Below are 576,716 nucleotides of genomic sequence, written 5' to 3'. Positions count from 1 at the left end.
GTGTGGGGGACGGGAGCAACTGGAAGGTGGCGTGGAGTGGCAGGTCCTGGTGCTGGAGTTGGCACCGGAGATGGTGAGGGCGAAGGCGATGGCGACGGCGATGATATAGACGACGAAGAGGGTGAAGGTGAAAGTGGAGCGTGGGCTGTGGCCCTCCGGGCCACCACCCTAGTGGGCGCCGCGGAAACGGAAGGAGCAGAGGGTGGGAGTGGAGGGGAGGGATCAGAGGAGGCGCGGGAGTGAGGAGCCAGGGATGGGGCGACAAAAAGTGAGGGAGATGGGAGAGTGAGGAGTAGGAGGATGGACTGATGGGGGGGGGGGGGTGATTGGGCACACCATGTGATAGTGGTGGTGGCGGCGGAGGGAGAGGTGTAGATGATGGCAGTGGTGGTGGCTGTAGTAGTGGTGGTGAGGGTCGATATTGTGACAAGGAGAAAGACACAGGGCAGGACAAAAGGACAGAAGCAAACGATGGAACAGGCAAGCGGACGAAAAACAGAAGAAAAAGGACGTAGAGTGACGAAGAAGACTGGGGCCAAAGCCCCACTCTGCTGCTGCTGGCAGGGGGCGACCCGGCTGGCTGGCAGGCAGGAACGCTAGCTGGCTGGCTGGCAGGCAGGAACACTGGCTGGCTGGCAGGCAGGCAGGAATGCTGGTCGGCAGGAACACTGGCAGGCTGGCTGGCTGGCAGGAACGCTAGCCGGCGGGGACGCTGCCGCCGCTACTGCTGCTGCTGCTGCTGCTGCTGGCTGGAACCGCTGCTGGCTGGGGCCACTGCTGGCTGGGTCCGCTGCTGGCTGCTGGCTGCTAGGCTGGACCGCTGCTGGCTGCTGCCTGGACCGCTGCTGGCTGCTGGCTGGACCGCTGCTGGCTGGCTGGCCAGCAGGCTGGATGGCTGGCACCTGCAAAAGCCTATCGCTTCGATTAGTGACACAATCAAAGGGCGGTATTCTTGCGAATGACCGCCGGAGATGTGTACCTACATTCTGTAATTTAATTTAAAAAACCTACCTGTTACCAACTGTTTGTCTAAAATTGTGAGCCATATGTTTGTGACTATTACAACGCCATCTATCACAAAGCGAAAAAAGTGGTCCAACTAAAACATTCATATTTCTTTACATACTACACGAATATGTAATAAAAAATGGGGTTTCTTATTTTAAAAAAAACGCAGTTGATATCCGTTTGACCTATTGCAGCGCCATCTAGCGGGCCAACCATAGCGCCATCTGGTTTCCCCCTTCAAGCTAGACAAGTTTCGTTTTTTGTAGTTTTTACGTTTGACGCTTATTTCGTGAGATATTTGGCCTGGTCACGATCAATGGACCAACCTGTATATGAAAATTCAAGAAAAGCTGTATCACAGATTTCTCTTGTATTTACGTAAATGTGGGATCGACTGTGGTGTGCTTTAGGCCCTTATGAATCTCAGCGCCTCATTTGTATTCTAGACAAGCAGCCAGTTTAGTAGACATTACTACTTGAGTTTAATAACTTCCACCATCTACCCCTCCCGGATGATGAGCTTCGCCCTGACATGTACCCTTCCTACCAAGTCTAACCCCATCTTCCTGCATCCTCCTCAGGGCTCCCTCTCCTCTCCCCCCTTCTACTGAGAAGTTTTCCCCTTCTACTCCCCTTCAGTGTCTCTGCACTCCTTCCTGCCTTGTCTTCCCTCTTCATCTCTTGCCCCACCAGTCTCCTGCCTCTTAGTGTACCCGCTGACGTCCATACTCTCTTCATCCCGCCGCTTCCCCTGCTGCCCCTTGCTCTCCCCTCCTTTTCCATCCTCTCCGGCCTCTCCCTCGGCAGGTCCCACCTGGCAGTTTTATTCTTCATCGTGTGTGCTCCAAGTGGGTTTTAAGTGTGTGGTTCTGGAGTGTTTTTAATACTGTGGCCGACTTTTAACCTGTGCATGTGCATTTAGTGTCTTCTTTGTGTTTTAAGAATCGCCAACTGTGTTTTTTAACTTTATGATGACTTTTTTAACTGTCCCCCCATGAACGTCTTCATGTCAGTGTATTTTTACCCCCATTATCTCCCCTTACTCTGTTTTATGTTCCCCTTTTTTATCGCCTTATATATGTAACATTTTATTCTTGTCTTAGTTGTCATGTCACTTGGCTGAAGAGCAGCGGATTGTGCCGCTGACAGCCCTCCCTTGCCCATATGGGGCAGGGGAATGAAATCACAATAAAGGGAAAAAACTGAGTTTAATCATTTTCAAAAATAGCACTTTCTGTTTGGAGTTGGTTGTTCACTGTGCAGGAATAGGCTTTCGTGTGCAGTGTAAACATGAACTATGTTGATTCTATTTTAAATGCTAACAGAACAGTAAAGCTGTGAGTGTGGGTCCTGAGTTGTGCTTGGGTAGCTCAGTCGGTAGAGACTTGTCTGCAATGGGCAAAGGTTCCGAGTTAGAGTCTCGGTCCGGCACACAGCTTTAATTTGCTAGGAAGTTTTGTATCTGTGCACACTCCGCTGCAGAGTGAAAAGTAAATTACCAGGAAAAGTTCGGCGAAAAGGAACTAGGACCTCCGAGAACAGCTCCTTTGATTGAGATAGTGATGAAATCAAATAAGCGTGATTACAAGCAAACATTTAACAAGGAGAATCTGCACCAAAAAAAGGCAAAGACCATTCCTTCGGCGGGAAAGGTTATGGCGACTGTTTTTTGGGATTCGCAAGGGATAATCCTCATCGACTATCTGGAAAAGGGTAAAACTATTACAGGTGCATATTATTCATCATTAATGGACCGTTTGAAAACCGAGCTGCAAGAAAAATGCCGGCAATTGGACCGCAAAAAAGTCCTTTCCCATCACGACAATGCACCAGCACACACCTCAGCAGTTGTGGTCGCAAAATTGATGGAAATAGGATTCCAACTCGTTTCACATCCCCCCTATTCTCCAGACTTGGCTCCCTCGGACTACTATTTGTTCCCCAATTTGAAGAAATGGCTGGCGCGGCAAAGATTTTATTCAAATGAGGAGGTGATTGCAGCAACTAATAGCTATTTTGCAGACTTGGACAATTCCTATTATTCGGAAGGGATCAACAAATTAGAACAGCGTTGGACGAAGTGTATAAGTCTACAAGGAGACTATGTCGAAAAATAAAAAAGATTTACCCAAAAAACGTAAGTAGTTTTTATTTTTGCACGGACTTTTCAAACGCCCCTCGTATGTTCCCCCACGATATTTATTGCTAACTAACGCTCTGAGTTGACAAAGTTACTGAAAGAGGTTGAGTTGCATGAAATCTCGGAACTAATTCTGTGAAATCGGCATAGTAGCTTGACTGTGATGGTCACCGTGACAGTTTGTTTGCAACCAACACCCAAAGATCCTACGGAGCTGAGAAAGTGCTGATAAGTGAGCCAGTGGCTCACAACTGAAAACCAATACTTTCGGGTTTCCTAATATTCTGGAGGTGCACGCGATGCTTACCATAATCTTCACTGGACTATGAGCGGAGTGGAGACACAGCCACTCCACGAATTAGGAATGCAGCTGGAATTTATCCTCCTCGTCTCTCGAGTGCCTCCTCTCTTCCACGTCATGGACATGACTCTCCTCATCCACGTCTTCCGTCGACTCCCTCCAGCCTCGTCTTCCCATCAACTCCTTTTTCGCAACGGAGCTTGCTGCTGTCTTCCCGCCAATAATACGCGTTCACAAATCGTTTAAGAATTTGCCAGCGCCGCCCGATGGCGTAATCGTTTCACAGGCTAGATGTCACGACCAAAAACGCTGTAGCGCCAACAGGTAAACGAATCTCATTTATTCCCCTCTGTTTTAAACCTTATTGTCGTGTGCTACGAACCGCTCGGCCTCAGCGTGCGGTCATCCAGGAAGTCTCAATAAGTGGCATATGTAATGGACTGCGACCATTTAACATAGTGTGACCTTTGTATTCAAAATGCAAGGTTCAGAAGTCGAATGTTGGTGTAGCTCATGCTCTAATTCACAGCAACAAAAACGTAAAAGGGTCAATATTATGGCATATTTGCTTGAACGGCATCAGTTCGCCCATTGAGCATTCCTATACTGTTCCACGTGACGAGTTATGACGCCTTTATGTTATTTTGGTAAAAATAAATTAATGGCTGAGCCCTAACAAAAGACATATGCACGAGCAAAGGTCAGTGTGAATCTAATATTTTGCTTCTGGTGCCTCTAAAAGGATGTGCATTACGAATTCCTTCTCTGGCGACTGTCTATTACATGATTCGTTCCAACAACTGAGGCACCTTTCGGTAACATAGTGAGAAAAACGACCGACAAAACTGCATCACGTGTTGCTACAGGTGACACATACGGCTGACTTAACAAAGAAAACTACCAAGGAGTTTCTTTGGGAAACCGTCACGGATGCAGCGTAAGAATATCTGGCTTTCAGCCCGGAAGTAAGTTCGTGAAACAATACATCTATTAGGGATCTTGTACATTGGTCCGAAAAACTGGAAAAGCCCGAAATCTCCCACTTACACAAAGATGCGAAATGAAGAGTTGCGAAAGCTTACACATTATTTCGTTATTGCCCTAAACTGTACTTAATTATGTACAAAACAACAAAAATTCCCCAAAAATAATTCTTTCTTTTGTCACATAAGTTACGCATCTTATTATGATTATGATTATTATTACTACTGTTATTATTATTGATAGTGGCTGTAGTTGTACGAACCTGTTGATAAGCATAAATGTTATACAGCAGATTCTATTAATGTCTGAATCTAAAAATTTGTGAACACCCAGAATTCATACTCGCGAGCCGCCACTGCATTTAGCACTTAGTGGATGAACTCACACTTTTCATTGTTTAGGATCAACTGCGAATTTTCGCATCATACAGATATCTTTTCTAAATCGTTTTGCAATTTGTTTTGATCTTCTGATGACTTTACTAGACGATAAACGACAGCATCATCTCCTAACAACCTAAGACGGCTGCTTAGATTGTCTCCTAAGACATTTATATAGACAAGGAACAGCAGAAGGTCTAGAACACTGCCTTGGGGAACGCCAGAAATAACTTCTGTTTTACTCGATGACTTTCCGTCAATTACTAAGAAACTGTGATCTCTAACAGGAAATCACGGATCCAGTCACATAACTGAGACGATATTCCATGAACACGCAATTTGACTACAAGCCGATTGCGTGGTACAGTGTCAAAACCCTTCTGGAAATCTAGAAATACGGAATCAATTTGAAATCCCTTGTTAATATCACTCAACACTTCGTGTGTGTAAATTGCTAGTTGTGTTTCAGGAGACCGATGTTTTCTAAATTCGTGTTGACTGTGTGTCAATAGACCGTTCTCTTCGAGTAATTCATAATGTTCGAACACAATATATGCTCAAAAATCCTGCTGCATATCGGCGTTAGTGATATGGGTCTGTAATTTAGAGGACTACTCCTACTACCTTTTTTGAATAACGGTGTGACTTGTGCAACTTTCCAGTCTTTGGGAACGGATCTCTCGTCGAGCGAGCGGTCGTATATGGTTATTAAGCATGGAGCTATTGCATCAGCATAGTCTGAAAGGGACCTAATTGGTATACGGTCTGGACCGGAAGACTTGATTTTATTAAGTGATTTAAGTTGCTTCACTGCTCCGAGGATATCTGCTTCTAAGTTACTCATGTTGCCAGCTGTTCTTGATTCGAATTCTGGAATATTTACTTCGTCTTCTTTGGTGAAGGAATTTCGGAAGGCTGTATTCAGTAATCCTGCTTTGGCAGCACTGTCGCCGATAGTATTTCCATTGCTATTGCGCAGAGAAGGCACTGGGCACTGATTGTGTGTTGCCGCTAGCATACTTTACATACGACCAGAATCTCTTTGGATTTTCTGCCAGGTTTCGAGACAAAGTTTCGTTGTGGAAACTATTATAAGCATCTCGCATTGGAGACCGCGCTAAATTTCGAGCCTCTGTAAAAGATCGCCAATGCTGGAGACTTTGCGTTCGTTTAAATTTGGCATACCTTTTTTGTTTTTTTTCTGCAACTGTGTTCTGACTCGTTTTGTGTACCATGGGGGATCAGTTCCTTCTGTATTTCATCTGTTCGTTTCTCTTTTTCTTCCGTTTCTTTCCTTCTCTTATCTACCTCTTCTGTGCATCCTCATTCATTTTCTTTAAGAATCCTAGTATTCCGGAATTACTTCCGTTATTTACAATCCGTCAATTTGGAATAGAGGTTTGTGAACTCTGAGCATCTCATCTCTCTGGCGATTCTGGCCTACCACTCGCTTCTTCCTCGTACTTTCTAATAATCGCTAAATCTTTGATGTGTCATGAAGCGACCTCATCTTACTCCTTTTTATTCTTGCCTTGCGCATTGTTAAATTCAACACCCGTTTGGATGTGATCTAGTTGCATCATTATCGTTTACGTTTGGACTTGACTGTTCTGTGGAAAAGGTCAACTGTTCCTCTATGAGATCACCATCTACCCTACCTTGGTTATTTATTCTTTGTCCTCTCATTTTCTCTTATTCCGCGTTCTTACTGCTGCTCTGGTTATTGATATCCAAAAATTCTGCAGTCTTTTTCTCATGCTCCTTTGAGCAAATAGTTGCGTTATCTAAGCCCATGTATCGACCAATGGTCGTCCCTTGTTCCCATATATAGAGTAATCTTTCCCGATATAGTGCACGAGTACTTTACTTATTCTACCTGTTATGTTCCCCTAATTTTCTTCCCGATAACAAGTGCCCAATGGCTCATCAACATGCCGTAGTTCCTTCATGTTTTGCCAGTGCATAATGAGACGAAACGTTACGCAGGATGAACCATATGTAAGCTCCTTCTGTTATCCAACCCAGTATTATTCCCAATTCCTTTTTCTCTTGCTGTGTGCTTTCTCGTTTCATACGTGCTAATCATCTCATAAAACCCAATTCAACCGCAAACGCTCTCCCCCTTTTCCCCTCGGGGGCTCAGCATTCGTTTGCTGAGTACGGGCTTGGCGACCCCGGGGTTCCTGAGCTGGGGACGTAAACGCCAACAGTCCTCTGTCACCGTAAGCTCTGGTCATACTTCAACGACCACCGTGCGGCGCAGCGGTGGAATGTTGTGTGTTTCGGAGAACGGGGGTCTTGGCTTCACGGCCTGGACTGCGAGGAAGGTACCTATCTCTATTAAAAAAAAAAAAAAAAAAAAAAAAAAACACCATTAACCTGAAGGTGTGCTACGTGCTGGGGAGGTGAATGGCTGTTGAGATGAAACAGTCTTTAGCGAGCTACCTCTAGGGCACTTGCCGCACCCCAGTTGAATCAAGCTTGCTCAGGCATGCAGGGCTCTGCCTGGGTCGACGGTTGTTTCCCTAGCGTCTCGTGGGATCCTTATGGAACTGTCTCATGGATCTCCTACTCCTGACGGGATGGGTGTACTGTCAGGCAACACCTACACCCACTCCTTAAAGAGAGCTCGGTTGGTCAGTCCTCCCGAAAAGAAATCTCCGAGTAATAGTAACAGGGCATTAGTGTGCCATAGCACTTTCATTGTAATCAAGCGAAACGGGGGAAGCTTTGAGAAGATATCCCCTTTCTATATTAACAAGGCATTGGAAAGTACTGCTGGGTCTCTGAAAAGTGTCAAATGACTACATAATGGAACACTTTGGTTGAAACTGCTAATTCCACCCAAATATTCTAACTTCTGGGATGTAAGGCCTTAGGTGACTACACGGTCGAGGCTGAATTGCATAACACCCATAACTACAGTTAGGGCGTGGTTACCTGCTCCGATATAATGGAGATGGACCCCGCAGCGTTGCGTGAAGAGTGGAAGAATGTGAGCGTCACGGCGGTGCAGAATTATATGAGGAGAGTCAATGGCAAATTGGAAAAATCGGCAACGTTTATTCTAACGTTTAGTACTCCCGAATTAACAGAATATATCCTTGCCGGCTGTATCCACCTTAAGGTTCGCCCATTTGTTCCTAACCCCATGCGCTGCTATAAATGTCAAAGATTTGGCCATACCACTATGGGATGTAACGGGAAGGCTACATGCGGCAATTGTGGAGACTCTGCTCACGAGTCAGGGACTTCTTGTAAACTTCCCCTGAAATGTGTTAACTGCTCTGGGGATCACCCAGTGTGGAGCAGAAAGTGTGGGGTTTACAGCGAGGAAAAGAAAATTCAAGAGTTGAAAGTACAGAGAGACATACCCTATGGTGAAGCTAAAAAGGCTTCCAAAGCCACGCAACCACCGCTTTTTGCAGCTTCTTTTGCATCAGCCCTTAAAACACCAATAGTTTGTGTGATGCCTTCACACAAACTCAGACCACAGATTCAAGTACGAGCACACGCACTTGTAGCTGTACCTGTGGGGGAAACGCTCCACTTGCAACTGATGTCGCTCGGAAGCCGTCAGCAGTAGACTTACCACCTAAGCCACATACCACTCCCCAACTTCAGAAGCTACCTAAGCCATCCCAGCAACGACGATAGCCCCCTCCCTATCAGTGAAGAAAAACGTCCTTCTAAAAGCAGTTCTAAGTCCAAGAAAGCTCTAGGTAAGCCTTCGGATCGACGAGCGCTCTCCCTTTCAGATGGCAACTATGCTCTTGTAGATATGGACTTCCAATCGGAGGAACTAGAGAATGCGGAACTGGCTAACGTTCCCCCTGACCTCAGAGGTAAATGACCGTCTCCGAGGGAGAAAGGAAAGAACCACCATCACTAACCAATGGCTTCCATGGGGACTTCTGTGTTGCAGTGGAATTTGAATGGATATCGCTCACATTTGGAAAAATTGCAGCTGCTGGTCCAGGATAAACCTTTCTGCATCTGCTTACAAGAAACGCATCTTAAAGTCACAGACACACCTACATTACGGGGCTACCACACATACAGGAAAGACGATACTACTGTAGGCAGGGCTAAAGGTGGAGTGGCTATTTTTCTTAATGACACATACCACTCCTCTCCTGTCCCTCTTACCACGCCCATCCTAGCAATTGCTGTGAAAGTTCTCTCACCGTTTACTAGCACAGTGTGTTCTTTGTACCTGTCCCCCCCCCCCCCCCATGACGCTTTGGATGCGGACACACTGGCAGACCTCTTCCAGGCACTGCCGCGCCCATTCCTTCTTGTGGTGGACTTCAATGCCCACAATGTGCTGTGGGGCTCGGATACTACTTGCTCCAGGGGTTGGCTGATCGAGCGACTCGTCCATTCTGAGGATATCTGCCTTCTGAACGTGGGTCAGATGGCTCACTTTTCCACAGCTATAGGGCCTTTTTCAGCTGTTGAGCTTTACTTTTGTTCCTCAGCTATTGCAGATTCAGTTCAGTGGAAAGTGGCTCCAGATTTACATTCCAGTGACCACTTCCCAGTGTGGGTTCGTCTGCCGCCTAGGACAGTGACCAGCAGGAGACCACGCAGGTGGATGATACAAAGGGCAAATTGGTTACAGTCCAGTCGACAGGCTATTTTTGAACAAAAGGATTGTGCACAAGAGACGGTGGCCCATATCACTCATGAGACCCAAAGGCCTGCCGCAGAGTCCATCCCCAGGTCTACTAACCACCTCGGACGACGGCCTGTACCGTGGTGGAATGACGACTGTCAATTGGCAATCAGGACCAGACGGGCAGCTCTTCAGAACTTCAAACGGTGTCCAACTACAGACAATCTTCATGACTTCAGGTCTGCTAGAGCACATGCAAGGTGGGTGATCAAAGAAAGAAAGAGGGCTTCCTGGAATGAATTCATGACTTCCATTAATCGGTCCACTTCCGCTGCGCAAGTTTGGGATTCAATAAGATGGATTTCAGGCAAGGGTAGTCCACATCCCCTTATGGCCTTGTCAAATAATGGGGTCTTGTGGACACGCAAGAAGAGATGGCTCACGTTTTAGCTGAACACTTTTTTACTGTTACTAAGTCATCCAGACAGGCTCCTGTTGTTTAGGTATTCCGTTGGATTGAAGAGATGAGGAAGCTCAATTTTTTCTCGCGTAATGAAGAAGTCTACAACCTTCCATTCTCCATGTGAGAACTGGAATCAGCTTTATCTGCAGCCAAAGACACTGCTCCAGGACCTGATGAGATCCATCATACCATGCTTCATCATCTGCGCCCTGAAGCGAAAGGTCAGCGCCTCTCTTGTTTCAATCAGATTTGGTTTGACGGACAGTACCCCCACGACTTGGAAGGAGGCAATCTTAATTCCATTCTGGAAACCAGGTAAGGACCGTAGCGCCCCTAACAGTTATCGGAGTGTCGCCCCTACTAGTTGTATGGGTAAGACTCTTGAACGCATGATTAACCGCCGCCTCGTCTGGCAGCTCGAGTCCCGAGGTTACCTGAGCCGCTCCCAGTGTGGTTTCACGTGCTACCGTTCCACTCTTGACAACTTAATTCTACTGGAGACGGCGATACAGGAGTCCTTCTTACGCCGAAACCATTTTGTTTGTATGTTTTTGCCCTCGAAGAAGCATATGACACTACTTGGAGGTACAACATCCTTCGCCAACTTCATGAATGGGAAATACGTGGACGCCTGCCGCTTCTGATCCAATCCTTTCTCGAGGACAGGCGTTTTCGTTATCGCATTGGTGAAGTCATCTCTGATTGCTATGTTCAGGAGAATGGTGTGCCCCAGGACAGTGTCCTCAGTGTCACATTGTTTGCCATCGCTATCAATGGCATTTCCCCTGCAATCAGGAGCCCTGTCAAATGCTCTTTGTCTGTGGATGACTTTGCAATCTTTTACTCTTCCTTTGATCTTACGGCGACGACGAGCCAGCTACAACTGACCATTAGGAGGCTGGAAACCTGGGCCCAGACAGCTGGTTTTCGGTTCTCACCTGAGAAGACAGTGTGTGTCAATTTTAATCGTGCTCGTAGTAGTTTTAACCAACCAGAGCTTACAATGGGGGACCGTATTGTACTTTTTCATGACACAGTGCGCTTTTTGGGTTTATTATTTGACTCGAAATTAACATGGCTCCCACACCTGAAAGACCTACGAACAAAAGGCTTCGCCGGCCGGAGTGGCCGAGCGGTTCTAGGCGCTACAGTCTGGATCCGCGTGACCGCTACGGTTGCAGGTTAGAATCCTGCCTCGGGCATGGATGTGTGTGATGTCCTTAGGTTAGTTAGGTTTAAGTAGTTCTAAGTTCTAGGGGACTGATGACCTCAGAAGTTAAGTCCCATAGTGGTCAGAGCCATTTGAACAAAAGGCTTCCGGTTGTTGAACATTTTGAAATGCCTTGGCGGAAAAACATGGGGAGCTGACAGGTCCCGCCTCCTTCAGTTTTATAAGGCATTTGTTCGATCACGCTTAGAATATGGCAGCGTAGTCTATGGATCGGCCCGTATTTCCTACCTCTGGATGTTAGATGCTGTCCACCATGTGGGCATCTGGATATCGTCTGGAGCCTTTCGGACCAGTCCAGTTCAGAGTCTGTGTGCAGAGGCTGGTGAACCACCACTCTGGCGACATAGCCTTTTGGCTCGACAGGCGCAGAAAATCTCAGCGTCACCTCAGTCATTGACATTTAGTTCAGTGTTCCAACCCGCCTTCGAATGACTGTTCAGGAATCGACCCCAAGCGACCCAGCCATTTGGTATACGTGCTACGGCCTGCCTCAAGGATCTGGATCTCTCGGGCATGAAAATACACACCAAGGGATGGAACGCACTGCCGCCTTGGTGTCTTCGGATGCCCAAAGTGATTTAAAGCTTGACGCAGTACCCGAAAAATTGTACTCCAGACATGTTTTTTACAACTTTGTTTTCGTCTATTTTAAATATGCACCATAGTTTTATCGTTATTTATACATCACCGTACAAGTTTTCTTGTCTGTTCCGACTCTCTTAGTACACTGAAAGCGCTTCACCAATTGCTGATTCAGCTCATCCATGACTGCTTACAGCGGCTCCAACGCCGTGGCAAGGAGGTGATCTTTTGCTGGGTACCTGGCCACGTTGGGATACAGGGTAACCACGTGGCTGACAAAGCTGCCAAGGAAGCATGTTGGGATGTTGCTGTCCGTCAATGTCCCATCCAGTTGCACGCCATTATCTCATTTTGTGACAGATGCATCCTGCGTCAGTGGGAGACTGAATGGTTGCAGGTGTCGGACAACATACTGCGGTCGCTCAAACCGACCACAAAAGCTTGGCGGACTTCGTGTCAGCCTCGCCGCTGGAAGGAGGTTTTGCTTATCAGACTGCCCATCGGGCATAGCCCTTTCACACATGGCTTTCTCCTCCGGGGGGAGATCCACCATTCTGTGAAGTTTGTGGCGTGCCGCTTTCAGTTCAGCATATTGTGGCTACGTGTGTCCTGTATACTGATAGTAGAACAGCCGTCGGTCTCGCTGGAGATCTGCCCACCGTCCTCGCAGATACCGATGCCAGTGTTAACAGAGTGGTGAAATTTTGTGAACTATCAGGCCTCATCCCTAAACTGGTGGGGAAGGGCGGCAGACTTTGATGCGTTATAAACTGCTCTGCATGTGGGGGCAGCCTTCGTCCCCACCCATGAGATTTAGTGTTGACTTTTCGTCAGGGCGCTGATGACCGTGATGTCAAGCGCTCCCTCAACCCAACTCATCATCATCATCATCATCATCATCATCATCTCCCCTTTTTAGACCGATTTAGTGCTGCATTTTTAACTCCTACGATACCTAACAAAATTAGTACACTCGCAATTTATTATTTGATGATGTGTGCGCCTGCTTTCACCTGCGCATCGCCAGCCACTCGCTGTCCTTGCAAGCGAAGGCGAGATTCCCGTATCTCCTACAAATAGGACCCAACTGGTAGCATGGAGCGCGGTGTCCTGTTAAGTTACATTGTGAGCACCGTACTATGTATAAACCACTATCCATATCCCGAGTGTTTCCTCGAAATTCGCGCATGTCAATGTTCGTATTCTTTCTGTTACTAATATGTCCAGATTCCTGATAAAGTGACATGCTCACAAATTTATTACTCAGTGATAAAATAACGACTATATGTTCAGTTGTTCCTACTATTGCTTATTAGTGATGGTGTATGTTTAAGAATATTACACAAAAAAATAAACAAAAACCGAAAAAAATTGGATTCTGAAATTACAACGCAGGTAACCACTCAAACATGGAACAGAATCCGGAACAGACATGGAATAGAATCCACAAAACATAGATAGGAAGTTGAAATAAATACAAGCGCTATTCATTCACGCCAGCAATAATGTATAGGCTTCCGCAGTTTTAAATGTACCTCGTTAATGATTCATTAAACCACAAGAAATTTCCTGTATGATTGCTTCCCAGAATGTCCTATATTACTCAGATCCTGGTAAGATAAGCCAGTTTATTCAAAACCTCACGTGTAAGAGAGAAATATGAAATCTATCTGAACCTGAGACCCAGTGCTGAATTTGAGCTTGCGCAACGGGTTTACTAACGCTTTGATTGATTGGCGCTAGCAAAGAATCTGACAGTGCAGAGCTGACGTAATATTATCATGTAAAGGAACTGGTTATGATAATGAACTCAAGGCTTACATAACACTGTAGTTTATTAACAAAAACCTATTAATTTTTGCGGTATCGGCCGCCATTCGGTCGGTCGCACTTTGAAATACGTGCCCCGCCAGTTATGCAGCCGCGCGGATGCGTTTGATTCCTTCGGATTAGACATACAGGACAATATGCATGCCACTGACGCAGAAGTTCCCCGTACAGCAATGCCACAGCTCTGTGACAGGTATAAACAATTGTTCGACGGTACTCGGGGATGTGCAAAGATTGTCACTCCCACATTACACTGAAAGCTAATGAGCAACCCAAATTTTAACGCGCACGCTCTGTGCCGTATGCATTACGCGACGAAGTCACTACTGAAATTCGAAGACTGGAACCTGTTGGTGTCTTAAAACCTATTGCAGAAAGTGAGTGGGCATCACACTTAGTCGTGATTCATAAACCAAATGGTAAGACTCGTTGTTATACGGATTTCAAACGAACGGTAAATTCACAGTCATTGATTCGTTCCATCTCTCACATCTTCAGGAAATTTTGGATTGCCTAGCGGGAGGACAGTTCATCTCAAAAATTGATCATGCAGACGCTTATCTACTGGACCAAGACACAAAGAAAATTTTTGTTGCGAATACTCGTGTAGGTTTTTTTGAATATCACCGCCAACCTTTCGGAAGTGCTTCCGCGCCTGCGTTGTTTCAAAAGCGTCTCGAACAAGTAACGGCCAAGTTGCCTTCTTGTTTTAAGTATAAAAAAAAAAAAATGTTCAAATGTGTGTGAAATCTTACGGGACTTAACTGCTAAGGCCATCAGTCCCTAGCCTTACACACTCTTAACCTAAATTATTGTAAGGACAAACACACACACCCATGCCCAAGGGAGGACTCGAACCTCCGCCGGGACCAGCCGCACAGTCCATGACTGCAGCGCAAAAGACCGCTCGGCTAATCCCGCGCGGCTTTTAGTTATCTTGACGACATAATCGTCTTCGGGCAAACATCATAGCAACACCTTAAAATTTTAGTCTGTCTTTTTCCAGTTTTCACTATGGCGGAAAACGAATGCAATTTGCAGAAATGTTGTTTTTTCATAACAACAAGTGAATACTTAGGACATATCGTCGACGCCAATGGCGCCGTTCCTCGACAAAACATTTGCAAGCAATTCAGAACTTGCCTTCTCCTAAGAATTTACGTGAATTGCAAGCTGTTCTCAGAAAACTGACTTCTTACATAAAGTTCATTCCTAATGCGGCGCAAATTGTCTCGTCTCTGAAGACGTAAAAATGTTTTTTTCCATTGTACAAAAGACTGCGACCAAGCTTCTCAAAGACTGAAAAATGCATTGCTTCGTCAACCTTTGCCTTATGCGTCACGATCCTCTCGAACCACTTGTGCTTCCTGTAGATGCCTCTTCCCACGGCATCGGGACGGTATTATCCCACAAAAGTGGAACTAGAACGCCCCATTGCATTTTCTTCGAAAACTTTGAATAGTACTCAGATTAATTATAGTCAGCTGGAGAAGGAAGCCCTGGTTATAGTGTATGGTGTCACAAAATTTCATCATTACCTCTATGGCAGAAAATTTTTCTTGGTCACGACCGTAAGCCATTGACAGCCTTGTTTCATCCGTTAAAACAAGTTCCCAATCTCATTGCACAAAAGCTTCAACGTTTGTCGCTATTCTAGTCAAATTATCTGTATGATATTCTGTATCACCAGACGGCAGAATACGCTAACGCCGACACATTGTCGCCGGCCGGGGTGGCCGAGCGGTTCTAGGCGCTACAGTCTGGAACCGCGCAACCGCTACGGTCGCAGGTTCGAATTCTGCCTCGGGCATGGATGTGTGTGATGTCCTTAGGTTAGTTAGAGTTTGAGTAGTTCTAAGTTCTAGGGGACTGATGACCTCAGAAGTTAAGTCCCATAGTGCTCAGAGTCATTTGATACATTGTCTCGTTTACCTGTCGGCATAGAAGCAGCATTCGATGCCACGGGATCTTATTGTTTATATATTGATTCTTTTGTTCGCAGGGACTGGATTATTTGGCCATTGATTCACGGTGGATCGCACATGCCATGGAGCACGATCATTCACTAAGATTGCTAACAGGTTACATTCGCAATGGTTGGCTGCGCTCTCAGAAATGTATTCCCGATTCTTTCGTGCGAAGATATTTTGCGCACCGCTACAGTTTATCTCTTCTGAATGATGTGATTCTGCTTCACAAGCCTAACAAACAAGCAAGTATGTTAATCCGCGCCCCGTTGCAACAGCAGGTGTTAAGACGTCTACGTAAAGGTCATTGGGGAACAGTTCGCACTAAGCAGCTGGCGCGCCAACATTGTACGTGACTTGGTTTAGATAAGCAAACAGAACGTGTGACGGCACACTGTCGCACATGTAAACACAATGAGGCCGCCTCGCGCCAACAATTTTTCTCCTGGCCATATTCCACGGCAACGCCTCCATACTGAATTTGCTGACCCTTTTAGGCAATCCCGTTTGTTGATTATCGTCAATGTCTATAGGAAATACACTTTTCTTATTTCAATGTTTTCGACGATTGCCACCAGCACTATCAAGGCGCTCGATTATGTATTTTCTCTCAAATGCGTGCCACAAACAATTGTTTCTCACAGTGAACCTCCTTTTGTTTTCAACGGAATCTGCACAATTTTGCAAACAAAGTGGAATATAGTATATCAGGACAGTACCACTCTCGCCATAGTCTCACGGTGAGGCTGAACTGCACTGCACTATCACAGTGAGCGAAACACCTGATCTCTAGAATTTCTGCTCCTTCTCTCTCTTGTTGTGGAGTGGGCCCGTTCTGTACAAAATTCTGGCTGGCTGTTGTTATGGTTATGGTAGTCTTTCAGTTTTCCCTCTGTGATGGGTGATTACAGAAATGATTTTCCTTCCTGGTAGACCATTGTAATGATTTCCTCTCCTGGGTGCTCTGTTCTTATTATGGCTCCTCTTATTATTGCAGCACAGTGGAGGTCCGCTGAAGTTTTTGTGCTCTTTCCTTCATTACCTCACCTTGTGCTCATGAACAGAAAATTTTAGTTCACCCACTGTGCTCTTGAATGCTTCAATGCCTTCATTGCAGCGACCTGCTATTACCTGTTGGTAATTTGTCAGTAGCTTCACATAGCAACACCGAATAATTTTATCTAGGCTGCAAGGAATGTCTAGGTATTGGTTCTTCCTAACCATCACTTCGAAAAATTTCACTGGACTCTTGCACCCTGATGCCATTAAATCCTTGCATATTATCATCTTGTGCTTACCGCGTTCACTCATTTCTTGCGACCAGTAATTCATGAGGAAAGTGTCCCCAAATTCACGATATGAGGTAAAAGTCACAGCTGTTTGTCTCATTCTTTCCGCTGTTACTCCTGCAAGGTGTGCACAGACAAACTCTAATTTATATGCCAAAGGCCAAGAAGGTGATAATAACAAATCAAACTGTACCATCCAAGTTTTAGGGTAAGGCGTATTCCCATTATCTTTATAGTTTTGGAACTTCCAAGGCTGATATGAAGCATTTGTAATCAAATGTTTCTTCCTCTCTTCCACACAATTTAACAGCTATTACCAACGTTCTTCACATCTATTCTCATCTGGACTCTGCATGAAAGCTTTCACAATTGCTGTGTCCTGAATTGGATTCACTACCTCTGACCGTGTGACCTGCTCAGTGGTATGCAGCTGTGGGTTTCACTAGAGTCCATTTCTGTTGTTACTGCTAGCGGTCCCATCCTTCAAAGTTTGCTGTGAACTTTATCTGGCTCCTCATTTCTCCTCTGCTGTCGTTATCGTTTTACACTTGTTCTGGAACTCAAGAGGCCCCTGCACTTACCTGTTTTCAGCTACAGATACTGGGTTAGTAACCTCTGAACCTATACCCTCTTTTCGGTTTTCGTCGTCTACTATCTCATGCTTTTGAACTTCTAAGTAATGTGTGACTTCTTCTATCAGCTTGTCGATCTGCCCTTCAGTCCCCTCCATCCACTCCTCGATCTTGTTTACTCACTTCTTTACTTTTTCCTGCCTCTCATGCAACTTTGTTTAATCTTGTTGCAGACCCATAACCTGACTGTGTATTGCCCTTCATGTATGGTTCTATCGTTTAACTTTTTCATCTCTTCTCACAATTCAGTCGACTGTTTTCTCCTCTTGGTGATTGATTTTTGTGCTACTTTCTTGGCTTCTTGAGCATATTTCAGTGCTCATCCTACCATTAACCTAGACTTCTCACATTTTTCTTAGCTGCTTGTAGTTCTACATTTACATCTAGATAGATACTCCGCAAATCACACTTAAGTCCCTGGCGGAGGGTTCATCGAACCACCTTCACAATAATTATGTATTATTTTACTCTCGAACAGCGCGTAGAAAAAATGAAGACCTATATCTTTCTGTGCGAGCTCTGATTTCCTTTATTTTATTATGATTATCGTTCCTTCCTTTGTAGGTCGGCGTCAACAAAATATTTTCTCATTCGGAGGAGAAAGTTGGTGAATGAAATTTCGTGAGAATATTCTGCTACAACGAGAAACGCCTTTGTTTTAATGATTTCCACCCCAAATCCTGTGTCACGTCAGTGAAACTTTCTCTCCTATTTCGCGATAATCCCAAACACGCTGCTTTTCTTTGAACTTTCCTGATCATATCTGGTGAGGATCCCAGACTGCACAGAAGTACTCCAAAAGAGAACGGACAAGTGTAGTGTAGGCAGTCTATTTAGAAGATCAGTTATATTTTCTAAGTGTTCTGCCAATAAGACACAGTCTTTGGTTTGCCTTCCACACAACATTTTCTTTGTTTTCTTTCCAATTTAAATTGTTCATAATTGTAATTCCTAGGTATTTAGTTGAGTTTATGACCTTTAGACTTGACTGAGCTATTGTGGAACCGAAGTTAAACGGATTTCTTTTAGCCAGTGGTGGCTGCTGTATAAGAGCACAAAAGCATTCGAACACCCTACCTTTCGACACCTTAAGGATTTATTGATTATTTTTCTTTGAATGTTGTTAAACGTCTGCTGTGTCTAAAAGACACAGCACTTAAATCTACCGAGCAACTGCTCCTCTAGATTCGTGAAACTTGGCATCAGTGTCGTGAGCACACCTTCAGTTGTGCACGTTTTAAGGAGTTTTTGCGCATGCACAGCTTGCGTGACATAATTGCGTTACGGGTAAAATACATACGGATTTGATAAATAAAGTACATGGTTCATGACGTGCACAACTATACTCCATACGGCGAGAGAAGGGCTCTGACAGTTGACGGGGCCTTGGCGCACGTGCTCCGCGCATCCATGACGGCCTGTAAGATCGTGAGCTTTTGTTTACATTACCGTGGCAATGCCCCAGGGTTGCCATAGTGTGGGCGACCGCTGCTTTCAGTCAGTTGCGCTACGTGCTACATTCAGTTTTGTGCGTATACGTGTGTATTCCGCTACTCTTGTGAGTTTCTTGCCACGTGTATAAGTGAAAAAGTGTGCATAAGTGTCCATAAGTGGAAAATGTTTGCTGTAGTGCAGAGAAGAGGGCTTTTGGAAAGGGCCAATACTAAAATCCCAAGCACGCCAATTTATATACAGATTGCGTGTTTACTTTGAAAGGAAAAGGGGCAAAGGTGAGCATTTGATATTGTTGTTTTGGTCTTCAGTCCTGAGACTGGTTTCATGCAGCTCTCCATGCTACTCTATCCTGTGCAAGCTTCTTCATCTCCCAGTATCTACTGCAAGCTACATCCTTCTGAATCTGTTTAGTGTATTCATCTCTTGGTCTCCTCTACGATTTTTACCTTCCACGCTGCCCTCCAATACTAAATTGGTGATCCCTTGATGCCTCAGAACATGTCCTACCAACCGATCACTTCTTCTAGTCAAGTTGTGCCACAAACTCCTCTTCCCTCCAACCCTATTCAATACCTCCTCATTAGTTATGTAATCTACCCATATAATCTTCAGCATTCTTCTGTAGCACTACATTACGAAAGCTTCTATTCTCTTCTTGTCCAAACTATTTATCGTCCATGTTTCACTTCCATACATGGCTACACTCCATACAAATACTTTCAGGAACGACTTCCTGACACTTAAATCTATACTCGATGTTAACAAATTCCTCTTCTTCAGAAACGCTTTCCTTGCCATTGCCAGTCTACATTTTATATCCTCTCTACTTCGACCATTATCAGTTATTTTGTTCCCCAAATAGCAAAACTTCTTTACTACTTTAAGTGTCTCATTTCCTAATCTAATTCCTTCAGCATCACCCGACTTAATTCGACTACATTCCATTATTCTCGTTTTCCTTTTGTTGATGTTCATCTTATATCCTCCCTTCAAGACACTGTCCATTCCGTTCAACTGCTCTTCAAGTCCTTTGCTGTCTCTGACAGAATTACAATGTCATCGGCGAACCTCAACGTTTTTATTTCTTCTCCATGGATTTTAATACCTACTCCGAATTTTTCTTTTGTTTCCTTCACTGCTTGCTCCATATACAGCTTGAGTAACATCGGGGAGAGGCTACAACCCTGTCGCACTCCAGTCCCAACCACTGCTTCCCTTTCATGTCCCTTGACTCTTATAACTGCCATTTGGTTTCTGTACAAATTGTAAATAGCCTTTCGCTCCCTGTATTTTACCCCTGCCACCTTCAGAATTTGAAAGAGAGTATTCCAGTCAACATTGTCAAAAGCTTTCTCCAAGTCTACAAATGCTAGAAACGTAGGTTTGCCTTTTCTTAATCTAGCTTCTAAGGTAATTCGTAGGGTCAGTATTGCCTCATGTGTTCCCATATTTCTACGGAATCCAAACTGATCTTCCCCGAGGTCGGCTTCTACCAATTTTTCCATTCGTCTGTAAAGAATTCGCGTTAGTATTTTGCAGCTATGACTTATTAAACTGATAGTTCGGTAATTTTCACATCTGTCAACACCTGCTTTCTTTGGGATTGAAATTATTATATTCTTCTTGAAGTCTGAGGGTGTTTCGCCTGTCTCATACATTTTGGTCACCAGATGGTAGAGTTTTCTCGGGACTGGCTCTCCCAAGGCTGTCAGTAGTTCTAATGGAATGTTGTCTACTCCCGTGGCCTTGTTTCGACTCAGGTCTTTCAGTGCTCTGTCAAACTCTTCACGCAGTATCATATCTCCCATTCATCTTCATCTACATCCTCTTCCATTTCCGTAATATTGTCCCCAAGTACATCGCCCTTGTATAAACCCTCTATATACTCCTTCCACGTTTCTACTTTCCCTTCTTTGCTTAGAGCTGGGTTTCCATCTGAGCTCTTGATATTCATACAAGTGGTTCTCTTTTCTCCAAAGGTCTCTTTAATTTTCCTGTAGGCAGTATCTATCTTACCCCTAGTGAGATAAGCCTCCACATCCTTACATTTGTCCTCTAGCCATCCCTGCTTAGCCATTTTGCACTTCCTGTCGATATCATTTTTGAGACGTTTGTATTCCTTTTGGCCTGCTTCATTTACTGCATTTTTATATTTTCTTCTTTCATCAATTAAATTCAATATATCTTCTGTTACCCAGGGATTTCTACTAGCCCTCGTCTTTTTACTTACTTGTTCCTCTGCTGCCTTCACTACTTCATCCCTCAAAGCTACCCATTCTTTTGTATTTCTTTCCCCCATTCCTGTCAACTGTTCCCTTATGCTGTCCCTGAAACTCTGTACAACCTCTGGTTTAGTAGTTTATCCAGGTCCTATCTCCTTAAATTCCCACCTTTTTGCAGTTTCTTCAGTTTTAATCTACAGTTCATAACCAATATATTGTGGTCAGAGTCCACATCTGCCCCTGGAAATGTCTTACAATTTAAAACCTGGTTCCTAAATCTCTGTCTTACCATTATATAATCTATCTGATACCTTTTAGTATCTCCAGGCTTCTTCCATGTATACAGCCTTCTTTTATGATTATTGAACCAAGTTTTAGCTATGATTATGTTGTGCTCTGTGCAAAATTCTACCAGGCGGCTTCCTCTTTCATTTCTTCTCCCCAACCTATATTTACCTACTACGTTTCCTTCTCTCCCTTTTCCTACTACCGAATTCCAGTCTCCCATGGCTATTAAATTTTCGTCTCCCTTCACTATCTGAATAATTTCTTTTATTTCATCATACATTACTTCAATTTCTTCGTCATCTGCAGAGCTAGTTGGCATATAAACTTGTACTGCCGTAGTAGGCGTGGGCTTCGTCTCTATCTTGGCCACAATAATGCGTTCACTATGCTGTTTGTAGTAGCTTACCCGCATTCCTATTTTTTATTCATTATTAAACCTACTCCTGCATTACCCCTACTTGATTCTGTATTTATAACCCTGTATTCTCCTGGCCAAAAGTCTTGTTCCTCCTGCCAGCGAACTTCACTAATTCTCACTATATCTGAATTTAATCTATACATTTTCCTTTTTTAATTTTCTAACCCACCTGCCCGATTAGGGGATCTGACATTCCACGCTCCGATCCGTAGAACGCCAGTTTTCTTTCTCCTGATAACGACGTCCTCTTGAGTAGTCCCCGCCCGGAGATCCGAATGGGGGACTATTTTACCTCCGGAATGTTTTATCCAAGAGGACGCCATCATCATTTAATCATACAGTAAAGCCGCATGCCCTCGGGTAAATTTACGGCTGTAGTTTCCCCTTGCTTTCAGCCGTTCGCAGTACTAGCACAGCAAGGCCGTTTTGGTTAGTGTTACAAAGCCAGATCAGTCAACCATCCAGACTGTTGCCCCTGCAACTACTGAAAAGGCTGCTGCCTCTCTTCAGGAACCACACGTTTGTCTGGCCTCTCAACAGATACCCCTCCGTTGTGGTTGCATCTGTATCGCTGAGGCACGCAAGCCTCCCCACCAACGGCAAGGTCCATGGTTCGGGGGGGGGGGGGGGGGGGGCTTTTCATATCAGTGAGTGAAGTGGTGACTGAGTGGCAGAAGCACTGAACATCTCTACAGCGACAGTGAGGAGAGTCACAAACGATAAAGAGTCTGCCAATTCAGCTGCGAGCCCTGTTATTGGGACGCCTGGAAAGTCAAGGAAGAGATCGTGTCATGTGATTGAAACAGATAACTTTGACGAAAGTGCTATACGAGTACTACAGCAGGAAGGAGTATGCGACACTTAAAAAGTTGATGGCATCATTGTCGAACAGTGGTTTGTTCACAGGCAGAATGACAAGTCTCTCCATTGTTTTGAAAAAAGTTGGCTTCCATTGGAAAAAGTTCTCAGAACGAAAGGTGTTAATGGACGCGGAGACATCGTAGCATGGAGATGTTTCCCGCGTGAGTTGCTAACAGCGAGTCCGGAAAATGTAATACGGATTGACGAAATATGGGTCAACGTGCGTCATGCACGTTCCATCGCATGGACAGACGACACGCGCCACGGAACTATTAGTGTGCCAACTAGTAAGAGAGGGCGACTAATTATAGTTCATGCTGGCTCTATGAACGGTTTTGTGCCCAGTGCTATGATGATGTTTCAGTCAAAAAACACTGTCGACTGCCATGAGGAGATGAATGCAGATACATTCAAAGATTGGTTCGTTACTCGTTTGCTACTAAACGTCAGTTCTGGTAGTGTTCTTGTAATGGCAATGCGCCGTACCTTTCTGTACAATTAAATAAGGCACCAGCGGCTGCTGCAAGGAGAGACGAAATAGTCAGCTGGGTGAAAGACAGTAAAACAGGCTTTGAACAGAATATGCGGAAAGTGGAACTTCTGGAATGAGTGAAACGATGCGAGCCACAGAAGATGCATTATGTCATTGATATATTAGTAGAGAACCACAGCCACAAAGTCATACATCTTCCATCGTAACACTGCCATTACAACGCAGTTACAATCGTGATGTCAAATAATAATTTGTTTGGATTATTTAATGAAATTTCTCGTCAAAAACTACTGTGCACTGTCCATCATTTTTTATTTCAAGTATTTAAACTGTGTGAAGCAAATTGTTTAAACCTCTGCAAAGCAATATTTCCCGTGGCTCATCTTCTGAAGCGCCTTGTGACATCTTCAAGATGTGGTATTCCTCACCAGATTTAATAACTCCTGAAGCAATTCGTAAAGTGGACCTTAAGAAAAGTGCACAGGAAGACTGGGGGAGTTTAGAGTCCATGGCGCCACTTAAGAAAAGTGCACAGGAAGATTGGGGGACTTTAGAGTCCATGGCGGAGTGACATATCACACGCTAGTTCCTATGTCATCTGCAAAGCAAACTACAGCTCTCTCTCTCTTTGTATGCAACGATCTTTTTTTAAAAGTGTGTTTCGAGTCACCGGGCTACTACTTTTGTGACATCGTCAATTTGTGTGTGTGAGATAGCTACTGCATCTGCCTTATATCCCTCGTTTGTGAGCAGGGTAAGCGAAGTCGCTATTCCTGCAGTACCTAGGGGATAGGAGGTAGGGAACTCACGGTTGCGGCGGTCTTGGCAGACGGAATGCGTCTAATGGAATTTCAGGCTGTTGAGGGAGGAATTTACCCATCGCCTCGGACAAGGGGTAGAAAGACTGATCTGGAGGCGAGTCGCGAGGTGGTGACCGACGCTGACCCGATCGGAACTCCCCGGCATCTGGGCGAGAACACAGAAATATGTGCCCCGTCAGAGGGCGTGAAGACGGGGTGGCTATTGATTAACTTGCGGTCCTTCTTGAAACAAGGGAGCGGAAACACTTTGATGCCTAACAGGTTCGTATGGCTCGTGAGGAAGGGGCGAGTGGAGTTGTGACTGTCGGGAGGGGTGAACGGGTGAGGGTTGTCCAGGTGCGGGTATCACCCTTTACGAAGGGACGCGGCGACCTTCTGCAGCACAGGTTGCACGCTGCGCTCATTTGGGCGCAGCAAGCATGCATGTAGGGTGGCCTCTGACACCGCCTCAGCAAGAGGGGGTGTCGCAATGTGCGTCCCTTCGTCTGGCGCATGTAAGACGCAATTTTGGGACGCGGGTGGTGTGCTCTTGCCACCAGCCAAGCGACCAACCACATCGCCATCCACGGCAAAGGCTTCCCACCTACCTTCAAAGTTGGCCGCCGAGCTTGCGGTATCGGCCGCCATTCGGTAAAATACGCGCGCCGCTAGTCGTGCCGACGCGTTTCCTACAGCCGCTACCACAGCATCAGTGCAGGCACGAACGATTACGCCGCTGCCAATGATATCCGAGCATCCATCCTCTCTCCGGGTCTGCTTAAGTTCAAACATCGATGCAGAGGCCCATTTTGTGTGTTTGCCATTTCATGACATTTACAGACTTTTAGCAGTCGTAGCTCGTCACCTAGGGGCATAGTCGTTGTATTGAAGACTGACTGAATTATAAACCTTTGTATCTGTATATATTTTATTGTAAAAGTAAGATAATTGGTAAATCCTAGAATTAACCGGTGAAACCTAAGATTTACCATCGAGCACACCGTGATGGTAAGTCTCAGGTTTCAGCAGTTAATTCTGGGATTTACCAGTCATCTTACTTTTACTGTAACGTACACACTGAAGAGCCAAAGAAACTGGTACACCTCCCTCATATCGTGTAGGGCCCCCGGGAGCACGCAGAATTGCCACAACGCGATGTGGCATGTACTCGACTAATGTCTGGAATAGCGCTGGAGGGAATTGACGCCATGAATCCTGCAGGGCTGTCCATAAATCCGTAAGAGAACGAGGGGGTGAAAATCTCTTCTGATCAGCACGTTGCAAGGCATCCCAGATATCCTCAATAACGTTCATGTCTTGGGAGTTGGTGGCCAGCAAAAGAGTTTAAACTTAGAGGAGTGTTCCTGGAGCCACTCTGTAGCAATTCTTGGACGTGTGGGGTGTCGCATTGTCCTGCTGGAATTGTCCAAGTCCGTCGGAATACACAATGGACATGAATGGATGCAGGTGATCAGACAGATGCTTACGTACGTGTCACCTGTCAGAGTCGTATCTAGACGTATCAGGGGTCCCATACCACTCCAAATGTACACGCCCACACCAATACAGAGCATCCACCAGCTTGAACAGGCCCCTGCTGGAATGTTTCCATAGCCGTACACGTCCATCCGCTCGATACAATTTGAAGCGAGACTCGGCCAACCAGGTAACATGTTCCCAGTCATAAATAGCCCAATGTCGGTGTTGGGGGTCCAGGCGAGGTGTAAAGCTTTGTGTAGTGCAGTCATCAATGGTACACGAGTGGACCTTCTGCTCCGAAAGCCCATATCGATGATATTTCGATGAATGGTTTGCAGGCTGACACTTGTTGGTGGCCCATCTCTGAAATCTGCACCAATTTGCGGAAGGGTTGCACTTCTGTCACGTTTAACAATTTTCTTCAGTCGTCATTGGTCCCGTTCTTGCAGGCTCTTTTTCCGGCTGCAGCGATGTCAGAGATTTGATGTTTTACTGAATTCCTGATATTCACGGTACACTCGTGAAATGGTCGTACTGGAAAATCCCCACTTCATCGTTACCTCGGAGATGCTGTGTTTCATCGCTCGTGCGCCGACTATAACACCACGTTCAAACTCGCTAAAATCTTGATAAACTGTCATTGAAGCAGCAGTAACCGATCTAACAACTGCGCCAGATACTTGTCTTATATAGGCGTTGCCGACCGCTGCGCCGTATTCTGCCTATTTACATATATCTGTATTTGAATACGCATGCCTGTACCAGTCTCTTTGGTGCTTCAGTGTATTTCAGCATTGAGATCTACTGTTAGCAACTGATGTTGCAATTACAGCAAAGAAAGTTACGTTTTACTTTCGGTATTTGATATTAGATATGGAATAAATTAATGTCTGAATATTCTGTCCACGTACCGCATATGTTCCTCGCTCCTGTATCCACTAAACCTAAAGCAAAGCGTGCAAGGGAAGTTACAACAATATTAATGCAATGACGACAAGAACGTTACAAAGATGTTCCCTACTGTATTTATTGCTAACTAACGCTCTGAGTTACCAAAGTTACTGAAAGAAGTTGAGTTGCATGAAATCTCGGAACTAATACTGTGAAACTTGTACAGTAGGCTATGATGAACAACACTCATACATCCTACAGAAATGAAAAAGTGCTGATAAATGAGCCAGTGGCAGCTATCTTAAAATTAATTACATTATTCTCTGTTTCCCTAATATGCCGGCGCTGTAAACGATGCTGACCATAATCTTCACTGAACTATGAACAGAGTGGAGAAACAGTGACTCCGCAAACTGAGAACTGTGATGACACAATGATTACGACCCATACCATTGAGCAATCTCCGTCATGCAACACATAGGTTGCAAGTTGCCATAAGTTTTATAACGATGTTGAAATGAGAAGATTTTGTACATTGTGCTTTGTAATATAACACAGTAAGAGATGTTTGTTCTGTTTTCTGTTTTATGGTTCGAGCGTGGAGCATGGCAATAGAAGTGTTCCCATCGTCAAGCTGCCCTCTTGCAGGTTAACATTGCGTTAAAACGACGGCCGGTTTACAAAGAAGATCTCCTGAAGCAACTCGCCCGACCCTACATTAATAACTGAGACAAAAAACTTCAAGAGTTGTAAACTGTAATGAACTTATATATGGATTCAGTTCATGTTCAGATTTAGCCACTAGCAGACGTCTGTATATAAGCATTATGAATGTTCTGTACGTAGCAATATCACTCCAGTGTAACAACTATTGTAACAAAGTTTTTAAAAGAAGAACATAATAGTTTTGAAGAATTTCGGAAATTTTCTTGCGGACTGATTTTTAACTGAGTGATTTGAAAAGCCTGTTGTGTGTCAGTCGAATGAAGTTTGCTAGGTGTTGAAGATTCACCTATTACGCAGCTCAAGCTTAGATCCAAGGTAATAAGATCTCTAGTTAAAATTACGTTTTCGAGATTTTGTGGACACTAATTCATGACACGTTGAACGAAAGTGAGGTGCTGAAGATCTTTCTAAATACAAACGAACTGTGTGTCCTTCCTGAAGTTAAGAACTATAAAATAAATTTTAAAATCAGTTTTCAAGTCACAATTCTTTATCACAAATCAGAGACTATCTTTGCAAAGATTTCAGAAACATAACAGTGTGTTTGAATGTTATAAGTTACGCTGCATACAATATTAATGTAAAAAGGTACCATATTACGAAAATAGCTCTGATTAGTGATATTCAGAAGTTAACGCATTCAGCAAGACAGATAGCGCAGACTAAGTGGTACCTTGATTAGTGGATTAATTACAGGCTTTTTCACAAAAAGTACTGATAGATTAGAGATAATTTACGGCGTATTCTTCACACGAAGTGGTTGTCTGGGAGTTATTGTACCTGCAAGATATGAACAAGACCGTGGTAAGGCGATTTTATAATCACAAATGTTTCAAAACCTATTGATAACAACAAGTTTATGCCCTTGACGATTGACCGCCATATTATCGCAACGTCACATCGTGTCTGACAGGTGTCACATTCCATCGACTAGCGACAAGAACGACGAGCCACTGAATGCAGCGACCGTGACAGGACATGATCCAGGGACAGCAGCAGCACAACAAGCAAGAAAGAAGAAGAAGCCATTTGGGGCAAAGGTCGGGAGCTTTCCTCTGTTCACGTGGCGCGACAGTAAAAGATGTAGTTCGAGCTTGCACACGCTGGTTTCGTGTTGCTGTAGCAGTCAGTATCGGCAATACGCTGGTACCGCACCTCAATCACAGTCTGCAGTTGTAGTACGATGGCAGCACAGCAGAGGTGCAGTTGGAGTGGTTGGCATGACATCGCAGCAATGACGGCACAGCGTAGAGACATTGCATAGCAATAGCAGCTACCGCTTATAAAATAAAATACAGATCCGATGAGTCAAATCTGGTGACTATTGTATATAAATCCGACTTGACTGTTTAGGATGTGAAATATATGCATAGCGATGAGAAGGCAACAGTGAGGCTAATGACTGCTACATACACATACTTGTGCCTGTTACTGTTTAAGGGAGATAGTGATTACAGTTGTTACATTCTTGTCAAAGCAGTGTACCATCCTTGTAGATAAAAATGGAACGCTTAAGTCGTAAATTGTATGAAATATTACGGTAAGTAGATAGTAACAAAACTGAATTGTCTACTAAAATAGAACACCGAACTGTCCAATAAGACAGACAGTAGTAATGAAGAATTAAAATTAGAAATAAAACAGGTGCACGACGATTTCACTGAGGAACTGGTACAGAAATATATCAACAGTACAAAATGAGATAGAAATGGTAGACTACAGATTAGATACTTATTTTTAAGAAATCGAGACAAGAGACGGGAGAAATCAAAATGCAAATAGAAATATTAACTAATGAACTTAGTGAAGGGAGTTCAAGACGAATAAAGAAATGTTACAGGAGGTAGTGACAGTGCAAGAATCAGTAAATAAATTAAGTACACTGAGAGAAGAAGCATCGAAAGCTTTGAGTGAAATAAATTCTAACAACTTCAGGTTTCCAGGAGAAGGTTTAAGAATGACAAAGAACAATGGAGAATATTCTCTGACTCAAACTGAGATTATGAAACATCAGGACAAAGATTATTATTAAATTAAGTGATCAGCTCTTTGAGTAACAATATATGGACCAAAGAGAAGTCAGATCACTGAAAAGTGTATGAAGGTGTATTATATTGGGGGATAGTGTAAGGAATGAACCGCGCAGAATCTGTATACATAAGATTGAATTAGAAAGACTTATAAATTATATTCAACATGGATATATTCGCTTTGGTCTTAAAAGTGTATAATGCATTTAGATAAGTTTTATTATTGGAAAAACATGGTTAGGTTAGTGAAGAACAATATATGTGAAGTTGTTTAACTTGTCAAAAGGCTTAGAATTTGAAAATGTCTTTTAATTCAAAACGTATTCCTTAATACTGAATATGTTATCACATTTGAGTACAGTGCTGATTCTTATTAAAATAATAGATAAAAGCTTCGTAGGGAAGCCCCTGTTATCCGGGCTAAAGTGGCCACCTACACGTTCTTACGGAGAAGTACCGACTATTCAACTAGCGAAGGAAAGGTGCTGGTGCTGGTACTAGTGCTGAAAAGAGGTTATGTAAGCAGAATATCAGATCCCAAATACAAAACTTACAGGTCGGAGACTTGATTATGGTAAGAGCACACCACCGGAGATAAAAACTGAATAAAAAGATTGATTAGGTATACTATGAGAACGAGGGGCCTTGGGAGGTTCTAGAAATACCTCACTGTAAAGCCGCAGCATTACGAGATACAGATAGAAGGAAAATCAAAGGTCTTTATAGCAACGACCACATAAAACCTTATAGGCTATCAATTAATAGAAAAATAGACAAAGAGTTGACATGGTTTCGAGTGCTCCATGTATGAAAGCAAAGGGGGATGTATAGTGGGGGACCATAAATTAACACCTATTAAACTAGTAAAACGTGTTTGGGAATCATTGATTTGGACATTAAATGCAAACGAAGGTTACATGCAAATGAAAATAGAGACAAATTTCGGTAGACGCAATCGGTAGACAAAGTGTTCGCTATGAAGGAAGTAAGAATACTGTTAATATTTGACTGAAGTGGAATTTAGAAGTACTGCACAAGAAAAATGAACTACTTGGAATAATAATCAATTGATCGAAAGCAATGTGTTAGGGATATAAATCTGTAAGCCCTAAAATGACCTAGTACATAATTAATCCACGAAGATGGTAAGCATTAGGAATTTATCAGTGAGGGACCAGAAGTGCATTACTACAAAAGAGGAAGTGTGAAATAAAAATAAATTATTGATTCTCAGTAAACACTTGACTGCTGGAAACAAGCTGTAGCTGTACAAGTTTTATTTCACTGCTAGAGAAGAAAATAAATAATTGCATATAACTACAATAATAAGATTAGGCCTCATGGCATTGAGATATTACAGAATGAAGTACCTAACCAATGATCCACTGCATAAGTTTTATATGTAAAAATTGAGCACCTTGATTTACTGTTCAAGTTATCTACCAGAATACAAACAACATAGATTACAACACAGAAATGATGCTAGCTGGGATAGTATTCAGCTGAGAATAGTACAAGGAACCTTACAAGAATAACCCATGTAGAAGAAAAATGGGGAAAATAATATAAAATTATTAGTCCTGTAAGCAACTGAACAAAAATGTTTTAGGACAGATATTTCTAGTGATTAAAAGCCCAGAAATTAATGAAAGTATACTGAACAAAAATGTTCTGGTACAGCTCTCACTCACTAAAGAAGAAAGAGATAATAATATGAAACAGAGAAGATTGTATATTTAGGTAAAGACAAATATGCATACTAGAATTAATTAACCAAGACTAATTTATTTATAGTGATAAAACTTCCAAAAGAAGAGACAAGTCATTAATGATTAACGCTCATGCATGGACGAAACTGTGCCCGGTGGATAGACTAACATGTATACAGTTAACAACCAGGGAACTACAACTTGAAATGTTTGTTCATATTATAGTTGTTAAAGAGAATAAGTGTGGAATGGAGTATTTACACTTAGCACTTAGTGTATGTAATGAAGCAGTCACTAAAGAACTGCTCCTAATAGTAGTGGTCTAAATACAAGAAGAGAAAAGATTATCATAGACCACAAAATGTTTGGATGATAACTCAGTACACATCAGCTGATCATTGACGATACATTATTGTACGAAACTCTATACTCACATGTAGTAAAGTCACGCAACACTATTTCCATATTTTTAATCTCTGTATACCAAGAACTTATTATTGTAACATTAACAGTTTACCACTTTATGTATCTGGTAACAATGACCGTAACACTGATACAAGATACAGTAATAACAAATTTGCAATAATTTTTTTATGTATACATTTGGGAAATCGGGTATATAATCCTTTTACTTTCATGGATAAAAAAATAAAAAGTGTAAAATTCTTTACATTGTATTTCGAAGACATAATCCTATGTTGTAAAAGACTGCAGTCATCAGGTGGTGTCTCGTAAAACGGCGTATTCTCTTGATTGCCTCATAATAGTTTCCTGTCACATGTCAACAAGGACAAAACATGAAAACATTTTATACACGTCTTATGTATTTTACTTGTAACGATTGTGCTCTGTTTGCACAGCTATTCTCCTATTGTATGACGAGAGACGGTACTGTGGAATGTCGTCTCTACAAGGTATGTTTACTTATAATTTGTATGCATTTTATGTTGGTTCGACGTTAGAATTTTCCATAATTGTACCTTTACATACATTAAACATTTGCCCAGTTAATGTGAATAGTCGACGAAATGGGTTAGCCTTGTAAAAATTCTTTCTGTACAAATGATCTGGAGATGGCGACTTAATTTTACTGAAACTAGTAATTACTGTGTATTTTTGTACGATATGAGCCAATAAACTTCTGTAATAAGTAGAGCAACTGTGTTTACAAGACGTTTGTCATTTACACGCAAGTTGTAAAGTAGACTAGTAAATATTAGTAAGGGCATCTCACAAAGAAGATATTTCATTCAGTAATGACGGGGAATCCACAGTATGGACGTAAAGTTTAGCATTAAGTAGAGTCGTTAGCATTAGAGAGATTAGATTGAACCCATGTGTCGTGTGGCTAGTGGTGGGGTTGTGCGATGATACAGTGGTTACTACCATGTACCGTCGAGCAATTTATGCTATGCAACACATGGATTGTAAGCAGTCGTATGTTCTCTAATGATGTTTAAATGAAAAGATTTTATATGTTGTGTTTTGTAGTATGGTACAGTAAGAGATGTTTGTTCTGTTTTCTGTTTCATGGTTCGAGCGTGGGGCGTGGAAGTAGCTGAAGAACCAGTGTCCCCATCATCACGCTGTCCTTTTTACTGTTCAACACTGACATTAAAACGACGGCCAGTTACCAAAGAAGACCTCCCAGAGTGACTTCCGCGACCCTACATTAATAACTGTAACAAAAGATTTTAAGAGTTTTAAAACAGAAATGAAATAAAACATGCAATGAGTTCATGTTCAGATTTAGCCACATGCAGATGAAATCTGTATATAAGCATTACGAATGTTCAGTACGTGGCAATATTGTTGCAGTGTAATGACTGTTGTAATGAAGTTGTTAAAAGAAAAACATAATAATTTTGAAGATTTTCGAAAATTTACTTTCTGAATGATTTATAAGTGAGTGATTTGTAAAACCTATCGTGTGTCAGTCGAACGAAGTTTGCTGGGGTTGAAGTTTCACTTATTACGCAGCTCAGGCTTAGATCCAAGATAGTAAGATCTCTGGTTTATTGAAAATACATGTTTGTGATTTGGTGGACTTTACTTCATGACAGTTTGACCGAAAGTGAGCTCCTTGAGATCCTTCCAAGGATAAACGAACTTCATCTCCATTATGAAGTGAATAATTACGAAACAAATGTTAAAATCTGTTTTCGAGCCACAATTATTAAGCACAAATCAGAGATAATTTTTGCAATGAATGTGAAACTCATTTCAGCAACAATAACAGTGTGTTTGAGTATTATAAATTACGCTGCGTAAAATATTAATGTAAAAAGGATATGGTATTATAGAAAGAACTCTGATTAGTGATATTCAGAAGTTAAATCATTCATTAACACAGATAGCGCAGACTAATTGCAATAATGATTAGTGGATGAATTATACTGATAGACAAGAAATCGTCATACGAAGTGAATTTCGGTGGGTTACTATACCAACAAGATATGAACAAGTCTGTGATAAGGCGATTTTATAATCAAAAATGTTTCGAAACCTATTGGTAACAACAAGCTTGTGCTCTCGACGATCTACCGCCAAAATTGAACCTGCTACCTGATTAAAATTTATCTTTGGCACTATTCAGAGGTGTGCGCCTGTGGTATTAATTTCACATTATTGTAGTAGCACTTCATATCTGACAAGTGGCACATTTCGTCAACCAGTAAGAGGAACGGAAGAACGCAGCTGCAATCTAGCCTCCACGTCTCTCGATCGAGTACTCTCTTCTGTGTCACGGACACAAGTCTCCTCATGCATGTCTTCCTATCGACTCCCTTCGTCCTTGTCTTTCCATTGATACCTTTTTCCAATCTCTAAAAACGAAGCTTGCTGCTGTTTTCCAACCAATACTATGTGTCCACCAATCCTCTTAAAAGTTGCCAACAGCTCCAATGGAATAATTGTTCCACAGACAATATTTCGCGCCCCAAAACGCTGAAACATCAACAATCCAATAAATCACCTTTATTCCCGTCTGTTCTAAAAAGTTTCATGCCATGTGCAACGTCCATATGACATCTCAACTAACACACCAATCGGTGCTTATTCTGCCATCAGCCAGTCTCAGTTTACAGGTCCCATGAAAATGTAAAAAGCTTGCTAGGAGGCTAGTTGCCAACTCTGGTACAGCATCTCTCCATAAAGTAGGTCAGAGCTGTTTTTGAGTTTTTAAGGAATGCCAGGAGATGTTTGTCGCCCTAAGTTCAGAAGCTCCCAGCACCTATCACCCTCTGGCAGAGTCTTGTCTTTGGAATGAAGGCCTTTTTATCTCAGCTGCTAATGCACTGTCATAAATGAACAATGAACAGTGCTCCGTCCACTCCAACGACTTTAATCCACGGAATAAGAGGGGGGCAGCCCACCTGCCATTCTTGCCTGTTTCTGCCTCTACCCCTAGCTGCCCTCCCCCCCATGGCTGGTTTCTCTGGGCCTCACTACGTGATGCTAGTCTCATCTTCACAGCGCTGCTCGCTTCCAAAGAAGCACAGAAAGCAACTTAAAGTGCCAAGCACCGAGTTGGATTATAAGAAAATTAAGAAGAGTAAGTGAACTCATCACATCCCGTCATTGCAATAAGCTAATTCTACTCCCTCCCCTTTGTGCAATTAAAGATTCTCAAAGAATGAAAAGGAGCTCGCCGAAGCACTTGCCACATTTCACGGTCACATGCCAGTCTGCAATTCCCGAGCACTGATGAGCATATAGAGAAATACAAACTCCCAGTGATGACAGACTGATTGCTCTGATCAGTGCCAAACAGCGTCACGGGAGACCTACGAGAAGTGTGTGTGTGTCTATCGTCGGGGTACTGCCACGAAAGTCAAAATAGCCCAATGTCCTAACTACAGATCATGTTACTAAATACTACTGACCACGGACTGGATACAGACCTCCTGTGATTTCGTGGGCCCCAAACAAAGCATCAAGTGGGCAGTATTCTGTTGATCGGCAAATTCCTGACTCGCTTCCTGTGTCTGCTGCACCCAAGAAACCACTCAATACTTGTTTGTGTGAATCAACGTCTCCAAACACGAAGATGGAGATTTTCATATCTCCTCTGAATACTGTATACCTATTAGCTACCGCCGGAGACAAAGGGAAAGCTAACGCAATTTCGATATCAAAAACAGAGTAAAATAATCCATTTCCACTGCCTTGTCAAATTAATTTTTTAACAATCTACAGGAGTCAAATAGATCTCTTAAAGCACTCACTTAAACCGTACAATGACCCTTCGTCGTAATAAAACATATTTTCAGCGTTTGAGTATCACATGCAAACATTTAGCAAATCAAGTAATTGAATTTCCGTGACAAGATCATAGCACTCTCGGTCATCTTTTAACGCAGATGCAAGTAAGTTTAGAGGCAGATGGATCTCTTTTTTCCAGGACAGCATCAAAGACAGCAGTCAACTCGCGTGTATCACTATTACCTCAATAGACATATAGTAGAACGTTGCCTCGACGAAAAAAATTACTGTTTATCTGGTTCTGGGCGCTTCCATGTCAACGTTTTCTCGTATTCGTCTTGCTGTCGCATACTCGTTCCCTTGTACAAGAACTGTTCTGCACCAAGCAGAAGACATGGAAGTACTTTCTCAATTTCCCCCAATTTCGACTTATTTTCCCTCAATTTATATGTATTTTCCGTCATTTTTCGTAATTTTATCGATTTTATGTCACTTCTACCCATACGATCATGACATCACTTCTCATTCCGTATTCTGAAACAGCTTGTGGTATAGTTGACAACAGATGGCGCAAATACACTATTTTACTGACTGGGGAACATAGTATAGCACTGTACTCGAAATTATCCAGTCACCTCCAACCACATATTCTACAGTTCCAGCACGTTTGCTCTGTTTTCTGTATGTCTGTGTCACGAAAGAGACCCGAGTTAGTGTTCGAGTGTGTATCCGCCGAGCGTTATATCCGGAGCGATGTTGGGATGTGGATTCACAATATGCCAAGTCCGGGATAGGGTTTGAAGGTGGATCCGCCACGCATAATATCTGGAGCGATGTTGGGATGCAGATCCACAGTATGCCAAATCCGGGATAGGATTTGAAGGTGCATCTGCCGCGCGTTACGTTCGGAGATATGTTCTATGTTTGAAGTTGGATTCACTAGCAGCAATTCCGGGTCATGGGAGCCTTCCGCAACACGGACATGCAGAAAACAGAGCAAACGCGCTGGAACTATAAAATATGTGGTTGGAGGTGACTGGATGAAAGGTGACTGGAAGAGAGAGATGTGGTAAAAATCTTATTGAGTTCTCTGTAGGATGAAGTTAGCGGAGCTTTTATGGTTCGCAATTTTTCTATGTTGGACGGTACAGAATAACGATGATAGAACGTTTGGGTGATAGGCGTGAATGGACCCTGAGGGACACAGACCTGCTTCAGGCTGCAGTACCTGTGTGATGTGGAGTCTTCCTGATTTTCCCAGTAACAAACACCACCGTAACTGTTCGTACTGTCTTTTATACTACCTCGTGGTGCAAGAGCAGGCTTCGTTTGGCGCTGACCTTACGCATCGTACACCGTTGTGCAGAGCTACAACATATTCCCATTTCCATCGAGTGGTCAAAACACAGTCCTGTCGCATTAACTCAGCTCATTCTGTTTCCATACGGGTTGCAGAATGTGGTGGATATAGCGTTCTCCGACTTCTGCTCAGTTCCGACTTAAATGGTTCAAATGGCTCTGAGCACTATGGGACTTAACTTCTCAGGTCATCAGTCCCCTAGAACTTAGAACTACTTAAACCTAACTAACCTAAGGACAATCACACACATCCATGCCCGAGGCAGGATTCGAACCTGCGACCGTAGCGGTGGCGCGGTTCCAGACTGTAGCGCCCAGAACCGCTCGGCCACCATGACCGGCCTCAGTTCCGACTTAAATTGGAACGATCACATACGCAAAGCTGCAGAGATGGCGTGGCAGAGACTGAGGAGCAGTTACAAGACGCACAGGGACTATCTAAAACCACGTTGGAATTTTACTGCAGCTAGGTTCGAAAAATGTGACTCGTTTCGAGCTATGAGAGTGCCACGAATATGATTCACTAGCGGCTGTAATCAATAAAAGACATCTCCATAGGATACAACGCAGGTATGTGGTTGACTGGAAAGACTTGATTCCAAATCGCATACAGCATTTCTACCAGAAAGCGTAACACTATCAGCGAGCCGGCCGCGGTGGCCGAGCGGTTCTAGGCGCTTCAGTCGGAACCGCGCGACTGCTACGGTCGCAGGTCCGAATCCTGCCTCGGGCATGGATGTGTGTGATGTCCTTAGGTTAGTTAGGTTTAAGTAGTTCTAAGTTCTAGGGGACTGATGACCACAGATGTTAAGTCCCATAGTGCTCAGAGCCATTTGAACCACTATCAGCGAGTCTTGTGTGTACCTGTAGAACCAACGCCGCTTTTTATGCAGGGTGACGGTAACATAATCGTTGTGACAGTGTTTTTAACAGCGCAATCCTTACGCGTAATGTATGTTGCTGGCGGCAGAATCCTTCCTTGGCGCCGGCCGGAGTGGCCGTGCGGTTCTAGGCGCTACAGTCTGGAGCCGAGCGGCCGCTACGGTCGCAGGTTCGAATCCTGCCTCGGGCATGGATGTGTGTGATGTCCTTAGGTTAGTTAGGTTTATTCTGTTATAAGTTCTATGCGACTGATGACCTCAGAAGTTAAGTCGCATAGTGCTCAGAGCCATTTGACTTGAACCTTCCTTGGCCAACTTGGTTGGCTTAGCTACGATAACGTGTTCCCATGTCCACCGGGTGGCCAAGAGACGGTACTGTTGCACTAACTCAGCTCAACATGTTTCTACAGAGGTTGCAGAAGGTGGTGGATATAGTGCTCTCCGACTACTGCTCAGTTCCGACATAAATTGGGACGATCACATGGACGAAGCTGCAGAGATGGTGGGGCCGAGTCTGAGGGACAGTTAAAAGATGCAAAGGAATTGTCTAAAACGATGTTGGAGTTTTGCTGTAGCAGATAGGTTCGAAATAGCTGACTTGTTTCGAGATATGAGAGTGCCATGAATATGATTCACTAGTGACTGTAATCGTTAAAAGACGTCGCCATAGGACCCAACGCAAGTATGTGGCTGAATCGAGAGACTTGATTCGAAACCACATACAGCATTTCTACCAGAAAGCGTTACACTATCAGCGACTTTTGTGTGTGCCTGTATAACCGAGACCACTTTTTATGCAGGGTAACAGTAACATGGTTGATGTGATCGTGTTTTTAATAGCGCGGTTCTTACGTGTAATGTATGTTGCGTGCAGTAGAATTCTTCTGTGATCAGCTTCGAATGTCGATTCTCAATGGTGTTCCTCGAAAAGAACATCGTCTTCTCTCCAGGGATTGCCATTTGTACTACCTGATGAGTGTAATCTGACTACTGGAAAAGAAATGGACAGAACATCATAATACTCAACTAATCTTTGACGCCAAAGACCGAGGTACATTTAAATCAGCCGCTTGGCTAACTGAGACCTGCTCTGACCTCAGTTTTGTTACAACTGACAAGAACAACAAACCCCTGCCGGTCTCTCGCAGGGTACTTGAGGATTTCCCCCACTCTCAGCATCGTCCAGTGCTCTTAGAAATAGGTCTTACTATTCCCCTGATATCCTCTTATCCTCGTCCTAGATGGAACTTTGGGAGGGCAGATTGGGCTGCTTTCTCGGAGAAACTTGATAAATGCCTTGGATGGATACCCCCAACGTATAAGAACTACGAAAGATTTGTTGGAGCCGTCATCAGCTCAGCTAAAGTTAGTATGCCCAGAGGATTCAGAAACGAATATGTGCCAGGATGGAGCGAGGAAAGTGAACGGCTTCATAGACAGTTTCTGGACAATGGGGATAAAGAAATTGCAGACGATCTATTACATAGCCTAGACGCGGCCAGGCGTGCTAAGTGGATGGAGACCGTGGAACAAATGGATTTTACAAGATCAAGCAGAAGTGCGTGGTCTTTGCTTCGGAGACTTGGAGGTGGAGGTAAAAATCTGCGAATGACCAGCGCTATGTCCCCAAATACAGTTGCGGTTCACATCAGCAAGACGTCCAGGGCCCCAAAGGAACGAGCCCATACTATAAAAATTAAAAAGGAGCTTAAAGAGCTAAAATCGACAGCAGAGAACAATACATCTTATTCCCAACCCTTTTCAGTCGAAGAGTTAAATATGGCCCTGAACGATATGAAACCAGGAAAGGCCCCAGGGTTTGATGGGATTCACCAAGAATTTCTGCTCCACTGTGGTAAATTTGCAAGATTATGGCTTGCGCGATTCTTCTCTAACGTGTTGCAAACTGGAAAAATTCCGCACACTCTCAAAAAGGCTAAAATTGTTGCCATATTAGAACCGGGCAAACCGAGTGACCAACCTCAGAGCTACCGCCCAATCGCCTTACTCTGCATGATCTATAAATTACTGGAGAGACTTATGTACAACAGAATGAGCGAAGTCATCCTGGAGGCTGTACCGGTAGAACAGGCGGGCTTCCGGCCGAAAAGAAGCTGCACGGATCAGGTCCTCGCTCTAACAACCTACATCGAGGCGGGCTTCCAAAGACAGCAAAAAACATCAGTGGTATTTGTTGACCTGACGGCGGCGTTCGACACTGTCTGGAGACAGGGCCTGATTTATAAGCTCCTCCGCATCGTGCCATGTCTAAAAACGGCTAACCTTATCAACGAAATGCTCTGCAATAGACCATTCCAGGTTGTCATCGGTAACAACAGAAGTAAATTCATGAAACTTAATAATGGCCTGCCCCAAGGTTCAGTACTGGCTCCACTGCTTTTCAGCATGTATATAGCCGATATGCCTAGGACGAGATCCAAAATGTTCGGATATGCGGACGACTGGGCCTTGGCCACACAACACCGAGTGATGGAGGAAACTGAGATCACACTATCTAGCGATTTGACCACTCTAGGAAAATACTTCCGTGACTGGAGGCTCCAACCCAGCCCATCCAAAACAGAGGCCACTTGTTTCCACCTGAATAACAAATTAGCAAACAAAGAGCTCAAGATCCGCTTTGATGGCGGCATTCTTCCATATAATAGAACACCAAAGTATCTGGGCGTGACACTCGATAGAACATTGAGCTATAAACAACACCTTGTAATCACTGCTGAAAAAGTCAGAACTAGAAACAACATTGTCCAAAAGCTTTGTGGCACTAGTTGGGGGTCCACTGCCTCCGTTCTGCGTAGCTCTGCACTAGGACTTGTCTATTCTGCAGCAGAGTACTGTTCCCCAATATGGTTAAATAGTGCTCACATCAAGAAGGTGGATGCAGTCTTGAACCAAACGATGAGGATTATCTCTGGAACGATCAGGTCAACTCCTGTCCAATGGCTGCCTGTAATGAGCCATATCCCGCCGCCACATTTGCGCAGAGAACACGCACTTGTCAGGGAGTGTCGAAATATCCAAAATAGCCCAGATCTTCCTATCCACACCCTGAGTAATGGAATTGAGCAAAATAGATTGAAATCCAGACATCCCCCTCTCGCAAGTGCCAAAGATCTGGTAAAGAACGCTTTTATTCTTGAGGACCGCTGGAGAGAAGAATGGGAGGAAAAGACACCGCCTCAGGTTAACACCTTATTGGGAACATCTAACAGACCTCGGGGCTTTGACTTGCCCCGCAAAATCTGGTCTACCCTTAACAGGATCAGGACGAGCCACGGCCGTTGTGCGGACTCCTTGTACAAATGGAGCATAGTGCCATCACCACAGTGCGACTGCAGCGCTGACAGGCAGACAATTCACCATATCGTGGTAGAATGCCCTCTGAGGGCCTACCCTGGGCCAACAAGGGACTTCATGGATGCGACTAACAGTGCAATCGATTATATTTCTAACCTAGATGTTTGTTAGTGATATTGTAACTGTTTTGTGTGTTATGTACTTTTAGATTTTTCATACGTGATTTGTACTTGCCATACGCTAAATAAATACTGGAAAAGAAAAATTACTCGTCATGCAAAGCGACTCTTATGATCAATTTAATTGATTAGCCCATCAGTTTGATATCAGTGACATGCTGATATGCCGCCTGGCGGGTGTAGGCGATGGCTAGGGCATCACAGATACGATCGTCCACTTTTTTTCCGTTGCGGTGTTATCTTTTAATGAAATTTGAACCGTCCACCCACACAGGGAGAGACAACCATCGTAATAAAATCAGATGTGTTACCGAATTTATAAAGTGATAGTAGTATAAAGCTTATCCTTACAATTTGTCTGTGCTGCTACCTTAAGAGACTTCGTATGTGGCGAGATATTTGGCTACCTTAAGAGAGAGAGTTCGAAAGTGAGGGGGCGTTCTGTGACAGTGGTAGATCTTAGCACTCCGTCATGAGCCAAAAATGAGCTAAATATTCTACTCCTGTGATGCATGACGTGACAGGTAAGGAGAGATATTTTTTCTACTTGATAAGGGAATATAGTCTATGCCGTAGTCCTGTAAGGGATTTCCACAACAAGTAACGATAATTCAGCGACGTCAAAACGCGTGTATTGTCCGATTTCTTCTGTCTTCGAAAATAACTCGTATAAACGGGAGGAATCTACATTTCGCGTGAGAAATTGCAGGTGTATGGCCAATAACATCACTGCCTCGGATTGAGTAAAGCAGATTTTTTACACCGGTGGGTCTATGTGGGGCTGGGATTGTTTAGAACTACTGCAGCATCCTGCCCGCGGCAGCGAGGACTGGCGAAGTGACCAGTGTGCTGGGTGAGCGCGACAGAAGCGGACGGGTGTTTGTTACGTGAGAAAAAATTCAAAATCATGGACGTTTGCGCTGGATGTCTACATCTACATCTATATCTACATGGATACTCTTCAAATCACATTTAAGTGCCTGGCAGAGGGTTCATCAAACCACCTTCACAATTCTTTATTATTCCAATCTCGTATAGCACGCAGCAGGAATGAACCCCTATATCTTTCCGTACGAGCTATGATTTCCCTTATTTTATAGTAGTGATCGTTCCTCCCTATGTAGGTCGGTGTCAAAAATACATTTTCGCATTCGGAGGAGAAAGTTGGTGCCTGGAATTTCTTGAGCAGACTCCGTTGCAACGAAAAACGCCGTTCTTTTAATGATGTCCAGCCCAAATCCTCTATCATTTCTGTGACACTCTCTCCCATACAAAACATGCTGCCTTTCTTTGAACTGTTTCGGTGTACTCCGTCAGTCCTATCTGGTAAGGATCCCACACCTCACAGCAGTATTCTAAAAGAGGACGGACAAGCGTAGTGTAGGCAGTCTCCTTAGTAGGTCTGTTACATTTTCTAAGTGTCCTACCAACAAAACGCAGTCTTTGGTTAGCCTTCCCCAAAGCATTTTCTATGTGTTCCTTCCAATCTAAGTTGTTCGTAATTGTAATACCTAGGTATTTACTTGAATTTACGGCTTTTAGATTAGGCTGATTTATCGTGTAACCGAAGTTTAACGTATTGATAATAACCGAATTCCTACCACTCCAATTATCCCCAGATGCCCTCTGAAGTGTCGGCAGAAGTGCCAACACCGTGTTGTTTGAGGAAGCCGAAATGCACGCTATAAGCTCACGCAGGATGGCGTGAGGTCTGAAACAAGATACGTAATGAATGCTATAAAGAAAAGTACGTAGCTTCTGGAATACTTAACTTTAATCCACAATTGGTGAACATTGGTCTTGTTACTGTACATGCTTCATTAGATACATAGCAAAGGATCAATGGCGCCTTGCTAGGTCGTAGCAATTGACTTAGCTGAAGGCTATGCTAACTATCGTCTCGGCAAATGAGAGCGTATTTCTCAGTGAACCTTTCCTAGCAAAGTCGGCTGTACAACTGGGGCGAGTGCTAGTAAGTCTCTCGAGACCTGCCGTGTGGTGGCGCTCGGTCTGCTATCACTGACAGTGGCGACACGCGGGTCCGACATGTACTAATGGACCGCGGCCGATTTAAAGCTACCACCTAGCAAGTGTGGTGTCTGGCGGTGACACCACATTCCTCCCCCGCAAATCGGCGGACGGTTGTGGTATAAGGCTTCCGCCCGCCGTGGAGAGGACCCCACGTTGGCGTATGCGACGAGGTGGGGAGCCTAACAACAGGCGAGGCTGTGCCACCCGCACCCGGCCATTCGGTCCGAGGGGAGCTAGGAAATGCCTGAAAACCTAGTCCAGGGTGCACGCCAACAAGTGGTGTATGCGCCCGTAGAGAGACAGGAGGGGCCGAAGTGTCGACCTCCATCGCGTCGGGGTACCCGACGCGCGAAGACGTCATGTGGTCCGGATCGGGCAAGAGTTCCATGGCGGAGGACATCCGGTCACGGGAAGCGATCGGCGGCGCGTGACCCAGGGAGGCGCCAGGCGGTTGCAGCGACGCGTCCACTGCGGGCGGCGCCGGCGGGAGAACAGGCGGCGGCGGCGGCGGCGGCGGCGGCGCGTCGCCATGGGGCAAATTGGAAGGCAGCGTCGGTAACACCTGGGGATGAGGCGAGCCAGTAGATGGGTCCCCAGGGCGCTGACCGGACGGCACCGTCGCTGAAAGCAGACGGGGAGCTGCAGAACCCGTGCGACGACAGAGGCGCAGTTGATTGAGATGCCGACGCACCTCACCAGAGGCCCCCAAAACCAGATACATAGCGCGGCCGAGGCAGCGAAGAATGCGCCCTGCGAGCCAACGCTGTGAACCGCGATAGTTGCGATAGTATACAACGTCGCCAGGGGCAAAAGCAAGTGTCTGCCGCTGCACAGGAATCTGATGTGGCGGATGCAACAAAGACATCAAGGTTCGACGAGGACGACCGTGAAGCAACTCAGCCGGCGAGCGACCATCTCGGGGCTGAGAGCGATACGAGGACAAAAAGAGCAATAACGCGTCCTCCCGAGAATGCGACTCTTTCAACTTCAACATCTGTGACTTGAAAGTCCGGACCAATCGTTCAGCGGCACCGTTTGACTGAGGCGAAAACGGCGCGGATGTCAGATGTTGAATACCATTGGCCTTGCAGAATGACAAATTCTGCGGACATGAATTGTGGGCCATTGTCGGAAACAATAGTCTGTGGAAGACCTTCAATGCAAAAGATAGCGGATAACTCTTGGATTGTGGCAGAAGACGTCGTGGAAGACATCCTGACAACAAAAGGAAAATTACTGAATGAATCTACCACAACCAACCATCGAGCATTCCAGAATGGACCAGCAAAATCGATGTGTAAGCGTTGCCAAGGGGAAGTGGCTTTTGGCCATGCAAAGAATTTCCGCGGCGGTGCGGATTGTTGTTCGGCACACGCCATGCAAGAAGAGCACATATTCGTAATCGCAGCATCGATTCCGAACCAAGTACAGTGCTGACGAGCAAGTTGTTTCGTTCGCACTATACCCCAATGTCCTTGGTGAAGAAGCCGTAAGACAGAGGACTATAACGAACGTGGGACCACGACTCTGGACTGATCATTATCAGAACGCAACAACTAAACAACACGTCGAACAAAAAGTCTCTCCTTGTGAGCAAAAAATCTGCGAACCAACGGATCCTCGATCTGTGACTTTGACACGGGCCATTGCGTAGCAACAAAACGCAAAACGGCAGCAAGGACAGGGTCAGCAGCTGTGGCTGTAGCTACACGACGAAAATCAATCGGAAACCATTCGACCACGTCATCTGTCTCCGCATCAATGAACATGCAAGCAAGTTCGGAAGAATCGAATGCTCTATCCTCAGCAACAGGCAAACGGGACAACGCATCGGCGTTTCCGTGCTTAGCAGTGGACCGATACAAGATATCGTAGCGGTGCTGCGAGAGGAAAATAGACCAGCGAATGAATTTCTGCGCCGTACGTGGAGGTACAGGCTTGTTCGGATGAAAAAGCGATGTCAAAGGTTTGTGGTCTGTGATGATGGTAAAGTGACGACCATACAAGAAATCGTGAAACTTTGTAACACCAAACACGAGAGCCAAAGCTTCTCTCTCGATCTGGGAATAATTCCTTTGCGCTGACGAGGGCAATTTGGACGCAAAGGCAATAGGGCGATCATGCGAACCATCTTTGTGCGCAAGCACAGCACCGATCCCGAAATCCGATGCATCTACCATCAACAAAAGGGGTTTCTGGGGATCGAATGGCGTAAGGCACGTATTGGAAAGCAACGCCGATTTCAACTGGCGAAAGGCGCGTTCGCATTCTGTCGTCCAGACGAACGGAACACCTTTACGGCGTAAGCGATGAAGCGGAGCTGAAATGGAAGAAGCGCGCGGCGCAAATTTATTGTAATAGTTAATTTTTCCCAACACACTTTGTAGCTGCTTCAAATACTGCGGCGAAGGCAAGTCCTGTATGGCACGGAGGTGCTCCGGACTCGGATGTATGCCTTGGGCATTGATTACATGTCCCAAATATGGTAACTCACGAGCAAAAAACACACATTTGTCCTTCCGCAAGCGAAGACCATTTTGTCGCAAGACCTGAAATAATGTTCGGAGGTTGCATAAATGTTCTTCTTCTGTCTTTCCGGAGATCACAATATCGTCCAGATAGTTTGCTGCAGTAGGGACCGAGGCACAAACAGTTTGTAAATATTGCTGGAACAATGCAGGGGCGGATGCACACCCGGTGGCAGTCTTTTGAAGCGGTACAAACCGAGATGCGTGTTAACCACCAATACGCGCTGGGATTCGTCCTCCACCGGTATTTGCAAGTACGCATCTGCTAGGTCCAACTTAGAAAAATATTTACCCGGGCACAGTTTGTCAAAAAGATCTTCCGGGCGGGGTAAAGAATAAGTTGCAATCACTAGTTGTGGATTCACTGTTGCCTTGAAGTCCACGCAAAGTCTCAATTTTCCGGAAGGTTTAGGCAAAATTACTAAGGGTGAAGCCCACAGAGAAGCCTGCACACGTTCAATTACACCTTGTGATTCTAAATCGTGTAATGTTTTTGCGACCCCATCACGCAATGCGTGGGGAACATTGCGCGCTCTGAAAAATTTCGGTTGCGCGTTTACTTTCAGTTCCAAATGTGCTTCATAGTTCTTAGCGTAACCAAGGCCCGGTGCAAAAATGTCTGCAAATTCTTCACATAGACGAGAAACACTGGCTGAAGGCACAGTCTGGTTCACTGATAGGACCTGATTGACTATAGACAAGTTAAACAACTGAAATAAATCTAAACCAAACAAGTTCACTGCAGAAGAAGAACGAAGTACGTAAAATGACACAAGTTTTGTTTGTCCCTTTTATGTTGCCAGAAGGCTACACTGTCCTAACACAGGGATAAGCTGTCTGGAATAACTATGTAACTTAACATTTGCGGCACGCAACGGAGGTGTGCCCAGTTGTTTGTACGTGTCTTTATTGAGCAATGAAACTGCAGCTCCAGTATCGAGCTGGAATGGGATCACGTTGCCATTAATGTCCAAGTCTACAAAAAGTTTATTGTCCTGCTGACGACAAGAGCGACTGTTTTGTGCAACGTGAACAGACACTGGTACAGAATCACTCGCGACTTGACGTGATTTCCGTCGATGTCGACGCAAACTTTTTGTGGGACGAACACAGTCACTGTTAGAGAGAGTGGCACAGGGCGGAGTGGAATGAACTTCATGAATGTCCATGGGCGAAGGTTCACGAGCCTGAGCATACTTGGTTCGATTCCGGCGCGAAGCAAAAGGCCTGGAATGGTTTTTAGTGTCCGATCTGAGCTTTCTCTGGCAAACACTCTGAACATGTTCTTTTTTATTACAGAAAAAGCAAATAGCTTGGCGTGACGGGCAATTCTCACGCGAATGTCTAGTAGCACACCGCGGGCATCACTTCACTGCATTTGCATGCTGGCGCGGGACAGGTGGCTGCGCGGATGTGCGCGAGGGCTGTTTACAGTTCCGTGCAGCTCGCCCGGCGGGCCGGTTAATGCGACACACAGCTGGCGAAGTTTCAAATGATTTCTGAGCAAAGTCAAGTGTGCCTTGCCTATCCAATATGTCTATCACTTGTTGAAGGGAGGGATTGACTAGTTTCAAAATTTGCTCCCGTATACGAACATCAGAAACGTTCTGTGCAATTGCATCACGTTCCATAGTATCTGAATAAGGGAGTCCACATTCACACTCAAAAGCACAATCCCTCGTAAGGCCTTGCAAAGTTGCAACCCACTCCCGATTAGTTTGACCGGCCGTACGGTTTGTACGAAAGAACGTATACCGTTTTGCAACTACATTGACTGATTCCTTGAAATATGCATCCAAGGCAGACAAAATTTCTTCGTAGGACAGAGTTGCTACGTCGCGTCGGGGAAATAATTTCACTATCACACGGTACGTTTGCACCCCTACACACGCCAATAAATGAGGCTGCCACTCGATTACCTTGAATTCTGTAGGCGGCGAGATGAAATCCAAATTGGCGTGACCACTCCGTCCAGCTTTCCATCGCCTCATTGAAGTGTCGAAACGGTGGTGTAACTGCATGTTGTGGGAGCGGTAGCGGCGGAGCGGCGACGGCCGCATCGTTTTGCATTGCACGTTGACCCTGGACGAGCTGTCCAAGGGCATCCAATAACGCCTGCGTCTGCTGATTCTGCAAGCGATAAAATTCGGACAGTACATCTGGAGATTGTGGAGAAGCCATGACACAAGAAACCTAAGCAAGTATAAAGAACGAGACCCTGTTTTACTCGTCGCCAATATGAAGTGTCGGCAGAAGTGTCAACACCGTGTTGTTTGAGGAAGCCGAAATGCACGCTATAAGCTCACGCAGGATGGCGTGAGGTCTGAAACAGGATACGTAATGAATGCTATAAAGAAAAGTACGTAGCTTCTGGAATACTTAACTTTAATCCACAATTGGTGAACATTGGTCTTGTTACTGTACATGCTTCATTAGATGCATAGCAAAGGATCAATGGCGCCTTGCTAGGTCGTAGCAATTGACTTAGTTGAAGGCTATGCTAACTATCGTCTCGGCAAATGAGAGCGTATTTCTCAGTGAACCTTTCCTAGCAAAGTCGGCTGTACAACTGGGGCGAGTGCTAGTAAGTCCCTCGAGACCTGCCGTGTGGTGGCGCTCGGTCTGCTATCACTGACAGTGGCGACACGCGGGTCCGACATGTACTAATGGACCGCGGCCGATTTAAAGCTACCACCTACCAAGTGTGGTGTCTGGCGGTGACACCACACCCTCCATGCACTCTGGCATACACACGCGTCCACGACTGCGACTGCGGCGGCAGCGGAACTTTTCACTGACCTCTTTACGTCGGCGCTGGCGGTGTATATGATGACGGAGGGCGCCTCGGTACAGGAACGCGCGGGGATGCGCGAGTGTTTCCAGCTGTCTCCGACATCTAGCCCTGGCAGCTTATTGCAACGGACTGGATGGTGGTTTAAACGAATCGTGTTTAGTGCTTCTCAGAACATCGCAGTGGACTCTGTCTTGCAGTGGTATTTGCTCTTGTCTCTATCACGCAAGAACCTTCCCCGTCCTTCTGAATGTAGCGGAGAGAATCAGTTTAGGAAGTCTATAGTAATTTTAAAAACTAAATCGCGACGTCAAATTATTGATCGATTAATTTATTGTTTCCTATTGTTGTACTGTGTGCACGCATTGCGTTTGGTGCGGGCAGGCACAGCCAGTGCAGTGTGCGTCTCTCTCTCTCCCACCCGAAGCTGAAGGGGCTACCCTGCAGACGGCTGATGGCGCGCGCCTCTCGATCGCTAGCTTGTGTGATAGTCAGGATTTTTTTCATCAGATATGTATAGTGGAAACTTCGTGGTGGAGGAGGACGCGTACAAGACCTCGGATATATTTAGTGCTACAACCTATGCGCGACGGAAATTTCATTGCTCGATTTGCATAATGTTAGTGTGAGACTCAAACGTGGAAAATATGTTTTATTACGAAGAAGAATCATTGTAAAGTGGAAGTGAGTGTTTTAAGCGATCTATTTGACTCCTGATAAATTTTTAAACAATTAATTTGACAGGTAGTTGGAAATGGATTACTTCACTCTATTTTTGATATCGGAATTGTGTTAGCTTTCCCTTTGTCTCCTGCATTAGCCAATTGAAATACAATAATTTGCGGAGATATGATAACCTCCATCTTCGTGTTTGGAGATGTTGGTTCACACAAACAAGCATGGAGTGGCTTTTTGGGAGCGACAGACACAGGAAGCGAGTCAAGAATTTGCCCTTCAACAGAATGCTACCACTTGATGCTTTGTTTTGGGGCAGGGGATCACAGGAGGCCGGTACCCAGTCCGTGGTCGGTAGAATTTAGTAACCTGATCTGTAATTAGGACGTTGGGCTGTTTTGACTTTCGTGGCAGCACCCTGACGATAGACACACACTCAGGAGAGCCCAACCGGTGGCTTCTGTGCAAGGGTGTGGAGGGGGAGGGGAGGGCTGTCCAGTCACTAGTCACGATATTGGTCCAAGTGGGGGAGACTCCCGCGAAGTGATTAAATAAAGAATATGTATCAATATATTATTGACTTTTATTTGAATTTCGTGTCACGATATCCTTCTTCTCCAGCACAGAGTGAGTCTGCCGCAGCGGTCTAAGGCGCTGCAGTCGTGGACTGTGTGGCTGGTCCCCATGGAGGTTCGAGTCCTCTCTCGGGCGTGTGTGTGTGTGTTTGTCCTTAGGGTAATTTAGGTTAAGTAGTGCGTAAGCTTAGGGACTGATGACCTTAACAGTTAAGTCCCACAAGATTTCACACACATTTTTTAATGGAGTGAGTCTTTTTCCTACCAATTTTTTTCTGGAACTGATGGGGAGGGACTGGCGAAGGGTAGGGGGGGGGGGATGGAACGTCCTCTGGTGGTGGCACTGTGCACTATCTCAGTCGATCCCTGTGTGTCAAGGTGAGTGCACACAGGAAAATTTTCCAATAAGACGACACCTTCAGTCTGCCATGGTGTAATTACATAATTAGGACATGTAGCTACTTGATGTGAGCTTCCCCTACCAAATAAAAGTGAGATTCAGCCCCTGGAAATTGAATTTTATAAATAGACAGTATATCGTATGCTATATAATTGAATTTCTTGTTGTGAGATCCCTTCTCTCCAGCACAGACAGTAGCTTAGAGCTCATGGCGGAATCCATTCTCAGTCAGGAATTTGCCCTGGAAGGACAGTGTTCTCGCATGTGTCAGTATTCCACAGCTACTTACCAGATAAAAGCTGCTTCGTTTGCGGTTTGGTCCGACTGTGAACGAGGGCACATGCAGAGCCAGCAGGACACAAGGAGAAACAGAGAAAGAGCACGTGTTTCAACAGGAATTTCTTGGATGTTTTTATTCACGGATTAGCGTTACATCCGGTCTGTCAGTCGCCTGGCCAAACAAACACCTACATCTGTCGTGTCGTTTTGCATAACCCCAAATAAGCTGCATGTGCTGTGGCATGAGCCAGCGTTGGGCGTGGCCCAATGGACACGAAAGTCGGATGGTGCATGCTTCGCTATCGAACGATTTTTAACAGTGTAATTATTTGTGATGGGTGTTTCATGAAGGTATTCCTTGCACGATCGGGATGAAAAGAAAAGTGATCAGTTTAATTACCTCTTTTCAATATATTTTCAAGACCTGCATCTTCTCAAACAGTGGAGAATGATGAAAAGAGAGATCCAATCCCTGCAAACTGAATTTTTTACACATAAACAATATACCCCCTGCTTCATAATTGAATTTCCTCCCTTCAAATGCTTCCTCTGTACCACGGAGTTGTCAGTTTCGAGGCATGGGAAGGGGTGAAGGGGAGGGGGGCGATTGGGGTGTTTACCAGAGGGGGAGGGGTTAATTAATTGATCAATTTAGTTAAGTAGTCTATCAAATTCATAGAGTGAGAGTGGGCTGTTCAGTAACTCAGATCTGAAAGCGTACCTATATCAGCGTGAGGGAGGGGTTATGGTTGGAGGTTTCCTGAGGAGTTGGGTGGAGGAGGGGGAGAGGGAGGGGTGAAGGGACAATAGGTTAAGAAGCTGTCAATCAAAAGGAAAGATTATTTCCAGGTGGTCATAATCCATGTAGCAGAACCATAGATTAAAGACCTGTCAATAAAAAGAGAACAATATCTTTGCCCCCAAATGTATGCTTGCCCCTGATGTAGACACCCCACACTAACAAAATGCACCAGCACCGCCCTTGTCGGCCTACTAGGAGGTACATATGGTCAGTGAGAGACAGTACCAGTAAAAAAGGAAGATTCAAGCAGTGGCAGGAAAAGAGAGAGGAGACAGTGGAAATTAAACTGAGATGACTGGACATCATACATAGGCTTCTGGGGGGAGGGTGTTCTGGGCTGTCCAAGACTGTTGAACTTTAAACATTTACTATAGGGGAGGGTAAATTTTGTATCTAAATTTTAAACATGTGGGATTAGGGGTAATATTTACTTGGACCCCTGTCCTAATTTTCGAGATGCCGAGGTATGGTGCAGACAGTGTTAGTGGCTAAGAAAGACAAAATGGCAGACTCTAAGGGAGAGTGGAGACAGTGGCAGTGAGGCATACTGTTTATCAATGGTATCAATAGGAGGAATAAGAGACAGTGGGAGAGAGACATAGACAGTGGACATGAGACGGAGATGCTGAGTTTGAAGGCTTCGCAACAAAGAGAGACTGGATAAAAGTATTTAGAATGTCTTGTGTTAAAAAAAGCACAAATATGTTGGCAAGGGCAAAATTTTGGTGAAGAAAGTGGAAAGAGGACTGTAGCAGCTTGTTCCCCGCTTTTCTATCAGTCTTTTAAAGAGGGACATATTCATATCGTTTTTCTACGAAAGTGGGGAACGACAGGCTCATTAATACAGAACTGACTGATAAGTAAATTTACAGCTTCCAATACACAATTTTTTCTGAGCTCACTTTCTGCATTCTCAATTCTGATTTTCACACACATTTTCAGAGTAGATTGCTGTAGCTACGAATTTAAATAAGACAATTTTCATTGTATTTAATTATAATAATTTTATAGAAAGAAAACAGCTGGAACACATGTGCATGATGCGCCTTTGCTGAGATCATGCCCCGTATTTCACACACGTTTGCTATGCAGTCCAGCCTTCACTTTTATTACAACACAGAGTTTCCTTCATCCCACTGCAAATTCAAAACAATGCATTACTAGACATTGCTTTATTAAGAAAAACGTTTACTTTCATGCCCTCTGTTATTTAAGAAAACTAATAATAGCTATTATGATACACCTTATTATATTACAATAAATATTATTTTTAATGTAATAAAACAAAAAATAGTTGTTATCTATGTCTCCTGTTTTCCATTGTGGCTTTGAAAGAACTAACACATGAATCATATGAATCAAGAATGAATATGCAAACGTTAAATATACCTAGAAAGAATACCAGTGCTATGATGCTTTCATGGAATAGGAGACTGAGGGAAGAGAAATAAATTGGTTCGAGAAGTAGTGACGGAGACAGTTATCAGGAGCCCAAGAGCACCACAGCTATGGAAATGGATGATAGCTCAACCATCACCTACACATCAAAGGAGAAAACTTATACAACTGACAAACTTACAAATTCATCTTCCAATGCCATTCAATAACGAATTATTGTAAAATATATGTACGCTAAATTTAATTTTCTTTTTAATTTGGTTTAATTTACTTTCACTTCACTTTAAAACAAAAGGCTAAGTGTTATATGGACTTTCACATTGACAAAATGTCTGGTGCCTGTAACTCAGCGCTTTGGAGTGTTCAGTCCCTGCTCATTCCCTGGTGTGCCCACACAATTCAGGAAGTAGACATCAGTACACTAGTAGTAGGGCAAGGTTCGTGCCAGCACACTCTACATTGTTGCCAAACTTATTCAAGATGGCGGCGATGACGTCATCCAAGATGGTGGCGTGTAGACTTGGCAACATCCCATGACGTCATCCAAGATGGCGGATTTTGGCAGGAAAATAGGACAATTGTGCTACGTCCACTAAACCTAACCTCAAGAAAAAATGGCGGGAAGTTTGAATTTTGGCGGGAAAATAGGCCAATTGTGCTACGTCCACTAACCTAAGCCTCCAGAAGAAAAAATGGCGGGAAGTTTGAATTCCAACAGCATAATACATGCAAAGACCGTACTTGTCTTTATTATTATTCATCATCATTTATTAACATTCATTATCATTCATTGTCATTTATTATCATTCATTATCATTTATTATTATTATTATTATTATTTATTATTATAGGCCTACCTCCACTAGAAAATTGTGGCAAATTCAAATTCCAACACGATATTGTCTCGAAAACTGTACTTCTATTTATTATTATCATTTATTATTTATTCAAGATGTCCGATTTTCTCGGCGAGAAAGCCGTTTTCCTTACATCCATAAGAAAAATCTATCACAAGTTCAAATCCTAACACCATAATTGATCACACGTACGAGCTTTCTCCGTCACTTATCTTTTTTCACTGGTAGCCCATCATAATTGCGTCAAATAATATGGCTCTGAGCACTATGGGACTTAACATCTATGGTCATCAGTCCCCTGTCAAATAATAAACTGCACTTATAGTAACGTAAGTCACGTCCTTTGATTTTGCATGGGGGAAGGGACTGAAGACTTTATTTCAAGCAGTACGGTCATCACTTGTTCTCCAACACAGTAAGCACACTCGTCTTTGATATCGCAGTGCAGTCACCACGACGTCCGCGCTCCAACTGAATTAGTTCAAATCCTCGCCACCCCCTGGCCAGCGGGCAGAGACACTGCCGACGCCTGTCACGTGAGGCGGCCGCCCGCGCTGGACTGCCGGTACGCTGGGGGACAAGCCCAGCGATCGCTCCCACGCCGTAAACATGTCTTCGCTGGACACGCTGGAACTAGCCGAGTTTGACGTCACAGCGGTCCCTTGTCCTCTCACCACGTGTATTCGTCTCCTCTGCACGTTTCCCGATAAAATTGTTTGCTTCAGAACTGAATCAAACAACGGTCGATCGTTCCCTGCCACACTTTTGGCGCCAAAGTTGTTTTCCTGGGCACGTTCAAAACTGTCGATGCCGACCACTCACCGTCCACCACGTGTCCTTGTGCGAGTGAGAACGCAGGCTACACTTTTGGTGGCAAAGTTTGCTCTATACTGGAATCCGCCATGACTATATAACAGCGCGTTTCGTCCGCACTAGAACACTCGCTAATTGACTCGCGCGCGCGTAATAACTGTACAATCGCTGCGCCGCCGCCCCGCTTACGTCACACACGCTCCATACACGCGAACGGACATAGTCTTCTGTAAATACCTAAGTACTTAATACCATTTCGTTTTTAATCATATTAGATAATGCGATTTACAATTTCATATACGTATGCAAAGGTGTTCAACTACCTAATTTCAACTACTTTTCGAGGACCAGACAGCCACCTGTTCCTAGGAACCAGCGCCGAGTTTGAATTCTGGCAGTAAAGAAAGGTCACTTCTGCTTTCTCTACCAACCCAACAAAATTGTTGTAAAAAAAGGGCACTTGTACTAACCTCAGTAACCTGACCGCCACGTCCTCCTAGGAACCAGCACCAAGTTTGAAATCTGCCATTAAACAAAGCTCACTGACGCTTCCGCCACCAACCTAAGAAAATTGTTGCTAACCAAGCTCATCACCGCTAAACTAAGCCACCAGCACTCAGCCTCTTCGTACACATTTCGGGTAAAAGGACTCACCCTGCACTAGGCCCATGGATGCAGGAAATAATTTACTTTATTTAGGAATGGAGTATATGTATCACACCAACATGTTCCACACCATACAGATCTGCAAAACACTCCTACATAACTCATTTATAATGTTCTAGACACACGCTTGCTAACTGTAAACAGTTAAAAATAACTCATAGCACAGCCTACAGACATGGGAACCGCTCGTAAATAATGCACAACATTTACGTCCAAATAGCCAAACAACTGCTAATTTTCGGAAATAATTTCAGTGCATAGGCAGATGGAAGGAGGAACGAGTGTACTTTATTTATTTATTTGCGACATATCTTTTTGAAACTTTTACTTCTCATAGGTTTCGATATGTAAGGCTGACATAAGGCAGTTTCTGAACTCCAGTAGTGCACTACACTTGGCAACACAACCACACCCATCAAGATATTCATTCCAATCCAGACCTGTAAGTCCTCTACAGATAAATTTGTCCAGTTATTTGTCGACTCACTCACAGTCTGACTAGATTACCGTTATTGCACAAAAACAGCTCAGACTGCGCTGTGCTGTTCGGGGAAGTAAGGAAGGACTGCACTCTATTTATTTCAAGCCCTTTTATTTAGTAGAGGAGTATATTTGTTACAAAACACCCGCACTGATCCGACAGTGGTCATCTAACACAGCCCACAAACACGTAAGCAGCTCCTAATTTCACCACAAAATAGCAAACAGCTCTTAAATAATGCATTACACAATATCAGCAGACGAGCTCTGTACTCTTAAATTCTCCAAATAAAGCACAGCACAGTGCACAGACATGCTCTCAAAATAGTGCAACAGACGCGCCTAAACACCCACAGCAGCCAAACCGACCAAAAGTCTCTGCTCGGCCTCCCCCCCAAACATGACTTCAACATAGTCGCATTCGCGCCTAACACCGGAGAAACTGATATCGCCTACGCGCCTAGATTACGCTCCAAGGCAGGCCCCGCGCGCGTGCGGTCGGCAGGGAAGGGTGTTCCAGAGTCTCCAGCCAAGTTCAGCTTCCGAGCGCTCGTGACAGCCGACACATGTGAAAGCTGCATTGTTCTTCTCGTGTATACCGCCAGCGTCTCAGGTCTGGACCTGCCTTCATGTCTATTGTCAGAGTAGCTCATAGCTCGTTGACACACACGATTAACGCGGCCGGGAAAACATTTACTACTCGCATGCAACCGAGATGGTGACGGAAAACCAGTGACTCTGATCTGCACTGCAGGCGCGTGTAATCATTGAGAATACTATATTTACTTTTTCGAACAACTTATTTAACCATACAGTGTATCTATCAAGCTATCACAAAACATCAGTCCCAGATGTGCCCTTGGCCATGTTGCACAGCCCACAGACACGCACCCAATCATAATTTCAGTACACACTATAGCAAACTGCTACTAAATAATACCTCACACAGATGTGTAGATACGCTCAGTACTCGTAAACTATTCTAATAACGCATGGCAGAGCCTGCAGAGCTGCTCGCAAAATAACTCAGCAGACGTGCGCAGGTAGCCCCCACTCCGTACCCTGCCCACAGGATCGTGAAGCCATCCATCCGTCTGATTTCAGACCTCGCACAGCCCCTGCTCGACTTCCGCAAGCGTGAGTTGGCGCGGTCAACGCGCTCGTCAGCGGTCAAAGCACACACATACGTCCATCCAGGACCGTGATCCTTCACAATCCCGAGCCGCGACCACCGAACGCGGGTGAAAGTCAACTTTATATCAACGTATCATAATTCCAAAGCGCAGCCTCCATACGCTAGACACATCATAGCAGCACATGTCTTTACCTCCTATGACACTGTAGCACACTGCGCATTGCTCCTCACACGACATTACACGGCCGTTTAACTAAACATAACTACACGTCCCTGCTCTCACCTCGTCGCTTGACCAGCCATCTAAAACCTTCTCAATATTATTCTTACTTTACAACATTTTTTTAAAAAATAAGATCTAATTTACACGTCCCACCGCACCTAACCTCACACACGTCCCACCATCAACATACGCAAACGTCTTCAACCCTATCTTGAAACTCATATATCACCCCACAAATCATGCCCATCAATCAATTTACCATTCTCATCCCCTCTTTTCGAATTACAAACGTAGCCTCTATCTAAACACCAATCAACTCATCTTTCTCGCACTTTCAACAGTAAAATTAATTTTACAGACACACAGAAATACCAAACGCAATTAAAGAGTCAAACTTTTATACAGAGCATCAAGCACATACGACACTCACACCAATATTCAAAGCCTGGTCCATATTTACCACCTCCACCTTGAATTAAATTGTATTACCATTGCCGGAACATTCTTCCAGCGCTCGATTTGTACCTATTTTTCCGCTCCCTAATTGTTGTCACTAGCGGTCGAATACCACTATCTATAGATTGCATAAATTTCCACACAAAAAAATCTCGCCCCGCCGTTTAGAGACTCCTATATCCGAACACATAGCATCATTCAACTATCACTTGCTCTTACCTAATAACTTATCCATCAGGTCTGGGGGCAAGGTTGCCCCTTTCTTTCTTTCTTTCAGCAGCAGACAGCTATTTTTTTTTACAGTGGTAGCTAAACTGCGCCATCAACTTAACATCACCATTTGCGAAACATATCTCCAAATACGTAAACACACTTACTCAATTACACAGCGGTCCCGCTGAGGACATGACCTTCAATATTACAGTTCTTAATCCAATAACCACCGAAACAAGTACTAAATGCTCAAACTAATCCCATAGCGCCTTACAAAGAGAGTGTCCGAACGCCGCCAGCGGCATGTCAAAGCCACATAGCTGTCCATCTAAAGAGCCGTCCACTCAGCCCCAGGACCAGAATGCTGAAGTGGGCTCTCCCTATACCTGCTCTCCAGCTATTGTCTAACAACATACAGTGCACAAATGGATTCCTGAATAGCGCAGATCTCTATCTCCCCCTTGCATTTCCAACAGGACATGTAAACAGTGTCTCCCCCAGCCAGTGAACCCGAGGTCATTCACCCTTTGCTGACAATTTCCACTCGCATATATAAAACCATATTCACTCCTGCCAAAACTCACTTAATAATAAAAAAGCATTCTCGCTTTCTAAGCATAGATGAGTATGCATTTATCTTCATCCATCTGATCTCTGCAATTTAAGTCGGAGAAAGACATATCTATTACCTTCTGCAACCTGTCTATAAACAGAACGATCTCAGTTACTACAACAGGACCTTGTTTTTGACCATTCGCCGGAATCCTCAACACCCTGTCATCTTTATCCTCTACCATCAAACAGTGAAAAAGTCACGAAGGCACCAATGTGATCCACCTCCAGCGCATACAAACGGAATTCACAATACTCCCCCCGAATAACTCAGAGTGCGGCCATCCAAGAATTCCTAACAGCTCGCCAAGTCCGACAACTCAAACTACAGATGACTATATGAACAAGATCATATTAAATTGACACACGCTGCAGATACCCCTTTAATGTTTGATCACCCATACTCTAAGTGAATGAGAAGCTGCCTTTGGCCCTTGCTCAAACAGTGTTTTCTAACACGCTTTTGCACACTGCCAAGCATTTCGTCTTTCTGCTGCGACTTCGATGTCATTGTCTGATTCTAAACAGACATTAACACGGACTGATGCATGGCCTCTCACAGGAAACTGTACCTTGCACCTTGTAAATCATATTCTTACAGTCGATAGCATAACATTGAATGATTTTAAATAAAGGATAGCCACAACACAAGGAAACTAGAAGAGCCTGTTGGCGTTGTAGCGACTTCCCTCGAAAGTGATTGACCACCTCTACATTTAAACTTATATGTCACAGTGACCAAATAGTTTATAACTCTGCATTCCATTTCTAGTGATTGGTCATTTTTGCACACAAGTACGGTATCACCGTTTTTGGTGCTAGAAACCCCGGAAGTTGCAGTCCATCAACCAAAATTTGTCCCCCAACTCAAGCAAGTATTGTCGGTCAATGATTATGTCGTACCCAATGCACAGATGCGATGGATAAGGCACCACCGATCTACTGTAATATTATCCATCACAGCTGATATCGCGAAAAATTTTACATTTAGTCCAACACTAGCCGATCATGTGACAGCTTGTTTTCTTAATTTCAGTATCATAACTAAACCATACATCCTCTACGTTGCAAGTATCATCGCGAACATTCATAGATGACTGCTCAGCACGTCCATTCACACTTAATTCTCGAACACATAAAGACGATCAAATTATACCAGACAACGCTATACATATTTCTAAGACCTCGTGCATTGTACTCAATCAATCTCTCTGCGTATGGCGGTCACAGAGCTATCTAGTCCTCTTACGTTACAAGACCATCCTTACCTCAGCATTGACCAACCTACCCCGCAACATCGCTACCCAGTTATTCCTCAACCGAGAAGACGAATACAGCTACACTCCACCTCTCTTGACTGAATAGAGCTTTCTTAGTCCTGACCCCTCATCCAAGTGCACCACATTTCTCGAAATGTAGCCAATCTTGGAACTTAGCACACCATATCGATCTATAGTAACAGATCTGAAGGTGCCTTAATTTAATAGCATACAGTTAAGAAGAACAAGAACGGAGCGATATTTATACACAACGTAGTTCGATACATTTTTAAGTAAATCATCCAATCTATCATGTGTAAAGTATTGTTCTAGAGTCCATGATCGGTGCATCGAAGGTTCCGGTAGGAGAGAGAGAGAGAGAGAGAGAGAGAGAGAGAGAGAGAGAGAGAACATAAGCACGCGCACACTCCTAAGACTAGAACGTTCAGCACTTAAAAACAGCCAATAATCTTAGATCGCTTACTTTTTCCGTCCTGTCAGACGTACATCCTTGTCCCCGGTCACCCTACGCTGAGCTATCTCTAGCCCAATCGTAAAACTTTTCCTTTCTATGATACGAGCCCAATATAGCCCTGCAGATACGTCTAGTGCCCAATGATCACACCAGATCATGAGTCAGAAATAATACTATTACTCCATCAGGTCTATATAAAAATTATAGTTGTTATCAGCCGGTACATCCTACAAGCAAACAGATACGCATAAAAGCAGCGCCCAACATGTGAAAATTACAAGTCACCCCGTCACCAACTCTGTAAACACCCGTCTGTCGGGTAAGTGTGTACACAATGATTACAGCCCCTCACAAATACCCACAGCTAACTTAGTTATGACGCTGAAGTCTCGATTTTACACCAAGCATGCGACAGGGTGGGGATCGCGTAAATCAAAGGGTGGGGATCGCGTAAATCAAAGTGCGTTTAGAGGAATGTGTCAACTTTCATCACACATGAGATGGAAGTCCTCTGATGACCGACGGGTTCACTGTTAACGATCGCAAGTAGACAGTGCTTTAAACCACATACCGAACACATAGCCGCATACGACTAGAACGCTGGCTATATCACGTGACTAAAGCATCCAAATAGCATACTGAAAAAAAATCTACCTTCAGCAACTTGTCCTTCTCTAGAATAAATGAGTCAATGTTTGAATCGTACCTATTCGCAGCTCTGTCTCAATCGATCATCCTGTACACCCTCTGGTATCATTTAACACAGATGTGAGTAAGTTTAGACGTGAATGATTCTCGGTCCTCCTGAAAAGCATCAAATACAGTATTCAACTCGCGTGTATCACTGCTACCTCAGTAGACATACACTATAATATGAACTCAACGAGAAAAAATTGACTGCCTTCCTTATTCCGCTCGCTTCAATGTCATCGTTTTCCTGCATTCCTCTTGTTGCCGCATACTTGACTCCATGTACAAATTCCCCCCTGCGAACCAGAAGATAAACAAGTACGTTCTCATTTTCACCGCATTTCGGTGTATATTAGGTTAGTTTATATCTATGCGCTAATCAGTTTTCGCATTTCTTTCGATTTTATGTCAGATCCAGCCATGCGACCGTGACATAAGTTATCGTTCTGTGTTCTAATATTTCCTCTAAATGTATCCAAGACGTATCCAGTCACCTCCATATTCGGAGAGCGCTTGCTCTGTTTTTCTGTATCTCTATCTCGCCTTCTGATTGCCCGTCTGATGACTATTACGAGAGACACTGTATTGAGCCAACACTCGTCTTGCAGTGGGTAACCTTTGCAGATGATACCTCACTGTTATTTATTGCCAAACAAAATGATGAGTTAACACTGGTTGCAGTTGAGGGCCTATGTAAAGTAACTACTTATTTGCAGGATAGAGTTTTGAAGGTTAATATCAGCAAATCATGGTTACTGCCATTTAAACTTGCATATTCACTCCAAACTGCCGCTAATAATCTAGCTGGAATTGAAGCAGTAGACACAGAAGACTGTAGATTTCTAGGTATTTACCTATATGAAAATCTACAATAGGTAAACCATAACGATTTTATAACATATTATTTTTTATGTATTTCGTTACATCTAATTACCCAGGTATCAAAAGTCATTTCCAATCAGACATTAAACACATATGCACAGATTGATTATGGGCTAGAGATATGGGGCTGTGCCGCTGACATACATACGAACAGAATATTAACACAGCAATAAAGAGCAATCTGGATTATCCATGTAATCGCTTACAGAGATTCCTTCACAGAAATCTTTGTACACCTTAAATACATCATTGTCTACTCACTGTGTCTCTACAAATTAACTACATTTTTGCGACACAACAAAACAAATCATTAAAGTTCTCTGCTACACGTCTGTAATACAAGAAAGAAATATTGCTACTATAAACAGAGAACTAAAATAAAAACAGTGGACCTTAGTCCATTCACTGATGGCCAAATATGATATGATAAACTGCTGAACTCTATAAGGAATAACAAAGGGAAAGTATCCATAGCAAAACTTAAATCCTTTTTTATTAATATATGACTATACTCTTCGCATGAATCTTAATACGAAACTAAATTAAAATCTTAGTATATTTTCGTATTAAGTCCTGATTATTTGTAATAATTATGATGTGACATCCAGTTGTCTTGTTTCCTAAGAACACTGATATTTGTAACATGTATATGTTATGACATATGCATGCATCAAATGTAACTGCTCTCTGTATGTACAAAACCTGATATTCTGTTGTCTTACTAAGTACCCTGATCTTTGTTTCATGTTGTTGTTGTTGTCTTCAGTGCTGAGACTGGTTTGATGCAGCTCTCCATGCTACTCTATCCTGTGCAAGCTTCTTCATCTCCCAGTACCTATTGCAATCTACATCCTTCTGAATCTGCTTAGTGTATTCATCTCTTGGTGTCCCTCTACTATTTTTACCCTCCACGCTGCCCTCCAATGCTAAATTTGTGATCCCTTGATGCCTCAGAACATGTCCTACCAACCGGTCCCTTCTTCTTGTCAAGTTGTACCACGAACCCCTCTTCTCCCCAATTCTATTCAATACCTCCTCATAAGTTATGTGATCTACCCATCTAATCTTCAGCATTCTTCTGAAGCACCACATTTCGAAAGCTTCTATTCTCTTCTTGTCCAAACTATTTATTGTCCATGTTTCACTTCCATACATGGCTACACTCCATACAAATACTTTCAGAAACGACTTCCTAACACTTAAATCTATACTCGATGTTAACAAATTTCTCTTCTTCAGAAACGCTTTCCTCGCCATTGCCAGTCTACATTTTATATTCTCTCTACTTCGACCATCATCAGTTACTTTGCTCCCTAAATAGCAAAGCTCCTTTACTACTTTAAGTGTCTCATTTCCTAATCTAATTCCCTCAGCATCACCTGACTTAATTTGACTACATTCCATTAGCCTCGTTTTGCTTTTGTTGATGTTCATCTTATATCCTCCTTTCAAGACACTGTCCATTCCGTTCAACTGCTCTTCTAAGTCCTTTGCTGTCTCTGACAGAATTACAATGTCATCGGCGAACCTCAACGTTGTTATTTCTTCTCCATGGACTTTAATACCTACTCCAAATTTTTCTTTCGTTTCCTTTACTGCTTGCTCAATATACAGATTGAATAACATCGGGGACAGGCTACAACTCTGTCTCACTCCCTTCACAACCACTGCTTCCCTTTCACGTTCCTCGATTCTTATAACTAGCATCTGGTTTCTGTACAAATCGTAAATAGCCTTTCGCCCCCTGTATTTTACCCCTGCCACCTTTAGAAATTGAAAGAGTGTATTCCAGTCAACATTGTCAAAAGGTTTCTCTAAGTCTACAAATGCTAGAAATGTAGGTTTGCCTTTCCTTAATCTATTTTCTAAGATAAATCGTAGGGTCAGTATTCCCTCACGTGTTCCAACATTTCTGTGGAATCCAATCTGATCTTCGCCGAGGTCGGCTTCTACCAGTTTTTCCATTCGTCTGTAAAGAATTCGCATTAGTATTTTGCAGCTGGGACTTATTAAACTGATAGTTCGGTAATTTTCAAATCTGTCAACACCTACTTTCTTTGGGATTGGTATTATTATATCCTTCTTCAAGTCTGAGGGTATTTCGCCTGTCGCATACATCTTGCTCACCAGATGGTAGAGTTTTGTCAGGACTGGCTCTCCCAAGGCCGTCAGTAGTTCCAATGGAATGTTGTCTACTCCCGGGGCCTTGTTTCGACTCAGGTCTTTCAGTGCTCTGTCAAACTCTTGATGCAGTATTGTATCTCCCATTTCATCTTCATCTACATCCTATTCCATTTCCACAATATCGTCCTCAAGTACATAGCCCTTGTATAGACCCCCTATATACTCCTTCCACCTTTCTGCTTTCCTTTCTATGCTTAGAGCTGGGTTTCCATCTGAGCTCTTGATATTCACACAAGTGGCTCTCTTTTCTCCAAAGGTCTCTTTAATTTTCCTGTAATCAGTATCTATCTTACCCCTAGTGAGATAAGCCTCTACATCCTTACATTTATCCTCTAGCCATCCCTGCTAAGCCATTTTGCACTTCCTGTCGATCTCATTTTTGAGACGTTTGTATTCCTTTTTTCCTGCTTCGTTTACTGCGGTTTTATATTTTCTCCTTTCATCAATTAAATTCAATATTTCTTCTGTTTCATGTATACTCATATATAATGACTTCTCCATATATAAAATGCGTCTACTCTGTTCCTACAAAACATTAAATTTTGCTATGATGTTTGCAAAAGTCATTACTTGGTGACACCAAGCAACAGAATCCGATAAGTAACCAAATATTTCCTCTACTTGGACAAAGAGGTCTTTACTACAAATTTGTGTCATCTCTAACCATTCACATGTGCATACCTGGGTTGTCCTTACACACAGTCTACTGCAACAATTACCTGTTTTACCTCACCACATATACTAAAACAACCTCTAAAATATATGCACTATCTGTGCAAATAAATTATAAACATAATGAGTAGGTGATATTTGGAGGCAGTGTCCTACTGTTTATTATAGATTTTTCACTGATCATGATAAAGTGGGGTGACCCCAAGTATCGCCAACTACCAGAAAAAAATTTAACCGAATTCCATGAACAAACCTGATTGAAAAAAATCTGTTAAATTATGAATTTAACTAAATACAAAAGATTTGAAAAACAGTTAATTATAAATTTTAACCAAATTTGAAAATTATATATTTTTGAAATGTTATAAATTAGTTCCCCAAATCTAAATATTCACAACCTACATAAAAAATATAAACACGTTTTTTTCATTTTAGGAATTTAATAAACTTCTTATCTTATAAGTTAGAACAAACAAAATATGACCGTATGCTGGGAAGAATTTAAATCTGACAAAAATATTTTTGTTGAATGAAAAATACATATTTTCAAATATCACATTAAACTACCTTTAATTTTAGAACATTCGAGAAATTTAAAACATAAAGTTGCTACCGATTATTTTAAATTTCTTTATAGAGAACCAGTCTATCTATTCGTATATCATTTTCATAATCATACGAAAACAGATAACTTACTATATAGATATTTGGGAAGAAATTGAAACATGATGATCTCTATTTTCTATGAATGAAAAAATTAGCAAATTATAACTTTATTAATATCACTAGAATTTACAGGAAAATTTCAGTTTCTATTAAATAAATTATCAAAAATAATTCCAAATTTCTGTTAAGTATATACATTATTTCTATGATATCACCGAGCGAGGTGGCGCAGTGGTTACACACTGGACTCGCATTCGGAAGGACGATGGTTCAATCCCGCGTCTGGCCATCCTGATTTAGGTTTTCCGTGATTTCCCTAAATCACTCCAGGCAAATGCCGGGATGGTTCCTCTGAAATGGCATGGCCGACTTCCTTCCCCATCCTTCCCTAATCCAATGAGACCGACGACCATGCTGTCTGGTCTCCCTTCCCCAAACCAACCAACCAACCATCTATGGTATCTCATCCAAGAATTAAAATTCATAAATATAAATATAAAATGTAGAAAGGTAAATTTTTCATATCAGTCTAAAAATTCTCAGATTATATTGTATGCTGAGCATTACACAATTAGATTCTTTTTTCCATGAAAAATGTATAACCTAAAGTATCATGTGTAATTGAATCATTAAAAGTATCACATCATTTCATAGCAGGTCTTTTGTGTTGTTACAGTTGTTTTCTTTGAGTCATGTTTATAACGTAAATAGGATAATTTGTTTCAAAATTGTATGGATTTATGACAATACATCCTTTTATTTGTGTTATATATTTAAAAACCAGAAATGAATCATAAGATTTTAAAAGTTATTTGGTGTGTCTAACTACCACATCTCTTGAGCAAAAATTTCATTCCTTCTACTTTTTTAAATAATTAAACTGTAGTTTGACATTAGAAAATAATAAAGAATCAACCAATCACTTTTGCGATTTGTTATGGAAACAACAAAAATAAAATAATACATGTCAATCTCTGTTGAATTATAATGACTTGTTATATGTAACTGAAAATTATTTTTACTACTCAACCCAAAAATTTCTATAGTTTGTAATTCATAGAAAGATATTACTGTTTCAGGATATTTTAGTCTTTCTTGCTCTAATTCAGGTTCATATTCTGGTTCATATTTAAAAATAGGAACTCGAATTTCTATTTTTCAAAAACAGTTTTACATTCTTTTGCTAAAGTTTTTTATTTCGACTCCAAAATTACTTAAGTCAGACCATTTCAGTAATAGAATCTTCAGCACTTGAAAAATATGTAAAAATTATGGTTAAATTTCCACTTTAGTTCTTTATCATCTTCAAAAACCACCTAATGTTTATAAAGGATAAACAACTTCCTTTTTTGTTTTTTATTTTAACATTATTAAGTATATGTATTTTTATATAAATTTTAACAAAAAGCGATGTTGTAAAATTGAATAAAACTGAAGAAGAAATAAAAGGATTCTTGATAAAATGTTATAGTTACAAAATCAAATAATTTTACTACTTAGTTATCAATTATTATTTTATTATATTTTCCATCACATGAAGGGTAATCTGAACTATCAATTCGAATACTATTAAACTCATATATAACTGAGCCTGTTTTGATGATTCCAGCCATCATCAATATTTATATTAATTTCAAAATCTTTATTAGTAATATTCAAATTAATAGCATTCAAACTCGTTCAGTTATAAGATTACAATTTATGTGATCAAAATAATTAATTCTAAATTATCTGCTATATCACCACCATTAATACCTAACAAATTATTAATTACATTTAAAAGAAGCAACAATATTAGTTTCTTGATGAGAATATTTATCTATTCCTACAAACATCCCATCAGATGAATAAAAATTTATGTTTTAATGCAAGTGGTATAATTTGTGGTACATTATTAGTAACAGATTTTTCCTTAGCTTCTCCAATAAAGTCTTTTATATGCATTTTCCATAATAACTATAATTAAATTTTCATTTATATATATATATATATATATATATATATATATATATATATATGTTAGGTTTTTACAATGAATAAATAATTCTAAATTACATTGACAAATAGGTATTATTTTTGTTTCTCCATGACTATAATATTTTTTGAAATAATATTTCATGTTAAAAAAAATCTATAAGAACCAACTATACCAACCATTCTATAACTATCTCTTTACGGAAAAGATTTTTTTAAACTGATCTATTATTTTTAATTGAAATAAGGATATCTTTTAATGCTGATAAGAAATATTGAATTGAATGGAAACTGATTGGGAACCAAATATAACAATTCCAGAGAAAAAATCATGAAACAAGCATGGCAAGTTCCTGCCAAATTCTATTCAATGTTCTGTAATAGGATCAAGTGGATGTAGTGAAATAATTTCAATAACTGATAATTATATTTTAGCTTCAGAATGACTAAATTAGAATAAAATTAATTATTTGTGTATTTATTCTAAAATTTTGATTAAACAAAATATCAAGAAATTATGAAAGAGGGTAAATATACTTTATTATTTTTATTGACAATAATGATGAAATGATACCATTAGATCAATGCAGAGCTAATTCATTTATTTAATTTCATAACTTTGTTCTTGAAAATAAAGATATTCCTAAGTGATATATTTCTAGAAGTGTACACAAAAGAATAGATTGTTTTTATTTAACATAAAGATTTTCAAAAGCACCAAAACAATTACTTAGGAGTAAGGTAAATTTTTTAACATTTTTAGACAAGATGACATAAGTTAAAAAAATATATACTATGAGTTTGATAGTGTGGATTTGGAAATAGAGAATTTAAAGAAATGTGTAGTAAATGTCAAAATAAAGATAAATTTGCATTTATTACAATTGAGATGGCAACAAATATTAATAAAGCTAAATGTAGACTAAAATTAAAGATTTCTTAACAATAGAAAACGAAAAACGAATAAACATAACACATAAAGCACTATAAATGTAAAACCATAAAGTGTTAAAAAGTATATTATTAATGTTTTTATCTTTTTTAAATATTTACAAAATATGACCATGAAGTTGTTAAAAAAGCTAGGCAAAAAAGAAAGAGAAAAGAACTATTAAATGTAGAATTTAAAATATTTAAGAATCAATGTAGAACAGAATATGAAAAATATAAAAAACATGATTAACCTCTTATTGATGCACTGCAAATAGATAAAGAAGGAATTGAAGCCTTAGGTGAAAATGCATTAACAGCTATAAAAAGGAAATAGGGAGCTTTAAAAACAAAGGGTTCCTTATAATCATCATAAATATTTACATGTAACTGGTGATATATCACTGATTAGACAATATGATTATACATTAAGTAAATCAGAAATACAGGATGCATTGAATAAAAATGAAGATGATAAAAAAGCAAAAAGTTGAAAGAGAAAGAACAACTTCTTAACAAAATAAACATAACTGGAACAATGCATGAACTAATCAACCATAGTGAAGTTCAAGTGTTTGGATTAAGCCCTGTTGGTACACTTAAATTTTTGGGTAAATTACCAGTTAAATATGATGAAGGCAAATTAACATTTAATGGAAAGGGTAAAGAAGGTTTAATGAACTAAAAAGCAGATTACTATCTGTGTTGAAACTTCCTGGCAGATTAAAACTGTGTGCCCGACCGAGACTCGAACTGTGGACCTTTGCCTTTCGCGGACAAGTGCTCTACCATCTGAGCTACCAAAGCATGACTCACGCCCGGTCTCACAGCTCTACTTCTGCCAATCTCATTCTGGAAACTATCTGTGTTATTGGTACAAAATTTATTACCACAAATTATCAAAACCTCCATATATATTATTTCTTTTGGGAGCAATGCATTCTGAAAAGAATACAAGTAAAATAAAATCAAGTAGAGGTATTAGATATAATAATTTGATAAGAGAAATTGTTGATGTCTATTTCCCAAAATTATCAACAGATTCACACTCATCTGTAGATGAAAACACTGAAGAAAGCAAAATAAAATAAAATACAGGAAAACCAACTGAATGTGCACTGAGGAGCCAAAGAAACTGATTCACCTGCGTAATATCGTGTAGAGCACGTGGAGTGCCACAACACAATGTGCCATGCACTCGACTAATGTCTAAAGTCATGCTTTAAGGAATTTACACCATGAATCCCGCAGGGCTGTTCACAAATTCGTAACAGTATGAGGTGGTAGAGCTTTCCTCTGAGCAGCACACTTCAAGGCATCACAGATATGCTCAATAATGTTCATGACTGGGGAGTTTGTGGGCAAGCAGAACTGTTTAAACTCAGAAAAGTGTTCCAGAAGACACTCTGTAGCAGTTCTGGATGTGTGGAGTGTTGCATTGTCCCGTCAGAGTTGCCTATGTCCGCCGGAATGCACAATGGACATGAATGGATGCAGATGATTAGACAGGATGCTTACATACGTGTCACGTGTCAGAGTAATACCTAGACGTATCAGGGGTCCCATTCACTCAACCTGCTCTCGTCCAACACCATTACAGAGCATCCACCAGCTTGAACAGTCCCCTGCTGACTTATCGAACCAGGCAACAAATTTTCCAGTCATCTACAGTCCAATGTTGGTGTCGACGGCCTAGGCGAGACATAAAGCTTTGTCTCGTGGAATCATCAAGGGTACATGAGTGGCCCTTCAGCACTTGTTGATGGCCCAACATTGAAATCTCCTGCAGTTTGCGGAAGGGTTGCACTTCTATCATGTTGAATGATTCTCTTCAGTTTTCATTGGTCCCATTCTTGCAGGGTCTTTTTCCAGCCTCAGAAATGTCGAAGGTTTGAGGATTTACCGGACTTCTGATATTCACTGTATACTCATGAGTTTGTTGTATTGGAAAATTCGCACTTCATTGGTACCTTGGAGTTGCTGCAGCATCAGTAGCCGAACTAACAACTGCTCCAGACACTTGGTGTCTTATATAGGCGTTGCTGGCAGTATTCTGCCTGGTTACATATGTCTGTATTTGCATACATATGCCTGTACATTTTTTTGGCGCTTCATTGTATATGAATGAATGAAGCTAAAATTATAATTAGCTACCGAGCGAGGTGGCGCAGTGGTTAGACACTGGACTCGCATTCGGAAGGACGACGGTTCAATCCCGGGTCCGGCCATCCTGATTTAGGTTTTCCGTGATTTTCCTAAATCACTCCAGGCAAATGCCGGGATGGTTCCTCTGAAAGGGCACGGCCGACTTCCTTCCCCATCCTTCCCTAATCTGATGAGACCGATGACCACGCTGTCTGGTCTCCTTCCCCGAACCAACCAACCTATAATTAGCTCAAAATAAAAATTATTGTAATGAAAAAGTTACAATAACTTAAAAGTGTTAACAATAATTTAATGATTTTTATTATTAATAATTCAAAAGGTATAACTTTTTAATAAGGTTTTTTAATAATTTACCTCAGATATGGAAATCAGAAAAATATGGAAAAAGATTAACAACTTATTTATATTTATTCTGCTCCAGGAACAAAATTAGAAAGCAGATTGGCTAGAGATGATAAAGGAATAAATAAATTAGGCGAACCTGGTAAATACTTGATGTTCTTATAGAATAATAAAGAATTAAAGAAGATATGATTCTCATAAAGAACGTCAAAAAATCGAAAAAAGAAATTATGTATTCTAGAGATTCACCATCAGGTGAACAATTAGCAGAAAAAAACATTATAGGGCTAATGTTTGGTAATAGGAAATTATGTGTGGACCTCAGTGAAAATGGTTGGTGGATATAAATTTTTTAAATAAGATTACTTTATAATTTTTTTACAATTTTAATTAATATTCATTTTATTAAATCATTATAAATTTTTAATCTGGATACATGCATAACATTAGTAGTAAATATACTTTGCTGCAAAAACTAAATCTAAAGCAATTAAAATTGAATTAAATAATGAACTACTAAATACTATTGATAATTTTTAACAGATGCTCAGAAGGAAAGAGAGAGAAAAAATGGCAGAAATTTTTATATGACAGTAAGTATACATGTTGTAAAGGAAAAGGAATCTTGAAGCACGATTTTTTCGTTGGCTGCATTAATATACTTGGCTGCTGCTGGTTCATTAGTAGACAGAGCAGCTGCTGTTGAAAATACAATAATAAATAAGAAAAAAGCTGATACAGAATTGGAAAAAAAGACATAATTTAGCATTACAGAAGAAAGGATCTTCAGTTTAAAAAAAGTTTAACGAAAAAATTTACAAAAAACAATAAAAATCGTACTAGGCCTTTATCAGACTTCGATATAGGATATCTTGCTAAGCAAATACAAATTAAACACTTTACAGGGTTTTTATTATTGACAAATTAAGTAATAAATAAAAAAATTAAATGTGGCACAGTTAATTTAGGTATTTCTTATACATACATTTCTTATACAATTTCCTAATCCCAAAATTAAAATATAAAGTTAAAACAGTTCCAGTAAATGCAAAATAAATGTATCTGGTGAAATTTAATCTTATATGAATGGATAATCCTAATCATATATGATGTTTGAAATGTAAACAATTTACTGACTCATCTGAATAACAACAAAAAATGGAAGACAACGAACATAAGGTATTTGCACATTTTGTAAAAGTAAAAATGTAAATTTCTGAAAACCATTTGCACCTGCTGGGATGGAGTCTGATAATAATTATCAAGAAATAGTCAATGAATTATATAAACCGATTAGATTAATTTTTAGAAGAAGAAATGTTATTTCTTTTGGTATAGATGATTTCTAGCAAGCAAATTTAGTACAAATGTATTCTGAGAATAAGTAATTTTCAAGAACATTTCTCTTGGAGAACAGTGGTTTTATTATTATTTAAAAACGAACATGAACACTCACAACAGTAAGAAACTTCTTTTTTATGTAGGGTATGTGCTACCATCTGTTTTAGACATAATCAAACCTCACACAATGATGACAGATGGTGGCTGTCAACAGAGCAGGCACTACGAATCCATGAACGCTAACTACAGCTGAAGATGTGAAACGTCCCCTTTGAACAATTATACAAGACTGTCCTTAAACTGACACACAATATTTTGTTAGCGCAACGCAATCTGACTTTCAAAATTCCCTACAAAAGAATGGCCCTGACTAACATTAAACTATACCTTTCACAAATCACTTACCTCACAAAAATCTTCGCTGCTCAAGCTACTGCAATACAGCGAGCGCCACTACTGCCAGCTAAATAAAAGATTCAAACTATGGAAGGCACTAACTACTGATAGGGATAGTTAGCAAATGAAAGATATTAATAGAGAACGAACAATGTATTTACCTTGATATCATCATAAGTCATAATATATATATCAGTTCATGACAAATTAGAAACCTCCGCCATCTCTCTCCCCACATCCACCACTGCTGGCGGCTCACCTCCAACTGCGCAACGCTACACGCTGTTCACAGCCAGCTGCCTAACACTACAATGGCAGACAACAATGCAAACTAGCCACAGACTGCACACAGCACAGCCAGTGATTTTCATACAGAGGTGGCGTTACCAATAAAAAAACCTAAACAGCCTACTTACATAGAGAAAACATAAACAGCCTACTTACATAGAGAAAACATAAACAGCCTACTTACATAGCCCCCATGCTCCCCACAAAAATTTTTACAAATGGTGTTGGGCACTGGCCAATACAGATTTGACAAAAATTTTTCACAATTACAGTAACAAAGATATAAAATGCACACACTTATTAATATTATGTTGGTCAAAAGATCAAAATTTCTCACAGTCCATAAAGACAGTCCACATCGTACATAACAGTAGAAATGCAGAGTTTTTCTCAAAGTCCAAGCAGTAAAAGAAAATGCACATAGAAGTAGTGGATTTCCATGCAGTCTTGAAGAAGTAGTGTTGACCTTCCAACGGAAAGACAGTGCTGACTCTCGACATGCAGACAGGTAATGGGCCACAACAGAGCAAACCCACAGCAGAGTCATTCGAAGTTTGGAAGAATATTGGTAGGTAGGTCATCACAGAGCAGACCCACTGGAGTCCTGGTAGAGATTGTGGTATTGGTGGGCCACCAGAGGTGCAGACCCACTGCAGTCCTTGTAGAAATAATGGCGTTGGTGGGTCATCATAGATGCAGACCTACTGTAGTCCTTGCAGAGATAATGGTATTGGTGGGCCACCAGAGGTGCAGACCCACTGTAGTCCTTGTAGAGATGGCCAGCAGCCATCTGTTGCGATTGTGCAGGTGCACATTCACCATCAAAGAGTCTTGCAGAGAATATAGCAAGTCCATAAACCACCACTTGTGCACTCACAACGTTTTTGGAATTGTCCTTAGAACCAGCAATGCTGTTATCCAGTCCCTTGCAGAATTATTAACACACGTGCAAACACTAACAGTCCCTACTTCTCACATATTGTCCATATACTATGACCAACAGAAACGTGTGCAGTGAAATGTAACTTAATTGGAAGAACTGGTACCAATTACAATTTGATAACATAAAAATACAATAACAAAGGTACAAAATACATCATTAAAAACATAACAATACAGATAACATTTGTAGTACAGGCTTTACAAAAGAATCGAACTAACATATACATCAGTGGAATATGACATGAGTACATACATAAAAGATCACAATAATTTTTGAAACATCAACTTCACACATGAGCATTAAACAGAATAAATAATGTGTAAGCATATTTATAAGGTAAATAACATATTATTAATGCCAATTATATTCGAGGATAACAGTATTCCTCATCATAGTGAATGTAGCTTAATATTAAAAGAGAAAAAAATTCTATGAAACTGTACACAGAGACAGGAAGAAAACAAATACACAAGGGTACACAAACATACAGTGGACAAAAGGGAAAGGACAGGGTTTGTTGTACTGCAGTATTTTGCAAACAAAACTTTCTTTACTTCTTGGAGATCTCCCTTCATTCATCATTATTTCCAAAAGTCCTATCTAACCCTGCCTTCTGTATTTCGTTCACATCCTCTGTCAAAAATAGTTTTTCTCTCTGCTTTCTGTATTCTGTTCATATCCTCTGTCAATAATAGTTTTTCTCCACTGTACAGTATCCTTTTTATTTTGCCAGACCATTTTCTGATAGCTTCTCAATGCATTTCTTATAAATTTATAATAGTTAGTTTCTTATATAGTCTCCTCTTAAGCTAACTTAAATCTACTGAGCTCAGATACTAAACTAAGGGACGAGGCAATGCAGCAGCACATAACAAATTAACACAAACAGCAATGCAAAAAAAATGGAAAATTGCAAAGCAAGCTACAGTAAATATAAATTACCAAGTAATGCAACATTACAACTAACATGAGCCAATGTACAGTAGCAAGAAAAATAAGTCAGTAGTAAAATTAGCTTATGTCTATGTAATTAAAGTGGTGCACCACAACAACTGATTGTAAAAAGAAATATTACCATGTACTTGAAAAGAATATTATGTATGCAGTTACTAGTTCCTCCTTATTGTTCTTTCCTTTCCAAGTGCTCCTTTTTTTAAAGAATGTGGATCATAAAATAATTATTTAATAGATCTGTTGACAGAAAGTGTTCACATTAGCAAATGCATTTTATTTTATAAAAGCAATGCTGCAACACAGCTGGAAACCAGATATCAAGTGAAATAAGCAACTACGAAAAGCAAAGCATAAAAATATCATTCAATAGTCATGTGGCATTTCGTAAGTCAGTAGCACTCAACTCTCGGAGAAAGACACTTGTCATAATCAGGTGTGCAGATGTACGAATATTTCCCATCAATTCATAAGCATTTCAGTAATTAGCACAAAGTGCGAGTAATCATATGTTTTCAAGTAACTAGGGTGTCGCATTAGCGATGAAAGGCACACCCTAATGGCTTGTTCTCCAGGTGTTTGACACAGCTGTGTGCCCACAACGCATTACGTGCAGGTGGTCACTTAACTTTCGTACGGAAATATTTACGACAGCAGTTTCTGCTACCGTTGCAGTCACATTTAAAAATATTTCACAGGTCAAGAATTAGCGTTGCAAATCTGTAGAAACAAAATCCTATAAATATAAGTGTCCAAAAAAAAATATTCGTCAGCATTGTGATACAGTCACACATTTCATAACTCTTAAAGTACGTTTCTTGGTTTCCAACATCCTTTTCATAAATCAGAGTCCCTAAACACTACTCATTATTCCTTACCTCATTATACATATACATATTCGTCGACACTTCTTCAATATTTCATCGTGAGAAATACGTAGCATAATAAACATTCCTCAACAACATAATACACATCGTCGTCGTAATAATAACATCATAACACTTCAGTCAAATCTCAAAATCGTCGTAACTTCCTCCAATAATTTCTAAGCCTAAAATAATTCTCTGCTCATGTCAAAAGTGTCAGCTGCCTCAAACGTACTTTAAAAATCATGATCTCATACCAAATACATCATTCAAAGCTCTCATAGTATCACAATGATTCCGAAAAAATATGAACAGTTTACAAAGTACAGACAAAATACAGTTTCATAAGTGTGAAGTTATCCAACGGTGTAATTACGTAAACATGTGTCTCTGACGTAGTAAAAAACATGTTTATCTCTCAGTTAAATGATCAGATAGCTGTGTAATTTGTGTGTTAGAGAAATATGGTACCAATGTGTAAAGTTGTATAAGCAAATACCATATTAGCTAGGGCTCCTTGTGCTTGCCAAACACATGGTACACAAAGTAAGCGTGTACCCCCCTGAGGATTAATGTAATTATACCCTCAGGTGTTACAGATTATACCAATGGAATGAAAAATATCACGGGAAACTTTCTTTGTAATTCAAAAATCTTTAAAAATAAATGTTTTAAGTATAAAATTGATCACTGAAATGCGTGTCCTGTAGCGCTAAATGTGCATCTTGTTGTAAGATAATCTCTGTGGAAGTGTCGTAGTTATTTTCCTCCGAAAGCTAAGTTCTGCAGAAGCCAATGTACTTACCTCATGATAAACAAAAGTGAAATGCTTTGCGTAGAGATATCTTAGTTATTACGCTTATTGTTGTGATGATGAAAGTACTGTGCTGTAACGTATTGTTGTGCTATGGAAAAGGCTGTCTCCTTGTAGCTATACCACAAAAGTTACTAATAAAACATGTTTTGATTTCCAGAAGAATTCAGAAAACTGTGCAGATATAAAACAGATACACCGCAAAAGCAACATTGTAAATTGTCACTCATTAGTAGCGTCGTGATAAAAATCGTGTAGCTGTCACATAAACTAACCTCTGTGTCATCTGGTATCTCTCAGAAAGCACTTTAAATTCAGAATGTATTTTCAAATAAACCAAAATGTTGCATTAAAATCTCATTAGCAGTACTGGTAAATGTTCTAAGTATGTGAGCCTTATAGTCGTTACGTAATCGTGCAACAAACAAGCAAGAATGTACACACACAATAACACTGTGACGTCTGTTTACTATAACAATGCATTCGTCATTTCTGTTTAAATAAGTTCTCTTGGTTCTTGATTGGATATTTAACTTCAAACATTGTTGCATGGTAACAGTTTCTAAAGCATACTAGTAAAGAAGATTCCAGGTTCGAATCCTGGCAGGGTCGCCATATGAAACGTCCCCTTTGAACAATTTATACACGACTGTGCTTAAACTGACACACAATATTTTTAGCGCAACGCAATCTGACTTTCAAAAATCCCTACAAAAGAATGGCCCTGACTAACATGAAACTATACCTTTCACAAATCACTTACCTCACAAAAATCTTCGCTGCTCAAGCTACTGCAATACAGCGAGCGCCACTACTGCCAGCTAAATAAAAGATTCAAACTATGGAAGGCACTAACTACTGATAGGGATAGTTAGCAAATGAAAGATATTAATAGAGAACAAACAATGTATTTACCTTGATATCATCATATATAAATATAGCAGTTCATGACAAATTTCAAAACTCCGCCATCTCTCTCCCCACATCCACCACTGCTGGCGGCTCACCTCCAACTGCGCAACGCTACGCGCTGTTCACAGCCAGCTGCCGCTGCCCAACACTACAATGGCGAGTATTACAACAATGCAAAGCAGCCACAGACTGCACACAGCACAGCCAGTGATTTTCAACAGCCTACTTACATAGAGAAAACATAAACAGCCTACTTACATAGAGAAAACATAAACAGCCTACTTACATAGCCCCCATGCTCCCCACAAAAATTTTTACAAATGGTGTTGGGCACTGGCCAATACAGATTTGACAAAAATTTTTCACAATTACAGTAACAAAGATATAAAATGCACACACTTATTAATATTATGTTGGTCAAAAGCTAAAATTTCTCACAGTCCATAAAGACAGTCCTAATCGTACATAACAGGAGAATAGCAGTGTTTTTCTCAAAGTCTGAGCAGTAAAAGAAAATGCACACGGAAGTAGTGGATTTCCATGCAGTCTTGAAGAAGTAGTGTTGTCCTTCCAACGGAAAGACAGTGCTGACTCTCGACATGCAGACAAGTATTGGGTCACAACAGAGCGAACCCACTGCAGAGTCAGTCGAAGTTTTGATGAATATTGGTAGGTAGGTCATCACAGAGCAGACCCACTGTAGTCCTGGTAGAGATTGTGGTATTGGTGGGCCACCAGAGGTGCAGACCCACTGCAGTCCTTGTATAAATAATGGCGTTGGTGGGTCATCAAAGATGTAGACCTACTGTTGTCCTTGTAGAGATAATGGTATTGGTGGATCATCAAAGATGTAGACCCACTGTAGTCCTTGTAGAGATAATGGTATTGGTGGGCCACCAGAGGTGCAGACCCACTGTAGTCCTTGTAGAAATGTCCAGCAGCCATCTGTTGCGATTGTGCAGGTGCACATTCACCATCGAAGAGTCTTGCGGAGAATATAGCAAGTCCATCAACCACCACTTGTGCACTCACAAAGTTTTTGAAATTGTCCTTAGAACCAGCAATGCTGTTATCCAGTCCCTTGCTGAATTATTAACACACGTGCAAACACTAACAGTCCCTACTTCTCACATATTGTCCATATACTATGACCAACAGAAACGTGTGCAGTGAAATGTAACTTAATTGGAAGAACTGGTAACAATTACAATTTGATAACATAAAAATACAATAACAAAGGTACAAAATACATCATTAAAAACATAATAATACAGATAACATCTGTAGTACAGGCTTTACAAAAGAATCGAACTAACATATACATCAGTGGAATTATGACATGAGTACATACATAAAAGATCACAATAATTTTTGAAACATCAACTTCACACATGAGCATTAAACAGAATAAATAATGTGTAAGCATATTTATAAGGTAAATAACATATTATTAATGCCAATTATATTCGAGGATAACAGTATTCCTCATCATAGTGAATGTAGCTTAATATTAAAAGAGAAAAAAAATTCTATGAAACTGTACACAGAGACAGGAAGAAAACAAATACACAAGGGTACACAAACATATAGTGGGATAACACAAAAGGGAAAGGACAGGGTTCGTTTTCAGTGTAACATGTGCTACTGCAGTCCAACCCAAAACTTCATATATCTTTCCTCTTATTTCATCCTTTGTTTCCACCCAAAAAATTCTATCTAAGCATGCTTTCTGTATTTATATGTTCATACATTTCTTACCTCAACATTTATTTCCAAGAAAATCCTACCTAAACCTGTTTTCTCAATGCATTTCTTCCAATTCATCGCAACTCATTCTCTTAGAGGCTACCCCCTCTTAAGCTAACTTAAATCTACTGAGCTCAGATGCTAAACTAAGGGACGAGGCAATGCAGCATCACATAACAAATCAACACCAACAGCAATGCAAAAAATGCAAATTGGCAAAGCTAGCAGCATAAATGAGCAAAAGTCAAATTCAATAACACTATGCCTGGCAAACACCAGCAACTTATACCTAAACATGACATAGCGCAAGCAGAAAAAATATTACACTAAATGGCCATGTCTAATACCTATGTCACATCTTAACATTAGAGTGATGCATCACAATTTATTCTACAAAAGAAATTACCAAGTACTTGAAAAGAAAATTATGAATGCAGTTCCTGTGAAGGTAAATGTCGCTTTGTGCTCTCTCATTTTTTTGAAAAAAATTATTATATACTCGATCTGTAGACAGAAAATATTTATATTAGTACATCTATAAAATTTTATTTTAACCAATGTTGCAGTGCAGCTAGAAACTTGATATTAAACAAAATGTGTAAATAAATACATAAAGCAAGCCATATGGCATTTTTCTTAACTAGCAAGGCAATAGCTGTGAAATGTTTCTCATCGTTTCATTAGGCATTTCAGTAAATATCATAAATTACGAGCTCCACAGTATGTTTTCAACAAGGAGATGTCAGTAGCGCGGACAATGGCCTTCCCTTTTCTTTTTTTTTTTCTACCTGTGCCGCTGAAAAGGGCTCGCAATAATGGCTTTTTCTCCAGGCGTCTGACACAGCTGGGTGCCCGCGACGCATTACGTGCAGGTGGTCACTTTGGTTTCCAACATCCTGTTTCACAAGTCAAGAGTCCCTACCCACTATTCATTACTCCTTACCTTATTACACATATACGTATCCATCGACACTCGTCAATATTTCGTCATTATAAATATGAAGCATATTCAAATAACTCGTATAGCCTCAGCCTATTAATCGTAAACATACCTCAGCAGCATAATACACATCGTCGTCGTAAAAATAACCTCATAACACTTCAGTCAAATCTTAAAATCGTCGTAACTTCCTCCAATAATTAAAAAAAATTCTCTGCTCATGTCAAAAGTGTCATCTGCCTCAAACGTACTTTAAAAATCATAATCCCTTTACCAAATACATCATTCAAAGCTCTCATAGTATCACAATGGTTCCGAAAAAATATGATCAGTTTACAAAGTACAGACAAAATACAGTTTCATAAGTGTGAAGTTACCCAACTGTGTAATTGCGTAAACATGTGTCACAGATGTAGCAAAAATAAATGTTTGTCTCTCTCAGTTAAATGATCGGATAGCTGTGTAATTTGTGTGTTAGAGAAATATGGTACCGATGTGTAAAGTTGTATAAGCAAAATACCATATTAGCTAGGGTTCCTTGTGGTTGCCACACACATGGTACACAAAGTAAGCGTGTACCCCCCTGAGGATAAATGTAATTATACCCTCAGGTGTTACAAATTACAGCAATGGAATGAAATGTATCACGGAAAACTTTCTTTGTAATTAAAAAATCTTTGAAAATAAGTGTTTTAAGTATAAGATTAATCACTCAAATGCGTGTCCTGTAGCGCTAAACTGTGCATCTTGTCGCAACATAATCTCTGTGGAAGTGTCGTAGTTATCGTCCTCCGAAAGCTAAGTTCTGCAGAAGTCAATGTACTTACCACATGATAAACAAAAGTGAAATGCTTTGCGTATAGATATCGTAGTTATTATGCTTATTGGCGTGATGAAGAAAGTACTGTACAGTAACGTATTGTTATGCCACGAAAAAGGCTGTCTCATTGTTGCTATACCACAAAAGTTACTACTAAAACATGTTTTTCTTCCTAGAAGAATTCAGAAAACTGTGCAGATATAAAACAGATACACTGCAAAAGCAACATTGTAAATTGTCACTCATTAGTAGCGTCGTGATAACATCGTGTAGCTGTCACATAAACTAACCACTGTGTCCTCTGGTATCTCACAGAAAGTACTTTAAATCCGGAATGTATTTTCAAGTAAACCAAAATATTGCATTAAAATCTCATGAGCAGTACCAGTACATGTTCTATGTATGTAAGCCTGATAGTCGTTACGTAATCGTGCAACTAGCAAGCAAGAACGTACAAATACAACACTGTGTCGTCTGTTCACTATAACAATGCATTCGTAATTTCTGTTTAAATAAGTTCTCATTAAAGCTCATTCATTGTCACATAAGAAGAAACACTTGAGTCACAAATTCTTTCTAGTTTACAATGGACCTTACAGAATCCGACGTATACCACATGATAATTGCGTTGAAGTTGAAACTCTGCGTACTAAGAAGAGTAAAGGTTTACACCACATTTCTCATGTAAAACCATTTATTGACAGATAATCTGCCTTTTAACTTTGTCTTTGCCATAAAACGTTTCACTTGACGTTACTAGTATGCTTTAGAAACTGTTACCATGCAACAATGTTTGAAGTTAAATATCCAGCCAAGAACCATGAGAACTTATTTAAACAGAAATTACGAATGCATTGTTATAGTGAACAGACGACACAAATCACTTACCTCACAAAAATCTTCGCTGCTCAAGCTACTGCAATACAGCGAGCGCCACTACTGCCAGCTAAATAAAAGATTCAAACTATGGAAGGCACTAACTACTGATAGGGATAGTTAGCAAATGAAAGATATTAATAGAGAACGAACAATGTATTTACCTTGATATCATCATAAGTCATAATATATATATCAGTTCATGACAAATTAGAAACCTCCGCCATCTCTCTCCCCACATCCACCACTGCTGGCGGCTCACCTCCAACTGCGCAACGCTACACGCTGTTCACAGCCAGCTGCCTAACACTACAATGGCAGACAACAATGCAAACTAGCCACAGACTGCACACAGCACAGCCAGTGATTTTCATACAGAGGTGGCGTTACCAATAAAAAAACCTAAACAGCCTACTTACATAGAGAAAACATAAACAGCCTACTTACATAGAGAGAACATAAACAGCCTACTTACAGATGATCTAAAACAGACCGAAGTCTGTAACCTCATAAAAAAAGAAGTTTCTTGTGGCTGAGACAGTTCACATTCATTTTTAAGGATTCTGGGAACTTGAAAGTTATCTCAAAAATAAATGAGGGATATAAATATTTATTAATTATAATTGATGATTTTTCAAAATTTACTTGAGCTCCCCTAGTTAAAGATAAAATTGGTAAAAATATTTCATAAGCTTTTAAAAACATTTTGAAACTAATACATCATCATCATCATCATCATTTATTGCCTTATCGGGCCTTTAAGGCCTACAGCAAGAAGAAACAAAAGGAAAAGTAAAGACAAAAAGACTTACAAAAGTACTCTATACAGTAGTAAAAGTTACATATGTACATTACAGCTTAAAGAAAAACGAAAAAATAAACAGGGCATTCAATCAAAGGTTTAAAAGGCAAGAGGGATACATTACAGAAACAAAAAAAACAAAAAAAAAACACACACGCAGTGTCTGTCAATTACACGAGAGGAGGGAGCTATTGCAGATGGCAGTCCATCTCATCCGGTCGTTGGCGTCCTCCTCCACGGCTGCTGGTTCCACTTCTTTCAGGATCGTTGTTATCCTATCCTTCCATCGAGTTCTTGGGCGTCCTCTAGGGCGTTTTCCTGTGGGTTGAGAGTGGAGGACTCTGTTTGGAAGGGATCCGTCTGCCCGTAGGATGTGGCCAAACCATTGGAGTCTCTTCTGCGCCAATATTCGTCCAATGTGTGGCTTTCCATACCGCTGGTATAAATCTTCTTTTTTTCTTCGTTCCCATTTACCTTCCATGGCATTGTAGATGGGTCCATATATCTTCCGAAGTACCTTCCTTTCAAATGCACATATTGCTTCTTCTGCTGTTGCTGATGTTGCCCAAGTTTCACAGCCGTATAAAAGTACTGGTCTCACCAGTGTCGTGTATAGGTGGATCTTGTTCTTCTGCGATATCAGCCGAGATCTGAAAAGATTGTTCAGGCTAAAGAACATGCGATTAGCATTTGTTATACGTTGCTGTACTTCTTTCGTTACTTCACTTCTATTTGTTAGTATGGAGCCCAGGTACTTGAACTCTTCAACTCGTTCGAAGGTATGCCTGTCGACATCAATGGAAGGAGGGAGATCTCGGCGGCGTGATACAACAAGATATTTAGTTTTTTCCTCGTTCACCACCAGCCCAATTTTCTCTGCATTGTGGAGGAATCGGGAAGTATCCCTGCGTACTTGCTCTAGAGTGTCGCCAAGGATCACAACATCATCAGCAAATGCCAAGATTGTGTCTGCTCCCACCATCTCCATCTCTCTGGTTCGACAAGTGTCACGGCTTACTTTTTCCAGGGCCAAATTGAATAATATTGGCGCCAATGGATCTCCTTGTCTCAATCCATTTTGTATACTGAATGATGGTGATAGTTGATTACCAAACCGCACTTGGGCCGTAGACTGAGAGTAGCAAGCAGCAATTAAGCGGATGTATTTTGATGGGATGCCAAGTTCCTCTAACGTTTCCCATAACGTGGCGCGGTCAATGCTGTCATAAGCTTGTCGAAAATCGATGAAGATGAGGTGTAGATCCTTATTGAATTCGTAGAATTTTTCTATCAACTGCCTCAGAGTAAATATGTGATCAATTGTCGATCGTCCAGCAACGAACCCACATTGATAGGTCCCTACAATTCCTTCAGCCAGTGGTTTCATGCGGTTTAGTAGCAGTGTTGTAAAAACTTTGTAGCCAATTTCAAGTAACGAAATCCCTCGGTAGTTGGATACATGAGTAGCATCTCCCTTCTTGAATATGGGACATATGATTGCTCCCTTCCATTCCTCAGGAATAACTTCTGCTTCCCAGATGGTAGAAATTAATCGTTTCAAAGCACCCACCAGTGTTTCCCCTCCCAAGCGAAGCATCTCAGCTGTGATACCACTACCTCCTGGAGCCTTGTTGTTCTTGAGTGCTTTTAGGGCAACACTGATTTCTTCCTCAGATGGTTCAGGGACTTCAACTCTGTCAAAACGGGCATCCGTCTGTGTTGTCCCTACTGGTGGGTTGTCGGGATTCAATAGGTTTTCAAAATGTTTTTTAAATAGGGTTGCTTGCTCTTCTGGCGGTACAACTTCACCTGTCTCATTCGTTAGGACCAATGTACGTTGTCTGTATGCGCCTCCGGCGAATCTTGAGGCCTGGAAAAACGAGCGTGACGACTTTGCTTCTTCGACTGCAATCAACAGACTTTTGTGGTGGTCCCGTTTCTTCTTTCTCATGAGTTGGTCCGTGTTACGCCTCGCTTCGTAGTAAGCTACCCTTGCTTCTTCCGAGAGTTGCTGTAGCCATTTTATCCTCTTCGCTGATCTAATCTCAACAGATTCTCGACATTGTTCATCGAACCAAGGTTTACTTCTTCGTTTTGCATCGCAAACTAGTTCTTCATTTGCACTTTCTAACACTGCATTCCTCAGCAGCAGCCATGCGTTCTCCACACTGGTAGGGTTCTCTGTTATTGTGAGATGTTCTGCAATTTTTTCTTGATAGCGCTGTCTCACTTCTACATCTTTCAACTTATTCTTGTCGAAGCGGACCATCATTTCAGAATTTCTTCTCCACATGGTTGAAAGTTTCAGACGTAGTTTGACTACCACTAAGAAATGGTCTGAATTCATATCTGCCCCGCGAAAGGATCTTACATGCTCGACACTACAATGATGTCTTCGGTCAACAAGAACGTGATCGATCTGGTTCATCGTACTTCCATCTGGGGATATCCAGGTTACTTTATGCACTGCTTTGCGGGGGAAGTATGTGCTTCTAACGATCATTCTCCTTGTATCGGCAAGGTTAATTAATTTGATACCATTCTCGTTGCTTGTTTCATGGATACTATCAGGCCCTATCGTTGGACGATACTGCACTTCTCTTCCCACTTGGGCATTGAAGTCTCCCATTATCAACTGAATTGAGTGTCTTGGGAGTTTGTCTACTACATTCTCTAGTTCTAGATAGAAGTTATTCTTTGTTTCTTCATCGGCATCCTCTGATGGGGCATGACAGTTGACTAGGCAGATCTTATATGGTTTAGCGTGTAAAATCATCCAACATATTCGGTCGTTTACAGGAGACCATTTGTTGACAGCCGATATCATTTTATTGTGTACAGCAAAACCAACTCCAGAAGTCCAGGCTGGGCTTAGCTCATTGCTGTTAAACAGAACAAATTTATAAACAGATATTGGTAAAGAATTTTATAATAAAGACTTTCAAGACTCATTAAAAAAATATAAACTATTTCATCACTGAACTCTTTTTGAATTAAAGGCTTCAGTTGTTGAAAGTTTTAATAGAAGATTTAAAGAAATAATTTAAAGAAATAATTCGAAAAACTTGATCTTCAAGGTAATTATAAATGGGTTACTTTAGGTAAAAAAAACTAGTTGATAATTGTTGTGTCTAGGAATCCTGCATACTCGTTTTGCTGGACAAACAATAAAAAAACTCGTATTAATGAGTTTTATTACAATAAGACAAGATATAATTACTTAACTTTGATAGATGTGTCGCAAGCAAAGGCCAACAACGAAAATAATCAGTCTTTGTCAGAATAGACAAACTCAAGCCTGTTCTACATAGAGGTAGCTAAGTGGATATCGTTGAAGCTGCTTTCGAAGTGGACTGCCACCAGTCAGGCACAGCGCTGATGTCGTCTACACCTAGGGACCGCTGCTTTCACGTTGTCTTCCTGGAGGGAAGTCGGTCAGCATGCAATTGACTCACCTCTTCTCACAGTCATCTCTTCCCTATTGCTCTTGACTGGCGAGCCGGCCATGACTTTACGCCATCACATCCCCCCCCCCCCTCAAAGCAACTGATCATCGTCGTACATGGAGCACGACAACAAGTGGTGGTGCGGGGGGGGGGGGGGAGGGAAGGCAGGATCATGGACGCTTTCATAGACCAGAAGCTGTGGCTGCAGAGAACATAAGACTTCCAGTCATACCCCATGATCCGACCTCCCCTCAGGTGGAATCATTCCCTGGAAAACAGCAGAAGGGTATGCGTCCACCTCCTGAGGCCCATACCGAGATGTAGATGGTGTTGGCAGCTGCGGCGTGGGTGGGACAGCTCCATCAGTAGGACAAGAAGAAGCAGAGGAGGTGAAGGCTCTGTCTCCATGGGGTCGGCTCACTGTGTCGTGATGACATCCTCCAGCACCTGCTGTGGCCATGCTGTCCTCGGGATCTGTGAATCTGGGGGAAGAGATACAGAAGGATCACCATGCACATGACAATGGCGAATTCGTTAGTGATGTCAGCGCTACAATCCGTCTGGGCCTGAAATGAGATACATGCATGCACCAAGTCGACGAAAGATCTGGTCTCACGACCGCCGTCTGCTGACACTAAAAACCCCGAAAAATACAATATCAAGGGGCGCGAAGCCATACTTAAGACCTTTGTTTGACACCAGATGCTGAGGAGGGTGGAGCAGGTGGAGCAGGTGGAGCAGTGTCCGATGGCGGCAGCCGTGCATCAACTCCGAGGACGATGGTAGATGTCGTGGATGCGAATGATAGGAATGAGAAACTATTGCAATGCTTGATCTCTGGTGTGTGTGTTGTGAAGTTTTTTCATGCTACTTGAAGGTTCTGACAAAACATTCAGCAGACTACAGAAAAGATCAGTTTGGATTCCAAAGAAATGTAGGAACACGTGAGCCAATACTGACCCTATGACTTATCTTAGAAAATTGGTTACATTCATAGCATTTGTAGACTTAGAGAAAGCTTTCGACAGTGTTGCCTGGAATACTCTCTTTGAACTTCTGAAAGTAGCAGGGGTAAAATACAAGGAACAAAAGGCTGTTTACAACTTGTACAGGAACCAGACGGCAGTAATAAGAGTTCAGGGGCATGAAAGGGAAGCAGTGGTTGAGAAGGGAGTGTTACAGGATTGTATGCCTATCCACAACGTTATTCAATTTGCACATTGAACAAGCAGTAAAGGAAACCAAAGAATTATTTGGAGTAGGGAGAAGAAATAAAAACTTTGAGGTTTGCTTTAATTCTGGCAGGGACAGCAAAGGACTTGGACGAGCAGTTGAATGGAATGGAAAGTCTTTTGAAAACAGAATATAAGATGAACATCAACAAAAGTAGCAAACAAGGATAATGGAATGTAATCGAAATAAGTCAAGTGATGCTAACGGAATGAGATTAGGAAACGAGACATTTAAAATACTAAATGACTTTTTCTATTTAGGCAAGAAATAACTAATTATGGCCGAAGTAGAGAGCACATAAAATATAGACTGGCAATGACAAGAAAAGGATTTCTGAAGAAGACAAATCTGCTATCGTCGAATGCAGTCTTTTTAAAGGTATTTCTCTGCAGTGTAGCCATGTGTGGAAGCGAAACATTAACAATAAACAGTTTAGATAAAAAGATAATAGAAGCTTTCAAAATGTCGTGCTTCAGAAGAATGCTGAAGATTAGAAGGGTCTATCATGTAACTAATCAGGAAGTACTGAATAGAATTTGCGAGACAAGGAATTTGTAGCACAACTTGACGAAAAGAAGGGATTTGTTGATAGGACACATTCTGACACATCAAGGAACCACAATTTTAGCAATTGAGGGAAGCATCGGAGATAAAAGTCATAAGGGGAGACCAAAAGATTAATGCAGAAAAAAGACACAGAAAGATGTAGGTTACAGTAGTTATTCAGAACTCACACAGAATAGAGTAGCATGGAAAGCCGCATCAAGCCAGTCTTCAGACTGAAGGCACACTAATGACAAACTTATCAGATAGTCTGGAATGTTTTTAATTTTTAATTTGTTCCTTTTTTGAATTTGAAGAACGTTTATGAAGGCGTGACACCATAAATTTTCATGTATCAATAAATTTTATTTTCAGATTTTCTGTTTTTTTCTATAACTAATACATCTTTTCTAATAACTAATACATCTTTTCTATAACTAATACATCTATTTTGATTTTTGTGTTGTGGTTGGCAGGAGAGCCATCACCGTGTTACTAGATGAAGTCGAAAGGCACGTGTTTTAGCTCACGCAGGCTGGCGTGAGGTCTGGAACAGGACAAGGAAATTAGAATTTAGAAAAAACGGACGTAGCTGTGGAATACTTAACTTTAATCCATTAATGGTGAACTCGCTCTTGACGGTACATGATTCAGTATCAATAGTAACTGGTACTGGCGCCTTGCTAGGTCGTAGCAAATGACGTAGCTAAAGGCTATGCTAAACTATCGTCTCGGCAAATGAGAGCGTATTTTGTCAGTGAACCATCGCTAGCAAAGTCGGTTGTACAACTGGGGTGAGTGCTATGAAGTCTCTCTAGGCCTGCCGTGTGGCGGCGCTCGGTCTGCAATCACTGATATTGGCGACACGTGGGTTCGACGTATACTAACGGACTGCGCCCGATTTAAAGGCTACCACCTAGCAAGTGTGGTGTCTGGCGGTGACACCACATTTTGCTATTAAGTCTATCCCCTTTTCTAGTAATGCACATCTTTTACAAACAAATGGGACTCATATTCTGTTCGGTTCTGTCAAGAAAGTGGCACAAAGGTTAATTTTTTAAATTGCAAATTACAATCATTACCCAATGGATATACAATTTTTCCTGTTAAATGGTCGTGATGAAGAACTTTTTTATTATTTTTTGTATAATGTTTTCCACACAAAGGACAAATTTTAGATGTATTTTCTCTTGACTGTTCTTCAGCATTAAAGGGTTCAGTTCTTTCTTCCAAATAAATGTTTCCTATTTCTTCAACTTCTTCATACACACATTCTACAATTTTTCCAGCAATTTGATCCTACATATACCACAGGATTTTCTGTAGTGTAAATCTATATATTTTATGTAATTACAAACACTGCTTGATTCATGTTTTTGATATTTTATAATACAGGGTTGGTTAATTAATTTTAATTTGGTTCGATTTATTTGTTCATTGTTAAGTTTATATAAATTTTTGTCTGTAGATGCCATTAATAATATCATCTCCTGTTAATACAAGATATTTGTTAAAATATTTTAATAACAAACTTTAAAAATCTGCATAAATAAGTTTGGGAACTTTTTGAGTATACTTGCAATTTTTAAAACATATTTGTGAGCCTTTCTCTGGTATGCTACTTTTAATGACTTACTAATTAAACTACTTTTTGTGTGATTGTCCAACTTTTCTTTATTATTAAAAAGCATTAAACACGAATGACAAATACATTTTCCTTGGTCATGTTTTGTTATCTGAGTTGCAGCAAGTCTAAAAATCTTTTATCCAACAGTAGTGTGAGTTATTTTCTACTTTAAAATACAGTAAGTTAATATGTTTTCTCTTTTAGATTTTGGTATTTTTAATGGGTATACTTGGTATTTTTCATCAAATGACTGAACATTAATAGGTGTATTAATTTTAGTCTGATTTTTTTTAAATATCGTCAAAACAGGAAATGAAATTTTAGATATTTTTCTCCAGTCTCTATAACAATTTCTTTATAATTACTTGTTCTGTCTGGACTTTCAAATTTTTCTCTCTACTGGATTTAATGCTGAAGCTATAGACCACAGAAATCATGTTTGATTGTTATTTTTTATACTAATGCAAGCTTCTAATCCATTATTTTTTCTGGTAGGTCAAAGTAGGATGAATCTCTTAATGGAACAAATATATTACTTGTTAACTGTATTCCAATAATTCTACTTCATCTCCAATGCAATCCACATATTTGAAAATTAGACACTTAAGTTAAAATGTTTTGTTTCCTTTTCTTAAATTTTCAGATATATATTTTTCTGTAGTAATGCTATAATTTTGAGTTCTATGCCCAGTTTCCACAATTTCGTTACTGTGTTGCATTCTATACTCACAATAACATAAAAATTTATTTTTTTAAAATCATTGCAGAATTTTAAATTTTCTTTCACTATTTTAATAACTTTTGGTTTTGATGCATTTAAGAAATGATTAGGCACAATTACGTGTATATTATTTTACAGAGTTATAGTTTGTAATCTCTTTATAAATCCTTCATTAACTAAATAATGATTAACTGTTTTTCTATATTTTTGTTTTCCTAAATATATATCAGTAGAAAAAGGAAGTATTTCTATTAATTGATTAGCTTCAGCATTTTCAAAAATTTCATAACTATTTCCAATATTAGAATAAGGTAATTTTTTCCAATATCTTCTTTTGATTAGTTTCTGATTGATGATGATGTTTAATTGTAAAATTAATTAATTCATCTCTTCTTAATTAATAATATCCCCTTAAATCATTTCTTTGATGATAGTCACAAAGATGAACCCCTGTGAAGTTGTTTGATTCCTCATGCATTTATTAAAAAAATTAATAGAGTTTAAAAATGAAAATTAAAAATTTAATAGATTTTTAAAACGCAAAATAAAAAATTTAATAGACCTTTAAAAATTTAAAAATGAGTTTAATTTTTATATTAGTTGTGTATGTCTGAATACTAAATTTAGAAAGCTAATTTATGAGACAAAAATTTTTTTGGGTTTTTAGAAATGAAAAATAAAAAATTTGTTATAATTTTAAAAAAGGGAACACGATTTATGTATTTTTAATATGGGTTTTGGATATCTGAATAGTATAATTGGGGTGCTAATTTATAAGATAAAACTTTATTAGATTTTTAAAACAATGAAAAACTGAGTTTACAGTTTACTTTGTAGATTGTGGATTTTTGAATTTTAGATTTGGTAATTTCAAAGATAAAAAATTTATTAGATTTATTATAAATGAGAAAATTTGGTTCGTTTTTAATCAATTTTATATTTTTAAAGTTTTTATTTTAAAATTTTTTATGTGCAAGATTTTTTTATTCTGTTTAAAAATTTATAAAACTGATTTTAAATCTATTCCATATTCAGTTAAAAGTTATAATTAACTGATTTTCAAATCATTTCATGCTCAGTTAAATTTATAATTAGTTAAAATCTTAAGTTTTAACTGATTATGACAAAAAGTGGGGCAGTGTTGTCAAATACCACCTACTGTAATGGTAATTGTTACAACCAGTGGCAGATCATGGGCCTAAATTCTGGGGAAGTCATCAAACATATTGAAAAATCCTCTTTCCTTCCCTTTTAACATATGCATATCTAGTGTTGCTAACGACCACACCCACCACCTGCCCCACTACATCCACCACTACTACTACTATTACTACTACAGCAACAACAACGACGACGACGACCACGACGACGACGAAGGTTACCACCACCACCACTACCATTGCTACTACTACTGCCACTACTGCCACTGCTAATAATTATTAGTAAAGACACTGACTTTTATTTACAAACTTGTAAAACAAATTAACTCGATGACACTTGTTCTTCCCGACTCTTTCGATGACATAGTCAAGTATTTACAGTACTTGTTTTTCAGTTGATGTACAAGAAAGAGCAGATAAGCGATCCTGAACCATACTGTCCCTAAAATACGTTTTTACTCGTTTTAAACAAGAAAAACCCCTTTAAGCTGAAGCACTCGTTGCAGGAGTGGTATCAGTTGGGCAAAATAGTTGCAAACACTCTGGGAGAATAGGGTCTGTTTCATTTGCGATCATTCTGTTGATGTTTCCCAAAATTGCAGTGATATGTTTGTTTATGCTGGGAAGAAAATACAGTCTCAATTTCCACACAAAACGGTGAACGACTGATGGATGCACCATACATTTGTAACCATGAATCGTCTCCATCTATAGGGAAATGCTGACCATAAAAATCGAACTGAGTAGTATCATTTAATTTAAGGAATTTGAAAATAATATTTCCAGTTGTGTTACAATATTATCTGAAGTACATCTATTTGTATATTAACTTCAATGGATTGCGAATGTATTCGTATGTCATTTCAGCTCTATTAATGGAAACTTCAGCTTGCGAATTAGTTGAGCGTTTTGTGAAATTTACAAAGTTGACAAGTTTATCTTCATTTTTTTAAGTTTTTCATGTAAGGCATGCATTCTGAGCCAGCATTTTTGCAAAACTGCGCATCATTAGTTTTTTCTAAAGAATACTGAAAAGTAGTTTAGTTTTTAAAATTATAGTTTGAAAACTACAGAGAAGAATAACGAAGTCAAAGTCTAGGAGGTTATTTTTGAAACCACAAGCTTCTCTTGTACTCATTGCACTAGAGCCTGGACTGTCAGTTATTTCATCTGAAACGTCAACTAGCCCCAGACGGTTTTCGTGAATGGCAGATATTATTTTGGTGTTACAGTTAGATCTCGTTTCACTGTTCAGTGGAATGCGTTTTCCAACAAAACTATCCAGAATAGGGGTGCACTTGGAAGATTGGTGGAAGAAATCAGGAATCCCTGGAAGTGTGCAGAAATAAATCCTTGCTGGTTTTATACATGAACAGCTCCGCTGCAAAACTAAATTTAAACGATGTGAAAAAAAATGAGTAAAAGAAAAGTGCTTGAGGTTGGGGGGGGGGGGGGGTGATTCACAGATCTTAGCTTGCAGGAAATTTAATTCTTTCGCCAGAACTGAAGTACCATCATACGTTTGGGCCACCAATCTGTTCTTCATGTTATGTTTCCGAAACACGTCACTCAGCACAGTAATGAAGCAGCAGCACTTCTAATTTCGTCAACGTCATCAAAACCAAGAAAATTTCCTTGAATATCACGGTTGGAATCCACTAATCTCTCAACAACACAGCATTGTGACTTGTCTGAAACGTCTGTAGCTTTCCCCACAATGCAGGCATAAAATAAGATACTATCCAAACCTGAATGTATATCTTCACAGATCTCCTCATCTATACATTCAATTTGTTTGTCCTGTATAGCTTTCGAATATCAGTGGAAGTAGCCCATTTTCTTCCAGTTTGCTTTCAGCTCTCCGTTTCTGTTTAGCATCAGTTTAAAAACTGCCCTGAAATTTCCAGGATTCAGGGAATCTTCTGTCTCATCATGACCTCTGAAAACTACCTCCTACTTACACAAAAGACTTCGGATGTCAGCTAGAATTTTCGTGATATCTGTGCTATCTTTCAATTCATTGTTGTGTATGATTTTCATCAGTTTTTCATGTTCATTAAGTAGCCCTGAAATGCTAAGCACTTGCTTGGGTGTTCCTTGTATGAAAGAAGCATGTTGTGCTAAACCACTAGACAGATTCTTCAGATCGTTTAAACCTTCAGCGGACCAAACAGTTTTTCTTGTGCTTAAGAGCAATCATGGTCAACAGAATAATTTTCCTTTTATATGGGTCCCATATAAACACATTTATTACTCATACCATGAACTTTCTAATGCACTTGTTTTGAACTTTTCTTTTTGAAGGAGGTGTAGCGCCAGTGTTTGACATCCTTTCTTCAAAATTTCATGTCTTTCTGTTTCACATCTCCCTGAAAACACAATTCCTGCAAGGAAACAATGATTTCCTCACTCGAAAGCGTTATATCAGTACTTGTACAAGGTTGGGCTTCATCCATATACAGTACATTGCACACGAGACATCTAACGTAAGAGAAACCTACAGCTACCGGCCTCCTTTGCCATGGAAGCACATGGCAACACGACTACCACACCCTGTACTCCATCTTCTGATATTACTAGTTATTTCATGGTTACCACAGTAACCGAGCGTATACAAGCGGCCTGGCATGCGATTGGCCTCCTCGCCCGGCCTCTACTTGCCAGCCCACACTCCGTCAGAGCACGTAGGTAGTGTGTTCCAAGCAGTCGCCGTTGCCCACAGACAGTCAAACGGGACGACAAGCAAGTTCTTCCAGGCTGACGTCCGGTGAGGACCTGAGTATGGGGGCTGCATTGCTGACGAAACGCTGTTATCACGCGGCATTGTAAACACACAGTGAGCCAACTCACTATGAACAAAAACTCAGGGCGTTGAATGCAGATGAGAGGAAGGGGCGCGTACCTTGGCAATGTGTGATCTAAGGTGCTCAACCAGAGTGGGAAGCTCATTTGGGTGTGTAAGTGCGGAATCTTCTACAAATTCAGCAGGGACCACAAGGTGTTCGCTGTAAAGCATCTCTGTGACTGAAGGCTTTAAATCTTCTTTGATCGTCAAACGAATACTGAGCAAGACCAAGGGTAACGCCATGGTCCAGGATGTCTCAAGGCACAAGAAGGCTGCTTTGCATGTGAGTTGTCAACGTTCGACTAAGACGTTGCTCTGGTCATGGTAAGCGATGGTGCATAACTTATCAATACAGCACAGGGTGCACAGTTTCGAAAAAACTGGGACTCAAATTGACAGCTATAGTCAGTCATAAGCAAAGAGGAGCAGCCGAATCGTGCAATACATGTACTGAAAAATGCATTTGCGGCGCTATCAGCAGTAATGTCCGTGCATGATACAGTTTCAATCCATCTAGCCACTTTATTGAAGGTCAAAAAGTATGTGGTGGTATCCCTCAGACGATAGCAGAGGGCCGGCCAATGTGGCCGAGCGGTTCTAGGCGCTTCAGTCTGGAACCGCGTGACCGCTACGGTCGCAGGTTCGAATCCTGCCTCAGGCATGGATGTGTGTGCTGTTCTTAGGTTAGTTAGGTTTAAGTAGTTTTAAGTTCTAGGGGACTGATGACCTCAGATGTTAAGTCCCATAGTGCTCAGAGCCATTTGAACCATTTTTGATAGGAGGGGGCTGAGAATGTTGAAGTGGACGTGACGCGGTTGCCCTTTTGGTACCTCAAACTTGTCTCGTTTGGGCTGGATATATATGGCCGAAAACAACTTTCACCAAGGGACAGCCAGTACAATCGGATGCAGACAACCCACATGGAGATGACACACGTGGTCGGGGTAGTCGAGCCTGGTAGATGGTGAGGAACCACTGTAAGGTTCATAGCCATATCCTGTTGCAGTGCCTGTATCCCTGCGTCCTCCGCCTGCAGATCGGAATCACCTACATATTGTTGCAGGACTGCACCTACCAAGGAATCACTCACATCCTTGGTGATGGAGATACATGCACCCAGAATTGGGTGTTTGAATGTGACAACGTTAGCTAATGCAACTTTCAATGCCTCTAATGACTGGAGCGTGCTGTGTGATCTCTGCACCCAACATTTACCAGATGTTTCCTTCCCAGGCAATGCATCTGTGAGGGGCGCCTGGATGAGGGAGGCCTTGGGAAGAAGTTGCCGATAGAAATTAATAGTGCCGAGGAATTGGCATAATACCAGAAAAGTGGACAGGCTAGAGAGGTTGCAAATAAAGTACACCCAATCTCCTGGTGGTTGAATGCCATTTGCGTCCACTGTACGTCCGAGAAAAGTGATGGACTCAGTTCAGTTGAGACTTATCATGGTTGACCTACATGCCGTTGTTTAGAAACGTCATGTTGACTTGTTGCAGGTAGATTTCACGTTCCTTGATCAAAGAGGAAAATATTAAAATATCGTCTAAGTAAGCATAGCAATTCGGCATCTTGAATAAGACTGAGTCGATGAATTGTTGCCTCGTCTGAGCCGCATTTTTTAGGTCACGGGGAGTGAAACAAAACTCAAACAGGTCAAACAGAGTAAAGAGTGCAATCTTAGCAATGTCATCCGAGAAGATAGGGCTCTGCAGACATGCCTCAGGGTAATCAAGGACCCTGAAAACATGTGCACCATTAAGAAGTTGAGCAAAATCATGAATGTGGAGGAATGGCCAGTTGTCAACGATAGTGTGAGTGTTAAGACAACTGCAGTCACCACACAGCTAAAAATCACTATCTTCCTTAAATATCAAGTGTATGGGGATGACCAGTCTGAAGAAAATACGATGCCATGCTGAAAGAGTTCTTGGACCACAGTTTTCACATGATGAAGGGTTTATGGGGTTGCAGACAATGTGCCTTGTGACACACTGTGGGGTGATCTGTAATACTGATCCTATGGCACCTTCCATTCGTTATTGTGCCTACTTTATCGTCACATAACAGTAGGGTTGGGGGATGGGGTAGCTTTCCTGAAGATAACGCCGTCACTAGTCACTAACCTGAGATATTGAGAGATGCAGGTCAGGCTGATGTGGAACAGTTGCCAAGGTAAGCTTTACAATGGCTGTGAAGATTTGAGGTGATGGAGTAGGCATTACGTGTGTACCAGTTCTTCTGAAGCAGCATCTATTAAGCGTTGTCTCTCCATTCCACACATGGTGGGTATCAACTTTGGAGTGTTCAGCAGTGAGGTCGACATGCGAGGAGGCCAGGTATGCGAATACAGAGGTTCCCTCGGGGAGGGTCGATCGGTGCAGACAGCAGATGCAAGTCAAATGTTCGTGTTATGGTGAAGTTAAGACATTATTCACAGTTTGGGGTAGAGGCTGAAAAATGAGAGGAAGTTAGTACCGAGGACAGGGTCATCAGTGTCAATAACATGTGAGATCCATTTAAAACACGCCAGGAACCAGTTTGATTGGTTGTTCGACTGTGTTGTGTATCGGGATGTTAGTCTTGTTCACTGCATATAAGGCGAGTTTTGCTGGCAAAGTGTATGCAGTGGTGATGGACATTGGTATGATGCTTGTATACGCACCTGTGCCCACTAAAACCTGGTGTTGAGATGAGGTGTCCTTTACAAATAGTCATCCAAGTGAGAATGTAGGGCATTGTGTGGCTCCCATCCTTGTCTTGTTGTGCCTAAACCGGCCTGCGTGAGTCATTTGGGTATGTGGAGGATGGTCTGCAGTTCCTCGCCAAGTATCTACATATGCTGTGAAACCAGCAAAGCGGGTTAGCTGTGTGGGGTGCATTGAGTGCTGGCTACACCAGCTGCTGTAGCCTGTTGAAGTTGCCCAGAACGGTCTAGTGATGCATCAGGGGAAGGCGGAAGGGCTTGGGGAGTGGGTAGAGAGAGATTTTGGCATTCCACACCAGGTGGCTGCAGGTCACGTGGGCAAGTTGCACCCACTCTGGCCCAACCTCTGCCACTCAGTAGCGGAAGAAAGAAATTACTGTTGCCACCCTGAGAATCTTCGGCGCATCCATTGCTGGAATCATATGATGATGTAAGACAATGTTGTATGCCTCGTCAGCCAGCCATAATTTAACGTTCAAGGCGTCAGCTGCATGTGATAAAAGTTCTGATTGTAGCTCCTGTACCAGATTCACCGACCAAAGTGTGTAAACGCAAGGTTCAGCATGTATTCGGGTCCCACCAGTGCATGCAGAAGACACCATAGTTTTAATGGAGTTCTGTTTTTCAAATGTTCATCATGGATTATGGATTATGTGGTGAATGGCATCTACAATCTGCAAGGCGCAGGGGGGGGGAGGGGGGAGCAGCAGAGGCGTTCAATGATGATGGCTTTGGCAGTGTTGTATTTACAAAATGTTGGTGGACCCAGGAGAAGATCACTATTTAAGGTCTATGTAGTCCTGTAAGTGACTAAACAGGCATATGAATTGCGCGTCATCATCTGTGATTCCAAGGACATCCAGAAGGCTGTTCACAAGTACAAATCATGTTGTCGACCTATCTTTCTGTAGCTGGGCAATTTTGGGAACTGGCCAGCTCGTTTATGTTGTGGGATGATTCGTAGAAGTGAAGAATGGGTCGATGTGAGACGAGGAGAAAGGCCTTCCAATGCAGTGAAGGCAAAATTTCGATTGAGATAGCTCGATGTACTGCTGTCCTGCTGTGGAACGTTGTCTGAGTTCCGTGTAGAGGCGACGAAACGATCCAACGACACGTTATCTGTGTGTGGGTAATTGGCATAGTAGGTACGACCGTGGTCGCTGAGACACGATGCGGAACTACACTACTGGCCATTAAGATTGCTACACCACGTGGTACAGACGCGAAATTTAACCGACAGGAAGTAGATGCTGTAATATGCAAATGATTAGCTTTTCAGAGCATTCACACAAGGTTGGCGCCAGTGGCGACACCTACAACGTGCTGACATGAGGAAAGTTTCCAACCGATTTCTCAAACACAAATAGCAGTTGACCGGCGTTGCCTGGTGAAACGTTTTTGTGATGCCTCGTGTAAGGAGGAGAAATGCGTACCATAACGGTTCCGACTTTGATAAAGGTCGGATTGTAGCCTATCGCGATTCCGGTTTATCGTATGACAACAATACTGCTGGCGTTGGTCGAGATCCAATTACTGTTAGCAGAATATGGAATCGGTGGGTTCAGGAGGGTGATCCGGAACGCCGCGCCGGATCCCAACGGCCTCGTATCACTAGCAGTCGAGATGACAGGCATCTTATATGCATGACTGTAACGGATCGTGCAGCCACGTCTCGATGCCTGAGTCAGCAGATGGGGACGTTTGCAAGACAACAACCATCTGCACGAACAGTTTGATGACGTTTGCAACAGCATGGACTATCAGCTCGAAGACCATAGCTGCGGTTACCCTTGATGCAGCATCACAGACAGGAGCGCGTGCGATGGTGTACTCAAGGACGAACCTGGGTGCACGAATGGCAAACCGTCATTTTTTCGGATGAAACCAGGTTCTGTTTACAGCATCATGATGGTCGCATCTGTGTTTGGCGACATCGCGGTGAATGCACATTCGTAGTGTGTATTTGTCATCGTCATACTGGCGTATCACCCGGCGTGATGGTATGGGGTGGCATTGGTTACACGTCTCGGTCACCTCTTGTTCGCATTGACGGCACTTTGAGCAGTGGGCGTTACATTTCAGATGTGTTACGACCCGTGCCTCTACCCTTCATTCGATCCCTACGAAACCCTACATTTCAGCAGGATAATGCACAACCGCATGTCGCAGGTCCTGTACGGGCCTTTCTGGATACAGAAAATGTTCGACTGCTGCCCTGGCCAGCACATTCTCCAGATCTCTCACCAATTGAAAACGTCTGGTCAATGGAGGCCGAGCAACTGGCTCGTCACAATACGCCAGTCACTATTCGTGGTGAACTGTGGTCTCGTGTTGAAGCTGCATGGGCAGCTGTACCTGTACACGCCATCCAAGTTCTGTTTGACGCAATGCCCAGGCGTATCAAGGCCGTTATTAAGGCCAGAGGTGGTTGTTCAGGGTACTGAATTCTCAGGATATATGCACCCAAATTGCGTGAAAATGTAATCACATGTCAGTTCTAGTATAATATATTTGTCCAATGAATACCCGTTTATCATCTGCATTTCTTATTGGTGTAGCAATTTTAATGGCCAGCAGTGTAGTTTGAGAAACGAAAAGGATTGTTGCGAAACCCCGTGTGGCACTAACAGGGGTACATTTTCAGTTTGATACTGGTAGTATAGATCCGCCGTGTTAGTGTGAGAAACATTCATGAAACGTTGAGGTGAAGGCTTGAATTTTGTGAACGGAATGCCGTTGTTTGGAGCAGCTGGCATGGTTCTATACACGGTGTGCTCGGGTATGCTCGTATGTGTCATCTTGTATGGTTCCTACCACTGCGGCCATGGGAGATTATGTCGACTACATGGCGTACACAACTGGCCGGATGAACTGAATCACTTGCGAAAGTGTCATTAGACGTAATCAGCTGTTGTGCCTCTCAATCGAAATGTTTGGAGGCTAATGAAAACACTGGGTTGACTGCACAAAATGTTCCATGCTGACTGTCCATGGTCAGTGTTGACCTATTGTGCTATGATAGCTACGATGCCACGACGTAAATACAAGTTCTAAAGTTGGCATTACCACAGGCACCGACGACAGCGCACTCTAGCTGGAGCGGGAGAGCTCTTACGAGATCCGCTCCAGATTCTGCCCATTTGATCAAGGGCAGAAGGCCGGGATTCTTCGCTTCAGCTTCGCACCTACGTACTGAGTTATGTATGCCTCTGTAAATATTCGTGCACCAGTAAACCACTTTTACTCGCAGTACCGACGTGTATTCCCTTTTCCTGCTCCTACTCACTTCCTTCATTTGGCCAACATTTCAGTTTTCAGGAGCAGACCCACGCCTCGCCTTCCAGGCGGGATACAAAACATGGCGACGATCAGGGATTAAATTTTTTTTCCTCTCCTATCATTTGCGTTATTGCTCGATACTGCGTTCTTTCCGTGCTAGCCTCAGTATAAGACTTTCATTTGTGTAAGCCATGGTTTCGCCACAGGAACAGGCTTCGCTGTCCGATCTTGTACGTTTTCAGGCTCAGAAAATGACGCAGTTGCTTGCTGCCATAAATGGACTGGTCACACCACAAACTGCAGCTACTTCGGTGCCTCCGACGCCACCGCCTCTACCGACGCCGTCGGGCCGCCATTTCGTTTCTTCTATCCTGACGTTGAACGCTGGCCAGAATACATCGCCCAGCTCGAAGCACACATCGCAGTATACAACATACCAGGTACAGAGCGGCTTGTCTTTTTCATTGCCAACGCGGGTGTTGAGTTGTACCGTGTGCTCGTCAAGTTGTTTCCCACCACCCGCCCAGAAACTAAAACTTACGACGAAGTGATTGATGCTTTGAACGCCCACTTCCGTGACAGTGTAAATGTGGTAGCTGCACGCTACAAATTCTTTCGCCTCCGGCGTGGCCCTACTCAGTCGAGTAAATCTTGGTTAGCGGACCTTAAGGGACTCACTTCTGATTGTGACTTTAATTGCTCGTGTGGACGCTCATATGTGTATATAATGATTAGAGACGCTATTGCGCAGAATGTGGCGGGTCACCGCATCCGCGAGCAGATTTAAAAACCCGTCTTTGCAGGAAGTAGTGGACTTACTAGACAGACAAAAGCGCGGTATAACACGTGCCCTGCCACCCAGTCCCAGCACGGCCAACCACGCCGCACCGCTCGCGCGCACGCAAACATATTACAAGCGAAGCACCTACTCTGGAACTGAAATCATGTCCGAACTGATTTCGTGCCCACCCATGGGACAGTTGCCCATCTTGCCAAGCACAGTGTTATTTTATTATAAGAAAGGACATGTGCAAGCTGTGTGTAGTAAGCGAAATCTAATTCACAACATGTCTCCCGTTCGCGTGGGCGTCACCGCATGCTCATGTTTCACATCAGCCTTTGGACGTTAATGCCATTTATTCAAAGCCTTCTGCTTTACATGCTTCTACAGCTCGTCGTGTGCATCAAGTTTTGCCAGACACTTCCTCTCGCATTCAGCACGATGCGATGAAACTTTTTGTGACTTTGCACATTTGTGGACGTTCGGTTCGCATGCAGCTGGACACTGGTGCGTCTGTTTCTTTACTGAACGAATCAACGTAGATATCTCAGTGCTTGGCATGTGTAGTTTGCAGTGCAACGACCCGTACAGTGTCTTTCCATGTGCTCCGCTCTAGTGATGCTACGAACATTTCTGGCATGGACGCATTTGAACTTTTTGGCCTCGCAATTCAGGACAATGTACATTGCATCAACGCTAGTGACCATGCAGACAGTGTTGTCGCACTATGCGGCGATTTTGCTAAACTCTTTTCTGTTGGCCTCGGTTCTGCCACAGACTTCTCAGCGCATGTTGTAGTTAAAGACAATGCCATGCCTATTTTCCGGGGCACACACACTGCGCGACGCCGTAGCTGCTGAACTTTTACGCATTTGCAAGACAGTGCTGTCACTGAACCTGTTTCTGCGTTGCCATGGGCTTCGTCTATAGTGTGTGTGAAGAAACCAAACGGTCGTCCCCGTATTTGTGTCCACAGTAAATCCCCGGACAGTCGTAGCTACGTTTCCCTTACCGCGTCCTGAAAACATTTTTGATAAGCGTAGTGCTGGAAAATTCTTTTCCGCGATTGACTTGTTGACTTCTTGTTGTTGTTGTTGTTGTTGTTGTCTTCAGTCCTGAGACTGGTTTGATGCAGCTCTCCATGCTACTCTATCCTGTGCAAGCTTCTTCATCTCCCAGTACTTACTGCAACCTACATCCTTCTGAATCTGCTTAGTGTATTCATCTCTTGGTGTCCCTCTACTATTTTTACCCTCCACGCTGCCCTCCAATGCTAAATTTGTGATCCCTCGATGCCTCAGAACATGTCCTACCAACCGGTCCCTTCTTCTTGTCAAGTTGTACCACGAACTCCTCTTCTCCCCAATTCTATTCAATACCTCCTCATTGTTTACGTGATCTACCCATCTAATCTTCAGCACTCTTCTGTAGCACCACATTTCGAAAGCTTCTATTCTCTTCTTGTCCAAACTATTTATCGTCCATGTTTCACATCCATACATGGCTACACTCCATACAAATACTTTCAGAAATGACTTCCTGACACTTAAATCTATACTCGATGTTAACAAATTTCTCTTCTTCAGAAACGCTTTCCTTGCCATTGCCAGTCTACATTTTATATCCTCTCTACTTCGACCACCATCAGTTATTTTGCTCCCCAAATAGCAAAACTCCTTTACTACTTTACGTGTCTCATTTCCTAATCTAATTCCCTCAGCATCACCCAACTTAATTCGACTACATTCCATTATCCTCGTTTTGCTTTTGTTGATGTTCATCTTATATCCTCCTTTCAAGACACTGTCCATTCCGTTCAACTGCTCTTCCAAGTCCTTTGCTGTCTCTGACAGAATTACAATGTCATCGGCGAACCTCAACGTTTTTACTTCTTCTCCATGGACTTTAATACCTACTCCGAATTTTTCTTTCGTTTCCTTTACTGCTTGCTCGATATACAGATTGAATAACATCGAGGACAGGCTACAACCCTCTCCCACTCCCTTCACAACCACTGCTTCCCTTTCATGTTCCTCGATTCTTATAACTACCATCTGGTTTCTGTACAAATTGTAAATAGCCTTTCGCTCCCTGTATTTCACCCCTGCCACCTTTAGAATTTGAAAGAGTGTATTCCACTCAACATTGTCAAAAGGTTTCTCTAAGTCTACAAATGCTAGAAATGTAGGTTTGCCTTTCCTTAATCTATTTTCTAAGATAAGTCGTAGGGTCAGTATTCCCTCACGAGTTCCAACATTTCTTTGGAATCCAATTTGATCTTCGCCGAGGTCGGCTTCTACCAATTTTTCCATTCGTCTGTAAAGAATTCGCGTTAGTATTTTGCAGCTGTGACTTATTAAACTGATAGTTCGGTAATTTTCACATCTGTCAACCCCTGCTTTCTTTGGGATTGGTATTATTACATTCTTCTTCAAGTCTGAGGGTATTTCGCCTGTCTCATACATCTTGCTCACCAGATGGCAGAGTTTTTTCAGGACTGGCTCTCCCAAGGCCGTCAGTAGTTCCAATGGAATGTTGTCTACTCCCGGGGCCTTGTTTCGACTCAGGTCTTTCAGTGCTCTGTCAAACTCTTCACGCAATATCGTATCTCCCATTTCATCTTCATCTACATCCTCTTCCATTTCCATAATATTGTCCTCAAGTACATAGCCCTTGTATAGACCCTCTATATACTCCTTTCACCTTTCTGCTTTCCCTTCTTTGCTTAGAACTGGGTTTCCATCTGAGCTCTTGATATTCATACAAGTGGCTCTCTTTTCTCCAAAGGTCTCTTTAATTTTCCTGTAGGCAGTATCTATCTTACCCCTAGTGAGATAAGCCTCCACATCCTTACATTTGTCCTCTAGCCATCCCTGCTTAGCCATTTTGCACTTCCTGTCGATCTCATTTTTGAGACGTTTGTATTCCCTTTTGCCTGCTTCATTTACTGCATTTTTATATTTTCTCCTTTCATCAATTAAATTCAATATTTCTTCTGTTACCCTGGGGTTTCTATTAGCCCTCGTCTTTTTACCTCCTTGATCCTCTGCTGCCTTCACTACTTCATCCCTAAAAGAGCTACCCATTCTTCTTCTACTGTATTTCTTTCCCCCATTCCTGTCAATTGTTCCCTTATGCTCTCCCTGAAACTCTGTACAACCTCTGGTTTAGTCAGTGTATCCAGGTCCCATCTCCTTAAATTCCCACCTTTTTGCAGTTTCTTCAGTTTTAATCTACAGTTCATAACCAATAGATTGTGGTCAGAGTCCACATCTGCTCCTGGAAATGTCTTACAATTTAAAACCTGGTTCCTAAATCTCTGTCTTACCATTATATAATCTATCTGATACCTTCTAGTATCTCCAGGATTCTTCCATGTATACAACCTTCTTTTATGATTCTTGAACCAAGTGTTAGCTATGATTAAGTTATGCTCTGTGCAAAATTCTACCAGGCGGCTTCCTCTTTCATTTCTCTCCCCCAATCCATATTCACCCACTATATTTGCTTCTCTCCCTTTTCCTACTCTCGAATTCCAGTCACCCATGACTAATAAATTTTCGTCTCCCTTCACTACCTGAATAATTTCTTTTATCTCATCATACATTTCATCAATTTCTTCATCATCTGCAGAGCTAGTTGGCATATAAACTTGTACTGCTGTAGTGGGCATGGGTTTCGTGTCTATCTTGGCCACAATATTGCGTTCACTATGCTGTTGGTAGTAGCTTACCCGCACTCCTATTTTTTTATTCATTATTAAACCTACTCCTGCATTACCCCTATTTGACTTTGTATTTATAACCCTGTATTCATCTGACCAGAAGTCTTGTTCCTCCTGCCACCGAACTTCACTAATTCCCACTATATCTAACTTTAACCTATCCATTTCCCCTTTTAAATTTTCTAACCTACCTGCCCGATTAAGGGATCTGACACTCCACGCTCCGATCCGTAGAATGCCAGTTTTCTTTCTCCTGATAACGACGTCCTCTTGAGTAGTCCCCGCCCGGAGATCCGAATGGGGGACTATTTTACCTCCGGAATGTTTTATCCAAGAGGACGCCATCATCATTTAACCATACCGTAAAGCTGCATGCCCTCGGGAAAAATTACGGCTGTAGTTTCCCCTTGCTTTCAGCCGTTCGCAGTACCAGCACAGCAAGGCCGTTTTGGTTAGTGTTACAAGGCCAGATCAGTCAATCATCCAGACTGTTGCCCCTGCAACTACTGAAAAGGCTGCTGCCCCTCTTCAGGAACCACACGTTTGTGTGGCCTCTCAACAGATACCCCTCCGTTGTGGTTGCACCTACGGTACGGCCATCTGAATCGCTGACGCACGCAAGCCTCCCCACCAACGGCATTGACCATAGTTCATGGGGGTAGGGCGATTGACTTACGGGACGCATACTTTCAGATTCTGCTCGACGAACAGTCGCAGCGCTATTTTGCGATAAACACCCACCTTGGATTGTTCAAGTTTTTCCGCCTTCCGTTCGATTGCGCTTCGGCTCCTACTATTTTTCAGTCTTATTTGCAGCAGTTGTGTGCCTCTGTCCCTGGTTGTTCCAATTATCTGGACGATATAGTTGTATCAGGTCGCACACCTGACGAACATTTGCAGAATTTGCGAGCTTTATTTACTGTACTTTTGCAGACAGGACTAAAATGTAACAGAGAGAAGTGCAAATTTTTTCAAACTGAGATTCAGTATTTAGGACATGCGATTAACGGGCAGGGTTGCCACCCCTCGCCGTCACATCTCAGTGTGATCAGAGACTTGCCGGCGCCCAGGAACTTGAAAGAACTTCAGTCTATGTCGGGCAAAATTACATATTATATTCGGTTTATACCAAATGCAGCGCAGATTGCAGCGCCTTTGCAACGTCTTCAGCGTAAGAACGTTCTTTTTGTTTGGTCTTCGGAATGTGACACTGCTTTCCACAAGCTCAAATCTGCTTTGTTGAGTGACCGCTGTTTGATTCCTTTCGATCCCTCCAAACCAGTTGTTTTGGCTGTCGATGCATCTTCTCACGGCATCGGAGCGGTTCTGTCGCACCGCATTAATTCTGTCGATCGCCCGATCGCTTTTGCGTCTAAGTTGCTCAATTCTGCCCAGCAAAACTATTCTCAAATCGAGAAAGAACCTTTAGCTATTGTCTATGGAGTGACAAAGTTTCATGATTATTTTTACGGTCGCAAGTTCTATTTGGTCACCAATTATAAGCCTTTGACGTCGTCGTTCCACCCGTCAAAGCCACTTCCGGCCCATACTGCACAAAAGTTGCAACGTTGGTCTTTGTTTTTGTCTAACTACAATTACGAAACCTTGTTTCGGCCTATGGCCCAGCATGGCAATGCTGATGCTTTGTCTCGGCTGCCTATCGGTCCTGACGAAATGTTTGATTCCTCTGAATTGTCATGCATGTTCATTGATTCGTAGGATAAGGAATTAGCTGATGGTTTTCCAGTGGATTTTCGTCGCATTGCTTCCGCTACAGCCGCCAATTCTTCTTTGCAGATTCTTTTGCGGTATCTTCGCACTCAATGGCCTCAATCTGCTACGCAGATTCGTGATCCACTTGTTCGACGTTACTTTGCGCAATATCACAACTTGTCTGTACACCACAGTGTGATCTTGTTACGAACTGACTGTGATCAGTCTCGTGTGGCTGTACCTCGTTCGTTGCAGTCGGAAATCCTCCAATTATAGCATGCTGGTCATTGGGGTATAGTGCGCATGAAGCAATTAGCGCGACGTCACTGCACTTGGGTTGGCATCGATGAACATATTGAGAATTTGCTTGCTAACTGTCGTCCTTCCGCGGAGCATCAATCTGCTCCCCGCCAACGCTTCTTTGCCTGGCCAACTCCTACTGCACCTTGGCAGCGCGTTCATATTGATTATGCGGGTCCTTTCTGGGACAGCCGCTGGTTGATAGTTATTGATGCGTACAGTAACTTCCCTTTTGTTGTGCCTATGTCTTCTACAACATCTACCAGCACTATTCGGGCTTGGACATCTATTTTTTGCATTGAGGGCCTTCCTGAAGTTATTGTCTCTGAGAATGGCCCCCAATTCGTGTCCTCAGAGTTTGCAGCGTTCTGTACTGCAAATGGCATTCGCCATCTGACCTCAGCCCCGTTCCACCCCAGTCAAACGGCGAGGCTGAATGCTTTGTGCGTACGTTTAAGTCGCAGATGAGCAAGTTGTGCGCCACGCACGCTCGCGAGCGCGCGCTATGGACCTTCCTTGCTTCATATCGCTCCCAGCCGCGTGGCACCCATTCCCCAGCGGAATTGCTACATGGCCTCACCCATCGGTCGCTCCGGCAGCTTTTGCACCTGCCGCCGCGCGCTCCTGCTGCTTCGCATCGTTCTGGCTTGGCGCCGCACGATTTGGTGTTCTATCGCGTTTTCTCTGGCAGGCAGCACTGGGAGCAGGAGCGCATTCTTCGCCGACTTGGCCGTGGCTTATTTCTCATTTCTGGTCCCTCCAGCACTGTCAAGCGACACCGGAACCAGATCCGTTTGTGCCGTCCTCGGTTTTCTGCCGCTGGTTGTTTTCCGGCAGAATTGGAGACTTCGCGGCCTCCGTCGCCTCAGCCTATGACTCCACCGATGGCGACCCCACCACTCACTCCGAGAGCGCGCCTCCCGTCGTCGCCCCCGCCGGTCCGGTCCCCTGCACTGGACGGACGCCTCTCGCCGCCGCCACGGCCCCACCTCTGGCCGCTGCCGCCGTGTTCCTCCGCGGTGCCGGAACCGATGGACGCTGAGGCTGCCGTCACGCCGCCACCACCGCCGTAGCTCATTGATGTTGTTGGTCCACCTCCTCATCCGAGTATAACCAGTGGCGGTGCGCGGCTTGGGCAGGTTTTCCACGGGGCGTTTTCTTTGCCCCTCGCGAGCAATTCGGGGTCGCGGGTGGACACTAGGAACAAGACCTCACAGCGCGACTTGTGACGTCACGACTAGGGATCTGAAATACCGTGCGGCTTGTTAGGCTCTGCGCCACGTATATGAAAACATTAAACAGTTTCCTGGTAGACTACTCATAGTGTTTTATACATAAATCTGTAAACAAACGCTAATCCTTCTCACTGGAGAATCAAATTGTTCAAATTTCGTAAACTATAGCTCCAAAGGTGAAAATACTTTTTCGTAATTTCCGTCACTCGCGTTTTGAAAATGTGAATTTCTAATTCCATAACTCTGGCAGCACTATTTTCACCGTGTAAGTCACCTTGCATAATTTAATTGAAAATCAGGTACCGTAATTGGAAAGACTGACAATGAATCGAAGCAGGTACTCTGAGACTTGTCTCTATGTCAAATTCTAGTTTCGTATGACAGATACCTCATTTGGCAGTCATCTACAGTTTTATACCTGAGAAAACATTACCGTACAGAAACTTGTCCAAACTTCACTGAACCTTCTACATACTACTTAGTTTAAGAGATTTGCCATTAGAAGACTAAGTAGTGTTAAGTTATTAGGTATTATAAATTGACATGGGAACCACACATTAGAATTATTACAAACTCTGACAAACTTTCCCACTGTAAGCCATTGTTTATCAGCTTGAAAATATTAACTGTTATAAACTTGCACATTTACACTGTTCTACTGTATGCAAAGACTAACTTAACAGAATACCAGCTTAGGGAGGATTTACACTCTCATGGAACTGGGGTTTAACTGAAGAATGGGACACCACCCATCAGCTTCATGTAATGACATATCTTAAGAACCTGCTATTACTTTTTACTGTACAAACTGATCCATTTATATTCACCCATCCACATACTGATCCCCATCTTTTAATTAAAATACTTGTCATTTGATACACTGATCATTGGCAATGGGTATTACAGCGTTGTAAAAATTTAAAATGTCATCTATAGGGCCATTTGTGAAAGCAGATGAGTGGTATCCCAATCTTCAGTAATGTCAGAACTAGAAATAGTAGGCATCTTCACATACTTTACTGCAGATTATCTAAATCATAGAACAGCAATGTAGTGTGTATGAAGCTGTTTAACAAACTGCCTCTAGAATGGGTAGAAGCTTTATTTGATTTATTCAAGCACAAGTAGTACAGTTGGTTATCGGTAAATCCTCCCTACTCACTTGAATGTATGGGTGTAAATATCACAGTGTTAACTGCTCGGTGAGTGTACCATAATTTCCTTAATGATTTCAATTTAAGATGTACTACACAAATCGTTTTAGCTTGAATATTTTACTTTATGGAAAATCTGTTGTAACATTGTTTTTTAATTTGTGTAAAGTAATTTTTGTATACATGCTGTATACTTTTTAAACATTTGTAATTTGACTGTCTATTGCTGCAATAGCTAGATGACAATTAAATTCTTTTACTATTCACTATTTAATGTTGTCCCAGAGGAAAAAAGCACTGCTATTCCAAACTCCAAAATCATTATCAATTTCTCTCAAATGAAGAATGGCTTAAGTTATGTATTGTCCTCCCCCCCCCCCCCCCCCCCCTCCTCCCCGAAATATTGGTTGTATTGACAGACTGGACCTGTTCTGCAGATTAATTTTTACTTATGATGATGGCAGACTAACATGCTAATACTAGCAATGAATTGTTCTCCTTGTGAGAATAATTAATTTTTTGACTGGACAAAAATATATACAAAAACTTGTCAACCACATAGCAGGAGCAGCATTAATTATACATTTACTGATGAACAGAAAAGACTATTCCCCTAATTCTATGAGATTGGGGTTTCACAGAGAATTTGTGGTAACAAATTAATCTGTAGCAAAGCCTCATGTTTACAGCTGCACCATATCGAAGAGAGCAGAAGGGGTCCAATACATAACATTTACCAACAAGATGTATGGGATACCGTGCATGAAATAAAAACAGAAAATAGAAATAAACATTTATTTCACATCATCTTACCAAGCCTCAAACAGTATAATTTAACATTTTTTCAATCTTTTGTACACAGTTACTATTTTAACAGTAGTTTCATCATTTCTCCTCTTGGTGTGATTGTTTAGCAAAATATGTGCACAGCAAAACAGTATGCAATTCATGACTGAATCAATTGAGTGTGTATTTTTACAGTGAAACCCATAAAAAGATTGCTGGGAATGTTGTGGGATGCTACCTTCACAAGTACATTTCTCTGATTTGCCTGTTCTAAAAATAAAATTTCCTGGTCTTTCAGAATTTTCTGTAGAGTTAAATAGACTTATGTCACACACACTACTACATCATCTACAGGATATGTCAACCCTCCTCTTTTTTTTCATAATCAAATCATCACCACCCTGCTTCATTTCATCTGTAGTAAGGAATACCTTAAAATATTCACATTGGTTTTTTTTAATAGTTTGGTGTGAGCAGTAACCTGCTATGTAATGCAACAGTGGCCAAGTATTCTCATCTATTCCATCAACATCATTTTCATCTACTGCTACATTTAAAAATTCTGGTATTGATGTTTCTTTTAATCCCCGAATTTCAGTATGAGTAGAAAAAATATCAGTGGTTTTAATAACAACATCCCCAACTACTTTCGACCGAAGCACAAGGGAAAACATAGACTGTGCCCTTAGTTTTTGTTTAGTTTCAAAAACTTGTCTTAGAGAAACATGATAATTTCCCCCACATAGCTGGTGGTATTTGCCAAACCTGTCTTCTAAACTGTCTGTCTGTACTTTTCCTAACAGCGAATATGATCTGTTTTTCTCAGAAAGCCAGTAGTCACTGAAGTCGATCAAAGCAGCAGTTGTGTGTTTCAAAGCGCTATGTGTCTCTCGAGTAAGTTTTCTTTCCTCACTACACTCTTCCCAAGAACATAGCCATGAGATGAAGCACTGTAAGAATTCTTGTATGTGATGGGATTTACTAGTCACAGGTTCTTGGAAAATATTTCTTAACCTCTGTCCCTTGAGTAATGTTTTTACATTTACAATATCCCACCAACGATTAATTATTTTTATGAATGTTGCAGTACTTTCCCAGTTGCTAATTGCTTTCTTTGAACCAAATGTGTCCAAAGCAACAACTGTCGTATCACTGAAAATATGCAACACTAACTTGACATTTTGGCGCTCAATTGAGTTAGGAAATAGAGACTTCAAAGTTAAGGAACTGCCATTTGCAATAGTTCATCTTTTTATATCAAGTGCAATTCTTTCAGTGCTCCAACAGAAGACAAACCTCCCTTCAAACTGTCACTGAAGTCAGGAAAACACAAGATCTGCTCCTTTTGGTTAAACCAGTTATTGCAGATACACTTCAAAATATGGACAGTATCCACAAAATAATACAATGGGCGATTTGGAGAAGACTGTACAGGGTGATCATACTTTATTTTCACATCTGGGGGAGTAGAAAACTTAGACATTGCTTTCTTATTAATTGCATTATTGTCTGCTACTATACCAACCACCTCAAATCCAACTGCTTCTAATTTAACAATCACTGCTTTAATGTAAGAGAACAGAACATCACCCTGAATAGTATGAACTGGCAGAATAGATACCACATCCTTGTAAGGTGATTCCATGCTCTGAACCATAAAAACATAGGCGCTGCTTGCACACAAAAATTTTTCAGTATTAAAGGCACATCCTACAACATTTCCAGCTTTGTAATCAAGCTGAGACTTCGGATGAATTTCATCCATCAACAGGAGCACAGTTTTATAATCTGAGGATAAAGTACCTACTTTATTTGTGATGTGGCTCATAAACTGATGACCCTGTTGCTCAATGACAGGATTTGTTGAGAGTTTACTACAAAGCCTTTAAAGGGTGTTAGGACTAGGCATAGAAAAACTGTCAGTGTTCCTCTAAAATTTGTAAGCATGTGGGCTTATAGAATGTACTAATGACCACATTATCATAGAGTTAGTATCATACCTAACTTCAGTTGAACTTCTGCACTTCCAAAATGAAATCTGTTCCTTCAAAAATGTAATTTTAGTTTCGTTTCCTGGCAACTTTTCTAATAAATTTTGCAATAACTGGTCAATTAAAGACAAAATGTTATCTACAGGAGCCTCAGAACTATTATACAGAAGATAAATGTTCTTAAGAACATCACTTACCACCTGAATGTTGTTTACTTTCATGGGAAATTTAATGTTTCCAATACATTTCACTTCAATATCATTATTGAAGACACTGAGTAATAAACCACTGCTTATAACTACGTGGCAAAAAATTCTTGGATAAGGATTATGCTTTAGTAACACTAGGCTCACACTGTCAGATTTGTTTATCACTACCCAGTCACTGTGCTTTCCACATTCACTCAACTTTGTTTTCATTTGTTGTAAACTATCGAACGATATCGCATCAACCATTTTCGCATGTGTGTCCACACTTTCTTGGATAGCAATTGAAGGGGCCAGAGAGATATAGTCATAAGCCACATCGAACTAGTTTTGAGATACTCTTACACAGCAAGCAGAATATATAATTTTTACACATTAATATATGCATATCAGGTATCTGAGATGTATAAATTACTTTTTCATTGATACAGTTACATCAAGGAAGTTACTCTACCTCATCATTGTACATGTTATTTCCAGTACATGACCGAAAGAAATCTTGATTTGCTGCAGGTATGTATGGCATAAGAGATAGTACATCATCAATTTATTTCTGGTTAATTGGTAGTGGCTTTCTGTTCTTTATTGGCAGCTGATATAGATTTGGTTCAACTAGCCTTCCTTTCTTTTTGACACGAAAATCCACTGACATGAAAGCTCCTATGTCTGAATAAGAGTGCTTTACACTGAGCTTGAAGGGATCTTCAGACTCAAACTTAAATTGAGTAGCTTCACTGAAATAGTGGGGATCTCCAGACGTGGATTCTGTACGTTTTGAGATCAATGTCTTCAGGCTTTCCAAACTTCTGAAGTCTTCCCTTTCCATTTTAGTTACAATGAAATGTGTTGGACTCGCAGATTTTATTATTTCTGTCCATTCATTTGGAGTGTACGCTATTGGACGTCTGTTTCTTGCATACCGTTCAATGAGACCAAAATCACGATCGCAAGGTAGCATGGTGTGACCTACCACAGGGAAGTAATGCTGGACAGAATCAAATCTTTTGGTAGCAACAAGGGACCTTTCCAAAGCAATAATAGTCCAACTCTTTGCTTGACCCTTGCAGTTGTCTGTGATTATGTGGAGATGTTTTGTCTGAGGAATAGTTATCTCCAAGCACTTCAATAAGCAGCTCCCAACCTCATCTGAACCCCGTCCTCCATCTTTCTCGCTCCACAGAAACATATAACCCTTATTTGATCCACAGATGTGGATACCATAGTTGTATGTCCATATTTTCCTCTTGTAAAATGCTGGGTCAACTGTTAGTTTATGTGTGGGAAACGTTTGCTGCATGTCCATTCCTATCACATGATACTCTTTCGAATTTGCTTTAGCCAGAGCAGTTAAAGACGCAATCATATTTTGTCCTCGGTCAGCCTTTTTGAGATGCAGTTCATATTGTTGTTTCTTTTCTGTGACTTCTTCTGCACATAATTCTGGGTTATTTATTGCAATTAGAAATCCATCACATTTTGAACAGGTGTCACTTTTTGGTAGTTTGAAGCCTATGTTAAATTCAGATGCGAAAATTTCTCTGAATTTACTTTCAGATACTGCAGGATCCTGCTTTTCCTTGCAGTATTCTGAGTATAAGCAAGCAATTGTGAGATCACAATCCAAATACACTTTATTGGGGTTCTGTTGCCCACTGTAATGACTTTTATATTTCGGTATGCCGTTGAGAAATTCTCTAACACTTTGTACAGCTTCGTCTTGAAATTTATATGGGTAGTTTCCATATTTTCCTGAAAGAAAAAAAGATGGGCTTATATCCAATTCCTAATAGAAATGTTTGTATAGTACTCAGTTTGAGTACATCCCTAACTTATAGCACAGAGTAACATACAAACCTCTTCCATCTTCTTTTGACACTGCAAATCCCAGCTTAATTTGATGTTGCAATTTCCTCACTCTTCGTGCATGTATCCTTCCTTGCAGATCATGACTTCTATTCCGCATACCCTCACATTATAAGAAAATGTAACATCCCTGGATGATATTTTCTTGGAAGTCTTTTTTGGATAGCTTTGAAAGAAATTATGAAAAATATAACAAAATGAAATAAATATACAAAATATTAAACCATTTGTATTTAAATAGTGAACAAACCTCCGCTTTTTCATACAGCTCATCAGGTAAGTATTCTGGGCATTAAAGTTTCCTATGTCCCAAAATGAATGAAAAATGTTTTCTTCCTCTCCAAGCAGTTTTGTGAAGCATTTATTTAAACAAGAACAGGGACGTCCTATAGTAGCAGCCTGAACAGCCTTGAGGTTCTTAAAGACTTATACTGCTGACCAGCATTTCGTCGACGTTTTGCTTTATTTTTCTTCCACTGGTCAATATTTCGCTTTCTTTTCCGTGAAGGCTTTGGTTTTTCGGGTGCTTCTTCATTTATTCTACTTATTTCAAGCTATAATATGAAGAGCAAAATAGTCTAAGAATTTGCGTGAGATATAGTCATAAGCCACACAAAACATTAAATTTCGCTAAAATCACATTAATGAGAAAATATTTTTTACACATCTTTTGTCTTTGAAACTACATTGTTGCACCATTAAGCAGTAATATAAATGTGCCCATCAAGTTTCATCATTAACACACAGGATGGATGTCAAATGCGTTGGCAATGTTGAGAGAAACAAAGTCACAAGCCACAGGAAATTAATCACCAGAAATAAACCGTTTTGTATACTTCCCGAAACATCATCTGAGCTGGAACTGCTGGTTGCTGGATGCCAAGATTCATCCCTGTCAGGATCCAAAGGGTAAAGCTCTTCACTTCCACTACTGTCTGTGTCAAATATGCGTTGAAGACCCAAAGACGCTTCAGACGTTCCTGACCAACCTGCCATTTTGCCGTGGCTTGCGACTATGTATCTTCTGAAACTACCACCATATGGCACAGCATAGAACTGCACTCCGTCATAGCCTGCCATCTGTTGCAGTAACACGGAAAGTTTTGAGCTCATTGCGAAGAAGACATTGTTAAGAATGCCGCAACATGAAAAACTCAATTTCGTGAAAGTTGTGGCTTATGACTATATCCCTCCGAGCCCTTCAAATTGAAGAGCACGATTTTCTAAACGCCCCCTACGAATTTCTGGGTCCTCTCGTACTGCAGTTTGATGACTCTACAAGTAAGATGGGCATCCAGGCAACTTCGATGGCATAGCAACTGAAAAATTAATAACGAAGTATGAAACCGATCTCACAGCATATAAGTGAAATAAAGATAGTTCTTATGCCACTGTACTTTACTAAGAGCGTGTTTCGTAACTCACCTTTTCTCATGCGTCGACGATCCAACGGTGCTGTCAAGAGTATACCAGTTCTCGGGTCATACATGTTGGCACTGCTTAAAATATCGTCCTTGTTGAAATGCAGTTCACATATCTAAAAACAAGCATACAGTTCTCTTTAAAACATATAACGAAAATTAATGAGGTATGAGATTATGAATACATTCTTCTCTTTACTATATTTTGTTCAGCTGTACTACATTTCAAGTAACTACGACACACTAACCAAACAAATACACTGATACTTACAACAGAGTGCTTACTCGGTGTCCAGTCTTGTCTGTGAACAGCCGATAACCATTTTCGTCTTAAATTCTCGTAAGATGGAAAATAAAATACACTGACTTTAGGTCCATTATCGTAATTGCCCCTGCAAGTCGGCATACAACACCTTCGGGGCATCGTAACTGAGTATAGATCAAATAACCACTCACGAACAGCACAAAGTACAAAATGGAAACGCTACGAATCACATGTGTCGGTACCTAGCTTCTCAGACCCCTACCCGTGACGTCACAGGCTCCTTAGACTCACGATGTGAGGCCTTGTTCCTAGGTGGCGTGGGATGACGCTACAGATTTACACTGTACTTTACTTTGGTGGAGAGCGCGCCGCCGACAGTTCTGCTGTCCACCCCCTCAGCTGCGCCGCCCCTGGGTCCCTCCACCCGCCGTAGGAAGCCCTACTCAACGACGGTGCGTCGTTTCAGGGGGGGGGGGGGGAGGGATGTCGTATCAATAGCTACGATGCCACGGCGTAAATACAAGTTCTAAAGTTGGCACTACGACGGACAACGACGACAGTGCACTCTAGCCGGGGTAGGAGAGCTCTACAAGCTCCGCTCGAGATTCTGCCCATTTGATCAAGGGCAGACGGCCGGGATACTTAGCTTCAGCTTCGCACCTACGTACTAAGTTATGTACGCCTCTGTAAATATTCGTGCACCAAAAAACCACTTTTACTCTCTCGCAGTACCAACTTGTATTACATTTTCCTGCTCCTACTCACTTCCTTCGTTCGGGCAACCTTTCAGTTTTCAGGAGCAAACCCACGCACCGCCTTCCAGGTGGGATACAAAACCTATGTTGCACGATAACCACACACAGTGTAAATACGTGCAATAAACTTGACTCGGGGTCTTCACTGTGGAAATTCACTATCCTAACAGTAAAAGAACAAACAGGAATAGTCCAACACTTGATTACAACCGACTTTATTCACCGAACTACAGGGTGTACATAAAGTCCAGGACACTTAAAATTACGTATTGCACAAGAACTAAACATTGTACAGATGTCATACATATTGCATTTTGAAGAGAAACTCTCAAAGTTTTTTTTACAAACATTCGATATGCGAACCATGAGTGACCCAGCAGACGTTAATATGGTAATCGAATTCTTGCCATACCCATCCCAGCATGGCATTGTCGACTGTGGCAGTCGTTTCCTGTATTCTCTCCGGAGCTCTGCTACATCATGTTGCAGAGGCGGTACATACACCAGATCTTTAATGTGTCCCCACAGAAAAATGTCACACGGAGTGAGATATGGTGATTGGGGAGGCCATTTCATGAAACAGCTGTCCCCTTCTGTAGCACGGCCGATCCATCGATGCGGCAGCTCCGTGTTCAGGTACCCAAGAACATCACGATGAAAATGGGGTGGAGACCCATCCTGCTGAATGATGAATGGAGAGTCCCATTGCATTTGAGGCATCAGCCATTGCTGCAACATGCCCAAATAGGAACATCCAGTGACAGTGCTCTCACACCTGAACTCTCCATGTTTGCTACTAGTGCTGACTATTGGCAGATTAACAAACTATGCTGTGACGGTATACATGAAGAAACTCTTTCAGGGTTTCTCTTCAAAATGACGTATGTATGATATCTGTACAATGTTTGGGTCTTATGCAATAAATAATTGAAAGTGTTCCCGTACTTTATGTACACCCTGTATGTCGTTAACACAAACAATAACAAGCATGCATACCATCCACCCAGGAAACATCAGGCACATTGTTCATGTAAACTAGAGCAACACAGTTCACCAATCGACCATCACTTCGTTGCTATCGATAGTAGCCACAAGTGCTTGGTAACGATGGCTTCATACTAAGCTAAAGTATGTCCTCATATTCTAGCTAACCTGCTAAACTCCAACAGCTATTGGAGCTATAAAGAAAATTTGAGTGCCATTTATGGTTAAGCCAGGGAGCACGATTACAGTATTGGAAACTGTAATTATAGTATCTAAAATACTGCGATTGCCCTGCATTCAGGTTAAATCATACATTAATCTACATTAAACTACATTTAACAGGGAAGGACAACATTATCAAAAAACAGTGACCTCCTCAAATGCTAGATATTGTACCAACTAGCACGAGCTTGCATTAAATGGAATCTCATTCAGAGAGATACATTCAAAATGGAAAGAACAAATGCAATCAATTCCTCGACAACAGCAAATTTAATTTAAAACATAGATCTAAAATTAACAAAATATCAGTTTGTCAGTACAGTAGGCAGAAACAAGGCATTAAGTTCGTAGATATGTTAGGCTTATCAGAAATCGTCTTGCCAGGTGTCCTGCCCATCAGAAGAGTTAAAATATTCAGCAACTTCTTGTCCAATTCCTATACATTTCTTGGAAGATTTTCGTGGCCCAGCCCTCAAAGGCAAAAATTTTGACTTGTTCTGGTTGCCTTGCTGCCAGTATCAGAAACCAAATTTCCATGTTCATTCTCTTCATGCAGTGTTTCCCTTGTGTGTACAGGTATCTCAAACATTGGCTTCGATGTAGTAAATTGTGCAGATAGCTACGATGCCACAGCATAAATACAAGTTATAAAGTTGCACAACAGCTACACATTTGTCAACATTACGTAACATTCGCTTTCGTGAGCTCCCAGTTGGTGCACATCGACAGCGCAGAAAGATACGTATATAGCTTCTTTTCTGTGTTTACTTCGTAGATTCTTACTTAAATTGCGTGTGAGTTTCGCATAGGAGGTGTAATTTCGAGTTTTAGTTACTGTAATCGTAAATTCAGGCAGATTGTAGCGCAGTCGTTAGGCATTTGTACAGGTTAGTTCATACACTCTTTGTGTGTTTCCCTTGCGTTATCTAGGCACGGACTCGTGTTTCAGTAACTGTTGTTCAACATCGATTAGAATGGACAGGGACTGTAATTGCTGTGTTCGGATGAGGGCTGAGTTGGCATCCCTTCACTTACAGCTGCAGGCGGTGCTGACTTCGGTCGCGCAGCTTCAGGCTGTTGCCAATGGGCACCACTGTGGGGAGCCAGACCTAGGTATCACAGGGATGTCTACCTCGTCCCATCTTTCCCCAGATCGGTCTGCCGCTGTGGTTGCCCCGGTTGCTGCCCACAGTGGGGCTGAGCCCTCGCCTGTGGTTGATTGGGAGGTCATTCCAAGGCATGGCAGGCAGCGAAAGACGTCCCTGGAGGCTGATCAGAAAGCCTCCCTGGTGCGTCTGACAAACAGGTTTCAGGTACTGTCTCTGGCTGAGCCAGATGCAGCTGCCTGCCCTGTTTCAGAGGATCATTCTCAGCCTTCAAGGTCCCGGCAATCACAGAGGGTGGGCTTATTGGTAGTTGGGAGCTCCAATGTTAGGCGTGTAATGCGGCCCCTTAGGGATATGGCGGCTAAAGAGGGGAAGAAATCCAGTGTGCACTCCGTGTGCATTCCAGGTGGAGTCATTCCTGATGTGGAAAGGGTCCTTCCGGATGCCATGAAGAGCACAGGGTGCAGCCAGCTGCAGGTGGTGGCACATGTCGGCTCTAATGACGTGTGTCGCTTTGGATCTGAGGAAATTCTCTCTGGATTCCAGCAGCTGTCTGATTTGGTGATGGCTGCCGGTCTTGCTTACGAGATGAAGGCAGAGCTCACCATCTGCAGCATCGTTGACAGAACCGACTGCGGACCTTTGGTTCTGAGCCGGGTGGAGGGTCTGAATCAGAGGCTCAGACGGCTTTGCGACCGTGTTGGCAGCAGATTCTTTGACTTGCGCCATCAGGTGGTATAGTTTCGGGTTCCGCTGAATAGGTCAGGAGTTCACTACACTCAGCTGGCGGCTACACGGGTAGCGGAGGCTGTGTGGCGTGGACTGGGCGGTTTTTTAGGTTAGAAGGCCTCGGGAAAGTACTGGGTGGGCTGCAATCTCAAAGGGTGCATGGCAAATACAGGACGTGTTTGGATGAAGGAATAGTAGGAATTGTAGTTTTAAATTGTTGTAGTTGTGCTGGGAAAGTCCCTGAGCTTCAAGCGCTAATAGAAAGCACAGATGCTGAAATCGTTATAGGTACAGAAAGCTGCCTAAAGCCTGAAATAAGTTCTGCAGAAATTTTTACGAAGCCTCAGACGGTGTTCAGGAAAGATAGATTAGGCAGAATTGGTGGTGGAGTATTTGTGTCTGTCAGTAGTGGTTTAACTTGTAGTGAAGTCGAAGTAGATACTCCGTGCGAACTGGTATGGGTGGGGGTTATACTTAACAGCCGAACTAAGTTAATAATTGGCTCCTTCTACCGACCCCCAGACTCCGACGATATAGTTGCTGAACAGTTCAGAGAAAATTTGAGTCTCGTAACAAATAAATACCCCACTCATACGGCTATAGTTGGTGGGGACTTCAACCTTCCCCTGATATGTTGGCAAAAATACTTGTTCAAAACCGGTGGCAGGTAGAAAACATCTTCCGAGATTGTTCTAAATGCTTTCTCCGAAAATTATTTCGAGCAGTTAGTCCACGAACCCACGCGAACTGTAAATGGTTGCGAAAACACACTTGACCTCTTAGCCACAAACAATCCAGAGCTAATAGAGAGCATCATGACTGATACAGGTATTAGTGATCACAAGGTCGTTGTAGCTAGGCTCAATACCGTTTCTTCCAAATCCACCAGAAACAAACGCAAAATAATTTTATTTAAAAAAGCGGATAAAGTGTCACTAGAAGCCTTCCTAAGGGACAATCTCCATTCCTTCCGATCTGACTATGCAAATGTAGACGAGATGTGGCTCAAATTCAAAGATATAGTAGCAACAGCAATTGAGAGATTCATACCACATAAATTGGTAACAGATGGAACTGATCCCCCATGGCACACAAAACAGGTCCGAACGCTGTTTCAGAGGCAACGGAAAAAGCATGCGAAGTTCAGAAGAACGCGAAATCCCGAAGATTGGCTAAAATTTACAGACGCGCGAAATTTGGCACGGACTTCAATGCGAGGTGCCTTTAGTAGGTTCCACAACGAAACATTGTCTCGAAATTTGGTAGAAAAGCCGAAGAAATTCTGGTCGTATGTAAAGTACACAAGCGGCAAGACGCAGTCAATACCTTCGCTGCGTAGTGCCGATGGTACTGTTACCGACGACTGTGCCGCTAAAGCGGAGTTATTGAACGCAGTTTTTCGAAATTCCTTCACCAGGGAAGACGAATGGAATATTCCAGAATTTGAAACACGAACAGCTGCTAGCATGAGTTTCTTAGAAGTAGATACCTTAGGGGTTGCGAAGCAACACAAATCGCTTGATACGGGCAAGTCTTCAGATCCAGATTGTATACCGATTAGTTTCCTTTCAGATTACGCTGATACAATAGCTCCCTACTTAGCAATCATATACAACCGCTCGCTCACCGATAGATCTGTACCTACAGATTGGAAAATTGCGCGGGTCGCACCAGTGTTTAAGAAGGGTAGTAGGAGTAATCCATCGAACTACAGACCTATATCATTGATGTCTGTTTGCAGTACGGTTTTGGAGCATATACTGTATTCAAACATTATGAATCACTTCGAAGGGAACGATCTATTGATACGTAATCAGCACGGTTTCAGAAAACATCGTTCTTGTGCAACGCAGCTAGCTCTTTATTCGCACGAAGTAATGGCCGCTATCGACAGGGGATCTCAAGTTGATTCCGTATTTATAGATTTCCGAAAAGCTTTTGACACCGTTCCTCACAAGCGACTTCTAATCAAGCTGCGGGCCTATGGGGTATCGTGTCAGTTGTGCGACTGGATTCGTGATTTCCTGTCAGGAAGTTCGCAGTTCGTAGTAATAGACGGCATATCATCGAGTAAAACTGAAGTGATATCAGGTGTTCCCGAGGGAAGCGTCCTGGGACCTCTGCTGTTCCTGATCTGTATAAATGACCTGGGTGACAATCTGAGCAGTTCTCTTCGGTTTTTCACAGATGATGCTGCAATTTACCGTCTAGTAAGGTCATCCGAAGACCAGTATCAGTTGCAACGCGATTTAGAACAGATTGCTGTATGGTGTGGCAGATGGCAGTTGACGCTAAATAACGAAAAGTGTGAGGTGATCCACATGAGTTCCAAAAGACAACCGTTGGAATTCGATTACTCGATAAATAGTACAATTCTCAAGGCTGCCAATTCAACTAAGCGCCTGGGTGTTAAAATTACGAACAACTTCAGTTGGAAAGACCACATAGATAATATTGTGGGGAAGGCTAGCCAAAGGTTGCGTTTCATTGGCAGGAACTTAGAAGATGCAACAAGTCCACTAAAGAGACAGCTTACACTGCACTCGTTCGTCCCCTGTTAGAATATTGCTGCGCGGTGTTGGATCCTTACCAGGTGGGATTGACGGAGAACATCGAAAGGGTGCAAAAAAGGGCAGCTCGTTTTGTATTGTCACGTAATAGGGGAGAGAGTATGACACGCGAGTTGGGATGGAAGTCATTAAAGCAAAGACGTTTTTCGTCGCGGCGAGATCTATTTACGAAATTTCAGTCACCAACTTTCTCTTCCGAATGCGAAAATATTTTGTTGAGCCCAACCTAGATAGGTACGAATGATCATCAAGATAAAATAAGAGAAATCAGAGCTCTAACAGAAAGGTTTAGGTGTTCGTTTTTCCCGCGCGCTGTTCGGGAGTGCAATGGTAGAGCGATAGTATGATTGTGGTTCGATGAATCCTCTGCCAAGCACTTAAATGTGAATTGCAGAGTAATCATGTAGATGTAGATGTAGATGTAGATGTAGAAGACGTCATGCCAAATGTATTCACGGCTACTGCCCTCCCTCTGCTCAGCCTGCAGTTGAATATGTGTTCATTCCAACACTGTGCAGGGTCACAGGACAAAAGAATTATCCAATCTGACATGTCGAAACCTGTCTTCAAATTTTTATATGGGATGAATGCATTGAAAGAAACATAATATAAAAAATTTAGCTTCTACGACTCAACATAAATATTATTTTAAAAAAAAAGTTGAAAATTGCCAAATTCGTAGCTCGACAGGCAGCTAGGAAAATGTATACACTGGCCGCAGCTGCCGACAGACAGTGTACGAGTATGCACAATACGGCAGGTGCATAGCCATGCCTGACAGAAAATTAATAAACAGATAAAACGCCACTACAGGATCGTAATTTGTAAAGCAAATTTTAGTTTCTGTTGATAGTTTCTCTGACACAGTCTTTCGCAGTTACTTTTCGCTTAAATTTTCAACTCATTTAATATCCAGTACCACTTGCAGTTGCCTTTGCGGTACAGCTAAGTGTTAAAATGGAGATAAAACTGAATTAATTTTCTTTGTGTTCTCTTCGTGTATGCTGGCTAACAGCATTTGCCTATGCGCAGATTCCGCAGTTTCGCCCAGTTAATGTTTTCAACCTTCCAAAGATGAAATATCAAGAAAGCGGTAAGCAGTCGAAATCATCTTTTTCTTCTGAAGACCTACATATGCATTATTTATTAGTTAATTTCTTGGACGTTCATTCTAATGTTGACATTTCGTTAGATGTAGTGGAAACATTAGAAGAAATAGGAAATAACTGACGATTCTGGGACCTGTTGTTCGAACGATGATTGTTGTGCTAATTAAAGTCCCGAACAAAAACACAATACCTTCCTAACCTGAAGAATATTTGCACGGTAATAACTTTCAGTGTCGAAGAAAAACCTGTTAATTTTTTGGTTAAATTAAGGAGGGAGGAAGCGCTTGAGGTGAAGCAATGTGCAAAGCCGGTTACATTTCTTAAACTCTGAGATTGAATTTATAAATGGAACAAAGATTTACACAAAGTACGAAACACATGACAAAATGAAACTCGTAAAACTGTGAAAGAAAAACTACTCGAAAGCCTTAGGACTCGTGAGAGTTAGTGCATCGTTACTCGTGGAGATCTACGTAACTGTGCCCTCTGAATTGCAAGTGAGATTAACATTACAGATTTCCACGTTTATTCGACCTAGTTAAACAGATTCGTGAAATTACACAGAAAAGTAAGTCGAAAAATAACGGAGTTTACTTCAAGTAAACTTGTAAATGAGAGGTTATTAATACGTAATACTACAGAAAAATCCGTAGCTGTGGTGACCACGAAGCTTCTTGTTATCCCCTAAACTGCCGTGTATGAAGCCAATAAGTCAGGTTTCGTGCAAGAACTGCATGCAAAGCGCTTTTTATCATTTCGGGCAAATAGAAAGACAAAGCCCTTTGTGCAGTTGGTGAATACCAGGACACATTTGTGTATGACAATACTAGTGAGAAGTATCAGTGGATTACTGTTTCCTCAGCTCTATACCTGTCTTCAGGGACCTCAAAGGAAATTAGAACCAAAAATGAAAATAAGGACTGTTTAGTTGCAAAATCTTGTAATTGACGTAGCAAAACCTGGTAAAATGCGAGAGAATAATTTGCAATATTACATCCGAAACGTCTTCTCATCTGTTACAGCAAATAATTCACTTCATTTGTTGGACTCTTGGTCTGGGCTTAACATCATGTCTGTTTTTAGGAGGACGATGAAAAGGTACAGCCTCTCGATGAAGAAATTTTTCGACACTATGAAACATTTTTCAGGAAATTGTTGGAGAATATGATTTCTGATAGCTCTTTGTCGTTTCAGGTTTACCACCGGAATTGTATTGTTAAACTTCAGTCGTTTGTGCAAAGTCAGTTTGCATCACCATATTTTATGACATTGATCTTATATGCTTAGTGCGCAACACTACGTGCAGAACAACAGCCACAGCCATTTCTTACTCCATCCCAGTTCTGTCTAAATAAAACTTTTACTTATTGGGACGTGCCTAAACGCTAAAAGTTTTATCACCTGTGCTGGTTTAAACAAAATGTTTGTTTTCGTCATCCACAGACACTTCGCATTTTGGTAATGACTACTGGAAATAATCAAGGAACTGTTTCATTGTTAGTAAGATATGCATTATACAAAAATTCTCATAAGAAGTGTGACACAGAAATTATAATAAAATATTTCATATCAACATATTATGGTGGAAGTCCTCTGTATTGTAGCATCATATACTGCCTTGCTTTTCTTTCCTCTGCTCGTCACTTGTGTAACAGTTACATCTGCAACAGTTTATCTGACGATATGAACTGCAAGATGTGCAAAAAACTAAGAGGCTGAGACATTTTTTATATGGTTTAAGTGCTTAAAGTTCGCGTGTGTGCACCTTAGACTTCCCGCAACGGGGCGCTAGGTTTTCTGATTATTCGCGGATCTCGGGCCATAGTGGATGGGCTGTACAAACCGCTTTTATAAGCGGTTCTTCATGTGGCAAAAAAAAAGAGTATCTTTAACATTAAAAAAATACTTGCAGAGCGCCTTAACAGCTAAAATGTTGACAGTGCATTACTTTCAACGTATTCTTAGCGCATAAAAAATTTCAGGTTACATTTCGACATGTCGAATTGGACCATACCCTTGTTACTCCAGCCACATTAACACTTAGAATCGTTGCAAACCTGAGGGAGAGACAAATCAATAAGTCAACGTATTTTGCATATTTTCAATCAATAATCTCATATAGAATAATGTTCACAGGTAATCACCTTCAAGAAAGATAGACTTCATCGCTCAAACATGTTCTGCAAGAATAATATGTGGTACTCACCCACGATCACTGCTTTACAGTATACTAATTCCCTCATGAAGTTTGTTGAAAATAATCCACAGCAGTTCAAAAGGAACAATGATGTACATAATTACAATACCAGAGGGTAAAAAGGCATTCATTATTCCATATTAATGTTGCCTTTAGCACAAAAAGGGGTATTGTATTGCATGGAACTAGGGACCTAGAAATGACGGAGAGGGTTCGTCCCCGCCGTAGCCCACAGTGGTTCACAACCCTACAACAGGCTACGGCAGTCTACTCACCACACCGCGCCCCACACCGAAACCAGGGTTATTGTGCGGTTCGGCCCCCAGTGGACCCCCGGGAACGTCTCACACCAGCCGAGTGTAGCCCCAATGTTTGCGTGGTAGAGTAGTTATGGTGTACGTGTATGTGGAGAAAGTGTTTGCACAGCAATCGCGAACATAGTTTAACTGAGGCGGAATAAGGGGAATCAGCCCGCATTCGCCGAGGTTGATGGAAAACCCCTTAAAAACCGTACTCAGACTGGCTGGCACACCGGACCACGACACTAATCCACCGGGCACATTCGTGCCAGATACTGGCACGCCTTCCCACTCAGAAAGCAGTGTGTTAGATCGCACGGCTAACCAGGCAGGCTGAATAGGAGTTACTAACTCACATCTGTGTATTTAACATAAAAAAACCGATAAAGGTTCAGCATGTAGCCATATTTGCAAATTAATTTAGAATGTGAATGTAAAATGATTTATCACGTAAATGATCCATGGAATTTGAAACTAAGTAACTTTCAGACGTGGTTGAGTACTGCTTTGCCATTCGTTTAAAACACGTGCTGCAGGACGGTCTTGTAGTTGGCCCGGCCTGACTTACTTCTTGTGACGTAGCTGGGTTGGAAGACTGAGGACTTGCCTTCTCGCTCTTCAGTTAACCAACAGTTGTCAGACAGTGTGGTCGAAAACAGTCTGAAAAGCTTGTTTATTTGTTTATTTATTTAATTTTTTTGCATAGAGTCAACAAAAATGTTGACTATTGCAAACGTCAGTGTTGTTTACATAATTATGAAGATGTTAAAATACAAACAAAACAAATAGTTGACATAAATTAGAAAGACTATAAAACAAGCACACATAGGGAATGTGGTGTCACAGAAGTAGGTATTCAACTAAAACATTTCTAATTTCTAATACAAACTATAAGATCACGTGTTTTCAACTTAGAATTCAGACAGAGAGTACAAACATTTCTTTGCCATCATAGGCTCATAAGTCTTTTGGAAATTTGTTAAACCAGATTTGACCACTGATGTATGGGCTGCAATCTGTTATTTTCAACTGTGTTCTTTGTCTAGAGTAACTATTTTTATTTCTAGTGTTGTGGTCGTGTATGTCATTGCATCTTCTTGATTCTTTTAGATGATTTACAAAAAATAAAATTACCTTATATAAATACAGGGAATACACTGTAAGGTACTTATGTTGCACAAAAATCTCTCTAACAGAATCGTTATGACCCAGATCATGCATTATTCTAATTGCCTCCTTCTGCATCAACATTAATCTATTGAGATATGTATCAGCAGCACATCCCCAAAGTTCAATACCATAATTTAGGAAAGGATACATTGTTCCATAGTAAACAGTTTGAATAGTAGAGTTTGTAACTATTTTGCAAGATGACTGAGTAGATATAATCCGCTACTAATCTTTCCACACACAAAGTTAATATGCTTTTACCACCACAAGTATTTGTCTAAGTATAGGCCCAAGAATTTGCAGCTATTAGTGTCTGCTACCTCAATTCCATATATATTATTTATTATAGTTATTACTCCATCTGTTGCAGAACATGTAAGTTCACAGGTATTTCTGCCAAAAAACAACAGAGATGTGTATCTGCTTAGCTCACTATTATGGAATTTTGTGGCTGGGTGACATCATTCACATAGACTAAAAGGAGAAAGCGACCAAGAATAGATCCCTGGGGGACTCCTTGTTTGACAGTTTCATTAGACGACTGGGCGATTGCAACTTGGTCATTAATTTGGTATGTTAGCTTTGTGCACTGCTTCTGGTTTGTCAAGTAGTAAGTTAGCAGCAGTATTGCTGAATCTTTTAAGCCATATGCCTGGAGTTTCTTTATTAATAGATCATGTTTAACTGAACCAAATGCCTTGATAAGATCAAGGAATATGGCTGTTGTCAAATTTCCTACATCTAGTGCACTATATACATAATGTAAAAATTCAGAGATTGCTGTGATGGTGCTGTAGTTTTTCCTGAAATCATGTTGTGTTTCATTGAGTAGGTAATTTGTTGTGAAGTAGTCACCGAGTTGTGAAAGCAAAACATATTCAACGATTTTACTAAATATGGGGATTAATGATATTGGCCTAAAGTTTTCAACCTGTTTTTTAGATCCTTTCTTGTATACTGGTTTTACTACACTCATTTTTAATGAGTCTGGTTAGGTGTTTTCCATAATACACAAGTTAATGAGATTGGTAATAGGTTCAACTAATTCTTTGTGGCACATTTTAACTAGGGCACTAGATATCTCATCCCATACAGCTGAGTGCTTGGTCTTTAATGTGCAGATTATTCGATTTATTTCATGTTCACTCAGAGTTCTGAATTCAAAGTTTGTACATAGGGGTGAGCAAATGTTATCTTGCTGTTTTGGTCAACAGGTTGAGTTGGAATGCTACATGGAGTGATGAAATATTTATTAAAAAGGTCACAGGTTGTTCTTGGATCTTCTATTAATTTTCCCTCATGCAATAAGCTTGTTTCTTTTGTATTCACATTTGATGTTGCTTTCCGGCGTTGACTGATGAGCTTCCAAGATGCTTTACTCACATCGTCAGATTTAATGATTGTATCACTGTGCACCTTTTTCCTGAAATTCGAAAGCTCTGCCTTAAACATTTTCTTGGCTTTACAATACTTTTCCTTAAGGATGATATCCTCTCTTGATTTATAAAGAAAGAAGAGGTCATGAACATCCTGCTTGAGTTTAATCAAAATACTTGGTAGTTTCAGCTTTGGTTTCTTTCTATGTATTAGAGTCCTTTTTACATCATTAAATGAGCCACAATGATTAACATGTCTCAAAATTGTTTTATAGAATTGATCCCATTTCTTGTTTGAGCCTTTTACCTCATAAACACAGTTCCATTCCTCCTGGGCTAGTTTATGTTTAAGGCGAGTTGTATTGTGTTTGTTCAAGATTCGTTTCTGTTCAGTGACATTTGTTGCTTCTGCTGCTTTTACACTCAACAGACTGACAATAGTGGTCAGAGTAGTGAAATTCTATATTTCTGTGACTAACACTGTTAGTAGCAAGTTTACTGATTATCACATAATCTATTCTGCTGGAAGTGTAGTTTGTCAGTCTTGTATCAGTGTCTATTATGCTTACAAGGTTATATAAATTCAGTATATCTGTTAGCCTCAAACTAGGCATGTCGTGAGAGTTTGCATTAATATTCAAATCCCCAAGTATAGTAAGATTACTAGGGCCACTTAAACTAATTACTGGTCTGAAACTATTAAAAAAGTGAGACACATCTGCATTTGGTGGATGATACATTCCTACTACTTTGCGCTTTGTATAATTACTACACTCTCCCTTCAATTTAAGAGTAAGTCCAGTAATTTCTGGATTTATTTCACTACTGTGTTTATCCAGGAATGACATTTTACTAGTAATTAGTGTTTCTTGGACAAAAATAGCCATCCCACCACCTTTATGTAGCTGTCTACAGTAGCTGTTAGCGAGAATATAGCCCTGTAATTTGCAAAATATTAATTCCTCGGCTTTAAGACCATGATCAGTAATCACAATGACATGGGGGCCATGTTCTGTCACAAAAACTTGTAGAACGTCTAGTTTATTTCTGAGGTACTGAATAGCTATGTGTATTGGTTTCAGGGCGTTTCCTATCTGCTACACTACTATATTGTACCGACCAGCTTGGCTCTCGCGAAAACCCTTGTCTTCAGTAACAAGCACATTATTCCTTTCGTTCCATACTAGTTCTTTGGCTGGAGTGTGAGACTGAGGGCTAATTTGTTCATTTACTAGGTGTGCTAATTTGGATCTTCCCTTTTTGTCCATGTGAAGACCCTGGGTTGTAAAACGTGACCTATCAAACATGCTTACAGCAACTAATTTAACATTAGGGAAATTCGTACAAAAACTTTTTAAATCGTGTCTCTTGCTATAATTAATTACAATAAAATTTGTGCTGATTAGAAGAAGTAATACTCTTAGATAATTCTTTAACATTATGACTGCTTTATTGCAGTATATGTCGTTAGATCCAGCACAAATCACAACTGAATCACTTCTAACATGTTTATTACTTACGACAGGTTCAGTAAAAAAAAAAAAAAAAAAATGTTGTGTGACGACGGCCTCCCGTCGGGTAGACCGTTCGCCTGGTGCAAGTCTTTCGACTTGACGCCACTTCGGCGACTTGCGCGTCGATGGGGATGAAATGATGATGATTAGAACAATACAACACCCAGTCCCTGAGCGGGGAAAATCTTCGACCCAGCCGGGAATCGAAACCGGGCCCTTAGGATGATGGACAGTCCGTCGCACTGACCACGCAGCTACCGGGACGGATGACAGGTTCAGTAACGTCCTTGAAATGTGCACCAGGTTTTACGATGCCCATGCTGCACTAGTGTCTGTCGAGGGAAAGCGAAATTTTATCAAAATTCAATGAAGGCGCGGTTGGGCGATGAAATGTGGGGCCGCTGGCAGAGTGCGGTAACAGTCGACAGCCAGCGGGCCAGGGAAGGTAAACATGGCACTCACGGGCGCAGAGCTGCGACGGCGGTATTGCACGCACGATTTGTTTTGAGTGGAGCAACAATGTGGCAGGAAACTGCAGCGTTGCTTTAAGTTATTGCGATGTATGAGGCGGGGCACTAGGCCAGAGCCAAGAGTGGCGATTTGTAAGTGGCTGGCGTGTGGAAATTTATCCCTGCCATAGTTCCTGTCTCTCTCTGACACTACGTCAGAAGCGAGGGAGAAACCAATATAAATAGACGGGCAATTTTAGCTTGGGACAGAGTGTGCCAGGTCAGTTGAGCATTGGGACAGACCTGTGCTGGTCTATGCTTATAGGGGCCAGTCTGGCAGCAATGTTATAAGTATTCTGCAAAAACTTGTACTTTGTTTCTATGTACTTGTTCAGGCTATATTCCGCCTCTGGGGACACAACACTGAGGCAGGACGGAACGGCAGCCTGGAACTTGGAGATTGCACGGTCTGCCTGAAGGAGGGCAGTGACAGCGGTCTGCAGCGGGCCCAGCAGGGGCTCGGTTCCACTAGAGACTACGGGCTACGTTCGCTTTCCACCGGGCTCCGGGCGAGGCGTACCCTGCGGGAGGCGCAGTAGCGCAGCGACAGTGACAGAGATGGTGGCGGGTGTTGCCATCTGGCAAGCACCACTATCGGCAAGTTGCGGCACTGCATCCAGGAAGGAGCGGGTTCGAGTCCTGTCCTATCCTAGCAGCAGTGATGGCACCAACCCACGGGTGACCAGTACACCCACCTTCGTCCCATGGTCGGACAGAGTAGGCCAAACGTGGTGGAGGGTGGCGATGTCCAGGGACTGTAGCAGTCTTCAGAATGGCGGGCAGCATAGCGGCGTCGGTCGCAACGCCCGGCGACCGGGAGAGGGCGGCCGACGTCCATTGGCGGGCGACGTTGATGATGGCAGCAGCAGCGTTGGCATACCAGGAGTTGATGAGCCGGCTGGACTCGCGGGACAGCACGCTGTATCACTCTGCACTACCCCTCGATGCTCTTAACTCCTGAAAAAATACGGAGCGTTGGGTCCGGGCTTGAGCTCTGCCAACTGGAGTCTCGGGTTCGACTCACTGACCCCGCAACACCCATTACATTGTGTGTCGGATTTATTTTCAGTAATTCTTGGGCTAGTCCCTTGCTGTGGCTATCACCAAAGATTTTGATTTTCCTTCTAATCACTTTATTTAATTTACATTCACTAATTACATTAGGCACTTCACTTACGTTTCTTAAACGAGAATGTGCATATGGCTTGGGAGCAATTTGGTTATTTGCAAAGTGAGTTTGTTTGCCATTTTGGGCGTAGTTATTAGATAGGTCGGCGAATTTGTTGATGTGCACTGAAATTGAGGAGGAAGCACCGGTTTTCACATCTTTGCACATTGTCTTACCCTGCCATTGCTGTACAGACCAATCAGAAGTACCGGTAAGTTAGAAACAACTAAATTTTCTGCTTTCACAATACAAGAATAACGGGTGTCCGACTTACACGGATTTATTCCGTATTTCGCGTGCAGTTTTTTCACTTCATCCTGCAAGAGTCCAATAATTGCAACATACAAAAGGTTTTCCTTTTTGATACCTTCGATCGTCCTTGCTGCCTCACAAGTACACTTTTCTTGAACATTAACGGTTGCTGTTTTTTGTTTACAGTCTACACAGTTGCACGTGGTCGCGTAGTTATCGTCACTTCTCACTGAGGGGTCAATCTTTCCGCAGCGAAAATGAAATTTTTGATTACACTGAAGACCGACGAAGCCACTTTTCACAATTTTCGCGCACTTTTTGCAATATTGCCACGTCATAACATTATTTTCGAGGACCTCTACATTCAAAACTTCCGCAGCTGACGCCATCTTGAATGGGTGCTTGGTTTCCCAAAGCCGAACAAGAGAGCGATACACAAATTGGGCGTGGACGGCAATAAGGATCGAACCCAAACCAAAAGCTGAGTACTTTCGTGCGCTGTCATTCACGCTGAGACAACAACTGATCCTAATTACATTTACCTGGCCACTTGAATTTGCACGCTTGTCTGACTTCAATGCTACTCTACTGGCCATTAAACTTGCTACACCAAGAAGAAATGCAGATGATGAACGGGTATTCATTGGACAAATATATTATACTAGAACTGACATGTCATTACATTTTCACGCCATTTGGGTGCATAGATCCTGAGAAATCAGTACCCAGAACAACCACCTCTGGCCGTAATAACGGCCTTGATACGCCAGGGCATTCAGTCAAACAGAGCTTGGATGACGTGTACAGGTACAGCTGCCCATGCAGCTTCAACACGATACCACAGTTCATCAAGAATAGTGACTGGCGTATTGTGACGAGCCAGTTGCTCGGCCACCATTGACCAGACGATTTCAATTGGTGAGAGATCTGGAGAATGTGCTGGCCAGAGCAGCAGTCGAACATTTTCTGTATCCAGAAAGGTCTGTACAGGACATGCAAATGCGGTCGTGCATTATCCTGCTGAAATGTAGGGTTTCGCAGGGATCGAATGAAGGGTAGAGCCACAGGTCGTAACACATCTGAAATGTAACGTCCACTGTTCAAAGTGCCGTCAATGCAAACAAGAGGTGACCGAGACGTGTAACTAATGGCACTCCATACCATCACGCCGGGTGATACCCCAGTGTGACGATGACGAATACACGCTTCCAATGTGCGTTCACCGCGATGTCGCCAAACACGGATGCGACCATCATGATGCTGTAAACAGAACCTGGATTCATCCGAAAAAATGACGTTTTGCCATTCGTGCACCCAGGTTCGTCGTTGAGCACACCATCGCAGGCGCTCATGTCTGTGATGCAGCGTCAAGGGTAACCGCAGCCATGGTCTCCGAGCTGACAGTCCATGCTGCTGCAAACGTCATCGAACTGTTCGTGCAGATGGTTGCCTTGCAGACGTCCCCATGGGTTAACTCAGGGATCGAGATATGGCTGCACGATCCGTTACAGCCATGCGGATAAGATGCCTGTCATCTCGACTGCCAGTGATACGTGGCCGTTGGGATCCAGCACGGCGTTCCAATTACTCTCCTGAACCCACCGATTCCATATTCTGCTAACAGTCATTGGATCTCGACCAACGCCAGCAGCAATGTCGTGATACGTTAAACCGCAATCGCGATAGGCTACAATCCGACCAATATCAAAATCGGAAACGTGATGGTACGCATTTCTCCTCCTTACACGAGAAATCACAACAACGTTTCACCAAGCAACGCCGGTCAACTGCTGTTTGTGTATGAGAACTGGGTTGGAAACTTTCCTCATGTCAGCACGTTGTAGGTGTCGCCACCGGCGCCAACCTTGTGTGAATGCTCTGAAAAGCTAATCATTCGCATATCACAGCATTTTCTCCCTGTCGGTTAAATTTCGCGTCTGCAGCACGTCATCTTCGTGGCGTAGCAATTTTAATGGCCAATAGTGAATTAACTCGGAAGCTACGCAGCGTGTCGAATTTTTTTCGTGACAATTACTTCCCAGCACAACCTAACCTGCAACACCCTTACTAGCCTTTCAGATTGTTTTTTGACCACCAGCCACGATACTAAACTTTGATGTTCAGAAAGGATTATTTTAAATGGCGAGCGTGCCGTTTTTGGCGAAGTAAGCAAAATGGAATAGGAAAGGGTGAATTTGAATGTCCCAACTTGTACTTAAACGTGAAACGCGTGAAAGTAGTGCACTTAATACTGAATTACAGCTCCAGCTTTCCTTGCAGCATTAGTCCAAAGCTTTTCGTTGGCTTCTATTTTAATTAAAAAGAAAATTTAAATGGAGAACATTGTGTACTGATGGCCTACATAATCTGAAGAAAGGATAGCATTTACACTCTAGTTACTAGCAACCGGAGATTTTGTATTTACTTTAGTGATTATTTCACGTTTCAGCAGCTGCTATATATCAGACAGTTACTGATTTCTGTACTGATATATGTTAAGCTCTTCAAGAATTTTATTTAAGTATATAAAGGAAGATGTCAATAAAATTTGATTAGTGAAATACATTCGACATGTCAAATAGACTACTTGTTAAAATCTACTATATAGTTCATTTGAGGAGAGATAGCGTGATCCCGAGCCATTCTTGTTTATTATAGAAAATCTCTGACAACAGTTGTACATCGGCCATATAATTGCAGATACCATGTACGTAAGCAACGATAATGATAAAGTCTTTCGTATATATTTAATTTTAATGAGCGTAATGAATACACATTCGCACTTGTATACTTTCAAGGAAATTAACTGTGCTTTTCCTTTTTAACAAAAAAAAAATTACAAAGCTTTTGTTTATTCACTTCGCTCCCACCTGACGCAAGTATCTAATAAATTTATTGTCTTCCTCGCGCGCCCAGTACGACCTTCGATTGCTTCGGCAGTTTTATAATAATCATATTTCTTTTGTGCTGTGGGTAATTTGAATCCCAGAAGCACGTGTGATGTCTATAATACCGCATATCATTCGGAACTTTACATTCTCTTTGGACCACTCCGCCGCTCACGCAAGTCGTGTAATCGACGAACTTAGACAAAATAGTAGAGGTGGGCCAAACGGTTATTCTGGAGTAACCGTTATCACAGTTCCAGTTATTCTTTGATAACCGTTATCGTTAACGGTTATTAATAACTGCCAAGTTATTTTTCGCTAGCGAATACCGATAACTCCGACAGTTAAATAACGACGTAGTTGGAATCCATCAGTTTAGTTATCAGTATAACTGCGAGTAGTGTGAAATAGCAGGAATGTCGTATGAATCGTGTCATAACCTCAGCTTATTAACTCCGGGTACATTTTAGTTGATGTTAGAACGATTATTAGTGTTTCAGATTATATGTTTGTAGGTTATCGGTCGCTATTAGAAATATTATCTTCGCAGCTGCGACAGAAAGTACGCGGAACTTCGCCAAAGCACTGTTTAAGTAAAATGTTAACAACGTGCGTTTTTAAGTATGAAGTAATATGTAAACTGAGTACTGTAGGTTAAATTCGAAGCTTAATTTCTTGTGCTGCTCACAGAATAAAGTGTACAGCCTTGTAATACAACAAAATATACGTAATGTGACAGATTCGTTTACTCCTGTGCTGTAAAAGCTAGTCCTATTGGGGAAAGTGTGAGTACGCTAATCCAAGTTTTATGTCAGATTTGCAAACTGCTCGATTTCTCCAGCGACAGCATGTTTATAACATATGAAGACATGCAGATCGAAAAGGTTGACAGTGTTACATTTCTGGGATTACAACTCGATAATAAATTCAGTTGGGAAGGGCATACCACATTTTTTCATTCTATTATTTCATAAGGGAACATATTCTGTGGTAACTCATCAAACGTAGCAAAAGTTTTTCGCATGTAAAAGCGTGTAATAAAAATCGTTTGTGGTATCAATTCAAGAACATCATGTAGGAACCTGTTCAAGGAACTTTGTATTCTAACCACTGCTTCCTAGTATATTTATTCCTTAATGAAATTTGTTACAAGTATTTCCAACCAATAGCTTGATACATAATATCAGTACTAGAAATGGGAACAGCAATCTACATAAAGACCTAAAATTACTTACCTTGGTCCAAAAGGGGTCTAATATTCAGGAACATGCATTTTCAATAAGCTACCAGCAAGTCAGCAACCATTAAAAACTTGGTTTCGGATAAGGCACGGTTTACAGTGTGTTTGAATGACTATTTGATACATAAGTGTCTGATTCCACCCATCATCAATATGCCGGAAATGTCTATTTTAAGTGTGTGTATGACGTCACTACATACACATGGCAACAAACACGAAGATACATATAAATAATACAATAACATTTCCCACCAAAAATACAATCAAACCAATGGGACAACTGTGGGAAGTTGGGGGTTTTAGGGTGAGGACAAGCTAGTAAAAAAAACACACCATGATCCCAAAACACAAAATGAAGAACAAAAATCTGCAGGAATCGGACACTTCCCTTGAACAATATAGGTCAACTATAGGTGACCATACCAAAACACCAATACCCATAACTAAAAGTACGAAAATTGGAATCAGACATTTCCCTTGACCTGCATAGGTCAACCTCAGATGACGATACTAAAACATCAACACACACAATTATGAAAATGGGAATCGGTCATTATCCGGTGACCTATATAGGTCCACCACAGCTACTGATGCCAAAAAACCAACACCTACAACTGCGAAAAATAAAACCACAATCCCAAAAGTCCACAAATCAATCATCCCTACATAAATTAAATCACATTCAATACTTCGTAAATACACAAAACATCACAGCTAGGAAAAAAAAAAAAAATTAATTACCACCAGCAAATTCCGGCACTGCAACCTAGATCGACAGCACCCCCCCCCCCCCCCCCCACACACACACACACAAAAAAACCAACTCATAAACACCGTGCCGTAATGACATTCACACACCACAACACCTTTACGTCGAAGCAGACGGATGGAATCAGACGCTTCCAGTGACCCCTCCTTCTACTCTGTGGATGAATATCGTAACAGAAACTGATAGACCAGCTCAGGTAAAAATTCTGCTATATTTCAGTTTTGACAGCACTTGGTTGCAACAGTCAAGATCGGGTATTCTGTGTACGATAAATTTATTAAAAGTACGTAACTGTGTTTTATTCTGTCAGTGTACCAATTCTGTAAATATTAGCAGTTACTGTGATATATTCACGTATTTTGACAATCTCCTGACAAATGATGAGGATAATAATTATTATATTCCACTGTATTATGTTATACTTTCTGACATGTTATTTGTCATTCGCGATGGCCAGCGGCTATTTCCGTAGCAGTACGAAAATATTTGTTCGCTCCAGTTACTATCCTCTCTGGAAATATCACCTGGAACTACGACCTTTAACTGGAGTCACCGAGTCAGGAACGTCTAGACACACAGTTATTCCGTTACCAGCTTCCAGGTTATCTGTGGTGGTAGCCCGATAACTACCAGAGAACTAGAACTACGAGCCAATAACGATAACTGCCAGAGGAGAATACCGGCTCTGACAGTTATTTCCATAGTCGCTCGAATTCCTTAGTAACTTTCCTTGTACTACCCGTCCAAGCTAAATTAACACGTAAGGCGGTGGCTTAAGGGAACGACCGTACTTGTTAATGCCTGTACTGCAGCTCCTATCAGCCACGGCTCGGACATTAACTTTATTTAATTGTTTATTCTAAAAGTAACGAAGGCCCACGAAATAGTACACAGTTCTTATCAACAGATGGCGCGCAGTCTCACAGTTATTCCCATGGTCTATAGAACGCCTTCCAAATGCGCAGTACGATCTTCGGTCAACAGATGGCGCGAGGCATTGGTGACACTAAACAGTTATTGAAATAACTGCCAGAATCAGAGGAACGGTTATCGCAGTAACCGTTACTTCTCAGTAACCGGTTATTTCTATCAGTTACGTTATTTTTTGCCACCTCTACAAAATAGTAAACGAAAGCCTTCCGTTCTACACGCAGGGAACGCGAGTTTCCTTTCGTGGTTCGCTAAACCCACACGTATCAGTCATTTTAGAATTCGGTGTGCACGCAAGAACGTCAAACACGACACTGAACAAACAGATTGCGCGAGTCAGAGTTGTGATGATTTTCAGTTTACACGCTACGAATTGTCTGTGTCCACAGATTCGAACAACCTTGCTCAAACCACAAGTTCCAACTTCCACGTTTGCGCACATCTCATATCTACCCAAGTTTCCGGTCCAGTTGCAAGTTAGTCCACATGCTACAATCTGCGTAGATGTAATGTGCTCAAACAGATCGTTACATATGGATCGGTCTTTAATCAGGCCCTGCACGTGAACTACAATAAATCAACAAACACTGTCCTAGAATAACTATATATTTCCTTTAAGTAAAAAAAATATCATCCTAGAAAAAATATTTATTCAATCTAATAACGCTTCATTAGAAGAAGAGTCGGATCGTTAAACTGATTATGTGAGGCAGGCACTACGTCGAATCTTGGAAGGGATTGTGTAGGGCCCTACACTACAAAAGAATTTTTTCTGTATTTCCTTCGTATCTGCGAGGATGCTACTATACATTTAACATAGCCTTCGACTGTGCTAGTAGCAAATCGATCGTTTTAGTTAATAACAATGTTTTCGAACATGTAAAACATTAAGGAAACTGGAGTAAGCAATTAAACTTTTCTTATTCGTTACGGAGTAACTCAGCAAAGATGCAGTCAAGAACAAGTAAGTTATGAAATAAAGATTTGCAACAACAATTCTGAATGTAACCTGCAAATATGGAATATAATCTCTTAACATCGTAGTAGAATGCACGCTATAGGGAGAAGTTAAAATTCGTATTCCATTTGTAGTTAGCGCGCTGTGTTCAGGAATTTGCGCTAATTAATCACTACCCATAAAATGCGCAGAATGGTCCTAGCTTCAATGTACACAATTATCAACTATCGTGAATGTTCATTAGTGCATAAAGAGATATCTCTCTCTTTGTTAGTGCGGTTAAAAGTTGAATTCTGTGCCTGCATGTTCTAGACAGGAGACAGGTGCCTGCGTCAAGCAAGGTTACATCTTGCTATTAAAACTGATGAACTCAAAGCCAGAAAATATATAAATAGCTTGTTTCAGTCTATAGCAGGAGAAAATAAAGCAGAAATATCTTATCGATTTTATAAAAATAGAAAGCATCGTACCACTGTTTTCGTGTTGCAATAAACGTCAATTTTTGACAATTTTGCTCATCGTCGTAATGTTGGCATTATGACAGTCCTAAATAGCAAATGAAAACAACAAGCAATGGTAGATGTGTGAGGTTATGCAATATGATTATATACTTCGCGTGACGGTGGTGTTGATGGATAGTTTTGACAGCATTGTCAGTGCCCAAAGTTTATAGGGATTTGTTGTCTACGCTAACAGGGTGGCATACTGTTTTGAAATGAGCTGACAACATGGAAAAGGGGACAGTCGCAAAGGTGATAAATGACTTTCTCACGACGACTGCAGGAGAACTTTCACTGTGTAAAGGAGACATTGTACAGGTAATTATAGGTCACAGACAGATGTACTTTACGAATTTCGCCACTTTTAGCAGAGGCGACTGCTTTGCTAGATCAAAAGTGTTCATAATTATAGACTGTTTCTGAATGTTAATAGGCCTAATGTTTTTCGTTTAAAGTTAACCATGGAAGACTATAGTGAGACAGAACAGCATGCACTGGCTTCAATTATGGGCTGTGTTAGACTTTTACAAACAAATGATTTCATTCACAGATGTATATTATTAACTTTTGTACATATGACAGAGGCATAAAAGCCTCATGCTGGGAGCAAGGAAACTGAGATTCTTTATTGATTGTAAAATATATATAGTATATGAATGCAATATTGAAATTTGAACTGTCGTACTAAAATGAATACTGTAAAACGAAACAATACGAGGCTCAGTACTAGAACAAATTGCTATTAATAAGTCAACATTGTTCACTGGGCATGGTCAGACAGATTACATTGCATCGTAGGGACTATATATCAAAACCTCTTCTAAAACTAAGATAACTGACATTCTAAACAGTTGTTACAAACAATTTTTAAATGATGGGAGTGGCAATGACCATGCAAACTTGCATGGTCATTGCCGCTCCCATCATTTTAAAAAAATTTTACAAAAGATTTTTAAATTTCAACTACCGCTCTCACCAGATGAGGGTGTATTGGATGTGAATGGTGGGGAGTGGCTACAGGGCAATGTTCAATGTTACCATGTTATAAATAGCATATATTGCCTGAGGATGCACCAATAAGTGGTGCGGAACCGGTCGCAGATTTAATAAAAATCATTGATACAGCCAGTGCGGAATTTTCTTTGAAAAAACTATTGATTTGGTTTTTATTTGGTGCTGTTTACAGAAAAAATGGAAGTCATCGCTTAAAAATGTGTCAACTGTATTGTGTGGTCATGATTGGTAGAGCAGGCACATTTGCTTTGAGCCTGTAGGCCATTTTTTGCAGGCAGACGTGGTAGAATCTTGTATTCACCACTGTGGTTCATAGTGATTGGTTGTTTAACGTTTTCATTCACCTGTCATTCTCTACTCTTGATTGTAAGTGGCTTCTTAACAAGCATGCAGATCTTTGGGAACTGTATGGCCTTGCCACATTAATTTTGACATTTATAACCCACTAATTTGTACAGTATCTGAATCATATGTGATACATATGCTGTCTTAGGTACATATTAAAATATCTTCCCCTTACTGTCCCACCATGTCATGCTATGAACATCACTGCTGTGAGTGATATTGAGAATCGTGCTTTATTATGACTGTGACTCCCCACTGACTTGTTGATATTGTCTAATAAAAAGTAAAGTTGAAATTAGGCTTGTTTGTTTTAGTCTCCATCCCCCCACGCCCTATAAAATCTCAGTTATGGTGACAGACTGATCTGTAGAATAGCACAATGTCTAGGATAGATTGGAAGGTAACAGTTTGGTAGTAAGTTGTGATGGCCAACAAATGTGGGCATTACAGAAGCGTTGTATTCCACTCATCTGCTTTGACCCATGACATCATCAAGATGACTGACACCACTACTTCCAACATGTACAATATGGTGACCATTATGTCACTACATGCACAGGCAAACAAATATAAAAATGATGCCAGAATATTTCACTGCAGCAATAAAATGAAACTAATGGGACAACTGTGGGAAGTGGGAACTTTAAGATGGGGACAGGCTATATGCATGACAATATGAAAAACAGCACCATCCCAAAACAAATATTTCCCACAAAACAAACACACAAAATTCTCAACATATGACATAACACTACAAACATGAAAAGCACAGGAATTTTACATTTCATGTCACCTATATACCTCAAACAGAACCTTTGATATCAAGAAACCAACACATGCAAGTCCAATATGTAATATCGCAAAATTCTTGTAATCTATATAGCTCAAACAAAGCCAACATCCAAACAAGCCCAACCTCTTAACCACGCTTTTAATAACCCCATCCCACCTAATACCACTCCTAAACACAACACGCACAAAGAAATTAAAAGAAAAAAAATAACAAAAGAAAATGAATCCTCAAAGATGTAAAGATGAACAATAACAAGATTAATATGTAAGTAAAACCGTCTTCAGGGTGGCCAACCGAGTTCTCTTGAATGAAGTCCCTGTCGGATAGATCACTAAATATTTTCATGGCTACACAGCCACATATATAGGTCCCCGGTCCAAGAAGATGGGACTAATCAACTTCATGCTGTCATTACACGCGACACCTCACATAATTAGCAATCAAGCCGAACTACTGTAAAAGCCTTATGGTTGTTGTCATGTCATTGCCCATCGCAACCTGGAATGAATAACTATTAAATTTTTCTATCATATCGATCTCTAACAAAAACAAGAAAAAACTATTACATTGTGGTCTGCAAAAAAACATACAGCGCTAATCATACTGTCACAAACACATATGCACAAACCCCCAAAACAGTAGGCCTAAATCATTGTAACTCGTTAGTGACACAGCTCACTTTTCCAACTACGGAAATACGGAAGCGTCCGATCCCGCCCGTCTGCTTTGACCCATGACGTCACAAATATGGCGGAAACGACCATAAACCACGATTCCAATATGGCGCATATAAAGTTGTTACGTACACATTATGAGGACGAAAATACATCGGAAAACAAACACACACACGTTCCACAAAAAGCCTAATGACGCTAACGGATATAGACTGGGAGACTCAGACGTTCATAACGGGTGGCAGGGACAAAGAATCCAGTGAAATTTTTTTAAGTGCTTTATCTGAAAACTACCTTGAGCAGTTAAACAGAGAACCGACTCGTGGCGATAACATATTAGACCTTCTGGTGACAAACAGACCCGAACTATTTGAAAAAGTTAACGCAGAACAGGGAATCAGCGATCATAAAGCGGTTACTGCATCGATGATTTCAGCCGTAAATAGGAATATTAAAAAGGGTAGGAAGATTTTTCTGTTTAGAAAAAGTGACAAAAAGCAGATTTCAGAGTACCTGTTGGCTCAACACAAAAGTTTTGTCTCAAGTACAGATAGTGTTGAGGATCAGTGGATAAAGTTCAAAACCGTCGTACATAATGCATTAGATGAGTATGTGCCAAGCAAGATCGTAAGAGATGGAAAAGAGCCACCGTGGTACAACAACCGAGTTAGAAAACTGCTGCGGAAGCAAAGGGAACTTCACAGCAAACATAAACATAGCCAAAGCCTTGCAGACAAACAAAAATTACGCGAAGCGAAATGTAGTGTGAGGAGGGCTATGCGAGAAGCGCTCAATGAATTCGAAAGTAAAGTTCTATGTACTGACTTGGCAGTAAATCCTAAGAAATTTTGGTCTTATGTCAAAGCGGTAGGTGGATCAAAACAAAATGTCCAGACACTCTGTGACCAAAATGGTACTGAAACAGAGGATGACAGACTAAAGGCCAAAATACTAAATGTCTTTTTCCAAAGTTGTTTCACAGAGGAAGATTGCACTGTAGTTCCTTCTCTAGATTGTCGCACAGATGACAAAATGGTAGATATCGAAATAGACGACAGAGGGATGGAGAAACAATTAAAATCGCTCAAAAGAGGAAAGGCCGCTGGACCTGATGGGATACCAGTTCGATTTTACACAGAGTATGCGAAGGAACTTGCCCCCCTTCTTGCAGCGGTGTACCGTAGGTCTCTAGAAGAGCGTAGCGTTCCAAAGGATTGGAAAAGGGCACAGGTCATCCCCGTTTTCAAGAAGGGACGTCGAGCAGATGTGCAGAACTATAGACCTATATCTCTAACGTCAATCAGTTGTAGAATTTTGGAACACGTATTGTGTTAGAGTATAATGACTTTTCTGGAGACTAGAAATCTACTCTGTAGGAATCAGCATGGGTTTCGAAAAAGACGGTCATGTGAAACCCAGCTTGTGCTATTCGTCCACGAGACTCAGAGGGCCATAGATACGGGTTCACAGGTAGATGCCGTGTTTCTTGACTTCCGCAAGGTGTTCGATACAGTTCCCCACAGTCGTTTAATGAACAAAGTAAGAGCATATGGACTTTCAGACCAATTGTGTGATTGGATTGAGGAGTTCCTAGATAACAGGACGCAGCGTGTCATTCTCAATGGAGAGAAGTCTTCCGAAGTAAGAGTGATTTCAGGTGTGCCGCAGGGGAGTGTCATAGGACCGTTGCTATTCACAATATACATAAATGACCTTGTGGATGACATCGGAAGTTCACTGAAGCTTTTTGCGGATGATGCTGTGGTGTATCGAGAGGTTGTAACAATGGAAAATTGTACTGAAATGCAGGTGGATCTGCAGCGAATTGACGCATGGTGCAGGGAATGGCAATTGAATCTCAATGTAGACAAGTGTAATGTGCTGTGAATACACAGAAAGATAGATCCTTTATCATTTAGCTACAATATAGCAGGTCAGCAACTGGAAGCACTTAATACCATAAATTATCTGGGAGTACGCATTAGGAGTGATTTAAAATGGAATGATCATATAATGTTGATCGTCGGTAAAGCAGATGCCAGACTGAGATTCATTGGAAGAATCCTAAGGAAATGCAATCCGAAAACAAAGGAAGTAGGTTACAGTACGCTTGTTCGCCCACTGCTTGAATACTGCTCAGCAGTGTGGGATCCGTACCAGATAGGGTTGATAGAAGATATAGAGAAGATCCAACGGAGAGCAGCGCGCTTCGTTACAGGATCATTTAGTAATCGCGAAAGCGTTACGGAGATGATAGATGAACTCCAGTGGAAGACTCTGCAGGAGAGATGCTCAGTAGCTTGGTACGGGCTTTTGTCAAAGTTTCGAGAACATACCTTCACCGAAGAGTCAAGCAGTATATTGCTCCCTCCTACGTATATCTCGTGAAGAGACCATGAGGATAAAATCAGAGAGATTAGAGCCCACACAGAGGCATACCGACAATCCTTCTTTCCACGAACAATACAAGAATGGAATAGAAGGGAGAACCGATAGAGGTACTCAAGGTACCCTCCGCCACACACCGTCAGGTGGCTTGCGGAGTATGAATGTAGATGTAGATGTAGATGTAGATGTAGATGAACGGGACATGCATGGGAAATAGGGGTTTTTTTGGGTGGGGACAAACTAAATATAAACAAATTTAGACACCCACCCCCATACAAAACCACGCAAAACGACAAAAAAAACAGACATCACAAAACTCCCCAAATGCCACTAAACACAATATCATCTGGAATCGGACACTTCCTTTGACCTATATAGCTCAACAGCAGCTCCCGATCCCATAAATTGGGATTGAACACTTCCCTGCTCAACAGCAGCTCCCGATCTCATAAATTGGGATCAAACACTTCCCTTGACCTGTTATCCTTACGACATCTCCACATACAGCCGACCCTGGTCCGAGACGCTGGAACTTTAAGTAGGCCTCATTTCTTCGCGACATACTGAACACTTCACGACTTCATCCAAAAATCCGAATAGTTGAAGAAATTTTATTAGAGACAATACACTGTCCGCCATCATAGCCGACAACTGAAAACTGTTGACCCTGTCGGTCATATCCATACCTACCAAAGACATTAAAAAAAAAAAAAAATTACCAAAATTCACACACGACGCCACACTCGCAAACTAAACCAAAACCATCACCTAACACACCACCAGAGAGCACCACCGATCGCATCGAAACGACACCTACAAACACACCACACTCACAAACTAAATTCCGCGTCGTCGTGACGTCACACACCACAACAGCCTTACATCACAGGTCAAAGCTGACAGGTGGGATCGGACGCTTCGGCCGACCCCCAACTACTTCACAGAATGATTACACAAGGTCAAATGACCCAATACCACACATAACACAAACATCTTCAAATTTGAACATCCACCATGAGGCTACACTTCCAAATACAACAACGCTCCATCTGAAAACGTGACCCAACTTGGAAACAGTGTGCCACAGTGACATCGCACAACACAACACACTTACGTCAGGGGTCAAAGCAGATGGGTGGAATCTGATGCTTCCTTTGACCCCAAATGTTAATGTGGAATAAGGGTTCTAACCGATGGACCTATGCTATGTCTGAGGATATGCATTCACTGTGTTTTTAATGTGGTTTTTTGTATCAATAACAAACTGCAAGATAATTTCATAAAAGCTGTATTATACAGCAAACAAATATCATATGAGTAATTTGATGTATATAATGTAAATATATAGCATATCAACTACAAAATACACAGTGTGTGGGGCTGTGTGTAACTCTTACCAAAACTTCAGCCTCTCTTTTGCCTGCTCCCGTCACGCACTGACGCCCAGTGAGCTATTGTCCCATCTGATGTTGATAATATTTGTCAACCTGATAATGATTTAAGATCAGAACTATTTGAAAATAATAAAAATTATTAATATAACTGCTTTTAGGGGTCTTAAGACATCTTTTCTGAACCCATTTTGAAAAATGAAGAAATCGAATGACATTTGCTTAATCCACAATCCTTTATTTTGTACATGATTGGTTTCAGAACACTTAAAATTCCATTATCTGGTATATAAAATAAAATCACTTGACCATCTGAGGTCAGTGTCACCCCGTCAGCATCACCCCATTATTGTCATAGAACAAAGATTCCATGTCAAAAGGACCACAGATTTATTAAAAATGGTACTCCCGTCCTGTGCTGTGCGACCGGGGAAACACAAACATAACACTGTGTAATGATTATGTAGTTTTCCTGTTAGTGTCCCTGGTTGCACAGCATGGTAGAATATTTTTTATGGGATTTGTGATCCTTTTATCCCTTTGATGAGGAATCTTTGTTCCATGACAACAGTGGGGTGAGGATGACCGCAGATGGTTAAGTGATTTTATTTTGTACACAAGATGGTGGAATCTTAAATTTCCAATACTGGTTGTGTACACAATAAGAGATTGTAGATTAAGCACCAGATGCAAAAGTTCACCAAATTACAAAATGAACTTATGCAGTTGTTGCTGCCCCATAAGAACAATTTTTTTTTCTGAATCATTTAAGAGCTGTGGAACACTGCCTGCAGAAAAACTTTTGAGCACTTGCTTTTAATTATTAAACTAAAACTTGATGTAGAAAAATAATTTTAGAGTAAGTTGATGTAAGTTTGTTGCCAGCTGGAGGCAACCATCAAGTTCAGTTAGATGCCATATGAGCAACAACTTGTAATTTGCAGCTTTTATAAAAGCAATATCTTACACTGTAGAGCCTTTGGAAACAGTAAGACAAAACAAAAAGTTCCTCCTGTCCCCATTCTTGTAATGCCTACAGTTTAACAGAACACATTCCCTGCAAACATCTAGTTGTATTTATTGGTATGATTAGAATCTCCCCCCCCCCTCTCTCTCTCTCTCTCTCTCTCTCTCTCTCTCTCTCTCTCTCTACTCGTGGAGTCCTTGTATGTACACAAAATATTTGTGACTCAGTATCAATGAAGCTTCTCCTCCTTAACATAATTCACAATAATCATTTAAGAATACTTTACTGGTGCAATTGCATGAATATAACCCAAAGAAATCCTGATCATTTGTAAAGGTGTTAGTGGCACAAAGTTAGTGTCCAGTCACTCATGGATGAGTCAGGAATTGAAACTGAGACTAGCAAAGCTAAAGCAGAAATGCTTAACTCTATTTTCAAATGTTCCTTTACTGCGGAAAATCCAGGAGTATTGCCACAATTTAATTCTTGTACCACTGAAAAGATGAGTGAAATAGATATTAGTGTCGATGGAATTGAGAACAGGTGAAATTGTTAAAACTGAACAAAGTCCCAGGGCCTCATGGAATCTCTACAAGACTCTACAGGGTGTTACAAAAAGGTACGGCCAAACTTTCAGGAAACATTCCTCACACACAAATAAAGAATAGATGTTATGTGGACGTGTGTCCAGAAACACTTAATTTCCATGTTAGATCTCATTTTAGTTACGGATGAGGCTTCATTCCAATGTGATCAAATTGTAAATTTTCACAATCAACATGTGTGGGCTGATGAGAATCCACACGCAATTGTGCAATCACGTCATCAACACAGATTTTCTGTGAATGTTTGGGCAGGCATTGTTGGTGATGTCTTGATTGGGCCCCATGTTCTTCCACCTACGCTCAATGGAGCACATTATCGTGATTTCATACGGGATACTCTACCTGTGCTGCTAGGACATGTGCCTTTACAAGTACGACACAACATGTGGTTCATGCACGATGGAGCTCCTGCACATTTCAGTCGAAGTGTTCGTATGCTCCTCAACAACAGATTCGGTGACCGATGGATTGGTAGAGGTGGACCAATTCCATGGCCTCCACGCTCTCCTGACCTCAACCCTCTTAACTTTCATTTATGGGGGCATTTGAAAGCTCTTGTCTACGCAACCCCGGTACCAAATGTAGAGACTCTTCGTGCTCGTATTGTGGATGGCTGTGATACAATACACCATTCTCCAGGGCTGCATCAGGGATTCCATGCGACGGAGGGTGGATGCATGTATCCTCGCTAACGGAGGACATTTTGAACATTTCCTGTAACAAAGTGTTTGAAGTCACGCTGGTACGTCCTGTTGCTGTGTGTTTCCATTCCATGATTAATGTGATTTGAAGAGAATTAATAAAATGAGCTCTAACATGGAAAGTAAGTGTTTCTGGGCTCATGTCCACATAACATATTTTCTTTCTTTGTGTGTGAGGAATATTTCCTGAAAGTTTGGCCGTACCTTTTTGTAATACCCTGTATACTGAATTCATGGCTGAGTTATCCCCTCTGTTAACTATAATGTATCCTAGATCCCTCAAACAAAAAACTGTGCCTAGTAGCTGGAAGAAAGCAAAGGTTACACCTGTCTACAAGAAGGGAAACAGATGTGTCCACAAAACTATTGTCCAGTATCCTTGGTACTGCCTGCAGCTCGTGGTCTTGCGGTAGCATTCTCGCTTCACGCGCACGGGGTCCCGGGTTCGATTCCCAGCGGAGTCAGAGATTTTTTGTGCCTCAAGATAACTGGGTGTTGCGTCATCTTCATCATCATCATTGATCCCCGTTACGATCAGAGGAAGGCAATGGCAAACCACCTCCACTAGGACCTTGCCTAGTACAGTGGTGCGGGTCTCCTGCATCGTCCCCTACACTCCTCGGAGTATGGGACATCATCATCCTTGGTATTGATTTGTTTAGAGAACATTTTTGTAGCTCAAACATAATAAGGTATCTTGAACACTAAGACCACCTCCATGCCAACCAGCATGAATTTCAAAAACATAGATAATTTGAAAACCAACTCACACTGTTCTCACAGGACATTCTGAAAGCCATGGATCAAGGCTATTAGGAAGATGCAGTATTTCTTGATGTGTGAAAAGCATTTGAGTCATTAGCACACTTACGCTTATTATCAAAAGTATGATCATATGGAGTATAAGACACAATATCTGAATGGATTGAGAATTTCGTTCTAGGGAGGATGCAGCATGTTATCTTAGATGATGAGTCATCGACAGATGTAGAAGTAACTTCAGGTGTGCCCCAGTGAAGTATGTTGGGTCCCTTGCTGTTGTATATTAATGATCTTGCAGACAATATTAATAGTAACCTCAGACTTTTCAAAGATGATGCAGTTATCTACAAAGAAGTATAGTCTGAACGACCTTGATAAGATTTCAAAGCTGTGCAGTGATTGGCAACTTGTTTCAAATGATGAAAAACATAAAATTGTGGACTTCACAAAAAAGCGTAGCATCCTATGAATATAATATTAGTCAGTCACAGTTGAGATCTGTAAACTCACACAAATACTTGGGTGTAACGCTTAGTGGCGATGAAGAGGAGTGATCACATAGGCTCAGTCATGGGTAAAGCAAGAAGCAGACTTCAATTTCCTTGTAGAATACTAGGAAATGCAATCAATTTACAAAGGAGATTGCTTATAAATCACTCGTGTGACTCATCCTAGAGTATTGCTCAAGTACTTGGGACCCATGTCAAATAGGACTAGCAGGGGTATTGAACCATATACAGAGAAGGGCAGCATGAATGGTCACAGGTTTGTTTGACCTGTGGGAGAGTGTCACTGAGATGTTGAAAGAACTGAACTGGCAGTCTCTTGAAGATAGAAGAAAACTTTCCCAAGAAAGTCTGTTGACAAAATTTCAATAACCAGCCTCAAATGATGACTCTAAGAATGTAATGCAACCCCATACATGTTGCTCCCACAGGGATTGTGAGAATAAGATCATATTAATTACAGCACACACAGAGGCACTTAAACAATCATTTTTCCCATGCTCCATACATGAATAGAATGGGGAAACGCTCCAATGACTGGTACAGTGGAACATACCGTCTGTCAAGCACTTCACAAGCGTAGATGGAGATATATGAAAGCCAGAAAAACAAAGGAGAGGCCTTTGTCTTGACAAACCAAAGCATGTACTGTAAGCGATTGAAGATGTTACTTAGGTGGAGAGAATTCTGAGCAGTATACTCTTGAGTTCGAATCAGATATATTTCTAAAAGTATGTTCCATCTCTAATTACTTCATGGTCTTCCTTTTTATTTCTGTAAGTTTCTTGTGTCCCGTCTAATTTTTTATGAGTATCCACTATTCATTGGTGAAACTCATATAGAGTTCTTCCAGGAAATAAATCCTCCACATCTACAGTTAATTTATGTATTTATGTATTCTGTCGTAACTGGGTTTGAGGTTGAAGTCTCATTATGAATATGGGGCAACATATGGTATGATTTCAACAAAAATATGTAATTTTGGCCTTCCTTTCCAATTTTTGTGGACTGTTTACAATTGTTAAGGCTATGTTATTATTATTATTATTATTCTGTGGAGGCTATAGCTTTGAAGTTCATTATGACAGAATAAATGAATAAAGAATTTAACTGTGGCTGTGGACGCTTTGTTTCATGAAATAATATCATCAGCGGCAGACCCATGATGGTCCTCCCTGTAAAAATGGATAATCTCATCCTGCAAAGCCCACTATAAGATGTCTGCAGTCTGAAGAACCTGAGCATGTGTTTAGCTGCCACTTAACAGTGAAATCTTAAACTTTTTTTCCCCAGATAGCCACTAAAGTAACAGTTTCACTGCTATGAATCTTCACATAAAATACGCCACATAAAACAATGGAGATCATGAAAAATTTCAATCTGATTGTGTGAGATCATTATATTTACAGTGTGTCCATTCTTTGTTGTTCTGTTATGTAGTCCCCCCCCCCCCCCCCCTCCCCTCCTCTCCATCACATTTGTGTTTTGGTATACACTTCAGTGTGCAATAAACAGATTTGAATGTAGCAAATGTAATTTCCAGATTCTGGAGAAAATAGATCGTCACTGGTGTAATGGTATTGTTAATGGTACATGTGGAAAAGTGCCATTGAACTACTTGATAGAAGTGGACCCACCTGATCTGCAAAATGATTATGAACTCTTTGCCACAATTGCTGATTTTCCTGGACAACAACCTGGTGATCTTTCATTCAGGAAAGGTTGGTTCATTTTCATTCTAGAGAAAGTGATTTAATTTTCTATGTATGTGTGTCACATTTTCAGTAATATAAAAACAAATCACTTTGTGTTGCATCTGTGTTTAATTTATGTAATAAACTAATGCTAAATAATCTTCCCTTCTCTCACTACTCTGTGCCTGTCCCCCCCCCCCCCCACCCCCACTCACTCTCTCTCTCTCTCTCTCTCTCTCTCTCTCTCTCTCTCTCTCTCTCTCTCCCTCTCCCTCTCCCCCCACCCCCCCACCCCTCCCTTTTTTAAAATCGGTGTCCAGTCCACCTATATGCAATAATGTAAATCTTTCATTCAATTCAGAATGTGCTGACTGACAATGGAAAAAAAACAATAGATTAGTAGTATCAGTTTTACTTGTTGAATTCTGTTCCCTTCCTGGTCTTAGTAGTTTTGAAGGTAACTTTGTTACAATTTTTGTGAAATAATTGTGTCTAAGATTTTAATAAAACACACTTAGCATATTCAATGGATATTGTAAACAAAGAGGGAAAATTGAGGAGAAATGTGGTTTTTTAATTTTTCAGGTGAGCTGATTATTGGCATAAAAAAGATTGATGATAATTGGTGGGAGGGAAGTATTGGAAGTAGGAAGGGTATGTTCCCTACAACATACACATGGAAGCTGGACTCATCTTACATAAAGGTATTTCTACTATTGATTCAACACAGAATTTAATTAAAATACTACTTACTTAGTTTACAGGTATTAGTCTACCCTTAAAAGTATGGTATATTGTTGGGGAAAGAGAGAAAAAGTAGCGGAAGTGAAATAAATTATGTTCCTTTATAGCTGGAGTCATGAATGATGGCGGTAGAGTTTAGGCTTGTTCCGCACACCTATATATCACGCATTCTCCAACAGCCAATGAATGTTCAGCACTGCTCTGAGTGCTCTGCTGTGAATATTGTAGCCAATGTGAGCATTAAACATAATCATAACAAATTATTTAATGAATTTTTATTCCGTTTGTTGAGAGTTGTTACCTCTGAATGTGATGGTACGCAACACATTCCATTTCTTCAAGCACAAAGCACGTGTATGTGTGTACTGCAACTGTCACTTGGAGGAACTCTGCAGTACCCATCCATGCTTCGACCTGAAAGAACTGCCATCGTTTGTGAATCGGACTATGATAGTGCTACTTTGATTTTTAGACTTTTGCTTAGGCAAATGATATCGTAAATTTCAATACTTCTAGCCCGTATGTATTATGTTTCGCTGAAATTAACTAGGTCTCTTAAGACAAAAAATTGTAGCATTCTGGTTGGAGTGAAATTTTGAATTTAATTAGTTAAGATATTTTTATTTCTGTATCAGTATTAAATTAATGCTAATGTTTATATTATATGAGTTCTTCATAAGACCTGACTTAGGTTTGAAACTTACATCCTTCCAGAGGACAAAGTCAGAATTGGCATGAGGAATCCAGAATTCAGGATTGGGGGCTGATAATGGCCACCAGTGCCCCATTACTGTAGAACCTGTGTTCACTACAGTAACCACCATTAAGTGTGATGCATTAAAAATATGGTAGTCCTGGTTTAACCATGTGCATTGTGGATGGACCACTTTTATAAACTAAGACCTATATGAACAAGATAGTGTAGGTGGCAAGTCCTCCTTGTGAAGTTTCATCTAAACAGAAATTGTAAGCAGTATCTACACCTATGTACACTATCTTATCAAAAGTATCTAGACACCTATTAGTGAACATTAATATGGGGTGTGTCCACCCTTCACCCTTATGACAGCTTGAACTCTGCTGAGGACACTTCCAGTGAGGTGTCTGAATATCTGTGGATGAATGGCAGCCCATTCTTTCTCAAGAGCCAAAAAAGACAGTACTGGTTTTTGATGTTGGAGTCTGGAGCGGAGTTTATGTTGTAACTCAGCCCAAAAGTGCTCCAGTGGGTGTAGGTTGAGACTCTGAGCAGGCCAGTCCATTTCAGGAATGTTGTTTTCCACAAATCATTGTTTCACAGGTGCTGCTTTACGATAGAGTGCATTGTCGTGCTTATAAGTCAGTCATCATCTCTAAACTGTACCTCTACTGTATGCAGTATGCATTGCTATAAAATGTGTTCAAATCCTTCAATACTTCAGAGTTTTCTTAAGCGCATTAAGGGGACCACAACCTAACCACTAAAAACACCCTCATACCATAACACCACCTCCTGTGTACTTCATTGTTGACACTACACATGATGGCAGGTGACATTTTCCAGACATTCACCAAACCTAGACTCTTACATCAGATTGTCACATGGTGTTGCGTGATTCATCACTCGAAATTACTCGTTTGTCATCCACTGTCCAGTGAGGTCGCTCTTTTTGCCATCTTGTAGGATTGACTACAGAAATGTTTGGCGTGTCAGGAGCTGCTTTACCATTCAATACTCCATGCCTCCTTTCATACTGATGGATCTGCCTGTCATGATACTTAGTGCTCAGTTCTGTATTACGTAGGGGCACCGCGATACTTTTGATTGGATAGTGTATACACTCCACAAACCACTGTAAAGAGCATAGCAGAGGGTACATTGTACAATTGTTATCAGTTTTTCCCCCCTTTTTCTGATTGCATAATGAGCAAAAGAAAATGACTATCTATATGCTTCTGGATGCACAGTGATTTCTCTTATGTTATTCCTATCAAGTTCACTATATTTACTCAACAAGGATTCATGAGGCCTAAGTAGTCTTCCTTCCAAAGATTCTCATTTCACATCCTTGTACATTTTTGTTGCAACTGAAGTATACTATACAGACCTGGCACAGTACTAATCTCTGAATTTTCTCGATGTGTGTTGCCCTTCCTACTTGACAAGGATTCCAAACAGTGGCACAATACTATAGATTTGGCCACACTAACTGTGTTTGCAATTCCTTCTTCACATAAATTTCGTTTTTCCAATACCATTTGAACAAATATAAGCCTTCCAGTTGCCTTCCCTAATACTTATTTTACATGATTGTGCCATTTCATGTCACTTCTTGGTATTGACGCTAAAATTAGTATTGATCCCAAAATTAGTGGTGAACATCTGGAGTATGTCACATTTATGAGTACAATACAGTGTGACATACTGTGGGATTCATTCTCTTTGTTATAGGCATTGTCTTACATTTAGCCAAATTTAATGAGAGGAATCATTCATTACACCAAATGGAAATTTTGTACAAGCCTTCCCCTACATTCATTCAGTGTCAGCAGTCTCCTTTAGATAACAGCATGAACAGTGAACAATATCGTTTATGTATGGTGATAACATTGGAGACCCTACTACTCTTCCTTGGGGTCCACATGGTGATCCTTCTGTTTCAGTGCAGCATTTCCTGTATGGTGTACTGGGTTATATTAGTCAAATATTGCTCCATCCTATTACACATGTACAAAGATACTCTTTATGATCATATCTTGGTTTGTAGATAAGTGTAGTAGAGTGTCAAAAGTTAGTCAGAAATCTGGGAAGGTGGAATCAACCTCTTCACCTTTGTCGCATTTTTGCAATCTGTCATGTATCAGTAAAGCAAGCTGTGTTTCACACAAGTGGTTTTTCCTGAATCCATCTTGATTTTTTAAGGGAATTTTATTTTTGTTCCAAGAATACAAAAATGTTTGAGCTCTAGGATCCTTCATGATTTATATTGGTCTTTTTTAAATTTGACCCCATCTGGAACCTATAAGTGCTCAGTGACCCTACTTATTTACATTGGTGAAAGAGGCCACAGCATTTAGTTGCAGTGTGTATGTATTGTAGCAGATCTAGAATTTGATCCCTGAGCGGCTGTATTCAACGCAGCAGATAAAGTTAATACATTTCAGCTGTTATTTGCCATAGTCCTTCTTCTGCTGTACATGACAAGAATTCAGACTGTCAGTTTATCTGCTGCATTGAAGGTGGCCACTCAGTGATTGAAATCTAGATCTGCTACAAAAAATGTAAGAGGTGACTGACTGCTGTGCCTTCTTTCATCAGTCAATATTGTCCTGAAATTCTGTGCCCGTGATCTTTTACCCTTTTTGTAAATGACAGTGACCTGCACTCGTTTTCCAGTCGCACGGGAATATTTGCAGCACAACAGATTCCCAATAAATGTGAGCAATGAAGAAGTCAGTTGTGCAGCTTGTTCTGAAAAATCTATGTTAATTGGGAAAATCTAATTGGAATTCAGTCAAGGCCTGCTACCTTGTTTGGTTCGAGTAGTCTTAATTATTTTTCAGTAGTGGGGGTGGTAACATTAGTCTGTCTCATTTGTGACTTTTTTGGTGGTCAAATGTCGGTATGGTAGTATCCTCTTGCATGAACACATTTTCAAATTCAAAATTCATATTTGTGCTTCTGTCTGGTGTCTTCAGTTTAAACACCACAAGCAGTTAACTGGGAGATTTGGACAGATTCATTGACTTTACGTATGACCAGAACTTCCTAGAATTTTCAGATAGATCTATTACCAGGCTCAAAAATTATTGTTGACTTTATACAGTGCTTGTCTTACAGATACAAATTGTTGTTAACTTTTATCTGTAGATTCCCTGGAGTTGCTGTAGTAGCTAGAGTGTAGTAACCTCTTTTTTAGTAAACTTTCTTTTCTTTCTCAGAATGGTATTGATAGTGACTATCAGTTTGACCAAATACAAATACTCTCCTAGCTTTATTGATGATTCCTTTGATGACCACTGTTCTTGTAACAGCATCATGGTCTCTGATGCCTCTCTCATTGGTGACATTCTTGAAGAGATCGGGCCTGATTTTAGCTAGGAGATCTAGAATTTGTCTTTTGCGCATAGATGTTCAGACTAGTTGTTCAAGGCAACATTTTTCAGTATTAATTTGTAAGACTTTCTTAACTTCAGATAATGTTTGCATAGTTTTCCTAGTTGATAGTGGGCAACTTAGTCACCACCTACTTCTACCATGTGCTTGTTTGTTGTATTTCTGTGCTATTTAGTTTAGGCTATCTTTGAATAACTCTTGTAACTGATATGTCTGAATCTCATGCTCAACAGAAGCATCCAAACCTAATGCTAGACCTAATGCTTCTGCTCATCACTATAAACTCTCCTTCTCCTGGAAAGTCAGACCTGACTTTCTGATATATGTTCCACTTTGCTTTCTAGGAGAGACTTGAGCTCTGTGACTGTACTGCAAATAACAGCTAACAATTCATGTATGAAAATGTGTCCTGGTTATCAGATGGTAGGAAGGTAGATCTGAAGATTTTCCTTCTATTACATTTAAAAACCTTTAGAACAAGTTGTTGGATTTACAAGAACCCATAAATCTCTATGAAATGTCACATTTTTGGAGGAAAAATTACAATCTACCAAGTAGGTATTACTCTGAACTCAAAAGCTCTTATATATTGAGGTGTGATAATGAACCACACAGTTCAATCACTTTTAACAAGACAATTTTATCCTGCCATGACCTAATACTCTTAAGCACACTGAGATCACCAAAATAATGGGCAAAAGAAGAAAGAGCTGAAATTGTGTGTGTGTGTGTGTGTGTGTGTGTGTGTGTGTGTGTGTGTGTGTGCACCAAGTAAAACATATCCATATTTTATGTAAGTTGTTGTTATGAATATTTCAGAAGCTGTCACTTTTTTTCTAGGTGAAATGTAAACCTAAAGTTTTAAATATGACAGCAAAAGTGAAGATGAGTATGAAAGCTCAGCTAGAGGAGGAGATAGATTTGTACGAAGGAGAAATATTGACTGTTACTGAAGTTATTGATAAGGATTGGTATAGGTAAGTATAAAATTAAAATACTCAGTAATTCTCAGATGAGAATACATCACACTGTTTAGTGTAATTATGGTAGAATTGAGAATATGGAGCCATGTTCTTGGTTCTCCATGATGTGTCCAAATCTCTAAAGGGAAAATGTTAATATACCTTTACAGCTAAGCTGGTAGATAGTCATTTGGCAACCTTGCCACCTCTTTGCCAAGGTATTATTTTCCTGAAGACTCGATTCAAAACTGAACACACATAGAGGGAAATAAAATAATTTAGATTAGAAAAGAGTGATTGAATATATTTATGGCATAGATAAATCATATGTTTTATAGAACAAAATGTAACAGCATAGAAATATTCATCTTTACAATATTGAGACTTAACAAATTAGTGGGACTAGAAAACCCTTTTGGAACTGTAGCATCCACAGTTTTTAAAAGTTTCCACTTTGGGAGAAAGCAAGAAGCAGGAAATACAAAAAAAGGGGGGAAGGGCTTGGTGCATATGTGTCAGGTAAAAGGAAAAGAAATTACAAGGCACAAGTGGAAGCTAAATCAGTGGAAAAAATGAGTCTGTAGAATTGTGAAAATATATGGGAGTAAGAAGGAAAGAGTTGATCTGTTTTTGGATAAGTGGGATAGGAAGGTATTTGCTAGAATGAATGTCTCATTAATGTCTTCTTGCAAACCTATGGCTGCTCTCGCTGAGTCATGCTGAGTTGTATGTGAGAGGCCTTGGTGGTTGTTAGTAGGGGGCTTCAGTTCCCCCTAGATAGTTGGCAGTGTCAGAGAGATCTATGTCTGGGACAGGTGCTGCCAAAGGATAACCTGTATGAGTTTGCCACTGTTGTAAACAGGTGCTGCAGTAATCACCCTACCTTCAATATTTATAGTTGTGGATGTGGCTGTGAGCACTCACCGGTGTGCTGACATGGCAGCAACTGTTTCTGTTGCAATATCTGTTGATTTCCCACAGCCTTGACCATGAGGAATTTCTGATCTGGCCTTTGCTTCCAATGCTGGCATAGTGGATGCCCATAACTTTGTCCCTGACTTGAAACATGGCTACATGGCTAGAGGTTTGTGTGTAACATGGCTACATGGCTAGAGGTTTGTGTGTGTGTGTGTGTGTGTGTGTGTGTGTGTGTGTGTGTGTGTGTGTGTGTGTCATGACGCTGAAGTAGGATGCCACTTGCCATTCCAGTTCCAGTTGCAGAACTCTGATAATGTGATGGACCTAAGTGTGGCTTGTTGATAACCACACTGCAATGACTATAGAATACATTTTTGTTAGGGCTCTGATTACAGTTGTGGCTGTTGTTAATACCATGTAGACCACAAAAGGGAAATTAGATAAGACATCTACAACTGTAAGCCAGTTATTTCCCAGAAATGGTCTAGTGGTGCCACTAACCCGCCTGGATAGTCATGTTAGCATACTGCTTTTGGGATTCAGGGAGACGCACTGGCTCCTGTTCGAATTTGCCCAGCAGATTAACGATGACGGCTGGTGTCCTGGCCGGCCTAGATTTGGTTTTTAGGCAGTTTCCCACATCTGACTAGATGAAGACAGGGCTGATATTCACATCCGACCTTAGTTATACGATTCACGGACATTTAGCAAACATAATCACAATTTCGTAGTGGATAACATTAGATACAGACACATGGGGGTTCAAAAATTCTGTCCCATGGAGGGGGGAGGAGAGGGGGAAGGGGTGGAGGAAGGAAGGACATCTGGCCACCCTCTACCAGTAACACTGCCAAATCCAAAGATAACATGCCAACCCTCTTGAGGGCATGGGACAAGGCCAGGAAGAAGGAGAAGGAGAAGGTCTAATAGCATAACTGTGTAGCTGTTCCAATGCTTGTTGCTGCTTCATTCTAGAGGAAAATAATTGGAGTGGGGCTTCAACTGTAAATGTAAGATGACCCCTATGTTAATCTATTGCACAATATAAAAGCTTTGACCTCAGCAGTAAGATTTTCACGTGTGAATGTAAGGTGACACTGTATATTTTGAATGATGAATTTGGGGAAAAATCTCATCTTTTTATCAGGTAAAATGGTATGTTGTCCATTATGTGTGATGCTAATACTAGGAAAGTTATAATCTTCCTCACTTCCATTTATGTTGCAGTTAGGACTACGTACCTGGGAATTTCTTATTGGCATAATTAACTACCTTCTATGAGCTGGAAGCATAGGTGGAGAGTCTAGTTGAAAATACTTTCCGATGTTTTTGAGAGAAACTGATGCACCAGTGACCAGATTAAAACTTACTGAGATATATGATATTACTAAAGAATAAACTGCAGCCAGACACACTTTTTGAATGAATGATTTATTTCATTGCTCTAATTTTGGCTGTACCAAAGCTTTAGATGGTACAGTAGTGGTATATTTCTACAGCTGTGATACATGTACTGCTGTTTTTGTGCGTACGTCAGTTTTGAAATTCTTAAATACCACATGATTAATAACAACAACACGATAATAATTTAAACCCTCCAATCTCCCATAAGCAGCCTTCCAATCAAAATCAATATTCATGCAAAGTAAGATTCATGTCCATCTGGTATGGTGGCTTGAGTCTCACAATTTACTAGCCACTGCACAGTGTGGATTTCAAATGCCCCGTTCTGCAGTTGGCCAGCTCATAACTTTGTCCACCCTTGTCATGAATGGTTTCCTGTGGAAATACCAGACTGTGGCCATGTTTTTTCGATTTGGAGGAAGCCTACGACACCTGCTGGAGGACTAGTATCCTCTGTACTCTCTACGTGCGGGGTTTCCTTGGCCGCATACCCCATTTCCTTCAGGAATTTTTAAAAGGCTGAGTTTTCAAGGTACGTGTGGGTTCTGCCTTGTCGAACAATTTTATTCAGGAAAATGGCGAGCCTCAGGGTTCCATCGTGAGCGTCATCCTATTTGTTATCACCATTAACCCTATAATGGCCTGTATCTCACCGGGCGTCTCCGGCTCCCTTTTCGTTAATGATTTTGCGATCTATTGCAGTTGTTCATGGATTTGTCTCCTTCAGCAGCATCTTCAGCAATGTCTCATTCATTTTTACTCAAGGAGCATTGGCAATGGCTTTTGCTTTTCCACTGACAAAACCATTTGTATGAATTTCTAGTGGTGCAATTCGTTTCTTCTGCCATGTTTACATCTTGGGCCTACTGCTCTTCTGTCTGTTGAAACTACAAAATTCCTGTGGCTCATACTCAATTTGAAACTTTCTTGGTCTTCCCACGTGCCTTACCTGGCCGCCTGCTGTAAGCGGTCCCTCAGTGGTACTTCCCGGGGAGTGGATCGGACCACCCTTCTACATTTGTATCAGTCCCTTGTCCATTCGAAACTAGACTGAGGATGTTCCGTTTATGCGTCTGTATTTCCGCCCCTCTTATGCCATCTCAATGCTATCCTCTATTGTGGCATCTGTTTGGCCACTGGCGCCTTTTACGCTAGCTCAGTTGATAGTCTGTATGCAGAACCTGCCGAACTATCACTGTGACACCACTGTGACTTTCTCCTCAGCAAATACGTATGCCATTTGTCTGCTAAGCCTGGCCACTCATCCTATGCCTCCTTCTTCGATGACTCATTTGATCACCAGTATGGGGCACATCCCTCTTCTGTTACCTCCTGGAGTTCGTTTTCGGCTCTTGCTCTGGCGGCTGAACTTCATGCTGCCTGCCTTTTCATACATCTACATAGATACTCCACAAGCCACCAAAAGGTGTGTGATGGAGGGTACCCTGTATCACTACTTGTCATTTCTCCTCCTGTTCCACTCGCAAATAGAGCGAGGGAAAAACGTCTGTCTCTAGGCCTCTGTATGAGCCGTAATTTCTTGTGTCTTATCTTCATGGTCCTTAAGTGTGATGTATGTTGGCGGCAGTAGAATCGTTCAACAGTCAGTTTCAAATGCCAGTTCTCTAAATTTTCTCAATAGTGTTTCCCAAAAAGAACACCGCCTTCCCTCCAGGAATTCCCATTTGAGTTCCCAAAGCATCTCCATAATACGTACATGTTGTTCGAACCTACCAGTAACAAATCTAGCGGACCGCCTCTGAATTGCTTCGATGTCTTCCTTGAATCCCACCTGTTACCGGTCCCAAACACTCGAGCAGTACTCAAGAGTAGATCGCTCCAGCATCCTATATGCAGTCTCCTTCACAGGTGAACCACTCTTTCCTAAAATTCTACCAATAAACCAGAGTTGACATTTTCCTTCCCTAACACAGTTTTCACATGCTCGTTTCACCTCCTATCACTGTGCAGTGTTATGCCTAGATATGTAAATGACTTGGCTGTGTCAAGCTGGACACTAGTAATACTGTATCCGAACATTACAGGTTTGTTATTCCTACTCATCTGCATTAACATACATTTTTTCCCCATTTAGGGCTAGCTGCCATTCATCACACCAACTGGAAATTTTGTTGAAGTCGTCTTGTATCTTCCAACAGTTACTCAACTTCGACATCTTACGGTACACCATGGCATCATCAGTAAACAACCGCAGACTGCTGCACATCCTGTCTGCCAAATCAGTCATGTATATAGAGAACAACAATGGTCCAATCACACTTCCCTGGTTCACACCTGATGATACCCTTGTCTGATGAACACTTGCTGTTAAGGACACCACACTGGGTTTTATTATTTACGAAGTGTTCGAGCCACTCACATAGCTGAGTACTTATTTCATATGCTTGTATCTTTGTCAACAGCCTGCAAGTGGGCACCATGTTAAATGCTTTCCAGAAATCTGGAAATATGGGATATGCCTGTTGCCCTGCACCCATAGTTCTCAGTATATATGTGGGAAAAGGGCAAGCTGAGTTTCAGCTTTTGGAACACTGCTCAGTATTTGTAACAGGCCTTTTCACCCTGTATCAGGCCACGCATTACATCTGGCGACACAGGCTTTTCAATTGCGTCATCTGCTCTGACACTCTGTGTCCTTCAGAGCCTCCGTGTGCTGTACACCATCCATCCCTTAGTGCAACGGGTCCAGGAAAGCTGTCACTTGCTCACTCTTGTTGGAGCCACTGTGATGTTTACGTGGGTTCCTGGTCACATCAGTCTGACAGGAAATAAGGCCATTGACGCTGCTGCCAAGGCTACAGTCCTCGTACTTCAGCCCGCTAGTTCTTCCATTCCCTCTGATGATCTCCGTGTTGTTGTCTGTCGGCAGGTGTTCTCACTTTGGCATCACCACTGGTCCTCCCTTCATGGGAACAAGTTCTGGGTTATTAAGCCTCTCCCAACAGCATGGACAACCTCCTCTCGGCCCTCTCACCATGAGATCATGTTAGCTAGGTTGCTTATCGGACACTGTCTGTTTAGCCATCATCGTTTGTTAAGTGGTGCTCCCTCACCACTTTGTGCTCATTGTGCTCAACCTTTGATGGTCTGCCATTTCCTGATGGAATTCCCTTTTTTTAACCACTTACATTCTTGTTTGTATTTGCTGTCTAAGTTATCAGTCGTTTTAGTGAATGACGTGCGGGCTGTCAACCATGTTTTACTTTTGATCCATCATAGCAATATGGCGAAGGACATTTAATCCTTAGTTCAGGACCTCCATTTCTCTGTTGTGTATTTTATGGACCTTTCTTCAAGTCCTTGTTTTTAGCTGTCTTTCCTTCCATCGGTCAGGCTTAACATGTAGTCATTTTTAACTTCTTTTTTTCCTTCATGTTCTAAGGTTCTGACATGGGCATGTATGACGCTAGTTGTTCTTGCATCCTAAAAACCAAAACAAACCTAAAGAATGAATGTTCTTTCCCTCCTCTATGTATTCTTTAATAATGTCTGATGGAATGGCAACATCCCTTTCCACCTTGAGTTTTAACACCATGGCCCTTGACTGTTACCAGAAGCAATGAAAGCAAAAATCCAAACCCAACTGCAAGTTTACCAGTATGACATTTAGGCTGATCAAAACAAGACTAATCAACTTCTGCTATCCCCCCCCCATAATCGTGCCCCTATTATTACTGCAATTACAGCACTACAAACCTCCACACAAAAAGAAAACCAGTCACTTACAGACTTGGTACTGATACTCATGTCATGAGATGTAAACCATAAACTCTGCAGTAAACAAAATGAATAACACAAATATAAAATTTTATCAAACAATGTACCTTTTCTAATTGATCATCACAAGTGATTGCACTGGCAATGCCACATAAAAAACTTTGTGTGCTGTTATGGGAGAAGCCTCGTCAGAGAGGTCCACCACGTGAGCGTCTAGGGAAGTTATTCCAACGGTAGTTTCCCGTTTCCTTCCACTTGTGATGATGAAATGATAATGAGGACAACACAACACCCAGTCCCTGAGCGAAGAAAATCTCTGACCCAGCCGGGAATTGAACCCGGGCCTCTTGGCATGACTGACCACCGCGCTGACCACTCGGCTATCGGGGCGGACAATGCCACATAAACACATCCCTAGTTATAGTGGTGGTCACAGGTGATAGTCCATTAAATAGCTGCATTTACCTTGCCTCGCCTTTCCCCAATGAGCCTATGTCATTTCAAAAGAATATATTGATTGTCTTTTGTCACTACGTAAATTCAACAGAGAAACAATATTAATTGAGATTGGAACCCAACATTTTCCTCTTTCTCTGAATGTGTTTATGAGGAAGGGGACCAGGCATGACAAACTCCACCAATAATAGGAACAGTCTCCACAATGGCAGTAATTCCTAACAAATACCATATGCCAATATATACAAAACTAACACATATGACAAATCAGATATCAACCAACCACAAAAATCAAACACTTCCACTGTGGCATGTACTAGAACTAGATATAATGTAAATGAACACCACAATGGCAGTTATAACTGAAAGAAACAAACAGAAACATCATGCATGCTGTCTGTGAGACATATGGTGCCACACTTGAGATAATGTACTATTTTCTCATGACATTTAGTAGACCAAAATTTTTAAATGCTGTAGCACAAACAAAATAAACAAAAGCTTCTCATCAAAAAGAAGAGGTCACTAATAACACATAAATTGAAACACTGGATCATGAGTAATCAGCATGACATATTTCTTCTTTGTGTTTAATACAAAAGAAACTTCAGAGGGAAAAAGAACACGTAGTTCATAACTATCAGTCTGGGATAGAAACACTGAGCAGATTGGAAACAAAAATGTAAATGGGCTATGGTCTATAATTACATCTTGCTATTCTGTCTTTTTGGATTTAGTTGAATTAAAAGTTTCTCTCAGTTATTGTAGTGCAAACCCTCATCTTTCCTTTTATTGCCTATGAACTTTTATGAAAATAATGTTTGGTTCTGAAAGACAGGCATTCATTTTTTATTAGTAAATGTTTCTGTTATCCTATTACAGTTTTCTGATGATACTGTTGTCATTTTACCTGTAAGATTTGAAGTCTCAAAGAGTTTATTCATTCATACTATGTATTTTTTAAATTTCATTTTAGGGGTTGCTGCGGGGACAGAATTGGAATTTTTCCCGCAGCTTACGTCACTTTACTACAAGACTCCACTGATGTGATGGATGGTGAACATGCAAACATTCAGAACCAATCCCTTATTGTTAATAGTGCCACATTTAATTGCACGGATATTAGAAAACCAGCTGTTAACACTCTTGGAGGGCAATCATCAAATGAAGGATCACAGAATGAATATGTAACTAGCACAGAACGTGTCAAAGCAGACCTAGACAACTTGGATGTGATGAACATTTTAGATGACGATTATTTTAGGAAAAATATGCCATCTGTATTTACCAGCAACAGTGCTCCAGTTACTCATACGTATAGTTCAGAAGTGTCATCAACACGTGATGTTCAACACATGGAAGTTGATATTTGTCCTTATGGTGTAACACTGTACCCCTTTTATGCCCAATTTGACAATGAACTAAGTTTTCATGAAGGTGAAATAGTGAGTCTTGTCAGACATGTGAGCAAAGATTGGATAGAAGGAAAAATTGATGGTAGAAAGGGGATATTTCCATCCAGTTATGTGAATATCATTGTAGACTGTCAGCCCCAGTCTGAATTTTCAGTGAGTAATGACAGAAGTGTACTTCATGAAGTTGAAAATGTGGAAGTGAGGAAGAAACATGACATACTTCCACCAAATTCATTTGCTGTGGTATTGTTTAATTTTGATGCACAGATGGATAGTGATCTGACTGTAAAGCAAGGTGAAGTTGTTTGTGTTCTTCAGCAACCTAATCAAGACTGGTGTGAAGTAAAAAATTGTTATGGAAGTTCAGGTCTTTGCCCACGTACTTATTTAGCGTCATACACAGTGACAAATAAATTCACAGATGGCAGTAATCGTAGATTGTCAGTTGCAGGTGATGCTGGCTTCAGAAAAAACTTAACTGATGTGCCATTTCCTGACAAAACAGACTTAAATAAGAGGAGAACACTCGAAAGTTTTGGTTATCATGATAAGTGGAAGAATAACAGCATTGATGATCTAATTTCCAAAAATCTGGAAACTCTTCAGAATTCATACACATGGAGTTCAAAAATGAATTATAGTAATAGAAGTGTTGCAGATTCTGAGTGCCCGATAACTGAGAATATTGCAGTAGGTCAGGATGAGGCCATAAGGCACAGTCCAGTATATTTAGCTGAAGAACCATCAGAAACGCAAACTACCATGCTCCAAGAGCAAAGCGATTCTAGATTTGATGCAAGAAGAAGAGAAGTTACTTGGAACACGTACAATGATGGTGAGTTCTGATATTGTTTGTTACATTATTTATATTTACAGGTTGTGGCATTATGCAGTACTAACATAATTTATGTGAAAAAGTTGCACAAAATTACCCTTTAAAATGATCTTGCAGTGTTACTCAAATTGGCTTTTCCCTGAAGTTAACTAGATGCAATGAGAATGTCTTTCTGAATATTATGTTTTTAGACAAGTGATTTATTATGAAACATTCAAAAACCTTTGCCTACAGTGTGCTTACCAATATTTTTGATTACATGGAAAAGGGCACTAACATTTGCCTTTGGTTTCTCAATATAAGTAAAAGACAAAAGGGGTAACATGTTTTCAGAACCCATAAATCATGTGAACAGATAAAGCCATAGTTCTAGCTGAGAGCTCAGCATCAGGAACAGAAATTACTTCAGCAAAAATTTGCATATGATGTAGATAAACTCCCAAATGAAAAATTATTAATTATTAGGGAGAGCACTTCACAACAACACAATCAGTTAAATTTATTTGGTTGATAATGTGGTAAAAGACCAGCTTTGACAAATACTGTCTGTAATATTATGTAAAATCTAGATTTCAAAGCAGCTAAAGTAACAACCCAAAAGAAGACATATGTGTTTATTTCATTAATAAAAAGGAAGGAAGAGTATAGTTTAATTCCCCATGGTCATTAGATACAGAGCACAAGCTCAGGTTTTGAAAGGATGGGGAAGGGAATTGGCCCGCTATTCTTTAAGTTACCATCCTGGCATTTGCCTGGAGTGGTAAGATTTATGATTATTTCTGTAACTATTTCTTGTTTTCTGGAGGTGTATTCATATGTAGTAATAAGGTTTTGTTGTACATATTGCACCTGTAGTAAACCAGAGTCTAAGCTCACTGCAGTATGTTCATTCTTTCCTTGACTGACTGTGGTACCACCAAAAGTGACAGTCAGTCTTCACACATTCTTTCACATAATGATGCTATTAGATGAACCATTAGAGATAACGATGCACCTTTTGTAATACAAATGGTCACCCATAAATACTTATGGTTCAGAAAAAGACCATAGTCATGAGGTAAGTGTAATCTCTGTGATTGAGTAGGCAACAGTTAAGCAGACAGTTGGTCAACCATAAGTGTATTTTTTAAAATCAGTTCATCATGGATCATGGTGACCATTTGCCATCTGCCCAACCTGTACCTAGAAGCTAAACAGCTTGTAGTGAAAAAAATTTGTCACTTGTTGGTGGTCAGTCTTTGTGCATCAGCAGTATCCTTTAGGTAGCCACCGCTAGACCCTTCGAAAAAGAGCAGTTTCAACTGCTGCCCGTCCGTAATAGAGCTGCTGACCAGTATACACAAGGAAACGTGGAGGTGATGCTACTGAAATGAAATGATAATATGGCACTGATGGCCTGGAGTCTCCACCAGGAAAGTTTGGCTGCCGAGTGGCAAGCCTTTTCAATTGATGTCAGTTGGGCGACTTGCGTGTAAATTATGATGAAATTATGATGACAACTTAACGCCAGCCACGGTGGCCAAGCGGTTCTAGGCACTTCAGTCCAGAACAGTGCGACTGCTACGGTCACAGCTTCGAATCCTGCCTTGGGCATGGATGTTTGTGATGTCCTTAGGTTAGTTAGGTTTAAGTAGTTCTAAGTTCTAGGGGACTGATGACCTCAGATGTTAAGTCCCATGGTGCTCAGAGCCATTTGAACCATTTGACAACTTAACACCCAAACTGTGAGCCGAGAAAATCTCTCACCCAGCTGGGAATCGAACCCGGGCCTGCTGCATGGCAGTCAGATACACTGACCATTTAGCTAAGGGGTCAGATAGTGATACTAGTGAAGCACACCCACAGAGTGTACAAACCCAGGCTCAGAGTGGGCTAGATCTACACAATGCTGAGCCAAGGTTACCCCAGATTCTCAACTCATTCCCATTCATATCAGGAAATGGCTAGCCCACAGAAAACTTTAGGGATTAACACTGTGCAGTCAGTCCATCAAGCTGCACGAAAATTTAATGATACTTATCTTGACAGAATGTTTTGATGTAGACATGAAATACTAATGCTCCATACTTTCAAAATACAAGCAGAGTTGTCAATGCAGGTAGAACAGATGACCGACATTTAAGGTTTAATATGTTTGAGGGACAAACTATGCATACAGATCAGGTCATTGCGTACAGATTTATTGAGAAGTGATAACATGGCAATCATCTTGGTGTAGAATGTTGAACTGCATGTGTACATAAAGGTTCCAAATAATAATCTGCTCTTGTTGATATACAAGTCTTGTTACTGATAAACCTTCATTGAGTAATGACAGAAGGATTTATATACGCCACTTTCTTCATTAAGGTTATTGACAATAGCACAGGATTTAAAACACATCAAAAACAATGTGTCTTCTTTACTGACTGGCAACATTGAAGGAATGGTAAGTTTGGTTGTGTAGAATCTTGCCCAGTATGTATTTAATTTAACAATATGTGATGATGAAACTGTAGTTAATGATAGAGTCAAATAATGATGTATAAATAGTATAATCACGACTGGTTTTAAACAGTTATAAGCCCATCTGCAGGTGTACAAGAATAGTGAGGCATGTGGCGACTGCACAGTTTGAACAATAGGCTGGGGGCAGGTGACCGCTGCACATGAAGGCAAGATACGGAATTCATGTATCTCTGCTTTATGTGTGCTGCCCGCAGCCTAGTGTTATCAGTGTGTGGTAGCCACACGCCTCATGGTTCTTGTACATCTGAAGATGAGCTTACAATTGCCTGAAACCTGTTGTGACTCTGAACCAGTGAAACTATTTACAACTGAATCGGTTGGTGAAGTTCAGTTGTGGCTTTCCTCCTAACCAAAGCTTATACACTATGTGATCAAAGGTATCCGGACACCCCCAAAAACATACATTTTTCATATTAGGTGCATTGTGCTGCCACCTACTGCCAGGTACTCCATATCAGCAACCTCAGTAGTCATTAGACATTGTGAGAGAGCAGAATGAGGCGCTCTGCAGAACTCATGAACTTCGAACGTGATCTGGTGATTGGGTGTCGCATGTCTGTACACGAGATTTCCACACTCCTAAACATTCCTAGGTCGATTGTTTCCAATGTGACAGTGAAGTGGAAACTTGAAGGGACATGTACAGCACAAAATTGTGCGGGCTGACCTTGTCTTGTTGACTGACAGAGAACGCGGACAGTTGAAGAGGGTCATAATGTGTAACAGGCAGACATCTATACAGACCATCACACAGGAATTCCAAAATGCGTCAGGATTCACTGCAGGTATTGTGACAGTTAGGTGAGATGTGAGAAAACTTGGATTTCATGCTCAAGTGGCTGCTCATAAGCCACACGTCATGCTGGTAAATGCCAAACGACACATCTCTTTGTGTTAGGAGTGTAAAGATTCGATGATTGAACAGTGGAAAAATGTTGTGTGGAGTGACGAATCACGGTGCACAATGTGGCGATCCGATGGCAGGGTGTGGATATGGTGAATGCTCAGTGAACGTCATTGCCAGCGTGTGTAGTGCCAACAGTAAAATTCGGAGGTGGTGTTATGGTGAGTTCATGTTTTTCATGAAGGGGGCTTGCACCCCTTGTTGTTTTGCATGGCACTATCACAGCACCAGCCTACATTGAGGTTTTAAGCTGCTCCTTGCTTCCCACTGTTGAAGAGGAATTTGGGGATGATGATTGCATCTTTTAACACGATCAAGCACCTGTTCATAATGTACGGCCTGTGGCAGGGTGGTTACATGACAATAGCATCCCTGTAATGGAATGGCCTGCACAGAGTCATGACCTGAATCCTATAGAACACCTTTGGGATGTTTTGGAATGCTGACTTTGTGCCAGGCCTCACCGACCAACATCAATACCTCTCCTCACTACAGCACTCCATGAAGAATGGGCTGCCATTCCCCAAGAAACCTTCCAGCACCTGATTGAACATTCGCCTGCAAGAGTGGAAGCTGTCATCAAGGCCAACACTATATTGAATTCCAGCATTACTGATGGAGGGCGCCACATACTTGTAAGTCATTTTCAGCCAGGTGTCTGGACACTTTTGATCACATAGTGTATAATTAATGTGTTCCATGAATGCAAGAACTGAGGCAAGTGAACTCGTGTGTACCCTCTGAAAACTTATTGTGATTGATAGCAATGGTGATATATCTAAGAAGTTCTTATTACTTGATAATCTTAGTAAGAGGAGTACACAATACAAAAGTATAGATGTTTGTAGCACAAATACCAACCAATTCTGCATTTAATAATGTTTTGTTTATCTCTTTCATTCTTTTTAGTTTTCAAAAGAGGACATTTCAGTACAAAATGTGGTGAGTTAAAAAAAAGGTGTAGCCTTTCTTTTTATTCTTGGTGTATCACATCACTCCCCTGCAGTAGAAGGGCCTCACAACAGTCCTAAGATTGAAGTATTGATTTCATTACTCTTATTTTTATATTATTCATGAAATTTGAGTTTGTGTTATTCTTTTTCTTGTGTTTCTTTCTGTTTATGGCCAAATGCAGCAATAATGACGTCTCTAATTTTGTGTGTGAGTTTCTCAAATCAGTACTCCAACTTTCACCCCTTATTTCACATCAAAATTTTTGATGGATCCTCTGATGTGGGAGCAGTGGTAACAAAGCATTTATTGTGTATAGTTGTCAGTCTAGATTGCAAGCATTTAATATTTTACAACCCCAGGGATCAGGCTTGACCCTTTCTGTCGGTGGTTTTGAGACCTTTAAACACAGGGGTACAATATGGACTTTATTAGGTGTCAGGGTGACCAACTTACTGTTTTCACTGTACTGTACATAGTCCACACGACCACTATGAGAAACATGATCTTGTATCAGTTGGGCAGGTTGCCATTTGGAAGTGTGGAAAATGGTAAGGTGTTTACAATATTGAATCACCTGTTCTTATGGTCATTTTGTTTTCGTTTAGCTATTCTTTCTTTATAGGTATGGAACTTCATTTGAACCTGGGGTGGAGTTAGAGCTTTCTTTGGTTTACTAACAGAAATTTGTGTGAATGCCAAGAGAACAATGTTGTTTTCAGCAGCTTATAAGATGTTGAAGTTGATAAGTTTTTGACCAGCTTTTCTACCTGTAGGCATCTGCTCTTATCACCTTATCAACTAAGCACCATTTTGTGCTTAGTTGAAAAGAGGCAAATTATTATTTAATTATTTATTTACATCTGCAAGACAATGTTAATATTAGAGTTTGTTACCAACTTTCTTACACGACAATGTGATTTTCTTCAGGAAAAATATTTATTCATCTCACTACAGAAAATATTTAAAATGGATATAAAATCTCAACATAGTTCAAGGGCGACCGTAAATCAAATAAGACACTAGTCTGTAACTTCAAGTATTTTTCTGTTGTACCACGTAAGGTTAACACTTTATTTGATGTAATCTGTTGTAGACGAAACTGCAGTATCCAGAAGGAGCTGTCACATTGCAGCAGAGTGTGCACTGATTTGAAACTTCCTGGTAGATTAAAACTGTGCCAGATCAGAACTAGAACCTGGGACCTTTGCCTTTTATTGGCAAGTGCTCTGTGGACTGAGCTATCCGAGTGTGACTTGTGACCCAGCAGTTTGTGGTTTGTGCTCGGATAGCTTAGTCTGTAAAGCACATACCCACAAAAGGCAAAGGTTCAAGTACTGGTCTGGCAAACAGTTTTAATCGTACAGGAAGTTTTAAAACTACAGTCCTTTGTAATGTGGATATACTTTTGCATGATGTTCTTTCATTAGGACAGTATTATTATTATTATTAATTTTTTTTTTTTTTTTTTTTTTTTTTTTTTTGTTGTTCCTTACTGATTTCTAAATCTTGATTCTAATATTTGCTATTTGTATTAAACAGTAAACAATGAGTGCCGTGTATCACCTGTGCTGAAGAGGCAAGCTTCTGACAGAGTGCCCCACAGGCCAGCTCCACCAGTGCCACTGCCTGGCCACAAACCTGTCCATCGTTCAATAAGAAAACCAAACAAGAAAAGTAAGACGCCTTTTCTATATTGTATTTAATTTCTTTGACTGGAAGTTCACTATTAACAGAAATGTGCACGGACTTGGTTATATGATGCCTGACAAACAAGTGAAGCACTCTGAAAAATTGATTGGATGTCAGTATGGCTCTGTACACATACACACCATTGGAGGGTATGTAAATAATTAGAGGTTAAATTCTCTGTTACAGACAGAATGGTCACCAGAGGGCATTAGTGTTGTGTCTTTAGTGTAATTACCAGGCCTGATAGGGTATATAAGGGGGTGTGAACAGCATCAGATGTTGAGTGATCACCGTGAAGGATATGGAGATGCCATGTACTCATGTGAGATGGCATTACCAGCACTTGACAAAGTTTGAATGGGGCGTCAGTATATGTCACCATTTACTCAGCTGGTAGAATTGTGCAATATCCAAATTTGTGATGGATTTGGACATGACAGTGGCCCAGTGTTGCACTGCATGGGAGTGTGATGGCAGGCATATTTGTCATCAAGGTCCCAGTCGACCGTGTCTGACCGCCACCAGGAAAGAACACCGTATTGTGCACTGAGAACATTGTAAACCCTTCACATCTGTGCCTCCCATATATTATCTCACACCGTTGATTGGAGACTAGCAGCAGCCAGACTATGGAATTATTGTCCTGTGTGTAGGCTACCGTTAACTTAAATGCCTGTGTTTGGAGTGGTGCCATGACTGGGAAGCATATACTACTGATGAGTGGTATTGTGTTCAGCACTGAATTGTGGATCTATATTACCCCGGGTGAGCGTCATTGGTGAGAATGGCAGTGACCTGGGGAGAGACCCCGTGCTTCCAATATTTTGTAGACACACAGTGTGAGGAACCATCGGGTATGACTTCAGGTTGTGGCTGGTCGTGATTGAGGGAACTCTGATGGCACAACAGTACAACATGGACATCTTGTGTCCTTGTGTGTTACCTCTGTGGCTTGTAAGATGCACAGAACTGTTTCCAATAGAAGATATGTGGGATCAGCTGGATGTCAACTCTGTCCCAGTGCCAGTATCCAGGGTATCGAGGACCAGTTGCAACAGTTGTTTACCAGCTTGCCTCAGGAGAGGCTACAACAGCATTATGACACCCCTCCCAAATGAATCATTGCATGCATCCAGGCCAGAGGGCATGCAACATCATATTGATAAGTGTGTTCATACTGCCAACTTCTTTGTAAATTTGACTCAGTTTTGTAATAAGTGAAATAACATCACATACTCTCTCAAACCATTCCATGAAATTTCATTTAGTTTCTTCCTTGCCTTCTGGGTGCTTCACATTTTTGTCAGGCAGTTCATAACATCTCGCTATTGATTGCTTTTGTTCAGGAGACAATTATTGAACTATATAAAGAAAATGTAAATTAGTTACAAAATATCGTGTGCACACACTTTATTCGACATGTAAACGTCACTACAGATATTCTGATTTAGGTATGACATGTTCAGTATGTCTGCCATTATTGGCGATGATGTTGTGCAGACAAATAGCGGAATTCTGCATGACGGGCTGAATGTCAGAACACTGATGCTGTCGATATTTTCATGAATGGCTGTTTTCAGCTCAGTGATGGTTTTGGGGTTATTGCTTTACACCTTGTCTTTAACATAGCCCCATAAAAAGGAGTTGCGTGTGTTCAGATCCGGAGAATATGGTGGCTAATCGAGGCCCGTGCTCATGGCCTCTTGGTACCCCAGAGCCAGAATGGGGCCCCCAAAGTGCTCATCCAGGACGTCAAACATTCTCATGCTTCGATGGGATCGAGCTCCGTCTTGCATGAACCACATCTTGTCGAAATCAGTGTCACTTTGGATAATGGGAATGAAATCATCTTCCAAAACCTTTACGTACCATTTGGTAGTCACCGTGCCATCAAGAAATATCACGCCAATTATTCTGTGAGTGGACATTGCACATCACACAGTCACCCATTGAGGGTGAAGAGAATTCTCAATCACGAAATGTGGATTCTCAGTCCCCCAAATGTGCCAGTTTTGCTTATTGACGTACCTATCCAAATGAAAGTGGGCTTCATTGCTAAACCAAACCGTACATGCACATACTAATTCCAATCATGCCCCATGGCCAACCATGCAGTTTGAATGTTTTAACTCAAATTGTTCAGAAGATATGATTTTATTTAGTATTGTTCAATAAGTATCACCCTGTATGAATACCTGTAAGGATCACAGTACAGTATGAAAAAAGTCCCTTGTTTGAGTCATTACTTATAAATTTGGTCTGCGCAGTTTGTTCCCTTCAATTTTTTGTAAATTACTCATTGTAGTCTCAGGTTGCCTCTCTTGTAATGAAACTGAATTTTGTAAGTTATATTTTAGTCTAATGTAGCTATTGTACAGATGTGTTATCAGAATGGAATTTGTGCTATATGGAGCGGACACTGTTATGAAAAGTATTGACAATTTAAAGTGTGTGCTTTTGTGAAGTTTGTAAGATAAGAGAAATGTTCTGTCACATAGAAACTATGAGACAGATCACAATTTGCATCTGGATTGCTCATTTGGCAAGAATGTTGTCTGCAAATTGGCAAGGATACAGTTTCAAGTCCAAAACAGGCACTCACTTTTGAATTCCAAACATTTGTTGTTGCATGACAAATGTGCTTGTGTTGTTGTACCTAATTGTTGTAACACAGACTAGGGGCTTGAGAGGTATTCGGTTTATCAAAAAAAATTGTCACCACCTAGATTCATCTCTGCTGTTCTCAGATTGTTTTTAATATTTCATAGATGGTATTTTCATAATACACTTTTTGTAGAGCTGCAGATTTATGTGGCTGAAAAATATATTGTGTGGTATGGAAGAGCACATTTATTGCTCAAGGTAGAAATGAATGTCGACATCAAATCCAGGAGAAAATAGGAACCACACATATTCTAGATAAATCTAGGAGAAACACACAACTGAGTGATTTGATCAGATGAATATGCTGTAGATCATCCTGAAATTTGTCTCTCTTGACTATCAAAAAGTCATTTGGTAGGTTTCAGAACAGTCAGCATTGTAAAAAAGCAAATTTTATTTTGCTGATGTAAGCAAATAACTTTCTCTAACCTGCAAATGGTAGTGAACTGAGTGAAAAAAATTGCCTGGGTGGTGTTAAATACTGAACATCTCAGGGATCTGTCTTCACTGGCTGAGTTTGATAAATCCGAGGTTCCCAGTCTGAGGACTGGGTAGAGCCACCTGTCCTCTATAACTGTAAACTATGGAATGATTTCAGTGACTGTTGAAATGTTGTGTGTTACAGAAAATTTAGAGTCTTAAATTAACTTTCCAGATCCCAAAGATTGTTCAAACTCCATAAAACCAAAACCAAAAAGGCTTCATTACCATAAGATACACTATATTGCTGAGGGAGTGGAAAAACAGTTTGTATGAGCTGCCAGAGAAGACCACCACCCACAAAGTTAAGAGGACTGGATCTAGCTTTAAAGTCTCTAAAAGAAAACTTGAGTAACAGAACACATGGTATACAGAATATGTTTATCCTCATAAACAGAGTGCAAGACAGTTTGAGGAATTGTCCATTTTATATGTGACACAATTTTAAACATTACATGTCGTGACACACAGGAAGTTTACATTATTGTATTAAAACAAGAATGGCACGGTGAAAATGTGATCAATGTGCGTGACATAATCAAGCTTGTGAATGTAATGCTAGAGAAGATTGCTTTATGTTTTTGTGTTGTGCAGTGTACCCCTTGATAATGTCCACATGGATGAAATTGCAATAGTGAGTTATACAAATAAAATAATTTACAGTGAAAGGCAACTGTGATATCATTTGCAAAATTTTACATAACTATGAACCTCATGTACAAAAAGTTAATGAAATTTTACAGCTTCAGTTATCAAAGGACTTAGTCATTTCATAATTGAATGCATTGCTTCATCATTAGCTGTTTTAAGCACTGATTAAAACTATATTTTATTGCCATGTGTTTTGCTGTAAGTAATGCTCTAACTTTCTCTCCCCTGTAGTTAAAATAATAATCATAATTAATTATTTCTGTAGAAAGGAGACGTGCATCGTGTAGGATTAGTAGCATACATGCACTCATTCTCATCAGACTACAGAATCGCCCTAATTTTTCCTGTATCTGACAGTGTGTGTTGTCTGCTCGTACTGGGGCAGGGCCAGAAGGATATGGTGTGGCAATCTTTGTAACTAACAGAAACGCCCCTTCTGGTGCTCTTTTGTTACAGATCTTGAAGCAATTGTTCCTACAGTCCACATTCCATACAGGAAAATTGTATTCTCTTTCTGTGTACAGTACCACTGCAAGAGACTTTATACTATTTTTCCCATATTGCTATTATAACACTTGCTCTGTCCATTCCTCTTGCTTGATGATGCAGATGTACACAGTGTGCTATGAGGTTCATCATTGACCTACTCCAGGGGCCATGCTGTAGAGAGCCTTATGATGTTTCAGTCACACCCATCTCAGTATTGTTACAGGGTCATCCTCAACCATAGACTCCAGCCTTTGCCAGTCTGCTTGGTTGTAAGTTGCTGAGGACCTTCATTCCAGTGATCACTTCCTGTCCTATATCCCTCTACCAGATGGAGTAGTATTTGAAAGAAAGCCACTAAGATTGACAATCAGGAAAGTGGTCTGGACTTTGTATTGCCAGCTTGCTGTTCTTGAACATACAGATAACTTCCAGGACTGGGTGGACACATCGAAGTGTGATGCACCATGCTGCAGATTGATTCATCTCAGAGACCTCAGGTCACTTACGAGGCAACATATTCCTTGGTAGAACTAAGAGTGCTGCTCCACAACCTAGTTCAGGTGTGTGACTCGGAGACAGTTTAAATGCTGACCCACTGAAGGAAACTTTGCAACCTTTTGAACTGTGAAGGCAAAAAGCACAGTGAATGATCAAAGAGAGCAGCAAAAAGTTCTGTTGAGTGTTCCTTGACTCTATCAGCTGTTCAATTTATTTTTTTACAAGTATAAAAAAACCATCAAGTGAATTTCTGGTAACTATAGTCAGCCATGTATAAAAGCCATGCTGATAGATTGGTATCTCCAAACATCATCTGGAGAAAGGTAAGTTACATTTAAGACCCAACAATGCGAGTCCTACAAATGCCCCTTCTCCTAGTGGGCACTGGATTCAGCAACATCTAGGGCTTGTGATACTGCATCTATACCTCAAACCAGGGAAGAATCAAACAAGACCTAGTAGTTTCAGAAGGATGATCTTAACAAGCTGTGTGGAAAAAGCCGTGAATGATCCACCACCTAGTGTGGTTATTATAGACGAGGAAACTTCCCAGGCGATCTCAGTGCAGGTTCTCTAGGTAGTGATACTCTGTTGACAATCTGATGCTGCTCAGGGCCCTATACTAGAGGCTCTCCCACAGAAATTACATTATATATAAAAAGGCCTGTGATGCTACTGGGGTCCACAGTGTTCTAGGACCTGTGAAGGCACTGCTAATTGTGTTATTTTTTCTCTTCTTTTCACTTTATACATATCTTTCTTACTGACATGAGGTTTTTATTTTTTGGGTATGCAATAATTTTAATTTTATGAAAAACTGTGTATTTAAAAATGTAATGTGTAAAAGGAAACAGCAATAAGAACAGGGAGATTGAGTGCCATATCGGTACTGAGAGACTTCAATAGTGAAAGACAGTGCGGGTGTGAGTGCTCATGTATGCAGTAACAGGTCAGGTTCCTATTGGATAGAAACGTATGCCAGATACTGCTAAACATTTATGTTCTAAAAACGGCATGATCATAATATTGACACAGGCATTGTGAAAAGAAAGTGTTAAACTGTTTTGCATGGTACGAGTCTCATGCAGTACTGCAAACTGAATTGACAATGCACATTTGAGTGAGCAGTAATTTTTGTATGTTGGACTAGATTGGTGTCTGTGGTGTGACTTGCAGAAACTAATGTGTTCAAAGATTTTTTGTTTGCAACTTAATGAGCTTTCACACACATTAAATCATTAACAGTTGCTATAAAAACAGCTAAGAATGTCCCCACACTTGAAAGTTATTTGTCACACTGTGAATTTGCGAATGTGGCACATGTGGCAATGCAGAAAAACTGTAACTAGGTGATCTGTGAGCTGAGCTCAATATTGCACTTTTTCAAAACCAATGTATTTAACTGTGAAAATGTATATTTACATATAAAACCTTCAATTTGCATAGTAACATTTGCTTGTGACCAGCCTGCACCCAAATAAATGCGACAGAGGAATAATATAACTGCCAAATGGATCATGCACCAGATGAGAGACTGTAAGAGTTGCATTTTACCACAGATGGGCCTACTATGATTTTGTTGCTGGCAACGCCTAGCTACTGACAACATTGCAGTTCACTTCTCTCACACATATAAGCAACATACACTGCCAGAAACATGTCTCTCCATAAATACTTAGAAAGCAGTGTAATGATGTTAATGTAATTTCATTTATGATGAACTTCATGAAATGAGCGTTTCTTTGAGTAGACATAGTTTTATAGTGTGTGGACTCAGAGTTTCATGTTGTCATTTGCTGCCATACTATTATTTCCCTACCACTACTGTTTGCTTACTTTGCCTCTTTTTTTATATTTTGGTTGCTATGGTATGTGTCTTCACATTTATCTTTTGGGGGATGTGCTTAGATGTATGTGTGGGTGAGCAGTGACTTTTTTATGTTGTATTTGGTAAAATGTGTTAGCTGTCACATCTACCATTAGTTTACAACCTCCAACCAGTCGGAGTAAGGCAGATTATATCTCATTGAGCAAGCTATAAAGACAGTGGAAATTTGAAATTTTGCAGCTGTACAATGACAGGAACCTATGTTTACATTCTGGAACTCTCAGAGTTTGGTTTACTAAATTCTTCCAGGTCTAAAATCATTAAAGTTTATTTCTTTACGTTTGTGAGAGAAATGTTTAGGCACATTTGTGGTCAAAATTTAATAGTTAAATCTTTTCAGAGTTGGCTCTGTTACATATGGTGACCATAACAGGACAGTAGTCTATTCAGTGCTGGCTTGCTGAAATCTTGCATTGTTTTGGGTCTAATTTTGAACTTTAGTGGGTGGTATACTTTATTTTTGTCTGTTTTGGATCAGAAATATCACAACTACAGAGGACAAACATGTGGCAAGTTTCCAGAAATGGGGAAGCAAACAAGTGGGAGAAAAAGATATGGACCCTATTATGAGAACTATGGAAAGAGGGCTAGTTATTAAATCAGAACTAGGTATTAAAAAAGAAATAGTCCAAAAAGGGGAGCAGGAGGTTTGTTTGAATTACTATTAATGAAATGGAGTGAGGGGAGAAGAAAGCAGTAAAAACTGTTAGAGAATCACAAAAAGAAGTGGGCAGAAAGATAGAACAAAAATGGAAAGAATTTAAACAGGACTGGGAAACTGAGTTAGAAAAATATCTGAGATGAAGTTGGAGGTAAATAAAGATTTTTGGAAATTAAAAAATAAAGTTTCGCAAATAGTCAAAGAAGTTAAACTTGAAATACCTGTAAAACAAGGAAAATTATAGAAATGCCATAAATGAAAAGGTAGGGTGCTTGGATATAAACATTAAAGCCCAAGCTGTTGAGTGTAAACAGGGGAAAGCTGAAATAAACAGTTATTGTGCTCAGTTTTTCCAGAAATGAAGTTTCAAGAATGAGGCAGAAGTGGAATAAGTTAAAGAAACCACTTCTGAGACTGAGAAAAGGGTGAATGACTTAGAAAAGACAATTCAACATAAAAATTTTATACAGCACCACCCTTGTTAGTTTATGTAAGAGATGCTGTAGCTTTAGTAATATACATTGCCAGAAAAAATGCAATTGTAAGATAGGTCAAAATCATGGAACAGAATTTTAAAACACAACAGTTTGTTTTAACTGTAATCAAGGATGGTGAAAGCATTGTAAGTAAAATTTATTTAGAGTTCATTACCACCACTGGTTATGTCCTATGAGCAATGTTGTAACTATGTAATTGATCAAAGAAAAGTTGTAAAACTGAAAATATATTAATGAGCAGAAGGCACCAAGTCAACCACTTTCTGAGCATCAACCAGAATAACATATGAAATTAAATAGCTTCAACTAACAAAAGTATAAAATTACAACAGCAATGCATGATGCTTCTCATTGCATTTGCATGTCTTATAAATAAATAATAAATCATTTGCAATAAACACCTCAAGGGTGATTCCTTGAACCCAAATGTATGTGATTGCAAAACCAAGATAAGTAAGTTCAGTTAAACTCAACAGAAAGATTGTAAAAATAAGTCATGACAATAAAACAGTATCAAATGAACAAATAAAAGCAACAGTTAATGGTAAGCACAGTCACGAAAGTAAGCTTTTCAATAGGCAGATGCAAAACAGTAGTTTAATTTAAGAAAACAATCCTAGGTGAGATTACAAAATTACAGTCAATGACTGCAGAGAAATAGAAGTCGTCATTAACTTTTACATTTCACATTACAATCCACTGTAACTTGACCAAGGCATGTGATCAGCTGGGATGGCTGTACGCATCCTACTACATAACTTGCATGTGAAACAGCTGAATATAGTCTAGCTCTAGTCTCAGAACAGCAAGCAGCGCGGAAGTCACTGCGGGAACAATTATGTTAAGTAAAATAGTGGGCCAGTGGAATGCTGTAAAATAGGTGGCAACACTGTCTAGTGGTATGTTGCTGCTCCTGTGTCATAACCTAATCTGAGAACTTGAACAATTCATTGTTGTTACTGTCAGGAAGAACTGGTAAGGTAGGATGTATTCTGAGAGGGAACTTAAATTCTGGACTCAATAACAGGAATGGTTCAATAGTAGCATTCAGAGTTTCTTTCAGTTGCATGTAGAACCAAAATTCAGGTCACAGGATGTTGCAATAGGATGTATTGAATAGAAGTCTGCTATTAGATTGGGACATAATTTTGTAGCATTTTTCCGCAAGTCTAATAAACACAACAGATGCATGTAACAGAGACTTTAGTCATCAATAGTATATTCTCCTTCATTATTTACAGCAGTCTGCCAATGCTGGGGTAACTTTACGGTTACGCAGCTGTAGAAATCGTATGGTTTTGAGGCAAAAAGTCTCGAGCCATGTTTGGAGCACATTTTCATCTGAAAAGAAAATTCCTTGAAGATTCACTAGAGAGTTGAAAAGATGAAAATCTGTGGGTTCAAGATCAGGTGAATAAGGTGGGTGTGGAATGACTTCTCAATCCAACAATGCCTGTATAGAGTTTTCTGTGTCTAGTAGAATGGCGACTGACATTATTGTGGAGTAGCATCACTTCATGCAGTCTTCCCAGTTGTTCATGGAATGCGTCTGCAAGATGTCTCAGGTGTTAACATTAAATGTCAGCAGTGATGGTTACACCGCAGGGAAGCAGTTCATACTACGCCACGCCATGCTGTTCCACCAGATGCAAAACATTATCTGTTGTGGAAGTGCACAGGGTCTTTGTAGAGGGAGTTGCTGCATTGTTTGGGCTCAATCATCCCTTTCTTTTCTTTATGTTAGCATAAAAACACCATTCCTTATCACCAGTAAAGATACATGATAAGAAGGGGTGGTGTTGTTTGTGAGCCAATTGATGACCACCAAGAGAGTTCATCACATTTACCAGTTCTCAATTACACTGATTTGGATCATTGTGGATTAATGTGTTTGAACGATCTTCATTAAATGTCAAAGGTCTTCCAGAACATGGAGAGTCACTAATGTCAAAATCTTCCTCCTTGAGACGCGAAAACCATTTTCTTCTTGTGCTGTGCTCAATGTCATTATCCCCATATGTGACACAAATGTTTTTGGCTGCCTCCACAGCTGCCAATGGCTCAAAATAATGACTCAAAATACAACTGACAGCGACGTTGCTAGCATCACACAACAAGATAAAAGTTAGTGCAAAATCCAGATAAGCAAAGACTGGTAAACTTGTAAGAATTTTTTCAGTTTTAACTTGTCACTCTCTCAGTTTTCTGTCCAGACGAGAGGAGTTCCCTTCTTCAGTAATTTTGTGAAAGGTTTCAGGGTGGCTGCATAGTTCTCTATGAAACAATGATAGTAATTTCTTAAACTGGGAAATGATTTGCAATTTTTAATGTTCCTCAGTGCTGGAAAATTGTACATGGTGTCCTGTAATCACGAGTCTGGTCTTACACCATCTGCCGAAATTATGTGGCCTAGATAGTGCACCTGCAGTTGCGCTATACTGCACATTTCTAATTTCAAATTTAGATTAGCACCACTAACACAAGTTAGTATGTTTCTTAGTCATGTTGCATACTTTATCTTCATACTTGCAAAGATAATTATGTCATCCTGGTGTGCTAGACACATGTTTGGCTTTAAACTTTGTAAAAGTAAATCCAAAAATGTTGAAATGTAGCAGGAGTGTTCAGGAGGCCAAAGGGCATCCTTAGGCATTTATAATGCCCAGAGGGCTGTCTTTTTCCTGATCTTTGGCAATGATAAGAATTTGATAGCAGCTGAAAAGAATATCTTAACATGGTGACGAATTTCCATTTGCCAAGGTGATCCAAAGTGTCATCAATCCTTGGAAGGGGATAAGTACCTGTTTCTGAGACCTTATTTACTGCTCTCATATTTACACAATTGTGATAAGCCTTTTTTCCATTACTGATTTTTTTGGGGGCTAACATTGTGGGTGAAGCCCAGGGACTGAAAGAACGTTGAATAACCAAAAACAGAACATATGCAAGTACACAGAACTAATATGCACAATAGCACTTCACAGTTTACAGAGATAAGTTCAAGTCTGATGATTAGTTCTGGTAACTGGGATGGCTGTACAGTTGTAATCAAATACCTGTGGATGTAAATGAAAGAATATCTGGTGGCTCCAGATGTCTATATACCCTCAGAGAGATGTTTTCTGAAACCAAGTCACATTTTGCAAATATGTCGATTGTTATACATCTCATTGTCCTCTACGGTTCAGAAAGCTGGACACCCCCTAAAAGGAAGGCACAAGAGTACTTAACATTTGAAAGAAAGACAGTGAGAAGATAAAATTTTTGAAATTTTTGAAAACATAGTTAGCGATCTTAAAATTTGTTAAAATTAAAATTTAAAACAGTCTTGATCACAGTCTTGTTAAAATATTTTTTTATTGGAGTGAGTGACTGCTTTTGACTCTTTCATAGAGTCATCTTCAGACTCAGTAAAGATATATTGCCAAAGTAGTGTGGACATTATAATAAGCATATAAAAATATATATCAAATATATAAAAATAAGATAAATAGTAACAAATTATACCCAGAGCGGTGGATGGACACTGCCAGATGAGTTTAGTTGACGCTCGTGTAACTGCTGACTGTGCATGGAGGTAACGGGTATTAATGGGGCTGGACACACCCACCGTTCTGAGTATGACATCATAAGTAGCCAATCAGAAAACATGTTCATGATTAGATAACTTAATACATAACTATGAAGGAACAGTTACAGTTGGAATACATCATAATGTCAATTATTGATCATTATTCTTCAATGAATACAAATTATACTATTAAAATGGTTCATTGGTATGAAATAAAGCTTAGAGTATGCTACCCTCTAAACTCAGAACTACAGTCTGCACCAAAGATTGTCGTTGCCCCAACGTTTACGTGGATAATTGAGGGTTACAATGGAAATGGCGTCCTGTTCCGCTGTGGACGTTAGTGGTGCTGTCAAAGATTGTACTAGGTGGAGATACGTCGTATGTTACGGTTATGTGCCACAGAAATTCAGTTAATTTTGCTCTCTTCTGATTTCAGCGCAATGAAAATAACTGTACTATGATGGAACCACACTAATATTTCTGTAATAACAGCGGAACAATGTTACTAAAGTGCATCGATAGTTGCCGTAGAAACGGCATCCTGGCCCGGTGAGGCAGGCATCAGATGATCAGAGATTATTGTGCACTGCGAAAGATATCTCAAGGGTTGACATTTCGACCACGAAAACAGTGTTTGCATAGATATATCAGCAGTTGTTATAGAAATAGCATCTTATTCTTACTGCGACAATCTACAGTGTTACAGCACCATAGATTGTTGCAGTGAGAATAACAGTAACATACAACGTATCTCCCCATAGTACAATCTCTGACAGCACCACTAATGTCCACAGCGGAACAGGATGCCATTTCCATGGTAACCCTCGATTATCCACATTAATGCTGGGGCAACAACAATCTTTGGTCTTCAGCAGCAGCTCTCAGTGACATCTCTACCAGCATCAAACTCCAGCAGTGTCGTCTCCCAAACAACCAAACTGACATCTCGCATCTGTCAGTTGATGAACAGCACGGAACTGTTGAGCTGTGGTGTGGTGGAGCACAGTGTCAGGATGGCAGTGAGTTATTGTACCCAAGAGCTGGCTTGTGCAGAGGCAGTAGAGGAGATGGTCTAGGTCACAAGGTGTCGCGCAGTGGCAGCACCGATGGCTGCAGCTCTGGGTAGACTGCAGTGGGCAACTCGAATGGACTGTCCCTCGAATGGACTGTGCTAAGCACTTGGCCATTACATCACAGTACAAAGCTGAACGATAGTTTCACACATTCACTCATGGCTTAGTAATTTGTATGTGGCGCATCAAAGCTGAAAACAAAACAAATTCAGCATCCCTATTCTGAAACCAGTTTGTACTCTCCTTCAGGGATGTAGCCAGGAATGGAAAGCAGTGTGTGCTTGTAATTAATATAAGGTACTCAAGTTTACTCATGCGGAGTACATGGTGGGGGTTGCCAGGGGGACAAGAAGATAACTCCAATAACCCTAGACCCACCTCGGAGGACGAGGGAAAATGTAAAGGTAAAGAAACTGAGCCATTTAGTGTCTGCTGTAGGAGGCAACTGGAAACAGAAGAGAGAGACGTTTTTCAGCTGTGGCTCCAAGAGCCCTCAGTATGTCAGTCAGGTGATCCTGCAGTGTGGTTTAATTGACAGGGCAGCTTTGGTGATGACGATTTGCTCTGTTCCGGTGTGAGCTTGTTGATTGTTGTCGTATCAGCTGGAAGGTGATGGATGAAAAGGCAACCTCTTTGTAAAGTTTAAATAATAAAGATTACTCATGTCTGGGGCCTGGTTGTACCTCCAAAGTACAGTGCTTGATATGTACAAATTTTGATACGCTAAATTTTCATTGATTGTATTTTATACTTAGAAAAGACACTAGCCCTCTGCCCTCGATTGTATCAGACAAATGTTGTACAATGATTAAGAATTTGTGAAATGTCCGAGCAGCTCCCTAAATTATAAGTTTTTAATGTCTGGTGAAGGTTGCTGGCTCATGTGGCCCTAAGTGACCAAGCAGCCAAACATTCTTAAGTCATTTTAGCATTAATTCTTTCTTTCTGTCCTCATTTCAAGATGATTTTAGAATAATGACTGCTTGTGAGACCTGAGACCTGGCATCATATGTTGAGGGAGACGAAGTGATCTGTGCTATCTATTATAAATTACAGTGGTCTTGATCAATATAATATAAGTGTGTGTGTGTGTGTGTGTGTGTGTGTGTGTGTGTGTGTGTGTGCGCACGTGCGCACATGTGTGCATGCGTGCACGTGCATGCATGTCATTAGCCAGTGAAAGATTTTTTTTTTTTTTTTTTTTTCTAAAGCCAACAAAGTTATCATTCATTTTCGTGTGCCTGTCAGTGACTTAACGCTTCTGCTGTTTGGTGAGTGGTCTTCATTGCTTATAAAGTACTTACATTCTGCCAGAAATTTCAATACCACAGTATATAAAGTAAGTTGTAATGACTATGACTGGTATTACATTAGTCAGAAGGGATGCTCTTTTTTAACGCAATTTATGGAGCAGACATCTTCCCAGAATAAGACAGCTTTTGGGGTGCTTGTCACTGCAGAAAAGCATTCTGTACAACAGATAAACAACAATATGGAGGTATTGCACACCACACTCAAGGATAGGATGCCTGATGAATTCTCCCAAGCTAATACTCAAAGAGAGTTCAAGCAGAACTGTTACTGTAGTATGTTTGATCTACTTTAAGTAGTGCAAATTTAGTGTTTTAATATCATTAACATGCTGATAGACAATAAAATCCCCATCTTGAAAGTGCTCTACATGGAAGACTGCCAACACAGACTGACCATCTTCTTTCCCCATAGCCTACTGCAAATGTGTTTCATTGTCAGCTGTGCTAAGCACAGCTGCATACATGTGGTGCCTTAGCCACGGTGGATGACTTTTGGCAATTATCACTAATTTTAATGTTAGATTGAGACGCTGTCCCTATCAGTTTACATTTATACAAAATATAGATATTGCATTTCTTGATTTACCCTTTGTTTTAAATGGCTGCAGCCTGATAACGAGTTCTGTTCTTAAATAACCTTGACACAGTTTTTGTGAATTTTATATTGATATTGGGATTACCAGTTTTATGTATGTTTTTATACTGGTATTCATAACTTTATAAGTGATTGATTGATTGATTTTTATTGTTGTATTGTAACTGTGTGTCCTTGTATGGTACCTGTCAGTTATAACCGACAAATTGTGGTGGTGGTGGTGGTGGTGGTGGGTAAGAACACACAGTGATTAAACTCCTACGGGTTTAATATGCTAACATTCATGCTCCGACAAACTTTTGGGAATTGGCAAGTTACTCCAAGTAACAATGTTACTGTGGTTAAAATTTTATTTAGGTACCAGTTACAGTGTAAGCAAGGTAGGTTTTTACTGTTTTCAATGTTTTAATGCTTTATAAAAACTACATTTTTTTTAAAGTTGAAAGGAGTTTTACACATTAACTGAAAGTCCATTTTTTTGTTTGTTTTTATAGACCTGATGATGGATGCCAATCAACCAAAACCAATTATCATCTAGTTATTATTGTTTTATGTTGTGATCAAGACCATTAATATTTATGATAAATAGTCAACAATGTAGGAAAAGACAGACTGATACTTAACATAAAGGAGACACATCAATTTGCAGACTGGCACAATTAAAGACACTTACATAAAGCTTTCAGCCACCGCTTTCAGCAATAAAAGAGAGACACACCATTCACACACACAAGAAAGCACATCTTGTGCACACACAACCACCAAGTCCAGCGTCTCGAGCCCAGGCATCCTAGTCCCTGCACATTCCACCAGACAGGTTCATCTCCCTCCCCACCCATACACCACCCCTTCCCGTTCCCCGCCCCCTACAGATTGCTGCTTGAATCCCATGTGATGTGACATTCTGGCCCAAGATGCTGGAGTTGGCAGCTGTGTGTGCATGAGGTGTGCTTGCTTGTGTGTGTGAATGGTGTGTGTCTCCCTTTTACTGCTGAAGGTGGTGATCAAAAGCTTTGTGTAAATGTCTTTTACTTGTGCCTGTCTGCAACTTGATGTGTCTCTTTTGTGGTAAGTGGCAATTTGTTTTTTTTCCTACATCGTTAAGATATTCTTACTGCAGTTTCCATTGTTTGATGATAAATAGTCACTGTGTTTAAAATTTCTACAGCTTACGGAATAGTGCGAATTCACAACACAGATCGTGGACTGTTTTAATACGGACACCAAGAGTCATGCCATTGAGTGCTCAACACACTCTGCATCTGCTGGAGATGCAATACATTATCGTAATAAATGAGACTAATCATAGGGCATAATTACATGTCTTGGTAAATTCTCAAACTGGAATAGTTACATTTAGTTGTAATAGCGTTGTGCAAAAACAAATTTTTCATGAAGTTCCTGGTATTGTGAAACTGTTTGTTGGACTGGGATTCAACCCTGCAATCTTTGCCTTTAGTAAACTCTACGAACTGAGCTATCCAATCATGACTCCCGCCCCTCCCTCACAGCTTTACTTCCATAAGTACCTCATCTCCTACCTTCCAAGGCAAAGGTCCCAGGTTTGAGTTTTCCTTGAGACTTGAATATTCTTATATAATCTATTCCTTCCCTATAATTTGTCAGGTAAAAGAGTCCCTTGATTTAAAACCTTCCTTCAGCTTTAGTTCATGTGTACTAATGTGCTACTAACACAGTTTGAAATTGGAATGTAGGTAGGTTCCAAAATTTAGGCCCAATGTCTAATTACTGTGACTCCTTGCTTAGAATTTGAGAGTCTGGTGAACTGATTGATTAATGTCACTTGTATCTTTATGTTGTCTTTTCCTACCAGCTTTTGATGCTTCTTCATTCTCTGTGTTATTGTAAACATAAGCACACTGACCATTCAGTGGTCTTGCTTTGTCAGGGGTAAAATGTTTTTCTTCTTTTCTCAGTCTTGATTTGTGGTTGGTTTTTCAGCACTTTGTAGTATGTTTCTGTTGCTACTGACATAACATGATCTAATCACATTGTATTTGTTTATTGCTCTTCACTGTATTTAGTTAAATACTTGGTCGTATCTCCTTTTACATCTACCACCGAGCGAGGTGGCACAGTGCTTAAGACACTGTACTCGCATTCGGGAGGACGACGGTTCAATCCCGCATCCGGCCCTCCTGATTTAGGTTTTCCGTGATTTCCCTAAATCGCTCCAGGCAAATGCTGGGATGGTTCCTTTCAAAGAGCACGGCCGACTTCCTTCCCCGTCCTTCCCTAATCCAATGAGACCGATGACCTCGCTGTCTGGTCGAACCAACCAACCAACCAACATCTACCACTTCCTCAGTTGTGAGAATCAATTTGCCTTTTATGTGAATCCTATTTCGGTGATGAATAAGACAGTTATGTTAGCCACATGTTTTACGTAATGTATTTTATGCATAATCAGCATTAACTTTGTGTGACCCTTTGACATGCCTGTGCTGCATTGAATTCTTTTTATATACTACGGGCTGCTTTTGGAGAATTTACATTCACATTTTAATTTTACAGCTGTATCTGTTGTACGAGTGCTCCAACAGCAGCCTGCGGGATAATAAACCAGGAACAGTTCCCAATACAGCACAGTTGTGAGAGAAGTGCACAAAAAAAAATATTTGCCACTGAGAATCCTTCGGGTCATTGGGTTGAAGGGTTGGGGGGGGGGGGTCCTCTAGCTAAATTTAAGTCTTTTATATAAATCATAGAGATGATGGACAGTACATAGAAGTAAAAGCTGAGTCAGTGATATCCAGACTGTATGAGAACAGTGTCATATTTCTTGAAAATATCTTTTAAATGCATATTTATTTGTTTTTCAGGTGTCCATCTTGGTAAACTGGGATCTCTCATCAGTGCAAAAGAAAAACAACTTCATGTAAGGATAAACTATAATGTATCAGTAAATGCAAAAGTTTTTCATAGATTTCAATTTGTTGCTTTCGTGAAGGTGTGCACCATTGATATTTTCTATGTATTTTTACATGGTTTGTATAATGCCTATTGCTGACATAGTGATTTTGAGTTTAATGCATGATTTAAAAGGATGATAAGTGTAAAAAGTTTCAGTAACTGAGTCACAGAATTCTCATTAATTGTACCTGTGTTAATTGAATTGTTTTGTTGTTTAAGGCTAACTCTATTCTGCTGTCTGGTGTAGTGTCCTCATCATTGCATTTAATTATAGTGATGGTGGTGTGTTTGCATATACACAGATCATGCAGCTTTGCAGTGTATGAAGCACCTTTTGATGCTCATTTTGTTGATATATGGTCTAATACAAAGTCCACTTCCTTTCAATGAGACTAACTTACTGGGTAATGAGAAAAGCCAAAGTAGAACGCCAAGAATTGACATAGGGCACAAGAGATGTGTGAGATGGTGATTCCAATTGATAATACCACTGTTGAGCCATGGACACTGTTAACAGCCTGTAGATTCTGATGTGGACTTTAAATTTAATATCAAAGGGAGCAGCTTTGTCATGTATACATGAATTTGGTGACAGGACAGTGACAGTGACAGTGCTGCTTTTGTCACTTGTGTTAATGAGAATCAGAGTTTCCACAGCTCACATCAGCTTGTTGTATTTCTGGATGTCAAGCTAACTGAATTTTCTGGAAGAACTTCATTAAAGATGATTGTCTTGGGTATTATTAGAGGATACCTAAAGGCACATGTTGTCACTATAGTGATTGGAAGATAAAGCAGTGGGAAATAGGTCATTCATGTTAAAGACAATATGGCACCTAGCTCTTGTTTCCATTGATAGTCAAGGGCAAACTGTCATATATTTTAGAGGGAAACATTCCACGTGGGAAAAATTATATATAAAAACAAAGATGAGGTGACTTACCGAACGAAAGCGCTGGCAGGTCGATAGACACACAAACATACACACAAAATTCAAGCTTTCGCAACAAACTGTTGCCTCATCAGGAAAGAGGGAAGGAGAGGGAAAGATGAAAGGAAGTGGGTTTTAAGGGAGAGGGTAAGGAGTCATTCCAATCCCGGGAGCGGAAAGACTTACCTCTTTCCGCTCCCGGGATTGGAATGACTCCTTACCCTCTCCCTTAAAACCCACTTCCTTTCGTCTTTCCCTCTCCTTCCCTCTTTCCTGATGAGGCAACAGTTTGTTGCGAAAGCTTGAATTTTGTGTGTATGTTTGTGTGTCTATCGACCTGCCAGCGCTTTCGTTCGGTAAGTCACCTCATCTTTGTTTTTTTTATATATATATATATATATATATATATATATATATAATATAACTTCTCTAAGACTAGCTTCTGCTTTGTTTCCATTCTGTATGAAAATGAAATTGTGAAAACTAGAGTCAGTAGGATAAGAGGAGGAGTGCCCTTGCGCCCTCAAAATTGGTAAATCCATAAAAATGAAACCATCAACTTTGCAAAATATTACTTCTGCATGATAAATACACTCATTACCCAATGTTCTTTTACTTCAGTCTCCTTAACTGAAGGCATTCCCATGTTGCAGATCACAGAGGTAGGGTGACATGACAGATCGTGATCCCAAGGTAGGTGGAGGGGGTCATAGTGAGCTGAGATGTTCCATTTTACAACACAAGCTGGACCACCCCAATAGTCTCATTTTTATGAGAAGTTAACAGTTGTAGCCAGAAAAGGCATTCATCATCAGCTTGTTTATGGAAGAAATTTATTGACTCGTGTATTACTCCCGTGAGCCAACTGGAAGCAAACTGCATTGTACCACATAAAGGTTACAGCTCTCTTCTACAATTTGTGGGTGTGTAAATTGTGTGACAAAGTGCCACACTATCTGCACAAGAAGTAACGATTTATTTGGAAAAAGCACGAGGTCCGACACAATAGCTGGGAAACTGCCTACCAAAATTTGAAGTTTCGTGTCAGCAATGAAGGTAACTACAAGAACACACTATACTGCTTCTTGCCCATCCTGTAATCAAGATGGAAAAATAAAAAGTTCAACCAGCCTATTTGCTGCATTCCTCACTCTCTCATGTCATCATTTGCTAACTGAGTGCTTAGTAATTTGTATCTAATCTTCTACAGGCAGAAAATTTGGCCTAATAAGCCAAAATTGTGTTGACTGAATTAATTTTCTTATGTCAACTGACAAATTCGAACATCATTGAGTGAGGTGTAAATTTATCCATCATGTATGTAAGCCAGGTCTTCAGAAGAAGGGTAACTACCTTTGTTGCAGTTTACATGTTTATAAATGGAGTTTTCATAAATTATTGAATATGTTAGCCGATTCAATTTTTTTATGTACTTTGTGGGAGGTTTCAGATGAAGTATATTATTAAATGTGGATTAATGATGTTATGTTAGGTTGAGTAACATTTTAGGCAGCAAGTTGTTTACTGCCACTTTATCATATTTTAGTGTAATATTGTATTTTATTGTGCTTTCAGTTTACTCAGGAGTCATTGAAGTCTTACATTGAGCAATTTGATCTTTCTTCTTCTTAGGAAATAAAGAAAGAAAAAAAGGAAATTGAAAACAAGCTCAGCAACAATCCACACGAGAATGAAGACAGTGTGCAAGAAATGAAATACAGGATAAGGGAGTGTGAAGAAAAGATTCTCTTCATTGAAGCTGATTTAAATCGTATACAAGGTGAAATAGTTACTGTGTGGTGGTGCGAAACTTATAAATGCTCTTTGCATAAACTTCCATACACTCTGAGAGTAGAACAGCACAATATTTTTGTATTTCTATTTTTTTTGCAGGAAATGGGTCACAAAATAGTGTGGATGATTTGGGCAAACAAGACTGTGTGCTGCAGCAGAAACCACCTAGTGATGTAAACTCCAGTGGCCAGGAAATTAGTGCTAACCTTGAAGTTATGCAGACTACATCTGTTACAGAAGAGGACCTAAGGTTACATTCAGAAACTTTTGTTTTTTTAAAGTAGTTGTTCTGATTGACAGTTTCCTGCCCAGTGTAAAAGGAGTATTGCTAATACAGTTTGACATTTCTCATACAACATTGTATTTCATTTAAGGGGGTCAGGTACCTTCATAAAACTGCTTTCTCAAAATTATTTTTTTCTTATGCTCCAAATGATAGAAACATTTTGCTCAAAAAATTATTGCAATAGCTCTAATAGTTTCCGAGTTATCAATTAAATACTAAAACAATACCCTCTGATCTATTCCTTGAAAGCCATGCTCCCTGAGAGTAACTTTTAATTTTCCTTGAGTCTAATGTAGCATTTTGCAAAATTTATCATATTGTTTATATACAGTTTCAAAATTAAATTTGTCATACTTGTAATGATCAGTCCAGAAGTTAAATTTCTCCTACTTGCAGCCATCTTTTGTGAAGTAAATTAAACATTTGATTACGATTTTTAAACAGATCATGTGTTAACTTTATTCTAAGCATTTTATGAATGATCAGGGGGAAGAAGAAAGTGTGCTATAAGGTGAAGAAATTGCCTTTAAATGGGAATCAATATAAGAATATACACTCAGCCAAAGAAATCTATGAAATCAAAGAATTTCTTAAACAAGTGACAGTTCTAACAGACATGCATCAGACATTACTGATGCTCCATGCAATGTTATTGTGTGCATAAACACAATGTCTGCTGAAATTACAGATGCCTCCACTGCATATTTGGTGGACATATAAATTTTAATATAAACAATATGTCAGGGCTAGGTTGCAAAATTGTTATAACATGTGCTAACTCTGCATTGTAAGCTCATTTTATAACTGCCCAATGTCAGAGAAAACTATAAATGTCTACTCTATTAATAGAAGGGCGGAGTATGGAATGAAATGTGTAGGACGGGTCTGACAAGTCTCAAAATATTTTGTGGGACAATGAATATGAGGCCAAAAGTTAGGAAAACTACATATAACCTTATCAGCAGTTAAATCAACATTGTGTCAAAGAGTATGAAGAAATTATGTGCCAGTAAAGCTGCAGCAGAAGTTTAGATTCTACAAAAGCACCAAGTTTGGTTTCATGTGGTGATACGTGGCTTACGAGGGGACATTCATCATTATATGGGGTATGCACAGTAGTAGCAAGGAAATCGTGGAATGTTTTGAATACCAAAGTGTCCATTTCTTATTGTAAGGATAGCAAAGGGTGGAAAGATAATAAAAAGAATATGACTCATTGACTCATGCAGAATGGATGGAAAGTTGTGATCCAAATGGTTCAGTTAATCATAGGGGTACAGCAGGTACCATGGGAATTGAAGGACGAAGAAAGCTTTTCTGCAATCAGAGATTAGACTTGTATTGTATTGTATTGTATGGATCTGGGGACCTAGAGACGACTGAGAGGCTTCGTCGCCACCATAGCCCTCAGTGGTTCACAACCCCACAACAGGCTACAGTAGTCCACTCACGCCACTGCCGCACCACACCGAACCCAGGGTTATTGTGCAGTTGGACCCCCCTCCCCCTCCGGGAACATATCGCTCCAGATGAGTGTAGCCCCAAAAGTTTGCGTGGTCGAGTAATTATGGTGTACGTGTACGTGGAGTCAGCGTTTGCGCAGCAATCACCAACATAGTGTAACTGTGGCGAAATAAGGGGAACCAGCCTGCATTCACTTAGGCGGATGGAAAACTGCCTTAAAAACCATCCACAGACTGGCCGGCACACCGACCCTTGACACTAATTAGCCGGGCGCATTCGAGCCGGGGACCGGCACACTTATCCGCCCAGAAAGCAGTGTGTTAGACCGCATGGCTAACCGGCTGGGCGAGATTAGACTTAGTGCACAGTAAGTTAATTACATTGGTGATGGTGATACCAGATCCTTCATGGCTGTTTCAGAATTAAAGCCATATGAACTTAATAACCCTATCACTAAATATCTGTATGGTAAAAAGAGATTGACAAATGCTGTCATAAATACAGTAACCTCATATTATGGAAATGCAATTGGAGAAAATTCTCTGTTATTAACATAACAGCATCTATATGGTATCATAAATGCTCTTCTGATTCCAACCTGATGCATAATTTTTGCCCCAAGGGAAATGAATCATGTTATCCATACCAATGTGCAGTCTCTGAAGAAACAGTTAATAGCTGTAGGCACAAAAAATACTTTACCATCTGTTTAAAAACTTAGTTGCCAAAGAACTCTTAACAAGATGTGTTGAATCTAACACATGAAATATTAATGAATCACTGAACAGCAAAACTTGGAAAGTTTGTCACAATACTGGATTTTGCGGAAAAATTATTATTAAAATTGCAACAAATTATACATTGATTACATTCAATGAAGGCATGAAAGGTAGGCTGGAAGTAATTAAGCAATTAGGAATTGAGCCTAGAAATGGTTCAAATGGCTCTGAGCCCTATGGGACTTAACATCTGAGGTCATCAGTCCCCTAGAACTTAGAACTACTTAAACCTAACTAACCTAAGGACATCACACACATTCATGCCCGAGGCAGGATTCGAACCTGTGACCGTAGCAGAAGCACCTGGAACCGCATGGCCATCGGGGCCGGCTGTGCCTAGAAAGTTTTATAAATTTGCACTGGATGATGTGGGTATAGTGCAAATAAAGTCAGCAGAGAAAGAAAGCTAGAAACAAGAAAAGAAGCAGTAAAAAGAAAGAGCAAGCTCAGATTAGAGAAGACAGGCCACCAGTCACCATTAGAAAACAAATGTTCGAAAAATGCATTAGCTACGTTGAACACTCCCTTCCCACATTTCATGTTTTCTTGATGATTTTCACTCATAACTCAAAAACTAAATAACATAAAGCTTTGACTAAAGCTTTTTGAGTATATGTAGCTTTATAATATCGACATGATGAAGCAAAATCAGGTCAGTGTATTGAATAGCTCCTCCATTAAACATATATTACTATGTTCAAAAAGTTTAAAAAAGTGAAGTCATAATTTGAAACCTAATTAAACCTGTTATTTATTGTGGTGTGTAACTAAAAGATCTCTGTTTTGTAAATATGTATTTTGCCAATAAAGTAAACTAAACACAACATTAAAAAGCTTAAAACTACTCCAGATATGAGGGAAATGCTGTAGTATTACTGTTGAACAGCTGCCATTTTGAAACAATTTAAAAGGTAGTAAAAATAGTTTCTTTATGACAGATTATTTTTATTTTCATCCTGTGTAAGAAGACGAGTTGTTTGAGTGTGTCTACTTTTATTCTTGTAAGTTTACTGTTGTAGGAAGAAAATTATTGGATGTTGTCAAATTTTTGCTGTTATAAGCTGTATCTGCCCCCCCCCCCCCTTTAGTATAGTTCTTGTGTTTTTCTCATATATTTTGTGCTTCAATATTACGTAGTTTACTCATGCATGTGATGTTCAGGATTTTTGTGTGGGATCTCTGTGGCTGGTTTTTCTTGTAAGGGAAGTATTGTGGCAGAGAGTCCCAGAGTAACATAAACGATGTGTAATGAAGAGAAATCAGAAAAGATTTGCAGAGAAAATGGGAAGAGACAAGTAAATAAAAACTTATAAGGAAAAGATCAAAAAACAAAATCACCTTGTATGAAAATCTGTGTGGTAACAAAGGCAGAGGAAGTTTTAAGGTGCTCTAATGTTGTTTCTTGGTGGAGGGGTGGGCAAGGTGGTCCTCTTAAGATTCTTATCTCATTTCCTGGCCATCTTCTAGACATGTCTTTCAATTTAATTTATTGTTAAGCTGTATGATGTTCAGAAGACCAGATATTGTTGAGACTTTATGGGAAGACCACTATGAAAGTCTTAAGAAAGTAATGCAAATTCTTTAAGTTATTAAAAATTATCTTTAAATCTTTTTCATGTGTGAAGCAATGCAGCCTCTCAAAGCTCTTTGTGAAAATTCCATGCTATGGCTCTTGAAGATTTTTCATGAATACTTCTTATGAATACAGCTGATAATAAGGACCCAGGATAATGCTTAGCGAAAGTCTCTTTCCAGTGCATTAAACTTTCACATTAACCCAGATTTAGACTCAAGTGTGAGTGAAAAAATATCTGGACTTTGGGCTCCTCAAGAAATGCTTGTATTCTGACTGAATAGTTGGTACAGTGGCACAAGAGTCCTTGCAGACTTTCCTGTGGTCATATCATTTTGATGCTTTCAAGATGTGAAGGAAGGTGTGATGTAGCATAGCAGTCTGCAATCACTCATCTACCTTTTTTTAATCAAGTGTGATTATTAATCTGTGTCCACAATGACTATTTATTCTAGTTCAGAATAAGTGCACAATTTGATTCATTTTTGAGCGTTGTAGATGTGATCCTTACAAACCACTAACTCCTTTGTGCTTACTCAGGACTGATTTTTAAGTCAATACAGCCTCTTCTGGGGACCCAAATGATGATGCAGATAGCTTCATTTGCTTTAAAGAAATTGCATGATTGCCCCATTCGGGATAATTGAAGCACCAAGGTAATGGTAAATAATACACAAATGCCAAACTTAAATTTTTGTGGGTGCCAATTCACTCCGAAATTGACTTGTAAATTTTATAATAATAATAATAATAATAGTAATAATAATAATAATAATAATAATAACAATAATAACAGGCATGAGGCACAGGGATAGAATGACTCATTATTATTTAAATGTTTTGGAGAAAGTGGTGCAAGAATGATGACAAAGTAAAAACGTCGAGATAAATAAAATGAAACTTTGAAGAATGAGAGAAAATCTTGAAACTGACTGCTTAGCTTTTGTTGTTTTAGCAGTCTTAGCAAAGAAACAGGAAGATGCATTGAAAAAGACAAAACTGTCTCGAAGCAGTAGCAAACAAAACTGAAATACAAATTTAGCATGAAAAAATTGTATAGATGACTGGTATTAAAGATGGCCCCAAATAGGTGGAATCAAAATATGGAAAAATAAAGCAAGTTTCAGAATTCAAATACTTGAGAAAAATAATCCAGGCAATGCTCTGGACAAAGCAACTAACATAAAGAGAGCCACAAAAAATCATAACAAAGAATGTGTACAAAAAATTCTTATCTATTAATGCAAGATTGAGGCATTCCGATTTGATGATTAAAACCAGGTATCTGTACACCCCAGGATGCCTCTCCATAAAGAGATCCAAACAGTCAAATAATGTAGAGAAGAAAGAAAGAAGAATAGTTAGAAAAATTTTGGATTCCAAAGTCTGTTGCTTTTCAATGTTGTGCCTGATCGTGACTGAATATTATGTGGAACATTATAATGGAAACCTTTTCAGCACTACCAGTACTTACCAATTCTCTGAAGCTGCAACATTTTTTATATTTGAAAATGGCATTGCATATTTGTCTTGCAACAGAAATGTAAACTAGTGATTTTCAAAACTTTCCGAATGACTTGCATAAAAGCCTGTACTGTATAACCTATGATTCACAGTAGATGAATTTAGGCAGAAGTAGACAGCATATATTTTAAGAGATTTTCAAAAATAATGATGCTCATTTAGTGGGCCCAAATCACATGCACGTATTTGAATTACAGGTGTGATGTTTGAATTTGTCACTACACTGATTACTACAAAAGCTCCAGCTAAGGAAAAATGTTAAGCTAAGCTTGAAAGGCAGTATATTGTAAGACTAAACAGCATTCAGATTATTTTTGAAATATTGCAAGAGAATTTAGAAGCAAGCACTGATGGACATTACTTGTGGGGTTACAAAACTAGAACAAGTGCAGCTTACTAGCCTGCATGTTGAAATCAGGGGTTACAAAAGTACTGCTGACTATTTGCTTGACAAGATCTGCCATTGTTGAATTGGTATCAGAACAATAATGACAGATGAAGTTTACTTATGTATTACTGAATAGTTGTTTGGGAAACAGTGCCAGTCTGACTGGGCATGTCTTCTCTAGTTTCCTAAACATTCTACAAATGAGAATGAACCACCAATTTGTAGTGCCATTCCATAAGAAAATGAGATTATGAATTTGCTGCTGAGAGTTACAACCGTTCAGAATGTACACATTCATGCTATCTATGTAAGGTTCGCATGATCATACCTCATTCTAACTGGTTAGACACATCAGAAGCACGGTGCTTTTCACATTACCTGTTATTGTCAGAACCACACATGGAGGTTATTGAATATGATTAGTCATATATAAACCAGAAAGCATTATAAACTGTCTGTTACAGAAATATGGACTAATCATTTGCAGGATTCTAAATGTTAAAAAAAGTTGTGAAAGTTGACAATATTCTATTGTTTGTATCATTTAGTATTTTAGTGTTTGTAATTGTTACTGTTCTCTGCAGACTTGTATTTTTTATGTTAGGGGACATTAAAATTGAGCCTAGGTCAGTTGTGTATGTGGAGCAGTGTTTCCTCTGCTACTGTTGATAAATGAATAGTTTCTACTTGCCCTTTATTTAGCAGATGCCTCGTGTCTTTTGTTTATAAATGACCATTTCACTGCACTTATATAGTATTACCTGTTGTAAGGTCACTTAACAGACTGATCCTACAAAAAGTAAAGTTAAAGATCTAAGAATTTTAATTGAAAATGCACAGTTCTACTGTAGTGTGAAAGTGAAAAAATTTAAACAGTCAGATTGCATGCCATGAACACTAACTATCTAATACAGCTTTAGGCCCTGCCTTGCATGTTCAGTCATCAATGAAATTTAACTTTGAATTCTAGGAAGAAGAAACAGGAACAGAGACAAAATGTAATATCAGAACTTGTCTTCACAGAGAAAGAATTTGTCCGTGACCTGAAAATTACCTATGAAACTTTCAATCTGCACAACCCTGAATTTCTTGAGAACAGGGGCATTAATGTTGAAATTGTTTTTGGGAACATACTGGATGTAAGTAACTTCTCGGTTCTGTGTAACATAAAACCTACACTTTTATAAGATGAATTTTGAATATTGCCAGCCACCTATTACTTAACCATGTGTGGCTGTATTTCATTTTGTTGTGCTCACAGTGTATTGTGTTAGCTTTATATCGTATATAACTCTAGGAAAGACCAAAAAGTAATTAAAAGTTCCCCAAACTACTTTTGTATTGAGCAAACCGTGGATAATTGTTTCTTTTGCACTCAATGGATAATCAAAAAACTGTGTTGAACAAATCAGCAAAATTGAGAACTCTTGTTACCTGTAGGTAATGAGTGGAATTGCTTTTGGTAAGATAAATAGTGTTAATCCTTCTAGGTATATGCCACTGCTGATGATAGGGTTAATTCTTACAACAGTTGGTCAAGTTGACATAGAGTTTAAAATTGAGAAATGTAGAAAATCAGCAGATTCTAAAACTGCATTAAAGCTACATAGATGGGGGGAAAATATGCATATTTGTATGTAGGTATTTGTAGCAATGAGAGAGGATGTGAAATGATTGTGGGGAAAATACCAAGCCAAAACAGTAGGGGAACCTAACATGAGTAGGAGCTGATGAATTGAGAATGTCAGATGAAGACAGCTGTATTGGAGTGGAAGAATAACTTGAAGTTCTGTCTCTAATCTGTCATTGAATTTAATGCAGTTAAAATGTGTGTAATTTTTTATCCTGTTGGTGGAACTCCATTAACAGAATGAGTAAAATTGCTACTCTTATTTTTCCACCTTCATTATGGTTGACCAGATAACTTCATGCACGTAAAAACCAGTTGTAACAAGACTGGGATAGCACCGAGACAGGTAGCACTTAATGTAGGCATCGTAAATGCTACAAGTGCACCAAAAGTAATATTGTGGCTTGTAAAGGTGTTTAGAACATTATGTGCAGTTATGTAAAAGAGAAAAAGTTGTAGGCAACTGAGAGAAAATAATGGTGAGAGTCAACTTTGCTCTAATTATATTGCTTTGGTAATGCTCTTCTGGAGTTGTGTTTTTCATTTTGTAAGCTATTTTCAAATCATGTGCTGAAACCACCATTTCACTCACCAGTCCAGTAGTATGTACAAGGCATATTTTTTTAAGTACCGTTTTGAAATTAAAAAAAGATGTGCTAAGATATCTCAATAATTTTATTTTTACATGAAAGCCTGTACCTTAATTACTCACTGACGCCATTACGGTCTGATTCTTCCTTGTTTACGTTGTGTACTGAGTGTTTAAGATGCTTCTGATAATCATGAATCCCGCCGACTGTGAAGTACGGGCTGTTATAAGATTTCATAGTGCTAAAGGACTAAAAGCAATCAATATTCATCATGAGATCTTTGCAGTTTACGAAGAAAACATTATGAGTGATGGAATGGTAAGAAAGTGGGTGAGATCATTTAAAGATGGCCGCACAACAATGAACAAAGGAGTGTGCACCTTCGGTCGTTAATGAAAGTTTGGTGCAGGAAGTGGACAATAAGGTGAGAGAAAACAGATGCTTTACGATTTCCTCCTTGTGGGATGACTTTCCTAATGTTTCTCGTAGTGTTTTGTATGGGGTTGTGACCGAGCACTTGAATTACCAAAAGTTGTGCGCAAGTTTGGTACTGAAAATGTTGACGGGTGTGCACAAAACCACACGTTTAGACAGTGCATCGACTTTCCTTGAGTGGTACCACAATGACTGTTATAACCTTTAATCACCAATAATTGCATGGATATTCAAACACACTCACTTAGAAACAATAGCTGGTTACATGATAACAACTCAGTATCTCTCATTCGACTGCCGTGCTGTGACATGCGGCCGGCGCCGTTCATAGCTTGGTGGCGCTCCCGCGCTCAGCCGAGTTGCGGAGCGCCTCTATCGCCGTTTGCGCATACTGATACTGTCGTGGCGGCACTGTTAAATGTCGTGGCACCGTCACAACACTTTTCCCCCCTTAAAAAAAAAACACTCACTCCCTTGGAGACATGGACAGTGCGGAGACATCCATGGCCTCTTGTGAGGCCCCGAGAAGATCCCGCTGAGAGACCCGAGAGTATGGTCGAAAATGTCCAGGACGGAAGCTCGTGCGTGGAACGTGCCTCCTGGACGAGATGATGGGTGAAAACTCCGGAGCAGCATCCATCGGTGTCGTGGACCTGGGGGTGTGCTCCAGCGAGATGGGTCCCGGAGAAGGCGGCGTCGCGACTGGGGCTGGTACCGGCGTACTCGGAAGTGGTAGCGACGTCGGCTGCATCAACATGTATGGTAGATTGGCAGCAGCGACAGGACTGGCTTCTCGGGCTGGTGGAGGCGAATGAAGGGGCGGTGGCACCGGCGTAGCCACCACTCTTGGGCACATCTGGTCGTAATGGCGAACAACCATGCCGTCGTCTGTACATATTTCACAAAGCCGGCGGCCGCGAAGAGCCTTGACCACCCCTGGAATCCATTTAGGGCGAGATCTATACCCTCGTGCCCACACGTCGGCACCCACCAAGTATTTTCCCACACTAGGGGACACAGCACAAGGCGTGACAGGGTGAAGCAGGTGCAGTAGAGTGCGTGGTTGGCGGCCATGCAAGAGTTCAGCAGGGCTGCGATCACCCAGAGGCGTGAAGCGATAAGAACTCGGAAATTGCAGCAGAGCGTCATCTGTGGAAAAATCACTAAGGAATTTTTTCATCTGGCTTTTGAAAGTGCGGACAAGGCGCTCGACCTCCCCATTCGGTTGCGGATGGAAGGGCGGTGCTGGGAACATGATGAATCCCTTGTCCAGCACAAAAATCACGGAAGGCCTGCGAAGAGAACTGAGGACCATTGTCCGTGACGATCGTGGATGGAAGACCTTCTAGCGCAAAGATTTTAGACAAAGCCAGCATCGTCGCCACAGTGGTGGGCGATGGACATCAAACAACAAATGGAAACTTCAAGAAGGCGTCAATCAACAGTAGCCAATAAGTACCGAGGAAGGGGCCGGCAAAGTCAGCGTGCACCCATTCCCATGGCTGCGCCGGATCAGGCCACGGATAGGGCATTGTACAAGGTGCAGCCAGTTGTTGAGCACACTGACCACACGCAGCAACCATGTGGGCGATGTCCGAATCAATACCGGGCCTATAAACGTGCCTGCGGGCCAGGGACTTAGTCCGAGAAATCCCCCAATGGCCTTCATGCAACAGTTTGAGAACATCTTTGCGAAGAGAGGCTGGCACCACGACACGTGGAGATGCGCCATCCTTGGCCAGAAGAACAACACCATCACATACAGACAGACGAAGGCGCAAGGCATGGTAGTTGCGAAGGGGATCCGATGCCCGTCCCTTGGTCCTGTCCGGCCAACCCCGTTGAACAAAACCGATCACCTGACGCAGGACCGGGTCCCGCGCAGTAGCCGATGCGGCCTGCAAACCCGTTAGTGGAAAACCCTCGACCGCACGACGTTCTTCCTCATCAATGTGGAAACAGAGTAGTTCATCACGATCGAAAACCGGGTCGGGGCCCATCGGCAATCGCGACAATGCGTCAGCGTTGGCGTGCTGGGCCGTGGGGCGATAGTGAATCTCATAGTGAAAACGAGACAAGTATAAGGCCCAACGTTGCAGGCGGTGAGCTGCCTTATCCAGAAGCGACGCCGATGGGCTGAACAGAGAGGACCAGCAGCATGTGGTCGGTGATGAGGTGAAACTTAGAACCATACAAAAAAACGCTGAACTTTTTTAGAGCATAAGTGATAGCGAGTGCCTCCTTTTCAATTTGAGAGTATCGCCATTGCGCATCGTTGAGGGTCTTGGAAGCATAGGCGATGGGTCTTTCCGACCCATCCTCATACCGATGGGCGAGAACAGCCCCTAGGCCATACTGTGACGCGTCAGTCGCCAGAACCAAGTCCTGACCCGGACGGAATGTGGCAAGACAAAGCGCCGACTGCAAATGAGCCTTCAGGTGGACAAAAGCCTGCTCACACTCGTCGGACCAACAGAAAGGGACGTTTTTGCGTAACAGCTGATGCAGAGGATGAGCTACCGCCGCCGCGGATGGAATGAATTTGTGATAATAAGTAATCTTGCCTAGAAACGCCTGAAGTTCTTTGACCATAGACGGCCGGGGTAGAGCGTTAATGGCCGCAACGTGCTGATGTAGAGGACGTATACCCTCACGGGACAAGTGGAAACCAAGATACACAATGGAGGATTGGAAGAACTGTGACTTGTCCAGATTGCACTTCAACCCAGCCGAATGCAAAACCCAAAACAGTGAACGCAAATTGCAAAGGTGCTCCTCAGTGGAGGCCCCCGTGACAACAATGTCATCCAGATAGTTTATGCAGCCGGGAATGGAAGCCTTGAGCTGTTCCAAAAACTGCTGAAAAATGGCCGGCGTGCTAGCGACACGAAATGGTAACCGCTGGTACTGATACAATCCACGAGGAGTGTTGATGACGAGAAATTCCTTGGAAGAAGCATCCAACGGAATGGTACGCCTCCGATAAGCCAAGTTTGGAAAAGAACTGGCCCCCAGCGAGCTTGGTAAATAACTCCTCAGGACGGGGAAGAGGATAAGTGTCAATGAGGCTCTGAGCATTGACGGTGGGTTTAAAATCGCCACACAATCGCAGACTCCCATTTGGTTTAGAAACCACAACGATTGGCGATGCCCATTCACTGGAGGTAAGAGGAAGGAGAATCCCTGAAGCTGTTAACCTGTCTATCTCAGCCTTGACAGGTGCATGCAACGCCACCAGAATAGGGTGTGCCCGGAAAAACTTTGGGCGAGCTGTAGGTTTAAGAGTAATGTGGGCTTCAAAATCCTTGGCACGACCTAGACCAGCAGAGAACACGGACGAAAATTCAGTACACAATCCATCCAGCTGTTGATACGGAATATCCTCAGATATGAGGTGCACATCATCATCAATGAAGAACCCGAACAACTGGAAAGCATCAAAACCGAACAGGTTTTCAGTGCCCGCATGATCCACCACATAAAATGTGAGGGGCCTAACAACAGACTTGTAGGCAGTGGAAGCATCAAACTGGCCAATGATAGGAATTTTCTGTTTATTATAAGTTCTCAGATTTCGTGTAAGTGGAGACAAGGGAGGGGAGCCCAACTCCAAATACGTGCGAGAATTAATGAGAGTTACTGCAGAGCCAGTATCCACTTGCATGCGATTGTCTTTATCCAGAACACATACAGTAACAAACAACTTATTTGTTTGAGAAAGCACAAAGTTAACATCCATGTTCGATGCCTCGTCCTCGTCGACAGGAACTTTAGGGGACTGACATGGCCTTTTTTCCTACATGAATTACATGTGGCCCAACGTTTTGGACATGCGGCCCTGTCATGCTGTACGAAACAACGTGGACAAGAAGGAAGTGCGGAACGAACCTGCTTCTGTGGTTGCTGTTTTCGCTGCGAGCGTTGCGGCACAACGCGACGTTGTTTACACGAGTGAACCGCCGCCACATCTTCGTTCTCCTGTGAAACAGGCAAATTGTCTGTGTCGAAAGTTGACTGTACAGTGCCTACATCACACCACGTGTCTGTTTGCACGCCAGCAGCATGAGACACTTCAAAGGATTGAGCGATGCTTAGAACTTCCGACAACAATGGGGTTGGCAGTTGTAGGGCACGTTGCCGAACTTCTTTATCAGGAGCAAGCCGTAGAATAGCATCCCTAACCATTGAATCAGCATAAGACTCATGATGAGTGTCCGCGACAAACTGACATTTCCTACTCAGACCGTGTAGTTCCACCGCCCAAGCCCGGTAAGATTGATGGGGCTGTTTGCGACGCGGGCGGCAACGATGTGGGTGTTTTTGCGGTAATAGTTAGACAATAAGTCACACATTTCTTGGAAGGACAGGGAGGCAGGTTCCCGCAGAGGGGCTAACTGAGATTGCAGCTGATAGATCCGTGGGGAAATCCAAGATAGAAATAACGACTTACACATAGGAGCATCGACAACGCTGAAAGCCAAGAAGTGTTGCTGCAAACACTTCTCATAATCCTCCCAGTCTTCAGCGGCCTCGTCGTAAGGAGGGAATGGAGGCGGAGAAGAGGAAGACAGACGATGAGTAAGCGACGTCGACAACGCCTGAATAGCAGCCATCAGCTGTGTTTGTTGTGCCTGAATAGCAACCGTCAGCTGTGTTTGTTGTTCAGTGAGCGCTTCCATAAGCTGTTCCATGTCTGCCCCGTCACGAACACACAAATCCGCAACGCAGTGAAAATATCCGACCTCGTCACCAAAAAGTGTTATAACCTTTAATCACCAATAATTGTGTGGATATTCAAACACACTCACTTAGAAACAATAGCTGGTTACATGATAACAACTCAGTATCTCTCATTCGACTGCCGTGCCGTGACATGCGGCCGGCGGCGCCGTTCGTAGCTAGGTGGCGCTCCCGCGCTCAGCCGAGTTGCGGAGCGCCTCTAACGCCGTTTGCGCGTACTGTTGTGGCAGCACTGTTAAATGTCATGGCACTGTCACAACAATGACAGTGATGATTTCTTAAGCCAAATTGTTATGGGCAATGAACCATGGGTGACCTACATCACATCAGAATCAAAGCAGCAGTCCATGGAAGTTGAGCAAGGGCATCGTTTTGCTGCAAGACCATGCCCGTCCGCATGTGGCGAATCAGACAAAAGATCTCCACATCTCTTCGATCGGAAACTCTAGATCATCCTCCATACAGCCCCGATCTTGCCCCCAGTGACTACCATCTGTTCCTGCACTTTAAGAAACACCTGGGCGGTCAGTGTCTTCAAGACGACGACGAAGTCAAAACGGTGGTAATGCTGTGGTTAACAAGTCAGGCGGCAGACTTCTATGAGAAGGGTATTCAAAACCTAGTACAACGTTATGACAAGTGCCTCAATATTGATGGAAATTATGTAGAAAAGTAGATTAAGATACAGGCTTTAATGTAAAAATAAAATTATTGTAATATCTTAGCACGTCTTTTTTTAATTTCAGAACGGTACTTACTTAAAAAACACGCCTCGTGAGATACTTGATGGCGTAATAGCTGTTGGGGTTACGAAAAGGAGCTTAGATCACTTGATGCACAAAATGTTGCATGGTATGTCAGTCATGATGAACAGAAGTGAAGAGTTCCAGTGCCAAAGATACTTTTCTCATTTTATTTAGAATAATGAATTTGATTATGTGTGAAAATGTAATGAAAGATGGAGATAATAAATGTTTTCCCTATGGTGTAAATGTTTTGTGTTATCAATTTTATTCTGTTTTGTTGAGTCATAATAAGCCTAATTATCCAAAATAATTTCATTCAAGATGTGTTACTGTTGTTGTTGGAGATTTTATCTCTTGTTGTTCACGAGAGCATGTGGGTCAACAAGATTTTTAATAACCTACTTCAACATTTTTTCCCATGAACAGCTAAACAATAAATACTGCCATAATTGAATTGGAAGGGGAGGTCATGTCCCATGGCCAGTGCCATTGCTGGATTTCATCCTGTGTATTTTATCCTGTGCAGTTATACGAAGTCAGTGGTGTCTGCCGTATAAGCTTGCTGATAGTGTCATAGATGTCTGTCTCTTTGTAAAACAGACCGCCGGGATATTTGAGAGAGTATGGCAAAATTTCATGTCCATTGTAATACTTGCATTGAGAATAACTACCATCACTTTGAACAGCTACTATAGGCTTAAGTTTTTGTACAAAAAAGGGGGGCAGAGAGAGAGAGAGAGAGAGAGAGAGAGAGAGAGAGAGAGAGAGAGAGAGTTTTTATACAATGTTCTTTTACAGCCAAGTTGAAAAACCACCATGAAAAACTTCAGTGCCCTTTAGCTGACTTTATTAGACAATGAAGAAAATGCAGAAAGTGATCAAAAATGTGGACATACTGAAAACCCAATGCACTACCCTGTTGTTGTTGTGGTCTTCAGTCCTGAGACTGGTTTGATGCAGCTCTCCACGCTACCCTATCCTGTGCAAGCTTCTTCATCTCCCAGTACTTACTGCAACCCACATCCTTCTGAATCTACTTAGTGTATTCATCTCTTGGTCTCCCTCTACGATTTTTACCCTCCACGCTGCCCTCCAATGCTAAATTTGTGATCTCTTGATGCCTCAGAACATGTCCTACTAACCGGTCCCTTCTTTTTGTCAAGTTGTGCCACATACTCCTTTTCTCCCCAATTCTATTCAATACTTCATCATTAGTTATGTGATCTACCCATCTAATCTTCAGCATTCTTCTGTAGTACCACATTTCGAGAGTTTCTATTCTCTTCTCGTCCAAACTATTTATCGTCCATGTTTCACTTCCATACATAGCTACACTCCATACAAATACTTTCAGAAATGACTTCCTGACACTTAAATCTATACTCGATGTTAACAAATTTCTCTTCTTCAGAAACGCTTTCCTCGCCATTGCCAGTCTACATTTTTATATCTTCTCTACTTTGACCATCATCAGTTACTCTGCTCCCCAAATAGCAAAACTCCTTTACTACTTTAAGTGTCTCATTTCCTAATCTAATTCCCTCAGCATCACCCGACTTAATTCAACTACATTCCATTATCCTCGTTTTGCTTTTGTTGGTGTTCATCTTATATCCTCCTTTCAAGACACTGTCCATTCCGTTCAACTGCTCTTCCAAGTCCTTTGCTGTCTCTGATAGAATTACAATGTCATTGGTGAACCTCAAAGTTTTTATTTCTTCTCCATGGATTTTGATACCAATACCTGCTCCGAATTTCCCCCCCCCCCTTCCTTTACTGCTTGCTCAATATACAGATTGAATAACATCGAGGAGAGGCTACAACCCTGTCTCACTCCCTTCCCAACCACTGCTTCCCTTTCATGCCCCTCGACTCTTATAACTGCCATCTGGTTTCGGTACAAATTGTAAATAGCCTTTCGCTCCCTGTATTTTACCCCAGCCACCTTTAGAATTTGAAAGAGAGTATTCCAGTCAACATTGTCAAAAGCTTTCTCTATGTCTACAAATGCTAGAAACGTACGTTTGCCTTTCCGTAATCTTTCTTCTAAGATAAGTCGTAAGGTTAGTATTGCCTCACGTGTTCCCATATTTCTACGGAATCCAAACTGATCTTCCCCGAGGTCGGCTTCTACCAGTTTTTCCATTCGTCTATAAAGAATTCGCGTTAGTATTTTGCAGCTGTGACTTATTAAACTGATAGTTCGGTAATTTTCACATCTGTCAACACCTGCTTTCTTTGGGATTGGAATTATTATATTCTACCTACGTAATGTGATATAGGAAAACTGTTGACATTCTCATCTCAGAATGGATAAGATGGATAAGTACATATCCTGTTTGGTTTTCAGGGGAATTTTATACCATTCTTCCTGCAAAATAGTGTCAAGTGGAGGCAGATAGTGATCATGCACCCTTCTCTCCAAAGTAGGCCACAAAGGCTCAATAATACTGAGATCTGGTGACTGGTGGCCAGGGGAGATGCAAAAATTTATCCCCGTGCTGACATGCTCATAAAACCAGTCCCGGATCATACTAGCTTTGTGCACTGGGGCCCTGTCTTCTTGGAACACACCACTACCACCATTCGGAACAAATATTGTATCGTAGGTGGACTTTGTCAGCCAAAAGGTCACGTAATCAATGGTAGTAATGTGACCTTGCAGAGTAACCGTGGAATACATGATATGGCTGCCTGTATCATCACTAAACCCGTGCCGTGTTCCCCCCCCCCCCCCCCCCCCCCCCCCCCCCCTTGGGATGTGAACTCACCCAGAGCTTGGAAACAGTATGGAACAAGGCTCATCTGACCAAATGACATTCTTCTTTTGCTCTGTAATCCAGGTTTTATGGCTTTGGCACCACATTTTTGTGTTATGGGCTTGCCTTGCAATTCCTTGCTTGAGGAACTCACTTCATGTTGTTTTGGTACTGACAGGATTTGCAAGAGTGACATTCAGTTCTACAGTGACTTTTGCAGCTGTTGTCCTCTTATTTTTCGTCACAGTTCTCTTCTGTGATTGTCTGTCTCAGTGACTCTGTACACACTTTTACCTGCGTTGTGACTTAACAAATGATATTTTTCTGCTTCCTCTGTATGTGATATAAATCTTCAGCGTTTTACCTCTTGGAACACCAAACATTTCAACTTCTTTGGCTACAGGAGCACCCACCATACAGGCACCAAACATTTGCCCATATTCTAATTCACTTAGTTCCGATGTCATGCGCTCACAGCTACACAGAACACAGTTCTGACCATGACTGAAACTTGCAATGTATTGAGGGCACTGCACAGGTTCCCTTTGTTGTCAAATATAATAGCACAACCTGCAGGCTTTGCTAACATTTGCCTTTATGTTCAAGCATGCATTTTCGTAGTGTTCACGTATTTTTGTCCCACCCGTGTATTCTGTCCAGGTATTGCGAAATGAAGATGGTACCACAACATGCAAGATGTTCATTTTAACTGAATACATTGAGATATCTCGAAAACTACACATTGGATTTTTTAAAAAAAAAAAGGTTATACAGTGAAACCCCGCTTTTACACTTTCCAAGGGACTTGAAAATAATGGTGTAAAAGGGGGGAAAATGTAAAATGTGGGAAATAATGTGTTAAGCTGTAAAAGTTACATATAGGATACCCCCTTGCATTTTCGCAATTTATGTATGATGAATGAATATAACAGGCATCAAAAGGCTTCTCAGGGACTTGTTTATTTTCTAATAAACGTCTATTATCTAATAAAAACCACTGATGTAACTGGAACTGATAATTGTCTGGGAAGTCGGAATGTTTGACTCAATTTCATACATCATAATTGATATTTTTGAAAGCCTGCGCTGTCATTCATTATTTAAATAATTAAATACCACACTAGTTATGTACTTTTCATGCTTAGCATAGTGCATTTTGAGAATTTTTTCTCATTGTCGAGTGCAAATATATACATAGGTATTTTGAGTGTGAATGTGTGTTGTTCTGCGTCTCTTGCATTGTAGTCATCTTTTTGAAGTTATCAGGTACTGTGCCTCCTCAGTCATGTGTAAAACCACACACATGCAAACTATCAGTAACATTGTTTGTTTGTGTATAATCACAAAAAATACATACGTAAATACTGCACTTGACAACGAGAATAAATTCTCGAAACACGTTTTGCACAGCTTGAATGGGGGGGGGGGGGGGGGGAGTAAATGGCACTGTGTTTAAACTAAAAACATTTGAGCAATGCAACGTGAATGATGGTGTCAACTAGCACTACAAGTGGCCAAACGCTGAAACATGCTAAATCTGGTTCGATAAAGGTGTCACAATGATCACAGCAATTACGAAACTGCGTTTGTGCAGTAGAGAGAGTTGGCAAATGGTTGTGATTGGTCATGGTATCTTTATTCGAATGAACCTAGTTACTCCCATCAGTCACCATGCCAATTAGAGCTTGGCAGCAGCAGGAATACGGCACGAACTGTTCCAACTTTTACACTTTACCGCTTTAGATCCACTGAGTAGAGTGCCCTGGTATCAAGAAACTTAACCACATACTATTTGTATAATATGTGTAAACACTACTGGATGGCCAACATCATGTCAGTGTCATTTTTTTTTCTCCACAAACATTTTTGTGTAATGCGTAAATCGCAGGAAAATTATAAATATGTTGACGCAAAATCGGATGCAAATTAACACTATGGACATAGGAAATTTGATGGAAATGATAAAAAAAAGTCGTGAACAGTGGGAAAACATAAAAGTGGGGTTATACTGTAATTCCAATTTGTTTTTACTCTGGGGGACAACCAACAAAAGCACACTCAACCTCCCACCCCACCCTGTGCATGGGTGGCAGGCAGGGGGCAGAGGGGAGGAACTTTGAAATCTTCAATGGTAACCCCCCTTTTTTTTATTGCAGATTTTTTTCGCCACAGATTGGAGGAATAGAAATGGTACTTAATCATAATTTACGACATGCTACTCAGTGGCCCAGGAATATCCAATGCCACATGGGATCCCACCTCCATGCTGCGAGGATAGGGCAGGCTAATATTTCACAACTTCTAACTGGAAACTGCATTCGCAATGTTGTATTCCTCCGACATATCGAACAGGGGACTACTTGACGTGCACTATGGCCGTGTAGCAAACTGAGACATATCAAACAGCTAGTACACTGTGTTTTGAGCTCATGTACCGTGCAGACATAGAACAGATAGAAACTCTAAACATTGCAATATTTGCACAGTGTTTATCTCCTTCACACCTTCATACCATTCTGAGAACAGATGTGCATGTGTGTGATGAATGTTGCAACTACAGAAGAAAAAAATGAAATGATACTGATTTATGGAGAATGTAGGAGAAATGTCAAGGCCTTGTATGCCGGGCATTTTCCAGAGAAAGATCACTCTCGTTCATTCTTTTACTAGGTTGTGAATGCCTTTATATCTGATGGCAACGTACAGACTGGCAAAAGGAAATTGAGCAAATGTGTTACAGGAGAAGCTAATGAAATGCTGTACTAGCAGCAGTGCACTACAACCCATGGATAAGCACCTGGCAACTAAGCCACGATTCCAGTATGTCCGTAGATAGTATTGTTACAATACCACATTGTCATAAGCATCATTCATACCACGTGTCACTGCATCAAGAACTTCATGGCACCGATTTCCATAACCGGATAGTGTTTTGTGTGTAGGCACATCAACAAATGCAAACGACCCACATGTTCTTTGCCAAGGTACTATTTTCTGATGAATCTACATTCACAAACCATGGTGGAATTAATTGATATAACATGCGGTACTGGAATGTAGACAATCCCCACTGATTACAGCAAGTTGACCATCAGCGTCCTTGATCGGTTAACGTATAGTGTTGCATCATTGGGGAACAAACTCATTAGTCTGTATTTTGTTGACGGCACATTAAATGTATGCAAATATTAAACATTTTTGGAACAGAAACTACTGGTACTAATGCAGGATGTCAACAATGTATGTGGTTTCAGCATGATGGTTGCCCAACACATTATGCAATTGTGATTAAAGCAGTTTTCTTGTGGTGTATAATGAAACTTTTCTACTTAGGACCACATGCAACAAAATCACTGGTAAAGTTAAATGGATAACTCTGGGTATAAAAATTTCTAGTGCTAGGAAGAGGCAGCTACATAATGAACTGAAATATAATAAAAACAGGTATTTTACTGAATATGTTAGACATTATAAAGCTACCTTCAAAAAAGTTGTGAAAGCAGCCAAACAAATGGCAAACAATAAGTTCATTTCACAACATAAAGCAAAAAAAGGCAGTGTGATCTGTTGTCAAATGAGAGTTAGGTGTTAGAATTAATAGAAATGGAAATATCTAGGATTAAAGTAAATGATAGCCTTATTGTAAACCCAGCTCAAATATTGGAGTGTTTAAATGAATTCTTCATAAATGTGGCAAAGTCAGATGTTGATATAGTAGAGTATCAGAGTAAAGTGAACCCCTTTGGACTCCAACAAGGAGCTGAGTATCTCACAGATTTTTAAAAAATCGCAATAGAGCATGTGGAAAATATTATATTATCATTAAAAAATAAAAACTCAGCTGGGTGGGACAGGATACTGACTAAAGTGCTTAAAGCAGTCTATCACATAATAGCACCTCCACTAATTAAAATAATTAATAAATTTTTTGAACAGGGGTGCTTTCCTGATGTGCTGAAGTATGCTGAAGTCAGATCTGTTCAAGAAAGGGTCGAGGGAAGACATGGGAAACTATCATCCTATTTCTATTCTTCCAATCTTGTCGAAAGTGTTTGAAAAAGTAGCTGCAAACCAGATAAAAAATTCTATTGTAAAAAATGATAGTATTATAAATAATTTGCATTCCAACCCGGAAAAAACACCCTGGATGTAGTAAATAACTTTATTGAAAAGATATGCAAAGCACTGGACCAGAGGAGTAAAGTTGCTGGTATTTTCGACTCTGTTAACCATGCCTTGCTTATCTACAAATTAGATAAATATGGGATTAAGGGCAATACTCTCAAATGGCTTACATTGTACCTGCAGAACAGAAAACAAAGGATAACTATCACTTCAAATGTGGTAAATTATTTTTCGATGTGGAGTACTGTATCACAGGATGTGCCTCAAGGCTCCATTTTGGGGCCAATCTTGTTCCTATTCTACGTAAATGACTTACCTACAAATATCAATTCCCCATCAGTTCTGTTTCCAGATGATACTTCTGTTTTAATTGAAGATGATGATGCAGAAAAAATTCCAAGCTTCATTGTGAGCACACTGGATACCCTAGAAAACTGAACATTGCAAAAACCCATATGGTACACTTCCAAACCAAACACTCAAAATGTGCAGAGCTTAAAATATGACACAATAATCAACTTATGGAAGAAGTTGACACTGTCAAATTCCTAGGACTAAATGTGGACAAGAACTTGAAATGGAACAAACATATTGACTCCTTATCTAATAAACTAAGCAGTTTTGCATTTGCAATGCAAATACTTGAAAATTCTACCGACATGAGAACACGAAAAATAGCATCCAATAGTTATTTTGAATCTGTCATTAGGTATGGTATAATTTTCTGGGGAAGTTCAAGTAGATTATCTTTTATAATGAAACTTCAGAAAAAACTTATCAGATACATGTGTACTGCACAGGAAACAGAATCTTGTTGCCCATTATTTTGACAACTGCAAATCCTAACTGTACCCTCCATATACATTTATGAAATTATTATATTCCTACGCAGCAGGCAAAAATTATTTGAGGAAAATAATTTTAACCACATATACAAAACAAGAAATAAAAATAATTTTATGCTTCCCACACAAAAATTGAAATTATATGAACGAGCACAACAGTATATGGGGATGACAATATATAACAAATTAATGGGCAAAAATATATTTAATGTTAACCCAGAGATCCTAAAAATAAGGCTACGTCAGATTCTGGGGGAGAAATGATACTTCTTGATAGAAGAATTTTTAGAAGATGACATAATTTGAACTAGGGTAATTTAGTATTAGATTTTTAGATACTACTTTTATTATTGTTATTATTATTGTCTCTGCCTTTTGTGTATATAACACAAAATTGTATTATTATTATTATTATTATTATTATTATTATTATTCTGTATGTAAACATCAGCTTTCTACGTTTACAGTAAATTTTACCAAACTTTTGACGTGTCCCCTGTACCTGAATCAAATTATTTTGATTATGTATGTTATGAAACTAATAAACCACAATTCACAATTTTAAAAAAATCGAAACACAAGAGGTATTAGACCATATTTACACTGGTTGGTGAATCACCAGAACTGGCCCTATTAATTGGCCTGTGGGGTATTTAAAAGAAAATGTGGACCAGCAAGTGCCAACAGGCCGTTAAGACATGGTCGACTGCATCAGAAAGGCCTGTGCTGACATCCCCGCAGATATGCTTCTGTCCTGTGTATGGTCATTTGGAAAGCGAGTCACTAAGGGTATTGAAGTTGGTGGTACTACATTTGAACACTTACCCTAATTGGAAATGTAGAGTAGCATTTACCTTGAGCCGTGCCCACAGTGGTACTGTTGTGACTGACAGTTTGCAATTTTTCACAAACACAACTTTTATTCATGTAAGTTCACAAGGTTGATCACTGAACGTACCAAGAAAAGGTAATAATAATGGAAAAAAAAAATCTCCTGATTGAGGCAAACAAAAGCTCACTTCTAATTTTTCACAAAGGTTCGTGGTAAACCACACACACACACACACACACACACACACACACACACACACTAGTAAAGTCCAATTCCGAGACGAAGATGTAATCTTAAATGGTCGCAGTACATGAGGTCAACATCCGGTGTGAACTGAACTTCAGGCCTGGTTCTAGGCCCTAAATAGCTGTCTCCAGCTAATCAGGTTTTGGTGTAGTGATACTTCCTAAAGGCCGTGGCTCGGGCTCCCCCTGCAGGATGTAGTGCTCTGAATGTCTGTTTCAATTATCTTTTTTTATAAATAGCCAATGTTTACCATGGTGCTTTTGGGTACGCCTTGGGTCATCCTCTATGGTGTTATGTGGGTTGCCGGCCCTCAGGGGCTACTTTGGCTCCGGTATAAAAGGTACGTTAAGTCATCCATGTTCAATATGTAAGGAATACAACCTTGCGAATGGGGTTTCCAATTAGAAGTTAAGAAATAATGGCCTGTCCTACCCTCGCAGCGTGGAGGTGAGGGTCTCGTGCCACTGGATATTCAAGGACCATTGAGTAGCATAATTTAAATTATAATTGTGTATCCATTTCTGTTCCTCTGATTACAGTGCAACCCGTGGTGAAGAAAATGCTTTAGACGAAACGTATGTAGGTTTTGCAATAGAATCGTAATCTGCAATAAGAAATGGGAGTTCCCATTGAAGATTTCAAAGTTTCCTCCGCCACTCATGCACGGGGTTGTGGGGAGGGGGGGGGGGGGGGGGGGGACACAACTATGACATCGTTGGGTGTCCCACTTTGAGACCTAAAAATTAGAATAACAACTTTTTTTGATCCAGTGTGTAGTTTTCAAAGTATTTCAATGCCTTCAGCTAAAATGAAGACAAGAAAAGTTTCAGTGGTAATATATGCAAGGACACACTTTTCCTTTGGATTGAAAGCAGTCTTTTTTACCAGTATTCATATTTGTATCCTACAACCCATTCTAATGGTCACATTTGCAAAGATCATAGCATTTAGATTATAGTGTGCTTCTAATGTTTTAAGATGGTTATGGTAATGAACAACTGTGGGTTATAATGATTAAGGGCAACAGAGGAGGAGAGCCCCTTGTTCAATGGATTTTTTTGTTTGACTTGTTGCCTTCTTATGTTTTTTTAAATACAGTATCATGTATGCTTTATTGAGTATTAAGCTGCTGCTTCAATCATTCCAGCATCTTTCTTGTTATTTATTTATTTTATTCTTTCTTTGTTTCTGTGTTTTTCCCCCTACCGGTTGTTAGCTGATAGAAATGATTTTGCGGCCTTGTTTATTTAATTACTGTAATATTTCCTAGCATACATTTGTTAACATTGAGTGATAAATAAGTGTGTTTTTATTCAACAACTGTGTAGGTAATGCATCTGGCTGAAGACTTGCTGGACAAACTTCAGCTGGCAATGAAGGGTAAAAATGATGATGAGCAGTGTGTTGGCCCATGCTTTTTAGAGCTCGCTGAAAGAATGAAGACAGTGTATGGTCAGTACTGCATGAACCATGATGAAGCTCTTCTGTTACTAGAAAAGGTGAGCAGTTTAGGTTTGTTGTATTTAAAACAAAATTTTTTTACTGTTGTCATGGAAACTATCTCTTAGAATAGCACTGTGGAAATATATCAGTTTGTCATATTAGTAGAACCTGAATGATCAGTTACTTTCTGTTAAGTCTTGTTAATGCAGAATTGATTAAAATATACCTTACCTCCAATAAAGATGATAATGGATAGAGTTGGGTCATGCCTGTACATTGATGTTTTGTAAGTATTTTTGTTTCCATTTAGACAAATTCTGATATTTTTCCACTTACATCTGGTACATGTACATCACAATTATGGATAAATACACTGAGAAATAATTTTATCACCAACAGATAGGACCCATTTGTTCTCATTATTAAGTTTCATCTACATCACATACACATCCAGAGAGCTAGTTGTTTGCTGCAAACAGGACAAATGATTTAGAAATCATAGTGCATCCAGAACATTTTATCGCCACGTGAATAGTAGAAGAAAGAGAGTGTGTGTGTGTGTGTGTGTGTGTGTGTGTGTGTGTGTGTGTGTGTGTGTGTGTGTGTGTGTGTGTGTATATATATATATATATATATATATATATATATATATATATATCCCCACCCCCTGCCTCACAGATAGTTTCAGATTGATAAGGCAGTACAGAAATTTGCATTGTCATGTGTAGTAGTAGAAGTCCCTTAGGAACATTCAGTTTGTAAAAGTGTGAATAGGACTTAACATTCTCATTATGTGAATGTAGTCTGATATTGATTTGTTTTATTGCCAGGTTTATAAAGCTGTGTGAGTGTTAATTCCCCACACTTAACACTTTAGTGACCAAGCCTGAGTGTAGTAAAGGCAACAGCATTGTGTTCAAAATACCACACTAGAGTATACTGGTATGGCATAATCTTCTGGGCAGTTCACCACTGTTGGAAACAGTCTTTACAAGACAGAAAAAGGTTGTCTGAATTTTGTGTGGAGTGTCTCCAAGAACCTATGTCATAATTTGTTTAAGCAAATAGGGATAGTAACCACTCCTTCACAACATGTATTTTCAATCATGACATTCATGCTTCACAATCCTTCTCAATATGAAACAAATGAGTCAAACCATCATTACAACACAAGAAGGGAACACGACACACTGTGACCTTAAAAATTTGTCTCTGGTGCAAAAAGGCATAAAATACACATGCACAACAATCTGCAACAGATTTCCAATTAATATTAAGTGTCTACGACATAATAATATACCATTTAAAGCTAAGCTAAAGGAATTCTTGCTTGAAAAAAGTTTATATTCTCTAGAAGAATACTTTAGCAGAGGTGGAAAAGATAATTTCCCGTGTATTTCTGTGTATTCAGGCTTTACTGTATCTTGCTGCTTTAATTACATTAATTTGTGTTCTCAGCCACAGCCTTCATCCGTAAAACAGACACACACCATTCACACACAAGCAAGCACACCTTACGCACACACGGCAGCCAACTCCAGCATCTCGGGCTGGCATGTAACATCATGTGGGATGCAAGCAGCAATCTGGAGGGGGGCAGGGAAGGTGAAGGGATGGTGTACAAGTGGGGAGAGAGACAAACACTGTCTGGTGGAGTGTGCAGGAATTAGGATGCCAAAAGGTGCAGCGTCAGGAGGTTGTGGGGCAGGGAGGTGAGTGAAAAAGGAGCAAAACAGGATAGGAGCAGGGAAAGATGTGTGGATGCATTGGTAGAGGGCTGGACATAAACAACAGGGTGGGAGGTGAATATGAGAAGGAGATGATAGTACAGAGAGGATGTAAACTGTTGGGTGGAGAGTGTTGGGACAGTGTGTTACTGTAGGTTGAAGCCAGGATAATTACGGGAGCGGAGACTGTGTTGAGAGGATAACTTCCACCTGCGCAGTTCAGAAAAGCTGATGGTGGAGGGGAGGATCCAGATGGCTCAGGTAGTGAAGCAGCCATTGAAATCAAGTGTGCTGTGGTCAGCTGCATGTTGTGCCACAGGGTGGGCTTCTTTGCTCTGGGATTGAGTTTGGCAGTGACCCTTCATGCTGGTGGACAGCTGGTTGGTAGACATACCAATATAAAAATGATTGCAGCAGAGCTGGTAAATGACATATTTGGTTTCACAGGTGGCCCGGCCTCTGATGGAGCACAATAAACCTGTGACAGGACAGTAATAGGAAGTGCTGGGTGGGTGGATTGGGCATTTTTTGCACCTGGGTCTTCCACAAGGATATTGTCGCAGAAGAAGCTGAGTAGCACAGTCCCCATGGTGCCATGCCTGAACCCATGGATCTTGTAGTGGAATGTAAGAGAAGCATACCACTGAAAAATAACTTGGTCATCCCAGCCTCTGTTGTCTCGTTTAAGAATGGATTCGATGAATTGTGGATAGTTAACTGTCGCCGAGAACCGCAGATCCTTCCAAGATGCATGTGCGTAGCAAATGCTGAGCTGTTAATTGCCAAACAGCTGAGCATAATAGAAACCTCCCATGCCGAGTCTGTGGGCGAAATTGGCACTACCACTACGAGACAAGATCTTCTAGCTAGACTATCACCAGAGCTCACTAAGAAACAACAGAAGAAGCTACTTGCCATTCTTCAAGAGTTCTCTGATTGCTTCAATCCACAGGTGAAGAGCAAATTAGACAAATTGACAGTGAAGCACCGGATTAGCACTGGAGACCATCAACCAATAAGCCAGAGAGCATACCGTGTGTCAGTAATGGAACGTCGAATAATTCGCAACGAAGTAGAGAAAATGATGAAGAATGACATCATTCAGCCTTCGCAGAGCCCATGGTCGTCACCTGTGGTTCTCGTCAGGAAGAAGGATGGCAGTTGGCGCTTTTGTGTTGATACAGGAAGCTTAATAAGATAACTAAAAAGGACGTTTACCCCCTTCCACGAATTGACAATACACTAGATTGTCTGAAGGGAGCTAAGTTTTTCTCAACCATGGACATGTACTCGGGATACTGGCAAATTGAAGTAGATGAGGCTGATCGTGAGAAAACTGCATTCATCACGCCTGAGGGTCTGTTTGTGTAGTGCACCAGCAACTTTTGAATGGATGATGGATAATCTTCTAAGTCACCTAAAGTAGATGATATGTCTTTGTTATTTAGATGACATTACAGTGTTCTCAGAGACATTTGATGAACATGTAAAAAGACTGAGGGCTGTTCTTAAGCATCTCCAACAAGGTGGACTGAAACTTAATCCAAGAAAGTGCCTCTTTGGAGCAAAAGAAATCAAAATACTTGGACACCTCATGTCAAATGAAGGTGTGTGGCCAGACCCATAAAATGTGAGATCTATAATGGAATTTCCTATTCCTAAAAGTATTAGAGATATGAGAAGCTCCCCCAGATTATGTTCTTATTACAGCCGTTTAATCAAAGACTTTGTATCAAAGCCAGGCCACTCCAAGGTTGTTAAAAGCCGATGCTAATTTTATCTGGGGTGGTGCTCAACAAGATTCTTTCGACGTACTGCTAAAGGCTCAGACGACTGACCCTGTGCTTGGTCTGTATGATGAGAGAGCACCTATAGAACTACACACAGATGCCAGTGGGTATGGGATCGGTGCTGCTCTGGTGAAAATTTCAGCTGGAAAAGAGAAGGTTATAGCCTATGCTTCTAGGACACTTACAAAAGCCGAGAGAAACTACTCAACTACAGAAAGAGAATGTCTTGCTGTGATCTGGGCCATGTGCAAATTTCGACAGTATCTCTAAGGAAGGCCATTCAAAGTTGTTACAGACAATCATTCACTTTGTTGGTTGACAGGTTTTAAGGATCCAACAGGACAACTCACCAGGTGGGCACTACATCTTCATGGGTATGAAATTACCATAATGTACAAAAGTGGAAGAAAACACCAAGATGCCGCCTGTTTCTCAAGAAACCCTGTGCAAGACCATCAAGACTTTGATGAAGATAGTGACTGTCTCGCTGCACTCCAGGATCCCTCTGCTGAGCAGGAGGAGGACACCAAGATATCTCAAATTATGCTCACCTTAAATCGGTCAGAGGATGTGAAAGGACAATTTAAGGTAGTTAATGGATTACTATGCACGAAAAACTTTGATCCTTTTGGAAAGAGGTGGCTACCAGTGATTCCTAAACACATGCGCTTAAATGTTCATCAGAAATTCCATGACACATCTGAGAATTTATTAAGATGTATGGTAGGATCCACAAGAGATTTTTCTGGCCAGGTTTATTTAGGACTGTCCGTCACTATGTGTTGCACTGTTGAGAGTGCCAGAGGAGAAAGGCAGTTCCTCAGAAATCACCTGGCCGACTCATACCAATTCCACCAGCCGAAACGCCTTTCCAGCGTGTTGGGATTGATCTCCTCGGACGATTTCCAATGTCTGCTAGTGGCAATAGATGGATTATTGTTTGCACTGATTTTCTGACATGCTATGTCATTACAAAAACAATGAAAACAGCTAAAGCATTCGAGGTCATCAAATTCATTGTGGAAGACATTGTATTAAAACAACGTGCCCCAAGGTCATTAATTATGGATCAAGGGAAAGTTTTTCATTCGAACCTTGTGACAGAGGTAAACTGTCGATGCAGCATTACTCAATTACTCATCACATAAAGACTGCCTACCAGCCACAAACTAACGGGCTTACTGAATACAGAGCAACTGGGATGAGGTGCTACCCTTCGTGACGTTCGCCTACAGCACCACCAAACAAGACATCACGGGATTTACCCTATTTTTCCTGGTGCATTTATGTGAGGCAACTAAGACGATGGACACTGTTTTTCCATTACATCCTGATGACATGAACGATGACTATATCGGTCAGGTGTTAACCAGAGCTGAGGAAGCTCGGCAGTTAGCTCAACTCCACACGCTGCAGGCTCAAGAAAACGATCGCCGAAGGTATGACTTGAGCCACCGCCCTGTTGTCTACCAGCCTGATGACCTCGTCTGGATCTTCACTCCTGTTTGGAAGGTTGGTCTCTCTGAGAAGCTCCTCAGGTGCTACTTTGGACCTTATAAGGTTATAAAACAGTTGTCTGATGTTACTTATGAAGTTGAAGATTTCGACTCCGACACAAGACAATGAAAGATAGAGATGCGGTCCATGTCCTTTGAATGAAACCCTATAAGGATCCTGCAACCCAGGATAAATTCGAAACTGTCCATATGGATGCCCAAGAATTTCAAACAATGTACCCCCTGTATCTGTTGGCTCTCATGTGCAGTGTTTATTTCCTGTGGGCTTTAGTACTCAGAATGGAAATGAATATAATTGGTTTTCCTGAGATTTATTGATACAGAATTTACTACGAACCATTTCAGAACATCTACAAATAAGTGGTTGGCATTTAACTCTAGGTCAGTGGAAGTATATTAAAAGTGTTAAGTCAATTATTATTCACAAAGTAGTTACAAAATTTTATTGTTATCAAATAGGAACCTTAAAAGAACATCATTTTTTGACATAGTCTCCTTGCATTTCAACGCGCTTGGTCCATCGTTGTACAAGCTTCCTGATGCCCTCATAAAAGAAGGTTCTCTGTTGAGCTGCGAGCCAGGAATGCACCACTTCTTTCACTGCTTCATCAGAGGCAAATCGACGGCCCCTTAATGTCTGTTTGCATGGACCAAACAAGTGATAAAAGGGGCAAGATCGGGATTGTATGGAGGATGATCCAGTACTTCAAATTTGAGTTTCTGGAGCATTTCAGCAGTGTGGGCAGCAGTATGGGGACGGGCATTGTCGTGCAACAACACCACACCTTTGGACAGCAATCCTTGGCGTTTGCTTCGAATTGCAGGCTTTAGCCTGGCAGTAAGCATCTCACTGTAATGTAGAGTGTTTATTGTTGTGCCCCCTTTCCCCATAATTTTCTGGTACTGGACCTAGTGCAACCCAAAAAACCGTAAGCATCAGTTTTCCTGCGGACACTTGGGTCTTGAACTTTTTCTTGCATGGCGAATTTTGATGTTTCCATTCCACACTGTGCTCTTTACTCTCCAGCTCGTGATGGATCCATGTTTCATCACCAGTAATGATCCTGTCTAAGTAGTTGTCCCCTTCATTACCATAGCAATCCAAATGTTTTTTTGCAAATCTCCAAGCGTGTTTGTTTATGCAACTTTGTGAGTTGATTTGGGACACATCTTGCACAAACTTTATTAAATCCAAGTCTGTTGTGGATGACTTTGTAGGCAGAACCATGACTGATTTGCAGACAATGTGCCACTTTGTCAATAGTTAATCATCTGTCTAAGAGAATCATTTCACGTGAACACTCAATGGTTTCTTCGTTTGTGGTGGTAAAAGGTTGTCCGGCTCTTTCATTGTGCTAACACTTGTGCGACCATTTCATAATTTACAAGCCATTTGTAGACACTCCGTTGTGGCAAAACACTGTTCCCGTACTGTACCAAAAGTCTTCGATAGTTTCGGCCCCTGATATGTGTTCTGACCACAAAAAAACAGATCACTGAATGTTGCTCTTCTTTGGAGCAAATAGACAGTGGAGCAGCCATGATTAACAGCATGGCAGTGATAACGAAACTAACCTAGCAGCTTGAAAATTGCAAAGATAGAACAACAAATAAACAAAGCATGCATCATCAACGTAAAATGACAGTACTACCAAAATAAACAAAAATATAACTAAATTGCGGATAATAATTGACTTACCCTCGTACAATACTTATGTCATCTGCAAACATTGTAGAGTTAGGTACTTTGTCTGAGAACAGAAGTAGGTCATTAATACATATGAGAAATAGCAGGGAACTGAGGACAAAACCTCCTGGAAGTCCATAATGTACTGTTCCCCTGTTGGACTCTGCCCCTCCTACCTGCATGTGTTACCATCTAACACTATTTTCTGTTGTCCATAGAATTTGAGCCAGTTGTCCATTTGCCCTTGGATGCTGTAGTGGCATGTTTTTTTCTGTAAGTATTCTATAAGTGACACAGTCGAAGGCCTTAGACAGGTTACAAAATATGCCAGCAGGCCATGTTTTCTAGTCAGGGCATTCCAGAACATTATTGATAAATGAAAATATAGCTTTGGTTGTGCAGATACTTTCCTCTGAATCAAAACTGGGTTTTACTAATTATTGCAAAGTTGACAGTGACAGTCCTGGCTCATATTAATTTTTTGAGGACTTTAGAAAATGTAGTAGTAGTAGTAGTAGTAGTAGTAGTAGTGGAAGAAGGGGGGGGGGGGCGGCGGGAGAGAGGGAGAGAGGGAGGGGGGGGGAGAGAGAGAGAGAGAGAGAGAGAGAGAGAGAGAGAGAGAGAGGGGGGGGGGGGGGAAGGGAGGGGAGGGGACAATAGTTTGTAACATCCGAGGCATCATTTTTGTTGTTGAGGATCTTTAAAATGGCATATTTCATCCTGTCGGGGAAGATACCTTGTTTGAGAGAGCCATTGAATATATGAGCTAGGACTTTACTGAACTGATTACTTCAAGCTTTTAGCAATTTGCTGGAAATATTGTCGACACCAGTCAAATTTTTACTTCTTAAAGAACTTATGTTTTTTCTTACTTCCTGTACTGTTATACCTATCTCCTCTAAAGAATTTGGGGAATTATCTTTCAGTGTCCTTATGACATGTTATAAGGAGGCATTATGTTGTGTTTTTTCAGCAGCACTTACAGTGCTCATTAAAATGTTTTGCCACATTCTTGTTCTTGTACCTGTCTACCTCCATTGTTGCGAACAATGTTTTGGGTCATATTGGGGCAGTTGCACCCCTAATCACTTCCCATACAGTTTTGATTTTTTTACTAGATTTATTAATTTTGGAGCTTAGATATAAACTTTTTGACTTTTGAATAACTTCACTTAATATTTTGCAATGTTTTTGTAGTGAATTAATTGGTTGGGATTGTCTGAATTTTTTGATGCAATTTACAGTTCTCATTTCTTTTCACATGAAATCTTAATACCAGTGGTTATCCAGGGATTTTTGGTGAGTTTCTGGGCTTTGGTCTTACATATCCTTTTTGGGAAGCTACTTACATACATTAGTGCCACTTCATTACTGAAAAGATTGTACTTGGAACTGACATTATCTAAATTACACACTGATCTCCGGTCTAAGTCTTGGAGATGTGATGTAAAAATTTGGATAGTTTAATCAATAATTATCCTAGCTATTTTCCAGAGGGGCCACTTTCATTCTTGTGGCTATTTGCATTGTTAATAGTGAGTCTTTGTTCATCATAGTCAGAGAGACCATTCAGGACTTGTCTGGTATCACCTATTATGGTCTGATTTATGAATATATCATCAATTAGTGTGCTTGTAAATGATGTTATTCTAGTAGGGAAACTAACTACAGAAGCAAGATTATATGTGGACATCAAATTGTCTAGGTCTTCTCTGTCTCTGGAATGTGTTAGGTTTGCTCTGAAATCCCCAAGCACTGCCACATGCCTTCTCTATTCGAATATGTATATTAGGAGAGCATTTAACTGCTTGAAAAAGAGACTAGAGTTAACTGAAGGTGCTGTGTATGCTGCTACTACTGATGTCTGAGAATTATTTAAAGACAATTCCATCTCTCACACTTCCAGATGTCATTTTAAACAATAATTCTGCACATCAATTGCTCTACATATGACATTGTTTTTAACATAGATGGCAACATCACCTTTTTCTTTATATTTTGTACATTGCTAAGTAATAATTATTTATCACAAGTTTTTCTCTACTAGAATTACTATCGTGCTCACTGAAGCACAGAACATGGGCATAGTCTACACTTTGTGGCTCATGGACATTGACTATAATTTCATTGATCTTACTGCAGATGTGTGTAATGTTTTGGCAATAAATTTGAAGTTTTTGTTTTGCAGAAGCAGTTATACAGTTTGCCCTAAAAAAGAAGTTTGAGTTGAAGGTATGGGCAAGGTATTATTCACCACCCATTTTTCCAAGTTGGTCTGTTTCCACACACTGAAAGATTGGAAAGAAGCAATTTTATCTTGATATTTTTTTCCACCAGCAAATTGTCCAGTGCAGTCTGTCTACACTCATTCCTCCAGTTTTGTTGTGTTGTGGTGCACAAATATGATTGTCCTGAGCTCTCGTTGTTCCTTGTATTTGTAATGATGTCACAAAATACTGTATCCCCCACAGACAATGTCTGAATTTGTTGTTACATAATTATATCAAAAAGTTGTTAATGTGGCAGTAATATGCCATTTTGAGTGTGTTCCAACATTCTTTCAGAAATGATCATGATTCCCTTTCTGCACCATGCAACACGTTGCTTCCATAAATAACCCCCTGGTCTTCATCTCTGCATGTCTTACACTGACACAGTGATTTATGGAGCAACTTTGAATTACATTCTAACTTTAAACAGGTGTATTAGTAAATTTCATATACTCAAAACACATTATGCAGTTCTCCTTAGTATTTACATTCTATTTTCCTCCCTGATCTGAAGATGTCCATACAAGGATGGAGCCAGTCTCTTTTTATTAAAATTTCATAAGATGATCAATGTTGAGAATAAAATAGTTTTTACATATTGTTTTAGATGATGAAACAAAAACGACAATTAAGTGAGCTCACTACACACGTAATTTATGTCTTTGCACAACTATTTATGTAGAGTAATTCCTGAGATTGGTCATAATATATAGACACAAAAATCCAGTGAGGGAGTTTAATTTATAATATGTTGATTTATGTCATTTTTGTAAGCTAGCTTACAACTCCAAGACTTGAGTCATACCAGGCCTGAGGTGACTGAAAAAGTTTTGCAGGGTTCTTAACAATTAAAACCTTCCTTCACATTAATGTAGTGTGGACTGATGTGTTGTGCATTGTGATGATGGATACAAGCATTGTCCATTTCTGGGTGGACACAAACGATTTTTTGTTTTGATTGTACAGCTACCTGGACATAGAAACCTATGTTTACTGGTTGTCTGCTCTGAACAGACTCTGTTAATGAGTTCAGCATAGTAAAAAAAAAAAATAGTTTTTTACTTGTGATTTGTTCATTCACGTCTGTTGAGTTGCAGCAGAACTGAAGTGCGCATCTCGGAACTCTGGCTTCCCTCATTTCAGTTTTTATCGTCAATTTTTACTAACTGAAGAAAATTGTGTTTGTTTATGTAATGTGTGTTCAGTTTGCATGACAACTCGGATATGCATGTTCTTCTAGTCAGTAGTTGAAACTTTGGAAAAAAGCATTTCACAATTATTTTTCAGGTGCAGATGTTCAGATATAATGCAACACACAATAGTCACAGGCAGTTCAACAATAGTAACAATCATCCTCAAATTGATCAAATTACACATCTTTTACTTGTCATATTCATAGGACCAATGGCTATTTTGAGATTTATGCAGATTGTTGTTAGTCTTCAATTTGTTCTCATCCATTCTCGAAGACATTATACGAATGCAAAACTAGAGCAAGTGGGAGATATTACTTTGTTCAGGGCTTGCTATAACATTTCATATATTTATGTGGCAATTATTCCAAATTCCATGTAAGACATCATGTAACACCGGTTAATAGTGCATTGCAATTTCACACTGAAATAGCCCATTATTTAAATAGTGATCTTCACTGTGAGAAAGCTTTGAGATTACTCTAGTTTCACAGCATGCTTCACATCCCTCAGCACTTGTCCAAACCAATAAATTTGTCCACCAAATTCCTGGTGATCAAAATAAAATACACTGTCATTGCTTGTTTAACACATGGTGTGTGTCATTGTATGCTGCCCTTCCAAAGATTTTTGAGAAGACTGATGACAATATTGCTATTAACTTCTCATTTAATCTTGCTCAGCCTTTCTTTGTTTGCAGGAAAGATGGTACATGCATGCAAAGATTCAGGCTTATTGCCCTTCAGAAAAATCATGTCCCAAGGTTATTTATTTATGACAATACAGATAGATGTGTCTCATACTTTGGGTGTGGGCAGCCTGTGGGACATGATTTTCAGCATCCACTGTGCATCGAATGTTAACAGTGTCTGAAAGTCATTCTTTAAAGTGTTCCTGTAAGATGAGGAAAAAGAAATAATTGGCAACGGCAAGGTTTAGTGAATAGAAACTGATACACAGTTATGATTGTATGGGTCATTATCATGCAACAGACACAAAGATCCATTTGCCAATAGTGTGGGTCCACATGTCTGACTTTCAGGAGGTGATCAAATGTGTTAACATAGATGACTGCATACAGTGGTTTGCATTTTGGTAGTTATTGTCTATGAATGATCGCTTCAGCATGAAAGACGGTAATCAACAGTGTCTTGTATTTCTGGGTTTAGGTGACTCTTACTCTGCAGTTCTATACAGAACCTCTTCCATTCTGTAATGTACCTCAGACACCACAACTTGTAGCTCACAACAATTTTTACAAGGAAGATAGGGCCATTATCCACTGTGTGAGTAAAGACTCTGCACATCCAGCATTTGAATGTCAGCTGCAGACCTGCACTAAACATCATGGATGGAAGCTTTTGTGTCACTGATTCACTTTGTACACCCCCCCCCCCCCCCCCCCCCCCCTCCCGTCGCACACACACATTGCAGTATGTAATATTTCTGTCTCATTTTCCCTGGTTTGAGGCACAATTTCATGTTCCTACAGTGCTACATTTCAACCTTAACACTAACAGAGTTGCAGTACATCTTACTTCCAAAAGTCAGAAACTGAAACTATATTGTATATCTAGATGACCTTACAGAGGCCTTACAGAGGATGACTGATTGACTGACTGACCTGGAACCTGTTATGCACTGAAGGGACAAATAAACTGGTATAGACATATGTATTCAAATACAGAGATACGTAAACAGGCAGAATACAGTGCTGCTGTCAGCAAAGCCTATATAAGACAACAAGTGTCTGGCACAGTTTGTTCGATTGGTTACTGCTGCTATAATGGCATGTTATCCAGGTTTAAGTGAGTTTGAATGTGATGTTATAGTTGGTGCATAAGTGGTGGGACACACAATTTCTGAGGTAGCGATGAAGTGGGGATTTTCCTGGTTCACCATTTCATGAGTGTACCGTGAATATCAGGAATCCGGTAAAACGTCAAATCTCCGACATCGCTGTGGCCAGGAAAAGATCCTGCAAGAATGCGACCAATGATGACTGAAGAGAATTGTTTGACATGGCAGAAGTGCAACCCTTCCACAAATTGCTGCACATTTCAATGCTGGGCCATCAACAAGTGTCAGCGTACGAATCATTCAATGAAACCTCATTGATATCGGCTTTCAGAGCCGAAGGCCCACTTGTGTAACCTTGATGACTGTAAGACACAAAGCTTTACGCCTCGCCTAGACCTGTCAACACCGACATTGGACTGTTGATGACTGGAAACATGTTTCCTGATCGGACGCATCTTGTTTCAGATTGTATCAAGCGGATGGATGTGTTCGGGTATGGAGACAACCTAATTATCCATGAACCCTGCATGTCAGCAGGAGACTGTTCAAGCTGGTGGAGGCTCTGTAATGGTGTGGGACACCGCTGCTGTCACATTGTTGTCCTGGAGGGACGTTGGTCAGTGTGCGATTGGCTGACCTCCTTTGACAGCTTTCTCTTCTCTGTCATTTCTGACTGGCATGCCAGCACTGACTTTATGCCATAACATTCCTACCCCCCCCCCCCCCCCCCCCCCAACTCCAAAGTGATGGACTGTCGTCGTGTATGGAGCACAACAACAGGGGAGGAAGGCAGGAGTGTGGATGCTCTGATAGACCAGAAGCCGTGGCTGCAGGGGACGTCAGACTTTCGGTCATACGCTGCCATGTGGCCTTCACTCTGGTGTAACCATCCGGTGGAAAATCCCCAGAAGAGTACGCGTTCACATCCTGAGGCCCATACCGAGATGTAGAAGCCATGGCCACTGCGGTGTGGGTGGGTCCAGCTCCATCGGTAGGATGAGAGGATACAGAGGAGGCGAAGGCTCCATCTCCATGTTATCATCCTGTGGCGTCATGATGACACCCTCTGGTGGCTGCTGTGGCCGTGCTGTCCTCAGGATCCGTGAATCTGGGGGAAGAGATACAGAAGAATCACTGTGCACATAACAGTGACAAATTTGATTGTGATGTCGGCGCTGCAATCTGTCTGGGCCTGAAATGAGATACATACACGTGCCAAGTTGAGGAAGGATCTTGCCTTGTGCCCACCATCTGCTGCCACTAAAAACCCTGAAAAACACAATATCATGTGGTGTAAAGCGATACTTGTGGCCTTCTTTCGGCGCTGGACGTGGGGGAGAATGGAGCAGGTGGAGCAGTGTCCGAAGGCGGCGGTGGTAAAGCAATGCAGTTGGCGATAGTCCATCTCATGGATGCGAACAATATGAAGTGACAAACAGGTGCAATGCTTGATCCCTGGTGTGTGCAGTGTGAAGTTTGGCCATCTGCTGCTTGAAGGTTCTGACAAAACGTTCTGCTTTGCCATTTGACTGGGGATGGAACGGAGCACAAGTTAGGTGCTGTATGCCATTGCGCTCACAGATTGTTTCAGATTCATTTGACATGAACTGAGGGCCGTTGTCTGACATTATGACTTCAGGTAAACCTTTGAGGTAAAAAACAGAGGACGACATCTGAACTGTGCTAAGTGACATTGTCGAGTTCATTGGCAGAACAAAAGGAAACTTGCCGTAAGAGTCCACACAATAAACCAACAAATGTTCCAAAAAGAACCCACAAAGTCTGTGCACTGTTGCCATGGTGACTGCGACTTAGGCCAAGCAGAGAATTTCTGTTGCGGAGTGGACTGATTTTCCACTCATGCATGACACTGTGACATCATCTGTTCTATTTGGGTGTCCATGCCCTACCAGTTACAGTGTCAGTGCGCTAACGGTTTTATACTAACAATCCCCAAGTGTCCTTGGTGAAGTAAGTGCAACACTGCTTTTTGCAAATCTTTGGGGATCAACACACGTGACTGTCCACTGTCATTTTGAACAGGAATCACACCTTGCCGTATAGCGAGGCTATGCCAATGTGCAAAGTATCAGTGCACTACAGAGTTCTTCATGCTAAGCAATGAGTAAGTCCAAGATGTGCAAAAGTATTTTAGCAAAATGTTCAAATCTGAATCAGCTTCTGTGGCCTGTGGAATTTTCCTATAGTTCAGAGGAAAGGATTGAAGCAATTCAGAATCGTGAGCATCGATGTGACAAGAAGTCTGTATCAGGGCCAGTCAGAAGATGTGAAAGTGCGTTCACATTACCATACTGAGCTGTCGGACGATATACAATCTCGTATTGGTATTGAGACAACAACAAAGCCCATCTTTGCAATTTTTGGGCAGTTCGTACAGGAACCGTCTTCATCAGATGAAACGAGGACTGCAATGGCTTGTGATCTGTTACTAAATAGAATTTTCTGCCATACAAATAGTGGTGGAATTTGGTGACACCATACTTAATAGCCAATGCCTCTTTCTATATTTGTGAATAGTTACACTGAGCTTTGTACAACACTTTTGATGTGAAAGCAGTAGGCCTGTCTTTATCACCAAATCTGTGCAAAAGCACTGCACTGATTCTGAAAGAGGTAGCGTCAACTTGAAACACAACTGGTTTGTCATGATCAAAGTGAACCAAGCATTGGTTCAATGCATCTTTAAGTATTTCAAAAGCTTCTTGGCACTCATCTATCCAAACAAAGGAGACGTTCTTGCGACACAAGTGATGCAATGGAGCTGCAATTTGTGCAGCATTCGGTATAACAGTTCATTTTTCCATAAGACCGACTGCAGTTCTGTGACATTGCAAGGAACTGGCAGGTCACATATGGCTAGTAAATGTGACTGAAGAGGATGTACATCCTGACTATTCATGACATGACCAAGATACTGCAACTCAGGTTTAAGAAAATCACTCTTGTCCAAACTACACTTTAGTACTGCATTAGAAACACACAAAACAAAGCACAAAAATTTGAAATGTGTTCTTCAGGTGTACGACCTGCTACGACAATATCGTCCAAATAATTTGAACACTTTGGTACTTGAGCAGTCAGCTGTTCCAAATACCATCAGAAAATGGCAGGTGCAGAAGCACTACAGAAAGGCAAGCACAAATGTTTAAACAAGCCCAAATCAGTGTTCACAACACACACAGTTTGAGATTCTTCATCTAATGGTATTTGAAGATATGTGTTGCACAAGCCAGTTTTTGAGAAGTAGTGACTAGTGCCTAATCTGTCCTTGAGATCCTCTGGGTGTGGCAATGGATAAGTATAAATCACAGTTTGTGGGTTGATTGTAGACTTAGTCAACACAGAGGCGAATGCGACCTGAAGGTTTGGGGAGGAAAACCAGTGGACTTAACCATTGACTAGCTAGTATGGGCACAATAGCTCCACTATCTTTCAATTCTTTATGTTCAGCAGCTACTTTGTCCCATAATGCAATGGGAACAGTTCTGGCCCGGCAAAATTTTGTTTGAGCGTTGTCTTTCAGCATAAGATGTGCAACAAAATTTTTAGCCTTGCTTAAACCTTCAGAAAAGAGTTCAGGGAATTCTTTCAGCAAGCTAGCTACACACTCTTTGGCACTGAATGCAGTCACAAACAACAAATTATGCTGAATTTGAAAGCCAAACAAATAAAATGAATCAAATATGTTCTACAGTCATGGATTGTAGCATGGTGAAAGTCACGGTTCGCATATGTGAGCGATACATGGCTGGCAAAATACATTTTCCGAGAACGGGAATGTCTTGGCCATTATAAGCCATCAGGTGCTTGCTAGTTTTAGACAGGCATGGGGAGCCTAACAATTCATATGTGTAACTATTCAGCAGTGTAACAATGGCAACTGAGATTTCACACGTCTTCCAGCTAGATGCAAATGAACAAAACTTTGTTGGACTGGCATAGCACTGAAGAAACATTTTGCTTGCTAGTTTTGCTAATGCCTGCAGCGGGCTTTGAATACACTGCATTGATTACATGGACCTTGTGACTAGATTTTTGTGAGTGGTCAGAATTGTTATGTTTGTTCCGTTGCAAACATATGGATTGTACGTGACCGTTCTTGCCACAAGCGTAACACTGTGCTTGTCTAGACGGGCAATCTTGGTGTTCATGCCATGAATAACACCTAGGGCATGACTTAATTCTATTCACTGATGGAGGTGCCTGTTTAGATAACTGTTTACGTGGCTTTGGGCGTGCGTGCTGTTGCTGCTTACTGGACCAGTTGTGAGCAAAGGATGACTCAACCTGACAAATTGGTGGCTCCTCAAATTTATTGGCCGTACAGCATCTGAATCATACTGATTTAGAATTTGCACTACATGATAAAATGATGAATCTGACTGTTTCAAAATCTGTTCTCTAAGTTTGACATCGGTTACATTGTACACAATCACATCACGCAACATACCTTCTGAATATAAAGAACCGCAAGCACATTTGAATTTGCATTATGTCATCATACCACGCAAATCTGTTACCCACTCATGATAAGTTTGTTCTGACCTTCTCTTCCAAGCTGGCCGGTGTGGCTGAGCGGTTCTAGGCGCTTCAGTTTGGAACCGCGCAACCGCTGCGGTCGCAGGCTCGAATCCTGCCTCAGGCATGGATGTATGTGATGTCCTTAGGTTAGTTAGGTTTAAGTATTTCTAAGTTCTAGGGGACTGATGCCCTCAGATGTTAAGTCCCATAGTGCTCAGAGCCATTTGAACCATTTTTTTTTTTCTTCCAATGAAAGAATTGGTACCTAGCTGCCACCAGATTCACTTTTTGGTCATAATAGTTAGAGAAACTACAACCAGAACATAGGAAAGTTCACTCAGAGTGGCATTTGGGAACAATTTCTGAATGAGACAGAAGATTGCTCTTCCTACTGTTGACAAAAAGTAATGTAGTTTCACAGTAACTGATACTTTGTGAGCAATGATGTGGGCTTCAGACTGTTGCAACCACTCAAGCCATTCCTCTTATTTTTTGCTAAACTGGTGAAAAGGTGGTCACATTGCATTTGTTGCTTGGTTGTCCAATAACTGCTGTACTGTGTTTAGAAGGGTTGCAATCTTCTGCGTGTGAAACTGAAACATCTGTGTTAGCTGCACTGCATCTATCATTTGCAGTTCAGGTGCCTGAGCAGCAGGTGGGAGAGGTGGGTTGCACATTTTGGAGTAGACAATACAAGCAATAAAAATAAACACACAAGAAGAAAATGTCTTCAGTGCCCACCTGAGAACATTGAATAGAAAAAACACTATAAGAGTCACTGTTAAAACATGTAAACACACCCTTACAAAGAAAAGACAAGGTAGAATTAAGGCACCAGCAAAACACACAAGCCCATGACAAAACAAAACAGTGACAATCTGTGGCCACTGTTTCTCTGGGTTCGAAACTTTTCTAACAGGTTGTCGCTATGTTATTCCTCCTGTATCGTCAATGTCATGTTATTTGTACATCTCGTTGCCATGTTGTTGTGGCTAGGAATCCTGCATACTCAGTTCACTGGACAATCAATCAAACAACTCATATTAATGACTTTTATTACAACAAGACAAGTACAAATACTTAACTTAGATCTGAGAATTCTTCTTGTCCTTTATACATCATTATCCACAAGTGAAATTACACAGATGTGCCGGAAGCAAGAGTCTGTCAACTGAACTGCAGTCACTGCTGATTTCTAACTGTGCTACAGAGAGAATGCTAATGAAGAGGCTACAATGTGATGCCTAATGAAGTGGCTAACGTTGAAGCTGTTATTGAAGTGGCTACCACCAGGCGGGCGTGGCGCTTATGTTGTCTTCACCTAGGATCTGCTGCTGTCACGTTGTCGTCCTGGAGGGAGGTCAGTCAGCATGCGCATGACTGACCTCTTTTCATGGTCTTCTCTTCTCTGTCATTCCCAACTGGCATGCTGGCGCTGACTTTAAACTGTAACATCAAGAATGAGAAAAAGAATAACACAGACTGAAAATGAGATAAGAGGTGATATGCCATGAGTTAGTCACAAATACGCATAAATGGCAACACATTTTCAGAAGATAAAGCTTAAAATTGCTCAGCAGATCAACAATTTCATTCCAAAGTGGTTCCCTAAAATAACAGAAAACCACATATAGAGTGGTACAAAATAGGTTTTAGAAATTATTTGTGTACTGTGGTTTAATTGTAGGCCATAAATGATTCTCCTCATGATATAGTTGTATTGCAGCTCTGAAAATTCTATAGCTCACTCACCAATATCTCAGTTCACATTTTAGACTGGAATTAGTAACATTGGAATAGTGCGTGTTGATCGTAGAGACATTTTACACAAATCCTGACTAATCAGTGTGGTGAGACACGCATTCAAGAGCACACTGCTCCAAGAACAACCCCACCCGAAATGACCACTGCTCAGTGAGATTACAGTAAAGAATGGAAGTAAGATTGTGATGAAAAAATTTAAGCATCCTCCAATACAGATTTTGTATGTTTTCCCTGTTCTTTTAACAGGTTGATAAATTGTTTTGAAAAGACCGGACTCCCACATTATTCCAGGAAGGGTCATTCACGATGACCATCCTCGGTTTTAGCACTGGGGGGTGTGGAACTAGTGCAAACCTTATTCAATGAGGAGCCCACTGCATCAACAAGACATGCAGTCCAGCAACTCAAGTTTTCACAACAGTCTCTCCAGAGGATAATGAAAAGGAAACTTTATCTTTCCCCTAACAAAATTCAATGGTACCAATCTTTGAAGGACAGGGATATGGAGCTTTGATACTCTTTCGGAAATGAGATGATTCAGGCCTTTGAAAATGGGACAGTTGATACAGGTCATATCTGTTGTAGTGATGAGGAATGCTTCCATCTCCATGGGTTCATCAACAAATAGAACTGGCACTACTGGGCTGTTGCAAGCCACATCTTCAAACTGCTACTCTACGTCATCAACAAAAAGTCACTATTTGGTGCACAACCAGTACACAGTGTATTATTGTGTCCATTTTTATTGATGGACCTGTCACAGAAGACAAATACAGACAGGTACTGGAACATAAATTTGTACCAGCTGCACAACACAACCAAATCCTCCAAAACTAATGGTTTGTGCAGGATGGAACACATCCAAGCTGTAAAGCAGATGTGTCAGATTTCTTGTAGAGTCAAGGATCAGATCATTGCCCAGGACACCTTAGCATTCACTGGAGTGGCCCCCTTTAGTCCTGATCTCAACTTATGTAATTATTTTTAATGGGGTTATATGAATGACAATCGTCAAAGATGCAGCTACAACACTCAGAGATGTTGGTTCTGCAGTGTCAAAAAAGATTGATGCAGTCTAAAATAATGTTCTTCAGAGAGTCATCACAGAATTTAGTTCGAGGCTCTACTCACACATTGCTGCAGAAGGAAAACCCTTTGAAGACCTTCTGTATTGATTTTCAGATTGTCTGCTATAGCATAAATACAGTAATAAGAATCTGTCACCCCATGTTTTGTTATAGTAGAGAAAAACTTACTGAGACCTATTTTATGCCCCTTGTATGCACCAGAAAGCAGGAATTAAGCAGTTATGTGCAGCACACAGGGCAGGAGATATGGGGGACAAATTAAGAGAAGATGGAACATCAGATATAAAAAGCCCACAAGAGCATGGAAATATTTTGCCAAGGCAACTAGGAACTGACTACAGAAAATGTAGGCATGGAAAGCATAATGATGTACATCTAGAAACAGTTTTTCACCTCTTCACCCCCAAGAAAATTATCATATTTGTAAGAGGGAAACAAAACAGAAACAGTATATGTTAAGAAGTGTATGGCAGACAATATATTTTCAAAATTATTAGAGCATACAGTATAAAATCAAATGTAATTCTGGAGTGTACTCTTCTGTCCTGCATTTATCCTCTCTTTCTTTCCTCTCCCATGCCCAACCTCTTATTTTTCCTATCTCATAACCCATTATGAAGAGGGAGAGGAGAGTGGAGGTGACCTCTTCCGTGTGTGCGCGTGCCCACTCACCCCCCCCCCCCCCCCCTCACACACACACACACACACACACACACACACACACACACACACACACACACACACAGTGGACATATAAGTAGTACATGCACTGTCTGATCAAAAGGACCCAGACACCCTGTGCAATGTGGAACTGACCACTAGATGTCAAGAGAGGCAGACATGCCAGTATAAAAGGAGTGTGGAGAGTATTGTGTTGTCGTAGTAAAAGCAGTAAAAGCGGAATAGGTTTTTTGGAACTCAGTGACTTTGAACATGGACTAGCCATTGGATGTCACTTTAGTGACAAATCCATCGGTCATTTGAGCTGTTCTAAAGCTGCGCAAGTCAGCCGTTGGTGATGTGATTATGATGTGGAAATGCAAAGGAACAGGCACAGCTGAACCAAGACCAGGTAGACCACATGTACTGACAAACAGGGACTGTCAACTATTGTATAGGGAGGTTGTAAAAATGTGCACAAAATCGGTGGAAAGAAGTACTTGTGAGTTTCAAAGTGCTACCGGCAGTGCAGCTAGGACAATGGCTGTGCATAGGGAGTTAAAAAAATTTGGGGTACAGTGATTGAGCAATTCCTTGTAAGCCATACATTTCTGTAATCAGTGCTAAGTGATACTCAAGGTGATGTAAAGAGCGATGCATCTGGGCAGTGGCTGAGCAATTTGTGAAGAATCGTGCCACTGTCTGTGGCAATCCAATGTTACCTACCATCGTGTGTCATGCCAATAGTGAAATACAGTTGGAGGTGGTGCTGTGGTGTGGAGGATGTTACCTACCATCGTGTGTCATGCCAATAGTGAAATACAGTTGGAGGTGGTGCTGTGGTGTGGAGGAACACAATGGAACACCTTCGGAATGAGTTAGGATGTCAGTTTCGCTCCAGACTTAAGTGTCCGACATCACCACCACCACTGGTCCCAGCTCTTGAGGAAGAATGGGCACCCATTCCTCCAAAGACATTCAGACACCTCATTGAAAGTGTCTCCAATACAGTTCGAGCCATCATAAAGGTGAAGGGTTGATACCCCTTTATTAATGTCCACTAACATGTGTCCAGATACTTCTGATCAGGTAGTGTACAAGGCGTTGGCAGTACCCACTAAACAAAACAAAATCAAATGAGTAACAACAAAGCACTGAGTGGAAATCGCAACAAGCCACAGATGAATTTCGTGAGTTCTGGGTAATATAGAGATTTCAAATAAAAAAAAAAAAAAAAAAAAAAAAAAAGAAATGTCCAGAGAAATAACATGCAATCCACAAAAAATGAACTTCCGAAATCCAAGAAGAAACAACCACTAAAATTTGCAGCATAGATTTGACTCCATCCTCAACTGATGAGTAAAAGCAGTTGTGATGAAAACTTCTGGAAAGGATCAATAAATACTTTAAGAAATTTGTGTAAGGTTCGCAGGAGAGCTTCTGTAAAGTTTGGAAGGTAGGAGACGAGATACTGGCAGAAGTAAAGCTGTGAGGACCGGGCGTGAGTCGTGCTTCGGTAGCTCAGATGGTAGAGCACTTGTCCGCGAAAGGCAAAGGTCCCGAGTTCGAGTCTCGGTCGGGCACACAGTTTTAATCTGCCAGGAAGTTTCAAATATGGGGACGTCAGATCCGGTGAAGGTGCGGGCCATGGTATGGTGCTTCAACAACCAATTCACGTGTCATGAAATATGCTGTTCAGTACCGCTTCAACCACACGCGAGCTATGTGCCGGATAGCCATCATGTTGGAAGTACATCGCCATTCTGTCATGCAGTGAAACACCTTGTAGTAACATCGGTAGAACATTACGTAGGAAATCAGCATACATTGCACCATTTAGATTGTCGTCGATAAAATGGGGGCCAATTATCTTTCCTCCCATAATGCCTCACCATACATTAACCCACCAAGATCATTGATGTTCCACTTGTCGCAGGTATCGTGGATTTTCCGTTGCCCAGTAGTGCATATTATGCCGGTTTACGTTACCGCTGTAGGTGAATGACGCTTCGTCACTAAATAGAACCCGTGCAAACAATCTGTCATCATCCCTTAATTTTTCTTGTGCCCAGTGGCAGAACTGTACAAGACATTCAAAGTCGTCGCCATGCAATTCCTGGTGCATAAATATATGGTACAGGTGCAATCGATGTTGATGTAGCATTCTCAACACCGATGTTTTTGAGATTCCCAATTCTCGCGCAATTTGTCTGCTACTGATGTGCGGATTAGCCATGACAGCAGCTAAAACACGTACCTGGGCATCATCATTTGTTGCAGGTTGTGGTTGACGTTTCACATGTGGCTGAACACTTCCCGTTTCCTTAAATAACGTAACTATCCGGCGAATGGTCCAAACGCTTGGATGATGTCATCCAGGATACCGAGCAGCAAACATAGCACATGCCCATTGGGCATTTTGATCACAATAGCCGTACATCAATACGATATCGACCTTTTCCGCAATTGGTAAACGGTCCATTTTAACAAGGGTAATGTATCACGAAGCAAATACCATCCGCACTGGCGGAATGTTACGTGAAACCACATACTTATACACTTGTGACTATTACAGCGCCATCTATCACAAAGCAAAAAAAGTGGTTCAACTAAAACATTCATATTTCTTTATGTACTACACGAATATGTAATAAAAAATGGGGGTTCCTATTTTAAAAAAAACATTTGATATCCGTTTGACCTGTGGCAGCGCCATCTAGCGGCCCAACCATAGCGCCATCTGGTTTCCCCCTTCAAGCTAGACTAGTTTCGTTCTTTGCAGTTTTTTCATTTGATACTCATTTCTTGATATATTTGGCCCGGTCACTATCAATGGACCACCCTGTATACTTACTATATACACACAAAGCATGTTTTTGTGTGATACTCTAAAGAATATTCATATGGATACAGATTATATATTTTTTAAACAACAATGTATGGGTTTTCTGTTAAAACCTTGCAAGAAAGAGGCTACTGTGCTTTTCAGTGGTTTGAATTAGTGTGGTTTTGTTTTCTTTCGCACGACTCTGATGGTTGAGTATTTAAACCATTAGAAAAATTGTTTCTCCCATACATACTCTTTCTCATTAAATATATTTTTAAACAGAAACTGTGTATACAGCAATGTGCCATTTTGTTTTCTCCATTGCAGTCTGTTTCCACAGAAAACAGAAAAGTTGTATTTGTGGCTTATCAGCTTATGATTACAATACTACTACAGAGTCTGAATTTGCAATAATAATAAACAGGGCTCAAGATCAGAGGGAGGGAGAGGAGTAGATAAACAGAGAGGGGGAGGGAGGAAATTGACATAGAGAGGGGGAAGGAGGAGATGAACAGAGATGTAATTAGAGTAAATTTTTTTGTCATAAATGTGTATCCGATAAGAAATGAAAATCTAATTTGAAGAATCTCATGGTGTTACACATGTCAGATACATGCTACACAAACATTTAGAAAAAAACATTCTCAAACTTGAACATGAGATTTACTGTAGACACAGACAGATGTGGTATATGAGTTCCATCCTGGCAGGAGAGGTGGTGTCAAGATGGGCATACAACCGCCAGCTATCGCTTATGTTCCCACAACTCATATAACAATGCTGATACCATAGAGAAATGGGAAAAAGTGAAGAAGAAACCTTAGTGTAACAGTGCCCCCCCCCCCCCCCCAGATGAAGGTACACACACTTAAATTATATGTGTAACATCAGGAGATGTTACAAATTAGATTTTCATTTCTTATCAATTATGACAAAAAAATTTACATTAATTACATAATGCAGTGTTACCAACATCCTTGATATGTGAAATCATTTGCTTCCCAAAGATAGTGCACAGCATGCCATTTGCGATGTGTTCTCTGTACCCTAGGACTGAAGCAATTATGTCAGCCATACCACTTACACATTCAAAGAATGTTGTGCAGAACAAGCACCATCACATAAAAAGAAATTGCTCATATCAGCAAATTGTCTCGAGAATTCTAGATGGATGAAAATTGACTGTTTACTTACCTCTGTCATTTGCAAAATATATCTTGCAAAGGCTTTGAGCCGTATTTTCACCTAAATAATGGCTTCTAAAGCCACCCGTGTTTTTGGGGAGATTTTCTTTGTCAGGGCTCATCATGTTTGAACGTGTGGTTTGTTTCTGGACCCTGTGACAGATATTGCTCTACAATGTTCTATATATGTTATTTATTATGTCTTATTACTGGAACTGACACGTGTTCTTTTGTGCTATTGTGGTACTGGAAGATTCATGGTAAATGCAGACTGATAATGAGGAGTATCTTCATTTGCAATTGATTTAGGTTCTTAAATTACTAAAAGTACTTCTCTGCCTGTATTGTTGCTCTACAGCATGACCCTAACTGAAAGATCTGTTGAACAGTTTCAATAACTTTAAGCTTTGCAAAGTCACTGTAATCATGAAAGTACGTTTTTTGCTGGTGCATATTGGCAAAAACATCATGTTTCATGCATTACCTATTCTATATTGATATTGTTTCCTCTCACTCATCACAACCTAAGATAATGTGCATTGTGTTCTTCACTCACGCTTAAGCAAATTATCAGTACCTATAACTATTAATGCAATTAGCTATCACAAATATTTTTCTTCCCATTGATCTGTCATTAATTTGCTATCTTTTCCCTCTGTTGTTGACTGTTGACCTGGGAGTCTTCCCATACTGGTTGCTGTATGGGCACAGTTCAGTTGTGTTGACCTGTAACAGAAGTCTGAAAACTTGTTGTTTCCCATTGCCAATGTCAGAAGTTATATAGTGATTGACTGACTGAATTGAAATGAGGGAAAAGTTTGGGTACTATTTATAAAAATGTTCAGTATGGCCAAAATCAGAAGCAATATTTTTAAAACCACTGCTGTGCCAAGACACTGTAAACCCACCATAAGGAAATCTACATCTACGTCTACATCTACATCCATACTCCGCAAGCCGCCTGACTGTGTGTGGCGGAGGGTACTTTGAGTACCTCTATCGGTTCCCCCTTCTATTCCAGTCTCATATTGTTCGTAGAAAGAAAGATTGTCGGTATGCCTCTGTGTGGGCTCTAATCTCTCTGATATTATCCTCATGGTCTCTTCACGAGATATACGTAGGAGGGAGCAATATACTGCTTGACTCCTCAGTGAAGGTATGTTCTCGAAACTTCAACAAAAGCCCGTACCGAGCTACTGAGCGTCTCTCCTGCAGAGTCTTCCACTGGAGTTTATTTATCATCTCCGTAACACTTTCACGATTACTGAATGATCCTGTAACGAAGGGCACTGCTCTCCTTTGGATCTTCTCTATCTCTTCTATCAACCCTATCTGGTACGGATCCCACACTGGTGAGCAATATTCAAGCAGTGGGCGAACAAGTGTACTGTAACCTACTTCCTTTGTTTTCAGATTTCATTTCCTTAGGATTCTTCCAATGAATCTCAGTCTGGCACCTGCTTTACCAACGATCAACTTTATATGATCATTCCATTTTAAATCACTCCTAATGCCTACTCCCAGATAATTTATGGAATTAACTTCTTCCAGTTGCTGACCTGCTACGTTGTAGCTAAATGATAAAGGATCTTTCTTTCTGTGTATTCGCAGCACATTACACTTGTCTGCATTGAGATTCAATTGCCATTCCCTGCACCAAGCGTCAATTTGTTGCAGATCCTCCTGCATTTCTGTAAAATTTTCCATTGTTACAACCTCTCAATATACTACAGCATCATCCGCAAAAAGCCTCAGTGATCTTCCGATGTTATCCACAAGGTCATTTATGTATATTGTGAATAGCAGCGGTCCTACGACAGTCCCCTGCGGCACACCTGAAATCACTCTTACTTCGGAACACTTCTCTCCATTGAGAATGACATGCTGCGTTCTGTTATCTAGGAACTCTTCAATCCAATCACACAGTTTGTCTGATAGTCCATATGCTCTTACTTTGTTCATTAAATGACTGTGGGGAACTGTATTGAACACCTTGAGGAAGTCAAGAAACACGGCATCTACCTGGGAACCCGTGTCTATGGCCCTCTGAGTCACGTGGACGAATAGCGCGAGCTGGGTTTCACACGATCGTCTTTTTCAAAACCCATGCTGATTCCTGCAGAGTAGATTTCTAGTCTCCAGAAAAGTCATTATACTTGAACATAATACGTGTTCCAAAATTCTACAACTGTTCAACGTTTGAGATATTGGCCTATAGTTCTGCACATCTGTTCGACGTTCCTTCTTGAAAACTGGGATGACCTGTGGCCTTTTCCAATCCTTTGGAATGCTACGCTCTTCTAGAGACCTACGGTACACCGCTGCAAGAAGGGGGGGCAAGTTCCTTCGCGTACTCTGTGTAAAATCGAACTGGTATCCCATCAGCTCCAGCAGCCTTTCCTCTTTTGAGCGATTTTAATTGTTTTTCTATTCTGTCATCTATTTCAATATCTACCATTTTGTCATCTGTGTGACAATCTAGAGAAGGAACTACAGTGCAGTCTTCCTCTGTGAAATAGCTTTGGAAAAAGACATTTGGTATTTTGGCCTTTAGTTTGTCATCCTCTGTCTGTCGAAAATACTTCCATCAGTTACCCTACAGGTACTCCCTTCAAGCATTTTATGGGCATGGGGAATCCAAATACTTCCATCAGTTACCCTACAGGTACTTCCTTCAAGCATTTTATGGGCATGGGGAATCCAGTTTAAAGTTATGACTACTAATGCTAATGCCATTTGTGGTAATCATTTAAGGCTTTTTGGATGTATTATTGATCAGTAAAAAAAAAAAAAAAAAAAAAAAAAATCATGCCTCACAATGAAATCCATGGAAGACATTTCTACCTCTAAATTACATTTTCAAAGAAGCATATGTGAAGTTACATAAAGTGGTGGTTATGTCTTGCCATTTGCATGGCTGTCAATTATTACAGATTGTCCATTATTGTTATGGATTTATCACCCTACTTAGAGAATTATGGGATGTTACTAAAAATTATGGAAACAAACGTTTTACAATTTGATGTTTTTAAAAAAAAGTTGGAAAAGGTGCTGTGTACATTTTGCTAATCATGTACTACTACTACTACTACTACTACTATTAAAATGTTGTAAAGGTTTCCTTCATGAGTACGTAGGAAGCCTATCTATGAATAATTTTGTCACCACAACTTACTGAGATAGGTGACACCAAAAAATTTTTCTTCCCTGTGTCAGGTTAAAGGGTAGGAATGAAACTGCTTTCATACCAGGCTACGTCACAAGCTTCAAGGCATTCATCTGTCAGCTGTTGTGGCTTTTGTAACCAGGTAATATTTGCAATCTGTTGAGTGAAGAGCTTCTAAGAAAAGGAATTCCCTGGAAAAACTGCATTTCATTTGCATGTGATGATGCAAATACACTGAGGGTCATATAAAAGGAGTTGCTGCTTTTTTAAAAAGAAAGTTCAACTGCACATAAGAATACAAACTTATTTCTGCCACTTGCTTCATTTAGCTGAACAAAGAGGTGTGAAAAGCCTCAAATATTTTGGTACTGAAGATTTTGTAATCGATCTTCATTACATTCTCCTAAAAGTTGAAACAGACAGTCTACTTTTAAGCTTTGTCAAAATATATATGTCCCTAAACCTCATAAAGTACTGGAGTACATCTGCACAAGATGGCTCTCTTTGCTCCAATCAATACAAAGAATAATTGAACAGTGGCAACCTTAGGTAAAATCTTTCAGTGATGAAGCTTCAAAAAATATAAACAATCCTCAGTTAAGTTGAATACACTCTATTATGAATGATCCAGTTGTGAATCTATATCTTCTTTTTTGCATAATACGCTTTTGTTACTTACCAAAGCAGATGTATTCCTTCAGAAACAAGAGCCAGTAATTCATAAATTTCGTAGCATCCTAAATACCTTATTTACAGAAGTGATTGTAAGATTTATCAAACCGGCTGTCTGCAAGAACTGAAATGCACATACACACTCACACAAAGGAGATGAAGATATTGTCATTGGTGTCGACGTTAGAAGCTACATTCATCATGTGAGGTTTGAAAAATCTTTTGCTATAAAATTTTATGAAGATATCAGAAGTTTTTTGTCAACTCATGTAGTTACATGAGAGAAAAATTTCCATTAGATGATGACTTCTTAAATATTAGTAAAGTTGAATGAGCCATTTTCTGATGTCCTGAGTGGATATGAAAAAAACACAGTAGAACTTCAATTTTTCAAGATACCAGTTTGGTGATTTTCCACTTTTAACCTGACTTTTTTTTCAATTGCAGAGTGTCTGAACTATAGAATTTAAAGGCCCAACTCAAGCTTCTAACTTCTAAAATTTCTGGAAAAGCCCCCTCCCGAAACCTGCTTCCATGTTTGCCATGTGATTGCCAACAGACTGGTCTGAAAGTTGGCAGCCATGCATTTGTTACATGTGAAAACGGAAAAGAATAATTTTATACAATCGTAGAGTTGTTTGCTAGTTTTAACTGCTTTGAAGCACAAACATTTCAGCATTCGTAATATACAACTTTTAAAATAATTACATTATCTGTTTGGTTTGCATAAAAGGTTGAAAGCAGAAAAGCAGAGACAAATGGATGTGTATTTTGGAAGCCATGTCTCTTTGTGGTCTCTTTCACAGTGTCTTAATTGAATGACATCAGCACTGTAGTATCCAAATTAGATTGTGCAAGCTGATTGCTTGTGAAGGGAAATGAGGACTTTGAGTTGTTATCAGGACAGATTGTAAATACTGAGACATTCAGTCATTGTGTACTTGTGTTTGTAGCCTAAGTATGGCATTAAAATACAAGGCAAACATTTTACCTTTTTGAAACAATTGTATAGTGAAAACTGTGTTTTCACATAAGAGAAGAGGATGTTACCTTATCACTACTAAGAAAAGTTAATGTTTCATTGCAAATAATTGTTGCATACTGAATAATTAACATGGGGTTCACTCCTTTAAGTAAAACAGGCAAAAAATTGTTGATTTATTGTGAACACTTTATTTGGAAATATAGTGACATACTATATGTTGAAACCTCCTGCAGTTGCAGAAAAAAAAAAAAAAAAATCCTTGAAATTCGGCTGATTCCTACTTATGAATGTGTTACATGATAAATTCAGTAGTGCCAATAATGTAAAGGAGGACCATATATTGGGCATCAAAATAGGCAGACAGACAACATTGAAAGTAAAATCTCTAGGTTGTTACGTCGTGTCATGTTCCTCTTCAATTATGTCTACACAATTAAAGTTTTGAACACTCTTCTGAGATTTTCTGATGTTCATGTTTAGCTGAGTGCTGTCAAAAACCAATGACATGTACACGTATAAACGGGAGCTTTCCCCCATATATTCTAAAGAAGTGAGGTTATTCGGTAAAACTCTTCCAGTAACTACTGGCAGGCCATTTTCATTGGACATCTGACAACACTTTTGTATAGAAAGTCTACAAACACAAATGGGTATCTAAATTCCCTTGTGCACCACCACCCATCCCAGAAGCGAGCAGTGCTCAACACACTGTCTTCATGTGCCTTTCACATTGGTGAATGGCTTGGAATCAGAGATGGATTCCATAAAGAAGACAAGACTATGTGGCTTATTCATAGATTTTCAAACAAAATATTATTAGTTATGCTAAAAAGGAGGACAAGGAATCATCATCTCACACTGTTATGGAACCTAACAATACAAGAGAAGGAAAGTTGCTACTCACCATATAGTGGAGATGTTGAGTCGCAATAGGCACAATAAAAATATTCACACAATCATAGCTTTCGGCCATTTGCACATGCACCTGTGTGTGTGTGTGTGTGTGTGTGTGTGTGTGTGTGTGTGTGTGTGTGTGCGCGCGCGCGCACGTCTAGTGCTGACAAAGGCCTTAATGGCAGAAAGCTATGATTTTGTGAATATTTTTATTGTGCGTATTGTGACTCAACATCTCTGCTATATGGTGAGTAGCAACTTTCCTTCTCTCGTATTGTTACATTCCATCCTGGATTTTCCATTGTCTGTTAGGCAACCATTAGTTTCTAGAGTTACTGAGTGCATCAGCAAAATTCTATGGAAAAATGGCATACAGACAACATTTTTCAATCAGAACAAAATAAAAGACTTTTTCTGAAACAAAGTGACTGCATCTGATTACCACCGCACTGTGGTAGTCTATGAAGCCATGTGTCGCTGTGACGTAGTATGTATAGGTAAAATGGGAAGGACATAACAACCACCTCACCTGCCGTTGGAAGTATGAAATCTGCAGAAGCAGAACATTGTGAACTGTGGGCAAGACATTGATGTCAACAACTTGTGTGTGCTGGCCAAGAAAACCAACATTTATTGAAAGAAAGTCTGAGAAGCAGTTGATATTTCCTAGGAAAAAGGTAACTTCAGTAGAGAAGGCAGCCATAGGCTTCCAGCTTCATAGCTTCCTGCCATGAAAGAAGTAAATACACCACCACCATCATGATGAGCACAAACAAACAGGAAGCTGCCTCTGCAGCACGATAATAATACTTTGATAAACATGTCTCCTCTCTTGCTCTGATTGTTTCACTTTCTTTCCGGCGACGATAGCTCACCAATAGTAGCTGGAAGAATTTTACCCAATAACTCCACTTCTTCAGAATAAGTGTGGGAAAACTCCTTTCTATAAGTGAACAGGACACTATTTTTTGACAGGGTTTAGTTAAACATAAGCACCAGAAGATCCTGAAGAAGATCACAGCAGAGGGGTCCAAGTGTCAGTCATGTAGAAAAAATTGAAGAGTGCCTAGATGCAGCCTAACAACCTAGAAGATCCTACCTTCAATGACAATGGCCATGAAAATCTGCAGTTTTGCAATTGTGATAAGATCCAAGGGTGTCACAGATATTGTGCATAAAAAAGATAACATGAAGTTCTTCTTGATCAGTTGTTACTGCAGTCACAATCTATTCTTTATGTGATTCATTTAGTTTCAGTTTATAATTATTGTTCAGTATTCCTTTGTTAATTTGAAATTCTTGTTCATATTTACAGTATGAATCAGATGAAGGTATACAGAAGATCTTTAACAAAGGCTTGGAGACACTACGATACCAAATTGCATGTTTTGATATGGGATCAATTCTGATCAAACCTGTTCAGAGGATATTGAAGTATCCTCTTATTCTCAATGAACTTATAAAGGTAATATGGTTATTTTGAAACTTATCTTCAAAAGTTGACAACATGATTTTTCATAATAATGTGGAGATTTTACAAATTTCTTATTTTAATAAAATACTGACACAGTTGTTAATTGTTTTTAGTGATATTCATAAATTTTCATATATTCAAGTTTAGCAGTGTTTACTTAGCTTATCATAAACGTTCAGTGCATTTTCATTAATTTTTCTAGTGACAATATGTTACATCTCATTTGTAGCATTTGTGAGCAGCAGCAAAAATAATAATACTTACAGGCTTAAGTTATGTTAGTACTGAGGGTGATAATATTCCACAATACAACTTTCACTGGCCATTAATTTTTAGAATAGTGTAAAAGATGAGATGCTCCAGCTTCTCAAATGGGTGAAAAGATGAATAGATAATTGTATTCATAATGGACTTATTTACAATCTGTGTGCAGAGAGGTGGAGAGCAGCTCATGCTTAGACTTCAAAAGGACACTCCTCCCCCCCTCCCCCCCCCCCCCCCCCCCTCTTTCCCACACCCCCTGCATCCACTAAGATTCAGTGCAAATGTAAAAAGGAGTTCTTTCCTGATGTTTAAGTAATTAATTCACCAAATCATGAAACTATAATAAGAGAAATGCAAAATCTACTGTAATTCAAAACATGGTAATATTGTTATTTTAAATGTTGGTTAATATTATATAATGCCATCTAATCAAACTTTTTGCCAGTTCATGAAATTTTTATATATATTATTTTGCTTTCTGAAGTGAGATCTGTGTAGTGTAATTCTGGCATTTGTAAGTTATTTCCAGTGCACAGAGGATGATCACAAGGACAAACCTGCTCTCCTGGATGCTGTAAGAACAATAACAGATGTGGCAACATACATCAATGAATACAAGAGGAGGAAAGATATTGGTAAAGTTGTGTCACCTCACAATAATAAATAAATATATGTAATGGATGATTCACTCATTTTCATCATCTGATCACTCATTGCCTTAATATTTATGTTGGAATATTTATACATGAAAAGTGAAAGAAAACTGATATAAGGACAAATTGTACCCATTTACAACTACTTAAATATTACAGCCTATGTTTATGAAAATGTGCAAAAATTCATGATTTGCACAATGTGTAACAAAAATACATATAACAGTCAATTTAACTTTCTAGACAAAACCCAAGTTGCAGAAGGAGAAATGATTTACACTAACCATCATTCAGTTTTAGTCTGGAACAAAGGAAGCGAGATAGCTATTCAGCCATAAAAATCTTTGACCTCCTCCACAGTGTTGTGAGGAATTAAATAGCTAACAAAATTAACTGTAAACACAAATTTAAGTCATATCTGCTTGATAGCTTTTTTTCGTATCCCTCCTTTTACAGCCTGTTGTATTCCTGTCCCAAGAGAAGAATTACAAAAGAATAAGGAACAAAGTTGCTCACATTATACAGCATTTCAAGTAGTTCCTCAGTGCATCATTGCCCTCTCAGGCAGCCACATTACTTGGTCATGGTATAATGCCATATATATAATAAAAAAGTAGCACTATTAATACCAAACATTATCAAATATCATACTTTGGTGCCTTGAAATTAGTGGACAATCTCTATTGATGTAACCCCATATGAAAATTTGTTGCACAGAACTTAGGATCTTATGATTCTTTATGAAATTTGCCATTCTTTCTTTGCTGATGATTTCAGCAGTTCTATGCAGTAGCTTACCTTTATGCTTAGGAACTGCTTTACTTCATTTCTCTAGTACAAAATTCATTAAAAAATTTGACATGATTTGTAACGTAGCTACAAAGATACTTTATTTCAGAAATTTTGTATTTTAGCGGTAAAATTATTTTCATGACTTCTAAATTAAAATTGAGCAAAGAGATGTGAAACATATATTGCAATTTGAAAAACAAATGGGAGATTGAATTGAAGGTGAACATTGATAAAATGTGAAGAATGTGTCAAAAGTGATTATCTTGGTTTTTCAATAATGAGATGAATAAAGGCACATCTCTTTGCTCTTACAGTCTGTCATTGATAACATAATATAGATCAGTTGTTCCTTTTTAACTTTTCATTATGTACGTTTCAAATTCCATTAGTGCTGAAATATCTGGAAGATGGCAATTCTACCATATCACAAAAGATGGCCAGATTATCTTTACATTCAGTAGCAAAGAAGTCTTCACGATTGGGAGCAATGTTTACATCAAGCTTAGGACTCAGCTCTGCGGTAAGAAATGTTTCTACATTCCTCTCCAAAGTACTTTTGTCTAGATGAGGCTATTAATGCTGGAAGAAGTTAACTACATACACTGCCTGACAAAGAAAGTGAATCACCTAGAAGGGGAGAGAAAACAAAATCAAACTTCAAGGGTTGAGGGGATGTGTGATGTCATATTTCAGTGCTTATGATTCTGAGTCAAATTTACAAAGAACTTGGCGCATTTGTTAGTGTGAGGCTACACCCTCTTTGGTCTGGATGATTGCACAGATTTTTTTAGCAAGGGTGTCATAAAGCTATTCTATCCTCTTCCAAGGAAAGCTGGCTCACAATTGTAATTGTTCCTTTATATCGTGGATACAGGCACTGAGGTGGAGTTGATGTCCAAACTGGTACTACATATGTTCTTTCAGGGATAGATCTGGGGATCTTTCAAGCTGTGGGAGTACCTCAACATCATGCAGACAGTTCATAGAGACATGTTTCCTGTTGAAAAATGACACCACAATTCTGTGGTTTGAGAGGTAATGCTTGAGGATGCTGGATGTCCCTGATGTACTATTGTGGATCAGAGCTCCCTCAGTCACTACCAGCCATAAACTGAAGTCATACATGATGGATACCTGCACAGTGATATGAGGAGTAACACCTATGTGCCCCTTCAAAACATTGGAAGCAAGGGACCTCTCCCCATATCGCCACCATGCTCGCCAGTGCTGGTGATCTGGGGTAGTGCAGAGCTCGGGTTCATCACTAAACACGATGTGATGCCATTCATTGGCAGTCCCAGCTTCTCAGTCACGGAACCACTACGGATGCAGCCATTTGCGATATGGTGTTAACAGCAGCGTATGCACAAGTGATAATTCCCAAGTCCAGCTGCTACTAGTCTCCAACCAGTGGTGCAGGCTGACACAATGTTGCAAGGGATCTATTACTTGTTCTCAAATAGCAGGCAGAGATGTGAATGGATTACGATGTACTTGGTGGAAAATACGGTGATGCTCCCATGTGGTGGTCAGATGTGATCAATTATAATATTTACAATGAGTATTCCTGAAATATAATACAAGTCACTGTTTTCAATTAACAGACTGAGTGAGTCACATTTACACTATGTGATCAAAACCATCCGGACACACCCCAAAACATAAGTTTTTCGTATAGGGTGCATTGTGCTGCCACCTACTGCCATGTACTCCATATCAGTGACCTCAGTAGTCATTAGACATCATGAGAGAGCAGAATGGGGCACTCCGTGGAACTCATGTACTTCGAACATGGTCAGGTGACTGGATGTCTCTTTGCAAAACAGTTTTTAGCATGGGTAGGGACTGCAACTGCTGTGTTCGGATGCAGTCTGAGTTGGCATCCCTTCGCTCCCAGCTTCAGGCAGTGTTGGCTTCGGTCACACAGCTTGAGGCTGTTGCCAGTGGGCATCACTGTGGGGGTCCGGATGGCGGTTTGTCGAGGACGGCCAGCTCGTCCCACGCATCCCCTGATCGGACTACGACTGTGGTTGCCCGGGATACTGCCCACATTGAGGCTGATCCCTCACCTGTGGTAGAGTGGAAGGTCGTCTCAAGGTGTGGCAGGGGGCGAAAGACATTCCGGAGGGCTGAACGGAAAGCCTCTCCAGTTTGTCTGACGAACCGGTTTCAGGCTCTGTCTCAGGCTGATACTGATCTTCGGCTTGACATGGCTGCTTGTCCTGTTCCAGAGGTTGCCCCTCAGTCTGCAAGATCCGGGCAGTCGCAGAGGGTGGGCTTACTGGTAGTTGGGAGCTCCAACGTCAGGCGCGTAATGGGGCCCCTTAGGGAAATGGCAGCAAGAGAGGGGAAGAAAACCAATGTGCACTCCATGTGCATACTGGGGGGAGTCATTCCAGATGTGGAAAGGGTCCTTCCAGATGCCATGAAGGGTACAGGGTGCACCCATCTGCAGGTGGTCGCTCATGTCGGCACCAATGATGTGTGTCGATATGGATCGGAGGAAATCCTCTCTGGCTTCCGGCGGCTATCTGATTTGGTGAAGACTGCCAGTCTCGCTAGTGGGATGAAAACTGAGCTCACCATCTGCAGCATCGTCGACAGGGCTGACTGCGGACCTTTGGTACAGAGCCAAGTGGAGGGTCTGAATCAGAGGCTGAGACGGTTCTGCGACCGTGTGGGCTGCAGATTCCTCGACTTGCGCCATAGGGTGGTGGGGTTTCGGGTTCCGCTGGATAGGTCAGGAGTCCACTACACGCAACAAGCGGCTACACGGGTAGCAGGGGTTGTGTGGCGTGGGCTGGGCGGTTTTTTAGGTTAGGTGGCCTTGGGCAAGTACAGAAAGGGCAACAGCCTCAACGGGTGCGGGGCAAAGTCAGGACATACGGGGACCAAGCAGCAATCGGTATTGTAATTGTCAACTGTCGAAGCTGCGTTGGTAAAGTACCAGAACTTCAAGCGCTGATAGAAAGCACCGATGCTGAAATCGTTATAGGTACAGAAAGCTGGCTTAAGCCAGAGATAAATTCCGCCGAAATTTTTACAAAGGTACAGACGGTGTTTAGAAAGGATAGATTGCATGCAACCGGTGGTGGAGTGTTCGTCGCTGTTAGTAGTAGTTTATCCTGTAGTGAAGTAGAAGTGGATAGTTCCTGTGAATTATTATGGGTGGAGGTTACACTCAACAACCGAACTAGGTTAATAATTGGCTCCTTTTACTGACCTCCCGACTCAGCAGCATTAGTGGCAGAGCAACTGAGAGAAAATTTGGAATACATTTCACATAAATTTTCTCAGCATGTTATAGTCTGAGGTGGAGATTTCAGTTTACCAGATACAGACTGGGACACTCAGATGTTTAGGACGGGTGGTAGGGACAGAGCATCGAGTGACATTATACTGAGTGCACTATCCGAAAATTACCTCGAGCAATTAAACAGAGAACCGACTCGTGGAGATAACATCTTGGACCTACTGATAACAAACAGACCCGAACTTTTCGACTCTGTATGTACAGAACAGGGAATCAGTGATCATAAGGCCGTTGCAGCATCCCTGAATATGGAAGTTAATAGGAATATAAAAAAAAGGGAGGAAGGTTTATCTGTTTAGCAAGAGTAATAGAAGGCAGATTTCAGACTACCTAACAGATCAAAATGAAAATTTCTGTTCCGACACTGACAATGTTGAGTGTTTATGGAAAAAGTTCAAGGCAATCGTAAAATGCGTTTTAGACAGGTACGTGCCGAGTAAAACTGTGAGGGACAGGAAAAACCCACCGTGGTACAACAACAAAGTTAGGAAACTACTGCGAAAGCAAAGAGAGCTCCACACCATGTTTAAACGCAGCCAAAACCTCTCAGACAAACAGAAGCTAAACGATGTCAAAGTTAGCGTAAGGAGGGCTATGCGTGAAGCGTTCAGTGAATTTGAAAGTAAAATTCTATGTACCGACTTGACAGAAAATCCTAGGAAGTTCTGGTCTTACGTTAAATCAGTAAGTGGCTCGAAACAGCATATCCAGACACTACGGGATGATGATGGCATTGAAACAGAGGATGACACGCGTAAAGCTGAAATACTAAACACCTTTTTCCAAAGCTGTTTCACAGAGGAAGACCGCACTGCAGTTCCTTCTCTAAATCCTCGCACAAACGAAAAAATGGCTGACATCAAAATAAGTGTCCAAGGAATAGAAAAGCAACTGGAATCACTCAATAGAGGAAAGTCCACTGGACCTGACGGGATACCAATTCGATTCTACACAGAGTATGCGAAAGAACTTGCCCCCCTTCTAACAGCCATGTACCGCAAGTCTCTAGAGGAACGGACGGTTCCAAATGATTGGAAAAGAGCACAGATAGTCCCAGTCTTCAAGAAGGGTCGTCGAGCAGATGCGCAAAACTATAGACCTATATCTCTGACGTCGATCTGTTGTAGAATTTTAGAACATGTTTTTTGCTCGAGTATCATGTCATTTTTGGAAACCCAGAATCTACTATGTAGGAATCAACATGGATTCCGGAAACAGCGATCGTGTGAGACCCAACTCGCTTTATTTGTTCATGAGACCCAGAAAATATTAGATACAGGCTCCCAGGTAGATGCTATTTTTCTTGACTTCCGGAAGGCGTTCGATACAGTTCCGCACTGTCGCCTGATAAACAAAGTAAGAGCCTACGGAATATCAGACCAGCTGTGTGGCTGGATTGAAGAGTTTTTAGCAAACAGAACACAGCATGTTGTTATCAATGGAGAGACGTCTACAGACGTTAAAGTAACCTCTGGCGTGCCACAGGGGAGTGTTATGGGACCATTGCTTTTCACAATATATATAAATGACCTAGTAGATTGTGTCGGAAGTTCCATGCGGCTTTTCGCGGATGATGCTGTAGTATACAGAGAAGTTGCAGCATTAGAAAATTGTAGCGAAATGCAGGAAGATCTGCAGCGGATAGGCACTTGGTGCAGGGAGTGGCAACTGACCCTTAACATAGACAAATGTAATGTATTGCGAATACATAGAAAGAAGGATCCTTTATTGTATGATTATATGATAGCGGAACAAACACTGGTAGCAGTTACTTCTGTAAAATATCTGGGAGTATGCATGCGGAACGATTTGAAGTGGAATGATCATATAAAATTAATTGTTGGTAAGGCGGGTACCAGGTTAAGATTCATTGGGAGAGTGCTTAGAAAATGTAGTCCATCAACAAAGGAGGTGGCTTACAAAACACTCGTTCGACCTATACTTGAGTATTGCTCATCAGTGTGGGATCCGTACCAGATCGGTTTGACGGAGGAGATAGAGAAGATCCAAAGAAGAGCGGCGCGTTTCGTCACAGGGTTATTTGGTAACCGTGATAGCATTACGGAGATGTTTAATAAACTCAAGTGGCAGACTCTGCAAGAGAGGCGCTCTGCATCGCGGTGTAGCTTGCTCGCCAGGTTTCGAGAGGGTGCGTTTCTGGATGAGGTATCGAATATATTGCTTCCCCCTACTTATACCTCCCGAGGAGATCACGAATGTAAAATTAGAGAGATTAGAGCATGCACGGAGGCTTTCAGACAGTCGTTCTTCCCACGAACCATACGCGACTGGAACAGGAAAGGGAGGTAATGACAGTGGCACGTAAAGTGCCCTCCGCCACACACTGTTGGGTGGCTTGCGGAGTATAAATGTAGATGTAGATGTATCATACGTTAGTATGTGAGATTTCTGCACTCCTAAACATCCCTAGGTCCACTGTTTCCGATGTGATAGTGAAGTGGAAACATAAAAGGACTCATACAGCACAAAAGCGTACAGGCCGACCTCGTCTGTTGACTGACAGAGACCACCGACTGTTGAAGAGGGTCATAATGTGTAATAGGCAGACATCTATTCAGACCATCACACAGAAATTCCAAATTGCATCAGGATCCACAGCGAGTACCAGGACAGTTAGGGGGGAGGTGAGAAAACTTGGATTTCATGGTTGAGTGGCTGCTCATAAGCCACACATCACGCCAGTAAATGCCAAACAATGCTTCGCTTGGTTTCAAGAGTGTAAACATTGAATGATTGAACAGTGGAAAAACGTTGGGTGGAGTGACGAATCATGGTACACAATGTGGCAATCCAATGGCAGGGTGTGGGTCTGGTGAATGCCCGGTGAACGTCATCTGCCAGCGGGCGTAGTGCCAACAGTAAAATTCGTAGGTGGTGGTGTTATGGTGTGGTCGTGTTTTTCATGGAGGGGGCTCGCTGCACCCCTTGTTGTTTTGCATGGCACTATCACAGCACAGGACTACATTGATGTTTTAAGCACTTTCTTGCTTCCCACTGCTGAAGAGCAATTCAAGGATGGCGATTGCATCTTTCAACATGACCAAGCACCTGTTCGTAATGCACAGCCTGTGGTGGAGTGGTTGCATGACAATAACATCCCTGTAATGGACTGGCCTGCACAGAGTCCTGACCTGAATCCTATAGAACACGTTTGGGAAGTTTTGGAATGTCGACTCCATGCCAGGCCTCACTGACTGACATTGATGTCTCTCCTGCTTGAGGATGCTGGATGTCCCTGATGTACTATAGTGCATCAGAGCTCCCTCTGTCACTACCAGCCATAAACTGAAGTCATACCTGATGGATACCCGCACAGTGATATGAGGAGTAACACTCTGTGACGAATGGGCTGCCAATCCCCTAAGAAATCTTCCAGCACCTGACTGAACGTATGCCTACGAGAGTGGAAGCTGTCATCAAGGCTAAGGGTGGGTCAACACCATATCGAATTCCAGCATTACCAAAGGAGGGTGCCATGAACTTGTAAGTCATTTTCAGCCAGGTGTCTGAATACTTTTGATCACATAGTGTGTATGTAGACTGCACAAACGTTTGTTTACATTTTTAACTGACGTTTAACCCTTTTAGTGCCAAATACGATCTGATCGTGATCCAGATTTTTGGCGAAAAATGCCAGTAACGATCTGATCGTGATGCCTTTCTCATTCATTTTTTCCGCGTTTGAAGGCAAAGTTGTTAGTATTTCCTAGCGAATGAGAAAGGCATCACGATCAGATCGTTACTGGCATTTTTCGCCGAAAATCTGGATCACGATCAGATCGTATTTGGCACTAAAAGGGTTAATATGTGGGATTATCAATTAAGTCAGTGTACAATACTCAGTATTTACATTTATTAGTGTCATTTAGACTTGATACATTGAAGATAGCGATTTTTATAGTTTTATTAGGTCATTTTCACGTGTACGTAAATGTTTGCTTATATTATAAATATGGGGGATAATCAGTAGGTGTAGCTTACTGTAGGTTACTGTTTAATTCTTTAATAATATTCACTAGATAACCTCTAGCAGATTACTGTAGGTCACTGTTTTTATCTTCTTTAGCATTCACTAGATAGCCCCTAGCAGGAAAATAAGTGCCAGATCTAGCTTCCAACATACATTTTTATTGTTTTTCATTGTTGAGTGTCCTTTTTGCCAACTAGAGTGTAGTCATTAACCTTGTGTGGCAGTAGGTTTCCTTAAGTTTCTTATAGTAAATCACATATTAGCTAGATGGATACGGACTGTGTCTGTTGTGTGCGGCTGAAGGAGGAGTTAAACACAGTCGAAACACAGCTGTAAGCTTTGTTGGCCACAGTCAACAGGCTCCAGAGTGCCATCTTGATGTGTGGTGGGTATGGGGTGCCTGGGGCAGCCTCTGCTGTACTAGATGTGCAGGGGGCATATCACAGCTCTGTCACTGAGCCGACATCAGGTGCGACTGAGCCGACCTCAGGTGCGACTGAGCCGTCCAGCCCACTCTCACCTCAGTCTGGGTGGCGGACTATGTCGAGGTCTCGAGCCTCAAGGCAAAGGCTGCATGGGGGACGCAGGTTCCTGCCAAATCCCAAGCACTTTGCTAATAGATTCAGTGCGCAATCTGTTCAGGGGGTGGGGCTGAGGCTGAGCTGGTTGAGAATGCACCTTCTGCCAGGATAGTGGCCACTCCTTTAGCAAGTTCGGGACAGGTATGTGGGATAGGGATTTGTTAGTTACTGGGAGCTCCAATGTTAGGCAGGTCATGGAGCCCCTCAGGAACATAATGGCTAGGGTGGGGAAGTCCAAAGTTCACTCTGTGTGCTTGCTGGGGGGCCTTGTCCAGGATGTGGAAAAAGCTCTTCCGGTGGCTATCGAGTGTGCAGGTTGCAGCCAGCTGCAGATTGTTGCACATGTTGGCACCAACAATGCCAATCGTCAGGGTTCCGAGGAAATCCTTGGGTCCTTTCGACAGCTGGCTAAATTGGCGTAGACAACCTCCATCTCTCGAGGAGTGGAAGCCAAGCTGACGATTTCCAGCATCGTACCCAAGGTGGACCGGGGTCCTCTGGTTTGGATTCTAGTGGAGAATCTAAACCAGAGGCTATGTCGACTGTGACGAAAATGGTTGTAGATTCCTCAACCTACACTATGGGGTTGTAGGATGCCCCTTGATAGATCAGTGGTGGACTACACATAGGAAGCAGCTACATGGGTAGCACAGTAATTGTGGCATGCACATAGGTTTTTTTAGATTAGGTTCCTCCCCACGGGAAACAAACCATTAGCCTGAAAAAATTACCAGTTCGTGACAATGATGTGGGTGTGCCAACTGTAAAAATTGCTAGTTCGCCTTAACAGGTCATTCCAAAGAATTTAAATATGCTTAATCTCATGTTAGTAAATTGTCGAAGTGTCTGTAGCAAGATCCCTGAGTTGCTCTCCGAAATAAACAGTAGTAATGCCAATATTGTATTAGGTACCGAAAGCTGGTGGAAACCAGACATAGATAGCAGTGTAATTTTGAACTCAGATTGGACCATGTTTAGGAAGGATAGAACTGATGCTATGGGAAGTGGTGTGTTCATTGCAGTTAAAAGCTGTTTAAACGCAGTTGAGATCAATACTGGACCGGACTGTGAAATAGTCTGGATAAAGCTGTCAATCAGAGGAGGAGTGTCCATTGTGTTAGGATGTTTTTATAGACCACCAGCATCTGCAACAAATGTTGCAGAATGTTTCAGGGAAAGTCTTGAGTACATAGGAAATAAATATCCAAATTATCCATTAGTTATAGGTGGAGAGTTTAAGCTGGTGTCCATTGACTGGGAAAATTACACATTTATCACAAGGGCAGAAGCAAAGACTCGTGTGAAGTTATTCTAGGAGCGCTCTCAACATACAACCTTGAGCAATTGGTTAGAAAACCAACTCAAGATGGCAATATATTAGATATCTTGGTGACAAACAGACCTGATCTTTTTGAGGAAGTTAATCTAGAAGGAGTTATTAGTGACCATAATGTCACTGTGGCTTCTATGCCAGTGGAAGAAGAAAGGAAAAAAAAGAAAAAAAAAAGAAAAAAAAGCGTACAGTTTTCTTGTTTGGGAAAGCAAATAAAAGTGTCATTAATGAATATCTTCATAGTCAGCTCCAAGTATTCACTACGGGACACAAAGGTACTGAGCATCTTTGGTTGGAATTTAAAGGTATTGTCCACCGCATTCTGGAGAATATAGGGGAGGGAAAGCATCCTCCTTGATTCAACAAACATATTAGGAAGTTACTGAGAAAGCAGAGAATTTTGCAAAGTCGTTTTAAACGTAGTCACTGCCCTGCTGACAAACAGAAATCATGCGAAATGAAAGCACCTGTCAAAAGGTCAATGAGAGATTCTCTTAATAAATTTGAAAGCAATATTTTATCTGCAGATTCTAAAAACAACCCCAAAAAATGTTTGTTGTACGTAAAATCTATGAACGCTACAAATAATTCAATACCTTCGCTTGCTGACAGTACGGGTAATGTAACGGATGATGATAAGGAGAACGCTGAAATTCTAAACCTAGCTTTCAGAAACTCATTTACAGTAGAGGACTGCAGCACCATACCCTATTTCAATTATTGAACAAATGCAAGGATGGCTGACATAGTGTTTAGTGTATCTGGGACCATAAAACTGTAAAGGCAGGGGTCATAGATTTGTGGTGATATGCATCAATATGTTCAACATGACTGACCAGCTCACTTTAAATTGTAATCAGCATGTAAATAATTGTAGTCTGAGTAATGAATTTCCATGAAGCACCATCTGATTAATGTTCTGAAGGATTCAAATGTACGTTACATACACAGTACGTAAAATACTATATTTGAAGTGGAAAATGAGCAGAAAAAAATTAATGACTGCTAGGAAAGTAGGTGTGGTGGTCCCAGCTCACTGTTCCATAGAATCCAATCATGTACTCTGGGTGCTTCACTTTTTTGTCAGGCAGTGTATTTGCCATGCTAGTGATTATGTCTGTACACTACACATTTTCCAGCAGTAGCATTTACTGCTTTATAATATGGGCTAACAGCACTGTGCCCAGTCGGAGAACCAACACCTACATGCATTGCTGGAGGAACACAAGGCAGTAAGAGCAAAATTATAATCTAGGCAATGTTCATCAAATGTTTTTTGGGACCATTTCTTCCAATAGGGGACACTCCTGAGAGTGAAATCTTTCTATACAAACAGAAGTGTCCAAAAATGTCTCTTATAGCAGGGTCAATACTTGAAGCACTTCCATGATCCCCAAATTCAGTTAATTTTGCAACAATTCAGCTTCTGTACAATTACCTAGGTCATCACATTCACCATGTGAATCACAAGTCGTGCACGACTCGACATCTGTGAGAAACAGATTCGTGTCTAGTACTACCAGCACTTAAATGATTCACAGTCATATCACCTATTTGCCGTATGTGCTGGTCTCTCTTGTGCTAATATGCATGCATAATGTTATTCAAATGTGTGTACTTATTCAGTTGATAGTGCTAATTTATTATCAGAATATCTCAGAAGTTTACCGAAAGCTCTAATGGTGCTAGAGGAATAAGGTTTCCATTGGTTATTTCCTAGACTGAAAGTTGCTGTGAAAATGTTTCTGCTAATGAACTTCTTGAGAAGATGCTTATCTCGTGTGTCATTTGTGAATACCATGAAGTGATCAACTTGTGGGCTGTATGATGGCAGGGTAGAAAGTCATGAAATATCTTGAATGTAACTATAAAGTTACAGAGAGACTGAGTGGCTCTCCAGTTCTTACCTTCAGTGTGCGAAATTCCAGTACCATTGATAAGCATATTTAGGTATCGTTGAAGGGGGTGGGAGGTTAGTATTCCAAGCCTTCAGAACTATTCAGGGAGAAAAGAGAGAGAGATTGCAGATTAAGGTGAGGGTAAAATCCTCAACCTCAAGATGAAAAGGACCCACCTGTTGTGAGGATGGAAGGAGGAGGTGTCTGAGAGAGTAAGATCCACAAGGGAGTATATTGGTAAGCACTGAGCCAGCATCAGTCCAAAGATGATATAGGGGCAGAGTAAGAAATAAAAAGAGGTAGAGGAAGAGAAGCAAGAAGTGAAACAAAGAGTGAAACTAAAAACTGAAAAGGAGATGGGGAGGAAAACAGAGAGAGAGGGGGGGGGGAGGGGGGGGGGGTGATTGGGATAAAAAATTATTAAAAATAACTGAGTAAATAAATAATACAGGGTGTACATAAAGTATGGGAACACTTTCAATTATTTATTGCACAAGAACCAAACATTGTGCAGATATCATACATGTGTCATTTTGAAGAGAAACCCTAAAAGTTTTTTTTATGTATACCGCCACAGCGTAGTTTAGTAATTTTGCTAATAGTCAGACCTAATCACAAACACGGCGAGTTCAGGTATGGAGTGAGCTTTCTGTGTGTTGGAATTCAACAAAAACAAGTGCACTACAGCTGTTCAGCGGATGTTTAGAACTAAGGAACTAAGTACAGTAAGAAACCACCAACAAAGAAGGCCATTTACCACTGGCACAACAAATTTGTTGTGACAGGTTGCTTGGGCCCGGCAAAGAGAAGCAGACGTCCCAGTGTGAGTGAAGTGAGTGTGGAGCGCGTATAAGAGACATTCATAAGGAGTCCAAAGAAATCGGTGTGTCGTGCATCCAGTGAACTCGAAATGGCTCCAATGACTGTGTGGAAAGTCCTGCAACAGAAGCTGTCAATGAAACCATTCAAATTGGGCCAGTGCAGAAGCTCAATGACAATGACAAAGACAAGTGTCTTGAGTTTTGTTTGCAGTTGCAACAATTGAATGAGGATGGTGGTGGCATTGTTGATCGCTTAATTTTTGGCGACGAAGCCACTTTTCACACTAATGGGAAAGTGAACAGGCATAATTGTTGAATCTGGGGTACAAAGCATCCACACAAATGCATTGAATTTGAGCACGATTCCCCAAAGGTAAATGTTTTTTGTGCCTTGTCACATTGAAAACTGTATGGGCGTCATTCTTCTTCGCCGAGAGCACTGTCACTGGATATTCCTACTTGGACATGTTGCAGCAATTGCTGATGCCTCAAATGCGATCGAACTCTCCGTTCATCTTTTAGCAGGATGGGACTCCACCCCATTTTCATCATGAAGTTCGCTTGTGCCTGAACACGGAGCTGCCACATCGATGAATCAGCCGTGCTACAGAAAGTGACAGCTGTTTCATGAAATGGCCTCCCCCATCACCAGACCTCACTGTGTGGGACTTTTTTCTGTGGGGACACATCAAAGATCTCATGTATGTACCACATCTACCACGTGATGTAGCAGAGCTCCGGGAGAGAATACGGGAAGTGACTGCCACAGTCGATCATGTCATGCTGGGATGGGTATGGCAAGAATTCAATTACCATATTGACATCTGCCGGGTCACTCATGGTTCGCATATTGAATGTTTGCAAAAAACTTTCAGAGTTTCTATTCAAAGTGCAATATGTATGACATCTGTACAATGTTTAGTTCATGTGCAATAAATAATTGAAAGTATTCCTGGACTTTATGTACATACATCCTGTATATATAAAATAATAATAATAATAATGATAACAGGATACCCCAGTCAGAATTAGAAAACATCAAACAAGTACAACAAATACTGGAACAAAATAATGTGCAATCAGAAGAAGAAGAAAATACAGTAATGGACTCAAACATCCCAGAGCAAACAAACAAAGGACAACACACATCAATTAAACAATCAGAGGAAAACGAAATCTTAAGACAGCCACCAGAACAAGCGCAAATAGAACACGAAGTGACACACATGTTAGATATAGAAGAAAAATTTCAGCTGACATATATAGAATACAAAGACACAAATACAGACATTAGACCATTCTTGCATAGACCGCCAAATAACCCACAAGTCGAAACAACAATAAAAACTATCAACACAATCAAACACAACTATGGAAGAGTTACAACTACTGGTTTATATAGGAGCACTCACTACACTAAATATACACACTAGGCAGAGATCAGAACCAAGCAACACACAGAAGAAACCCACAAAACAAGCATGGCAACACAGGCTACAGATCAGAATAGAAAAACTGAGAAAAGACATCGGACAGCTAACACAATTTATAAGAAATGAAATATCAGACAAAAAACAAAAAACGTTAGGTAAAATCTCACAACAAGAAGCAATAGAGCAATTAGATGAAAAGAAGCAGAAATTACAAGCATTGGCCAAACGACTTAGAAGATACAAAAAAAGTGAAAATAGAAGGAAACAAAACCAAATATTCAACACAAACCAAAAGAAATTTTACCAGACAATAGATAACACACACATTAAAATAGACAATCCACCAAACATAACAGACATGGAACACTTCTGGAGCAACATATGGTCAAACCCAGTACAACATAACAGACATGCACGGTGGATACAAGCAGGAACAGACTCATACAAGATGATACCACAAATGCCTGAAGTGATCATTTTGCAACATGAAGTCACCTGAGCAATTAATTCTACACACAATTGGAAAGCCCCTGGAAATGATAAAATAGCAAATTTCTGGCTAAAGAAGTTCACCTCAACACATTCACATCTAACTAAATTATTTAACAGTTACATTGCAGACCCATACACATTCCCTGATACACTTACACATGGAATAACCTATCTGAAACCTAAAGATCAAGCAGACACAGCAAACCCAGCTAAATATCGCCCCATAACATGCCTACCAACAATATACAAAATATTAACTTCAGTCATTACACAGAAATTAATGACACATACAACACAGAACAAAATTATAAATGAAGAACAAAAAGGCTGCTGCAAAGGAGCACGAGGATGTAAAGAGCAACTGATAATAGATACAGAGGTGACATATCAAGCTAAAACTAAACAAAGGTCACTACACTACGCATACACTGATTACCAAAAAGCTTTTGATAGTGTACCCCACTCATGGTTACTACAGATATTGGAAATATACAAAGTAGATCCTAAATTGATACAGTTCCTAAACATAGTAATGAAAAACTGGAAAACCACACTTAATATCCAAACAAATTCAGATAATATCACATCACAGCCAATACAGATTAAGCGTGGAATATACCAAGGAGACCCATTAAGTCCTTTCTGGTTCTGTCTTGCTCTGAACCCACTATCAAACATGCTAAATAATACAAATTATGGATATAATATTACTGGAACATACCCACACAAAATCACACATTTGCTATACATGGATGATCTAAAACTACTAGCAGCAACCAATCAACAACTCAACCAATTACTAAAGATAACAGAAGTATTCAGCAATGATATAAATATGGCTTTTAGAGCAGACAAATGTAAGAAAAATAGCATAGTCAAGGGAAAACACACTAAACAAGAAGATTACATATTGGATAACCACAGCGACTCCATAGAAGCGATGGAAAAAACAGATGCCTATAAATATCTAGGATACAGACAAAAAATAGGAATAGATAATACAAATATTAAAGAAGAACTAAAAGAAAAATATAGACAAAGACTAACAAAAACACTGAAATCAGAATTGACAGCAAGAAACAAGACAAAAGCTATAAATACTTATGCTATACCAATATTGACCTACTCATTTGGAGTAGTGAAATGGACTAACACAGACCTAGAAGCACTCAATACACTTACACGATCACAATGCCACAAATATAGAATAAATCACATGCATTCAGCAACAGAAAGATTCACATTAAGCAGAAAGGAAGGAGGAAGCGAATTCATCGACATAAAAAACCTACATTATGGACAGGTAGACAATTTAAGAAAATTCTTTCTAGAACGAGCAGAAACTAGCAAAATACACAAAGCAGTCACTCATATAAATACATCGGCTACACCACTGCAATTTCATAACCACTTCTACAATCCTTTAGATCACATAACATCAACAGATACGAAGAAAGTAAATTGGAAAAAGAAAACACTACATGGCAAGCACCCGTATCATCTAACACAGCCACACATCGATCAAGACGCATCCAACACATGGCTAAGAAAAGGCAATATATACAGTGAGACGGAAGGATTCATGACTGCAATACAGGATCAAACAATAAACACCAGATATTACAGCAAGCATATTATTAAAGATCCCAATACCACAACAGATAAATGCAGACTTTGCAAACAACAAATAGAAACAGTAGATCACATCACAAGTGGATGTACAATACTAGCAAATACAGAATACCCCAGAAGACATGACAATGTAGCAAAAATAATACATCAACAACTTGCCATAAAACATAAACTAATAAAACAACACGTTCCCACATACAAGTATGCACCACAAAATGTACTGGAGAATGATGAATACAAATTATACTGGAACAGAACCATTATAACAGATAAAACAACACCACATAACAAACCTGACATCATACTCACCAATAAAAAGAAGAAATTAACACAACTAATCGAAATATCCATACCCAATACAACAAATATACAGAAGAAAACAGGAGAAAAAATTGAAAAATACATCCAACTGGCTGAGGAAGTCAAGGACATGTGGCATCAGGATAAAGTTGACATTATACCGATTATACTATCAACTACAGGAGTCATACCACACAATGTCCACCAGTACATCAACGCAATACAGCTACATCCAAACATATATATACAACTACAGAAATCCGTAATTATTGATACGTGTTCAATAACCCGAAAGTTCCTAAGTACAGTGTAACATATACCGTACAGTTAAAAGGAAGTGACGCTTGATGAAGGTCTGCGTCACTTTCCATTTTTAACCAGACTTAACGTCTGAGAAAGTAAAGAAATAATAATAATAATAATAATAATAATAATAAAAGATGGGTGGGGGATGTATGTTACCAGAAGTTAAGCCCAGGATTCTGGTCGGATGCAGGAACATGTTAGAAAGCAAGTTCTCCTCTCTGGAGTTCAGGAAAACAATTACTCAGGTAGGAAGATCCAAATACCCATGGGTGTAGCAGGCACACAGGTCCCTCAGACTCAAGGGACCTAATTGCCAGCTACACCACTTGGGATATTTGGTGCTGACAGGATTGTCTGGGCACACAATATAGAGGTCTTTTGCACCCAGGTTTGTTCACAGACATTTAAACATTTGCAGTATGTTTTACAACTTCTTAGGAATTTCATAGCAATAAACCTAGTTTCCTTGGCTTTTAATAGACCTAATCAAATGCCAGGATGTCACACTTTAAAACTTTTCTTTACATCATGATGCACTGTGCTGATTTTGTTTTTCTGTAAGGCGGTGTAGCAGCTTTGCTGCCATGTAGTTTTTCAGAGTGTAATGGATTTCAGGTACAGGCAGTGGAATGGATTTCAGTTACAGGCAGCCCCAAAGAATTATCTGCCTTACAGTATGACACCCACTGGTCATCATCTATACTAGCTTCTGAACTTTAAAGTAATTCAATGGCTGTCCCTCTGAAAAATTGTATTTCTTAACTGTTCACTGCTCTTCTTTATTTAAATTGGATGATCATGTGATCTTAAGTGATCAACGTCACTTGATAACAGTGTAGTTATCGGCAGGATTAAACAAGCACAGGACGAGGTTGTGACTTCTCATGTGGAGTCCCGTCTATTAAAACATTTTCATTACTCCTTGTACAATGGCTGTAGGTTTTCAGTAGCTTTGGATGTTCAGTGTCAAGTTTACAGTATACATTGACAACTGAACTTGACTAGTTTTGTAAATTACCCACTTATTGGGAAGCGATATAGGCAGGATTTTAAAACAGATTGGGCTTACAAATAACATACACATGTTCAGTAAAAGAAACAGTATCTCTTTATTTTCTTATTACAATGTTAAGGCCCGTCGGCGGGTGGGGGGGGGGGGGGGGGTTGTAACTCTTGTACCTGCAGACCCATAGACCCACCTTGGAGGAGAAGGGAAGTGAAAAGGTAAAGAAGACTAACCCACTTAGTGTGTGCGCATGGTGGCGACTCACGACACAAGAGAGCTCCATTTTGTAGCCACGGTTCCAAGAGCCCTCCATCTCAGAAGTACAGTGAACCTGTGGCATGATTTAATTAGCAGAGTAGCTTTGCTGATGATGATTTAGCCTAGTCTGGTGTGAATCAAAGGGCATATTGTCAACAGTTCATGTTTCAGGGAAACAAACAACCTAACAACCTCTGCTGAAGTGATAATTTTACTTGACAAGTAAATCACAATGAATTATACTTGAACAATATAGGAATATATTTTAAAGAGAAATTTTAGATAATTGTTAGACTGGCTAGATGACCAGGACAGGGATAACAACATTGGTTTTTAATGTAACAAATAAACTTTATCTGAATATAATAGATTCTTAGCAACATTTGTGCCATATATTCAAGGTGAGACTAGGAGAACACAGAATAGCTCAGAAGCCTGAAAAGGTTTTGAAACAGTTTGTTACTTATGTACAACTTTATCTGGTACATACTAGCCTTCTTGCTTACTGCCTCATGTTCTGTGCTGCAGTAAATTTTCTCACTTCACCCATCTTTGTTCCATGCCTGACATTATTAATTTTCTTTTCACAGACAAAAGATCCTATTTTTCAAGAATATGAAACACAATTCCATCTACTGGAAAAAACTATTCGACTGTTTATGAAAAATGTAGAGATTTTTATGAATCATATTCATGAAATGGTAACAGCCCATAGCAATTTGGGTGAATCAGTAAGTTACTTCTATCAAGAAAGACATTCAGAAGTTGAAGACTTCAGCCGAATTCAAAGGCTTATAAGTCGGCAGTTCTGGAAGGAGTTTGTGAGTATTATTATTTCTCTAAGTTGTTACGTTTTATTTGTGCCGTTTAAAACCATTGTGTGTGTGTGTGTGTGTGTGTGTGTTGTGTGTGTGTGTGTGTGTGTGTGTGTGTGTTCAATCTCATTTTAAAATGTTATGTAAAAGTGGAGTTTTAGTAGTTGGATTAAGCTATTGTAAATAATATAGTAGACATGTTTGCGCAGATATCGGTATGACCCTCAAATCCATGAGATGGAAACATATAAATGTGACTTCCAAACCAAAATGATACTCAAACAAAATCTTGAAATATCTCTGCACATGAGAGGATGTTAGGTGCAAAAGCACATATAAGTGTCTGCTGCATTAAAATAACATTTTAAATCAATCAATGCCTTCTCTGTGCGATAGCAATGGAGATACTATCAAAGACAGTGCTGCCAAAGCAGAGTTCCTAAACACAGCCTTCTGAAATGTCTTCACAAAAGAAGACGAAGTAAATTATTGGAGTAGTGAAGCAACTTAAATCACTTAATAAAAGCAAGTCTTCTAGTCCACACTGTATACCAGTTAGGTTCCTTTCAGAGTATGCTGATGCAATAACTCCATGCTTAACAATCATATACAACCATTTGCTTGACAAAAGATCCGTACCGAAAGACTGGAAAGTTGCACAGGTCACACCAATATTCAAGAAAGGTAGTAGGAGCAATCCACCAAATTACATGCCCAAATTATTAACACTAATATGCAGCAGGATTTTGTAACATATATTGTGTTTGAACATTATGAATTACCTCGAAGAAAACCGTGTATTGACACACAGTCAACACGGATGTAGAAAACATCATTCTTGTTAAAGACAACTAGCTTTTTACTCACATGAAGCATTGAGTACTACTGACACGGGATTTCACATTGATTCCATATTTCTGGATTTCCAGAAGGCTTTTGACACAATACCACACAAGCGGCTTGTAGTGAAATTCCGTGCTTATGGATTATTGTCTCAGTTATGTGACTGGATTCATGAGTTCCTGTCAGAGAGGTCACAGTTCATAGTAACCGACGGAAAGTCATCGAGTAAAACAGAAGTGATTTCTGGTGTTCCTCAAGGTAGTGTTGTAGGCCCGTCGCTGTTCCTTATCTATATAAACAATTTTGGAGACAATCTGAGGAGCCGTCTTAGGTTGTTTGCAGATAACGCTGCCATTTATCGACTAATAAAGTCGTTGGAACATCAAAACAAATTGCAAATCGAAACTTCCTGACAGATTAAAACTATGTGCCGGACCGAGACTCAAACTCAGGACCTTTGTCTTTTGCGAGCAAGTGCTCTAACACAGTTTTAATCTGCCAGGAAGTTTCATACCAGTGCACACTTCGCTACAGGGTGAAAATTTCATTCTGGAAATTGTAAAATGATTTGAAAAGATATCTGGATGGTGCAAAAGTTGCCAATTGACCCTAAATAACGAAAAGTGTGAGGTCATTCACATGAGTGCTAAAAGGAATCCGTTCAACTTTGGTTACACGATAAATCAGTCAAATCTAAAGGCTGTAAATTCAACTAAATAACTAGGAATTACAATTACGAACAACTTAAATTGGAAGGAACACACAGAAAATGTTTTGGGGAAGCCTAACCAAAGACTGCATTTTACTGGCAGGACACTTAGGAAATGTAACAGATCTACTAAGGAGACTGCCTACATTACACTTGACCATCCTCTTTTAGAATACTGCTGCGTGGTTTAGGACCCTTACCAGATACGATTGATGGAGTACATCAAAAAAGTTCAAAGAAAGGTAGCACATTTTGTATTATCATGAAATAGGAGAGAGAGTATCACTGAAATGGTACAGGATCTGGGGTGGACATCATTAAAACAAAGCCATTTTTTGTTGTGGCAGAATCTTCTCACGAAATTTCGATCACCATCTTTCTCCTCCAAATGTGAAAATATTTTATTAAATGTAACAACAAGTTTACTTTTACCAGTCACTGTTTATTTATCACCACAACACGTTTCAAAAATTTAAACCTTCATCACCAGGTGGATTTGCATTTGTTAGTATGACATTTGTGTGTGTTGTGTTAAGATTTTTTTGAGGAACTTGTGGCACTGCCTCCAGTGGTCACAGGTTTCTTTCACTGTCGTAACACAACACATGTACACTGTCATATTCTGTAAACAATTTTACAAAATAGCTTGAGTATTGTGCAAATGGGCATCACTATGGGGTGGCTGTATGTAGGGATCCAAGCTATATTCAGGACCCTCAATTGGTCCAGAGATTGCTGAAGCTGCTGCCTGCATTGAGGTTAGGAAAACGATTGAAGTGCTACCCCAATTTGTCTGACAAACAGGTTTCAGTCACTGTCTATGGCTGATAATGATCCTGAGCCATCTGTCATCGTGTGCCCTGTTTCGGCCTGCTGGGTCCAGGTATTCACAGAGGGTGCAATTGTTATTGGTCGGGAGCTCCATTGTTAGGCAAGTGATGCAGCCCATTATGGATATGGCTGACAAGTGTGATAAAAACTGAGTGTGCACTTTATGTGCCTCTGGAGGGGGGGGGGGGGGGGGGGTGGCATCACAGAAGATGTGGAATGGGTCCTTCCGGATGACATGAAGAGCACAGGGTGCAGCCAACTGCAGGTGGTGGCTTGTGGCACCAAGGATGTGTTTCATTTCAGATCAGACTAATTCTTTCTCCATTCTGGCAGCTATCGGAGGTGGCGGTAAAGACAGCCAGTCTTGCCTGCAAGATAAAGGCAGAGCTTACAATCTGCAGCATTGTTGAGAGGATCAAATGTGAATCTTTGGTACAGAGTTGAGTGGAGGTCTGAATCAGAGTCTCAGCCGATTCTTCAACTTCGTGAGGATGCTTTGTTTTGTTTCATAGAGTGTAGAGATGTTGGGATCGACTTAATTGACCGGTAGTCCATTACACTACATGGGCTGTGGAGTGGTGTGTGTGTGTGTGTGTGTGTGTGTGTGTGTGTGTGTGTGTGTACATGCATAATTTGGGGCTTGTGGGTGGGTGTGTCTGTGCGCTAAAGCTATAGGAGAACTTGGAGTGGAAGTCGTAGCCCAGGACTGCAATGAGGCCACATCCAGAAAGCAGCATGATCAGCTCCTGTATCATCAGGCCACAAGGCGTGGACATCAGCCACAGCTGGCCATTGCCCACGCCTGATCAGCACCACTCAGCAGCAGCAGCAAGACTTCTGTGACAACATTACAGGTGTCAGTGCCCTGGTACCAGTCTTCAAGCCACTCAGGCATGGCTTATTTCCATGTCATTCATTCATACTGCTGATTATGCCAGCCTCATCCATTGCCCTATTCCAGATGGTTCTGAGTGACAACAAAACATTGCCCCTCTTAACCCATGGAAGGGGATGCTCAGTTTGTGTCCTCCTGCACCATTGTAACACTGCCTCCACTGGGCAGTGATGGAGAGACCCTTGCCTATCTGCCTTGCCTGGGCAGCCAGCGACAATCCAGCTGCCGCTGTCTCAGGATCACTCTTACTCTCCAGAGTCCAGGCAGCAGTTTGCAGTCAGGTTCTGAGCAGCAATGTGATCTTCCACAAGACTGGCCAACATCACTCATTGCCTGCTCTGCACCGCAGCCGAGCCACATGCAGTGTCCACACCATTTCGAAATTGGTACGCCGTGTTAATGCTCCATTGTGTCTGCACCTCTGGCTGTTACCTTGCCAGCCACTACAATTCTGAAGATTATGTGAAGAAGAAAATGCACTTCACTGACTGTACTAATATGATGGAATAATTAAAGACTTGTTGTGTTCCTTCTCATGCTTGCCCATGGCCACTTCTGACCAGTAACACGGTGGAATCCAAACAGTGTGAACTTTTAAAGAAGCTGTAAAGATGTATTTTATCCTCACACGGATCCACCTCTGCTGCTGTCCACATCTCTCATCTTCAGAAGAGAACCCAGCCCACAAACAACCTAAAACTGAACAAGAAAGCAGTACAAAAATTGGATTTGGGATGGTTGTGATGATTGAAGCCAAGCCAAAGGCTGGGCAGTCTCATGTGCTTTCATCTGTGCTGTAAGAACAACTGACACCAATTATATCTGGTGGGCTGCTTAAATTTGTGCATGCAATGACCTGATTGGTTAACCTCAATGCTGATTAACTCGGAAATGCCACAACATATCAAGTTTATACTAAACACTCGTACAATCTTTCCAGTCTCTTTATGACTATCATATATATAAATCAGAGTGGATGTATGTATGTCCAGGATCTCCTCCAAAAGCTCCTGATTGATTTCAACAAAATTTGGCACAGAAACAGCAGGCCTCTCAAGTATCAATCTTTTAGCTCCAATAGGAACAGAGATGTGGTCAAAAATGTATTTCTTCGGGCCCCTGCCATATAGGCTGCCTTGCGCAACAGGCAGATTGTATGGGGGTAGAATTGGTTGCATTACTGCCCTACTTTGCAAGCCATCCTGCATGTCAGGGACAAGAAATGTTTTTCCAACCTCTTGACTTGCAGGCTACCATGTGAGATTGGCATACTGTATTGTCATATCAACCTGCCTTCCCGACTTGCTATGCAGGAGAGCCTACACAACAGAGGCAAAAAGCTGAGAGGGGAATGAAGAGATAAGAAGGGTGGGTTGGGGAGGAGAGATGCAGGAAGAAGAGGCTGGAGTAGATTGATAGGGGGCCAACAGGAGATAGAGATTGAGGCAGGAGGAGACTGACAGAGAGAGAGAGAGAGAGAGAGAGAGAGAGAGAGAGAGAGAGAGAGAGAACATGTGGAGGAGGAGATGGACAGGGAGAAGAAGGAGTAAGGAGTGATGCAGGGGGCAGGGATGTAGAGAGGTAGGGGGCAGATGGAAAAGGAAGAGAGGGAGGAGGTGATGGACAGAGAGAGTGGTTTAGGATATGAACAGGAGGAGAGGTAGGACAATATGTTCCAAGAGAGAGGAAGGAGGAGGAGGACCTAAAGATGAGGAGGAGGAGTGGATAGACAGAGTGGGGAGAAGGAGATGGACAGATAGAGGTGGGAGGATGCGGTGGACTGAGAGATGGGGGGAGGAAGAGGTGGATACAGAGATGGGAGAGGAGGAGGCATATATAAAGCAGAGTGTATGCCTATATTGTCCAGGACCTGCTCCCTAACCCCTGAATCGATTTCAACCAGCTTTGGTAAAAAGAAAGCAGGCCTCACAAGTATCAGTGCTGTGGGATTTGTAAGCTCCTAGCTACAATAGGACAGAAGATACAGACAAAAACCTGTTTTTTTTTTCAGCCCCTGGCATATAGGTTGCCATGCATGACAGGAATGTTGTGTGGGAACACTATTGGCCTGCCAGATCAACCTATTTTGCAGGGCAGCCTACATGTCAGCAGCAGAAACAATTTTCCAACCCCTGACATGAAGGCTGCCCTGCAAGATATGTGCCAATAAGTATGGCTGAAATCTGGCTAAAGCTGAAGATAACTTCAACTGAAGTTCTTAAGAAGATCTAACGGTGTTTAGAAGTGATAGATGAAATTTAGTTGGTAGTGGTATGTTTGTTGCTGTTAGAAGTGGTTTGTCGTTCAGTGAAATTGAAGTATATGTTGTTGTGAGCTACTATTAGAAGTACATTAATAACTGGTTCTCTCTCTCTCTCTCTCTCTCTCTCTCTCTCTCTCTCTCTCCCTCCCCCCCCCCCTCTCTGCCGCCCCCACCCCTCTCTCTCCCCCTTTCCCTTCCCCTCCTCCCACCGTTCTCCCCCTTCTCCCTTTAACTTAGAGGAGATAGTTGCTGAAAGGATCAAGGGCAACTGGAGTCTCCTAATGAATAGGTACCCAACTCATAGTTGATCATAATGTCAATCTATCCTCGAAATGATAACGAAAATAAATGTTCAGATTTTGTGGTAGGCATAAAACTTTGTCCAAAATTGTAGTAAATGCTTTCTGTGAAAATTATTTTGATCAGTTAGTTCAGGAGCACATGAAGTTTTAGCAACATGATGGCTACAATAAGTAGTGACTTCAAATTTGCTATAGTAAGAGTGAATACCTAATATCTGCATCTATTTAAAATAAATGCTAAAATGTATCTATTTAAAAAGGCAGATAAAAATTCACTTCACACCTGTAAGAAACAATCTCCACTCTTTTCATACCAACTATATAAGCATCGAAAAAAAGGTGGCTCAGATCAAAAGAAACAATGTTAACAGCAGTTCAGAGGTTTATACCAAGTACATTAATATGAGATGAAACAGATGGTACTCACAACAGGTTAGGACAACGTTGCAGCAGCAGTGCAAAAAGCCTACCAGATTTTAAAAAAACGAAAAATTTGGGCTGTTTACAGAAGCTGAAAACTTGGTTTGAGCTTCAATGCAAGGTACTCTTAATAGTTTCCACAGTAAAAACTCTTTTTTAAAATGTGACAGAAAAGCCAAAGAGGTTTTGATGCTATGTAAAATAAACTAGTGTCTAGATGCAATCAGTACCTTCACTGCATATCAGGGACAACAGTGCTAGTAAACACTATTTTGTTGAAAATTGACATTTTGAGAATTGTGGCTGTAGTACTATAAGTAAGGTTTATAATGGAAACAGCAACTGGCCGTGAGTATGGTTTCAGTGAATTGAACAGCAGTCGCATAGTGCACGTCCACAAATATGTTGATTTTAAAATTCACAACATAAACAGACGGTGATTTTGTCACAAAGAATCATACAGCATGTTCATCACATTGCAGGTTTTAATGACTTTCAAACCTTTTCATAAATGCTTTGGTAGAGGTCATAAAAACTAAATCACTTCTAAACTTTACTAGACAGTGAACAAAAAACTTTGTCTATCCTAGTGCAGGAAACCCATAATGAATACAAACAAGTCCCAGCAAGAAAACAACGAAATATGTAACAACCATGTAGGAAGTCCGAAATTAGTCATGGTTTATTCAAATAAACCTTATTAAACTGTACTTCTGGCTGTTTACTGTTTCAATTATAAACCTCTTAGTGTTACTAAAAGCCAAGTCACTAAACACAGAATTACAAAACATGATTTTCTGTAATTCTTTCACCAAAGAAGATGCAGTAAATGTTTCATAATTTGAATCAAGAAGAGTAACCTGGAGGTAGATACCTTAGGTACCCTAAGTGTAGTGAAGCAACTTATGCCACTTAATAAAGGCAAGTCTTCTGGTCCAGATTGTATGTCAATCATGTTCCTTTGGAAAATAATTCCATTTTCATCAATCATATACAACCAAAGGAAGATCAATACCTAAAGACACAAAAGTTGCACATGTCACATCAGTGTGAAAGAAAGGAAGTAAAACTGATTTGCCAAGTTATAGACCCATATTATATTGGTTTTAATACAGAGGGGTCCAAAAAAAATGTATTCACTGTTTAAAAGTCCATAACTGGCAAACTAATTGACGGAGTTGTCTCATCTTTGGTAGTGTAATAGTTGTAGTTCCGGTAATCACCACACAAGCATTGTATTGCGTTGTTTTGTTTTGTCAGATGACAGTTGCCAGATAGTCAGTGTTTTGTTCTTAGTTGCACCTAGTTACTCGAGTAAACATGGCTGGCGCAAGGCTTACATTCGATGAAAGGAAGTCAGTTTTGAAATCGTATTTTAAGTATGAAAACAGTAATGAGGTTCAACAGCAATGGCAAAATGAGTATCAAACAGACCCACCGACATGTTTAACAATTTGTTGCATTCAAGACAAATTTGAAGCTGAAGACTCTGTTAAAGATGTACACGAACAACGATCTGGGCGACCTGTAACAGTAACAAGTCCAGCTAACTCCCGTCGTGTGTTACAACAATTCACTCGCTCACAACAGAAGTCTGTGAGACAGTGTGCTCGTGAAACTGGAGTGATTCGCTCAAGTGTTCAGCGAATTTTGAAGACAGCAAAAAGTAAGTGCTACATCCCACGATTGCTACACGCAATGAACGAGGACGATCCAGATCATAGAATGGAGTACTGCGAATGGTTTACTAACGTGGTGCGCAACGATGAAGAGTTTGCAGAGATGATTGAGTGGTCTGATGAGGCACAGTTCAAACTCAGTGGTACAGTAAATCACCATAATTGCATCTACTGGGCCACCAAAAATCTGAACGTCCATGTAGACAAAGCCGTGAATTTGCCAGGAGTAAATGTGTGGTGTGGGTTATCTTACCGGGGATTGATTGGCCATTCTTCTTGGATGGCACAGTTACCGGTTGGGTATACCTTCAGAAGCTTCAGACACCCATTTTACCTGCCATCTGAGACTTGTATGGAGACGGAAAAGTTTACTTTCAAAAATATGGTGCTCCAGCCCACTACCAAAATCGTGTTAGGGCGTATCTCGACGAAAATCTACCAGGAAGGTGCCGTAGAGGTGCTGTGGAGTATCCACCACGTTCCCCAGACCTAACTCCTCTGGACTTTTACCTGTGGGGAACACTAAAGGATGTCATTTATCGACAAAAGCCATGCACATTGGATGAACTTCGAGAATCCATCGTACATTCATCTGAAAATAGCCAACTGAACACATTGCAGTCAGTAGTTTGTGCTGCTGTTCGGTGGCATTGTTTGTGTGTTGATGTTAATGGTGACCATTTCGAACACCTACAGTGATATCTTTAAGTTGGACTTTAAGCTACACTTTCACCAAAAATGAGTAGAATTTTGGATCATGTACTGTGCCCCAACATAGTGAAATACCCAAAAGAAAACAATCTGTTGACACACAACCACCATGGATTTGGAAAATATTGTTCTTATGATATACAGCTGTCTCTTTATTCAAAATAATGAGTGGTATCAACAGGGGACCTCAAGTTAGATTTTCAATTGGCTTTTGACACCATTCCTCACAAGCGCCTTCTATTTAGAAGCTTCCTGGCCAATTAAAACTGTGTGCTGGACGAGGACTGGAACCTGGGACCTTTGCTCTTCATGGGAAAGTGCTCTAATGACTCAACTATACAAGCACAACTCAAGACCCCACCCTTTTAACTTTACTTGCACCAGTACTTCATCTTCTGCCATCCAAATTTCATGGAAGTTCTCATGCGTAGCTTGTGGGAGTAGCACTCCTGAGGGAAAGGACACTGTGGGGATATGGCTATTATCCTTTCTTTCAGGATTGCTAGATCTGTAAGATATGCGGAGAACTTGTGGGGAGTTTTGAAGATAAAAGATGATGTACTGGTGGAAGTAGATCTATGAAGACAAACTTTGAGTCGTGCTTGGCTAGCTCGGTCATTTTAGCACTTGCTCACAAAAGGCAGTGGACCCAGTTTTGAGTCCCGGTTTGGCCCTCTGTTTTAATCTTCCAAGAAGTTTAAAGTCAGTGTATACTCTCCTGCAGAGAGAAAATTCTTCCTGGCTTCTAATCAGATTGCAGACCCATGGAGTATTGTCTCAGCTGTGTGACTTGATTCTTTATATTCTATCAGAAAGGTACAGTTCACAGTAACTAATGAGAAGTCATCTACTGAAACCAAAAGTTTACCTGGGTCCTCATGGAAGCATTATAGGCTCTCTGCTGTTCGTGATGTAAATAAATGATTAGAGGTCGATCTCATGATGTCCCTTAGATTGTGTGAAGGCAATGCTCTCGTTTACAAAATGATGCTTGGTGCAAAAAGTGGCAGTTGATGACCCTGTACAATAAAAAGTGTGTGGTCCTCCATATAAGTACTAAAAAAAAATCCATTACATTTTGATTACATAATAAAGCACACAATTTTAAAGTTGTCGATTAAACTATATATTTAGAATTACAAACAACTTAAATTGTAACCATCACATATAAAATGTTCTGAGGACAGCAAACCAAAAACAGTATTTTATTGGCAGAACACTTAGAAGGTGCATCAAATCTACTAAAGAGACTGTCTACACTACACTTGTCTGTCCTCTTCTGGAATATTATTTTACAGTATGGGATCCTTACCAAATAGTATTGACAGAGCACAATGAAATGTTCAAAGAAGGGCAGCTCATTTTGTATTACTACAAAATAAGAGAGAGAGCGTCTTGTTTATAATGATCAGTTTGGTGTGGCAATAATTAAAACAAAGGCTTTCTGATTGTGATGAGATCTTTTCAATAAATGTCAACCACCATCTTCCTCTTACAGATGTTGAAATATTTCCTTGATTCAAACCTCATAGAGAGAAATGACCATTGTGATAAAATAAGAAAAATCAGTGTTCGTAAGGAAAGATTTAGGTGTTCATTTTTCCCACAGGCTATTCAAGAGTGGAATGGTTGAGAAGTAGGACTAACATCTAAATGTAAGTTGCTGAGAAATCATGTAGATCTAGAGTGAATGTAGGTGTAGAGAGTGCTCATATTAATTGTATTAACTATCCAATACCTTTATCATTGTCATTTAAATATTTAAATGGTTATAAATGATTGATTCATAACATACTTTCATATGTCCATCACATGGCCAAAGGGTACTTTATGTATCTGAAGTTATTCTTGATATAAACACCATCACCCGTTTCAGTTGCCATAATATGTGGTAAGAACAGCTATCTGAAAAAGGCATATTTTAATCAGCAAAAATAATTTCTGTTTGTATTGAAAGGTAACTGTTTAAGAGCTTTTTGTATTAGCTAGTAACAAACTCTATCTGAGTTGACAATATGAGAAGACAGTAGTTATAGGTGTATATTATTATAAAGTTTTTGTTTCGTTTATTTTCAGGAAAGTATGATACAAAGACAAATATTTATGCCCCTCAGTTCACTCTTGGAATTATTCGAAGGACCATCAATATTGATACAGAAGTGCAATGATAAGTTTCTTGACTATGCAGCATGTTCAGCAAAGGCTGAAAAATATAAAGACTCACGATTGGTAAGTATAAAACAGAAATATGGAGTTGTATTTATGAAGAAATTTAAAATTAAATTCTCAAACAAAGGTCTTGAAGATACTTTATTTCATTTTAATAGCCATCTCAAAGTAGATGTGTTTTGTAACTATACATTTCTCTTAAGATGTCTTAAGATTGTGTTTCTTATCTGAGACTTGTTTTTCTCCCCTCCTCCTCCCCCCCCCCCCCCCCTCTCTCTCTCTCTCTCTCTCTCTCTCTCTCTCTCTCTCTCTCTCTCTCTCTCTCTCCCTCTCCCTCTCCCTCTCTCCCTCTCTCTCCCTCTCCCTTATCTGTATTATTTCTGAATGTAAGTGATGACAGTACAGGTCTCATGCTGAGTTCGGTCAAATATATGCCTGATTTCTACATCAGGCCATGTGCTGATGTTACTAAGCTCAAAATTACTTCTCCTTTCCTGGCATTCAGTTGACATGATGACTCTATTACGTTCCAAATAAACATTATACTCTGTCCAAAATAGCTTTAGGATTGACACTTCAATAGGAGCACATGGAGGTGAGGAGCAGAGTTATCACATACCACATGGGACACAGACAAAGTCTTACATTTTGTTTAACTCTCTCAAACTCCACTATTCAGTGTGCAAAGATTGAACTGGCATAATTGTGTTCTGGAAGAGCTGTAGTGTGTTTTGATTTTAATTTTATTTAGAATTAAAAAAATGACTATATACAGAAAGCAAGTGAAACCGCATTTCCTAATGGCATCACTGAATTTTTGACATGTGGGAAACTTACTGAATTAAGGTGAACATGTCACACAGAGTAAATCTTAAGAATTAATCCAATTTTAATCTGTTCAAAGCTGGAACTCTGTTAGAGGTGTGTACCACACGATGATTTAACTTAAATGAGACATCTAATGCTCTGCTTCCATGTCAACAGCTAAGCTATTACCGATTTGGTTTCAATATGAGGTATAGAGTGCTAGGTTTATAATTAACCTATTATTATATTTTCTGATCAGCCTGCACATTTCTATCATAACAAAGGAAAATTAAAATTATGCATGTTAATCAGTGTGAGAAAACTTATCTTAAATAAGCCTGGCAGTACTGGGAGGAAGAAGACATGATATGTAATTAAACTACCTCAGTATTGAAGCAATAATACTGCACACAGTGAGGGCTATTTCTTTTGTTGGGTAAGATCAAGATTTCTGAGGTGAACTTCATTTGGTCTCGGTTGCTGACAATAGCCTTCCTATTAAAATGTCAAAACTTGTTAAATTATAAATATGCTAGTCAGCTACTTACCATTGTAAACATCTCACTTCAAATATTCAGCTGACATCACTATTGTATCATTTCTGCAGTGACAGTGAAAAATTCCTCTGGCATGACCCTCATCACTATCTCAGATGCTTGAAATGCCACTGTCACTGTCATTATTAATTAAATGATAAGTTTCCCCACTTAATTTTTGGAAATCTTCATTCTGCCATGATTTTGTATCTGGGGAACTGTGGGTCATGTAAAGAGATTAGTACTGTAAGCTGTACCTTGTTAAGATTACCACTTATTTTAATTATGTAAAGCTGAATGCAATCAGTCATCACCTCCTTTTGCTATGCCAGAGTAGGCACCTTCTCAACAATAACAGAATGAGAGTATTATTGAAAACAATTATTGACAGTTTTCCCATATTTGGTATTAAAGAGCCTATGGACCACTTAGTCATAAATAAATGAATCATGATACATTTACTATCTCCTGTATTTGTTGATTTAAAAAGCAAGAGTCAATTTGAGTAAAACCTGCTGTTGTGCCAGCATTCAAAAGGGTAAGTCTGCTGGAAGACATTACCATTGATCCTGTAGTTGTGTCGTTCATATAGCTATATTTTCTCTCCCGATCAACAACTTATGGCAACAGAAATGTCCATACTGACAGCCCAGGTTATGAGAACCATGAATAATGTTATGTGATGGCCTCAAAACAGCGTTGCTATCTGAAAGGTGACCAAATTCATACTGTCACATGTTCCTTCTGTAATAATATCTGTAATTGTGGGGTATTTGAGCAAAATCTTTTTCTCTGGATTTTCCAACTTTATTTGGTGAACAAAATGGTTTATATATCATTTTTATTCAACTGTAATAACTGGTGTCAACCAGATTAGGCCATCGTCAGGTGGAGATGCCATCTCCGGAAACAGATGCCCCCCGTATGCCAATATTGATAATTTTTTAGAGCTGCATACAGGGCCTGAAGATGGTGTATTGAATTGCCAAAACTGGTAGATAAAATAAAATAAAATGACTTCTTAATCTGCATGGCTGTTTGGCAAATTTCTTTGTTAAATATTTAAAACGTGTCTGCTGTACACGAATGTCATTCTCTGGTCAGAAAACTATTGTCAGCCAATAGTGCATTGGAGTGCGGTTAACTCTGTGTATTGTCATGGAAGGTGGCCTATAGATGCAAAGAAGTTTTCTTCATAGTCATGGTGAGTGATGTCATTGTCATATGCTCTCACTCTCATCAACAAGCAGAAGTGTTTTTATACCTCGCTACTAGTCTGTTCATATACATTTGGTGAAATGGAAGACAAAATAACACCACCAAATTTTGTGAAGTATGAGATGGATATCTTGAATTAGTCTGTGTGAATGCATCAGTTCTTGAAAATAAAAGAACTGACGGCTGCAGTATAAAAGAAGAAATGTACAGTGTTTCTTTCTGGTCACTATTTTTTTTCATTTTTTTCTGTTCAGTTTAAGTACCTACATAACTTCAACATAAAATTCATTAAATATATGCTAATTAACACATTCAATTGTCATTTTTATGAAAAATGCATGTTGTCTTATTTTTTACAGTATACTGCATACAAAAATTCAATTTTCATTGCAAACAAAAATTCGTAGTTACTGATCTTTTTATGAATGATTGTTAATGAAGATTGTCTAATTAAAAAATTACAAATTAAATTTTTTTCCATCTTATTGTATTTTCTGCCTCATGAAAGCTCATTGAACATGTGCCTTTGATTAAAAATTTGAACCCACCAGAAACTGAACCCAACCCCCCCGACACACAACACACACACACACACACACACACACACACACACTCACACAGTGAGCTAGCGAGCATGCTCACATGGCCACACTGCCTATGTTAGTACATTAAATGTGATCAGAAAACTTAGAAATTGATTTTCTCAAGAATTTTTGAGAGTTGCATCGAACTGATTTGGAAGAGGTATATTTGAGTTTTGAACTTCATGTACAATAAATATAAAAAATTACAAAAATCAGATTGTCATTTAGTCTCCTTGACAGAGCAAAACAGGCAATATGGTCATATGTGAAGGCACACTCCTGGTAAGTTTCATTTATAAATTAATACACTTTCTGGTCTCATTTCATGTATAGGGTATGAAATATGATGCCTTGAGCCTGTCTCAGGCCATCAAAATGCATCGCCATCTTAATACTGTATGCTTATAAAACTGTAGTCATCCTGCAAAAACTGGGCTTGAGCTACAGTCAACGTCCTCATTTAACGTTGATCAGTGTCGGTGCACCAGAATTTTATGCAGAATGGAGTTAAGTTCTGATTTTACCACAGTTAACTTTTAATTGAGTTTGGTGCAATCAGCCTTCTGTCAGGAGATGTACAGACTCCTATGTCACACATGAAAGACTGTGGGTAGGACAATTGATATATAGGATGTACACATTTGAAAATGTGCATATGACTTCACCTATCCAGGTCAGTGATTGGGCTCAAAATGACTCTCCTGGATTCCTAAGTATCTGGAAAAATTTTAAATTCTTGTGTCACAGTGATGACACTGTTCCACTTGTGGTAATTCAAACTGAAAAACAAAAACATTTTGTCAAAAGCCAATGCAGGAGGGTTCATTAACAAAGCTAAATTTTTCATACATTTTCGAGCGTAGCTGAGGTGAGACAAATGATCTCCATGCATATAAATGCTGTTCATAGTTATCCTCGATGTATGAGGGTAGCCTTTTAAGTTTTACCAAGAAGTACGAGATGGTGCTGATGAGATGTGACAACATTACTGTTGCTTTTCATTTGTTGTTCGTTGTTGCTAAAATAATGTCAGCTCAGGAACTGGCCATGTAGTTTGCTTACAGTGAGCATTTAAGCAAACAGTGTCACGAAAATATGTAAATTTCATGCAAGTTTTCATTGGATGGTTTTTTTGATTTTCATAATGGCCCAACTCGACAATCGTACCTCGAGCACTTTGTTCAGCTTTTGGTCATCTACCACTTTTACAAAAGGCTGTTTGCAATTGTTTTACAGAATTTCATTGTGGTTGTGCATCTGTCAGGGATCAATTTCATGAACATCAACCAAGATCAAATGTTGTTCCCAAAAAAAAAAAAAAAAAAGACACCATTATTCTCTGCACACTGAGACTGAAGAGGTTGGGCATGTGACTGACCGCGAGGCAGAGGCAACCTTGAGCATATCGAAGAACGCATGAATATTTAACTAAAGAGATCTGTTCCTGATGGTTTCCCTGAAGCTAAGAAACAGGCTTGTGTCAATTGATGTATGGAAATTCTAAAAACATTTGGCTAATGAAATGTAAAATCCATATACATAATCATAAAAGGAGCTGAAAAGTTTGTACAAGTCATAATTTGAGTGGCACTCCGCATTGAAGTAGAACGATAAGGTTACGACCAGAAGTCACAAAGAATGACAAATGTACCAACGTGGGAGGAAATACAGGATCCTCACGTCCTCTTCCTCTGGTTTCCAAAACTTTTCTACACTTTCTGGTTTGCCTTTATATTCTGAGTTCAGTTTTTCATCTGTGAAATTGGTTCCTTGTAATACAATCATTTTAATTTGCTGTGAATGAAGTGTTTCTCTTAGATTGGGTTTGCCAATTTTTATCATTTTATACTTTGTTTCAAGTCAGTACTTTCATTTGAGTTTGGATTTTAAGGTTTGGTGTATGAGCTGCTCCCACTTGTCACTGAGTGTATGTTTAGGCTTCGCAGAATGCAAAGACCCATGTGTGTTACTTGTTGTGACAACAGTTTCACCTTGTAGTTTACTACATAGGGTACTACTACCTTCTCGAAGAGACACTGTGGCATTTGTTTCAAGTGTAAAGATTACTGAGAAGACACTGGTATAACTTCAAAGGTTAGAACCAAGTTTCATAACCCCCCGAACTTCTTATTCACACACCACTAAGAGATGATACAGACCCTATTAAACTCAGTCGCTGAAATGAAATACAGATGTGATCTGCGATTGTCAGTTTTGATTTATCCAAAATATTTTATTTCCTCACTACCCACCACATGATGAGGATTCCCCTATCTGTTTCTTACCTGGACAGGTGTCTAACTGGAGACTGGCATGAATTGTAATTTGTTTTGTTTTTGCTACTATTTGGTATTTTAAGTTTCTAAAGTATCATTACCTGTACCTTGCTTAGCAATGAAATAATTTTTTGGCGAGATTCTAAAAGCATGTGTCATTTGCAGAAAGCAAATGCCATGTGTTTCCTTTGACAAGGCTGCAGCTGCACACTTGTTCCAATCCAAACTTGTGTTCCATCCCTAGTGCTTTACTATTGATGGAATGTAAAGCTCAACTCTTTGGTTTGTGTTTTGTAATTGGATTCTTTCTCATGGGAGGAAAACAGTATTAATTGTGTCATTCAGAAATTTTCAAGACTTGTGATACTTTGTAACAAATTTTGTGAAGCCGTTCTTGGGTTTCAGGTGCAAGAAGAACTGTTGGCAGCAAAAAACAATTATGAAGCATTAAACTCACATCTACTTGATGAACTCCCAACCTTAATTAGGACTGCTTTAGATCTCTTTCTGGAATGCTTAACAGCATTTGTAACAGCAAGAAAGTTGTTTTCAGGAAAGATTACAAAACAGTACCTTTCTTTGATGGACGTAAGTAAATCTCTGTATATTTGCATTGTAAGTGAAATGGGTTGTGAGCAGATAGTGTGTGATTTTCATGGTTCTCTGTCTGTAATAAGATCACTGCGAAAATATTAACTGTAAGAATAATTCTTGTCTATTTGTGATTCCCTTTATTTAAGTCTTCTCTTTGTAGATAATTTTGACTAAAGTGGCTGTACAAAATTCCACGATTGATGTCTATAATCTTCATGCACAATTTTAACCTGAGTATCGGCTTATTGCCTGTGATTATAGTATGTAAAATGTTTACCCTTGTCCCTGCACATTTCTTTTATTTACATGCATCTGAAGTTACGGTATTCAGAAAGAAAGTCCCAAATTTGTAAAAATTGTAGAAAGCTCTATTAGCAATAAGTGATTCATGCTGCTGAAAAATGACATTACACATAAGCCTGTGAACATTACAAATCTCGCACTAAGTAAGAATCCTGATGAAACTGAACATATTAATTCCCTGGAAGATAATCAACATGTAATATGTCCTAAAATAGTGCAGATACAGGTCTATAATCCAAATTGTTTGTGTATGGTGGTGTCTCTAGTTTTTATGAAATGCATTTCAGTCACATCTATCCTTTTTGCTGTTGTGACTTCCACAAGTAGTGTACACTGCTTAACTCTGGATAAATATATTGTGGCAACATATTTTCAATTCTTTAGTCATACTTGTATCATAATATGAGAGTAGCTTATTAATTTTTGTGACCTATCCCATTTGCTATACAGACTTCGGTTAAGTATCAGAAGGAAAAGTCATACAGTAAGTTATAGTTAGTTTTTGATTCCACCCACCAGCAATTATTGAGTGGTATCTGGGATTGCATTACTGTTCGTTGAAGAATGGCAGAAGTCTGCTGTAGTCTTCTGACTTTTTTCTGGATTATCTTCAGCAAAGATTATAAAAGAATATCTCTCAAGACTTTACAGCAATGTAAAATCTTGTTTTACAGCTTCCTCTAATGCAGTCTGCTCAAGCTGATGCTTTGGAAAACTTTGCTGTTAAACATAGCCTTGTCCTAAATCAACTGGCACGTTTAACATGTCTCATGAAGAATACAAGACTGGATGTAACTGTGAAAAAGCCTGCAAAATCATCTCCTACACCATCACCAAGAGTGTCCCATGTGGAAGCATCTGATCAGGTATGGACTGCAGTGAAATACAAAGTGATGTATTTTGACAAGCTTGCTGCTCATTATACTGTTACACAAGGTCTGACTTATTGCATGAGAGATCTTGAGTAGAACACATCTACACTAATTGAATGGCTTTTTGTCCTCAAAATTGCCGTCTGTTGATGGATAGTTTGAGTATTGTCTCTGGAGTGTAACTTTTCATAGGCAATGATTTTGTTGAATGTTTGTAGAGTATAATGATGTAAATTCATTCATATTATTGAGGAAAAGACCTTTTTTTACAAATCACCTAGCATCCAGCACACGTTGGTCTATCGATTACTCGTATGATTTTGAATGCATCCCTGTTGGTTTTTGAACACTCTTTAACAAATTCTAACTTGATTTTTGAATACGTGCATAGTGTATGTGATGTCTCTGCCAGGGGAATCCCCGTCGCATCTAGAAATAAACTTTCCTGCAGACCTCCAGACAAAAGGGGACGGGTCTAAATGAGCTGAGCGGAATAAAGCTGAACGGTTGAATGCCAATCGTTGTTTATGTGGTTGACTGGGTTTGCAAATGATCAGCATTGCTATAATTACTAGCGAATTCCACAGATTTAGACTACCAGAGTGGAAATAAACGACTAACGGGAATAACAGGCAACGAAGAGTACGTATTGTCTTCTCCGTGTATCCAAGAAAATGAAATTTTTACAGAAAATTTTTGGCCAGACCGCTACACTACTAAGGGCCAGTTACACAGCCTCCAGCTAGCAGCCACTAAAGTTCTATTCTGGGAGTAGTGCAGAAAACGTGTTGTACGAACAGGTAATAACGCCTAACCAGTGAATAAATGCGGGATTGTGGCAGGGTTAGTTAAGTTAACCAGAGAATAAGTTTTGACACTGGCAGGAATAGTTACAGAATTAGTGATGACAAGATTGTTTGTTAGAATGAGAAAGGAGAAGAAATGCGGACTCTCACAAATTACGGAAGAATATGATGATTCCAAATTTGTATAAAAATTTTGTACTACTACTTTTTGATCTCGTGCTTCAGAAGCTACAGAGTATGAATGAAACGTGAAACTATTTCCTAACATAAAACTTTTTGCTTTTAGTAGGCCTATTAGGCATTTGATACTGGTACTTCATGAAATATATTCTGCCGTGTTATAAAAATGACCATTTGTGCCAAAACAGTCTCGTTTATTTGGTGTGTGTAACAATTGCTGCAATATTAGGCAGGCCTATTTTGTTTTATCTTGCAGACAGTGACAAAATACACGTAATCAGATCAAGAAACCACACCAGTCTTGGGTACTGTTTGTATTAACAGCTTTTCTAGTATTAGACAACGACATTTCATTTTTTCATGTAGCAAAACGTTGATGAACTTTGATGAGGTAATAGATTCTTTCCCAGAAAGGAAAGTATGCCATATAAAGCTTGTGGCAAGATTAGAGAGGAAAAAAAAGATAGGACTTACGGATTGAAGAAACAAGTACTGTCTTGCTTGTCTCTTGTCTTTACTCATTTTGTGTATCCCTTGTTTAATTTTATGCCACACAAAACAGCAAGTTATTAGCTAATAGGCAGTAAATACTGTAAATTTTCTGAAGACTTCTTGTTCTGCCGGATACAAATAATCCCATCCAGTATTAGTTGCAAGATTTTTTTAAAGAGGGACAGGATGTCAAACCACCCGATTGGGAGCAGGAGAGGCACTACAGGAGATTTTAATTTCCACTGGCCTGAATATAGTTTGATGGCACCCATTACAATTACACGTTTGAGTTCCACAGAGCGAAATAGAGACGTGCGGTGGAAGAATGGTGTGTGAAGAGGTGTGGCACTGCACTTTGGCACACTTAAGACCAAATAACATGTCTTTCATTGCCTCGAACATATATGTTTTATGTATCAGACTCTTAAGAAAGATGTGCACTACAAAATGAATATATTTTTGAAACGTCATTTTTTTTAAATTTTTGGCATCCTACCTCAAACGCTCAAGGGAGGGGGAGTGCCGCTATCTAATATTGCTGCAGTTCGGAAATATCGTAGATCCAGACCTGAAGCGCAGAGCATTCTGAGTTGTAGTGGGGAGGTGGTAGTCTCCACACGACCCATGTTTACATTAAGTGATTTTGCTGTTTCCTCTTTATTTGTTGCTCTCACGTCAAATGAAAACAAAACTGATTTCTGTGGCTGGGAGCTACCAAGTGAATTAAAATACATTCACATAATTACAGAAGGGTCTCCCGCATCGTCCTCTACTCTCCTCGAAGTATGGGACCTCACCATCATCATCAAAATATGTTAGTTTCAGATTTTATTTTGTTTCCATCTTTCTGACACTCAAGCATTAATCACCTTGCAGAACAATGAAGTTATTTTTGTCAGTTTTTTAAAGAAATTTGACTTTTATTAATCTTTTATGCTGAGGCAGTCAATTTATTTGAAAAAAGTGTTTAATCCCACACTATTGGCTATTGTCGACTGTCCGATGTATTTCAAGTTCACGTTATCATCTGTCTGGCATTATTCCAGAATAAAGAACCAAACATGGAGATAATACAGCACTGGTACTCCAAGAAAATTTACATCTTAATCTGGACATAGAATGTGCACTTTAAGCCGAATTATGCATTTTAGTATGTTTCACAAAATTCCCATGCTCTTGGAGTATCCTCTAATGTCTTGTTCCTTTTATGACATAATGTAACTTTTTTTAATGTTTTACTCGTATGAACATACGGGCTTCCTGCGTGATTGTAGCTGCACAAGCATGGCGACGCCTGTTCTCTGGCGCTCTCTAGCAACTGCTGAAACAAATCTATTTCTAACAGGTCGCGGGAAAATGTTCTAAATGGTTGTTTGAAAAGCGTTACTTTCAAAGTAAATTTCCTTTTACACAAGATGAACTCTGTGCGCGAATGTCTGATGAATTACTTAAATCACAGTGTGTTTGACTCTCATTCAAAAATCAAATCTTTGAAGACTACCATTTAGAATATTTTCGAGCCCAGAAGATCAGACATTTATGTCGTTGTTAAAAATTTTACTGGCACATTTGTGTGATGTATCTTAAAGTGTAACACATGCAAAAAAATCAGCACTATATGTGGAAGCTTAGCTTGTCTTGCAGCTTATTAATCTTAGAGACCAATAATACACGTGAAAGCTTTTCTTTTCTTTTCTTGTAGCAACACTATGTATATTAATTTAAACCATTATCTTTCCCTATGTGTGTGTTCGTGCTACATGACAGTGATGTTGCTATTGGCTGACTACATCACGTGTCCTATGATCTGAATATCTGCTGTCATGAGCTGGCGAGATTGCTTGACATGAGCTACGACTGGCTTACTAAAGCGCATCGCAATCTCGATTTCAATCTGTCGGAAAGTAGCATGCGGTGTTTGGTGGAATTCAAATTTATATTTTCATAATATGAAAATATCCAGTGTACATGTTGCTGCACATCAGACATCTTTCCAAAACATGTTTTTTCCCCTGAGTTTCGTTTTCTAAAGTGCTGGGAAATTCTACGCCGGTGTATAAAACCACAACCATGAAATGATTGATAAGTTTTACAGTTCCGAGGAAAAATATACTGTTACTTAACACAGAAAAAGTGTATTTTCATCTGGGAGAAAGGATTGATAAGTTTTACAGTTTCGAGGAAAAGTATACTCTTACTTAACATAGAAGAAGTGTATTTTCATCTGGGAGAAAGTGTATTTTTAACCGGGAAGTCCGGGATTTTTTTTTTTTTTTTTCCTCGTCCATGTATAAACCCTGCATAGTGTTAGTATTGCCTTGTGTGTTCCAATCTTTCTCCAGAATGCAAGCTGATCCTTCCCAAGGTTGGCTTCTACCAGTTTTTCCATTCTCCTGTAAATAATTTGTCAGTATTCACCAACCAAGATTTATTAAACTGATAATTCAGTACTATTCACACCTATCATCACCTGCCTTCTTTGGGATTGGAATTACAACATTCTTCTTAAAGTCTGAGATATTTCCCACATCTCATGCATCTACCACACCAGGTGAAATAGCTTACACATGGCTGGCTCTCCCAAGGATATTAGCAGTCCCGAGGGGATGTCGTCTACTCCAGGGGCCTTCTTTCGGTTAGCCATTTCAGTGCTCTGTCAAATTATTCTCACAGTATCAATTTCCCATCTTGTCTTCATCTGTGAGAGTGTAATGCTTCTGAATTTTTAATGTGAAAAGTCTTAAAGCTTTTTAAGTAAAACAAATGTTATTTGCATTCTACATCTTTATTCTTCATTTCTACATACTTGTTTCTCAATTATTTCTCAATGTAGCCACCCTGACAACAAACATATTTCTCCCAAGAGACCAAATTGTTGATACTGTCACTCCAGAGTGTTTGACTTTATTGATGGAGCCACAACCTCATCTCTGCGTGAAAAGTTTTGGCAACAGGTGAAACTCGTATGGGGCCAAGCTTGGACTGTATGGAGCATGATTGATGACAGTGAACCCAAGACATTGGATAGTTGCAGAGGTTGCAGAACTCATCTGTTCTGGCATTGTTGTGCTGAAGGAGGGGTGCTCCATGTATGTACAAACTCTTCGAATTTGAAACTCAATTACAGCACACTGTTTATTATGTACTGACATAGTTATAATTCACAGTGCTGTGTTCCACACCATTCGGAGCCTTGGGTGGCAGAGGGCTGCAAATATGTAGACATGAAGAATAAAGATGCAGAATGTTAATGGCATTTGTTTTATTTAAAAAGCTTTTGAGTTTTCACGTAAAAAATTTGTAGGCATTACTTTTCACCATGACTTCATATTTTCCCTTCCCTGTTTGTAATATTGCCTTCAAGTTCGTTTCCCTTGTATAGCCCCTCTGTACATTCCTTCCACCTCACCTTTCCCTTCTTTGCTTAAAACTGGTTTTCCATCTGCACTCTTGATAATCATATAGCTGGTTCACTTTTCTCCAAAGGCATCTCTAACATTCCTGTATGCAGTTTCTACCTGTCCCCTAATTATACGCACTTCTAGAGACCTGCGTTTGTCCTCAAGCTGCTCATGTTTAGCCTTTTTGCACTTCGTGTCAATCTCATTTTTTAGACATCTGCATTCCCATGCACCTGCTTCATGTGCTACACTTTTATATTTTCTCCTTTCGTCAATTAAGTCCAGTATCTCTTGTGATACCCAAGGATTTCTGCTAGGCCTTGTCTTTTGACCTATTTGATCATCTGCTGCCTTCACTGTCTCATCTCTCAAAGCTACTCATTCGTCTTCAACTCTATTCCTTCCCCAAGTTTCCATGAATCATTGCCTAATGCTCCCATTGAAACATGCAACCAGCTCTGGTCCTTTCAACTTAGCCAGGTCCCATCTCCATAATTTCTTATCTTTTGCAAATTTTTTAGTTTTAATCTACACCTCATAACTAATAAATTATGATCCTGTCCTAGAAATGTCTTAAAGTGTAAAATCTTGTTCCTGAATCTCTGCATTACCATTATATAACAGTCTGAAACCTTTCATTGTCTCCAGGTTTCTTCCACATATACAACCTTCTTTCAAGATTCTTAAACAAAGTGTTAGTGATGATTTAAGTTATGCACTGTGCAAAATTCTACCAAGTGGCTTCCTCTTTTATTTATTCCCCCAGTCCATGTCCTACCATTTTTTCCTTCTTTTCCTCTTCCTACTAATGAATTCCAGTCACCCATCATAGTAAAGTTTTCCTCTCCCTTAGCTATCTGAATAATTTCTTTTATCTCATCATACATTCTTTCAATCTCTTCATCTGCAGAGCTAGTTGGCATATAAACTTGTACTATTGCAGTGTGTGTTGCGTTTGTGTCTATCTTGGCTATGGTAATGCATTCACTATGTTACCCATAGTAGCTTACTTGCATTCCTAGTTTCGTATTCATTATTAGACCTACTCCTGCAGTACCTATATTTGATTTTATATTTATAACCATGTACTCACCTGACCCGAAATTCTGCTCACCCTGCTATTAAACTTCACTCATTCCCACTAAATCCGACTTCAACCGATCCATTTCCCTTTTCAAATTTTCTAATCTACCCACCTAATTAAGGGATCTTACATTCAATGCATGATCACAGAATGCCAATTTCGTTTTCCTGATAACATCCTCCTGAGTAGCCACCACCCAGAGACCTTGCATGGGACTCAATTTTACCTCGAGAATATTATACCCAAGAAGATGCCATCATTATTTAACCATACAGTAGAGTTGCATGTCCTTGAGAAAAGTAATTGCTGTAGTTTCCCCTTGGCTTCAGCTGTTAGCAAAACCAGTACAGCAAGTACTTGGCTAATTTTATAAGGCCAGATCGTCAATCATCTATACTGTTGCCCGTGCAACTAGTGGAAAGGCTGCGGACCACATTCAGGAACCACATGTTTGTCTGGTCTATCCAATTTCACTTCAGCAGTGTAAAAAATGTGAATTACTCAGTTGATTTGAATGTCAGTGTTCATCCCCTTTAGCAAAATTGAAAACTTGCTTCATTTACCCATGAATCGGGGAAAGAAATGCAACAGGCACCCCGTCTCCTTATGTACGTACTTTGTTAGAGCACATCATATGGCATATTCTGTGATATACAGAACATAGTACAGGTATCATAATGATCTGACTTGAGAGTGTATATTTTGATAGACTAAATAAATAGAAAAATATATACAATATGAACATAATGACACTAAGCACAGCAGAGGAATCTAATATGAGAAGGTAACCAAAAATTCTATGAATGAAACATTCCAGATAATGGTATACACTGATGTTGATTTTGCACTATCCTTTTAACAACTGCTGTCTACTATCATGGACACAAAGCACACATGAATTTAATTCTTTGACTGAAATTTCTGTATTCTCTGCAATATCTTTGAGTATTTGTAGCTACAACAAAATACTTCTCTTATCAAAAGGGTGAAGCTGAGGACAAGAACATTAAAGTTTCTGCAGTTTATGTCAAACAAACCGGAGTGATTTAGAATGTCAAACCTCTTACGCTAGACAGATAAAAATTCTAATTTCCAAATATCAACTTTCAGTTACACCAAGGAAACCTTAAAAAAGGCAAAATAATGAGCACTGCATTGAAGACTGAACTCATTCAGAAGTTAGCGAGGAATTTTTTGCTTTGGATAGTTCTTACCATAACTCAAATGATAAAAAAATGTATATCACTGAAGAATGCTCTCTTCTATTTTACTGATGCTTTGCCAATTACAGAATGATGTATGTAATTTCACAAGTTGTTCATATGCGCCATTGAACCTGCTAGATCATTTCCTGTATCCCTTTATGTTCACAACATATATAGTACTATCATTGTAAACCTCACAAGGAAAGGATCGAAGAGTAAAGTACAGAAACAGTAGTACATCTGCATTGTTAAGTACTGCATAAGAGATAGCTATTGTGGCAAGTATTCATGAATATTTCATAAGCTCTTTGATATGACTTTTTCCTTGTTATTAATGAGCATGCTTTGATCAAACCTTTTATTAACAACAGCATTTCCTAGCAATATACAGAATGTTCAGGAATCAAAACATGCAAAACAAGGACTCATACATTTGACACAGCTTTGTTGCTGTGTCGGATTTTCTTTTTTCCTAATGTCGGTTCTAAAACACCTTCTAACATTGTCCGATGACCAATCTCTCTGACACTCTGCTGTCTCAATGATCTTTTCTTAAATCCCTTGATCTCATTACTTTTACAATTCCCTCTTTCCAAATCTTCCTTAGTCTTCCACATTTTCTGTCATACAAATGTATCCACAGCATAGTCTCCTTGGGCAACCTGGATTCATCTGTCCATTGGGCATTATCATGCCATATTAACTGTTTCCATTTGATATCAGTTGTTGCACCCATTTGTAATTGAACCTCTTCATTACGTGTTTTCTATCTTCTGCTTATTCCCAATGACTGTCAGAACATATCTGTTTCAGTGGTGTCGAACTTTCTCTTTTTGTTCTCTGTAACTCTCCGTGTCTCCACCATATACAACAAAGAACCTTTAATTAATTTCAGAGATAATGTATTTCAGTTTCCTTTCTATTTTGCTACCCCAAGGGATTCCATTTAAAAAAAAGAAGTCAATCTTCTAGTCTGAGGTACTTGTTTTGTAATTTCTTGATCATCTTTATATGATTTTATTCCTAGATATGTGTAACTACTGCAAGCTGCAATTTCCTCCATATCATGATGGATGCTTGATAGTTCTGTTCCTGTTGTAAGATATTTTGTTTTCTGGGTGTTAAGTTCTAAAACTCACCATTTATACCCTTCTTGTAGTAGTGCCATAAGAGGTGTGATAAAAAAGTAATGGCAATTTTTGTTTTTCTTAAAGACTGTTTCTTTATTCCTCAACATCAACTTTTTCCCCTGCATAGTAATCCCCTCAGATATAATACACCTGTGCCAGCACTTTTTCCAGTCGTGGAAGCACTTCTGGAACTCATTTTTCATTATGGTGTTCAGCTCCTTCAACAATTCTGTTTTATCTCCTCACTGGTGACAGAACATCATCCTGTCATGGTTATCTTCAGCTTCAGGAGTGGAAAGTTGTTGTAGGGGGCCATGTCCAGTGAATATGGTGGCTGAGTCAACATCACAGTTTTGTTTTTTGCCTAAACAATCATCAACAAGCGTTGAGGTGTGAGCGGGAGCATTATCATGATGCAGTTTCCATGAGTTGTTTTGCCACAGTTCTGATTGTTTTCTTCCAATTGCTTCAGGCAAACAGGACATAACTTCCAGATAGTTTCCATATTGACAGTATATGACCATAAGTCAGGAACTTGTGGTGTATTATCACGTTGTAATCAAGAAAACAGAGAAGAACCTTCATGTGTGATTGAACGTGTCAATTTTTTTGTCTTGGCTCTTTAGGCAGTTTGCATTGGGATTATTGGGCCTTGGTTGTGATGTCATACCCATATACCCACGTTTTGTCACCAATTATAACCTTCTTTAGAAGTTCCTCAGTGATGCCTACACGATCTCGTTTTTGATAAAAATTAAACACTTTTGGAACAAACTTTGCTGCTACATGTTCCTGCCAACACATCTGAAAAAATTGCTTGGTGTGAGCCACATGATATGCCGACATCATTAGCAACCTTTCTGATGGTAATTCAGTGATTTTCCAGAACCATGTTCTTTACTTCTTCCACAGTATCATCAGTAATTGATGTGCTAGGACATCCAGTGTGGCTGTCGCCTTCTTCATCTTCTCAACACTCTTTGAAATGTTTATACCACTCATAAACTCATATCTTACTCATTATAAATTATCCAGAAGCCACAGTCAATATTTTGAATGCGGTGCTGCACTTAATTCCATTTTCAACCAAAATTTAATGCAAATTCTTTGTTCTAACTTTTCCAAAAATAAAAATTTGCCAACTGCTCAGAAACACACACAACCTTTTCAACTCTCAGTAATAAACTAAACAATCAAAACAGCTGAAAATGCAAACATACATCAGGAACATGCATACCAACAAGATAAAAGAATTGAAAATTGGATGTATAAAGCCTGCAAAATTAAAAAATTCCTATTACTTTTTGATGACACCTCTTACATTCCAGATCATCTTTTTTCTTGGCAAGTAGGACCTAATTGTGTACATGTTGCAGTGTATACGAGTAGGCCTAACCCATGTCCACACCCATTCCTCTGCATTTCTGTTTTCATTGATTTACAGCTTTTGCTATGTATGTTTTAAACAGGGTAGGTGATATATACCAGTCTTGATGGAAATCCTTTTTGATAGAAAACCTTTGAGATAGTCTATTACCAAGTTTTATTCTTGATGTTGGACCATTATACAAATTTTGGAGAGTCATTGTTAAAGTTCAATTGATGTTTGAATCCTACAATACTTTCCACAACCTCCGTACAGTATCGTATGCCTCATGAAGATCTACAAACATAAGATGGATTTCTTGGTTGGTGTTTGACCTTTTCTCTATTACTTCTTTCCAATAAAACACATTGTCAGTACAAGTTCTACTAACTCTGAACCCTGATAGCTCTTCTTCCTCTGCATTCTGATTCCACAAGATCTGTGAAATGGTATTGGAATTTACGTACCGTATTTACTCGAATCTAAGCCGCACTTTTTTTCCAGTTTTTGTAATGCAAAAAACCACCTGCGGCTTAGAATCGAGTGCAAAGTAAGCGGAAGTTCTGAAAAATGTTGGTAGGTGGCGCCACAACTAACTTCTGCCGTCGAATATATGTAGTGCTACACAGGCATGCTTTGCAGGCACAAAGATAAATACTGGCACCAAAACCTCTGTGGTAAATAAATTTAAAATAAATTTAAAAAAACAAACAAAGGGTGGAAGACGAGCTTTTTTCCCTCCGCCCCGAGTTTCGATCACTGCATTTTCATACATTATCCATCGAAGTAAATACAAATTCCATATTATTCATCTTCAAATGTTGCAGCATATCAATGTACTACGAAAATCCGACTGGCAAGACTGTTGGGGATATTTGTCAATATGGCCAACTCTACATTCTGAATTTTTTCCTACCTGTGAGAAGAGATGGTTGTTAATAGGAACTTTTATGAATTGTGAATCACATGCAGTATTCTCTTCACCATAAGAATAATATGAATATAAACATTTTGTCACGTATTCTTTCGTGTTTGCTGCTATCTCATTTAAATTCTGTCTGCCTAATAAACTACGAAACTAGAGTGAGACTAACAACAAACGCGGAAGAATATACATATCGTGTCATGTTTATATTCGTATTATTCTTATGCCTAATAGTGATACAGTCATAAATGAAGCACAGCAATTGACTAGATTTTTAAATCTACGATGACTCTAATTTCTGTGCAGAATGTAATGTACTAAAGAGGCGTCTGCAAAGATCTTCAAATGGAGAAAAATTTTCGCGAAACTCTCGTTCAGAACATCTTCTATCATACGCAGTCTATTATTTGGTTCTTGTTGATCATTATCAAAGAAAGCAGCAGTGTAAGTAACAACAAATAGCAGTCTCTTGCCTTTGTTTCGCTTATGAGACGTTAGAGTGACGTAAATACCTATAACAAAGAGAACAGCACTTATCAGATCAAAGAAAAATAAGCAGTCAATTCAAACCAGACAAAGCACGTGAAAAAGGAAGGGTACCCATATAAATATGGATGGACACATAGCAATGGCTACCTGGTAAAGCTTAACTGCTAAGCTTACGTCTCGAACCAAACTACTGTAGCTGTATCGTCATTCATTCGGCCTAAATTGTGTCTCATATTACAATGGACCAACTTTGTCTCGATTTGGAGGTGCGGCCTAAAACTTTTCTCTCCCCTTGAATTTCGAGTCTCAAATTTCAGGTGCAGCTTAGATTCGGGAAAATTTTTTTCCTTGATTTCGAGTCTCATTTTTCAGGTGCACCTTAGATTCGAGTGTGGCTTAGATTCAAGTAAATACGGCAATTGAAAAGAGGGACATTAAAGTTTTGGTATCGGATTGCGTTGATACAGTGTACTCATATTTGTGAAAGAATAACAAGAAAGATAGCAGTTATTTCTAGCTGAGTAGGAGCAGATGGAGAGCAAAAATATTTTCCACCAAAAACAAGTTTTGTGGATATTGTGACTTGCCAAAATTAAGTTACTGTTCAACTGAATATGCCAAAATCTACCATTCATGCAGTTGTACAAAATGTGTGGTTCTATGGGGGTACAAAGAACAACTGTTTCGTGTGGAGGGGAAAAGAGGCAGGGAGGTGGTGGGTGGGGGTGCGGGGGGGGGGGGGGGCAGGGGGGGGGGATGATGCGTGGTGTGGCCCTTACGCTATTTTATGTTTGTGGCAATAGAATCGTTCCGCAGTCTGCTTCAAATGCCAGTTCCCTAAATTTTCTCAGTACTGTTCCTGGAAAAGAATGTCGCTTTCCTTCCAGGGATTCCCATTTGAGTTCCCAAAGCATCACCATAATAATTGCATGTTGTTTGAACCTACCTGTAACAAATCAAGCAGCCTGCTTCTGAAATGCTTCAGTGTCTTCCTTTAATCCACCTGGTGCGGATCCCAAACACTAGAGCAGTACTCAAGAATAGGTCACACTAGTGTCCTGTATGTGGTCTCCTTTACAGGTGAACCAGTTTCCCAAATGTCTGCCAATAGATTGAAGTTGGCCATTCACCTTCTTGACTACAGTCCTCACGGCTCATTCCATTTCATATTGCTTTGCAGTGTTATGTCCAGATACTTAAACGAGGTGATCGTGTCAAGTAGGACACTACTAATGCTGTATATGAACATTACAGGTTTGTTGTTCCTTGTCATCCACATTAACTTACATTTTTTTAACATTTAGAGCTAGATGTCATTCCTCACACCAACTAGAAATTTGTATCCTCGTACAGTCACTCAACTTTGACACCTTCCTGTACACCATAGCATCATCAGCAAATAACCACAGATTGCTGCCTCTCTGTCTGCCTGATCATTTATGTATATAGAAAATGACAGCTGTCCTATCACACTTCCCTGGGGCACTTCTGATGATACCCTTGCTGAAGTCTCACTATTGGGGACAGCATACTGGATTCTATTACTTAAGAAGTCTTAGAGCCGCTGACATAGCCTGGAACCTATACCATGTGCTCAGATCTTAATTAACAGTGTGCAGTATGGCACCATGTCAAATGCTTTTTGGAAATCTAGAAATATGGAACCTGCCTGTCACCCTTCGTCTATAGTTCACAGTATATCAAGGGAGGAAAGGAAAGCAGAGTTTCAAATGAGCAATGCTTTTTAAAACTGTGCTGATTCATGGACTTAAGCTTTTTGGCCGCGAGGAAGTTTATTTTATTCGAAGTCAGAATATCTTCAGGAACTCTGGAGCAAATCGATATATTGGTCTGTAAATTTGCAAGTCCATTCTTTAACCCTTCTCAGATACAGAAGTCACTTGTGTTTTTTCCAGTCACTTGGGACTTGGTGCTGGGTGAGAGATTTGTGATATATGCAAGCTAAGTAAGGGGCCAGTGCTGTAGAGTTCTCTTTGTAAAACTGAATTGGGATTCCATCCAAATGTGCAGACTTACATGTTTTAATTTCTTTCAGTTGTTTCTCTTTGCCAGGGATGCTTGTTACTATGTCATCCTTATGGGACTCTATGTGATGGTCCAATGACAATATGATTGTTTGATTCTCCTCCATGACCCATTTCTTAAACACAAAATTTAAAACCTCAGCTTTTGTTTTGCTATCTTATAATGCCACACCAGACTGGTCAAAAAGTGACTGGGTGAAGGCCTTAGACCCACTTAGCAATTTTACGTAGGACCAGAATTTTCTTGGGATCTTGGCCAGACCTTTTGCTAAGGTACAGTGATGCTAGTTGTTGTGATGGAAGATGTATATTTTCTGATCATATTTCAAGCCATGAGTTTGTTCTCAACCATTGACTTTTCTGTCTGTTTGCCTATTCTCATATATTGCTGGTGGAAAGTGGCTATGATCCACTATCTGGGTGCACTTTCCTGATAGAAGAGACATGAAAAGAAAACCAGCTTAATGGATGATAAGCAAAGAGACATTTTAGAGCCAGAAACCTTGATTTGAATATCAAGACAGCATCTGGGACTTGGTAAATCAAATTACAAGCATAATTCACTGTGCTGCTAAAGAATTTGGAATATCTTAAGGTGATGCTTGCTCCCTTGTGTAAAACTAAATGGGTCTATGCAATCAGGGACAGTGGGAGATCATGGCAAGTGTGCAAGTCCAGACCATTGGAGGAGAATATAGAAGTCTTTTGGATTGTGATGGCAAAAGGAGGGTGTGGCATGTATGTTTGAATTCTGCCAATTATTCCACATCAACCACAAAAATTCTGAGTCAATCAGAGAGATCTCAGGTAAGAACAAATGAGCACTTATCCATGTTATAATGAAAAACGGGACCCTTTCTCTCTCTCTCTCTCTCTCTCTCTCTCTCTCTCTCTCTCTCTCTCTCTCTCTCTCTCTCTCTCTCTTTTCTTCTTCTTCTTCTTCCTCCACCTGACAAAGGACAAACAGTGACTGTAATTTTAATAAAATAATATCGAATGGCAGCTACAACCATATGTGTGTAGGTTGGAAAGAGGTTTTACAAATGAGACTGTTGGATTTTAGTTGAAACAGTGTAGAAAAAATATAACTACCACTTTTTCAATGTGAATATTGTACACAGTCAAGTCAGATTACTGTGACTACCTGCCAGAATTGTGAATAAGCACCATTTGCAGTGTGGACATGCAGGAAGAGAGTCGGTGAGTTTCTGGAAGGTACCGACAGGGATGTGGGGCCATGCTGACTCTAGCACTGCACTCGGCTCAACTGTGCCACAGCATGGCACGGACAGCCAGCAGCAGCAGCATCTTCTGGCCGCAGCCGATCTCGATACTGCCCAGAGTCGTAACTCTGAACAATGTCTGGATAGTGGGACTCGGTGGCTGGTGCATTCCGGCAATGGCAGACAGCCACGTAGAAGCGGCAGCAGTGTGTTGGGCACCAGGTTCCGGGCAGTCGGGCACTGGATCTTATATTGCAGCCCCACAGTACCAGTGACGACAGTGACGTAGTTACAGTGAAAACTCCGAGTCTGTGGCTGACACAGGCTGGGCACAGCTATGTTGCCCAGCCGGTAACACACAGGGGGTTGGCTACGTACAGGTTTAAATGGAGCCACTCTACACTGACTTTGCAGAAGTGCGGTATTTGTATGTCACTACTGAAAGTTCTGGAACAGAGTTGGCAACAAGCATCCATCTGTTGTCAAGCAGCAGTGTCTCAAACTACAGAAGTTTCCTGATCCCCAAATCATTGACATGCAGAAGTGGTAGAACAGAAGCAGTGACACGGCGATAGGTGCCTCTGTCAGCAGAATGTTGACTGCGGCTGTTGGTGCTCCAGATACAGCACTGGCACTGGCTGTGTTTCAACTCCTCTCTCCTAAAAAAATCCGCCCTCAGATTTCAGTTGAAAATTTTGTTGCGACATAGACACTAATTTATTTACAGGTATTTATTCTGTATCTTTTTGGCTTCACTCATGCTAACACTTGGTCCTTTACATTATTTACACTTCTTTCCCTTTCAACCACACTAGCCTTTATCTCACTAGTGAGTATGTTCTCATTTACTCTCTCTTCTCTTCAAATCGCTTTTAGCCCTGCTAGCTGCTACAGCATTTCATTTTGTGGGGAAGGACTGGTGTGCAGGCAGGTACCCTATCGGCTAGTCTTCCCATTTAATATTTACGTGCTAAAATGTGCATCTCCCACATCATCCCATTACATGCACCAAATATGTCTAGTAACTACAAGAAAAACTTCGAAGATTGTCATATGTCACATTAAGATATGTCCCGTGTCAACACAAACAATACCTTTCTCATTCTGGTGCTGATACAAAAAAAAGGGGGGCAATCCCTCGATCTGTATAACTCGTTTACATTGATGCATATTTATACTATCCTGTTGCCTTATCACTATGATCTAAACAAATAGTGAAAACTATTTACAAAGGGAAGGACTCGTGGGTAACATTTCCATTGTCACGTTATTAATTGTATTGACCAAGAAGGACTCTTTACGATGAACACAATTCACGGATTTCATCCTCACAATACACGTGTAACACTTTCTCGTCATATTCCTCGTGTGTCTCCATAATGAACCTCATATCTCGACACACAGATCTCTCTCATTCCAAGAGAGTACAAGTAGTTCACTGGTCCCCACTTTGAGCTCTCCGATACCACCAGATCTACTTCCTGTGTCACAGTCGCTTACCAGCTGCCCTACGATCATCTAATTCTTTCTTACCTCTTTTCCCAGAGAGACTATTTCCTGGGCTACCCTCCTGACCATAATAAACCTCATAAAAAATACATAAAACTTTCTCGTCGTGTTCTCCCATAATAATGAATTATACAGACACCATTGGCAAATTTACTTCTGTGGTTTATGTGATGTCCTGATGTCTAACAATCATTTTGCATCTGTGTGATGTCTCAGCATATTGCTGCTTTGTGCTATTCATGTACAATGTAAAGACATGAAATCTGAACCATGTGATTCCAGTGTGGCTATTGGATCATGCTCTAGTTGGTCAGTGCTGATCTACCTCTGGTTATGTCTCTTATCATTAAACATGCTAGGTTCCAAATTCGAATATTCCACATAATTTAAGTCTAACCTAAAAGCTCCTCTAACCTGTCACCTAACCTTTAACTATTTACACTTCTCATTCTGCTGTACAAAATTTGTATTTTCAAGAAAAACTTATGGCTGCTTTGGCCTTTTTCTGAGTCCTCTCAGCACCCACGATTTCCCATTTTTAAGCTAGGTGCACTCACAACAGTGGCTTGTGTAATGACCCTCTGGCAAACATAAAAAACCTGTTCATCTGACTTGGTGCATAGGGCTGAATGCCTTTGTAAATTATGTTGTGTTCACATCACTGACATTAGGGATTCGACCCTCAGGCCTTTGCCAAATGTGACTCGAGTTATGCTGTTCATACTGAATAACACAGAAATGAGATACAGGGCTTCAAGGATACAAAGATAACAGAATATACAGATCCCATGAGTAAAAATAAAAGTCTGTGCCACTACTCTCATATGTTGCCGTCCCAGTTGAATCACCACTTGCAGTCTTCTGTCATCAGAACTATGTGTACCTTCTTTGCTGTCATTGATCCATCAATCTCAAACCATCCTGTCCCTGTCAGCAAAATTTGATTGTGCAGAAGAAGCAAGATTTTCAGGTGGCTGTGGAGAAACAAGAGTGACATGTAGACCAGTTCTTGCTCGTCAGGACGTGCTCGAATCCACCTTGGGTGTTGTAGGGATCGTAGATAGTTTGGGAGACAGTTGTGACATGTGGGGAAGTTTCAGATCAACCAGCAGTGATCATAAAACAATTATTTATGAATTTATTCAACTTACACAGTCTTTGGAGTGTGCCCTCCTCTTCGGTGCAGTATGGAATTCTCTCATAATATTTCGGAGTTGTAGCAGCAGGCAAGGAAGACATGGTACATGGACATTCTGCGCTGCTCGGGTGGTGGCGTATAACTTGGTGTCATGGGCATCCTGGAGTTGAGTTGACAGCGGCATCCATAGTACTGCACACGACTGTGGTGCAGCGCAGCATGGGGCATCCAGCAGCACCTTCTGCCGTTGTGGTAGGTTTCATTGCTGCCCAGAGTCAAACTCTGAACAATTGGCTGGCAGTGGGTGGCTGGCTGGGGGACTCCGGAGATGGCGAGAGTCTCTGTAGTGGTTGTGGTAAGGTATTGGGTGCCAATCCAAGGCAGTCAAGCACCATGGCCCGGCAGTGGCAGAGAGCGACATGGTTACGGCAAAGACTCCAAGGCTGTGGCTGACATAGTTTGGGTGCAGCTACATTGCCCAGCGGGTCACACATATTGGGCTGCCTACACACAGGTTTAAATGCAGCCACTTGACACTAACTTCACACAAATGTGGTGTTTGTATGTCACCGTGAAAAGGCCTGGAGCTGGATCGGTGAATGGCATCTGTCTGTTGTCAGGCAGCACTGTATCAACCTGCAGAAGCTTCCTGATGTTCCTGTTCATTGACATGTGAAAGTTGGGGTATGGAAGCAGGCACATGTGGTGGTATGGAAGTAGGCACACGGGGAGAGATGCTTTTGTCAATTGGATGTTGACTGTGGCTTCTGGCAGTCCAGATATGGCATTGCTGGTGGCTGTGGCTTAGGCTATTACAATAAGCATACATTACAATGCATTACAAACAAACACTACGTAGACAGTATAGTGTACACTTATGGTTCCAAGCTAGCAGACTTAGTTGACTATTCTCTTGTTTTCAGATACAGTATGCTGATAATCCACCTACGGCTGAAGTAAACATCTTTGGTTTTTTTCCTATCCTAACGTCTCTAAACCAGATGGGATACATCAATGCAGTTACTTTCCTCAGCTGCTACAACTCGTAGATTGCTCTGCAGATGATCAGGAGAATGTGTCCAGTAGAGATGCATGTCCAGGACATCCTCCTCTGTCTTCAAATACAGAGTGAAGTAATGAAATTCTGTTGCATACTGAGGCATATCAGAATCCATATCAAAAACTATAGGAGTAGCCAAACAAGTTTTCTGAAGAAAGCACAGTGACATTGTGCAACAATTCCATGGAGTCAGTGATGTAATTGGTGAGAAAGACAGTTACAGTTACATGGGGAAGGGATTGGCTGGATAAGAATGAGAATAAACTCTGAATGATTCAACTGACCATTTGTAGTCATGTGAAACACAATGAGGTTATTCTAGCTTGTCTTTGTCTAGGAAATTGCTCTTTAACCAGTGTTTCCCTACTGCATTATTCACATCTAGCGTGTGACACACGTGGTATTACCATAACAAAGCACCATATTTTATCAGAATGTTGTTTGTATGTGGCATTGAGTGGCTTGGCTAGATGCAATCTCTATTGTAGGTGACAATTAAATTAGTGTAATGTAACTTCTAAATGACTGACTAGTTCTTCTCCCTTTTTTATAACAGTAATTGTGCAGCCATATGAATCTGATGAACTGTTGTTAAGTTATTTTTGCATATTTATTTGATAAAAAAATTTTAAGTGATTATCACTATGATTTCATCAGTTTCAATGCAATTCTTTGTATAAATTCTAAGTTTGCTTGTGGAATAAGCAGAATGATGATAACCACAGTGTTGGATGCCCTAAAACTGATCAAGTGGCTGTTTTGTGGTTTTCTATCAGATGATCCCCGAATGCAAAAAGGTTGCTGCTATGTTCCAAAAATTACTTGTGTATTATAACCTTTTCCGACATAGCCATGTATCATATATGTGGTAAAAATGAGCAAGCATAGTAGAAGACTTGGGGAGACTGAAAAGTTGCGTAACATGATCTTTAAATTTGTATTATTGTGGAGATGGCCACGTGCTTGAAGGAGTTCAGAAATATTTTATTGCAAATTTTGGGCTGGAAATTTTTCTCTCTCCAGCCAAGAGTTGTTGTGTTGCGAATGATCTGCTTTCGTGGCTCACTCTCCATAACCGGCCCATGTTTATGGGCAAGCATAGTTCACACCATTGAGGACTCCTGATGAGAGACGCCTTGCGAACATCACCTACAGCCCTTGGTAATTAGAAAATGTGGGAAAATGGTTACATGGGGTCACAGTAGATGAGAGCAGAATGGTGGGTCCAGAAGAGACTTGCTCTTTGTGACATTCTCCCAAACTGACAATACACCTTCTCCCTGCACTCTCCTGTTCCACTCCATAACGTAGACATAATGACTCCTTCAATCAATTGGAAGTTTCCCCATGTTGACCCTGTGTAACCTGAACTTGAAATATAGTTGAGATTCTATTTAACAGAGCTCTGTTCTTAATGCAAACACTCCCCTCAGATGTCCTTCCTTTGCTCCTACCCTCACCACCTGTTTGTTGTTTAAAGGAGTCTTTTTAGTACTCATATGGAGGACCTTACACTTTTTACTGTTCAGGGTCAGTTGCCACTTTTTGCACCACACAGATATTTTTCTAACATATTGATCTCCTGATGATGACATTATTATATGGTATCAGCAAGCAAGCTAAGAGGGCTGTTCACATTGTCGTCCAAATGGTTTATATAGATTAGAAACAGCGGAGAACCTGTAACACTTCCTTGGGAAATGTCAGACATCATTTCAGTTTTGTTTGATGACTTCCCATCAGTTACTAAGAATTGTGTCCTTTCTGACAGGAAATCATGAATCCAATTACACAACTGAGATGTTACTCCATAGACACACAATTTGATTAGTAACTGGTTGTGAGAAATAGTGTCAAAAGCCATCTGGAAATCCAGAAATATGGAATCAGCTTGAGATCCCCTGTCTATACCACTCATTACTTTGAGTGAACAAAGTGTCAGTTGCGTTTCACAAGAGCGATATTTTCTGAATCCATTCTGACTGTGTGTCAATAGATCATTTTCTTCAGTGTTTCATAACATTCAAATGCAGTATATGCTCCAAAATCATACTGAAAATTCATGTCAGTGATATTGGTCTGTAATTCCATGGATTACTTCGATTAACTTCCTTGTGTATTAGTGTGACTGTGCAACTTTCCAGTCCTTAGGTATGGATATTTTGTCAAGCGAGTAATTATATATGATCATTAAATATGGAGTTATTACATCAACATACTCTGAAAGGAATCTAATTGGTGTACAATCTGGACCAGAAGACTTGGCTCTATCAAGTAACAAGTTGCTTTGATTCACCGAAGGTATCTACTTCTAAGTTACTCATGTTGGCTATCTCTGGATTTTCAGTCAGAGTATCACTGTAGAAACTGTTAAAAACATCTCACATTAAAGTCCATGCTAAATTTCAAGTTTCTTTAAAACATTGCCAATCTTGGAGGTGGTGTATTTTTTTTAAATCTGGCACACTTCTTTTGTTGTATTTGCAGTAGTATCCTGACCTGTTTTGTGTATGATGAGGGATGTGTTCCATTTTGGTTTACCTCTCTGTTGCCCACAATACTATTTCTACGAATTTAAGCTACATTTGGTTTTCACATACATAGTTAGTTTGGAAGAAATGGTGATTGTCTCTCAGGAAATCATGAAGTGAATTTTTATCTGCTTTTGTAAGTAGATATATTCTGCATTTATTTTTGGTGGCTTTAGGTGTTATGGTATTCAGTCTCGCTACAATCACCTCATGGTATCCATCATGATGCTCTCTTTTTGCTCAGGATCGTTTGTTGTAAGAGGTGTAGTATGTTATCACAACCATATTTCATGATGGTATCCATCACGATGCTCTCTATTTGCTCAGGATGGTTTGTTGTAAGAGGTGTAGTATGTTATCGCAACCATTTACAATTTGTGTGGGCTCCGGTACTAATTTTCAGGGAGTGCATTTAGTACAGTTTCAAATGGTGTTTTATGCCTACCACTGACTTTAAACATGTCAAAGGCAGAGTGAAGTTACCTATAACTAGAATTGCGTGAGTCAAGTACCTATTGGAAATGACTCAGTTTTTCCTTGAACCCGCAGCAACTATATCATCTGAATGGGAGTGTTGATAAAAGGAGCCAGTTATTAATTTATTCACTTTGTTGAGTATAACCTCTGCCCACATTAACTCGCAGTGTCACTGCAGACACACAGTCCATAGATGGTCAGGTTAATGGGAATGATTTTTCTGGTGTAGAAGATATAACATCTGCCTAAATGAAGGTAGTGTTGGTGGTTGGTGGGTTTGATATGGATGGAACCATTAGAAAGCTCAAGTATTGGCCCTGGGTCCAGATAATGAAGATATCGTCTATGAATATGAACCAGGCAAGGTGTTTGGGAGGCTAGAAAGGTTTCCTGTATATGATCCATAAACAGGTTGGCTTAGGAGGGTGCCATACGGGTGCCCATGACTGTGCCGTAGGTTTGTTTATGTGTCTTCCCCTCAAAGAAGTAGTATTTGTGTGCGAGGCTGCCATTGGTAAGCAGTATAAGTCATGAGGTTGTGGGTTTGGAGTCAGAACAACATTGGGGAAGGTAGTCTTACGTAGTATCAAGGCCATGGGCATGAGGGATGTTGGTGTAAGGGAGGTGCTATCAACAGTAATGCATAGGGATTCAGGTGGTAATGGGGTGGGGATGATCACAATTCGGAAAACGAAGTGATTTGTGTTTTTCATATGACAGACTAAGCTGTGGGCAACTGGTTGCAGGTATTGGTCGACAAGAGCTGAGATTCTTTCAGTTGAAGCATGGTAACCAGCCACAATGGAGGATCCAGGAGTGTTGGGTTCATGGATTATGGGAAACATGTAGAAGGTGAATGATTGATGGTACATTGGTGTGAGGAGGGAGATAGATTCTAGGATAGGCCTAAATATTTGAGTAGTGACTGGAAGTTGTGTTGGATTTCTGGGATTGGATCACTATGGTAGAGCTTGTAGGGTGGGGGGGGTGAAAACAGTTGGCAGAAGCATTCTTTTAGATAGAGCAGTTCATCAAGGCAGTGGTGGACCCTTTGTCTGGAGAGAGGATGATTAAATCAGGGTCTGTCTTGAGGTTGTGAATGGCTGTTCTTTCTTCTGTTTAGAGATTTGTGTGCTTGGGAAGGCACGTGGGCAAGGATGATGAGACCAATTGGCGGTTAAGGAATTCCTGTGGAAGGCAACCAGTTGGTAGTTAGGTGGGAGGGGGAGGAGGATTCCTGTGGGATATTGGTTGAAACTGGGATGGGCAAGGTTCACTGTTGGGATTAAGTTGACTTTAGTTGGAGGGATTGGTAGGAAAGAAGTGTTCCCTCTGTAAGGCTCCCAAGAGAAAGAGTAGATCTCTGACAAGCCCATCGTGGTTGACCTCGAATGTGGTGCTGTAGGTGAGACCTTTCGATGGGACTGAAACTTCTATAAAATTGTGTTTTTTGGTGGATGGGCTGACAACAGTGTTTTGGGTTTGTTAATGTTCTGGGTTTCATGAATGTTGGGTGGAAGTTTTAGAGGCAGTGGCAAACAAAAAAGATCAGCATAGCAGGGTCTGGGTGCTATGGTGGATTGATGAGGGGGTTTGCTGGGGGAAGATAGTGTAAATGGATAGTAGTGTGATGAGGTGGGAATAGAATATTAATAAGTCAGATAATAATTTATGGAGGTGGTGCCTGGATTGCTCTTATAGATGTTGCAGGCCAGGATTTCAGTTAGTGAGGTGTTGAATGTGTAATACTACTCCATGAATTCTGATGACATTGCACTTTTCATCATCATCAGATTTCTATGACCTGTACCTCTTAACCAGATATGCTGGAAGATAATGCCCTTTGTGATTCCACAGTCTCTATTGACAACTATCCTTTTGCAGGATGTGTCCTTGCACATTACACCAGCATAGTGCACACCTTTTGTGGTGAGACATTTCCTGATTGTTAGATTGAGTGAGTGGATCTGTGACATAGTCACTACGCTTGCTGGACTATATCCCATTACATTTCACTCTGTAAGTGATTTGTAAAGAAAAAAATATCACTGTTATTTTCTTTTTTATTGCTTATTTGGTGCTGAGTAACAATGTTATTAGCAAGTGCTGTTTTTGAACGTGCACTCCAAGTGTCAGTCTCATAGAGGTCTAGTGAAGCTCTGCAAGCCCCTCTCCTGATCTCTGTGAACACTGGTGTAATAAAAGATGATGACTTCAGAGATAACAGATCCTATGTTCTTCAATTCATTGTCGAACATCCTTTAGAAAGCATGGTGGAGGCTTGTAGACCTGCCTTTCTTAAAGTACTTTTGTGATAAAATATACTGGGGATGATCATGTTCCTCAGGTACTCAAACAGTTGTAACACCAAGCGATACTGAGAAATTCTACAAGGACTCTTCAGGGCATCGAGTGAAGTTACAAAATTTTAAAGTTATCGTATTGTAATAATTGTATTTACTAAAGACATAGAAAATAATTAGCTCATTTTGACAGTTAGTTTCATAGCAATTACAGCTTTATTTTTTCACTCAAAATCACATGTTTAATAGTTTGTCATGTGTATCATAAGAGTCTCCTAATAGTTTTTTTGGTTGGTTGGGATTGTTGTGTATTTTCTATTTTGAATAAGCTTAAGCTCTATATGTAAGAATTTTAAAAATATTTGCAAATATATGTATGTATATTTGATTATGTTCCCGTGCTTTCAGGTTGCATTGACTCAGAGTGACAGTCAGAAGACATATCTGAAAAATCGTTATGGAGTTGATACACTATTTTATACAACCAAATCATACACAAGTATACAGCCATTAGAATTGTCAGTTTCCACTGGGCATTTAGTAGCAGTTATAAAGAAACAAAATCCCATGGGAGATAGTTCAGTGTGGTTTGTAGATGATGGAGGTAAGTTACATTTTTTCGCATTTGTAATAGTCTTATTTTAAATTACAATAAAGAAATTTGTATAGAAATTGTATAAATTTGGCTAACCATTTTTGAAGGATAGTAGGTAAGGCGACAGAATAAAAAATTAGAGTTGCCTGTCATCAGGCAGTAATGTTTTAAGACCATTTAAAAAGTTCATATTTCCATTATTTAACAACTTTGCATTCTGTTGCAGCCAATCAAGGTTTTCTTCCAAGTAGCATCTTAATTCCAAACAGAGGTGAATCGCCAGTTATGGACACAGAACCAGGTACAAAATCAAAACGAAGTCAGCAACAAGACATCACTGATTCAACTAAACAGTTTCCGTCTCCACCATCATATAATGATGCCTTGGCTACATCCATACAGATCCCTAAGCAGTCTGATATTACAAACAGTCAGACTCCTGTCCTAGAAGCTGAAGATCTCAAAGAAGAGAACTATGAAGAAATTTCTGATCAGAGTGTAAGAGCAGCTTAATTTTAAATAACTTTTATATGACTGATAATTTAACAAATGCATGAATCAGTCCTGTTTATAATGAGCCAAGTAGCAGGCTTTTTATAGTTACAGAGACATTTATGCTGTCATGTGATGATTTTATTTTTGAGAGAGGTGTAAAAAGGGGATAATGTAGACTTAAATTTTTTACTTAAGAATACACTCTAGTTTGACTTTGCAGATTATCTGCTGGTGTTGTTTTAGTGTTGTGAGTTAGTTAACCACAGTAAATAATAAGAGCTCTAATAACTGAGCAAGAATGCGGTTTATTTGCATAGTATTTTTGTTACACTTCAGAGCTTTGTAAGGCCCAGAATAAGGAGGTTGTACTGGCAAGTGGGCAACTTCTGTTCTCAACATAATGTACACACACTTCTTCAAATCCTTAAGAATGAAAATGTTTGTGTTTCCATGGTGGGATGCTGGTGTAGGGAAAAGCATTTAAATTTGTCTGTTGTTACAGTAGGAATGGTGATTTGTGTGTGGAGAGGGACTGTTGTGATATGGAAAACCCTGATGGAAATTGCAGTGTCTCTCCATAGAGGATTTCAGCTACTGACATGCTGATGTCTTGCTTGATAGCAGTGCAGAGGCCCAGTAGCACTAGCAGTAATGCTGCTGTCCAGGCCATATCACAGAAAATAGGTACGGCTTTGAGTGTCGTGTGCCAGCACTCTACCATCCCATTGCTACGTGGGTGGTAACTAGTGGTGTTTAGTGAGTTCAAGAAGTAGGGCAAATTGGAACTGGTGCCTTCAGTATGTTGCGACATGTACTGAGCAGCCAAACTAGTCAGTTCTTGCTGTGAGGAATGTCCTGTTTGTTGTTTCTGCAGAAAAGTCTATGATAGGACTAGCTTCTAGTGTACTTCTCAGTGCTGTAAGATTATATTTCAGTCCTTCAGATGGAGGCAATGGACCTACCAGGTCATTGTGGATGTGTGAGAAATAATGTGTCATTTCAGAAAATTGGTGTGTTATTTTAAAAAACTGGCCTTTTGGTTACTGGGTCAGACACTTGCTTGTGAAAAACAGCAGATATGAATGGCTTAAGAGCATGCTTACAGACATAGTGCAACAGGGGATTTTTTTTTTAATCCCACAAGAGGCACTTTTTTAAGCTGCATATCCTTGTCTTGCACAAGTTTTTGTAGCTGTGTATCAGCTACTTGTGTTGCAGTGAATTTATCAAAATCAGTAGTATGTGAAATTGTGTTTAGCCTCAGAAAATAGTCTGAAACAGTATTACCTGTCCCTTTTACATGTCTTAGATCTGTAGTAAAGTAAGTGATAAAATCTATTTGCTGTGGGGAAACATTTACTTACATTTTTTTAAGGCAAAAGTGATGAGTTTGTGGTCCGTGTCTATTGCAAACACCCCCGTGCTTCCATGTACAAGTGGAAGTGCCGAATAGCCTCATATATTGCAAGAAACTTATGATCATAAGCACTCCACCTGGTCTGAAGCGTAAGCCAGGAAAAAAAATCCAGGGGTGCCATACACCATTAACTTATTGCTGGAGTGCCATGCTAATTGCCAGCTGACTAGCATCCACACTTACAGCAAGGCTGACCTTTACCTGTTTGAAGGTGCACTGCATTTCCATGGTCCAAATCAGTGGGTGGCAACCAGTGGTGTTGTGGCCCGTCAAAGCTACTGTCAGGGATGCCTGCATTGCAGCTGTTCTTGGCATGTGTCATAGATAAAAACTGACCATTCCTAAAAATATTTGCAGCTGTTGGAAGTCTCTGAGACAGGGCATGTATTGTATGACATCGACTTTCTCCTTAAGGGAACAGATGCCTACTGCAGAAACTGTGACCTAAGAATTGCACTTGTTATTTCCAGAGCACAAACTTGTTGTTGTCATTCAATATCAAACCGTTATCTGCTAGCCTATTAAATACAATTTGTAAATGGTTATCATGTTCAGCTGATGTTCGTACGTGTAGTACATCATTAAGGTAGATGATACAGAAAAGTAGTTCATGCAGCACTTTGTCTGCAAATTGTCTCCAGGACTGTGCAGCATGTTTCAGCCAAAAAGGCACTTGTAAATATTCAAACAGACTGAAAGACTTTATTGCTGTCTTCAGAACATCCTGTCATGCCACCAGAATTTGGTTGTAAGCATTTCTGAAGTCTATAACACTGAATATGGTTGCTCCAGGTAGTGCACTTTTAAAGTTTTTAATATGGGGAACAGGGTAGCAGTCTGGTAAGGTGCAAACATTTAGTGCATGGTAATCGTGCACAGCCTCCATGTTACATCTTTCCTTTTATTGAGATGCAGTAGAAACGTCCAGGATCTGTTCGATCTGCAGATTATTCCTGCTTGAAGCAGTTTTTTGATTGCTGTTTTTGTTGTGGCATATTTTATTGGAGCTAATCATCAAAGTTTCTGGCCAATTGGTAGACAAGGTGTGATCCCAGTGTGGTGCAATATCTTGCAAATGTGTGCTCAGTCTTAGAGTGTGAGTTTGTGTGGAAAATGCTACTATTTCTGGAAGCCTTGCCTAATTTCTGTGTAACCATTTCTGTCACCATTTGAAGCCATGTTGCGCATAGGGTGATTTCCAACCTGTAACAGTGTAGGAAACTGGCACTTAACATAAACTCAGATACATCAGCCAGCACAGAATTCCATTCCACCATAGTTTTGAATTCATTTTAAGTCAAAACAGGTTAACTATTAGCTTCAGTAAGCTGTACACGTGTGTGAGACTTTCTCTTTAGATGCAGCATTGCCATTAAGGTGCTCATGTCAGACCCAGAGTCCACCAGGTATGTATGAGACTGTTGCTTGTCTGTTATGTACATTCATTAGTATTCATTAAAAACATTTGCCTGGTCTGTATGGGTTCGTGGCCACAATGCCGTTGTTTCTAGTTGTTTGATAGCAGCCACTTGTCAAGAAACTGTCATGTGGGTGCCACTTTGTTTTGGCAGCTTGTGCAGAGGTATGTTGGTGTGTGGCGAATTTGGCAGTGTTGTGGTCATTGACAGACAGGTGCTTATAAATATTCTTGCAGCCTGATGCGCCTAATAATAGGTCATTGTTTGCTTTTGGATAAATGCAAGGTGCAATGTACTTCGCATCCTGTGCACGTGAAGTGGTGTGAAACCAGCATTCGGGTGAGCATTGCTTCACTTACCGTTCTTTTTTTTTTTATCATTGCAAGGTATGGAGCAGTGGAATTGTAGAATGGTAATGTCTGCTTGTTTAGCACAGAGTTGTCTCATCTTGCTTCTCAGCAATCTGTTATTTGAGTGTGTCCAGGATGTGTTGGAAAGCTGAGCATCATTTGTTTTGCTATGACATGGTTTTAATAACATCTGACACTAGAAGCAATTTCTGAGAGTTGAAGACTGTCAGTATAAATTGCAATTCATCACTTTAAACACCATATGCAGCACATAAAATCTCCAGCATACAAAACAATAATTATGATTGCTGTGGTAAATATCATGGAATTTCCTTTTCACTTCACAGCATAGTTGGAACATTGCAGCGATAGGTAGAATGCTATGGGAAATCCAAAACTTTGCAGAAATTGGGCCTTCACCATTAGGAGTTGCTTTAAATGTTACCTGAAGCGGTGTTACTTTAAATGTTGCCTGCGTCAGTCATTGGAGGCATTGTTGGTTCACTTTTAATTTCTTGTTCTGTAGTATCCATTTTTATTCTCAGTGTCATCATTGTGTCTTGAAGTTAACCACAATAAATAATGTTAACTCACAATTGCTAAGTAAGGACTCAATTTATTTACATCTTCCAAATAATTACACAGCATTGATGTGCCTATATAACATGAGTGATTCAAGTAGTTCCAGAGAGGAACTAAACAGCAATCTGCTTTATCGAACAAAGAGAACATACTATACTCAAACAATTGTCATACGTTTACTCCCACAGTGCTATTAAGTGTTGAATGGTTGTTATATCTACCCAAGAAGCTGAACACTCATTCTAATCCACTGTATGTAGTAAATGTTAAAGTGGGTTCATGTTTGATCCATCCTTTGATGTATAAGATTTGCTTTATGGCTATCATGGTTTTACCATGACGAAACCATAAATAAAAACTTACTGTCTGTACAATGTGCCATTGCAACATATACAGAAAGTAAGATCATGTATAACATAACACTAAGAGAAATTAAAAAGATGTGACCCATTTTTCACTTACTTACTGACATGCCCAAATCCAACAAACCACAATTTGAAAAAAAGATAAAAATAGTATATTTGTATGAAAAGTGATGACATTATAACTGAGTAAAGGGAGTGTTTTGTTAAAATCTCAAATGAAGAATGTTGCTCACAAAATGCAAGTAAGTTTCAGTTGTGAAAGATGCAGTGGTGTGTCATAACTTTGATTACAATATTTTCCAAGAAATTGACATGCACAGTGCTGCTGTTGAATGACAGAAACACCACCCATACCATCACCTTGTGCCTGCCATTCAGCAGTAGCACCACTTGCCAGTTCGCTGGAAAATACTGTGAGAAGGACATCACTGTTGTTTCTTACAGAATGCAAGATATGCATATTATAAAACAATTATCAAATGAGAACTCTGCAGGCATACATCTCACATGTGGTCTGGCTGAGGACAGTACTAAAAAAGCAAATCATCTTTACAGTTAGTCATATAGGATGCTCTTAAATGCCAAGATATATTTGTAGCAGCTGGTGGGAACTGGCACATACTGAAGGTGACATGGAGACATGAATTGGCAGGTGGTGACAGGGCAGAGGAATATGAAACCATTTGGGTGGAGAATGAAGAGACAGTGGGTTTCCTGATGTTGAAGCCAGGACAATTATGGGAGAGGAAGATGTCTCATAAGGATAACGCCTATCTGTGTAGTTCAGAGAAGTTGGTGGTGGAGGGAAGGATCCAGATGACTCAGTTCATGAAGCAGCCATTGAAATTGAGCATGTTATGCTCAGCCGCATGTTGTGCCACTGGATGGTTAACTTTGTTCTTGACAACAGCAGGTTGGTAGTCATACCAACATAAAAGTTTGTGCAATGTTTGCCACGGAGTTGGTATATGACACTTTGATGGGGTAGGATAAGCTGTGGGTGGATTGGGCAGGCCTTGCAACTGGGTCTTCCACAGAGATATGGTCCCTGTTGAAAGGTGTTGGGGTTAGGATTGGGAGTGGCATGGGGGTGGACTAGGATGTTGTGGAAGTTGACTAGGCAACAGAACACCGATTTAGGAGGCGTGGGAAGGGTCTTGGGAAGTATGTCCCTCATTTCAAGACATGATGATGGGTAATCAAAGTCCTGACGAAGGATGTGGTTCAATTGTTCCAGTCGAGGGCAGTTTCGGTTGATGAAGGGGCACTCTTTTGTAGCTGATTTTTGGGGGTGGCGGGAGGATTGGGATGTGTGGGGGAAATGGTGTAAGAGATATGTTTGCGATGTAGGTCTGCGGAATAGTGCCTGTGTGTGAAGGCCTTGGTGAGACCTTCAGCATATTGGACAAGGGGGTTCTTGTCACTGCAGATATGCCATACCCAGATGGCCAATCCGTATGGGAGGGATTTTTTGGTGTGAAAGGACTGACAGCTGTCGAAATGTAGGTACTGTTGGCGGTTGGTGGTTTTAATGTGGACAGAGGTAAAGATGGAGCTATCAGGGACTAGGAGGTCAACATCCAGGAAGGCAGCCTGCTGGGTTGAGGAGAACCAGGTGAAGTGGGTGGGAGAGAAGGTTTGATGTTGTAAATGAACTAGGATAGACTGTCTTTGCCCTGAGTCCACCTCATGGAGATATCAACAAATCTAAACCAGATTAGGGGTTTGGGGGTTTTGGAAGGCTAGAAATGTTTTCTCTAGATGGCTCATAAACAGTTTGGCATAGGAGAGTGCTGTTCCAGTGCCTATGGCTGTGCCCTGGATTTGTTTGTATACCTTCCCTTCAAAGGAGAAGTAGTTGCATGTCAGGATAAAGTTAGTGAAGTGTATGATGAATGAGGTAGTGGGTTTAAAGTGTGAAGGACGTTGGGAAAGATAATGTTCAATAGCAGCAAGACCATGGGCATGAGGGATGTTGGTGTTTCAATGATCTGGCATCAACAGTGATGAGTAGGGTTCACGAGGTAAAGGAGTGGGGATGGTGGAGATTCGATGTAGGGTGTGGTTGGTATCATAGTGGGAAGTTAGGTTTTGGGCAATTGGTTGGAGATGTTGGCCACTGGCAGCTGAAATTCTTTCAGTGGTGGCACAATAACCAGCTTCAATGGTGTCTCCAGGATTGCTGGGTTTGTAGATTTTGGGGAGCATGTAGCAGGTAGGGTATGGTGTGTCATAGGGGTGAGAAAGGAAATATTTTCAGGGGGGATGTTCTGGGAAGGGCCAAAGGCTTTAAGCTGGGATTGGAAGTTATGTTGGGCTTCTGGAATGGGATCACTCTGGCTGAGTTCATAGGTGGAGGAGTCAGATAATTGGCAGAGGCCTTTTGCCAGGCAGTCACTGCAATTCATAAAATAAGTGGTGGAATTTTTATCTGCAGGTAGAATTATCAGGTCAGAATTTGTTTTGATGTTGTCTATGACTGTTCTTCCTTATACTGAAAGGTTGATGGTATTAGTAAGAGACCTGGGGAAGGATGGTGTGGCCAAATGGAGGTAAGGGATTCCTGGAAGGTAACTGGGGGGAGGAAGGGGGGGGGGCACATGGTTAGATGATGGTGTGAACTGGGAGAGGGAGCTCTCAATTTTTGGATTAGGTTAGCTTTGGTTGGAGGGATTGGTGGCAAAGAAATGTTTCCATTGCAGGAATTGGGGGAAGGAGAGTAGATCTTTGCCAAGTTAAACATAGTTAAATTTGGGTGTATGGCTAAAGATGAGGCCTTTGGTTTTGGTGGAGAGGTTAACAACAGTGTTCTGGGAATCTTTCGGCTCTGGGAACTTTTGGGAATGTGGTAGGCTGAGAAGGTCAGGTAGGCAGGGTCTGGGTGGTATGAGGTTGACATCAGCAGGTTGGATAACGTATGGATATGGTGTCTGGAATAACCATCTAACACCTTCATTTGCCTATTTCCAAATCATTTCTGTTTTCCAAACGCCATCCCTGTCACAGTGGACTCCTGCTCCATCTTTCTGCACTGGTTCAGTATCCCTTTCCCTGGTTAAAACTCAGTCCCACTTCCTGTTCTTAAATATTATCTGAACCATTAAATCCCCCCCCCCCCCCCCCCAAAAAAAAAAAGAAACAGTCTAACCATAAAAATTCCTTTCTCTGAGTCACATCTCTCCGTTCACAATGACCTTCACCTTTACAGATTCCACAAGTCCCTGGCCCTTAGAAACCTGGTACTGCAACCTCTGCTCCTTCCACAAGATACTGCTACTGTACAACCCCTACTACTTACAACACATCTCTGAAGTTGAATCCCTTCCTCTCTAGCACCTGGAGGAGCATTCCAGCCACCAGCTACATAAGTTATCCTATGTGCTGATATCCTACTGCTCCCTTGGGGAACCATTATCCAACTTATTCCATCCACCAACTCCCCTTGCTCTGATTCCTGCAATGAAAACACTTCTGTGCTATCAATCCTTCCAACCAAAGCGAACCTAATCCCAACATTGAATGCTGCCTCTCCCAGTTCAGTTCATACCACCATCCAACAGTGATCCTCACCCTTCTCCCATCTAATCACCACCTGGTTACCTTCCAGGATTCCTTAAGTCCAACTTGGCCTCATCATCCTCCCTGTGTACCTTCCTAAGAACATCAACCTTTCAGTAGATAAGGACAGCCATAAACCACCTCAAAACAAATCCTGACCTGATTATCCTACCTGCGACCAAGGTTTCACCACTTTGTTATGAATTGCAGTGACTACCGAGCAGAAGGCTTCTGCCAATTATGTGACTCCTCCACCTAGAAACTCTGCCAGAGTGATCCCATCCCAGAATTCCAACATAACCTCGAATCACTGCTTAAAACCTCAGGCCCTTCCCAGAACTTCTCACCTGAGTCCATTTACCTCCTCAGTCCTATGACACCTTGCACACCCACCTTCTACATGCTCTCCAAAATCCACAGAAACTGGACATCTCATTGAAGCTGTTTATTGGGCCACCACTGGTAGAATTTCAGCTCTCATTTACCAATACCTCTAACCATTTGCCCAGAATCTAGCCTCCCATGTCAATGATATCAACTACTTCTTTTACTGACTCTCCGCCATCTCCACCCCTTTACGTCCTGGATCCCTACTCATCGCTGTTGCTGCCACATGCTTATACATCAACATCCCTCATGCCCATGGTCTTTTCCAACTCACTAACTTTATTCTAACATACAACTACTTCTTCTTTGAAGGAAAGGTATACAAACGAACCCGCAGCACAGCCATAGGCACTTACATGGAACCCTCCTATGCCAAACTGTTTATGGGCCATCTAGAGGAAACATTCCTTGCGGCCCAAAACCTCAAACCCCTGATATGATTCAGGTTCATTGATAATATCTTCATGATCTGGACTCAGGCCAAGACTCCCTCTCGCCATTCCATCACAATCTTTACACCTTCTCTCCCATCTGCTTCACCTGGTCCTTCTCAATCAAGCAAGCCACCATCCTGGATGTTGACCCCCTCTTTTCTGAAGGCTCCAATGACACCTCTGACCACATTAAACTCATCAGCCACCAACAGTACCTGCATTTTGACAGCTACCATTCCTTCCATCCAAAAAAATCCCTTCCATACAGTATGGCCACCCAGGGACGGTGTGTCTGTAGTGCCTTGCCCAGTATGCTGAAGGTCGTCTCACCATCGTGTTCAAAGCCAGACACTATTCCCCAACCTAGTCCCCAAACAGATCTTCTTTTCCATTTCCCCACATGCCCCAGTCCTCTCACCGCCCCATACTGGAACAAGTGAACCACATCCTTCATCAGGTCTTTCATTACCTATCATATGGCTTGAAATCAGGGACATCCTATGATACAGTATGAAAATCCTTTTATCCAGTAAAGCAAGGTGTATACTTAAGGGATAGCATCTGACCAGAATGTGTCAGCAACGTGATTCAGTCTTCAGATTAAGTGTATTTAGAATTCCTCTGGAGTATAATTGATTTCAGAATGTTGCATGAATACATAGTTTTCTTCTTTAATAATTTAAATTCCTTTTAATAATTTTTTCCAGTTGTAATAAAGCTATTTTGTTTTTCACAGCAGCAGCATCTGTATTCAGAGCTTGTATTTGAGCCAGACCAGAGAACAAGAGAGGTAAGAACACACTTTAGGGGGGGAAAAAATACAAACAAACCAGTGACATATTTAGTGTGTGTGTGTGTGTGTGTGTGTGTGTGAGTGTGTGTGTGTGTGTGTGTGTGTGTGTGTGTGTGTGTGTGTGTTTGTTAGTTAGTTTGTTTGTTTGTTTCACGATTATTATGCTACTATTAAACTCTCCTTTATTTTTTGTGCAAAAGTTATGGCATTATGTTGACTATGGCATCATCTGAAGAACTGTAAATTGTAACATGTGTGAAAAGCATTTGAAATTTAAGAATTACTCTTCTGTGGATGCTCCGAGTCGTGAGACTAGTGGGGATCGTGGTGGACTTTAAGAACTTTGTGGTACCATAAACAATAAGAATTAGTATTGTCACATCTAGTAAAAAGGTTAAGGAGAAACATTTTACCAAGCTGGAAACCAAAATGTAGATGTAGTAACAAAATGTCATAAAGCCGTTGTGTCCTCTCCTGAGGTAAATTGGCTCGCAACTGTTGGGACTGGTCCTTGATATCATGGACACAGACACTGGAACAGGGTTGACATCTGGGTAGTTCCCATATATGTTCTATCAGGAATATATCTGCAGAGCTTGCTGGCCATGGGTGTACATCAGCAAGATGCAGACAGTTCATAGACACACATGCTGTGCATGGACAAGTATTGTACTGTTGAAAAGTGACACCATGGTACTGTCACATGAAGTAATGCAAGAGGATGCAAAACATGTGTGACATATCATTGTGCCATCATAGTTCCTGCCGTCACTACCAGCCGTGTCTTGAAGTCATACCCAATGGCTCCCCACACCATGAACCAGTAGTAACACCACTGTTGCCTCTCTGAAACATCAGAAGAATGTCATCTCTTCCCAAACCACCACTGTACTCATCAATGGTGGTCATCTGGGGCAATACAGAACTCAGATGTTTCTGTTGTTAACAGCAGCCTATCAGGGGACGGTAATTTCATAGTCCAGCTACAGCTAGTCTCCAAGTAAGGGTGTAAGGTATCATAGAATGTTGCGGAGTGTCCACTACTTGTTCTCGGACGACACGCAACATTGCAAATGCGTTACGATGTGCTCAACCGGAAACTTGACGGTGAGTATGTCTGCCTTCATGTTCACACCCAGTTCGACATTGGGCCACTGTCGCATCTGAATGCCTTACAAATGTGGATATTACACAGTTTGACCAGCTGGCCAAATGCAGACCTGTAATAAAGCCCCTTTCAAAGTCTGTCTTGTGCTGATAAAGATGTCTCACATGAGTACGCAGCACCTCTGTGGCCTTCCCAGTGATCACTCAATATCTGATGCTGTCCATGCCTGTTTTATACCCTACTAGGCCTGATAACAATGTGAAACATGAGCAGCCCTAATACACTCTGATGATCATTGTACCTTGCACAGACAATTGCTACTCTTTATGATCATTTAGAGACCCACCAATTGTGTGTACATGTACAAAGTTACATTAACATCTGATAATATCTCTTGGGTGCTTCCATTTTTTGGTATGGCAGTGTACTTTCATTCATTACTCCATAGAAATTCATGCTTTTAGCAGTCGCTGAAATCACTGAAAGATGTCAGAAATTTTTATATTGTAAATATTCTGGTACTTCTTTCTTGTAAGCTAATAAATAGGACAGCAAATTTTTAAATGATTCCATACAATTAGAAGCAGTTTATGGTGCCTTGTGCTTAAGAGAAGCTGTAAACATATTTTGCCATGTATATAATAGTTTTACTTGTTCATGTGACAATATTGATTCAGAATCAAAAGAATAGGTGCTTTTCATAATTTTTCCCCAAGTAAAATAAGAATTATTGCTAAATCTGATTATATAGTTTTATTCCTTACATTTTTGTCTTTAAGGAATCGTCTTTTTGTTCACATTGGATGCTCCCTGTAACCGCTGCACCAGGTGGAATGACCTCATGCAGCCGGTACATCAGCCATCAGTCAGAATTCACAAAGCCCTCCTATTGGACCTGTAACAAAGTAATTTGGCATAACACATTGTAAATATATTTTCTGTCAGCACATATAAGGTAATTGGAAAATATTGTGTTCTAACAAAATGATAATGTGCTTAAAAAAGACTTTGTTTTTGCCAAAAAAGTTGAAACAAAAATGTGCACTGAAAATATACTTTTGAGGATATCACAAAGTGGCCACATGCGGATAGAGAATTCAGTTAGAATGCAGACATCAAATTCCTATAAAATCATATTTACCATCCTAAAGTTATGTTTCACACCAATTTGAAAAATATTGTTTCAAGAAAAACACATTTCGATTCCTGGACCATACAGCAATCCTTCAGATTCAAAAGGTGGTGGTCCTCCTCCATCTTCTTCTTGGCCATGGTGGTCCTGTGGGCCTCTGTAGTAGTTTGTCATCCATTGCTCTGCTCGCTCTGCACACTTTTTGCGTGCTTTTGTGCAGAAGTTGTGACAGGTTGGTCCAATCTCAAATTGATGCACTTTCAAAATTTCCGTAATGCATTTTAGGCCGTCATTGAAATTGCATGGTGCCACATTGGCCATTATGTTGACACTCTTTTTTTCCCCACTGTGAATAGTTTTTGGAGACACTTTTTCACAAATCATCTAGTAACTTGATAAAGGAGTTTCTGGCAAACTTGGGATGAATACCACAATGAAGTAGACATCCCAGAGAACATTTTAAACAAGAAATCTTTTTTTGAAATTTTCCCAGAGGACCTATTTCTGATGTAGTCCTGCTCCCCCCCCCCCCCCCCCACACACACACACCAAAAAATGCCTCAAACGTAATGGAATACGAGGTAGAATTTCCAGTATGTAATCAGTAATCAAATTTACAAAGTAAGTAATTGTTTTAGTTAACATCAAAAATAAATTCTTATTGTTAGGCTGGAGTCTTGCTAATGCAGAATTAACAAGTTACTCATCTAACCTTGACTGTTCTTTGCCAATAACAGTAGAAAACAATTCACTTAATAATATTCAGCACAAGAGCATTTACATCTCTCATAGACTACATAATTACACATCACCTTAACATATGGTAATGGAGGCATGGTCCTCAGCAAATACTGTATTCCAACTAAACATATATTTCACTATAATGTTCAGAGCTGCTTCTTGCTTTGGAGGCTCACAATTAGCTTCTGATGTGGCTCAGGTAGCAATCAGCACAATGTTTTCTGCCATACAAGCAGTACTCTGACTCATCATGTGGCAACTTCGACTCTTACCTACAGCAATCTCAGTACACATCAAATAATTAATCTTCTACAAGATACAGTATAACTGCAAGCATTCAGTTCACCAGTTACAATAATCCTCATAATGAAAAGGAAGGTATGAGGAAAATCAAGGAAAGTGGAGTGGGAAAAAAGCAAGTTCTTTTGTTCTGCTATCCAGCATAACGCACAGCATCCTAGTGGTTTCAGCAACACAAGTGATTATAGTGTAAATACAACTCTGTAAGCAATTGTGGCCTAAAGTTGCCTAGTCCCACAAGTAACGTGATAAACACTACCAAGATTATCAGAATCCAGTTGGGTTTTGAATCTGTGTCTGGTTGTGCAGTAACAACTTTCTACCATCAAGCCTTATGGTTTATCTCTTTCTGTGGTGCACCAATGTAGATGCAGTTTTTTTGCGTAAAAGAGGTTTGCACGGTCTCTAAAGCTCTTACGCCTGGTAACATCAAGGTGCCCACAACGCAGCACACTAGTTCCATCGACTGTAGGGAGTGTTGATAGGAAAGAGGAAAGAAGTAGCATGTATCGCGACACAAAAATGAAACGGAAAGAAATGTCATGAAGAGCTATGAGCAGAAAACTCTACCCTGGAGTTATCTTAGCACATAACATTCAAAAATATACATCTACAAACTTCTCATCGTATTTCCATATCTCAACCATCAACTAAACATGAAAAGTGGACATCAGAAATCAACATAAATGTAATACTCCAACAACAATGACGCTTAAAACTGCGATAAGAAACTCACTGCAGCACACTGTTTAAATGGAAGTATTTGCGTAAATTACACAGGCATTAATCGTCACACCAATATACATCTGAAGTGCTTATCTGGAAACAAATATGCATTCATCATACCTCATTGTAACTACACTGAAACAAAAGTTTAAATTTCAAATCGTTCCACTAAGTAAAAACACCTCCAAACACAAATGTAATAACCGAGTAACATGCAAAATTTAACACTATACAATATGATTGTCCATTTAAAACTATAATTTGAGGGTCTGAGAGTCCCTGTTCACTCTCAACATTACAGTGCCCTAGTACATAGCAATACTTACCATACCTCTGATGCGAAGAGGGCAGTGGTAGGTGGGTGTGGCTGTGGGCCATACACACACGGTACTCGTGTGGTAGCTGCACAGGCGGTGGGGACGGCTGGCTGCACGATGACAAAGATGGAGCCACCGGTGTCTGAGATAGACCTCAGGCTGTGCAGATGGGCTGCTTCGATGAATGGGTAGCAGGCAGGCCATGTGGACACAGAAAGCAGCAGAACTGTGCTGCTGATGTGAGGGCGACACAATGCTGATCTTTATGGGTGCTACGGCATAACCAACGGTGAACAGCCTGGCACACAGTACTCGCAGCTTGGCTGACAGACCCAGCTGTGGCGCGATGTGGCTCCAGCGATGCTCTGTCAGGGCTGGCAGGCAGCACAGTGGGAAGGCAGTGTGGTCAGCGATGTGCCACTCCACTGATGGGCAATGTCTTTGGGCACCAGTGGCAGCAGCAGCGGCAGGTGAGCCGCACCAACCGTAGATAGCGTCTGTGTGCTTGGCGAGGCCTCAGGAGTGGCACAAATGCACTGTTTGGTTTTGCACGCCCCATGCATGTGGATGGTTTGGTGACAGCACAGTGCACAGTTTTGCAGCAGTCAAATGCACCTGACATGGTGCAAGCTGGAACACCTGCATGTGGCTGCACTGGCTGGCAGAAAGGCTGTGGGCAGCATGCTACACTTTGCTCCAGGAATGGTGGGAATGTGCTGACGTGACTCACTTTGGATTACTCTGCAGTGCCTTGGGTCATGATGAAATAACAATGGTGGATATTTCTGATGGGCCACACAACAACCAAGTGAGGTGGCGCAGTGTTTAGCACATTGGACTCGCATTTGTGAGGACGACAGTTCAACCCTGCATCCTGCCATCCTGATTTAGTTTTTGCGTGATTTCCCTAAATTGCTTCAGGCAAATGCTGGAATGATCCCTTTGAAAGGACACAGTTGACTTCCTTCCCCATCCTTCCCTAACCTGATGGGGCTGATGACCTCGCTGTTTGGTCCCCTCCCCTAAATCACACCACCCACCCCACCACACAACATTTAACATGAACTGGAAATTTTACAACCTCCTTTCAGACCAAAATGTGGGTTAGGATGCCACTTCTGACACCAATTTGTACAAGGTACAGAGTGGAATAGGTGGGTGTTGAGAGATTTGGCAAATTAAGAGTACTTAAAGAAAACTATGAATATATGGTCAGTGACAGTATACAGAAAGGGGCTTGCTGTGGGGGCAGAGATCAGAGGGTGATTGCCAGTTTTTGAGTTTGGCCTAACTACTTGGAGAAAGGGAGCAAAAGAGGTGTTGATTCACATTCATGAGGTTGGTTGCTGGTCCTGGTGAACAGAGCCAGGGGTAGACGGCAGGAGCCATCTGCCCTGTACAGAGACTTGAGCAGAAGAGAGTTTGCTCTGTTCAACCACAGGAACTGAAGAGTAAGTCACAACTGTCCTCTGTGCTGCGGGACCCTCTAGCAACCACACAAGTGATCCATCTGCCACGGTCCGTGTTGGCTAAATGGTGGCACGGAATCTCCAGTTCATTCAGCGGAGATGCCGGAAAAGTGATGTGATGTCCAGTTCAACAACTTATTCTGGATTCAATCAGTCCTTTCCTGAAAGGCAGGCAGGGACTGACTGAGGCTGTATTGGGAGAGTATTTGTAAAGACTTGCTTGAGGCCTTTGAAATAAATTTTTTTTTCACTGAGTTCCCAAATATTCTCAGACCGACTAGCCTCTCTGCACGCGTGCATCAGGTTCATTCACAAGGATGTCATCAAACGTGCTGTACACAAACTAAAGTTTGATGTATTTCCAACTATTTAAGTACTCTTTGAGTTTGTGATTCAGTTGTGAATATGTGGTTCAGCAGTCAATTGTCATTGGCATTTACTGACAGATAAGCAAATTTTGAGGCAGCAAGTGCACAGGATAGGAAAGTGACTGCAATAGGATATGCTGGGTGGCTACATAGACATGTCTTGCATCTTGGTCTTCCACAGGGACATGACCCATGTGACAAGAGGATTGGAAATAGATGTGACGTAAGGATGGAACACTATATTTCATATATTGGATGGGCACTGGAGTGAGGTGGGAAGGATGTTTCTCATTTCTAAGTGCAATAATAAATAGTCAAAGCACTGTTGAAGGATACACTTGATTTATTTCTGTTCAGGATGGTATTGCGTGATGAGGAGGGTGCTCCTTTGCAGCTCATTCCTGAGGGTGGTTGGAGGATTAGGGGTGTGTATGAGGATATGGCACATGAATTCTGTTTCCAGACTAGATTTTGAGGGTTAAGCCTGTCGGTGAATGTGGTAGTTAACTCTTCAGCATACAGAACAAAGGATTCCTCATTCCTGTAGACGTACCATACGCAGGTTGCCAGATTGTATGGGAGAGACTTATTGGTGTGGCATGAATGTACGGTTGGTAATTACTGGGCTTCATTTTTTTTCTCCTCCTCCTCCTCCTCCTCCTCCTCATCCTCATCCTCAGGAAAATCCTGCATGGGTCTTAGCTTCTTCAAAAAAATTTCCTCCATTCTGCCCCCCCCCCCCCCCCCCCTCTCCACCAGTGCAACTCTGCAACATCCTCTGAGAGATTTTATATCCTCTTTCACATTATTTGTCCACCACTTTCTGGGGCTTCCTCATTGTTTTGTCTCAGCTGGCCTCCATTCATAAAAAAAATTTGTTGTTCTTTCAGCATTCTTCCCAAGAAAATGTCCAAGCCAGGCCATTTTCCTGTGTTTTATAGTGTCAGCTTCTTGTATTAACATTTGTTCAAGACGTGGATGTACTGTTATTGATCTGAACTGCTCCATGGATCTTGCATGGCACCTTGTGTTCAAATATTCTGAGCTGCTGCTCATCAGTACTTTTTTGTGTTGTGTGTCTGTTTTTTCGGTCATGTCCAAAAGAACGGATACATTTTGATTCTATGGTAATTGTGAATCAACACAGAAAGGAATTATTAACATTAGCTGCTGGTGGGCATTGATTTAAATCAATGAGGAAAGTCGAAAATTTGTCCCGGACCAGGATTCGAACCCGGGTTTCCTGCTTATTAGATGATGCACTGATCACTGCACCACCTGGACATGGTGGTCATTGCAGCTGCAAAGACTACCTGGCACACCTCCCGTCAGACCCAAATTCTCTGCTTATCCACATACTTCAGATGTAGTGCCCCTTATGCATTATCCTCATTACTCACAGCATGCTATGGTAGTCCGTGCAGTTGCGATGACCACTGTATCCAGAAGGCTCAGTGCATCAGCCTAGTCAGCAGGAGACCTGGGTTCGAATCCCTATCCCGCACAAATTTTCAGCTTTCCCCACTTATTTAAATCAGTGCCCACATGCAGCTAACATCATGAATTCCTTTGTGTCTGGATTCACAATGGCTGCAGTATCAAAATTTGTCTGTTCTATCATATATGTCCAAAAGAGCTGATACCACATATACACTATGTGATCAAAAGTATTTGGACACTTGGCTGAAAATTACTTATAAGTTCGTGGCACCCTCCGTCGGTAATGCTGGAATTCAATATGGTGTTGCACCACCCTTAAACTTGATGACAGCTTCCACTCTTGCAGGCATATGTTCAATCAGGTGCTGGAAGGTTTCCTGGGGAATGGCAGCCCATTCTTCACGGAGTGCTGTACTGAGGAGAGGTATCAATATCAGTCGGTGAGGCCTGGCATGAAGTCTGTGTTCCAAAACGTCCCAAAGGTGTCCTATAGGATTCATGTCAGGTCAGTCCATTACAGAGATGTTATTGTCATGTCACCACTCCGCCACAGGCCGTGCATTATGAAATGGTGCTCGATTGCCTTGAAAGATAAAATTGCCATCTCCGAATTGCTCTTCAACAGTGGGAAGCAAGAAGGTGCTTAAAACATCAATGTAGGCATATGCTGTGATAGTGCCACGCAAAACAACAAGGGGTGCTAGCCCCCTCCGTGAAAAACACGGCCACAACTAACACCAACACCTCTGAATTTTACTGTTGGCACTAAACACACTGGCAGATGATGTTCACCAGGCATTCGCCAAACCCACAGTCTGCCATCGGATCGCCACATTGTGTACCGTGATTCGTCACTCCACATAACGTTTTACCACTGTTCAATCGTCCAATCTTTACACTCCTTACACCAAGAGAGGTGTCGTTTGGCATTTACCGGTGTGATGTGTGGCTTATGAGCAGCCGCTCAACTATGAAATCCTAGTTTTCTGACCTCCCACCTAACTGTCATAGTACTTGCAGTGGATCCTGATGCAGTTTGGAATTCCTGTGTGATGGTCTGGGTAGATGTCTGTCTATTACACATTACGACCCTCTTCAACTGTCAGCAATGTGTGTCAGTCAAGAGACGAGGTTGGCCTGTATGCTTTTGTGCTGTACATGTCCCTTCATGTTTCCACTTCACTATCACATTAGAAACAGTGGACCTAGGGATGTTTAGGAGTGTAGAAATCTCGCGTACAGACATATGGCACAAGAACACCCTATCACCTGGCCATGTTCTAAGTCTGTGAATTCTGTCGAGTGCCCCATTCTGCTCTCTCATGATGTCTAATGACTACTGAGGTCACTGATATGGAGTATCTGGCAGTAGTGGCAGCACAGTACACATAATATGAAAAACTTATGTTTTTGGGGTGTCCAGATACTTTTGATCACATTGTGTTTAATTGAGGTGAGGATCACCAATTGATCACTTCAGTGCAGATGTACACATCACTTGAACTCTTGTGGGAAACAGCAAAATGTCATAATTAATGAGGATAATGGGCAAGGAGCACTACATCTATAGTACATGGATAAGTTGATAATTTGGGTCTGACGGGATGTGTGCTAGGGCAGTCTTTGCATTTGCAATGACCACTGTGTCCAGATGTCAGAGTGGTCAGCGCATCTGCATATTCAGCAGGAGACCAGGGTTTGAAGCCCGGGCCAGCACAAATTTTCAACTTTCCTCGTTGCTTTAAATCAGTGTCAACTAATTTAAATCAGTGCCCACTATCAGCTCATGTCATTAATTCCACTGTGACTTTTTTGTGTACATATTTCACATTTATAGGTTCTGACTGACTTGATCATGACCTTGTATACTTGTCGTTTAATCTGTCTATGTAATATCCTGGAGGCCAATAACTTCTTAAACATGTGGAAACTTCGATTACTACTTAAGATGCAAGATTTTATTTCAGTTGACATGGAATTAATCCTATTAATATTAGATCCCAGACATTCAAAGTTCTGTACATGTTCAATCCTGAAGCATGCTGCTGATAACTTATTCAGATTGTCATTTTCCTTCACGGTGAACATTATGTACTTGGTCTGCATTTCATGACTACAAAGCCTCATAGTTGTAAGGATCCCTTCAGCTCATCCATTGTTCTCTCTGATGAGCCTCTTCTATTAATAATCGCCACATCACAGGTGCATGGAAATATCTGAGTAGGCTTTGTAACTATATAATTAGATATTTGGAGTTCCCAAATAGCTGCCTCCAGTGTCAGGTTGAAAATAGTGGTAGAAATGGTGTCCTCCAGCCTTATTCTGGTACTGATGCCAAACCAAGTACTTCATTCAGCATCCAGTTGCACTGCCACCATGGAACCAGCCAGGGTTGCTTGAATGAGTGAGACATACTTAAATGCTATGTACTCAGTAATAACATATCATTTGGCATTTTTGTCAGGCTAAGACCATCAAAAGTTTACTTACAGTCTACATAAAGGTTATGAAGTTCATTATTATATCCATATGCCATTTCATGTATTTGCCTCAGGGGAATGTCCGATCTGTTGGTGACCTATTAGGCAAGGAGCCATTCTCTCAAAATCTCTTTTGCATATAGAGTGGCCTATTGTAGATAATATTAGACAAAGTGTTATGGGGTACATTGAACAGGGTAAGTCCTCAGTAATAAGAACAGCAAGGCTTGCCCACTTCGTTATGTATTGATTAAATCATGCCTAGTGTACATTCTTGTGGGATTCTTTCTTCGCTTCCATGTCAACTTGATAAATTAATGGATTCGCTTAACGAGATTGACTGCCCCCCCCCCCCCTTTTTAAAAATACAATTCTGCAGTTGTTCTATCAGTTCCTGGTGCTTTTTAGGCCATTCTCTAATTTCAGTACTGCTGCTAAGATGGGCTCTTCTATCTTCGGGTTTGCAGGATACAGGGCATAGTCAAAGTTTTAATTATCACCTTGAATATATCTAGCAGTGACCATGAAACTTTGTGATGGTGTTGGGTCCTTCTCTACATAATCATCCTTCAGTGAGACACATTTTCCAATTATATATGACCTGGCAGAGACCTCATTTGGAAACATATGCATTGTGACTGTTCAGGAAATGTTCCACTTCAAAAGTCTCTTCATTGTCATGCTGTAAATGCCTGTTATGCAGTGGTTTTTGTGTCTGAGGAAAGAGGAAGAATCATTGGGTGCTATGTCAGGAGAATAAATGTGGAGAGGCAAAATTTTGATAACCCAAAGAAGTAACATGTGTGATTGAGCCCTGTGATGAATAATATGGACCATCCCCCTTGGGCAACTTCCTGTAACACTTTGTTTGCAATGCCTCCCGTTGCTTTGTCAAGAGAGTTCAGTTGCATGATCCTGTGGTAGTTTGCCCATTATGAGCATAATCTGTTGGCACCACACCAGCACCATCTTGCCCAGTGGTCGTGAAACTCACTTTTCCACTGCTCAATTTGTTCCTTTGTGTCGGTGTCACAGTGATGCACACAGCACTCATCCATGGTGACAAGATGGCTAAAGAAGTTATCTGGATTGGTTTGACACAAGTGCAACATTTCAACTACTCTATCGATTTGGTAGACTTTTTGAGTGGACGTGAGCACTAACAGAATCCAGTGGCCAGCAACCTTCTCAGTCTTCAGGATGTCCTACAAGATATTGAAACCTGATCTGTGACTAATTTTCACTTTTTCCACTGTCACTATTGGATTGTGGTGTGAGGATGTTACCAGCACTGCAGACACATTCCTGCAAACAAGCAAAATAGTTATTACTTAACTTTATTTTTCCTAAATGAGAATCAAAACTGAGATATGTCTCTTAGTATGGTAGCTGCTCACTTGTAGTATGACTGTCTTCCAAAATTCCATTAAAATAATCTCCCTCTGTCAAGAACATCTCGGTTATTGTCAGCAAATCTCCCTCTTTATCCATATACAATGTTATGTAGGTCTGTATTCCAGAGTTCCTTCTTTGATTTTGTCATAAAATTACCTGCTTCCATTTGTATCATAATGTTTTTCCACCTCCTGTATCTTTCTCCTCATAGCCTCTTTTTTTTTTTTTTTTTTTTTTCTTCCTGCACACTCATGATGCCTTTAACTTTTTATTGTATGTTGTGTGATAAAATCTTGTTTGTTGTAAGCATTTCAGTTTTCTTCCTTTTTCTGTTTAAGTGTCTGTCTTTATTGGTCATTCTACCATTCTTCATTTATGTCTTTTCAATTCCACCATTATTTCATGTGCCATTATTAGAACAGTATTTTTAATTAAGTAATATTTTCTGTCTATGTAGTCTGTGTCTCAGTCTGCTCCGATGCTCTCGGACTATAGATCTGGCTTTCAGGTGTGTTATGTTACATTTCTTTCCTCTAGGATTATTTCCTTTGGTGGTCACGGTAAGTTTCTTCCTCATGATTGCAAGCCCTTCCCTTTTCCCAAAAATACATAATAATCATTATTAGCTCCTGTAACTTCCCCTTTTATATTGATTGATTGTTAATCAATCTAGGCTCCAGTTAGCTCGCGGTAGAATGTTTGTGAGGAAAGTCACAAAAAGAATTGTCTTGCTGCACTGTATTTACACCGAGTGTGTGTTGGTTTACCGGCTTACTCAGATGAATTTTTGCTCCCCAACGTTTACGAGCCTAGTTACACACAAATGCATACAAACTGAGATTATTGTCCTAATCATGATTACAGCCTATATACACCCACACTTTATCTGTGAAAGTTTACAATTCGCATGAGCTAAATAGTCTGAATCAGTACGATAACTTTCTAGAGCGCCAAAGAATATCTATGAATGCTGCGCTCTGTTGATAATCTATGTTGTCGCACAGATAAATGTTTCATGAGCACGTAATATTAAATGAGTTGAAAGAAATGTCAAACACTGTAAATTCACTTTATGTTGGTTTATTCTAGTCTATGCACACTCTGTAATTGTCTTAAAGAAGTAACCTTTCTTTCTGATGGGTGGAATTAGTTATGTGAATTCAGCCAAAGAGTTTACAGCAATATCCAGATCACACTATTTACTTTAACGCAGTTTAGGTATATTCCTCACAGTTTGCACTGTTCATAACTTCCTATCAGTTGAACTATTAATTGTCTATTGCATTGTTGTGTTCAGTCTTTTGTTGATAAAAATCAAATTAAGACAATATATTCAGTTATTTTCCTAGCTTGAATTACTTCAAAGATATTTTCAAAGTTGCTGATTTACCTCTTTCAGTTTTTAATCACTTCTAGCAGATTGCAAATCTTCAAAATGTAACAAACCATCTCGTATCGTCTACCAGTATTACGTCTGAATGCACAAGTTCAGTTACGACACGACAAGGCAAGCGCCTTTACAACTTTAGCTTCTATATTTCGCAGTGTCCTCAAAGAGCACTCACAAAGAGTATTCTTTGAGGTCACTGGTTATACTCCATGATCTAAAATTCTGCTACTTTGTGATATACTATTATTTTTTCTTGAAACGAATGGATTCTGTTTCTTTTTTACTCTTTTTTAAAACATTAAGTTACTTTGCTACCAAGGTTCCTTTCTATTTCTTTTCAGTCTACTTGCTACTAGTCATGCAGTGTTAGTACAGAGGGACTTTGTTTTTCTTTTTATGAAATTTGGATCTTGGGCTTGGGGCTTGTATTGGGGTGTGAGGAGTAGATTTATAATTTTCATTTTTGCGTCCAAAGGGTAGCGGCGTTACACTCCCCTGAAAGTGCGCACATTTTCCATACTAGATGCCCATCTTTTTGATTCCAACACATGATCTATTTGGTTTGTTTAATTCATGTCTGATCTCTATGTAGATTTTTTCTTTTTTTTTTTTCTTTTTTCTGATGAAGCAGGTACTTGCTGCCCTTTTAAATTGTTCACTGAAGCATACTGGGAAATCCTCGGAGCATTATTACTGGTTTAATTGTGCAGACTTTCCTCTCAGAACACACTTCTAAAAGCCTCTTCCTTCCTCAGTTTGGTATTACAGACACCAAAGAGTGCTTTGAGGTCATATCTAGGTATTTTATCACAAATGTCCTGCTGTCAATCATGAAAACAATCTTCCACATCATCATATGAATCTTCTGTTGAGGCATATGTATCCATGAAGGTCACATTATGAAGTTTCCCTTTGATACATACAATACATCATTCTCCATTACATGGAGTAAAAGCTACAACAGATCTAAAACTGTCTTTGTACACTATAAACCCAATCCCAAACTCTCTTTTCCTGGGTAATACAGAGAGAATTTCTATGTATGTATCTCTGTACTTCCTTTCCAACTAAATTCTCAAAGTGCAACAACTCACATTCCATACCCAAGTGTCTCTTCAGCAACACTGTCCGTGACTCCTATCTGCAATAACCATCCACATATTCCAAATTTAGGTATGGTTATATTCACATCCATGTTTCTTGGCATAGTTTCTCTTCTTAAGGGCTGTTTGTGATGACAGGCTTTTACAAGCCAGGGATATTAACAATGTGCTGAACTCCCAACCTGCAAGACAAGGTTTCCATTCAGGGTTAGCTGCACCTGTGAGTTGATGACAAAGTCTGTATTGTGGGCCACACTGAAGGCAGTGTGACCTAGTCATCAGCTACTCTACTGCAGGCATTGTCCCCAGCTTCTTTGGAGCACACAAGCCCCCCCCCAGCCCCCCACCATGAACTGAAATGACTTCAAGGCAGTATCCCATGAGGGAAATGGAGGAGCCAGATATGAAGTGAGGGTTTTTTTTTTTTTGGATCCATTGGAGAGATAGAGGTGAACCTGAATTGCACTCTCCTGTGTCAACCTGTTTATGGGCCATCCAAGAGAAACCTTCCTAGCCACTTACAGTCTCAAACCATGTCTGGTTCATGTTCATTGATGGTACCTTAATGATCTGGACCCACAACCAAAACACTACCCTTATCCCTCCACATTATCAACAACTTCTGTCCCATCTACTTCAGCTGGTACTCCTTAGCCCAGTGTGCCACCTTCCTGCACTTTGATCTCCGCATCTCTGATGGGTCCACAAAAACATATGCATATGTGAAATCCACTAACCACCAACAGTGCCTCCATCTTGGTAGTTGTTATCCCATCCTCACCAAAATCTCTCCCTGTGTTGTATCACTGTTGTAGACCCAGCTACAAGACATGTCCTATAGACTCATCCACAGCACATTCTGTTACAGTCCTGTCACAGCCATATCTATTGTATCATATCCTGTTCTTATCCTGTGCTATCAGAGGCAGGGCTACCTGTGAAAGCAGTTATATCTTGTTCCAGCTCTGCTTTAACTTACACACAGTCTTTTGTATGGGAACAACGACTAACAATGTGACTACCCGAATGAAAGGCCGTCGTAAAATTGTGACCAATATCAGGGTTGACTACCCACTGGTCACACTTGGTGCCAAGCACAAAATGCTCAACTTCAATGGTTGCTTCACAATCCATGCCATCTGGAACCCCTCTCTTCCCTGAACTATACAAATGAAAATTGGTGTGACAACTTGTCCTTAGATGTCAGTCCTGCAGTCCTCAATGCCTGCTAGCCTCTGTCCCCATGGCCCCCACTTCACTCATTTTAAACTCATGCCCTTTTCTTTACAGTATCCCTCTTACCTCCTCCATGACACTGTGCACCACAAACGACACCTCTTGCTTGTGGCTGAATGAGTAAGCTAACCAGTGCACAGTCGTATCCTGTGTGCTTGTTGCCTCACTGTCTCACCTATCCAATCCTCCCTCCTGCTGTGTGTCTCCTTTCTACCCTCACCTACTGCACCCAGTACAACCCGTCTCCCAAGTCTAGCTATAGTGCCAGTACAGCAGAGTCAAGTGGGACAATGGAACTATGCTTGCGTATGTGTAATGTGTTAGCTATGGAGGACAACTCGTCCAAAGGCTCAGTTATGTTTTCAGTCTTGTTTATGCACATATCAACCATTAGACGTATCAGCTATTTGACAAGTGTGATTTTTCATTACCATATTTACATTGTTTATGGTATAATCCTTAACTTAGCAGTATCTGCATTAAGGTATTGATAAATAGACCCATATGTGTGGCTATCTGGTGATAACTAAAACCAGTTTGTTGTGTCCTAACAATCTTCCATGGGTAATGCACTTTCTGTCTTTGTGACTCATGGGGTGGCTAATTCCTGTTCTTGCAACACGATGGCTCACCACTTATTACTTGTACAGTCTCCATTGAGCTGGTATTTTTACTTCGATAAGTACAGTTTGCAAGTCATTGTTCCAAACTGTGTGACTCGTGAAATTGTCAGTTATACATCCAGAGACAGCCATTTTACATACCTGCTGTGAAATTTGACTCAACCAGTTTATGATTTTCTGCTGTTTATTTGTGTAGCATTAATTTTATTTATGTTTATCATCTTCAAATAGGTGTGCTTGTTGAAATTATGTGCTCTCCTTCTCCTCTTCTTCTCTCTTTCTCTGAAAATGTTTTGGTTTCTTTAAATACTACATATTTTTCTATAACTAAATTGTGTTATCTCTTTTAGGTAATTATTCATTGTCAAAATTCTTAGTAATCAGGTGTAACATTAGTAAACATTGTCTTCTATTTCCAGTTTTAATCTCTCTGACATTATTCCTGTTGCTCTTCTTATAACATTTACAAATTCAAAAAATCACTTTCAGGGGCTGTAGTTTAGAGCCTTGCGTCTGCATCTACATCTACATATGTACTCCACAAGCTACCGTTATGGTGCATGGTGGAGGGTACTGTGTACCACTACTAGTCATTTCCTTTTCTGTTCTACTCGCAAAAAGAGCGAGGGAAAAATGACTTTCTATATGCCTTAGTAAGAGGCTTAGTCTCTCAGATCTTATCTTCATGGTTCTTTTTCTTTGAACAGTACTGCATTAGTCTTCTTGCAGCTACAGACTGTTCAGTGGAGCCACAAAATACTGATAGCTTTCTGTGATCTTTTAAAAGTGGTACAGATTTTTAATAAAAATGGTTTTGTATACATTTGTGTGAAAGGGAATGCTATTTCATATTTGATGGGAACCAATGTTTTCATAATAAGATAGGAACTCATAGTTTCATTTGGGGAGTCATGAGCAAGTTTTCAACTATATTGGTGAAGTAATAAACCAGTCAATTCATTCTTAGCACTGTACTGGTGGCCATGACTCACTGTAGTTGACATTTTCACCAACTTTTGTCCGAGTCATTTATCGCGTATTTTTTGTCACACATGCAATCACTTCTTTGAATTTTTTTATATGACCACGCATTAGTCTGCTTTCAAAAAAAAAAAAAAAAAAACTGATGAAGCAGATGGATGCTCCAACAAGTCACACACAAAAGCCCTAGTCTTCACACTGTCAAAGCACCTTTGCAAGCATGTAAATATTCTTCATGGAACTTGATTTTTACTTTTGTCAGGCAATTGATTCAGTAGATTTGCATAGTATTAACCATGTATGTAACTTTAATCAAGAAGAAGAACCACTGCATCCCAGGAAATATTGACCATAACATTTCTGGCAAATGGCATCAACTCTATCCGACTGCTCTGATTGCTGTTTTGTTTTGGATGTGCATGTTTTTCCAGCCTTTGTTCCTCCATCTCTTGAGCTTTTTGTACCTATTACCTTCTCCCAGTCTTTTTAAAACAGTGCAGTAGAACTGCCCTGTGACTGTCTGACCATATGGAAGAAATTCCTTATGGACAATTCCATGAATGTAGTAGTAGTAGTAGTAGTAGTAGTAATAGCATTGACTTGCTTGTGTGAACTTGCTTTTTTGAGCTGTGGAGTTGTTGGAGTCTTCCATTTTTAGTACTGCTGTCTTGTTTCCATGCCATAATCGTACATCCATGATTCATAGGCAGTTATGACCTTGGACAGAAAATTTGGGTCATCTTTAACTGTTGTTTGAGGTGCAGTGCCCACCTTAACCTATCTCTGGCCGGCATTAAAAAGACAAGGAACAAACCGTGCTGCAATTTCTCTCATTCAGTTCATCGACTAGAATGCATTTTCACAAAATTCCAACAATTTCACAAACATCAAAGATTGTCTGCCTTTTGTCCTTGGGGATCACTTCATGCACCTTCACAATTTTTTCTGTAGTTGTGCATGTTGATCCTCAGCTTGAGCATTTTTCACCCTCCACAGACTCCTGGTCATCTTTCAGTTGCTTAAACCAGTCAAATATTTTATGCTTGGCTCAAAGCATGCTTACCAAAAGCTTGATCGTTAAGTGGTGGGTTTCAGGTGTCATTTCATGGAGCTTAAAACTTACAGCAGATCCATTGTGCTTCAAGTCAGCCATTTCAAAATTCGCAGACACAGTAGAACACAATGTGAAGAAATCAACAACAGTGTTTGCACATGGCACTGCCAATGATATCACATGGCAGACTGACAGTTGAAACACACAACTGGAGGTACCTAGTGGCAGAAGTTTGTTTGGGTACAATATTGAAATTCTCAGAAATTTTTGATCGCTCCTCATATCGTGCATAGTTACAAACTGACACACAAAATCAGTTGAAGTCTGTTAAAACTGAGTGAGATGGTGCAGTAGTTAGCACACTGGACACACATTCAGGAAGACAATAGTCCAAACCCACGTCTGGCCGTCCTGATTTAGGTTTACTGCGATTTCCCTAAATCGCTTCAGGCAAATGCCAGGATGGTTCCTTTGAAAGGGCATGGCCAACTTCCTTCCCTAAACCAATGGGACCGATGATCTCGCTGTTTGGTCCCCTCCCCCAAATGAACCAACCAACCGAATTCTGTTAAAGCAATCCCAAGATCGCTCTTAAATTAATTTTCACTTTTGACTTTGTCAGCAATCAAGAAATGCTGTACTTGCTTTCATATTCTTAATTATTCATTTAAAATAGATCATACCCTTCTCTATGTGGTTCTGTAACTTTTTCTGACATATTGAATATTCCATCATCTGACTCGATGTGATTCTTGAAGTTTTTCCAGTGTACTGAATATTCTATGAGGTTTCGGAATTGCAGCGAGATCATGTTGACTTTTTGCCACAATATTTTGGCTGGCAACTATCCAGCCATCTTCAGATGAGTGTCCACCACTGGAGACTACAAGTTCCTGGCGTTGGATTTATAGCAAAAATTGGCAAGGAAATGCAAGCATGCACATTGGCAGCCATCGTAGGAGCATCCTCTATCGAAATCTGTGCCCTCTGCAAATACTGTTATATCTGCTGAGTGCAGACACATGTGTAAAGATGTAATTACATGTCCGCCCTCTGTCGGAATGCATGCTCGTGTCACCAAACCCAGATGTCGGATGTCGCCAGACGTGTCATTATGAATAAACTGTTTTCTCTCAGAAGAAATTAGAAAAATCACCGGGTCCCAAGCCTTGTCCAGTTGAAAGCCCCCATCAGGATTTATAATATTTTGTGCTAGACATATTTCCACAGATTCTTTAATTACTGAATCCCAAAAAGTTCTCACTGGAGCCAAGATTTTTGTGGCAGAATAATCCATAGGGTGTCCTGTGGAAATACAGTGCTCAGCTATGGACAACTTACTGGGCTGTGAAAGGCAAGTGTGGTGCTCATGTTGTATACATCTTTTGTGTACTGTGTGTATCATCTGACCTATGTAAGCTTTGCCACACTGGCAAGGAATTTTGTAAATCCTGGCCTCCCGCAGACCCAGATCGTCTTTTACCGAACTGAGAAGGGCACTAATCTTCGCCAGTAGCTGGAAGATTACTTTAACTTGATGTTTCCTTAGAATCCTGCCTACTTTAGACGAAAGGTTGCCAACGTACGGAAGGAACACCCTGGACTTGAACAGCTCCTTACCTTCTTGATGTGGTGGCTGGTCATGTTTCTTCTGCCTTAGCACTGTGCTAATCTGATGTGGAGAGTAACCATTATCTTTGAACACTGACTGTTGATGATGTTCTAGCTCCTTTGTAAGACTGTCTCCATCAGAAACAACATGAGCCTGGTGCAGGGTGCAGGGTGCACCCATCTGCAGGTGGTCGCTCATGTCGGCACCAATGATGTGTGTCGCTATGGATCCGAGGAAATCCTCTCTGGCTTCCAGCGGCTATCTGATTTGGTGAAGACTGCCAGTCTCGCTAGCGGGATGAAAGCAGAGCTCACCATCTGCAGCATCGTCGACAGGACTGACTGCGGACCTTTGGTACAGAGCCGAGTGGAGGGTCTGAATCAGAGGCTGAGACTGTTCTGCGACCGTGTGGGCTGCAGATTCCTCGACTTGCGCCATTGGGTGGTGGGGTTTCGGGATCCGCTGGGTAGGTCAGGAGTCCACTACACGCAACAAGCGGCTACACGGGTAGCAGGGGTTGTGTGGCGTGGGCTGGGCGTTTTTTTTTTTAGGTTAGATGGCCTTGGGCAAGTACAGAAAGGGCAACAGCCTCAACGGGTGCAGGGCAAAGTCAGGACGTGCGAGGACCAAGCAGCAATCGGTATTGTAATTGTAAACTGTTGAAGCTGCGTTGGTAAAGTACCAGAACTTCAAGCGCTGATAGAAAGCACCGAAGCTGAAATCGTTATAGGTACAGAAAGCTGGTTGAAGCCAAAGATAAATTCCGCCGAAATTTTTACAAAGGTACAGACGGTGTTTAGAAAGGATAGATTGCAAGCAACTGGTGGTGGAGTGTTCGTCGCTGTTAGTAGTAGTTTATCCTGTAGTGAAATAGAAGTGGATAGTTCCTGTGAATTATTATGGGTGGAGGTTACACTCAACAACTGAGCTAGGTTAATAATTGGCTCCTTTTACCGACCTCCCGACTCAGCAGCATTAGTGGCAGAACAACTGAGAGAAAATTTGGAATACATTTCACATAAATTTTCTCAGCATGTTATAGTCTTAGGTGGAGATTTCAATTTACCAGATATTGACTGGGACACTCAGATGTTTAGGACGAGTGGTAGGGACGGAGCATCGAGTGACATTATACTGAGTGCACTATCCGAAAATTACCTCGAGCAATTAAACAGAGAACCGACTCGTGGAGATAACATCTTGGACCTACTGATAACAAACAGACCCGAACTTTTCGACTCTATATGTACAGAACAGGGAATTAGTGATCATAAGGCCATTGCAGCATCCCTGAATATGGAAGTTAGTAGGGAAAAAAAAAAAAAAAAAAAAAAGGGAGGAAGGTTTATCTGTTTAGCAAGAGTAATAGAAGGCAGATTTCAGACTACCTAACAGATCAAAACGAAAATTTCTGTTCCGACACTGACAATGTTGAGTGTTTATGGAAAAAGTTCAAGGCAATCGTAAAATGCGTTTTAGACAGGTACGTGCCGAGTAAAACTGTGAGGGACGGGAAAAACAGAAAATTCTAGGAAGTTCTGGTCTTACGTTAAATCAGTAAGTGGCTTGAAACAGCATATCCAGACACTCCGGAATGATGATGGCATTGAAACAGAGGATGACACGCATAAAGCTGAAATAATAAACACCTTTTTCCAAAGCTGTTTCACAGAGGAAGACCGCACTGCAGTTCCTTCTCTAAATCCTCGCACAAACGAAAAAATGGCTGACATCGAAGTAAGTGTCCAAGGAATAGAAAAGCAACTGGAATCACTCAACAGAGGAAAGTCCACTGGACCTGACGGGATACCAATTCGATTCTACACAGAGTACGCGAAAGAACTTGCCCCCCTTCTAACAGCTGTGTACCGTAAGTCTCTAGAGGAAAGGAAGGTTCCAAATGATTGGAAAAGAGCACAGGTAGTCTCAGTCTTCAAGGAGGGTCATCGAGCAGATGCGCAAAACTATAGACCTATATCTCTGACGTCGATCTGTTGTAGAATTTTAGAACATGTTTTTTGCTCGAGTCTCATGTCGTTTTTGGAAACCCAGAATCTACTATGTAGGAATCAACATGGATTCCGGAAACAGCGATCGTGTGAGACCCAACTCGCTTTATTTGTTCATGAGACCCAGAAAATATTAGATACAGGCTCCCAGGTAGATGCTATTTTTCTTGACTTCCGGAAGGCGTTCGATACAGTTCTGCACTATCGCCTGATAAACAAAATAAGAGCCTACGGAATATCAGACCAGCTGTGTGGCTGGATTGAAGAGTTTTTAGCAAGCAGAACACAGCATGTTGTTATCAATGGAGAGACGTCTACAGACGTTAAGGTAACCTCTGGCGTGCCACAGGGGAGTGTTATGGGACCATTACTTTTCACAATATATATAAATGACCTAGTAGATAGTGTCGGAAGTCCCATGCGGTTTTTCGCGGATGATGCTGTAGTATACAGAGAAATTGCAGCATTAGAAAATTGTAGCAAAATGCAGGAAGATCTGCAGCGGATAGGCACTTGGTGCAGGGAGTGGCAACTGACCCTTAACATAGACAAATGTAATGTATTGCGAATACATAGAAAGAAGGATCCTTTATTGTATGATTATATGATAGCGAACAAACACTGGTAGCAGTTACTTCTGTAAAATATCTGGGAGTATGCGTGCGGAACGATTTGAAGTGGAACGATCATATAAAATTAATTGTTGGTAAGGCGGGTACCAGGTTGAGATTCATTGGGAGAGTCCTTAGAAAATTTAGTCCATCAACAAAGGAGGTGGCTTACAAAACACTCGTTCGACCTATACTTGAGTATTGCTCATCAGTGTGGGATCCGTACCAGATCGGGTTGACGGAGGAGATAGAGAAGATCCAAAGAAGAGTGGCGCGTTTCGTCACAGGGTTATTTGGTAACCGTGATAGCTTTACGGAGATGTTTAACAAACTCAAGTGGCAGACTCTGCAAGAGAGGCGCTGTGCATCGCGGTGTAGCTTGCTCGCCAGGTTTCGAGAGGGTGCGTTTCTGGATGAGGTATCGAATATATTGCTTCCCCCTGCTTATACCTCCCGAGGAGATCACGAATGTAAAATTAGAGAGATTAGAGCGCGCACGGAGGCTTTCAGACAGTCGTTCTTCCCACGAACCATACGCGACTGGAACAGGAAAGGGAGGTAATGACAGTGGCACGTAAAGTGCCCTCCGCCACACACCATTGGGTGGCTTGCGGAGTATAAATGTAGATGTAGATGTAGAACCAACATTCTAAGGATGCCAGTAGTTTGTGAAGGGTGATGGCAGCTCGACACTTGGAGATAAGGGTCAATATGTGTGGGCTTATGGTAGACAGAATGCTCTAATGACCCATCCACTTTCCTAGTAACCAAGATGTCCAAAAACGGAAGTAACCATCCTTCTGTATTTGTCGTAAATTGGATATTCTTGCGGACTGAGTTCAGATGTTGCAAGAAGCCTGACAGTTCTCCTTTGCCATGGGGCAACACTACAAAAGTGTCATCGACATATCACCAGAGGACTCTTGGTTTGAGGTCTGCTGAATCAAGAGCCCTTTCCTCAAAGCCTTCCATTAAAAGTTTGTTGCCAATGGGGGGAGAGGACTGCCCAAGGCAACACCATCAGTCTGCTCAAAATATTTGTTGTTAAATAAAAAGTACATTGGGGAAAGGACATGATGAAAAAGTGATGTTATATCGGCCGTGAACTTGTTGCTGATGAGTGACAAAATGTGTCCATAGGAGGAACCTTAGTGAAAAGTGAGATGACATCAAAGTTCCCTAGTAAGTCAGTTTCACTGAGTTAAAGTGACTTCAGTCTATTGATAAAGTCAGCTGAGTTGCAAACATGATGTGTGCACTTCCCCACAAAAGATCTCAGTACGTGAAGGCCATCTATATTACTGACGATCAGCCATAACAGAACCTCCTTTTTATGAATCTTCAGAAGACCATATAACCTGGTGGGTGGCACACACCTATGAGGTCTCAGTCTTTTGACCACTTCTTGCAGAATAGAAGAAGAATTCAGCAGTGCTGATGTTTTCCTATCCACTTTCCCTTTGGGGTATTTGTCAATCTTCCAATACATTGGTTCACTCAGCAATTTATAAATCTTCTGTTCATAAACCTCAAGTGGCAACAGCATGGTGGTGTTTCCCTTGTCTACTGGTAAGACCACCGTGGGAGGATCTTCTCATAGCTTTCGGAGTGCGGCCCTTTCCATTGCAGAAATGTTGCTATTCCGAGGTGGAGCTTTCGTGAGTGCATGACATGTTTCACGTCTTATTTCTTCTGCAGCATCACTAGGAAGAGGCCTAACAGCTTCGTTAACAGTGCTAATAAAATCAGTCAAAGGCAGGGTTCTCAGCGTAGGGGCGAAGTTCAACCCTTTCCCAAGCACAGACAGTGTTATGTTGTCCAAAATCTTATCCGTTAAATTGACCATGGAGCGTCGAAAAGTATCTTCATGCAGTAATGTTGCAGACAGCCGGCGAACTTTGAAAACTGTCTAGTTGTAGAATCCTTATGGACCCAGTCCGATTTTGCCCAGGTCGTGCTGTCAACCCATGCCCATGAAAGTGATGGCAGGCTGAATGCAATCTCCATATGCAGATGAAACAGCTGTTTTAATATAGCATCCAGTTCACGGTCAGTAAAATGGATCCTCTCCTCCTCTAGTGCTAGCCTTGCCTTTCGTGTAATGAATTTTGCAGCAGCCCTCTGGATGAAATGTCTCACTCTGGAAAACTTCGGAATAAGGCCATTGTCCTGATACTTCAGTAAAAAACACAGACAGCTTAACAATTTCACTCACTTAGTGCATAGCTTGTCCAACCTCTGGATTTGTAATGCCATCGCCTCCACAAGGAGGTATCTGATGTGATTCTTGAAGTTTTCCCGGAGTACTGAATATTCCATGAGGTTTCGGGAAACCTCGCCTAGGCACACAAGTAAAATTGATCTTTCCTTTGAAATAGAGTGAGTGCTAAATTACTAATAGTACCAGAAAACTCAGTGTAGTTAATATAGCCATTTGTAAAAATGATTACTTCCAAAAACTGTGCAGAATTAATGAATATAAATCAAATACACTAACTGTGGAGGCTTCTGATGAGTAAACGTTGCTCTTGAGGACAGCTTCAATATGTACACAACAGTGCTTTTCTTTCAATATAATGAGAGCATTATCATTTCACTGACAAGGATACATAATACTCAACCATAGTTTGTGTCTTTGGGAACCAAATTGAAATATAAGGAAGACCAGAGATGAAGTGAGAATTACAGTCATAAGACGAAGGAATAAGAAAAGAGCTAGACATAATTTATGAAATACAGACAGAGGAGACTGAAATCTAGTACGAGCGGGATAACACTTAACAACAAGAGCACTCAAATCACAAGTGAGACATACTTTGGTGGCTAGAGCAAAAGTTGTAGATGTAAATATCATTTGATCAAATTGTATGAGAGTCCTGAATGAAGATAAGGAAAATATCTGGAAGTGATTAGAGGATCAAAAATCATATCATATCAAAAAAGGGGGAGAAGGCTGGAAGAGTAGGCTTCACTGTTCTGGTGTGTACAAGGTCATGAGATGGAAAATGAGCTTTGACGGGGTAAGGAAATTAGCTGTGTCAGCTTCAGAGAAACCCTCCTCTTATTTGACTTAATTTATTTAAAGAAACCATTGAAAACCTATATCTGGATGGTCAGAAGAGTGTTTGCATCGCCATCCTCTTCAATCGAAGTCCAGTGTCTTACTATTTCTACACCGTGATTGGTCCCATTATTTACAAGAATGAATAAAAATGGGACATAGCATTAGGTATTGAAATGAGAATTTGTGGGTGGTGGATACATACAGTGTTGAATAATCGGTGAAAGTGCAGTGTAAATTAAGAGCAAGTGAAGGGAAACACGAGGTGAAGAGCATTTGCTGGTGATCAAGTTTCCACCTCAAAAATACTGAATCTATCGAGATAGGTGGCTTTGTGTGGACAAATAAGGAAATTGTTGAAACATGTTCACTGCATAAAACAAGTTTTGGCCCGCTCTCATGATTTGCATAGTTTGTGTTATGTAATGGAAACCTCTTTCTCAAACATTTTTGACCACAGGAAATTGCTGTGAATAGCTTCTGGTATAATAGAGGTGTAAGGAAACCATCATTATCAGTGCAGTTTAGTAATGTTTGCCTTGTCTCCAGAATAGGACAGTGATCAGAGTCATTTCAAGCTTGCTTTTATTGTGACTAAGGCAAGAAGGGTCATCAACATGGGAAGTTGCCTGGGAACTGACATACACCACAGTGATATCATTTGAACAAATAGCCACTATTGTGAGAAACATAATGGTGACGATATGCCTCAGAGTGGTCACTTAACAGCACCAGCTGATGAACAATACATACAAATTATGGCTTGTAGGTACACTGAGAAGAATGCAAAAGAAATGCATAATGCTTTCAAGGAGGCAATTGGGAAGGCTCTGTCAATGCAGACTGTAGCAACTGTCTTCACACAATCAGTTTGGCCTCTAGGCTTCCATTACACACCCCACAGCACCATGGTGTATGCAGGAGGTGGGCAAGGGAACACTTGGAGTGTACCCTGGATCAGTGGCATCAAGTTCTCTTTCCAAGTGCAGGATTTCCATCCATCCATCTTCCAATGGATTGTGGGATGACAGCTGTTGCTATATCTTTGTGTAGTAATCATGTCACCTTCAGCTGTATTTGTAGATCGTATTGCATTTAAAATTGATTTCGGTGTTACATTACACCATCTCGAGTCACCCACCTGGATAGCTGCATGTGTTTGTGCCACTTCTGGGACAGGGAGTTGTGCCAGCTCCAGATTGGATCTACATGGTGGATTAACGTTGAGGATTGGTGTACCGACCAGCCTGGATGTGGTTTTTGGGCAGTTCTACATCTACATCTACATCCATACTCCGCAAGCCACCTGACGGTGTGTGGCGGAGGGTACCTTGAGTACCTCTATCGGTTCTCCCTTCTATTCCAGTCTCGTAATGTTCGTGGAAAGAAGGATTGTCGGTATGCCTCTGTGTGGGCTCTAATCTCTCTGATTTTATCCTCATGGTCTCTTCGCGAGATATACGTAAGAGAGAGCAATATACTGCTTGACTCCTCGGTGAAGGTATGTTCTCGAAACTTCAACAAAAGCCCCTACCGAGCTACTGAGCGTCTCTCCTGCAGAGTCTTCCACTGGAGTTTATCTATCATCTTCGTAACGCTTTTGTGATTACTAAATGATCCTGTAACGAAGTGCGCTGCTCTCCGTTGGATCTTCTTTATCTCTTCTATCAACCCTATCTGGTACGCATCCCACACTGCTGAGTAGTATTCAAGCACTGGGCGAACAAGCATACTGTAACCTACTTCCTTTGATTTCGGATTGCATTTCCTTAGGATTCTTCCAATGAATCTCAGTCTGGCATCTGCTTTACCGACGATCAACTTTATATGATCATTCCATTTTAAATCACTCCTAATGCGTACTCCCAAATAATTTATGGAATTAAATGCTTCCAGTTACTGACCTGCTATATTGTAGCTAAATAAGGGATCTTTCTTTCTGCGTATTCACAGCACATTACACTTGTCTACGTTGAGATTCAATTCCCATTCCCTGCACCATGCGTCAATTCGCTGCAGATCCTCCTGCATTTCAGTACAATTTTCCATTGTTACAACCTCTCGATATACCACAGCATCATCCACAAAAAGCCTCAGTGAACTTCCGATGTCATCCACAAGGTCATTTATGTATATTGTGAATAGCAATGGTCCCACGACACTCCCCTGCGGCACACCCGAAATCACTCTTACTTCGGAAGACTTCTTTCCATTGAGAATGACATGCTGCATTCTGTTATCTAGGAACTCTTCAATCCAGTCACACAAGTGGTGTGATAGTCCATATGCTCTTACTTTGTTCATTAAACGACTGTGGGGAACTGTATCGAACGCCTTGCGGAAGTCAAGAAACACGGCATCTACCTGGGAACCCGTGTGTATGGCCCTCTGAGTCTCGTGGACGAATAGCGCGAGCTGGGTTTCACACGATCGTCTTTTTCGAAACCCATGCTGATTCCTACAGAGTAGATTTCTAGTCTCCAGAAAAGTCATTATACTCGAACATAATACGTGTTCCAAAATTCTACAACTGATCGCCGCTAGAGATACAGGTCTATAGTTCTGCACATCTGTACGACGTCCCTTCTTGAAAACGGGTATGACCTGTGCCCTTTTCCAATCCTTTGGAACACTACACTCTTCTGGAGACCTACAGTACACTGCTGCAAGAAGGGGGGCAAGTTCCTTCACGTACTCTGTGTAAAATCGAACTGTGTAAAATCGAACTGGTATCCCATCAGGTCCAGCGGCCATTCCTCTTTTGAGCGATTTTAATTGTTTCTCTATCCCTCTGTCATCTATTTCGATATCTACCATTTTGTCATCTGTGCGACAATCTAGAGAAGGAACTACAGTGCAGTCTTCCTCTGTGAAACAGCTTTGGAAAAAGACATGTAGTATTTCGGCCTTTAGTCTGTCATCCTCTGTTTCAGTACCATTTTGGTCACAGAGTGTCTGGACATTTTGTTTTGATCCACCTACCACTTTGACATAAGACCAAAATTTCTTAGGATTTTCTGCCAAGTCAGTACATAGAACTTTACTTTCTAACTCATTGAACGCCTCTCGCATAGCCCTCCTCACACTACATTTTGCTCTGCGTAATTTTTGTTTGTCTGCAAGGCTTTGGCTATGTTTATGTTTGCTGTGAAGTTCCCTTTGCTTCCGCAGCAGTTTTCTAACTCAGTTGTTGTACCACGGTGGCTCCTTTACATCTCTTACAATCTTGCTTGGTACATAGTCATCTAACACATATTGTATATATGAAGACAGTAACTGTTATCGAAAGAACAGAATACTGTTGATGACCGTGCAGCTTTTCCCTGGAATAAATGATGACTAACTGAAACCCTCAGCTGCCGACAGGTGTTGTTGATATAACTCGATGTGGACAGCTGAAAATGTGTGCCCCGACCGGGACTCGAACCCGGGATCTCCTGCTTACATGGCAGACGCTCTATCCATCTGAGCCACCGAGGACACAGATGAATAGCGTGACTGCAGGGACTTCTCCCTTACACGCTTCCCATGAGACTCACATTCCCAACTGTCCACAATTCTACATATGTAATGTACCTTATAGACATTTGCCCATTCACTCATTACTTGCGCACGCTTTGGCGATTCCCGTAAGAGTTCGGGCAACCTGTGCGCATTCGCACAGACGAAGGTCAATGGCTGGATAGCCTTTAACTATATATATGAAGACAGTAACTGTTCTCGAAAGAACAGAATACTGTTGATGACCGTGCAGATTTTCCCTGGAATAAATTATGACTAACTGAAACGCTCAGCTGCCGACAGGTGTTGTTGATATACCTCGATGTAGACAGCTGAAAATGTGTGCACCGACCGGGACTCGAACCCGGGATCTCCTGCTTACATGGCAGCTAATCTGAAAATCACATTTAAGTGCCTGGCAGAGGGTTCATCAAACAAAGTACATTAGTAGATTTTGAGGTTTGTTATTACCAACCGTTTAGGATTTGAAAACAACATGAATAATGAGGTTGACAGCTTGCCTCTGGCAAAGAAAGGAGCAAATTATGCAGTCATAAAAATCCAGGGTTACCACCAGAGCTGGAAATCAGGAAATTTCAAACATATAAGGGAAATTTGGAAGAAGAAAAAAAAAAAAAAAAAAAAAAACCTATAGAAAAATCTCATTTTTTTTTCTCATTAGATGAAATGGTTTGTTTACTGAGATGTAATGCTTCGTCACTGGCTGGTTACAGCTGACTACGTGTGCCACTTCCCTACTCCCTCATCTTACTGCTTCTCTCCTTCCTACCATTCCCCTCGGTTTGCCATCAGTGCTGCCACTAGCTAGCAGCGGCCGATGAGAGGCAGGGAGGCACGAGGAGTGGTTTGTTTGGATCTGATTCTCAGAGATTGTTGACTCAGCAGCCAGAGACTGTGGTCATGTGTGCATGAGTTGTGTCTGAGTAACTGTGTGAATGTGTGTATGCTCTTATTTTCTGACAAAAGCTATGGCCGAAAATTGTTGTGAGAGTGCGATTGTCTTTTCTACGTGCCTGTCTTTAGCTCAGCGAACATCTTTACAGTGAGTTGCTACCTTTCCTCATTAGTATTGGATTCTCAGAGTATTTGCGCAAGTTATCTATTTTGATCACCACAGTCTCATTTCATCAACACGGTGTCTGTGAGATGCGGAAGCTGGCCACACGAGTGGACTTCCACAAAGGGCCAAAGCCGGAGGCCATTTCTGCAGGTATTTCTGAAGGATCGGGCCTGCCGATCTGAAGCCCGTTGTTTCCCACTGACGTGCAAGCTCTATCCCTTCGGATTTAGTCTCACCGATCTGCCTGCAGGTCGGGTCTGTTTGTGTGTGTGGCATAATGCGGTGGATTTTCATGGTTCGTACACGGACTCAGGACTGCAGTGCTCCTTGGCAGGCCAGAGGCCACGAGTGATGGAGTTCGTGAACTGTGACTGCCTCACCGCAAGTACGTTGTACAGCGCGGCATTTTATGGACATTTTATTTATTCTAGTACATTTTCACACTTCAAAAATAATTTATATATTAGAAAGTATTGACAATAAGAAGAAGAAAATTGTGGCAGTCACTGGCAGTTCGTATATTATGTACTCGTGTATTTCCTGAAATAAAAATCACAAAATACCTGTTAAATAATAGACATAAGGTAGTCTTCAATAACGAACATTGTAGAACCGACATTTTATTGGTGGCCATCTACAGTGTTGGTTTACACAACTCTTCCCTGCCTTATACACTTCTTTCAAAAGGCCTACTTTTTTCTAGGGTTATTTCTGAAATCAGTGAAGGTATTTTAAATCTGTCTTGCGACTCCAAGGAAATGGGTATTTTTGTCACCAAATGTGTTTTGTTTTATTGAAATAAAACAACAAGTGATCCTAATGAAACACATACCATTTGGCTTGCTTTCTCCATCTAAAAACAGTTCATTACAAAAGATGATGATAGTACTTAAGATTTCGCTCACACAGGGGAGAAATACAGAAGTCCTTACTTCTTTCTGTCAACTTATGTCTTTACTTACCCTTGAGATCTCAAATTTTGTCAGGGAAAAATGTTAAAACTTGTCTGAAATCAGGGAATTTCACCTAGGGAAACTTATGGCGATCCTGAAATCTGGTACTACATTCCTAATTAATTAAGGGGGGGGGGGGGGGGGGGTAGGACGTCAAACGGGACGACTTAAAGCAGGAGAGACACCACAAGAATTTTTAACATCCACTGCCTATACTTTTACAAATAAATTCATAAAACTTTGTCAGAATGACCAGAAAGTATTCAGGATTTACACTTATAGTGGTGGAAGCTCAAAAATATAAGAAAATAATTTATTTTTTTACATTTGTATTTCACCTTTTTTTCACTTACCATTGGCTGCATTTGTTGCTATAGGTACACTTTTCTTCATAAGTAAGGGAGATTCTTAGATTAATTTTGCACAGCATACAAACCATACTTACAGTTGTATGAAACTCAAGAATTTTCCAAATATATTAAAAACTGTGGTAAAAATTGAGATAATTAACTATAATATTTGAGTTTTTTCTAAACATAAAGTTTAAAATGCAACAGCACATTTATTTTTTCATAAATTAAATAATTTCTAGAGTTTCATACACCTGTAAGTATGGTTTGTATGCTGTGCAAAATTCATCGAAGAATCTCTCTTACTTATGAAGAAACGTGTACCTATAACAACAAACGCAGCCAATAGAAGTGAAAAAATGATGACCTTTCACATGTACAAAAAAATTATTTTGTTATTTTTTTTGAACTTCCACTGCTATAATTGTGAATCCTGAATCCTTCCTGGTCATGCTGACAAAGTTTTATGAATTTATTCGTAAAAATATAGACAGTGGAAATTGAAATGTCCTGTGGTGTCTCTCCTGCTCCAAGACGGCCCGTTTGACGTCCTACCCGCCTTAATGGTGCTGGATATGTCACTTGAGGCTGATTATTCATTTGAACCAAATTAGAAAGAACTGTATAGGTTAGAGAGTACCTCCAAAGTAAATTATAACCTGCTCCCCCTTCCTGATCCAGAACTCCATGCTGACTTCTTCCCATCCTACCAGCTATAGACCCAAGAGCCTCTACTCTCTCTCTTTACATTCCAACTCCTCTCTGTTCCAGCTCCAACATCACTCCATACCACCTATTTTGTCCACCCCTTCCCTCACCATCACTCTGCAGACACAATGCAGCAACACCATCTATGTTTTCTATGGAAATGTTATCAGTAGAAATTATCATTTATTATTATTAAACTCTATTCTATCAATTTAAAATTCTAAAACTCTACTCACATCTTAAGTTATATTAGGCTGAGAATAGAAATAAACTAATATTGCCATCTAAGCAGCTTTATTAAACTCACCTCCATAGTTGCTTTCCAACGGCATATTAACTATGCCAACGTCTTCGAAAATGTATAATTAAGCTATCCAGTCTACAGGTTTTGTTATTGACTTTTCCCCCTTGTGTATTCCTTATTATATCTCTTCATTTCATATGTTATGTCTGTGTTTAATTTTAACAATATTTTTGAAGTGTACTACATTCCAAACGTTTTGTCTCCTCTCCCTCCCATCCATGATTTACCTAAATCATTGTATGAAGTGTTGTATACCTTTACACACACAAAAATTAGCAGTGTTATTAATGTGAAAAACATAACAGTTATTAATTTATGTTTCCTGCCACAGTTGCATACATATTCCTTACTAGAGACTAGTTTTGGACAAGTTCTTTGATTTTCAAACCATTGCTTATGTCTTTATTATGTGATTGCAAAATAATTCCAGTGAAATTTATAAAAGTTTTAGTCTGTCATTGGCAAATTGACTTCCTAACGTTAGGTCAGCTTAGCAAAAATGTAGTATATGGAAGTTAGTTGTGCCAAGGACAGACAGTTCAAAGGTATACATACTTTAAGAACCGACCAACACTTTTACATGAAACACTGGAATTATTTTACAATCAAATGATGAAGATACGAGCAATGGTTTGAAAATGAGTGGACTCGTTCAAAACTAGCCATCATTAAGTAATATGTATGCTAATGGGATAAGAAATTGAATCAATAAAAAATATATATAGTTGCTGTTCCTTTATGCCATCACATTCTGTAATTGATAGTGTTTGTTTACTTGCAGTTCTACTATGCTGTCTACAGCTTTGAAGGCCAGGGACCTACTACATTGGCTATAAAGGCTGGGCAAGTTGTTAATGTTCTCCAACATGAAGATGCCCAAGGAAATTCCGAATGGTGGCTAGTAGTTGACAGGTTTGGGAACAAAGGATATGTACCAGCAAATTACCTTGCTAAATACGATGATTACAGTAATTAAATTTTGTATGATGACAGCAGTCAGTTTCTTTCTGTATACTGTATTCATTTTGTTAATTATGTGCAGACTGTAGTCTGTGTGAAACACTGCAACTGTTTTTGTAAGTGCCAAAGCCAAACAGACTATGTGCAGCTAAGAACCACATATCATTTCATTATTGTATGCATTTAACTGACCAGAATATTCAGTTATTAATAATTTTAACTGCTCATTTTGTGTGCTTCTGTGGTTTCAGCTATACCACAATTCTCTGCTTTTGTAATAATGTTGTATTTTAATGCGCTGAATGCATGTAATGTTTTTTGGAGCAAAACCTAATTATTTTACTTTATTTGAATAGCATCTGTTTGGGCATATGCTATAAACTCTTAGTTGTTTTCTCCCATGCAAATGAAGCCGTATCTGTGATATTCTGCCTGCTATGTAGTTTGGTGCTAACTAAGAGTGAAAGGAAAATGTTTCCATTCAAGAGTCACAAGATTTTCTGGGCTGTAAGTCTGCCAACAAAGCTGTTAATCATTCATCTGTATAAAGTGCATAGAGAGAGAGAGAGAGAGAGAGAGAGAGAGAGAGAGAGAGAGAGAGAATATGAATGCATGCCATTACATTGATGTTTTGCCAGACTTTACAAGTGTAAGATATGAAATATTTGTTCCTGTACTGATGGCAGCTTAATATTTTTGTAAGTGGTAAGAATACTAGTGTGTGCAATGTCTGGAAAAGAAGTGGGAAAAAAGGCCCACTCACCAATAAGACTCGGTAACGGAAAAAGAACTGTTTTTGGGCCTCAGATCCTTGTGTAATCTGCTGATAGACACTCTAGGGGAAACATATGTGACCGAGAATACCATAATTATAAAGCAGTGACAACATAATACAAGGAAAAATGAACAAATTGGTGCAGAAAAGGAACAGACTATCAAGATTACAAACTTCCCAAGAGAGAAATATTGTGTGTTGTGGGACTTAAACCCAGACCATTGCTTTTCAAGGGTGATGCTCTTACACGCAGCCATCCATCCAAGAATGAATCATTTCTGATCTTCACAGCTTTAATTATGTAACACAAGAGAGTAGCATTCCCTGCTGCCCAAGTAGAGAACTTGAGAAGGGGAGCTGCTGCTGCTGCTGATGATGATGATGCAATGTTCATTTTTGATCAGTTCATGATAAAATTTCAAATGCCAATCTGATACCTGCACAGGAATGTTTACTGACAAATTGGAACACTTCTGGCTGAGATGAAGACCAGCTGGTCCCAACATGTGAGTCAGCAGTAACTCTAAGGTACTGAATTTGAGCAACATAAAAGGGCAAAAGATAAATTATTTTTGAAGTTATATGCCATCCAGGCCTTTGTATTTTTCAGGATGGGTGGTGGTGGCACTGAATTACAAAATGACCAAAGTTTTAGTCTGACCTGCAGTGTTTTGGAAAGTGGTTATATCCAATGAATGACAGTTCTTGTACTTTTGAAATGAGAACAGAAAATACAAAGTACCTTGCTAACAGTCAAATAAGTTGATTCAATAACATATTTGGACATGTAACAAATATTAACTTTCAAAACATATAACAAAGACCTTTGTTGTTGTATTTCAGTGGATTAGCGCCATATTTTGTTTGATTTCACAACATTGAGGAAACGAATGTGCACCTCTCAGAAATTTTATATTAAAGTTTCTGGTGCAAGGCAGCTGGGTTTGTTATACCATCATCTCCAGTCTCTTATAGGCTGCATTTGCAGCACATGCAGTGCTTTTAAAAATTGCATTATGATTTTGCTACCTAGACATTTATAGGTCACTTGAGAATCCTTGTGATGCATAGTAGCTACCATGGGTTGAAGATCTGATTAATTAATTAAAGAATTAAATGCTGTTAGTATTCATTCCCTCCTCTTCCCTAAACAAAAATTATGGATGCCAAGTCAATTAAATATTTCTTCTTTCTTGCAAACACAAAAAATACTGGCTTGGAGCAATATTTATTAACATCAGTATTTTCCGTAGAAATTGTATATTGTTTGTTCTGGCAAATTAACTTATTCTAGCAGTAATTCAGTTCCTTATGTAATCTTCATTAGAATGATTTGCATTTTAAATGTGATCTTACTTTTGTTATTTTAAACATACTGTACAGAAATTATATTGTGAATTATATTTGTTGTAGAGTAATATGTTGTATATATTTTGTTGTATGTGAACAAATTTACCCACATTTTAATAAAAATGTTCTGAACATTACTGTAGTCTTGCTTGTATTGTGTGTGTGTGTGTGTGTGTGTGTGTGTGTGTGTGTGTGTGTGTGTGTGTGAGAGAGAGAGAGAGAGAGAGAGAGAGAGAGAGAGAGAGAGAGGGTGAGGGGGGGGGGGGGATATTGGATTGAATACATTATGTGGTTAAATATATTGGCAAGGTCATTATACATAGAGAAATAGTTCAATTGAAGGAGAATGGCATCTAAGAGTATGTAGCCTGCTGAAGAACAGTAAAATCCATTTTATAAGTAGAACGATATGCAATAAATAAAATATATTGAACAGATTGTTTGCCTGAGCTTTCTAAACTCTGCAACTGGAGAACCTTTGTAACTCACAACAGTTTGACAATACTTTTGTTGGATATACATTTTTTTATTATTATTTTTGCCTTCCATTGTATAATTAACTATTTTCAATTTTCTACTCTGTAATTTCAGGCATGGAAGTGTTATCTTAGTTATTTAAATCACTAAAACGCAAAAGTATATGGTATTTACATTGGGGGGTGGGGGGGGGGGGGGTTGTTGGGATGTTTAAGGGGGACTAGTATTTACATCCCTCAGAGATAACTGAGTTTAACTTGAATTTCTGCAATGTTGACCTAAGACTAGATTTATGATTGCCAGACATTGCTTCATTTGTGGAAGAAGGTTGCAGTCTTGCTCCAGCCCATGCCTGATCTAGGCTGTGTCATATGAATATGCATCCTTTTTACACTGCATGAGCAGGGGAATGACTGCTGCCTTTCTTTGATAAGTGAAGCTGTGTGTGAAGATTGCAAATATGGTCTTATGCTGAAATTGCAAAAACTGGACTTTTACTTCTTTACAGTCTTGTTGAAGTTTTTGTGGCCACTTGATGTACAGCCTGTTGGCTTCGATTTCTGGCTATTTTGTAAACACAAGTGACTGACATTCGCAAAAATTCTCTCTGGTTTGCCACTAGCAATGGAGGGTAAACCTGAGAATGGTGGCGAATCATCATAAAAATCAGTAAACAAATGTTGGCCAAAGATCCTGAGACAAACCAACAGGCATTACACATGTATCTCTCAGGTATGTATTTGTATGCTGAAAATCATTTAAAATGAGGAATACTTCTGCACTAGTGCCCTTCTTTTTTCAGATAAGTGGAAAGGCAAAAATAGCATGAATTCAGTTCTGCAAAAGTGAAGAGTTAAGTGCAAGTTCCTACTCCAAAATGGATAATACTGTATTGAGCACTTAATGTTTATGAAGTCTGCCTACTAATTATCCCAAGTAATTTAAACTGAGCAAGGTGGCACAGTGGTTAATACACTCACATTTGGAAGAACTGTTTCCTTAGATCACGTGAGGCAAAAAATACTGAGATGTTTTTCTTGAACGAGAGAAAGCCTATTCCTTTGCTTATGCTTCGCAAATCAGAGTTTGTGCTCAGATACTTATGACATGGTCTACTGCAAGTTAAACCTTAATGTTTCTAGATTCCATCGAAATAATTAAAAGTGACACTGTTTTAAAACCATCAACTTCTTTATGTAGTATCCTATGTTAGACAAACAAGGATTGATCACGTGAGGATTTGAACCACCGCCTACCTCAGTATGAGTACAGTATCTTACAATTGCACAACCTTAAAACTCGAGATGCTAAATAAAGTTAGTTTCTTGCATACCTCATTCCTTAAAAATACATATATTCCAGAAACAGTTCTAAATGAACATCTCATTTGTGTTATATATATCTCAGAAGAGGCTCCAAATAAAGTAAAAAGATGTGCAGCTAATCTCTTCAGTTACTGAGCACAAAGCTTTTTACCTTCAGACCATGTTTTTATCTTGAGTGAAACCAATGAGGAAAGATTATTTTATAATCAATCTGCACATTATTTACTTCATCAGTTCAAAAATGGTTCAAATGGCTCTGAGCACTATGCGACTTAACTTATGAGGTCATCAGTCGCCTAGAACTTAGAACTAATTAAACCTGACTAACCTAAGGACATCACACACATCTATGCCCGAGGCAGGATTCGAACCTGCGACCGTACTTCATCAGTAAACATGTTAAGGTGAAAAGAGGAACATGAAGGATGTGAAGATCTAGAGAAAATCTGAGAGAGGCATTCAATAACTGGAATTTCATATGCTGAAAATTAGTAGAACAATTTATCTGGAACAAGTTGGGATGAAAGTTCTAGTTCAAGGAGAATCATTCTACATAGTGGAAAATAATACATTGAAGAGTATAGTAAAATGTTAAATATCAGTGACATGCATTCAGATAACATAGTGGAAGGAATTTCTGTTAAGAAAAGAAGAGAGTGCATGTTTATTCCACTTTTTAAGAAGCATTAAGATACTAACTAGAGAGATTGTGTGTCTTCAGGTTTTTACAGATACATAATTGATTCCAGGACTAGATGTGAAGCAGTAAACCAGGGCTTCACAACATATGTACTCGCGGAGCAAGCTGTGAGCAGCAAGGCGCGAGCACGGAGCAGCGCGAGCACGCTACCCCCACTACCGGACCAGAGCTGAGAGTGGGGAGAGTCACGTGGAGCACACAACAGCTGTCGCCAGTAGAGATGGGTCGAACTTGTTCATTCCCGTGAACTACTTCATTCGTTTCACTCTTTGCCGCGAAGCGTTCAAATGAAGTAGTTCATTCATGAAGTACGGAAGCCTGGCGAAGTTGCCCAGTTCTCCGCTCAGCCGCGGCTACGCTCGCTTCGCCTCGCTCGTACAATAAAGCTTCGTAATACTTCATAATTTTACCAACAGATGGCCGAACTATGCAGTAACGTGCACGCAACGTTTTACGCTCTTACAGCGTCTGAGTTAAATAGAACATGGTCGAAGGGGACAAAGGAAAGATAAACAGAGAAGCCTGTCACATATAAAGAAGGTGATACATTGAATCTTGCTCGACATTTTTTCATGAAGCGCCCAAAAAAGTCTTTATCTGCCAAGTGAAACATTATTTGTTGTATTCATGGACTGAGAACTAGGGCTTCCAATGAAATGCAGTCCAATTTTATTTTCCTTTTAAAATTTAATCCAAAATAGAATGAGTATGTTTACCACTGTCACAAAGTCTATACACCTACGTTAAGTAATTGTTCAGAAGTTTTCCTGTTCATTTTATTTTTGTTGAGAATAATAACCCTCCACATTCAAAACATAAACTGTCACCTGTTGTCATTGGTACGATTTCAAGTAAAATCCCTCTTTCAGTGTTATTAACAAACCTTTTATTTTCATGTTAGCTGTGCGTGCTCATACAGCCAGCCTCTTCGTTTGTATCTTTAATATTCATTTGTCTGCAAGGGCTGCCAACGGCAAGCTACCCGTGGACGCGAAGTTTAACTGCACAAACAGTCACGGGTAATGATGTCAGCACTGCAGGAAGCAGCTGACGCTGCCTTCCCCTCACCCCTCACCTCCCCAACCCCTCCTAAACCTATCGCTCACCACAAACACCGCTCGTCGACAGGCAGTAGAGGGAGGACTCAAGTGAAGGGAGGATGAGTAACGTAGCGCCGATGTAGTGGGAGAGGGGAAGAGAGTGAGTGAACTAGAAAAAAGTGTGGAGTGTGCTATCTGTGAAGAGTTTGAAGTACCAGTTCATTGAAATTGAGTGGTTAGTTCTCTGGAGTGAAGTGTTCATTTGAACGACTCGTTCACGAGCTCCCCATCACTAGTCGCCAGTCAATGTAAATCCGCTGCCACCTGCAGGGATATCACTCACGAATTATTACTGCGACGATTGAAACAAATAAACAAGAATGTACATGTGCCACATAATTTTATTAGCTTAGTGTATGCTTCTACATTCGTATTAATTTGTGAACTATTACACAATAAAAGGTGTCACTGAAGTGTGGGATTCTCTGTTATCTTGTACTTTTTGCCCATTACAATTGCGTCTATGTTTGAAGTAATTGTTCTTGTGCATCGTAGGCGCAGCGTGCAGTTTAAATTTTGATCAGGCAATGCGTTCCTCAGGCGCATCTTGTTACATTTCATTGCAGAGAACAGTTGTTCACAAACACGTGGAACCGAACATTGATATTATTATAGCCGCCAGTTTGTGCAAACGAGGAAATCTATCCTAAGGAAAGTGTCTGTAGAATTCCAAAATGTTTTTCTTGTTCTGAAATTTGTCTCTGTATTCTCTGTCACACTGCAGGTCAATAATTTCTAGTTGCAGCTCAGGACAAATCTCTTCAATATTCGCTGAATATGGAGAGTAGAATAGATCAAAATCACTGTCTAGTGCTGTCAGATCTTGAAAGCATTGATCAAATTCTTCCTTAAGGGCAACTAAACTATGGGAATAACGTTCAGTCTTTGTGAACATCTTGCATGGATGATAATTTAGGAAAATGAGCTAGATTTCCTGTTTCCAGCTGACTCACCCAAAGTGTCAAATTCATTTTAAAAGCTTGTATTCGATCTATGAAATGAGTAATTAGCAGATCATTACCTTGTAGTAAAATGTTCAAAGCATTCAGATGGCTAGTTAAATCTGCTAAGAACGCGAGATCACATTTCCATGAAGGCTCTTTCAATTCAGGAACACACATGTTATTTATTTCCATGAACATATTTATCTCATCTAATAGGCAAAAAAATCGATTTAATAATTCGCCACGACTAAGCCAGCGGACCTCGCTGTAATAAGGCAGGCTGCCACACTGGCTTTCTACATCCTCAAGAAAGCTTTTAAATTGCCTGTGTTGTAGCCCATGCTTCCTTATTTAATTGGTTGTACGAACAACAACACTCATTACATTTTTTAGAGTGATACTCTTTGCACATAAGTTTTCCTGGTGGATCACACAGTAAACGCCCCATATTTCATTCGGCACGGTCAGTTTTTGCATTTTCTCCTTCAACAGCGCAACGAAACCTGATTATTTCCCTGTCATCGCTGGTGCACCGTCTGTAGACACTGAAACTAAAGAATTCCACAACAATCCTATGTTTTCAACACTTTCTTGAACACTACATAAAATATCACCTCCGGTTGTAGTGTTCTTCATGGCTACTACATCGAGGAGCTCCTCCCTCACCAGAAGATCTCTTTTAACACCTCTAAAAAATATGGCAAGCTGCGCTGTTCCAGTGATATCAACACTTTCGTCCAGAGCTAGAGAATAAGTCATAAAATCTTTACAGATACTTGCAAGCTTGCTCTGGACGTCGTCTGCCATGTTCTGTATGCAACGCATAATGGTCGTGTTAGATAATGGCACAATTCGAAACTGTTCAACTTGAGATGGACACAAATGTTCCGCTGCAACTACCAAACATTCTTTTATTAAATCGCCATCAGTGAAGGGGCGCAGGGATTTTGCTAAAAGCAAAGTAATTTTGTAACTCACTCTGAGAGCTGCCTCAGTTTATTTTTCTTCGTCGTCCAGATCTTCTTCGGATAGCTTTCTTTTAAGTTTAATAACTTCCTGTGCACAATCTCATCCATCATATTTTCCACTTCCGTAGTCTTTCGCATGGTACGACATATAATGTCGCTGCAAATTAAATTTCCTAAAAGAATTCAGCGTTTAGTGACATAACTAAACATTTTGCAACACCATCTTTTTCTGTAAACAGATACAATTCCTCCCAACTGCGAAAGCATGGTTGGGGTTACACAACGGCTACTTGACATGATTCGTAACCAGCAAAGTGACTGTTAGAGCTGATCGTAGTACTAGTTTAAACGTTACACAGTCGTCGCGATTTCAATAGGCAAGCTGCGGCCCTATTCAAACGTGCGCGCGCATTTCCCCTCCATCCCTACTCCGCGACCTTGCACCTGCTCGCGAAGAGGTGCCTGAGCAGACGCGAGTACTTGCGCTCAAAACCGGCCAGTTGTTAAGCCCTGCTTACCCTCTCTCAAGGTGGCTTCCGCCAGCTCCCCTGATGATGCCCTCCTCCCCTCCATCTACCCCTCCTACCAACTTTGATCCTCCCTCCCTCTTCCTGTTTTTGCTCCTTTGGGCACCCTCCCACCCTTCTCTCCCTCTTCCCTCCCCCCTTTTCTCCCCACTCCTCCCCCGGGCTTCCCCTCCCTGTCCCTCTCCTCCTGCCCCCATCTCCTCAGCCATTGGCATCTTTGTTCTCCCCTCTCCCCCACCTCCCCCTTCTTCCGCTCTTGGCAGGTCCCCGGACTCGCACACGCTAAGTGGACATTCGCGCGCCGGAGATCATCGCCATCAGTGTCTCGTGTGTGCCGTCGTGTGTAGTGTTCAGTGTTCACCGTCACACTCCATCGTTCACCTGTGCCATCGCCATCTTCAGTGTTAGTGCGTCGTGACAACAGTTTGTAGTGTGGATTATCGTCGAGTGTGAACGGCTCTGTGTTTGTCTTTATGTGTCTACTGTTTTATTGCCCACCGTTATGTGTATTCTTTCTGTTGTTTTCTCATTGTCTATTCTATGGCTGAAGAGCAGCGTAGAATGCTGCTGACAGACTGCCTGTTGTACAGGTTTTAAAATAACAATAAAGAAAAAAAAGCCCTGCTCTAGTTATCAAGAAATTCTCGAGAAGCTCACGAGAAACGGCTCGGCGGCATGTGCCGCTGCGCGCCAGTTGGCTGCGACAACATACGCCGCGCCGCTGTTGTTTTATGAATTGAATGCCGCCGCTAGACAAACACGCTCGCTGCTCGCTGTGCTCGTAACTAGTATGTCTCAGGTTTCATTCGAGTAAAGTTGTTATTCAAATCAATATGGACACTCGAAAATGAACATCATGGTGCTGGCAATACTTTACGGAGGATGGAGATAATGTTACTTGCAACATTTGTCGTAGAGATGTCCGTAATGTATCAAAAAATACAACGGGCATGATTAGACATCTTAAACTGCACAATTTACCGAGCAATAAAACAGCGACGTCCGTGGAGACAGAGGCTCATTCTTCCAATAGTGCGAGGCAGACAAAATACCCACGTACGTATGGTACAAAAGGTGAATTCCGTGCAAAAGTTCGGATAGTGTCCGAAGTGGTCCGGCACGCTTAAAAAAACATTGATTTTTTTTAATCGTACTCCGATAACATACAACATACCCCAAAATCAAACCTATACTATCCTAGCTTTTGCACGATACGATATGAAATTTTATTGGACTAGTTGTCGAGCATAATGTATCCCCTTGCTGGAGCTCTGATCTAAATCTTACGTTTTTCATAGAGGGAAGTAAACGGCAACAACAGCTAGATCAAGCACTAGTGCCCATGATAACAGACGATTTTCGACCGTCGAGGACACTGGTTTTCGACATTTTGTTTCACTGTTGGACCCACAATACTCGATACCAAATCGAAAAAAGTTGCGCCTCATGATTGAGGACGATTACCATAAACAGAAAGAGGCTGTAAACTTGGCAGTGGTCGACTCTACTTGTGTTTCTTTAACGACCGATATTTGGACCTCAATAGTGACGCATATATTGCTGTAACTGGTCATTTCATTAACACTAATTGGTGCCTGAAAGCTTTAGCTCTCGAGACATTCCGTTTCCCGGAGAGGCATACAGCGCTAAATATTAGTGAGGCGTTAGATAACGTGATTTCAAAATGGAACATTGAAAACAATGTTGTAAGCATCACAACTGACAACGCCATTAACATGACGGCAGCCGTACAACTTATTCAGAGTGGCAACATAGAAATGCAACATGTGCCTTGTTTAGCACACACCATCAATTTAGTTGTGAAAAATTCTTTGAACAGCAATGGTGAGCTCTGCATAATGCGGGAAAAGGCCAGAAAAATTGTTAGCTATTTTAAAAAAAGTTGCAATGCTAATGAGAAACTCCATGGGATCCAGGATCTAATGAAAAAACCTGTTCATAAATTGATTCAGGAAACCATAACCCGATGGAACAGTACGTTTTATATGCTACAACTTCTAGTGGAGCAAAAGGAATGCATTGCAGCCTGTTTATCATCTTTGTATCCAGGTGTAGAGTACCTCACAGCTGACGAGTGGCGTATTTTGAGCGAATGTTTGTGTGTACTGGAGCGATTTGAAGAGGTAACAAGTGAAATCTCAACTGAAAACTATACCTCTCTTTCGAAAGCTATTCCAATAATCAGACAGCTAATCCTAACCGTATGCAATGGGAAGTGGGCTACCACGACAGCGCAAGAGCTACAGCAACATCTGCACAACTCACTAATAGCCCGGCTAGGATTAATAGAAACAAAGTTCATGCCGTTGCCACAATAATAATAATAATATAATAATAATAATTTTATTGTCGTTCGGCCATTACAGCAATAGACAACGTCATATACATACTAAAATACAATTAATAGTTTGAAAGAAACAACAGGTTTGTTGTTAACATTATAGTATTATATTACAGTTGTAAATTCTCTTATATCATAGAATGGGTGGAGGACTAGCCAGTCATGAATTGTTTGTTCAGGTAATTCTTGAACAGATTGAGGAAGATTATTAAATAATTTGTACCCCATGATTTCGTAGCTGTTGAGTGACTTTGACAATCTGTGGTAAGGAACATAGAGGCACCTATTCCTTCTTGTATTGTGGCTATGTAGATTTTCTCTGGTTTTTGTTTCTGGTAATTTCTTCTTCGTATAAATTAGAACATAGTATATGTACAAGTTTATAACAGTCACGATTTTCTGTTCACAGAACAATGGTTTACAGTGTGCCTTATATGCAGAACCAGTAATTATCCTAATCGCTTTTTTTTTTTGCAGTATTAATATGTCATGTACACAGCTAGAGTTCACCCACAAAATAATTCCATATGTTATTACTTTGAAAGAATGAAAAATAGGATGTTCTAACATATTTTTCAGGAACACAATCCATAAGTCGCCTTAACAGGTAAATAACTCTTGACAATTTACCACTAATATATTGTACATGTTGACCCAAGATAATTTATCATCAATGTATACCCCCAAAAATTTGACATAACTTGGATCATGTGACAGAAGCTTTTCTGTAAGACTACAGACCATCTGCTGTGTTTTGTTTTCATTCAGCAGGAATCCATTTGCCTTGAACCAATAGGATGGTTGGTCAATTGTCTTTGCTGCACAAGTTTTAAGGCTATTGAAATCACTAGCATGAAGAAATGTTGTATCATCTGCATACAACACAGTGGTGGACTTGATAAATGACGGCAGATCATTTATCATTATCAGGAACAAAAAGGGGCCCAGCACAGATCTCTGCGGAACACCTACCTTGACTTGTTCTATACTCGACATTTCTCTCCCTACACAAACAACTTGCTTACGATTCTGAAGATATGATTTTATTAATTTAAGGCTCTTATGTCTAATTCCATAGAATTCCTAGGAGTGGCTTATGCTTTGCACAGTCAAAAGCTTTTCTTGGATCACAAAATGTGAGTTAAGCATAGCCCTTATCCTCAAACACTTCATGTAAATATTTGACTACAAAGTCTATAGCATCCACAGTAGACAACTTTTTCCTAAAATCATACTGAGATTCACTAATTATTCCTAATTTTTCAAAATAGACAGATAGCTGTTCGTAAGTTACGCATTCCAGTATTTTAGAAAACAATTGGAACTATGGAGATTGGTCTGTAACTGGAAGGTGAGTCCATATCTCCCTTTTTATATATTGGAACTACCCTAGCCACTTTGAGTTCTTCGGGAAAATATCCATCAGATATGCATTTATTTATACAGAATGTTAAGGGGTACGTAATATAGTCTATTACTTTCTTTAGTAAATTACAGGATATGTCATATATATATATATCTACACTGTCTGAAGATTTCATCCGTTTTACAATGCTTAGGACATGACTAGGTGAGACCTCGGAGAACATAAACGTACCTGTGTCTGTTGGTGTTCTGCAAACATTTTTAGAAAGTAACTCTGATGAATTGATATCAGGTTTGATTATAGTATTTCCTACATCTTCAACAGATTTAATAAAGAAATCATTGAGCTTTCGGGGACTTATATTAATTTTTTTGCTTCTTACATCTTTAGCAACACCATTTATTAATTTCCATGCAGCTTTGCACTTATTTGTGGAATTATCAATGGTATTGAAATTATGTGCTTTTTTGGCTTCCACTATGGCTTTTTTATACTCATTCCTGCATTTTATATAGGCTAATCTGGTATGTTCTGTTTTCTGATTGCTACATATATTGTGCAGCACCATAACTTGGTTTTTCATATTTAATAATTTTTTAGTGAACCATGAATTTTGTCTGTCTGTAGCCCTGTTTGTAAAGCCGTTGTCAGTTAATTTGCATTTCTTTATGGGGATATTGTCATTAAATTGTGTCAGAAATGTTTTAAAAAATCTCTGAAATAATAGTTTCCCTGACGAATCAGCACTAAGACTACAACTTGTGTCACCATGACATTGGCTGAACCAGTCTCTCTCAGCGAGGGACTTACAGAGCTGAACAATTTTGTCATCTGTGACAGGTCTGGTGATTATAACTTTTGGGACAGGCTTAGTAATATTACTATTATCAATACAGAACCTACTTGTATAGTTTAAAGATACAGAGTCATGATCTGAAAATGGAAACGCTGTAACATCACGATTCTTCTGTAGTTTTAAAGTTGACAAAAATATTGTCAAGACATGCTTTATCTCTTGTGGTCCTGTTATTGATTGACTGCAAATCGCACTGTCTTAGAAGGTTTTTCAACTCAGTCACGGTATGTTTATGTGTTGTTATATCAAACTCTGCATTCAGATCTCCACCAATTACTATGTCATAATGCAACCATCTGGTCCCTCTTAGTACATCTAACAGCATGTCCAAATTTTCTAGAAATACATTGATGATACCCTCAGGTGACCTGTAAAGGGATACTATTACTAACTTAAGACTGTCCATAACTATACCAGTGGCTTCTAAGTTCTGTTCCTCACGTAAATAATCTAGGTCCAACTTAACAATGGAGCAGCTGAATGACTGATTAATATATACACTCCTGGAAATGGAAAAAAGAACACATTGACACCGGTGTGTCAGACCCACCATACTTGCTCCGGACACTGCGAGAGGGCTGTACAAGCAATGATCACACGCACGGCACAGCGGACACACCAGGAACCGCGGTGTTGGCCGTCGAATGGCGCTAGCTGCGCAGCATTTGTGCACCGCCGCCGTCAGTGTCAGCCAGTTTGCCGTGGCATACGGAGCTCCATCGCAGTCTTTAACACTGGTAGCATGCCGCGACAGCGTGGACGTGAACCGTATGTGCAGTTGACGGACTTTGAGCGAGGGCGTATAGTGGGCATGCGGGAGGCCGGGTGGACGTACCGCCGAATTGCTCAACACGTGGGGCGTGAGGTCTCCACAGTACATCGATGTTGTCGCCAGTGGTCGGCGGAAGGTGCACGTGCCCGTCGACCTGGGACCGGACCGCAGCGACGCACGGATGCACACCAAGACCGTAGGATCCTACGCAGTGCCGTAGGGGACCGCACCGCCACTTCCCAGCAAATTAGGGACACTGTTGCTCCTGGGGTATCGGCGAGGACCATTCGCAACCGTCTCCATGAAGCTGGGCTACGGTCCCGCACACCGTTAGGCCGTCTTCCGCTCACGCCCCAACATCGTGCAGCCCGCCTCCAGTGGTGTCGCGACAGGCGTGAATGGAGGGACGAATGGAGACGTGTCGTCTTCAGCGATGAGAGTCGCTTCTGCCTTGGTGCCAATGATGGTCGTATGCGTGTTTGGCGCGGTGCAGGTGAGCGCCACAATCAGGACTGCATACGACCGAGGCACACAGGGCCAACACCCGGCATCATGGTGTGGGGAGCGATCTCCTACACTGGCCGTACACCACTGGTGATCGTCGAGGGGACACTGAATAGCGCACGGTACATCCAAACCGTCATCGAACCCATCGTTCTACCATTCCTAGACCGGCAAGGGAACTTGCTGTTCCAACAGGACAATGCACCCTGGCCAGCAAGATCTCCGGATCTGTCCCCCATTGAGCATGTTTGGGACTGGATGAAGCGTCGTCTCACGCGGTCTGCACGTCCAGCACGAACGCTGGTCCAACTGAGGCGCCAGGTGGAAATGGCATGGCAAGCCGTTCCACAGGACTACATCCAGCATCTCTATGATCGTCTCCATGGGAGAATAGCAGCCTGCATTGCTGCGAAAGGTGGATATACACTGTACTAGTGCCGACATTGTGCATGCTCTGTTGCCTGTGTCTATGTGCCTGTGGTTCTGTCAGTGTGATCATGTGATGTATCTGACCCCAGGAATGTGTCAATAAAGTTTCCCCTTCCTGGGACAATGAATTCACGGTGTTCTTATTTCAATTTCCAGGAGTGTATATTGCCACAGCACCTCTTATATGCAATTTTCTACAGTAACTATTTGCTACGTTATAGTTATCAAGTTTGACAACTGGACGTACACTCTCAGTAACCCAATGTTCACTCAGACAGAAAATATCAAATTTGTTATCTAGTCCAAAACTGTTTACAATAAATTCTTTATCTATTAGTCCTTGAACATTCAGATAGCAAATTTTAAGATCATAATTGTTGTTTATTTTAGACTGAACGTTTTGGTGAGGTGTTATGAAATTTGTTACACCACTTACCTCGTGGGCTTCTTCATCTTGCTACCTTCCACTAAAAAATCATTTAGACGGACAGGTGGTGCTGTTTTCCGTCTACCCATAACACTTGATGCTGCTTCTCCTGCTGCAATTCTCATTTCTCCTTTTAGAGGCACTGTAGTTACTGTTGCTGGTGAAACTTCTGCTGTACTGCTACTGTTACTTCCTTTTCCACTGCTGCTACTAATAATGCCACTGGTGACTGTGACGCTTTACATGTTTGCACAGTTGTAATTTTTTCATCGTAGAGTGTATCTGCAGATGTTTCTTCCTCATATGCTGTTGCTGCACTTTTCTTTCCTGTTGTCATTGGCAGAAAACCTGTTGCAGGTAGTGCTATTTTTACATAGGCATCCACTCCTGCTGTCTTTATCACCTGGAGAATTTCTTTGGCCAGTTATCGACCCAAGATTCAAAACGTTGCCATTTACGAATCCCATTCATTCAAAACATGCCGTTACAAGCCTAATTGCAGAGTGCACAAACATGGTAGAGACCGTACGATCTACTCATTCGGCTACTAACGACACTAACCACAAGTACCATCTCGTACAAAACGCCAGTAATTCCTTATGGGCTTCTTTCGATGAAGAGGTTTCCAATACAAATCTAATGAAAAGCTGTTGTGATAGCATAGACCTGGAAGTACAAAGATATTTGAAAGAACCGTACCTACAACGCACGGATAATCCTTTACACTACTGGAAAAAAAGTGAAAACAGTTACCCAGGTCTAGCTGTCGTGGCAAAAAAAAAAAAATCTTGCAATACCTGCAACTTCTGTTCCCAGTGAAACAATATTTTCGAAAACAGGACTACTTATAAACAAACAAACAAACAAAGAAGCTGCCTAAAAGGCCAATTGGTTAATAAAATCATATTTCTAAACAAAAATCGACGGCAGTGCAACAGTGGGATGTAAAAATGCCTTCTGCTGAACAACTTTTGTTGCTTTTCTTTCTTCAGTAAGTAAACACATGTACACAGTTTCTGTATATAAAAGGCTATAGCACTTTTACGTTTAAGCATGCATGCGTACATGCAGAATGTACAATGTAATTTATTTTGTAAGAATAAAGCTTCTGCTTTATGCGAATTCTGTGCTGTTTTTTAAAAAAAAAAAAAAAAAATTCTATGATTTTTGTCTTATGGGACATATGCTAATACTTCAGTACACATTAGTAACGGTAGTACAGTTGATATCAATCATAGAATTTCAAAGTTTTCCGTGCACGTACTACGACGAGTCCGACCACTGCGGCTCAGTGCTTCGTGTACTGAAGGTTTGCGCAATTTCTCTGAGAGCGCAGCACTGTCAACTTCTCGAGCATACCCGAGACATTCTCGAGAAATTGCCATCTCGAGCGCGATCATAGCCCATCCCTAATTCGAAATCCTGTAAAAATCGTTTTCCAACAGACCATTGACTTTTTTAGTTCATCTTCGTCCCATATGTCGCATTATACTCTCAAGTTTAGATCAAAATTTTGACTCCATATTTATATAGCATGATTAAATTCACATCTTTGGAGACTTGAAACCACCACAAAGCACACAGTAACAAAATCCACAGAGTTTCAAATAAGCAGGAAATGCAAAATTTTTGACCATTTTTCCTAAAATTTAGTGAGTGAAGAATCTGAGTTTAACAACTAAACTCTTCGTATCTATTTAAAAAAAAATAAATAAATAAATAAAATAAAATTCATCTTCTAATTTTAAATAAGAATTTGTGAATATTGCACCTATTTAATGTACTTGAAATTCAATTTCCTGTGTACTATAGAATTTTAACTAAGAGTAAATACACATTGACTGTCAAAATTTTATCAGTAAATTGTAAAAGTATTCATAAGGAAGTTCCCGAATTTACTGCCCTCCAGTAAATTTGTGATGCTCAAATTATTCTCAGAACTGAGAGCTGGCTTGGAGCCCTTTAACCTACTGAGTATACACTGGGGCATCTATGAATTCGTTGCAGTAGATATGCACAGGTCTTCTTGCGAAGTACTTTTGAACAAGTTTTCGAAAAACTTGTCTTGAGCAGCTAATTCAACATCCCACAAACAGTGGAAATGTTTCAGACCTTGTAACTACAAACAGGCTGGACCTTATCAATGGTGCCAGTATGGAGACAAGAATGAGTGATCATGATATCATAGCGACAATGGTTACTATGTTAATAAATTAATCAAGAAGACTAGGAAAGTAGTTTTGCTAGAAAGGGCAGATAAGCATGTTGCTAGCATCCCACTTAGACAATGAATGGCAAACATTTAGTTTCAATATGATGGAGTTAGAGGAATTGTGGACAAAGTTTAATCACATCGCAAATCGTGCTTGGGAGTAAGTGAATTGTTTCTGTTGTTGTGGTCTTCAGTCCTGAGACTGGTTTGATGCAGCTCTCCATGCTACTCTATCATGTGCAAGCTTCTTCATCTCCCAGTACCTACTGCAGCATACGTCCTTCTGAATCTGCTTAGTGTATTCATCTCTTGGTCTCCCTCTACGATTTTTACCCTCCACGCTGCCCTCCAATGCTAAATTTGTGATCCCTTGATGCCTCAAAACATGTCCTACCAACTGATCCCTTCTTCTAGTCAAGTTGTGCCACAAACTTCTCTTCTCCCCAATCCTATTCAGTACCTCCTCATTAGTTACGTGATCTACCCACCTTATCTTCAGCATTCTTCTGTAGCACCACATTTCGAAAGCTTCTATTCTCTTCTTGTCCAAACTAGTTATTGTCCATGTTTCACTTCCATACATGGCTACACTCCATACAAATACTTTCAGAAACGACTTCCTGACACTTAAATCTATACTCAATGTTAACAAATTTCTCTTCTTCAGAAACGATTTCCTTGCCATTGCCAGTCTACATTTTATATCCTCTCTACTTCGACCATCATCAGTTATTTTACTCCCTAAATAGCAAAACTCCTTTACTACTTTAAGTGTCTCATTTCCTAATCTAATTCCCTCAGCATCACCAGATTTAATTTGATTACATTCCATTATCCTCGTTTTGCTTTTGTTGATGTTGATCTTATATCCTCCTTTCAAGACACTGTCCATTCCGTTCAACTGCTCTTCCAAGTCCTTTGCTGTCTCTGATAGAATTACAATGTCATTGGTGAACCTCAAAGTTTTTATTTCTTCTCCATGGATTTTAATACCTGCTCCGAATTTTTCTTTTGTTTCCTTTACTGCTTGCTCAATATACAGATTGAATAACATTGGGGAGAGGCTACAACCCTGTCTCACTCCTTTCCCAACCACTGCTTGCCTTTCATGCCCCTCGACTCTTATAACTGCCATCTGGTTTCTGTACAAATTGTAAATAGCCCTCCGCTCCCTGTATTTTACCCCTGCCACCTTCAGAATTTGAAAGAGAGTATTCCAGTTAACATTGTCAAAAGCTTTCTCTAAGTCTACAAATGCTAGAAACGTAGGTTTGCCTTTTCTTAATCTTTCTTCTAAAATAAGTCGTAAGGTTAGTATTGCCTCACGTGTTCCAACATTTCTACGGAATCCAAACTGATCTTTCCCGAGGTCCGCTTCTACCAGTTTTTCCATTCGTCTGTAAAGAATTCGCATTAGTATTTTGCAACTGTGACTTATTAAACTGATAGTTCGGTAATTTTCACATCTGTCAACACCTGCTTTCTTTGGGATTGGAATTATTATATTCTTCTTGAAGTCTGAAGTCCTTAGGTTAGTTACGTTTAAGTAGTTCTAAGTTCTCGGGGACTGATGACCACAGAAGTTAAGTGCCATAGTGCTCAGAGCCAAGACTCCCATATGGAGGGTATGGTGGTACGCATCTGAAACAGTTGAAAACAAATGAAGCACCAGTCACCAGGTCTCGATGGAATCCAAATTCAGTTTTACAAAGAGTATTGGCTCCTTAGCCTGCATTTATTGCAGATCCCTCACCCAGTGCAGTCCCAATGGACCGGGGGGGAAAAAAAAGTGCAGGTGTCTCCAGCACATAAGAAGGGTGAAAGAATGGACCCGCAAAATTACAGACCAATATCCTTAACATCAGTTTACTGCAGAATTCTTGAACATATTCTCAGTTAAAAGATGAAGGGCAACAAGCAGATTCCTAGATTTTTGAAAAGCATTTGATATGGTGCCTCACTGCAGACTGTCGATGAAGATATGAGCGTACGGAATAGACTTCCAGATATGTGAAAGGCTTGAAGAATTCTTAAGTAATCAGACCTACTACATTGTCCTCTCAATATTGAGTGTTCATCAGAGACAAGGATATTGTCAGGAGCACCCCAGGGAAGTGTGATAGGCCCACTATTATTGTCTATATACATAAAGGATCTGACAGACAGGGTGAGTAGCAACCTGCAGCTGTTTGCTGATGATCCTGTAGTGTACATGATGGTGGTGTCCTTGAATGACTAGGAGGATACAAGATAGCTTACAAGAAGAGGCCATGATGTTCGGATCACAAATTTACTTCAAACTTTGTACACTTTCAGTAGTTCATTAGGAAAACACGTGCGAGTAGTAAGGTGTAGTACAAGTTTTACACGTCAGTGATGTATCGACGTGTTGTGGACCCTGAGCATGAGGTGGCGGCAGTTGTGTGGTTAGGACATGTCCGAAAGAACAGGTACCATCTTCATATCAATAAATAATGGTGTAAATAACTTTATTCAATAAGACAATGAGTTACAATATGCCAGAATATTAGGGCAATATTCGATTGTTAGATGTGCTTTTGACATTAAAAGTCACAGGATGACTTGTTCATACATAATTGGAAAACAAATTAAAATGGCATCTACTACACTGAAGAATGCACTTTTGTTCAGTTTCTAAGGAAAAACAAAGCTTGTTGACATTTTGGAAAATTTCTCTTTCTTCCAAAAATTTGGATGCAAACCATGCATAACGCAATATTTTCTCGCAGATATCGGTGCCACAAATTGGTGATGTATGACTGAACATTTTAGTAGCATCTTCACGAGACACAATTTCTTGTTCGCTGTCAATCAAATAAGAACAAGTTTGAAGGACCTTGATAATATTTTGAATTTTACTATCCAAATAAGTCACATAATATTTGTTATAATAATAAAAATTAGTGAACAATCTATTAACACTGGAAATTTAATAAGTCCAGGCAAATACACACCTTTTCATCGTATTACTGCTCAGATGTAATATGTACAAAATTATACGAAAAGTTTTTTTTAAAAAAAAAAAGGAGAAAAAAAAGAATATGAGTTGGACCCAATCCAACCATTCACCTATTACAGAGCTTTAACACTAACCATATTACCACTGCCATCTCTAGCTTAGGGTTGCAATGTGCCAGTACATCACTGACACGTAAAATGTCTCTTGCAATTTTCTCGAAATTCTCTAAGCAGTATGCCTTACTACTTGCACATTATGTTTTTCTAAGGAACTATTAAAAGTGTGCAAATTTTGAGGTAAATCCATTATCCAAACATCGTGGCCACACCTTGTTAAACAAAATTACTAGTTGGTGTGATGAATGGCAGCTAACTCTAAACATGAAAAAAAAAAAAATGCAGATGCGTACCAAAAACAGTCCCATAATGTTTGAATACAGTTTTTGTATTGTGCAACTTGACCAAGTCAGGTTGATTAACCCTTGATCAGGCATGCCTATGTATAAATTGTGGAAAACTGTTTTCCACCATTCCATTGTTGTTTCACAACTACGAGCCCATACCTATTCCTTCATTATTGCTTCCACTAACACAGCAATAAATTGTGTTGTCATACACCCAACTAAGCAGTAGTAATTGAAATAGACAGTGAGCTAGGTCAGAAAAAATTATGATCCATACAAGAAAGTGACCCACATTATGAACTAGAAGCACAATCCCACAATGAGGCAGTTATCTACGAGATAATGAGTATTGAATATGGAGTTGGCTGGGGTCTGATGCTACTGCGCTGTTTGATGCTTTGAGTGGGTCATTACTATGGGGTATCATGTCTGTGGAAACAGAATAGTGTAATGAAAGTTTATTTCATTGTTGTTTTATTAAACAGGGCTTTAGCTCATATTATGTAAGTTTATTTTATCATTGTTTCATTAAACTAAGATTAAACTATGATTTTGCTCTTACATGTTTATCTTGGTAAAATAAAGACAGCTATTGTTTATACATGTACAAAGTATGCCATGCATCCACTTACATTATGACAATCGGCGCACCTGCTCAAGGGTTAAATATCCAGGCGTAACACTACAAAGCAACCTGAAATGGAACAAGCATGTAAGGATTATAGAGTGGAAGACAAATGGTCTACTTTGGTTTAATGAGATAACTTTAGGGGTTGGGGTTGGGTTGTTTGGGGAAGACCAGACAGCGAGGTCATCGGTCTCATCGGATTGGGGAAGGACGGGGAAGGAAGTCGGCCGTGCCCTTTCAAAGGAACCATCCCGGCATTTGCCTGGAGCATTTTAGGGAAATCACGGAAAACCTAAATCAGGATGGCCAGATGCGATAACTTTAGGAAAGTGCCCTTGCCGTGCTTCATTTCTGACTGTATCACTATTCAGCGTAAGAATAATACGAATATAAACATGACATGATATGTATATTCTTCTGCGTTTGCTGTTGTCTCACTCTAGTTTCATAGTTTATAAGGCAGACAGGATTTAAATGTGATAATAGCAAACAGGAAAGAATACATGGCATAATGTTTACATTCGTATTATTCTTATGGTGTTGTTGTCGTCTTCTTCTTCTTCTTCTTCTTCAGTCCGTAGACTGGTTTGATGCAGCTCTCCATGCTTTTCTATCCTGTGCAGATTGCAAGACTTATAAAATAAGAATGGAAATAACTTAGAAATTAAACGCTGAAATTTAAAACAAAATTTTATTAGATTTGTAATACATCTTATACGAAATGTTTAAAATGTCAGTCATGATTCTGAATCACAATCACTCTATTCTTTGTTGCTCATTTCTTCATATAGAGCGTACAATCTAGTGAATTGGATATTGAACATTTTTTTAAATGCTTGTTGCACAGTCTGATTTGGAACACACTTCTATGCATCATAAATCCATTGTCACACTTGCGACAAATTTGCGCGTTTTACACGTCCTGTTGGTGTCAGTTGTCTGTTGTCTCACTCTAGTTTCATAGTTTATAAGGCAGACAGGATTTAAATGTGATAATAGCAAACAGGAAAGAATACATGGCATAATGTTTACATTCGTATTATTCTTATGGTGTTGTTGTCGTCTTCTTCTTCTTCTTCTTCTTCTTCAGTCCGTAGACTGGTTTGATGCAGCTCTCCATGCTTTTCTATCCTGTGCAGATTGCAAGACTTATAAAATAAGAATGGAAATAACTTAGAAATTAAACGCTGAAATTTAAAACAAAATTTTATTAGATTTGTAATACATCTTATACGAAATGTTTAAAATGTCAGTCATGATTCTGAATCACAATCACTCTATTCTTTGTTGCTCATTTCTTCATATAGAGCGTACAATCTAGTGAATTGGATATTGAACATTTTTTTAAATGCTTGTTGCACAGTCTGATTTGGAACACACTTCTATGCATCATAAATCCATTGTCACACTTGCGACAAATTTGCGCGTTTTACACGTCCTGTTGGTGTCAGTTGTCTGTCGCTTTTCGAAAGCCAGTCTGTGTCCATGTGTTTAAGCTTGTCCTTAAATGGTTTTTTCAGACAGACTTCAAGTGGTTGCAGAATTGACGTCATCCCGCCTGGAATTACTGCCAAGTCCGTTATGCTTTCCTTTAATTTTCGTTTTACTGCAGGTGTTGTATGGTCTGCGTACGCATCTAATACCAACAGACTGCGAAAAACCAAGCATTGCGTCAGGACGACGATTCCGCACACACCCAATCCATTCCAGCACCATGTCCTCCGAAAACCACCCAGTTTCGTTTGCTCGTACAATTACAATTTTTAGAAACACTTCCGATTTCGGTAAAGTCTTTTGCTTGAAAACTATGAATGGCGGTAATTTATGTCCATCTGTTGTGCAAGCAAGCATGACGGGCATCCGCTGTTTTTCACCCACTGATGTAAGAACACTTATGTCTTTCTTTCCTTTGGCGTCAATCGCATAATTTGACGGCATGTCAAAATATACGGGAGTTTGGTCAGCATTTCCTATCTGACCAAGAAGATATTGCTTTTCTGTGCGCCGCCTAATTATGAAGTGCTGAAATTCCTGAAGTTTTTTGGCAGCTTCTGTGCAACTTAAATTCGCCTCCAAAGTGAAAAACTCCAGCGCTTCACAAACAGATCAGCCCAGCTGCGACTAGCCTTAAAATTTTCGATTTTTTTTTATCTAGCAATTTCATGTGCCTTAATTTTTAAAATTTCGGCATTCACAGGTAGGAATTTCTTACTATGTTCCTTAACAAATTCATTTAAAATCACTTCTAGTGCATGATATCGGCCACACTTTGGCCCACTAAATGCTTTCCTGCCATCGCCTGACGTTGCTCTCATCAATCCCGTATCGCAAACAAGATGAGCCTCTTCATATGACCACACAGTATACTATCATACTTTTGCCATACCTAATGAAAACTATGACTGGAGACATGTAACATTTAGTGACAAACCTGGACTGCTTGTGTATAGACCTTGGGAGAGTTCGTGAGCCATTTTACACGCCAACCTTTGCAAGAGCTGCCATTTCTGTCCCTGGAGGGGAGGTCGATAACATTCTGAAAGTATTTGCAATGCCTATCTGTGTTCTCATACAATCGAAGATGTAATGTTACCCAGTGTAGGATGCTCCCTGTCCACATCAGTAATTGAGGCATACTCTGATTTTCTGAGCAGGCTGAAATCTAAACCCTTCTGTCCGCAAATGCACATCTTCAACACATACAAGTAGGCACACGTTAAGTCACAGAGGCTATATGGGACTGTGTATTCTGGGAGGTGTCAGTTGCTAACTTCAATGTCATTAGTGGTAAAACGCGTACAATTATTGTGGCTGGATCAAATAGTAGTCCATGGCCTAAGTAATCCTTTTTGATGGTTTATAATACTAACTAAAGCACAGCACAGCAGAACTGTTATTATATAAGATACACCAATAGAATGAAGCAATCTTTTTGATATGGTCTCAGCATCCTCTACTGCATTAGGAAAGGTAGGTAGGTGTGTGTAAGTAAATTGCAACAAATGGTATTTATCATTTATAATCAAAATGGCTAATGAGAGAGAAATCTAACAACAGTACTGATTATGTAATGTTTTAGTGAATGTGTGTGTTTGAGGGGGGCAAAACAGTCATGTTGGGGATTTACAAGAAATTTTCTTTTCCCAATTTCTTTGCTTCTGGGCATTCCACATCCCTTAAACATTCAAATGTAGCTTCTGCATTTCTTTGAGAGTTTACTTACTTACACTGAGTCAATTCAGTTCAGCTGCAACTGACACTGAACATAGTTTACTAGAGAGCAAATGTGGAATACTTCCGAAATTGTGTACTACAGAATGAAAAATCTTTCATGGAACTTGAGCAATCCATAATTCGAGGTTTACAATACAAAAAACATCACATTGATCAATAATGACAGCAGATACAAGAAGAAAGGATTACACATTAAACTCAAAAAGTTTGCAAATGAGCCATATATTTTCACAAACTTAATATGAAATTTTGAACAATACATGTCTGTGCCATTAATAATGAAACAAAACTTTCATATTGTGTTTAATAAATAACTTGTCACATGCCTCGTTCAACAGGCATTCAAATTATGACTGTGATAAATGCTTGGGCTTCATTCCATTTGAGAAGGACCTGAAAGTGTGGCAAACATTTATAGAACCATAATCTGTAACAACACACAATGGAGCATGTAAAAACTGACAATTTATAATTTGTATCACAGCTAGCTCATATGTACACATTTGTCTAACAACTCATCACAAAATTCACAAAATGCTGGTGTCTTGAAGACTGCGTGCGGCTGATTACTCATATGAAACTAGTTACGTTCAGCTGTTTGCTGTCAAGGGTGATGGATTCTGAATATTAGCAGGACAAGTGTCGTCATCTGGCATTACCTGGAAAATACAATGGGGAAATTTTTATATTTTTCATGTTATACTTTAAATGTAACAAAGGCATGCTATATTCTGCACTGCAATACACTGGTACAGAACGTTACTGCAAAGGTATCACTGTCTCTAATATTTACAGTATAAAGAAAGAGTGAATTACAAAAAGTTGGCACATTTAACAAATGATTATGAAAATATTATTAAAATTGTGAAATTTGTGCCAGAGTTAATGCAAGATTGGAGAAGTGAAGGTGTGTAAATAATAAAGTGAGACACCAGTTTTAGTTCATCCAGGATCAAGTTTATAAATATTGGGTTGGTGCATAAGTTCATACAGTTTTTCCGTAAGTTTAAGAAACAGAGACTTTAGTCATCAATAATATATTTTCATTCACAACTTAAAAGTCGTCAATGGTAGAGTAACTTCTTGATTCCGTGACTGTAGAAATTACATGGTTTTGAGGTGAGAGACTTCTTGAGTCATGTTTGGAGTCATTTTCATCTGGAAAGGAAGTTCCTTGAAGGTTGTTCGATAGAGCATGCAAAAGGTGAAAACCTGACCATTCAAGATCATGTGAGTATGGAATGACTTCCCAACTAAATTCCTGTATAGTGTTTTTTGAAAGTCTAGCAGAATGGGGGTGGGTGCAGGAACGTCACTTCATGCAGTCTTTCTGGTCATTGTTCTTGGATTGCATCTACAAGCTGTCTCAGTTGTTAACCAATAAATATCAGCAGTGATTTTTAGATCTTGGGGAAGCAATTCATATTACACCACATCATTGCTGTTCCACCAGATGCATAACATTATCTTTTGTGGATGTGTGCAGGTCTTTGTATGAGGAGTTGCTGCTTTGATTGGGCTCAACAATTCCCTTCTTTTCCTTATGTTAGCATAAAGACACCATTTCTCATCACCAGCAATGATACAGGATAGGAATGGTCAGTGTTGTTCACAAGCCAATTAATGATTAGCAAGCAGAGATGCACATTTGGCTGCCTGCTGAGTTTTGTGATTTTGGTTTAGAGCATGCAGTACCCATACACCCAATTTTTGAACCTTCCCCACTGCACTCAAATGTTGCACAATGGTGGAACGATCACAGTTCAATTCGCTTGCCAGTTCTCGAGTACAGTGACATGGATCATTGTGGATTAATGCATTTAACCAATCTCCATCAAACCCTGAAGATCTTCCTGACCACGAAGAGTCACTAACAAAACTATCCTATCCTCCTTAAAATAAGAAAACCATTTTGTTGCCATGCTCTGTCCTATGATGTTATCCTCATACACAACTCAAATGTCTCTAGTTGTCCCCGCTGCTGTCGCGCTCAGACAGAGGAATAACTCCTAAATGTTCAGATTTCTCCACGGCTCCCCTCACTATCTTCAAATGACAAAATCACAGTTTGTGAACTCAAACAGCAACAGTGAACTACAAATAAAAATGACAATTGATAAATAAACCCACAGCACCCAGAACACTAACATTCAAAACAAAAATGCAACAAACTTATGCACCAACCTAATAATTTAACATTCTACAGCCCACTTACATATTCATTTCACAGGTTTCTACATGTATAGAAATTCTAACATTTGCATTCCACTTCCTTGGAGACACATTTCAGCCTAAAGTAACTAAGATGATTTCATTTTTTTTGTTTGCAAAATGGAAACAAATAATACTAAGGTAACAAACCAGAAATGTGCCTCATCCCCTCTCCCTCTATTTCACTGAAGACTCACTATTTGCCTCCTCAAAGATTTATGCCTGATAGTATTCTTACAAAAAATAAATAAAAAAATCCATGACATTTCCTGTTTCGTATGATATGAAGGGCTTTAAAAGCGGTTCATGTTAGATACTTAACCTAGTCTGCCAGTCCTTTCATAACTTTATCAATAAGAGAGAGAGAGAGAGAAATATAAGTGCCAGAGAAAGCTACAGAGGAGCTTACTGCATGTCTGACAGAGAATCTCAGTGACACACATGTGTGTCTCCTCTATATGGTGAGCACCAATGTACCCTTTTCATAATATTATTGTTATTCCATCCTGGGCTTTCCATTGTTTGAACAACAGAACATACATCCAAGGAGGAAACAACAAACATTTGTAGCTGGGTAGTAAATAAGGCTAAAATGGATGTAGGTATTGACTGAATGGTGCCCAAGAAATAAAAAGTTGAACGCAGAATGACCTCAAACCAGGTGGTCAGACAGACAACTTAGGCAGGCTGTGGGATCACTATGGATCAGAGAAGCAAAATAAATGGAACTGGAGAAAAATGTATAAGTCCTTACAAGGTACATTTCTTATAGTTATTGTGTCAGAGAGATCATCTTTCAGTTAACTTAATTCAGACATATGACAGATTGCCAACAACAGAGACGGAAGGAAGGAAGGAAGGAGACTCATATTCTTGTCTACTTAAATGTACAATAAAGTGATTAACTAGTTCATACATGTGACTGTTTAAACATTATTTGAGGTTAAGAACACAAATGAGATATGTACAGTATTACAAATTAAAATCCTGCTAGTCCAGAAACACAATGGAGAAAGAAGTTGTCATGTATGTAGCAGAGACCCATGTCACTATGTGTAGCAAACATGTAGAGAAAACCATTATTTAATTTTCTTATTTTGTATAATTTGTGGTGCTATACAATGCTACATCTTAATTGCTCGCTATTCTGTTCAAAATATTTTACGTGGTATGGCATTCATATCTGCAGTGAAGAGAAGTTGGTGCACACTGCAATTTCCTCCACCAAAAACTAACGAACGTTTCAAATGGCACAATTTGCATAAAAATTCATCCATCCATTCCAGTGCCATACACAAAGCTATTGCCAGGCCAAGTCAGATATTATACTTCAGTTCCGTGGAGAACCATTATTAGGATGGTGTCACCACTCTCAAAGGCATTTTAAAAGCTACTGCTAACCTCCTATACAGTTGCTTGGCTCTACAATGTTCTGATTTAATTTGCCTATGAAATGCACATACTGATTAATCATTATTATAATTGTGACCAACATTTTCATTTTCCCTCTTTTGCCTTCAGCTGTTTCCTTCATGATGGACCTTATCATTTGAACTAAAATGTCTACCAAAATGTGAAGATACAGAAGGGGAAATGAAAATTCATGTGTTGAGAGTCTATGTGATATTATTTCAGTGGTTACAATATCGAGTCAAATTTACTTGGCAGAATGAGCCCACTTATCAGTGAGGTATTGCATCCTCTCTGTCCTGGATGCATGCAATGATTTGTTGTATGCTCTCCTGAAGTAAGCTGGTCCACAACTGCTGTAACTGGTCCTTGATATTCCAGATACTGGCATGGGGATAGAGTTGACACCCTGAGCGTGTTCCACACACACTTGATCAGGGACCAATTGGGCGTCCTACTGGCTAAAGGATTAACTCACTGACAGCTAATACACACACATGCCACGAGCATATGAGCATTGTCCTGTTGAAAAGTGCCACGAGGATAATGTCACACGAGAGGTAACACGTGAGGACACAAGTTGTACTGTTGTGCCATCAAAGTTCCCCCAATCACTACCACTCATGATGAAACTGTAGCGGACAGATCTTCACATCATGACGCCAGGAGTAATACCACTGTGATTCTCCAAAACACTGGAAGGATGGGACATGTGGTGTCACCGCCAGACACCACACTTGCTAGGTGGTAGCCTTTAAATCGGCCGCGGTCCGGTAGTATACGTCGGACCCACGTGTCGCCACTATCAGTGATTGCAGACCGAGCGCCGCCACACAGCAGGTCTAGAGAGACTTCCTAGCACTCGCCCCAGTTGTACAGCCGACTTTGCTAGCGATGGTTCACTGCCTACTTACGTTCTCATTTGCCGAGACGATAGTTTAGCATAGCCTTCAGCTACATAATTTGCTACGACCTAGCAAGGCACCATTATCAGTTACTATTGATATTGTGAATCCTGTACCGTCAAGAACAACGTTCATCATTAATGGATTAAAGTTAAGTATTCCACCAGCTACGTCCGTTTTTCTAAATTCTAATTTCCTTGTCCTGTTCCAGACCTCACGCCAGCCTGCGTGAGCTAAAACGCGTGCCTTTCGGCCTCCTCTAGTAACACGGTGTTGGCTCTCCTGCCAACCACAACAGGACCTATGCACAGGTCACCACCATACTCACCAACAATGGTCACCAGGGTAAATGCAGAACCGAGATTCATCACCAAACAAAATGTACATCCATTCGTGAACAGTCCATGCTTCCTGGTCAAGGTACCACTCCAAATGCAGCTATCTGTGGTGTTGTGTTAATGGCAACTTACGCACGAAATGGCAATTCCCTAGTTCAACAGCCACTTCTCTGACCAATGGAGCAGGATGACACACAATGTTGCAGGGAAGCTATGAAATGTTATCAAATGGCATGAACAGGTAACAATGTGCTTAGTGCACAATATGCTGATCCTCCCTTGTGGCAATGAGACGTGACCAATTGGAACCTTGACACCAATTACGCCTGCTCCAATTCCCATGCAGTCCAACATCATACCACTGTCACATCTGAATGCCCCACAAATCTGGATATTGCAGGATTCGACCAGCTGGCCAAATGGAGACTCACAATGAGGCCTACTCCAGGCTGTATCAGGTGCTGATGATGGTCCCACACAAGTACACAGCACCTCCATGTCCTTCACTATGATCACTCACCATCAGACAGTGATCATGCCCTTTACACTCCCTACCAATACTGGTAATAACACCAAACATGAACAACCGCCGCGAGGTTTGAGGTGCTAAGTCACGAATTGCGCGCCCCCTCCCTCCGGGAGTTCAAGTGCTCCCTCGGGCATGGCTGTGTGTGTTCTTAGCATAAATTAGTTTAAGTAGTGTGTAAGACAAGGGACCGATGACCTCAGCAGTTTGGTCCCTTAGGAATTCACACATATCTGAACAACCCTAATGCACTCTGGTGCCTGTTCTCTCTGTCAGAGAGAATGGTAATTCTAATTGTCTAGTTCAAATGGTATGGTTCATCATGAAGGAAACAAAGATACATTGACATCTGATCATGTCTTCCGGCTACTTCATTTTTTTTAGGCAGTGTATGTTCCAATTTACTTCTTTTGTCACACACGCGTCGCGCGGAGGACGTCCAAGCGGCGGGAAGAGGTTTCAAGGCCCGAAGCTTGTTGTCTGTAAGTGCAGCCCATTCAACATGCCACAGCGATAAAATGCGCCGACAAATGACCCTGCTACAATCTGACGAAGGGACACAACAAGAAGCTGTCCGAGGCTGGAGGACCGCAGCCTTGGCCGCGGCATCTGCAGCTTCGTTCCCAGGGATACCGACATGGCCAGGAACCCACATAAAGCTAACCGGAGAACCGACGTCCACCAGCTGCTGAAGAGAGTGTTGGATCCGGTGCACGAAAGGGTGAACCGGGTACGGATCACTGAGGCTCTGGATGGCGCTCAGGGAATCGGAGCAGATGACATAAGCAGAATGTCGGTGGCGGCAGATGTAAAGAACAGCCTGGTAGAGGGCAAAGAGCTCAGCTGTGAAGACCGAACAATGGCCATGGAGCCGGTATTTGAAACTTTGTGCCCCGACAATAAAAGAACACCCGACTCCGTCATTGGTCTTAGAGCCATCTGTATAAATGAAGGTCATGTTAATGAACTTCGAACAAAGTTCGACAAAACGGGAGTGGTAGACCGAACCGGGGGTAACCTCCTTTGGGAGCGAGCTGAGGTCAAGGTGAACGCGAACCTGAGCCTGGAGCCAAGGTGGCGTGTGGCTCTCCCCCACTCGAAAGGTTGCAGGGAGTGAAAAATTAAGGTGTTGAGGAGGTGACGAAAGCGAACTCCAGGGGGTAGCAGGGCAGAGACATACAACCCGTATTGACGGTCAAGAGAATCGTCAAAAAAGGAACGATAAGACGGGTGGTCGGGCATTGCCAGTAGCCGACAGGCATACCGACAAAGCAGTATATCGCGGCGGTAGGTGAGTGGCAATTCACCAGCGTCAGCATGAAGACTCTCAACGGGACTAGTATAAAAGGCTCCGATCGCAAGTCGTAAACCCCGATGTTGTATGGAGTTGAGGCGGCGTAAGATGGATGGCCGTGCAGAGGAGTATACAAAGCTCCCATAATCCAGCTTGGAGCGGACGATCGACCGATATAGGCGAAGTAGGACGGTTCGATCCGCTCCCCAAGACATACCACTGAGAACACGGAGGACATTTAGAGAACGGGTACAACGGGCAGCCAAATATGACATGTGGAGACCAGCTAAGTTTCCTGTCAAATGTAAGACCTAAAAATTTTGTTGTCTCCACGAATGGGAGAGCAACGGGACCGAGTCATAAGGACGGTGGGAGAAACTCTTTGTAGCGCCAGAAGTTAATACAGACCGTCTTCTCGGCAGAAAAACAGAAGCCATTGGCGACACTCCAGGAGTAAAGACGGTCAAGAGAACGCTGAAGACAGCGCTCCAGGAAACATGTACGCTGTGCGCTGCAATAGATGGTAAAATCGTCCAAGAAAACGGAGCCTGATACATCAGCTGGGAGGCAATCCATTATTGGATTGATCGCTATGGCGAAGAGAGCGACGCTCAAAGCTGAGCCCTGTGGCACCCTATTCTCCTGGCGAAAGGTGTCTGACAGGACAGAACCCACACGTACCCTGAACTGTTGATCCATTAAAAAGGAACGAATAAAAAAGAGGGAGGCGACCACGAAGGCCCCATGTATGCATGGTGCGGAGAATGCCCGCCCTCCAACAGGTGTCGTAAGCCTTCTCCAAATCAAAGAACACAGCCGCAGTCGGGCGCTTCCGCAAGAAGTTATTCATAATGAAGGTCGACAAGGTAACCAGATGGTCAACAGCAGAGCGGCGCCTACGAAATCCGCATTGTACATTGGTAAGTAGGTGTCGAGACTCGAGCAGCCAAACCAAACGAGAGTTAACCATTCGCTCCATCACTTTACAGACACAGCTGGTAAGCGAGATGGGTCGATAACTGGAAGGCAAGTGATTGTCCTTCCCCGGCTTAGGGATCGGGACAACAATAGACTCGCGCCAGCATGAGGGAACATGTCCCTCAATCCAGATGCGATTGTAAGTACGAAGAAGAAAACCTTTACCCGCAGGAGAAAGGTTCTTCAGCATCTGAATATGAATAGAATCAGGCCCTGGAGCAGAGGACCGTGACCGGGCAAGTGCGTTTTCGAGTTCCCGCATGGTGAATGGGGCATTATAACTTTCACGATTCGAGGAGCGGAAGTTAGGTGGCCTAGCCTCCTCTGCCTGTTTGCAGGGAAGGAAGGCAGGGTGGTAATGAGCGGAGCTCGAAACCTCTGCGAAAAAGCGGCCGAAGGCATTAGATACATCCTCAGGGGCCACAAAGACGTCATTCGCGACCGTAAAGCCAGAAACTGGTGAGTGGACCTTAGTGCCAGATAGCCGGCGCAGGCTACCCCAGACAACAGAAGGAGTAGTAAAACTGTTGAAGGTGCTTGTGAAAGCAGCCCAGCTGGCTTTCTTGCTTTCTTTAATAATATGACGACACTGTGCACGTAATCGTTTATAATTGATACAATTCGCCACTGTAGGGTGGCGTTTCAAGGTGCGTAAAGCTCGTCGACGAGCACGTAAAGCGTCTCTACGTGCTGCGGTCCACCAGGGGACCGGTACGCGACGTGGAGAAGAAGTAGGGTGAGGGATGGAATATTCAGCAGCAGTGAGAATGACTTCCGTGAGGTGTGCGACCTGCCGATCGCAGCTTGTGAAGGTTTGATCCTGAAAGGTCGCCCTGGAAGAGAAGAGACCCCAGTCTGCTTTGGAGATGGTCCAACTAGATGAGCACGGAGAGGGGGTATGCTGCAGGAGATGGATAACACACGGGAAGTGGTCGCTCGAATATGTATCAGAAAGTGCATACCACTCAAACCAGCGTGCAAGTTGGGTAGTACATATAGAGAGGTCTAAATGGGAATAGGTGTGAGATGTGTCCGAAAGAAAAGTAGGGTCGCCAGTACTGAGGCAGACAAGATTGAGCTGGTTGAAAAGGTCTGCTAACAGGGAGCGTCTCGGGCAGGATGCTGGAGAGCCCCAAAGGGGATGGTGGGCATTGAAGTCTCCAGTTAACAAAAATGGTGCAGATAGCTGAGCAATAATTTGCATCATGTCTGCCCTGGTAACGGCAGACAACGTTGGAGTGTAAACGGTACAAATGGAAAATGTAAGAGTGGGGAGAGTAATTCGGATGGCAACTGCCTGCAGGCCGGTGTGCAACGTGATGGGATCGTAGTAAATATCATCCTGGACCAGCAACATAACCCCTCCATGAGCCGGGATACCTACCACAGAGGGTAGGTCAAAACGCACAGAGGTGTAGTGTGCCAAGGCAATTTGATCGCATGGGCGTAGCTTTGTTTCCTGGAGGGCTACGACGAGCGGACGGTGCAAACGGAGCAGCAACTTCAAGTCCTCTTGGTTGGAGCGAATGCTGCGAATATTCCAGTGAATAAGTGCCATCATAAGAAGAAAAGGAAGATGAGAGAAGGGGTCACCTCGAAGGCCGCTGAGGGCCTGGCTTCGAGCGAGCACTGCCGCCGCTATCAGTAGGCGGACAGTCATCGTCCATTGGTTCTATAGGTTCATCGGCCATCTTGGTAAGATGGCCGGGAGGGGGAGCTTCCTCCACTGGTGAACGGCCAGATGTTCGGCTACCAGCGGTGCGGCCAGGCGAAATGGATGACGGCCTGGGGCAGCAACCGCTGGGTGGTGCAGGAGAAGAAACGCGCCGTGGCGGAGAAGGAGAACTGTGCTTCCTATGAGCCTTCTTGGAAGGTCGTTTGGTGGAAGTACCGGTCGATGGCTGGGAGGTCGAGGTACGTAGGAAGTCTGCACGGGACGGTTCCTTCTTGAAGGCCCGTGCATCTGACTTCTGGGTCTTCGTCTTAGCAGAAGCTGATGAAGGGGCTGGTGTCTGTGGGGTGATGGGAGGAAGAGGAGACGTCGACCGCGCGATCTTAGCACTGGCCGAACGGACGACCGTGCTGCTGAAGGTCAGATCGCATGTCTTGGTTGCCACCTCCCTGGTAGTCTGAGGAGAGGCGAGGGCAGTACTGTATTTCCCCGCTGGGAGCAGTGTGGGCTTCCTACTAGCCAATAGCTTGCGAGCAGCCGAGGTGGACACTTTCTCTTTGACCCGAATTTCTTGGATACAGCGTTCTTCCTTATAGACGGGACAGTCGCGGGAGGATGCTGCATGGTCACTCTGACAGTTCACACAACGAGGAGACGGAGGTGGACAGTCACCCTCATGGGCATCCCTGCCACAAGTGACACATTTAGCCGCATTGGAACGAGACTGTCGAGTGTGATTGAAACGCTGACACTGGTAGCAGCGCGTAGGTGTCGGGACATAGGGGCGAACAGAAATAACCTCGTAGCCCACTTTGATGCGCGATGGCAGCTTAACACTATTAAAGGTCAAGAAAAGTGTCCGGGTTGGTACAAGGTCATTGTTGACGTTTTTCATGACCCTATGGACAGCTATCACGCCCTGCTCAGCGAGGAAAGACTGAATCTCCTTGTCAGTCAATCCGTCGAGGGATCTAGTATAGACCACACCACGAGACGAATTTAAAGTTCGGTGAGCCTCCACCCGGACAGGGAACGTGTACAGGAGTGTGGCTCGAAGCAGTTTCTATGCTTGAAAGGCGCTCTCAGTTTCGAGTAACAAGGTACCATTACGCAACCTCGTACAATACTTAACAGTACCGGCTATGGCATCTATGCCCTTCTGGATAACGAAAGGGTTGACAGAGGAAAAATCCTTTCCGTCCTCAGATCGAGAAACGACGAGGAACTGTGGGGCAGGCGGTAGTACTGGTGTCACTGGTGGCTGGTCATGTTTCCGTTTTTGGGCAGAAGTCGAGAGAGATGGAGTGAAATCCATTGCGGAGGAATCCCCCATGATTGCCAGCGTCTCCGATGGCGCGCTCCTTCCTTATGGGGACCCTCTCAGAGGGCACTCCCGCCTTAGGTGAATGTTTACACCTCAGGTCACACCTCCCGAGAAACAGACGGAGGGACCAATCGGCATGGTCAGAAGGTATCAGCTCAGGCAATCACCCCTCCCTGGGCCTGGCCTTTACCAGGGGGTACGTGCGTGCCTTACTTGTCTACCCAGGGCGGGGAATTACGCGTTACCCCGTCACCGGCTACGCGTGCGAACGTGTGGGTCGCCCTTCAGGCGCGCACAGGGAGGAAGGAAGAAGAGGAAAAGGAAGAGAGAGAGGACAGACTGACTCAAACGCCGAAGCGGAGACCAGAGAAGGCAAGGAGAAGAAGGCAAGGGAAAGAGTAAGGAAGACAGTGAGATGGAGAAGAACAAAGAAAGGAACCAACCAAAGAAGGAAGAAACGAGAAGTAAAAAACCAAAAAGACCACAAATATAGGTCGTGGGACCGTCCGTCTTCGGACGCAGGCGCTAACTACCCCCTTGAGGGGGATGGACTCCTTTTAGTCGCCTCTTACGACAGGCAGGAAAACCTCAGGCCTATTCTAACCCCCGGACCCGCAGGGGGTGTTGATTTCATCTGAATGGATGAACAACAAGGTCATATGAGAAGCCTGACACTTGAGTGAGAGTGATCTGGTGATGATGCAGTTTACCCACACACACACACACACACACACACACACACAAAATCAATAAAGTAAGGTGTACTTTTATCCTGAAAAGAGTCCCATTTTTGTCAAGTTTACAATCAATTTGTTTAAGTTTTAGCCAACTAACAAAATGTATAATGATCAATTTGTTAAAACATTTCAAACTATATTCAGTGCCAGCTACATGAATACATTGTGAATAAATTTTTGTAGGAAACCTATGATCACTCTTTTTCATGCTATTCTAGTTTTCTCCTCTTCTATAACATGCTACACAATTTAATGTTGCTAGTTACCAGACGAGATAGTAATCACAAAAGTTGTTGATAAACAACACTAGACTACTTTGTACATACCTTATCAACAATATGTTTTATTACTCTTCCATCCTCACCAATACAATAAATGGAAAACCCATCATACCACCTAAAAAGGAATCATTAATTATTGAACTACCCATACTACAGTTGATTACAATTTTACAATCAAAAGAGTATCATGCTATGAGCATAACTACAGAATGGAAACTGGTAAGATATTTCAAAACATTATCACTACTTATCTGCCATTAAAAGCTCATGCGACTGGAAATGGGAGAATAAAACACAAACTGAAACCCAACAGAAAATGTTAATTTCAACATACAACAGCATGAGAAGTTATACAGTCTGCCCCAGAAAAGCACTGGTTAACAACAGCTAAAAGTGTGTAAAATAGTTCATATCAAAATCTATAAAAATGACATGAATAAATTTTTTTACAGTTTCTAACTGCTAAAACAATGACACACGCATTGTCATAAGAAGTTTGTGGAATGAATGTAGCAGTTTCTAGAATAGTAACTCATTGTTGTATATAGTGACATTTTTACATCTAGTTGTACAGCGTTCAAACGTGGCAAAATAGGTTGTCCACCACTGTAGGCATCCTTTCTGTGATCATTCCTTACCTACAAAGTTTTAGCGTTCCATGTGTAGAAGCTAAGTGGTAGGAAATCAAAATTTTTCTGAATAGTTGCATAACCATTTTGCCCGACAGCACAAAATACCAAGCTCAGATGTTCATTCTAACAGTTCTATACAATCATATCAATGATGCCTGTGAAGAAAATCATGTAGCCATAAGATACCTTCAAAAGAGATTGAATCACATCTAAAGAATAAATGCTCTGCCATCAAAGCAAAAGAGAACCATTACTTGTAACTTCCTTTTTAGCAACTGACACAACTAAAACAATCAAAACTCATTAACGTAGATTAAACTGTCCATGACAGGGCATGATGTCACTCACATGACTACAGATATCATCACTGCATTATTACTTGGGGGCAAGAGATTTTTCATCTGTCCCTTACAACATGCACATTTTATCTGCTTTTAAGTGTAGCCTAACAAAATCCCTACAAAGATAAACTGAACTGCCAGTCCAATTATGGACCCAATGCCAAAGGCCAGCAAATACACACTGTGTGGTCAGCTATTTCAGTACTCAATAACAAATTAAATATATTTATTTTATGTTTCCAGGAACATCATGGAAATTAAACTGTCCTAATTAAGTGATGATGAGGTCACTGGAGATGGAGCACGAGCTTGGAAGGGGAAGTAATCAGCTACATCCTTTTGAAAGGGACCATCCTGGCATTTGTTTCAAGTGATTTAGGTGAACTACAGAAAAACAATTTGGAAATTGATTTTAAGCACTGTCCTGATTATGAGTCCAGTGTCTTACTCCTGTACTATTGGGCTTGATAAACACAGGAGATTGAAGCACATTGCCCAAACTGTGTAATGTTAATGAAACTAATATTAGAGTTTCTAATTTTGATAAACACACAATCAGCACTTGCTCTAATACTACACCAAAGTTTTTCTATTCATTAAAATTATTCACACCTCTTGAATAATTTTTAAATTGAAAGGGAAGTGAGGACAATTTACCTTATTTGTCATAAAAGTTTATGAGCACCTGGCACTATCAAGGGTAGAGTTTTAACGGAGATTATTAATACTCCTACATGCATAAATCATATCACTCACAAATGTGTACCCAAACTCTAACATACCAACCTATTCTACAAATCCCACTAAAAACCGCAAAACAATGCTACTTTCTCCCATGATGACATTCTACAATATCTAGAACTTCACTGCACTTTGACAAATTTTGTATATTTTACACTGACCTGATCCCCTATTTCTTCTGCAAGTCATTAACTTCTTTGTTGTTGGAGTTATGAATGCAATAAGACCATGACTGCAAGCAACTAAAAAGGGCCTTTCAGTACCAACATTTCCATGGAGATTTTACAGAGGATAATCCATGTCTAGAAAGGATGGACTGAAAATGAGAGTGCATATCTCAGGATGTTCAAAACTTCTCTATGCATTTCTCATAATACAGCAGAGGGAGCTGCCTTGAATTCCTCTTTTCTCTGTGAATGCATGAGGTGCCACATAAGTGACTGCATTTTTGTTTTCAGCTCAAACTGATGCACCCAGGTTTCTTTAGCTGTAACAGTCTCTGATAGAAATGCGTCTCCACTGGCCTCAAACTGCTCTAACATTTCAGATGAAATGTCTTTTCTTTGAATCTTGTGGTCTGCCATAAGCATTTGTGGAACCCATCTTCAGTACACAGCCCAAGAGTCTCGATTACTGCACATGCAGGTGCAATGCTCACTGATAGCTGTAGAGCCAATTGTTGAGTTGCAATGTGCTTGTCTGCATAAATAATGGCACTCATACAATTCACCATGTCGGGAGCAGTGTCTGTAACAGGATGACACAAATTTGGCCAATCATGGAGCTCAGTTTCTGCATGTACTGATGCTTTGACTCTCGTTACCCACTGCCCAACAACACTCCTATCAACTACATCAGTACCACATACTACACACAAACATTAATGGATGTTCACCACAGTTTCATTTTCCTCAACCAAGAATTCAATTACAGTGTTGCCTGTAACGAGAGCCTTACGTAGACAACTTTTACAGTTCATTACAGCTCTGGCAGCTGTCAGAATTGTTCGAAATTTTGGACACGTGGGCGAGAAACATAAAATTTTAGGCATCAGAAGAATGTTTTCCTATGTACATTAATGGCTGTAAAAAGCATTTGGGGCATTATTTATTGAATGGTCCTTGTAGGTTACCAGTGCAAGTACAACAAATAATGACAGTATTTTATTTTCTTCAGTTGAAGGTTTTTTTTTCTTTTTATGTATGCAACCTTTTGCTTACATCACTTTAAATACGGTATAGTACTCACTAGACTGGTTTTCCTTGCAATATTCTTATCTAATTATTTCCTTATTTACCTACCTCTGCTATAACTTCATGTACATTAAATGACAAATGAATTTAAGAGACCAGTCCCTGTGTTAACAACAACACACACACTGCAGAATATATATTATGTAGTAGTAAAACCTCGTTTTTATGTTCCCGCATTTTATGTTTTCCCGCTTTTTACAGTCGTTTTTATCAGTCCCAACAGAAGTCCTGTTCTCTCAATACAATACTTTCCTATCATTAACGATTCCACGTTAAAACATTTCCCGCATCTTAAGTTCTCTTTAACATTAGCAAGACCTTTAACATTGATTTTCATACTGATTTCTGCAGAAAGTGCATCAGATTCCTAATCAAAGTAAACCTTGGAACAAAGCAAAAAAATGCAGACTTTACGCAATGTTATTGATCATGTAACACAGCGTTAGTGCTGTAAGCAAGGCTTTCATTGTTTGTATGTTGGTTCATGGCCACCTGTATTATAGGTTCGCTGTGTTTGAAAGGGTGGGAAAGTATGCTGAGTCACTGCCTTAATGATAATCATTATCTAGCAACAGTGACTAGTAGCAACCTTCTTAGTGCTCATTGCACTGTATTAAAACAGTTTTAATTCAATTTCAGTGTCACTTATAGAAATAAACATCAATTTTGAAGACAGCCATTTCTACAATGGGCTTTAATGAATTATTGTTACTTCTGTGCGAAATACACAAATCTGTACTAGGCGTGCTGTTTTATGTTGGTCTGCCCTGACATCAGATGTAAACAGTCCTCCTCAAGATGCTATGTAACATCAATATCCCAATTTCCTCTCTCTCTCTCTCTCTCTCTCTCTCTCTCTCTCTCTCTCTCTCACACCCAGGATGTCCTTGAACAGAGCAACTTACTAGTTGTAAATAAACTGCAGATTTAATGCCTATTATTCTCATTTTCAAAGATTGCCAACTTTAGTGTTTAAACCAATATTGTGCTACAACTTTTATTTACTATAATTTTACTGTGATTATCAATTATAAGTCTCACATTAGAACATGAATATCTTTCCAGTGTGGTTTCATGAAAGACTAAATCCACACACAAAAGAGAGAAATCAAGCCAGTTCCTGTTAGAGAGAAACAAAAATAATTAATTATGTTACAAGGTGTACACCTTTGCTTCCACCATTTTCTCCCCAACATTTGAGACTTTAATGAATCATTCAACGTATTTTCCATTGCTGGCCACTACTTTCTCCCGTCTTTCAGGCAGTTTACAAATCCCGCATCACAACAAATTTTTCATCTTTTGAAGCAATCCACAAATCGATCCAATTTGTAACTTCATGAGATCGGAAGTGTTGGTCAGCCAGGCCATGCGCCATTGATCTAAACAGGTGATAGTCAGATGAGCAATGTCTGGAGAATATGGTGGCTGGTGTAGGACTTCCCATTTTAACGTTTCCAAGTACGTTTTTACCTCTTTTGCAAAGTGGGGTCAAGCGTTGTCATGCTGCAAAATCACTTTATCGTGCTTCTTGCTGTATTGCGGCTGTTTGTCTTTTAATGCTCTGCTCAAACGCATTAATTGCGTTCAATAACGAGCACCTGTGATGGCTGGATGGTTGGTTTGTGGGGGTTGAAGGGACCAGACTACAAACGCCATCAGTCCCTTGTTCCACGATCATGAAAACCCACAACGAATAAAAACAAGCAAGGGAGGTAACAAGGGATGACACAGAACAAGAAAGACACAGACAAAGACCAGAAAACAAGGAATTAAAAGCACACACAGTTGTACAGTAGTTGGCCGACCATGGAAACAATAAAAGGAAAAGCCAACCCCCAAGAGACACACTAAAAAACCCAATCTAAAACCATAGGCCACAGGCCAGACGCAACACACAAAAGGGACAAACCCTCAGATTGAGCCATAAAAGCCCCCTGCTTGAATAAAACTCAAAACTAAGCCTATCATTGCAGCGTCATCCTTTAAAAGAGCAGGGAGCGTATCAGGAAGTGCAAACGTCTGCCTGAGTGCAGTTAAAAGCGGACAGTTCAACAAAATGTGGACCACTGTCAACACTGAACCACAGCAACAGATAGGTGGGTCCTCGCGGCGCAATAAATAACGTGCATCAGCCAGGTGTGGCCAATGCGTAGCTGGCAGAGTACAACGGAGTCCTTGCGAGAGGCCTGCAAGGAGGACCGCCACACACTGGTAGTCTCCTTGATGACTCGAAGTTTGTTGTATGAAGGCAGGGTGCGCCATTCATCACTCCAGGTACCAAGGACCTTCTGCCGCAAAACTGACTGGAGATCACACTCCGAAAGACCAATCTCCAGGGCCAGTGCATCAACAATCTGTTTGGCCAGCATGTCAACCCATTCATTACTCGGGATGCCGACATGACCCGTGTCCACACAAAGACGATGGAGAGGCCGGAACGGTCAAGAGTATGGAGGGACTCCTGGATAGCCATGACCAGACGAGAGTGAGGAAAACACTGGTCGATAGCTCATAAGCCGCTCAGGGAGTCACTACAGATAACGAAGGACTCACCTGAGCAGGAGCGGATATACCCTAGGGCGTGAAGGATGGCGATGAGCTCTGCAGTGGGAATACTGCAGCCATCTGGCAATGAGCATTGTTCAGATTGTTCCCCAAGAGTAAAAACATATCCAAGTCTACCAGCAACCATCGAACCATTGGTATACTCTACAGCAGAGCCGGGAAACATGGCAAGGATGGAAAGAAAGCATCAGCAGAGGGACTCAGGAGGGACTGAGTCTTTCGGGCCTTGTGCCAAATCCAGCTGAAGGCAAGGGCGGGCCACACACCACGAGGGTAGGCGTAGATAGTCCCAGCAAAGAGGTGGGAGAGGGGAAAACTCAAGCCCAGAGGGAAGAGCCTGGATGTGAACCGCAATTGTACACCCTAACTGGGGCGGTCGTTCTGGAAAATGGACGAACGAGTTGGGGAACAAGAGATGGTAATTTGGATGCCCGAGCAAGTTACAAACATGTCCAGCATAACTGGCTAGTAGTCGTTGGCATCGGATCCGCAATGGAGGGACACCAAGCTCCGCAAGGACGTTGTTTACAGGGCTTGTACGGAAAGCGCCGGTTGCGAGTCAGATCCCGCAGAGAAGTATGGGGTCAAGCAACTGCAATGCGGAAAGCGATGCCGAGCCGTAAGCCAGGCTCCCATAATTGAGACGGGACTGAATCAACGTCTGATAAAGTCGTAGGAGGGTAGACCGATCGGCACCCAGCTGGTGTGACCCAAGCAACGTAGAGCATTAAGATGCCACCAGCACGTTTGTTTAAGCTTCCGAATATGAGGGAGCCAAGTCAGCTGGGCATCAAAAAGCAATCCCAAAAACCAATGTGTCTCCACCACAGCAAGAGGTTCGCCGTCAAGATAAAGCCATGGCTCAGGGTGAACAGTGCGACACCAGCAGAACTGCACGACAAGTCTGGGTGGCCAGAAACTGGAAGCTGCATGATATCTGCCATTCAGCAACCACAATGCCAGTGGAACTATAGTACAGGTAAAAGTCACCAGCATACAAAGAAGCCAATACGGACATTCCCACAGCTGCAGCAAGCCCATTCATAGCAACTAAAAAGAGGCTGACACTCAAAGACAGAGCCTTGCAGGACCCCATTCTCCTCGGCTTGGGAGGAACTGTGGGAGGCACCAACTTGCATGTGGAAGAATTGGAGCAACAGAAAATTTTGAATAAAAACTGTAAGCTGGCCCCTAAGACCCCACTCATGAAGTGTGGTGAGGATACAATGTCGCCATGTTGTATCGTATGCCTTCCGCATGTCAAAAAAGATGGCAACCAGATGCTGACAGCGGGCAAGGGCCGTACGGATAGCAGACTCCAGGCACACCAGACTATCGGTGGCAGAGCGGCCCTTAAGGAACCCACCCTGGGACGGTGCCAGAAGGCCCCGAGACTCAAGCAGCCAACTCAGTCTCTGGCTCGCCATGCATTCGAGCAACTTGCAGTGATCTCTGGTGACCACCAAGGCACAGTCCTCCGCCGAGGGGACCCACAGGAATGGGGAATTTCAGATTCCGCTGCAAAAATAATGCCAGTGGTGACTCTGTGAACCACCACATCAATGGTGGCATGAGAAAGAGGCTCAATAGTGACAATGGAGGTGAACGAGTCCCAATCAGCCTTATTCAAAGCCCATATTGGGAGGCACCTAGAAGAGTGACACCGTGGCAGTGACAGAAAGATCGGAAAGTGGTCACTACCACACAAGTTGTCATGCACATGCCAGAGGACGAATGGTAAAATGCCAGGGCTGCAGACCAAAAGGTCGATGGCTGAGTGTGCCATGAGCCACACTGAAATGTGTGGAGGCACCGTTATTTAAGAGAGAAAGGTCGAGCTGTGCCAGCACTTGCTCAACGACAGTGCCTCGGCCTATTGCCACCAGTCCACCCCACAAAGGATTATGGGCATTGAAGTCACCCAGTAACAGAAAAGGTGGCAGCAGTTGGGCTATCAGCACAGCCAATACATGCTGTGGGACATCCCATCTGGTGGAAGATAGAGACTGCAGGCAGTAACAGCCCGAGGTGTCCACACCCTAACAGTGACAGCCTCTAAAGGTGTTTGAAGAGGGACACACATGCTGTAAAAAGAGTTAAGGACGTAGACGCAGACTCCACCAGATACCCTCTCATAAGCTGCTTGATTCATATAACAACCCCGATATCCACGGAGGGCGGGGGTTCACACCGCCAGAAACCAAGTTTCCTGCCGAGCAATGCAGAAGAAAGGGTGAAGGCTGATAATTTGTCGGAGCACAGCAAGGTGGTGGAAAAAACTACCGCAATTCCACTGGAGAATAATAGGATTGTGAGGCTCTGAAAGCACTGAACATTCAATGAGGCAGTTTATGCCTCAGGGTCACCTGCTGCCACCGACTTATTGCCTGAGCAGTTTCTATCTATTGCGTCTGAGGGTCCAGTGAGATCTAGGTCCTCAGTGGACACCAGAATCTCCACCTCATCCTCAGAGACAGAGCTTGTAGGTAGCAGTGATGTGGGTGCCACCGCAGTGCCTCGGCTCTTGGGGGTCTTTTGAATTTTTTGTTTCTCTCACTGCCCCTTAGGTTTGTCCCGCTGAGAGGGCTTCACTGATTCAGTCTCAGGGACTGAGGAGGACTGTGAAGCCCTACTACCAGCTACCAGTGGTTGCTTCAGTCACTGGTGGGTGCCAGCTGTAACACTTGGAAGAACCTGGGAAGGGAGTGACCCAAGGGACCCCTTCCTAGCGAGAGGAGCCGAAGAAGAAGTATGCTTCTCCGGCTCAGAAGTGGGACAGACATCCCCGATGGTTGGTTGGGGGGGGTGGGGGGTGCTCCCGAAGTAGGTGGTGCAGGAACAACAGGGAGGGTAGTGCCCCCATGGTAAGAGGAAGTCATTCGCACAGGACGGAGTCGTTCAAATTTCCTCTTAGCCTCAGTGTAGGTCAGTCGGTCCAGGGTCTTGTACTCCATGACTTTTCTTTCTTTTTGTAAAATCCTGCAGTCTGGCGAGCAAGGTGAATGATGCTCTCCTCAGATGACACAGATGGGAGGCAGGGCACATGGAGTATTGGGATGTGATGGGTGTCTGCAATCTCGACATGTGAGGCTGGAAATACAGCGAGAAGACATATGGCCAAACTTAAAGCACTGCATTGGGAGAGGGATATAGGGCTTGATGTTGCAGCCTTGACCTTCTCAGGCAATGTATCACCCTCAGAGGCCAAGATGAAGGCACTGGTAGCAACCTGATTATCCCTCGGACCCCGATGAAGGCACCAGACGAAATGAACACCTCACCGCTCCAAACTGGCACGCAGCTCTTCATCAGACTGCAAAAGAAGGTCCCCCTGGACCATATTTAAGCTCTTATGTGGCGTGATGGTAGCAGAAACATCCCCCAACCTGTCACAAGCGAGTAATGTCCGTGACTGGGAGGAGGATGCTGTTTTTATCAAAACTGCCGCAGGGCACATTTTGGACAAGACTTCCACCTCCCCAAACTTGTCCTCTAAATGCTTCACAAAGAACTGAGGCTTCATTGTCGTGAAAGACTCCCCATCAGCTCTCGTATAAACCAGGTGCCAGGGTGAGTAAGTCTCGCTGTCATCCTTAGCCTTTCGCTCATCCCATGGTGTGGCCAGGGAGGGGGACAATTTGGGGTTGTACTTCTGCGTGTTGAATTGAGCCCTGGAACACTTAGAGACTGCTGGTGGCTGGCCACTAGCAAGAGATGATGTGCTACGCTTCATTGCAGGTCATCCGCCCTGATGCCACCCACTTCGATCAAGAGCCCTCCCCACAGGTGCCACCCAGCCTCAGCAAGGGCCAAGTAGCAGGATGGCCATTGCCAGGAATCCCGATGCCCCAGGGAGATAGGCCTCTATTTCTTGGCATATGTGGGGAGCACAACCAACAGGGTACATGGTGGCCTCACCACAACAGGCTGGCTATCGTGCTGGATGTCAGGTGTAAAGGAGTCCAGGGTCGTCGTCTAGTGCAGAAAGCAACACTGCACAGCGCATGGGGGGAAACTGCAGCCAGGAAGGTATCCCCACTCAAGAGATGGAGAATGAGCAGGGCTGCAATGCAACAATGAGAAAGGGTGCTAAAGATTTCAATGCACTATAGACACTGTAAGGCACCCTTCCCCAATTGGCTTGCTCTTCAGAAAAATTTTGAAGAATGGAAGTCAAACCCTACAGGGGACCAACACATAAAGGCCAAAACATGTGAGACTCCTTTTAGTCGCCTCTTACGACAGGCAGGAATACCGCAGGCCAATTCTAACCCGTGGACCCGCAGGGGGGACTTGTGATTGTTTCACTTGGTTTTAACACCTCATAGTATATTATGCCAAGCAGGTCCCACCAAATGCAGAGTATGAGCTTGGAGCCGTGAATATTCGGTTTGGCCGTCGAAGTGGAAGCATGGCCAAGATATCCCCATGATTTTTTGCATTTAGGGTTATCGTAATGAACCCATTTTTCATCCCCGGTCACAATGCAATGCACAAATCCCTTTCATTTTTGCCTCTGAACCAACTGTTCACATACACACAAATGCTGTTCAACATCTCTTGGTTTCAGCTCACACGGGATCCAAGTTCCTTCTTTCTGAATCATGCCCATAGCCTTGAGACGTTTCGAAATGGCTTGCTGTGTCACTCCCACTAATTGTGCCAATTCTTCTCGAGTTTGACAAGAGTCTTCACTTGACAATGTCTCCAGTTCTGCAGCTTCGAAAACCGTCTCTCTTCCACCACTATGCCAGCTACGACGTTAAAATCACCATTCCTGAAGCGTTGAAACCACTCACGACACGTTCTTTCACTAATAGTGTCCTTACCATACATACTTGAGAGCATTCGATGAGACCTAGCTGCTGTTTCCTTCATATTGAAACAAAACAGTAACACCTCCTGCAAATAACAAGAATTAGGCTCATAAACCGACATTTTCAATCAAGAACAACTTTATGATGCAGACACAAATCGACTAATGTTTGAATGAGGTTATATTGACCGAGGTCCAAGCTAACTGCCTGACGTCTGCGATCTGTTTCTTTCGACTACTACTTACCACTGTCGGCACCTATTGGCAAACGGCGGAAGCAAAGTTGTACACGTTGTAGATTTTATTGAATAGGCAAAATTTAACCCTTTTAGTGCCAAATACGATCTGATCGTGATCCAGATTTTCGGCGAAAAATGCCAGTAACGATCTGATCGTGATGCCTTTCTCATTTTGATAGGAAATACTAACAACTTTGCCTTCAAGTGCGGAAAAAATGAATGAGAAAGGCATCACGATCAGATCGTTACTGGCATTTTTCGCCGAAAATCTGGATCACGATCAGATCGTATTTGGCACTAAAAGGGTTAAATTATTTTAATTTCATATTTTGAACAATACAAAGAGAATGACAGTAAGTGTAATTTATTTATTTTTGCTTCTTGTGTTTCCTATGCTTTCCCGTATTTTACACTTTCCTGCATTTGACACTTTTTTGGGGTCAGTCTGCTGTGGAGAGTAGTTGGTATATACTGACGTGATGCAACCGATCTCCCTAGTGCATCCCAGCCATGCTCTATGGGATTCAAATTGGGAGAGCGAGCAAGCCGTGCCATATGTGCAATGCCTTCTGTTTCCAAGAAAATATCAGCCACCTGTGCTCTATGATGTCTAGCATTACTGTCCATCAGTACAAAGTATGGGCCCACAGCACCTTGCAACAGCCGCACACAAGGTCCAAAGATCTGTTCATGATACCTGACAGTAGTTAAATCTTGGCAATCCACCCATACAATCTCATGAAGAGGTGTTCGAGTGTTCAATATAATCCCTGCCCACACCATTAGGGATCCTCCTAGATACTGGTCTCTTTCCCAAATGTTTGGGTCTCGAAATCTTGTTCCACATTCCCACCAGATATGAATCCGTTGAGAATCACTCTCCCAACCAAATCAGGACTTGTCTGTGAAAAGAGCATTGGGCCATTGTTTGACCGGCTTGGTGACTGCATCTAGAAACTCAAAAAAAGTGTTCTGCAGTTTGCCAACGGTTGTTTGGGGATAAATTACTATGACAATATTAACACACCAAGATTTCTTCCATTATCTTTAAATGAAGAGTACAACTTCAACATCTCAAATTATTCTACAGCAGCCTTGCACTGTTCAAATACACTGTAATAATCCTAATGGACTGTGTAGAGCCCTTTCAATTCTTCCTAGACATTGAATTGACATTCTGTTACAGAAATCTGCCATTTCTTCCCCACTCACCACCACATTTATATTGCACAAGTGTACTAACTACCAACGGAAACAAAATTTGAATTCTGGGAATGCCATGAAGTACTTTTTGACAATGACTGTGTACATAAGGACAATAACCATGGCCTACACACATTTAACTTCCCACTAATAATCATTTCAAATAACTGAGTAAACCTTAATAAGGGGTACACCCCTTGCATATTTGTAATACTCCATGATGGTCCAAGTTCACATTGTTCAAAAACCTTCAACATGTATGTCATCCCAACTGGTTTAGTTAATGGGATGTTCAGTTTACCAACGTTCAATGACATAATTTGCATTTTGTTTGTTTATTCCTTCACTACTACTCAACGATGCATTCTTTTACATGTACTATTTTCCTAAATAATGTTCGTCATGTTTGGTCTTACACTGGGATAAAAGCTGTTGTCCTGTGTTCACAGACACCTAGCCCCCCACCAATTTTAAAAACCAAGTAATTTTAACTTTTCTCAATTTAAAGAAATTCATTGAAATGGAATGAACAAATGAAGTCAATTAGGATGCAATCGATGAACCTGAAATGAATAAATTGTGACAAATAATATTGACCAGCATAAGAGCTTTTGGGTTCAAACCCACGTTTTGTACAAATTTTTGTGTTATGAAATATTCAAAATATTTCCCCATTCAAATGGGCAGGCTCCTCTAGCCCCATCAAACTGAGGTAAGTTTTCCTCTGTGGCTAAATAAAGGGCCAATCTTTGCATGAAATTCGAAAGTGAAATATAAAGATGATGTAAACAGTAGAGAAAATAAGTTAAAAATAAAGCTATGTGCCTTGGCTGACAGTTGTCTTTGGGCTGATCATTGTCACCAAAGCAGTATTGTAAACGTTACACAAGAAGTACTATTTCAACATCATGTCATTATTCAAGACTCGCTGTATCTCATTTCGTTACTGATTTTCCCATTGATAGTTTCATCTTAATGTTTGTGTCTCACAACTTAGATAATTCATGGTATGAGCTAATTTCTAGGTGTGTATATATACTGATTTTGAGGAACAATATTCTTGCAAAACAAAAAGCTTCATTGTGCCCAAAAGACAAGAAATATGCCCAACTTTTCACTTGAGAATATTGCAATGTGATATCACTGTTCTACATAACACGTGAAAGGCAGTTCATTTCCCAATGTTTCTTGTGTGTCTTATTTATTAATTTTTTTAAGTAAAATATTTTCTTTGCATTGTCCTGGAAGAAGTACATATAAAGTTATTGTTGTCACTTACGTTTCTTGGAACTCCTCCATAACACCATCCATATTCCATATTTTGTACTTCCAAAAATACAAAAACACCTGAAAAACAACATAAGCTCTTATTACTAGAAACAAAATATTTAAAAAATCCTGTAAAATATAATACAGAACAACGTAAGCGATGAAACAAATCTATCACATGCAATAAATACACGTCGTAGAATGTATGAACACTGCACAGGGAGGAAAGCAATGGCATACCATCATTTTACTTTTATTCATTTATCTTCATACAAGGACCATCTCACAATTATATAGGATTTGTCTAGGTAATACAATGCAAATAATAGATCAAAATATACAACACACAGCAAACATAACATGCTTTAGGAGAATAGGACAGGCAGTCTCACTATCAAAAAGGTAAGTTACATTATGCACAACTGTCACACAACTCTTCTCCATACCATCTAATGAATCCAAAAACCAGTGTTCAAATACATCATCATTTGGTCATCTCATAATAACTGCTACATTCATTCACTGGATGTATATATTAGTTATGTTCTCCAGATGATATACTGATAATCCCACATAGCAAACAAATTAAATTTCCTTTATCGGCCAGCACTCCGAAGCCACCGTGCAAATCCTGTCACATGATTCCTTGCATGATTTAGATTGAGCCAGGCCTGATGAAGGTAAATACAAAGGTGGTCCTTAGAAAATCAAAGGGGTGACATTCGTAGTATCAAAACAGTTTGCTGGTAGTAAACATCATCTGTCGCTAGAGGGCAGGAAAAGTTGCAGCTGTATCCATAACATGGTTTAATTGCTCCAGTTGATTGAAGCAACAAGCTTACGTTTATTTCATAGCATAAAAAACAGTGCGTTTTGAGTAGCAACTAAAAACATCTGTTTAAAAGGGGGGAAAGGGGGGGGGAGGGAGAGGGAGAGGGAGGGAGAGAGAGAGAGAGAGAGAGAGAGAGAGAGAGAGAGAGAGAGAGAGAGAGAGAGAGAGAGGGGGGGGGGGGGGGAGGATGGCACCACGAAGGAATTATGTTCAAATGGCTCTGAGCACTATGGGACTTAACTACTGTGGTCATCAGTCCCCTAGAACTTAGAACTACTTAAACCTAACTAACCTAAGGACATCACACACATCCATGCCCGAGGCAGGATTTGAACCTGCGACCGTAGCAGTCGCGCGGTTCCGGACCGCGCGCCTAGAACCGCTAGACCACCGCGGCCGGCAGGAATTATGTCAATGTGACAAATCGGTAGATGTGATCTATGAGTACAAACAAATTATTACACTTTCAAAAAACAATTGGGTGATTTATTCAAGAGAAAGAACTTCACTAACTGAACAAGTCAGTAATTTGTTGATCCACCTCTGGCCCTTACGTAAGCAGTTATCAAACTTGGGATTGATAGGAATAGTTGTTGGGTGTCCTCCCAAGGGATAACATGCCAATTTCTGTCCTACTTACATGTTAGATTGTCTAAATCCGCAGCTGGTTGGAAGGCCCTGCCCTTAATGCTCCAAATGTTCTCAGATGGGGAGAGATGGTTGGCTGGTTTATCAGTTGGTGGGAGAGGGACCACACAGTGAGGTCATTGGTCCTATGATGTAAGGTGGCAAAAACCAAGGGAGGAACACCACAAACAACAACACAGTCTGGAGAGGGGGGGCAGGGGGGGGGGGGGAGGGAGAGCGAGAGCTGGGATGCCCCAGAGATGCTACATGTGTTGGGGCGCCTGCAATGCTGCCAATCACAAAACGATACGGTCAACACCAGGGGAAGGAAGTGAAAAACTGCACAAAAGACCAGACAAAATGTACGGTAAAAGGGGAGGGAGAACCTGGCCAGTGTGGAGGCAAGGCCAAGGCCTCCATAACCAATGCCAACATTAACTAAGGGACTCCAATTCCAGAGGGAAATGCAAAGACTTAAGCCTGGGAGGACAAACGAAGAAAGCAGAGGACAGACGTAACCACGTGATGGTGCGCTAGCACCTGGGACAAGGAAGATGGGAGGGCGTATTTATTGGTATGGTACAAAAGATGGGGGCAGTCCATCAAAATATGGATCACCATGAAGGAGCCCCCCCCCCAACTGCAAAAAAAGGGGGTGGGGCAGCAGCTCATTGTGGAGTAAAAACCACGAGTCAACATAGTATGGCCGACACAAAGACAGACGAGGATAGTAGTCCTCCCAGGAGAGGCACAGGGAAGAACACCACCTGGTGAGAGTCTCCTTGATTGTGCAAAGTTCATTACATGTGGATAGCCTCATAAGAGTCGGCCCACGACTGAGCAAAAAGGGATTTTCCTTGACACCACAAATCTACCCCTGGAGGGGTCATAGATAATGGGATGAAGCTAGTGCCGTGCCGCCCCGCCGCCCCCCCCCCCCCCCCCCCCCACACACACACACACAGCCAATCAGCAAGTTCATTATCCGGGAACACAAAGGAAGTCAACCAAACAAGCAGCATCGTCAAGAGCAGCGAGGTCATCAATGGCTGACACTACGTGGGTTGTGGAAAAAACACCGAGTGCTAGCCTGAAGGCCACTCTGAGTCCATACATAATAGAAGTTGGGTGAGGGAGGACCATTTAATAATAGCAGACAGCCTGACAAATGGTCATCAATTAAGCAGTAAACACCCCACACCCCCACAACTGGCAGGCAAGAGATTGTGTTCCATGCCAAAAGAAGACATGAAAGCGTACACCAAGTGATTGACGGATTTACAGTCTTTGGTACAAAAAACAATGGCGTCCTGAAACTCCTGTAAGAGTGTTCAGAACAAACAATGGAACACCACTGCATCAATGTGGGTTTTCGGACCCCGGAAGACATCCATCTGAATTCGGGCCAAAGAACTAACAAGGAGGGGTGGTCAGGAGAGAACATGGGGCAGAGGACAAGGAGGAGAGATGGAAATCACCACGGAGAAAAGTGAGGTGAAACCCTACCAGTAAAACCACTCAAAGGCAGGAAGCGGGTTGGTGATGTTCTAAAGCCTTGAATAGACTAAGAGGTGTGAGTAAGGAAAAAGCAGGTAATGATGGCGTAGCAAACCAGGAGCTGGGACCACCAAACCAAAGAGGTGGCATCCAGACACTTAACAGGGCCAGTGTGAAAGGCACCAATGGCTAAATGGATACCATGATAGTGAACCGGGTCCATGGGGAGCGTGTAGAAGGGGCAGCTGATCCATAAACTTGACAAACATAGTCCAGATGAGACAGAACTAATGCCCAATAACTGTAGAGAAGGGTCGAGCAATCTATGCCCCAAGAGGTGGGAGCAATGAAGCGGAGGACATAGCGTTTATGAAAAAAGTCAATCTTCAGATGATGGAATGGGGCAACCAAGTAAGCTTGTTGTCAAAAAGAAGACCCACAAATGGAACTGGGGGAACTTGGTCAGGCATTGAGCATCAACGTAGAGCTCTGGATCAGGATAAACCACAGTAAGGCAACGGAAATGCACCACCCTCAATGCCATACGAGAGTGTCCATGCGGAAGCACGCAGGATGGCACCCTGGAGCTGTTGTTCTGCAGTGGCCACCGAGTGGGAGTAGCCCAAATACTGAAATCATCCACATGCAGAGCAAGAGCAACCAACAGCTTGACAGAGGCCATTAACAGTGATGAGACAAAGAAGGACAATTAATACAGAGGCCTGTGGAATGCCACTCTCCTGTGTCTGCAGAGAGTTGAGTACAGTGCCAACCCGAACTCTGAACGACCAGCGGAACAGGGACTGACGGATAAAAATCAAAAGGGGGCCTTGAAGACCCCACTTACAAGGCATAAGTAGGATGTGATGGCACCAAGCTGTGTCATAGGCCTTACCAAGATTGAAGAAAACTGCGAAAAGATAGCAACACTGAGATAAGACCAGCTTAACTGCAGTTTCCAATTGAAGCAGATGATCTATCGGAGACCATCCATCCTGAAATCCACACTGGTATGAAGATAAAAGATCCTGAGAGTCGAGGACCCAACTGCACCGACAAGCAACCATATGTTCAAGTAACTTGCAGGGGACTCTGGTCATGCTGACTAGCTGGTGACTATCAAGAGACTATAGACCCTTGCTGGCTTAAGAACAGGAACCACAATCCTGTCTCTCCATTGAGGGGGGAAAATGCTTTGGAGCCAAATATGGTTAAACAAGTGGAGGAGATACTGTCATTGTGGAGGACTGAGATTTTGAAGCAATTAGTTATGGATGGAATCAGGGCCATGGGCTGAATCATAGGAAGAAGAGAGGGTCAGCAGAAGCTCCCTTTCAATACAAGTTTCACTGTAGGAGTCTGCCTGATAAGAGGTAAAACAGAAATGGGAGGCTTCAGCCTGCTGTTTCTAAAGCAGGAAGGCAACTGGATAGGACGCTGATGTCGACACCATCGCAAAATGAGTCATGAGGTATTCCACTAGAACTGATGGACCTGTACAGAGGCCATGTGGAAGGGCAAGGTCCAGAATGGAAGACTGATGCTGACAACAATGGAAAGTGCGAAGCATAGCCGACACCCATGATGAAGGGACAAAAGAACCAAGGGAGGAGACAAAGTATGTGATGAAGCAATCTGGGATATTTTTACTTCCCCTCTTGTTTTTCCATCTGCCTCCTTAAATTCATTTTTCACTTTTAACTGACTACCATTAACATACATGAGCATAATTCCCATTTTCATTAAAGAGAAAGGTTAGGCCTCAGTTTTAAAGAACATGCCACCAGATCTAATTTTGTGCTTAGTTTTATGTATGTAATTGATTTTCTAATTTATTTAGACTATTCCTAGTTAGTATCTTTTGTTATAGTGTGAAATCAATAATTGTTTCGTAACTTAAATTCTATTGTTGACTTATAAACAAATAAAAATTCTGTAATAACTGTAAACTTTTGGAAGACGAAATGCTAGTAATCTTAAAGTATCTATTTGGCTCTCTTCGAAAACATGCTAGCAAAGCCAGCCTTTAATTAATTCCAAAGTAATTAACAGTTTTGTCAAAAGTATTGTTTACATAACTGTATTTATTAATTTCATGGTTTTAACAAATTATTCGGCTTAACCCTTGTTGTAGAAGAAACTGTTAAAGAGAACAAATTTTTCAATGTATTTAGTTAAATTAATGAGTTAAGTTTTAATTGTAATTTCTGTACATTTAACTTCGAACAATGTGTAGTTTCAGCACCTATTATTGTGACGATATAAAAGGGCCCAATTTTTGGTTGCGAGATAGTCAGTCCACGGCACAGTTTCAGGCAAGGAAGCTGTGTTGATTAGAACAACAACAATGCTTCAACTTGACTGTGGAATAAGTGTTAAAACAATTAGGCCGTGTGTAAAAACCATGACAATGTCTGCTCCATATGTACCTGATTATTCTTCAAGAACTGTGAACTTTCAGGTTAGGTTTTACTGCTCGTAGATGTTCAAAAGAAAACTATTGTAGCAGTATGTGGAGGTTTGCCTGCAAACTATTAATGAGGCTTATCGAAAGTTTAACAATAGCGCACTGGCCATATAGAACTGTGTATTATTGGGGGGTTGTGAAAAGTGAAATTGACTGAGAAACACAACTGAGCATCTGTTGGCTGAATTACAAGTTTTTAAAACTCAAGACTGCTTTTTCAGATGGGAGAAAGTTAGGAGGAATGATAGAAAGAAGCAGGCAACATGTTAAATGCGGACAGATGAGATGTGAATTTCATAGCTTATAGTAATGAGTTTCACAGGAATTACTCCAGAGAGACACTTGAGGACTAGCCACAAGTGTAAATATGTATAATAAAAGGAAGGAAACAGCAGACCAACAAAATGAAAGAGAGAAAAAAAAAAAAAAAATAATAATAATAATAATATGTACCACAAAAAGAAAGCTTCGCTCCTTTTGACGACAGACATTAGCTAGTCTTTCAAATAATGATATACGTACTTTCCTTCGTAGGAGGCAAAATGTTAAGTAATGCCAATACACATACATTCAGAACTATTTGTTGCTTCCTCAGGGAGGAAAGATTAATTTTGAAAATTAGTATAGAGTGTGTCATTTTGTTTCAAGACTACTGGCAGCACTGAATTTTTACCTCATTGTGCTAAGCACTGACCTGCAATTCTGTCTCCGTGTTCTTATAATTTTCTCATGTATATTTTCCATTTAATATAATTTCATAAGTTTTTCAATCCTGAAATAGACTATGCATGAGAACAATTAGTTGCGGAATGTACTTTCGAGCATCAGCAGGTGAACTACAGTTCACACAGAGACCACATGTCAGTAGCTTCTCGTTTCATCTGTAGATAATCGCCTTTTCATTTCTTTTTTCAATTCAGTACAAAGGATGTAAGAAGTACTCCTTTTTAGCTTTTCTGAGGCCCAGTGGCAACACTTACTCTCATTAAAACTGTAGAGCCACCTCAAGTCACATGCAACCCTTCCCCTATTTTACACATCTCAATCTTAAGGTCGTGAGTTCATTCTTCACCTGGAGCACCACATGTAGCAGTTCACCTACTTTTATTTTCTTCGTTTGTTGTCCTCAGTGCCAATATACTGGCTGAAAAATGGGGTGTGGAAGTCAAATACGGTCTACTTTAAATGATGTAGCTTTTTTTTTTTTGGGCGCAAAACTGCTATGGTCATTAGCGCCCAGCCCGTGACTTAGGAAACAGTAAAAAACCGAAATTGAAAACCAGCAGCAATGGGAACAAAGTCATAAAATTGGAGAAACTAAAAGCAGAAGGAAGGCTTAAAAATCCACTACAGAAAGGGGTTGGTTGTCCCCAAAAAAAGCTTCAAATGACTGACGTCATTTCACTGGCACTAATAAACTGGAGAACGCGGTCGGCTGAGCGCGTGTCATCTGCTAAAATCGACGATAGATCAGGCGATAGCTGTAGACGGGAGCGTAACGGATTAAAATAGGGGCACTCAATTAAAAGGTGTCTTACCGTCCACAGCTGAGAGCAGTGGGGACAGAGTGGGGGAGGATCGCCGCTTAAAAGATGTCTATGGCTAAAAAGACAGTGCCCTATCCAGAGTCTAGTTAAAATTACCTCCTCCCGACGACGCATTCGGGAGGAAGAGGTCCAAGCACAAGGAAGAGCTTTCACTTCCCGCAATTTATTATGGGGAAGTGTTGACCAATGCGCGTGCCATAAATGAACAACACGACGACATAAAACGCTCCGTAGATCGGCGAAGGGAATCGCTTTAATAGATGGCCGAAGAAGAGAGACTGCAGCCTTGGCTGCAATATCGGCCGCCTCATTTCCACAGATACCAATGTGTCCCAGGAGCCAGAGGAACGCCACCGAGACACCCCCCAGGTGGAGCAAGCGCAGACAGTCCTGAATCCGGTGGACCAGAGGGTGCACAGGGTAAAGAGCTTGGAGACTGAGGAGAGAGCCGAGAGAATCTGAGCAGATTACGTACTGTATCCGCTGATGGCGGCGGATGTAGTGGACAGCCTGGAGAACAGCGTAAAGCTCCGCAGTATAAACCGAACACTGGTCGGGAAGCCGAAAGTGATTTGGGGTGTCGCCAACAATATAGGCACTCCCTACACCTAACGATGTTTTCGAGCTGTCGGTGTAAATAAATGTGGCGTCTGTCATTTGTGCACATAGAGCAGCAAATGCCCGACGATAAACAAGTGTAGGGGTACCATCCTTGGGAAATCGACGAAGGTCACGGAGCAGGCAGATCCGGGGACGGAGCCAAGGTGGTGCTGTACCCCAAGTTGTCAAGAAGGTTTTAGGAAAGCGGAAGGAAAGAGAATGGAGCAGTTGACGGAAGCGGACTACCGGGGGTAGTAGGAAGGAGGAGCGGGCTGCATACCCTACATCAAAGGAGGCGTCGAAAAAAAGGTCATGGGGATTAGCAGGCATGGAAGACAGATAGCTAGCATAACGACTCAGAAGGACTGCTCGCCGATTGGACAGCGGAGGTTCAGCAGTCTCAGCATAAAGGCTTTCCACAGGGCTAGTGTAAAAAGCTCCAGACACTAAACGTAATCCACGGTGGTGGATAGAGTCGAGACGCCGAAGAATAGACGGCCGAGCAGAGGAGTAGACTATGCTTCCATAATCCAATTTTGAGCGTACTAAGGCGCGATAGAGGCGGAGAAGGACCACTCGGTCTGCTCCCCACGAGGTACCATTCAGGACACGGAGGGTGTTAGGGGATCGTAGACAGCGACCCGAAAGATAGGAAACGTGGGAGGACCAGCACAGTTTTCTGTCAAACATAAGACCCAAGAATTTAGCGACGTCTGAAAACGGAAGGTTGACAGGACCTAGATGTAAGGAGGGCGGAAGAAACTCCTTACGTCACCAAAAATTAACACAAACGGTCTTACTGGGAGAGAAACGGAAGCCGGTTTCGATGCTCTAAGAGTGGAGGCGATCGAGACATCCTTGAAGACGTCGTTCAAGAAGGCTGGTCCGTTGAGAGCTGTAGTAGATCGCAAAATCGTCCACAAAGAGGGAGCCCGAGACATCAGGAAGGAGACAATCCATAATTGGATTGATGGCAATGGGAAACAGTACAACACTCAGCACTGAGCCCTGGGGCACCCCGTTTTCTTGGGAGAAAGTACGGGAGAGAGTAGTGTTCATCCGCACCCTAAATGTGCGCTCTGCCATAAATTCGCGAAGAAAAAGGGGTAGCCGACCTTGAAAGCCCCAAGAGAACAGTGTGCAGAGGATGCCTGTCCTCCAACAGGTATCGTATGCTCTCTCCAGATCAAAAAATATTGCTACTGTTTGGCGTTTCCAGAGAAAATTGTTCATGATATAAGCGGAGAGAGCAACAAGATGGTCAACGGCAGAACGATGCTTTCGGAATCCGCATTGGGCAGGTGTTAAAAGACTGCGGGATTCCAGCCACCACGATAGACGGTAATTCACCATACGCCCCAAAACCTTACAGACACTACTCGTGAGAGAAATGGGGCGATAGCTAGAGGGGAGATTTTTGTCCTTTCCAGGTTTCGGAACGGGAACGACGATAGCTTCCCGCCATCGTCTAGGAAAAGTACTGTCGGTCCAAACTCGATTATAAAGGCGAAGGAGGTAATGCAAACTATGGGTTGATAAATGCAGCAACATTTGGACGTGGATACCATCCGGTCCTGGGGCGGAGGAGCGAGAAGAAGAGAGTGCATGTTGGAGTTCCCGCGAGGAGAAAACAGTATTATAGTTTTCGCGATTTTGAGAGGAGAAAGCAAGAGGTCGCACTTCCGCTGCACGTTTCTTTGGGAGAAACACTGGTGGGTAATTGGAAGAGCTCAAAATCTCAGCAAAGTGCTGACCCAACGAGTTATAAATTGCGACGGGCTCCACGAATGTATCATGCGCGACAGTGAGCCCAGAGACCGGGGAGAAACTAGGCGCGCCTGAGAACCGTCGAAGCCGACTCCAAACTTCCGAGGAGGGAGTGAAGGTGTCAAATGAGCTAATAAAGAATTTCCAGCTTGCCTTCTTGCTATCGCGGATGACGCGACGGCATCGCGCACGGAACTGCTTATAGCGGATGCTGTTGGCCAAAGTAGGATGGTGGCGGAAAACGCGGAGAGCACGTCGCCGCTCACGTATTGCATCACGGCATGCCTCGTTCCACCAAGGAACTGGGGGATGCCGGGGCAATTCCGAAGTGCGTGGTATTGAATGTTCCGCAGCTGTAAGAATAACGTCTGTAATATGGGTGACCTCATAGTCGACGCTGGGAAAGTGACGGTCATCGAATGTCACTAGGGACGAAAAAAGTGTCCAATCAGCTTGGGCAAACTTCCAGCGTCGCGGGCGCAAGTATGGCAGTTGAGGCTGCAGTCTAAGGACACATGGAAAGTGGTCACTCGAGTGTGTATCATCAAGGGCGAACCATTCGAAGCGCCGAGCTAGCGGAACAGTACCGACCGCAAGGTCCAAATGAGATAAATTTGTCGTGGAGGCAGATAAAAATGTAGGGACCCCAGTGTTGAGGCAAACTAGATCCGCTTGGTGGAAGACGTCTAGCAATAGTGAGCCACGTGGACAAGGATGTGGAGATCCCCAAAGCGGGTGGTGGGCATTTAAGTCCCCAACCAGCAAATAGGGGGGTGGAAGCTGACCAAGAAGATGAAGGAGATCAGCTTGTGCCATTGGTGTGGACGATGGAATGTATACAGTACAAAGAGATAACGTGTATCCGGAAAGGGAAAGACGGACGGCAACAGCTTGGAAAGAAGTGTTTAAATGGATTGGGTAATAATGGAGAGTTTCATGGAGAAGAATCATGAGTCCTCCATGGGCTGGAGTGCCTTCAACAGAGGGGAGATCATATCGGACGGACTGAAAATGAGGGAGAACAAAGCGGTCATGGGGACGCAGCTTTGTTTCCTGAAGACAGAAAATGACCGGCGAGTAGGATCGTAAGAGGATCGACAATTCATCCCTATTGGCTCGAATGCCGCGGATATTCCAGTGGATAATGGACATTGGGTGAACACAAAATGGAGGAATGTGACCAAAGTTGCTGTCAACTCAAAGACTGCTCGGAGCTAGCGACCGACAGCATGGAATGGCATTCAGCCGAAGACAGAAGATCCTGATCCATAGGTTGTTCAGGAGCAGCTCCTGCCACCAGCGATCGGCCGGTTGACCGGCCACCAGCAGTGCGCCTCTGCGACACAGAAGACGGCCGAGGGCGATTTCCGCCAGGTGGTGCTGTAGATGGGACACGCCTTGGCGGAGAAGGAGAGGAACTGGGTTTCTTTGTAGCCTTCTTGGAAGTATGATGTTTAGATGGAGGAGGAACCAATGGTTGTGAAGTTGCGGTACGTAAAAACTCTTCACGAGTATGCTCTTTTTTGGAGGTCTTGGTGTCTGACTTTTGGGCTTGAGATTTAGCAGAACCCGACGAAGGGTGAGCCATAGAGTGGGCAGGCGAAAGTGGTGAGGCTGAACGGGCAATCTTTGCGCTGGCCGATCTGACGACCGTGGCACTAAAGTTGAGGTCGCAAGTCTGCGTGGCCGCCTCCTTTGTTGGCCGAGGAGAAGCAAGGACAGTGCTGTATTTTCCTGTCTGAGGCACGGTGGGCAGTCGACTGGCGAATAATTTTCGAGCAGCAAAGGTCGACACCTTTTCCTTCCCTCTTATTTCATGGATGAGCTTTTCGTCCTTAAAAACGGGGCAATCTCGAGAGGATGCAGCGTGGTCACCCATACAGTTGATGCAGCGAGGGGATGGAGGTGGACAAGCACCCTCACGGGCATCCTTGCCACACGTAACACATTTGGCCGGATTGGAACAGGACTGGCTGGTGTGATTGAACTGCTGACACCGATAGCAACGCGTAGGGTTTGGGACGTAAGGGCGAACGGAAATTATCTCATAGCCTGCTTTGATTTTCGATGGGAGTTGAACTTTGTCAAATGTCAAGAAGACAGTGCGGGTTGGAATGATTTTCGTGTCAACCCTTTTCATGACTATGAACAGCTGTTACGCCCTGGTCAGACAGGTAGTGCTGAATTTCTTCGTCAGACAATCCATCGAGGGAGCGTGTATAAACGACTCCACGCGAGGAATTTAAGGTACGGTGCGGTTCCACCCGGACAGGGAAGGTGTGGAGCAGAGAAGTAGGCAGCAATTTTTGTGCCTGGAGGACATTGACTGTTTCTAACAACAGGGTGCCATTCTGTAATCGGGAACAAGACTTTACAGGACCTGCAATTGCGTCAACACCTTTCTGAATAATGAAAGGGTTGACCGTGGAGAAGTCGTGACCGTCGTCAGACTGAGAAACAACAAGGAACTGTGGCAACAACGATGGAAGAACCGTCTGTGGCTGAGACTCAGTGAACTTACGTTTGTGAGCAGACATAGTGGAAGGTGAGGAAACCATTGCGGAAGAATCCCCCATGATTACCGGCGTCTCCGATGGCGCGCTCCTCCCTTGTGGGGGCCCTTACTGAGGGCACTCCCGCCTTAGGTGATTGTTCACACCTCAGGTCACACCTCCCGACAAACGGACGGAGGGACCAATCGGCACTTTCGGAAGGTATCAGCTCGGGTAATCAGCCCTCCCTGGGCCTGGCCGTTACCAGGGGGTACGTATGTGTCCTACCTGTCTACCCGGGGCGGGGAATTACGCGTTACCCCGTCACCGGCTACGCATGGAAGTGCGTGGGTCGGCCTTCAGACACGCACAGGGAGGAAAAAAGAGAAAGGGAAAGGAAAGAAGAGGGGTCTCAAACGCCGCAGCGGAGAAAAGGGCAAAGAGAAGAGGGAAGGAAAAGAGAAGGACAGAGGAAGGACGAAGACTTGCAAGTGTAGAAAGCAAGGAATTTGTATCAGTTTCAAGCGTCCGTCTCCGGACGTAGGCACAAACCATACTCCCAGAGGGGGAGAAAGGGAAGGAAAGAGCCAGAGGTGGGGGGGAGGGGGGGGGGGCGAAGATCGAAGATGGGGGACAGGGAAGGATGAGGAAAGGGAAGGTATGCAGCCCGGAAAGGAAGGAGGGCCACATTAGCTCGGGGTCCCGTGCTCGCTACGCATGTGTCCACAAAAGAGTTGTGGACCCCCTGGGGGGAAATGATGTAGCTGACAGATGCTCAGTTGCATTTCACAGTCTTTTAATTTCACTTTTCACCCCCCCCCCCCCCCTCCCACCACAATAATACACAGTTATACAGGGTGATTCAAAAAGAATACCACAACTTTAAAAATGTGTATTTAATGAAAGAAACATAATATAACCTTCTGTTATACATAATTACAAAGAGTATTTAAAGAGATTTTTTTCTCACTCAAAAACAAGTTCAGAGATGTTCAATATGGCCCCCTCCAGACACACGAGCAATATCAACCTGATACTCCAACTCGTTCCACACTCTCTGTAGCATATCAGGCGTAACAGTTTGGATAGCTGTTGTTATTTCTCGTTTCAAATCATCAATGGTGGCTGGGAGAGGTGGCCGAAACACCATATCCTTAACATACCCCCCATAAGAAAAAATCGTAGGGGGTAAGATCAGGGCTTCTTGGAGGCCAGTGATGAAGTGCTCTGTCACGGGCTGCCTGGCGGCCGATCCATCGCCTCGGGTAGTTGACGTTCAGGTTTCATAACTAACCTTTTTCGTAGGACTCTCCATACAGTTGATTGTGGAATTTGCAGCTCTCTGCTAACTCTGCGAGTCGATTTTCCTGGGCTGCGAACAAATGCTTGCTGGATGCGTGCTACATTTTCATCACTCGTTCTCGGCCGTCCAGAACTTTTCCCTTTGCACAAACACCCATTCTCTGTAAACTGTTTATACCAACGTTTAATACACCACCTATCAGGAGGTTTAACACCATACTTCGTTCGAAATGCACGCTGAACAACTGTCGTCGATTCACTTCTGCCGTACTCAATAACACAAAAAGCTTTCTGTTGAGCGGTCGCCATCTTAGCATCAACTGACGCTGACGCCTAGTCAACAGCGCCTCAAGCGAACAAATGTACAACTAAATGAAACTTTATAGCTCCCTTAATTCGCCGACAGATAGTGCTTAGCTCTGCCTTTTGTCATTGCAGAGTTTTAAATTCCTAAAGTTGTGGTATTCTTTTTGAATCACCCTGTATATAGCCAGGGCACTATTGTTAAACTATGGATAAGCCTCATTAATAGCTTGCAGGCAAACCTCCACATACTGCTACAATAGTTTTCTGTTGAACATCTATGAGCAGTAAAACCTAGCCACGAAGTTCACAGTTTATGAAGAATAATCAGGTACATATGGAGCAGACACTGTCATTGTTTGTACACATGGCCTAATTGTTTAACACTTATTCCACGATTAAGTTGAAGCATTATTGTTGTTCTAATCAACATAGGTTTCTCATCTGAAACTCTGCCATGGACTGACTGACTTGTGACCAAAAATCGGGCCCTTATATATCATCACAATAATAGGTGCTGAAACTACACATTGTTCGAAGTTAAATGTACAGAAATTACAATTAAAACTTAACTCATTAATTTAACTAAATACATCAAAACATTTGTTCTCTTTAACAGTTTCTTCTACAACAAGGGTTAAGCCGAATTATTTGTTTAAATCGTAAAATTAACAAATATAGTTACGAAAACAATACTATACAGAATTTATATTTGTTTATAAGACAACAATAGAATTTAAGTTATGAAACAATTATTGATTTCACACTATAACAAAAGATATTAAGTAGAAATAGTCTAGATAAATTAGAAAATCAATTACATACATGAAACGAAGCACAAAATTAGATCTGTTGTTATGTTCTTTAAAACTGAAGGCCAACCTTTCTCTTTTATGAAAAAGCGAATTATGCTCATGCATGTTAATGGTGCTTAGTTAAAAGAGAAAAAATGAATTTAAGGAGGAGATGGCAAAACAAGAGGAGAAGTAAAAATATCCCAGCTTGCTTCATCACAAATACACCTAGTTGCTCTGTTTTACTAAGCAACGGGCTTTGGCATGAAGATGTTTCAATTGAAAGTAATAAGACCAGTTGAGGACGGGTGCCGCCTTAGACATTGCAAGGTGCAACAATGATCACAGACATCCGTGACAATGACTGTGCTTCAGCACTGAACTGGCTGAAGGCAAACAGGGCCCTTCGAGTGGGGAATGGCAATGTCAGCAGCATGAATTATCTTATTGGACATATCATGAATGACTTCATCAATAAAACCTAATAAAGAAGGTGTAAACACAACCTGGCTGGTATATAGAGGCCAATCAGCATGACAGAAAGCCCAGAGGGGTTACCTGGCCATCGGGAGGCAGGAAGGGCATGAGAGGATCAATGGAAAGTGGTGACTATCACATGGGATATTGTGTGATGAGAAGTGTAAGGAAGGCGGAAGGTGAGGGGGAGTGAGCGAAGTACCAATGGCACAGAAAGTGCCATATGCAGCACTAAAATGAGTAGGGGAACATTATTAAGAAGGCACAGGTCATGGTCCACAAGAAATTGGTCAATTGGTCAACTCCACTGGAAGCCCTCTAAGGGCCAAACCAGGTCGACATAAGTAAGAACACACAGGGGTGAAGGAACAAGAACAGGGAGGCAGGGGCACTGGAAACGAAATGCAGCCTGGGAAGGAAGATTGGGCCAAATTACCTTGAGGCACCAAGTGGGGGGGGGGGGGGGGGTGTCAAGTGAGGACAAATCTGGCAACCTTTCTGTCCACATAGGGTTTGGCAATCATTACAAGCTTTCTCTCTGTGCATGCAAGCATCATTATGTTGAAATGTAAGCCCAAGATGGCTTGCCATGAAGGACAACAAAACGGGGCACAGAATATCGACAATGTTCCCCTGTGCTGTAAGGGTGACATGGACGACAACCAAAGGAGTCATCTCCTATGAAATGAAATGGTGTCCCGGGCAGCCGACAGTCAGGTTCCACCATTGTCTGAGGCATTTCCAGACATGTCTCCACTAGTCATTGAGGCTCATTTTGAAGCAGGAGTCATGACTGAAGACAGTTCTACTCCAGTCAATGATATTTCAAACTGAATGTGCCTGACACCACTGCGAATGGGGTTTCTGGTGTACAGAGGTAAATGGTAGTCATACAAGGGGCACCGTGAGCTCAGCCCCCTTTGTGCGAGGTGCCTATTAATGGTTCTTGTGGTCACTGAAGCACCAGCTGCATATTGGACCAATGATAATGATAAATCTGAGGCTCCGAGTGTCTCTCTGATGATTGCTCAGTCCTAACCTGTTGTCTCTCTAGGTCAACCACTTCCTTCCTGATGCTGTTCCACGGTTCAGCCACTTCTGCCAACATAATCAGATAGTGGCATTGCTCCTGTTCAACTGCCAAGGAATTCGCCGATTACTCCAACCAGCTTCTTTGAGCCCAACTACATGTCGTCTTTCAGATGCTGCCATTTGCATATATTGTTCAAGCTCCTGTCTGTGAGACATAGTTACTGTCCAACTGAGTACACGGAATGAAATTCACAAAGGTTTTATGCCCTGGTAGTGACATATCCCATGTTTACTAACCTTGTCAGCTACGTGTTGAAACTCTGCTGCAGCATCACACATTCATCTGTCGGCCATCACAAATTTACAATTTTGCATTTTCCATCAACACCTGTATAAATATCAATTTGGGACAAATCTGCCCTTTGTGGTGCATCCTTTTTTGTCTGAGTGTGAGTGAGGCTGCAGGCTTGTCACAAGGTACAGTGTTTTCAATTCTGCATCGAAAACCATGTGGTTGACACTCAGGCAATTTTGGCACTTTCTGCCAAAATCCTATTGGGTTTCTGAACAAATACATAAATGCGGATGAAACATGGATACACTGTTACACTCCAGAGACATGTGAACAACCAAAACAGTGTGTTTTTGAAGGCAAACAGGCTCCGAAGGAGGCAAAGGTGGTGAAATATGCCAGAAAGCTGATTGCCACTGGTTTTTGGAATGCATGCAGAATCATCTATGTTGATCACATGAAAAAGGGGGCAAACAACAACTGGAGACTATTATGCATAGTCACTAAACCAGTTGATTGAAGAAATCAAGCAAAAATCTTCATATGAATAATAAAAAGGTCCACTTCCATCACGACAATGCACAGATGCAAACCTGTGCAGTTTCAATGGCCAAAATTATGGAATTAAAGACTGAATTACTGCAACATCCGTCATATTCACTGGATTTGGCCCCCAGTGATTTTTATTTCCAAACTTGAAAAAATTGTTCAACAAATGACGGTTCACACTGAATGAGTATGTCATCACCGAAACAAATGCCTACTTTGCATAACTTCTGAAATCCTAGTTTTTAGATAGCTCAAAAGAGTTAGAGCAACATTTGGAGAAGTCCACAGAGTTAACAGGGAATTATGTTTATTTTTTTTTTTTTTTTGGGCAGGGCGGGGGGAGGGGGGGGGGCTGAAATAATTTGTTTTTCTAATGATTTACTGAATGATCCTCATTTTTCTTTTCAGATATGTATTTTTCTCAGAAAAGTACATCAAGCTACTATAGTACGAGGGTCGGTCAAAAAGTAATGCCTCCCATTTTTTTTCTACTTAAAGAAATTAAGTTAAGTGAAAAATTTGAATTTGGCGCCATTCCTCAAACCTTCTTCTGCAATCCACTGCAGTAGTAACTTTCTGTGTCAACAGGTGGCAGCACAGCAGAAGTTTGTAAGATGGCCGACATCGATGTTCGTTTGAGACAGCGTTGTGTGATTGAATTCTTGAATGCAGAAGGTGAAACGCCCATACGCATTCATGAAAGACTGAAGAAGGTGTATGGTGTTGTGACAGTGGATGTCAGCACTGTTAGACGATGGGTTCGTCGTTGTAAGGAAGCTGAAGGGCAAACACCGTTGACTGACGAAAAGCGGAGCGGCAGGCCGGTGAGTGCAGTGACTCCACACAACATTCAGCAAGTTGATGACATCATTCGTGGTGACCGTCGGGTGACTGCAGATGAAGTGTGTCGCATTATTTCTCTTAGTAAAGGCAGTGTGATCACGATTATTAAACAATTGGGGTACTCAAAAGTTTGTGCACGGTGGGTTCCAAGAATGTTAACCGATCAGAATAAAGAGGCAAGGAAAACAATAGCCTCCCAACACTTGCAGCGCTTCCGTTTGGAGGGAGATGAGTTTCTGAAAAAAATTGTGACCGGGGACAAAACATGGGTGCATTTTTTTGAACCCGAATCAAAGAGGCAGTCAATGGAGTGGCGTCACACAAGCTCGCCGAGGAAGAAAAAATTCAAAACTGTGCGATCGGCAGGGAAAGTTATGGCAACAGTTTTCTGGGATACAGAGGGTGTGATTCTGGTTGATTTTTTGGAGCAGGGATGCACAATAAATTCTGTTCAATACGTCACAACCCTCAACAAACTTAAAGCACGTCTTCAGCGAGTTCGCCCAACAAAATCAATGGCAGACGTTCTTCTTTTGCATGACAATGCAAGACCACACACCAGTCGTCACACCTCTGACGAGATTGTCAAAATTGGATGGGAAGTTTTGCCTCATCCCCCATACAGCCCTGACCTGGCACCATCAGACTTCCATCTGTTCGGGCCACTAAAAGAAGCTCATCGTGGGATTCATTTTGAAGATGAGGAGGCCGTCAAAACATCCGTGCGTCAATGGCTTAGGAAGCAGAGCTGTGATTTTTACCGTGCTGGGATACATGCCCTTGTTCAAAGATGGACCAAAACTGTAGAGATGGGCGGAGATTACATTGAAAAATGACAAAATGATCCTCAATGTTGTGGTTTTCAACCTATGTAATTGCATTTAAATTTCCTGACAATTAAACGTAGAAAAAAAATAGGAGGCATTACTTTTTGACTGACCCTCGTATAAGAATGTGTGTTCTGTTTAAAATTTTCTGTATCTGAAGCACAAATATTACAGACTTCTTCAAATCAAACAGAAACCACTGTGAAACAATCTTGTCATGTAAGACATCTGACACTTTTTGCCTTGTGGGATGCTCACCATATGAAGATCACAGAACTCTTTGCAAATGAACACAACTTCCCCAAGGCAAACACACAAGCAAATGATCAGTTGCAGCTAAGTGACAAAGATGTGCCAGTGGCAGTACGAATGAAGCCATGTGAAACCTGCCAATAATAGGCACCTGTTTGGTAGTCCCTTCATATTATGATGACACCTTAAAACAGCTGTGGCAGAAATGATACTGTGGAAGCAGTGTGTGCTTAAAGCCAGGGACCAAGCCAGATTAACACAAAGGCTTCTCACTGGCAATTACAAATGAAGATTAATGCAAAAACTAAAACTAAACTCTGGCCGAACAGGCCATGAAGGCCCAACACTACCAACTGGCCACCATGTCATCCTCAGCCCACAGGCATCACCAGATGCAGATATGGAGGGGTACTTGGTCAGCACACCACTCTCTTGGCCGTATGGCAATTTCCGAGACCAGAGCCACTACTTCTCAATCAAGTAGCTCCTCAGTTTGCCTCACAAGGGCTGAGTGCACACCACTTGCCAACAGCGCTCGGCAGACCGGATGGTCACCCATCGAAGTGCTAGCCAGCCCGACAGTGCTTAACTTCGGTGATCTGACAGGAACTGGTGTTACCATTGTGGCAAGGCTGTTGGCCCAAGTTGAAGGCAAGGAGAACGGATTTTTCTCCTTCCAGCTGTCAGTCTCACTGCTCCTGAGAGCAGTGCCAGTCTGTGTATGAATACCTCTGCCAACTCTACAGAAGACTGTTAGATTTTTCTGATCACACGCCTTTCACTTGATGTTCTTAGACTTTGGTTTACCTCTAGCTATCACCTTCCCCTTCTGTGGTCTTCAGAGGTGGAGGGGTGGGGAGGATATGGGTAGCAGGTAATATATGAAATTTCTAATTTGAGAACTACAATTTTTTTTATCAAATCTTGAGTCACTTACCTTCGACGCAGAAATTCCTCTAATCCTCCAGCGAACTTTTACCATTTTTTCTTTAACGTGGAGTGTTATCTTCAACACATCCATTTTAACGAATGCAAATTTGAGGTGCCCAACTACTCTTACAGCAGCTATCTGACAAACATATGGCACAATCCCTCTGAAAATTCATAAAGTTGTACTCATGATCTGACAAATAAAATAACTTAATAAAATACTTTTGGCCAATGTGAAATTTGAACAGTTACTCACTGAGTTATTGTTCCTCTTATGTTGTTTTCGAAGATTATCTCTGGATGGTAAATACTATAGTCCATTGGCTGAACAAACAGTTTTGGGAGCTGCAATTCAGGTAGAATTAACTTGTGCAGAAGCATATAAAAACAATGTAAATAAAAATTATTACACAAGCCTTTCATTGTTTAAAACGCTATAGAAATACGACAACTATGACACTGAGACATGCAAGAAGAAATAAAGCATAAAGCTCTATTACACGTGTGTGTGTGTGTGTGTGTGTGTGTGTGCGCGCGCACGCGCGCGCGGATAACACAACGACAATGGGTATTGGCGCCCTTACAAAAATTAATAGAAATGAATGTGGCTATAACATATGCCCTCATATGCAAGTCAGGTAAAGTAAAAATACAATAAGAATGATTAAAATATTCTCTCTCTCTCTCTCTCTCTCTCACACACACACACACACACACACACACACACACACACACACACACACACACACCAGCAGAAAATGTAAATGGTTTTACTAGAACTTGGGAGTAATTTGGAAAAGTCTTCATAAAGTATTGCAGTAACAACCATTGGTCAATAAGTGCAGTGTGGTGAAACTTGGATCAGTAATCATGCACACAAAAGTATTTCATGACAAGCTACTAGCCATACTCTGTAGAAAACTGCACCATGTAGCAGTAATATCTGGAGTGAGCAGGATGGTGCCCCCCACATCAGGGAAAGACTCTTGTAATGAGCTATGTGTTTGGGTACAGGGTTTTAGAGTAGCAAGTGCACACCAGTCATACAAATAGAGGATTTGGATCAATCCAAATGAAGTTGTCCAATAAAAGTTAAGTTGGTTGCTTCACCATTTTTAAATATTTCAATTTTTTTTTTTACATGTGATTACCCTACAACTGAGAAGTTCAAATAGTTTTTTTAAAAAAATTTATTTTCGTTTGTAAGTTCACGATGATGTTTCAGTTTAGAGAAGTTAGCAAAAATTTGAATACCTCTGCACTGTGTTAAGTTAAAAAATTGCAATTGACATGATTGTTTTTAGAAAAGTGTCCACTACAGCATTGTCTATTAGACAAAATACCTTGAATTCAAAAATAACCAGTCAAAATGACCTCCAAAGATTGGTATCCAAATTTTCAAAACTCCACTTTTTAGGACCAAAAATAACAAACAAGGAGTGATTTATCAGAGTATTTTTTTCCTATAGTTATTAAAAAAAATTGATAAGAAGAACCAAATGAATATAAGGAGGTGGCCATCAAAGCCCTACTGGCGGAGCTGTCCAAGAATATTGTGCCTCCAAGTAGTGTCATAAAACTGAGTGGTGGTGGTGTGGTCTTCAGTCCTGAGACTGGTTTGATGCAGCTCTCCATGCTACTCTATCCTGTGCAAGTTTCTTCATCTCCCAGTACCTACTGCAGCCTACATCCTTCTGAATCTGCTTAGTGTATTCATCTCTTGGTCTCCCTCTACGATTTTTACCCTCCACGCTGCCGTCCAATACTAAATTGGTGATCCCTTGATGCCTCAGAACATGTCCTACCAACCGATCCCTTCTTCTAGTCAAGTTGTGCCACAAGCTCCTCTTCTCCCCAATTCTATTCAATACCTCCTCATTAGTTACGTGATCTACCCATCTAATCTTCAGCATTCTTCCGTAGCACCACATTTCGAAAGCTTCTATTCTCTTCTTGTCTAACTATTTATCGTCCACGTTTCACTTCCATACATGGCTGCACTCCATACAAATACTTTCAGAAACTACTTCCTGACACTTAAATCTATACTCGATGTTAGCAAATTTCTCTTCTTCAGAAACGCTTTCCTTGCCATTGCCAGTCTACATTTTATATCCTCTCTACTTCGACCATCATCAGTTATTTTGCTCCCCAAATAGCAAAACTCCTTTACTACTTGTAGTGACTCACTTCCTAATCTAATTCCCTCAGCATCACCCGACTTAATTTGGCTACATTTCATTATCCTCATTTTGCTTTTGTTGATGTTCATCTTATACCCTCGTTTCAAGACACTGTCAATTCCATTCAACTGCTCTTCCAAGTCCTTTGCTGTCTCTGACAGAATTGAGTAATATATAAATCCCAATACAACGATGTTTACAGAGGAAAGCCTGTTGTATAGCTGTTTCTAGCTGGTTAAGAGTGTCAAAAGTGGATCAATATCTCCAGAGTCCAGACTGAGAGCAGCTACAGAACTGCCTAGTCTGAACACCCAGACCATTCGAGGGTTGACCATTCACTACAAGGTTCCCTCACAGCTCGTTATGGTGACATTCCGGCCATTGCTGGGACGTGTTCAATCCCTTTCTGGTTTGAGGTGAGGTATCAAAACTGCCTGCTCCACAAGTTGGGAAATTGTACTGTTCACCATATTCAATTAACTCAATTAAAACAATCTAAGAGGAATCCCTTTGAAACTGTTTGCAAGTTTCACAGTATGGTGTATCAGATTTGGTTGTGACCAGGCATAGTAGCTGCAGACAGTGCCCAATACAGGTCCCACATGGACAAAGGGCAATTGTAAGACTCAGAATTGTTGGATCTGAAGTCCAACTTATCCCTCTTCATGGTCACACAATAGCAGTGGAATGCTGGACCCTGGATGTCAATGGCAGTAATCATAGCAAAGTGCTCTATCATTGAGTGATATCTCCAAGCATTGTTCGGAGGCACCCCTGCCTCCGCACTGTTAGGATAGGTAAATGACTGCTTTTTACCAGAAATCATCATGATGGCTTCCCTTCCTTACATAGAACAAGTGGCACAATTGATAAAGTTTGGGAATGAGTGTCACGACCTTTTCTCGCTCTCCTTGATTATGCGTCAAGCTCTGACTCACTACTTCATAGACGGCTTGGTTTCCTGCAGTTGGGCATTACTTAAACAGTCGCAGAGCCATACACCTGACTTGGATATGGTGAGTGGCATTCCCCAGTCTACTGAAAGTGTCTAAGATGACCTGAGGACTTCGGGATTGTTAAGTCAGTAGCATGTTCGGTCACCTATTCCTGAATGCTACCTCGGTGTTCAAACACTGCCAGCTGGCTGAAGCATCCTCTACACTGCTTCCCTTCCAGTACTGCTCCATCTGGTAGATTGATCCAGAGTGAGACGTGGTTATTGGAATGAAGGTCACCAGTAACCTCCCCTGAGCAAAGTCTGTGAGGGCTGCAGAGCAGAAAAAGAGGTCTATGGTTGAGGATGACCCAGCAGTACTAGTGAAATGAGTGGAAGAGCCCGTGCTGAGGAATCACAGCTCCTGCTACAACATCACTTTCTAAAACTCTACCACCGGGGCAAAAAGAGTGGGAGCCCCATAATACATTACAGGTACTGAAGTCTCCCAGTGGGAGAAATTATTGGGAAGTTGATCAATAAGACCTGAGAGAGCCCCAGAATCTATTGCATCTTGTGGAGGTGAATACAGTGAGCATATAGTGATCATCTGACTCACATGAACTCCAAATGCTTGCAGGTTGATAACTAAGTATAGAGCATGGCAGTTGCCTGTGTTAGGGACAAACACAACCCATCCATGTTCCCCCTCAGGTCATTCTTGCTGTGGAGGGTATAGCCCCAAAGCACAGGGGCATCAGTAAGTTTAAAATGTGTATCTTGTAAACAGAAGCACAGGAGATACTTGTGCATTAGGAGTTTCAGTTTCTTCACATTTTTCCTGAACCCACTGATGATCCACTGCAGTATGGGAGACATTTTTTAGGTGAGATTTTTCTTTCACTGTGTGTCTCCACTGGATGGAAATCCTGCACTGGATGGAGGCTTAGTCTGGGGGCTATATGGTTACCTCAGGCAGACATTGTAGTTCACTGTCTCCAAAGCAGAATAATTAGAATTGTCAGATAGAATGACATCTGGTATGACAGCTTATGACTTTTCTTCTGATACCGGCACTTCCCTTTAGGCTTGGCTGCCAGAGGAAAATATGGAGCAACAGTATTTCCAGTGGCAGCAACAGTGCCAGCCTGTTTTCTAGAGTGTGCCTGTTGAACTGCTGGAAGCTCGGCAATGTAAGCTACTGTGGCTTTTACTGAATTTCTGACACAGGGAGGGGTGGTGGCATAGGCTGCATACCAACACCACCATTGCAACTGCACTTGCAAACACAGGGATTAGTGCTAACACTATTAACCTCCATTTGTGTAGAGGCACCAGCTTCTGAACAGGCTTTCTGAGAGTGGAAGCAAACGAAGTAGTGAAAGCTGGAGGTTGCATTGCTTTATACATCTTTTGCCTCACCGTATAAAATATGCCAATTTCTTTTGAGCTCCTGTACCGTCTTTATTTAAGGTAGACAGTGCAGTTTCTATTCCCGACAGAGTGATCCCAAAACATACTTTGGTGGGGAAGAACAAATGACTCCTCGTAGGTGGCCTTACCACACTTGCTGCAAGTGGTTCTTACCTTACATGCTTGAGTGTTATTTCCAAAGCACTGGCCTTTAAAACAGCACATTGGGTTTGGTATATAAGCCTCACAATTAACTGAAGGAAAACTACCTTGATATGCTCTGGGAGAGTTGTGCTACTGAATGTAAGGATAAAGCAGTTTGATTTAATCAGCTCGCCATCTACCCTTTTCACCTTTTCATCATATCTGGCACATCAGTCACACCTTCCTAAGCCCACTAATCTTTCAGCTGTTCTTTGGAAATTTCATCAATATTTCTGCATGAAAACATCTTTCTTATAATTCCAGGTAGTATGTGGCTCTATGGCATATTCCCCAACGCGTTTTGCTGTCTGGAGATTTGATGCTTGGTGGGAACTGGATGTTTCAACCAAAAGTGCCCCATTCATTTATCTCTTTATAGATTTTAAGGTGCCAGGAATGCCCTCTAAACCCTTTCAAGCATAGAAAGGTGAAACTTTCTCAAAGCTGCCCTCTTCTGCTCAATTATTAAAAACACATTCTGCCCAGCAGTATCATGTGTTTTGTTACTATAACGTGAACTGTGGGGAATAATCCCTGTATCAGGAGGACTGGACACACAAGCCTTCATTTGGCTGGGATAATTATGAGTTTAAAGGGACTAAACTACTTCATTATCAGTCCCTCAATTAACATGAAAATGAGGTAAAAGATATGAAAAGAGAAAAGGAGAGTTGTCAGCTCCAAGATCTGTGACGATATTGTCATGATTGAAAATGTGCACGACTTTAATCAGATAGTTAAAAATGAGATAAACCTAGGCATCTATAAACTGTAGCAGGTTCACTGAAGGATACACTATAAAGGGTCATCATAGTACAGCTAAAATGAGCTGGAAAATGGAAATATGGTGAGACAATGCAGCTTATACAGACTACAGTTAATTAGCTTAAACAGATAAATAAAACACATACATAAAAGTTTAAAAAGGTACAACAGTGGAGGAGGAGGGGGGGAGTAACCTAAAGCCACTCTGGGCACATTCTGCAGCAAGGGGTAGTCTCTCCACAACCATAACAGACATCGAATGTGGAGGTGCATTACATTTTGTTATAAAATCTGCTTTCCCTCTGGAAACATCAGACTTTGGTAGCTGCTAACCCTCTGTCTGCAAGTATCTGAGGTAGTGAGATAGACAGGTTGACTGCTTTATCTCAGAGCAGCCAGCACTGCATATACACTACGAGAATATGGATGATCGTGAGGGGACTATCAAAGCTGCACTGAGGGGAATCCTCTTGATGCAAAAGGAACTCACAGATAAGTCTGGTGTAGCCGATATGCAGTCAGCACAGTATGATGGCTTTTTTCTGAGAAGCATGGAGAGAAGAATAATTTTAATAATTTTAGAAGACCCAACATACCCACTGTACCCTGAAAATGGAGTAAACAAACAGCTATCTTATGAAACTCAGCTCGTTCTAATGTTCCAGAAGACTGAAACATAGCAAGCTGGAATCTCATCCATCTGTTATGTTTTATGCTCCCAAGAATAACTAATTTTTTTTTCCACTTTCTCATTCTATTTCCTATACATTTGCATATCTAACCAGCAAACCCGGCAATGCTTCGCAATTGCTAGTCACCACCTCTTCAAACAATATGGAAAGTAAAGCAATCCTCAGAGCACACTGACAAGGTGGCTTCTCCATTTCTCCATTTTTGGGCAAATGCTAATACAACACAGTATACCTAACAAAGAACATAAATCTTGTTTAACACAACTCTCATTGCGTGTTAACTGGTGGGCGTATGACAAGATTGGGGAGTACATCTATCAGGCTAACTGTCCTGGTCTAGGTGTCAGGCTGCAACCTACTTTCTCTCTCTTCATCCTACCAGCTTGGTGCACTACATAAGAGTGCAGCTGAAGCAATTGCAGCCACAGAGCAGCTGTTTTGCCAGGCTCATTATATAATTTTAAATTTATCTTACTAATTACTAGTAAATGTTCCACTTGTGTGTGTCAACTTGCTCCACAATGGTGTTAGCAGCTATCAATTTCTCACACCCTTCTGCACTACATACCTTCCAAACAACTAGGTTTGTATAAAACCTACATTAACAGTTCCTGTTTCACTTTTGGTCTGTTGATAATTTTAATGATAAATCGCCACACAACAAATCACTTTATACTCGACAAAGTATGAGCACAAAGAGGAACAGGTGAATCAGAGGTAGGCACAGCAGACGATTCCAATGCCGATGGATGTCCCGGACAGCTCTGATATGAGGTGTTCGGAACAAGCTGCCGGCCAAGACATCTGTTATGGAAACATGTCTGGATGGAACTGCTATTATTTAAATGTGAGGATGAGAAGCAAATAATGACTGTAAATGTTGAGGAAACACATTAAATATCTTATGCAAATATTAAAGAGCAGGTGGTCTCAAACATTGGAATGGTGTGTTTAATCATGCATGCCATTTTACCAGTAAACCATGGGTATATACAGTAAAACTACTTAAATGTTAGGAAACTATTCTACAGACTGCTGCCACCTACTGTGTTGGCCACTTGTGTGGATTGCTGGGCTTAATAAACCTACCAGTTTACTGCAGAGTTGGTGATAGCCTACGATTACGCACTGTGGCAACCGACTTGTGTTCAGGTTATGTCAAAAATTGTACTACAATTTCTGAAGTTAAATGCTTTGATGTGTTGGACAGAAATGAACTACGGGTCACTTCAAGTGGCCAGGGTGGTGATACTAAAGACAACTTGGAAACACAATGGCCACATCATCTCTCATTAGAAGAGAGATGAGGGATATTCAGTGATTCTGATGCAGTGTTCCTAACTTCTGGAAATTAGGGGGAGAATATATACCTGGTGACGTAAGACCTTTTCATCCTCATAGTTCAAATGCCTCGCTTTAATAATAATACAAACTTAAAAATGTGTGGATGCGAGAAAGAAGACATGGCCAAAGTGAAAGGATGAGGCAGTTTTGGGAATATAAGAACAAGAAAGCCAGTGCTAAGTAACAGTTTCATGTGCTCCTTACAGGGCAAAGCAAAATCTTTATATAATATTTGAAACGAAATATTGTAAGAAAGTGTTGAAGTTGAAATAGCTATCTATTACAAATACAACAAAATCTTTTATCAAAGATTCAGAGTTGTAATAAAACAGTCACTCAACATAACATTCTCTTATTTAGAGCTGGTGATACATATTTCAATGAAAGGATCAACAGTAAACAATTTTAATAACAGTTACCAATCACAACAGAATATTATGATGTGATCAGTGACAAATTTCTCAAACAAATATACCCTACAGCTCATGGGCAATATGCAAACAACATTTTATGTCCACTTGGCCAGTACTGTGGAATACCAGTAACTAGACAACACAAGAAAATGAATGAGGTGCTGATGCAGAATGGTTAATGGTAGCACTCCCACATAGCATAAAGCTTGGCTATTAATCTGGTTCTGTAAACACCCTTGGCAATATCACTTTCCCTCCTGGTAGATGGCATTCATGGTGAAAACATACCAGACAAAATACTAGTCACCACCAGGAGACATCTTGCTAATACCAGACAACACTACCTCTCATCTTAATAATAGCCTTAACTTGATTCATGGCATAATCATGGGCACATCCACATACAAGACTCCTTTCTCGCATCTGATCACGTCTCCAAGCCCACTCATATAACGGCACTGATCACCTACAAATTATTGGCACATACACATCACTACACTGCCATTGCCTGGCACCAGTTCTAATCCATCTACAGCACTCTAAAGAAACCAGTGTGATCTTTTAAGAGGGTAACTAAAATTTTGTCCAGAGGAGTTACTTGAACATTAAAGGTCATGCTGGTCCAGAAATCCTAAGCTTATAATTAGGGCTAGGATTCTTATGACTTAAAAATCGCCATAATAAGCACAAAGAAATATTCTGTTAAGACCATAAGACCAAAAATTTACAAAACATATGCACAACAACATAAAAATGACCTAACAATATTAAAACAAGGTAAAATTCCTAATGTAAAATAAATTTGTACGTCAATTTATGACAATGAACTATTTATTTAAGAATAAAATGCACCAAAGAAGAAAGCTTAACTACGGAATTTGATGATTTGTGCTCTTCAGAAGTACTGTCAGACCATCGTTAACCTACTTTTTTTTACATCCTCATTTTACTTCAATTTATGAGCTGTAAGTTGCAATACACAATGAATACCTTGTGCATATTTTCAAAGAAAAAAAAAATGATTTCCTACTGTAAGCCAACAAAGTCTAGTACTTTCGAACATTTCTTTCTACTTCAGCTGACATGGGAAGTATATATAAAACTGACAGTAACATTTAATCTAAATCTAAATGATTAAGAGAGGACTTTTCACACAACAAAACTACTGAAATGGAGCAAAGTGTATGATATACTTTGTTTTCTTCTAAATTTTTTTTCCATTTTCTTTGACATTTCTTTGTCCAACAATGGAAAATCCAAAAATATGCCTATCTGCGATTCAGCATCTAGGCTATATGGTGAGTAGCAACTTTCCGTTTCATAATATTGTTACACTTCTTTGTCCATTTAACCAAAAGCAGCAATTGTTCTATCTGTTTCGCTAGTGGCACTTCTGATTGCTCCAAAGCATTTATGGCAGCAGAATAAATCAAAAATCTGATTTTATGTATCAAAGTTTTCCTGAAATTTCAGCATTAGACATTCATTCTTAGACCAAGACAACGTTGAAAGTTCTGGCAGTTACAGTTGCAGGCATCAATCCTGAACCACCATCTTGTCAAAATGGAAATTTTTTTTATAGGGAAATTCTTGGAGCTAACAACTTAAATGCTGCAACACACGTAGGATTTTCAAAAACACCTTTTTGATACGCCCAATTAATCTGTCAATATAACTGAATTTACTACAAACCACTTCTGGAACTTTGTAAGGCATGAGCTAAAGAAGTCACATGTACTATTTTACTGTACAATTCTCTTAGTGAATCGGCAGATTTCACCATAGCAGGCACAGCATTTCTTGCAGAAACTACTACATTGTCATGCTCAACAACTTTGGTTCATATGGCAGCCACAGAAATGTCTAACAAGTTGCCAATAGTGGAATAATTTATTTTTTCTAAATGTTTATAGTTTCTAGTGAACATTTCACCTGGACTGTCTTCTTCCAAAGTTCCGACAATGGTACTTCTTTCTCTTTTAAAAGAAAAAAAGCTCACACTGACATTGTCCCTTCTTAACGTAGAAGAATCACGAAGAGATCTAGCCTACTTAAGGAATGTCAGCAAGAAGGAAAGCAGTACAAAGTTTCTCACAGAATGGAGAGTTAATACACAGGATTCCCCTAGGAGCATTTGCTGTGGTGTCTTTCCGTTTTCAAACTGTTGTACTCCACGTTCGTGTTTTTCTGTTGCCACATGCCGCTGACCATTAAATGACTTCTCTTCAGTTACTCTTACAGCTTCTTGCTGCTGTGGTCTTCAGTCCAGAGACTGGTTTGATGCAGCTCTCCATGCTACTCTATCCTCAGCAAGCCTCTTCATCTCCGAATAACCTTTGCAGCCTACACCCTTCTGAATCTGCTTAGTGTATCATCTCTTGGTCTCCCTCTATGATTTTTACCCTCCACACTTCCCTCCAATACTAAATTGGTGATCTCTTGATACCTCAGAACATGTCCTACCAACTGATCCCTTCTTCTAGTCAAGTTGTGCCATAAATTCCTCTTCTCCCCAATTCTATTCAGCACCTCCTCATTAGTTACATGATCTACCCATCTAATCTTCAGCATTTTTCTATAGCACAACATTTCAAAAGCTTCTATTCTCTTCTTGTCTACACTGTTTAGTGTCTATGTTTCACTTCCATACAAGGCCACACTCCATACAAATACTTTCAGAAAATACTCCCCAACACCTAATTCTATACTTGATGTTAACAAATTTCTCTTCTTCAGAAACACTTTCCTTGCCATAGCCAGTCTACATTTTATATCCTCTACTTCGACCATCATCAGTTATTTTGCTCCCTAAATAGCAAAACTTATTTACTATTTTAAGAGTCACATTTCCTAATCTAATTCCCTCAGCATCACCTGACTTAATTTGACTACATTCCATTATCCTCGTTTTGCTTTTGTTGATGTTCATATTATATCCTCCTTTCAAGACACTGTCCATTCTGTTCAGCTGCTCTTCCAGCTCCTTTGCTGTCTCTGATGGAATTAAAATGTTGTCATCAAACCTCAAAGGTTTTTATTTCTTCTCTGTGGATTTTAATTTCTACTCAAAATTTTTCTTTTGTTTCCTTTACTGCTTGTTCAATATACAGATTGAATAACATCAAGGATAGGCTACAACCCTGTCTCAGTTCCTTCTCAACCGCTGCTTCCCTTTCATGCCCCTCAACTCTTATAGCTGCCATCTGGTTTCTGTACAAATTGTTAATAGTCTTTCCTTCCCTGTATTTACACCTGCCACCTTCAGAATTAAAAAAAAAGAGTATTCCAGTCAACATTCAAAAGCTTTCTCGACATCTACAAATGCTCAAACGTAGTTTTGCCTTTCCTTAACTATCTTCTAAGATTAGTTGTAGGGTCATTATTGCCTCACGTGTTCCAACATTTCTATGGATTCCAACTGATCTTCCCCGAGGTCGGCTTCTACCAGTTTATCCATTTGTCTGTAAAGAATGTGTGTTAGTATTTTGCAACCGTGACTTATTAAACTGATAGTTCAGTAATTTTCAGACTTGTCAGCACCTGCTTTCTTTGGAATTGGAATAATTATATTATTCTGGAAGTCAGAGTATTTTTGCCTGTCTAATACATCTTGTTCACCTGACAGAAGAGTTTTGTCATGGCTGGCTCTCCCAAGGCTACCAGTAGTTGTAATGGAATGTTGTCTACTCTAGGGGCCTTGTTTCGACTTAGGCCTTTCAGCATTCTGTCAAATTCTTCATGCAGTATCATATCTCCAATTTCATCTTCACCTACGTCCTCTTCCAGTTCCATAACACTGTCATCAAGTACGTCGCCCTTGTACAGACCCTCTATATACTCCTTCCACCTTTCTGTTTTCCCTGCTTTGCTTAAGGCTAGTTTTCTATCTGAGTTCTTGATATTCATATCAAGGTGTGTCAAATTTTACTCCTACTGATGCATGCTTCTACATCCCTACATTTTTCCTCTAGCCATTCCTGCTTAGCCATTTTGCACTTCCTGTCGATCTCATTTTTGAGACATTCGTATTCCTTTTCACCTGCTTCATTTACTGCGTTTTTATATTTTCTCCTTTCATCAATTAATTTCAATATCTCGTGTGACCCAATAATTTCTACTAGCCCTTGTCTTTTTATCTGCTTGATCATCTGATGTCTTCAATATTTCATCTCTCAAAGCTACTCATTCTTCTTCTGCTGTATTTCTTTCCGCTGTTCTTGTCAATCGTTCCCTAATGTTCCCTCTGAAACTCTCTACAACCTCTGCTTCTTTCAGTTTATCCAGGTTGGTTTGGGGTATAAAGGGACCAAACTACAGGATCATCAGAGCCTTTTTCCTGACGCAAGCATGGTCCAAGGTACAAAACAGCCAAAGTACGTTTGAAAAAGTAAAAGGGGAAAAAGGAGTGGGGATCCACACCTAAAAAGAAAATGAATGGAATGAACAAAAATAGGGAAAACATACACCACAAGAAAAAGTAGAAGAAGGTATTAAAACCTTAGAGCAGATGGTCTGGGCTGGCTGATCACAACAATAAAAGAGGGCGAGCCAGCCACTCTGCAACACATTAAAATGTCCATCCCAAAAAGACAAGGCGAGATGAACACATGTAGGGAAAAGATGACCACCAGTGCAAACAAACACAAAAAAAGTGCAACAGAGTTAAAATGGAGGGAGGGTGGCGGCCTCAGAGAGAAAGCTAAATACCCACCTTTAGATGGTATGATAAAAAACCCTTCAGAAATATAACGTAAAATTAAATCTGCTGTTGAGGCATTGTTGCCCAACACTGAAGGTAGGGTGCTGGGAAGGTTAAAAGTCCACCACAGAGGGGATAAAAGTGGACAATCCAGCAAGATGTGGATGACAGTCATATGTGAGCCACAGTGACACCGAGGTGGATCCTCACGACAGAGGAGGTAGCCCTGTGTTAGCCACGTATGGTCAATGCGGAGCCAGCAGAGAACCACAGAGTCCCTGCGAGAGGCCCACATGGAGGACTTCCACACATTCATAGTCTCCTTAATGGCAGGCAGTTTGTTGTGCGTACTGAGATTATGCCATTCCGTCTTCCAAAGCTTAAAAACCTTGCGGTGTAATAATGATCGCAGGTCAGTTACGGATATGTCAATTTCCAGAAGTGGTTTCCATGCAGCCTGTCAGCAAGTTCATTTCCTGTGATTCCAACGTGGTCTGGGGTCCACACAAACACCTCAGGGCACAGATGGAACCAAAGGATGGCAGGGGTAGTACCGGTTGAAAGCTTGTAAGCTGCTCAAGGAGTCATAGAAGAAACGACTTGCAAGGGCATGATTGGATGCGCTCATGAGCACAAGAAATGGCCACCAGCTCTGCAGTGAAAACACTGCAGCCATGTGGCAAGGAGTGCTGCTCAATATGTCCTCCATGTACACACGCGAAGCCAATGTGACCATCAGCCATCGAGCAGTAGGTGTAAACTACTCCATGGTACCGGTACACGTCAGGAATCTAGAGGAAGTGACAGCGGAGAGCTTTGGGGTTAACTGAGTCCTTAGCACCATATGAAAGGTCCAGGCAAAGCTTCGGCCTAGGTGTACACCATGGAGGTGTACATGAATGGACCTCGAGTATAGGTGGTAAAGGCAAGGACTCCACTTCAGACAGAAGAGATCGGACACGAACCGCAATCGTAAGCCCTGACCTGGTCCTCCGATGTGGGAGATTAACCACCGTGGGTGGGAAAAGGAGACGGCAATTCAGATGCTCAGGAGAACTATGAATGTGGGTAACATAACTGGTGAGCAATTTTGCATGTCTAACCTTCAAGGGAGGGACTCCGGCCTCCACCAGAACACTGGTCACTGGACTCGTCCTGAAAGTTCCCATTGCCAGTCAAACACCTACAGTGGTGCACTGGGTCAAGTAAATGCAACGCCAAGGGTGCCGCCAAACCATAAACTGGACGTCCATAGTCAAGGCAGGACTGAACAGTGCTGCCAGCACTTCCACTTCAGCTGATGAAGATGAGAAAACCGCGTCAATCAAATGTCAAAAACCAGTCCTAAGAATCGATATGTCTCCACTACAGAAAGTGGATCATCATTAATGTAAAGTTCTGGTTCCAGATGAATGGTACGACACCGACAGAAGTGCATGACACACGACTTCGCAGTTGAAAATTGGAAGCCGTGGGCTAGTGCCCATGACTGCACCTTGTGGATGGCTCCCCGTAGGCACCACACAGCAACACCAGTACTGGAGGAGCAGTACAAAATGCAGAGGTCATCTGCATACAGAGAAGGTGAGATGGACGGCCTGACAGCTGCTGCTAGACTGTTAATGGCCACTAAAAATAGAGATGCACTCAATACAGAGCCCTGCAGGACCCCATTTTCATGGATATGAGGGGGAACTATGGGAGGCACCAACTTGGACACAGAAAGTACGAAGTAACAGGAAATTTTTGATAAAAATCAGGAGCGTGTCCCGGAGACCCCAACCATATAATGTGGCAAGAATATGGTGTCGCCAGGTCATGTCGTAAGCTTTTCATAAGTCAAAGAAGATAGCAACTGGGTGTTGGTGCCTAGAAAAGGCTGTTCAGATGACAGACTCGAGGGACACAAGATTATCAGTGGTAGAGCAAACCTGCCGGAAGCCGCCCTGACATGGAACCAGTAGGCCACGTGATTCCAGGAGCAAACACAACCCCTGACTTGCCATACGTTCTCACAGCTTACAAAGATCACTGGTGAGGCTGATCTGCCGATAACTATCCACATCAAGCAGGTATTTGCTGGGTTCAAGCACTGGAATGATGGTGCTCTCTCACCATTGCGATCAAAAGACGCCATCGCACCCAATTCGGTAGAAGATGATGATGAAATGTCGCTTCTAGTTGGACGAGAGATGTTTGATCATCTGACTGTGGACCCGATATAGCCCAGGAGCTGTGTCGGGGCAATTTGCAAGGATGCTGAGGAGCTCCCACTCTAAATGGAGCATTATAGGGTTCACTGTGACATTCAGTGAACGAGAGGGCTTTCCTTCCCATCTGCCGTTTGAGGGTGCGAAATGCTGGGGGATAATTCTGCGACATGGAGGCTCGAACATAGAGGTCAGCAAAGTGATTGGCAATTGTGTTTGCGTTGGTAGATAACACACCATTGACGTTAATACCAGGGACACCTGTCTGGGTCTGGTACCCACAAACACATCTGATCTTCGTGAAAACTTGGGAAGGTGATGTATGGCACCCAATGGTCAAGACGTACCTCTCCCAACATTCCTGTTTCTGTCTTTTTATAACCTGGCGAATGCGGGCACAGAGACATTTAAAAGCTATTAGGTGCTCTAGGGAATGGTGCCGCTTACGTTGCTGTAGAGCTCGACGATGCTCTTTAATGGCCTCAGCGATTTCCAGCGACCACCAATGTAATGACTTTCGCCGAGGGCACCCTAAAGAACAAGGGATAGTGTTTTCCAGCGCAGAAATGATCGTTCTAGTGATCCGCTCAACTACCACATTGATGGTACCATGTGGGGGGGATTCAACGGCGACAGCAGAGGCAAAAGCTTCCCAGTCTGCCTTGTTTAAATCCCATTTTGGTAGATGTTCAGGGGAATGGCACTGTGGGAGTGACAGGAAAATGGGAAAGTGGTCACTGTCACACAAGTCATCATGGGCTCTCCAGTGGACAGATGGGAAAGTCTTGGGCTGCAGAGGGATAAATCAATGACCGAGTAAGTGCCATGAGCCACACTGAAATGTGGGGGCCCCAGTATTTAACAGGCAGAGGTCGAGTTGAGACAAGAAAGTTTCGACATCTCTACCTCGGCCAGTAAGCACGGTGTCACCCCACAATGGGTTATTGATGTTAAAATCTCCTGAAAGTAGGAAAGGTTTAGGGAGTTGATGAATAAGTGCAGCCAATGCGTTCAGGGGTACAGCACCGTCTGGACAGTTATTTCCTGCATCATCCTTATCCTGACAGCCACAGCTTCAAGAGGGGTTTGTAGGGGCACAGGTTCACTGCACACTGAGTTCAGGACATACACAAAAACTCCACCTGACACTATTATAGTTGTTACGGTTCTTGTAATATCCCCTATAGCCGCGGAGTGCAGTGGTCTGCATTGCCGGGAACCAGCTTTCCTGCAAGTCAATGGAGAAATCAAGTGTAAAACTTAACAGTTGCCGTAGCTCAGCCAGGTGGTGGGAAAAACCGCAGCAATTCCACTGGAGGATGACGTTATTGTGAGGCTGGGAACATGAAGCATGCAAGGAGGCAGGTTATGCCTCAGGGTCACCTGCTGCCAATGATTGAGTATTTGTATCCATTCCTATTGTGGATGAGGCATCAGTGAGATCCATGTCCTCAGGGGACACTAAGATCTCCACCTCATCCGCAGTTGCAGAATTGGTAGGGAGTGGAGCTGTTGGGGCCACCTGAGGGTCCTTTTTCTTAACAGACTTCTTTGTTTGCCCTCTTGCTTCTCTTTAGGGGCTTGCTGGGAGGACTTCTCTGAGGTAGTGTCAGGCACGGAGGAAGACGCAGCTTTTGGATCCTTATACTCACCTGACCAGAAGTCTTGTTCCTCCTGGCACCGAACTTCACTAATTCCCAATATATCTAACTTTAACCTATCCCATTCCCTTTCTAAATTTTCTAACCTACCTGCCGAATTAAAGGATCTGACATTACATGCTCCAATCCATAGAACACCAGTTTTGTTTCTCCCGATAATGGCATCCTCTTGAGTAGTACCTGCCCAGTGATCCGAATGGGGGACTATATTTACCTCCAGAATATTTTACCCATGAGGATGCCATCATAATTTAACCATAAAGTAAAGCTGCATGTCCTTGTGAAAAATTACAGCTGTAGTTTCCTCTTGCTTCCAGCCATTCGCAGTACCAGCACAGCAAGGCCATTTTGGTTTATATTACAAGGCCACATCAGTCAATCATCCAGACTGTTGGCCCTGCGACTACTGAAAAGGCTGCTGTCCCTCTTCAGGAACCACACGTTCGTCTGGTCTCTCAACACATACCCTTCTGTTGTGGTTGCACCTATGGTATGGCTGTCTGTATTGCTGAGGCTTGCAAGCCTCCCCACCAACACCAAAGTCCACAGTTCATGGGGGCATCACACAGCTTGCAATACAATATTTTACTGTAAGTCGATAATACTTTCTCACACTGCTGAGACATGAACTGTTATACAAGGGCAATTCAAATGAAAACCTTAAAAGAGCTACAGTACTTTTAATTGTAACAATGAACAAAAAACTTACATGCCATTTTTCGATGTCACCACCCCGATGCTCAGAGCAGGTTTCCACTGCTTCAGAAGTAAATAGGTATCTCGATGAAAGAATTCTTTTGTTTGTGTGTGTAGCCAGTCGTGCACTGCGGTTTTCATCTCTTCATCACTTCTGAAATTTATGCCTTCCATTGCTCCTTTGTGTGCACCTAACAGATGAAAATCACGAGGTGTGAGGTCTGGTGAATAAGGAGGCTGTACCAGCCATTCAAATTTAATTTCCTGAATAGTCCCAACAGTCTTACGGGCTGTACGCAGTCGGGCACTGACATGCTGTAGCAATACTCCTTAAATCAGAAGACTCATTTGCTCCTGACTGCAGAGTGAAGTTAATTTTTCTGCATTTCTGAATTAGAAGTACTGGTTACAGTCACTCCATTATCCATGTATTGCTCCAAAATTACTCCATTTGCATCCCAGAAAAGAATGAGCAGAACCTTTCCACCAGACAGTTGAGTGCATAATTCTTTTTTGTTTCAGTGATGAGCTGTGGTGTCATTCCTTGTATGACCTTTTTGTTTCTGGTTGGTGACAGTGAACCCACGTCTCATCGCCTGAAAGAATTTTTTCCAGAAATGCATCACCTTCGATGTGGAAATGATGCAAAAGTCCTTCATCGACACTGATGTCACAGTTTTTCAATTTGGCAGTCAACTGATGTGGAGCCCGTATCGCAGACACTTTATTGAACTGCAGTATATTGTGTACAATACTGTACACTGAATCAATACTAATATTCAAACTTACAATTATTTCATTAAAAGTTACACGTCTGTTCTCCTTTACATGCTCCTCCACTAACGCAATGTTCTCGTCTGTCATTACGCCCTGATCCTGCCCTGGTCTTAGGGCATCCTCCACATACAGTTATACCACTTTTAAACTTCCTACACCACTCGTACACTTGCTGAAATGACAAACAAATCACCATACTGCGCTGTCACTCTGGGACGAATTTTGATTGGTTCGACACCTTCACTACACAAAAAACGCATCACAGATCCTCGCTCAATCGTGGTGCACATTAACAGCGGGGCAGACATCTTGTTGTGGATGCAGCTGCCTTCCTCTGCGTTATAGCATCACTGCCTGTCACTTCTTGAACCTCAAGGAACACTACTGCCACTTACCCACTCAATCACACACTTTTCGAAATTTTAGGGAACCTTTAAGGTTTTCATTTGAATCACTCTTTCAAATTTTACTTTAGGCCTTTTTACTGGACTCTACTACTCTTACTTTTGACTTCAACAAGATTGAATAACACATTGAGAGACTTGTCTGCAGTCCAGAGTCCAGAATGGCTTAAGCAACTACTTGCCCATAGACTACCTACTCCATATTGTTCAGTCAAACAAAATGTGGGAGGAAGGTAGATATTTGCCACTTTCCAGGAAACAAAGGGAGAAATGCAATTCTGCAAAATGTAACATGGAAGAAAGAAATTTCATAAGAAAAGTTCTTTAGTGAGCACAAATATTACGAATATGACCACTTACTTACTAAAATATGCTCTGTCAGCAAGAAATGGCCATATATACAGAAATATGGCTTAAAATATTACAGTAATCGATCTAGTTTCATTCATAACAAGCACTTTTAAGAATTTCAGGAATATGTCAGTCTTACAGAAGTAAGACACAATGTCCATGAGCATGTCACACTGCACAGTCTTCCTACCATGAATGCTATACTACTGATTGCATTGAAAAACCTGGTAAGTTGAACACTTCCTTTGACACATTTCTGTTCAAAACCATATAACAGTGAAACTTATCAGGTTGGAACCTGAAAAGTTGGCAAGCTGGAAATGGGTCAGTGTCTCTGGATGTGTGTTAGCACACCACCTGAACCACAGCCTATCTTCAGATGGACAGCAGCTGCCTGTTGAGTGGTGGAGAGCAATGTTACCAATAGGACAGGTGGCTATGAATTGTCATAGCATTTTTTCGTGTTTTTGTGACCTGTATGACTTAAGTGCTCCTTGATTATGTTGTACTAAAATCTTTAATACACTGAAATTAATATTAAACTCTGGCGTAAATCATTCTGCCACTGAAAGTGATGTGTGCCTGTTGCATGTGAGGCATCTCAACATTGGAGAACGAGTGGGTACATTACAAGTGGTGCACTGGTTGGGGAATTTGTTCAATTTAATAAATCACTTAGAGAATGAGCTTGACACTCGTATAAAAATAAAAATGGACAGTGAGCAGAGTCAGCACTCAACCACTCTAGAAGACCCAGTATGATGGTGAACAGACTGGAAGACGCTGGTTGTTAAGAAGAAGATTTTGGAGGGGGGGACTGACAGCTATTCCACAGTGAGGTGCATTCACATCATGGTGACATTTTCTGGCAGACTGCCGGGAGGCCCCAAATTGAGCATTTCAGATCAGCAATTCAGCACCTGTGACATTGGGCAGTTTGCACACTGTTCACACACCGGCACCAGCAGGTAGCAGACCTGCAGCAGATGGCAGAGGCAACTTGCTAGCTGAAGTGGAACAGTTGTTTTGGCTGCAGGTCAGACACCGCTGTCACTACAATGCAATGACATCACTACTCCACACCACACTGTGCAGTATCAATCAGCAAAGAAAGGTGTTTCTTCCTGCAGCTGCTTGGCATAGCTGTAAGAAAATAGATGCCACATTGTGCAACACCATCAGCCAAGCTAGGTATTTCTTCCTGCAGCTGCTTGACACAGCTGCAAGGAAACAACTGGCAAGGGCAGATAAAGCAATCCAAGTAGGCCCAACCTCCAGCTGTTAAAGTAAACGAAGAGCAAGTTTCAGAATTATAGAAAAAATTTGTGAACTGAGGTACTGAATAAGATGGTCATACATAATCGACTAATATTGTTGGGAAGGAAATAACTTCAAAAAATTAGAAAGCATTGGTTCTGAAGACTGATCAAACTGTTACTGTAAACCACTAATGGGCTGTCGTATTCTGAATCTGAAGTGTCAGTGTCAGTATCTAGTTCACAAAGATAAATGTCTGATACATGCAGTGATATTATTGTTGTGAAGGAATAGGTAACTAAACAAGTATAAATTTTTGATACACTTTTGAGATCAAAAGTTGCCAGTCTCAACTCAAGATTTGATAGGAAATTAAATGCCTACCAGGAATGTGTGACTTAAGCAAGAAGTACAGGGAAAAGTAACAAAAGAGCTGGAAATTCATAACAGCTCCTTCCAAAATTGTTCCTCTGCTGCATATGCTCGGCTGTTACAGCACAAAGCTCCTGACTCAGACCAGCTTCTAAAGGCGCAGGATGTAATTATGTAGGAGCAAGGAGTTTTGACGAGTAATTAGCAAGAAATAAATTGTGTCACTAAAGGGGGAGTGAGAAACCCCCAAAAAATGTTTTAATGACAATATTAAAGAGTTCTCATCCTGTAGACAGTGCATAATGCATCAGCAGAAGCTCCTTTCATCAGATGCAAAAAGTTTAATCAATTTGAAACTCTGGGGTACAGCTCATCCAGAGGCTCTCATATACAAGAATTTGCTGGTGTATTACTTGCAACTTGAAACCACAAGGAACAAATTTCATTTATTATAAGTCATTTAATATGCGGTGCAGTCAGGTGGGTACTTTCACACTGCTGATTCTTGTAGCACTGTACAGGGTTTTCCATACAAATATCTTTGTGAATACAGATCAAAAGATATGTAAAAAAGATACTTGTGATTCTGGAGTGGGTGGGTAAAGGTATGAATCCAAGTGAGGCTCTCATGAGTTTTTGGGAGTACTGGTGGACTAAGTTAAATTACTTTGACACAATGCTGAAGTAACTGTAATGAGTCTGGTGGTCTGTTAGAAGGTAATAAACGGGACAACGATCTGAAAAGCAGTAACAGACATCAAGAAATCTTGCCTCAGCTAGGGATCAACTGATGACTAATCAATACAGTCCTACAGTTACCCAATCACAACTTTATTGATTTAACACCTGACAAACCCAAGGTAGGAGGCACTATGTGTAATAACACCACAATGTGTAGGGTTGCCGTAATAGTAAGTTTAGTCATCCAGTCATAATAAGTGACCTGCTAGAAGACGATGAGGTGACTAGGAAAGACTGCTCACACCTTAATAGTTATTCAAACTGGCATCATAAAGGCACATGCTTTGGCAGATAATGCGGCCAAAATTTCAGCTACTGTACAAACATTTTTCAAATCACTACCAGAAGGAAGCAAAATAGTTAAAATCCCATTATGGGGACAAACCGTTTGGGCTAATAAACTATCAACAATAGTGATATCAAGCATTGTTTACCTTAAGAACTGCAAAGACAGAATTTGAACATCACTTTCTTATTATGAATACGTTAATAAGTGTTGACTTTTTAATCAGATATAAACATAGACTCAATTGTTACAGCCAATAGAGTTAAAGGAAATATTGGTGTTGTATAGCCAGTTTGGGGGCAATAATGGATCTGATTTACTGGATGTGGGAGTGTGACACGTGAATCTACAAGTATATGGACTTAGTGCGAAAATAAATCACAAAAATTTGTATTGTGCTAGCAAAGTTACTGCAGAGTGCATAAAGGTGCAGAATGAAATTCATCACACTGTAGCATCTCTAACTAAAGGGAAAAAAATAATAATGAATTTACTAGTGATTTTCTTTCTACATCTACATTTACACAGATACACCACAAGCCACCATACGTTGCGTGGCAGAGGGTAACCCCTATTACTACTTGTCATTTCCCCTCCTGAACCAACCGCAAATAGAGTGAGGGAAAAATGACCTGTTCACTTACATATGAGCCCTAATTTCTTGTATCTTATCTTCTTGGTCCTTACGCAAGATGTATGGTGGGGGCAGTAGAATCGTTTGGCAGTAAGCTTCAAATGCCAGTTCTCTAAATTTCCTCAATATTATTTCTCGAAAAGAATGTTGCCTTCTACCCAGGGATTCCCATTTGAGTTCCTGAAGCATCTCCATAACACTTAGGTGGTGTTTGAACCTACCGGTAACAAATCTAGCAGCCCACCTCTGAATTGCTTCAATGTCTTCCTCCAATCCGACCTGGTACAGGTCCCAAACACTTCAGCAGTACTCAAGAATAGATTGCAACTGCATCCTATATGCAATCTCCTTTACAAGTGAACCACTCTGTCTTAAAATTCTACCAATACACCAAAGTTGACCATTTGGCTTCCCTACCACAGTTCTCACATGCTCCTTCCACCTCATATCACTTCGCAACATTACGCCCCAATATTTAAACGACTTGACTGTGTCAAGCTGGACGCTAGTAATACTGTATCTGAACATTACAGCTGTTTCTTCCTAATCACCTGCATTAACTTACATTTTTACACATTTAGGGCTAGCTATCATTCATCACAACAACCGGAAATTTTGTCAAAGTCATCTTGTATCTTCCAGCAGTCAATCAACTTTGACACCTCACTGTGCACCACATCATCAGCAAACAACTGCAGACTGCTGCCCACCATGCCCGTCAAATCATTTATGTATACAGAGAACAACAGTAGTCTCCTCACACTTCTACTGATGAACACTTGCCATTGAGGACAACATACTGGGCTCTATTATTTAAGAAGTCTTCAACCCACTCACCTATTTGTGAACTTATTCACATGCTTGTACCTCAGTTAATAGCCTGCAATGGGGCACAGGGTCAAATGCTATCCAGGACTCTAGAAATATGGAACCAGCCTGTTACCCTTTGTCCATAGTTCTCAGTATATCATGTGAGGAAAGGGCAAGCTGAGTTTTGCACGAACAATGATTTCTAAATCCATGCTGATTCATGGACAAAAGCTGCTTAGTCTCAAGAGAGTTTATTGTATTTGAACTGAGAATATGTTGAAGGATTCTGCAGCAAACAGAAGTTAGGGATATTGGTCTGTAATTTTGCGGATCCTTTCTTTTACCTTTCTTATAAACTCGAGTCACCTGCATTTTTTTCAGTTGTTTGGGACTTTATGCTGGGTGACAGATTCTAGACAAATGCAAGCTAGGTAAGGGGCCAATGCTGTAGATTACTCTTTGTGAAATCGAATTGGGATTCCATACAGACCTGGTGATTTGTTTTCAAACCTTTCAGTTGTTTCTCTTTGCCAGGGATGCTTATTACTATGTCATCCACGCGGGAGTCTGTCCAGTGATCAAATGACAGTATGTTTTTACAGTTCTCCTGTGAGAACGATTTCTTGAACATGAAATTTAAAACTTTGGCTTTTGTTTTGCTATCTTCAACTGCCACACCGGACTGGTGAAGAAGGGACTGAATGGAAGCCTTGCACCTGCTTAGCAATTTTACATATGACCAGAATTTTCTCAGGTTCTCAGCCAGATCTTTCGCTAAGGTGTGACAGTGGTAATAGTTGTATGCTTCACACATAGCTCTTTCCACAGATGCATAGATCTCTATTAACCTTTGCTTGTCATCATTTATGCGTCCCCTTTGGAACCTAGAACACAACAGCCTCTGCTTCCTCAGCATCCGCCGAATTTTGTTATTAAACCATGGTGGTTCTTTTCCATCCTTTATCCCACTTACTGGGCACATAACTCTCCAGACCATGAGTGACAATCTGCTTCAACTTTGCCCATAATTCCTCTACATCCATGTTACTGGAACTAAGTGATGCCAATTCACTGTCTAAGTGAGATGCTAGTAACTGCTTATCTGCTCTATCTAGCAGAAACACTGTCCTAACCTTCTTGACTGATTTATTAACTTTCATAATCATAGTTGCTATAATGACATGATCGTTAAACCCTGTTTCTACACTGACACTGTTGATAAGGTCTGGCCTATCTGTAGCTACAAGGTATAAGATATTCCCATTGTGTGTGGGCTACTGAGCTAGCTGCTCAATACAATTTTCTGAAAGTGTGTTCAAAAGTATTTTGCATGACTGCCTGTACACCCCAGAAATGAATCCATAGACATTCAAGTCTATACTCGACAGGCTAAAGTCGCCTCCAACTAGTAGTCTATGATCTTGGTATTTACGTGCTACTGATTGTAGACTTTCCTAGAATGACTCCAGAGCTGTCACAGCAAATTGGGTGGCCAGTAAAAGTGTGTAAAAACAGCCAACAATTCACTTAGTTTCACCTACACCTGTTATACATGACCAGATGACTTCACTGTCACAATCAACTTCGACCTCAATACAGACAATATTTTTTGTCAATTGCAATGTACACTCCTCCTATGGCCTCTAATCTGTCTTTCCAATACATGTTCCATGACTCGCTAAATATCTCAGAGCTTTCCACTTTGGGCTTCAGTCAGCTCTCAGTCCCAAGAATAATTTGAGCACAAAGAACTTCCCCGGAGGGCAGTAAATTCGGGAACTTTATTACAAATACTTTGACGGTTTACTGATAAAATTGTGACAAAATGTCTTTATTCTGAACACCATTTGACTTGACATGTGAATAATCAGGTCTACTGCCAGATGTTTGTGTCGCTGTGGCACAATATTTCGGCCACGTAACTCGTTGCCTTCTTCACGTGCTACCCGAGACTGCCGTATTGGAGGATCTTGTCCAGATGCCGAGAGGGGAATGTAGTTCCTGTGTTCGCCTGAGGATGCCGAGTTCTCTCAGTTTCCTTCTGAGATGCCGAGAGGGGGATGTAGTTCCTGTCTTCGCACTGGGCAAGATCCTCCAATACAGCAGTCTCAGGTAGCACCTGAGAAGGCAACGAGCTACGTGGCCGAAATATTGTGCCAGAGCGACACTAACATCTGGCAGTAGACCCGATTATTCCACATGTCAAGATCTTGCCGGGAAAGCCTGAAGAGTTACACCATTTGACTTCCTTTGCTGTGAACCAACTGGTGAATGTTCATTAGAGCACCTCGCCTAGCCTACGAAACCCTCGTGTGCACTGTACAAGTACTCTGCTACCTGAGTAGCTGCTTCCTTTGTGTAGTGCACCCCTGACCTATCAAGGGGAGTCCTACAAGTCCACACATGCTAACACAGGTCTAGAAATCTGCAGGCAAGACTGCCACACAGCCAATGAAGCATTTAGCTAAGACCCTCCACTTGGCTCTAAACCAAAGGACCCCGATCAACACTGGGAATGATGCAGCAAATTGTGATCTCTGCTTGCACCCCGTGTGTGTGGCCAGCTGCCTGTACAAATTGAGGACCACCCAGAACCCATGTGACAAGCATTGTTGGTGCTGACGTGAGCCACAACATGCAGACAACTGCCCTCTGCATGCTCAATAACCACAGACAAGACCGCCTCCACATCTCGACGTACCGAGTGCACATTTGCTTTCTTCCCAGCCCTGAACACTATCTGCCTAAGGTGCTCCATAATGCACCTGACACTGGAGCTACCAATAACCAGTAAACCTTTCTCCCCATGTACCTGCTCAGAGCCTGTTGAAGGAGCAACCACCTGTGCATTCACAGGGTGAATGGGAGGCCAGGCGGTTAGTCTCCACATTGGCCCTCTGCCTCGAGCGACGCGAATGCATTACCACTCACCACTCGCCCTGCTGCGAGGGCGGATCCACTGCACATGAGGCACCTCGGAAGCAGAGCCCATGGATAAAACAAGTGACACCTCAGGTGTCCCTTGCGATGCGCCCGATTCTCTGCCCCTCCTACACCCTGAGGTAGCAGCCTGAAGGTGACTGACTGTAGCCAACAGCATGTTCAGCTGTTTGTGAACTGCAGACAGCTCCTCCTGCATCTGCACACAGCATGTGCACATCCTATCCAGCCTATTAAGACTAACTGAAGAAGTTAACCATAAAAGGATACAATCCTAGATATGTGACTTGTTATCCTCCTGATGTGTCACCAAAGGACGGTGATGCATTAAAGAGCTATGTAGCTGGCTGTTCTGTGAGCAACAATTGCACTAACAACTGCATGAATTTACTTGCAAAAATGCGAGATTAACACTCTTGGACAGAGAAACATGCATGAAATTTAATAAATATATTACGTGGAAAACACAGCAAAGGATAAACACTTAACTGGCTGCACTCCAGACGTACTCTCATCACAGCTGATAGCTGGAGCCTGACTGACAGTCAGTACAGTACACTGGTACTTCTATTTTATGTTCTCTGATTTCAAGTTTTTGGCATTTCTACACGATAAATTCATAGCCCCATGAAGTAAAACTGCAGCACCTAAGTGTTCTTTTGAATTTACATGTTACATAGTATACAGGAATTCACTGAGATGACTTAATAGTTTTTAACGTCAATTGGTGAAGTAAATTCATTTTTTCACTTCCGTTTCTATCATCACGAGAAGGAAAAACATACCCAAGATGTTAGATTCAAACACCTTTCACCATACTTCAGAGTTTTCAATTTAACTCACAAAGTTTATCAACCTTTGCATTTTTCTGGGCGAGTACAAAGGAAATATCTCTCAAAAACATTTGATTTGTAATTTGTGATTGTAACAGGTCAGACAATAGCTTGATTACCTTGTATCCAGATACCAACTTCCATTTTTTGACAAGTTTTTTTACTCGCTGTTAGACATGCATGATTTTTTAAGAACTGATGAAATTCATAACCACTAATTATTGAATAAACATTGTATAGCACATTTAATTTTCTTCACTTACACAGATTTTTTACAGTGTACTGGAGAGGACTACGATTTTTAATTGTATATGCCAATTACATATGTTTTTTGGGGGGGGGGGCTGAAAGCAGGACACATGGCTGGCTCCTTGGCTGCACTGTAGAAGATAGGAAGTGGAAGAAAAACTATGCAAGAAACAGTCCAATAGAAAAGTGCTCCAGGATAATAGTAATAGTACAGCAGTAGAATGGAGAAAGAAGGAACAATGGAAGAATAGTTTACACCCAGGTAGATAATATGATTCAGAAATTCATGCAAGAGCCACTAACCACCTGCGAAATTTTTGTATACCTGCTGTTGGCAGGGAGATTGCAATGAAATATGGAAAAAGTCAATACAATGTTAAACCAACACACAAAAATAATACTTCAGTATGATGAAATAAATGTTTTACATAGTTACACTAGTGCTTACTGTATTTTTCAGTGTCTCATAAACATGCTGCTGCTGCTCTTTTGTAGGTTTCTCATTTGTTGGCTTTCCTGAGTCTGTGGTAGGTTGGTCAACAGATCTTAGAATGCGTTCAGGAATTAAGGTAGCATGAGCATAATTCTCATTTTGTAACATTACTAATTCATTTTCAAGTTTTTCACCATTATTCTTATATGAAACATTCCCACTTTCTTCATTAGGTGTTTGTGGCTCAACCACACTCAATACTGATGAACAAGTAACTTCTGTTGCTAGCGGCTGAAAAAGATCATAAATGGGTAACAAGGCAGTATGTAACATCAAATTTTAATGAAATTTACAGTTTATGGAGTTTTATATTATCTGAATCTTCGAGTCATCATGAAAACAAAATAAATAGATAAATAAATGCAATAATCACCAAACTAAAATAAATAATGTTTCTAAATATTAAGCTAACAGCAAGCAAATACTCCCCATCTATTAATATCAAATACATAAGAAATAATCTTTATTTGATTATTCCATTTCAGCCTTTGACTAGAATGAGTTGGGCAATTCATGTGGAGGAAAAACACACAATTGCTGAACCAGATAAAAACTGGAGTCCTCATTACGAGACAATAACACCTAAATTCTACTCACCATAGTAGCAATCACAGTTAAATACATATTTGGTACACCTTCTGAAAATATGAGTTTAACAGCATAGAAGCTTTAACTTCAGGTTAAAAGCATGCAGTTTATCAACTAAGAACCATTTATTCTTGCAGACATGTGGAAAACAAAGTATAACATCAAAGAATGAAAGTATATTCAGTTAACCAGATTAATTATCACTTTGGCCAACTGTTCTGATCATAAACGTCCCCCCCTCACCCCCTTTTTCCATTTCTGCTGGTCGTCATGAATATGCGCCTCTGAAGGGATCTACCAATGTATCTTCAGAACGATAAAATGGCATTTTTAATCATGTCTGTTCAGGAGCTTACATTATATTGAAAGTAGTTGTTTAATGTAATTTAATTTAAAACAATTTGTAAGGAAAGCCCTCACAAAATTTACATGAAATAGGTTATGTAATATGGACAATTAACATGATTTCTGCTTCGTAATAGGAAAGGGAGTCAGAAGGAGGGAGGTTTATGTCTCACTGGCTGATGTAACAGAAGGTAACATACTTCACATTTATATAACAGCCACTTAGAGCAATTCATAAAATGTTCACTATGCTGTAAAAATTCTTGAGAGTAATACAAGGAGTTTCAATAAGTAATGCAACACATTTTTTCTCAGCCAATTTCGGTTGAAAAAATGTGGAATTTGTTGTGGGACACTGTGGAAAATTTCCACTTCAGTCCCTATAGTTTCATGAAGTTCTGATGAAAGTGGTTCCAAGCAGATATTCATCAGTGCTTGCAGAATGTCTACAGAGACCTGGCAGTGAACAAAAGCATGGTGTGCCATTGGGCAATGTATGGATCATCATTGCAACCAGATCACACAAACCCGTCTGATCTCCCACATGCCAGACGGCTGCACACAGTTGCGACCTCAGCAATGTTGGAACATGTGGACACACACATTTGAGGCGAATCAAACATCTCAATGCACAACTGGAAGTCTCTGCTGGTAATGCTGACACATTCGTCCGCCATTTGGGGTACTCAAAGGTGTGCGCCCGCTGGGTTCCTTGCCACCTAACAGACCATAAAGAGTAACAAAGGACCACCAGCATGGAATTGCTTGATCGTTACAAGGCTGACAATTTTTTTTTGTTGAACATCATTACAGGCAATGAAACGTGGGTTCATCACTTCGCACCTGAAACAAAACTGCAATTCACAGGGTGGTGCCCCGCCACACCACCTCCCTTCCGAAGAAAAAGCTCAAAGCCATACTCTTAGCCAGTAAGGTCATGGCAACAGTCTTCCGGGACTCTGAAGGGGTTATTCTGTTTGATGTCCTCCCTCATGGTGCAATAATCAACTCTGGAGTTTATCGTGCTAAAGTCAGGAAATTGAAGAAACTAATTCAACATGTTCATCACCAGAAAAATGTAATCTTCTCCTTCACCATGACACTACAAGGCCTCACTCAAGTCTGCACAATGAAGAGCTGTTCACAAAATTTCATTGGACTAGTCTTCCTCATCAACCCTACAGCCTGGATCTCACACTTTCTGACTTCCTCCCAATGGAGGAAGCACTGCATGGGAAGCAATACTTGATGGGGAGGTTATTGATGCAGTAAGACGATGGCTCAGACACATCAGGCAGTAGAGTGGTACCATACGGCACAAAGGCCCTATCAGTATGGTGGTGCAAGTCCGTTGCACTGAATGAAGATAACATAAAAATTTTGTAACCAGAAGAATGGGGAATAACATGATGCATTGGAATTCTGAATGAAACTAACTCTCTTTTAGGAAAAAAAGATGCAATCAATATTCTCAAAAATTACTATGTATCATGTCACAGTCTTCAACACTTAAGAATAATTCACTGAAATCATTTCTGCCCATTAATTACCACTGCACACATACAGATGACATTTCTGCCCTGGACAAGGTCCCATCGGGGACTCTTCCTCCATAGAAAGTCCAGAACCTTTTGTTGATGACATCCAGAAAAAGCTGCAGTTCATGCAAAGTACAACTGTCTAGAACATTTTAGAAGTGAGCAGCTGTGGCAATCGCTGGTCCAAGTATCGCAAACAGCACCCTTACAAGCCTCTTAACAACAAAAGTCCATATTTCATTCAATGGAGTAATGAATACTTCTACAGCTTTTCTTTTGCTGGCAAAATAAGGATTATAGATAAAGACTGCTACTAAAATAAATGTCAATTATCTGTGGCCTTGTTAAAATAATCAGAGGCACAGGCAGCTACAAGTTCTAAAACTTAAGACTTCGAAGACAGAATTAACTTGGATAATTTTCTCTCACCCATTTACATTCTACCCTACTTTTGAATTCAACCAAAAAAATTAACGTCAACTGAATATTCTGTTGCTTCCTGGTAGAACAATATCAAAATACACTAAAAGTACTAGTTTGCTTTTGTTCTGCAGTACTGATTTATTGCGTTAATCGGTTTTCGGCTTACAAGGCCTTCATCTCACATAGCACTTTTCATTCATCAAAAATTTAAATTAGTTTATCAGTCTCTTTTTAAAACGTAAAATAAAACAAAGTTAGTCTAAAATAATAGATCGAGATGGCCAGTGAGTAATGCAGCCAGTCACAAATACTTTTAAAATGCTTTTACTTCAGAACCATAACCAGTTTCAGGCATTCATACCCATCTTCAGTTGACAAACATTTCCAGTTACATTAATGTTAGCCATCCGAAGATGGGCATGAATGCCCAAAACCAGTTATGGCTCAGAAATAGAAGCAATTTAAAAGTATTTGTGGTTGGCTGTATTATTCAATAACAATCACTGATGGCTGCAGAGTTTCCAAGATCCAGCAGGGATGAAATAACATAGATCAAGATACTATAGTTGGCAGACCACTCATCAAATGAACCAGACACCAAAGAACATTCATTAAAATATATTTCCTTAATCAGAAGAGAGTTAAAACAATAAATAATAGTGTAAAATGTACACACTCACTCAAGGAATAGAGAACAGACCAGGTGGTAATCTGGCAGTTGCCCCTGTCAAATGATAAGTCAACTAAAATGTGCAACAAAAGGAATCCATTTATCAGCACACACCATTTTATTTTAGACCAGGGTGAGTCACTTCAAGCCACTGCAGTGGCTGGAAGGACGTACCTGTAGGAGGGAGGGGGGGGGGGGGGCACACGTGTGCACAAGAAAACATAGGGAGCACAGTTCAGGGAGGGGAGATAGAGGTCTCAGCAGAGGGAGGCAAGGGATATTCCAACTGGATGTCCCACCCGAGGGTGGGAATCAGGATGATGACACCCCTCACATGTAAAGAGAATAGGATACGTGAGATGGTAAGGAAATTTTTGAATGGGAATTGCATAGGAGACCAAGAGCTGGTACTGTCGAATCTGGAGAGGGAAGATACCCACTTCAACAAGGAGACTGTCTACTACAAGACTAGTCTGAAAGGCACCAGAGGGCCAGACATGCCATGATAGTTGACTGGGTCTAACTGTTTTAAAACTGAAGGAGCTGCCAAGCCATATATCTGGCAATCATAGTCCAGATGAAACAAAACCACACCCCAGTAAATATGGATAAGAGTAGCACAATCTGCACCAAAGATGTGTTAGCAAGGTAGCAGAGAGCATTAAGTTTCTGCATGCAGGTAGTCTTTGGATGGTAAATATGGGACAGCCAGGTCAGCTTTTAATCAAAAAGGGGCCCAAAAATGCGACCGTTCTACAATCTACAGGTGCTGTGTACCTAAGTGTAATTCTGGGTCTGGATGGACCGTGGTATGACAGCAGAAATGCATGACCCACATGTTTGTAAGAGAGAACTCGAAACCATGAGAAAGAGTCAATGCAAAGGTCCACCAGATATCACCTGGGAGCTAGAATTCAGCTGAGGCAACTGAGTGGATGCTGCAGAAAATACAAAAATCATCAACATACAATGTGGGTGTGACCAGTAGGCCAACAAAGATCACTAGAGCATTGATGGTTATGAGGAAGAGTGTGACACAATACAGAGCCCTGTGGGATGCCATTCTCTTGGTTGAGTGAGGAGGTGAACGAAGTGCCGACTAAACCAGAACAATTGGTCGGATAAAAACTGGTGAATAAAAATCAGTACAACAAGGCTTCAAAAACCCCAGTCATGGATGGTGATTAGCATACGATCACGCCAAGTGGTGGCATTTAGAAAAAGCCCGTCAGACTGCTGTTTCCAACTTTTGCAGGTGGTCAGCTGTGGATCTTCCCTCCCGAAACCACACTGACAGCGGGGAAAAAAATGGCCCAGGATTCAAGAACCCAGTATAATCAACGGGCAACCATCCTTTCCTGCAGCTTACAGGGTAGATTGGTCAGGCTAATTGGTTGGTCACTATCAAGGAGCGTTGGGTTCTTGTCTGGCATAAGGATTGGGACAATTACGCTATCTCACCACTGCGAGGGGAAGGCACCTTGGAGCAGAAGATGATTGAAGACTAAGGATATGTTGCATTTGGGGAACAGTTGGTTCATTTGACTGAATTGAATCAGGGCCTGGAGCTGTGTCATGGGACAGGACAAGAGCCTCAAGTAGTTCCCAGTCAGTGGAAAGTTCATTACAGGATTCAGATTGGAGGGGGGGAGTGAAACATAAGCGAATGTCTTCTACCTGTCGTCTCTGCAGCAGAAAGGGAGCCGCGGAGGAAGAGGAAGCAGATGCTGTTTCAAAATGGGTCACATAGTGTTCTGCAAGACCTGATGAATCACTACCAAGACCATCCTATAAGACAAGACCTTGAACAGCTGTTGAATGTTGGCAGCTCATAAGACCATGGAGCTTTGCATACATCTGAGATGTAGAGACATACATCCCCAGGGAGGAGATAGTGTTTTCACCATTCCTTGTTAACAGCATTTGATTAGATGGTGAGCATTAGCATGACGTCACTTAAAAGTGATAAATGTCATTTGAATCACTGCAGGGATCATCAGTGATCCTGAATAGCTACTGAAATGTGTTTGGCCTGCCATGGCACCAGTCAAGGGGGGGGGGGGGGGGGGTGGTGCTGTAAAAAGGGGAAAGCAGTTCCAGAGGCATGGATGATCATGTTTGGGACCCACTGCACAACCTCATCAACAGAATCGGACAGCGGTGGCAAATGTTACAGCAGAAGCATATAAAAGCCAATTGGCTCTGTGATGTGCTCAACATGCTGGTGGTGGCAAGGAAATGACAGGATCACTGGGTACAGGTGTCTGGCACAAAATGTAGCAAAGCCACTAGATTAGGGAAAGAGATTGTTAGATTGATACCTGAAAAGGTAGCATGGGAGGCAGTGGAGCGAGTGGTGGTGGTGGTGGTGGTGGTGGTGGTGGTGGTTAGTGTTTAACGTCCCGTCGACAACGAGGTCATTAGAGACGGAGCGCAAGCTTGGGTTAGGGAAAGATTGGGAAGGAAATCGGCCGTGCCCTTTTAAAGGAACCATCCCGGCATTTGTCTGAAACGATTTAGGGAAATCACGGAAAACCTAAATCAGGATGGCCAGAGACGGGATTGAACCGTCGTCCTCCCGAATGCAAGTCCAGTGTGGTAACCACTGCGCCACCTCGCTCGGTACTGGAGCGAGTGATTCTGTGCACACGAGACTGGAGTGATCATTGTGTTAAGAGTGGTAGGGGAAGAGGCATTGCGTTGTAGTGGAAACAGACAAATCTCAGTCTGGAAAAAGGAAGTTTGGTAGAGGTGGTTCTCATGTAGGTCTGTGGGTGTGAGTGGCTACTGTGTTGGCGGGTGGGGCAGCGGGAGGAGGGGTCAGATGATGTTTTTGGGTGATTGAGAATAGAACTAATTGGTTATTAATGGGTTTGACTGAGGAGTATGAATATTTAGTTGTAAATCACAGTATTCAGTTTAAGGATTATAGTACAGAAGAGTGTACAAACACAGAGGTTTTGTGTGTGTGTGTGTGTGTGTGTGTGTGTGTGTGTGTGTGTGTGTGTGTGTGTGTGTAGTTGATCCAACACACAGTTTCAGGGAAGCAGAAAGGGTGCTCTCCCATCTTGCAGTCTCATCTAGACGAGTACCACTAGCAGAAGGTAACACCCTGGATAATTTTTGTGTATTTTGTTGTTTTCTGAGGACAGCAGGGCAAATGTATAGGTCAAAGATTGTCAGTTGAACAGGTTGGGGGGGGGGGGGGGGGGGGGAGTTGGTCGTGTGGTTAGTGGAGGATGGGGTAGGTTTTGGGTGCGGCTGGTTGGTTGGTTGTGGGGGGTTTGGGAGATATGGGTGGTTTTGAGGATATTTATTTGATTTTTTAGGTGTGTGTGTGTGGGGGGGGGGGGGGTAGGCGGGGGGGGGGCTAGTTTTAGATGGTGCTGGTTTAAGTTTGTGTATTTTTCTTATTTATTCATTTTTTATCGCAGTATGTACTGTACATGTGTTTACATTTATAGTTGTTTGTGCATATTGTAATTGGTCATGGTGCAAGTTTTATACGTTATCTTGGTAGCAGGAAGACCCAGTTCCTAAGGCCGGTATTACACTATCAAATTTATTTGTCAAATATCTTTGTCCAAAATCTTTGTCAAAGATATTTGATGGTGTAATAGGAACTTTGTCAAATGTCGTCCAATATTTGATCAAATCTAGGGCCTCGCTGTAGATTTGATCAAAGAAATCGCTTGTCTTCTGTTCACTGCAATGTGACATGTTACCACATGGAGTGCTAGCATCGCTGCAGCGTTCTGTCATCTGTAGTGTTTTTATAAACATGCCGGTAAATACAGTTGGTGTGTGCTGACAACTACAAAATTAATAGAGATGTATGAAACTGATGAGGCGCTTTACAATGTGAGGCACCCTGAATACAAAAATAGATTAAGGAGATTGGAGACGAGACGAGACCAGACCTGACCTAACCTAACCCAACCCTCTCCTGCAGCAAGGAATCTGAGTGTTAACAGTGAGCCTGTCTTCTGAAGATGTAGCAGTTCTTAAGTGAATATTGTGCCTTTGTGATATGAGTCTACACTTCACTGAGCACATACGGAAATGTATGCTCATCCATTCTTAAGTAATTGATGTACGACTTGACGTCTTCCACTGTAAGCTCACGTAACAAGTTTTGTTGAATGCTTTTATCGTGTCGTCGTAAAACCCACAGCTTCACCCAGATTGGATTAGTTTTTCGTTCCATAGATCCGTGCTGAGGAGATCCTCGTGGATGTGGAACATGTCAATTTTTTAAAGCTGAAATAACAATACTAATAGTATGAATAAATACATCATTTGTTTCTATTAAGAATTTCGTCAATGGAGTAAAAGGAGTTGGCCACTAGTAAGACTTTCAGGCTCCGTTTAAACTGATCTTTATTTGTAACTAAATTTTTTATGTTTGCTGGCAAATTATTGAAGATGAGTGTTCCTGAGTAGTGGAACCCTTTTTGCGTTTAAGTCCTTGTGCAGATCATTTTTGTTCCTGGTATTGTATGTATGAACTGAGTTGTTTGTTGGAAAAAGAAATATATTATTTACAACAAATTTCATTATGGAGTAAATATACTGAGAGGCAGTATACCCAGGTCTTTGAAGAGGTTTCAGCAGGACGTCCGTGAATTTACTCCTCAAATAATACATATTACACGCTTTTGGACTCTGAAAACTTTTGTTTGACTTGAAGATTTACCCCAAAATATTATACCATACAACATTATGGTATGAAAGTATGCAAGCCTTTTCATTATTATGTTACCTATGTCTGCTAACACTTGAATTGCACATACAGATCTGTTAAGGCGTTTCTGCAGTTCTGTGGTGTGCTCCTCCCAACTGAATTTATTATCAAGTTGTAATCCCACGAATTTAAGACTGTCAACCTCGTATGTATGGTTCCATTTTTTCCCCCACTTCTTTTCCGCATGTGCACACAACGCAGTTGGGGTACGTGCAACTGCTGCAGTTAATAACAAGTTGTTGTCAGCCATCTTGAACTTTGACGAAAAATTTGATGACAGTGTAATACCCCTTCTAGTGCTACGTCAAAGATCTTTGTCAAATATATTTGATGGAATATTTGATCACATCTTTGATCAAATCTTTGACAAAGAAATTTGATAGTGTAATACCGGCCTAAGCGCCACAGGGGCCCCGCCCCTCCAGAAATTATGCGATATAATTTGACTTGGTGTCTTTACCTAGGGTTATAAAACAGCCCGCGAGTACATCATGACTTTTATGTAGTATGAGTGACAGACCAGAGGTAATCAGGACCAGTTTCCACCGCTCCGTTACAGAGACATGACATAATCCTGAGCTCCCGCTAGCCGGGCCATTCGACCAGTGCCAGGGGCCCATACTCCCTCTATACCCTCAACTCATAGAACTACAGTCACACTGATGTGACCATGCAGTTCCCCTTTCTCTACTTTGTCCTCCCGTAGCATAGTGTAGGCCATCTTGGTTGAGGTTGCTGGACAGACCAGCTCACACATACCCCCTTTCTACAGTGAAGTAGATAGTTTGCTAAAAATGCTCTTTAATTTATTCGATATTGAAGAGAAGCTAGAAATGAAGCAATTAGGCACACATCAACCACCTATAATATTACACACACACACACACACACACACACACACACACACACACACACACACACACACACACACACACACACACACACAAAAGTTCACTTCTGTATATACTTTATTACTATCTACAGTTTTTTTTGGATTAGGCCTATATTTATAACCGTATAATTAGAATATTTACTTTTTTTCTAGTGGTTTTTAAGCAGTCTGACATAAATTAAGGTTATATAACAACCACTGTGCCAATGTGTCTTAGTGATTAAAGCACCTGCATAATAAGCAAGAGGCCTGGGTTCAATTCTCGGCATTGGTACAAATTTTCATACGCTGTTTCACTCTGTATACATAAAACCATATCAGTGTCAGACCAGTAAAGTCACTGAAATGGTGTAGTTAAATTGCAATTCAGAGCAATTTTGCTATAAAGTTTACTGACTCTTCTAAGCCCTACAAATGAAAATGAGCAATAGTCACAACTGCTTGGTAGTGTTTTCTGGTATTCATTTCTGAATGTATAGTGAATATCGGTACAGCCTCATTGAGATCAAGTCACATTTAGGTACGAGGTTATTGAGTTGGGTGTGGGGTTTTTTGGTTGGCCTCATTTGAGCTATACAGGTGAAGTGAAATATATGATTCCCATGGTTTTTGTCTTTGTAACGTTGTGTGGAATGTTGAGGATTTTTTGTGCTTTATTTTGTGGATTATAATTGTTTTCACATGGTCCCATTACTTGTACTGTCTTACACTTAGCACTCCCCCACACACCAAACCCTCTACTTCCCGTGGGGTCCCCTTAGTTTCATTTTAATCCTGGAGTTACATATTTAATATCTTTTTATCTTTATCACATATAAATTTATTCAGATTATTATTGACATATTGTATATGCTTGGAATAGTAGTGTCCGCCTTCTAGCGATGTCATGGGTCACAGCGGAAGGGTGGAATCAGAACTTCTGGTACCGACAATTTTAAGTGATTCGACCACCCTTATTTAATTCAGTGTAGCAAGTGGCTAACAATTTGTTGGCATATTTCCAATGAATCTGTGGTTTTGTATTGACTTGTCTGAAAGGACACTGTAGCTATATGGCTCATTCCATGTCAGATCAACCTGGAGCTCCAGCTCATAGTCTCAGATTGGAATGAAATTCAGCACACTAATTCTATCATGTGCGGAACACTTGTGTACAAAGTATTAGTTTCCCCTGCCAATTCGTTCGAGGATTATGACTTGTGAAAGAAGGTGGTGTGACCCATAAATTGCAACTCGCATCTGGCAATCTATCTTCAGATCCAACTTCAGGTCTTAATAACTTTGGAATTATTCCACACAGTCTAGTGAAATTTTTACAACCCAGTAACATCCATTTAGAGAACACACTCCATGAATCAAAACACCAACAACATATTTCTGTGGGAAAATAAAAAATTCCAAAATGTGATTAAAAAACGTAATACGTTAAAAGGGACATATTGTAGGTGCCCTCTATGCCAAATATAACTCACTCAAAAAGGGTAAAAAAATTTTGTGGTAAGCTTAATGTGGCCTAAACACACACAGAACTCATCATGCCCATATCAGTTGCAAAAACTGAGTTACATGGACACGAAAATACAAAAATTTGAAAAATTTCTGGAAAAAACATGTATTTTCTAAGTGTGGTAGCACAAAAGGGACAAGTGGTATGCAAGCCAAATTTCACACACTGCACAAGTAGACCATAATGATATATATCTCAAAATTTCAGCATGTTATTGAAAGACATTTGTGTACAATGGAAGTTGACAGATGTATTTGGTGATGTGGCCATTGTTCCACAACACAATTTTGTAAAAACATATCGTAAACTGTTCTGCCTCTTCTTATCCTCTCCCACAACTGTTTACTCACTAAGCAACAACAAATGGCTCTGAGCACTATTGGATTTAACATCTGTGGTCATCAGTCCCCTAGAACTTAGAACTACTTAAACCTAACTAACCTAAGGACATCACACACATCCATGCCCGAGGCAGGATTCAGACCTGTGACCGTAGCAGTCGCGCGGTTCCGGACTGAGCGCATAGAACCACTAGATCACCGCGGCCGGCAAGCAACAACATATAGACAGATTAACACAACCTATCATTAATGTTTACTGCACCTTAACTGCTAAAAACCAGTCGATTGTGCTTCAAACAGAAGTTCTCCCACACTTTAGCTACTGTACTCTGTACATTGAGTGGCAAATTGTACTGTCTTCCTGACACTGTGGTAGGAACTGGAACCGTCATAAGATGATGTTCAAAAGGAATCCAACACCTGTCTGCCAAACGTGGTCAATGAAATGATCTTGCTGGTGCCATGAAGTTCACAAATGCATCACCTTCTGCTTCACAGCACTCTGCAACACATCCTAAGTACCATTTGTCATCATAAACAGCAATAACATAGCAAACTGGCTGTATATTGCTGCTTTTGCTTCTGAATCCTGAGTCAGACACACTGAAGACACATGTTGTGCATGAACCTATAGTTATAACCGGACAGTCTGCTCATCTGCACATTGTCAGAGTCCACTGGAGAGAAGTGATGATGGCCCCTTGTGCCTACAACAGTTTTAACGTGTTCTAGTCTGCTTTTTTAGCAACTCTTCGACTGATTTCACCTCATCTTTCGAAACACAGAATGATTGTATGCCAGAGACATTTTTCTGTACCCAGGTAAATAATTGAAGAGGTGTTAGAATGTGACCTTCTGTAGGGTGCTGCGGACTAGCTCTTGATGCCATGCGCTTAATGGTAGCACCAATACCATCACATACATTTCTACCATGACTTCTTGTGAAAAAATTCCATTCTGCATGAATCTGAAGATCATGGTAATGCATGCATAAATTTTTGAGATTTTTACAGTTTTTGTACTGACTAGCTGCCCCATCACTGAAGTATTTTGCAAAATGTATGTGAGGCAGCTTGTTTTTCACATATGCCATGACAGTGCGAATGTGGGCATGAACTGCAATGGCATCATGAATTAGAAACAGTCACTAAAAATGCACAGGTTCATGACAGACACATCACCTGATTCACCTCTATAGTAAATCGCAAATGGCTGGAGAGTTGCTTGGCTGTTGTCCCAATGATATCCTTGGATGGCATCTTGAACTAAAAATGCATAATTTTCAGAAAAGTCTAGTATTACTATAATTTCATCTTGTTTCAACTCATCCTCTCAAAACTGGAGATAAGCCAATTGTGCTGTTGCTGTAAAGCTGTGTGTGGTCGGTTTGTCCGTTTTTTGACAACACATTTCAACAAAATCTTCCACTGTACTTTGCTTTGTTTCAAGACTTGCGTGATCCATGTGTGTGCATTGTTTATAACAAACAAGTTTATCGTCATCTATAAGGAGTTCACCATACAGTTTGTTATTCATGTGTTCTGCAAGATTTGCCTTACCAGGACACTTTTCATGCCTGTATATCATGCATTGGTAGGAACTGATGTCACACACTAGCAGTTTCCATTGCACCTTTGTAATCCAGACCAGAATCCTTTATTGCAGCAAACATCAGCTTAGCATTTTGATGGGTCTCGCATACACAAACATTGTGTGTGCCCCTTGTACGTACAGGCACAACGCATTTTGGCCAAAGATTGAAAGAAGGTGATAAACCTACTTTGGTATTGGGATACTTTTCCTTGAATTCTACATATAGTTCTGATACGTTGCATGGCAACAGTTTTTTGCATCTGTACACGTACATTTCCCATTTTCACCGTTACAGTCTTATTTTCCAGGCATTATTCAGCTCTAGTCATTTTCATAAAACTCCGACACTAGTACCTTTATTTCTGAACTCAATTGCTTACCCTGAGCCTGCTGAAGTTGCAGAAGCACTCCTTGGGCTGCTTCTATTTTCCTAGCTTGCTTTACCATACATGAAGAAACACTTAATTCCTTTGCAGTGTAGTCAATACACCAGCTGGAATGTGCAAGGGTAAGAATAGCTACTTTTTTCTGGCGTGTGAATATGGCACATTTTTCTTTCAAATCATACACAATTTTGTCCAAATCGGAGCATTTCTGGCACGATTTCTGTTCCTTTGGATCAGATAGTTCTTCTTCTTCCACCATTAGTGTGTCAGCTATTTTGTGTTTTAATTCCATTAGAGCTTCTTGTAGTTTTCTTCTACCATAGCTGGGCCTGTCTTTTCCCAACTTTGTGTGTCTTCATGGGAGACAAGAGCAGTCACTGATGTATTTTAATTGCTCATTCGCTGTGGTTGTAGGTGGCTGATACTCTTCGTCACTGTCATGTAAATTATCAGAATATTCTTCATTTTTTAAACAATGTAACACACCTGGAACATAACTTTTGTCATGGTTTCATGATAAGTCCCATGCACTGATTCACTTTCAATACTGATTTTATATCAGTTTCTCTGAGGCTACACTTCACTGTCTTCTTATGAATCCGAAATGGATCAAAACAACTTCTTTGTAGGAAAGAATAATTATCCAGAAACACTTGCATATGATGATAACAAACACTAAAGTTTCCTGGAACTGTACTTCTTGTGCCCACAAGGTGTATCCCGGATCTCCATAGCAACAAATCTTAGTCCAATTCATCCAGATCATACAGTACAAAGCGAACGCCACATTTTGTTCCGTATGTTGTTTTATGACATTCAGATGCTACTGCTCTACCAATACTGCAATTTGTTTGAACAAAAGCACCACTAGTACACTCTTCTGCCTCCATACTGACTTTCCACAACAGTACTGACCAGTCTGAACTAGAATCTTAAAAAACATGAGTAACCTTTAATGGTTGCTTGTTTCCTTTATTGTTCCTGCCTAACAATGACTCATTCTGTCCCTGATAACTACCATTGTTTAACTTTCTCTTGCCTAATGGTTCTCAACAATTGCTGCAGCTTTATCTGAAACAAGCTGTCTGCATCATCACTATTCCTTGCTAAATCGTGTTAAAAGAAACTTAACCAAATACATCTCTGTCAACTTTTATTGTACACAAATGCCTTGCAATAACAAGTTGAAATTTTGCCACATATTATATTATGGTCTACTTATGCAGTGTTTGATATTTGGCTTGGACATCACTTCTCCCTTTTGTGCTACCACACTCCGAAAATCCACGTTTTTCAGGTAATTTTTCAAATTTTTGTGTGCATGTACCTCTGTGTGACTGATATGGGCAAGATGCGTTCTGTGTGTGTTTAGGCCACATTAAGCTTACCACAAAAAAATTATACCCTTTTTGAGTGAATTATATTTGGCATAGAGGGCACCTACAATATGTACCTTTTAACGTATTACACTTTTTTAATCACATTTTGGAATTTTTTATTTTCCCTCAGAAATATGTTGTTGGTGTTTTGATTCATAGAGTGTGTTCTCTAAGTGGATGTTACTGGGTTGTAAAAATTTCACTGGGCTGTGCGAAATAGTTCCGAAGTTATTAAGACCTGAAGTTGGATCTGAAGATAGATTGCCAGATGCAGGTTGCAATTTCTGGGTCACGCCACCTTCTTTCACAAGTCATACTTCTGGAACTAATTGGCAGGGGAAGTTAAAATTTTGTACATGAGTGTTCCACAATTGGTAGCATTGGTGTGTTAATTTCAGCCAAACCTAAGATTATCAGCTGGAACATTTTCTCAAATTGGTTGAATTGACATGGAATGACCAATATAAATCTTTTAAACACATAAAAATCTGCTCTCAATTGTATAAACTGTACAGCAATACATATGTTTTTAGTGCACAAACTTAGCAAGGAACAAACGCTTCTTCACACTGGGGGGAAATAAAGGTGTTTCAAAGTCAAGCACAACCTTTAAACACAGGTTAATTCTCACTAAAAGTATACAGTGAGGATTTAATCTTTCTTTTCAAAAACAGGCAGTAGTAGTAATATGTCTGTAATAAACACCAATATCACTAGTGGTTTTTTTACTGTATTTTTGCTCCGACACATTTTCACCAAGTCAGATTTTGACAAAATATAAATACTTAAACCAAGCAGATTATTGACATTTTCTGCACTATTTGTTACTTGGAGTTTATTAAAAACTGTCAAATTATCAATACGTTTTACTGGGCCATGCAACATCATTTGACGAGTGATGTGTTGACGCATTCTAACAAACATTACAGCTCATTAGTAGCCATACATACACAGCACAAAATGTTTATAGGAAATTTATGTAAAATATATGTTCACATTAAAAGTAGCCTACTCTGAAGTAGTTGTAAAACCTTTGACCTTTTCAGTAGCATAAAGCATCACTCTGAAAAACCTATTTTAGGGTAGGAGCAGATAACACAACACTGAGTGTAACCTGCCACGGACGATCTTGAACTGAATTGTTTTTCTTATGTATTTTAATTGTTTGTAGGTATTGTTTGAAAGTTCCTAATTCTGTCAACAGAAAAGTCATTTAATACAAATATAATCAAAATCTTTAACAGCACCTATACAGAAATGGTATCCCGTGTAGCTAAAATGATACTGATCATCATAACTTTCCAAATTAACTATTCAAATCATAAAACATAAGTAGTATCCTGCTCTATCCTTAACTAATGCTATCCTACTATGTATAAGATTTCTCTCTATGTAGCCTATATATTATTACTGTAATATGTCTGGCATGTCCTATACTGTTCTACTGAATGACCTAAATATGAATAAACTTTGTAACTACATCCTCAAAACAGTATATTATATTAATCTACGTTCTTGTGCACATTTCCATATCTTTATGCAGAGAATACTTTAGGCATTAGGGCCTACATGATTTTTCGTGAGAATAAAATTTACAGTTTGCGAAAACTGGATTTACTACAATAATACTAAATAGTAACAGAAAAATCAAACTGGACACAGTAATACTGCACTGGTGTTAGATATTTACGTAAGTTATGATGCAGTGTATGACTGCTACGAACATATTTGCTTCTAGTTTGATAAAAAATAGTGACAATTCTGAAATGTCCGTAACACCTTGACACACAAATCTAAGAATATAATTCTATACTCACAGCTCGTGCCACAGCACTACTCATACTGCGTTTCAAAATCATAATCCCCAGGCCATCACTGGAAAATAACTCAAGTTTCTTCGTAAAATTTCTAACACTCCTCGAAATTTTAAATTCATAATTGGCAGTACACCCTGGCACATCGTTACGATTTCTCGTCTTGTCATTTTCTTCTAAATGCGATCTGACCCATGGAGATCTGTGGGTAATACTAGTCTCGCAAAGCAAGCAGTAATTTTTCTCAAATTGTGGTACAACACGTTCCTTTAACTGCAACGCTCTCTTAACATGTCTAACAAAATCAGAGACGGGCTCATACACGACTACTTGACCACTAGCAAGAGCGCTTGTACTGCACCGGGTCCACATCACCTGTAACAGACGGCTAAATTGTTTACCAACACAACTATCACCTACAGAACAACGTTTTTATATGCTATGACGATTTACTAAAGAATAAGTTACAAACAGAGACTCCACTGTACCAGCTTCATTCACAAATTTCAAACAAACCTCTCCAAATCGTGATCCCGACAAGAGCGTCATTAGCCTTTTCGCAAATGCCGCAGAAGTGATTTGCTTCTGCGACATTGTTATTGCATACCCTATAACAAGGGCTCTTTACAAAGAACAGTCACACTCATAAAATCTACGTACATCACGTTAACCTACAGCAAACAAACTCAGTAGCCCATTCTCACCGCCTCAAGCAGACTACTGCTCAGATCGCTTCTACAATCAAAGATCTCCACTTGAAAGACAAGTTAGTTTACTACTTGTTTGGGCGTGGGAACACCCACGAAGACTATTATTTGAAGAGAACATTCTATCAAATCAAAAATTCGTCAAGAATTAGTTAATTAAAGTATTGCGTTATATAAATATAAAATGCATAATCTCAGGAATACTAAGATTTCTATTAAAATTGTTACTAAATTTGGAACATAATGTCAGAATTTAGAGGTAAATGTTTAAAGTATAAAAAAGGAATTTTGTGCGTCGTGGTGAGCATCTTATATTGTAAAATTCTATTATGTAGGAGATGTAACTGACGCTGCGCTGGAGACATGTGTCAAATATATAATTTGCAGTCTCACAGGGCTGTTATGGTGGAGAAAAAAAAAACATTGAAATAGGCAGAAACTCTAGAATAAGTTTTGACAGACTGGAAGGTGTTCAGAGTAGACAAAGGTATCTCTGAAAGACTGCAGAGATTCATATCTATTATTATTATTATTAACTTGTTTTCTGCCTCGTCGTCATATAACCCAAATCCATGTACATTTTTATAGAAAACATGCCCTGACAATAACAGTATTACTTATGCTGTTTAACATGCCATGTAATAACAGTGGGGGTCCAGATTCAAACATAACGATAGTAAAAGAATTATTATTGGCAACATGTCATGTTACACCATATGCAGAGCTAAGAGGTTTACGGTGTCAAAATTCTGGGATTACAACTCGATAATACATTCAGTTGGACAGGGCATACCACAGAATTTCTGAAGCTCCTAAACAAGTCTGTATTTGCAGTGAGAATGATGTCAGATGTAGATAACATAAATATAAAAAAGGCTTGCATACTTTGCTTACTTCCATTGTATTACGTCATATTGCATCATATTCTGGGGTAACTCATCAAACCGAGAAAAAGTTTTTAGTATGCAAAAGCGCGTAACAAGAATCATTTGTGGTGTAAATTCAAGAACATCACATAGAAACCTGTTCAAGGAAATATTAATTCTAACCACTGCTTTTCAGTGTATTTATTCCTTAATGAAATTTGTTGTAAGTAATACATTTCTATTTCCAACCAATAGCTCAATACATATGATCACTACTAGGAATAAGAACAATCTACGTAAAGATCTAAAATTACTTACCTTGGCCCAAAAAGGGGTCCAATATTCAGGAACACACATTTTCAATAAATTGCCAGCAACCATTAAATACTTGGTTTTGAATAAAGCACAGTTTATCAGAGACTGAAAGACTTTTTGATAGGCAACTCTTTTTACTCTATAGATGAATATATTAACACAGACTGTCAGACCAGCTTAAGTAAAAATGTCTGTTATATTTCAGTTTTGACAGCAATTTGTCACAACAGTCAAGATTAGGTGTGTTGTGTACGATAAATTTATTAAAAGTGTATAACAGTGTTTCATTCTGACAGTGTATTAATTCTGTAAGTGTAGTGTTATAAGCCCTTTGGAGTTCCTTATCTATATAAACGATTTGGGAGACAATCTGAGAAGCTATCTTAGGTTGTTTCCAGATGACGCTGTCATTTATCGTCTAGTATAGTCGGCAGAAGACCAAAACAAACTGCAAAAACGATTTAGAAAATATAAATGTATGGTGCGAAAATTGGCAATTGACCCTAAATAACGAAAAGTGTGAGGTCATTCACATGAGTGTTAAAAGGAATCCATTAAACTTTGGTTACACAGTAAATCACTCAAACCTAAAAGCTGTAAATTCAACTACCTAGGAATTACAATTATGAACAACTTAAATTGGAAGGAACACATAGTAAATGTTGTGGGTAACGCTAACCAAAGACTGCGTTTTATTGTCAGGACACTTAGAAAATGTAACAGATCTACTAAGGAGACTGCCTACACTATGCTTGTCCATCCTCGTTTAGAATACTGCTGTGGAGTGTGGGATCATTACCAGATAGGATTGAGGAAGTACATCGAAAAAGTTCAAAGGAGGACAGCACGTTTTGTATTATCGCGAAATGTGGGAGAGTGCCACTGAAATGATACAGGATTTGGGATGGACATCATTAAAACAAAGGCGTTTTTTGTTGTAGAGGAATCTCGTCACGAAATTCCAATCATCAGCTTTCTCCTCCAAATGTGAAAATATTTTATTGGTGGCGACCTAAAAAAAATGGTTCAAATGTCTCTAAGCACTATGGGACTTAACATCTGAGGTCATCAGTCCCCTAGACTTAGAACTACTTAAGCCTAACTAACCTAAGGACATCACACACATCCATGCCCGAGGCAGGATTCGAACCTGCGATCGTAGCAGCCACGCGGTTCTGGACTGTAGTGCCTAGAACCATTCGGCCACAACAGCCAGTGATGCCGATCTACATAGGGAGAAACGATCACCATGATAAAATAAGGGAAATCAGAGCTTGTACGGAAAGATGTAGGTGTTAATTCTTTCCGTGGGATATATGAGATTGGGATAATGAGAATTGTGAAGGTGGTTCAGTAAACCCTCTGCCAGGTAGTTAAATGTAATTTGCAGAGTATCCATGTAGGTGTAGAGGTAAATGTTAGCAGTTATAAAACTTCCTGGCAGATTAAAACTGTGTGCCGGACCGAGACTCGAACTCGGGACCTTTGCCTTTCACGGGCAAGTGCCCGTGAAAGGCAAAGGTCCCAAGTTCGAGTCTTGGTCCGGCACACAGTTTTAATCTGCCAGGAAGTTTCATATCAGCGCACACTCTGCTGCAGAGTGAAAATCTCATTCTGTTAGCGGTTATAGTTTACTGTAACATATTCACCTATTCTGTCAATCTCGTGATAAATGCTCAGGGTAATAAGTACTGCATTCAAATGTTTTATGTTTTTTATGTTATTCTTTCTGCCATGTTCCACACCCACGAGAATCATCTCATTTTTGGGTCTATGGAGCGAAAACTGAATCTAATCTAATCATATAGACTACAACCTAATTTTCCATTAATTGAATTTACACTGTATTCTTTGTATGTATAAAGGTGCTGATCTTTTTTCAAATGTGAACTAAATACGAAAAACTTTTTTAGACATTTCATTACAATGTCATGAATGACAGCTACTCCTGATCCCAAGAGTGTGTTACTGGACAAAAGGAGAGGCACACCAGTCTACATTATCAAAAGGTATCTCTAATTTTACAAATGCTATAAATGTCGACTTTCCTTCCTTCAACCCATCTTCTAGGTGAGTCGCAGGGTCAGTATTGCGTCATGTGTTTCTATATTTCTCCAGAACACTAACTGATTTTTCCTGATGTCAATTTCTACCAGTTTTTCCATTCCTCTGTAAATAGTTCATGTCAGTATTTTGCAACCATAGTTTATTAAAAAGATAGTTTGGTAACATTCACACCTGTCCTCACCTGCATTGATTGGAATTGGAATCATTAAATTCTTTTTGTGTATAGGATTATTACAGTTACATCGTATAGTTGCATACCATCTGGAATTTCATGGCTGGCTCGTGTAAATATCAATAATTCTAGGAGAATGTTATCTACTCCATGGGCTTTTTCTCGACTTTGGTCTTTCATAGCTATGACACATTCTTCTAGCAGTATCATATCTCTCATCTCGTCTTCATCTACATCCTCTTCCCTTTCTACAATATTGTCTTCAACTTCATTTCCTTTATATAGCTATTATATGTTTTCCTTCTGCCTTTCAGCTTTCCATTTTTGATTAGTGCTGGTACTGGTTTTTCTCCAATATTCTCTCTAATGTTGCTATGGGTGTATTTTCCCTAGTTATACATGCTTATACAGCCTTGTATTTGTCCTCTAGCCATTCCTCTTCAGCCATTTTGCACTTTCATCAATCTCGTTTTATAGACATCTGTGTTGCGTTTCACCTGATTCATTCACTGCATTTTTATAGTTTCCTCTTTTGTCAACTAAATTAGATATCCTCAGTGTTATCCAAGAACTTCTAACATTCCTAATCCTTTCATCTATTTGAGCCTCTGCTGCCTTCCAAATATAATCTCTCAAAGCTACCTATTTGTCTTCTGTTATATTCCTTTCCCCTTTCCAGTCATTCATTGTCTAATGCTCCCCCTGAAACTGCCGACAATCTCTCGTTATTTCTATTTAATCATGTTCCATTTCCTAAGTTGCATACCCCTTTGCAATTTCTTGATGTTTAATCTGCAGTTCATAATCAATAAATTATGGTCGAGTTCACATCTGACCTTGGAAGTGTCCTACAGTTTAAAACGTGGTTTCGAAATCTTTGTCTTACCGTTAAAACATTCTAATGTCTCTAGATCATCCACATATACAACCATCTTACACAGTTCTTTAACCAAATACTAGCAATGATTAAATTAATCTCAGTGCAGAATTCTGCTAAGCAGCTTTGTCTTTCATTCCTTTCCTCCAGTCCATTTTCTCAATACTACTTTCCTTTCTCTTTCATTTGTTACTATCGAATTCTGGTCGACAATCACATTTTCGTCTTCCTTAACAATATGAATTATTTCTTTTGTTTCATCATACATTATTCCAATCTCTTCATCTTCTGCAGAGCTAGTAGGCTTATAAACTTGTACTACTGATATCTGTCTGTCTTGGCTATAATGATACCTTCACCATGCTATTAATAGTAGGTTACTGGCACTTCTATTTTATCAGTCATTATTAGATCTACCTCTGCATATCCCTATTCGATTTTTTATTTATGACCCTATAATCACCAGATCTTAAGCTATTCTTCCTGCCACCATGCTTCACCAACTGCCCGTATTTCTAACTTTACACTAAACATTTCCCATTTTAAATTCTCAATCCTAACTTTCCATTTAAAGGATCTAAAATTTCATGCTCCAACCTGTAATAACAATAATAATAATAACAAATCGTATTACACAGATCTCCTCTTCATATGAATAAATCCACAAAAAGTACACTTCCATAACATTTATATATGTTAATAAAAACATTTGCTTCCTGAGATAAATTATCTGAACGATAATTATATATGTAAATAGAGTAAGTCTAAAAAATCTTTCATATAATGGTAATCAAATATTAGTAATAACTGAAGGAAAAAAACTATCTTTGGTCAAAAGCTAAAGATGTTGGAGGAATGTAATATCAAGCTATTTTGAAAAATATAGATATGAATGGTGTGTGTATATGTTTGTGTGTGGTTCAAATGGTTCAAATGGCTCTGAGCACTATGGGACTCAACTGCTGAGGTCATTAGTCCCCTAGAACTTAGAACTAGTTAAACCTAACTAACCTAAGGACATCACAAACATCCATGCCCGAGGCAGGATTCGAACCTGCGACCGTAGCGGTCTTGCTGTTCCAGACTGCAGCGCCTTTAACCGCACGGCCACTTCGGCCGGCGTTTGTGTGTGTATGTAAACAAATAGAGTCAACTAATTACATGGATTAAAGAGAATAAACCATGTAGCTAAGATATTGGAATTAGGCAATTTTGAGATCATGTTAAGCAAAAATATTGTAAAAGATAAGAAATTTCAATAGAACCATTACAGTGCTATCTGAAAACACGAATAAATTGAATCTAACTACATTAATTTCCTAATCATAATATAAATAAAAATGATAATAACAACAAATTTAATAAATAATGTAATATTTTTAAAATATCATCGAATAATATAAATGTAGTCATACAATGATTATTGATTGAAAGAGTAATACATATAGCTTACACACTGGAATTAGATACTTTTAGATAATGCTAGAGATAAACGCCAAATATATAAGTAATCTAAGATCACATTAAACAAAAATATTGCAAAGGATACGGAATTTCAATAAAACCATTTCAGTGCCATCTGTAGAGGACAAGGGGTTATTTTTAGGAAATATGGTGCGATATTGTGATTTAGTGTGTTTCAGTGCGCAATGTGCCAGCCTCACAGCAGATGGCGGACGAAGGCTGGCCGGCGCGTTATGCAGGTGACACAGTTTTGCAACGAGCGTCGGTATGTGTGTACGTGCGCGGCAGCCATCAACAGCCAGACCGCTGCATTAGCAGAACTACGCAGGCGCGGGCCGCGTGTGGCGCGGTTGCGTTAGCCAACTCATCGAGAACATTCTAATAAACACGGCGCCGCGTAACCGGCGGATTCAGCAGCAGTCTGCACTATTTAAAGGCGTCAGAGGTAGGCGTCGGCATCGGTTCGACCGATTGGGCGTTCGGTCGCTGTTACGTCGTCGTCATCAGTGACGCTGTCCCGAGGACCGGCCGGTGGAGGGCGTTGCCACTGACCGAGCATGGCGTCGCGTTCCCCGGGCTGCGCACATCAGCACGTTTACATCGCGACACGAGCGGTGGGGCTGAGCTACCAGAAAATGTATTGGAAGAACCAACAATAAAGAGGAAGATTGCTATAAACAACCACCATCTTCTACCCAGCCACGCCCTACAACCTCGACCATGTCATCCACTCCAGTCATCCTATTACACATCTAAAAATATGAATAAAATGAATCTAATTTTATTAACTTCCTGATCATAATGTGAATAATAATAATAAAAGTAATAAATAATGAAATATACATTACCGCCCATTAAAATTGCTACACCAAGAATAAATGCAGATGGTAAACGGGTATTCATTGGACAAATATATTATACTAGAACTGACATGTGATTACATTTTCACGCAAATTGGGTGCATAGATCCTGAGAAATCAGTACCCAGAACAACCACCTCTGGTCATAATAACAACCTTGATGTGCCTGGGCATTGAGTCAAACAGAGCTTGGATGGCGTGCACAGGTACAGCTGCCCATGCAGCTTCAACATGATACCACAGTTCATCAAGAGTAGTGACTGGCGTATTGCGACAAGCCAGTTGCTCGGCCAGCATTGACCAGATGTTTCCAATTGATGAGAGATCTGGAGAATGTGCTGGCCGGGGCAGCAGTCGAATATTTTCAGTATCCAGAAAGGCCCGTACAGGACCTGCAACATGCGGCCATGCTTATCCTGCTGAAATGTAGGGTTTCGCAGGGATCGAATGAAGGGTAGAGCCACGGGTCATAACACATCTGAAATGTAACGTCAAAGTGCCGTCAATGCGAACAAGAGGTGACCGAGACGTGTAACCAATGGCACCCCATACCATCACGCCGGGTGATACGCCAGTATGGTGATGACGAATACACACTTCCAATGTGCGTTCACTGCGATGTGGCCAAACACAGATGCGACCATCATGATACTGTAAACAGAACCTGGATTCATCCGAAAAAATGACGTTGTGCCACTCGTGCACCCAGGTTCGTCGTTGAATACACCAACACAGGCGCTCCTGTTTGTGGTGCAGTGTCAAGGGTAACCGCAGCCGTGGTCTCCAAGCTGATAGTCCATGCTACTGCAAACGTCGTCGAACTACTCGTGCAGGTGGTTGTTGTCTTGGAAACGTCCCCATCTCTTGACTCAGGGATCGAGACATGGCTGCACGATCTGTTACTGTCATGCGGATAAGGTGCCTGTCATCTCGACTGATACGAGGCCATTGCGATCCAGCACGGGGTTCCGTATTACCCTCCTGAACCCACCGATTCCATATTCCGCTAACATTCATTGGATCTCGACCAATGCGAGCAGCAATGTCACGATACGATAAACCGCAATCGCGATAGGCTACAATCCGACCTTTATCAAAGTCGGAAACGTGATGGTACGCATTTCTCCTCCTTACACGAGGCATCACAACAACGTCTCACCAGGCAACGTCTGTCAACTGCTTTTTATGTATGAGAAATCGGTCGGAAACTTTCCTCATGTCAGCACGTTGTAGGTGTCGCCACCGGCGCCAACCTTGTGTGAATGCTCTGAAAAGGTAATCATCTGCATATCACAGCATTTTATTCCTGCCAGTTAAATTTCGCGTCTGTAGCTCGTCATCTTCATGGTGTAGCAGTTTTAATGGCCAGTAGTGTACAAATCTCGCTCTTCATCTGTGGGTTCCAATACTGTTATGTCTATAAAAAAAATTACTATATATGGTAATAAATGCATTCTACTCCTAAGGTGTATTACCTGAATAACAATTATTTAAGTAAATGGAGACATTCATAGGTGTTCAAAGGGCTCTGAGCACTATGCGACTTAACTTCCGAGGTCATCAGTCGCCTAGAACTTAGAACTAATTAAACCTAACTAACCTAAGGATATCACACACATCCATGCCCGAGGCAGGATTCGAACCTGTAACCGTAGCGGTCGCTCGGCTCCAGACTGCAGCGCCTAGAACCGCATGGCCACTGCGGCCGGCCCATCCATAGGTGTCATCAATAACAAGCCTACATGCAATGAACCGGGTGTTGGTGCTAATTGATGAGAAAAATAGTCCGTGATTTTATGCTAGTCGATTTGCTGATATTTTAGCATATTTTCCTCCAAGGAATCCACTTAATGATCATGATAAAAAAAAAATATTGTAAGAAGTATGAAAACTTCAACACCGCCATTTTAGTGCTGCATCTTCGCACAACATTAACCAATAACCCTTGTTTTGTAATTAATTCGAATATGCCTTTTACAGAAGATTGTCAAGACTGGGATTATAAAATTATGTTACTATCAATTCGTAAAGATGGTAAATGTGAAAATAAACTAAAGTATGAACCAATTATAGGTGACTTGTATGATAAGACAGAAAGTACGAAATATACTAACAATACTGTAGGGGTTATCATTAATGAACTAGAAAAAATAATTAAAAGTATGTGGCACCATCTATACATCACTCAGATAAATATCAGGAGTTCATTTTGATAAAGGAAAGTCATTTGTGGGGAAACCACGACGATATCAGATGTCAGAAATGCTCAGTGAATAAATGAGCGTCAATAAGCTTACCCTATAATGGAAATACTTCTCACACTTTACTATAAAGCGATATTTGCCGCAGCATTATCATGGAGGCTTCGAAGCGATGCCCTCGCGGCACCAGACCGTCAGCAAAGTGTTTTCTCTCGTCTGTCCACACTAGTGCAAAGTCTGCTACAGTGGCATGATGTAGTTCTCTGCAGCCAGCCAAAGAAATGGTGTTTGACGAAGAAGAGGAACTTCTGTTACTAGCTATCATAGAAAATGTGCGAAAATTGGGTAAACATTCATTTAGAAACTAAATACATTAGGTTGTCAAAAACAGTAAGTCTTGCTTATTACTGTTGGAACTATTCCAAATCAGAAACAGTAAGTCTTGCTTGTTACCGTTGAAACTCTTCCAGGAAACTGAAATGGGTGTATAATATCAATTTGGAAAGATACAAGTGTGATAAATATCACATGCAGATGCCACAGCTCTGTCTAGTCAAGGAAAGGTATATCAGGTACTTTAGAATGACCAGTGAATGTTTCAGTTAGATTCCAGATCTCATTAAAGATCCTGTAGGAAAACAGGACACAACTTTTCATGGCCTAAGTGCCCCTGAGGAACCATTGGGCATTACTTTATGGTAAGTAGTACTACAACCAGATATGCATAGAAACACTTTTTTATTTATACAGTTACAAATGAACTATACAGAAAACAAAAATAACAAACTGATTTTTTAAATGACAGAGATGTATTGTGGAATGTTATTACTTAGGAATGACTGTACATACTTTGCAGCAGACATTGCGCTACTCAACTGTATGGTTTCACACTCCTGATGGGAAATGTTGAGAGCATATCCTTTGCATGATTATTTGAAGTTGACTGTGTCGTGACATTACTAATATGTACTGTCATTTCCTTGGTTTCCTCCTGATGTAAGAACTCTTGTTCAGCTGTTAGCTGTGGCATTTTTATTTTTTCAGTCTTGTTTCGTTCATGAAAATGTCTTCACTGTTTTGGCATATGCCGAAAAAATAAGACACCTTTTATAAAAACAGACGATTCTGTTGGCACTCTCAAACTCCTTTTCTTAGTGATATGTGGCATGCAATCTTTGCCAGTTGTTTCTTATAGTGGTGATTCTCTTGATACTGCTCATGCAGGTACAGCAGGCGTTTCACTTCTTCTGTTTTCTGTGTCACAGACTGTTAACTCGCATTTTGGGGAAGAAAGTCAGCTTTCTAATCCCTTTGTTATTTCTTTATACATGTCAAAGGTGCTGGTGCAGGTATACAGTCTTTCCAGTCTGCAGTAACTGAAGGTGTTTCGATTTGAGGGGCCAATATGTTACTAGTGGTTAATGCAAATGAGAAAAAGGGGTAGAATATCTTCATTTGTTTAGCACATACCATTTGTTATTTACATTAGACAGTCTTTTTTTTGCATCTTAAGAATTTATGATAGGTGTCAAACTTTTCCATCTCTTTTTTGAAGTTCTTGCCCTGAAAGTAAGAATGAGGCATATATTATGAAACATTACTGCTTCGCAGATGCCATTAATTTTATTGGTATTCTGATTATCAGTAACATACATCACTAATATTCCTTTCTATTAATGCTTTGTTCTGGGGGTATCTCACTACAGGTGATACGTTTAATACCATAGATTACCATTTTAAAGTGGGATTTTCAACTGTGGATGCAATTGTTGCGCAAGTCTGTAAGAAAATTGTCAAAAAAACGAAGCCCATACATTTGAGAGAACCCAATGTTGAAATCTGGAAAACTGTTGAAAGATTTGAATATTTTAGGGGAATTCCAAATTGTATCAGTAGTATTTGCTGGACACATGTTAGTATCACACATCTGTGCTACTTAAACAAATTTGCTTTGTGCTCTTTGAAGTTTTTAGACAAGATTACAAGTTTATTTGTGTCAGTATAGGTGGTTATGAAACATAAAGTGACAGCGGTATTTAGGAGGCATCTAACATGGGTCATAGATTCTAAGAGAATTCTATTAATGGTCCAGCTCCTGAAAATCTTCCCAGGTAGAAACCCCTTACCCTTTCGTACTGATTGGTGACAAAGGCTTCACTCTTAAGCCATACCTTATGTACCCATTTCACAGTTGTTGTTGTTGTTGTTGTGGTCTTCAGTCCTGAGACTGGTTTGACGCAGCTCTCCATGCTACTCTATCCTGTGCAAGCTTCTTCATCTCCCAGTACTTACTGCAACCTACATCCTTCTGAATCTGCTTAGTGTGTTCATCTCTTGGTCTCCTTTTACGATTTTTACCCTCCACGCTGCCCTCCAATGCTAAATCTGTGATCCCTTGATGCCTCAGAACATGCCCTACCAACCGGTCCCTTCTTCTTGTCAAGTTGTGCCACAAACTCCTCTTCTCCCCTATTCTATTCAAAACCTCCTCATTAGTTACGTAAACTACACATCTAATTTTCAGCATTCTTCTGTAGCACCACATTTCGAAAGCTTCTATTCTCTTCTTGTCCAAACTGTTTATCGTCCATGTTTCACTTCCATACATGGCTGCACTCCATACAAATACTTTCAGAAACGACTTCCTGACACTTAAATCTATACTCGATGTTAACAAATTTCTCTTCTTCAGAAACGCTTTCCTTGCCATTGCCAGTCTACATTTTATATCCTCTCTACTTCGACCATCATCAGTTATTTTGCTCCCCAAATCGCAAAACTCCTTTACTTTAAGTGTCTCATTTCCTAATCTAATTCCCTCAGCATCACCCAACTTAATTCCACAACATTCCATGACCCTCGTATTGCTTTTGTTGATGTTCATCTTCTATCCTCCTTTCAAGACACTATCCATTCCGTTCAACTGCTCTTCCAAGTCCTTTGCTGTCTCTGGCAGAATTACAATGTCATCGGCGAACCTCCAAGTTTTTATTTCTTCTCCATGGATTTTAATACCTACTCCGAATTTTTCTTTCGTTTCCTTTACTGCTTGCTCAATATACAGATTGAATAACATCGGGGATAGGTTACAACCCTGTCTCACCCCCTTCCCAACCACTGCTTCCCTTTTATGCCCCTCACCTCTCATAACTGCCATCTGGTTTCTGTACAAATTGTAAATAGCCTTTCGCTCCCTGTATTTTACCCCTGCCACCTTAAGAATTTGAAAGAAAGTATTCCAGTCAACATTGTCAAAAGCTTTCTCTAATTCTACAAATGCTAGAAACGTGGGTTTGCCTTTCCTTAATCTTTCTTCTAAAATAATGCATAAGGTCAGTATTGCCTCACGTGTTCCAATATTTCTACGGAATCCAAACTGAGCTTCGCCGAGGTCAACTTCAACCAGTTTCTCTATTCGTCTGTAAAGAATTCGCGTTAGTATTTTGCAGTTGTGACTTATTAAACTGATATTTCGGTAATTTTCACATCTGTGAACACCTGCTTTCTTTGGGATTGGACTTATGATATTATTCTTGAAGTCTGAGGGTATTTCGCCTGTCTCGTACATCTTGCTCACCAGATGGTAGAGTTTCGTCAGGACTGACTCTAGCAAGGCCGTCTGTAGTTCTAATGGAATGTTGTCTACTCCCGGGGCCTTGTTTTGACTCAGGTCTTTCAGTGCTCTGTCAAACTCTTCACGCAGTATCGTATCTCCCATTTCATCTCCATCTACACCCTCTTCCATTTCCATAATATTGTCCTCAAGTACATCGCCCTTGTATAGACCCTCTATATACTCCTTCCACCTTTCTGCTTTCCCTTCTTTGTTTAGATTGAGTTTCTATCTGAGGTCTTGATATTCATACAAGTGGTTCTCTTTTCTCCAAAGGTCTCTTTAATTTTCCTGTAGGCAGTATCTATCTTACCCCTAGTGAGATAAGCCTCTACATCCTTACATTTGTCCTCTAGCCATCCCTGCTTAGCAGTTTTGCACTTCCTGTCAATCTCATTTTTGAGACGTTTGTATTCCTTTTTGCTTGCTTCATTTACTGTATTTTTATATCTTCTCCTTTCATCAATTAAATTCAATATTTCTTCTGTTACCCAAGGATTTCTACGAGCCCTCGTCTTTTTACCTACTTGATGGTCTGCTGCCTTCACTATTTCATCCCTCAAAGGTACCCATTCTTCTTCTACTGTATTTATTTCCCCCATTCCTGTCAATTTTTCTCTTATACTCTCCCTGAAACTCTGTACAACCTCCTTAAATTCCCACCTTTTTGCAGGTTCTTCAGTTTTAATCTACAGTTCATAACCAATAGATTGTGGTCAGAGCCCACATCAGCCCCTGGAAATGTCTTACAATTTAAAACCTGGTTCCTAAATCTCTGTCTTACCATTATATAATCTATCTGATGCCTTTTAATATCTCCAGGGTTCTTCCATGTATACAACCTTTTATAATGATTCTTGAACCAAGTTTTAGCTATGATTAATTTATGCTCTGTGCAAAATTCTACTAGACGGCTTCCTCTTTCATTACTTACCCCCAATCCGTATTCAGCTACTACGTTTCCTTCTCTCGCTTTTCCTACTCTCGAATTCCAGTCACCCATAACTATTAAATTTTCGTCTCCCTTCACTACCTGAATAATTTCTTTTATCTTATCATACATTTCACCAATTTCTTCATCATCTGCAGAGCTAGTTGGCATGTAAAGTTGTAGTACTGTAGTAAGCGTGGGCTTCGTGTCTATCTTGGCTACAATAATGCATTCACTATGCTGTTTGTAGTAACTTACCCTCACTCCGATCTTTTTTATTCATTATTAAACCTACTCCTGCATTACCCCTATTTGATTTTGTATTTATAACCCTGTATTCACCTGACCAAAAGTCTTGTTCCTCCTGCCACCGAACTTCACTAATTCCCACTATATCTAACTTTAACCTATGCATTTCCCTTTTGAAATTTTCTAATCTACCTGCTCGATTAAGGGATCTGACATTCCACACTCCGAAATGTAGAGCGCCAGTTTTCTTTTTCCTGATAACGACTTCCTCCTGAGTAGTCCCCGCCCGGAGATCCGAATGGGGGACTTCTAAAAATGATCCTTAAAATGGAAAGTACAATACAAGACTGGGTATTGTTAGAAGAGTATTTGAAAATGCCTTCGGTGCACTCGTTCATAAGTATGGAAAATTCTGTTGACCAGTAGAAACAGCAGTGTCTATCACAATTCAGCTTATAAAGATGGTTCATGTTTTGAATTTTAGACTCTCCAAATCTAGAACAAGAAGCCTTTGGAAATTTAGAATGGGCTATCACAGTACCAGTTGCTAGTAGAGAAAAGTTTGCGAATTATTTCATTCTTTAAGAACTTGCTGTTGACAATATTTACGTGTTAAAAATTATATAGACTTTATTTTTCACATATTTCTGTATTATCATATCCTATTACTATTATTTTTCTACAATATATGTGTCACCATTAAAATCACTGATTTGCAAGACTGAAATCCGTTTTTGATCTCAGTTAGTTGGTTAATTCCACATAACATGAATAGTTTGTGCTACCTGTATCAAAATTATGTGGAGTGAGGCAGTTTACAGGCACGGGATACATGGTTGTATGTTTATAATGAAAGTGAAAACATTGATAGTTGATACTACTGTGCTGTTACTAATGCAGAAGTTAACATCTTACTCTATTCATGTTACACATGCTAATTATATAATATTTTAAAATTTAGCGTCAGAAGTATTACAAATGCCACTGGTTTTAAAGTAAAAATTTGTGTAGACGACAGGACTTCTAGAGAAGAAATGATTAGCCTACTATTTGGCAATAAAATTTGATTTGGTGGCTGACAGATATTTCAAGCTATTTTTCGAATGACTGATGGTTTTTGTATCTACATATTGCACTTATGTTCTGCATATACTGCTGTTGCTTCGTAGTTGATTCGCTGCTACATTCCATATATTGTCATTCTTCCTGGTATTTTTGTAGTTACTGTTTGACATATCGAACAGAAAACGCTTCACTGCTGCAATAAGATTATCTTTACAGAGTGGAGAAAAATTGTGTGATAAAATTTTAACCCTGGATAGCTGATGCCAGTAGGAACCAAAATTACTAATGTTGTGTAGGTTGACAACACACAATTTTTATACTACGGAAACTAGACGCCACGCGCCCCAATTGGCTGTGGGATTGTCCTGTTGCCGTTCGTTCGTTGATGGGCAGTGCTATGGCCAGTTTCCATAGTTTAAAAAAAAGTGCGTTAACGACCTACACAACATTAGTAATTTTAGTTCCTACTGGCATCAGCTATCCAGGGTTAAAATTCATGACACAATTTATCTCCACCCTGTATACACGTCCATATGACGTGGGTACAGGCAGTACCTGGTCCGATTCTGAGGCGGTGCAATAGAATACGAGATCTACAGCAAACAGGAGGCTTGGTGGCAGAAAATGCTGCGACACCAGAGCGACACCGCCTAGTAGACCAGTGTCCGCAATCAACTGCCCAACACAAGTCACAAAAATCTCAGTTATATCGCTAAGGCGGCAGTGGTATTTCTGTCACGTTAATGTGGAGAACACATTGTCATGGTGAGAAACAGTTTTATACCCACTTTAGAACGACTTGTGATTATTTTACTTCAGCTTGGTATCTTGTTAGAAACTTTCTAAACAGAATACGAAATTTCTTTTTAATCTCTTAGTAGGAAACTGGATTGATCCCTTGTAAATTACATTAATAAAAAGAAGAAAAGGTGCTCAATGTTCCCATCTTTTAATGTTACTTTTCCCTTTCAGATTAGACACTGCTTGTATTGAACACTATGGAAGTCTTCTTCAAAATTACTGTTCATGTATCGCTAACAGGAACAGTTACCAAATATTGTTTTGTGGATAAGGATTTCACACTGCAGACAATAAGATGGAATACCTCTCATACAGACAAATACACCGCGCTATATAGGTGTCTACAGGACTATCACAGTGTGGTGCGCCATTCCTGCACAATTTAAAATCGCCTGGACTGGAAAGAAATCATAACTGCTTTCTGTTTGAAATGTAACTTCAATATGTTAGCTGCATTTCCTATGCAACAATGTATATGCTAAAATGAACTAGAGGTAAATTAGTCACTGACTACATTTTTCATTGTATATCCGACTAATGGGTTAGTTAAATTGGAAATATCATATTAGCTATGATCAATAATGAAATATTGGTAGTTGACAGCCAACCAATGACGTCATATGAAAGTATCAAATTTTTTAACTGGACATTTTCGTCAAAATATTTAGTTCCTATGTGTGCATCTAAAACACATACACAGTGCAATGGTATGGCAGCATGGTGGTGTGGCAGGAGATGTTGCACAGTTGTGAAACCATGGTGGCACCATGTGGTGGTCAGCTGCCCTGTTATATGATATGTCTTGTAAAAATGAGGCAAATCACGGTGGCTGTGGTTTGATTTCTGCCATGTTAGTGTGGGGATTGCTTCATTCGTATTCAATTAACTTACACAACCTAATAAAAGAAAGTATGGAGGGTAATAATTTTGATGCAGAATGGTCTGAAGATGTGAGAGTGTGAATTTAAAGGTGACATATATGCCGATGTCAACCTTTATATATGACCAGTATATTATATTACCTGAATAATAATGGAGCCATTCAAGAACGGATTTACATACAATTGTAGTTACTGTTGACGATAAGCATAATGTAAGGATGTAGTTGAAATCCTGCAATATGAAAATGCAAAAAAGTTTGATGAAGATTCATTAGGGGTAATCTACCATTTCACCCTACAATCACATACTGTATTTATAAATGAAACAGGTGTATATTCATTAATTCTATCATCTAAAATTAAATTCACAAACTATTTTATATTCTGGGCAATCACAGCTGTTGAAAGGCATGTTGTAAGGGAGAATTCCGCCCACAGTTGGTAAAATTTTTGTTTATTAGAACACTACCAGTCTCATGGCTTTAGGCCACATCATCAGGTGAACAATGTAAAAAGATCATAGACATACCCATTGCTCCTAGTCAAAAGTTACTAATCAGAGAATGTCGTCAGTGTTATGGTGAGCAAAAGGTAAAGAAGAAGTGCCTCAATCTTTAAAATTTGCCTGCATCAATATGACAACAGGGCAGCTCAGTGGAGGGCAAGGCAAAAGTGACCCGCACGAATGACAAAGAGCGTGTGGGCTGCTATTACCTTGCCTCAGTAATAGAAGCAGAGAAAGAGAGTGAATGATTATAAATGGAGTATTGCATGCTCCTACATCTGTCATTCAAGTTCATACAAATATAACATATTATGCCAGCCGAAGTGGCTGAGCGGTTCTAGGCGCTACAGTCTGGAACCGCGCGACCGCTACGGCCTCAGGTTCGAATCCTGCCTCGGGCATGGATGTGTGTGATGTCCGTAAGTTAGTTAGGTTTAAGTAGTTCTAAGTTCTAGGGGACTGGTGACCTCATAAGTTAAGTCTCACAAGTGGAAAATATAAGACATTTGGCCTAAGACCAGCAGGTGACCAGTACTGCATTGGGAATTCAAAAATTGATTTCAGTGATGATGATCTTATTGTAAATAGTAAAAGATAAATAGCATAAATGGTTTATTGACATCATTAGCAAAGAAGAGTAAGGTGAATTACTTAGTATATATATAGCCGATGAGCCTGAAAATTATAAGCAAATAGTTAAGAATACAAATTTTATTTATAAAAATTGTGAGTCTGATACCAACTGTGTAAGATACAGTTGATGTACACAATGAATGTACATTATAAAACCAATTTGCAAAGAGAGGATAGAAGACAAAGGATTCAGAGTAAACAGATTTATTAAAAAGTGCCGTGATAAACCTGTTGAATTGTTTGGTTAAATAATGAATGACAATTAATTTACAGGTTAATGGTATATCATGGTGAGGAAATGGCAGGTAACAATAATTTTCACATTGAGAAGGTTTTGTATGATATATATGCTAACAAGTGAACTAAATGAATTTAAATTAAATGACTTTTTGATCAAGAATCCTAAAAGACACACTTTATTTAATTAAATTACTAAATAATTTACCATTTACATTTTGGAGGAATGGAAAATATGGAAAAGTAATTGCACAAACCTTAATTAAGAAATCAGCAGTTAAAATGTATTGACTTTGACATTCCTACTGTATCCCTGGTACGAAGTTAGAGGAGAGATTAGCACAAGGAGTTCAATGTATCAATCCATTAGCTGAAGTATGTAAAAGGCATGATATTTCAGACAGATGTCATAAGAACATAGGCATTAAGGAGATAAAGGCCTTCTAAAAGTGACAAAGAATGAATGCACGGTAACAATACAACTTTTGGTGAAAAATTAGCTGCAACATTAGTTAGAGGTGTAATTAATAGAAAGAGAAAACTTGGTTTGGGTGATGATGTTGATGATAATGGGTAGACATTATAGTACTTTCCATGTGTATAAAAGAATAAATTTAGCATTGATTACAGTGTGTTGCTTTGTGGTAACCCTAAAACTAGAGTGATGAAACTTAAACTCAATAAGGAGAAATTACATAGTACTGTTGAATATTTAACTGATGCTCTGAAGAGAAACAGAGGTAAGAGTAAAGGTGTAAGTTTACTCAATTCATTACACATACCTGTTGTGAAAAAGATTATTGAATATCTCATGAAAAAGAAAGAAGGCAGTAGACTAACCCACTAAAATAGCATGAAGGTGGATTTTGACACTGCTCTTTGCTGCATTAAGTGCATGGGGTTCATAAGGTGCTGCAGCTGTTTTAATTTCAAGTGCAGTCCATAAGAAACAAAGATAAAATGCAGAGTTAGAAGATCAAAAGAGCTATTACCTAGCATTGGAATAGAAGGACAAAGAAGTAAAAAAAATAATTGCAAAAATTAACTGATGTGTACTGTAATGCATTAAGTAATTTCGATATAGAAGCGGTTACTAAGAAATTAATAATTAAACACTTTCATGTTGTTTACATAATTGATGAATTACCTTTTAATCTTCGACAATATGAATGTGTAGTTCCTAATTTAGGAAATTCAAATCATAATGGCACACATTAAATTTGTTACTATAAAATACTTAACACAAAAATTGTACTTGACTCTTAAAAAGAAATTATTGCATGTTTTTAGAAAAACTGAACACACAATCATTCTAACACTGCTCAATAACTATGTAAACAAAACAAAATTAAATAAAGAGATAGAAAATAATGTAAAATTAAAAGATAAAATTGAATTTGAGTTCTCTGGTGATAAATATGGTGACTGTAAACAGCTATTTCTATTTGGTATTAACATTAAGAGAATTCTTCAAATGTATATATTGATAGTGATTTACCATAACATCTAAATGATTTTGCATAACATACATTTTCAATGGAAGAGTTTCTACTCGTCACTAAACTTCCTCGTTTGATACCTAATTCTGGGAGATTTTGTGTTGCTATAAAGGATAAGAAATATAATTAATTTAGAAATAAATTTTATATGTTTGCTGACATGATTTACTAACCATTTTTTAATCTATATAAATTAATAGTCATATCTGATGTATAAAATGAAAAAAATGTAATGAATCATATAATCAATACTGAATAACAATTAATTAGGTCAAAGTAGAGATTAGGATTTATGTGCAATATGTAAATATAAGAAAAGTAAATTTTTAAAAAGAGATACTTTTGGGGTTTACTAGCAGAGAAAATATTAGAAATGAAGTATATAAGCATGTGAGATGAACATAGAATAGAAATAGGTTGTAACATATAGGACTGTTGATTTACGGAAAGTTCATTTAGTTGGAATGGAATCAAGCTGCTTAAAATGTATATCAGAAATTAACAAAGGTTACAAATATATATTAAGTGTTGTAGATGTACATTCTAAATATTCATGATCTTCGTCAGTTAAAGATAAATGAACTGATAACATAGCAAATGCATTTAAATGCATGGCATACAGAGGCAACTTCATGTATGCTATTAATGCTATATTTTCTGACAAAAGTGAACCAAATGCAATGCACCACTTGGTTTATAGTAGAAACAAAAATTATTTTACCAAATTTTCTTATTGATACACATAAAAAATATAATATAATGGTACCAATAATTTATGCTAAGGCTAACCCTTTGTGTAACTGTGGAGAACTTTCTGTTTTGCTTCTACTTAACAGTATTACAGTGTTTTGTTTATAACAATTCCTCCTTTGTGTAATACTATGTCACAAAGGCTCACTCTATAGTTGTCCTTGTTCTGTTTTATATGGGATTTCATTTGTGAATCAAAAGTATGTACATCATGAATATTTTTATTATTAATATGGTATCACATGGTTGTGAAAATTTTACGGGAATCGTCGTTTTATTGTGTAATCAGAATTGCTGTAGCTAGTGTTGAACCATTTTCACTGATTTGTGAATACTTTAAGTACTCAGATATCAGTATAGAGATTCTCTCAGCATTACTTTGTTTGTGCCACCTTGCTACATCAGCCAGCAACACAATACAGATTCAGTCTCCCTTCCAATTATATATATATATATATATATATATATATATATATATATACTACTTGTAATATCTCAGAGAGACAACTGAATAATAGTAAGACAGATAATGGAGAGGAATTTTGTAATAAAGTCTTTGACTGTCTAATGAAAATACAAATCATTAATTAATACTCAACATTTACTGAGTTAAAAACGTCTGCTATGGAAAGAATTTATACAACATTAAAAGAGAAGGTGATGAAACAATTTGATATTCAAGGCAATTACAGATTGATTGATGTATTACCAAAGCCAGTGAGTGAGAACAACAAAACAAATCATGGTATAGCAAAAATGAATGTTAATGAGCAAAGCTACAAACCTAGTGCAAGAGTTATGTATCCAAATGAAGCTAAGCATTCTGTTGGTGACAAAGTGAGAATAAGCAAATTGAAAGGAATATATAAGAAAGATACACTGCTAATTGGCCTAATTAACTGTTAAAACTTGAGGATGCTGTGTATTCATATCCAATTAGATACAAATTGAAAAACAGAAACGAAATTTTTTATGAATATGAGCTACAGGTAACAAAATATCCAGATGTGTATCTTGTTGGAAAGGTGTTAAGAAAGAAAGGAGATAAAGTATGTGTAAAGTGGTCAGGCTTTGATAATTGACATAATAATTGGGTTAATAACAAATATTATTAAATAATGTGTTCAGTAATAATGCTGATATAATGTAAAACTGGTTATTATTAAGACAGAAATAATTCTTAGAAATGTTAAACACTCTATTAAAGTATTGTTCTCAAATTGTAAATGCTTGACTTTTTATCTTATTTTCACCATATTTTCAGATTGATTGTAACATGTGTTTGGCCCATTTCTTGAATTCTACTGCAAATTTAGTTTTATGATGTTAGGAAGAATTCTGCTCACAGCTGGTAAAATTGTTGTTTGTTAAAAGATGGCCAGTTTAATTGCTTTAAGCTTCATCATCAGGAGAACAATTTTATAAGATCACAGGCATACCCAATGCTCCTAGTCAAAAGTTACTATTCAGAGAACATCATCAATGTAATGGTGAGCAAAAAGTAAAGAAGAAGTGCCATATTCCTTAAACTTTGCCTGCGTAGTACTACATACTATAGCCATAGTAACCCAACCATTATCATGGTGTGTGGCATCATTGTTTGTAAGTGTAAAATTCAGTACACATCCACAAAACATTGAAGTGCCATGCAAAATCACTTGTCTACCTACACCATTGTTCATATTAATCACAAGATTATCGATAGCTTTATACACTGTCAGGCATGAATGTTTTCTTCTCCTATAATAATGCTGCATGCTCTGTGTGTGTGTCAATGCTGCTGCACGTGGTGCTGCTCCACGACTAACGCCATCTTAAGAGAAACCTTACTCATATATCACCTCTTTATCTAACTGCAGCTTCTGCCTTTCCCAGCTTTATCACTGCTGCCTGCGCAACCGGAAGTTGATTTTTCTGTCATGGGGTTAGTAATACTAGGGCCTGTGACGCCCACAGCCACGCCAGAAACTAAGTCCCACTCATGGTCACACAGAGAACACCATATGGACACAGATGTATAGAGGTGCCTCACACAGAGAGCATCCCAGAGTACCCCAGGGAGCTACAATACCAAGTGAATAGCTTCTCAGCTTTTTTGCAAGATCAGTGTGTAGCTTTTTATTTAACATAGATAAGGATAAAGGACAGGTAAGAGGAATGGAACTATGTCGTTCTTGTGGGCAGCTTTTGCCTTGCCCTGCACTTATCTGCACTTCTGTCGTACTGATGTGGGCAAATTTTAAAGAATGGGACACTTCTTCTTTACTTTTCATTCGCCATAACATTAATGACATTCTTTGAATAGTAACTTTTGACTAGGAGCAATGGGTATACCTATCATATAACATTGTTCACCTGATGATGCAGCTCAAAGCCATGAAACTGGTCGTTTTTTAATAAACAACAACTTCACAAGCTGTGAGCAGAATTCTTCCTAACATCATAAAGTGAAATTGGCTGTAGGATTTAAGAAATAGGTCAAATACATGTTACAATCAATCAGAAGATATGGTGAAAATAATATAAAAAATTAAGCATTTATAATTTGAGAACAATACTTTAAAACAGAGTTTAACATTTCTAAGAATTATTTCTGTCTTAATAATCACCAGTTTCAACATGATATCAGCATTATCACAGAACACATTATTTAATAATATTTAATATTTATTTAATAATGTTTAAAATATTTAAGGAATGGCCAAAATGAATTAGTTCCACAAGATATGTGGGATACAGAGCCGCTGATTAGTTGTCTGAAAGCTTTTGTGGTTTTAAATGAGCTACACAGCTGAAAGATGTTGATGTAAGCACATAAACCTTTATACCAAATTATCCCATTGGTGACATAAACATGACATGTAGAAAAAAATATAATGGCTATGCAAAAAGCGACAATGAAGCTATGTACTAACTTACCTGTATAATTATGTATGGAAAATCAATCTCACATATGATGCACAGCGTAGAGACTCAGCAAAAATTTTTGACCCTATATAAGTAATGGAGGAGATACTACGACACTGAGTGAGATATTGCAGTGGTTAGCGCACTGGACTCGCATTTGGGAGGATGATGGTTCAAACCTGTATCCAGCCATCCCAGTTTAGGTTTTCTGTGATTTCCCTAAATTGCTTCAGGCAAATGCTGGGATGGTTCCTTTGAAAGGGCACAGCCGTCTTCCTTCCCCATCCTTTCCTAATCCGATGGGACTGATGGACTCACTGTTTGGTCCCCTCCCCCAAATCAATCAAGAGAATACGAAAACTGTTTGGTGTACTTATTGCATGCTTTGACATATTCAGAAGAAAAGACAGTGTTCTTTATGGATTAGTTTAATGTGTGATACATTCAGAATAGCTTGTGCAACCTCCTCATACGTAACTGAGTTCCCATGCATTCAGCATACTAGTTTTGTGTTTTCGAATTGTGTCGAGAGGATTCACGTCCAAATACAGTTACAATAAAGTAGTGTTATGCTTTGCATCATGTACTTTTATTTGTAGCGCACTATTTAACAACTCGCCCATCTTTGAAAGGGAAAAGATCTTCAAACAATTCATTTTATCAGGCTTAAACATACAGGGTGTAACAAAAAAGTATGTCGAAATATTTAGGAAACATTACTCACAGATAGAGGAAGAAAATATGTTATATGGTCATTGGTCTGGAGGCTCTCTATTTCCATGTTAAAGCTCATTTTCTTCTTCTCTTCCTAATGAGATTAATCATGGAAAACGAACAGAAACAGAGTTTACCAGCATTACATGAAATGTTGTCGTACATAAAAGTTCAAATTACCTTCTTGGTTATGTTTGGTTAGGATGTACAGTAAGTTGTAATTCTTAGGTTCATTGTTTCAGCTGAACAACGGTAACGTTCACATGTGATTCATTTAATTGCTTGTGTTGACTTGCAACAACACATGTACTTCAGACACAACGGAACTCCTCCTCATTTCCTCTTCATTTCGTAGTCTTCTAAATAACAGATTCTGTGACAGGTGGGTAGGAAGATGTGGAGCAGTTCCTCAGTTTTCACGTTCTCTGGACGTATTAGACTTCGATTTGTGGGTACATTTGAAAGCCATTGGGCGCAGAAGTAAAAGATGTACCGACTTTTTGTGCCCATGTTGTGTAGGCTATGAAACGATAAAGAATTCTCAAGGGATACATAAGCACATCAGGGGTTCAATGTGACAACAGGTGAGGTAATCACTGCACCATCCGGTACACAGCATTGACGCAACTGCACGGATTATCTCGGCACGCCTCACGGCCGATCCACACTCCAATCGAGCGCCACTTATCCCCAGTCCCTGCCTAGTAAACGGGAGATTTCGGCTTCGAATCGCAGTCTGGTACACATTATTCCTCTTAATGACCCGTTGAAGCTAACTGCAGTCACCCTCCCGTAATTTACATATAACGTATTACCTTCCTCTAGGTATGAGGAATGTTTTCTGAAAGTTTGGCCATACCTTTTTGTTACACCCTGTATACATATGGTCACCTTCACTAGTTTTGTACAAGTTTATTAAATGGTGTGGCAATACTTATATCTACAAGTTTGGTTGTCATGTGAGCCTGGATTACAAGGACAGCAGTAAATACATCGATTGCTATCACAACACTACTGTCCACAATTCTGACAACATTCAGACGCATTACATTCCAGAAGATCATATAAATCTACATCATTTAATTTATAACATTTCATTAACATTTTGCCAAACTAATGTGACGCACAGGGACATAGATCCTGTTCTATCGAGATCTCTCACACACTTGACCAGCAGGCGACTGTACTGTGCAGTAGCAAGACGTGTGTGACAGCTCAGCCACCAGCGACATCATCAATAACTCGGCCACAGCTGAGTCAGCCTATCAGTGCATATGAGAAGTACAGTAATTCTTCATTTTGCTTATCTACTACACTGAAGCGCAAAAGAAACTGATATAGGCATGCGTATTCAAATACAGAGATATGTAAACAGGCAGAATACGGCGTGGCGGTCGGCAACTCCTGTCAAGATTTAAGTGAGTTTGAACGTGGTGTTATAGTCGGCACACGAGCGATGGGACACGGCATATCCGTGGTAGCGATGAAGTGGGCATTTTTCCGTACAACGATTTCACTAGTGTACCGTGAATATCAGGAATCCGGTAAAACATCAAATCTCTGACATCACTGCTGCCAGAAAAAGATCCTGCAAGAACGGTACCGACTACCACTGACGAGAATTGTTCAACGTGACAGAAGTGCAACCCCTCCGCAAATTGCTGCAGATTTAAATGCTAGGCCATCAACAAGTGTCAGCGTGCGAACCATTCAACGAAACATCATCGATATGGGCTTTCGGAGCCGAAGGCCCACTCTATTCATGTACCCTTGCTGACTGCACGACACAAAACCTTACGCCTCGCCTGGGACCATCGCCACTGGCGTTGGTCTGTTGATGACTGGAAACATGTTGCTTGGTCGGACGAGTTTCGTTTCAAATTGTATCGAGAAGATAGACGTGTACGGACACGTGGACACAACCTCATGAATCCATGGACCCTGCATGTCAGCAGGGGACTGTTAAAGCTGGTGGAGGCTCCGTAATGATGTGTAGCGTGTGCAGTTCGAGTGGTATGGGACCCCTGATACGTCTAGATACGTATCTGACAGGTGACATGCACGTAAACATCCTGTCTGATCACTTGCATTGTGCATTTCGACGGTCTTGGGCAATTCCAGTAGGACAGTGCGACACCCCACATGTTCAGAACTGCTACAGAATGGCTCCAGGAACACTCTTATGAGTTTAAACATTTCCACTGGCCACCAAACTCCCCACACATGAACATTATTGAGCATATCTGGGATGATTTGCAACGTGCAGTTCAGAAGAGATATCCGCCCCTCGTACTCTTGCGGATTTATGGACAGCACTGCAGGATTCGTGGTGTCAGTTCCATCCAGCACTACTTCAGACATTAGTCGAGTCCATGCCACTTCGTATTGCGGCACTTCTACGTGCTCCTGGGGGCCCTACACGACATTAGGCAAGTGTGCCAGTTTCTTTGGTTCTTCAGTGTACATTGACTGACTGTTGAAGCAGTGCTAGAGAGCTAACTAGCACAATGTCATTTAGCTGAGGAGCTATGAAACATGAATTGTCTGTGCCACCTAGATGAGGAACTATGAAACACTGAACTGACTGTGCCACCTAACTGAAGAGTTATGGAAGACTGAACTGGCTGTGCCATCTAACTGAGGAGCTGTACCATCTGAAATATGAATGTACCATTAAAAAATGTGGAGCAGTTAACACTATCATTTAAGCAACTAAAAAAGAGTTATAGTTTCACCCTAAAGTGATTTAAAGTTTTAAAGTAAGATATTTAACCTCTAATTGATCAGGTTGCATTGGTCTGGGGCTGAGAGAAGGGTCTCAAGTAAAGGCTCTGTCGATTCTGTGACGGTCTTGGCTGCAAATTTCTAGGCCTTGCGTTATGGGGTGGTGAATTGCAGGATTCCCCTTGATGGGTCAGTGGTGCACTACACAGAGGAAGCAGCCTCTCGGGTAGCCGAGTACTTGTACCGAGCACATAGCTTTATTTTTAGGCTAGGTGATCAGATGAACGCTCGCCAATCGACATGCACTGAATGAAATCAGATCGCATACAAAGCAAAGACGCTTAGAATGTCAAAATTTTAACAGTAAATTGCAGAACCTCTCATAACAGAGACCCTGATTGTAGCGCCCTCCAGAAAAACTGTTGCACTCAAATTATACTCGGAATTGAGAGCTGTAGGAAAAATCAAGTACATAGCTCTGAAATATTTAACGAGGTATGGGACATATTTCGAAAAGATAGATTAGACGACATAGGAGGGGGAGTGTTAATTGCAACTGCAAAAAATATTGTATCTATTGGCGTCCAAATTGAATCTGACTGCAAAGTTAACTGGACATGACCAACAAAGCGTAGGTGAACTCAAATTAATCATATAATGTTTTTACCAGCCACACTATTCTACCATAACAGCTGCAGAATCATCAAAGAAAATCTATGCTCAGTAGTGTGGAAGGACTGTGATCATGCAATATTAGTTGAAAGCAACTCTAATCTACCGTGTATAGACTGGGACATTTACAGATTCACTGCAGGTCGTATGGCTGACATTCTTGTGTGTACACTGCACAACACAGTAGTAGTTGGGTAAATTTCGTCCAGGGACACAGTACATTGTTCCCAAATTTATTCAAGATGGCGATTCTGCACCACCTCCTTACCATGGGGGGCCGATGTGACATTACATGATATCATCACCCCCACTCCTCCCCATTCCCACCTCCTCTCCCCTCCCCCAGTATTCTGCTCCCCCCACTTCCCCTCATCTCCCCACTACCCCTCCCCTCCCCCATGTGTCAATTGGCGGGAAAAAGACTCCGTCTGTGCTGAGCTGCTGAAGAGAATGCACATAAGGTAGTGTCTTTATTTTTTAGGGTGTTACCCTGCTGCTGGATTGTCCTACAGCTGCCTCCGAACTCCACTGCCCCTCGCCACCACTTTTTCTGGTCACTCTTGTCTATCTATGTTCAAGTCGAAGTTTGAAGACAGTCTGCTCTAGTCCACAATACCGCCACCAGAGGGTGCTTGAAACTGTCCTACAGCCACCGGCACCTGCCCCCACTTCCCGCAACCCCCTGCCCCCACTTTTCAACTGGCGGGAAGAAGGCTGGTTTTGTGTCTACGAATCCTGCAGACTCAGTTCGCTAGACGCACAAGCAAACAACTCGTATTAATGAGTTTTATTACAACAAGACAGGTACAACTATTTAACTTTGATTTGAGAATTCTTCTAATCCTTTATACATGATCATCCAAATGTGCAATTACAAAGATGTGTCGCAAGAAAAGGGTGACATATAATATAATCAGTCTTCTTCAGAATAGACAAACACAAGTAACACTTCTGGTCCTAGCGACCGCTACTAACAAAAGTCTGTCAACTGAACATCAGTGACTGCTTGCTAATGAAGAGACTGTGATGTGTTGGCTAACAAAGTGGATAACGTTGAAGCTGCTATCGAAGTGGCTACCACCAGTAAGGCGAGGCGCTTATGTCGTCTTCACGTCGGTGCCGCTGCTACCGCGTTGTCCTCCTGGAGCCACCGGGGTGGCCGAGCGGTTCTAGGAGCTACAGCCTGGAACTGCGCGACAGCTACGGTCACAGGATCGAATCCTGCGTTGGGCATGCATGTGTGTGATATCCTTAGGTTAGTAAGGTTTAAGTAGTTCTAAGTTCTAGGGGACTGATGACCTTAGAAGTTAAGTCCCATAGTACTCAGAGCCATTTGAACCATTTGTCCTCTGGGAAGGAGGTCAGTCAGTGTGTGATTGGCTGACCTCTTGTCACAGCCTTCTCTGCTCTATCGTTCCCGACTGGCGTGCCGGTGCTGACTTTACGCCGTAACAGCTGGAGTGGAAGGTACTGTCTTTATTTTTAACGAAAATTAGTGGGGAACTTTCCTACTGCTGCTGTTGGAAGAACTGTCTCCTACCGATCTAGAAGCGTATAACTGTTGAGGAATTTGTACAAGATGTATACAGATATATGGTAAGAAGGGATAGGAAAGCAAAACATCACTGAAGTATAGGAAGAGTAGCCTCCTACCGATATACAAGTGTAATAGCTGCTTAAGAACTTGCACATATACATACACATGTGACAAGAAGGGATAGGGCAGCAAACTAGTGTTGAAATGTAGGAGAGGCAATACACCCTACCACAACTGACGGAAAATGCCTCACTGCTCTAATTACACATCGAAATTGTCGTGAAAAAAAAATAACACCACTCGTAAACAATGGATCATAATGCAACACATGCGCTGGGAACTGAGATTCATTATTGTGGTAACACAACTACCGCAAAAACCGAGCCTAAAAGACCTCGCCAGGAGAGAGTGGTGGCAGCTGCAAATATGTTCACCTCGATGAGGTTCTAGTCTGTTCTAGTCTGTCGCTGATGGTGCTCAAAGAGATCCATCTGCTGACAGTGATATACTGTTTCCAGTCTGCAGAAATCAGAAACAGATCGACAAAAGACTCTGAAAGCCGTTAAACGTATTTCTCGGAAAGACTGTCCCCCCCTGGAACAATAGCGAAATACCTGGCTGTCAGTCACGGATGAAGAACTGAATGGTCAATAGCAGTGTGCTTTCAGATGTTCAGCAGTCTGAAAGTGGTTCTTGGCTAAGTTAAATCAGTCTCATATTGCACCTTCATACACGCTGTAATGTCCAGAAAAGACCGTATTTTTATCGTGTATGTGTGTGTGTGTGTGTGTGTGTGTGTGTGTGTGTGTGTGCGCACTTGTGTGTTTCTATATTTACAGTAAATATCAACATAAATTTCTGATGAGACTTTTTAACCCAGTGGAAGTTACGAAATAACACATGTATTCCAACCACATTTTCGTTTACATATGTACCGTGTATTTGTAACAATTTTTCATGGGGTCTTGCCGCTGTAGGTGCTGATTTTAGCCTTTGACTACGCCTATTTAGGCAAGCTGTTTTATATTTGTTCTGAAGAAGGCGTGGTTACCCACGCTGAAACCTAGGTAAACACCAGCTAGTTTGTGCAATCGAGGCGGATTTTTCATAATTATTTCGATACTTACGATTGCTGACGCGCTGCAATGCTGAAAGTTCTATAATAAGATGATTTCTGTTAGTCGCGACCACGCGGTCCCTAGATCCAAATCGTAGCCCAAGCCTCAACAATTTCGGCTTGCCATATTATTTTATTTGTGGTGGACTTTTAAATTACAGTAAAATTGTATCGAGCGTACATTTGGCAAAGAATGAATCGATCTGATTCGAAGCGCATCAAGCAAAGGTATGCAGCCACCCAAAATCCTGCTCGATGCAAACCACGAGGTACATACAGCACTTCTTACAGAAATGCTATCAACATTGTGTTCGGCATGTGGATTTGGTGCACGTTAGTGTTTGTGTTTCGAAACTGAGCAGTGATCACGTGCTCTCCAGATTTCCCCACCCCACAGGGCTCGCCAGATTAAGGCCAACGTGAAGCCATAGGTTCGTTTATATAAATGTATCAAGAATGCTTTGTCTAGCTATTAAATACAAAAGACTACTGTTATCATGCGAAATCTTAGCCAAAATAAATATTTCAGTATTTGCAGCTATTTCCGTGCTCGTTTAATTTATCCCTTATCAATACATCTGAAAATAGAGTCACATTTGTTTCATTGATGATTGTGCTACTAAAATATGTAGTTCTTGGCACAAGTGTAGCTAATGGCACGTAGTTTTCTCTGACTGCCCCAATAATAATTCATTGCGTTGCCCATTGCGATCTTTATAAACTTAATCTGTGAAGGGATTGTTCCCTAAAATTTAGATGGGCCTAAACCTATTTTCAAACAACGGGAAAAGGTATTCACAGAACCTTACGTTACGTTACAACATATTAATTAAATATGAGAAGAGGGGAATATTGTCGAGTCAGCTTGGAAGGTTCATGTATGCCGCAATTTCACGAAATGGCGGCGTGTTATGTGACAGGAATTCTGGAGTAGGTTTTCAACCACCCAAGGATGTGCTGGATTTCCACAAACTGGATGCTGTGGAATAAAGCTATTGTTGCTGGCTCTAAACAAATCTTGTTCTGTAAGGTCTGCAGGTGCAGAGTTCTCTTGGTATCTTTGTTCTACCCATGAGCAGTTTCGGTGGACTGGAAACGCTATATCACTCTAAACCACCCTCCACATCAGAACAAAGCCACTGCCTCTTTGTTACCCCTAGCAACAAGTAACAACAGGCAAGGAGACCGGGGAAATCAGCGTGAGAGTTAGGGGTCAGGAGCGAGGAAGGAGGGTGGAAGGTTATTTCTCGCAGTGCACTCTACCGCTCGACTTTTTTACTTACTTTGTTGGTCTCTGACACCTAGGTGAAAACTTGCAGCTGCCTGAACTCTTCTGGCTGGAGGTTTTCATTATAGTGATTTTTTCCGATGTTTTTATGGGTTTCAAGTATTAGAACTGCGTATAATGACCTGAAAGTAGGGGGATGGGGAGCGTGTTTCATGACGATTTCGAGGGCAGGTGATAGTTTCTCACGACAGTTCACAGTGGTGGTTGCTTTAGAAGATCTTCTTGATACATATTCCGTCAGTTGTGGCACCATGATCCGTGTGTCTCTAGCACTAAGGTTGTTTTGCAGTTCAGTTATAAGATCTGTAATTTTAGAGACTTTCCTAGTGGATGAAATTTTCGAAGGCTGTATTGTGAACTAAATCTCCGCGAGACCTCTGGGAGTGGAGTAAGACGATGTCGTCAGAGAGACTCGTTTAGACAATCAGGGCAGTAGAGTGTTTGGTGGAATTGTAGGACTGTATTGTCGAAGCTTTTTATCGTAAGAATTGCGGTACGAAGACGAGGTTTTTGATAGCGGGTATTGGAGCTCGTGAACCGTACGTGCCTGTGCTGTTTGTTGGCCAGCTTCAGGTGCCACTCACTCGCCCGCCACCGCCGCGGACTTGGTCCCGACAGCTCCACAAGTGTTCGCTGTACAGTCCTTGCGCACGATCTGTAAGCGTGTTTTGGGAAGGCTTTTTGAGTGACCTCTGTTGTCAGGTTCATGTGGACTAGGTAGTATAGCAATGCAGCGTTCCTGTCAATTTTATGGAAAGCGGTCTGTCACGTGATACTAAATCCATCGAACGAGAGACCATAAAAGTTTGCGGCGGGTATAGGTATGAAGGTACCAGCAGTGAGAAGCGCCAAAGTGTAGCTTTGACCAGTCTAACACCATAGCTGATGGGGTGTTGCGGTTCAGAGAAATTGTTCTGGAAAACTTTAACACGAAATAACACTCGTTTAACGCCTAGGACTAAATCTGACGAGCGGGAATATGCACAGGAGACCATACTTAAGTGCTAAAATTTTCCGCCACGTATAGGTATGTGGGAGGAATGGAGGTAGCAGCAGTGAGAATCATAATCATCAAAGAGTAACTTTGACCAGCCTGATGTTTTTCCTGCATTAGACTGATTTAGCTTAGCCAAGGACCACTTTCAGATTGTGCAGAACATTTGAAAGCACACCGCTGTTGACCATTCAGTTCTTCATCCGTGACTAATAGTCACGTATTTCGCTATTGTTCCAAGGGGCCAGTCTTTCCAAGAAATACTTTTAATGGCATGCAGGAAGCGTCCTGTTCTTGAGTCTTTTGTCCATCTGTGAGTGTTTTCTGTAGAGTGGGAGCAGTATACCACTCGCAGCAGCTGGATCACTCTGTGTTCCATCAGCGACAGACTAGAACAGGTCTGGAAAACTGGAGGAGAGGGAGGTAGGAGGGGACATAACTCTGGTTCTAAGCTTGTTAGTCTGTACGAAGTCTGTTCAAAAAAATCCTGAACTTTGTCCACAAAATTATTCTGCGCTTACCTTTTACTTATTGTGCATGGTCTCCTTCGAAATACTCTCCTCCAAAATTGACACACCGCTCTCCAGGTCGTTTTCACTTACGGAAGCAGTCTTGGTATGCCCCTTGCTGGGCCGCGCGATGTTCCGTCTGCCGATTTTCTTTTATCTCGTCTATCGTTGCAAATCTTCGTCCTTTCGATGGAGAAAGTCCACAGGGGCCCTATGATCCTCTTAAGGAACATCTCGCTCTCATTTGCGCTACCCAAAAGCTCTTCACAGATTGTTAGGTGGATGCCTTTCTTGTCTTGCCTCATGAGCTGTGGGATGAGCATGGCGGCAACGCGATATATTCCAAGATGCTGTGTCAGGATTTCCTGACACCATCCAACTGAAATTTTACATTGTTTTGCAGTCTCTCAGACAGTCAGTCTTCGATTGACACGCACAATTTCGTTGACGTTCCTGACACGAGCATCGTCTGTAGACGTCGAAGGGCGTCTTGAACGAGGGTCGTCTGTAACTTTCGTCCGGCCATTTTTAAACCATGTGAGCTAGTACAGCCTAACCACTGCATCATTTGGTGTGTGTCTGTAAGGATTTTCTTGAATTTCACGCAAAATTTAATGCAGACGCGTTGCTCCTCTAACTCTACCATCTTGAAATTCGCAAACTGTGCAACACAATGTTCTACTCAAACCGCTCCAACACACCATTGGCGCGAAATTGCGAATGTTCCTGAATTTCTTGAACAGACGTCATATTCACACTTCGAGGTGAAAACTCATGCAGCTGTCGTCACTCTCTCCTGGAGAGATCTTTTGGGGTGGATTTTTGCGGTAGTTGTGTAATTAGAATGATTTTTCTTTATTTCCAATGCGTGCACTGCATTATGAACCCTTATATACAAGTGGTATTTTTTTCGCGACAATTTCGATGTGTAATTAGAGCAGTGAAGCATTTTCCGTCAGCTGTGGTAGCGTGTATTGCCTTTCCTACACTCAGTGATAGTTTGCTGACCTGTCCCTTCTTACCATATATGTATGTGTGTGTGCAAGTTCCTCAGCAGTTATACACTTGTAGATCGATAGGAGACAAATCTTCCTACACTTCCGTGATAGTTTGCTTTCCTATCCCTTTTTATCATGTATGTATGTGTGTGTAGAACTCCCTCAGCAGCTATTTCACTTGCAGATCGGTAGGAGGCTACTCTTCCTACACTTCAACGTGCCTTCCACTCCAGCCTTTTCCCCAGCAATTTGTAAGTGGAGGCAGGGGGTGGGGGAAGTGGGGGCAGGTGGGAGTGGCTGTGGGACGGTTTCGAGCACCATGTGGCGGCTATTGTGGACTAGGGCAGTCGATCTTCAAACTTCATTGCAAACGTACAAACATGTGGTTGGAAAAAATGGAGATATGGGCAGTAGAGTTTGGAGGCAGCTGTAGGACAATCCAGCAGCAGTATAACACTGGCGAAAGTAAATAAAGACACTGCCTTACGTCCTTTCTCTCGAGCAGCTCAACACAGACTGCGTCTTTTTCCCACCAATTCACAGGTGGGGGAGGGGACAGAAGTGGGGGAGGAGAAGGGCAGTGAGGGGAGCGAACAAGTGGGGGCTGGGTGAGGAAGTGGGGAGGGGAATAAGGGGGAGTGGTGACATTGTGCAACATTGCCGCCGGCCGGTGTGGCCGAGCGGTTCTAGGCGCTTCAGTCTAGAACCGCGCGACCGCTATGGTTGTAGGTTCGAATATTGCCTGGGGCATGGATGTTCTTAGGTTAGTTAGGTTTAAGTAATTCTAAGTTCTAGGGCACTGATGACTTCAGATGTTAAGTCCCATAGTGTTCAGAGCCATTTGAACCATTTTTGCAACATTGTCACATCTATTCCCCAGGGAGAGAAGATGGGAGGGCTGCCATCTTGAATAAATTTGACAGCAATACACCGTGTGCCAGGACGAAGTTTTCCCCACGTCTCACAATTAAAGGGTGAAACTCCGTAATTGTCCCCCACTGAAGTTTGAAATCTGGCACAAAGGTTCCTACAACCTTCCTCTGTAATGGTGCAAAGGCGCAGCGCCCGGCGACGCACTCTCGGGCCAGGCGACGCTTCAGACAGCCAAGTGTCCACACATGCGAAATACAGGCCAGAGTTCAGAATTTAATGTGCAGTATAATGTGGTTTAATGATGTCACATTGATACCAAATTTCACCAAAATTCTGTCCATCAACGCCACCGTGGAGGTATCACACTATGGGAAGGTCGTCACAACCCCTCTTACACACATTTTACCCGTTCTTTTGACGCCTTTGCGATGGAGGTCAGAACCGCGACACCCAGCGTTACAATCACGCGGTTTTCGTATGTGTGGACGAGGAAAATATTACAGACACACCGCCGCTCAGAACTGACACAAAAACGCCTCAGGGGTGGCATAAAGGGAGCGAATGAAACCTCTTGGCCCCTTGAGGCGTTGGTTCCCACAAATTTTGCGACCGGAAACGACAGTTCGCAATGCGCGAGCAACAGGACGACGTTCTTGACAACCTTTGACACTGCTGACACCCAATGGACGAATCACCCCTTCTGTAAGGACAGCGTGGGCCTGCAACCCCACCCAATGTGATCTGACCCCCTCGGAGCGACTACAGTATTTGCCCTGGTGTAGAGGATGCAAGCATTAGAGTCTATTTAAAACTATTTGACGATATCTCAACGTGAGGGTGTTAATGCGGCTTTTTCATCCCTCTTGTATCGGATCCCCTGCGGCATGATCATGGGAAGGGGGGGGGGGGGGGAGGGAGAGGGAGGTTGCGATTGTGACACATATGTGAGTAAAATGGAAAAGCATCCTTCTAAGACAACACAGTTCAGCAAAACACCCTCGGTGCTCTCCGCGCAACTTCGTTGGGCACTAAAAAAGTGTTCCTGTACAGAGACAGCCATTCACTGATTCTTAGGCACCGGAGTGCCAGCAGGCTCTTGATTTCAGCGACATGGCACCACTCTACTGAGGTGTATCGAAATGGTTGTCTACCACATTGGCGCCTAGGAATCAGTCAATGGCTATCTCTATGAAGGAATATTTTTAAATTGCCCGATAGAGGTGTGCGAGTGGTGCTGAGGGTGTTGAAATCTGCCGTTTTATTCACACATGTGTCACTGTCTGACCCACAGAAGAGCGAGAAACAGGAGGGCTGAAAAAGCATAAACACCCTTTGCTGGTTCGGATCACGTTCAGACTTCGTCGAACGATTGTGAAATGCCCCTAGTGGTTCCATCTTCATGCCAGAGTAAAACCAGCGGTCACGCTACACCCCAACCAATGTCAAAGACGAAATTAGAATCATATTAATACCGTCAGCTGCCGATGGGCGTTGATATGTATCAACGGGGACACGTGAAAATGTGTGCCCTGACCGGGACTCGAACCCGGGATCTCCTGCTTACATCGCAGACGCTCTATCCATCTGAGCCACCGAGAGCACAGAGGATGGCGCTACTGCAGGGACTATCTCGCGCACGCTTCCCGCGAGACCCACATTCTCACCTTGTATGTCCACACACTACATACGTAGTGTCCCCCCCCCCCCCCCCCCCCCAACACACTCATTATTCGTGGAAGACATTCTTTCCAAGTCCCGTAAGAGTTCGGGGAATATGTGTGCATCCGCACAGAAGGAGGTCATGGCCGTTATTGCCAGAACTATATACTTACATAGAAATGGTGTCTGTTCTTTCCGACATGTCCAAAAGAACAGACACCATATCAATATAAATATAATGTCAAAGACTGTCAAGAAAGTCCTGCTGTTGTACGTCGCACTGCAAACTGTCGTTTTAAACCGCGAAATGTAAGTAAATGAATGCCCCAAAAGAAGGGGTTGTATCATTAACGTCCTTTATGCCACCTCCTGAGGCCTTTTCGTGCCGTTTCTGAGTTGCAGTGTGTCTGAAATGTTTTCCTGAATCACTCATACGAAAACAGCGCGTTATCAATGCTGAGCGTCACAGTTTTACATCCATCGCAGAGGCGTCAAAAGAAGGGGCGTGCCCGCACGTATCCAAGGCTGATTCGACTACACCGCAGAAGTTTCGCTGGGAAAACCTTACGCATCTTCTACACAGTTCCAATCCCTCCCGATGCTATATCCATTTTGTTGGTCCCCTGAAGAAATTCATTCGCGACCGTCGGTCTGCTGGGTAGTCTAACCTCACTTCGTTCACTTGTCGTAACAAAACTTTAGATATGAAAACAATATCGTGTCTTGTCGTCTATCCTTAAGTATCTACATGTGTACAAAGTAAAGAAGGAGTAGCTATATTAATTGCACTTAACTTGTTGAAGTAGAAATGTTGACGATAATCTCCCACGTTGTTTCTTCTTTTGCAAGCTTCTAAAAATAGGTTCTGGCAGCAGGTTTATATTTCACTTTTCTCTTTAATATGTAGTCTTATCCATGATGTCATTTGAACAGACGATTTAATCTCCAATTTCGATACACTTTCACATTCACAGTTGACATAAATTCTCACATCCAGTTACGACGTGTAATAGTAAACAGAGCGGGTTTAAAGCACGTCTGCTTCGGAGCATACATGACAATGAACCGAATCTACTTCGAGCAGCCAAAGGTCTTGCAAAATCTTTAACTTCAGCCTGGAGTTATTATTCAAGCATATGTTTACCCATATTTGAAACAACTTAATACCATTATAGAAAATACTACAATACAAAATACATAGGTTGCGAATAAAGCTTATAGTCGTTGTTGGTATTCATTTATGAGTATATGAATTTCTGTGTTGTGTTGACAATGGTATCCTTAGTTTTACTAAGGCTGTGTTTTTCAGTCTATTTGTCAAACTAGTGCTTTATAGTTCTGTATGTTCCAAGAATAAGTTGCATACATTTTGTGTTCAATATCAGGAATAACAAATTACCAAGGAATTTTGATGTGAATAGTATCGTGAATTAAATATGTTTCTGAATCCAAAATTATGACGAATTTTCCCTATTTCAGATTGGGATACCGTCTATTTGAAACTGATTTGGTGAAAACTAGAAAGTGTTTCATTGTCTCTGTCTCGCAAGCTTTTTGATCTGATATAAAGTTCCAAATGGTAGTTTAGTTTATACTATGATATAATTGTATAATTTGTAACTTTCGTCTTTTGGTTTGTTGCTGGAAGTAAAATGGCTCTTTCTGTGTTCTTAACAGTCAAACATGTATCATTATTTGGCCTGTTTCATAATTTATGTTTTCTGGATAGCTGAGTATTTGCAAATTTCCTTGTAAGTATGCACTGATGACAGTCTTCGATAACCGCTGAAATCTTTTTTAACCGGTATTATATTTCTTGAATGTAGCTATTGTGAAGTGCCTACCAATGTTATCTACGAAAATATCAAATGAATAGTTGAAGTGGCAAGATCTATAGCCATTTGAAATAGTGAAGTTGGATTATAAATCTTTGATGAATCTGTTGTTACAGAAGGAAATTGCTAATATTTTTTCACGAAGGCATTGACCACTTTCTCTCACAGTAGGATAAATATATTAACAGTTATGGTTATTAGGTTTGAAATAATAAACAGTTTACTTACTTTTTTCCCCCTGTCTCGTTTTTATTTGACAGCCACTTATAGACTGCATATATTGCGAATCTCTTACCCAGGGAAAAGTCTCAGGTGAGTAGAAAAAAGCACAAGTCTCCCGTATGTAAAAGGGGTGAAGAACAGACCAACATAATCACAGATCAATATCCTTAAGTATTTTCCTAAACGTCCTTGGCTGCCGGCCGGTGTGGCCGAGCGGTTCTAGGCGCTTCAGTCCGGAACCGCGCTGCTGCTACAGTCGCAGGTTCGAATCCTGCCACGGGCATGAATGTGTGTGATGTCCTTAGGTTAGTTAGGGTTAAGTAGTTCTAAGTCTAGAGGACTGATGACCTCAGATGTTAAGCCCCATAGTGCTTAGAGCCATTTAAACGTCCTTGGTTCTTGGTTCGATCCCCAGCACTGCTTAAATTTTGCATAAAAATCATCAGTAACGCGGCCGAAAACTTTCGGCTTAAGAAGTCACCCTCAGTCTGTCAAAGGCCTTGTCAACGAGGGCAGGTGAGCGGACAGAGGTTCAGGGCACTCTCCTGCCCTTGGGGTGGGGAACTGCCCCTAAAGGCGGAAGAATCAGCAACGATCAACGGTATGAGGATGCAGAAGGCAATGGAAACCACTGCATTAAAGACACATAATGTGGCCTGGAATTGAAAAAAGTGTTATCATGACCTCTCCATTACCAACAGATTCCGAACAAGTCCACCATTCGGATTTCTGGGAGGGGACTGCCAAGAAGAAGGTGACTACATGAGAAAAAGATGGAAGCAAGAAAGGGATATCGTTCCACGAGTCGGAGCGTGGAATGTCAGAAGTCTGCACGTGATAAGAAAGCTTGAAAATCTGAAAAGGGAAATGCAGAGGTTCAATCTAGGTATAGTGGTAGTCAGTGAAGTGAACTGGAAAGAAGACAAGCATTTCTGGCCAGATGAATGTAGAATAGTATCAATAGTAGCGGAAAATGTTGTAACAGGAATAGGATTCATTATGAATAGGAAAGTAGGGCAGAGAGTGAGTTACTGTGAATAGTTCAGTGAAGGGTTCTTCTCGTCAAAATCGACAGCCAACCAACACCAACAACAATAGTTCAGATATACATGCAGATGTGACAACCAGAATATGAAGATACAGAGAATGTATATGAAGATATTGAATGGGTAATTCAGTATGTAAAGGGAGATGGAAATTTAAAAGTCATGCGGGACTGTAATGCAATTGTACGGGAAGGAGTAGAAGAAAAGGTTACTGGAGAATATGGGCTTGATGGTAGGAATGAGAAAGGAGAAAAACTAATTGAGTTCTGCAATAAATTTGAGCTGTTAATAGCAAATATTCTGTACAAGAAGCAAAAGAGGAAGAGGTATACTTGGAAATGGCAGGGAGGTACAGGAAGGTATTAATTAGATTATGTCATGATTAGGTAGAGATTTCCAAATGAGATACTGGATTGTAAGACATACCCAGGAGCAGATATAGGCTCAGATCATAATTCAACAATGATGAAGAGTAATCTTAAGTTTAAGAGACTAGTCAGGAGGAATCAATGTGGAAAGAAGTAGGACACGGAAATACTAAGGAATGAAGAGATATACTTGAAGTTCTCTGAGGCTACGGATACTGGGATAATGCATTTCTCAGTAGTCAGTTCGGTTGAGAGGGAATGGACATCTATAACAAGGGCAATCGCAGATGTTGGAAAGAAAAACACAGGTAGAAGGAAGGTACGAAACCGTGGGTAATGTAGAAAAACTTCAGTTGATCGATGAAAGAAGGAAGTACAAAATGATTAGGGAAATTCAGGAATACAGAAATACAAGTCACTTAGGAACGAAATAAATAAGAAGTGTAGGGAAGCTAAGGAGAAATGGCTGCAAGGAAAATGTGAAGAAATCGAAAAAGAAATGGTTGTCGAAAGTATTGACTCAGCATGTAGAAAAGTCGAAACAACCTTCGGTGAAATTATAAGCAAGTAGGGCAACATTTAGAGTGCAACGGGAATTTCGCTGTTAAATGCAGATGTGAGAGCAGATTGGTGGAAAGAGTACATTGGAGGCCTCTATGAGGGGGGACTTGTCTGATGATGTGACAGAAGGAGAAACAGGAATCGATAGGGAAGAGGGAGAGGATCCAGTATTAGAATCAGAATTTAAAAGAGCTTTGGAAGACTTAAAATCAAGAAAGGCAGAAGCGATAAATATCATTCCATCGGAGTTCCTAAAATAATTGGGGGAAGTAGCAACAAATGACTATTTACGTTGGTGTGTACAATGTATGAGACTCGCGGCATACCATCAGACATCATGCACACAATTCTGAAGATTGCAAGAGCCGACAAGTGCGAGAATTATCGAACAATCAGCTTAACAGATCATGCATCCAAGTTGCTGACAAGAATTATGTACAGAAGAATGGGAAAGAAAATTGAGGATCGGTTTGGTTTTAGGGAAGGTAAAGGCACCAGAGAGGCAGGTCTGACTTTGCAGTTAATAATGGCAGCAAGATTGAAGAATAATCAAGACAAATTCCGAGAAAAATATGGAACAATAAGAGTGGAAGACCAAAGACGAAGTGCTAAGACTAAAAAGGGTGTAAGACAGGGATGTTGTCTTTCGCCCCTACTGTTCAGTCTACAGGTATATTAAAATAATTGAAAAGCCGCGATCGCTTCAATCGTTTATTAGATGATCGGTTTCAGCACTCTGAAGGTGCCATCATCAGATCTGAAACGTGGATTAACATTTATAAAACCATATGGACATCATGGCGTATGAGGGAGACCATCTGATGCCATGATGTCCATATGGTTTTATAAATGTTAATCCACGTTTCAGATCTGATGATGGCACCTTCAGAGTGCTGAAACCAGTCATCTAATAAACGACTGAAGCGATCGTGGCTTTTCAATTATTTTAAAAACAGAGTGATTGGCCCAAGACACACCATGTGTTCACTGCAAAACTACAGGTATATATCGAAGATACTATGATAGATATAAAAGAAAGGTTCAAGAGAGGGATTAAAATTCAGGGTGAAGGGGTAATAAATGATAAGATTCGCTGATGACATTGCTATCGTCAGTGGAAGCGAGGAAGAATTATAGGATCTGTTAAACTGAATGAAGTCTAATGACTACAGAATATGGATTGAGAGTATGTCGAAGAAAGACAACAGTAATGAAAAGTAGCAGACATGAGAAACTAAATATCAAAATTGGCGATCAGAAAGTAGATGCAGTTAAGGGATTCTGCTACCTAGTCAGGAAAATAACACATGACAGACAGAGCAAGGAGGACATAAAAAGCGGTCTAGCACTGTCAAAAAGGGAATTCCCAGCCAAGAGAAGTCTACTGGTATCAAATATAGGCCTTAATTTGAGGAAAAAATTTCTGAGAATGCACGTCTGAAGCTCAGCATTGTATGGTAGTGAATTGTGGACTGTGGGAAAACCAGAAAAGAGGAGAATCGAAGCATTTGAGATGTGGTGCTACAGAAGAATGTTGAAAATTAAGTGGAATGATAAGGTAAGAAACGAGGAGGTTCTACATAGAATCGGTAAGAAAAGGAATATGTAGAAAACACTGACAAGAAGAAAGGATGGGAAGACAGGACATCTGTTAAGACGTCAGGGAATAACTTCCATGGCTCTAGAGAGAGCTGTAGAAGGTAAAAACTGTAGAGGAAGATAGAGATTGGAATACATATAGAAAATAATTGAGGATGTAAGTTGCAAGTGCTACTCTGAGACGAAAAGGAGGAGAGTAATTGGTAATTCCTTAACTCCGGTTTACTGCAGAATTCGTGAGCATATTCTGAGTTGGAATATAATAAATTTCCTTTAGACAGAAAGCTGTTCACAAGTCAGGATGTATTTAGACAGCATTGCTCATGGAAAACTTAGCTTACCTTTTTCTCGCATGATACTGTGTGAACCATGGATGAAGGGCAACAGGCATATTTCATATTCCCCGATTTATGGGAAGCGTTTGACACAGTGTCCCACTGCAGGCTGTTAACTAAGGTACAATCATACGGAATAGGTTCCCAAATATGTGGGTGGCTTTAAAAATTTTTAGTACAAGAAGGGTGTGCTGAAAAGCAAAGCCTCAGAATTTTTTTTATGTAAAGATTGTTAAGGATTTTTAAGTAAAAGAAACTTTAGTAACATTCTACATCTTTACTCTTCATTCAGACTGCTCCCTTAGCTGAGTGCTCAGTGTTTTTGACTACCGTGCAACAGGCCCAGGTTTGATTCCCGGCCATGTTGGAGATTTTCTCCACTTTGGGACTGGGTGTTGTGTTGTCATCAACTTCATTTCATCACACAAGCCACCCAATGTGACATCAACTGAAAAGACTTTCAAAGCGAGGGCCAAACTTCCCCAGGTGGGGTCTCCCAGCGATCAGTGCCATATGACCATTTCATTTTACTCTTCATTCTTATTTCTCAACCTAGTCATCTTCGTGATGAACGTATGTCGCCCAACGAGTTTGTTGATACTGTGTCTGTAGAATGTTTGACTTTGTTGACGGAGCCACAACCTCACCTCTGTGTGCACCACTTCATCACTATCAAAGTGAAGTCGTCAAAGGTGTTCTCTAAGTTTTGGAAACAGATGAATATCGGATGGGACCAAGTTGAGGTTAGCACCACCATTTCCTTCATTACGAGCACTAGCAACCCAATGTCACATGTTACTGATGTCAATACAGTCATCGTCACACTCAGCATTGCTTCTTCTAGGGATTTCAGTTGCAGGCACGTTTCCTGCAGATATAATTGAGACTGCAGCACACTGTTTCTCACCCACCAACATAGTTATTTTACACACCACCATGTTACACATTAGAGTTCAGAGCCATCTGGGTGTAGTTGGTTGCAACTTGCGTCAATGGGGAAGTTGACCAAGTAATATGCGTGACATGCAATACCTATGTCGATATTGAGAACAGGATAAAAAATTCGGAGGCATTGCTTTTCAGCACGTCCACGTAAGTTAAAGCAGGTGAGTAAGAAAAATAATTCTGTAATGTTCAAATACAGTATAAGTGGTCTTCTGTTTGACACTGTCATGTTGATCAAATATCTAGGGCTAACGGTGCAAAGCAATATGAAATGGAATGAGCATGTAAGGTCAGTTTACTGGGAAAAATGTGGGGAACTGTAAGTCAAATACAGGGTGATTCAAACTGAATGGGACAAAAGGAAACTATTCCTGTGACTGGAGTAATGACTTAATTTCAGAAATACACATATAAACTGAAAAGTTAACTCTCACAGTTTAGGTTGGCAACAATCAAACAATAGAAAGTCACCATTGAGGTTCATCGCTGGCATTAGTACCGCATCCACGATAGAAAATGCTTATTGTGTCAGAGAATACTCGAAAACATCATTAATAATCGTTGTTAAAAGGCATTTTGGGAGCAATTTTGGTGAAGTGGTACCACGCTGTCACAACACTACTAGATGTAAAATGCAGTTCGAGCAGACAGGACGCATATGAAAGAAGAAAACCACAGAACAGCCATCCATTGAGAATGAGGTGTTGAAAAACGTTGGTACTATTACGCGACCCCGATCCTCTGATTGAACTTCTCCTGTCTGATCTGACCAGTATAATTCCAGTAGCAGGTCTCTCCTCAGGATCCAGTGGCATTTAATGACGTTACACAACTGATTTTTTACTAATGCGTCACGTGTAAGAGGCCCTAAGCACTGTATCCTGTGTGAGGTATATTTGAATCTTCTGGAGCTCTTCCTACGTCTTGAGATTTACTAGCTATGAAAGTGAAGTCATAGAATACAATATTCAGAATTTATTTCATAAACAACGTTGAAGCTTGGAAAGGATTGGAAATTCATTATTTTACAATCTCATTTCCTATAATCTATTACAGTTCACATTAACGATTATCATAATTTGTTGGGAAGATCCGGAGGTGAGTATGGATATCAGTCAGTAGTAGGGCAAGGAGAGCACCACCCCACATTTCATTGTTGCCAAGTTTATTTAAGATGACGGATCCAAGATGGTGGCGATAGATGTGGCAACGTACCAAAACGGTCATGGTGTGAAGATAGGTCACTTGGGCTACCTCCACTAACCTAAGTCATCCAACCACCACCTCTTCTTTGGAATTGGTGGGAAAAGGACTCAGCCTGTGCTGGGCTGCTGGACAGGATGGGCAGAAGCCTTTATCTTGCATGCATTGTTTATTTAAACAATTTGAGTTTTCATAGGCAGTGGCCCCTTCCGGGGTGTTCACTATGAGGCCCAGAGTCCAAATGACCTATTACAAAGTACCATCACCAGAGGACACTGTCGTCCCTCACATGACGTAATCCGAGATGCCGGTCTGGGGAAAAATGGAGAGAAAAAGACTCAGTCTGTGGCCAACTGCTGGAAAGGAAGGAGTGTACTATATTTATTTTCAGTGGGTAGCTGGAACAGTTTATTTAGGGATGGATATCACATAGTTTATTTATTATGCTGATACCAAACACTCGCCATGACATGCTTGTGGTCACAATAAATAGCCTACAGACCTGCAAACTACTCGTAAATTACCGGAATAACGCAGTACACTGATGTACAGCCACGCAAACAACTCGTAAATTATCAAAATAATGCATATAAAATACTCTGCAAACACGCTCACTAATTGTAAACCGCCAAAATAATGCACTGCACAAACCTACATCTCCTTGATTACTCTGATACTCACAATAAAGTGCCTGGCAGACGGTTCAACGAAGCGCTATCAAGCTGTGTCTCTACTGTTCCACTCTCGAATGGCGTGCGAGAAAAACGAGCACATGAATTTTTCTGTGGTAGCCCTGATTTCTCTTATTTTATCGTCACGATCATTTCCCCACGTGTAGGTTGGAGTCAACAGAATGTTTTCGCAATCGGAGGAGAAAACTAGTTTCTGAAATTTCATGAGAAGATCCCGTCACAACGAAAAACGCATTTATTTTAATGATTGCCACTCCAATTCACGTATCATATCTGTGGCACTATCTCCCCTATTTCGCGATGATACAAAACGAGCTGCCCTTCTTTGAACTTTTTCGATGTCATGCGTCAGCGTGGTGTAAGCAGTCTCTCTAGTAGACCTGTTGTAACTTCTAAGCGTTCTGCCAATGAATAGCAGTCTTTGGTTTCTTCTACCCACAACATTATCTATGTGATCGTTCCAGTTTAAGTTATTTGTAATTGTAATCCCTAAGTATTTAGTTGAATTTACAGCCTTCAGATCTACGTGACTTATCGCGTATTTGAAATTTAGCGGAATTCTTTTAGTACTCATGTGAATAACTTCACACTTTTCTTTAATCAGGGTCAATTGCCACTTTTCGCTCCATACAGATATCTTATCTAAATCATTTTGCAATTTGTTTTGGTCATAGGATGACTTTACAAGACGGTAAATGGCAGCATCGTTCGGCCGGGGTGGCCGAGCGGTTCTAGGCGCTACAGTCTGGAACCACGCGACCACTACGGTCGCAGGTTCGAATCCTGCCTCGGGCATGGATGTGTGTGATGTCCTTAGGTTGGTTAGGTTCAAGTAGTTCTAAGTTCTAGGGGACTGATAACCTCAGAAGTTAAGTCCCATAGTGCTCAGAGCCATTTTTGGCAGCATCATTTGCAGACAATCAGGAACAATAGTGGGCCTATAACATTTCCTTGGGGAACGACGGATATTACTTCTGTTTTACTTGATGACTTTCCGTCTATTACTACGAACTGTGACCTTTCTGACAAGAAATCACGAATCCAGTCGCACAACTGAGGCGACATTCCATGGGCACGCAGTTTGGTTAGAAGACGCTTGTGAGGAACCGTGTCGAAAGCCTTCTGGAAATCTAAAAATATCGAATCAATTCGACATCCCCTGTCGCTAGTACTCATTACTTCATGAGTATAAAGAGCTAGTAGTGTTTCACAAGAACGATATTTTCTGAATCCGTGCTAACTATGTGCCAATAAATCGTTTTCTTCGAGGTACTTCATAATGTTCGAACACAGTATCTGTTCCAAAACCCTACGGCAAATCGACGTTAGTGATATGGGCCTGTAATTCAGTGATTACTTCTACTTCCCTTTTTGGGTATTGGTGTGACTTGAGCAATTTTCCAGACTTTAGGTACTGTGAGCGAGCGGTTGTATATAGTTGCTAAATATAGAACTATTGTATCAGCATTCTCTGAAAGGAACTTGACTGGTATACAATCTGGACCGGAGTGAATTAAGCTTAAGTGAATTAAGCTGCTTTGCTACACCGAGAATATCTACTTCTATGTTTCTCATCTTGGCAGTTGTTCTTGAATGGAATTCAAGACTATTTACTTCGTCTTCTTTGGTGAAGGAGTTTCTGAAAACCTTGTTTAATAACTCTGCTTTAGTGGCACTGTCACCAGTGACTTCACCATTGTTATCGCACAGTGAAGGTATTGATTGCGTCTTGCCACTGCTGTGCTCTATGTATGACCAGAATCACGTTGGGTTTTCTGCCAGATTCCGAGACAGAGTTTTGTTGTGGAAATTATTAAAAGCATCTCGCATTGAAATACGCGCTATATTTCGAACTTCTGCAAAACTTTGCCAATCTTGGGGATTTTGAGTTTTTTTAAATTTGGCATGCTTTTTCCGATGCTTCTGCAACAGCGATGTGACCCGTGTTGTGTATATGGGGAATCAGTACCATCACTTATTAATTTATGTGGTATATATCTCTCAACATTTTAAAGAACATAGCTCTTATATAGGAAAACAGCGATCTGTAATTATTATAAAATATAAATGAACTGGAAGCAGTCTTGATCGCATAACATTTTTAATACGGTGACCGGTTTAGATCTTTTTATAAGATCATCTTCAGACCTAAAATAAACAGGAACTGATATGAACATATAAAGGACGAAATAATGTATTCGTAAAGCAGTAAATAACGCTGATATACCACGAATGACTGTCGGAGGAGGTGGCGCATGGCAACCCTCTTTCTTGTGGCTGGTGGTGTACTGCAACGTGAAGAACACCAGCCGCTAATTAAATACATGAAGCCCCGTACACCGTCTCCGGCATAACGTCATGGACAGCGAATCACGTAAGTTGCATTTCTGCCCTAGTAAGACGAGTAGGTAGCCATGGTTACTACAGTGGCGTCCTCGCCATCATCTTCGCTTTGGTCGATAACAGTACATGATAGAGGGCCACACTGTTTAGGTCGCAGTAATTACCTATTTACACTATATTTTATAAGCTATAATATTTTAACGTGTTTGATAAGTCCTATAGATGTTAATAATGACTTACAGTAACTACCACGTTACCTTCTTAAGCGGCAGAAATGCAACTTACGTGATTGGTTATCCATGACTAATTAGCGGCTGGTGTTCTTCACGTTGCAGTAGACCACCAGCCACAAGCAAGAGGGTTGCCATGCGCCACCGCCTCCGGCAGACATTCATCGTATATCAGCGTTATTTACTGCTTTATGAATATATGATTTCGTACTTTATATGTTTATATCAATTCCTGTTTATTGTAGGTCTGAAGATGATTCATAAAAATATCGAAACCGGTAACCATATAAAAAAGGTTATGCGATCAAGACTGCTTCCATTTTCTTTAAATATATCTCTCTCAATTGTCGTCGCTACTATCTTTCTGAAATCATTCCACATCTTTTCTACGTTTACATGATCAGATTGGTAGGTGTGAATACTGTCTCTTAAAAAGGCGTTAAGAGCATTTTTATCAGCTTTTTATTTATGATGTACTTTGCGTTTCTTTTTTATGATTGTGGGTGTTACGGTATTCCGCTTAACAGCAACTGCCTTGTGGTCGCTAATCCTTGTATCCGTCACGATACTCCCCATTTGTCCAGGATTATTTGTTGCTAACAGGTCAAGTATGCTTTCGCAACCATTTACGCGTCGAGTGCGCTCTTGAACTTATCGTTCAAAATAATTTTCGAGCCGGCCGCGGTGGTCTAGCGGTTCTAGGCGCTCAGTCCGGAACCGCGCGACTGCTACGGTCGCAGGTTCGAATCCTGCCTCGGGCATGGATGTGTGTGATGTCCTTAGGTTAGTTAGGTTTAAGTAGTTCTAAGTGCTAGGGGACTGATGACCAGAGATGTTCAGTCCCATAGTGCTCAGAGCCATTTGAACCATTTTTTGAATAACTTTCGAGGAAGCATTCAGTACAATTTCGGATGACGTTTTATGTCTGCCTACGGCTTTAAATGTATAATTTTTCCAGCATATCGAGGTTAGATTGAAGTCACCAACGACTATGATCGTATGAGTGGAGTACCAATTTGAAATAAGACTCAAATTTTTTTTTGACTGTTCAGTAACGGTATGTTCTGATTCTGGGCGTCGGTAAAACGATCCGATTAATAGTTTAGTCCGATTGTCAAGTATAACCTCTACCCATACTATTTCGCAGGAACTATCTACTTCAATTTCACTACAAGGTAAACTGCTTCTGATAGCAATAAATACTCCACCACCAACTGTATTTAACCTATCCTTTCTGAACACTGTTAGAGCGTTTTAAAAATTTCCGCTGAACGTATTTCCGACTTTAGTCAGGTTTCTGTACCCATAACTATTTGAGCTTCAGTGCTTTCTATTAGAACTTGGAGCTCTGGTTCTTTCTCAACACAGCTACGACAATTTACAACTGCAATATCGATCGTTTCTACAACTACCTTACTGTGTTTCACTTGTCACCTATTAGACGGACTATTTTGCACAGATCGACATATCGCACTGACAGTTAAACCTTGAAAAAGTTGTCTACAGATCATGAAATATGGAAACATATTTTCTCAGTTACACTACTCTGCTACTGTCGAGAAAAGCTTGAATAGTTCAACGTGAGACCGATCTCAAACCCGGTTATATCATCACATACCATATAGATGTAGTAAACACACATTCGTATCATGCACCACACAAAATCACCACTTCAGTATCCTGCATATAGCTATCGACCACCAAACACTAGTACACATACGACGAAGACACATAGCATAAGCATTAGATATTTCCCGCGAGTTCTGGCTGTCATCCACCGCAGCCGACGATCACAAAGAAGTCGTCTGCCCCCCCCCCCCCCCCCCCCCCACACGCTTATTGGCACGACGCGTCACCAGAGCACCTTCAACGGACCGAGGTCACTCTCCAAACTGTTGTACAAAGGCTGGATCGGTTCCCATCGGCAGAAAGGTATTACTGTTTCTGACCCCGACTTGCTTGCTTTTTACACCCATCTCCAGACTCTGGAATTACAAGAACATATGTATTTTCACATGGTTTATCAGAATATCGTACCATTTACGCAATACTTCTCGATATCAAGCACATTGCAATATCTCTTGCATAGCGATATCGCTTGCACAGTATATTTCTGAAAATATAGACTGGAAATTACTTCTCTATAAACCGGAAACTTTAGCGAGGTGGATTGTGCTGTAAACCACGGAGAGCAAGAAACGTATCTCGTCTGCTAAGACCTTTACGAGAAAACTCGAAAAAAATGGAGAAAACTGATAATTCTTCTCGCGAATACCGATGTCGGTGATATAAAGGATTCCAAATCATCCATATAATTTACAAAGTCAACTGAGGTGTTTCTCATACCTAGAGAACCAGCAAACGTGTCTTCCACCCGTCTTTCACCTGGTAGATGCACACAACACACTCCACAGTCATTGTTCCGTCAAACAAATAAAGATGAGAAATGTGCAGAAGCAGTCAACAGGACAATTTACATTGGAGGGAATAATGCTCCAGCGCAAATAGACGTCCATATTGAATATTCTCAAATTTCCAAGGAGAAAACACGCGATCTCGAACACTGTCCAACACATACTGAGTATCAGTTCGCTATTCAGCCATCTAGAGGGCAACAAGGTTAAGTCAACTATATTCCTGTACCCCAACTGGCCTTTCCATTCAGACGGCTCCAGCCGTAAGCCAGAAACATGCATCGTTCCCACCACAGGCTACCGCTGCCGTGCGCCACGCTCCCCCACACATAATCGTCCTAGTAAAACGGCTACATATATATTTGACCGCTGTACTTACAATTAAATATTACGATTACAGCCTCAATCGGTCGACATGCGACAATGGGCGAAGTATTGGAAATACCCCCTCCTCATGGCGTTAATTTTCAAAGTAAAAGAAATCTTTCATTCTACTTGCGGCTATCGCAATTTTCCATTTCAAACCCATACCTTCCCTTACGACAGGACATATTCATTTTGTTTGCACATGTCGGAACACACACACACATAATTTATAAGCCTGATGCTCAAGGCGAATCTATCACACATCCCCTACTACTAAGTATAATACTTCACCAATGACCGAATGCTGGTGATACGAAACAGTACTGAGCAATAGGCGGACATGTCTCACAAGTTTTTCTTGCACGTGGTACCACTGTGTCTTAGAAAGAGAAAAGCAATCGTCTTACAAGCTGCCAGATGTTAAAAACAGGATCGCATCGACTGTGTTACTGTCACAATCGGTTTTGGTTCTACAGGTCTCACAAGTATCGCTAACGATATCCATGTTAAAAACTATACAAGCCTTATAAATAGAGGTATTGCATTACCTCCGAATGAAGTGGTTTTTCCACACACACTGAAACACTGAATGTAGACGGAGATCGCAAGAGTGTGTATTATCAGACCGAAAATGCACTTTCACGTCGCCGACTGTGTAAGCTCGTAATAAAATCACTGAATTTAGAAAGTGATTCAGCTAAGAAACGTGGTATGAAGCCGGTATTTTCAACTCCCTCATATCGCCGCTAGATATTTCTCCAGTATTTGTAATTCATTCTGTCTCGATCTCACATCAGAGGTTCTGCGATATATCCATTGGGTTATAAGCGATAGTTGATTGAGATGATCACATACAGTAGATGGTGTGCTAATTGAGGTAATAAGAAATGTACACAGGCTTTTCAGATCTCTAGTGTTACGCTTTCCAGTAGAAATGCTGTCTGTGATTTGGAATAAAGTCTTCCCATTCAGCCACATACCTGCATTAGATCTTACGGAGAAATGTTTTAATGATTACAGCCACTAGTGAATCATATTCGTGGCTTTCTTATGTCTCGAGACGAGTCGCCTTTTTCGAATGTGGTTTTAGACAGTCTCTATGCATCTTTCAACTGCTCCTCAGATTCTGCTCTACCAGCCCTGCAGCTTTGTGCATGTGATAGTTCCATTTTGAGTCAGAACTGAGTAGAATTCGGAGACATCTATATCTACCACATTCTGCAAGCCGTATAAAAACAGGCTAAGATGAGTTAGTGCAACAGGACCGTGTTTTGACTATTCGGCGGAAATGTGTTGTCATAGCTCCGCCAACTGCATATGAAGTGTAAGGTCAACACCAAATTAAGCCTGCTCCTGCAACACAATGGAGTATAAAAAACAGTATGAAAAGTTACGGTGGTGTTGCTTATCGAGAAAATTAGGAAGCTCAACATCATATAGCCACTGTAATACAAAGCAGACCCACGATCCCCAGGGCCCATTCACGTCTATCACCCCAACATTCTGTCATCGTTATTCAGTACCATCCAACAGAGAAAAATTACGAACTATGAAAGCTCCATTAACTTCAGCCGATAGAGAACTAGATCAGACTTTTATGGCATCTCTCTCTTCCAATATATCGAAAATAAATACGGTATGCATGCTGGGGTCGAGCATATGTGGCGATCCTGTTAAGTATACAGGTGCTAACCCATTGCGCAGACCAGTGTAAAGTGTAGGTGGAGGAGGACCATGCCCCACATACCATTAGCCGCAAGAGAGGCTCCCTATCACCCTGTGTCGTTGTTTGAAACATTGTTTTTTTTCTGCTGTAACATGCTTTGTACTCTGCCATTCATTTCGTTTTTTTTTCTTTTTTTTCGCAATGACTTCGAGGTCTGTGTCAGGTTCTAAAGTGACATTAACACGTTTCGATCCATTGCGTCTCACAGTAAACTAGACATGGCACGGTGTAAATCATATTGTTGTTGCTGCTGTCACAACACACACACACACACACACACACACACACATACACACTGGATGATTTTAAATAAAAGACAGTCACAACACAAGGAAACTGGAATAGTTTTGAGGCGTTGTAGAGCGTTTCCAAACTGCTGTCCGAAAGTGATTGACAGCTCCTACAATTAAACTCATCTGTCACAGTGATAGGATAGCTGATGGCTTGGTGTTCTGTTTCGATAGAGCCCTCATATTGCAGTCATGTATGCGATCACTGTTTCGGTGCTAGCCATCCCCACAAGCTGTTGCGCCTCCACCAAGACTCTTTCTCCATCTCAAAGAAGCAATGTCAGTCAGTCATTATGTGGTAATCAACAGCATACGGGTGGAGAGGTGGGATGGAAAATTGATCGTCGATGGACTGTAACAATAAGCATCAAAGTTGATAGGGTGAACAATTTTAGCAATTTTACCGTAAGTTCAACACCAACCAATGACGAGGCAATATGCTTCCCAGATTCTGTATCATTGTTAAACCGCCCCTCCTCTACTTTGCGAGTACCATTGCGAATGTAGATAGATGACCGTGCAGTACGTCCATTCATTGTTAATTCTCGAACATATAGTGCGTAATTTACGTCTTTTTCTCTACATGGATGGAAGTCACAGGGCATTCTCGCATTCTTAGGATAATGTTAGAGATCGCTTTTCATTGTCTTTGACCAAGCCGCCTTGCAGCAACGTCACCGATTTCTTCGGCACCTGACCAGAAGTAGAGCACTACATTCCGTGTCTTGTGAAGGATGCGAGCCGAGTCCATAACTACTGTTCTGCCCCCATCCAAATGCACAAGATTTCTCCAGATGCGCGGATGTCGAGGAGGTTAGCACCCCTTATCGGTGTATTGTAGTAGATATGGAAGTGTAGTGATGTAATAGCAGACGGTTAAGAAGAACAAGAAATGGGTGGTTGTTATGCATAATGGAGCTTAACACGGACGGAGTTCGAAGTATTTTACGTAAATCAACTATGCTATCAATTCTAAAGTATTGTTCTAGTGTCTGAGATCAATACCAAGAAGGAACTGGTAAGAGAGTACATAAACACATGCACTCCTAAGGCTACACAGCTCTGCACTTAACGCAGACTATAATGTTAAATTGTTGCAGTTTATGACCAATTAGTCGCGTGGAATGCAACACTGTTAATATTCCAATGTAAGAAATATATTTCCAGCGCATTGCAATTTTCTCTACAATAAGCTATGGTGGCAAACTGTAAAATGAAAAACCTACTTCCTTAAAACATCTATTCTGTATGATACATGCACATTATAGCTTTCCAGAAGGGTATAGCGTCCAATGTTCACATCCGATCACGGTTCAGAAATTATGGTTCAAATGGTTCTGAGCACTATGGGACTTAACTTCTGAGGTCATCAGTCCCCTAGAGCTTAGAACTACTTAAACCTAACTAACCTAAGAACATCACACACATCCATGCCCGAGGCAGGATTCGATTCTGCGACCGTAGCGGTTGTGCGGTTCCAGACTATAGCGCCTAGAACCGCTCGGCCACACCGGCCGGCTCAGAAATTATACTATGCTCGAATCACTCCTATAAAATGATCATTAATAATGGAGAATACCTCTTAGAAGGAAACAGATAAATGCATAGCAGCGGCGTTTGATATGTGAAATTACACATCATGCCGCCACTAACTCTGTAAACAGGACACCTGTCAAGCACATGTATACACGGGGATTGCAGTGCCTCACAAACACCTGTCGCTAACTTAGAATCACCTTAGTTGTTAAACTGAAGCCTTGATTTTATATCCAAGTTGCGACAGGGGAATGGAGTACGTCGCATAAATCTTCGTTTGTTTAGAGGAATCGGTCGAAACAGGATGGTCACGTTTCATCACACATGAGATGGAAGTCTTCTGATGGCCGACAGGTTTACTGCTAACGATTGTAAGTAGCCACTGCTCTAAGACCCACACAGAACTCGCAGTTGTATATGAGTCGAACGCAGGCTGCGTCACACAACTGACAGAACATCGGAAATAATGGTACAATGGCCTGCAGCAACATCTCCCTTTCCCTCCCCTCTAGAATGCATCATCAGTCTACCATTAAATTGTACCTCATTACAACTCCATCTCAACCAACCATTCCAGCCACTCTCTGTCATCATTTAACGCAGATGCAAGTAAGTTTAGAGGCAGACGGTTTTCTGTTTTTTCAGGAAAGCATCAAAGACAGCAGTCAACTCGTGTGTATCACTATTATCTGAATTGATATACAATAGAATCTTGCCTCAACGAAAAAAATCACTGTGTCCCTGGTTGCCGGTGCTTCCATGTCACCAGATATTTCTATTTTCAGAGTTATAGTCACGAGGAGGGGTTATTTCCGATACTTCGCCCATTGTCGAATGTCGTCCGATTGAGACTGCAATCGTAATATTTAATTGCAAGTACAGCGCTCAAATATAAATTTGGCCGTTTTACTGGGACGATTTTGTGTGGGGGAGCGTGGCGCATGGCAGCGGTGGCCTGTGGTGGGAACGATACATATTTCTGGCTTACGGCTGGAGCCATCTGAATGGAAAGGCCAGTTGTGGTACAGGAATATAGTTGACTTAACCTTGTTGCCCTCTAGATGGCTGAATAGCGAACTGATACTCAGTATGTGTTGGACAGTGTTCGAGATCGCGTGTTTTCTCCTTGGAAATTTGAAAATATTCAATATGGACGTCTATTTGCGCTGGAGCATTATTCCCTCCAATGTAAATTGTCCTGTTGACTGCTTCTGCACATTTCTCATCTTTATTTGTTTGACGGAACGTCGATTGTAGAGTGTGTTGTGTGCATCTACCAGGTGAAAGACGGGTGGAAGACACGTTTGCTGGTTCTCTAGGTATGAGAAACACCTCAGTTGACTTTGTAAATTATATGGATGATTTGGAATCCTTTATATCACTGACATCGGTATTCGCGAGAAGAATTATCAGTTTTCTCCATTTTTTTCGAGTTTTCTCGTAAAGGTCTTAGCAGACGAGATAAGTTTCTTGCTCTCCGTGGTTTACAGCACGATCCACCTCGCTAAAGTTTCCGGTTTATAGAGAAGTAATATCCAGTCTATATTTTCAGAAATATACTGTGCAAGCGATATTGCTGTGCAAGCGATATTGCAATGTGCTTGATATCGAGAAGTATTGCGTAAATGGTATGATATTCTGGTAAACCATGTGAAAATACATATGTTTTTGTAATTCCAGAGTCTGGAGATGGGTGTAGAAAGCAAGCAAGTCGGGGTCAGAAACAGTAATGAATTTATGCCGATGGGAACCGATCCAGCCTTTGTGCAACAGGTCGGAGAGTGAACTTGGTCTACTGAGGGTGCTCTTGTCACGCTTCGGGCCAGTATGTGTGTGGAGGCAGATGACTTGTGACTGGTGGCTGTGGTGGTTGACCGCCTGACCTCTTGGGAAGTATATAATGCTGTGAGGAGTATATACATTGCATGTGCTTATGCTATCGGTCTTCATTGTATATGTACGAGTGTCTGGTGGCCGATAGCTGTATGCACGACGCAGAAGTGGTGAGTTTGTATGGCGCAGGATACGAATGTGGGTTTACTACATCTATATGGTATGTGGTGATATAGCCGGGTTGAAAATCGGCCTCATGTTGAAATATTCAAGCTTTCATCGACAGTAGCAGTGCAGTGGAAGTCTGGAAGTGTCTTTCCATATTTCATGACCTGTAGACCTAGTTTTCAAGGTTTATCTGTCAGTGAGATATGCCGATCTGTGCAAATTAGTTTTGTCACTGAAAGCCTTATCTGCAGAAAATGGTGGACAGTGTTCCCCCAACAGCAGCAGTAGTTTAACGGGATTCACATCAAAAAATTCAAGCAAAGAGCAGTGTTATTGAGGAAGTGTTTTTCCATATTTGACGATCTGTAGACCACTTTTGCACTGTAAGTGCAGTATGGCAGTCTGTACAAAATAGTTTTCCCTCTGAAAGTCTCGTCTGCAGAAAAAAATCGCGGACATTGCCCCCACAGCAGCAGGAATTTGACAGGTAAATTCAGTAAGAGCTCCATTGATTCACAAGATATCCTTTGTGCTGGGGCATAGGAGCCTCTACAGACTGGTTCGAACAAGATGGGGGTGAGGTATCTACAGAAAGTTCTGATGTCTTCTTTGTCAAGTGTTCAAAGACCATCCGTATCTGGCGGGATGCTGTCTCTCATCTGCCATTGTGGCATTAGGACATCTCCAGATCAGTACCTGTAAGACACCAAAAATTCCAGCCATTTTTCCCTGCTGTAGGAGTGCTTCGAATTCTGTTTGCGTAATTGTTTTGATTTTCCTGTATGTGCTTAGATAACTGCAACTGCAAGGGTGGGGCGTTAGGCAAACATCTCGCTTGGTAATTTTGCCGGCACTGGACCCGCAGGTACAAAGGCGATGTGTCAGTGCACCAGCTACAGTGACCAGAGGAACACGTGCATGCCCAGAGCTGTCTCACGTATGGGACAGGGCGGACAGGCATGTGTGCGCCCACCCAACGTGCACGCATTGGACCTCTGTAGGGAACAGATTACTGGTACGTCGTGTTCATATTTCTTTTCAATATTTCGAAAGTGTTTTTACGAGCAATGGGTGTTTGTGCGCTGCGTATTTCGACTGTTTAAGCGTTGTGAGCGTGTTTTCAGAGCGCTATACATGCATTATTTTGAAAATTTTATGCATAGTGACGTTCAAAAAATGGTTCAAATGACTCTGAGCACTATGCGACTCAACTTCTGAGGTCATCAGTCGCCTAGAACTTAGAACTAATTAAACCTAACTAACCTAAGGACATCACACACATCCATGCCCGAGGCAGGATTCGAACCTGCGACCGTAGCGGTCACGCGGTTCCAGACTGAAGCGCCTTTAACCGCACGGCCACACCGGCCGGCCATAGTGAAGTTGTCTGTACATTTGTGTACTGCATTATTGTGTACTGTAGGCTGTGCACTGCATTATTTCAACAGTTTACATTTAGTTAGCGTGTTTGCAGAGCGTTTAACACGCATTATTTTGAAAATTTGCGAGTTGTTCGGGTGTCTGTACATCAGTGTACTGCATTATTTCGGTAATTTACGAGTAGTTCACAGGTCTGTAGCTATTTATTGTAACCCCAAGTACATCAGGGCGAGTGTTTTGTATCAGCATTATAAATAAACTATGTGAAATCCATCCCTAAATAAACTATTCCTGCTTCCCACTGAAAATAAACTACACTCCTTCCTCTCCAGCAGCTGGACACAGACTGAGTCCTTTTCCCGACATTTTCCCCAGACCGCCATCTTGGATTATATCATGGGAGAGACGACAGCACTAGCTGGTTGCGGTACTATATACTAGACCAGTTGGACTCCGGACATCATGGTGAACACACAGGATGGAGCGACTGCCTATGACAACTCAAAATGTTTAAATAAACAATGCATGCAAAATAAAGACTTTAGTCCATCCTACTGAGGAGCCCAGCACAGACTGAGTCCTTTTCCCACCAATTCCAAAGAAGAGGTGGTGGTTGGATGACTTAGGTTAGTAGAGGTAGCCCAAGTGACCTATTTTTCCCCCAAAATTTTGCCGCCATTTTCTTATCTTAGTGGAGGTAGCCTCAGCGACCTCTTTTCCCGCCATATCCTGAGACAGAGAGTGGAGGGGGGAGGGGAGGGGTTAGGTTAGTGGAGGTAGCCCAATTGACCTAATTTCCTGCCAAAATTTGAACCTACCTCCATGACGTCTTTGCGACATTTCACATCTATCGCCGCCATCTTGGATCCGCCATCTTGAATAAATATGGCAGCAATTCAACATGAGGTGCTGCTCTCTTTGCCCTACTACTTCAGTCAGGTTATGGCACGTCTCTCTCACAGGAGTGCGATGTCATACAGTATGTAGCAATGATTACAGGGCAAGGAACTGAAAGTGACCATTATGGAGGATGCGTCTTCCATCCAAACAAACAAATTATTGTGCCTATCTGACACTAGCTGCTGATGCAACAATGTAATCTTACTGTGAGCTGTGCTGGTTGGCATCAAGCCCTAACAACTCAAAGTGGACCTACGTCACTGCCAGTCATATGTGTGTCCCAATCTTCCTTAGTCCCTGACCAATTCCGAATATTTGTCTTACTAACTCGACTGCCTGAATCAGAATGTAGAAAAAGCGCACTCCTCCCCATCTGGAAACTGATTTTTGTGTGCTTCAAACTTGCTAACCAATCTTCCTCTTTGCCACCAACATTGGCCAATGATGCAATCATACAAAGTTTCTCCTACTCCCTTCGTCAGCTTCATAAAAACTCCTGTCACAGTCGATTGCTTTACAGCCCATCTTTGCTCAAAAAGTGGAACTCGGGATGGACGTCACAGCCCGCCTCCTAATGACAGGGTGAGTTCTTCCCATTGTTGTGATTCTGCCACTATGGGAAAACGAAAGGAGAAAATAGGTTCTGTTCGCTTAGCAATAAGTGAGAGAGTCACCAGCCTTGCAATAATGGCGCAGACATCGCGGTTTTTCTCTTGTGTCCTTCCTAATATGTTATCTGCATCTGGTGGAACTTCTACTCCTACATGCCAAGAATAGAGTTTCTCTGAATATCTTCACACCACCAGCGAGTGTTTCTCATCCACCTGCATATGCTTTACATTGTCCGCATACTGGGCTAGAGGAATCGAGGGGAGGGGGGATGCATTTTTACCACCGCTGCTGCCTCCTACCAGTTTGTCTTATGCTGGAAATGTACAAGGTCCAGTGCCTGACTATCCACTCACACAAAACCCGTTCTGCCATTTTCTTCCTGTCATGCATTCACTGCACAGCTATGAAAAGCCACTGCTGCCTGCATCCCAAGTGGCTCACTGCCTCGTTCTCGTCTACCCCAGATGGCCCAGCATCCATCTTTTACGCCTACGGATATACACTGATCAGCCAGAACATTATGACCACCGACCAACTGTCGACATAAACCCATCCTGGCGATGATGACTGCTAGTCAGACACACGCTCAATGTATGTAGTATCAGTGAGTGTGCTGTCTGTGTGAAGAGGGGAAGGGCGAGCGATCTATCTGAGACTGACCGAGGACAGATTCTGATGACCCGGAGGCTCAGCATGAGCATTTCAGTAATTGTACACCTTGCTGGGTGTTTGAGGAGTGCTTAGTGACTGTGTTGAACACATGGCGACACCAAGGTGAAACAATGTCCAGATGTCATGGGACTAGGTGGCCACCCCACATTACAGATGTCAGGCATCATAGAGTGGGCAGACTGGTAAAACAGGACACCAACCGCGTCCAGATGTCGTGGGACTAGTTGGCCACCCCACATTACAGATGTCAGGCATCATAGACTGGGCAGACTGGTCAAAAAGGACAGACGGAGAACTTTGGTGGAACTCACATCAGACTTTAATACGAGTACAAGTGTATCTGAACACTCAGTGCACTGAACACTCCTAATGACTGGCATCCACAACTGATGACCCGTGCAAGTGCCAATGTCAACACCATGACTTTGGCAACTACAACTGAAATGGGCACGTGACTATTTGCATTTGATGTTGGTGTAGAGCCAGAGCATTGCATGGTGAGATGGATCTCAGTACCTTCTTCATCATGCTGATGGGAGGGCACGAATCCGTTGTCTTCCAGGGGAAAGACTCCTTGACATCTGTACTGTGGGATGGAGACAATCTGCCAGTGGTTCCATTATGCTCTGGGGAACATTCACTTTGGCATCCATAAGTCAGGTGGAGCTGGTACAAGTCATCATGATGGTCAAGAATTATTATACACTGGTTGCAGACCTCATACAGCCCTTCATGACAATCATGGTTCACGGCAGCAGTGGCATTTTTCAACAAGATAATGCCCCATGTCACAAAGCCAGGAGTCTGATGGAGTGGTTCAAGGAACACAATGGCAAGTCCAGTTGATAAGCTGGTGTCTCAACTTACCAGATCTGATCCCGACCCACACGTCTGGGATGTGATTGAATGTGGCGTCAGAGCTCGTTACCCCCTCCCCGAAATTAGATGACTTGTGAGTGCAGGTTTGATGCCAAATCCCTCCAGCGACCTACCAAGACCTCAAATGTTGCAAGTGTTATAACCAGTCGATAAACCAAAACAGGGACAATTATCTACATATACATCTACATAGATACTCCGCAAGCCACCGTACAGTGCGTGGCTGAGGGTATCCTGTACTACTACTTGTCATTTCCTCGGCAATGCCCTCATAAGGCAACAAGCAGTTGTTAGATCGGTTATTGCTGTTTCAATGCCAGGTTATCAAGATTTAAGTGAGAATGAACGTGGTGTTGTAGTCGGGGCGTGAGCGATGGGACACTGCATTTCTGAGGTAGCGATGAAGTGGGGATTTCCCCGTACGACCATTTCGCGAATGTACTGTGAATATCAGGAAACCAGTAAAACATCAAATCACCGACATCGCTGCAGTTGGAAAAAGATTCTGCAAGAATGAGACCAAAGACGACTGAAGAGAATCGTACAACATGGCAGAAGTGCAACCCTTCCGCAAATTGCTGCAGACTTCAACGCTGGGTCATTAACAAGTGTCAGTGTGCAAACCATTCAACAAAACATCATGGATATGGGCTTTTGGAGCCAAAGGCCCGCTCATGTACCCTTGATGACTGCACAATATAAGGCTTTATGCCTCACCTGGGCCTGTCAACACCGACATTGGACTGTTGGTGACTGAAAACAAGTTGCCTGGTCAGATGAGTCTCATTTCAAATTATGTCAAGTGGATGGATGTGTATGGGTATTGAGACAACCTCATGAATCCATGGACCCTGAATGTCAACAGGGGACTGTTCAAGCTGGTCGAGACTCTGTAATGGTGTGGGGCATGTGCAGTTGGAATGATATGGGGCCTCTCACAAGTCTAGATACAACTCTGACAGGTGACACATACATAGGCATCCTGCATTCATTCATGTCCATTGTGCATTCCGATGGACTTGGACAATTCCAGCAGGACAATGTGACACCCAACATGTTCAGAAAAGCTACAGGCTGGCTCCAGGTACACTTTTCTGAGTTTAAACATTTCCGCTGGCATTATTGAGTATATCTGGGAAGTATTGGGGCAAGGCGTTTTCTACCCCAAAGTACCATTATCCAAGATGGTGGCGATGATGTCAACCAACATGACGGCCGTGACGTCATCTGATGACGTTATTCACGATGGCGTATTTTTGCGGGAAGTTTGAATTTTGGCAGGAAGGTAGGTCAATTGGGCTACCTCTACTAACCTAACCCCCCCTCCCCTCCTCAATAAAATTGAGGGAAGTTCAAATTCCATCAGGATAATGCAACCTCTACTAAATTAAGAAAATGGAGGGAAAGGGGCAGTTGGGCTACCTCCACTAACCTAAGTTATCCAACCACTACCTCTTCCTAGGGATTGGCGCGAAGTTTGAATTTTGGTGGTAAAGAAAGGTCGCTTGGGCTATCTCTACTAACCTAAGAAAATGGCGGGAAAGAAAGGGCAATTCCAATAACCCAAGTCACCTGACCGTCACCCCCTCCTATTGACTGGCGAGCATAGGACTCGACCTGTGCTGGACATAAGTCTTTATTTTTCAGTTTTTATTTAAACAATTTGATGCAATACATCCATCCAGTGTATCTGCCATGAGGTCTGGACTCCAACTGACCTAGTACACAGTACTGCCTCCAGAGGGCGCTCTCAGCTGTGACATAATCCAAGATGGCCACTGTGACGTCAGCTGATGACGTGAGTACCATTATCCTAGATGATGGGAAACAGTGTCTTCACCACAAGGTCTGGACCTAGTACACAGTACCACCACCAGAGAGTGCTATCATCCCTCTCACCTCTTCGACCGCATTCTCTCTCCCGCATGCATACTGACATCACAGTGTCTAGCCTGCACATGCATACTGATGTCACAGACTGTGTTCTAGAAATATGCTAGTGATTCTAACAGAACACATGTGATGTGTAGCTGATGCATCGCACATGTAAAAATAAGAGGCAAGTCGAATTCTCGGGAATTCTATAGTGTCCCACAAATGCTTAACGTTTGCTTTCTCAGTCATCATTCATTCATGACGTAGCACCATCCACATCCACCCCTAGAATGCAGCGATCCTATTGGCTACTGCATCAGTGACATGATTTGACATCATACAAGCTATAGGAGTCAAGAAGCAACCGAACTCATCCCTCATTCTGGTTCTGTGCTTCTCAGAGTTCTGCAGCTTGTTCTTTGTAGGTCTATCGATTGTACTTAAGTCAACATGAAGCATACCAGTAGCAGCAGCAGCAGCAGTGACAGCAGCGGCAGTGACAAGCACCTCCGAGGAGATGAAGATAAATTACCTGGTAAGTACTTTTTCTGTGTTCAAATATCCATTTGGACCACAGTCCACATACTGTTGTGTCCTCAACGGATTGTGGTTGGTTGCTGGTTGTTTCGGGGAAGGAGACCAGACGGCGAAGTCATCGGTCTCATCGGATTAGGGAAGGACGGGGAAGGAAGTCAGCCGTGCCCTTTGAAAGGAACCATCCCGGCATTTGCCTGGAGCGATTTAGGGAAATCACGGAAAACCTAAATCAGGATGGCCGGACGCGGGATTGAACCGTCGTCCTCCCGAATGCGAGTCTAGTGTCTAACCACTGCACCACCTCGCTCGGTCAACGGATTGTGTCTGTGTCATGTGTTGTGCCAAATTTTTTTTTTTTTTGTGTTCAAATATCTGTTTGGACCACATTCCACACACTGTTGTCCTTTAATGGAGTGTGTCTGTGTGTTCAATGCCTGTCTGCTATAGAAATTTTATTCCATACTTGATATTATAGTCAGTCTTTTCCGTCACTGCAGAATTCATCCCTCACATGCTGGCAGAGCTAGCCTATCAGCTAGAGGTTGAGAAGGCTGAAACACTTCGGGAATGTAAGTACATTTGTAATATATAGTTGTTAGATAAAATAATTTCGTGTAATATAAAGGAGTGTTCTAAGTGTATACATTGAGTTGTGTGAGACATTTTCTTTTCTTTCTAGATGACTCTATGGATAGGGCGAGAGTCGTCGAGGGTGCTATGCATTCAGACCAAGGCAGGGGTGAAATTCCTGATTGGGTTTATCAGATGGCGGCCGCTGCGGAGGAAGAAGAAACCGAAAGGCGTGACCATCTGACTCTTTTAGATGAGGCAGAGGAGATACCAGAGTGGGTGGGAGACCTCAGTGACTATTGACTTGCTCAAGCCATGGAGCCAGAGTGGAGAAGGTGAATATTTCCGAACTCTATCATTACAACAAATAATTAAAATCATTTATTCTTATTATTTATTTTTTTATCTAGATCATTAAACTTATTTTTTTGTATGTTACAGGGGTATCACACGAAGTATACCGAATACCTAGAGCAGTGGTCGCGGGAGCGGGAATTGGCCACACTCCCCAGAGACACACAGCGCCATGTATAGCACTGCTCACGGCAGTTCAAGAAGCGGCAGCTGTGACTGCAGCACCCGTCAAAACACCGCCACAAGCCCTCTGGCGCCCATGGGCCACGCAGCAGCCAGAAGAAGATGAAGGGCATCTGTCTCCCACCCCCCAGGTTGGTAATGGGAACATCAGACCCTGGGAACCATCGCCACAGGCCAGTTGTTCCCACCAGCCATCACCGCCTCCACCTCCTTAGACAGTTCGCCCCCGCCATCAGCGAAAGGTATCTGCACCTCGGTGCATACCCCTCCCTGCAGCAGATGCACCCTCACCAGCCGTGTCATCAATGGGGTGGACCCCTGGTTGTACCATTAGTAATAGTAATATTGATTATTCTATGGCTAGCGGTAGTGCTCTTCTCTATCTTATTGATAGTGAAGGACATCAGAATAACGGTATAATGAACCATCTAGAACACTCAGCAGTTGATAGAGTTTTTGAGGAGCGAATCTCATTCACAAGGATTGAGATTCCAGGAGGGAGGTATCGCGACCCTGTCGGGTTTTTAGAAGCGTGCCTCCCTGTTTTGGAGACCGAGCTCCCCAAAGTCCTGGACGATCCGAGATTTAATGCCATTGAATGCAGTGCAGTACTCTGCTGCGAGCTGAATCATCCACCTGAACATCCTGGTGATGCAGAGGCTACAGCTCTGCGCAATATATGGGGTGATAATGGCATTATTTCTCAGAGCACATACATTGCTGAGTGGTATCATGAGTCCACCTTGAGCGCTATTATGGCCAGATTTTCTGAATGGAGGTTCGAGGGTTTGCTAAGGCGCTCAGCCATATACCACACCTTAATATCCATATACATGTCTGTGATCCGGTAAATGAAGGGTCCATTTATATCAAGCTCCCTGGCGCTATTAAGAAGAAGCATGCATGTGTTAATGTCGAAAATCGATATGATAATGCTTGTTTTGCGTGGTCAATCCTGACTTGCGAAAGAAAGTACAATTACAGAGATCATCCTGAACATACGAACAGTTACAGACTCCATGATATTAAGACATATTATAACTTTGATGGCATAGAGTTCCCCATCAAGATTCAGGACATACCTAAATTTGAGGTGCAGAATACCAGAATATTGGTTCACGATTATGGCCTGGAGAAGAAAAGCAAGTCAGATGAGCAAGAGAAGTATATGATACTTGGACTCCCACCCCCCTCTTTTCTCAAAATTTGCAGGTGAGTGTGAGCTGCATGTAAACTTACTGCTCTTCTCTGAAGGTGATAACTATCACTATGTTTGGATCAAAGACATGTCCCGACTCCACTCCGCCCAACTATCAACTGATTCTCGTGTAAAACATGTTTGCTTACGGTGGTTCAAAAGGCTCTGAGCACTATGGGACTTAACTTCTCAGGTCATCATTCCACTAGAACTTAGAACTACTTAAACCTAACTAACCTAAGGACATCACATACGTCCATGCCCGAGGCAGGATTCGAACCTGCGACCATAGCGGTCGCGCGGTTCCAGACTGTAGCGCCTAGAACCGCTCGGCCACTCAGGCCGGCTTGCCTAACGTCTCTGAATTATTTTTCATCAGAAGAGTTATTAGCAATACATCTAGTAGACTGTGCTTCCAAGGACCCGGTACGTGTTATTATGCCCATAGAGAAAAATAACTTCATTAAATTTCAAAATACTCACCACCAGCAGCGATGTCCTTTTATAGTGTACGCCGTCTTTGAATGCCTGCTGGCTCCTATTACTCTCTGTGAAGGGAACCCCTTCGCTTCACATACAACCTTCACACAAAAACCTTATGAGGCAGTATTTCAAGTTGTATGTAGATATGATTCTAAACTTACCCGCTGCGAGTCTTATGTCGGGGATGGGATGATCCTGCAGTTTTGCTTCTCAATGAGCTTGAAAAACTTTCATGGGAAGTTGATAAGCTCTACAGCACCAACGTTCTCATGACCAAATTATAGGAAGATGGTGAATTGTATGAAAAGGCTGTTAATTGGCATATTTGTGGGCTGCTCTTAGATAGCAAAGCGGAAAGTCCCCGTAGAGATCATTGAATGCCTGCTGGCTCCTATTACTCGCTGTGAAGGGAACCCCTTCGCTTCACATACAACCTTCACACAAAAACCTTATGAGGCAGCATTTCAAGTTGTATGTAGATATGATTCTAAACGTACCCGCTGCGAGTCTTATGTCGGGGATGGGATGATTCTGCAGTTTTGCTTCTCACTGAGCTTGAAAAACTTTCATGGGAAGTTGATAAGCTCTACAGCACCAACTTTCTCATGACCAAATTATAGGAAGATGATGAATTGTATGAAAAGGCTGTTAATTGGCATATTTGTGGGCTGCTGTTAGATAGCAAAGCGGAAAGTCCCCGTAGAGATCATTGCCATCTTACGGGAAAGTTACGTGGTGCAGCTCATAATGCAAGCAATTTGAAGTATAAGTTACCATGGAACATACCTGTCTTTTTTCATAATTGTAGTGGGTATGACGGTCATTTTCTAGTTGAGCACTTGGCTAATTTCGGTATGAAGAATGATCAGGTCAGTGTCCTGCCTGAAAGTGTTGAGAAGTGCATTTAATTCTTAAAACGAATGACGCCAAAAATTACGCTCCGCTTCCTTGACTCTTTATGCTTTATACAGACTTCAGTCCAGAAACTAGTTGAAACTCTACATCATATTGATATGCATATCACTCGATCTGCATTTCCTGAAGAGGAAAAGTTCCAACTTGCGACAAGGAAAGAAGTTTTCCCATATGAGTATGTTGATAGTATGGCAAAACTCGATGATTCAGTCTTCCTGACATATCTGCATTTACCAGCACTCTCCCAGGCGATACCGTAACTACAGCAGATTATGAGCGTACCGTGAATGTCTGGCAGGAATTCAACATCCCAAATTTGGGAGAATATGGGAGACATGGACATAGACATGCGTTTGTTTGCAGATGTTTTCGACAAGTCCGGAATGTATGTATGGCCACGTACTCTTTGGATCCTGCCTTTTATTACACGGAACCTGGGTTGTCCTGGGACGCTATGCTAAAAGAAAACAGGGAGCAGCATCGAACATTTGACTGATGCTGCAATGCTTCTATTTTTTGAGCGCGGGATCCGTAGGGGACTTCAAGTAATCCCCATTGTTGAAGGAGTGTATTGAACTAAATACCGGCAAGAGGGCGATCGCGAGTAATGATTTTGAAAAAGATTTTTATTAATGAACAATTTCATTTTTGGGAAAACTATGCAGAATGTAAGAAATTAACGCCATATTTTGATTAGAAACGTAAAGGAAGGGTGTTATGGCGTGAGAAAGTGTATAGCCACACCAAATTTTAAGTGTGCCACCATCTTCAGTGAAAACTTTGTTGCTGTGGAGATGTCGAAGACTGCAGTATAGTTTATGAAGCCTATTTATTTGGGGATGTGCAGACTGGATATCTCCAGATTCTACATGTACCGCTTCCACTACGAGTTTGCGAGACCTCATTTCGTAGAACCAAAGTTGTTTTATATGGATAGAGACAGCTTTATCTACTTGCTCAAGAACTGCGATCCATATGAAGTAATTAGGTGTTATGGTAAAGAATTCGACACATCTTCTTATAAGGTCGATAATCCTTACGGTATTGTTCCTAAGTACAAGAAGGTTATACGTCTCATGAAAGGTGAGGCAAATGGTTTACCGATTGTACAATACATGGGGGCACCCAGAGGTGGGCAAAGGGTGTTCGACGTATGGCATCTCGTGCGCTCACAGTGAAAGACTACTTGCAGTGCCTGTAAGGTCGCAGCGTTCAAGGCAATCCTCCACACATCGTTCGTCAAAATAGTATTCGATTGTGACATCATGAGGTGTACACTGTCCTGCAATCTCAAGTTGGATTGTCTCCTCATGACGATAAAAGTGTTATTTGTGAAGATAGGGTGGAAACCCTCCCATACTCGCCGGCCGGAGCGGCAGAGCAGTTCTAGGTGCTTCAGTCTGGAACCGCGCGACCGCTGCGGTCGCAGGCTCGAATCCTGCCTCAGGCATGGAAGTGTGTGTTGTCGTTAGGTTAGTTAGGTTTAAGTAGTTCTAAGTTCTAGGGGACTGATGACCTCAGCTGTTAAGTCCCATAGTGCCCAGAGCCAGCCCTCCCATACTCACACTATTTATTTGAAGCGAAAAGTAGATGTGGGGGACTCTGATTCAGAGATAAAGAGAGAATTAATGAGTGAATGGGATGGGGGTTTATGTGTCAAATAGAATACCTCCTTTATCATAGTGTAACTATTGTTTGTGTGTGATGTGTGGTGTGAGTGTGTGTGTGTGTATGTATGAGTGTAAAAATATGTAAGAATGTGTGTGCGTATGTTTGAGTGTAAAAATATGCATGACTGTGTGTGCATGTGTGTGAGTGTAAAATATATATGAATGTGTGTCTAAATACATCTATCTTATATAAGCACCATTTGCTGAAAAAAAAATAGAAAAATAATTTCCTTATATAAGGATGATGTGCTAGAAAAAATTTATTCTGACTTTACTCAAAAAATAAAAATATTAGTCTTAGGAGTTAGTTTGTGTAGCTACCCCCAGATGATAATTACATGAAATAGTTGTCAGGATTTGTAAGTGGTAGGTCCTTAAGGTACAGCAATGCGCGAATACCAAGAAGTGCGTCTAAACAGTTTTAACAAAAGTCTGATCATAAAACACGCACGCTATGTGCACCCATCATCACTGTGTCTGACATCCTAACAGCGGCTAATTACGGTCGTATTGAAAGGCTCCATGGTGAGCTAAGAAAGGAGACATATTCGCGCCTGAGGTCGCACTAGTTATCGTACGCTGCAGACGCCGGCCAGTCGCTGACTCCTTGCATTGCACTGCAGCCGGACGCATGCGTAATGACCAAGCAAATTGTCAGCATTCCAGATAGGTCGGCTGGCGAGCGCGTGTCACTTACCGTATGGCTGCATGCTGCCCGTAGACCGTTACATCACACTCCCTAGAGAAAAAGAGCAACCATAGGTGGCTCAAAACGACCTCCTGGGCGTTATGAATCTATTTCGCCATTTGTGGTACCAGAAGTCATTGCAACATGTGTTTCATTTGCAAACACAGTAAGGTTCGGTGCAGAGAAGCGTTCCTTCAGGATGACAATTTCATACATGACAAGTGCTGCTGACAAAAGTCAAATTAATAAAAGCAATAAAAACACAATACTGACAATCAAGTACGCATTAACATTACTGGATGAATCGAAGGACTTAATCCTATTTGCTTCTTCAATGAAGTTTAACTCATTATTGGAAGAAATTGCATTTTCATGGATATTCTTAGTCAAATTATTGTCTTCAGAAAAACTTGATAAGGAATGCTTTCCACATGTTAATATTTATGAATCATTGTAATAAACAGATAACATTCTCGTTAATGGCAAATGTCCAGTTGCATGAAATGTAGTTGGCAATACGCAAGGCACATCAAATAGTTCACATGATAAATCACAATGTGTGGCATTCAAGATTAATCCACTATTATTCAATTTGAGTGTAAAGAGTAGCTCAGGTGTATCATAATTTTTACATGTAAATGTGACATCAAGGGTGGAGTTAAATGAGAAAATTACACCTTCAGAACATCGTTTAAGAAATGGATGATAAAGATGCATTAAAATTCTAGGGCAATCATCTCTTGGGGGATGATTCAGAAACAATTCTTTCTCACAGCTGTACACTATACTATCTAAGAATATTGCCGATTCAGGGGAAATTAACTTATGACTACGTTTACACATATGCAAATCATTTTCATTTAGGGACACAAAATATCTTCGATCCTTGCTGATCAGTAGATAATCATTCAGTACGTACTTTACATGAACACCTGCCTGTCTCCATTTCACAGGGTAAGTATAAATCTTATACATTTCAAAATTATGCTTTGATCTAGCAATAGGTATAGAAACAATAACAGTTAATTCATCTTCAATCATTAAAGAGCGTGTGGTGATTAACTTACAATAATCGTATAAACTGTAAGAGTTAACAGGATAAATCATAGTATAGGTTGCCTCTAGCTTTCGCTCAATTGATACTAGGATCTGTAAAAACTGTCCTGGATGTAGTAGTACGCTGCTCAAACAATCATTTGAACTACTTTCTAAGGCTGTTCTTATGTTAAGGGCATCAATTCTAGCATTTGATAAACTATCAGTAATCCTTAAAAAAGAGTGTTTAAATCTAAGTGTGCACTTGCAACATTTAATCCTTGGAATAATTCTTGGATATTTGCGTTCGTTTCATTACAAATTACGTGGAAATGTGAGATAAATTTCTTCACAATCTGTTCAACGAAAACTGTGTGGTTAGTGATGGTTCTTTACATATTATTTAATACGATACTTTCATTAGAGAGGTTAGTTGAAACTGTACTGGACTGTTGTTCAAGAGCTGGTATTTTGCCTTTAACTTCCAGTAGATTTCGACTAGTTAAAGTACCAAATACAGTACGAAGGATACTCCCTCCAAAATCAAACCAGGCACGTTTACACCTAATTAAAGATTTGTGTGGCAAAAGATTTAAAAAATAGTAAATCTCTTGTCCATAACTAACAAATGTAGACTCTACGTGCATTTTGGCTGTGATCCAATTATTATACCAAAATGTACCCACTTCCAAAATTGTATCATTCCCCTTAACAGAACGAATTTGATCAATTTTCTTCTTTACAGAATTGAACTGTTGCTGGATTTCACTCAGATTGTACTCAGGTACAAGTTTTGCATTACTTGTTGAAACTACCATGTCTGATTGTGGTTCAAACAAAACACCTGTACTCTGTGGTACGATTACTACAGCATTAGTAGAATACGCTATCATAGCAAACATAAGAATAAAAGTGAACATGGTTAATTAGTTCTAAGTACGAGAGTGAACAATGAACATAAAATAAATGAACTGCTCTTGGTAACCTGCGGAGTAAAAGGTTTAGTTTCACTTGTGCATTCATGCAACAGCTTCAATAATAAATTTTCACAACACATTTACATAAGCACATGGCTGAAATAAACACACGCATTGCACTCACACATTACACACGTTTACACAGATTGTAGGGGTGTCTGGAACAGGATCGCTCAGAACATGGCGATGCCTCGGCCTCGAAGTCTGGACTGCGATTTCGTGATTCTCGCTTCCTGGGTTTGAGAACAGCAAGTCTGCCTCTCGGTCGGTCGTCGTCGTCTTGCGATTCTACAGGAAATCTACCCAGACATGGCTTCACACGATTGACATGAATGACAATTGAACGAAAGGGCAGTTGGAGCTTACGAGTGACTGGCGACAACACCTCCAAGATTGGGTATGGTCCTTTCCAAAACTTCTTAAACTATTTGACTTGATTCTTCTTTAACACCACGTTGCTCAGATAGACAAGATCTCCAATTCGATACTGTGGCACTGCCGCTTGGCGGTCGTGTTGTCTTGCTTGCTGAAGAAAGGATTGATGATTTCGCTGTTTCATTCCCCTCCGTGCTCCCTTTAGCTTGCGTACTATATCCCTTCTGTGTTCATTGCTGATTCCGGCAGTCAATCGTTCAAAGTCCAAGGGTGAATGCATTCTTCTTCCGTAGACGATCTCATATGGACTTAGGCCAGTTGAGCTGTGCATGTTAGCATTGTAACAACTTACCAAGTACAGTAGAAATGGTTCAAATGGCTCTGAGCACTATGGGACTTACATCACACACACCCATGATCGAGGCAGGATTCGAACCTGCGACGGTAGCGGTCACGCGGTTCCAGACTGTAGCGCCTAGAACCGCTCGGCCACCCAGGCCGGCTACCAAGTACGGTAAACAGACATCGAAATTGTCGTGTTTGCTGTTCACATAACAGCTAACCATTTTAATAATTGTTCTGTGGACTCGCTCGGCTCTTCCATTTCCTTCAGGGTGTGCTGGTGTAGTCCTTAGCTGCGTTATTTGCATGAGCTTACAAGTCTGTTTAAGTAATTCACTCATAAAATTCGTTCCTTGATCACTAATTATACTTAATGGTAGTCCACACTTAAGAATCCATTTTTTTACAAAAACTTTAGCTATAGTCTCAGCGCTCTGATCAGGTATTGGTATCATGAGAGGGTATCTAGAGAAACGATCTAATATTGTTAATATGTATTTGTTTCCATCTTTAGTCTTAGGCAACGGTCCTACAACATCTAGTCCTAATCTTTCAAATGGTTCACTTGTCTCTGGCAGTTCTTGCAATGGTCCTCTACTTTTTCCTACATTATTTCGTCTGTTACAGGAATCACATTGTGAAACAAACTCGGAAACGTCAGCTCTGCAACTCGGCCACCAAAACATTTGAGCTCTTTTAATGTTTGTTGCTTTTTTACTGCTATGTCCTGATCATAAAGAACCAGGTTGTTCTCTCATGATTTGCTTTCTGGAATAACTAGGCGGTTTCCTTTACACATGATTTTGTACAATAATCCATCTATTTCGACAGAATGTTGATCATTTTTCCATAATTTGCATTGTGAATCTTCTTCTTGAGTTGCCTAACTCTTCTTCTCGACTTATTGTAACACAAACACTGATTTTTCGACTCATTGCATCTGCATTCACATGTTGTTTACCAGGTCGGTGAATACCCTTAAATTGGTACTCACTCAGTCGTAATGTCCACCTTGTTAATCTGGATCCTTTAAGCTCAATAACCATTTAAGTGCGGCATGATCTGTAATAACAGTAAATTCATTTCCTGTTAAGAAACATCTGTTAGGCGTTATACCAAAAACCAAAGCACAAAGCTCCTTCTCAGTAGTAGTACAATTACATTCTGCTTTTATAATTGCGTAGGCTTCCGCGGCCAGAGTCAGTCAACATAAAAGTTTTCTGTGTTTGGTACCGCGTCATAATGTAAAAACTGCTGCTGCTATAGAAAAGCCAACGTTTCGGCCACGATTGCAGCGGCCTTCTTCTGGGTCTAATGGTGCGTTCTAGCTATGCAGTGTCCTTTATATTTTGTTGTTAGTGTTCACTGTGCATGCCATTACGTCATAATTTTAAAAAGGTAGTTAGTTTATTGGTCACTTAAGGAAGAAGGAGAGGCTCAAATGGCTCTGAGCACTATGGGACTTAACATCAATGGTCATCAGTCCCAAGAAGGAGAGGGAACTTTATTTTAATAGGTTATTGCGGTGGAGGGAGAACGTGACCTCTGTTGTCCATTGGCTCTTGTGTTACGTGCCACGATTGGTGGCCATAGTCGAATGAGAAGTTTGCTGTTGTTTACCAAATGCTGGACGTCGGCCGCGCGGCGGCAGTTACTCGCCGGTAGTGCTCGTGCCTCGTGTTGGCAGTGCGGTCTGTTGGGCTCTGATTGCTGGCAGCCAAGATGGGGCAAGCCTGAGTCCACCCTCCCTGTTCATGTTGTTAGGGTGTTTGAGTATTTCGATGGCCTCTCTGATTTTGCGTTTCGTCATAATTGGCTTTTTGGCCAACACACAGGCTTCGCTGGATTTTATTTCTTTTCCGCAGTCATAGTGATGTTCTGCCACTGCGGATTTATTGTGTTGCCCTAGACGAATGTAACGCTCGTACTCCCGAATGCGCGTTGCTATTGGCCTACCAGTCTCGCCGATGTATGCCTCTCCACATTCGCATTCCACCTTGTAACTTTGTTTCCTCATTGCAATTTTGCGGCACTGTTACCAAAATCTGTGTTTATAACTGCAGCGTCTGTTACTTCATCTGGAATCTGTATTACGTCACTGTTACTTACGCTCCACACTTAAGCAAATTTCGTTATTCGTGGCAAAACAATATCCTCATTGTTCATATTCGTTATTGTAACTGGGACTTTTGCGACATTCTGTCTCACCATTGTAGCGACGCCTACACTTCTAGCAACATAACAATGCATTGTATCCAGTAACTCACTTTTCTCAGATCGCTCAATTAATAACAAAGTTCCTTCCTTGCATCGGAGTGACTTAACTTCAACGCAGATTGTCTTTCCTGCTCCCTTGGGAATTTACTGAGGCTGGTCAATTTAAACATCGACTCGGAGAGTTTGAACTGATGCATCGTTTGGGCAGTTAAGTCCCGTAAGATTTCACGCACATTTGAACATTTGAATTTGAACATCGTTTGGGTGGTCCATTCCCACGACGTCAGTATTGCTGCTCCTTTGAGTACGATCTGAAGGACGATTTCCTAGGTTGTAGTTGCTACGGCCTAGTCTGATCTTTCTTTCTGCGACAAATATCTCTGCCTCGTTAGCAGACAAGGAATCAAATCCAAGTACACCGTCTAACGCGTTTCTTTATTTGAAATCACTTGCGCCCTTGCTGTGTATTTATCTTTATCTTTATTTTTACCTTCATCTTGGCCTTGGCCAAGAATTAATTCTACGTCAACTTCTCCATTGTTACGTAGCTTTCCTCAGTTTAACCCTCGCACTTTTAATAGCAGCGGTTTCAATTTATCCCGTTTGTCTATGCCACACCACATTGAGGTCTGTGCTCCTGTGTCAATAAGTAGTTTGATGTTTCTCCCACGATATACAGCACCTATCACGAAGTCATTTTCGGTCTGATTTTCACTGGAACTAACAGGAATCACAGTCTCTGGCAAGGAGCGGGCGGAGTGGTGGCCCGTACGTCCCCATACTCGCTTTAAAGATCTGGCAGATCGTCTGTTGTTCGCATTACCTTTCTTCTTGTTGCGACAATCTCTCGAAAGATGACCCTGAATCCTGCAATGATAGCAGATTCGATTCTCTTTACAATTCTTACGCTTGTGATCCAGCTTATTGCATCTGTAGCATTGTACCGTTGTGTTGAAAACTCTGCGTTCTTGTTTCTGCATCTCATTCGGTCGTCTTAGTGCTTCAACGAAACCAACAGCTGATTCTACTGCTTCCTGAAACGTTTTACATCGCGCCAATCTAACAGCTTTGCTTGCTTCCTCTCCGTGCAGCCCATGAAAGATTATGTCCAAGGTTCTCTGGTCGGCTTCGAACAACTGAATATGATTTTCATTTTCATCTTCTACTAACTCGTACGTTTGAGCGTTGATGTTTCGAATTCTGTTGGCAAACTGCTCGATAGATTCGTCTCGTCGCATTCGCAAACAGTAAAGCTGCTCTCTGTAAAATCTGATCGCGTTTTTACGTTTAAATCTCTGAAAAACAATCGTTCTAAAATCATTGTAATCTGCTGTTTTCACGCAAGTAGGCTCTGCGCTAGTGAAATCTTGTGCTGCTTCCTGAATTCTTAATTTGGCAACCACTAGCTTATAGGAACCTGTGCATGATCCTAACAGGGCGGCACCTTCAAGTTTACGAATAAACACCTTCACATCATCTTCGGGTTTCCCGCTAAACACTGGTACTGATGGCAAAAATGAAAAATTCTTTATTGTAGTTGTACTTGTACTGCATGAACTATCATTTGACAAGTCTTTCGGAATGTTATGCTCACTTCTTTCTGCTTTTAACTGCCGAATCACTTCTTGCAGTTCATCAATAGCAGTTTGTAGATCGACAACGTTACTCTGACTCGATTGCGACATTTCGTCTATTTTAACGCCAATGAGTCCCTCAAATGTAAAATAAAAATCCATCGCTGCCTTTCGTATTCTAACCAAACTGGAGTAGACGAGTACTGGAATGAGATTTTCACCCTGCAGCGGAGTGTGCGCTGATATGAAACTTCCTGGCAGATTAAAACTGTGTGCCCGACCGAGACTCGAACTCAGGACCTTTACCTTTCGCGGGCAAGTGCTCTACCATCTGAGATACTGAAGCACGACTCACGCCCGTTACTCACAGCTGGCAGAAGTAAAGCTGTAAGTATCGGGCGTGAGTCGTGCTTCGGTAGCTCAGATGGTAGAGCACATGCGCGCGAAAGGCAAAGGTCCCGAATTTGAGTCTCGGTCGGACACGAGTACTGTTATCCAAGATGGCGGGAAACAGTGTCTTCACCACGAGGTCTGGACCTAGTACACAGTACCACCACCAGAGAGCGCTGTCATCCATTCCGTGATGTATTCCAAGATGTCAGTCTGGGGTGGGGGAAAACAGCGGGAACCAATAGGAGCCCTTAACCCAGTCACGTGTTAGATTTCAGCCAGTAGGATAGCAGTATCTGATGACGTCTTTGGTGGGGGTACAGGGGAGGCTCAGCAGCTCTGGGACCTCGCTCTTGCTCGGTCAGTCAGCAGCAGCAGCAGAAGAAGAAGAAGAACCATGAAGCGTCAACAGCAGTCGTAATCCAACACAGCCCTGCAGAATAGCAGGAAACAGAAAAGTAAGTATCCCATATCTGTGGTTAGCATTATTATTATTATTATTATTATTATTATTCATTGTTTCCTCATATTGGTCCATGTCTAATGCGTCCTCGTCTATGTCCAGCAGTAGCCGTTGACGCCTCCAAGCCATCAGGGTCAGGCAGTAACATGCCAATCTCTGCCATGTCCAGACCTGTAGCTACCTCAGCTGCCATCCTGCCGAGACCTACAGCGACCTCTAGGCCTGTGGTGATAACAAACTTCAGCACTTCTGAACCTGTAGCAGCAACATGGAATCCTGTCGCACACATGGCCCGCTTGCTGGAGCAGGACAAGGAGCTGCTGTTGTCCATACCACTCATCAATTTGTGTGATGAGGACACATGATCTGCCACTGACACATCAAACGCTGCTGGTGGTGGTCCTAAACAACATCAAGATGGAGGTTAATACGGGTCACTGAACTATGACCCATCCCAGCAGAACATCCCTGAGATAGTGTAACCACAGAGTGCAGATACTGTGGATAAGAAGGTGTCGAGTGCACCTGTGCTTTTCACTTCCACATACAATTTAACTCCCAGAAGAACGAAACATGTAAATGTTGGTGTAGAAGCACATCATGTCTTGCATGCGAGAATGGAAACTGAACATGTATCGATGGGTGTTAAAGTGCCAATTCCTGACTTCGACTGGGATGAAATATGTCGTACTGTACATCAATCAGCAGATGACTACAGAGTATTATCCAACTCGTTCTCCCCCAGACATTTGCCTTACTGGTGTGACACTTTCTATTACAACTATGTATGATGACTGTGCATTATGTGTGAAATCGGGTGACAATTGTGTTTACCTAAGGCATGCCTCAGTTATGAAGTTATACAATATGGATACTGTGCTACATTTTGCATTGGAGAGACTGAATCGTTGGCTGCCTAGCATAGACTCTGCATACAATGATGTAAAGTCCCTACATTGCATAGTGTACATGTTGATGATCTGAAGCAGCGCCTTTGTTTGCACATGAACGCTGAAGCTAAAGAGAAATGGGTTAAATGCGTGTGTGAAAAACCTGAGTACTGTGAGGCATCTATTGGCTTGAGTGAGATACCCACTGAATTTATTGCATGTCAAAAAGCTTTATTTGGCAAATACTGTACAGGAGCGAAGAAGAAGATACATACAGATTGTAATATTCCTGAAATACTACAACCTATGTATGATATTTAAACAAATAAATAATTTACATACATATAATCTCAAACTGTGTTTGTGTTTTATTTCATACCTCTCTCATTATAGTCAAAGTATTACAATTATTAATATTTTTTCAATACTATACCAGTTAATGACATAATGATTGATCAAGTTACTCTTCATGGGTAAAATATATAGCTGTTTTCACTGCGTAGTCGATATAGCTCAGTCGGTTAAGTGATGGAATTTTAGTGGCTACACATAACATTATTATCCTTTCCAATGTATCTTTCTATATATGTCAACCACTTGTCAGCACCTGGCATAGTTAGCATCACAGCAGTGTGGGTAAAACATCCTCATCACAAGGACTTTGTTGCTGGTGACTGGTCCTGTAAAGAGGCGAAAAAAGACCCGAAGAAGAACAAGAAGAACGAAATTCCCCTTCCTGATAATATATGAGCAATTATTGTAGGTCCATCCAATTGTGGGAAGATTAATGTCCTCATGACGCTGCTAACACATGTAGATGGAGTTCGATTTGAACATGTTTGTGTATTCTCAAAAACACTGTTTCAACCCAAGTATCAGCTATTGCATGAGATATTGCGCGGTGTAGATGGTGTTAAATGCACGACATTCAGTGAAAGTGGTGATATCTCTCCACCTAAAAAAGCAAAGTCAAACACTGTCTTCATGTTTGACGATGTTGCTGTTGAAAACCAAGACCAAATTCGAAAATATTTCTGTTTTGGTCGTCATGTGGGTTCTGATGTATTTTACCTTAGCGAAACATATTCCAGGGTCCGAAACAGTTGGATAGGGTTAGTACAAACCTAATTATAGTCTTCAAACAAGATAATCTGAATTTAAAACCCATTTACCAGGCACATGTCGGAACTGACATGTCGTTCAATGACTTTGTAAATATACACTCCTGGAAATGGAAAAAAGAACACATTGACATCGGTGTGTCAGACCCACCATACTTGCTCCGGACACTGCGAGAGGGCTGTACAAGCAATGATCACACGCACGGCACAGCGGACACACCAGGAACCGCGGTGTTGGCCGTCGAATGGCGCTAGCTGCGCAGCATTTGTGCACCGCCGCCGTCAGTGTCAGCCAGTTTGCCGTGGCATACGGAGCTCCATCGCAGTCTTTAACACTGGTAGCATGCCGCGACAGCGTGGACGTGAACCGTATGTGCAGTTGACGGACTTTGAGCGAGGGCGTATAGTGGGCATGCGGGAGGCCGGGTGGACGTACCGCCGAATTGCTCAACACGTGGGGCGTGAGGTCTCCACAGTACATCGATGTTGTCGCCAGTGGTCGGCGGAAGGTGCACGTGCCCGTCGACCTGGGACCGGACCGCAGCGACGCACGGATGCACGCCAAGACCGTAGGATCCTACGCAGTGCCGTAGGGGACCGCACCGCCACTTCCCAGCAAATTAGGGACACTGTTGCTCCTGGGGTATCGGCGAGGGCCATTCGCAACCGTCTCCATGAAGCTGGGCTACGGTCCCGCACACCGTTAGGCCGTCTTCCGCTCACGCCCCAACATCGTGCAGCCCGCCTCCAGTGGTGTCGCGACAGGCGTGAATGGAGGGACGAATGGAGACGTGTCGTCTTCAGCGATGAGAGTCGCTTCTGCCTTGGTGCCAATGATGGTCGTATGCGTGTTTGGCGCCGTGCAGGTGAGCGCCACAATCAGGACTGCATACGACCGAGACACACAGGGCCAACACACGGCATCATGGTGTGGGGAGCGATCTCCTACACTGGCCGTACACCACTGGTGATCGTCGAGGGGACACTGAATAGTGCACGGTACATCCAAACCGTCATCGAACCCATCGTTCTACCATTCCTAGACCGGCAAGGGAACTTGCTGTTCCAACAGGACAATGCACGTCCGCATGTATCCTGTGCCACCCAACGTGCTCTAGAAGGTGTAAGTCAACTACCCTGGCCAGCAAGATCTCCGGATCTGTCCCCCATTGAGCATGTTTGGGACTGGATGAAGCGTCGTCTCACGCGGTCTGCACGTCCAGCACGAATGCTGGTCCAACTGAGGCGCCAGGTGGAAATGGCATGGCAAGCCGTTCCACAGGACTACATCCAGCATCTCTACGATCGTCTCCATGGGAGAATAGCAGCCTGCATTGCTGCGAAAGGTGGATATACACTGTACTAGTGCCGACATTGTGCATGATCTGTTGCCTGTATCTATGTGCCTGTGGTTCTGTCAGTGTGATCATGTGATGTATCTGACCCCAGGAATGTGTCAATAAAGTTTCCCCTTCCTGGGACAATGAATTCACGGTGTTCTTATTTCAATTTCCAGGAGTGTATGTGCAGATTGCTGGAATCATTCATAGTATAGGTTTCTCGGAATTGATAAAACAAGAAAACTGAGTGATGGTAGGTATAGGCGAAACTTTCAAAAGTTTTTGCATACATGGCACGGTAAGAGAGGTTAGTACATCAGTATACGCTGCACCATGGACAAATTCGCGCGCATGTCTATCTCTCAATCCGAGAGAATGGGTGTACGCAGAGAGAACATTCGTCTGTACATGGATGCGAAAATTCACGCTATTGTACATAAAGTTGGAGGTATGTGCAGTGAACTAGAGACATATTACCAGACTCTTTTGAGAATGGTGAATGCGTTAAATGAGTTAGTTAATGAAGTCAGTAACAAAGTAGCCGAATTAACTGGAAGGATTGAGGCTATTGAAGAGAATATAGATGTAGGGTTCCTTGTTGTTGAGAAGGGGTAGCAGGTACATGTAAGAGGAAGAAGAAAATTAGGGATATACAAAGCCTCACGTTGCAGAGATGTCTGATTAGTGTATACCGAGGTGTCGACGAAGCAGAAAGTGATTCAAGTGCGGAAAGCAGTTCGTGAGAAATTATGGTTGCTGAGGCTAGGGGATATAGATCGACAGCAAACACTAAGAGAGACCTTTATGCCGGTTACTGAATCTCTCCGAAAGTTCTCCACAAAAACAAAAACACACGATAACGAGGGTGTTGCCATTGATGGATTCATTATCTGTCACACCACCGGTAAGATGGATAGAAAATTCGGCATTAGCAGGGGAAGACCGTACATGTTGGGTACACATCCTCCAACTATAACTAATGACACAATACAGATTGGTGATAGGCAGTTTGAGAGAACACCTGGCTTAAAGAATCTTATTTTCCTAAAACCTACCAAAAACCCTACAAATTATTCAGTTAATGATAGGGAAACATACCGTGAAATACTACACATGACTGGTGTACATAAGATCACGAAAAGCCTGACGAACAAGAAATATAAAACCATTATAAAACCAATAATTGAAGGCGAAAACAACAACAGCAGCACCAGCAGCGGTGATGGTACTGACACTGAGCATAAAGCAGTGAACAATCGAATCCCGCCCTATATATGTCATGACGACCCCAGCGAGCTAAAAGGTCGACCACGGCTGCTCATCGCATCAATTGCTACAGGTAATACCGCTCATTCGAATGACGTTGTTTCAATAATCTCTGAGCTTAGAGAGAGAGGTATCATCGAATACGTATTGAGACAGTAATTCGAGAACCTCACCAACATACCCTCGTAGTTAATGAGGTCAGTAACAAAGTAGCCGAATTAACTGGAAAGATTGAGGCTATTGAAGGAAAAATAGATGTAGGGCTTCTTGTTGAGAAGGGGTTGGGTACACATCCTCTAACTATAACTAATGACACAATACAGGTTGGTGATAGACAGTTTGAGAGAACACCTGGCTTAAAGAATCTTATTTTCCTAAAACCTACCAATAACCCTAGAAATTAATGTAGGTGATTTGGTGCGTATCTCAAAACACAAGACGGCATTTGAGAAATCATACCTACCGAACTGGTCAACTGAGATATATACAGTTTCAAAGGTGCAAGGACCGAATCCTCGTGGAGAGTCATAAGACGTCGTGGAAATAAAGCACTAGTCAAATGCTGGATGATTAAAGGGTTGGATGACTTATGGCAAGCTGATCGTGTAGATATGAGGGAATATTCATATGAGAATAATGGATTCAAGTATATTTTAATGGTTATTGATACATACTCCAAATTTGCCTGGGCATTACCCGTCGAAACAAAAACGGGTAGAAATATCGCGGATGTTTTTGAACGTGTGCTACAGACAGGGACGAATCGATGTGCAGACAAACTCCAAACCGATCACGGTGGATAGTTTTACAATAGGTATTTCAAGACCGTGATGCAGCTATACGGAATACATCAGTACTCAACATTCACCTGAAGGCAAGTATCGTGGAGCATCTGAACAGAGCAATAAAAGGTCGAATGTGGATGCGTTTCAACCTTCGCAGCTCATAAAAATGGACAGATATCCTCCCAGAAATAATTGCTCAGTATAATCGAACCAAACATACCACAATAAAAATGAGACCAATCCACCATGTTCGTGATAATGGACTCAAGGATACGGTGTACTATCGCATTAAAATGCTGGATCCTCGCAAGCAGAAATTTAGTGTAGGTGATTTGGTGTGTGTCACAAAACACAAGACGGCATTTGAGAAATCATACCTACCGAACTGGTCAGCTGAGATATATACAGTTTCAAAGGTGCAAGGAACGAATCCTAGAACTTATATATTGAAGGTGAAGAAAATGCAGGCTGCAGGAGTTGCAGAAACGCTCAGAACCGGTTGTTTTTCTCGTGGAGAGTCATAAGACATCGTGGAAATAAAGCACTAGTCAAATGGCTTGGTTTTCCTGCTACACAAAACAGATGAATTAATGCCGACGATTTGCTATATAATGGAGGTGCATAGCTCACAACCACCACAGTCTACATAGGACAGAACAGTTGCAGAGTACAGGCGATTTACTACCTGCATACCTCTAAAAATGTTTATGGGATACTTTGAGGACATGAGACAGATTACTATTAATGCTAAACAGGAACTAATTCTGGTTTGGAGTGCAATGGACAGTAACTCACACATTCAAGTAGCTCAAGAGGCGAATATGATTATAATCAGCAAGATAATATGGAAAATGCCTCACATCAGCGTATCAGATGAGGAATGTTTGAAGCTTTTAAAAGCCCTGAATTCGGGTACATTTCTGTCACTGACATTTCGCTCATGGGAGGTTTTCAAGTACCCAGTGTTACCGACTGCGAGCAGGCAAACATGGGGTATTAAAACCTCCTCCCATCTAGAGACACCTAGGAGAGGTAATATAGCAAATGATTCCACAGTGTTTGACAACTGCAAGTTGTCTACCCATATGACAATTTACATCTGAAGTGGAATCAAATGTATGCAGTCTAGTTTACGACATGTAAGCAAGGTTTCGTGCTTCTTACTATGAAACAGCGGAAGGAGGGGGAGGAGAGTGTCTACTCAGTCCACGTTAAGTTCCAGGAGCTTTCACCGATTATCGTAATAGACGGCTCGAAACAGAATGAGATAATTAAGTCTGGACCTATAGATGTGCAAATTGAATGTGAATCATCGACAAATTTCGCAGAACACACTGCTGTGTATGCTCTAGTTCTATATCACCATGTAATCAACTACTGCCCGCTCACCGGTGTTGTGCAACGAGCTGTATAAATGAATAGGTGCTGCAGCATACCTAGAGCATTTCACAATGGCATCTCAAGGTGTGAACATCACTGCAGATGCGCAGGGTTTCTACGATGGTGAGCACAGATGTTGTGTTTGTAGCATACACACAAGATGCTGGAATAATAGAGACATTCTCAGCAAACATTGCGTCACCAAGGTCTTTCAAGTATGTGAGGTGTGCTAAGCCATGGAAGAGTGCAAAGTGGTTAACGCATTTCTCCCATGGAATTCACTGGGATGACCCTGGCGTACCCTATAAAGATATGGTGATAGTGCTTAAATTATTCAGTCACATGGATACCATTGTCTATGTGAAGGGGAAGGAGAAGATCTCATGGATGCGTCGAATCTTTAAGTTTGCTTCTATTCAAGATCTGGAATTCTATGGGTGTCCTTCTCTCCATCGATTCAAGAACATGTATCAAAAAAGTTTTGCTCTATCTGCTTATGAAAATGTAAAATTAATTTTAAATTGGATGAGAAATAAATGAATGTTTTTCCTCACAATCCGTGTATACTTTTTTTGAGACCTACGTCCCTATCACGTAAGCTTAACCATGATACTATACCTGTCTCCATCTACACCTTTAGTCCACTGAATGTGGGCGATCTCCTTACCACACCCTCATGCTCTGTCAGTGTGCTATTAATAGTTAGGCTTCCGCATTCCTGTGCCCTCGAATGCAGTGAATTCTCTGAAATTCTGTGTTAAAGAGCTACTTCCCACATTCCTCTGCCCTCGCCTGCAGTGAATTCTCTGAAAATGTGTGTTAAAGGCGCTACATTTTGTAGACGTGTGCATGCAATGCAGGTGTGCCTGCAGAATGTTCACAGACATGTTTTAGCAAAAAAAAAAAAAAAAAAAAAAAAAAAAAAAAAAAAAAAAAAAAAAAAAAACAGATTATGTTTTTTAGAAAAATAGCAACAGTGATGTAGGGTAACGAATTTTTTTCCTTTATTCAATTCAGTTCAATTCTTGAGATCACAGTTTAGTCAGTGATGTGCAATATATATATATATATATATATATATATATATATATATCGTTCTTGAGGTACAGTTCAGTTCAATACAGAGATACTTTTAAATTAGTACTAGAATCCAACACATGTTGGAGATTCCTCGAAGGGACTGTTTTTTTTTCCTTATAGAACCATACTTAAAACTAAAGCAGAGGTACAGACTAACTTACACGCTAAATACTATTACTAATGAAATTCCATCCAGACAGACTATATTGAATTGAGCTGCTCTGTGAATTAACGTTCTCCTACTTAACTAGATACCTCTAATTTTTTTAACTAGACATTTTCTGTGAAATAATTAATTGGTTGGCTCCAACATAATGAGACAAGTTCTATATATATGTTTGAACTATACATTTATAATGAAATACTTTAAGAAGAACATTTAATTGGATGGTTCCAACTTAACTGAGCAGCTCTAAATATTTTTGAACTGGGTGGCTCTAGACATTTTCCACCACAGACAGCTGAAGTACTTTAATAACAATTAATGGGGTGGCTCTAAAGGGTCCAATCCAAACAGCTGTACAAAAAAAAAAGAAAAAAATGATCTGGATGGAATTCAAACTACTTTGACTGGAAGGCTAGCGGTATGTGAAGCTTAAACACTACGCTATTTACACACACACACACACACACACACACACACAGACATGAATCACGAAAGAGACCTATCTGGAATGCTGACAATTTGCTTGGTCAGTACACGTGCGTTCAGCCGCAGTGCGGCGCAGGGAGTAAGCGACTGGCCGCCATCCGCAGCGCGCGATAACTAGCGCGAACTTGGGCGCGAATATGTCTTTTCTTAGCTCACCATGGAGCCTTTCAATACGACCGTAATTAGCCGCTGTTAGGAAGTCAGACACAGTGATGATGGGTGCATGTAGCGTGCGTGTTTTATAATCAGACTTTTGTTAATAATTCTGTTTAAAAGTACTTCTCGGTGTTCGCGTATTGCCGTACCTAAAGGACCGACCATTTACAAATCCTGACAAATGTTTCGTATAATTACCATCCGGGGGTAACAACACAGAAAAACTCCTTAGCGAAGTGGTGTCAAAAGTGGGATAATTATGGAAAATCTACAGTCCTAAGTAGCAGCAGCAGCATGAACATCTTCCAACTACGCGGGGACATCGATCGCTGGAATTCAGGTTGGTCTACTCCAGTTTGGTTAGAATACGAAAGGCAGTGATGGATTTTTATTTTACATTTGAGGGACTCATTGGCGTTAAAATAGACGAAATGTCGCAATCGAGTCAGAGTAACGTTGTCGATCTACAAACTGCTATTGATGAACTGCAAGAAGTGATTCGGCAGTTAAAAGCAGAAAGAAGTGAGCATAACATTCCGAAAGACTTGTCAAATGATAGTTCATGCAGTACAAGTACAACTACAATAAAGAATTTTTCATTTTTGCCATCAGTACCAGTGTTTAGCGGGAAACCCGAAGATGATGTGAAGGTGTTTATTCGTAAACTTGAAGGTGCCGCCCTGTTAGGATCATGCACAGGTTCCTATAAGCTAGTGGTTGCCAAATTAAGAATTCAGGAAGCAGCACAAGATTTCACTAGCGCAGAGCCTACTTGCGTGAAAACAGCAGATTACAATGATTTTAGAACGATTGTTTTTCAGAGATTTAAACGTAAAAACGCGATCAGATTTTACAGAGAGCAGCTTTACTGTTTGCGAATGCGACGAGACGAATCTATCGAGCAGTTTGCCAACAGAATTCGAAACATCAACGCTCAAACGTACGAGTTAGTAGAAGATGAAAATGAAAATCATATTCAGTTGTTCGAAGCCGACCAGAGAACCTTGGACATAATCTTTCATGGGCTGCACGGAGAGGAAGCAAGCAAAGCTGTTAGATTGGCGCGATGTAAAACGTTTCAGGAAGCAGTAGAATCAGCTGTTGGTTTCGTTGAAGCACTAAGACGACCGAATGAGATGCAGAAACAAGAACGCAGAGTTTTCAACACAACGGTACAATGCTACAGATGCAATAAGCTGGATCACAAGCGTAAGAATTGTAAAGAGAATCGAATCTGCTATCATTGCAGGATTCAGGGTCATCTTTCGAGAGATTGTCGCAACAAGAAGAAAGGTAATGCGAACAACAGACGATCTGCCAGATCTTTAAAGCGAGTATGGGGACGTACGGGCCACCACTCCGCCCGCTCCTTGCCAGAGACTGTGATTCCTGTTAGTTCCAGTGAAAATCAGACCGAAAATGACTTCGTGATAGGTGCTGTATATCGTGGGAGAAACATCAAACTACTTATTGACACAGGAGCACAGACCTCAATGTGGTGTGGCATAGACAAACGGGATAAATTGAAACCGCTGCTATTAAAAGTGCGAGGGTTAAACTGGGGAAAGCTACGTAACAATGGAGAAGTTGACGTAGAATTAATTCTTGGCCAAGGCCAAGATGAAGGTAAAAATAAAGATAAAGATAAATACACAGCAAGGGCGCAAGTGATTTCAAATAAAGAAACGCGTTAGACGGTGTACTTGGATTTGATTCCTTGTCTGCTAACGAGGCAGAGATATTTGTCGCAGAAAGAAAGATCAGACTAGGCCGTAGCAACTACAACCTAGGAAATCGTCCTTCAGATCGTACTCAAAGGAGCAGCAATACTGACGTCGTGGGAATGGACCACCCAAACGATGTTCAAATTCAAATGTTCAAATGTGCGTGAAATCTTACGGGACTTAACTGCCCAAACGATGCATCAGTTCAAACTCTCCGAGTCGATGTTTAAATTGACCAGCCTCAGTAAATTCCCAAGGGAGCAGGAAAGACAATCTGCGTTGAAGTTAAGTCACTCCGATGCAAGGAAGGAACTTTGTTATTAATTGAGCGATCTGAGAAAAGTGAGTTACTGGATACAATGCATTGTTATGTTGCTAGAAGTGTAGGCGTCGCTACAATGGTGAGACAGAATGTCGCAAAAGTCCCAGTTACAATAACGAATATGAACAATGAGGATATTGTTTTGCCACGAATAACGAAATTTGCTTAAGTGTGGAGCGTAAGTAACAGTGACGTAATACAGATTCCAGATGAAGTAACAGACGCTGCAGTTATAAACACAGATTTTGGTAACAGTGCCGCAAAATTGCAATGAGGAAACAAAGTTACAAGGTGGAATGCGAATGTGGAGAGGCATACATCGGCGAGACTGGTAGGCCAATAGCAACGCGCATTCGGGAGTACGAGCGTTACATTCGTCTAGGGCAACACAATAAATCCGCAGTGGCAGAACATCACTATGACTGCGGAAAAGAAATAAAATCCAGCGAAGCCTGTGTGTTGGCCAAAAAGCCAATTATGACGAAACGCAAAATCAGAGAGGCCATCGAAATACTCAAACACCCTAACAACATGAACAGGGAGGGTGGACTCAGGCTTGCCCCATCTTGGCTGCCAGCAATCAGAGCCCAACAGACCGCACTGCCAACACGAGGCACGAGCACTACCGGCGAGTAACTGCCGCCGCGCGGCCGACGTCCAGCATTTGGTAAACAACAGCAAACTTCTCATTCGACTATGGCCACCAATCGTGGCACGTAACACAAGAGCCAATGGACAACAGAGGTCACGTTCTCCCTCCACCGCAATAACCTATTAAAATAAAGTTCCCTCTCCTTCTTGGGACTGATGACCATTGATGTTAAGTCCCATAGTGCTCAGAGCCATTTGAGCCTCTCCTTCTTCCTTAAGTGACCAATAAACTAACTACCTTTTTAAAATTATGACGTAATGGCATGCACAGTGAACACTAACAACAAAATATAAAGGACACTGCATAGCTAGAACGCACCATTAGACCCAGAAGAAGGCCGCTGCAATCGTGGCCGAAACGTTGGCTTTTCTATAGCAGCAGCAGTTTTTACATTATGACGTGGTACCAAACACAGAAAACTTTTATGTTGACTGACTCTGGCCGCGGAAGCCTACGCAATTATAAAAGCAGAATGTAATTGTACTACTACTGAGAAGGAGCTTTGTGCTTTGGTTTTTGGTATAACGCCTAACAGATGTTTCTTAACAGGAAATGAATTTACTGTTATTACAGATCATGCCGCACTTAAATGGTTATTGAGCTTAAAGGATCCAGATTAACAAGGTGGACATTACGACTGAGTGAGTACCAATTTAAGGGTATTCACCGACCTGGTAAACAACATGTGAATGCAGATGCAATGAGTCGAAAAATCAGTGTTTGTGTTACAATAAGTCGAGAAGAAGAGTTAGGCAACTCAAGAAGAAGATTCACAATGCAAATTATGGAAAAATGATCAACATTCTGTCGAAATAGATGGATTATTGTACAAAATCATGTGTAAAGGAAACCGCCTAGTTATTCCAGAAAGCAAATCATGAGAGAACAACCTGGTTCTTTATGATCAGGACATAGCAGTAAAAAAGCAACAAACATTAAAAGAGCTCAAATGTTTTGGTGGCCGAGTTGCAGAGCTGACGTTTCCGAGTTTGTTTCACAATGTGATTCCTGTAACAGACGAAATAATGTAGGAAAAAGTAGAGGACCATTGCAAGAACTGCCAGAGACAAGTGAACCATTTGAAAGATTAGGACTAGATGTTGTAGGACCGTTGCCTAAGACTAAAGATGGAAACAAATACATATTAACAATATTAGATCGTTTCTCTAGATACCCTCTCATGATACCAATACCTGATCAGAGCGCTGAGACTATAGCTAAAGTTTTTGTAAAAAAATGGATTCTTAAGTGTGGACTACCATTAAGTATAATTAGTGATCAAGGAACGAATTTTATGAGTGAATTACTTAAACAGACTTGTAAGCTCATGCAAATAACGCAGCTAAGGACTACACCAGCACACCCTGAAGGAAATGGAAGAGCCGAGCGAGTCCACAGAACAATTATTAAAATGGTTAGCTGTTATGTGAACAGCAAACACGACAATTTCGATGTCTGTTTACCGTACTTGGTAGCCGGCCTGGGTGGCCGAGCGGTTCTAGGCGCTACAGTCTGGAACCGCGTGACCGCTACCGTCGCAGGTTCGAATCCTGCCTCGATCATGGGTGTGTGTGATGTAAGTCCCATAGTGCTCAGAGCCATTTGAACCATTTCTACTGTACTTGGTAAGTTGTTACAATGCTAACATGCACAGCTCAACTGGCCTAAGTCCATATGAGATCGTCTACGGAAGAAGAATGCATTCACCCTTGGACTTTGAACGATTGACTGCCGGAATCAGCAATGAACACAGAAGGGATATAGTACGCAAGCTAAAGGGAGCACGGAGGGGAATGAAACAGCGAAATCATCAATCCTTTCTTCAGCAAGCAAGACAACACGACCGCCAAGCGGCAGTGCCACAGTATCGAATTGGAGATCTTGTCTATCTGAGCAACGTGGTGTTAAAGAAGAATCAAGTCAAATAGTTTAAGAAGTTTTGGAAAGGACCATACCCAATCTTGGAGGTGTTGTCGCCAGTCACTCGTAAGCTCCAACTGCCCTTTCGTTCAATTGTCATTCATGTCAATCGTGTGAAGCCATGTCTGGGTAGATTTCCTGTAGAATCGCAAGACGACGACGACCGACCGAGAGGCAGACTTGCTGTTCTCAAACCCAGGAAGCGAGAATCACGAAATCGCAGTCCAGACTTCGAGGCCGAGGCATCGCCATGTTCTGAGCGATCCTGTTCCAGACACCCCTACAATCTGTGTAAACGTGTGTAATGTGTGAGTGCAATGCGTGTGTTTATTTCAGCCATGTGCTTATGTAAATGTGTTGTGAAAATTTATTATTGAAGCTGTTGCATGAATGCACAAGTGAAACTAAACCTTTTACTCCGCAGGTTACCAAGAGCAGTTCATTTATTTTATGTTCATTGTTCACTCTCGTACTTAGAACTAATTAACCATGTTCACTTTTATTCTTATGTTTGCTATGATAGCGTATTCTACTAATGCTGTAGTAATCGTACCACAGAGTACAGGTGTTTTGTTTGAACCACAATCAGACGTGGTAGTTTCAACAAGTAATGCAAAACTTGTACCTGAGTACAATCTGAGTGAGATCCAGCAACAGTTCAATTCTGTAAAGAAGAAAATTGATCAAATTCGTTCTGTTAAGGGGAATGATACAATTTTGGAAATGGGTACATTTTGGTATAATAATTGGATCACAGCCAAAATGCACGTAGAGTCTACATTTGTTAATTATGGACAAGAGATTTACTATTTTTTAAATCTTTTGCCACACAAATCTTTAATTAGGTGTAAACGTGCCTGGTTTGATTTTGGAGGGAGTATCCTTCGTACTGTATTTGGTACTTTAACTAGTCGAAATCTACTGGAAGTTAAAGGCAAAATACTAGCTCTTGAACAACAGTCCAGTACAGTTTCAACTAACCTCTCTAATGAAAGTATCGTATTAAAGAATATGTAAAGAACCATTACTAACCACACAGTTTTCGTTGAACAGATTGTAAAGAAATTTATCTCACATTTCCACGTAATTTGTAATGAAACGAACGCAAATATCCAAGAACTATTCCAAGGATTAAATGTTGCAAGTGCACACTTAGATTTAAACACTCTTTTTTAAGGATTACAGATAGTTTATCAAATGCTAGAATTGATGCCCTTAACATAAGAACAGCCTTAGAAAGTAGTTCAAATGATTGTTTGAGCAGCGTACTACTACATCCAGGACAGTTTTTACAGATCCTAGTATCAATTGAGCGAAAGCTAGAGGCAACCTATACTATGATTTATCCTGTTAACTCTTACAGTTTATACGATTATTGTAAGTTAATCACCACACGCTCTTTAATGATTGAAGATGAATTAACTGTTATTGTTTCTATACCTATTGCTAGATCAAAGCATAATTTTGAAATGTATAAGATTTATACTTACCCTGTGAAATGGAGACAGGCAGGTGTTCATGTAAAGTACGTACTGAATGATTATCTACTGATCAGCAAAGATCGAAGATATTTTGTGTCCCTAAATGAAAATGATTTGCATATGTGTAAACGTAGTCATAAGTTAATTTCCCCTGAATCGGCAATATTCTTAGATAGTAGAGTGTACAGCTGTGAGAAAGAATTGTTTCTGAATCATCCCCCACGAGATGATTGCCCTAGAATTTTAATGCATCTTTACCATCCATTTCTTAAACGATGTTCTGAAGGTGTAATTTTCTCATTTAACTCCACCCTTGATGTCACATTTACATGTAAAAATTATGATACACCTGAGCTACTCTTTACACTCAAATTGAATAATAGTGGATTAATCTTGAATGCCACACATTGTGATTTATCATGTGAACTATTTGATGTGCCTTGTGTATTGCCAACTGCATTTCATGCAACTGGACATTTGCCATTAACGAGAATGTTATCTGTTTATTACAATGATTCATAAAAATTAACATGTGGAAAGCATTCCTTATCAAGTTTTTCTGAAGACAATAATTTGACTAAGAATATCCATGAAAATGCAATTTCTTCCAATAATGAGTTAAACTTCATTGAAGAAGCAAATAGGATTAAGTCCTTCGATTCATCCAGTAATGTTAATGCGTACTTGATTGTCAGTATTGTGTTTTTATTGCTTTTATTAATTTGACTTTTGTCAGCAGCACTTGTCATGTATGAAATTGTCATCCTGAAGGAACGCTTCTCTGCACCGAACCTTACTGTGTTTGCAAATGAAATACATGTTGCAATGACTTCTGGTGCCACAAATGGTGAAATAGATTCATAACGCCCAGAAGGTCGTTTTGAGCCACCTATGGTTGCTCTTTTTCTCTAGGGAGTGTGATGTAACGGTCTACGGGCAGCATGCAGCCATACGGTAAGTGACACGCGCTCGCCAGCCGACCTATCTGGAATGCTGACAATTTGCTTGGTCAGTACACATGCGTCTGGCTGCAGTGCAATGCAGGGAGTCAGCGACTGGCCGGCGTCTGCAGCGTACGATAACTAGTGCAACCTCAGGCGCGAATATGTCTCCTTTCTTAGCTCACCATGGAGCCTTTCAATACGACCGTAATTAGCCGCTGTTAGGATGTCAGACACAGTGATGATGGGTGCACATAGCGTGCGTGTTTTATAATCAGACTTTTGTTAAAACTGTTTAGACGCACTTCTTGGTATTCGCGCATTGCTGTACCTTAAGGACCTACCACTTACAAATCCTGACAACTATTTCATGTAATTATCATCTGGGGGTAGCAACACAAACTAACTCCTAAGACTAATATTTTTATTTTTTGAGTAAAGTCAGAATAAATTTTTTCCAGCACATCATGCTTATATAAGGAAATTATTTTTCTATTTTTTTTTTCAGCAAATGGTGCTTATATAAGATAGATGTATTTAGACACACATTCATATATATTTTACACTCACACACATGCACACACAGTCATGCATATTTTGAGAACCCCACCAGATCTGATTGTCAGCTAGACAGTCAGTGAGAAAGCAACTCGAGTTCCTGCTGCTAATAAGGCGAGTACACCATTCGTTTGCTACATATTTTTACATGTTTCGAACAGGAGCGACCACAGTAATGGATAGGAACTGTGTAAGCTGTGTACAGATGAGAGCTGAGTTGGTGGCCCTTCTCTCACAGCTCCAGGCTGCGTTGGCTTCCGTCACACAGCTTGAGGCTGCTGCCAAGTGGCATCACTGCGGGGGGTCAGACGTGGGGATGTGAGGGACATCGAGCACATCCCACGTGTCCCCCGACTGGTTCACTGCTGTGGACGCCCTAGGTACTGCCTGCACTGAGATTGACACCTCACCCATGGCCAAGTGGGAGATCATTACATAGTCCAGGAGGCAGGGAAAGACTTTCTGAGGGGCCGATCATAGGGCCTCCCCGGTTCGTTTGCTGAACAGATTATCTGTGGCTGACGAAGTCTCTAAGCCAGATGCAGTTGTCAACCCTGTTCCAGAGGAAACTTCTCAGCCTGAAAGGTCTGGCCATTCACAGAGGGTGGGTTTGCTGGTAGCTGGGAGCTCCAACGTTAGGCCCACAATGAAGGAACATGGCTGCCAAGGAGGGGAAGGAAGCCAGTGGCACTCCGTGTGCATATCTGGGGGAGTCATTCCGGATTTGGAAAGGGTGCTTCCTGATGCCATGAAGAGTACAGGATGCATCCAACTGCAGGTGGTGTTTCATATCGGTACCAATGAGGTGTGTCGCCTTGGGTCGGAGGAGAGTCTCTCTGGTTTCGGGCGGCAAGCGGAAATGGTAAAGACTGCCAGTCTTGCTTGCGAGATTAAGGCGGAGTTCACCATCTGCAGCATCGTCGATAGAACCGACTGCGGTCCTTTGGTGCAGAGCTGAGTGGAAGGTCTGAATCAGAGGCTCAGGCGGTTCTGTGACCGTGTAGGCTACAGATTCCTTGACTTGAGCCATCGGGCGGTTGGTTTCCGCGTTCCGCTTAAAAGGTCAAGAGTCCACTACACGCAGGAAGCGGCTACACTGTTAGCGGAGGCTGTGTGGAAGGGATTGGGTGGTTTTTTTTAGGTCGGTGCTGACTTCAATCTGCACTCGATATGCTGGAAAAATTATACGTTTAAAGCCGGTGGCAGGCATAAAACGTCATCCGAAATTGGACTGAAAGCTTTCTCAGAAAATTATTTGGACAATTATTTCATGTGCCCACTAGAAGTGTAAAGGGTTGCGAAAGCATACTTGACCTCTTGGCAACAAATAATCCTGGACAAATAGGGATTATCGTGACGAATACAGGGATTAGCGACCACAAGGCAGTTGCTGCTACGCTGAATACTGTAACACCCATAGTCATAAAAAAGAAACGCAAAGTACATCTATTCAAAAAAGCTGATAAAAATGCCCTTAACGCCTTTTTAAGATAAAGTATTCACTCCTACCGATCTGATCATGTAAGCGTATAAAAATTTGGAATGATTTCAGAGAGATAGTATCGACGGCATTTGAGAGATATGTACCACATAAATTAATAAGTGATGGTACTGATCCCCCATGGTATACAAAACGGGTCACATCGCTGTTGCAGAAGCAACGAAAGACGCATGCCAAATTTAAAAGAACGCAAAATCCCCAAGACTGGCAAAGTTTTGCAGAAGTTGGAAATACAGATTGTAGATTCTAAGTTGACAAACCAGAATAACTCGAAAAATAAGCTTCACACGAAAAAATGTGTAGAATCCAAAGTTGATTATTTGCGAGGTGGACATCTGGTGGTGCTAAAATTAGCCCACCACCCCAGCCCCCTGGGGATGGGACGGGATGCAACTTTAAAATGTCAAATGGGAACCCCTATTTTTATTGCAGAATCAGATACTACGTAAAAAACTACGTACATTTTGTCTTAAACATTTGTTATGATTCTCGGTAGTTGGCGCTATAATTCAAGAAAATCCATGTTCTCATTTTTGCGTGGAAAATACTTAAAATGGTTCAAATGGCTCTGAGCACCATGGGACTTAACAGCTAAGGTCATCAGTCCCCTAGAACTTAGAACTACTTAAACCTAACTAACCTAAGGGCAAAACACAACACCCAGTCATCACGAGGGAGAGAAAATCCCTGACCCCGCCGGAATCGAACCCGGGAACCCGGGCGTGGGAAGCGAGAACGCTACCGCACGACCACGACCTGCGGACGGAAAATACTTACGGATAAATAAAAAATACTTATTTACTTCGTAAATTTTGATTCGCTAAAACTAAAACTCTCCCTCTCTCCCCATAGGGTGGGGTTTGACAGAGAGGAATTAAGAGTTTTACAGATGTTGACCCATATATTAATTTTTTCCGCAGATTCGGATACGTCTTATTTGTTTCTTAGTCATGGGGCCACGCAACTTTTAATTATCGAACAAATCATCTGACTAGCTAACTAACTAACCAAACATCCTACTTACTAACGTTGTGTATTAAACATAGAAAGATAACTATATGACAGCGTATCTAAAAAAAAAACTCTATACAGGCGATCTTTCAAGAGTTAATTATATGCAAGTAGCCTTTGTCATATACTCAGTTATCCGTATTTTCTATTATTCGAATCATTTTCGACAGCAGTTAGTCCGGTTAATCGAGTCTCCACTGTATATAAATATTTTTAGCAAATAATCTTAACTATATTGAAATGGGAGGAATTTAAACACCACTATGTTAAAGGACACAAAATGTGTGAATGCAGCGTAAATCGATGCTAGTTTTACCTCAATTTTCATTTCAGTGTCTTTTTTTACAATCAAGGTATTGTCTCCGGTTATCTTGCACTCATAGCAAAATTAATTGTTTTTGTTCTTCATCAGCTGTTAATAGTCCATTGAAATCTTACATTAACTTTGCTCCTCTTTCCGCTGTATCATATGTCGCCTTGAGATTTTCCGTAGCCTGTTTCACACGAAGGTAGGAACTGTTTGAGCCCCAAGAGAAAAGAACTTTATTTAAGAAATTTAAATCCATGTTTAACTTCTTCCACACGTCCAAACGTTTGATTGAAATGAACCCATTACTCTGCAGCAGAGTAAAAATTTCATTACGGAAACATCCACCAGGATGTGGCTAAGCCACATCTCCGCAGTATCATTTTTTTGGAGGAGTACTATTCCCAGAAGTTTCGCAGGAGAGCTTCTGTGAAATCTGAAGGGCAGGAGATGAGGTACCGGCGGAAGTAAAGCGGTGAGGAGGAGTTGCGAGTCGTGCTTGGATAGCATACTCGGTAGAGGAGTTGTCCGCGGAAGACAGAGACCCCGAGTTCGGGACTCGGTCTGGCACATAGTTTTGATGAGCCAAGAAGTTTCATAGCAGCGCGCACTCTGACCCAGAGTGAAAATTTCAGTCAAGTACACTCATAGGCAGTAATAAACAACACATAGTGACATGTGGCGACTTCTCGGCCACTGCGAGGTGGGCTCCTCGTCTTTCAGTCTGAACAAAATAACAAGAGAAAAAAAAACTAGGGGGTGTGCGTGAAGAAACATGAAATTCGAAGCAATAAGGACCGCCCTCGTGTGTATGCTTCTCTTGGATGGAAAGTAGTTGAAACGTAGGAAACCGAAAGAAAGACAACCCTCGTTTCTTATCTATTTGATCGGAAAGTGTTTGAATTTCAAGAATTTTTTGCAAAATGCTCGCTCCTTGTGGGGGAAATTCTTAAACTTTATGCACTTATTAAATCACATAGCTACGAACCGAAAAAGTAGTCAAAACTTAGGTAGCTAAAAGCAAGGTTGGTTGGTTGGTTTGGGGAAGGAGACCAGACAGCGTGGTCATCGGTCTCATCGGATTAGGGAAGGATTGGGAAGGAAGTCGGCCGTGCCCTTTCAGAAGAACCATCCCGGCATTTGCCTGGAGTGATTTAGGGAAATCACGGAAAACTGAAATCAGGATGGCCGGACGCGGGATTGAACCGTCGTCCTCCCGAATGCGAGTCCAGTGTCTAACCACCGCGCCACCCAGCTCGGTAAAAAAAAAAAAAAAAAAAAAAAAAAAAAAAAAAAAAAAAAGCAAGGCAACTCCAACATATACGCTGAGATGACAAGCCATGGGATACCTCCTAATATCGTCTCCGACCTCTTTTTACCCGCTACTGTGCAGCACCTCGACGTGGCATGGTCTCAAAAAGTCGCTAGAATTCCCCTGCAGAAATATTGAGCCATGCCGCCTCTATAGCCGTCCACAATTTCGAAAGTGTTGCTGGTGGAGAATTTTGTAGACGAACTGAGCTCTCGATTATGTCCAATCGAAGTCAGATGAGATTCATGTCGGGCGATCAGGGTGGCCAAATCAACACTCGAATTGTCCAGAATGCTCTTTATACCAATCGCGAATAATTGTGGTCCGAAGAGATGGCGCTTGTCATCCATAAAAATTTCATTGTTGTTTGGGAACGTGAAGTCCACGAATGGCTGCAAACGATCTCCAAGTAGCCAAACTCGACCATTTCCAGTCAATGATCGGTTCAGTTGGACCAAAGCATCCAGTCTATTCCGTGTAAACACTGTCCACATCATTCCGGAGCCACCACCAGCTTGCACAGTGCCTTGTTGACAACCTGGGCCAACAGCTTCGTGGAGTCTGCGCCACCCTCGAACCCTACCATCAGCTCTTGCTAACTGAAATAGGGACTCATCTGACCACGCCACGGCTTTCCAGTTGTCTAGGAGCCAGCCGCCATGGTCACGGGCCCAAGAGATGCCTGCAGGCGATGTGGTGCTGTTAGCAAAGGCATTCGCGTCGGTCGTCTGCTGCCCAGCCCATTAACGCCAAATTTCGTCGCACTGTCCTAAAGAATACGTTCGTCGTAGATCCTACATTGATTTCTGCTATTATTTCAAGCAACTTCTGAAATTGAATGTTCCATGCGCCTAGCTCCAACTACCATTTCGCGTTCAAAGTCCGTTAATTGCCGTCGTGCGGCCATAATGACATCGGAAACCCTTCTACATGACTCAGCCGAGTACAAATGGCAGCATCGTCAACGCACTGCTCTTTTATAACGTGTGTACGCGATACTGTCGCCATCTGCATATCGCTATCCCATGACTTTTGGCACTCGGTTTAGTAACACTGCAGGTGTTCGAGCGCTGAACATCGCAGTTCCTTTTGTTGAATTCTGACGTAACTGATAGCATTGTTTCATGTCTCTAAATCATGTAGTTTTAAAAACTACAGTTACGTGTAACTCATGATCTGAGGAAGTGCCTACAACTATCTATTTACTCTTACACGCGTTCAGAGCCTCCCCCGCTTGGCACCTGCCATCAGAGCTTCCGCCGTGGGGCTTTGGCAGCCTGACAGCGCGCACCAGGACTTCAGCAGAGCTGCCACGCACTACCTGCCACTCACCTGCACAGAGTTTTTTTCGAATTTCATGTGTGCACTACGGACAGTTTTGACGTCAAATCTTTAGCTGCGTGATTCAGATAAGACCAGCAATTTGCGACACTTCATTCAAAATTATTCTAACCGCGAAATGTAAAAAAAATGTGGGAATGGTGAGCGTCATAAATAAAGTCTAGTCCGTAAACTATGCCCCTCCATGCTACATGATGTTCAGTCTACTTATAGCAATGTACTTTTCCGACAATAGATGGCTGGAAAACGTGGAAATTATCGTCTCTAAATTTCTTCACAGCCTGTTGCTGATGCTCCATTCCAGTCATAAGAACACAGACAAAGCACATTGCTATCTGGGACATAGAAGCTTTCCTCAAACCCTGCTCCCAGAGCGAAACAGCAAAGCTACATCTGTTGCTGCAGCAGGTGAAGCTAATGGATGCCTGACATCAGACATGGTTGAATTATTTTAAGAAATGATACCTAAATAAATGAGGCTGGCTTCCTGCTTTTTGTCCAAAATATTTGTTTGTTGTATTGAATTTCATTAAAGCACGTTAAAAAGTAAAACTAAAACACCAGTTCTATCCATGCGTTACGGTCACAGACAGAATTTCAAACATCACTGTAAACAACAAACAATTTGCTACTGATTAGACAGCACTACATAGAAACAGATCAGAGGTTGAAACCATAATTCGGACTGGTCACTTCAGTTTTTTCAACAAATGGTTCAAATGGCTCTGACCACTATGGGACTTAACATCTGAGGTCATCAGTTCCCTATAACTTAGAACTACTTAAACCTAACTAACCTAAGGACATCACACACATCCATGCCCGAGGCAGGATTCGAACCTGCGACCGTAGCGGTCGCGGGGTTCCAGACTGAAGCGCCTAGAACCGCTCAGTCACACCGGCCGGCCAACAAATGGTGTTTCAAAATATTTTCTTCCAGCGAGATGGCTTTAATTAAAATGGTGTTCATTTTATATGAACACATGGCCTCGCGGCGATATGAATTAAGAAAGCAGTCATCACTAGAAGAGGCCGTTGCGAGTATTAAGCATCTCCTCCCTCAGGCGCCGAGACCACGTACGCTTTATGGGCTACCAGAGGCCCACAAAACTGGCTGTCCTCTTCGCCCCATTGTGAACACTATTGGGTCACCTAATTACAGACTGGTAAAACATCTGACCGGCCTCCTTACACCGCAATGGTTCGCTGTGTGCATCACATCAAGAACACCGACGATTTTATTAACCCAATAAAACACCCGCGTCTTGGACAAGGTGATCTAACGGTCAGTTTTGATGTGGCCTCCCTATTTACGCGAGTTCCTGTCAAAGATTGCATAGATCTCCTCTCTCAGTTATTGAGTAGTACAATTGTGGGATTGTTTGAGCACACGTTGACAGCATCTTATTTCCTATATGGAGGCAGTATTTCGACCTGTTGGACCGCGTGGCGATGGGAAGTCCGTTAGCTCCGTCCACAGCAAACCTTTTATTGGATAAATTTCGAGACATTGCTTTGGATACGGCTCCAGATAAGCCAAGTTGCTTTTATCGTTACGTCGACGGCACTTTTATAATCTGGCCCACAGATGCGAAAAGCTAGGAGAATTGTTAGGACACCTGAACGGCATTCACGACCATATTAGGCTTACGAGGGATGTAGAGACAGATGGTGCATTGATCTGCCTTGACATCCTCGTTCGCCAGAAAACCAAAGGACATCTCAGCCACATTGCGTCAAGGAAACCAACACGCACGAATCACTGTATATTTTTACGTGCTTACCAGCAAGAAAGAAACGGAATTTGTTAAATGCCCCAAACGATAGCTAAAGCTTCTAATTCAGTAACGGAATAATTTTTTTCAGATTTTGTTAGCACTCGGCTAGCAAAAGCAATGGTTTTCTGAACAGTAGTGTCATTTTCTATGGCTTCTTGAAATAAATGGGCACCAAGACCGACTTTAGAAGAATCAGTGCTAAGGCAGAAATCTTGTGACAGATCTGGATGAGTTAGTATTGGTGCGTTAAGTAGCGATTCTTTCAAAGAAATGAATACCAACTGTGCCTGTTCGTCCCAGTTCCAAATACTATTTTTTCCAGTGAGAGAACAAAGTTTTGGTGTAACTATAATTTGCATATTCAGAAAACGACGGTAAAAATTTACGAGACCTAGAAAACGGCGGACTTGTGTTTTCGTGGATGGAACTGGAATGGCTCTGGTTGCTTCTAACTTTTCAGGATCCGGCTGAATGCCTTCAGAAGAAATAATGTGTCCCAAAAACTTCACCTTTTTCCTACCGAATTCAGACTTTTCCAAGTTAACTGTAATTCCAGATTCTGCAAAAATACGTAACAAACTGTTGAGGATGCGATTATGTTGTTCCCATGAGGCTTCTGCTATCAGAATATCGTCCACATATAAGGTGATGTGACGTTTTAAGAACTCAGGTAATATGGAATTTAGCCCACGAATGAATGCTGCCGAATAAATGTTCAAACCAAAAGGAAGTTTCCGAAATTGATAACAAACGCCGAAACAAAGAAAAGCTGTGTATTTTCTACATTCTGGATGAAGTTCGATCTGATAAAAGCTGGATCTGAGATCAACAGAAGACAACACTTTTACACCATTAAAATTTTGAAGAAGTTCTTCCAACGTTTGCGGCCTGTCTGTTTCAGGAATGATAGTATTGATTTGTCTCGAATCTAAGACAACCCTGATCGATCCATTTTTCTTCTCAACAACATGTAATGGATTGTTGTATGAGCTTACTGCAAGCTCAATAATGCCCTCATCCAGCACAGATTGTATTTCTGTTCTGACATGGTCCCTATAATGTGCCGAAATTACGTATGGTCTAACACAAAATTTAGTATGCTCACGAACACGAAATTGGTATTGAAATCCCTTGATTGTTCCTGATCTGTGAGGAAAAACTGTGGAATGTGCCTGTAAAATCTCAAAAAGGTCCTGCCTATCAGTGTTATTACAATTCTCAATTGTTTGAATTTTATTCTGAATTAACTCATTAGTATCAAATACGCCGTCTATATCATCCCCGTCAATACTTGCAGAGTGATTGTTAGTGTCAAGTTCCGTCGAAAATTCCGAACTGTTGTCTAACAGAAGGTACAATCGATTAATTTCCTCGTCATGGTTTGAGAACCAGTCTTCAAATTTCAAAGCTATTGGCTTACCTTCTTTCCCTTAACTTATTTCAGCATCGTGAAAGTTTAAGATTGCTTTATATTCATTCAAAAAGTCTACTCCCAATATAATTTTCGTCGACAATAATGGAACAATAAGAAAGTTCATAGAGAAGCTGTGGCTTTGACAAAAGAATTCTAAGTTGGTTTGCTGGTGTACATCTACACTTTTTCCAAAAAGTGCACCTTGTAATTTAATCTTACGTAAAGGAAGTGTGGGGCAATCGTTCGATTTGTTGCATTTGCTAGAAGCTGTTTCATTAATTACTGAAATGGGACTGCCAGAGTCAAGTACTACCGTAAATTTTACGTCATTTACTGTAATGTGAATTACAGGATATGCAATGTTGTTCTGTTCTACGTCGTATTCCTGGAGTAAAATGTCCCTAATGTCTTCCATTTTTACATAATTACTTGCCACGGCAGCTACGTCGTCAGCTTCATAAGTACATTTTGTGGCTGCCAGCGGTGTGAGTCATTGTCTACTGTCTCTTTGTTGGTGCGCGTCGTTATTGGGTTTAGGTGACCTAACTTCTACAAATTCACCTTGCCAAGAGGGCCCTGCCCTGTTTGAATCCTGCCAGTTCTGATGAAATTCAGGTCTGTCGTTATGTCGGTAGTTTCCATAGTTTCTTTTTTGTCGGTCATGTGGTGGAGAATTTCTCCCGGAATCGTAACTGCGCAGTGGACCGTTGTGTCTGAAGTTATTCTGTCTCCCTTGATAATAATTGTTTCGGTTCCCATATTGTCTGTTTCTCTGATTGTCTCCGTCATAGTCATTACTGGGGAGAGGTGATCTTTCCCTGTAATTATTATTACTGTGCCAACAGTTGTCATACGGGTGGTGTCTGTTTTGGTCACGATTTGCGTTGTAATAATAGCCTTGTCGTGTCCAGTTATTATTTCTGTCATCGTGGAATTGTGACGGATGTGACCTGTAATTGTTGTGTTCCTGTTTTCGCGTACCGCGATTGTCAGTGTCAATTACAATTCTTGTAACATGCCCTTAAAAGCTTCAATGTCGTCTTTGCAACGTCGTGCCAAAATAATATGTCTTAAATGTTCAGGCAACTTGATTAAGCAAATGCGGATGAGTTCTGAGGGGCTGTATGTGTTTGAAATATACTGATTCTTATGCAACATGTCTTCAAAATATTTGACAAGCCTGGAAAATTCAGATTGTTCGAAATGTTTCATCTTTATGATGCTATGTTTTACTCGGACTTGAGTAGTTTGAGACCAATATGCTGAGAGGAAGGCATGATAAAATTCTCCTTTTCTGTGACAATCGTGAATTACCGATCTCATTCTTACAGCTGGTTCATTCTCTAACAAAGGAACCTCCCCATTACACCCCCCTCATATTTAGTTATAATTTGGCACAGTAGATAGGCCTTAAAAAACTGAACACATATCAATCGAGAAAACAGGAAGAAGTTGTGTGGAACTATGAAAAAATAAGCAAAATATACAAACTCAGTAATCCATGCACAGGATAGGCAACATCAAGGAGAATGTGAGCTCAGGAGCGCCGTGGTCCCGTGGTTAGCGTGAGCAGCTGCGGAAGGCAAGGTCCTTGGTTCAAGTCTTCCCTCGAGTGAAAAGTTTATTTTCGCAAAGTTATGAACTGTCCGTTCGTTCATTGACGTTTCTGTTCATTGTAAAAAATTTAGTGTCTGTGTTTTGCGACCGCACCGCAAAACCGTGCGATTAGTAGACGAAAGGACGTGCCTCTCCAATGGGAACCGAAAACATTTGGTCGCAAGGCCATAGGTCAACCGATTCCTCCACAGGAAAACACGTCTGATATATCCTATACGACACTGGTGACGGCATGTGCGTCACATGACAGGAATATGTTGTCGACCCATCTAACTTGTACACTTGGCGAATGGGTAAAAAGATTCCTCTACCTTGCCCGATTTAGGTTTTCTTGTGGATGTGATAATCACTCCCAAAAAAGTGATGAAAACATAAGAGTTTGTCACACAAACTGCAACAAATGAATGCAACAGTTTCACAGTCGCTGAGTTTTCCCTGTGCTCTGTCAAAACATATGTTTTTAACGTTTTAAAATTTTTCCGTGTGTAGACTGTCAAATTCTGCATATGTCCAAGCAAATCTGAACATGTCCTGGAATTTTGGAGAGCGAAGTTGATTATGTGTGAGTGCCTGAACTTTGATAATTGTCTGAAAATATTATTAAACTTTTCGCTCGCGGGACGACTTGAACGAAGGACCCCTCGTTCCCCAGCTGCTCACGCTAACCACGGGACAACGGCGCTGCTGAGCTCACACTCTCATTGATGTTGCCTATCTTGCGCATAGACTACTCAGTTTGTATATTTTGCTTATTTTTTTCTTAGTTCCACAAATTTCTTCCTGTTTTCTCGATTGATCTGTGTTCAGTTTTTCAAGGCCTATCCACTGCGCCAACTTATAACTAAACCTGAGGGGGGTGCGATGGGGAGGTTCCCTTGTAAGTAGCCACACATAAATTCTAATCTGTGCTCCAATGACCAGTTGGGGGGAAAACAACGAGAGAATTGATGAAGCCATGTTTGTGGATGAATATCGTTGCCGGAATTCTTAAATGTTTTGAATTTATGTGTAGTAATAAACAGCTTATAGTCAAAGTCATCACGACGGCGGGTCGCATATCGGTCGTGTCGGCGGTTCCATCTCAAAATTCGGAGCACCTTGCCAATTTCCTTCATAATTTCCGAAATGCTTTGTGTTATTATTTTGTGGCTTTTCCGTATTTCTCTGTCCCTCTTCCCGTATTGGAGCGCGAGTGTCCTCTGAAATATGTAATTCTTGTATTACTTGTGCAGATTGATCTTGTACTTCCCAGATCTCTCTTTTGTGTTGCGTATTAATTCGATTTTGATTTTGTTAAAATTTCTTAATTTGTTCATACTCTTCTGTGTCAGTGAAGGCCACGGGTCTTGTGTCATTCAGATAATCCTCTACCTTTGTAGATAAGTTAGTGGACTGATCCGAAAGTTCGCCTACTTTCTCCGATAGTGAACTGATTTCCTCAGTGTGTTTTTCTGAACTAAGTTTCAGAGTGTCCATTTGTGTTGAAAACGTATCTACTGTGTCCTTTAAGTTTTCTTGAGTTTTTGCAAGTTGCGTAACCGAATCGGTAGATGCAACTGAGTCAGTTTTAGCTTGCAAGGTGTCGTGATTTTCATGAACAATAGTTTGCAGTTCTTTTATGGCTGCTTCGTGATTCTGTAATGCATTTTCATGACGCGAAAAAAAGGTTGAAAATGCTCACAAATTTGTGTTTTTACGTCATTACAGACTTTTTGACATTTGTATTCGATTTTAAGTAACTCTGCAGTTAAATCTTCACGTGTCTGTTCAAGCGTTTGTTCCATTGAGTCTAACTTTTGAAGCTGTTGCTGTGTTTGTCTCTGATTTTGTTCCATTTGTTGCATTAATTGCAATAATAATGTATTAGTGTCTGGAATCTGTTCCTCTATGCTTTTCGGCAGTGCATTTGCACCGGCAACATTCACACTTTGACAAGCAGAAAATGTGTCTTGACTTATTTGAGAAAACGGTGAGGACCGAAAACCTGAATCTACAGTATTTGCAAGATTGTGTCCTGTAATTTCGGATTCCTGAAGCGAGCTGTTGCCGACCGATCGATCGATAATGCTTCCCTGTTCACTGATTGTTTCACTGTCTACACCATTATTTGCCGCCCACTCCATTTCCCTATGCACAATTACCAAATTACTACGTTGAATGTCTTTTTAATTCACTACATCGTGGTGCTGGTAAGCTATAATCGTCGTCACTATAATTTCTCAATTTACTTTGGAGCCTAGTGTTACGTTTTTCACACGCCATAATTATCACGTATTTCACACGTTAGCAAGAAAAGCACAATTTGAAGAGCAAAAACAAGAAAACACATTAGCATAGCACTGAAAATAATATCTCGTTAATTGCAAGCGCAGCTGCGAAATACTTGGTGCAAATCTACATGTGTGCCACAACTGCTTTACTGTACAACAGTGAAAAGCTACAACTACAAAGGAAATTCACTCTATGATTGCGCGCTAGCAATAAACAATAGCTACACTAATTATACAAACTACAAGAAAAAATCAGAAGATTCCAGTGAGGTATCCTCGGCTAAGGGTCGACATATGAAACATCCCATTTGAAAAATTAATGAATTACTGTGCTGATAAACCTCTTACGTTATTTGATTCTCAAACAGCTGAGCAAAACTGAACGTACTCAGGCATTTCTCTCTTTACTTATTCTGATCATCACTAAACTGACACACAATATTTTTTTTTAGCGCAACGCAATCTGACTTTCAATAATCCCTACAAAAGAATGGCCCTGACTAACAATAACCTATACCTTTCGTGAATCACTTACCTCACAAAAATCTTCGTTACTCGAACTACTGCAACACAGCGACCGCCAATACTGCCAGCTAAATAAAAGATTCTAACTACTGAAGGCGCTAACTACTGATAGGCATAGGCAGCAAATGAAAGATTTTGATAGAGAACAAACAATGTATTTACCTTAATAATGTTCAAATATCATCATATATATATCAGTTCATAATATCCAGTATTACAAATTTACTCTTTCTGATGGACACACGTCCAGATGGTCCGCTCTCAAAATTCTGCCATCTCTCTCCCCACATCCACCACCGCTGGTGGCTCACCTCCAACTGCGCAACGCTATGCGCTGTTCACATGCAACTGCCCAACACTACAATAGCAAATATTTCAACAATGCAAACCAGCCACAGACTTCACACAGCACAGTCAGTGATTTTCATATAGAGCGCTACGTGGCGTTACCAACATAAAAACCTAAACAGCCTACTTACACCGTCGGCACACGTACCTTGCATCTGAACGTTGAGCGTGCCCAGTTTCTGACGTCATAGCGTGGAGTAGCACGTTGGGATGTCTTTCCGAACGTGCACAGCAATATCTAGCATGTCAGGTATTCTGAACGTGCGGTTTAACGTTGACCAATGAGATGGGAGAACGCCATCTGCGTCACATGCACGCTATCTCCCTTCAGTGCAGAGTTGTGAGGCGCCATATTGGCTTCCAGTTGAAGCCCATATGTGCATGAAACACAATGAACACTTTACAATTTATCCTCCTAACTGGCATTGGCAGTGAAGTGTGTTAAAATCGGTCCAAAACGCAATCTCTTACAACTTGGCTGAGCGACTGACATCGACACAGAACGTAAAATACGAAGAACCACTACACACATCGTGAAACCTCTGTGGAAACAGCAATTGCACATGATCCAACTATTTAACGTTACTCCTAACACAGGCCGAAGCGGGAGCGATCTCACCGTAATATTGCTGTTGCAGCGGCGGTCTCCGACGGCGACGGCGCGGCTGTGCGGTTGGCGTGTGGCGTCTCGGAAAGTACACTCCTACAATACTCAGATAACAGACCGCTGTCCGTAAACTTCTCTATTTGCAACAACCTTCCCGGCAGCAAAGAGCTGGGGCGCCTAATGACCTCTCAGAGCGAAAGACAAACACGGGAGACGACTTGGCTAACGTCCTCTCAGTACGAGAGCCCAGAACGGAAGACCTCCACTGAGAGTCGAGCAAGATCGCCCTTCACCTCTGTTTCCCCACCTCAACTTTTACCGAGCGAATCACATCACTAGAAGCTCTCAAAAAAACCGTTTGCCAGTGCCTACCAATGTACAGCCTGGAAATGGAACTCTTTTCCACAATTCTTCCCTTTCTACAGAATTTCACAAGTAAACTCCGCCCACGCCAGCTCGGAAGAACCACAGCTGTGGGCAATAACACGTTTACTGGAATTTTTCTCTTAAGAGACCACTCGAGATTTTCCCGGCAAGGTTCCCCATCGTATCGAACACAGACTTCTGCATTGAAAGTTTTGTTATTCGGAACTCCTGGCCTGCCCCACTTGAAGGCGTAAAATTAGTGGGACATAGGCGAGAGTACGCACAGGAAAGCTCGTCCAGCTATCCACCGCTCTGTTTTGGTAAACACTTGAACACCTGCAGCCGCACATCCCTCAGAGGCTGGCGGCCGCTGTGGCCTCTCTAAACGGATTACAGAACTTCCCCAGTTCACCGTTCATGCCGTCAGGCTGTGGCCTTTGGCGGATAGCCGGGGAGGTAGTCGAGCTCTGTCTTACATACTGCATCTCCGCAAAAGCTTATAATTACAAAATAGCGTAATTCTCGTGTGCCAATGCGTTTCCACATAGATTTCCTACACCGTAATTTAGAGTATTACTCCAACAAACAACAACTACATATCTACAAAGCGACTGCGCGGCTGTCAGTCGTTTTTATTTACCTAAAGTGCTCGCAATGTGATTACAGTCACATTAAATGGACTCATGTAAGGTGCAAGGCCGTTGCCACCTTACACTGGATATGGTAACAAACTAGATATGAGCTGAAACGACTTGTGGTCACAGCAGCACATGCAGTAGCGTCACAATTTCAAAGTGAAATTTTAAAGTGTTGGTGATTCGCATCCCACTACACCTAGATTTTTTGTTCTTCTAACCTCCGCTTTTTTAATAGGTTCTGATTCTTTCTTATTAGTTTAATATAAGTATATATTATAAGATTAGATGTTATGTAAATATAAGGGCGCTCTTTTTGAGGGATGAGTTTGTTCCATTGGCTTCATCTGCAGGGCACCTTGAACTACTTGCACTAAGATATTTTGCCTTTTTTTTAGGTTTTGTAATTCAAATACGGAGATTCTGCTAGGGAGTAGGAACAGTGACCAAGTAAGAATGACCTTAGGGTATTACTAAAAAGAGAGAATGATGAAATAATTTTCATGTTTTGTGGAGAACTATTGTAAATTAGTACCGCACTATTTGTAATGGAACTTTTATACGCCAATGTCCTTACTGACTGGACAATGGTGCTTCCCTTTTTTCGTTATAATATTTTCATGGATATTGAAGTTTTTATTGATGTATACTACAGACAGAACAACCTCACTAGCATATGGACAAGGGAGAAAAGTACGTTTTAATAGAGCTAATATTACGCCCATCCATTTCGTAAACGGTGTGATCTACGAGCCAGATACAGCCGACAACTGCTGCTCGAATGTGTTGCGATCGCGTATGCCACGTTGGGGCCCACATACCGTATGCTCAAAAGATATCGTTTCTGAGCATTCAGCAGCTCGTTGAACTCGGAATGCTCAAAGTTGACGTTCGATAGCACGGTCCGTGTGCCGACGGCGGCGCAGCTCCGCGGGTGCAATTGTGTCGAGACTGTGGTAGGCAGCGACCGGCGTTGTGGACTTTGCACCAGGCGCAAAGGAATGTGCGGACATGGCATGTCTCAAGCCGCACAACGATGTGAGATCATAGCTCGCACAGAATAAAAGTGGCTACTACGCAGCCGGCCGTGGTAGCCGAGCGGTTGTAGGCACTTCAGTCCGGAACCGCGAAACTGCCACGGTCGCAGGTTGTAATCATGCCTCGGGCATGGATGTGTGTGATGTCCTTAAGTTAGTTAGGTTTAAGTAGTTCTAAGTTCTAGGGGACTGATGACCTCAGATGTTAAGTCCCATAGTGCTCAGAGCCATTTGAACCTACTACGCAATTTTGAATGTGAACTAAAATTTTGTCCCCACCCTTCGGACAGAACGTCGGATTAAATCTCGATTCTGACGCGAATTTGTACAGGATGCAGAGCGGTAGGGATTAGTTTTGGAAGGGGGCAGCAGTGTAAGAATGTTAATTAAAGAAAACTTGTGAAGCATTCTCAATGACGGAACACTGAATGAACTCGCCCTGGACATGGGAGTGAAGACTGACAGCCAGCCTGGTAGTTTGAACAACAAGAAGGAATAGGGAATAGGAAAGTTGGTGATTCACATTTATGCAGCTGGTGGTCGTTCCTGGCAAGAAGAGGCAGACATGGATTGCACGTGACCATGCGCTATGCACAGGGCTACAACAGAAGAGAGCGCATGGTGTCTTAAAGCTGGAAAACAAGGGACCAAAGCTACTGTGCTATGCGGTCCAAGACCCTTCAGCGTACCTCCCATGTTCATCATTAGTTAAAACAGTGGAATGGGTACGCCAGTCTATCAACAGAAATGCCGGAAAAGTGGTGTTAATGATGAACTCAGAAAATTATACAGGGTTGAAATGCCTCTGCTCTGAAAGGCAAGCTGGGATGATATGTAGGCACTGGTGAAGATATACTGAAACAGAACTTGGAATACTCAATGGAAAATAAAGTTTTAAATAAAATTTTGCAAAAAATCCTAAATATCCCCAGATTGGCGGGAAACTATGTATGTCATGAAAGTACAGGCCACCACATATTTTAAGGTGGCGCACCTGATTTTCGCTACAGTCCACGTATTAGCGTCATCTGTGAAAAGCTTTATGGAGTGTACATATAGTATTATCTATTGCAAACAGTGTAGCGAGCCCAACGTGTATTGGGTATGGGTGGGGAAGTTCAAATGGTTCAAATGGCTCTGAGCACTATGGAACTTAACATCTGAGGTCATCAGTCCCCTAGAACTTAGAACTACTTAAACCTAAGTAACCTAAGGACGTCACACACGTCCCTGCCCGAGGCAGGATTCGAACCTGCGACCGTAGCGTTCGCGCGGTTCCAGACTGAAGCGCCTAGAACCGCTCGGCTACTCAACCCGGCGGTGGGGAAGTGAATCGGTCATGTCCTTCTCTAAGGAGCCATCACAGCATGCAGTAATACTTTAAAAGAAAGCTGACAGTTATGGTGTAGGCGATCTGCTTTAGTACTGTTTTGCTGCATATTCCATATATTCTGGCAATAAAACACAGTCGTTTGGCTCACCCTTCAACATGAATAGCACGTCTGTACAGGGTAATTACGTTATGTAGCCGCATTTCTGCATATGTACAGATGCTATTTAGAGATGCATAGTTACTACTTACTTAAGGTTGACGAGAGGATATACTCTCAATGGAACACATAAAATCTGTGTTACACAGCTGATTCTGAGTATGGCCCTCGTATAGACCATAGCATCATCTGGAAAGTTGTATCGAGCTTCCAGTGCCATAATATGTACATTTGTTTAGTTCCTGTTTGCTGCAAAATACGTGTTGTAGGAATTATTGCATGGCTGAGCAGTGTCAATTACACTAAAGTCGTACACGTAATCCTTTTGTTCTACTTGTTTTTCATGCATAGCAACTGTACGATGCATATATTTTGTAACTAGACTTCGTTTTGTTAAGAGTTATAGATCTTTCTCAAAGTATCATGGTTCGTTTAGCCAGAGCACTGCGTTCTGCAAAACAGTTTCTTCCCCAAGCTGATGACGATGATGGGGGTTAAAAAAAGGTACGTTTAATCAACGAGAGAATGCCTAACACCTTTATCAGAAGCCTCTGACCTTGTCGGTGTTATGTCCTTGTCGCAGCTCCTGTGCATTTACTGTACAGGAGTTTCATCTTCTTAAAGATTGTGACCAATGTGTGAGTGGAGCTCTCTGCAGGAGAGCTTTGGTTGGAATACTGTGTCAGGGAGATGGAACCTCAATAATAATGTCTCATTCCTGGATATATACCAGATGATTAAGAGCACAGCCATAAAATTACAGCATATTTAAGTAGAAGACTATGGGGCACTTCATTCGTGCAGCGTTCATTTAGATGATGTCTCTGACGCTTGGCCTGGTGGCTCATCTGCTCCTGCCATGTGGGTACGATTTAATTTGATTTTTAAGCTGCTGGTCGCCAGCCACTTTCCTTACGCCATCCATCGCGAACACAATGTGGTGGAGAACATGGCGCCCGGTGTCTGTGATCTGCCAAGGGCACCAGTCTATGGAATAAATGTGCACTTGGCAGTCTGTATCAGTACGCAGATAGTGTGTGCTGTAAAGATTTCTCCTCACTGGTTGCTATAATTGTGTCTAATAAATATGTCGTCATCGGTCCATTCCTTCCTGCTACACCTGAAGTACAGTGTGGCCTCATAAATAAACACCTGTGATAACTGTTAGTCATGGAAGCATGAGATATCAGTGTCACTTGTTGAAGCACCCCCACAGCGTAAATTAGCAGTGTCTTGTTTAATGTAATACTGCTACACACTTCTTCCCTACACCTCCCCAGGTCCTGATAATATTAACCTCACATCAAAATCTTGGGTCAATAAAGCTAAAAAGTTATATAACATCAGTAAATGTTTTTAACAAGCAAGTTGTCACTCATTTTGTACTTGGCACAATGCTGCAGCATGTTTTCAACGCCCTTAGTAGCTATGTTTTGATAGTGTCAACAATACTGGGTTGTAAATTATAGTGATAATGATAATTGATGTAAATATAGAGGCAGCCATCTTGGTAATGATCAGAATAATTTACTGGGTCATAAATTAAATCTTAAATAAATACCAACATCTGTCCTCCAATTAGTTAGTCAGCCATATTTGATAGTGACATCATACTGGGTCATAAATAATACTGATTAAGATAAAGTTATCTCGAAGAAACATCCAGCAGCCTTATCGAGTCATACATTATAGTGATAAGAATAATAAATCATAGCGAAAAAAGTTTAAATAAAAAAACAACATCTGCCTTCCAGGCAGTAGGATAACACACCATGGTCATAAAGGTACCATTGCCCACAATGTCGTTCGAGACGGAGCGCAAACTCTGATCACGGAAGACTGAGGAAGGAAATCGCTGTGCCTTTTCAAAGGAACCATCCCGGTATTTACCTTAAGCTATTTGGGGACATCATGGGAAACCTAAATCTGGATGACCGGATGGAGATTTGAATCTCTGTCCCAAATGCGAGTCCAGTGTGCCGCTTGACTTTTTGGTTTTGGCTAATAATTTTGTGAAGTTTTGTTGGTATCTGTATTAGGTGTGGTGTAGTAGTATTAATGCAAGTAGTTGTTTTCTTAGTAGACAGAGAATTTCGAGACCACTACTGGTACTTCTATAAATAGTTCTACTGGTGTAACTGAACTTAAGTAACGTAGATATATAGTTTTTTTCAGTAACTGTAAAATTTTACCGTGAGTGAGATGTGTGGGCTCTGCCGTAGATTTGTGAGTAGTGGGTTACAGTGTGGGATTTGTTCAAAGTATTTTCATTAGGGGGAATGCAGTGGGGAAGTCAGTGGGCATTCTAGCGAGATCCTCTCCTGGGAATGCAGGATTTGTAGTAGAAATAAGTTGATAGAGGAGCAGGAGCGTAAGATCTGCACCTCAATTGGTATGGGAAGAAGAGGCTGGAAAAGCTTATAGGTGACAGTGTAGTCGGTGCTGGTGGGATCACTCATGGAAAAATTCCTGTAGTAGTAGGTGTTACAGCTGCACCTTTTTTAAACTGAAGTCAGCTGATAGGTATACCTGCTTAAAAAAAATGTTCAAATGTGTGTGAAATTTTATGGGACTTAACTGCTAAGGTCATCAGCCCCTAAGCTTACACACTACTGAACCTAAATTATCCTAAGGACAAACACCGAGGGAGGACTCAAACCTCCGCCGGGACTAGCCGCACAGTCCATGACTGCAGCGCCCTAGACCGCTCGGCTAATCCCGGGCGGCACCTGCTTAAAGGAAGTCCCTCTAACTAAGGGCTCACATTCAGAGGACGTCATGTTTCCAAGTATAGAAGGAATTAGCATATTTAACCAAAATATACGAGGTATCAGAAATTAAGTTAGTGATGTGTTTGTCGATGTTGACTCTGAAATTATTGGTATATCAGAGCACCACTTAAATAATTTGGCAATTTAGAGGCTTCCTTTACCAGGATATAGATTAGCCGATTAGCCGGCTGTTTTTCAAAGAGTTCCTTGTGGGGTGGGGGAGTGGCTATGTACATTACAAATAGAATATGCAAATAGAACAGCTAATTCACAGGATAAAATTAAAACCATATGATCAGTTGTGATGGACGAGTCTGGTCAGCACCACAAGGTCGACGATATAAAGTCAGTTCGTAGCAAAAATATTTCTTTTACTGAAAAATCAGATATATGTACAGTATTTAACAATCTTTTCTGAGCATTGCTGGTGAATTAAATAAAAATTTAGTTTCTACAGGGAATCATATACCTCTCTTGGCAAATGCCTTTCCGAGCTTCATGTCTGAAATACTCCTCTGTGAGACAGACAAGGGGGAGACTGAATCAATAATTAAATCACTGAAGACTAAGGACTCTCATGGATATGGTAGAGTGCCTAGCAGAATATTAAAGTACTGTGGTTTAAATGTTCGCCCTGTATTTAGCCATATTTCTAATTTTTCCTTTATAAAT

General features: G+C 41.1%; 2 protein-coding genes and 1 non-coding gene across 5 annotated transcripts; 1 reads left to right on the top strand and 2 right to left on the bottom strand.

The window, feature by feature from the left end:
• Positions 1-137,916: 137,916 nt before the first annotated feature.
• On the top strand, positions 137,917-352,988 carry LOC124555307 (dynamin-binding protein-like). Of its 2 annotated transcripts, none has more exons than XM_047129182.1 (22): positions 137,917-138,169; positions 149,541-149,718; positions 150,277-150,395; positions 155,372-155,508; positions 162,986-164,259; positions 170,165-170,299; positions 187,541-187,596; positions 190,195-190,342; positions 190,456-190,606; positions 197,341-197,509; positions 214,647-214,817; positions 245,843-245,992; positions 246,795-246,900; positions 248,100-248,230; positions 265,665-265,895; positions 276,619-276,771; positions 282,538-282,720; positions 283,704-283,895; positions 307,674-307,869; positions 308,087-308,358; positions 317,606-317,656; positions 350,494-352,988. In XM_047129182.1, exons 1-22 carry the CDS (start codon positions 138,080-138,082, stop codon positions 350,686-350,688), a joined length of 4,488 nt encoding a protein of 1,495 aa, XP_046985138.1. In that variant the 5' UTR covers positions 137,917-138,079; the 3' UTR covers positions 350,689-352,988. The 2 variants fall into 2 exon arrangements, with proteins under 2 accessions (XP_046985138.1, XP_046985137.1); XM_047129181.1 differs by having other exon boundaries at positions 317,603-317,656; positions 350,494-352,987.
• Positions 346,222-346,295, bottom strand: Trnat-ugu. The gene has a single exon. It is a non-coding gene; the product is annotated as a tRNA-Thr (tRNA).
• A 22,229-nt stretch (positions 352,989-375,217) lies between the features above and the next one.
• On the bottom strand, positions 375,218-463,489 carry LOC124555182. 2 transcript variants are annotated; one of them, XM_047129015.1, is made up of 8 exons: positions 463,277-463,489; positions 462,764-463,135; positions 446,496-446,771; positions 419,436-419,524; positions 419,187-419,343; positions 399,760-399,827; positions 386,733-386,802; positions 375,218-375,670 (listed from the first exon to the last, which is right to left on the bottom strand). In XM_047129015.1, the coding sequence occupies exons 1-8, from the start codon at positions 463,352-463,354 to the stop codon at positions 375,602-375,604; spliced, it is 1,179 nt and encodes a 392-aa protein (XP_046984971.1). In that variant the 5' UTR covers positions 463,355-463,489; the 3' UTR covers positions 375,218-375,601. The 2 variants fall into 2 exon arrangements, with proteins under 2 accessions (XP_046984971.1, XP_046984972.1); XM_047129016.1 differs by lacking the exon at positions 386,733-386,802.
• Positions 463,490-576,716: the final 113,227 nt, after the last annotated feature.

Source organism: Schistocerca americana, chromosome X (assembly GCF_021461395.2).
Source record: "Schistocerca americana isolate TAMUIC-IGC-003095 chromosome X, iqSchAmer2.1, whole genome shotgun sequence".
Taxonomy (NCBI): Eukaryota; Metazoa; Arthropoda; class Insecta; order Orthoptera; family Acrididae; genus Schistocerca; species Schistocerca americana.
The sequence above is the reverse complement of the archived record's forward strand: the minus strand, read 5'-3'. Positions and strand labels throughout refer to the sequence as shown.

Bases quoted from the DNA above. Each gene is read 5' to 3' on its own strand.
- LOC124555307 (XM_047129181.1), top strand. From the start codon at position 138,080: ATGGAAAAGGGGACAGTCGCAAAGGTGATAAATGACTTTCTCACGACG. The intron at 155,509-162,985 runs GTAAGTATAAAA...ATTTCATTTTAG, and splicing joins ATTGATAAGGATTGGTATAG to GGGTTGCTGCGGGGACAGAA. The intron at 190,607-197,340 runs GTTACATTCAGA...TTTGAATTCTAG, and splicing joins GTTACAGAAGAGGACCTAAG to GAAGAAGAAACAGGAACAGA.
- LOC124555182 (XM_047129015.1), bottom strand. From the start codon at position 463,354: ATGTCGCAGAAGCAAATCACTTCTGCGGCATTTGCGAAAAGGCTAATG. The intron at 446,772-462,763 runs GTGAGTATAGAA...GATCTTTTTCAG, and splicing joins GTAGTGCTGTGGCACGAGCT to CCGCTAGCAACAGAAGTTAC. The intron at 399,828-419,186 runs GTAAGTGACTCA...GTTGTTTTTCAG, and splicing joins GAGGAATTTCTGCGTCGAAG to GTGTTTTTGTATTTTTGGAA.